The sequence below is a fragment of the Scyliorhinus torazame genome, chromosome 5, assembly GCF_047496885.1.
Source record: "Scyliorhinus torazame isolate Kashiwa2021f chromosome 5, sScyTor2.1, whole genome shotgun sequence".
Taxonomy (NCBI): domain Eukaryota; kingdom Metazoa; phylum Chordata; class Chondrichthyes; order Carcharhiniformes; family Scyliorhinidae; genus Scyliorhinus; species Scyliorhinus torazame.
This window is the reverse complement of record NC_092711.1, coordinates 191,940,382-192,489,969: the sequence shown is the minus strand read 5'-3', so window position 1 is coordinate 192,489,969 and position 549,588 is coordinate 191,940,382. Positions and strand designations below refer to the sequence as shown.

Below are 549,588 nucleotides of genomic sequence, written 5' to 3'. Positions count from 1 at the left end.
GCCAAATACTTCTCATGTCCCCTCCTTGCTCGTCTTAGCTCTCTCTTTAGATCCTTCCTCGCTACCTTGTAACTATCCATCGCCCCAACTGAAACTTCACACCTCATCTTCACATAGGCCTCCTTCTTCCTCTTAACAAGAGATTCCACTTCTTTGGTAAACCACGGTTCCCTCGCTCGGCACCTTCCTCCCTGCCTGACCGCTACATACTTATCAAGAACACGCAGTAGCTGATCCTTGAACAAGCTCCACTTATCCAGTGTGTCCAACACTTGCAGCCTACTTCTCCACCTTATCCCCCCCAAGTCACGTCTAATGGCATCATAATTTCCCTTCCCCCAGCTATAACTCTTGCCCTGCGGTGTATACTTATCCCTTTCCATCCTTAACGTAAACGTCACCGAATTGTGGTCACTGTCCCCAAAGTGCTCACCTACCTCCAAATCCAACACCTGGCCTGGTTCATTACCCAAAACCAAATCCAATGTGGCCTCGCCTCTTGTTGGCCTGTCAACAAACTGTGTCAGGAAACCCTCCTGCACACACTGTACAAAAAACGACCCATCTAATGTACTCGAACTATATCTTTTCCAGTCAATATTTGGAAAGTTAAAGTCTCCCATAATAACTACCCTATTACTTTCGCTCTTATCCAGGATCATCCTCGCCATCCTTTCATCTACATCCCTCGAGCTATTTGGAGGCATATAGAAAACTCCCAACAGGGTGACCTCTCCTTTCCTGTTTCTAACCTCAGCCCATAGTACCTCGGAAGATGAGTCCCCATCTAGCATCCTCTCCGCCACCGTAATACTGCTCTTGACTAGCAGCGCCACACCTCCCCCTCTTTTGCCTCCTTCTCTGAGCTTACTAAAACACCTAAACCCCGGAACCTGCAACATCCATTCCTGTCCCTGCTCTATCCATATCACCGAAATGGCCACAACATCGAAGTCCCAGGTACCAACCCATGCTGCCAGTTCCCCTACCTTATTTCGTATACTCCTGGCATTGAAGTAGACACACTTCAAACCACCTACCTGCACACTGGCCCCCTCCTGCGACGTCAAATCTGAGCTCCTGACCTCTATACTCTCATTCTCCCTTACCCTAAAACTACAATCCAGGTTCCCATGCCCCTGCTGCATTAGTTTAAACCCCCCCAAAGAGCACTAACAAATCTCCCCCCCAGGATATTTGTGCCCCGCAGGTTCAGATGTAGACCATCCTGTCTGTAGAGGTCCCACCTTCCCCAGAAAGAGCCCCAGTTATCCAGAAATATGAATCCCTCCCGCCTGCACCATCCATGTAGCCACGTGTTTAAATGCTCTCTCTCCCTATTCCTCATCTCACTATCACGTGGCACGGGCAACAACCCAGAGATAACAATTCTGTTTGTTCTAGTTCTGAGCTTCCATCCTAGCTCCCTGAAAGCCTGCCTGACATCCTTATCCCCTTTCCTACCTATGTCGTTAGTGCCAATGTGGACCACGACTTGGGGCTGCTCCCCCTCCCCCTTAAGGACCCGGAAAACACGATCCGAGACATCACGTACCCTTGCATGTAGGAGGCAACATTCCAAACGTGAGTCTCTCACGCTCCCACAAAATGTCCTATCTGTGCCCCTGACTATGGAGTCCCCAATTACTAATGCTCTGCTCCTCTCCCCCCTTCCCTTCTGAGCAACAGGGACAGACTCTGTGCCAGAGGCCCGTACCCCATGGCTTACCCCTGGTAAGTCGTCCCCCCCACAAATATCCAAAGCGGTATACTTGTTTCTCAGGGGAACGACCGCAGATAGATGGATAGATAGATAGATAGATAGAGAGATAGAGAGATAGATAGATAGATAGATAGATAGATAGATCGATAGGTAGATAGATAGATTGATAGATATATATATTGATAGATAGATAGATAGGTAGGTAGATAGATACATAGATGGATAGATTGATAGATAAATAGATAGATAGATCGACTGGCTGATAGATGGATTGATTGATCGAGAGTAATATAATTAGTCATCTAGATAGGTAATTAGATAGCTATATAGTTAGATAGATGGACAGATGGATAGATAGATCGACAGGCAGATATATATATTGAAAGATAGATACATAGATATAGATAGATAGATAGATAGATAGATATATAGATCGTTCGATCATTAGACAGATAGATAGATGGATAGGTAGCTAAGTTCGGAAGATAGATAAATAGATCATTAGATTGAAAGATAGATAGACAGGCAGATATATATATTGATAGATAGACAGATAGATAGATAGATATAGATATAGATAGATATATAGGTAGATAGATAGATCGTTAGATTGATAGATAGATATATAGATAAATAGATAGATAAATAGATAGATAAATAGAAAGATCAATCGATAGATAAATCAATAGATAAATAGATAGATAAAAATATAGATGGCGCCGAGCGAGGCGACTCTCTGCGATCTCTCGCCAACAGATCCACTTTTTACTTAACTTATACTCGTTCTAATCTTTTAAATGTAATTCTAAAACTAACATTATTACTAAGCTCTCTCTTTTATCTTTTCTTCCAGGCTTGAACATTCTCCGAGGCCCGTGGAGGCCTTTTGACCCGACCCGACCTGACCTCCACTACCTGGAAGTGGATCGGGCCCATACTGGTGAGGAATGGAGCAAAAGAGCAAGGTACTAGAAAGGGGATAGGTAGCTATAAGTAGTTGGGCAAAGTTAGGAGTAGATACTAATACAGGTGATTAGAAGATGAGGGTAGCGGACTTTTCAACATCTCTAGTTTAGGCTGGAGAAAATGGGTAGCAGTCTGTAATTGCCTGTAACTGGGATTTCGCAAAGCATGAAGAGGGGGATGGGCTGCCACTGGGACCATTTCTTTGTTGCAGGGCATACTGGGAAAAGGAGCCTCAGGCCAGGTCAAGCAATGTGGGGAAAACCTATGAAAATATTTGCTATTATTTGGGCGTGTGTGAAACTTGATTCTATGTTCATGTGCATAAGATGCTATGTGCTTTGTTTTTTCACTCACTTGCTCTGGGAATCTCAGAACTGTGTTGCTGTCCTGCTGATATCAGAGTGAGTCAGGCTTGCAAGCTACGCAGAATAAAATAGATTTTTACCAACAAATCCGACTTGGCATATTTACTGAGACCAGATTGAGGGAAAACCCCCGAAATCGTCATTTGGTGGCAGCGGTGGGATTTCAAGAGCGAATTCCCGACTATCCGCGAAATCAGAATTAAACTAACCTTGGACGTAGAGAGGGGAAATGGGCCCCCGGTGTGAGTAGATGATTAAAGGACCACGTCGGTTTTCCCCTGCATCGTAGTCAGAAGCGAGTTTGTTCACTCGCCTATGGTCGGGTAAGATCGTCTCGACGAAATCAAAGGTCAGTCTGGCGGATTAGAGAAATCAATTTTCAGTCGACGTAGGTACGACTGAGGATCAAGAGCACGGAGGGAATATTGAGCGATAATTCAGTTGCATGTGGGTTGAAAATTAAAATTGCTTACATTAAATTACAATTTAATACGGTTAAGGTCTTTCACGGGCTGAGGGAATGTCGCAGAGACAATTCAGTTAAGACGGCTGATGGAATGTCCTGGAGACAATTCAGTTCCATACAATTACAATTGGTTAAGTTAAATGTTGTTCTTGGACTGTCGGCGCCGGAGCTTAGATTAGGAGTACTACTTGCAGTATCAGGAAATGAGAATCTGATAGCAGGGAAAGATTTAATAAAAATAGATGCAGAAATAAAAAAATAAGATATTAAAACCAATTGATAACATAGAGAAAATAAGGAAACAGAAATAAAAGTATTTTCAGTGACGAGGTTTAGAGGAAGTATTAAGGAAAGCAAACCTAACAAAAGGAAGAATGACACAGGGTTAATTAGCACACCATTTAAACATACGATTCATGGAGGACAGGACAGATCACAAGAAAACAGTACCATTTGACCCGAGGGGCTAAGAGCGAGCTGGAGATAACAATCAAGGAATTGGAGCAACAAGGGATCATTCAATAACATAGAACAGTACAGCACAGAACAGGCCCGTCGGCCCTCGATGTTGTGCCGAGCATTGTCCGAAACCAAGATCAAGCTATCCCACTCCCTGTCATTCTGGTGTGCTCCATGTGCCTATCCAATAACCGCTTGAAAGTTCCTAAAGTGTCCGACTCCACTGTCACAGCAGGCAGTCCATTCCACACCCTAACCACACTCTGAGTAAAGAACCTACCTTGGCCATCCATCCTACAGGGATGGTGCAGGCGGGAGGGATTCAGATTTCCGGATAACTGGGGCTCTTTCTGGGGAAGGTGGGACCTCTACAGACAGGATGGTCTACATCTGAACCTGCGGGGCACAAATATCCTGGGGGGGGAGATTTGTTAGTGCTCTTTGGGGGGGGGGGGTGTTTAAACTAATGCAGCAGGGGCATGGGAACCTGGATTGTAGTTTTAGGGTAAGGGAGAATGAGAGTATAGAGGTCAGGAGCTCAGATTTGACGTCGCAGGAGGGGGCCAGTGTTCAGGTAGGTGGTTTGAAGTGTGTCTACTTCAATGCCAGGAGTATACGAAATAAGGTAGGGGAACTGGCAGCATGGATTGGTACCTGGGACTTCGATGTTGTGGCCATTTCGGAGACATGGATAGAGCAGGGACAGGAATGGATGTTGCAGGTTCCGGGGTTTAGGTGTTTTAGTAAGCTCCGAGAAGGAAGCAAAAGAGGGGGAGGTGTGGCGCTGCTAGTCAAGAGCAGTATTACGGTGGCGGAGAGGATGCTAGATGGGGACTCATCTTCCGAGGTAGTATGGGCTGAGGTTAGAAACAGGAAAGGAGAGGTCACCCTGTTGGGAGTTTTCTCTTGGCCTCCAAATAGTTCTAGGGATGTAGAGGAAAGGATGGCGAGGATGATCCTGGATAAGAGCGAAAGTAATAGGGTAGTTATTATGGGAGACTTTAACTTTCCAAATATTGACTGGAAAAGATATAGTTCGAGTACATTAGATGGGTCGTTTTTTGTACAGTGTGTGCAGGAGGGTTTCCTGACACAGTTTGTTGACAGGCCAACAAGAGGCGAGGCCACATTGGATTTGGTTTTGGGTAATGAACCAGGCCAGGTGTTGGATTTGGAGGTAGGTGAGCACTTTGGGGACAGTGACCACAATTCGGTGACGTTTACGTTAAGGATGGAAAGGGATAAGTATACACCGCAGGGCAAGAGTTAAAGCTGGGGGAAGGGAAATTATGATGCCATTAGACGTGACTTGGGGGGGATAAGGTGGAGAAGTAGGCTGCAAGTTTTGGACACACTGGATAAGTGGAGCTTGTTCAAGGATCAGCTACTGTGTGTTCTTGATAAGTATGTACCGGTCAGGCAGGGAGGAAGGTGCCGAGCGAGGGAACCGTGGTTTACCAAAGAAGTGGAATCTCTTGTTAAGAGGAAGAAGGAGGCCTATGTGAAGATGAGGTGTGAAGTTTCAGTTGGGGCGATGGATAGTTACAAGGTAGCGAGGAAGGATCTAAAGAGAGAGCTAAGACGAGCAAGGAGGGGACATGAGAAGTATTTGGCAGGAAGGATCAAGGAAAACCCAAAAGCTTTCTCTAGGTATGTCAGGAATAAGCGAATGACTAGGGACAGAGTAGGACCAGTCAAGGACAGGGATGGGAAGTTGTGTGTAGAGTCTGAAGAGATAGGCGAGATACTAAATGAATATTTTTCGTCAGTATTCACTCAGGAAAAAGATAATGTTGTGGAGGAGAATGCTGAGCTCCAGGTAAATAGATTAGATGGCATTGAGGTACGTAGGGAAGAGGTGTTGGCAATTCTGGACAGGCTGAAAATAGATAAGTCCCCGGGACCTGATGGGATTTATCCTAGGATTCTCTGGGAGGCCAGGGAAGAGATTGCTGGACCATTGGCTTTGATTTTTATGTCATCATTGGATACAGGAATAGTGCCAGAGGACTGGAGGATAGCAAATGTGGTCCCTTTGTTCAAAAAGGGGAGCAGAGACAACCCCAGCAACTATAGACCGGTGAGCCGCACGTCTGTAGTGGGTAAAGTCTTGGAGGGGATTATAAGAGACAAGATTTATAATCATCTAGATAGGAATAATATGATCAGGGATAGTCAGCATGGCTTTGTGAAGGGTAGGTCATGCCTCACAAACGTTATCGAGTTCTTTGAGAAGGTGACTGAACAGGTAGACGAGGGTAGAGCAGTTGATGTGGTGTATATGGATTTCAGCAAAGCGTTTGATAAGGTTCCCCACGGTAGGCTATTGCAGAAAATACGGAGGCTGGGGATTGAGGGTGATTTAGAGATGTGGATCAGAAATTGGCTAGCTGAAAGAAGACAGAGGGTGGTGGTTGATGGGAAATGTTCAGAATGGAGTTCAGTTACAAGTGGAGTACCACAAGGATCTGTTCTGGGGCCGTTGCTGTTTGTCATTTTTATCAATGACCTAGAGGAAGGCGCAGAAGGGTGGGTGAGTAAATTTGCAGACGATACTAAAGTCGGTGGTGTTGTCGATAGTGTGGAAGGAAGTAGCAGGTTACAGAGGGATATAGATAAGCTGCAGTGCTGGGCTGAGAGGTGGCAAATGGAGTTTAATGTAGAGAAGTGTGAGGTGATTCACTTTGGAAGGAAAAACAAGAATGTGGAATATTTGGCTAATGGAAAAGTTCTTGAAAGTGTGGATGAGCAGAGGGATCTAGGTGTCCATGTACATAGATCCCTGAAAGTTGCCACCCAGGTTGATAGGGTGGTGAAGAAGGCCGATGGAGTGTTGGCCTTTATTGGTAGAGGGATTGAGTTCCGGAGTCAGGAGGTCATGTTGCAGCTGTACAGAACTCTGGTACGGCCGCATTTGGAGTATTGCGTACAGTTCTGGTCACCGCATTATAGGAAGGACGTGGAGGCTTTGGAACGGGTGCAGAGGAGATTTACCAGGATGTTGCCTGGTATGGAGGGAAAATCTTATGAGGAAAGGCTGATGGACTTGAGGTTGTTTTCGTTAGAGAGAAGAAGGTTAAGAGGAGACTTAATAGAGGCATACAAAATGATCAGAGGGATAGATAGGGTGGACAGTGAGAGCCTTCTCCCGCGGATGGAAATGGCTAGCACGAGGGGACATAGCCTTAAACTGAGGGGTAATAGATATAGGACAGAGGTCAGGGGTAGGTTCTTTACGCAAAGAGTAGTGAGGCCGTGGAATGCCCTACCTGCTACAGTAGTGAACTCGCCAACATTGAGGGCATTTAAAAGTTTATTGGATAAACATATGGATGATAATGGTATAGTGCAGGTTAGATGGCTTTTGTTTCGGTGCAACATCGTGGGCCGAAGGGCCTGTACTGCGCTGTATTGTTCTATGTTCTATGTTCTATAACTCCCATCCTGAATCTTATAGTTATGCCCCCTTGTAACAGCGACATCCACCCGAGGAAATAATCTCTGACCGTCCACTCTATCTATCCCCCTCATTATCTTATAAACCTCTATTAAGTTGCCTCTCATCCTCCTCCGCTCCAAAGAGAAAAGCCCAAGCTCCTTCAACCTTTCCTCATAAGGCCTATCCTGCAAACCAGGCAGAATCCTGGTAAATCGCCTTTGCACCCTTTCCAATGCTTCCACATCCTTCCTATAATGAGGTGACCAGAACTGCACACAATACTCCATATGTGGTCTCACCAGGGTCAAGTATAGTTGCAGCATAACCCCGCGGCTCTTAAACTCAAGCCCCCGTTAATAAACGCTAACACACTATACGCCTTCTTCACTTGAGTGGCAACCTTCAGAGATCTGTGGACATGAACCCCAAGATCTCTCTGTTCCTCCACATTCCTCAGAACCCTGCCGTTGACCCTGTAATCCGCATTCAAATGTTTTCCACCAAAATGAATCACCTCGCACTTATCAGTGATAAACTCCATCTGCCATTTTCTGGCCCAGCTCTGCATCCTATCAATGTCTCTTTGCAGCCTACAACAGCCCTCCACGTCATCCACTACTCCACCAATCTTGGTGTCATCAGCAAATTTACTGACCCACCCTTCAGCCCCCTCCTCCAAGTCATTGATAAAAATCACAAATAGCGGAGGACCCAGCACTAATCCCTGTGGTACACCGCTGGTAACTGGTCTCCAGTCGGAACATTTTCCATCCACCACCACGCTCTGTCTTCTATGTGATAGCCAGTTACTTATCCAATTGGCCAAATTTCCCTCTATCCCACACCTCCTTACTTTCTTCATGAGTCAACCATGGGGAACCTTATCAAATGCCTCACTAAAATCCATGTATACGACATCAACTGCGCTACTTTCATCTACACACTTGGTTAACTCCTCAAAGAATTCAATCAAATTTGTGAGGCAAGACCTACCCTTCACGAATCCGTGTTGACTATCCCGGATTAAGCTGCATCTTTCCAAATCTTCATAAATCCTATCCTTCAGGACCTTTTCCATTATCTTCCCGACCACCGAAGTAAGACTAACTGGCCTATAATTACCAGGGTCATTCCTATTCCCTTTCTTGAACCGAGGAACAACATTCGCCACTCTCCAGTCCTCTGACACGATCCCTGTGGACAGCGAGGACCCAAAGATCAAAGCCAAAGGCTCTGCAATCTCATCCCTTGCCTCCCAAAGAATCCTTGGGTATATCCCATCTGGCCCAGGGGACTTGTCGACCCTAATGTTTTTCAAAATTGCTAATACATCCTTCCTCACAACATCTACTTCCTCCAGCCTACCCGCCTGAATCACACTCTCATCCTCAAAAACATGGCCCCTCTCCTTTGTGAACACTGAAGAAAAGTATTCATTCAACGCCTCTCCTATTTCTTCTGACTCCATGCACAAGTTCCCACTACTGTCCTTGACCAGCCCTACTCTCACCCTGGTCATTCTTTTATTTCTCACATGAGAGTAAAAAGCCTTGGGGGTTTCCTTGATCTGACCCGCCAAGGACTTCTCATGCCCCCTCCTAGCTCTCCAAAGCCCTTTTTTCAGCTCATTATTTGCTACTTTGTAAAGCGACCCTACTGAACCTTGTTTTCTCATCCTTACATACTCTTCCTTTTTCCTATTGGCAAGACATTCACCCTCTTTTGTGAACCATGGTTCCCTCACACGGCCATTTCCTCCCTGCCTGACAGGGATATGCCTATCAAGGCCACGCAGTATTTGTTCCTTGAACAAGCTCCACTTTATATTTGTGCCTTTCCCTGACAGTTTCTGTTCCCATCTTATGCTCCCTAATTCTTGCCTAATCGCATCATAATTACCCCTCCCCCAAATATAAACCTTGCCCTGCCGTGTGGCCCTATCCCTCTCCATTGCAATAGTGAAAGACACCGAATTGTGGTCACTATCTCCAAAGTGCTCTCCCACAAACAAATCTAACACTTGGTCCGGTTCATTATCCAGTACCAAATCCAATGTGGCCCCCACTCTTATTGGCCTATCCACATATTGTGTCAGGAACCCCTCCTGCACACACTGTACAAAAACTGCCCCATCCGAACTTTTTGACATCTCGAGGTTCCAATCAATATTTGGAAAGTTAAAGCCACCCATGACAACTACCATGAGACCTCCACACCTATCCATAATCTGTTTTGCAATTTCTTCCTCCACATCTCTATTACTATTTGGGGGCCTTTTGAAAACTCCTAACAATGTGACCGCTCCTTTCCTATTTCCAACTTCGGCCCATATTGCCTCAGTAGGCAGATCCCCTTCAAACTGCCTTTCTGCAGTCGTTAAACTATCCTTGATTAACAATGCTACTCCTTCACCTCTTTTACCACCTTCCCTACTCTTACTGAAACATCTATACCCCGGAACGTCCAACAACCATTCCTGTCCCTGTTCTAACCATGTATCCGTAATGGCCACAACATCGCAGTCCCAAGTACCAATCCACGCTCCAAGTTCACCTACCTTATTCCGGATGCTCCTTGCATTGAAGTCGACACACTTCAACCCACCTTTCTGTCTGCCAGTACACTCCTGTGACCTTGATACCCTCCTCAGTGCCTCACTACCCTCGACACTGACTTCTGGACTACAGCTCGTTTTCCCAGCCCCCTGACAAATTAGTTTAACCCCCCTAGCAAATTTCCCTCCCAGGATATTGGTGCCCCTCTGGTTCAGGTGCAAACCGTCCTGTCTGTACAGGTCCCAACCTTCCCCAGAATGTGCTCCAATTATCCACGTACCTGAAACCCTCCCTCCTACACCATCCCTGCAGCTACGTGTTTATCTGGACTCCCTCCCTGTTCCTCACCTCACTAGCACGTGGCACCAGCAACAAACCAGAGATGACAACATGGTTTGTCCTGGCTCTCAGCTTCCACCCTAGCTTCCTAATTTCCTGTTTTAACTCCCCGTCCCTTCTCTTACCTATGTCGTTGGTACCGATGTGTACCACGACTTGTGACTGCTCCCCCTCCCCTTTAAGGATTCTGAAAACACGCTCTGAGACGTCACGGACCCTGGCACCGGAGGCAACAAACCATCGGTGAGTCTCTTTTGCTGCCACGGAACCGATTATCTGTCCCTCTAGCTATCGAGACCCAATAACTATTGCTCTCTTGCTCTCCCTCCTTCCCTTCTGAGCCACAGGGACGGACTCAGTGCTGCAGATCCGTTCACCGTGGCTTACCCCTGGTAGGTCACCCCCCTCAACAGTACGCAAAATGGTATATTTGTTACTGAGGGGAACGATCACAGAGGATCCCTGCACTGGCTGCTTCCTCCCAGCCCCTCTCACCATCACCCATCTACCTTGATTCTTCGGAGTAACTACATCCCTGAAGCTACTATCTATGACCACCTCTGCCTCCCAAATGATCCAAAGTTCATCCAGCTCCAGCTCCAGTTCCCTAACGCGGTTTCTGAGGAGCTGAAGATGGATGCACTTCCCACAGGTGAAATCAGCAGGGACACTGATGGCGTCCCTCACCTCAAACATTCTGCAGGAGGAACATTGCACTGCCTTCACTGCCATCCCCTCACGATGAAAAAAAGAAAAAGAAAGAAAGAGCTTACCTGTTATTCACTCTACCCCTTAGGTTAAAGGAGGTGGAATGGTGGGGGACACTACAAGTGTAGTGTCTATGGTTTAGAAACTGCCCAACTTAAATACAGGTGAAAATAAAACTCTTAACCGGCAACTACTGCGCCCCACACGAGAACAGCAATCAGCTGTTATGGGCCTGTTCAAACAATTTAAATCTTTACTACTTACCCAGCAGACACTCTGGCCTCACTCCGACCGGATTCAGCTGGAAACTCCCAACAGTAAGTTTTTTTTAAAACTTACTCCCCTTCTCAGCAAGCACTCACTCAGCAACCATTGCGCCCCGCATGATAACACCTCAGTGAAAAGAAAAACGACTTGCCAGTCACCAGTCAATCACTTATCTGCATGCTGTGACGTCACGGTTCAACTTCTTTCTACTTCTACCTGCCCTCGATTCTCCCTCTTGATCTTTACTCGGCTGGGATCCTTACAGTGATTGTCTTTTTTTTTGGTTGGAGGAGGAGGTAGAGAGGGAATCACTGAAGATGTTTTTCGGGTTTAACTGTCACTTGACAACAGCTCCTCCACAAACCACCTTCAAGAAAGGGTGACCGCAATGCACTGATGCAAATTATCCTCGCAACGGCCAATCAGCAGCTCCGCTCTACTGCCCTCTGTTGTAGAAGTCACATATGCATTGATAGATAGCCCACTATCTGTTAGCAAGCCTGATGGTACGTTTAGAATGGTAACAAATTACAAGGCTTTAAACAAGGTCACAAAAAAAGGGATAAACGGTATTTGCCAAATCCACAAACTACATTGGAGAAGGTGGCAGGTAAAACTTACTTAACTAGTATCGATTTAGCAAATGGACTTTGGAGTGTTCCGTTAGACCCAGACAGAGGGTAAAGACAGCATTTACCTTTGGCACTAAACATTACGTATGCTGTAGATTACCACAAGGATATGTTAATTCCCCGAACCACTTTCAGGGAACAGTAAGGGAGATGATTCAAGATGATTTGGCTTCATTATATATTGATGATGTGTAAGGAGAATCAGGAAGTGGATGAATTAGCCAGACTTAGAACGTTAATCTTGGGGACTATTGAGGATACAGAGGCCGACCTTCAAATGGTAATTAAGCAAATACATGAAGCCACAGGGCATAGAGGTAACAGTGTCGGGAAAAGGGAGTTGGAAAATTAGGAATTTAAATAACCTATTGGAGACAACGTTTAGCTGTAGTTAGGAGGAAATGTGTATGACCTGTGGAGGACAGGGAGGGGATAAAACATATGGGAGCATAAAAACTGAGACACCGATGGAAGAATGGTCATTAGATTATGCAGGCCCTCTTTTCCCGAAGGAGCAGCAAAGGTAATTTGTACTTTTTAATCGAAACTGCATGGGAGAAATTGACCTTAGAGCAACCAGCAAAGCGAATGGAGCCACTACCAAAAAGGTATTGGCAGAGATGATGACCTCAAAAGGGTAGACCAGAATCAATCCGGATAGATAATGCGCCACACTTTAGAAATAATACCGTTATTAACTTTTGTGCTGACAGAGGGGGAAAAAAGCAATTGGCCTGTGAAATATGCGCCTGAAAGTAATAGAATATAGAACATAGAACATAGAACATAGAAAATACAGCACAGAACAGGCCCTTCGGCCCACGATGTTGTGCCGAACCTTTGTCCTAGATTAATCATAGATTATCATTGAATTTACAGTGCAGAAGGAGGCCATTCGGCCCCCCGAGTCTGCACCGGCCCCCGGAGAGAGCACCCCACCCAAACTCAACACCTCCACCCAACACCAAGGGCAATTTGGACATTAAGGGCAATTTATCATTGGCCAATTCACCTAACCCGCACATCTTTGGATTGTGGGAGGAAACCGGAGCACCCGGAGGAAACCCACGCAGACACGGGGAGGACGTGCAGACTCCGCACAGACAGTGACCCAAGCCGGAATCGAACCTGGGACCCTGGAGCTGTGAAGCAATTCTGCTATCCACAATGCTACCGTGCTGCCCTTGAGAACAAATAAATCTACACTATATCATTTTACAGTAATCCATGTACCTATCCAATAGCTGCTTGAAGGTCCCTAATGTTTCCGGCTCAACTACTTCCACAGGCAGTGCATTCCATGCCCCCACTACTCTCTGGGTAAAGAACCTACCTCTGATATTCCTCCTATATCTTCCACCTTTCACCTTAAATTTATGTCCCCTTGTAATGGTTTGTTCCACCCGGGGAAAAAGTCTCGGACTGTCTACTCTATCTATTCCCCTGATCATCTTATAAACCTTTATCAAGTCGCCCCTCATCCTGCTCCGTTCTAATGAGAAAAGGCCTAGCACCCTCAACCTTTCCTCGTAAGACCTACTCTCCATTCCAGGCAACATCCTGGTAAATCTTCTTTGCACCTTTTCCAAAGCTTCCACATCCTTCCTAAAATGAGGCGACCAGAACTGTACACAGTACTCCAAATGTGACCTTACCAAAGTTTTGTACAGCTGCATCATCACCTCACGGCTCTTAAATTCAATCCCTCTGTTAATGAACGCGAGCACACCATAGGCCTTCTTCACAGCTCTATCCACTTGAGTGGCAACTTTCAAAGATGTATGAACATAGACCCCAAGATCTCTCTGCTCCTCCACGTTGCCAAGAACTCTACCGTTAACCCTGTATTCCGCATTCATATTTGTCCTTCCAAAATGGACAACCTCACACTTTTCAGGGTTAAACGCCATCTGCCACTTCTCAGCCCAGCTCTGCATCCTATCTATGTCTCTTTGCAGCCGACAACAGCCCTCCTTACTATCCACAACTCCACCAATCTTTGTATCGTCTGCAAATTTATTGACCCACCCTTGAACTCCCTCATCCAAGTCATTAATGAAAATCACAAACAGCAGAGGACCCAGAACTGATCCCTGCGGTACGCCACTGGTAACTGGGATCCAGGCTGAATATTTGCCATCCACCACCACTCTCTGACTTCTATCGGTTAGCCAGTTCGTTATCCAACTGGCCAAATTTCCCACTATCCGATGCCTCCTTACTTTCTGCATAAGCCTACCATGGGGAACTTTATCAAATGCCTTACTAAAATCCATGTACACTACATCCACTGCTTTACCTTCATCCACATGCTTGGTCACCTCCTCAAAGAATTCAATAAGATTTGTAAGGCAAGACCTACCCCTCACAAATCCGTGCTGACTATCCCTAATCAAGCAGTGTCTTTCCAGATGCTCAGAAATCCTATCCTTCAGTACCCTTTCCATTACTTTGCCTACCACCGAAGTAAGACTAACTGGCCTGTAATTCCCAGGGTTATCCCTAGTCCCTTTTTTGAACAGGGGCACGACATTCGCCACTCTCCAATCCCCTGGTACCACCCCTGTTGACAGTGAGGACGAAAAGATCATTGCCAACGGCTCTGCAATTTCATCTCTTGCTTCCCATAGAATCCTTGGATATATCCTGTCAGGCCCGGGGGACTTGTCTATCCTCAAGTTTTTCAAAATGCCTAACACATCTGCCTTCCTAACAAGTATTTCCTCGAGCTTACCAATCTGTTTCACACTGTCCTCTCCAACAATATCGCCCCTCTCATTTGTAAATACAGAAGAAAAGTACTCGTTCAAGACCTCTCCTATCTCTTCAGACTCAATACACAATCTCCCGCTACTGTCCTTGATCGGACCTACCCTCGCTCTAGTCATTCTCATATTTCTCACATATTTGTATAAGGCCTTGGGGTTTTCCTTGATCCTACCCGCCAAAGATTGTTCATGCCCTCTCTTAGCTCTCCTAATCCCTTTCTTCAGTTCCCTCCTGGCTATCTTGTATCCCTCCAATGCCCTGTCTGCACCTTGTTTCCTCAGCCTTACATAAGTCACCTTTTTCCTCTTAACAAGACATTCAACCTCTCTTGTCAACCATGGTTCCCTCACTCGACCATCTCTTCCCTGCCTGACAGGGACATACATATCAAGGACACGTAGCACCTGTTCCTTGAACAAGTTCCACATTTCACTTGTGTCCTTCCCTGCCAGCCTATGTTCCCAACTTATGCACTTCAATTCTTGTCTGACAACATCGCATTTACCCTTCCCCCAATTGTAAACCTTGCCCTGTTACACGTACCTATCCCTCTCCATTACTAAAGTGAAAGTCACAGAATTGTGGTCACTATCTCCAAAATGCTCCCCCACTAACAAATCTATCACTTGCCCTGGCTCATTACCCAATACTAAATCCAATATTGCCCCTCCTCTGGTCGGACAATCTACATACTGCGTTAGAAAAGCTTCCTGGACACACTGCACAAACACCACCCCATCCAAACTATTTGATCTAAAGAGTTTCCACTCAATATTTGGGAAGTTAAAGTCGCCCATGACTACTACCCTATGACTTCTGCACCTTTCCAAAATCTGTTTCCCAATCTGTTCCTCCACATCTCTGCTACTATTGGGGGGCCTATAGAAAATTCCTAACAAGGTGACTGATCCTTTCCTATTTCTGACTTCAACCCATACTACCTCAGTAGGCTGATACTCCTCGAACTGCCATTCTGCAGCTGTTATACTATCTCTAATTAATAATGCCACCCCCCCCCCCCCCACCTCTTTTACCACCCTCCCCAATCTTATTGAAACATCTATACCCAGGGACCTCCAACAACCATTTCTGCCCCTCTTCTATCCAAGTTTCCGTGATGGCCACCACATCGTAGTCCCAAGTACCGATCCATGCCTTAAGTTCACCCATCTTATTCCTGATGCTTCTTGAAGTATACACACGTCAACCCCTCTCCGTGCCTGCAAGTACTCTCCTTTGTCAGTGTTCCCTTCCCCACTGCCTCATTACACGCTTTGGCGTCCTGAATATCGGCTACCTTAGTTGCTGGACAACAAATCCGGTTCCCATTCCCCTGCCAAATTAGTTTAAACCCTCCCTAAGAGTACAAGAAAACCTCCCTCCCAGGATATTGGTGCCTCTCTGGTTCAGATGCAACCCGTCCTGCTTGTACAGGTCCCACCTTCCCCAGAATGCGCTCCAATTATCCAAATACCTGAAGCCCTCCCTCCTACACCATTCCTGCAGCCACATGTTCAACTGCACTCTCTCCCTATTCCTAGCCTCGCTATCACGTGGCACCGGCAACAAACCAGAGATGACAACTCTGTCTGTCCTGGCTTTTAACTTCCAGCCTAACTCCCTAAACTTGTTTATTACCTCCACACTCCTTTTCCTACCTATGTCGTTGGTACCAATGTGCACCACGACTTCTGGCTGCTCCCCCTCCCCCTTAAGGATCCTGAAGACACGATCCGAGACATCCCTGGCCCTGGCACCCGGGAGGCAACATACCTTCCGGGAGTCTCGCTCGCGACCACAGAATCTCCTATCTATTCCCCTAACCATTGAATCTCCTACAACTATTGCTTTTCTATTCTCCCCCCTTCCCTTCTGAGCCCCAGAGCCAGACTCAGTGCCAGAGACCTGGCCGCTAGGGCCTTCCCCCGGTAGGTCATCCCCCCCCAACAGCATCCAAAATGGTATACTTGTTTTGAAGGGGAACGGCCACGAGGGATCCCTGCACTTTCTGCCTGTTTGTTTTTTTCCCCCTGACTGTAACCCAGCTATTCTTGTCCTGTACCTTGGGTGTGGTTACCTCCTTGTAACTCTTCTCAATCACCCCCTCTGCCTCCCGGATGATCCGAAGTTCATCCAGCTTCAGCTCCAGTTCCCTAACACGGTCTTTGAGGAGCTGAAGTTGGGTGCACTTCCCGCAGGTATAGTCAGTGGGGACACCGGTGGTATCCCTCACCACCCACATCCTACAGGAGGAGCATGTAACTGGCCTAGCCTCCATCCCCTCTTACCTTACAGAATATAGCTGCTGTGTGGACTAACTAGATCTCCGCCCTCCGACTCTGCTCCCAGTCAGCTACACTTCCTGTAAACTCCTGGCTCTCTTCGCACTCTTTGCGGAAATGTCGGAAACAAAATGAAAGGAGCACCTTACTCCCTCCTCACCTAACTCCCTCGGTCACCAAACTCTCACTATCGCACTCAAATGCACCAAATTCAGCACTCCTTCGGTCACCAAACTCTCACTATCGCACTCAAATGCACCAAATTCAGCACTCCCTCGATCACCAAACTCTCACTATCGCACTCAAATGCACCAAATTCAGCACTCAGTGCAAACAATGTCTGCACTGTAGGGGATCACTTTTATACTGTGAATCTAGCCTCTGAAAAACTGGCCTAATCCAATTAACTAATTAACAAGCTCCAGCTGCAAGTGCCTACAAGTAGAAGCCGGTTTAAAGCTTATTGAAAATTCACCTTCTTCTAAACCAAACAGCAACTTTTAAGTTCCCCTACAGTGCAGACTTTGTTTGCACTGAGTGCTGAATTTGGTGCTTTTTGAGTGCGATAGTGAGAGTTTGGTGACCGAGGGAGTGCTGAATTTGGTGCTTTTTGAGTGCGATAGTGAGAGTTTGGTGACCGAGGGAGTGCTGAATTTGGTGCTTTTTGAGTGCGATAGTGAGAGTTTGGTGACCGAGGGAGTTAGGTGAGGAGGGAGTAAGGTGCTCCTTTCATTTTGCTTCCGACATTTCCGCAAAGAGTGCGAAGAGAGCCAGGAGTTTACAGGAAGTGTAGTTGACTGGGAGCAGAGTCGGAGGGCGGAGATCTAGTTCGTCCACACAGCAGCTATATTCTGTAAGGTAAGAGGGGATGGAGGCTAGGCCAGTTACATGCTCCTCCTGTCGGATGTGGGTGGTGAGGGATACCACCGGTGTCCCCACTGACTATACCTGCGGGAAGTGCACCCAACTTCAGCTCCTCAAAGACCGTGTTAGGGAACTGGAGCTGAAGCTGGATGAACTTCGGATCATCCGGGAGGCAGAGGGGGTGATTGAGAAGAGTTACAGGGAGGTAACCACACCCAAGGTACAGGACAAGAATAGCTGGGTTACAGTCAGGGGGAAAAAAACAAACAGGTGGACAGTGCAGGGATCCCTCGTGGCCGTTCCCCTTCAAAACAAGTATACCGTTTTGGATGCTGTTGGGGGGGATGACCTACCGGGGGAAGGCCCTAGCGGCCAGGTCTCTGGCACTGAGTCTGGCTCTGGGGCTCAGAAGGGAAGGGGGGAGAATAGAAAAGCAATAGTTGTAGGAGATTCAATGGTTAGGGGAATAGATAGGAGATTCTGTGGTCGCGAGCGAGACTCCCGGAAGGTATGATGCCTCCCGGATGCCAGGGCCAGGGATGTCTCGGATCGTGTCTTCAGGATCCTTAAGGGGGAGGGGGAGCAGCCAGAAGTCGTGGTGCACATTGGTACCAACGACATAGGTAGGAAAAGGGGTGTGGAGGTAATAAACAAGTTTAGGGAGTTAGGCTGGAAGTTGAAAGCCAGGACAGACAGAGTTGTCATCTCTGGTTTGTTGCCGGTGCCACGTGATAGCGAGGCTAGGAATAGGGAGAGAGTGCAGTTGAACACGTGGCTGCAGGAATGGTGTAGGAGGGAGGGCTTCAGGTATTTGGATAATTGGAGCGCATTCTGGGGAAGGTGGGACCTGTACAAGCAGGACGGGTTGCATCTGAACCAGAGGGGCACCAATATCCTGGGAGGGAGGTTTGCTAGTACTCTTCGGGAGGGTTTAAACTAATTTGGCAGGGGAATGGGAACCGGATTTGTAGTCCAGCAACTAAGGTAGCCGATATTCAGGACGCCAAAGCATGTAATGAGGCAGTGGGGAAGGGAACACTGACAAAGGAGAGTATTTGCAGGCACGGAGATGGGTTGAAGTGTGTATACTTCAACGCAAGAAGCATCAGGAATAAGATGGGTGAACTTAAGGCATGGATCGGTACTTGGGACTACGATGTGGTGGCCATCACGGAAACTTGGATAGAAGAGGGGCAGAAATGGTTGTTGGAGGTCCCTGGTTATAGATGTTTCAATAAGATTAGGGAGGGTGGTAAAAGAGGTGGGGGGGGGTGGCATTATTAATTAGAGATAGTATAACAGCTGCAGAAAGGCAGTTCGAGGAGTATCACCCTATTGAGGTAGTATGGGTTGAAGTCAGAAATAGGAAAGGAGCAGTCACCTTGTTAGGAGTTTTCTATAGGCCCCCCAATAGTAGCAGAGATGTGGAGGAACAGATTGGGAAACAGATTTTGGAAAGGTGCAGAAGTCATAGGGTAGTAGTCATGGGCGACTTTAACTTCCCAAATATTGAGTGGAAACTCTTTAGATCAAATAGTTTGGATGGGGTGGTGTTTGTGCAGTGTGTCCAGGAAGCTTTTCTAACACAGTATGTAGATTGTCCAACCAGAGGAGGGGCAATATTGGATTTAGTACTGGGTAATGAACCAGGGCAAGTGATAGATTTGTTAGTGGGGGAGCATTTTGGAGATAGTGACCACAATTCTGTGACTTTCACTTTAGTAATGGAGAGGGATAGGTACGTGCAACAGGGCAAGGTTTACAATTGGGGGAAGGGTAAATACGATGTTGTCAGACAAGAATTGAAGTGCATAAGTTGGGAACATAGGCTGGCAGGGAAGGACACAAGTGAAATGTGGAACTTGTTCAAGGAACAGGTGCTACGTGTCCTTGATATGTATGTCCCTGTCAGGCAGGGAAGAGATGGTCGAGTGAGGGAACCATGGTTGACAAGAGAGGTTGAATGTCTTGTTAAGAGGAAAAAGGTGACTTATGTAAGGCTGAGGAAACAAGGTTCAGACAAGGCATTGGAGGGATACAAGATAGCCAGGAGGGAACTGAAGAAAGGGATTAGGAGAGCTAAGAGAGGGCATGAACAATCTTTGGCGGGTAGGATCAAGGAAAAGCCCAAGGCCTTTTACACATATGTGAGAAATATGAGAATGACTAGAGCGAGGGTAGGTCCGATCAAGGACAGTAGCGGGAGATTGTGTATTGAGTCTGAAGAGATAGGCGAGGTCTTGAATGAGTACTTTTCTTCTGTATTTACAAATGAGAGGGGCGATATTGTTGGAGAGGACAGTGTGAAACAGATTGGTAAGCTCGAGGAAATACTTGTTAGGAAGGAAGATGTGTTGGGCATTTTGAAAAACTTGAGGATAGACAAGTCCCCCGGGCCTGACGGGATATATCCAAGGATTCTATGGGAAGCAAGAGATGAAATTGCAGAGCCGTTGGCAATGATCTTTTCGTCCTCACTGTCAACAGGGGTGGTACCAGGGGATTGGAGAGTGGCGAATGTCGTGCCCCTGTTCAAAAAAGGAACTAGGGATAACCCTGGGAATTACAGGCCAGTTAGTCTTACTTCGGTGGTAGGCAAAGTAATGGAAAGGGTACTGAAGGATAGGATTTCTGAGCATCTGGAAAGACACTGCTTGATTAGGGATAGTCAGCACGGATTTGTGAGGGGTAGGTCTTGCCTTACAAATCTTATTGAATTCTTTGAGGAGGTGACCAAGCATGTGGATGAAGGTAAAGCAGTAGATGTAGTGTACATGGATTTTAGTAAGGCATTTGATAAAGTTCCCCATGGTAGGCTTCTGCACAAAGTAAGGAGGCATGGGATAGTGGGAAATTTGGCCAGTTGGATAACGAACTGGCTAACCGATAGAAGTCAGAGAGTGGTGGTGGATGGCAAATATTCAGCCTGGATCCCAGTTACCAGTGGTGTACCGCAGGGATCAGTTCTGGGTCCTCTGCTGTTTGTGATTTTCATTAATGACTTGGATGAGGGAGTTGAAGGGTGGGTCAGTAAATTTGCAGATGATACGAAGATTGGTGGAGTTGTGGATAGTAAGGAGGGCTGTTGTCGGCTGCAAAGAGACATAGATAGGATGCAGAGCTGGGCTGAGAAGTGGCAGATGGAGTTTAACCCTGAAAAGTGTGAGGTTGTCCATTTTGGAAGGACAAATATGAATGCGGAATTCAGGGTTAACGGTAGAGTTCTTGGCATTGTGGAGGAGCAGAGAGACCTTGGGGTCTATAGAACATAGAACATAGAACAATACAGCGCAGTACAGGCCCTTCGGCCCACGATGTTGCACCGAAACAAAAGCCATCTAACCTACACTATGCCATTATCATCCATATGTTTATCCAATAAACTTTTAAATGCCCTCAATGTTGGCGAGTTCACTACTGTAGCAGGTAGGGCATTCCACGGCCTCACTACTCTTTGCGTAAAGAACCTACCTCTGACCTCTGTCCTATATCTATTACCCCTCAGTTTAAAGTTATGTCCCCTCGTGCCAGCCATATCCATCCGCGGGAGAAGGCTCTCACTGTCCACCCTATCCAACCCCCTTATCATTTTGTATGCCTCTATTAAGTCTCCTCTTAACCTTCTTCTCTCCAACGAAAACAACCTCAAGTCCGTCAGCCTTTCCTCATAAGATTTTCCCTCCATACCAGGCAACATCCTGGTAAATCTCCTCTGCACCCGCTCCAAAGCCTCCACGTCCTTCCTATAATGCGGTGACCAGAACTGTACGCAATACTCCAAATGCGGCCGGACCAGAGTTCTGTACAGCTGCAACATGACCTCCCGACTCCGGAACTCAATCCCTCTACCAATAAAGGCCAACACTCCATAGGCCTTCTTCACAACCCTATCAACCTGGGTGGCAACTTTCAGGGATCTATGTACATGGACACCTAGATCCCTCTGCTCAGCCACACTTTCAAGAACTTTACCATTAGCCAAATATTCCGCATTCCTGTTATTCCTTCCAAAGTGAATCACCTCACACTTCTCTACATTAAACTCCATTTTCCACCTCTCAGCCCAGCTCTGCAGCTTATCTATATCCCTCTGTAACCTGCTACATCCTTCCACACTATCGACAACACCACCGACTTTAGTATCGTCTGCAAATTTACTCACCCACCCTTCTGCGCCTTCCTCTAGGTCATTGATAAAAATGACAAACAGCAACGGCCCCAGAACAGATCCTTGTGGTACTCCACTTGTGACTGTACTCCATTCTGAACATTTCCCATCAACCACCACCCTCTGTCTTCTTTCAGCGAGCCAATTTCTGATCCACATCTCTAAATCACCCTCAATCCCCAGCCTCCGTATTTTTTGCAATAGCCTACCGTGGGGAACCTTATCAAACGCTTTGCTGAAATCCATATACACCACATCAACTGCTCTACCCTCGTCTACCTGTTCAGTCACCTTCTCAAAGAACTCAATAAGGTTTGTGAGGCATGACCTACCCTTCACAAAGCCATGCTGACTATCCCTGATCATATTATTTCTATCTAGATGATTATAAATCTTGTCCCTTATAATCCCCTCCAAGACTTTACCCACTACAGACGTGAGGCTCACCGGTCTATAGTTGCCGGGGTTGTCTCTTCTCCCCTTTTTGAACAAAGGGACCACATTTGCTGTCCTCCAGTCCTCTGGCACTATTCCTGTAGCCAATGATGACATAAAAATCAAAGCCAAAGGTCCAGCAATCTCTTCCCTGGCCTCCCATAGAATCCTAGGATAAATCCCATCAGGTCCCGGGGACTTATCTATTTTCAGCCTGTCCAGAATTGCCAACACCTCTTCCCTACGTACCTCAATGCCATCTATTCTATTAGCCTGGGGCTCAGCATTCTCCTCCACAACATTATCTTTTTCCTGAGTGAATACTGACGAAAAATATTCATTTAGTATCTCGCCTATCTCTTCAGACTCCACACACAATTTCCCATCCCTGTCCTTGACTGGTCCTACTCTTTCCCTAGTCATTCGCTTATTCCTGACATACCTATAGAAAGCTTTTGGGTTTTCCTTGATCCTTCCTGCCAAATACTTCTCATGTCCCCTCCTTGCTCGTCTTAGCTCTCTCTTTAGATCCTTCCTCGCTACCTTGTAACTATCCATCGCCCCAACCGAAACTTCACACCTCATCTTCACATAGGCCTTCTTCTTCCTCTTAACAAGAGATTCCACTTCCTTGGTAAACCACGGTTCCCTCGCTCGACGCCTTCCTCCCTGTCTGACCGGTACATACTTATCAAGAACACGCAGTAGCTGATCCTTGAACAAGCCCCACTTATCCAGTGTGCCCAACACTTGCAGCCTACTTCTCCACCTTATCCCCCCCAAGTCACGTCTAATGGCATCATAATTGCCCTTCCCCCAGCTATAACTCTTGCCCCTGTTCATACATCTTTGAAAGTTGCCACTCAAGTGGATAGAGCTGTGAAGAAGGCCTATGGTGTGCTCGCGTTCATTAACAGAGGGATTGAATTTAAGAGCCGTGAAGTGATGATGCAGCTGTACAAAACTTTGGTAAGGCCACATTTGGAGTACTGTGTACAGTTCTGGTCGCCTCATTTTAGGAAGGATGTGGAAGCTCTGGAAAAGGTGCAAAGAAGATTTGCCAGGATGTTGCCTGGAATGGAGAGTAGGTCTTACGAGGAAAGGTTGAGGGTGCTAGGCCTTTTCTCATTAGAGCGGAGAAGGATGAGGGGCGACTTGATAGAGGTTTATAAGATGATCAGGGGAATAGATAGAGTAGACAGTCAGAGACTTTTTCCCCAGGTGGAACACACCATTACAAGGGGACATAAATTTAAGGTGAAAGGTGGAAGATATAGGAGGGATATCAGAGGTAGGTTCTTTACCCAGAGAGTAGTGGGGGCATGGAATGCACTGCCTGTGGAAGTAGTTGAGCCGGAAACATTAGTGACCTTCAAGCAGCTGTTGGATAGGTACATGGATTACGGGAAAATTATATAGTGTGGATTTATTTGTTCTTAAGGGCAGCACGGTAGCATTGTGGATAGCACAATTGCTTCACAGATCCATGGTCTCAGGTCCGATTCGGCTTGGGTCATTGTCTGTGCGGAGTCTGCACGTCCTCCCCGTGTCTGCGTGGGTTTCCTCCGGGTGCTCCGGTTTCCTCCCACAGTCCAAAGATGTGCGGGTTAGGTGAATTGGCCAATGATAAATTGCCCTTAATGTCCAAATTGCCCAATGATAAATTGCCCTTAATGTCCAAATTGCCCTTGGTGTTGGGTGGAGGTGTTGAGTTTGGGTAGGGTGCAGACTCAGGGGGCCGAATGGCCTCCTTCTGCACTGTAGATTCAATGATAATCTATGATTAATCTAGGACAAAGGTTCGGCACAACATCGTGGGCCGAAGGGCCTGTTCTGTGCTGTATTTTCTATGTTCTATGTTCTAGAATGATAAGGAAAATAGACTAGTTCAACAAAAAAAATGGAATGGTGGCAACGGAAATCCGGAAGTCCTGGAGAGGGCACTTCTGGAACATCCAAACAAGAATAGAAAGATACAAATTAAGAAATAGGGCCCTCCCCACCTTTGACTTGTTCATTTGATTTTCAGATTAAGCAAAAATAATACAGACGAAGAACGGGAACTACACTCCAGAGAAGAATGTTTTAGACAGTATGGCGGGAAAACTAATGATACAATTGGCTACATATTTGAGGGAATTAAATGACAGAGCCCGGAGGAAAAACCTTACAGGTTAGAAACAAATCAAAATATGAAATTATTACTGAATAGTGAAACCTCCGGTCAGACATCTCTAACCGGACATCAGCTGATGGATGATCTGTGGTCTCCACGGGGTGTGTACTACGCGGTGAAGTTATTAAGGGTCTCGGCAGACAGCAGCGACTGACGAGGAACCCCCGCATTTTAAATGACAATAGTTTAAGAATCTTGGCAGCTTGATGCCACGGCGGGAAATTTGTAACCAATGCAGTGGACAATATTACATTGGAGTGTGTAATAGTTATTACGGACAAAATGTCCTGTAAATTGTTAGGGATTGTTTTGTATGGATTCAATTGGGTTGTAACCCCAAAGGTTGACTGTGTTACATGTGCAAGTGGTGTTATTGCAAAGTTTAAAAAAATATATATATAATGGCAAGTACACACTTCATGCTGTAAGGGAAATGATAATGGACAAAAGGGATTTGAAGAAAACTGAGTTATTGTCTCATGTAAGCCAGGGCTGGCAGACTACATGGCTCAGTATAATGTTAGGTGTTAGTGTGAGGAAGTCAGGATAGAAACAGGATATATTGAAGCTTCGGAAATTAATGAAGCAAAGGAATCAGTGGGTCCTACATGATATCATAATTTACCATTCCAATGAGAAACGGAAAGCACTTTCTAAAAAACCAGCGATGGACAAAATATCTTTTTGGTGGCTGATGGACTGAGTTGTGTGCTGTTTTTAAGGGACATGAGGAAGTTTCTACGGTGCTGCTACCCCAAGGCAGTCAGATGCTTTGGAGGTAGTGGAACACGCAGATATAGCTATTGCGTTACCTTCCTGAGCAGCGACAGCTATGGTTCACGGTGATTGGACTTGAGGAAAGAACAATAAAGAGTCTATCGACACTGGTCTGCGAGATGAATGAATTTACAATTGATTTCTGTGCGCAGTTTACAACTCACGACATGTACACACAAATGCCAAGGATCAGGGATATCTGCTAGAAGAGGGATATAAACCCTAAAGCAGGATTCAGCTCAGAGTCAGCTCTCATAGCTCTCATAGCTCGGTCATGGGGTTTTGCCTGATGCATGGATTGATAATACTTGTTATTATAATTGTATACTGGATAATCATTGGATGCCTTAATATGTGAATAATAATTGAACGAAGGTGTAGTGTAACCCAGACGTCAGGCCAATGCATCTGCCACAGTGCCACCGATGTCCCGTTATCGGCAGGTAGCAAAAGGTAATGTTGGTTAGGAGGCGGAACAGTCATCATAAAATGATAAAAGGAGGGAATGAGGAATGGAGCAAAAGAGCAAGGTACTAGAAAGGGGATAAGTAGCTATAAGTAGTTATGCAAAGTTAGGAGTAGATACTAATACAGGTGATTAGAGGATTAGGGTAGCGGACTTTTAAACATTGATGCATGATCAATTGCACAGAGACGAGAGTTGAATACAACTGAGGCGTTATTACTCTAAGGTGTGTGGCCTGCCACTGCAGCTGGCGAAATGGCTGCTGTACGGAGGACACACATATTTATACTCCGCCTACTGGGCTGAGCCAGCAGGCAGGGACTATCGCCGTACCTGTAGTACAGGGTCTTGCCACACATCATCTAATATGTACAACAGTGGTGATTACCACATTCACACCCTGTTAAAATTGAGTCCAGCAGGGGTGGTAGAGAACTATACAGAGCAAGTTTAATATACAGAATTGAGAAAAAAAAATTATTGTTGAAGTCCAGTGGTTTGATCGTCCCAAACCAGTTATAGATTTAGGTGGTCTGGGGCCTTGAAATGACGCTGGGAGCGACGCAGTGGTGGTGGAAATTCCGGTGTTAGTCTGGTCCTCGATGACTCCGGGAGCGTGCCGAAATCCTCTTCATCCTCAGGCGTGGGCAGGGGGAGGACGGATGGTCCAGGGTGGGTTGCTGCTGGGTGCACCAGTGGAGGGGGGTGTGGAGCCGGGCCGGAGGTGTGTGTGTGTGTATGTGTGGCACCTGCGGGTGCCAGGTCCCTGAAGAAGACAGTATCCTGGCGGCTGTCGGGTACGCTACATAGGCATACTGGGGGTTAGCGTGGAGTAACTGCACCCTTTCAACCAATGGGTCTGCCTTGTGGAGTCAGACATGCCTACGGAGGCGTACAGGTCCTGGAGCTGCGAGCCAAGTCGGGAGCGACACCCCGGATGTGGACTTCCTGGGGAAGGCAAAGAGGTGTTCATGGGGTGTGTCGTTAGTGGTGGTGCACAGTAGTGACCGAATGGAGTGCAGTGCATCGGGGGGGGGGGGGGGGGGGGATCTCCTGCCAGAGGAGATTTCTGGACTATAGGGCCAGTTGGACGGCCCTCCAGACGGTCCTGTTCTCCCTCTCTACCTGCCCGTTTCCCCGGGGGTTATAGCTGGTCGTCCTGCTGGAGGCGATACCCCTGCTGAGCAGGAACTGACGCAGCTCATCACTCATGATTTTTTTTAAAAATAATTTTTATTAAAGGTTTTCGTAAAATATCAATAACAAAATGAGAAAGAAAAAAGAACCCAACAGGGTTAAGTACAAAACACAATCTAAAAAAGCAACCCCCCAAACCCCTCCCCCCCCGTACCTGAATAATAAATTAACATTAACACCCCGACTTAAGAAAACAGGTGTATACACCCCCTCAGGCCCTTCCAGTGTAAATAACCTAAACAAAAATAAAGTAAACCCCCCCGCCCCCACCCCCCCGAGCTGCTGCTGCCATTGACCAATGTCTAGTGTTCTGCCAGAAAGTCTAAGAACGGTTGCCACCGCCTAACGAACCCTGGTACCGACCCTCTCAAGGCGAATTTCACCCTCTCCAATTTAATGAACCCTGCCATATCGCTGATCCAGGATTTCACGCTTGGGGGCCTCGTATCTTTCCACTGAAGGAGAATCCTTCGCCGGGCTACCAGGGACGCAAAGGCCAGAATTCTGGCCTCTTTCGCCTCCTGCACTCCCGACTTCATCCACCCCCAGTCCGGTTTGACCCTGGATCCTACCACCCTCGACACCGTCCTCGCTACGCCCTTCCAAAATTCCTCCAGCGCTGGGCATGCCCAGAACATATGGGTGTGATTTGCTGGGCTCCCTGAGCACCTAACACACCTGTCCTCACCCCCAAAGAACCTGCTCATCCTTGTCCCGGTCATGTGTGCCCTGTGCAGCACCTTAAACTGTATGAGGCTGAGCATCGCGCATGAAGAGGAAGAGTTCACCCTCCCTAGAGCATCTGCCCATGTCCCCTCTTCGATCTCCTCTCCCAACTCCTCCTCCCACTTACCTTTCAACTCCACCACCGAGGCCTCCTCCTCCTCCTGCATCACCTGGTAAGTTTCCGAGATCTTCCCTACTCTCACCCACCCCCCGCGAGAGCACCCTGTCCTGTACTGTGTGTGGCAGTAGTCATGGAAATTCCACCACCTGCCGTCTGGCAAACGCCCTTACCTGTAAGTACCTGAAGGTGTTCCCCGGGGGGGGGGGGGGGGAGCCCGTACTTCTCCTCCAGCTCACCCAAGCTCGTGAACTTCCCGTCCACAAACAGGTTCCCCAACTTTCGTATGCCTGCCCTGTGCCACCCCGAAAACCCTCCACCTGTTCTTCCTGGGGCGAACCGGTGGTTCCCCCGTAATGGGGTCCACGCCGAGGCCCTAACTTCCCCCCTATGCCGTCTCCACTGCCCCCAAATTCTGAGGGCCGCCACCACCGGTCTCGTGGTATACCTCCTTGGAGGGAGTGGCAGCTGTGCCATTGCCAGCGACCCCAGACTCGTACCCACACAGGACACCATCTCCAGCCTCTTCCATGCAGCCCCCTCCCCCTCCATCACCCACTTGCGCACCATTGTCGCATTGGCGGCCCAGTAGTACCCACAGAGGTTGGACAGCGCCAGCCCCCCCCAATCTCTACTCCGCTCCAGGAACACCCTTCTCACCCTCGGAGTCCGTCGCGCCCACACAAACCCCATTATACTCCTGTTAACCCGCCTGAAAATTGCCTTCGGGATAAACACGGGGAGGCACTGGAACAGGAACAAAAACCTTGGGAGCACCGTCATTTTGATTGACTGCACCCTACCCGCCAGTGACAGCGGCAACGCGTCCCACCTCTTGAACTCCTCCTCCATTTGCTCCACCAGCCTTGTAAAGCTAAGCCTATGCAGGGCCCCCCAGCTCCTGGCCACCTGGACCCCCAAATATCTGAAACTCCTCTCCGCCCTTTTTAGTGGGAGCTCGCCAATCCCCCTCTCCTGGTCCCCTAGCTGAACTGCGAACAGCTCGCTCTTCCCCATATTGAGCTTGTACCCCGAAAAGTCCCCGAATTCCCTAAGCATCCTCATTACCTCTGGCATTCCTCCCACCGGGTCCGCCACATACAGCAGCAGGTCGTCCGCATAAAGCGACACCCTATGCTCCTCCCCACCCCGCACCAACCCCCTCCAGTTCCTCGACTCTCTCAGTGCCATCGCCAGGGGTTCAATCACCAGTGCGAAGAGCAGGGGGGACAGGGGGGACCCCTGTCTCGTCCCTCGGTACAACCGAAAGTACTCGGACCTCCTCCTATTTGTGGCCACACTCGCCATCGGGAGCTCGTACAACAACCTAACCCACCTGACAAACCCCTCCCCAAACCCGAACCACTTCAGCACCTCCCACAGGTAGCCCCACTCCACCCTATCGAAGGCTTTCTCAGCGTCCATCGCCACCACTATCTCCGCCTCCCCCTCCCTCGCCGGCATCATGATAACGTTCAAAAGCCTCCGCACATTCGCGTTCAACTGTCTCCCCAAACCCCGTCTGGTCTTCATGGATGATCTGCGGCACACAATCCTCAATCCTCGTGGCTAAGATCTTCGGCAGCACCTTGGCATCTACATTTAGCAAGGAAATCGGTCTGTAAGACCCACATTGCAGGGGATCCTTGTCCCGCTTCAGGATCAAGGAGATCAGTGCCCGGGACATCGTTGGGGGTGAAGCCCCCCCCCCTCCCTTGCCTCATTAAAGGTCCTAACTAACAGCGGGCCCAACAGGTCCATATATTTTTTATAGAACTCGACCGGAAAACCGTCCGGCCCCGGTGCCTTCCCCGCCTGCATGCTTCCTATCCCTTTGATCAGCTCCTCCAGCCCAATCGGGGCCCCCAGTCCCGCCACCAGTCCCTCTTCCACCTTTGGAAACCTCAATTGGTCCAGGAAATGGCCCATCCCTCCCTCCTCCCGTGGGGGCTCGGATCGGTACAATTCCTCGTAGAAGTCCCTGAAGACCCCATTCATGCCAACCCCACTCCGCACCACGCTCCCTCCCCTGTCCTTAACTCCCCCGATCTCCCTAGCTGCGTCCCGCTTCCGAAGCTGATGCGCCAGCATCCAGCTTGCCTTTTCCCCATACTTGTAGACCGCCCCCTGGGCCTTCCTCCACTGCACCTCCGCCTTCCTGGTGGTCACCAGGTCGAATTCGGCCTGGAGGCTGCGCCTCTTCCTCAACAATCCTTCCTCAGGTTCTTCTGCATACCTCCTGTCTACCCTCACCATCTCCCCCACGAGCCTCTCCCTCTCCCCCCCCTCCCTCTCGCTCCCTCCGCTCCTTGTGGGCCCTGATGGAGATCAGCTCTCCCCTCACCACCGCCTTCAGTGCCTCCCATACCATCCCCACTCGGACCTCCCCGTTGTCGTTGGTCTCCAGGTACCTCTCTATACTTCCTCGGACCCGCTCGCTCACCTCCTCGTCCGCCAACAGCCCCACCTCCAAGCGCCACAGCGGGCGCTGGTCCCTCTCCTCCCCCATCTCCAAGCCCACCCAATGCTAGGCGTGGTCCGAAATGGCTATTGCCGAATACTCGGTATCCTCTACTCTCGCTATCAGCGCCCTACTCAAAATGAAAAAGTCGATTCGAGAATAAGCCTTATGGACATGTGAGAAAAATGAAAATTCCCTAGCCCCCGGCCTTGCAAATGTCCAAGGGTCCACCCCTCCCATTTGGTCCATAAATCCCCTCAACGCTCTAGCCGCCGCCGGCTTCCTACCCGTCCTAGACCTGGAGCGATCCAGTGCAGGATCCAACACCGTGTTAAAGTCTCCCCCCATTATCAGGCCCCCCACTTCCAAGTCTGGGATCCGACCCAACATACGCCACATAAAACCCGCATCGTCCCAGTTCGGAGCATACACATTGACCAGTACCACCCTCTCTCCCTGCAACTTACCACTTACCATTATGTACCTACCGCCATTATCTGCCACAATGCTCGACGCCTCGAATAACACCTTCTTTCCCACCAAGATCGCCACCCCTCGATTTTTGGCATCTAGCCCCGAGTGAAACACCTGACCTACCCACCCTTTCCTCAGTCTTACCTGGTCTGCCACCTTCAGGTGTGTCTCCTGGAGCATAACCACATCCGCCTTGAGCCCCTTCAGGTGCGCGAACACGTGGGCCCGCTTAACCGGCCCATTCAGTCCCCTTACATTCCAGGTTATCAGCCGGATTAGGGGGCTACCCGCCCCCCCTCCCCCGCCGACTAGCCATGACCACCTCCTCGGCCAGCCACGCGCCCGCACCCCACACCCGGCCCGTTCCCCACAGCGGCATACCCCCGTCTTGACCCACCCCACTCGCTCCAGCTCCTCCTTGATCTTAGCAGCAGCAACTCGATTCCCCCCCCTCCCACCCCCAACCCCCCCCCCCCCCCCCCCGGCTAGTACCCATCCTAGCTGGTTTACTCCCCCCCATTGCACTTCTGCAAGTCAGCTGACTCCTGCTGACCCCGGCCACTCCCGCCTCCCCTTCGACTCCTCCCATTGTGTGGCACACCCTCCTCTCCCGCTCCCCATTCACAGGCTCTCCCGCTCCGTTCTAAGCGCGGGAAACAATCCTCGCTTCCCCACCCCGGTCCCGCCCCCCCTCCCCAGTCTTGTGCGCGGGGAAAAAATCCCGCGCTCGCCACCTACCAGGCCCCGCCACCAACCAAAACAGTGCCCAACCCACCCCATCGACCCTCCCCAACCCAAAAGAGAAAAACACAGAGAAAAAGAAATCCGAAACAATGCAAAGGCACCCCCCCCCCCCCCGTACCAAATATAGGCATAACATATCCACCACAGTCCCCAATCACCCATCCTGACCCTCAGTCTGTGTCCAGATTCTCGGTCTGAACAAAGGCCCATGCCTCCTCCGGAGACTCAAAATAATGGTGCCGGTCCCTGTAGGTCCTTGTAGTCGCACCGGCTGCAACATGCCACCCCCTTCCTGTGCAGCACCGCTTTCGCTCGATTGTACCCGGCCCTCCTCTTCGCTACCTCTGCACTCCAGTGCTGATATATCCGAACCTCCGCGTTCTCCCACCTGCTGCTCCTTTCCTTCTTGGCCCACCTGAGCACACATTCCCGATCGATGAACCGATGGAACCGCACCAGCACCGCCCGTGGAGGCTCATTAGCCTTGGACCTCCTCGCCAACACTCTATGAGCCCCTTCCAGCTCCAGGAGCCCCTGGAAGGACCCCGCTCCCATCAGCGAGTTTAACATGGTGACCACATAGGCCCCCACATCCGGCCCCTCCAGCCCCTCTGGGAGGCCCAGAATCCGCAGATTCGTCCTCCTCGACCGATTCTCCATCTCCTCGAACCGCTCCTGCCATTTCTTGTGGAGCGCCTCGTGCGCCTCCACCTTTACCGCCAGGGCTGAGACCTCGTCCTCATTGTCAGAGATTTTTTGTTGAGCCTCTCGGATCGCCACCCCCTGGGCCGTCTGTGTCTCCAGCAGCTTATCAATAGAAGCCTTCATCGGCTCTAGCAGGTCCTTTTTAATCTCTCTGAGGCAGCGCTGGATACCCTCCTGTTGCTCCTCCGCCACACTGCCTCCACGCTGCCTGGTCTCCACCCGCCGCCATTTTGTCCTTCTTCCCTCCCTTCTTCTGGTCCACCACAAACTTTTTTGTCACCCCGCTCCTAGTTAAAGCCATATACTGACGGGGAACTATTATTAACTCCTTCCCACACCGGGAAACGTCGAAAGAGTGCCCTTGGGGGCCCTGAAAAGAGCCCAAAAGTCTCGAGAGGGAATACTTTTGGCAGTGTTCGCTTCACCAATCTGCCCCAAAACTCCTGAAAAAGGTCTACGTGTCCGTTCCAGACGGGAGCTGCCGAATGCGTGACCTACTCCTCCATGGCCGCCACCGGAAGCCTCGTCCCCGCTTCTTCAGTGGCCCTGGTGAGATCTTTTCACAGTTCTTCCCTCTGCTGTTAGAAAACACTTTTGAAAAAGGTCCTCAGGTCAGTTTGCAGCTTTAAGCTTGCCCTTCCCCCGCTTGCATGCTGGAAGGGGCCCTGTTTATCCTGTTTGCAGCCAAATCTTCCACTGCTTCTGCCGGGCCTGGCAGCCAAAAGACACAACACTCCTGGGGGACACCGTCAGGGGAGTGTTGCAGTCTTTTTGCCACACCGGGAAATGTCAAACAAATGCCGTGGGGGCCCTGCAAAAGAGACCAAAAGTCCGTTCCAAGCGGAAGCTACCGAATATGCGACCTAGCTCTGCATAGCCGCACCCGGAAGTCCCTCATCACTCATGAATGAGGATCCCCTGTCACTGTGGATGTAGGCAGGGAAGCTGAACAGAGCGAAAATTGTGTTGAGGGCTTTGATGACAGTGGCAGACATCTTGTCAGGGTATGGGATGGCGAAGGGGAATCTGAAGTACTCATCGACCACACTGAGGAAATACGTGTTACGGTCGGTGGAGGGGAGGGGCTCTTTGAAATCCACACTGAGGCGTTCAAAGCGGCGGGAGGCCTTCACCAGGCGCGCACGGTCCGGCTGGTAGAAGTACGGTTTGCACTCCGCACAGACCTTGCAGACCTGGTGATTGTCCGTACTTCCTCGACGGAGTTGGGCAGATTGCGGGCCTTTATGAAATGGTACAACCATGTGACTCCCGGGTGACAAAGGTTGTCGTGCAGGGTCCGGAGTCGGTCTACTTGTGCGCTGGCACATGTACCTCGGGATAGGGCGTCTGGGGGCTCATTGACCTTGCCGGGGCGACTCAAAACCTCGTAGTTGTAGGTGGAGAGCTCAATCCTCCACCTCAAGATTTTATCATTTTTGATCTTGCCCCGCTGTGTGTTATTGAACATGAAGGCTACCGACCGTTGGTCAGTGAGGAGAGTGAATCTCTTGCCGGCCAGGTAATGCCTCCAATGCCGCACAGCTTCACCAATGGCTTGGGCTCTTTTTCGATGGAGGAGTGCCGAATTTCGGAGGCATGAAGGGTACGGGAAAAGAATGCCATGGGCCTGCCTGCCTGATTGAGTGTGGCAGCTAGAGCGACGTCTGATACATCGCTCTCAACTTGAAAGGGCAGCATTTCGTCCACTGCATGCATCGCGGCCTTGGCGATTTCGGCTGTATTGTGGTTGAAGGCATGTTGAGCCTCGACCATCAGGGGGAAAAGGGTGGACTGGATGAGTGGGCGGGCCTTGTCCGCATAGTTTGTGACCCACTGGGCGCCATATGAAAAGAACGTCAGGCAGTGTTTGAGGGCCTTGGGGCAGTGGGGAAGGGGGAGCTCCATGAGGGGGCGCATTCGGTCGGGATTGGGCCCCAGAACTCCGTTCTGGGCCACATAGCCGAGGATGGCGAAGCAGTTCATGCTGAATACACACTTCTCCTTGTTATAGGTGAGGTTTAGGAGCGTGGCGGTGTGGAGAAATTTGGCAAGGTTGGCATCGTGGCCCTGATCGAGGCTGCAGATGGTGACATTATCTAGGTACGGGAAGGTGGCCCACAATCCATACCGGTCAACCATTCTGCCCATCTCCTTTTGGAAGACTGAGACCCCTTTGGTGACGCCGAAGGGAGCCCTGAGAAAGTGGTAGAGGCTGCCATCTGCCTCGAAGGCAGTGTATGGCCTTACAGATGGGAAGCTGGTGGTAGGCGGATTTGAGGTCTACGGTTGAGAAGACCCGGTACTGTGCAATCTGATTGACCATATCAGATATGCGTGGGAGGGGATACGTGTCGAGCTGCGTGTACCTATTGATGGTCTGGCTGTTGTCCACGACCATTCTGTGTTTCTCCCCAGTTTTCACCACTACGACTTGGGCTCTCCAGGGGCTGTTGCTGGCCTCGATGATGCGCCCTGGACCACGTCAGACACAACCACCTACCTTCCACAACGTCAGACTTCTCCCAACGGATCCTGGGATCATCCAGCCGCAGCCACTGACCGAGGAAGCGAGGGAAACGTGGTGGTCTGCAGGTTAGACTGAAGCAACGTGGTTTCAAGACCCCTCTCCCCAGCACACTTCTGGCAAACATCCAAGCGATCGAAAACAAGCTGGATGAACGTAACGCCAGACTTACCTCTCAGAGGGAAGTAAGAGACTGCTGTGTGCTCTGCTTCACAGAGTCATGACTCACCCCCCCACTTCACCAGACTGTGCCATACAACCTGAAGGCTTCTCAATTCACCGGGCGGACCGCACCGTGTCATCAGGTGAAGCAAAGGGTGGAGGGGTATGCCTCCTCATCAACACCTCCTGGTGCTTGGATGTGGCGACACTGGCGACCTACTGCTCTCTGGCCCTGGAATACCTGACCGTGAAGTGCCGCCCATACTATCATCCACGTGAGTTCACTTCAGCCATTATCACAGTGGTGCACATCCCAATCCAGGCAGAAGTGAGGAAGGCGCTGGACGAACTGTACACAGTTATACACAGCTATGAAACAGAACACCCGGAGGCCTTGTTCATCGTTGCCAGAGACTTTGACAAGGCCAACCTTAAGAGTGTACTGCCAAAATTCCACCAGCACATCTCCTGTTCCACCAGGGGCGGCAACACTCTGGACGACTGCTACTCAAAAATCAAGGGTGCCTACCGCTCCATCCCCCGACCGCACTTTGGGAAATCAGACCATAAGACGCTCCTTCTCCTGGCATACAAGCAGAAACTCAAGCGGGAGAATCCAGCAAAGAAGGTCGTGCAGTGCTAGTCCAAGGAAACAGAAGATCTCTTACGTGACTGCTTAGAGACAGTGGACTGGTCCATATTTAAGAACTCAGCGACCAACTTAAATGAGTATGCCACCACCGTCACAGACTTCATCAGCAAATATGTGGACGACTGCGTGTCAAAGAAAGCAGTACGTACGTTCCCCAACCGGAAACCATGGCTCAATCGGGAGATTGACTCCCTACTGAAGGATAGATCTGAGACAGATCTGACGACCCAGACGTACAAGAAATCTAGGTACGACCGCTGCAAAGCCATCCGAGATGCCAAGAGAGAATAACAAATCAAGCTAGAGTCACAGACAGACTCTCGGCGGTTGTGGCAAAGAATAAACAACATAACGGGCTACAAAGCGAAGCCGAGCAGTATCTCCGGCAGCAGCGCACCCCTCACTGATGAACTCAATGCATTCTATGCTCGGTTCGAGCAGGTAACCAACAATCTGCTATCGAGTGCCCCAGCTGCCCATAACTCGCCCATACCCACTATCACAGCTTCCAAAGTCAGATCGGCCTTCCTGAAAGTGAACCCTCGGAAGGCGACAGGCCCGGATGGGATCTCTGGTCATGCAATCAGAACCTGCGCAGACCAGCTGGCAGAGGTGTTCACGGACATCTTTAACCTGTCCCTACTCCACTCCGAGGTCCGCACCTGCTTCAAGAAGACCACCAAAGCAGGACCAGGCAACGTTCCGGGTGACCCTGACTCCATTCGTAATAAAGTGCTTCGAGAGGTTGATCATAAAGCGCATCACCTCCATACTCCCAGAACGCCTTGATCCACTGCAATTCGCATACCGTCGCAACCGGTCCACAGCAGGCTGCATTTCCCTGGCCCTACACTCATCCGTAGAGCATCTCGACAACAAGGACTCCTACATCAGACTCCTATTTATTGACTACAGCTCTGCCTTCAACACCATAATCCCAGCCAAGCTCATATCAAAGCTCCAAAACCTAGGACTTGGCTCCCCACTCTGCAACTGGATCCTGGTCAAAGAGGCACAGCCTGAGTGAGTGAGACACATCCAGAGTGGGGAATTTGGAACTTGGTAATTTGGTAGAGTAAGGTAACCAGGAAAGGTAAGTGGTAAATCTAATTCTGCTGTTTTTCAGTTAAAAGTGCAGTCTGATTGGCTGAAGCTGCCCCCTACCCTAATTGCTGAGAGGCAGTTATCTGGCAGTCACCTGAGGCCTGTTTCGGGGTACAAAGGTACACATTGTATTCTTCTCTTTGATGTTTAAGTAGTGTGAGTCGTCCTGAAGTCTGTATAAAAGACAGACAGAAAGCACACTCGGTAAGCGTTGCGCAGGTCAAAGAGACATTGCCTGAGTGAGTGAGACACATCCAGAGTGGGGAATTTGGAACTTGGTAATTTGGTGCAGTGAGGTGATTCGGTGCAGAGTGGGAGAAGGTGCTTTTTCCCTACTGTTTTGTTCTCTCTCTTTCATGTGGCCTGTAACATTTAATCAGCAGGGAGAGAACCTGAGACGATCTGAGACCTTCAGAAGGTAAGTAAGTGATTTTTACTCATTTTAACTTTCATTACCTTTTCAAATTGTGTGTGTGTGGGGCGGAGGGGGAGGGGGGGGAGACTGAAGTGACATCACAGAAAAGCTGTGACCTGATTGGCTAGTTGGGAATCCACACTAAATTAAAAAAATTAAGCATTGGAAAACTAATTAAACATAATTACTTAATTATAGTTTAGAGGGGTATCTAAGCCAGAGATCGGAGAGTACTGTATTTAGCTTTCACACTTATAGTAGAAATCTAGTACTAGGAAACATAGTTCACAGTAACTTTTTAAGAAGTTTTAAATTTAATTAATCATTATTTGACGCAATGTCAGTTAGAGGGATGCAGTGTTCTGAATGTGAGATGTGGCAGGTCCGGGAGGCTTCCAGCATCCCGGACGGCTTCATCTGCAGAAAGTGCACCAAACCGGAGCTCCTCACAGACCGCATGGTTCAGCTGGAGCGGCAGTTGGATGCACTTAGGAGCATGCAGGTGGTGGAAAGCCTCATTAATAGCAGTTATATAAATATGGTCACACTCAAGGTGCAGGCAGAGAAATGGGTGACCACCAGACAGGGCAGGCAGTCAGTGCAGGAATCCCCTGTGGTTGCCCCCCTCTCGAACAGGTATACCCCTTTGGATACTGTCGGGGGGGATAGCCTATCAGGGGAAAACAGCAGCAGCCAGAGTAGTGGCACCACGGCTGGCTCTGATGTTCAAAAGGGAGGGTCAAAGCGCAGAAGAGCAATAGTCATAGGGGACTCTATAGTCAGGGGCACAGATAGGCACTTCTGGGGACGTGAAAGAGACTCCAGGATGGCATGTTGCCTCCCTGGTGCCTGGGTCCAGGATATCTCCGAACGGGTAGAGGGAATCCTGAAGGGGGAGGGCAAGCAGGCAGAGGTCGTTGTACATATTGATACTAACGACATAGGCTGGAAGGGGCATGAGGTCCTGCAGCAGGAGTTCAAGGAGCTAGGCAGAAAGTAAAACACAGGACCTCTAGGGTTGTGATCTCGGGATTACTCCCTGTGCCACGTGCCAGTGAGGCTAGAAATAGGATGAAAGAGCAGCTAAACATGTGGCTAAACAGCTGGTGTAGGAGGGAGGGTTTCCGTTACCTGGACCACTGGGAGCTCTTCCGGGGCAGGTGTGACCTATATAAGAAGGACAGGTTACATGTAAACTGGAGAGGCATAAATATCCTGGCCGCGAGATTTGGTAGTGTCACACGGGAGGGCTTAAACTAGTATGGCAGGGGGGTGGGCACGGGAGCAATAGGTCAGAAGGTGAGAGCATTGAAGGAGAACTAGGGAATAGGGACAGTGTGGCTCTGAGGCAGAGCAGACAGGGTGAAGTTGCTGAACACAGCGGGTCTGGTGGCCTGAAGTGCATATGTTTTAATGCAAGAAGTATTACGGGTAAGGCAGATTAACTTAGAGCTTGGATTAGTACTTGGAACTATGATGTTGTTGCCATTACAGAGACCTGGTTGCGGGAAGGGCAGGATTGGCAGCTAAACTTTCCAGGATTTAGATGTTTCAGGCGGGATAGAGGGGGATGTAAAAGGGGTGGCTGAGTTGCGCTACTGGTTAGGGAGAATATCACAGCTGTACTATGGGAGGACACCTCAGAGGGCAGTGAGGCTATATCGGTAGAGATCAGGAATAAGAAGGTTGCAGTCACAATGTTTCTACAGGCCTCCCAACAGCCAGCGGGAGATAGAGGAGCAGATAGGTAGACAGATTTTGGAAAAGAGTAAAAACAGGGTTGTTGTGATGGGAGACTTCAACTTCCCCAATATTGACTGGGACTCACTTAGTGCGAGGGGCTTAGACGGGGCAGAGTTTGTAAGGAGCATCCAAGAGGGCTTCTTAAAACAATATGTAGACAGTCCAACTAGGGAAGGGGCTGTACTGGACCTGGTATTGGGGAATGAGCCCGGCCAGGTGGTAGAAGTTTCAGTAGGGGAGCATTTCGGGAACAGTGACCACAATTCAGTAAGTTTTAAAGTGCTGGTGGACAAGGATAAGAGTGGTCCTAGGGTGAATGTGCTAAATTGGGGGAAGGCTAATTATAACAATATTAGGCGGGAGCTGAAGAACCTAGATTGGGTGCGGATGTTTGAGGGTAAATCAACATCTGACATGTCAGTTGAAAGGAATTCAGGACCGGCATGTTCCTGTGAGGAAGAAGGATAAATAGAGCAATTTTCAGAAAAAGAAAAAGGAGGCATTTGTCAGGGCTAAAAGGCTGGGAACAGACAAAGCCTGTGTGGAATATAAGGAATGTAGGAAGGAACTTAAGCAACGAGTCAGGAGGGCCAGAATGGGTCACGAAAAGTAATTGGCAAATGGGGTTAAGGAAAATCCCAAGGCTTTTTACGCGTACATAAAAACCAAGAGGGTAGCCAGGGAAAGAGAATGGCCCACTGAAGGATAGGCAAGCGAATCTATGTGTAGAGCCAGAGGAAATGGGCGAGGTACTAAATGAATACTTTGCATCAGTATTCACCATAGAGAAGGAATTGGTAGATGTTGAGTCTGGAGAAGGGTGTGCAGATAGCCTGGGTCACATTGAGATCCAGAAAGACGTCTACATATTGTTTTAAGAAGCCCTCCTGGATGCTCCTTACAAACACTGCCCCGTCTAAAGTTGGGCGTCTTGAAACATATTAAGGTAGATTAGTCCCCAGCGCCTGATGGGATCTACCCCAGAATACTGAAGGAGGCTAGAGAGGAAATTGCTGAGGCCTTGACAGAAATCTTTGTATCCGCACTGTCTTCAGGTGATGTCCCGGAGGACTGGAGAATAGACAATGTGGTTCCTCTGTTTAAGAAGGGTAGCAAGGATAATCCAGGGAACTACAGGCCGGTGAGCCTTACGTCAGTGGTAGGGAAATTACTGGAGAGAATTCTTCGAGACAGGATCTACTCCCATTTGGAAGCAAATGGACGTATTAGTGAGAGGCAGCATGGTTTTGTGAAGGGGAGGTCGTGTCTCACTAACTTGATAGAGTTTTTCGAGGAGGTCACAAAGGTGATTGATGCAGGTAGGGCAGTGGATGTTGTCTATATGGACTTCAGTAAGGCCTTTGACAAGGTCCCTCATGGTAGACTAATACAAAAGGTGAAGTCACACGGGATCAGGGGTGAGCTGGCAAGGTGGATACAGAACGGGCTAGGTCATAGAAGGCAGAGAGTAGCAATGGAAGGATGCTTTTCTAATTGGAGGGCTGTGACTAGTGGTGTTCCACAGGGATCAGTGCTGGGACCTTTGCTGTTTGTAGTATATATAAATGATTTGGAAGAAAATGTAACTGGTCTGATTAGTAAGTTTACAGACGACACAAAGGTTGGTGGAATTGCGGATAGCGATGAGGACTGACAGGGGATACAGCAGGATTTAGATTGTTTGGAGACTTGGGCGGAGAGATGGCAGATGGAGTTTAATCCGGACAAATGTGAGGTAATGCATTTTGGAAGGTGTAATGCAGGTAGGGTATATAAAGTGAATGGTAGTGTGAAAGTCAATATTTTCGCTTCTGTGAGAGAAACATTCAACGCACTCGTTAAGACAGAATAACAAGCTTTATTTTCGAAAACAACTGCTTGCAGTAATGGATAAAACTTGAAGTCAGAGGGCAGTCAACAAAACTGCTCAGTCTGTCACAAGTTCCGTGCTTTTCGTGGAGAATTAGCTCAATATTTATACATTAACTTTATCAAGATTATGTGACAACAGTACGGTCAGCAGTTTAATCGGAAATACAAACGGAAGCAAAGACCAGACCATGTTTGGTCATATCACTCATACCATTATTTAATCCTCGGAGGGAACATTGAAAGGTCAGAAGAGATTTGATTCTTCCTGAACCTACCTTTGTTTTAAATTCCTACGGTGCTGGGTTATGACGAGTTAGTTTTATCAGGAGCTGCCGAGGTCCGGTGTTTTGGAATGGCTCGACCTTCGCTGATCTTTTCAGACTTTAAGTTCTGCAGAGTTGGCCTATGGCCATACAGCTCTGAAAATGGTTAGGGCAGCATTTTTTACCTGGGCCTGGGGAGCTGGATGAGTAGGTTCAGTCTATCTGGTATTCTCTCAAACCTTTTGACCAGTCTTCCCATTGACCAGTTTTAGAGCATAGAACATAGAACAATACAGCGCAGTACAGGCCCTTCGGCCCACGATGTTGCACCGAAACAAAAGCCATCTAACCTACACTATGCCATTATCATCCATATGTTTATCCAATAAACTTTTAAATGCCCTCAATGTTGGCGAGTTCACTACTGTAGCAGGTAGGGCATTCCACGGCCTCACTACTCTTTGCGTAAAGAACCTACCTCTGACCTCTGTCCTATATCTATTACCCCTCAGTTTAAAGTTATGTCCCCTCGTGCCAGCCATATCCATCCGCGGGAGAAGGCTCTCACCCTATCCAACCTCCTGATCATTTTGTATGCCTCTATTAAGTCTCCTCTTAACCTTCTTCTCTCCAACGAAAACAACCTCAAGTCCATCAGCCTTTCCTCATAAGATTTTCCCTCCATACCAGGCAACATCCTGGTAAATCTCCTCTGCACCCGCTCCAAAGCCTCCACGTCCTTCCTATAATGCGGTGACCAGAACTGTACGCAATACTCCAAATGCGGCCGTACCAGAGTTCTGTACAGCTGCAACATGACCTCCCGAATCCGGAACTCAATCCCTCTACCAATAAAGGCCAACACTCCATCGGCCTTCTTCACAACCCTATCAACCTGGGTGGCAACTTTCAGGGATCTATGTACATGGACACCTAGATCCCTCTGCTCATCCACACTTCCAAGAACTTTACCATTAGCCAAATATTCCGCATTCCTGTTATTCCTTCCAAAGTGAATCACCTCACACTTCTCTACATTAAACTCCATTTGCCACCTCTCAGCCCAGCTTTGCAGCTTATCTATATCCCTCTGTAACCTGCTACATCCTTCCACACTATCGACAACACCACCGACTTTAGTATCGTCTGCAAATTTAATCACCCACCCTTCTGCGCCTTCCTCTAGGTCATTGATAAAAATGACAAACAGCAACGGCCCCAGAACAGATCCTTGTGGTACTCCACTTGTAACTGTACGCCATTCTGAACATTTCCCATCAACCACCACCCTCTGTCTTCTTTCAGCGAGCCAATTTCTGATCCACATCCCTAAATCACCCTCAATCCCCAACCTCCGTATTTTCTGCAATAGCCTACCGTGGGAACCTTATCAAACGCTTTGCTGAAATCCATATACACCACATCAACTGCTCTACCCTCGTCTACCTGTTCAGTCACCTTCTCAAAGAACTCGATAAGGTTTGTGAGGCATGACCTACCCTTCACAAAGCCATGCTGACGATCCCTGATCATATTATTCCTATCTAGATGATTATAAATCTTGTCTCTTATAATCCCCTCCAAGACTTTACCCACTACAGACGTGAGGCTCACCAGTCTATAGTTGCCGGGATTGTCTCTGCTCCCCTTTTTGAACAAAGGGACCACATTTGTGGTCCTCCAGTCCTCCGGCACTATTCCTGTAGCCAATGATGACATAAAAAGCAAAGCCAAAGGTCCAGCAATCTCGTCCCTGGCCTCCCAGAGAATCCTAGGATAAATCCCACCAGGTCCCGGGGACTTATCTATTTTCAGCCTGTCCAGAATTGCCAACACCTCTTCCCTACGTACCACAATGCCATCTATTCTATTAGCCTGGGGCTCAGCATTCTCCTCCACAACATTATCTTTTTCCTGAGTGAATACTGACGAAAAATATTCATTTAGTATCTCGCCTATCTCTTCAGACTCCACACACAATTTCCCATCCCTGTCCTTGACTGGTCCTACTCTTTCCCTAGTCATTCGCTTATTCCTGACATACCTATAGAAAGCTTTTGGGTTTTCCTTGATCCTTCCTGCCAAATACTTCTCATGTCCCCTCCGTGCTCGTCTTAGCTCTCTCTTTAGATCCTTCCTCGTTACCTTGTAACTATCCATCGCCCCAACCGAAACTTCACACTTCATCTTCACATAGGCCTTCTTCTTCCTCTTAACAAGAGATTCCACTTCCTTGGTAAACCACGGTTCCCTCGCTCGACGCCTTCCTCCCTGTCTGACCGGTACATACTTATCAAGAACACGCAGTAGCTGATCCTTGAACAAGCCCCACTTATCCAGTGTGCCCAACACTTGCAGCCTACTTCTCCACCTTATCCCCCCCAGTCACGTCTAATGGCATCATAATTGCCCTTCCCCCAGCTATAACTCTTGCCTTGCGGCAGATACTTATCCCTTTCCATCATTAACGTAAACGTCACCGAATTGTGGTCACTGTCCCCAAAGTGCTCTCCTACCTCCAAATCCAACCCCTGGCCTGGTTCATTACCCAAAACCAAATCCAACGTGGCCTCGCCTCTTGTTGGCCTGTCAACATATTGTTTCAGGAAACCCTCCTGCACACACTGTACAAAAAACGACCCATCTAATGTACTCGAACTATATCTTTTCCAGTCAATATATGGAAAGTTAAAGTCCCCCATAATAACTACCCTGTTTCTTTCGCTCATATCCAGAATCATCTTCGCCATCCTTTCCTCTACATCCCTAGAACTATTAGGAGGCCTATAAAAACCTCCCAACAGGGTGACCTCTCCTTTCCTGTTTCTAACTTCAGCCCATACTACCTCGGAAGAAGAGTCCCCATCTAGCATCCTCTCCGCCACCGTAATACTGCTGTTGACTAGCAGCGCCACACCTCCCCCTCTATTGCCTCCTTCTCTGAGCTTACAAAAACACCTAATCCCCGGAACCTGCAACATCCATTCCTGTCCCTGCTCTATCCATGTCTCCGAAATGGCCACAACATCGAAGTCCCAGATACCAACCCATGCTGCCAGTTCCCCTACCTTGTTTCGTATACTCCTGGCATTGAAGTAGACACACTTCAAACCACCTACCTGAACACTGGCCCCCTCCTGCGACGTCAAATCTGTGCTCCTGACCTCTATACTCCCATTCTCCCTTACCCTAAAACTACAATCCAGTTTCCCATGCCCCTGCTGCATTAGTTTAAACCCCCCCCCCCCCCAAAGAGCACTAACAAATCTCCCCCCCCCCCAGGATATTTGTGCCCCTCAGGTTCAGATGTAGACCATCCTGTCTGTAGAGTTCCCACCTTCCCCAGAAAGAGCCCCAGTTATCCAGAAATCTGAATCCCTCCCGCCTGCACCATCCCACGTGTTTAAATGCTCTCTCTCCCTATTCCTCATCTCACTATCACGTGGCACGGGCAACAACCCAGAGATAACAATTCTGTTTGTTCTAGTTCTGAGCTTCCATCCTAGCTCCCTGAAAGCCTGCCTGACATCCTTGTCCCCTTTCCTACCTATGTCGTTAGTGCCAATGTGGACCACGACTTGGGGCTGCTCCCCCTCCCCCTAAGGACCCGGAAAACACGATCCGACACATCACGTACCCTTGCACCTGGGAGGCAACATACCAAACGTGAGTCTCTCTGTGCCCCTGACTATAGAGTCCCCAATTTCTAATGCTCTGCTCCTCTCCCCCCTTCCCTTCTGAGCAACAGGGACAGACTCCGTGCCAGAGGCCCGTACCCCATGGCTTACCCCTGGTAAGTCCCCCCCCCACAAGTATCCAAAGCGGTATACTTGTTTCTCAGGGGAACGACCGCAGGGGATCCCTGGACTGACTGCTTCTTCCCAGTCCCTCTTACAGTTACCCACCTATCTCCAATCTTTGGTGTAACTAATTCCCTGAAGCTGCTATCGATGACCCCTTCTGCCTCCCGAATGATCCGAAGTTCTTCCAACTCCAGCTCCAGTTCCCTAACTCGGTCTTGGAGGAGCTGGAGATGGCAGCACTTCCTGCAGGTAAAATCAGCAGGGACACTAACTGCATCACTCACCTCAAACATCCTGCAGGAGGAACATTGCACTCCCTTCCCTGCCATTCCTCTAAATTTCTACCAATATCTGGCTAACAACTAAATCAAATTTTTATTAAAAATAATAATAATATAATAAAATATGGTACTTACCTCAGACCAATGGGTTTTATTATTAGGTTAGAGGAGGAGGGCGGGTGGGAGACACTACACGTGTAGTGTCTCGGGTTTCCTCTCCACCAGAATTTATTGGTGAGGGTCTTCCGAGACGTCCGCGGGTCGACTTCCTGTTCCCGCCTAAAAAACTAATTTAAAAAAAAGAAAATTTCTCATCTCCTGCTGAAATTGACTAACCAGCCAGCTCCACTCCCGCCGAAATCGACTGGCCTGCCCCTGCAAAGACAAGTGCTTTTAAAGGACAGACTTACCTCCCAGCAACCACTTCCGCAATGCTCCCGCTGAAACTGACACACCAGCTGTTCTCCCGCCGAAATTGACTGGCCTGCCCCGGCAAACACAAGTGCTTTTAAAGGACAGACTTACCTCCCAGCAACCACTTCCGGAATGCTCCCGCTGAAACTGACTCACCAGCTGTTCTCCCGCCGAAATCGACTGGCCTGCCCCTGCAAAAACGAGTGCTTTTAAAGGACAGACTTACCTCCCAGCAACCACTTCCGCAATGCTCCCGCTGAAACAGACTCACCAGCTATTCTCACGCCGAAATCGACTGGCATTCCCCTGCAAAGACAAGTGCTTTTAAAGGACAGACTTACCTCCCAGCAACCACTTCCGCAATGCTCCCGCTGAAACTGACTCACCAGCTGTTCTCACGCCGAAATCGACTGGCCTGCCCCTGCAAAGAAAAGTGCTTTTAAAGGACAGACTTACCTCCCAGCAACCACTTCCGCAATGCTCCCGCTGAAACTGACTCACCAGCTGTTCTCCCGCCGAAATCGACTGGCCTGCCCCTGCAAAGACAAGTGCTTTTAAAGGACAGACTTACCTCCCAGCAACCACTTCCGCAATGCTCCCGCTGAAACTGACTCACCAGCTGTTCTCACGTTGATTTCGACTGGCCTGCCCCTGCAAAGACAAGTGCTTTTAAAGGACAGACTTACCTCCCAGCCAGCACTTCCGCAATGCTCCCGCTGAAACTGACTCACCAGCTGTTCTCCCGCCGAAATCGACTGGCCTGCCCCTGCAAAGACAAGTGCTTTTAAAGGACAGACTTACCTCCCAGCAACCACTTCCGCAATGCTCCCGCTGAAACTGACTCACCAGCTGTTCTCACGCCGAAATCGACTGGCCTGCCCCTGCAAAGACAAGTGCTTTTAAAGGACAGACTTACCTCCCAGCAACCACTTCCGCAATGCTCCCGCTGAAACTGACTCACCAGCTGTTCTCCCGCCGAAATCGACTGGCCTGCCCCTGCAAAGACAAGTGCTTTTAAAGGACAGACTTACCTCCCAGCAACCACTTCCGCAATGCTCCCGCTGAAACTGACTCACCAGCTGTTCTCCCGCCGAAATCGACTGGGCTGCCCCTGCAAAGACAAGTGCATTTAAAGGACAGACTTACCTCCCAGCAGCCACTTCCCCAATGCTCCCGCTGAAACTGACTCACCAGCTGTTCTCCCGCCGAACTCGACTGGCCTGCCCCTGCAAAGACAAGTGCTTTTAAAGGACAGACTTACCTCCCAGCAACCACTTCCGCAATGCTCCCGCTAAAACTGACTCACCAGCTGTTCTCACATTGATTTCGACTGGCCTGCCCCTGCAAAGACAAGTGCTTTTAAAGGACAGACTTACCTCCCAGCCAGCACTTCCGCAATGCTCCCGCTGAAACTGACTCACCAGCTGTTCTCCCGCCGAAATCGACTGGCCTGCCCCTGCAAAGACAAGTGCTTTTAAAGGACAGACTTACCTCCCAGCCAGCACTTCCGCAATGCTCCCGCTGAAACTGACTCACCAGCTGTTCTCCCGCCGAAATCGACTGGCCTGCCCCTGCAAAGACAAGTGCTTTTAAAGGACAGACTTACCTCCCAGCAACCACTTCCGCAATGCTCCCGCTGAAACTGACTCACCAGCTGTTCTCCCGCCGAAATCGACTGGCCTGCCCCTGCAAAGACAAGTGCTTTTAAAGGACAGACTTACCTCCCAGCAACCACTTCCGCAATGCTCACGCTGAAACTGACTCACCAGCTGTTCTCCCGCCGAAATCGACTGGGCTGCCCCTGCAAAGACAAGTGCATTTAAAGGACAGACTTACCTCCCAGCAACCACTTCCGCAATGCTCCCGCTGAAACTGACTCACCAGCTGTTCTCCCGCCGAAATCGACTGGCCTGCCCCTGCAAAGACAAGTGCTTTTAAAGGACAGACTTACCTCCCAGCAACCACTTCCGCAATGCTCCCGCTGAAACTGACTCACCAGCTGTTCTCCCGCCGAAATCGACTGGCCTGCCCCTGCAAAGACAAGTGCTTTTAAAGGACAGACTTACCTCCCAGCAACCACTTCCGCAATGCTCCCGCTGAAACTGACTCACCAGCTGTTCTCCCGCCGAAATCGACTGGCCTGCCCCTGCAAAGACACGTGCTTTTAAAGGACAGACTTACCTCCCAGCCAGCACTTCCGCAATGCTCCCGCTGAAACTGACTCACCAGCTGTTCTCCCGCCGAAATCGACTGGCCTGCCCCTGCAAAGACAAGTGCTTTTAAAGGACAGACTTACCTCCCAGCAACCACTTCCGCAATGCTCCCGCTGAAACTGACTCACCAGCTGTTCTCCCGCCGAAATCGACTGGCCTGCCCCTGCAAAGACAAGTGCTTTTAAAGGACAGACTTACCTCCCAGCAACCACTTCCGCAATGCTCCCGCTGAAACTGACTCACCAGCTGTTCTCCCGCCGAAATCGACTGGGCTGCCCCTGCAAAGACAAGTGCATTTAAAGGACAGACTTACCTCCCAGCAGCCACTTCCCCAATGCTCCCGCTGAAACTGACTCACCAGCTGTTCTCCCGCCGAACTCGACTGGCCTGCCCCTGCAAAGACAAGTGCTTTTAAAGGACAGACTTACCTCCCAGCAACCACTTCCGCAATGCTCCCGCTGAAACTGACTCACCAGCTGTTCTCACGTTGATTTCGACTGGCCTGCCCCTGCAAAGACAAGTGCTTTTAAAGGACAGACTTACCTCCCAGCCAGCACTTCCGCAATGCTCCCGCTGAAACTGACTCACCAGCTGTTCTCCCGCCGAAATCGACTGGCCTGCCCCTGCAAAGACAAGTGCTTTTAAAGGACAGACTTACCTCCCAGCAACCACTTCCGCAATGCTCCCGCTGAAACTGACTCACCAGCTGTTCTCCCGCCGAAATCGACTGGCCTGCCCGTGCAAAGACAAGTGCTTTTAAAGGACAGACTTACCTCCCAGCAACCACTTCCGCAATGCTCCCGCTGAAACTGACTCACCAGCTGTTCTCACGCCGAAATCGACTGGCCTGCCCCTGCAAAGACAAGTGCTTTTAAAGGACAGACTTACCTCCCAGCAACCACTTCCGCAATGCTCCCGCTGAAACTGACTCACCAGCTGTTCTCCCGCCGAAATCGACTGGCCTGCCCCTGCAAAGACAAGTGCTTTTAAAGGACAGACTTACCTCCCAGCAACCACTTCCGCAATGCTCCCGCTGAAACTGACTCACCAGCTGTTCTCCCGCCGAAATCGACTGGGCTGCCCCTGCAAAGACAAGTGCATTTAAAGGACAGACTTACCTCCCAGCAGCCACTTCCCCAATGCTCCCGCTGAAACTGACTCACCAGCTGTTCTCCCGCCGAACTCGACTGGCCTGCCCCTGCAAAGACAAGTGCTTTTAAAGGACAGACTTACCTCCCAGCAACCACTTCCGCAATGCTCCCGCTGAAACTGACTCACCAGCTGTTCTCACGCCGAAATCGACTGGCCTGCCCCTGCAAAGACACGTGCTTTTAAAGGACAGACTTACCTCCCAGCCAGCACTTCCGCAATGCTCCCGCTGAAACTGACTCACCAGCTGTTCTCCCGCCGAAATCGACTGGCCTGCCCCTGCAAAGACAAGTGCTTTTAAAGGACAGACTTACCTCCCAGCAACCACTTCCGCAATGCTCCCGCTGAAACTGACTCTCCAGCTGTTCTCCCGCCGAAATCGACTGGCCTGCCCCAGCAAAGACAAGTGCTTTTAAAGGACAGATTTCCCTCCCAGTAACCACTTCCGCAATGCTCCCGCTGAAACTGACTCACCAGCTGTTCTCACGCCGAAATCGACTGGCCTGCCCCTGCAAAGACACGTGCTTTTAAAGGACAGACTTACCTCCCAGCCAGCACTTCCGCAATGCTCCCGCTGAAACTGACTCACCAGCTGTTCTCCCGCCGAAATCGACTGGCCTGCCCCTGCAAAGACAAGTGCTTTTAAAGGACAGAATTACCTCCCAGCAACCACTTCCGCAATGCTCCCGCTGAAACTGACTCACCAGCTGTTCTCACGTTGATTTCGACTGGCCTGCCCCTGCAAAGACAAGTGCTTTTAAAGGACAGACTTACCTCCCAGCCAGCACTTCCGCAATGCTCCCGCTGAAACTGACTCACCAGCTGTTCTCCCGCCGAAATCGACTGGCCTGCCCCTGCAAAGACAAGTGCTTTTAAAGGACAGACTTACCTCCCAGCAACCACTTCCGCAATGCTCCCGCTGAAACTGACTCACCAGCTGTTCTCCCGCCGAAATCGACTGGCCTGCCCCTGCAAAGACAAGTGCTTTTAAAGGACAGACTTACCTCCCAGCAACCACTTCCGCAATGCTCCCGCTGAAACTGACTCACCAGCTGTTCTCCCGCCGAAATCGACTGGCCTGCCCCTGCAAAGACAAGTGCTTTTAAAGGACAGACTTACCTCCCAGCAACCACTTCCGCAATGCTCCCGCTGAAACTGACTCACCAGCTGTTCTCCCGCCGAAATCGACTGGCCTGCCCCTGCAAAGACAAGTGCTTTTAAAGGACAGACTTACCTCCCAGCAACCACTTCCGCAATGCTCCCGCTGAAACTGACTCACCAGCTGTTCTCCCGCCGAAATCGACTGGCCTGCCCCTGCAAAGACACGTGCTTTTAAAGGACAGACTTACCTCCCAGCCAGCACTTCCGCAATGCTCCCGCTGAAACTGACTCACCAGCTGTTCTCCCGCCGAAATCGACTGGCCTGCCCCTGCAAAGACAAGTGCTTTTAAAGGACAGACTTACCTCCCAGCAACCACTTCCGCAATGCTCCCGCTGAAACTGACTCACCAGCTGTTCTCACGTTGATTTCGACTGGCCTGCCCCTGCAAAGACAAGTGCTTTTAAAGGACAGACTTACCTCCCAGCCAGCACTTCCGCAATGCTCCCGCTGAAACTGACTCACCAGCTGTTCTCCCGCCGAAATCGACTGGCCTGCCCCTGCAAAGACAAGTGCTTTTAAAGGACAGACTTACCTCCCAGCAACCACTTCCGCAATGCTCCCGCTGAAACTGACTCACCAGCTGTTCTCCCGCCGAAATCGACTGGCCTGCCCCTGCAAAGACAAGTGCTTTTAAAGGACAGACTTACCTCCCAGCAACCACTTCCGCAATGCTCCCGCTGAAACTGACTCACCAGCTGTTCTCACGCCGAAATCGACTGGCCTGCCCCTGCAAAGACAAGTGCTTTTAAAGGACAGACTTACCTCCCAGCAACCACTTCCGCAATGCTCCCGCTGAAACTGACTCACCAGCTGTTCTCCCGCCGAAATCGACTGGCCTGCCCCTGCAAAGACAAGTGCTTTTAAAGGACAGACTTACCTCCCAGCAACCACTTCCGCAATGCTCCCGCTGAAACTGACTCACCAGCTGTTCTCCCGCCGAAATCGACTGGGCTGCCCCTGCAAAGACAAGTGCATTTAAAGGACAGACTTACCTCCCGGCAACCACTTCCGCAATGCTCCCGCTGAAACTGACTCACCAGCTGTTCTCCCTCCGAAATCGACTGGGCTGCCCCTGCAAAGACAAGTGCATTTAAAGGACAGACTTACCTCCCAGCAGCCACTTCCCCAATGCTCCCGCTGAAACTGACTCACCAGCTGTTCTCCCGCCGAACTCGACTGGCCTGCCCCTGCAAAGACAAGTGCTTTTAAAGGACAAACTTACCTCCCAGCAACCACTTCCGCAATGCTGCCGCTGAAACTGACTCACCAGCTGTTTTCCCGCCGAAATCGACTGGGCTGCCCCTGCAAAGACAAGTGCATTTAAAGGACAGACTTACCTCCCAGCAACCACTTCCGCAATGCTCCCGCTGAAACTGACTCACCAGCTGTTCTCCCGCCGAAATCGACTGGGCTGCCCCTGCAAAGACAAGTGCATTTAAAGGACAGACTTACCTCCCAGCAGCCACTTCCCCAATGCTCCCGCTGAAACTGACTCACCAGCTGTTCTCCCGCCGAACTCGACTGGCCTGCCCCTGCAAAGACAAGTGCTTTTAAAGGACAGACTTACCTCCCAGCAACCACTTCCGCAATGCTCCCGCTGAAACTGACTCACCAGCTGTTCTCACGCCGAAATCGACTGGCCTGCCCCTGCAAAGACACGTGCTTTTAAAGGACAGACTTACCTCCCAGCCAGCACTTCCGCAATGCTCCCGCTGAAACTGACTCACCAGCTGTTCTCCCGCCGAAATCGACTGGCCTGCCCCTGCAAAGACAAGTGCTTTTAAAGGACAGACTTACCTCCCAGCAACCACTTCCGCAATGCTCCCGCTGAAACTGACTCACCAGCTGTTCTCACGTTGATTTCGACTGGCCTGCCCCTGCAAAGACAAGTGCTTTTAAAGGACAGACTTACCTCCCAGCCAGCACTTCCGCAATGCTCCCGCTGAAACTGACTCACCAGCTGTTCTCCCGCCGAAATCGACTGGCCTGCCCCTGCAAAGACAAGTGCTTTTAAAGGACAGACTTACCTCACAGCAACCACTTCCGCAATGCTCCCGCTGAAACTGACTCACCAGCTGTTCTCCCGCAGAAATCGACTGGCCTGCCCCTGCAAAGACAAGTGCTTTTAAAGGACAGACTTACCTCCCAGCAACCACTTCCGCAATGCTCCCGCTGAAACTGACTCACCAGCTGTTCTCACGCCGAAATCGACTGGCCTGCCCCTGCAAAGACAAGTGCTTTTAAAGGACAGACTTACCTCCCAGCAACCACTTCCGCAATGCTCCCGCTGAAACTGACTCACCAGCTGTTCTCCCGCCGAAATCGACTGGCCTGCCCCTGCAAAGACAAGTGCTTTTAAAGGACAGACTTACCTCCCAGCAACCACTTCCGCAATGCTCCCGCTGAAACTGACTCACCAGCTGTTCTCCCGCCGAAATCGACTGGGCTGCCCCTGCAAAGACAAGTGCATTTAAAGGACAGACTTACCTCCCAGCAACCACTTCCGCAATGCTCCCGCTGAAACTGACTCACCAGCTGTTCTCCCTCCGAAATCGACTGGGCTGCCCCTGCAAAGACAAGTGCATTTAAAGGACAGACTTACCTCCCAGCAGCCACTTCCCCAATGCTCCCGCTGAAACTGACTCACCAGCTGTTCTCCCGCCGAACTCGACTGGCCTGCCCCTGCAAAGACAAGTGCTTTTAAAGGACAAACTTACCTCCCAGCAACCACTTCCGCAATGCTCCCGCTGAAACTGACTCACCAGCTGTTCTCACGCCGAAATCGACTGGCCTGCCCCTGCAAAGACAAGTGCTTTTAAAGGACAGACTTACCTCCCAGCAACCACTTCCGCAATGCTCCCGCTGAAACTGACTCTCCAGCTGTTCTCCCGCCGAAATCGACTGGCCTGCCCCAGCAAAGACAAGTGCTTTTAAAGGACAGATTTACCTCCCAGTAACCACTTCCGCAATGCTCCCGCTGAAACTGACTCACCAGCTGTTCTCACGCCGAAATCGACTGGCCTGCCCCTGCAAAGACACGTGCTTTTAAAGGTTGACTTACCTCCCAGCAACCACTTCCGCAATGCTCTCGCTGAAATTGACTCACCAGCTGTTCTCCCGCCGAAATCGACTGGCCTGCCCCTGCAAAGACAAGTGCTTTTAAAGGACAGACTTACCTCCCAGCAACCACTTCCGCAATGCTCCCGCTGAAACTGACTCACCAGCTGTTCTCCCGCCGAAATCGACTGGCCTGCCCCTGCAAAAACGAGTGCTTTTAAAGGACAGACTTACCTCCCAGCAACCACTTCCGCAATGCTCCCGCTGAAACTGACTCACCAGCTGTTCTCCCGCCGAAATCGACTGGCCTGCCCCTGCAAAGACAAGTGCTTTTAAAGGACAGACTTACCTCCCAGCAACCACTTCCGCAATGCTCCCGCTGAAACTGACTCACCAGCTGTTCTCCCGCCGAAATCGACTGGCCTGCCCCTGCAAAGACAAGTGCTTTTAAAGGACAGACTTACCTCCCAGCAACCACTTCCGCAATGCTCCCGCTAAAACTGACTCACCAGCTGTTCTCCCGCCGAAATCGACTGGCCTGCCCCTGCAAAGACAAGTGCTTTTAAGTGACAGACTTACCTCCCAGCAACCACTTCCGCAATGCTCCCGCTGAACCTGACTCACCAGCTGTTCTCCCGCCGAAATCGACTGGGCTGCCCCTGCAAAGACAAGTGCATTTAAAGGACAGACTTACCTCCCAGCAACCACTTCCGCAATGCTCCCGCTGAAACTGACTCACCAGCAGTTCTCCCGCCGAAATCGACTGGGCTGCCCCTGCAAAGACAAGTGCTTTTAAAGGACAGATTTACCTCCCAGCAACCACTTCCGCAATGCTCCCGCTGAAACTGACTCACCAGCTGTTCTCACGCCGAAATCGACTGGCCTGCCCCTGCAAAGACACGTGCTTTTAAAGGTTGACTTACCTCCCAGCAACCACTTCCGCAATGCTCTCGCTGAAATTGACTCACCAGCTGTTCTCCCGCCGAAATCGACTGGCCTGCCCCTGCAAAAACGAGTGCTTTTAAAGGACAGACTTACCTCCCAGCCAGCACTTCCGCAATGCTCCCGCTGAAACTGACTCACCAGCTGTTCTCACGCCGAAATCGACTGGCCTGCCCCTGCAAAGACACGTGCTTTTAAAGGTTGACTTACCTCCCAGCAACCACTTCCGCAATGCTCTCGCTGAAATTGACTCACCAGCTGTTCTCCCGCCGAAATCGACTGGCCTGCCCCTGCAAAAACGAGTGCTTTTAAAGGACAGACTTACCTCCCAGCCAGCACTTCCGCAATGCTCCCGCTGAAACTGACTCACCAGCTGTTCTCCCGCCGAAATCGACTGGCCTGCCCCTGCAAAGACAAGTGCTTTTAAAGGACAGACTTACCTCCCAGCAACCACTTCCGCAATGCTCCCGCTGAAACTGACTCACCAGCTGTTCTCCCGCCGAAATCGACTGGCCTGCCCCTGCAAAAACGAGTGCTTTTAAAGGACAGACTTACCTCCCAGCCAGCACTTCCGCAATGCTCCCGCTGAAACTGACTCACCAGCTGTTCTCACGCCGAAATCGACTGGCCTGCCCCTGCAAAGACACGTGCTTTTAAAGGTTGACTTACCTCCCAGCAACCACTTCCGCAATGCTCTCGCTGAAATTGACTCACCAGCTGTTCTCCCGCCGAAATCGACTGGCCTGCCCCTGCAAAGACAAGTGCTTTTAAAGGACAGACTTACCTCCCAGCAACCACTTCCGCAATGCTCCCGCTGAAACTGACTCTCCAGCTGTTCTCCCGCCGAAATCGACTGGCCTGCCCCAGCAAAGACAAGTGCTTTTAAAGGACAGATTTACCTCCCAGTAACCACTTCCGCAATGCTCCCGCTGAAACTGACTCACCAGCTGTTCTCACGCCGAAATCGACTGGCCTGCCCCTGCAAAGACAAGTGCTTTTAAAGGACAGACTTACCTCCCAGCAACCACTTCCGCAATGCTCCCGCTGAAACTGACTCACCAGCTGTTCTCCCGCCGAAATCGACTGGCCTGCCCCTGCAAAGACAAGTGCTTTTAAAGGACAGACTTACCTCCCAGCAACCACTTCCGCAATGCTCCCGCTGAACCTGACTCACCAGCTGTTCTCCCGCCGAAATCGACTGGGCTGCCCCTGCAAAGACAAGTGCATTTAAAGGACAGACTTACCTCCCAGCAACCACTTCCGCAATGCTCCCGCTGAAACTGACTCACCAGCTGTTCTCCCGCCGAAATCGACTGGCCTGCCCCTGCAAAAACGAGTGCTTTTAAAGGACAGACTTACCTCCCAGCCAGCACTTCCGCAATGCTCCCGCTGAAACTGACTCACCAGCTGTTCTCCCGCCGAAATCGACTGGCCTGCCCCTGCAAAAACGAGTGCTTTTAAAGGACAGACTTACCTCCCAGCCAGCACTTCCGCAATGCTCCCGCTGAAACTGACTCACCAGCTGTTCTCCCGCCGAAATCAACTGGCCTGCCCCTGCAAAGACAAGTGCTTTTAAAGGACAGACTTACCTCCCAGCAACCACTTCCGCAATGCTCCCGCTGAAACTGACTCACCAGCTGTTCTCCCGCCGAAATCGACTGGGCTGCCCCTGCAAAGACAAGTGCATTTAAAGGACCGACTTACCTCCCAGCAACCACTTCCGCAATGCTCCCGCTGAAACTGACTCACCAGCTGTTCTCACGCCGAAATCGACTGGCCTGCCCCTGCAAAGACAAGTGCTTTTAAAGGACAGACTTACCTCCCAGCAACCACTTCCGCAATGCTCCCGCTGAAACTGACTCACCAGCTGTTCTCCCGCCGAAATCGACTGGCCTGCCACAGCAAAGACAAGTGCTTTTAAAGGACAGATTTACCTCCCAGCAACCACTTCCGCAATGCTCCCGCTGAAACTGACTCACCAGCTGTTCTCACGCCAAAATCGACTGGCCTGCCCCTGCAAAGACAAGTGCATTTAAAGGACAGACTTACCTCCCAGCAACCACTTCCGCAATGCTCCCGCTGAAACTGACTCACCAGCTGTTCTCCCGCCGAAATCGACTGGCCTGCCCCTGCAAAGACAAGTGCTTTTAAAGGACAGACTTACCTCCCAGCAACCACTTCCGCAATGCTCCCGCTGAAACTGACTCACCAGCTGTTCTCCCGCCGAAATCGACTGGCCTGCCCCTGCAAAAACGAGTGCTTTTAAAGGACAGACTTACCTCCCAGCCAGCACTTCCGCAATGCTCCCGCTGAAACTGACTCACCAGCTGTTCTCACGCCGAAATCGACTGGCCTGCCCCTGCAAAGACACGTGCTTTTAAAGGTTGACTTACCTCCCAGCAACCACTTCCGCAATGCTCTCGCTGAAATTGACTCACCAGCTGTTCTCCCGCCGAAATCGACTGGCCTGCCCCTGCAAAGACAAGTGCTTTTAAAGGACAGACTTACCTCCCAGCAACCACTTCCGCAATGCTCCCGCTGAAACTGACTCTCCAGCTGTTCTCCCGCCGAAATCGACTGGCCTGCCCCAGCAAAGACAAGTGCTTTTAAAGGACAGATTTACCTCCCAGTAACCACTTCCGCAATGCTCCCGCTGAAACTGACTCACCAGCTGTTCTCACGCCGAAATCGACTGGCCTGCCCCTGCAAAGACACGTGCTTTTAAAGGTTGACTTACCTCCCAGCAACCACTTCCACAATGCTCTCGCTGAAATTGACTCACCAGCTGTTCTCCCGCCGAAATCGACTGGCCTGCCCCTGCAAAGACAAGTGCTTTTAAAGGACAGACTTACCTCCCAGCAACCACTTCCGCAATGCTCCCGCTGAAACTGACTCACCAGCTGTTCTCCCGCCGAAATCGACTGGCCTGCCCCTGCAAAAACGAGTGCTTTTAAAGGACAGACTTACCTCCCAGCAACCACTTCCGCAATGCTCCCGCTGAAACTGACTCACCAGCTGTTCTCCCGCCGAAATCGACTGGCCTGCCCCTGCAAAGACAAGTGCTTTTAAAGGACAGACTTACCTCCCAGCAACCACTTCCGCAATGCTCCCGCTGAAACTGACTCACCAGCTGTTCTCCCGCCGAAATCGACTGGCCTGCCCCTGCAAAGACAAGTGCTTTTAAAGGACAGACTTACCTCCCAGCAACCACTTCCGCAATGCTCCCGCTGAACCTGACTCACCAGCTGTTCTCCCGCCGAAATCGACTGGGCTGCCCCTGCAAAGACAAGTGCATTTAAAGGACAGACTTACCTCCCAGCAACCACTTCCGCAATGCTCCCGCTGAAACTGACTCACCAGCTGTTCTCCCGCCGAAATCGACTGGCCTGCCCCTGCAAAAACGAGTGCTTTTAAAGGACAGACTTACCTCCCAGCCAGCACTTCCGCAATGCTCCCGCTGAAACTGACTCACCAGCTGTTCTCCCGCCAAAATCGACTGGCCTGCCCCTGCAAAAACGAGTGCTTTTAAAGGACAGACTTACCTCCCAGCCAGCACTTCCGCAATGCTCCCTCTGAAACTGACTCACCAGCTGTTCTCCCGCCGAAATCGACTGGCCTGCCCCTGCAAAGACAAGTGCTTTTAAAGGACAGACTTACCTCCCAGCAACCACTTCCGCAATGCTCCCGCTGAAACTGACTCACCAGCTGTTCTCACGCCGAAATGGGGGCATGGAATGCACTGCCTGTGGAAGTAGTTGAGTCGGAAACATTAGGGACCTTCAAGCAGCTATTGGATAGGTACATGGATTACGGTTAAATGATATAGTGTAGATTTATTTGTTCTCAAGGGCAGCACGGTAGCATTTTGGATAGCACAATTGCTTCACAGCTCCTGGGTCCCAGGTTCGATTTCGGCTTGGGTCACTGACTGTGCGGAGTCTGCACGTCCTCCCCGTGTCTGCGTGGGTTTCCTCCGGGTGCTCCGGTTTCCTCCCACAATCCAAAGATGTGCGGGTTAGGTGAATTGGCCAATGATAAATTGCCCTTAATGTCCAAATTGCCCTTGGTGTTGGGTGAAGGTGTTGAGTTTGGGTAGGGTGCTCTTTCCAAGAGCCGGTGCAGACTCAAAGGGCCGAATGGCCTCTTTCTGCACTGTAAATTCTATGATAATCTATGATTAATCTAGGACAAAGGTTCGGCACAACATCGTGGGCCGAAGGGCCTGTTCTGTGCTGTATTTTCTATGTTCTATGTAAAGTGATGACTCGTGTTATGGGTCAATCCCACACCTTCATTCGCATTCTACCAATAATTCGGTTCACAACAAATCAACTTTATTGACTTATTAGTCATTGTAAATGTTTGGGAAAAAAAATCGCCTTTTCCCAATTGTGGAGAACAGAAATCCAGTGGTTAGTTCAGAGCTTCATTCTCCACAGGTCTGATCCAAAAGAACATGTCTGAATAATATTTGTACAGACTGACTCACTCAGTGGTGATCAAGCAGTGTCTATTTCAGTAATATTCACAGACTCACTCACTCAGTATATAATTACATCTCACTGAGCTGTGACACAAACTTTGTCTCTCTCAGTTACATTTGTAGAGCCAACCGCTAATTGATCAGATCTCACGGAGTTCTGACACAAGATATGTCTATCTGAGTTACATTTATACAAACTCACTCAGTAAGTGATCAGACCTCATGGAACTGTGACACAAGCTGTGTCTAAGAGTTATATTTATATATTTATACAGACTCACTCACTCAGTAACTGATCATATCTCACTGAGTGGATAGTCAGAATCTTTTTCCCAGGGTGGAAAAGTCAATTACTATGCGACTGGTGTTTAACGGCGGTGAGTGTCTGGAACACGTTGCCAGGGGAGGTGATGGAAGCAGATACATTAACGGCGTTCAAAAGGCATCTTGACAAACACATGGATAGGATGGGTATGGGAGGATACGGCACAAGGAGGTATGAGGGTTTTGGCAAAGGTTAGTATTATGACCGGTACAAGCTTGGAGGGCTGAACGGCCTGTTCCTGTGCTGTATTATAATATAATAATAGCTTATTGTCACAAGTAGGCTTCAATGAAGTTACTGTGAAAAGCCCCTAGTCACCACATTTCGGCGCCTGGTCGAGGAGGCCAGTACGGGAATTGAACCCGCATTACTGGCATTGTTCTGCATTACCAGCTGTTTAGCCCACTGTGCTAAACCAACCCCTAAACCAAATACTACTGGGACAGTGTAGAAGCCAGGTATTTCGAATACAACTAGCATAGGTAAAAGATAGCTGTTTAAGCATAAATATTAAGCCCCAGTTTTAAATACCCATTTATACAGCATAATTCACTTTTACTGAGGTCCGTTGTTCTGGCAAATGCATATTTTCAAAGTCAGTGTGACATTAAAACAGCACAGTTGCAAGACAATTTGACACTGCTTGCGTTAATTGTCAAGGACAAGGACTGAATTCCATGGCAACGAGGTGGCAGGAGTCCAATGCAGTTTGTAAGAGCATTGATATTTTACTCAATCTTTGTCAATATGAAGTCTCCATTGTTACATTAGCTAAGCTCGCTTAAAACCAGTCTATTGCTGGTAAAGATTAGCAGAATATCACATTCCATAACATATAGACATGAAACAATTAAAAGCTGATGGTGCACATTGAAGATGGACGGCTTGCCATCAAATCAAATGTGTTTGAGTCTAACCCAAACCAATTAGGATTATATTGGGGTGTGGTTAGATGACTTAAGACAGATATGAAAGTGTATAACTGAAAAGTTTCCGCCTGCCATTTTAGGTTTTGTCTTTTGATTTTTTGATTCTGTCAGTCTGTTAGTCTGTTTTGTACTTTTGACTTTGAGTTTGCGTTTAGCTGAAGATTAGCTCTCTCTCTCTCATCATGTTTCATCGCCAGACTTTGACCTTTTAAAAGTTACTTTCGAGCTGTCTGCCTAAGCAAAAAGATAATGTCTGTAATTCTCTGAAAGCTTCGAATTGTCTACGAATTGCCTTTTAAATGACTTCCAAATTGTAATCAAGCAACTACAAATAAAACAATTCTTTTTGGCACCTGAGAAGTTTTAACTGAAGCTTCTGCTGAGTCCCAGTATTCGCAAAGTGCTACTGGTAACCGAATAGCAGAAATGATATAAATTCCTTCAACTTTACACAGTCGAATAATACTAGGAATCCAACAACTTGGCATAGTCCAGAAATATTACAAATCTTACAACTTGTCGTAGTGCACCAGGACTTTGATTCATCAACTAAGCTTCCCCCAACTTGGCGTAGTTCGGCAAGTTAAGATCCTATCAATTACAGATTCTTTACAATTGGCGAGTTAGCTAGGAGTTAACATCCTATAAATACAAGATTCCTACAATTGGCATAATCATGGCAGGAGGGGAGCAGTGCTGAACGGCCTTCGGAGGCCCAGGTGACGACAGAAAGCTTCAAAGATAATCAGAGGCGGTCCGGAACCTTCGGAAAGCTTCGGAGATAATCGGAGGAGGCCCAGAAGACAGCCGGAACCCACGACTAGACTAGGGTAAGAAATATCTTTTTCACCCATTAAAAGTCTTAAAGCCGCATCAATCAGTACTTCGACCCTTGAAAAGAACATTTTTTATAGACTGTGTTAAATAAATCAAGTGACAGTCGCTGAGACTAACGTAGACGTGGCTGGAAGATTAGTCACTGCAGTAACTAAAATAAAACGGGACTGAAAAAAATAGTCACCGCAGTCAGCGATCAAGAAACTTTATGGCTGATCCAAATCAAAGTGTAGATTCAGAGCCTTTAGCAGGCAGAAAATTACTCCCCACTACACCCAAGGGGGGTACTGGAATACCAGATGTTTCTGTTGGAGATATGTTGGGGGATTGTAGATCTTTCACTCGTAGACAATTTAACCTATGTGAAACCTCAAAAAAAATTAAATCAAAGTATGATATTCCCAGAGGACAGTGGACCTTCAATAATATCAAGAGAGCATGGGGAAAATGCACACGATTACACGGTGCAGAATGTGTAAAATGGTCCCTAGTAATTACGGGACAGATACACAGTCAGCAAGAGATCATTGTTAAAAATAAAAGTGATCATCAGCTTCAGTCCACTAAAGACCAACTAATTGCAGATGTTGAAGACTTGCGAGATGCAATATCCAAACTTGAGCATTATGCTGAAATTAAAACAGATTTGCAAGATGCAAAATCCCTAACTTGAGCATTATGATGAAATTAAAACAGATTTGCAAGTTGGAAAATCCAAACTTGAGCATTATGATGAAATTAAAACAGATTTGCGAGTTGCAAAACCCAAACTTGAGCGTTATGATGAAATTAAAACTGATTTGCAAAACAAAACCTCTGAACTCCAGCAGTTATCTTTTCAAATAACAGAATTCCAAAATCCAGTTTTTGAAGTGGAGCCAAAATACCGACAATTGCCATTAAAAACTGAGCGAATTGAACTTGAAAATTGCAAGTTAATGAAAGAAAGATGTGTTTTAGAAAGATATAAACAACGTAACTGAACACTGCAATTCTTTGACAAACAGGCTTTCTGTGCAGAAATGTGAACAAACTCAGAAAGCAGCCCAAGCACCCCACCTAGTGGCACAATCGGCTATTACACAGCCGAGATCAATTGTTAAAAATAAATTATTTCCTCTGTCAGGTGAATCAGACGAAGATAGTGTTCCTACAATACAAAATACTAAAGTAATTCGACTAGCCCCTTTAAAACGCAAACGGGTTAGAGTTGGAAGCAAAAAAATAGAAGAAGATGGTGAAACTATCACTAAAAACATATTTGACCACCAGTGGGTCCATGAACAGATTGATCCTTCGAAAATTGACGAATGGTCCAAAGATCTTCCACACCCTAAAAAGGGTGGTATGACCACATGGGATGGAATTCACAGATTACAAGCCATTTACAGTCTCCACCCATTTGATGGAGTACAAATTCTGACTATCATGCTAGGTACTCGTGTAATTTCAACCCTTAGAAATGAAGTAGAAGTTGCTCTTGGAGACGATTTGCAAACTTTAGAAGCTGGTTGGCTAGCAGTCAAGAATTGGCTATTAAAATTTCGCCCCCCCGAGGACAAATTAGTCTAAGATCACATCTTGCATTCAAAAAAATAATGAAGATATTCAGGATTTTGAGGAAAGATTTTTACATACTTGGATGGAATATTCAGGGATGACACTCGACCAGGAAAATGACACATGGGATGCAAGCACTTTAAGTCCATTAAAAACGGCTTTTATAGCTGGTGTTAAACCTGAAGTTTCTGCTGCCTTGAATTTGGTTTTACCAGCTTGGGCCACAGCTGGCACATACCGAGACATAGTTGACCGATGCATTCAGATAGATCGTGGTTTGCACAATCAGGCAACTTTTAACATTGCAGCTGCTCAAATGCAGCCTATTGCTCAAATCCAGCCCATGTTACCTGCTGCTCCAACGGCGGCTGTTGCAGCACCTGCAGGAATATCAGCAGTAACTACAATTTCACCACCAGCGCCAGGGCAAACATGTACCCTTGCTCCATTAAAATCATGTAAGAAAATACCACAATGTCTTTTCTGTGGTAGAGTAGGACACTGGATGGCAAAATGCTATCAAAAACAACGGATGGATTCGAGAGATGATAATGAAGTAGACAATGTTCACTACAATATATTTCCACCTCATGGTCAACCATGTAACACGTACCAACAAGACACACCCAGTTTGGCTTCTGGTCAGCAGCACTGGCTAAGCAGCTACAACCATGGTTTGCTTTTACTGTTGATCAGCAACAGTGTCATGGTAGCCCAACTGTTTACCACATGGCTTTACGGAATCATCTCGGGCGGCTGCCTGTTCGGCCTTCCACCATTGTCCGGTGTGGGGATGGTGTTCTGATGACCTCCATCGGTGAAGGTGATCATGACAAAGACTTGCGGGTGGTCTTGAACCATCTCAGTGCTGATAGTCACGGGGCTAGCTTTTGCAGTGCACAGGTTGCCCGGAGAAATGTTTACTTAGGACAGAGGGTTTCCAGGCGAGGAGGGGAACTTACTCGGAGCAGAACGGCTGCCAAAAAGCAGCTAAGGAACCCTCCACGTGTCGCTAGGAAGTTGCCAAGAACTGTCAACTTGGGAGGGCTGTCATTGTTCTGAACGTTGCTTTATTAATTTAAAGAGGTTGGCATATCTTGTTAGCTGTGTTTCCTTTGGCAGAGTCGACAGATTCATCTACAGAAAATCAGGATGCAGCACAAGATTGGTTCAGTTATATATTTAATAAGTTATTGTATTTGATATTTTAAAGTAAATGTTTAGAATTGGCCTGGAGGTTAAGACTTCAAACAATGTGGAAGCTGGTTTTTTTTAAAAACTTTGATTGGAAGCAAGTCTATGTTCCAGAAGAACAGATCGTTCAAAGACATTTGATGGCGGGAATTTGGCAGCAGTCCAGCTTTTACTCCCAGCCCATTTGAGTGACAGAAAAGGGAGTTTGGAGATGCGAATGGTATCATTCCAAGCTATTCGCCTCTTTTTGTTTCTGCAGGAAAGTTAACCCTTTCAACAGGCTTTTGTGTGTAGTCCGGGGGATGTCAAAGACTTGACATCAATTTTGATAATCATTTTACCATTTATTACTAGATCATATGTTCAACTTTTATTGTATAATCATTTTATTTGTATACATGAAGTTATTATAATTGTTTGTTGCTGAATTGTGTAAACATGATATCAATTTTCAATCAGTGTATCGATGTTAAGATCTGTGGAATGTTGGCCGTGGTATTGCAGAGCCGAATGGCACTTGACTATGTGCTAGCCGAAAAAGGTGGACCTGCACCGTGATTGGTGCAGAATGTTGTACTTTCATTCCCGATAACTCTAAAGAAGTTAAAGATTTGGCATGACATATCCAAAAAGAAATCAAAAAACTTGATCCGCCCCAATTTATCTCTCTCTGGGATAAAATTTGTGGGTGGTTTGGACACACTGAAATGTCCACAATAAGAATAATCCTATTCTCCTGTGTAGTTGTATTCATCATTTACATAACATACCAATGTGATCAAATTTGATTAATTTGTTAATTATAATAATTATTTTGAAATGCCTGTTGCAATGTTAAGTGTCCATTCTATTGTTTAAAACTGTAATGACAATATGAATGAGTTATTCTTTGCGCTTTTACCTATCCTATCGCATTAATGATGTCTTTTATCTTATGGTGATATATCTCACTTAATTTTTCGATTCATCAAAGGGCCGACTGTAGAAGTCAGGTATTTCGAATACAACTAGCATAGGTAAAAGATAGCTGTTTAAGCATAAATATTAAGCCCCAGTTTTAAATACCCATTTATACAGCATAATTCACTTTTACTGAGGTCCGTTGTTCTGGCAAATGCATATTTTTAAAGTCAGTGTGACATTAAAACAGCACAGTTGCAAGACAATTTGACACTGCTTGTGCTAATTGTCAAGGACAAGGACTGAGTTCCATGGCAACGAGGTGGCAGGAGACCAATGCAGTTTGTAAGAGCATTGATATTTTACTCAATCTTTGTCAATATGAAGTCTCCATTGTTACATTAGCTAAGCTCGCTTAAAACCAGTCTATTGCTGGTACGGATTAGCAGAATATCACATTCCATAACATGTAGACATGAAACAATTAAAAGCTGATGTTGCACATTGAAGATGGACGGCTTGCCATCAAATCAAATGTGTTTGAGTCTAACCCAAACCAATTAGGATTATATTGGGGTGTGATTAGATGATTTATGACAGATATGAAAGTGTATAACTGAAAAGTTTCCGCCTGCCATTTTAGGTTTTGTCTTTTGATTTTTTGATTCTGTCAGTCTGTTAGTCTGTTTTGTACTTTTGACTTTGAGTTTGCGTTTAGCTGAAGATTAGCTCTCTCTCTCTCATCATGTTTCATCGCCAGACTTTGACCTTTTAAAAGTTACTTTCGAGCTGTCTGCCTAAGCAAAAAGATAATGTCTGTAATTCTCTGAAAGCTTCGAATTGTCTACAAATTGCCTTTTAAATGACTTTCAAATTGTAATCAAGCAACTACAAATAAAACAATTCTTTTTGGCACCTGAGAAGTTTTAACTTAAGTTTCTGCTGAGTTCCAGTATTCGCAAAGTGCTACTGGTAACCGAATAGCAGAAATGATATAAATTCCTTCAACTTTACACAATCGAATAATACCAGGAATCCAACAACTTGGCATAGTCCAGAAATGTTACAAATCTTACAACTTGTCGTAGTGCACCAGGACTTTGATTCATCAACTAAGCTTCCCCCAAATTGGCATAGTTCGGCAAGTTAAGATCCTATCAATTACAGATTCTTTACAATTGGCGAGTTAGCCAGGAGTTAACATCCTATAAATACAAGATTCCTACAGACAGGTACTGTATGGGATTATCCTCAAACTATGATCCTACTTCTGGACTCTCCATCATTGGGAACATTTTTATGAACCTACTCTGTCTAATCCAGTTAGAATTTTGCAAGTTCGGATGAAAAACTAATATAATCTTCCAGATGAATATAATGCCAACCATCTCTCCTTCTATGAATGTCCTGCCATCCCAGGACTCAGCCTGGTAAACCTTCGCTGCATGCCCTCCATAGCAAGAACATCCTTCCTCAGATAAGAACACCAAAACTACAAACAATACTCTTGGTGTGGTCTCACTATTGGTAGAGGGATTGAGTTCCGGAGTCATGAGGTCATGTTTCAGCTGTACAAAACTCTGGTACGGCCGCATTTGGAGTATTGCGTACAGTTCTGGTCACCTCATTATAGGAAGGACGTGGAAGCTTTGGAACGGGTGCAGAGGAGATTTACCAGGATGTTGCCTGGTATGGAGGGAAAATCTTATGAGGAAAGGCTGATGGACTTGAGGTTGTTTTCGTTAGAGAGAAGAAGGTTAAGAGGAGGCTTAATAGAGGCATACAAAATGATCAGGTGGTTAGATAGGGTGGACAGTGAGAGCCTTCTCCCGCGGATGGAAATGGCGAGCGCGAGGGGACATAGCCTTAAACTGAGGGGTAATAGATATAGGACAGAGGTCAGAGGTAGGTTCTTTATGCAAAGAATGGTGAGGCCGTGGAATGCCCTACCTGCAACAGTAGTGAACTCGCCAACATTGAGGGCATTTAAACGTTTATTGGATAAGCATATGGATGATAATGGCATAGTGTAGGTTAGATGGCTTTTGTTTTTTGACTTCCCATGTCGGTGCAACATCGTGGGCCGAAGGGCCTGTACTGCGCTGTATCGTTCTATGTTCTATGTACGTACTGCTTTCTTTGGCAAGCAGTCATCCACACATTTGCTGATGAAGTCTGTGAGGGTGGTGGCATACTCATTTAAGTTGGTCGCTGAGTTCTTAAATATGGACCAGTCCACTGTCTCCAAGCAGTCACTAAGAGCTCTTCTGTATCCTCGGACCAGCACTGCACGATCTTCTTAGCTTGTATGCCAGGAAAAGGAGCACTGACTTCTGGTCTGATTTCCCAAAGCGCGGTCGGAGGATGGAGCGGTAGGCGCCCTTGATTTTTGAGGAGCAGTGGTAAAGAGTGTTGTTGCCCCTGGTGGGACAGGAGATGTGCTGGTGGAATTTTGGCTGTACACTCTTGAGGTTGGCCTTGTTGAAGTCTCTGGCCACGATGAACAAGGCCTCTGGGTGTTTTGTTTCGTAGTTGTTTATAACTGTACAGTTCGTCCAGCGTCTTCCTCACTTCTGCCTGGGGTGGGATGTAGACCGCTGTCATAATGGCTGAAGTGAACTCATGTGGAAGATAGTATCGGCGGCACTTCACGGTCATGTATTCCAGGTCCGGGGAGCAGTAGGTCACCAGGGTCGCCACGTCCAAGCACCAGGAGATGTTGATGAGGAGGCACACCCCTCCACCCTTTGCTTTGCCTGATGACGCGGTGCGGTCCCCCCGGTGAATTGAGAAGCCTTCAGGATGTATGGCACAGTCCGGTGAGGTGGGGGTGAGCCATGTCTCTGTGAAACAGAGCACACAGCAGTCTCTTACTTCCCTCTGAGAGGTAAGTCTGGCGTTAAGTTCATCCAGCTTGTTTTGATCGCTTAGACGTTTGCCAGCAGTATACTGGGGAGAGGGGTCTTGAAACCGCGTTGCTTCAGTCTAACCTGCAGACCGCCACGTTTCCCTCGATTGCTCGGTCGGCAGCTGCAGCTGGATGATCCTGGGATCCGATGGGAGAAGTCTGACTTTGTGGAAGGTAGATGGTTGCGTCTGGCGTGGTCCAGGGCACTGGCGGGGACCAGGGTGCTGATTACAGTTTTGAGGTCGTGTCTGGCAGGGTCCCGGGCATTGGTTGAGGTAGAGGGGTTGCTCAAATAAGCTGTTATTTGCGATCCGGATGGGACCCAGCGTTCTGCAGGCATGGGAATACCTTTGCCGCGTGTTCGGGGTCTCCGCCATTTCGGAGGTCCTGGGTCATGGTTTCCTGAGGCAGGTTGGGCTAGGTCCCGTGGTCTGCTTCCTCCCGAGGCGTTCCTGGGGTCGGGTCTTGAAGTAGGCCAGGTCGGGCCTCCACATGGACTTGAATGAATGACCACTTGAACGAAAAACAATACAGCACAGCTTTGGCTCTCCAAGCCTGTACTGGTCATGATACCACCCTTGGCCAAAACCCTCAGCACTTCCTCGTGCCATACCCCTCTGTGCCCATCCTATCCATGTATTTATCGAGATGCCTTTTGAACGCCGCAAATGTATCTCGAAGTGTAGTCAAATGCTCTATCCTTGAGACACACTCCCGTAAGTACAAAGTGCAGCAATGAAACATTGTACCATCATACCATTTCTCATTCCAACACTCCAATTTTCCATCCTAACACAAGACCGTTTGTTCTTACTTCCTCTCCTCTTCTCTTTTTCCTGACTCCACACTTGTTTGTCAATTACTAAATCTCTAAATTTGAATAAAAGGTATGTGATCTGAAACATTCACTCTGTTTCCCTCTCCAGAGAATCTGTTTGACCTGCTGAGCAATTCCAGCAATATCTGTTTTGAAATGTGATTTGCAGCATTTGTAGTATCCTATTTTTGGATCACAGTGGATCAGTTTTTTGTGACTGAACATTACCTGTTTAAATAGGTAAAGGGCAGAAGTTTTAAATAATGAGACTATGTCACACTGATCAACATAAAATGAAACTGAATGTTAGTTGGTCATTTTATAAAATATTATTTTATACAATGTGAGTTTCTCTGTCAAGACCAGCGTTTGTCCAAAGTAGTACAGGTATAATCATCTTTATTAGTGTCACAAGTAGGCTTACATTAACAATGTAATGAAGTTGCTGTGAAAATCCCCTAGTTGCCACATTCCGGTGCTTGTCCAGGTACAGATAGGGAGATATCAGAATGTCTAATTCACCTAACTGCACATCTTTCGGGACTTGTGGGAGGAAACCAGAGCACCCGGAGGAAACCCACACAGACACAGAGAGCAATGTGCAGACTCCGCACAGACAGTGACCCAAGCCAGGAATCGAACCTGTGTCCCTGGCACTGTGAAGCAACAGTGCTAACCACGGTTAGCTGCACAGCCACTCTTTTGAGGTCAAATGTGGAAGGGAAATTAATGAGTTGCCAACTTGGAGGCATGCTGGGAAATGCTTGACTTTAGTTCAACACTGCTTTTGAACGAAAATAAGTAGGTCAGGTAACATAAACAAAATACTGCTTAATATTCTGGTCTCAGCCTTATTATGAAAACACCTTGTCCTCCGAAAGATAACAAAATGTGTACTTGAGTTGTTTTTAGCCAAGGGCAAGAACATGCGTACTACGTATTTCACCTTACGTACTTTCCAAGGCCTATTTAATATAAACATGGTTATTTACTTCAAGCTGTTATTTCAGACTATAAAAATATGCTTTCTTGGATCGAATCTCAGAGTGCAGTGCCCTGGCTATGCAGCCGGAACACTCTGTCTCCGCAAATATATTTATGTAAATAAATTTCCTTAAATCAAACCTTGAGAAATTTGTCTATATTATAATTTCCACGACAAATTGGCCTAGTCGTTGCAGTTTCCCTAATTTAATGGGATGTGAACCCCGAAAGGACTCTATAAATAAGAGTCCCTCAGCTGAAAGGGAGAGAGCCATAGCATGACCCCAGCTGAAAGGGGGGGGGGTGCCTCGGCAGCCTTAATTGCTGGCTGGTGACTCATGTTAGGATGAGTTATCTTAATTAATAAATTAACGATAGCTGCATGGGAAGAAAAAAGGTGCCTTCAAGACTAAAAAATTTTTTTTAAGACTTCAAGGTTCGTGAAGGGAGAAACACCAGCGCTCTCTGTAGTATTTGTAAATGATTTCTGCGGTCATTGTTATTGTTATACATATGTTCTAAAGTAGAAGGAACGATGAGCAATAAACTCAACGACCCCTCACAGGTTGGCCCGGAAGCCTCGGTAAAGACATCCGGAGCAAGAATGAGGGTGAACTCCTTGAAGAAGACAGATAAGGGAGTCAAAATCAGTAAGAAAATGAAATGAAACAATTGTAAAGCAATGGAATGAGGTAGGAAACCCTCTATGTCTCCCATAGGAATCTAATGAAGCTGACCCCCTCTCAGAATAAAAAACAGGGGAGTAAAAGTAAATAGAAGATTAAGGTAAAAGCGTAACAGATGGGTTCCTGTAGAAAAAGGGAATTCAGATTTTTGTGTAGCTGTGAGATAAGGCCAACGGTTAACTGATATTTGTGAACTGTGAGAATCTGTATGTTTTGTTGTAACAAATTAATTTTAGTCAAAGCATGAAGTGCTAAGTGGGCTGTATTTTTTGTTGTCTGAGTCCAAGATTATAACTTAAGTGATTTGTGTTGCTTTTCTCTAATCCACTGAAATTATGAGGGTCTACAAAATTATGAGGGGCATAGACAGAGTGGATAGTCAGAGGCTTTTCCCCAGGGTAGAGGGGTCAATTACTAGGGGGCATAGGTTTAAGGTGAGAGGGGCAAGGTTTAGAGTAGATGTACGAGGCAAGTTTTTTTTACACAGAGGGTAGTGGGTGCCTGGAACTCGCTACCGGAGGAGGTGGTGGAAGTAGGGCCGATAGTGACATTTAAGGGGCATCTTGACAAATACATGAATAGGATGGGAATAGAGGGATGCGGACCCAGGAAGTGTAGAAGATTGTAGTTTAGTCGGGCAGCATGGTCGGCACGGGCATGGAGGGCTGAAGGGCCTATTCCTGTGCTGTACTTTTCTTTGTTCTTTGTTCTTTGAAACATTGGAAATTAAAATCAGTTCAAAAGAAAGAAAGTGCCTTTACGAATAAAAGTAATTGAATATGAACAGCAGTGGAGGGGTGCATTTCCAAATGGAGGTCTGTAACTCATGGTGTTCCGCTGGGATCAATACTGGGATCTCAACATATTACGTCAGTGTACCGGCGCATGACCTGCTCTTTGCCACTGCTTCTGGCGGGAAGAGTCCATCATTTTTATTTTTAAAATCTGCTCCTGGGTCAGAGTACTGACGTCAGCAAGAGGCAGTCTGCCCCGTTGGGCTATAGGCATGCGCACTGATGAGGGAGAATGCATGCGTGGGATTGGCCGGTATTCTGAAAGCTGGTTGCAGCTGACATTTTTAAAAGCAGGTCATGGCCGTTGGGCCCTTCTTCCCATGATCGAGAACGCCATGACCGATAGCTCCATGACCCTCCCGCCACCCACTCGCAAATGACTGCCCTAATCTGTCCAAACCCTTGTGCCTGTTCATTTACTAAAACCAGGGATTCTCCTTTTCTAATGGGGACATTCCCTGTCTGCCCAGTTATTTCCTTGAAGTCAGCCTTGTAAAGCTTGTACATTGCTCCGTCATGCAGTCATATTTTAGCAACACATGTTGAAATGTTTGCTTCTCACCTACAGGGTTTCATCTGCTTAAAGTTAGTAAGAAGTCTTACAACACCAGGTTAAAGTCCAACAGGTTTGTTTCAAAGCACTAGTTTTCAGCACACTGCTCCTTCCGGTGAATGAAGAGGTGGGTTCCAGAAACGGCCTCAACCAGGACCTGGGATTCATGTCGCATTACATTCACCCACCAACATCTAGCCTGGGCTTGCAAAATCCTACCAACTGTCCTGGCTTGAGACAATTCACATCTCTTCAACCTGGGAATACCCCCTCTCTCTGGATCTGTAAAGACTTAATTACCTGCAAATGCTAGCATTCAAAGTATCGTCTTGCATCTTTGACTTTGTCTATATATGTATATTTCTGGAACCCACTGTACTCACCCAATCCAACCCCAGCACCTCACCATGTTTAAAGTTACAAAAGTCCACTCGTCTCCAGTTTCCACCAATCGGCTTTGAGAATGATGCAGCGTTCAGCCAATGAGGGGGCCCTCATTCACTCCGACTGGTTGGAGGACCAGCCGCTCCCTCTCAGTCCTCCAGTCCCGCCCCTCGTTCACTCCGATTGATTGGCAGACCAGCCGCTCCCTCTCGGTCTTCCAGGCCCGCCCGACCACCCACCCCTCTTCCAATAGGTCCGGGGATGCCGTCAATCCTTGTGATCAGGAGCATGTACAGTCCGTGAAGACGGACAGCGAGAACAGAAACCAGCGGATTTAAAATGTAAGTTTTACAAAGATCGAGTGAGATGCGGAAAACAAAGTCGTGAACAGCGAAAGAGAGACAGGCAGAACGTGGGTTGGGAGGCTTCATAAACTCACGGCATCAGGCCCAAATCCTCAGCGACAAGCTATCGGCGCCGCGCAAAACAAAGCGGGGTGAATGAACACTGAACCCTTTCACTGGGAACTGGCCCAGGTTAATCGTCGCCATCTTTATAGGGGGCAATGAGCAAGTGGCACTGGTAGCATGTGCGCCAGCCATATTTATCAGGGCAGTGAGCAAGAGAGCGCAAGTACGGTGGCCATCTTATGTGGGGTAATTGTGACAAGATTGAGTTTATCTCAATTGAGATAATCCATTGAGATGGATGGAGCTGGTACCAAGTGAATGGAGATTGGAGCTGGTATCGAGTGAATGGAGATTGGAGCAGGTACTGAAAACTGTGCCTTCAATCTTAATATGTAATTCGAGTTAATTAATCATCAGGAAGAAAACCAGATTGGGGTATGACACTGATTCCAGATTTAATTTAGTAAGAAGTCTTACAAAAACACCAGGTTAAAATCCAACAGGTTTGTTTTGAATCCTGAGGAAGGAGCAATGCTCCGAAAGCTAGTGATTCGAAAAAAACCGTGTTCGGGAGCTGGAGCTGGATGAACTTCGGATCATCCGGGAGGCAGAGGGGGTAAAAGAGAAGAGTTACAGAGAGGTAGCCACACCCAAAGTACAGGACAAGAGTAGCTGGGTTCCAGTCGGTTTTGTAAGGGCCCCGAAGAATCCAGCACGAGTTTTAAGGATACAAAATAATAACGTTTATTTACTATAACAATATATACATAACAGTAGCAGTAACTTCCCTTGCTACCTTCTCCTTCCTCCTGGTTCCTGGACTGGCCAGCTTATTTATAGTAGGAGTTTCTCCGCCCCCCTCATTGGGGAAGTTCATACTCCCATAGGATTGTGGGATAGTCATTAGTCCCCAGCCAATCGTCAGTAGGCAGGTTATAACAGTCGGGAAGGAAAATGAACTGGCAGACAGTGCAGGGATCCCTCGTGGCCGTTTCCCTTCAAAACAAGTATACCGTTTTGGATGCTGTTGGGGGGGAAGTCCCTAGTGGCCAGGTCTCTGGCACTGATTCTGGCTCTGTGGCTCAGAAGGGAAGGGGGCGAATAGAAAAGCAATAGTGAAAGGAGACTCAATGGTTAGGGGAATAGATAAGAGATTCTGTGGTCACGACTGGGACTTCCGGAAGGTATGATGCCTCCCGGGTGCCAGGGCAGGGATGTCTCTGATCGAGTCTCCAGGATTCTTAAGGGGGAGGGGGAGCAACCAGAAGTCGTGGTGCACATAGGCACCAACGACATAGCTAAGAAAAGGGATGAGGATCTAAAAAGTGATTTCAGGGAGTTAGGTTGGAAGCTAAAGAGCAGGACAAGCAGAGTAGTGATCTCAGGGTTGCTACCAGTGCCACGTGAAAGTGAGGCAAGGAACAGAGAGCGAGTGCAGCTGAACACGTGGCTATAAGGCTTGTGCAGGAGGGAAGGCTTCAGATATGTGGATCATTGGGATATCTTCTGGGGAAGGTGGGACCTGTACACGAAGGACGGATTGCACCTGAACGGGAAGTGGCACGAATATGCTGGGTGGGAGGTTTGCTAGAACTCTTCGGGAGGGTTTAAACTAGTTTGGCAGGGGGGTGGGAACCAGAGCTATGGATCAGAGGATAGGGTAGCTGTTGAACAGGCAGAAATAGTATGCAGCAAGTCTGTGAGGAAGGATAGACAGTTGATAGGGCAAAGTTGCACTCAGTGAAATGGTTTAAAGTGTGTCTGTTTCAATGCAAGGCGTGGCAAGAATAAGGGAGATGAACTTAGAGCATGGATCAGTACTTGGAACTACGATGTTGTGGCCATTACGGAGACATGGATTTCACAGGGGCAGGAATGGTTGTTAGATGTTCCAGGGTTTAGATGTATTCAGAAGAATTGTGTGGAAAGTGTGAAAATAGATAAGTCCCCTGAGCCGGATGGGATTTATCCTAGGATTCTCTGGGAAGCTAGGGAGGAGATTGCTGAGCCTTTGGCTTTGATCTTTATGTCGTCATTGTCTACAGGAATAGTGCCAGAAGACTGGAGGATAGCAAATGCTGTCCCCTTGTTCAAGAAGGGGAGTAGAGACAACCCCGGTAACCATAGACCAGTGAGCCTTACTTCTGCTGTGGGCAAAGTCTTGGAAAGGATTATAAGAGATAGAATTTATAATCATCTTGAAAGAAATAATTTGAGTGGGGATAGTCAACACGGTTTTCTGAAGGGTAGGTTGTGCCTCACAAACCTTATTGAGTTCTTTGAGAAGGTGACCAAACAGGTGGACAAGGGTAAAGCAGTTGATGTGGTGTATATGGATTTCAGTAAAGCGTTTGATAAGGTTCCCCACGGTAGGCTATTGCAGAAAATACGGAGGCATGGGATTCAGGGTGATTGAGCAGTTTGGATCAGAAATTGGCTACCTGTAAGAAGACAGGGTGGTGGTTGATGCGAAATGTTCAGCCTGGAGTTTAGTTACTAGTGGTGTACCACAAGGATCTGTTTAGGGGCGACTGCTGTTTGTCATTTTTATAAATGACCTGGAGGAGGGCGTACAAGGATAGGTGAGTAAATTTGCAGATGACACTAAAGTCGGTGGAGTTGTGGACGGTGCAAAAGTATGTTGCAGGTTACAGAGGGACATAGATAAGCTGCAGAGCTGGGCTGAGAGGTGGCAAATGGAATTTAATGCAGAAAGGTAATTCATTTTGGAAGGTACTTATCTAATGGTAAGATTCTTGGTAGTGTGGATGAGCAGAGAGATCTCGGTGTCCATGTACATAGATCCCTGAAAGTTGCCACCCAGGTTGATAGGGTTGTTAAGAAGGTGTACGGTGTGTTAGCTTTTATTGGTAGAGGGATTGTGTTTCGGAGCCATGAGGTCATGTTGCAGCTGTACAGAACCATGGTGCGGCTGCATTTGGAGTATTGCGTGCATTTCTGGTCGCCGCATTAGAGGAAGGATGTGGAAGCATTGGAGAGGGTGCAGAGGAAATTTACCAGGATGTTGCCTGGTATGGAGGGAAGATCTTATGAGAAATGGCTGAAGGTCTTAAGGCTGTTTTTGTTAGAGAGAAGAAGGTTGAGAGGTGACTTGATTGAGGCATACAAGATGATCAGAGGATTAGATAGGGTGGACAGGGAGAGCCTTTTGCCTCAGATGGTGATGGCTAGCATGAGGGGACATAGCTTTAAATTGAGGGCAGATAGATATAGGACAGATGTCAGAGGTAGGTTCTTTACTCAGAGAGTAGTAAGGGTGTGGAATGCCCTGTCTGCAACAGTCGTGGACTCGCCAACATTAAGGGCATTTAAATGGTCATTGGATAAACATATAAATGATAAGGGAATAGTGTAGATGGGCTTTAGATTAGTTTCACAGGTCAGCACAACATCGAGGGCCGAAGGGCCTGTACTGCGCTGTAATGTTCTATGTTCTAATAGGGAGGGAGGTAAAAGAGGAGGGGGAGTGGCACTGTTAATTAGGGAGTGTACCACAGCTACAGAAAAGGATGTAGTTGGGGAGGGTTTGTCTATTGAGTCAGTATGGGTGGAAGTCAGGAACAAAAAAGGAGCAGTCACTTTATTGGAAGTTTTCTATAGACCCCCCAAATAGAGGCAGAGAGACAGAGGAACAGATTGGGTGGCAGATCTTGGAAAAGTGCAGAAGTAACAGAGTTGTTGTCATGGGTGACTGCAACTTCCCTAATATTGACTGGAACTCCTTAGTGCAAATGGTTTGGATGGAGCAGATTTTGTTAGGTGTGTACAAGAAGGATTCCTGACTCAATCTGTCGACAGGCCGACTAGGGGGGAGGCCATATTGGACTTGGTGCTCGGCAATGAACCATGCCAGGTGTCAGATATCTCGGTGGGAGAGCATTTCGGTGACAGTGACCACAACTCCTTGACCTTTACCATAGTCATGGAGAGGGATAGGAACACACAGGAAGGTGTTTAATTGGGGGAGGGGAAATTACACTGCTATTAGACGGGAGCTGAGGAGCATAAAGTGGGAACAATTGTTCTTGGGGAAATGCACAACAGTAATGTGGAGATTGTTTAAGGAGTACTTGCTGCAAGTGCTGGATAGTTTTGTCCCACTGAGACGAGGAAGGAATGGTAAGGTGAAGGAGCCTTGGATGACAAGAGAAGTCGAGCCTCTAGTCAAGAGGAAGAAGGAAGCTTACGTAAGGTTGAGGAAGCAAGGATCTGACTCGGCTCTAGAGGGTTACCAGGTAGCCAGGAAGGAATTCAAAAATGGACTGAGGAGAACTAGAAGGGGGCATGAAAAAGCCCTGGCAGGAAGGATTAATGAAAACCCCAAGGCGTTCTACACTTTTATGTGAGAAATAAGAGGATGATCAGAGTGAGAGTAGAGCCAATCAGCGATAGTGAAGGGAACTTGTGCCTAGAGTCTGAAGAGATGGGAGAGGCCCTAAATGAAAACTTTGCTTCAGTATTCACTAGAGAGAGGGACCTTTTTGCCCATGAGAATAGTGTGAACCAGGTTAATAGACTCGAACAGGTTGATATTAAGGAGGATGTGCTGGAAATTTTGAAAAGCATCAGGATAGCTATGTCCCCTGGGCCTGACAGGATATACCCAAGGTGTGAGGGAGGAGATTGCTGCACTGCTGGCGATGATCTTTGCATCCTCACTCTCCACTGGAGTAGTACCGGATGATTGGACGGAGGCGAATGTTGTTCCCCTATTCAAGAAAGGGATAGGGAAATCCCTGGGAATTACAGACCCATCAGTCTTACGTCTGTGGTGAGCTAAATATTGGAAAGGATTCTGAGAGATAGGATTTATGATTATTTAGAAAAGCATAGTTGATTAAAGATAGTCAGCATGGCTTTGTGAGGGGCAGGTCATGCCTCACAAGCCTCATTGAATTCTTTGAGGATGTGACGAGACACATTATTGAAGGTCGGGCAGTGGATGTGGTGTATTTGGATTTCAGGAAGGCATTTGATAAGGTTCCCCATGGTAGGCTCATTCAGAAAGTTAGGGGGCATGGGAATCAGGGAAATTTGGCTGTATGAATACAGAATTAGCTGGCCGAAAGAAGACAGCGAGTGAACAAAGAACAAAGAAATGTACAGCACAGGAACAGGCCCCTCGGCCCTCCAAGCCCGTGCCGACCATGCTGCCCAGCTAAACTACAATCTTCTACACTTTCTGGGTCCGTATCCCTCTATTCCCATCCTATTCATGTATTTGTCAAGATGCCCCTTAAATGTCACTATCGTCCCTGCTTCCACCACCTACTCCGGTAGCGAGTTCCAGGCACCCACTACCCTCTGCGTAAAAAACTTGCCTCGTACATCTACTCTAAACCTTGCCCCTCTCACCTTAAACCTATGCCCCCTAGTAATTGACCCCTCTACCCTGGGGAAAAGCCTCTGACTATCCACTCTGTCAATGCCCATCATAATTTTGTAGACCTCTATCAGGTCTCCCCTCAACCTCCTTCATTCCAGTGAGAACAAACCAAGCTTATTCACCCGCTCCTCATAGCTAATGCCCTCCATACCAGGCAACATTCTGGTAAATCTCTTCTGCACCCTCTCTAAAGCCTCCACATCCTTCTGGTACTGTGGCGACCAGAATTGAACACTATACTCCTAGTGTGGCCTAACTAAGGTTCTATACAGCTGCAACATGACTTGCCAATTCTTATACTCAATGCCCCGGCCAATGAAGGCAAGCATGCCGTATGCCTTCTTGACTACCTGTAGTCCCAGGGATCTCCACCTGTGTTGCCCCTTTCAATGACCTGTGGACCTGTGGACCATCCTAGCTCTCTTTGTGTTTCAATACTCTTGAGGGTTCTACCATTCACTGTATATTCCCTACCTGCATTAGACCTTCCAAAATGCAGTGGTAGTGGATGGAAAGTATTCCGCCTGGAGGTCGGTGACCAGTGGTGTCCCGCAAGGTTCTGTTCTGGGACTTCTTTGTGATTTTTATAAATGACTTGGATGAGGAAGTGGAAGGGTGAGTTAGTAAGTTTGCCGATGACACGTAGGTTGGGGGAGTTGTAGATAGTGTTGAGGGTTGTTGCAGGTTACAACAGGACATTGACAGGATGCAGACCTGGGCTGAGAAGTGGCAGATGGAGTTCAACCTTGATAAATGTGAAGTGATTCATTTTGGAAGGTCGAATTTGAATGCTGAATACAGGATTCTTGGAACTGTGGAGGGACAGAGGGATCTTGGGGTCCATGTACATAGATACCTCAAAGTTGCCACCCAGGTTGATAGGGTTGTTAAGAAGGCGCATGTTGTGTTGGCTTTCATTAACGGGGGGATTGAGTTTAAGAGCCGTGAGGTTTTGCTGCAGCGTTATAAAACTCTAGTTAGACCACACTTGGAATATTGTGCCCAGTTCTGGTCGCCTCATTATAGGAAGGATGCGGATGCTTTGGAGAGGGTACAGAGGAGATTTACCATGATGCTGCCTGGACTGGAGGGCATGTCTTAATGAAGAAAGGTTGAGGGAGCTAGGGCTTTTCTCACTGGAGCGAAGAAGGCAGAGAGGTGACTTGATAGAGGTGTACAAGGTGATGAGAGGCATGGACTGAGTGGATAGCCAGAGACTTTTCCCCAGGGTGGAAATGGCTGTCACGAGGGGATATAATTTTAAGGTGATTGGAGGAAGGTATAGGGGAGATGTCAGAGGTAGGTTCTTTACACAGAGTTGTGGGTGTGTGGAATGCACTGCCAACAGAGGTGGTGGAGTCAGAGTCATTAAGGACATTTAAGTGACTCTTCGACAGGCACATGGACAGCAGTAAATTGAAGGTTAGGTTGATGTTAGATTAGGATAAATGTTCGAGGGCCTGTACTGTTCTATGTTCTAAACCTGTTGGACTTTAACCTGGCGTTGTGAGACTTCTTACTGTGCTCACACCAGTCCAACGCCGGCATCTCCACATCAGATTTAATTTAGTTGGAGAGGGAGAGAAAGAAGGAAGGAAACCCTGGGAGGTTTGGAGAAGCCACCTTCACCATCGCTCATTGAATCTCCACACAGTGAGTTTTGAAAACAAGATTAATGCCCGCTGTTCTGGATGGTCGGTCAGGGGGTTTCAGATTAATGTTTTGTCATGAGTAATGACTTCTGTTGTGGGCAAAATCTTGGAACGGTTTATAAGAGATAGGATGTATAATCATCTGGAAAGGAATAATTTGATTAGAGATAGTCAACACGGTTTTGTGAAGGGTAGGTCATGCCTCCCAAACCTTATTGAGTTCTTTGAGAAGGTGACCAAACAGGTGGATGAGGGTAAAGCAGTTTATGTGGTGTATATGGATTTCAGTAAAGCGTTGATAAGGTTCCCCACGGTAGACCGCTGCAGAAAATACGGAGGCATGGGATTCAGGGTGATTTAGCAGTTTGGATCAGAAATTGGCTAGCTGGAAGAAGGCAAAGGGTGGTGGTTGATGGGAAATGTTCAGACTGGAGTCCAGTTTCTAGTGGTGTACCACTAGGATGTGTTTTGGGGCCACTGCTGTTTGTCATTTTTATAAATGACCTGGAGGATGGCGTAGAAGGATGGGTGAGTAAATTTGCAGATGACACTAAAGTCGGTGGAGCTGTGGACAGTCCGGAGGATGTTACAAGTTACAGAAGGACATAGATAAGCTGCAGCGCTGGGCTGAGAGGTGGCAAATGGAGTTCAATGCAGAAAAGTGTGAGGTGATTCATTTTGGAAGAAATAACAGGAAGACAGAGTACTGGGCTAATGGTAAGATTCTTGGCAGTGTGGATGAGCAGAGAGATCTCGGTGTCCATGTACATAGATCCCTGAAAGTTGCCACCCAGGTTGAGAGGGTTGTTAAGAAGGCGTACGGTGTGTTAGCTTTTATTGGTAGAGGGATTGGGTTTCGGAGCCATGAGGTCATGTTGCAGTTGTACAAAACCCTGGTGCGGCCGCGTTTGTAGTATTGCGTGCAATTCTGGTTGCCGCAATATAGGAAGGATGTGGAAGCATTGGAAAGGGTGCAGAGGAGATTTACCAGAATGTTCCCTGGTATGGAGGGAAGAACGTATGAGGAAAGGCTGAGGGACTTGAGGCTGTTTTCGTTAAAGAGAAGAAGGTTAAAAAGTGACTTAATTGAGGCATACAAGATGATCAGAGGATTGGATAATGTGGACAGTGAGAGCCTTTTTCCTCAGATGGTGATGTCTAGCGTGAGGGGACATAGCTTTAAATTGAGGGGAGATAGATATAAGACAGATGTCAAGAGGTAGGGGGCGTCATTCTCCGACCCCCCGCCGGGTCGGAGAATGGCCGTTGGCCGCCGTGAATCCCGCCCCCGCCCCCGCCGAAGTCTCCGCTCCCGGAAATTGGGCGGGGGCGGGAATCCAGCCGCGCCGGTTGGCGGGACACCCCGCTCAATTCTCCGGCCCGGATGGGCCGAAGTCCCGCCCAGGAATTGCCTGTCCCGCCGACGTAAATCAAACCTGGTATTTACCGGCGGGACCAGGCAGCGTGGGCGGGCTCCGGGGTCCTGGGGGGGGGGCGCGGGGCGATCTGACCCCCGGGGTGCCCCCACGGTGGCCTGGCCCGCGATCGGGGCCCACCGATCCGCGGGCGGGCCTGTGCCGTGGGGGCACTCTTTCCCTTCCGCCTCCGCTACGGCCTCCACCATGGCGGAGGCGGAAGAGACTCTCCCCACTGCGCATGCGCGGGAAACTTTCAGCGGCCGCTGACGCTCCCGCGCATGCGCGGGGAAACTGACAGCGGCCGCTGACGCTCCCGCGCATGCGCCGCATTTCCGCGCCAGCTGGCGGGGCAACAAACGCCATTTCCGCCAGCTGGCGGGGCGGAAATCCCTCCGGCGTCGGCCTAGCCCCTCAATGTTGGGGCTAGGCCGCCAAAGATGCGGAGACTTCCGCACCTTTTTGCCGGCGCGATGCCCGTCTGATTTGCGCCAGCTTTGGCGCCAGTCGGCGGGCATCCCGCCGTTGGGGGAGAATTTCGCCCAGGTTCTTTACTCAGAGAGTAGTAAGGGTGTGGACACTAAGGGCATTCAAATGGTCATTTGATAGACATACGGACGATAAGGGAATAGTGTAGATGGACTTTAGAGTGGTTTCACAGGTCGGCGCAACATCGAGGGCCGAAGGGCCTGTACTGCGCTGTAATGTTCTATGAAGTGAATGATCGAGCATATCGTTATTTCTAGTGGTGCAAGTGTGTTAAAAGGATACTGAAAGATTGTCCAAAACGTTTTTTGCATTTCAGCACAGGAAGGGAGAGTGTGTGGAACGGGGATTTGCAGCTTTGGAGGAACAAGAAAGGAAAAATATGTGCCATAGAGACTAAGATTGTGTGCTCTGAATTTCTATCCTGTACTGACAGTAATTACTTTTGTAAACTCTGTTTATAGGAGATAAGCCAGAATTGAAGACGATTCTCAAACCTGGAGAGACATAAGGACACTGTCACCATGGAGAAACCATGGAAATGTGAGAACTGTGGTAAAGGATTCAGTTGTCCATCACAGCTGGAAAACCATCGCCGCAGTCACACTGGAGAGAGGCCGTTCAACTGCTCCAAGTGTGGAAAGGGATTCACACTGTTAGCCCACCTGCTGACACACCAGCGAGTCCACACAGGGGAGAGACCATTCACCTGCTCAGAGTGTGGGAAGGGATTCACTCAGTCATCTAATTTGCGGACTCACCAGCGTGTTCACAGTGGGGAGAGGCCGTTCAGTTGCTCCAAGTGTGGGAAGGGATTCACTGGGTCCTCTGACCTGCAGAAACATCAGCGCGTTCACACTGGGGAGAAACCATTTACGTGCTCTGAATGTGGGAAGGGATTCGTTCAGGCATCTGATCTGCGGACACATAGGCGAGTTCACACTGGGGAGAGGCCGTTCACCTGCTCTCATTGTGGGAAGGGATTCACTCAGTCATCCTACCTGCAGATACACCAGCGGATTCACTCTGGAGAGAGACCATTCACCTGCCCTGCATGTGGGAAAGGTTTCACTGACCTGCTGAAGCACCAGAGAATTCACACTGAGGAGAGGCCGTTCAACTGTGCTTCCTGTGGAAAAAGATTCAGGTCTTCATCTGACCTCAATGTACACCAGCGAGTTCACACTGGCGAGAGACCATTCAGCTGTACTTCCTGTGAAAAGAAATTCAGGTCTTCATCTGAACGTACTGGACACCAACGAGTTCACACTGGAGAGAGGCCGTTCACGTGCTCTCTATGTGGGAAGAAATTCACTCGGTCATCGAACCTGCTGACACACCAGCGAGTTCACAAGTGATTGTGAGGGATTAGATTTTGCTGTTAATACTGCTGTTAATCAGATCCAGAATTGAACCATATTCGTTCTGACAGTGCGGGTTCGTTTCTGCTGGTGTTAATCTCTGTCACTGGGCTGGGGTTTACTATTTTGGATCTATCTGTGATTGTGTTCAAGGGGCTACAGTGACCCTTTCCCCATAATTATGGAACTCTCATGCGAAATTAGTTGAGAACAAAGAACAATGCCCTCCAAGCCTGTATCGGTCATGATACCACCCTTGGCCAAATCCTCAGCACGTCCGAGTGCTGTATCCCTCTATATTCTTCCTATCCATGTATTTGTCGTGATGCCTTTTGAACGCCGTTAATGTATCTGCTTCCACAACCTCCCCTGGCACTCGCCACCTTCAGTGTAAAAGAACTGCCTCACACATCTCTAAACGTTACCCCACGGACCTTAAACCTATGCCCCTTAGTGACTGACCCCTCCACCCTGGGAAAGAGTACCTGCCCATTCACTCCATGCTTCCCATAATATTGTAGACCTCTCTCAGGTTGCCTGTCAACCTCTGTCATTCTAATAAGAACAATGCATCACAGGAACAGGCCCTTTGGCCCACCTCCAAGCCTATACCGGTCATGATACCACCCTTGGCCAAAACCCTCAGCACTTCCTAGTGCCGTATCGCTCCATATATATCGCATCCATGTATTTGTCAAGGTGCCTTTTGAACGCTGTCCTGAGGGGATGGGTCAATGGGTTCACTCGGAGCTGGAAGCCTTTCATTGACTTCTTTAAGGAGTATTGAGGAGTCAGCAAAAGTGGGGGGAGGGGCAGGGAAGGGAGTGGGTATTGGCTATTTTCGATGTTATATCATTACCTTCTGCTTTTGTTTGTTTATATCAAATTGTCTGAATATTTTTTAAAAATAAACACCTGGCAATGTGGCTGTTGCTTGTTTGTTCCGATGCTCCAACCACAAAGCTTCATTTGATGTCCCCTCCAAGATATCATCTCTCCTTACCACAATAACTGACTCAGAATCAGATTTCAGATTCCTTTTAATAATGCAATGCCTCCTCCTCTTTTACTCCCTTCTCTGTATCGCCTGAAGATTCTATAACCTAGGATATTAAGCTGCCTTTCTGCCTATATCATTGGTAACAACTACACATTCTGAAGGGGGAGGGTGATTAGATCGAAGTCATAGTACACCCATGACTTCGACCTCATCACCCTCCCCTTCAGAATGCCCCGTGCCTGTTCATCCTTGACCTTAGCACCAGGGAGGCAACACACCATCCTGGAGTCTCATCCACAGCTACAGAAGCGCCTATCTTGATTGATTTGATTTATTGTCACATGTACCGGAGTACAGTGAAAAGTATGTTTATGTGGCCGAGGTTACGTACACAGTAGACAAAAGGAATAATCAACAGAGTACATTGACAAATGGTACATCGACAAACAATGATTGGTTACAGTGCGGAACAAGGGGGCAAACAAAGCAAATACATGAGCAAGAGCAGCATAGGGCGTCGTGAATAGTGTTCTTGCAGGGAACAGATGTGTGGGTCTTCAGATTTCTGCACCTGCCTGATGGAAGGGTCTGGAAGAAGGCAAAGCCTGGGTGGGAGGGGTCTTTGATAATGCTGTCTGCCTTCCTGAGGCAGCGGGAGTTGTAGTCAGAATCAATGTGAGGGTGGCAAGCTTGTGTGATGCGCTGCACTGAGTTCACCACAATCTTGCGATCTTGGAACGAGCAGTTGCCATACCAGGCTGTGATGCAGCCAGATAGGATGCTCTCTATCGCGCATCTGTAGAAGTTTGTGAGAGTCGATGCAGGCATGAAAATTTTCTTTAGCTTCCATAGGAAGTAGAGACGTTGTGGGGCTTTCTCGACTTGAATCATCGTGAGTGAAGGAATCTATAATTTATGGGATCTTAACCTGTCGAACTACGCCAAGTTTGGGGGAAGCTTAGTTGATGAATCAAGTCCTGGCGCAATACGACAAGTTGTAAGATTTGTAATATTTGTGGACTATGTCAAGTTGTTCGATTCCTTGTATTATTCGACTGTGTATAGTTGAAGGAATTTATATAATCTCTGCTATTCGGTTATCAGTAGCACTTTGCGAATACTGGAACTCAGCAGAAATTTGCAGTTAAAACTTCTCAGGTGCCAAAAAGAATTGTTTTATTTGTAGTCGTTTGATTACAATTTGAAAGTCATTTAAAAGGCAATTTGTAGACATTTCGAAGCTTTCAGAGAATTACAGACATTATCTTTCTTTGCTTAGGCAGACAGCTCGAAAGTAACTTTTAAAAGGTCAAAGTCTGGCAATGAAACATGAAGAGAGCAAGAAAGCTAATCTTCAGCTAAACTCAAACTCAAAGTCAAAAGTGGACTAACATCACTGACACAGACTGGTAGACTGACAGAACCCCCAAAAGACATCTCTAAAATGGAGACTAGAATCAAAGACAGAAATTAAGGACAGACAACACCAAAAGACATCTCCTCAACACACAAAGACAATACTAAAATGGCGGGCGGAAACATTTCAGTTATACACTTTCATATCTGTCTTAAGTCATCTAATTACACCCCAATATAATCCTAATTGGTTTGGGTTAGACTCAAACACATTTGATTTGATGGCAAGCCGTCCATCTTCAATGTGCAACATCAACTTTTTAAATTGTTTCATGTCTACATGTTATGGAATGTGATATTTTGCTAATCTTTTAGCTGGCTTGGCTAATGTAACAATTGAGACTTCATATCGAGAATATATATATGATTCAATGCTCTTACAAACTGCATTGGACTCTTGCCACCTAGTTGCCATGGAACTCAGTCCTTGGCATTGACAATTAGCACAAGCAGTGTCAAATTGTCTTGCAACTGTGCTGCTATAATCTTATAATGGAATTTTATGCTGTTTCATGTATCATATTGAAGTCCTGAATTTATATGTGCTTAAATTCTCATTTTTTTAAATGAGTACTTAAACAGCTATCTTTTACCAATACTAGTTGTATTTGAAATACCTGGCTTCTACAGTCGGCCCTTTGATAAATCGAAAAATTAAGTGAGATATATCAGAAAAAGTTAAATACATCATTAATGGATAGGTAAAAGCGCAAATAATCATTACAGTTTTAAACAATAAAATTGACACTTAAAATACAACAGGCATTTCAAAATAATTATAATTAATAAATTAATCAAATTTGATCACATTGGTATGTTATGTAAATGATGAATACAGCTACACAGGAGAATAGGATTATTCTTATTGTGGACATTCCAGTGTGTCCAAACCACCCACAAATTTTATCCCAGAGAGAGATAAATTGGGGTGGATCAAGTTTTTTGATTTCTTTTTGGATATGTAATGTCAAATCTTTAACTTCTTTCGAGTTATCGGGAATGAAAGTGCAACACTCTGCACCAATCAGGGCGCAGGTGCCAGCTTTTTCAGCTAGCATATAGTCAAGTGTCATTCGATTTTGTAATAATACGGTTAATCATTTTACAGATCTTACCATTGATATCATGATTACATAATTCAGCAATAAACAATTAATAATAACTTCTTGTATACAAATAAAATGATTATACAATAAAAGTTGAACATATGATCTAGTAATAAATGGTAAAATGATTATCAAAATTGATGTCAAGTCTTTGACATCTTCTGGATAATACACAAAAGCTTGTTGAAAGGGTTAATTTTCTTGCAGAGACAAAAAGAGGCGTATAGCTTGGAATGATGCCATTCGCATCTTTAAACTTTTTTTTTGTCACTCAAATGGACTGGGAGTAAAAGTTGGATTGCTGCCAAATTCCTGTTATCAAATGTCTTTGAACGACCTGTTCTTTTGGAACATAGACTTGCTTCCAATCATACATTGTTGAGGTTTTTTTTTTTAAAACCAGCTTCCACATTGTTTGAAGTTTTAATTTCCAGGCTAATTTTAAACATTTATTTTAAAATGTCAAATACAATAACTTATTAAACATATAACTGAACCAATCTTGTGCTGTATCTTGATTTTCTGTAGATGAATTTGTCGATTCTGTTAAAGGAAACACAGCTAACAAGATATGTTAATTTCTTTAAATTAATAAAGCAACGTTCAGAATAATGACAGTTTTCTTAAGTTGACAGTTCTTGGCAACTTTTTAGCGATACATTGAGGTTTCTTTAGCTGCTTTGATGGCAGCCGTTCTGTTCTGAGTAAGTTCTCTTTTTCGTTTGGAAATTTTCTGTCCCAAGTAAACATCTTTCTGGGCAATTTGTGCTTTGTGAAAGCTAGCTTTGTGACTGTTAGTACTGAGGTGGTTCAAGACCACCCGTAAGTCTTTATCATGATCATCTTTATTGATGGAGGTTATCAGAACATCATCTTCATATTGGATAATGGTGGAAGGCCGAACAGGCAGTTGCCTGAGATGATTCTGTAAAGCCATGTGGTAAACAGTTGGGCTATTATGATACTGTTGTTGATTAACTGTAAAAGCAAACCATGGTTGTCGTTGCTTAGCCAGTGTTGCTGACCAGAAGCCAAACTGGGTGTGTCTTGTTGGAATGTGTTACATGGTTGACCATGAGGTGGAAATGTATTGTAGTGAACATTGTCTACTTCATTATCATCTCTCGAATCCATCCGTTGTTTTTGATAGCATTTTGCCATCCAGTGTCCTACTCTACCACAGAAAAGACATTGTGGTATTTCCTTACGTGATTTTAATGGAGCAAGGGTACATGTTTGTTCTGGCGCTGGTGGTGAAATTGTAGTTACTGCTGATATTCCTGCAGGTGCTGCAACAGCCGCCACTGGAGCAGCAGGTAACATGGGCTGGATTTGAGCAGCTGCAGTGTTAAAGGTTGGCTGATTGTGCAAACCACGATCTATCTGAATGCATCGGTCAACTATGTCTCAGTATGTGCCAGCTGTGGCCCAAGCTGGTAAAACCAAATTCAAGGGGCAACACAGGAGCATTGTGGATAGCACAATTGCTTCACAGCTCCAGGGTCCCAGGTTCGATTACGGCTTGGGTCACTGTCTGTGCGGAGTCTGCACATCCTCCCAGTGTGTGCGTGGGTTTCCTCCGGGTGCTCCGGTTTCCTCCCACAGTCCAAAGATGTGCAGGTTAGGTGGATTGGCGATGATAAATTGCCCTTAGTGTTCAAAATTCCCCTTAGTGTTGGTTGGGGTTAACGGGTTATGGGGATAGGGTGGAGGTGTTGACCTTCGGTAGGGTGCTCTTTCCATGAGCCGGTGCAGACTCGATGGGCCGAATGGCCTCCTTCTGCACTGTAAATGCTATGAAAGGCAGCAGAAACTCCAGGTTTAACACCGGCTATAAAAGCTGTTTTTAATGGACTTAAAGTGCATGCATCCCATGTGTCATTTTCTTGGTCGAGTGTCATCCCTGAATATTCCATCCAAGTATGTACAAATCTTTCCTCAAAATCCTGAATATCTTCATCATTTTTTTGAAAGCAAGCTGTGATCTTAGACCAATTGGTCCTCGGGGGGCGAAATTTTAATAGCCAACTCTTGACTGCTAGCCAACCAGCTTCTAAATTTTGCAAATCGTCTCCAAGAGCAACTTCTACTTCATTTCTAAGGGTTGAAATTACACGAGTACCTAGCATGATAGTCAGAATTTGTACTCCATCAAATGGGTGGAGACTGTAAATGGCTTGTAATCTGTGAATTCCATCCCATGTTGTCATACCACCCTTTTTAGGGTGTGGAAGACCTTTGGACCATTCGTCAATTTTAGAAGGATCAATTTGTTCATGAACCCATTGGTGGTCAAATATGTTTTTAGTGATAGTTTCACCATCTTCTATTTTTTTGCTTCCAACTCTAACCCGTTTGCGTTTTAAAGGGGCTAGTCGAATTACTTTAGTATTTTGTATTGTAGGAACACTATCTTCGTCTGATTCATCCCACAGAGAAAATGATGTATTTTTAACTATTGATCTCGGCTGTGCAAATGCCGATTGTGCCACTAGGTGGGGTGCTTGGGCTGCTTTCTGAGTTTGTGCTGTTTGTTCAAATTTCTGCACAGAAATTTTGCAGTGTTCAGCTAATACACATCTTTCTTCGATTAACTTGCAATTTTCAAGTTCAATTCGCTCAGTTTTTAATTGCAATTGTCGGTATTTTGACTCCACTTCAAAGACTTGATACAGTGTCCTTTCTGATGGAACCTGCACCATTTTCGTTGTATGTTTGTTCGTTAGTGTTAACGTTAAGTGTTGTTCATAAACTCGAAAGTTTTCACGGCCCCCACTCCTTTGACGCGCAATGCCTGTTAATGGAACAAGTTTGTCCCCAGACAATAGTTCAGAGGAACTAGTTTGTCGACAGAACACGACTCATAGCTACTCTCCTGATTCGATCATGAGAGGCAGCCCCCAAGACGACCACATTCTTACCCATTCTTGCCGGCTGTTCAGGCAGTGGAGAAACGGCATTGGTCCCCGCACTGCCTGAGGACCCCCCCTCTGGTCAGCTATGCTCGGGTAGAGCACATACGGCATTGATCACCGTCCTACCCAAGATTCCACCCATTTCTTACCCGCCCCGGCCCATAGGCACCCCATTTTGGCTCATTACGTTTGAAATTCTTTTGTTTGGTTTTCGCAACTCTTAGGTTGCTTCCCGATGCTATTTACATCCTCAAACACTGGGATGGTAAATCACACAGGCTGCGAGACGGCTCGCAGTATGGCAGTATTTTTCTTCGATGTCTAGTCCAAATATTCAGGGTTTTTTTTTTAAATGAGGGAGTCACAGATGGTGACCAATTATAAAGGGAAATTGGCAATAAAGGACAGACAGACAGACATATGAGATCTTAAGCAAGATAATAACAGAAATTATGTTTGTGTTCACAGAACTCAGGAACCCCAGAGGAAGACAAAGAAGTAGACCGACAAAGATGAAGACAGCCTTCGTGTTCACATGGATCTTAGCAGGATCCCTTCAGTTGCGCGCGGACGCTACCCCCCTGACCCCTACCACACAAACTGTAAATGATTCTCACCCCTGCAATACACAGAAGCTAGCAATACCCCGACCTGGTGTGATAAGTTTATCACCTGGTACTCACTCTCATATGTAGTCGAAGCACTCTTAGTGCTGGCGATACTTTGCAGTGTTGTGCAAACGTTTAGAGTTAGGAAATGGCGAAAGAGAGCATATCGCTCTCGCACCCCGGTATACAAGTTTAGGTCCCCCATTTTCGGATTTCACCAGTCCCCCAAACCCATTGGGACGGATTAAAGTGCATCCATTTTTCTTTATGTATTCGGTGAAATAAAGAGATGTAAACCTCTGTGTCTGACTGCCAGGCCAGAGAAATTTGTGTGCTGCTATTTTGTACAGGTTAAGATGTATAGATTTTTGGGATTGTTTGAATGAGGATCAAGAGGAAGGCTCGAGGGCAGGTAGAAGTGGAAAGTTGAACCGTGACGTCACAGCCTGCAGGTAAGGGATTGGCTGGTGACTGGTAAGTAGTTTTTATTTATTTTCCCTCAGGTGTTATCGTGCGGGGCGCAGAGGTTGCTGAGTGAGTGCTTGCTGAGAAGGGGAGTGAATAACAGGTAAGCTCTTTCTTTTTTTTAATCTAGAGGGGATGAGAGGGAAGGTAGTGCAATGTTCCTCCTGCAGAATGTTTGAGGTGAGGGACGCCGTCAGTGTCCCTGCTGATTTCATCTATGGGAAGTGCACCCATCTCCAGATCCTCAGAAACCGCGTTAGGGAGCTGGAGCTGGAGTTGGATGAACTTCGGATCATTAGGTAGGCAGAGTTGGTCATAGATAGAAGCTTCAGGGATGTAGTTACTCCGAAGAATAAAGATTGATGGGTGACGGTGAGAGGGGCTTAGAGGAAGCAGTCAGTACAGGGATCCCCTGTGGCCGTTCCCCTTAGTAACAAGTATACCGCTTTGGATACTGTTGGGGGGGGGGGGACTTACCAGGGTTAAGCCATGGGGTACAGGTCTCTGGCACAGAGTCTGTCCCTGCTGCTCAGAAGGGAAGGGGAGAGGACTTCCGGTTGCGGTGATGCTCTGCTAAGCAGCACGCTTCGGCGGCTCCAGCTCCTATGGACTTTCGGGCTCTTTTTGAGAGCCCCAGCGGGAAATTTTTTTGAGAACGGAAGGGGGGCGAGGAGTAGAGCATTAGCCATTGGAGACTCCATAGTTAGGGGGATAGATAGGAGATTCTGTGGGAACGAGAGAGACTCACGGTTGGTGTGTTGCCTCCCAGGTGCCAGGGTGCGTGATGTCTCGAATCGTGTTTTCGGGATCCTTAAGGGGGAGGGGGAGCAGCCCCAAGTCGTGGTCCACATCGGTACCAACGACATAGGTAGGAAAAGGGATGGGGATGTAAGGCAGGAATTCAGGGAGCTAGGGTGGAAACTTAGATCTAGGACAGAGTTATTATTTCTGGGTTGTTACCCGTGCCACGTGATAGCGAGATGAGGAATAGGGAGAGAGAGGAGTTGAACACGTGGCAACAGGGATGGTGCAGGAGGGAGCGTTTCAGATTTCTGGATAATTAGGGCTCATTCCGGGGTCGGTAGGACCTCTACAAATGGGATGGTCTGCACCTGGACCAGAGGGGTACCAATATTCTAGGGGGGAAATTTGCTAATGCTCTTCGGGAGGGTTTAAACTAGTTCAGCAGGGGCTTGGGAACCTGAATTGTAGCTCCAGTACACAGGAGGTTGAGAGTAGTGAGGTCATGAGTAGGGTTTCAAAGTTGCAGGAGTGTACCGGCAGGCAGGAAGGTGGTTTAAAGTGTGTCTTCTTCAATGCCAGGAGCATCCGGAATAAGGTGGGTGAACTTGCATGGGTTGGTACCTGGGACTTCGATGTTGTGGCCATTTCGGAGACATGGATAGAGCAGGGACAGGAATGGTTGTTGCAGGTGTCAGGATTTAGATATTTCAGTAAGCTCAGGGAAGGTGTTAAAAGAGGGGGAGGGGTGGCACTGTTAGTCAAGGACCGTATTACGGTGGCAGAAAGGACGTTTGATGAGGACTCGTCTATTGAGGTAGTATGGGCTGAGGTTAGAACCAGGAAAGGAGAGGTCATCCTGTTAGGGGTTTTCTATAGGCCTCCAAAAAGTTCCAGAGATGTAGAGGAAAGCATTGCAAAGATGATAATGGATAGGAGCGAAAGCAACAGGGTAGTTGTTATGGGGGACTTTAACTTTCCAAATATTGACTGGAAACGCTATAGTACTTTAGATGGGTCTGTTTTTGTCCAATGTGTGCAGGAGGGTTTCCTGACACAGTATGTAGATAGGCCAACGAGAGGCGAGGCCACATTGGATTTGGTAGTGGGTAATGAACCAGGACAGGTGTTAGATTTGGAGGTAGGTGAGCACTTTGGTGATAGTGACCACAATTCGATTACATTTACTTTAGTGATGGAAAGGGCTAGGTATATACCGCAGGGCAAGAGTTATATCATAGAATCATAGAAGTTTACAGCATGGAAACAGGCCCTTCGGCCCAACCAGTCCATGCCGCCCAGTTTTTACCATTAAGCTAGTCCCAGTTGCCCGCACTTGGCCCATAACCCTCTATACCCATCTTACCCATGTAACCATCTAAATGCTTTTTGAAAGACACAATTGTACCCGCTTCTACTACTACCTCTGGCAGCCCATTCCAGACACTCACTACCCTCTGAGTGAAGAAATTGCCCCTCTGGGCCCTTCTGAATCTCTCCCCTCTCACCTTAAACCTATGCCCTCTAGTTTTAGACTCCCCTACCTTTGGGAAAAGATGTTGACTATCTACCTTATCTATGCCCCTCATTATTTTATAGACCTCTATAAGATCACCCCTAAGCCTCCTACGCTCCAGAGAAAAAAGTCCCAGTCTATCCAGCCTCTCCTTATAACTCAAACCATCAAGTCCCGGCAACATCCTAGTAAATCTTTTCTGCACTCTTTCTAGTTTAATAATATCCTTTCTATAATAGGGTGACCAGAACTGCACACAGTATTCCAAGTGTGGCCGTACCAATGTCTTGTACAACTTCAACAAGACGTCCCAACTCCTATATTCAATGTTCTGACCAATGAAACCAAGCATGCCGAATGCCTTCTTCACCACCCTGTCCACCTGCGACTCCACCTTCAAGGAGCTATGAACCTGTACTCCTAGATCTCTTTGTTCTATAACTCTCCCCAACGCCATACCATTAACTGAGTAGGTCCTGGCCTGATTCGATCTGCCAAAATGCATCACCTCACATTTATCTAAATTAAACTCCATCTGCCATTCGTCGGCCCACTGGCCTAATTGATCAAGATCCCGTTGCAATCCTAGATAACCTTCTTCACTATCCACTGTGCCACCAATCTTGGTGTCATCTGCAAACTTACTAACCATGCCTCCTAAATTCTCATCCAAATCATTAATATAAATCACAAATAACAGTGGACCCAGCACCGATCCCTGAGGCACACCACTGGTCACAGGCCTCCAGTTTGAAAAACAACCCTCTACAACCACCCTCTGCCTTCTGTTGTCCAGCCAATTTTGAATCCAATTGGCAACCTCACCCTGGATCCCGTGAGCTTTAACCTTCTGCAACAACCTACCATGCGGTACCTTGTCAAAGGCTTTGCTAAAGTCCATGTAGACAACGTCTACTGCACTGCCCTCATCTACCTTCTTGGTCACTCCCTCAAAAAACTCAATCAAATTTGTGAGACATGATTTTCCACGCACAAAGCCCCGAATCAGTCCTTGCCTCTCTAAATGCTTGTAGATCCTGTCTCTCAGAATACCTTCTAGCAACTTACCTACTACAGACGTTAGGCTCACCAGTCTGTAGTTCCCAGGCTTTTCCCTGCTGCCCTTCTTAAACAAGGGCACAACATTCGCCACTCTCCAATCTTCAGGCACCTCACCTGTGGCTGCCGATGATTCAAATATCTCGGTTAGGGGACCCGCAATTTCCTCCCTAGCCTCCCACAACATCCTGGGATACATTTCATCAGGTCCCGGGGATTTATCTACCTTGATGCGCTTTAAGACTTCCAGCACCTCCTCCTCTGTAATATGCACACTTCTCAAGACATCACTATTTATTTCCCTTAGTTTCCTAACCTCCATGCCTTTCTCCACCGTGAATACTGATGAGAAATATTCATTCAGGATCTCACCCAACTCTTGTGGCTCTGCACATAGATGCCCTTGTTGATCCTTAAGAGGCCCTACTCTGTCCCTAGTTACTCTTTTCCCCTTTATGTATCTGTAGAATCTCTTTGGATTCTCCCTTGCATTATTTGCCAAAGCAATTTCATGTCCCCTTTTTGCCCTCCTGATTTCCCTCTTAACTCTATTTCGACAATCTCTATACTCTTCAAGGGATCTATTTGATCCCAGTTGCTTATGTACGTCATATGCCTCCTTCTTCTTTTTGACCAGAGTCTCAATATCTCGAGTCATCCAGGGTTCCCTACTTCTACCAGCCTTGCCCTTCACTCTAAAGGGAATGTGCTTACCCTGCACCCTGGTTAACACATTTTTAAAAGCCTCCCATTTACCAGCCGTCCCTTTGTCTGCCAATAGTCTCCCCCAATCTACCTCTGCAAGTTCCTGTCTGATACCATCAAAATTGGCCTTGCCCCAATTAAGAATTTTAACTCTTGGGCCAGACCTATCATTCTCCATAGCTATCTTAAAACTAATGGAATTATGGTCACTTGTCCCAAAGTGATCCCTCACTAGCACTTCTATCACTTGCCCTTCCTTATTTCCCAAGACGAGGTCAAGTTTTGCCCCCTCTCTAGTCGGTCCATCCACATACTGAATGAGAAATTCCTCCTGAATACACTCAACAAATTTCCCTCCATCCAAGCCCCTAATGCTATGGCTGTCCCAGTCAATGTTGGGAAAGTTAAAGTCCCCTACTACTACCACCCTATTATTCTTGCAGCTATCTGTAATCTCCTTACATATTTGCTCCTCAATTTCCCGCTGACTATTTGGGGGCCTGTAGTACAGTCCTACCAAGGTGATCTCTCCCTTCTTATTTTTCAGTTCCACCCATATAGACTCAGTGGGCGAACCCTCGGATATATCCCCTCTAAGTACTGCCGTGATGTTCTCCCTAATCAAAAACGCCACTCCCCCTCCTCTCTTACCTCCTGTTCTATCCTTTCTATAGCATCTGTACCCCGGAACATTGAGCTGCCAGTCCTGCCCCTCCCTTAGCCATGTTTCAGTCATAGCTATAATATCCCAGTCCCATGTGCCCGTCCATGCCCTGAGTTCATCCGCTTTGCCCGTCAGGCCCCTTGCATTGAAATAAATGCAGTTTAATGTAGACCTTCCTTGCTCTCTGCCCTGCTTTCTCTGGTCATGCTTTACACACTCTCCCTTCCTGCCTTTTGTTTCTGTCCCCACTGACTTCCTACATCGGTTCCCATCCCCCTGGCACATTAGTTTAAACCCTCCCCAACTGCACTAGCAAACACCCCCCCGAGAACATTGGTTCCGGTCCCACCCAGATGCAGACCGTCCGATTTGTACAGGTCCCACCTCCCCCAGAATCGGTCCCAATGTCCCAGGAATTTGAAACCCTCCCTCTTGCACCATCTCTCAAGCCACGTATTCATCCTAGCTATCCTGTCATTCCTACTCTGACTATCACGTGGCACTGGTAGCAATCCTGAGATTACTACCTTTGAGGTCCTACTTTTTAGTTTAACTCCTAACTCCCTAAATTCAGCTTGTAGGACCTCATCCCGTTTTTTACCTATATCGTTGGTGCCTATATGCACCACGACAGCTGGCTGTTCACCCTCCCCCTCCAGAATGCCCTGCAGCCGCTCCGAGACATCCTTGACCCTTGCACCAGGGAGGCAACATACCAACCTGGATTCTCGTTTGCGTCCGCAGAAACGCCTGTCTATTCCCCTTACAATTGAATCCCCTATCACTATAGCTCTGCCACTCTTTTTCCCGCCCTTCTGTGCAGCAGAGCCAGCCACGGTGCCATGAGCCTGGCTGCTGCCACCTTCCCCTGGTGAGCCATCTCCCCCAACAGTTTCCAAAACGGTAAATCTGTTTTGGAGGGAGATGACCGCAGGGGATCCCTGCACTGCCTTCCTACTCTTCCTCTGTCTGTTGGTCACCCTTTCCCTATCTGCCTCAGTAATTTTAATCTGCGGTGTGACCAACTCACTGAATGTGCTTTCCACAACTTCCTCAGCATCGCGGATGCTCCAAAGTGAGTCCATCCGCAGCTCCAGAGCCGTCAAGCGGTCTAACAGGAGCTGCAGTTGGACACACTTCTTGCAGATGAAGGAGTCAGGGACACCAGAAGGGTCCCTGACTTGCCACATCTCACAAGAGGAGCATGACACGGGTCTGAGCTCTCCTGCCATGACTTAAACCTGAAGTTAAATTTGAACTACACTACACAGCTAAGAGAAAGTCAAAGAGAGAGAAATCACTTACCAGTTACAAGCCAATCACTTACCTGCTGGCTGTGATGCAATTGCTCCAGAGACTCCCTCACAGGTCTGCTTCTCTGCACCTCCTTCAGGTGAGCACCAAATTCCCTTAACTAGTTAATTAATTTACTTAATTAACTTGATTTTTTTTTTTTTTTTTTTTGTCGTCACTCCCCTCTTACCCGAACTCAGCCTTACCCAAACTCAGATACACTCTGTTTGCCTTCAGCACTCTGTTTCTATAGGCACTTCAGCCACACCCTTTGTATCCTTCCTGATTCACAGTCAGCCAATAGGCCTGCTCCCAAAACTGATCTCTCTCCCAAACAGCTGACCTGCAAGGTAAGGAAGTTGTTAAGCAGTACTTACCTCACCCACAGCGCGCCCTTTTAAACTGTCCCCTCTGCCTCGCAGCTCCCGCGCTTTTTGAAACTCCCGCGCTGTTTCCAAGGTCCTGGCTCCCTCTCTCTCCCGAACAGCTGACCCGAATATCTGGGGGAAAGGCAATTATGATGCGATGAGGCAAGACTTAGGATACATCGGATGGAGAGGAAGACTGCAGGGGATGGGCACAATGGAAATGTGGAGCTTGTTCAAGGAACAGCTACTGCGTGTCCTTGATAAGTATGTACCTGTCAGGCAGGGAGGAAGTGGTCGAGTGAGGGAACCGTGGTTTACTAAAGCAGTAGAAACACTTGTCAAGAGGAAGAAGGAGACTTATATAAAGATGAGACATGAAGGTTCAGTTAGGGCGCTTGAGAGTTAGAAGTTAGCTAGGAAGGACCTAAAGAGAGAGCTAAGAAGAGCCAGGAGGGGACATGAGAAGTTTTTGTTGGCAGGTAGGATCAATGATAACCCTAAAGCTTTCTATAGATATGTCAGGAATAAAAGAATGACTAGGGTAAGAGTAGGGCCAGTCAAGAACAGTCGTGGGAAGTTGTGCTTGGAGTCCAAGGAAATAGGAGAGGTGCTAAATTAATATTTTTCGTCAGTATTCAGACAGGAAATGGACAATGTTGTCGAGGAGAATACTGAGATTCAGGCTACTAGACTAGAAAGGCTTGAGGTTCATAAGGAGGAGATGTTAGCAATTCTGGAAAGTGTGAAAATAGATAAGTCACCTGGGCCGGATGGGATTTATCCCAGGATTCTCTGGGAAGCTAGGGAGGAGATTGCTGAGCCTTTGGCCTTGATCTTTAAGTCATCCTTGTCTACAGGAATAGTGCCAGAAGACTGGAGGATAGCAAATGTTGTCCCCTTGTTCAAGAAGGGGAGTAGAGATAACCCCGGTAACTATAGACCAGTGAGCCTTACTTCTGTTGTGGGAAAAATCTTGGAAAGATTTATAAGAGATAGGATGTATAATCATCTGGAAAGGAATAATTTGATTAGAGATAGTCAACACGGTTTTGTGAAGGGTAGGTTGTGTCTCACAAACCTTATAGAGTTCTTTGAGAAGATGACCAAACAGGTGGATGAGGTTAAAGCAGTTGATGTGGTGTATATGGATTTCAGTAAAGCGTTTGATAAGGTTCCCCATGGTAGGTTACTGCAGAAAATACAGAGGCATGGGATTCAGGGTAATTTAGCAGTTTGGATCAGATATTGGCTAGCTGGAAGAAGGCAAAGGTTCGTGGTTGATGGGAAATGTTCAGACTGGAGTCCAGTTACTAGTGGTGTACCACAAGGATCTGTTTTGGGGCCACTGCTGTTTGTCATTTTTATAAATGACCTGGAGGATGGCGTAGAAGGATGGGTGAGTAAATTTGCAGATGACACTAAAGTCGGTGGAGCTGTGGACAGTCCGGAGGATGTTACAAGTTACAGAGGGACATAGATAAGCTGCAGTGCTGGGCTGAGAGGTGGCAAATGGAGTTCAATGCAGGAAAGTGTGAGGTGATTCATTTTGGAAGGAATAACAGGAATACAGAGTACTGGGCTAATGGTAAGATTCTTGGCAGTGTGGATGAGCAGAGAGATCTCGGTGTCCATGTACATAGATCCCTGAAAGTTGCCACCCAGGTTGAGAGGGTTGTTAAGAAGGCGTACGGTGTGTTAGCTTTTATTGGTAGAGGGATTGAGTTTAGGAGCCATGCGGTCATGTTGCAGCTATACAAAAGTCTGGTGCGGCTGCATTTGGGGTATTGCGTGCAATTCTGGTCGCCGCATTATAGGAAGGATGTGGAAGCATTGGAAAGGGTGCAGAGGAGATTTACCAGAATGTTGCCTGGTATGGAGGGAAGATCTTATGAGGACTTGAGGCTGTTTTCATTAGAGAGAAGAAGGTTAAGAGGTGACTTAATTGAGGCATACAAGATTATCAGAGGATTGGATAGGGTGGACAGTGAGATCCTTTTTTCTCGGATGGTGATGTCTAGCACGAGAGGACATACCTTTACATTGAGGGGCGATAGATATAAGACAGATGTCAGAGGTAGGTTCTTTACTCAGAGAGTAGTAAGGGCGTGGAATGCCCTGCCTGCAACAATAGTGGACTCGCCAACACTAAGGTAATTGGATAGACATATGGACAATAAGGGCATAGTGTAGATGGGCTTTAGAGTGGTTTCACAGGTCGGCGCAACATCGAGGGCCGAAGGGCCTGTACTGCGCTGTAATGTTCTATGTTCTATGATAGTTTATTGAGAATAGTTAGAGGTTCCAGTTTTTTTATTTTTCTGTAATGCATGTATTAATGTCATAGCGCCCCGTAGAGTTTTATGATAATGAATGTATTTCAACTGGTTTAGGTAAAATTGTGTTGCATAGGATAGGACAGTGTAGAGCCTAAGTATTGGGTGCCCCGGTTGGTCAGAGGATGAAGATGACGTAGTAGTCCTTCATACTTCGCTTTGAGGATTACAAGGAGGGTGTGTTGCCATCTGGGATGGCCACGTCCCGTGTTACAAAATGGACACTTGCAAAGAATGCAGGGAAAATTGGACAATGCTAAGAAACAGGCAGGTGCAAGGTCTGTCTGTTGATTAGAACCTTAAGTTCTCAGACAGGACAGAAACTGCTAAGCAATCTACATACTAATGAGCCATCTCCGGGGACAAAAGGGAAACATTTAGATACACAATGGTAAGGCAGACACCCCGGTGCCAGAAGAGACTAAAAACAAAGCAGACCAACGGTCACCTAGGACACGCCCAGCAATCAGGGAACCACCCCTCTATTGGAGGAAGATCGATACGAATGATTGGGAAAGGCCCAATTAATTGAGGCCAAGTTCAAGGCCCGCCCAAAAGCGCGCGAAGCCCTTTTTAGTATAAAAGGTATTCCCCAAGGGAGAATCTTTCTTCCTTGGCTTTGGCTCTCAGCGAAGAGAGAGACCAGCCTCGCAGCTACACCAGACCAAGTAAGTTCCAACCCAACGCACGCTACGAGATAGACGCTCCTGGTTGCTATCATGTAAACAGCTCAACCCAGCAGCCTCAGAACCGAGCAATGGCCATTGTTCCTCTGACTGAGTGGGCACCCGAAGCTGAGTTTAGGCTTTAGTAATAGTGGTAGTTCAGTTTGTAGAGTTTATGCATGAGTAGATTTGACTGTGTGTAAATAAATGAGCATTGCTTTTCAACTTATTAATTGGTGTATCGAGTCTTTGATCAGTATTCGGTTCTGAAATTTGTGGCGGTGTCGAAAGATACCTGGTGACTCTTAGAATCATAGAATCATAGAAGTTTACAGCATGGAAACAGGCCCTTCGGCCCAACCAGTCCATGCCGCCCAGTTTTTTACCATTAAGCTAGTCCCAGTTGCCCGCACTTGGCCCATAACCCTCTATACCCATCTTACCCATGTAACCATCTAAATGCTTTTTAAAAGACACAATTGTACCCGCTTCTACTACTGCCTCTGGCAGCCCATTCCAGACACTCACTACCCTCTGAGTGAAGAAATTGCCCCTCTGGGCCCTTCTGAATCTCTCCCCTCTCACCTTAAACCTATGCCCTCTAGTTTTAGACTCCCCTACCTTTGGGAAAAGATGTTGACTATCTACCTTATCTATGCCCCTCATTATTTTATAGACCTCTATAAGATCACCCCTAAGCCTCCTACGCTCCAGGGAAAAAAGTCCCAGTCTATCCAGCCTCTCCTTATAACTCAAACCATCAAGTCCCGGCAACATCCTAGTAAATCTTTTCTGCACTCTTTCTAGTTTAATAATATCCTTTCTATAATAGGGTGACCAGAACTGCACACAGTATTCCAAGTGTGGCCGTACCAATGTCTTGTACAACTTCAACAAGACGTCCCAACTCCTATATTCAATGTTCTGACCAATGAAACCAAGCATGCCGAATGCCTTCTTCACCACCCTGTCCACCTGCGACTCCACCTTCAAGGAGCTATGAACCTGTACTCCTAGATCTCTTTGTTCTATAACTCTCCCCAACGCCATACCATTAACTGAGTAGGTCCTGGCCTGATTCGATCTGCCAAAATGCATCACCTCACATTTATCTAAATTAAACTCCATCTGCCATTCGTCGGCCCACTGGCCTAATTGATCAAGATCCCGTTGCAATCCTAGATAACCTTCTTCACTATCCACTATGCCACCAATCTTGGTGTCATCTGCAAACTTACTAACCATGCCTCCTAAATTCTCATCCAAATCATTAATATAAATCACAAATAACAGTGGACCCAGCACCGATCCCTGAGGCACACCACTGGTCACAGGCCTCCAGTTTGAAAAACAACCCTCTACCACCACCCTCTGCCTTCTGTCGTCCAGCCAATTTTGAATCCAATTGGCAACCTCACCCTGGATCCCGTGAGCTTTAACCTTCTGCAACAACCTACCATGCGGTACCTTGTCAAAGGCTTTGCTAAAGTCCATGTAGACAACGTCTACTGCACTACCCTCATCTACCTTCTTGGTCACTCCCTCAAAAAACTCAATCAAATTTGTGAGACATGATTTTCCACGCACAAAGCCATGCTGACTGCCCCGAATCAGTCCTTGCCTCTCTAAATGCTTGTAGATCCTGTCTCTCAGAATACCTTCTAGCAACTTACCTACTACAGACGTTAGGCTCACCGGTCTGTAGTTCCCAGGCTTTTCCCTGCTGCCCTTCTTAAACAAGGGCACAACATTCGCCACTCTCCAATCTTCAGGCACCTCACCTGTGGCTGCAGATGATTCAAATATCTCGGTTAGGGGACCCGCAATTTCCTCCCTAGCCTCCCACAACATCCTGGGATACATTTCATCAGGTCCCGGGGATTTATCTACCTTGATGCGCTTTAAGACTTCCAGCACCTCCTCCTCTGTAATATGCACACTTCTCAAGACATCACTATTTATTTCCCTTAGTTTCCTAACATCCATGCCTTTCTCCACCGTGAATACCGATGAGAAATATTCATTCAGGATCTCACCCAACTCTTGTGGCTCTGCACATAGATGCCCTTGTTGATCCTTAAGAGGCCCTACTCTGTCCCTAGTTACTCTTTTCCCCTTTATGCATCTGTAGAATCTCTTTGGATTCTCCCTTGCATTATTTGCCAAAGCAATTTCATGTCCCCTTTTTGCCCTCCTGATTTCCCTCTTAACTCTATTTCGACAATCTCTATACTCTTCAAGGGATCTACTTGATCCCAGTTGCTTATGTACGCCATATGCCTCCTTCTTCTTTTTGACCAGAGTCTCAATATCTCGAGTCATCCAGGGTTCCCTACTTCTACCAGCCTTGCCCTTCACTCTAAAGGGAATGTGCTTACCCTGCACCCTGGTTAACACATTTTTAAAAGCCTCCCATTTACCAGCCGTCCCTTTGTCTGCCAATAGTCTCCCCCAATCTACCTCTGCAAGTTCCTGTCTGATACCATCAAAATTGGCCTTGCCCCAATTAAGAATTTTAACTCTTGGGCCAGACCTATCATTCTCCATAGCTATCTTAAAACTAATGGAATTATGGTCACTTGTCCCAAAGTGATCCCTCACTAGCACTTCTATCACTTGCCCTTCCTTATTTCCCAAGACGAGGTCAAGTTTTGCCCCCTCTCTAGTCGGTCCATCCACATACTGAATGAGAAATTCCTCCTGAATACACTCAACAAATTTCCCTCCATCCAAGCCCCTAATGCTATGGCTGTCCCAGTCAATGTTGGGAAAGTTAAAGTCCCCTACTACTACCACCCTATTATTCTTGCAGCTATCTGTAATCTCCTTACATATTTGCTCCTCAATTTCCCGCTGACTATTTGGGGGCCTGTAGTACAGTCCTACCAAGGTGATCTCTCCCTTCTTATTTTTCAGTTCCACCCATATAGACTCAGTGGGCGAACCCTCGGATATATCCCCTCTAAGTACTGCCGTGATGTTCTCCCTAATCAAAAACGCCACTCCCCCTCCTCTCTTACCTCCTGTTCTATCCTTTCTATAGCATCTGTACCCCGGAACATTGAGCTGCCAGTCCTGCCCCTCCCTTAGCCATGTTTCAGTCATAGCTATAATATCCCAGTCCCATGTGCCCGTCCATGCCCTGAGTTCATCCGCTTTGCCCGTCAGGTCCCTTGCATTGAAATAAATGCAGTTTAATGTAGACCTTCCTTGCTCTCTGCCCTGCTTTCTCTGGTCATGCTTTACACACTCTCCCTTCCTGCCTTTTGTTTCTGTCCCCACTGACTTCCTACATCGGTTCCCATCCCCCTGGCACATTAGTTTAAACCCTCCCCAACTGCACTAGCAAACACCCCCCCGAGAACATTGGTTCCGGTCCCACCCAGATGCAGACCGTCCGATTTGTACAGGTCCCACCTCCCCCAGAATCGGTCCCAATGTCCCAGGAATTTGAAACCCTCCCTCTTGCACCATCTCTCAAGCCACGTATTCATCCTAGCTATCCTGTCATTCCTACTCTGACTATCACGTGGCACTGGTAGCAATCCTGAGATTACTACCTTTGAGGTCCTACTTTTTAGTTTAACTCCTAACTCCCTAAATTCAGCTTGTAGGACCTCATCCCGTTTTTTACCTATATCGTTGGTGCCTATATGCACCACGACAGCTGGCTGTTCACCCTCCCCCTCCAGAATGCCCTGCAGCCGCTCCGAGACATCCTTGACCCTTGCACCAGGGAGGCAATATACCAACCTGGATTCTCGTTTGCGTCCGCAGAAACGCCTGTCTATTCCCCTTACGATTGAATCCCCTATCACTATAGCTCTGCCACTCTTTTTCCCGCCCTTCTGTGCAGCAGAGCCAGCCACGGTGCCATGAACCTGGCTGCTGCCACCTTCCCCTGGTGAGCCATCTCCCCCAACAGTTTCCAAAACGGTAAATCTGTTTTGGAGGGAAATGACCGCAGGGGATCCCTGCACTGCCTTCCTACTCTTCCTCTGTCTGTTGGTCACCCTTTCCCTATCTGCCTCAGTAATTTTAATCTGCGGTGTGACCAACTCACTGAATGTGCTTTCCACAACTTCCTCAGCATCGCGGATGCTCCAAAGTGAGTCCATCCGCAGCTCCAGAGCCGTCAAGCGGTCTAACAGGAGCTGCAGTTGGACACACTTCTTGCAGATGAAGGAGTCAGGGACACCAGAAGGGTCCCTGACTTGCCACATCTCACAAGAGGAGCATGACACGGGTCTGAGCTCTCCTGCCATGACTTAAACCTGAAGTTAAATTTGAACTACACTACACAGCTAGGAGAAAGTCAAAGAGAGAGAAATCACTTACCAGTTACAAGCCAAACACTTACCTGCTGGCTGTGATGTAATTGCTCCAGAGACTCCCTCACAGGTCTGCTTCTCTGCACCTCCTTCAGGTGAGCACCAAATTCCCTTAACTAGTTAATTACTTTACTTAATTAACTTGATTTTTTTTTTTTTTTTTGTCACTCACCTCTTAACCGAACTCAGCCTTACCCAAACTCAGATACACTCTGTTTGCCTTCAGCACTCTGTTTCTATAGGCACTTCAGCCACACCCTTTGTATCCTTCCTGATTCACAGTCAGCCAATAGGCCTGCTCCCAAAACTGATCTCTCTCCCAAACAGCTGACCTGCAAGGTAAGGAAGTTGTTAAGCAGTACTTACCTCACCCACAGCGCGCCCTTTTAAACTGTCCCCTCTGCCTCGCAGCTCCCGCGCTTTTTGAAACTCCCGCGCTGTTTCCAAGGTCCTGGCTCCCTCTCTCTCCCGAACAGCTGACCCGAATATCTGGGGGAAAGGCAATTATGATGCGATGAGGCAAGACTTAGGATACATCGGATGGAGAGGAAGACTGCAGGGGATGGGCACAATGGAAATGTGGAGCTTGTTCAAGGAACAGCTACTGCGTGTCCTTGATAAGTATGTACCTGTCAGGCAGGGAGGAAGTGGTCGAGTGAGGGAACCGTGGTTTACTAAAGCAGTAGAAACACTTGTCAAGAGGAAGAAGGAGACTTATATAAAGATGAGACATGAAGGTTCAGTTAGGGCGCTTGAGAGTTAGAAGTTAGCTAGGAAGGACCTAAAGAGAGAGCTAAGAAGAGCCAGGAGGGGACATGAGAAGTTTTTGTTGGCAGGTAGGATCAATGATAACCCTAAAGCTTTCTATAGATATGTCAGGAATAAAAGAATGACTAGGGTAAGAGTAGGGCCAGTCAAGAACAGTCGTGGGAAGTTGTGCTTGGAGTCCAAGGAAATAGGAGAGGTGCTAAATTAATATTTTTCGTCAGTATTCAGACAGGAAATGGACAATGTTGTCGAGGAGAATACTGAGATTCAGGCTACTAGACTAGAAAGGCTTGAGGTTCATAAGGAGGAGATGTTAGCAATTCTGGAAAGTGTGAAAATAGATAAGTCACCTGGGCCGGATGGGATTTATCCCAGGATTCTCTGGGAAGCTAGGGAGGAGATTGCTGAGCCTTTGGCCTTGATCTTTAAGTCATCCTTGTCTACAGGAATAGTGCCAGAAGACTGGAGGATAGCAAATGTTGTCCCCTTGTTCAAGAAGGGGAGTAGAGATAACCCCGGTAACTATAGACCAGTGAGCCTTACTTCTGTTGTGGGAAAAATCTTGGAAAGATTTATAAGAGATAGGATGTATAATCATCTGGAAAGGAATAATTTGATTAGAGATAGTCAACACGGTTTTGTGAAGGGTAGGTTGTGTCTCACAAACCTTATAGAGTTCTTTGAGAAGATGACCAAACAGGTGGATGAGGTTAAAGCAGTTGATGTGGTGTATATGGATTTCAGTAAAGCGTTTGATAAGGTTCCCCATGGTAGGTTACTGCAGAAAATACAGAGGCATGGGATTCAGGGTAATTTAGCAGTTTGGATCAGATATTGGCTAGCTGGAAGAAGGCAAAGGTTCGTGGTTGATGGGAAATGTTCAGACTGGAGTCCAGTTACTAGTGGTGTACCACAAGGATCTGTTTTGGGGCCACTGCTGTTTGTCATTTTTATAAATGACCTGGAGGATGGCGTAGAAGGATGGGTGAGTAAATTTGCAGATGACACTAAAGTCGGTGGAGCTGTGGACAGTCCGGAGGATGTTACAAGTTACAGAGGGACATAGATAAGCTGCAGTGCTGGGCTGAGAGGTGGCAAATGGAGTTCAATGCAGGAAAGTGTGAGGTGATTCATTTTGGAAGGAATAACAGGAATACAGAGTACTGGGCTAATGGTAAGATTCTTGGCAGTGTGGATGAGCAGAGAGATCTCGGTGTCCATGTACATAGATCCCTGAAAGTTGCCACCCAGGTTGAGAGGGTTGTTAAGAAGGCGTACGGTGTGTTAGCTTTTATTGGTAGAGGGATTGAGTTTAGGAGCCATGCGGTCATGTTGCAGCTATACAAAAGTCTGGTGCGGCTGCATTTGGGGTATTGCGTGCAATTCTGGTCGCCGCATTATAGGAAGGATGTGGAAGCATTGGAAAGGGTGCAGAGGAGATTTACCAGAATGTTGCCTGGTATGGAGGGAAGATCTTATGAGGACTTGAGGCTGTTTTCATTAGAGAGAAGAAGGTTAAGAGGTGACTTAATTGAGGCATACAAGATTATCAGAGGATTGGATAGGGTGGACAGTGAGATCCTTTTTTCTCGGATGGTGATGTCTAGCACGAGAGGACATACCTTTACATTGAGGGGCGATAGATATAAGACAGATGTCAGAGGTAGGTTCTTTACTCAGAGAGTAGTAAGGGCGTGGAATGCCCTGCCTGCAACAATAGTGGACTCGCCAACACTAAGGTAATTGGATAGACATATGGACAATAAGGGCATAGTGTAGATGGGCTTTAGAGTGGTTTCACAGGTCGGCGCAACATCGAGGGCCGAAGGGCCTGTACTGCGCTGTAATGTTCTATGTTCTATGATAGTTTATTGAGAATAGTTAGAGGTTCCAGTTTTTTTATTTTTCTGTAATGCATGTATTAATGTCATAGCGCCCCGTAGAGTTTTATGATAATGAATGTATTTCAACTGGTTTAGGTAAAATTGTGTTGCATAGGATAGGACAGTGTAGAGCCTAAGTATTGGGTGCCCCGGTTGGTCAGAGGATGAAGATGACGTAGTAGTCCTTCATACTTCGCTTTGAGGATTACAAGGAGGGTGTGTTGCCATCTGGGATGGCCACGTCCCGTGTTACAAAATGGACACTTGCAAAGAATGCAGGGAAAATTGGACAATGCTAAGAAACAGGCAGGTGCAAGGTCTGTCTGTTGATTAGAACCTTAAGTTCTCAGACAGGACAGAAACTGCTAAGCAATCTACATACTAATGAGCCATCTCCGGGGACAAAAGGGAAACATTTAGATACACAATGGTAAGGCAGACACCCCGGTGCCAGAAGAGACTAAAAACAAAGCAGACCAACGGTCACCTAGGACACGCCCAGCAATCAGGGAACCACCCCTCTATTGGAGGAAGATCGATACGAATGATTGGGAAAGGCCCAATTAATTGAGGCCAAGTTCAAGGCCCGCCCAAAAGCGCGCGAAGCCCTTTTTAGTATAAAAGGTATTCCCCAAGGGAGAATCTTTCTTCCTTGGCTTTGGCTCTCAGCGAAGAGAGAGACCAGCCTCGCAGCTACACCAGACCAAGTAAGTTCCAACCCAACGCACGCTACGAGATAGACGCTCCTGGTTGCTATCATGTAAACAGCTCAACCCAGCAGCCTCAGAACCGAGCAATGGCCATTGTTCCTCTGACTGAGTGGGCACCCGAAGCTGAGTTTAGGCTTTAGTAATAGTGGTAGTTCAGTTTGTAGAGTTTATGCATGAGTAGATTTGACTGTGTGTAAATAAATGAGCATTGCTTTTCAACTTATTAATTGGTGTATCGAGTCTTTGATCAGTATTCGGTTCTGAAATTTGTGGCGGTGTCGAAAGATACCTGGTGACTCTTAGAATCATAGAATCATAGAAGTTTACAGCATGGAAACAGGCCCTTCGGCCCAACCAGTCCATGCCGCCCAGTTTTTTACCATTAAGCTAGTCCCAGTTGCCCGCACTTGGCCCATAACCCTCTATACCCATCTTACCCATGTAACCATCTAAATGCTTTTTAAAAGACACAATTGTACCCGCTTCTACTACTGCCTCTGGCAGCCCATTCCAGACACTCACTACCCTCTGAGTGAAGAAATTGCCCCTCTGGGCCCTTCTGAATCTCTCCCCTCTCACCTTAAACCTATGCCCTCTAGTTTTAGACTCCCCTACCTTTGGGAAAAGATGTTGACTATCTACCTTATCTATGCCCCTCATTATTTTATAGACCTCTATAAGATCACCCCTAAGCCTCCTACGCTCCAGGGAAAAAAGTCCCAGTCTATCCAGCCTCTCCTTATAACTCAAACCATCAAGTCCCGGCAACATCCTAGTAAATCTTTTCTGCACTCTTTCTAGTTTAATAATATCCTTTCTATAATAGGGTGACCAGAACTGCACACAGTATTCCAAGTGTGGCCGTACCAATGTCTTGTACAACTTCAACAAGACGTCCCAACTCCTATATTCAATGTTCTGACCAATGAAACCAAGCATGCCGAATGCCTTCTTCACCACCCTGTCCACCTGCGACTCCACCTTCAAGGAGCTATGAACCTGTACTCCTAGATCTCTTTGTTCTATAACTCTCCCCAACGCCATACCATTAACTGAGTAGGTCCTGGCCTGATTCGATCTGCCAAAATGCATCACCTCACATTTATCTAAATTAAACTCCATCTGCCATTCGTCGGCCCACTGGCCTAATTGATCAAGATCCCGTTGCAATCCTAGATAACCTTCTTCACTATCCACTATGCCACCAATCTTGGTGTCATCTGCAAACTTACTAACCATGCCTCCTAAATTCTCATCCAAATCATTAATATAAATCACAAATAACAGTGGACCCAGCACCGATCCCTGAGGCACACCACTGGTCACAGGCCTCCAGTTTGAAAAACAACCCTCTACCACCACCCTCTGCCTTCTGTCGTCCAGCCAATTTTGAATCCAATTGGCAACCTCACCCTGGATCCCGTGAGCTTTAACCTTCTGCAACAACCTACCATGCGGTACCTTGTCAAAGGCTTTGCTAAAGTCCATGTAGACAACGTCTACTGCACTACCCTCATCTACCTTCTTGGTCACTCCCTCAAAAAACTCAATCAAATTTGTGAGACATGATTTTCCACGCACAAAGCCATGCTGACTGCCCCGAATCAGTCCTTGCCTCTCTAAATGCTTGTAGATCCTGTCTCTCAGAATACCTTCTAGCAACTTACCTACTACAGACGTTAGGCTCACCGGTCTGTAGTTCCCAGGCTTTTCCCTGCTGCCCTTCTTAAACAAGGGCACAACATTCGCCACTCTCCAATCTTCAGGCACCTCACCTGTGGCTGCAGATGATTCAAATATCTCGGTTAGGGGACCCGCAATTTCCTCCCTAGCCTCCCACAACATCCTGGGATACATTTCATCAGGTCCCGGGGATTTATCTACCTTGATGCGCTTTAAGACTTCCAGCACCTCCTCCTCTGTAATATGCACACTTCTCAAGACATCACTATTTATTTCCCTTAGTTTCCTAACATCCATGCCTTTCTCCACCGTGAATACCGATGAGAAATATTCATTCAGGATCTCACCCAACTCTTGTGGCTCTGCACATAGATGCCCTTGTTGATCCTTAAGAGGCCCTACTCTGTCCCTAGTTACTCTTTTCCCCTTTATGCATCTGTAGAATCTCTTTGGATTCTCCCTTGCATTATTTGCCAAAGCAATTTCATGTCCCCTTTTTGCCCTCCTGATTTCCCTCTTAACTCTATTTCGACAATCTCTATACTCTTCAAGGGATCTACTTGATCCCAGTTGCTTATGTACGCCATATGCCTCCTTCTTCTTTTTGACCAGAGTCTCAATATCTCGAGTCATCCAGGGTTCCCTACTTCTACCAGCCTTGCCCTTCACTCTAAAGGGAATGTGCTTACCCTGCACCCTGGTTAACACATTTTTAAAAGCCTCCCATTTACCAGCCGTCCCTTTGTCTGCCAATAGTCTCCCCCAATCTACCTCTGCAAGTTCCTGTCTGATACCATCAAAATTGGCCTTGCCCCAATTAAGAATTTTAACTCTTGGGCCAGACCTATCATTCTCCATAGCTATCTTAAAACTAATGGAATTATGGTCACTTGTCCCAAAGTGATCCCTCACTAGCACTTCTATCACTTGCCCTTCCTTATTTCCCAAGACGAGGTCAAGTTTTGCCTCCTCTCTAGTCGGTCCATCCACATACTGAATGAGAAATTCCTCCTGAATACACTCAACAAATTTCCCTCCATCCAAGCCCCTAATGCTATGGCTGTCCCAGTCAATGTTGGGAAAGTTAAAGTCCCCTACTACTACCACCCTATTATTCTTGCAGCTATCTGTAATCTCCTTACATATTTGCTCCTCAATTTCCCGCTGACTATTTGGGGGCCTGTAGTACAGTCCTACCAAGGTGATCTCTCCCTTCTTATTTTTCAGTTCCACCCATATAGACTCAGTGGGCGAACCCTCGGATATATCCCCTCTAAGTACTGCCGTGATGTTCTCCCTAATCAAAAACGCCACTCCCCCTCCTCTCTTACCTCCTGTTCTATCCTTTCTATAGCATCTGTACCCCGGAACATTGAGCTGCCAGTCCTGCCCCTCCCTTAGCCATGTTTCAGTCATAGCTATAATATCCCAGTCCCATGTGCCCGTCCATGCCCTGAGTTCATCCGCTTTGCCCGTCAGGTCCCTTGCATTGAAATAAATGCAGTTTAATGTAGACCTTCCTTGCTCTCTGCCCTGCTTTCTCTGGTCATGCTTTACACACTCTCCCTTCCTGCCTTTTGTTTCTGTCCCCACTGACTTCCTACATCGGTTCCCATCCCCCTGGCACATTAGTTTAAACCCTCCCCAACTGCACTAGCAAACACCCCCCCGAGAACATTGGTTCCGGTCCCACCCAGATGCAGACCGTCCGATTTGTACAGGTCCCACCTCCCCCAGAATCGGTCCCAATGTCCCAGGAATTTGAAACCCTCCCTCTTGCACCATCTCTCAAGCCACGTATTCATCCTAGCTATCCTGTCATTCCTACTCTGACTATCACGTGGCACTGGTAGCAATCCTGAGATTACTACCTTTGAGGTCCTACTTTTTAGTTTAACTCCTAACTCCCTAAATTCAGCTTGTAGGACCTCATCCCGTTTTTTACCTATATCGTTGGTGCCTATATGCACCACGACAGCTGGCTGTTCACCCTCCCCCTCCAGAATGCCCTGCAGCCGCTCCGAGACATCCTTGACCCTTGCACCAGGGAGGCAACATACCAACCTGGATTCTCGTTTGCGTCCGCAGAAACGCCTGTCTATTCCCCTTACGATTGAATCCCCTATCACTATAGCTCTGCCACTCTTTTTCCCGCCCTTCTGTGCAGCAGAGCCAGCCACGGTGCCATGAACCTGGCTGCTGCCACCTTCCCCTGGTGAGCCATCTCCCCCAACAGTTTCCAAAACGGTAAATCTGTTTTGGAGGGAAATGACCGCAGGGGATCCCTGCACTGCCTTCCTACTCTTCCTCTGTCTGTTGGTCACCCTTTCCCTATCTGCCTCAGTAATTTTAATCTGCGGTGTGACCAACTCACTGAATGTGCTTTCCACAACTTCCTCAGCATCGCGGATGCTCCAAAGTGAGTCCATCCGCAGCTCCAGAGCCGTCAAGCGGTCTAACAGGAGCTGCAGTTGGACACACTTCTTGCAGATGAAGGAGTCAGGGACACCAGAAGGGTCCCTGACTTGCCACATCTCACAAGAGGAGCATGACACGGGTCTGAGCTCTCCTGCCATGACTTAAACCTGAAGTTAAATTTGAACTACACTACACAGCTAGGAGAAAGTCAAAGAGAGAGAAATCACTTACCAGTTACAAGCCAAACACTTACCTGCTGGCTGTGATGTAATTGCTCCAGAGACTCCCTCACAGGTCTGCTTCTCTGCACCTCCTTCAGGTGAGCACCAAATTCCCTTAACTAGTTAATTACTTTACTTAATTAACTTGATTTTTTTTTTTTTTTGTCACTCACCTCTTAACCGAACTCAGCCTTACCCAAACTCAGATACACTCTGTTTGCCTTCAGCACTCTGTTTCTATAGGCACTTCAGCCACACCCTTTGTATCCTTCCTGATTCACAGTCAGCCAATAGGCCTGCTCCCAAAACTGATCTCTCTCCCAAACAGCTGACCTGCAAGGTAAGGAAGTTGTTAAGCAGTACTTACCTCACCCACAGCGCGCCCTTTTAAACTGTCCCCTCTGCCTCGCAGCTCCCGCGCTTTTTGAAACTCCCGCGCTGTTTCCAAGGTCCTGGCTCCCTCTCTCTCCCGAACAGCTGACCTGCAAGGTAAGGAAGTTGTTAAGCAGTACTTACCTCACCCACAGCACGCCCTTTTAAACTGTCCCCTCTGCCTCGCAGCTCCCGCGCTTTTTGAAACTCCCGCGCTGTTTCCAAGGTCCTGGCTCCCTCTCTCTCCCGAACGGCTGACCTGCAAGGTAAGGAAGTTGTTAAGCAGTACTTACCTCACCCACAGCGCGCCCTTTTAAACTGTCCCCTCTGCCTCGCAGCTCCCGCGCTTTTTGAAACTCCCACGCTGTTTCCAAGGTCCTGGCTCCCTCTCTCTCCCGAACAGCTGACCTGCAAGGTAAGGAAGTTGTTAAGCAGTACTTACCTCACCCACAGCGCGCCCTTTTAAACTGTCTCCTCTGCCTCGCAGCTCCCGCGCTTTTTGAAACTCCCGCGCTGTTTCCAAGGTCCTGGCTCCCTCTCTCTCCCGAACAGCTGACCTGCAAGGTAAGGAAGTTGTTAAGCAGTACTTACCTCACCCACAGCGCGCCCTTTTAAACTGTCCCCTCTGCCTCGCAGCTCCCGCGCTTTTTGAAACTCCCGCGCTGTTTCCAAGGTCCTGGCTCCCTCTCTCTCCCGAACAGCTGACCTGCAAGGTAAGGAAGTTGTTAAGCAGTACTTACCTCACCCACAGCGCGCCCTTTTAAACTGTCCCCTCTGCCTCGCAGCTCCCGCGCTTTTTGAAACTCCCGCGCTGTTTCCAAGGTCCTGGCTCCCTCTCTCTCCCGAACAGCTGACCTGCAAGGTAAGGAAGTTGTTAAGCAGTACTTACCTCACCCACAGCGCGCCCTTTTAAACTGTCCCCTCTGCCTCGCAGCTCCCGCGCTTTTTGAAACTCCCACGCTGTTTCCAAGGTCCTGGCTCCCTCTCTCTCCCGAACAGCTGACCTGCAAGGTAAGGAAGTTGTTAAGCAGTACTTACCTCACCCACAGCGCGCCCTTTTAAACTGTCCCCTCTGCCTCGCAGCTCCCGCGCTTTTTGAAACTCCCGCGCTGTTTCCAAGGTCCTGGCTCCCTCTCTCTCCCGAACAGCTGACCTGCAAGGTAAGGAAGTTGTTAAGCAGTACTTACCTCACCCACAGCGCGCCCTTTTAAACTGTCCCCTCTGCCTCGCAGCTCCCGCGCTTTTTGAAACTCCCGCGCTGTTTCCAAGGTCCTGGCTCCCTCTCTCTCCCGAACAGCTGACCTGCAAGGTAAGGAAGTTGTTAAGCAGTACTTACCTCACCCACAGCGCGCCCTTTTAAACTGTCCCCTCTGCCTCGCAGCTCCCGCGCTTTTTGAAACTCCCACGCTGTTTCCAAGGTCCTGGCTCCCTCTCTCTCCCGAACAGCTGACCTGCAAGGTAAGGAAGTTGTTAAGCAGTACTTACCTCACCCACAGCGCGCCCTTTTAAACTGTCCCCTCTGCCTCGCAGCTCCCGCGCTTTTTGAAACTCCCGCGCTGTTTCCAAGGTCCTGGCTCCCTCTCTCTCCCGAACAGCTGACCTGCAAGGTAAGGAAGTTGTTAAGCAGTACTTACCTCACCCACAGCGCGCCCTTTTAAACTGTCCCCTCTGCCTCGCAGCTCCCGCGCTTTTTGAAACTCCCGCGCTGTTTCCAAGGTCCTGGCTCCCTCTCTCTCCCGAACAGCTGACCTGCAAGGTAAGGAAGTTGTTAAGCAGTACTTACCTCACCCACAGCGCGCCCTTTTAAACTGTCCCCTCTGCCTCGCAGCTCCCGCGCTTTTTGAAACTCCCGCGCTGTTTCCAAGGTCCTGGCTCCCTCTCTCTCTCTCGAACAGCTGACCTGCAAGGTAAGGAAGTTGTTAAGCAGTACTTACCTCACCCACAGCGCGCCCTTTTAAACTGTCCCCTCTGCCTCGCAGCTCCCGCGCTTTTTGAAACTCCCACGCTGTTTCCAAGGTCCTGGCTCCCTCTCTCTCCCGAACAGCTGACCTGCAAGGTAAGGAAGTTGTTAAGCAGTACTTACCTCACCCACAGCGCGCCCTTTTAAACTGTCCCCTCTGCCTCGCAGCTCCCGCGCTTTTTGAAACTCCCGCGCTGTTTCCAAGGTCCTGGCTCCCTCTCTCTCCCGAACAGCTGACCTGCAAGGTAAGGAAGTTGTTAAGCAGTACTTACCTCACCCACAGCGCGCCCTTTTAAACTGTCCCCTCTGCCTCGCAGCTCCCGCGCTTTTTGAAACTCCCGCGCTGTTTCCAAGGTCCTGGCTCCCTCTCTCTCCCGAACAGCTGACCTGCAAGGTAAGGAAGTTGTTAAGCAGTACTTACCTCACCCACAGCGCGCCCTTTTAAACTGTCCCCTCTGCCTCGCAGCTCCCGCGCTTTTTGAAACTCCCGCGCTGTTTCCAAGGTCCTGGCTCCCTCTCTCTCCCGAACAGCTGACCTGCAAGGTAAGGAAGTTGTTAAGCAGTGACTCTTGAACAAACGTAATTAAACAGAGCCAAATTAAAAGTCAAACAGCCAATTAGCAACAGTAAGACCCGTCTCCAGGTCTTCAGGAAGGCAAAGACCAAGACATAGCAGCCCCCCCCCCCCCCCCCACCCCCAATGCAAACCTAAGATTATCACAGATCAGTGCCCACACTGAGACACCCTCAAGTCCCAAATGCTAGCTCCACTGCCCCCCACCCACAAAGCTTGATACCGTCACTGGGCTCATGGAGTGTCTAGACGACAAGAATGGCAGAAGCGCTGTTAACAATGCCTTTAAGCTCGTTCCCCTACAAGAAGCCGCCTCCATCTCCCCCCCCCCCCCCCTGCATTCCGAGCTCTCCCCCATTACTGGCTTCCTAACCATGGCGATGTCTGCCGCCCAGTAGTTGTTCATTGAGTTCGGCAACACCAGCCCCACCACCCCACCCCCCTCGCCCCCGCTCCCAAAAAAACCTTTTCACCCTGGCGTCTTCCCCGCCCATACAAACCCAAAGCTCAGCGCGTTAATCTTATTAAAGAACAACTTCGGGATAAAGATCGGGAAGTTCTGAAATACAAACAGGAACCTTGGCAGCACCGTCATCTTAACTGTCTGCACCCGACCCGCCAGCAACAGCACATCCCACCTCTTGAAGTCTCCCTTCATCTGCTCCACCAGCCGTGTCAAATTTAACTTGTGCAGCTGTGCCCAACCCCGCGTCACCTGAGTGCCCAGGTATCTAAAATTTGCCCCATTAACTTGAACGGCGACTCTCCTAACCTCTTCTCCTGCCCTCTGGCCTCAAACAGGAACACTTCGATCTTTCCCACTACGCAACTTATACTCGGAGAACCGGCCAAAGTCCTCCAAAATCCCCCAATGGATCCAAAATATATAACAACAGGTCTTCCGGGTACAGTGAAACCCTGTGCTCGACGCCCCCCCACCCCTCCCCCGTACAATCCAGTTCCAATCCCTCGACGCTCTAAGCGCCATTGCCTCTATAGCCAAGGAAAAGAGCAACGAGGAGAGTGGGCACACCTGCATCGTCCCGTGATGCAGCTCGAAACAACCCAACCTCACCCGGTTCGGCTACACACTTGCGACCGGTGCCTTGTACAGCAACTGGCCCCAGTACACACCCTTTCCAAACCCGAAACCCTCCCCAGCGCCCCCCACAAATATTCCCACTCCACCAGTCGAGAGCCCTCACCGCATACTTAGCCACTGCCACCACCACCTCCTGCCCCTCCGGGCATAATTACATTGAGCAGCCTCCTCACATTCGATGACAACTGTCTCCCTTTCACAAACCCACTATGTGCCCACAATTCGCGAAGCCAACACCTTCGCCAGCAACTTGGTGTCTACATTCAATAGTGATCTCAAGACAGTACGACACACACTGCTCCGGATCCTTGTCCTTTTTCAATATCAGAGAGGTGGATGCCTGCAATAGTGTAGGGGGGAGTTCACCCCCCTCTCCCTCGCCTCATTGTATGTCTCCACCAGCAGTGGCCCCAGGTCCCCCCCAAACATTTTATAAAACTCCACCCGGGAACCCACCGGGAGGCGTTCCTTGCTTCCTTCGCCCCCATAAACCCCATCACCTCCCTCAGTCCGATTAGGGCCCCCAATCCCTGTATCAACTCCTCATTCACCTTGGGAAACTCCAGCCCTACCTGGAACTCCTGCATTCCATTGCGCTCCCCGTCCGGAATCTCCAACTCATACAATCTCCTGTAAAAATCCTCAAACGCCCCATTCACCCCCCCAACCAACACCACCCTTCCCATCTCGTCCTTTATTCTGCCAATCTCCCTCGCCACGTGGGCTTCCTCATGTTGGCCATCCTATTCGCCTTCTCACCATTCTCATATATAGGGCCCTCTGTAGCTGCCCAACCGCCTTCCCCGTGGACAGTAATCCGAACTCCATCTGGAGTCCATGCCTCTCCATCGACATCCCTGTCTTCAGGGTCTCCAAATACCTTCTGTCCACCCACAGAATCTCTTCTACCAGCCTTGCCATCTCTGCCCATTCCGCCTCCCTATTTTCTCGAATTGAAATAAACTCCCCCGAACCATCACCTTGAGTGCCTCCCATAGCATGGCGGCCGTAACCTTCCCCATGTCATTGAGCTCCACATACCCCCAAATGGCAGCCCTCACCCTGTAGAAGCCAGGTATTTCAAATACAACTAGTATAGGTAAAAGATAGCTGTTTTTAGTACTCATTTTTAAAAATTAGAATTTCAGCACACATAAATTCAGGACTTCAATATGATACATGAAACAGCATAAAATTCCATTATAAGATTATAGCAGCACAGTTGCAAGACAATTTGACACTGCTTGTGCTAATTGTCAAGACCAAGGACTGAGTTCCATGGCAACTAGGTGGCAAGAGTCCAATGCAGTTTGTAAGAGCATTGAATTATATATATATTCTCGATATGAAATCTCAATTGTTACATTAGCCAAGCCAGCTAAAAGATTAGCAAAATATCACATTCCATACCATGTAGACATGATACAATTAAAAAGCTGATGTTGCACATTGAAGATGGACGGCTTGCAATCAAATCAAATGTGTTTGAGTCTAACCCAAACCAAGTAGGATTATATTGGGGTGTAATTAGATGACTTAAGACAGATATGAAAGTGTGTAACTGAAAAGTTTCCGCCCGCCATTTTTGGTGTTTTTTGTCTTTGGGGGTTATGTCAGTCTAACAGTCTGTGTCAGTGATGTTAGTCCACTTTTGACTTTGAGTTTGAGTTTAGCTGAAGATTAGCTTTCTCTCTCTCTTCATGTTTCATTGCCAGACTTTGACCTTTTAAAAGTTACTTTCGAGCTGTCTGCCTAAGCAAAGAAAGATAATGTCTGTAATTCTCTGAAAGCTTCGAATTGTCTACGAATTGCCTTTTAAATGACTTTCAAATTGTAATCAAGCGACTACAAATAAAACAATTATTTTTTCTGCAGAGTTCCAGTATTCGCAAAGTGCTACTGATAACCGAATAGCAGAGATGATATAAATTCCTTCAACTATACACAGTCGAATAATATAAGGAATCGAACAACTTGACATAGTCTACAAATAGTACAAATCTTACAACTTGTCGTTTTGCGCCAGGAATTGATTCATCAACTAAGCTTCTCCCAAACTTGGTGTAGTTCGACAGGTTAAGATCCCATAAATTAAAGATTCCTATAATTGGCGTAGTCAGGCAGAAGGGGGGAGTACTGAGGACGACCTTCGGAGGCCCAGGTGACGACGGAAAGCTTCGAAGATAATCGGAGGAGGTCGGGAACCTTCGGGAAGCTTCGGAGATAATCGGAGGAGGGCCAGAAGACAGCCGGAACCCACGGCTAGACTAGGGTAAGAAATATCTTTTTCACCCATTAAAAGTCTTAAAGCCGCATCAATCAGTATTTCGACCCTTGAAAAGAACATTTTTTATAGACTGTGTTAAATAAATCAAGTGCCAGTCGTTCAGACTATCAGACGTGACTGGAAGATTAGTCACTGCAGTAACTAAAATAAAACGGCAGTCAGCGATCAAGAAAAGTTATGGCTGATCCAAATCAAAGTGTAGATTCAGAGCCTTTAGCAGACAGGAAATTACTCCCCACTACATCCAAGGGGAGTACTGGAATACCAGATGTTTCTGTTGAAGATATGTTGGGGGATTTTAGATCTTTCATTCGTCGACAATTTGGACTGTCTGAAGTTGCTACAAAAATTGAATCAAAATATGATATCCCCAAAGGACAGTGGTCCCTTGATAATATCAAGAAGGCATGGGGTAAAACCACACGGTTAAACGGTGGAAGGCGTATAAATGGTCTTTTGCAGTAATGGCACAGCTCCAAAAACATCAAGAGACAATTGCAAAAATTAAATTTGATCATGAGTATAGGTCTACTAATAAGCAACTAATTGCAATTGTTGAAGAATTGCAAGATGCAAAATCCAAATTTGAGCATTATGATTAAATTAAAACAGATTTGCAAGTTGCAAAATCCAAACTTGAGCATTATGATGAAATTAGAACAGATTTGCAAAACAAAACCTCTGAACTCCAGCAATTTCAAATCCAAGTTTTTAAAGTGGAGTCAAAATACCAATAGTTGCAATTCAATACTGAGCGAAGTGATGATGAGTATAGGTCCACTAAAAAGCAACTAATTGCAGTTGTTGAAGAATTGCAAGATGCAAAATCCAAACTTGAGTATTATGATGAAATTAAAACAGAATTGCGAGTTGCAAAATCCAAACTTGAGCATTATGATGAAATTAAAACAGATTTGCAAAACAAAACCTCTGAACTCCAGCAGTTATCTTTTCAAATAACAGAATTCCAAAATCAAGTCTTTGAAGTGGAGTCAAAATACCGACAATTGCAATTAAAAACTGAGCGAATTCAACTTGAAAATTGCAAGTTAATCGAAGAAAGATGTGTTTTAGCTGAACACTGCAAAATTTCTGTGCAGAAATTTGAACAAACAGCACAAACTCAGAAAGCAGCCCAAGCACCCCACCTAGTGGCACAATCGGCAATTGCACAGCCAAGAACAAATGTCACGAATAAATCAGTTACTTTGTCAGATGAATCAGACGAAGATAGTGTTCAAATCCAGCCCATGTTACCTGCTGCTCCAGCGGTGGCTGTCGCAGCACCTGCAGGAATATCAGCAGTAACTACAATTTCACCACCAGCGCCAGAGCAAACATGTACCCTTGCTCCATTAAAATCATGTAAGAAAATACCACAATGTCTTTTCTGTGGTAGAGTAGGACACTGGATGGCAAAATGCTATCAAAAACAACGGATGGATTCGAGAGATGATAATGAAGTAGACAATGTTCACTATAATACATCTCCACCTCGTGGTCAACCATGTAACACGTACCAACAAGACACACCCAGTTTGGCTTCTGGTCAGCAACACTGGCTAAGCAACTACAACCATGGTTTGCTTTTACAGTTAATCAACAACAGTATCACAATAGCCCAACTGTTTACCACATGGCTTTACAGAATCATCTCAGGCAACTGCCTGTTCGGCCTTCCACCATTATCCAATATGAAGATGATGTTCTGATAACCTCCATCAATAAAGATGATCATGACAAAGACTTACGGGTGGTCTTGAACCACCTCAGTACTAACAGTCACAAAGCTAGCTTTCACAAAGCACAAATTGCCCAGAAAGATGTTTACTTGGGTTAGAAAATTTCCAAAGGCAAAAGGGAACTTACTCAGAACAGAACAGTTGCCATCAAAGCAGCTAAAGAACCCTTAACTGTACAGGAAGTCAGATCTTTCTTGGGACTCTAATTTTAACAGAAATTGGATTGATTCTTATACTCAGTTATGCCAGCCATTAAATGATCTTTTAAAAGGAAACAGAAAATCAAGAGATCAAGTTAAACTCAATTCAGAACAAAAACAATCATTTCTGAATTTGAAAAGGGTCGTGTGTTCGGCACCAGCCTTAGGTATTCCAAACAACGGAAAACCTTTTACCATGTTTGTTCATGAAAGAGATGGTTACATGACTGCAGTTCTAGCTCAAGAACATGGTGATCAGTTAAGACCAGTTGGGTACTATTCCCTTAAACTTGACAATGTGGCACTGGCATTTGACAGTTGTTTACGAGCCATGGAAGCCACATGTCAAGCTGTAATGATAACATCAGGCCTTGTTCCAGACCAAAAATTAATAATTAAATGTCCACACTCAGTCCATTCTCTACTATCCATGAACAGAGTGTCACAAGTTACATCAGCTAGATGGACTAGATGGACAGCAGTACTGGAAGCTCCCAACCTATATTTTCACAAAGCTAGTCCTATAAACCCATCATCCTTGCTCCCGCTTCCCGAGGAACAAAAGGGAGGGGAGGGAGAAGGGCATGACTGTGTGAAAATAATAGAGGAAATGGAAGAAGTACACTTAGTAGAAGAAGAGCCACTACAGAACCCAGATTTAATCCTATTCACTGATGGTTCCTCTTTTATTGACAAGGGTATCAGAAAAGCTGGGTGGGCAGTAACAAGCCCATACGAAGTATTAGCTGAAGGAAGCTTGCCCCCAGGTACATCAGCTCAGCAGGCCGAATTAAAGGCACTAACAGAAGCATGTCATGTGGCAAGAGATAAAACTGCTAACATCTATACTGACTCCAGATATGGTTTTAGAGTAGCACATGATTTTGGCCATCTGTGGAGAAAAAGAGGATTTTTCACAACGGCAGGTACACCTATTCGAAATGGACAGGAAGTACAAAATCTTCTAGAAGCTATGGTCTTACCAAAAGAAGTATCAGTTCTAAAATGCAAAGCCCATACTCATGGGGACTCTATGGAAGCAAGAGGAAATGCTCTTGCGGACCAAGCAGCAAGGGAAGCTGCCTCCCTTTGTGCCTCTCAGTGGCATCAGGAATCCAGTCACATTTACAAATTGGGAGTAACTACATTATTACATGATTTACGTGAAATGCAGAATGATTGCTCAAAGGAAGAAAAATGGACATGGTTAGAATCAGGTATTCAACCAGGTGATGATGATGACATTTGGAGAGAAGTTCAAACTTGTAAACCACAATCACTAATGCCTTTTTTAGCTCAACAAATTCATTCATGGGGACACATATCACCTCAACAAATGATGGATCGATTCCATAGAAGTTGGTGTGGTAAAGGATTCAAAAAACATGCACAATTGGTAGCAAACCGCTGTGTAACCTGTCAAAAGAATAGCTTGGGACCCATAACATCAATGCCTCAATTAAGAGCTCCTGCTCCTGCAGGTCCATTCCAGGATATACAGGTAGATTACATCAGCCTTCCTAAATGTCAAAAGTACAATGACGTCCTTGTAATAGTGGATAAATTCTCCAGATGGGTGGAAGCTGCTCCAGCTAGAAGAGGGACAGCTGCCCATACAGCCAAAGTGCTATGCAAAGACTTTATCCCTAGATGGGGAGTTCCAGCTATCATTGACTCAGACAATGGATCCCACTTCACAGGTGCTGTTTGTAAGGAAGTCTGTAAACTACTAAACATTAACTGGAATTTACACTGTCCTTATCATCCACAATCATCAGGACAAGTGGAACGTATGAATCGAACTTTGAAAGAAAGACTGTCTAAATACAGCCAGGAAGGCATGAATTGGGTCCACGCTTTGCCAATAGAGTTATGTAGTATTAGAGCTACACCAAACAGAACAACAGGCCTGAGTCCATTTGAAATCATCACAGGCAGACCAATGTCTCTGCCAGGAACTATTGACTTGCGGAAAGCAGACTGTTATTTAATGAGTGATGCTTTGTTGTCTTACTGTCAGGATCTAACAAATGCTGTTAGCTCTGCTTCTCAACAGGTGTTAGCTGCGTGGGGAGATCCTCCAGAAGGTGGGCACGACCTGGTGCCTGGTGAAGAAGTGTACATTAAAAAGCTGCAAAAGGAACCCTTAGGATCAAAGTCCTTTCGTAATCCTTCTCACCACCCAATCCGCTGTGAAGTTAAAAGGAAAGAATAGTTGGATTCACGCATCACACGTGAAGCGCGCATACAAGTAAAATGTTTGCCGCAATTTTAATTTTCAGTTATATGATTGGCTTTGTGAACGTTGTACCAGAACTGAATAAGAACACATTCCTTTACACATCTACGATATATGCTAAAAACTTTAATATTTCCAATTGTTGGGTATGCATTGCAACCCCTACTAACTCAGGGGAGGGTATTCCCTTTCTAACTATTCCCTTTAATGCTTCAGAAACGGCAGAATGGTACATCTATCAAAGTGTCCCTCACTCTGTGGTGATCCGTTCTGGAGCATATTCATGTGAAAAAGGAAGGTTCCAGATTCGCATCCAAAAATATATTAAACTATGGAAATCTGCAGGTTATCCACTAAATATCTTTTTAGGATGGCACCAACTTAAATATAACCCTAACCAAAAACCTCAACATCTTAACCTCCCAACTAATAGTAAACAAAACGGATTTTGCTTCATGAGTAAGAACCCTAAAGGGATACAAATGGGTAATAGTATTTGTACTAATTATGTAGATGTTAACACAGCTTATAAATGTACAAACGATCTCTTACAACGAGTTCTGCGGTCCTCAAAGATAACAGGTATACCTAATCTCAAAAATAATAAAACATTCGAAGACCGATGGTTCTTAGAAAATATTTACTTATATTCTGCTTATAATGGAACTTATTTTATTTGTAGTAATAAAGCATATCCCTGGCTCCCAACATCCTGGTCAGGATCTTGCTATTTAGGATACATTGTACCGGCCATTCGTCATGTGATTAATCTTCCTTATGCTTCAGAAGCAGTTGCTCAAAGGAATAAACGTTCCATTTTCTTAAAAGATGCAATTTCTGATAGGATGATTCCTTTCTATCAGGAAATGAGGATGGAGAATAAATTGAATAAAATAACAACCATCATACAAAACGTAGCCGATTACACCGCCACTGCCCTAGATAAAATTTCTGACGAAATGCGAGCAATTAGAACCGTGGTATTACAAAATCGAATGGTACTTGACTATGTGCTAGCTGAAAAAGGTGGCACCTGCGCCCTGATTGGTGCAGATTGTTGCACTTTCATTCCCGATAACTCGAAAGAAGTTAAAGATTTGGCATTACATATCCAAAACGAAATCAAAAAATTGATCCACCCCAATTTATCTCTCTCTGGGATAAAATTTGTGGGTGGCTTGGACACACTGGAATGTCCACAATAAGAATAATCTCATTCACCTGTGTAGCTGTATTCACCATTTACATAACATACCAATGTGCTAAGTGCATAAAAAACTATTCGCTAAACGCAGGGGACCAACTATCAGAATGATTCAAACTAACCCAACGGTACCCGTAATTGATGAACTTGAGCTGAAATACTATTATTGAAATATTACTGATCAATCAACTATTTGACTATTATTAACATATTGTATAATTTATTAATACCGAATCAGTAGGATCAAATTTGATTAATTCATTAATTTTAATAATTATTTTGACTGTATTATTAACATTGTATAATTTATTAATACTGAATCAGTAGGATCAAATTTGATTAATTTATTAATTATAATAATTATTTTGAAATGCCTGTTGTATTTTAAGTGTCAATTTTATTGTTTAAAACTGCAATGATTCTTTGCGCTTTTACCTATCCTATCGCGTTAATGATGTATTTTAATCTTTCCTGATATATCTCAATTTTTCGATTTATCAAAGGGCCGACTGTAGAAGCCAGGTATTTCAAATACAACTAGTATAGGTAAAAGATAGCTGTTTTTAGTACTCATTTTTAAAAATGAGAATTTCAGCACACATAAATTCAGGACTTCAATATGATACATGAAACAGCATAAAATTCCATTATAAGATTATAGCAGCACAGTTGCAAGACAATTTGACACTGCTTGTGCTAATTGTCAAGACCAAGGACTGAGTTCCATGGCAACTAGGTGGCAAGAGTCCAATGCAGTTTGTAAGAGCATTGAATTATATATATATTCTCGATATGAAGTCTCAATTGTTACATTAGCCAAGCCAGCTAAAAGATTAGCAAAATATCACATTCCATAACATGTAGACATGAAACAATTAAAAAGCTGATGTTGCACATTGAAGATGGACGGCTTGCCATCAAATCAAATGTGTTTGAGTCTAACCCAAACCAATTAGGATTATATTGGGGTGTAATTAGATGACTTAAGACAGATATGAAAGTGTGTAACTGAAAAGTTTCCGCCCGCCATTTTTAGTGTTTTTTGTCTTTGGGGGTTATGTCAGTCTAACAGTCTGTGTCAGTGATGTTAGTCCACTTTTGACTTTGAGTTTGAGTTTAGCTGAAGATTAGCTTTCTCTCTCTCTTCATGTTTCATTGCCAGACTTTGACCTTTTAAAAGTTACTTTCGAGCTGTCTGCCTAAGCAAAGAAAGATAATGTCTGTAATTCTCTGAAAGCTTCGAATTGTCTACGAATTGCCTTTTAAATGACTTCCAAATTGTAATCAAGCGACTACAAATAAAACAATTCTTTTTGGCACCTGAGAAGTTTATACTGCAAATTTCTGCTGAGTTCCAGTATTTGCAAAGTGCTACTGATAACCGAATAGCAGAGATGATATAAATTCCTTCAACTATACACAGTCGAATAATACAACGAGTCGAACAACTTGGCAAAGTCCAGAAATATTACAAATCTTACAACTTGTCGTATTGCGCCAGGACTTGATTCATCAACTAAGCTTCCCCCAAACTTGGCGTAGTTCGATAGGTTAAGATCCCATAAATTATAGATTCTTATACACCCTCTCGCATACCACCTCATCCAGCAACAACCCCGCATGCAGCCTGCACTGCGGGCACTGACCCTACCCCGGTCCACCCACAAATCCACCAAGTGAGACGCGTGGTCGGAGACCATGATCATCAAATACTCCAAAACGACCACCCCTGCCAACAACACCCTGTCCACCACAAAAAAAGTCAATCCGGGAGTACACCTGGTGCACATGGGAAATTCCTTCACCTTTAGCCTCCCAAACCGCCAACGGCCCACCCTGCCCCCCCCCCCCCCCCCCCCCCCATACGCTCCATAAACCCCTTCAGCTCCTTCACCACTGCCGACCCTGTCCCCGACCTCAACCAGTTCTAGCTTGGCTCTATAACCCTATTAAAATCCCCCCTCTATGATCAACCTCAGGCCAAGAATCTTCCATAGCACACGGCTCATGAAGTCTACATCATTCCAATTTGGGGCATGAGCATTTACTAGGACCACCGGCATCCCCTCCAGCTTACTACTCACCATCATAAACCTCCCCCCAGATCTGCCACATTGCTCCCCACCTCTAAAGCCACCGGCTTATTCACCAGCACCGTCACTCGCCTCATCTTCATGTCCTATCCCGAGTAGAACACTAGCGCTACCCACCCCTTCCTCAACCTTGTCTAGTCCCCTATCTTCAAATGCATCTCCTGCAAAAAGGCCATGCCCTCCTTCAGACTCCTCAGGTGCCCATTCAGCCCCCTCACATTCCACGTGACCAGCCTGGTCGGGGGCTCCCTGCCCCCCTCCCCTGCTGATAAACCATATCCCTTTTTGAGCAAGCTCCATGCCCGTGTCACGCGATTCTCCCGGTCCACCCTCGGTTGTCCAACATCATTACTCCCTTTCCAGCCACGCTACCACAACCACACCCTTGTCAGCAACCCTTCCCCCCTCTCTCCCAAACAAAACAACAACCCCATCCCCCTCCCCCACTTCTATCTCCTGCCAAACCCCTTTAACTAGCCCACCCAGCTAGTATGGTGGCCCCAGCCCAAGGCCTCCAAACACCCTCCCCCCTCAATCCTCACCTCCCCTGTCCCCACTTCCCAAAAAGCAAAAAATTAGCTCTCACCCTTGATGTTTCCCCCTCAGAGGGCCTGCCCTCCAAACCTGGCCATCTAAACCAAAGGAACATTTCAAGGGGAAATGATTCCTGAGAACAAAGAATATCCTCACAAACTCCTCCGAAGTTCAATGTCCTCCTTCTGCAAATCCATTGTCCCTCATAACCTTCATCACCTCCTCTGGCTTGCCAAAATAATATTCACACTTCTGGAAAGTCACCCAGACGTGGGCCGGGTACATCACCCAAAACCTCACCCTCTTCTTAAAGAGAGCAGGCTTGACCCGATCAAACCTGGCCCTCTGCGCCAATTCAACACCCAGGTCTTGGTGCACCCACATCTCGTTCCCTTCCCAGATGCACTTTCCCGTCTGCCTCGCCACCAAAGAATCTTCTCTTCATTCAGAAAGTGGTGCAACCGCACCAGCATCACCCTTGGCGGCTCACCCTCTTGTGGCCTCCCCATAAGCTCCCCTGTGCGCTCGGTAGATCTCCAGGGTCAAAGGCCCCCTCCCCCATCAACTGCTCCAACATTTTGGCCACATACGTGTTGGCGTCCATATTTTTGATACCTTTGCTCATCTGCACAATCCTCAAATGTTGCCTTCTGGGTTCTCCAGATACCCCACCTTTTCCTTCAGCCTCTTCTGGGTCTCCCGCATCACTCCCACCTCGGCTACAAACGATGCCAGCTGCTCCTCGTGTTCCCCCACTGCCTCCTCAGCTATCCACAGTACAGTTGAGGTGACTGAGTTAACTTATCCCAGAATGTCTTCTGCCGCCTCTGCTGGATGATCTTCCTCCTTTTTCCTGAGGAAGGAGCAATGCTCCGAAAGTTAGTGATTCGAAACAAACCTGTTGGACTTTAACCTGGTGTAGTAAGACTTCTTACCGTGCTCACCCCAATCAAACTCAGGCATCTCCACATCATTCCTCCTATTTGTCACTGGAGGGGTTCTTCGGCTACCCTCAGTACAGTAGAGGTGACTGACTTGACTTCTCCCAGAATCCTCTTCTGCTGCCTCTGCTGGAAGATCTTCCTCCTGTGTGTCACTGGAGGGGTTCTTTGGCTACCTACAGTACATTCGAGGTGCATCTTGGACTATGGGAGGAAACCCACGCAGACACGGAGAGAAAGTGCAAACTCCACACATAGTCACCCGAGGGCACAATTGAACCCGAGTCCCTGGAGCTGTGAGGCTGCAGTGCTAACCAATGTGCCACCATGCCTGCACCCTAGTTTACTTGAATTTCAGCAAAGCCTTTGACAAGGTCCTATATGGGAGACTTACAAAGAAGGCAAGTGCACATCGGATACAGGGTAACTTGATAAGGTGGATTCAAAATTGGCTTAGCTGTAGAAGACAGAGGGTGATGACAGGCAGCTTTAGTGACTGGAAGCCAGTGTCCAGTGGCATACCACAGGGATCAGTGCTGGGTCCCCTATTTGTCATTTATATAAACGACATAGATGACTATGTGGGGGGTAAGATCAGAACGTTTGCGGATGACACAAAGATTGGCCAGATGGTTAACCAGTGAGGTTGAATGTCTTGGGTTACAGAATATACAGAAGATATAGACGAGATGGTCAAATGGGAAGAAAAGTGGCAGATGGAATTTAATCTGAAAAGTGTGAGGTGATACATTTTGGAAGGAGTAATGTGACAAAGAGGTATTCAATGAATGGCCTGACACTGGGAAATTCTGATAAACAAAGGGACCTTTGTTTGTCCATGGAAATCTGAAAGGGTGGTGAAAAAGGCATATAGGACACTTGACTTAATCAATTGAGGCATAGATTACCAAAGCAGGGAAGTCATTTTGGAGTTGTACAGAACTTTGGTGAGGCCACATTTGGAGTGCCGTGTGCAATTCTGGTCACCATATTATGGGAAGGATGTGATTGCACTGCAGGGGGGGTGCAGAGGCGATTCACCAGGATGTTGCCTGGGATGGAGTAGAGATAATTGAGGGGTGGCCTGATCGAGGTGAACAAGATTATGAGGGGCTTGGACAGGGTGGATAGTGAGCAGCTGTTCCCCTTGCAAAGAACAAAGAAAGGTACAGCACGGGAACAGGCACTTCGGCCTTCCAGGCCTGCGCCGACCATGCTGCCCGTCTAACCTAAATCCTTCTACACTTCCACGGTCCGTATCCCTCTATTCCCATCCTGTTTAGCACAGAGCTAAATCGCTGGCTTTGAAAGCAAACCAAGGCAGGCCAGCAGCACGTTCAATTCCCGTAACAGCCTCCCCGAACAGGTGTCGGAATGTGGCGACTAGGGGCTTTTCACAGTAACTTCATTTGAAGCCTACTTGTGACGATAAGCGATTTTCATTTCATTTCATTTTATTCATATATTTGTCAAGGTGCCCCTTAAACGCCACCATCGTACCTGCTTCCACCACCTCCACCGGCAGCAGTTCCCAGGCACCCACTACCCTCTGTGTAAAAACTTCCCTCGCATATCTCCTCTAAACATTGCCGCTTGCACCTTAAACCTATGTCCTCCAGTAATTGACTATTCCACCCTGGGAAATAGCTTCTGACCATCAACTGTCCATGTCCCTCATAATCTTGTAGACTTCTATCAGGTCGCCCCTGAACCTCAGTAATTCCAGTGAGAACAAATCGGGTTTATCCAAACTCTCCTCATAACATTCTGGTAAACCTTTTTTGTACCCTCTCCAAAACCCCCACATCCTTCCAGTAGAAAGTCATAGAACTTACAGTGCGGAAGGAGGCCATTCGGCCCATCGAGTCTGCACTGGCCCCCGGAAAGAGCACCCCACTTAGTCTGGCAACCAGAATTGAACACTGTATTCCAAGTGTGGCCTAACTATGGTTCTATACAGCTGCAAAATGACTTGTCAATTTGTATACTCAATGCCCCGCCCGATGAAGCCAAGCATGCTGAATGCCTTCGTGGCCACCTTATCCACCTGTGTTGACACTTTCAGCGACCTGTGGCTCTTCGGGAGGGTTTAAACTAATTCAGCAGGGGGTTGGGAACCTGAATTGTAGCTCCAGTATACAGGAGGTTGAGAGTAGTGAGATCATGAGTAAGGTTTCAAAGTTGCAGGAGTGTACCGGCAGGCAGGAAGGTGATTTAAAATGTATCTACTTCAATGCCAGGAGCATCCGGACTATGGTGGGTGAACTTGCGGCATGGGTTGGTACCTGGGACTTCGATGTTGTAGCCATTTCGGAGACATGGATAGAGCGGAGACAGAAATGGTTGTTGCAGGTTCCGGGGTTTAGATATTTCAGTAAGCTCAGGGAAGGTGGTAAAAGAGGGGGAGGGGCGGCATTGTTAGTCAAGGACAGTATTACGGAGGCAGAAAGAACGTTTGATGAGGACTCGTTTACTGAGGTAGTATGGGCTGAGGTTAGAAACAGGAAAGGAGAGGTCATCCTGTTGAGAGTTTTCTATAGGCCTCTGGAAAGTTCCAGAGATGTAGAGTAAAGGATTGAAAAGGTGATTCTGGATAGGAGTGAAAGCAACAGGGTAGTTGTTATAGAGGACTTTAATTTTCCAAATATTGACTGGAAAGTATAGTTCAAGTACTTTAGATGGGTCAGTTTTTGTCCAATGTGTGCAGGAGGGTTTCCTGACACAGTATGTAGATAGGCCACCGAGAGGCGAGGCCACATTGGATTTGGTACTGGGTAATGAACCAGGACAGGTGTTAGATTTGGAGGTAGGTGAGCACTTTGGTGATAGTGACCACAATTTGGTTACGTTTACTTTAGCGATGGAAAGGGATAGGTATATACCGCGGGGCAAGAGTTATATCTGGGGGAAAGGCAATTATGATGCGATGAGGCAAGACTTAGGATGCATAGGATGGGGAGGGAAACTGCAGGGGATGGGCACAATTGAAATGTGGAGCTTGTTCAAGGAACAGCTACTGCGTGTCCTTGATATGAATGTACCTGTCATGCAGGGAGGAAGTGGTCGAGCGAGGGAACCGTGGTTTACTAAAGTAATTGAATCACTTGTCAAGAGGAAGAAGGAGGCTTATGTAAAGATGAGACGTGAAGGTTCAGTTAGGGCGCTCGAGAGTTACAAGTTAGCTAGGAAGGACCGAAAGAGAGAGCTAAGAAGAGCCAGGAGGGGACATGAAAAGTCTTTGGCAGGTAGGATCAAGGATAACCCTAAAGCTTTCTGTAGGTATGTCAGGAATAAAAGAAAGACTAGGGTAAGAGTAGGGCCAGTCAAGGACAGTAGTGGGAAGTTGTGCGTGGAGTCCGAGGAGATAGGAGAGGTGCTAAATTAATATTTTTCGTCAGTATTTACACAGGAAAAAGACAATGTTGGCGAGGAGAATACTGAGATACAGGCTACTAGACTAGAAGGGCTTGAGGTTCATAAGGAGTAGGTGTTAGCAATTCTGGAAAGTGTGAAAATAGATGTTTCTCGGATTCCTAGGATTCTCTGGGATGCTAGGGAGGAGATTGCTGAGCCTTTGGCTTTGATCTTTACGTCGTCATTGTCTACAGGAATAGTGCCAGAAGACTGGAGGATAGCAAATGTTGTCCCCTTGGTCAAGAAGGGGAGTAGAGATAACCCCGGTAACTATAGACCAGTGAGCCTCACTTCTGTTGTGGGCAAAGTCTTGGAAAGGTTTATAAGAGATAGGATTTATAATCATCTGGAAAGGAATAATTTGATTAGCGATAGTCAACACAGTTTTGTGAAGGGTAGGTCGTGCCTCACAAACCTTATTGAGTTCTTTGAGCAAGTGACCAAACAGGTGGACGAGGGTAAAGCAGTTGATGTGGTGTATATGGATTTCAGTAAAGCGTTTGATAAGGTTCCCCACGGTAGGCTATTGCAGAAAATACGGAGGCATGGGATTCAGGGTGATTTAGCAGTTTGGATCAGAAATTGGCTAGCTGGAAGAAGACAAAGGGTGGTGGTTGATGGGAAATGTTCAGCCTGGAGTACAGGTACTAGCAGTGTACCACAAGGATCTGTTTTGGGGCCACTGCTGTTTGTCATTTTTATAAATGACCTGGAGGAGGGCGTAGAAGGATGGGTGAGTAAATTTGCAGGTGACACTAAAGTCAGTGGAGTTGTGGACAGTGTGGAAGGACGTTGCAAGTTACAGATTGGATTGGATTTGTTTATTGTCACGTGTACCAAGGTACAGTGAAAAATATTTTTCTGCGAGCATCTCAACAGATCATTAAGTACATGAGAAGAAAAGGGAATAAAAGAAAATACATAATAGGGCAACACAACATATACAATGTAACTACATAAGCACTGGCATCGGATGAAGCATACAGGGTGCAGTGTTAACGAGGTCAGTCCATAAGAGGGTCATTTAGGAGTCTGGTGACAGTGGCGAAGAAGCTGTTTTTGAGTCTGTTCGTGCGTGTTCTCAGACTTCTGTATCTCCTGCCCGATGGAAGAATTGGAAGAGTGAGTAAGCCGGGTGGGAGAGATCTTTGATTATGCTGCCTGCCTTCTCCAGGCAGCGGGAGGTGTAGATGGAGTCAATGGATGGGAGGCAGGTTCGTATGGTGGACTGGTTCACGACTCTCTGAAGTTTCTTGCGGTCCTGGGCCGAGCAGTTGCCATACCAGGCTGTGATGCAGCCTGATAGGATGCTTTCTATGGTGCATCTGTAAAAGTTGGTAAGGGTTAATGTGGACATGCCAAATTTCCTTAGTTTCCTGTGGAAGTATAGGCGCTGTTGTGCTTTCTTGGTGGTAGCATTGATGTGGGTGGACCAGGACAGATTTTTGGAGATGTGCACCCCTCGGAATTTGAAACTGCTAACCATCTCCACCTTGGCCCAGTTGATGCTGACAGGGGTGTGTACAGTACTTTGCTTCCTGAAGTCAATTACCAGCTCTTTAGTTTTGCTGGCATTGAGAGAGAGATTGTTGTCGCTGCGCCACTCCACTAGATTCTCTATCTTCCTCCTGTATTCGGACTCGTCGTTATTCGAGATCCGGCCCACTATCGTCGTATCGTCAGCAAACTTGTAGATGGAGTTGGAACCAAGTTTTGCCACGCAGTCGTGTGTGTACAGGGAGTAGAGTAGGGGGCTAAGTACGCAGCCTTGCGGGGCGCCGGTGTTGAGGACTATTGTGGAGGAGGTGTTGTTGTTCATTCTTACTGTTATAACCTGCCTGCTTCCCATTGGCTGGGGACTAATGACAATCCCACAATCCTGTGGGAGTATGAGCTTCCCCAATGAGGGGGGGCGGAGAAACCATTAGTAAACTCCTAGTATAAATAAAGCAGGCCAGTTCAGGAACTAGCAGGAAGGAGTATGTAGCAAGGGAAGTTACTGCTACTGTTATGTATATATGTTATTGTAAATAAATGTTATTACTTTGTATCCTTAAAACTCGTGCTGGATTTTTCGTGGCCCTCACAAAACTGGCGACGAAGGTTAAAGTGAATAGCTGTCTACACTGCTGAAGACACCTCCCTGGATTTATGTTGGATACAGGTTGGAAGTTGTTCTCTCTTATACCATGCCTCTGTACGGATGTCTGGATGTTTTTGATGCTGCGCTGGAAAGCTGGAACCAGTACACACAACGGATGCGTTACTATTTCCGGGCAAACAATATCACCGAAAACGAGCGCCAGGTGGTCATATTGCTCACCGCCTGCGGCCCGCATATGTTTGGGGTGATTAGGAGCCTTACGTACCCAGCTGCGCCGGACACCATGTTTGATGAACTTGTGAATATAGTGGGGCAACATTTTAACCCAACCCCGTCCACGATAGTCCAGCGTTACTGGTTTAATACCGCTGAGAGGACCCCTGGAGAATCTCTTGCCGATTTTCTATCCAGGCTACGCAGGATTGCAGAGTACTGTGACTATGGTGAGACCTTGTCAGAAATGTTACGCGACCGTTTGGTTTGCGGTATTAACAATGCGGCCACCCAGAGAAAGTTGTTAGCGGAGCCAACATTGACTTTTCAACAGGCCATTCAAATAGTATTGTCCCGAGAGAGCGCAGAACGAGGAGTACAGGAGCTACAGGGAATGGAAGTGCATGCCTTGGGGCGCAACCCCTTCTGTCCGAAAACGTCCCCCCACACTCCTGCGGTACCTTGGGCGAGGCAACGTCCGGACCGACGCCAGTGGCCGTCGGACATTCCTCCCCGAAGGGAGCCTTCTCCAGAGCCAATGGATGAGGAGCAATGTCCGTGTCAGACTTGTTGGCGCCGACCCCGTCGCGGACGGCGGTCCTGGGGGCGCCAGAGGCGCCGTCGTTCCGACCGAAACTGGGACCAGCCCAGGGGCCGTACCTTCCATGTGGATGAACCTGGGGCGACTACTCCTGAGGACGTGGAGACGGAGGATGACTGCCTGCTGCTGCATTGTGTGGCAGCTCCCCGTGTGGCCCCCATTAAGGTGACAGTACGGGTCAATGGCCACCCGCTTGAGATGGAGTTGGATACTGGCGCAGCAGTCTCCGTGATCGCCCAGAGGACATTCGACCGCATCAAGCAGGGTATACAGTCCCTTACATTAACCGACTCACAGGCCAGGTTGGCCACCTACACGGGGGAACCACTGGACATTGCAGGAACTACAATGACCCCTGTTGTTTATGGATGCCAGGAGGGGCGTTTCCCACTTATCGTGGTGCCATGGGCCCAGCCTGTTGGGTCGGGACTGGTTGCGCCATTTGCGGTTGCAATGGCAGCACATCCTCCAAACAGTTTCTGAAGGGTTGACTGAGGTGCTAGGACGATACCCAGATGTATTCCAGCCTGGTCTGGGGAAAATAAAAGGGGCCATAGCCCGTATCCAAGTCGAACCAGGAGCCACGCCGCGCTATTTCTGGGCGCGCCCAGTGCGTTACGCCTTGCTCAAGAAGGTAGAAGGGGAGCTCACTCGTTTGGAGAATTTGGGTATTATCAGGCCCGTCCGTTTTGCTGACTGGGCAGCACCAATTGTACATAGAACATAGAACATAGAAAATACAGCACAGAACAGGCCCTTCGGCCCACGATGTTGTGCCGAACCTTAGTCCTAGATTAATCATAGATTATCATTGAATTTACAGTGCAGAAGGAGGCCATTCGGCCCTTTGAGTCTGCACCGGCTCTTGGAAAGAGCACCCTACCCAAACTCAACACCTCCACCCAACACCAAGGGCAATTTGGACATTAAGGGCAATTTATCATTGGCCAATTCACCTAACCCGCACATCTTTGGACTGTGGGAGGAAACCGGAGCACCCGGAGGAAACCCACGCAGACACGGGGAGGACGTGCAGACTCCGCACAGACAATGACCCAAGCCGGAATCGAACCTGGGACCATGGAGCTGTGAAGCAATTGTGCTATCCACAATGCTACTGTGCTGCCCTTAAGAACAAATAAATCTACACTATACATTTTACCGTAATCCATGTACCTATCCAATAGCTGCTTGAAGGTCCCTAATGTTTCCGACTCAACTACTTCCACAGGCAGTGCATTCCATGCCCCCACTACTCTCTGGGTAAAGAACCTACCTCTGATATCCCTCCTATATCTTCCACCTTTCACCTTAAATTTATGTCCCCTTGTAATGGTGTGTTCCACCCGGGGAAAAAGTCTCTGACTGTCTACTCTATCTATTCCCCTGATCATCTTATAAACCTCTTTCAAGTCGCCCCTCATCCTTCTCCACTCTAATGAGAAAAGGCCTAGCACCCTCAACCTTTCCTCGTAAGACCTACTCTCCATTCCAGGCAACATCCTGGTAAATCTTCTTTGCACCCTTTCCAGAGCTTCCACATCCTTCCTAAAATGAGGCGACCAGAACTGTACACAGTACTCCAAATGTGGCCTTACCAAAGTTTTGTACAGCTGCATCATCACCTCACGGCTCTTAAATTCAATCCCTCTGTTAATGAACGCGAGCACACCATAGGCCTTCTTCACAGCTCTATCCACTTGAGTGGCAACTTTCAAAGATGTATGAACATAGACCCCAAGATCTCTCTGCTCCTCCACATTGCCAAGAACTCTACCGTTAACCCTGTATTCCGCATTCATATTTGTCCTTCCAAAATGGACAACCTCACACTTTTCAGGGTTAAACTCCATCTGCCACTTCTCAGCCCAGCTCTGCATCCTATCTATGTCTCTTTGCAGCTGACAACAGCCCTCCTCACTATCCACAACTCCACCAATCTTTGTATCATCTGCAAATTTACTGACCCACCCTTCAACTCCCTCATCCAAGTCATTAATGAAAATCACAAACAGCAGAGGACCCAGAACTGATCCCTGCGGTACGCCACTGGTAACTGGGATCCAGGCTGAATATTTGCCATCCACCACCACTCTCTGACTTCTATCGGTTAGCCAGTTTGTTATCCAACTGGCCAAATTTCCCACTATCCCATGCCTCCTTACTTTCTGCATAAGCCTACCATGGGGAACTTTATCAAATGCCTTACTAAAATCCATGTACACTACATCCACTGCTTTACCTTCATCCACATGCTTGGTCACCTCCTCAAAGAATTCAATAAGATTTGTGAGGCAAGACCTACCCCTCACAAATCCGTGCTGACTATCCCTAATCAAGCAGTGTCTTTCCAGATGCTCAGAAATCCTATCCTTCAGTACACTTTCCATTACTTTGCCTACCACCGAAGTAAGACTAACTGGCATGTAATTCCCAGGGTTATCCCTAGTTCCTTTTTTGAACAGGGGCACGACATTCGCCACTCTCCAATCCCCTGGTACCACCCCTGTTGACAGTGAGGATGAAAAGATAATTGCCAACGGCTCTGCAATTTCATCTCTTGCTTCCCATAGAATCCTTGGATATATCCCGTCAGGCCCGGGGGACTTGTCTATCCTCAAGTTTTTCAAAATGCCCAACACATCTTCCTTCCTAACAAGTATTTCCTCGAGCTTACCAATCTGTTTCACACTGTCCTCTCCAACAATATCGCCCCTCTCATTTGTAAATACAGAAGAAAAGTACTCATTCAAGACCTCTCCTATCTCTTCAGACTCAATACACAATCTCCCGCTACTGTCCTTGATCGGACCTACCCTCGCTCTAGTCATTCTCATATTTCTCACATATGTGTAAAAGGCCTTGGGGTTTTCCTTGATCCTACCCGCCAAAGATTGTTCATGCCCTCTCTTAGCTCTCCTAATTCCTTTCTTAAGTTCCCTCCTGGCTATCTTGTATCCCTCCAATGCCCTGTCTGAACCTTGTTTCCTCAGCCTTACATAAGTCTCCTTTTTCCTCTTAACAAGACATTCAACCTCTCTTGTCAACCATGGTTCCCTCACTCGACCATCTCTTCCCTGCCTGACAGGGACATACATATCAAGGACACGTAGCACCTGTTCCTTGAACAAGTTCCACATTTCACTTGTGTCCTTCCCTGCCAGCCTATGTGCCCAACTTATGCACTTCAATTCTTGTCTGACAACATCGTATTTACCCTTCCCCCAATTGTAAACCTTGCCCTGTTGCACGTACCTATCCCTCTCCATTACTAAAGTGAAAGTCACAGAATTGTGGTCACTATCTCCAAAATGCTCCCCCACTAACAAATCTATCACTTGCCCTGGTTCATTACCCAGTACTAAATCCAATATTGCCCCTCCTCTGGTCGGACAATCTACATACTGTGTTAGAAAAGCTTCCTGGAATGTACCTGTAATGAAGCCAGATGCCACAGTTCGCTTGTGTGGCGACTATAAACTTACAGTGAATAGGGTTTCCCGACTCAACCGATATCTAATGCCTCGCATAGAGGATCTCTACGCGAAACTTGCAGGTGGACTCTCGTTCACAAAATTAGATATGAGTCACGCCTACCTGCAGTTGGAGCTGGACCCTGCCTCCCGACCATATGTAACGATTTATACACACCGGGGCCTGTATGAATATACACGGTTGCACTTTGGAATATCCTCTGCCTGCGCAATTTTTCAACGTGTTATGGAGGGCATTTTGAGAGGTTTACCACGTGTGGCTGTCTACCTAGATGACGTTTTGATTACAGGGACGTCGGAGCAGGAACATTTGGAAAATCTGGAGGCTGTCCTTAGAAGCCTTTCGGAGGCTGGAGTCCGTTTACATCGCACAAAGTGTGTATTTCAGGCAAAGGAAGTCGTCTACCTAGGTTATCGGGTGGACCGCGAAGGTTTGCACCCCGTCGCAGAGAAGGTGCGTGCAATTCAACATGCCCCCGCCCCGACTGCCACTTCGCATCTTCGTTCTTCTCTCGGTCTCTTAAACTATTACGGGAAGTTCCTCCCCAATCTGGCAACTACGCTGGCCCCTTTGCACCTTCTGCGAAAGAAAAATCACACCTGGGTTTGGGGTCAGCCACAAGAAACCGCTTTCCGGCGGGTAAAGCAACAATTGTCGTCGTCTGGGTTACTAACCCACTATGATCCTGGAACGCCTTTGCTCGTCACATGTGATGCATCCCCGTATGGTATTGGGGCCGTCCTGTCCCACAAGATGGAGAACGGGGCCGAGCGACCGATAGCTTTCGCCTCCCGCACATTGACTGCAGCGGAGAAAAAGTACTCGCAGATCGAGAAGGAGGGCCTGGCAGTGGTTTTTGCGGTGAAACGCTTCCACCAGTACGTGTATAGCCGCCATTTCACTATCGTGATTGATCATAAGCCTCTGCTGGGACTTTTCAGAGAGGATAAGCCAATACCGCCCATTGCTTCTGCACGGGTCCAGCGCTGGGCTTTGTTGCTTGCTGCATACAAGTATTCTCTGGAGCACAAACCAGGTACGCAGATAGCAAATGCCGACGCACTGAGCCGATTGCCTTTATCAACTGGCCCCATGTCGGCCCGCACGACCGGTGAGGTGGTTGCAACCCTAAATGTTATGGACACCTTGCCTGTCACGGCATCACGGATCCGTGAGTGGACCCAGACGGAGCCAGTCCTGTCAAAGGTTCGGCACATAGTCCTGTATGGTGGGCAGCATAGACAGCTCCCAGGCGAGTTGCGGGCATTTTCCTCCAAGCTGTCAGAATTCAGCGTGGAAGGCGGCATCCTCTTGTGGGGGACGCGTGTGATTGTCCCGGAAAAAGGCCAGGAACTGATACTAACAGACTTGCACAATGGGCTCCAGGCGTGACCAAAATGAAAATGTTGGCCCGGAGTTATGTCTGGTGGCCAGGCCTCGACACCGACATTGAGAAGGTGGCCCAAAACTGCTCCATTTGCCAGGAGCTTCAGAAGCTTCCACCGGCCGCGCCCCTACATCACTGGGAATGGCCAGGGCGGCCTTGGGCACGCTTGCATGCGGATTTCGCAGGCCCTTTTCAAGGATCCATGTTCCTTCTACTAATTGACGCCCAGTCTAAATGGCTAGAGGTGCATAAGATGCAGGGGACAACGTCCTGCGCAACAATTGAAAAGATGCGTTTATCGTTTAGTACGCATGGCCTCCCCGAGGTGCTGGTCACGGATAACGGCACTCCATTCACGAGTGAGGAGTTTGCGAGGTTCACGAAGATGAACGGCATCCGCCATATCCGCACTGACCCTTACCACCCGACTTCAAATGGGTTGGCAGTGCAGACATTCAAAAGAGGCCTAAAGAAGCAGTCTTCCGGATCAATGGACACGAGACTGGCTCGCTTTTTGTTTACGTACAGGACCACCCCCCCATGCAGTGACTGGGGTAGCTCCCGCAGAACTCCTAATGGGCCGAAGACTTTGCACCCACCTTAGTATGGTTTTCCCGGACATTGGCGCAAAAGTGCGCCGCACACAAGAACGGCAGGGACAGGGATTTTCTCGGCATCGGTCGATTCGGCAGTTTGCGCCCGGTGACCCAGTGTTCGTTCAGAATTTTGCTGGTGGTGCCCAATGGGTTCCAGGTGTAATCTTTCGCCAAACGGGCCCTATATCTTACCAGGTGCAAGTCCAGGGTCGTCTCCAGTGAAAACATGTAGACCACGTTCGGTCCAGAAGACTATCCCCTCAAAAGATTCCCCTCCCCCGGAGCTCATTTCTACAGCCGCAAAGACCAGAGACAAGGGAAGGTAGTCCTCACAGTCTTCCACTGGTGCCTCACTCGAAGCCTGCGCAGGTCGTTACGGAACCGAATGGAGATAGAGACGCTGACATGACAGAGGCAGCAGACTCTGACTCCGAGATGGAGACACAGGATGCATCAGAGGGGCAATCCTCGGGTCCACGGGCCATGGATGTACAACTGTTGCGCCGTTCATCACAGAAGCGCCGGTCTCCATCTCGTTACACGCCGCCTGATCCAGCACCGCGTGCAAATGGTGTCCGGCCTGCGGCCAAACGAGTCCGAAGCCCTCCTTCGCCAGGGTCTTCGGTGGATTCCTTGGACTTTGGGGGGGAGGGATGTTATAACCTGCCTGCTTACCATTGGCTGGGGACTAATGACAATCCCACAATCCTGTGGGAGTATGAGCTTCCCCAATGAGGGGGGCGGAGAAAGCATTAGTAAACTCCTAGTATAAATAAAGCTGGCCATTTCAGGAACCAGCAGGAAGGAGTATGTAGCAAGGGAAGTTACTGCTACTGTTATATATATATGTCATTGTAAATAAAAGTTATTACTTTGTATCCTTAAAACTCGTGCTGGATTCTTCGTGGCCCTCACAAAACTTACTGATTGTGGTCTGTTGGTCAGAGCTGGGCGAAGAGGTGGCTAATGGAGTTTAATGCAGAAAAGTGTGAGGTGATTCATTTTGGAAGGAACAACAGGAAGACAGAGTACTGGGCTATTGGTAAAATTCTTGGTAGTGAGGATAAGCAGAGAGATTTTGGTGTCCAGGGACATAGATCCCTGAAAGTTGCCACCCAGGTTGAGAGGGTTGTTAAGAAGGCGTACGGTGTGTTAGCTTTTATTGGTAGAGGGATTGAGTTTCGGAGCCATGAGGTCATGTTGCAGCTGTACAAAACTCTGGTGCGGCCGCATTTGGAGTATTGCGTGCAGTTCTGGTCGCCGCATTATAGGAAGGATGTGGAAGCATTGGAAAGGGTGCAGAGGAGATTTACCAGGGTGTTGCCTGGTATGGAGGGAAGATCTTATGAGGGAAGGCTGAGGTACTTGAGGCTGTTTTCGTTAGAGAGAAGAAGGTTAAGAGGTGACTTAATAGAGGCATACAAAATGATCAGGGGGTTAGATAGGGTGGACAGTGAGAGCCTTCTCCCGTGGATGGAAATGGCTAGCACGAGGGGACATAGCCTTAAACTGAGGGGTAATAGATATAGGACAGAGGTCAGAGGTAGGTTCTTTACGCAAAGAGTGGTGAGGCCGTGGAATTCCCTACCTGCAACAGTAGTGAACTCGCCAACATTGAGGGCATTTAAAAGTTTATTGGATAAGCATATGGATGATAATGGCACAGTGTAGGTTAGATAGCTTTTGTTTTTTGACTTCCCATGTCGGTGCAACATCGTGGGCCGAAGGGCCTGTACTGCGCTGTATTGTTCTATGTTCTATGTTAGAACATGGCACATTTCCCAATGGTGGACCAGTGCTGATTTATCATCCAAATGTTCTAGGATGTAAATAGCATTTGGCAGCAACCCAAAGGTTGCCTAAATAAATAAAACTGTTTTTGAAAGGAAAAGGTCGAACGAGGTGCGTATGGGCCGCGACGGGTAAGATTTGGATGAAGTCCCCGGGTAGGACGGCTACCAATTCCGTATGTCCCCGACCCGAGCGTTTTTGACCAGCGGGGAGTCCCCAGGCAGGGCGGGTCTCACGCCATTTCTCCACTGCCTGAGCAACCGACAAGAATGGGCAAAAATGTAGTCATCATGGTGGGGTTGCTACAGTGATTCTAACCTCGAATCACAAGATCAGCTACGATCGGGCGTCTGATACCCGAACCAGTATCAGCTGAAAAGTTAGTTCCTCTGAACGAGTGTCTGGTCTGTTGGCCAGGTATCTGCAGATAAGTTGGTACCACTGAACAAGCGTCTGGCCGCGGTGGGTGTCGGTGGGAAAAGCTAAAAAGTTCAGGTGATTGGGTGTGTCGCGGTGAGAAAATTCTCCTGTTGGACGAACAACATTTAAACAAACATACGAACAACGTAAAACATCCTGCAGGTTCCATCAGGAAGGACAACACTTTTCACCAAGTGTCTCCTTTAAATCATCATGTGGACACCTCAGTTCTCTGTTGCGAACAGGGTCGCAAAGGGGTTGGCGGATTGGGGGTCTGAGTTGGGGTCGTCCCTTTCTCCCGGGTGCCAAATTCTGGAGTGAATTAATGTTGAGAGGGCTGCCGCGTGGTGTGAGTTGGGGTTACTTTCGTCGTTGCGGACGAGTCTGTAGGAGTTGTTGCGGTGCCAATGGCGATTGTCGAGTTGAGTGGGGATAAATTCAGGGTCGTCCGTGTGGTTCGGTGGTCGGTGGTGTGGTTTGTTTTAGAAAGTGATGAGGAAGCGGTCCCTGGAGTCGAACTCGGAGTCGCTGGGTGTGGGACCAGGATGGTAGGGAGGCGTGCTGTGGCTGTCGTCAGAGTCACAGTCACTGTCTCTGCTGCTGCAGTCTGTGGGCGTTCCGGGGCGGAGTGTAACTTCTGTGGGTGGAGTCGGGGGCGAGTCCGTGTCTGGGCTGGACGTGGAAGGGGTTGGTGTGGTGACGTTGGCTGTGGGCAGGGTTTGGTCTGCTGTGTCAAGCATGACGTGGTGGGCGTGGTTTGACTGTGCTCCATAAGCCTTTAGCTGGTTTATGTGAAACGCAGTCTTACCATTTTGGTATTTGATTTTGTCTACCGATGGGCTTACTTTATCCTTAATGGAGTACGGACCCGAGTATTTCGGAGAGAGAAATGTGCTGGGGTTATACACAGACAACATCACTTGTTGTCCTATATTATACTCCGTTGCATGTACTGCCTTATCAAAACAGGCCCTGCTCTGTTTGCTTTTAGCACCCAGTTTAACAGTGGCTGCTAACTGAGCCGTTCTTACATTTGCAAGTAATTGTTCAATGGCTTTCTCATGGGTGAGAGCCGTAACTTCAGGGCTGGTCAGGTCTAAACCCAACAAATACTCTGTCCCTTTCATGGGGCGTCCGGTCATGAGGGTGTGTGGGGTGTAACCTGTGGAGGTGGAAATAGTGTTACGCAAAAACATCAGCGCAAAGGGGAGGACCGAATCCCAAGTGGTGTTATTCTGCTGGACCATTTTTCTAAGGGTGGTTATTAGGGTCCGATTCATGCGCTCCACTATACCACTCGACTGAGGGTGGTAAGCAATGTGAAATTTCAATGCCAAATATCGTGAAGACGTTCTGCATGACCCGTCCCGTAAAGTGAGAACCTTGGTCCGATTCAATGCTGCGGGGGAGACCCCATCTTGTAAAAATGTGGTGGGTTAGGATTTTGGCGGTGGTTTTCGCGGTGTTGGTGCGGGTTGGAAATGCTTCCACCCACTTTGTAAAAGTGTCTATGACCACCAGAACATATTTACAGCCATTCCTGCAAGGGGACAATGGACCTATGAAATCGATCTGGAGGTTAGTCCAGGGGCCGTTAACGGGTCGGGTGTGGCTGAGATGTGCCTTTTTGGCATATCTATCTGGGTTGTTCTGAGCGCAGATGAGGCAATTCTCAATGTCATGGGATACATCCTCTGAGATTAGGCCACCAACAAAGCTGTTTGAGGTGGGCTGCGGTGGGTTCAATTCCCTGGTGTCCATGACCATCATGGAATAAACAGATCATTTGGTTCCTATCCTGCTCAGGAACTACATAAAGGGTGTCCTTTAGCACCACACCGTCATGTGTGGTTATTGTATTTCTGTACCTCTCGTATGAGGCTGGAAACTTCCCTTTCACGATTTCAGTGAGAGTGCTATCCTGCTTCTGGGCCTCTACTAGATCTTCGATCCCAGTCTGCGCGACCTGAACTGCACTCACTGGCGCACTCACTGGGGCGCTTTCAGGGGGGCTTCCAAAAGTACCCATGCCTGGATCCTGCCTTAGCCAGTGCGTCGGCTTTTACATTTCCAGGGTGGGAGGAACGATGGTGGCTGCGGACTTTTATAATGCCAAAGGTCCTGTTCTTGGCCTTTTCCAGAATATGGCGGAGTAATGGGGCTGAGGGGAGGGGTTTCCCATCCGCGGAAACAAATCCTCTTGTTTCCGAGAGGGGCAGAAATTCAGTGAGGCTGTTGCACACGTATAGACTGTCTGAATATATGTCTGCTGGGCTGGGGAAGCAATCTGGGTGCTCTACAATGTACGCGATGGCCGCAAGCTCTGCTGCCTGCACGCCTAAGTGTCCGGGTAATTTTAATGCGATTTCCTCAAGGGCGTGACCCTGCGCGTCCTCCACATAAATCCCACAACCTGTTATGCGTTGCCCATCCAGGACTGTGGAAGATCCATCCACATAGATCCTAATGGGATCACACGTGTCCGGGTGAGGGGGGTTCTGAGATGGAGTGGCTAGTTTTCTGGGGGGTGTTTTAGCTATAAAGGCGAGATGATTTCACACTCACACTTAGATTGTCCGCTAAGTATGTGTGTGTTTTGGTCCGTTTGACTGTGATGTCCCGTCCTTGTAAGAGAAGGGTCCACCTAGCAGCGCGGATTTGGCTGACGGTACCGTCTTTAAGTCGTCCGTCTAGTAAAAGTTGGGTAGGGGTGTGCTCGGTCAAAATGGTGAAGGGGTTCAGTCTGGTAATGTATGAGAAGTGCTGGACTGCCCAGAAAACTGCCAGCAGGTGCCTCTCACAGGCTGAGAATCCCTGCTCCACAGCATCTAAAATTCGAGAGGCATAAGGGTCTTAGCTGGTCGTGCCGTTCCTGCAGGAGCACGGCTGAAAGGGTGCGGTCTGTGGTCGCTACCTCTATGGCGTAAGGGGAAAGTAGGTCGGGAACTTGTAGTGCGGGGGCAGCTATGAGCGCCTGTTTTACTGATTCCACAGCATCCGTATGCTGCGGAAGCCATTCCCAGGGGGCTCCCTTCTTTAGAAGGTCTGAGAGGGGTGCTGCCTTGCTGGCGAAACCGTCAATGTGGTTTCGGCAGTAGCCAACCAGTCCTAAAAACGACCGGAGGGCTGAAACGTGTTGGAGAAGAGGCAATTTAGCGATCTAGTCAATTCATTTGTGCTCGATCTCGCGTTTGCCGTGTGTGATAATAGTAGCCAAATATACCACTTTTTCTTCCAATATCTGGGCCTTTTTGGGGTTTACTTCATAGCCAATGGAATGTAGTAATTCCAGGAGTTCGGACAGAAGCTCAATGTGCTCTTCCTTCATGTCTGTCTGCAGTAGTAGGTCGTCTACATACTGTACCAAACATTCGGGGCGAGAAAATTTTGCTAGTCCATTTGCCAGCTGTCGGTGGAAAATGGAGGGGGGGTTGTGGAAGCCTTGTGGCAGGCATGTCCACGTGTACTGCTGCGCTCTGAAGGTGAAGGCAAATTTATACTGGCACGCCTTTGCCAATGGAATTGACCAGAACGCATTAATGACGTCCAAAACCGTGAAATATCGGACATGGAGTCCCTGTTTGAGCATGGTCTCGGGACTTGTTGCAACGGTGGGGGCTGCTACGGGGGTGACTTTATTGAGTTCCCGATAATCAATGGTCAAGCGCCATGATCCGTCGGGCTTTCTTACTGGCCAAATCGGGGCATTATTAGTTGAGGCTAACGATCTTAGGACGCCCTGCTCTAATAAACTTTCTATAACCTTTAGGATTTCTCCCTCTGCTTCTAGGGGAAATCCGTACTGCTTTTGGGGTCTTGGGTCCGGTCCTGTTATTTGTACGGAACCGGTCATCCGTCCACAGTCGTGTTTGTGGGTTGCGAATGCTGCCCTGTTCTTTTGCAGGGCTGCCCTAACCTGTCGGTCCGTGCTGAGTGTGGTGGGGTTGAACCAAAACTCGCCTACTGCGCTAATTTTGTTCATATAAGCCCCTATATTGAGCGTTGCGGGGGCTCGAGCGGATTTCGCCATCGTCAGACACACTGGTTGATTGGATCGAAAGAGAGATGGTGAGAATTCATGAAGTCGCTCCCCAAAATGTGCTCTGCTGTTGGGGGCAGGTCGAATAACACTACGGGGTGTTTTGTATTGATGGTTCCGATCTGGATGGGTACAGGTGTTGTGATATGTCCCTGCTGTGAGTGGCCTGTGAAGCCGATGAGGGTGATAGTGGCTGTGGTGGGCCACATGTCCTTACCAAGGGTGGAGGAATTTAAGGTTGTGCGGGACCCTCCTGTGTCCCAGAGAAGCTCGATCGGCCGTCCTCTAACCTTTGCTGCGACTACGGGTCGTCCTGACCTATCCCAAAGGGTACTGCAGACCCAGCTGGGGGAGGCTGTACACAGTCAGTCCGTTCCGGTCAAGTCTGTCTGATCAGACTGGGCGCTAACGCTATAGAACATAGAACATAGAACAATACAGCGCAGTACAGGCCCTTCGGCCCACGATGTTGCACCGAAACAAAAGCCATCTAACCTACACTATGCCATTATCATCCATATGTTTATCCAATAAACTTTTAAATGCCCTCAATGTTGGCGAGTTCACTACTGCAGCAGGTAGGGCATTCCACGGCCTCACTACTCTTTGCGTAAAGAACCTACCTCTGACCTCTGTCCTATATCTATTACCCCTCAGTTTAAAGTTATGTCCCCTCGTGCCAGCCATATCCATCCGCGGGAGAAGGCTCTCACTGTCCACCCTATCCAACCCCCTGATCATTTTGTATGCCTCTATTAAGTCTCCTCTTAACCTTCTTCTCTCCAACGAAAACAACCTCAAGTCCATCAGCCTTTCCTCATAAGATTTTCCCTCCATACCAGGCAACATCCTGGTAAATCTCCTCTGCACCCGCTCCAAAGCCTCCACGTCCTTCCTATAATGCGGTGACCAGAACTGTACGCAATACTCCAAATGCGGCCGTACCAGAGTTCTGTACAGCTGCAACATGACCTCCCGACTCCGGAACTCAATCCCTCTACCAATAAAGGCCAACACTCCATAGGCCTTCTTCACAACCCGATCAACCTGGGTGGCAACTTTCAGGGATCTATGTACATGGACACCTAGATCCCTCTGCTCATCCACACTTTCAAGAACTTTACCATTAGCCAAATATTCCGCATTCCTGTTATTCCTTCCAAAGGGAATCACCTCACACTTCTCGGCATTAAACTCCATTTGCCACCTCTCAGCCCAGCTCTGCAGCTTATCTATATCCCTCTGTAACCTGCTACATCCTTCCACACTATCGACAACACCACCGACTTTAGTATCGTCTGCAAATTTACTCACCCACCCTTCTGCGCCTTCCTCTCGGTCATTGATAAAAATGACAAACAGCAACGGCCCCAGAACAGATCCTTGTGGTACTCCACTTGTGACTGTACTCCATTCTGAACATTTCCCATCAACCACCACCCTCTGTCTTCTTTCAGCTAGCCAATTTCTGATCCACATCTCTAAATCACCCTCAATCCCCAGCCTCCGTATTTTTTGCAATAGCCTACCGTGGGGAACCTTATCAAACGCTTTGCTGAAATCCATATACACCACATCAACTGCTCTACCCTCGTCTACCTGTTCAGTCACCTTCTCAAAGAATTCAATAAGATTTGTGAGGCATGACCTACCCTTCACAAAGCCATGCTGACTATCCCTGATCATATTATTCCTATCTAGATGATTATAAATCTTGTCTCTTATAATCCCCTCCAAGACTTTACCCACTACAGACGTGAGGCTCACCGGTCTATAGTTGCCGGGGTTGTCTCTGCTCCCCTTTTTGAACAAAGGGACCACATTTGCTGTCCTCCAGTCCTCTGGCACTATTCCTGTAGCCAATGATGACATAAAAATCAAAGCCAAAGGTCCAGCAATCTCTTCCCTGGCCTCCCAGAGAATCCTAGGATAAATCCCATCAGGTCCCGGGGACTTATCTATTTTCAGCCTGTCCAGAATTGCCAACACCTCTTCCCTACGTACCTCAATGCCATCTATTCTATTAGCCTGGGGCTCAGCATTCTCCTCCACAACATTATCTTTTTCCTGTGTGAATACTGACGAAAAATATTCATTTAGTATCTCGCCTATCTCTTCAGACTCCACACACAATTTCCCATCCCTGTCCTTGACTGGTCCTACTCTTTCCCTAGTCATTCGCTTATTCCTGACATACCTATAGAAAGCTTTTGGGTTTTCCTTGATCCTTCCTGCCAAATACTTCTCATGTCCCCTCCTTGCTCGTCTGAGCTCTCTCTTTAGATCCTTCCTCGCTACCTTGTAACTATCCATCGCCCCAACCGAAACTTCACACTTCATCTTCACATAGGCCTCCTTCTTCCTCTTAACAAGAGATTCCACTTCCTTGGTAAACCACGGTTCCCTCGCTCAACGCCTTCCTCCCTGTCTGACCGGTACATACTTATCAAGAACACGCAGTAGCTGATCCTTGAACAAGCCCCGCTTATCCAGTGTGCCCAACACTTGCAGCCTACGTCTCCACCTTATCCCCCCCAAGTCACGTCTAATGGCATCATAATTGCCCTTCCCCCAGCTATAACTCTTGCCCTGCGGTGTATACTTATCCCTTTCCATCATTAACGTAAACGTCACCGAATTGTGGTCACTGTCCCCAAAGTGTTCTCCTACCTCCAAATCCAACACCTGGCCTGGTTCATTACCCAAAACCAAATCCAACGTGGCCTCGCCTCTTGTTGGCCTGTCAACATATTGTTTCAGGAAACCCTCCTGCACACACTGTACAAAAAACGACCCATCTCTTGTACTCGAACTATATCTTTTCCAGTCAATATTTGGAAAGTTAAAGTCTCCCATAATAACTACCCTGTTACTTTCGCTCATATCCAGAATCATCTTCGCCATCCTTTCCTCTACATCCCTAGAACTATTAGGAGGCCTATAAAAAACTCCCAACAGGGTGACCTCTCCTTTCCTGTTTCTAACTTCAGCCCATACTACCTCGGAAGAAGAGTCCCCATCTAGCATCCTCTCCGCCACCGTAATACTGCTCTTGACTAGCAGTGCCACACCTCCCCCTCTTTTGCCTCCTTCTCTGAGCTTACTAAAACACCTAAACCCCGGAACCTGCAACATCCATTCCTGTCCCTGCTCTATCCATGTCTCCGAAATGGCCACAACATCGAAGTCCCAGGTACCAACCCATGCTGCCAGTTCCCCTACCTTGTTTCGTATACTCCTGGCATTGAAGTAGACACACTTCAAACCACCTACCTGAACACTGGCCCCCTCCTGCGACGTCAAATCTGTGCTCCTGACCTCTATACTCTCATTCTCCCTTACCCTAAAACTACAATCCAGGTTCCCATGCCCCTGCTGCATTAGTTTAAACCCCCCCAAAGAGCACTAACAAATCTCCCCCCCAGGATATTTGTGCCCCTCAGGTTCAGATGTAGACCATCCTGTCTGTAGAGGTCCCACCTTCCCCAGAAAGAGCCCCAGTTATCCAGAAATCTGAATCCCTCCCGCCTGCACCATCCCTGTAGCCACGTGTTTAAATGCTCTCTCTCCCTATTCCTCATCTCACTATCACGTGGCACGGGCAACAACCCAGAGATAACAACTCTGTTTGTTCTCGTTCTGAGCTTCCATCCTAGCTCCCTGAAAGCCTGCCTGACATCCTTGTCCCCTTTCCTACCTATGTCGTTAGCGCCAATGTGGACCACGACTTGGGGCTGCTCCCCCTCCCCCCTAAGGACCCGGAAAACACGATCCGAGACATCACGTACCCTTGCACCTGGGAGGCAACATACCAAACGTGAGTCTCTCACGCTCCCACAAAATCTCCTATCTGTGCCCCTGACTATAGAGTCCCCAATTACTAATGCTCTGCTCCTCTCCCCCCTTCCCTTCTGAGCAACAGGGACAGACTCCGTGCCAGAGGCCCGTACCCCATGGCTTACCCCTGGTAAGTCGTCCCCCCCACAAGTATCCAAAGCGGTATACTTGTTTCTCAGGGGAACGTACGCAGGGGATCCATGCACTGACTGCTTTTTCCCAGTCCCTCTTACAGTTACCCACCTATCTCCAATCTTTAGAACATAGAACAATACAGCGCAGTACAGGCCCTTCGGCCCACGATGTTGCACCGAAACAAAAGCCATCTAACCTACACTATGCCATTATCATCCATATGTTTATCCAATAAACTTTTAAATGCCCTCAATGTTGGCGAGTTCACTACTGTAGCAGGTAGGGCATTCCACGGCCTCACTACTCTTTGCGTAAAGAACCTACCTCTGACCTCTGTCCTATATCTATTACCCCTCAGTTTAAAGTTATGTCCCCTCGTGCCAGCCATATCCATCCGCGGGAGAAGGCTCTCACTGTCCACCCTATCCAACCCCCTGATCATTTTGTATGCCTCTATTAAGTCTCCTCTTAACCTTCTTCTCTCCAACGAAAACAACCTCAAGTCCGTCAGCCTTTCCTCATAAGATTTTCCCTCCATACCAGGCAACATCCTGGTAAATCTCCTCTGCACCCGCTCCAAAGCCTCCACGTCCTTCCTATAATGCGGTGACCAGAACTGTACGCAATACTCCAAATGCGGCCGGACCAGAGTTCTGTACAGCTGCAACATGACCTCCCGACTCCGGAACTCAATCCCTCTACCAATAAAGGCCAACACTCCATAGGCCTTCTTCACAACCCTATCAACCTGGGTGGCAACTTTCAGGGATCTATGTACATGGACACCTAGATCCCTCTGCTCAGCCACACTTTCAAGAACTTTACCATTAGCCAAATATTCCGCATTCCTGTTATTCCTTCCAAAGTGAATCACCTCACACTTCTCTACATTAAACTCCATTTGCCACCTCTCAGCCCAGCTCTGCAGCTTATCTATATCCCTCTGTAACCTGCTACATCCTTCCACACTATCGACAACACCACCGACTTTAGTATCGTCTGCAAATTTACTCACCCACCCTTCTGCGCCTTCCTCTAGGTCATTGATAAAAATGACAAACAGCAACGGCCCCAGAACAGATCCTTGTGGTACTCCACTTGTGACTGTACTCCATTCTGAACATTTCCCATCAACCACCACCCTCTGTCTTCTTTCAGCTAGCCAATTTCTGATCCACATCTCTAAATCACCCTCAATCCCCAGCCTCCGTATTTTTTGCAATAGCCTACCGTGGGGAACCTTATCAAACGCTTTGCTGAAATCCATATACACCACATCAACTGCTCTACCCTCGTCTACCTGTTCAGTCACCTTCTCAAAGAACTCAATAAGGTTTGTGAGGCATGACCTACCCTTCACAAAGCCATGCTGACTATCCCTGATCATATTATTCCTATCTAGATGATTATAAATCTTGTCCCTTATAATCCCCTCCAAGACTTTACCCACTACAGACGTGAGGCTCACCGGTCTATAGTTGCCGGGGTTGTCTCTGCTCCCCTTTTTGAACAAAGGGACCACATTTGCTGTCCTCCAGTCCTCTGGCACTATTCCTGTAGCCAATGATGACATAAAAATCAAAGCCAAAGGTCCAGCAATCTCTTCCCTGGCCTCCCATAGAATCCTAGGATAAATCCCATCAGGTCCCGGGGACTTATCTATTTTCAGCCTGTCCAGAATTGCCAACACCTCTTCCCTACGTACCTCAATGCCATCTATTCTATTAGCCTGGGGCTCAGCATTCTCCTCCACAACATTATCTTTGGTGTAACTAATTCCCTGAAGCTGCTATCTATGACCCCTTCTGCCTCCCGAATGATCCGAAGTTCTTCCAACTCCAGCTCCAGTTCCCTAACTCGGTCTTGGAGGAGCTGGAGATGGCAGCACTTCCTGCAGGTAAAATCAGCAGGGACACTAACTGCATCCCTCACCTCAAACATCCTGCAGGAGGAACATTGCACTCCCTTCCCTGCCATTCCTCTAACTTTCTACCAAGATCTGGCTAACAACTAAATTAAATTTTTATAAAAAATAATAATAATATAATAAAATATGGTACTTACCTCAGACCAATGGGTTTTATTATTAGGTTAGAGGAGGAGGCCGGGTGGGAGACACTACACGTGTAGTGTCTCGGGTTTCCTCTCCACCAGAATTTATTGGTGAGGGTCTTCCCAGACGTCCGCGGGTCGACTTCCTCTTCCCGCCTAAAAAACTAATTTAAAAAAAAGAAAAATTCTCAGCTCCTGCTGAAATTGACTAACCAGCCAGCTCCACTCCCGCCGAAATCGACTGGCCTGCCCCTGCAAAGACAAGTGCTTTTAAAGGACAGACTTACCTCCCAGCAACCACTTCCGCAATGCTCCCGCTGAAACTGACTCATCAGCTGTTCTCCCGCCGAAATCGACTGGCCTGCCCCTGCAAAGACAAGTGCTTTTAAAGGTTGACTTACCTCCCAGCAACCACTTCCGCAATGCTCCCGCTGAAACTGACTCACCAGCTGTTCTCACGCCGAAATCGACTGGCCTGCCCCAGCAAAGACAAGTGCTTTTAAAGGACAGACTTACCTCCGAGCAACCACTTCCGCAATGCTCCCGCTGAAACTGACTCACCAGCTGTTCTCACGCCGAAATCGACTGGCCTGCCCCTGCAAAGACAAGTGCTTTTAAAGGTTGACTTACCTCCCAGCAGCCAATTCCGCAATGCTCCCGCTGAAACTGACTCACCAGCTGTTCTCCCGCCGAAATCGACTGGCCTGCCCCTGCAAAGACAAGTGCTTTTAAAGGACAGACTTACCTCCCAGCAACCACTTCCGCAATGCTCCCGCTGAAACTGACTCAATGCTTACACAATAATCCTACTATCTATGTAGAAACCTACCACTACTGGCCAATACTTAACTTTAGGAAGTGCCCACCAGGTCAGGGAAACAAATGGCTTACTGAATCGGATCTGGCCCGCGGGATTCAAAAAGGCTGATACGGGTCGATGGCTAGGAGTCTTTATCAGGTAGCGATCGCTGGAGTCAGACTTACAGTTTCTGGTCAATGTTCTTGCGAAGGTCTCGAGCAGGAGAAGAAGAGAGAGAGAGAGAGATCTGAACTTGGCCCCTCACTTTATAGGGCCCAGGGGCTTCCCGCCTCTCGGGGCGGCCCTTGACCCTGAGTCCCAAGTGATTGGACTTGTTCCCAATCACTGGGTTCGATAGGTCCAATAACGGGGCGATTCCTCGATCGGGGGGTGGTCGTTCACCTATCTATGTTTCGGCCACTGCAGGCGCCAACAGGTCTGGCCCGGCATTCAATTGCTAATATGTTGCAATTGTTCCCGGGGATAGCCGATTAAACTGCAGATGTCTGGGTTGATGTGCTGCTAATAGTCTTGAGTATCGATCTGGGCCGACTTCCCCAGAGCCGAATACGCTATTCTTTCTGCAGCTCTCCGTTTGTGTCCTGTTGGCTGCTTTTCCCATCAGCCTTTTCGGTTAGCCATTTTAAATCGGGTTTTGGTCATATTAATAGGGAATCAGCCATTTTAGGTGGCTACAGTGTGTTGTTAAGAGTTTTGTGCAGAGGCTGTGGAAGTGAAATAAATGGTGTTTGGTGAAAAGGAACAAGAACTTTAGACTCTTCATTTCACAGCAACTAAAACGCGAACAATGGTAGCAGAGGATGGGTGCTGTGCAAATGTGAAGGTTTAAAAGATACAACTTTTCCTGATCAAACCAAGGAGTGAGAAGGAAAAAAAAAATGGCTGAATCCAGGATAAAGATGGCTGACTATCCTCCCTTATTTTCTGAAAGGGAATCGTACGACCAATGGAGAAGTGCAGTAGTCATGTGGACTAAAGTAACTGCTTTCTGAAAGAGAAAACAAGGTATGGCATTGGCTCTTTCACACCATATGGCAGTAAAATCCGAAACAAAGTGCTTTCTGAGCTGGAATCGGAAGAGTTCGACTCACAAGAAGGTCTGGAGACTTTATTAAATTATATGGATAAGATTTATAAGAAAGCTTGTTAAGTGCGTATGAAGCATGGTCGGATTTTGATAAGTTCCGGAAAATTGAGGATAACTCCATGGAAGACAATGGAACTTGGCAGACTATATAAAAGGCTGCAGAAACACAATCTGGAATTTCCACAGTCTGTGTTGGCCTTTAAATTACTTGACTGTTCTAGAGTGAGCAACATGGATAGGCTCCTGGTTTTGACAGGAATTCAGTTTACTGATAAGGATACCTTATTCGAACAGATGACAAAAGCTTTACAAAAGTTTCTGCGGAAACATTCGATTCCGATGGCTCTGATGACCCAAATAGGTCAGCCTGCAATAAGGCAGAATATGGAAGATACACTAGTAACAGGATGGCTACGAACAGGGCTCAAGACCACCGAGACAAGGAAATTATGAAGACAGAAACCCAGTTAGAACCTACAATAGGAAGATGAACCCCAGAATTGCACGGGGCATGGTAAATCGATGTTTTCGATGTGACTCTCAATACCATTATGCTTTCAACTGTCCAACTCGTTATGATAGAGTGTTTGAAGCGACACATGACACGGAAGAGTCAGAAGAGGAAAAAGATAGTGACCAGAAAGAAGGCATTGTCCTATTGACAAGCAGTTTTACGCCGGTAATGAGGGTGTTGGTTGCAGAATCCTTCAACTGTGCTGTATTGGACAGTGGCTGCACATCTACTGTGTGTGGAATTGACTGGTTAAAATGTTACCTGGATTCTTTGAATGCTGAAAATCGTAACAAGGTTAAGGAATTTGAAAGTTCCACAAGTTTCAGGTTTGGGGATGATAATACTCTGAAGTCGCTGATAAGAGTGGTGATCCCTTGCAATATTGCCGGAGTGAATCATTTCATTAGCACGGACGATGTATCAACCTTTGCTTCTGAGCAGACCATCGATGAAGAAAGCACACATGAAACTGGACATGGAACAGGATAAGGCAACAGTTTTTGGAAAGACTGTGGACTTACAATTTACACAGTCGGGACACTATTGTATTCCATTACTGACAAATAATTTTTCAAGTAGAGTGGTTAAGGATGTGTTAATGGCAGTTGAAAATGGGACTTTAGCTGATAAAAAGCTTGTGGTATTAAAACTGCATAGGCAATTTGCACATCCATCTCCTCGGAGGATGAAAAATTTATTAAAGGATGCAGGGGTAAGGGATGACGACTATACTAAACTGATAGAACAGGTTAGTGACCGCTGTGAAGTTTGTAGGAAGTACAGAAGGACACCAGCCCGACCGATAGTAACCCGACCTTTGGCCAGGGGTTTTAACGACATTGTGGCCATGGACCTTAAGATCTGGGATAAAGCAAATAATATATTTATTTTGCATTTTGTAGATTTAGCAACCAGATTTAGTCAATCAATGATTGTACGAAAGAAAAGAGAGTAATTCTGGATCAAATCGTGGAAATATGGATAGGGACAGGAATGGGTCCACCGGCAAAATTCCTTACGGACAATGGGGGAGAATTTGCTAATGATGAGTTTAGGGATATGTGTGAAAACATGAATATCAGAGTTATGAATACGGCTGCAGAAAGCCCATTAGGTAATGGTGTCTGTGAAAGAAATCATGCTGTCATTGATGACATGCTTCGGAAAATGTTGGCAGATCGACCAAATTGCAGGCTAAATTCAGCTTTAGCATGGGCAGTACATGCAAAAAATTCATTGCAGATGGTTGGGGGCTATAGTCCTTATCAATTAGTGTTTGGTAGAAATCCTAAAATTCCATCCATTTTGGATGACCAGCCTCCAGCTTGGGAGGGGACTACAATTAGCTCTGGTTTTGCTGAACATTTAAATGCATTATATAGCAGTAGAAAAGCTTTTTTGGAAGCAGAAGTCTCTGAAAGAATTCGCAGAGCTTTACGGCCATCAGATGTCATTTTTCAGCAAGGAGACATGGTATACTATAAGAGAGACAATTCTAATGAATGGAAAGGCCCAGGGAAGATCATAGGCATAGATGGCTAAACAATTATTTTACAACATGGTAATCAAACTGTTAGGGTCCATTCATCAAGGATAATGGGTACAGATTACAAATTTTCAAATTTAGACAGAGCAGACAGACATGACGAGGAAGCAGTCATCTGGTACGCATGTGTTACAGAACTATGAGGACCAATTAACTGATATAGACAGGGTTTCTGTGGAGGAACACAATACTTCTGGTGAATTAAAACAGGCCATTTTTCCGAAAGGGCAACTGCCAAAAGTTGGTACAAAAGTGACATATTTGCCTGAAGGGTCGAGTCAATGGAAGGATGCAACTGTTATTAGTAGAGCAGGGAAGGCCACTGGAAAGTCTAAACATTGATTGAATGTACAGCATTCAGGGGAAGGAGTCAAGACAATGGATTGGGAAAACAAAGTTCAAAAATGGAGGGCACAGAAACGCAGTGCCAGTTCAGATAGTACATCGGATAGTGAACAGGTCCGCAGGAAAAGGTCGAGAACTATTGAAAGGACATCCCACAGCAGAAGGGAAAGATAAAGCAGAAGCAGTACAGAACGAGATACCAGGCGGGAGAGGGGACATAGTTTGTCAAGATCTTGGAACATGAGTAAGACTACGAATACTAATAGGAGTAGAAGCCCACATGCACGTGAGATTGTGGTGGCTTCAAATAAATTAGATGAAAAAGTTATTAAACACGCTAAACAGCAAGAATTGCATAGTTGGAGTGAATTTGGGGTATAAACGGAAGTACCGGATAGGGGACAAAGAGCTCTATCCTACAGATATGCATGGAAAAGGTTCTTCCGGATGGAACTTATAAGGCAAAGGCCAGGCTCGTGGCAAGGGGACTTGAAGAAATCTTAAAAGATCAGGATTTAAGGGTAGATTCACCTGCAGCAGGAAAGGATATTTTAAAGATCTTCTTGTCTCTATTAGCCACAAAGGCATGGGAATGCAAATCTATAGATATAAAAGCTGCCTTTTTGAAGGGGCATCAGCTCCAGAGAGACATTTTTCTCCGTCCTCCTAAAGAAGCAGCTAACACAGAAGGGGTACACTGGGAGTTGAACAAATGTGTATATAGATTAAATGACGCATCTAGAGTCTGGTATTTTTCGGTGAGGTCAGTTTTGTTAAAGTTAGGCTGTTGCCAGCAGAAAGCAGATCCTGCAATGTTTTACTGGCACTATAAAGGAAATCTTTCTGGCATTTTTATGATGCATGTCGATGATTTTTTGTGGGGTGGGACTAGTGATTTTGAAGCTATTGTAATCTCTGGTTTGAGGAAAGAATTCAGGGTTGGAAGTCAGGCTTCCGGTGCATTTAAATATATTGGACTGGAAATTGGACAGACTAAGTTAGGGGCAACTTTACATCAGCAATCTTATTTGGAAAGCATCACCCCAATAGCAATTAGTCGTGGCCGAGTTTCACAAAAAGACGCAATGGTTTCAAAGGTAGAAAAAGAGCAACTGCAAAGTTTAATTGGACAACTGAACTGGTTAGGTAGACAGACTGGACCGGACGTGAGTTTTGATGTCTTAGAGTTGAGTACAAAAATGAATGATCCCAAAGTGGAAGACATAATAAGAGCAAATAAAGCATTGGCCAAACTAAAAATGCAGGAGTGTGTTTTGAAGTTCCCGGTTTTGGGTGACCTTAAGCACTTGAAACTCATAGTTTATAGTGATGCATCCTACGCAAATTTATGTGATGGGGTTTCAAGCGCAGGAGGTTTTATAATTTTCCTTTTGGGGAACAATGGTAAATGTTGCCCACTTGTGTGGAAACAAAGAAAATAAGGAGAGTGGTAAAAAGCACTTTGGCTGCTGAGATGTTAAGCCTTGTAGAGGCGATGGATATGGCTTTTTATATAAGTATGATATTGACAGAAATTTTGGGATTAGGGGATTTGGGTAATTGACATTGACAATAAATCCCTGTGGGAAAATGTGCACTCTACAAAAAGTGTCAATGAAAAGAGGTTACGGAAAGACATCGCAAGTCTGAAGCAGATGTTGGACAGAGGGCAAATAACAAAAATTTAAATGGGTCAACAGGAGCTATCAACTGTCAGGCTGTTTTACGAAAAGAGGGGCGAGTTCACAGAAACTTTTGGATATTGTTAATGAAGGGCGCTTGTTTCTGTGACTATTTTTTTTTTCTTTCTCGTCTAAACAAAAAAAGGGTGTGTTTTTGAGTTTCTTGGAATTTTGTTTTCGCCTAATTATTTTTTTTCTCCAAGGGGAGACTGTTAAGTAATGGGTTAAGAGACATTGCAATTAGTTGTCTCATTTATGTTAAGTATCCATTAATTGACACTGATATGTAAAGGGGCTTCAGGTGGCCTCTGTCAGGTGGTGTGTCGTTAAGAGTTTTGTGCAGAGGCTGTGGAAGTGAAATAAATGGTGTTTGGTGAAAAGGAACAAGAACTTTAGACTTTCATTTCACAGCAACTAAAACATCTAACAGCTGAGTGAGGGCTTGCTGAGAAGGGGAGTAAATTTTTTAAAAACTTACTGTAGGGAGTTTCCAGCTGAAACCAGTCGGAGTGAGGACAGGGGGACTGCTGGGTAAGTAGAAAAGATTTAAATTGTTTGCGCAGGCCCATAACAACTGATTGCTGTTTTTGTGTGGGGTGCAGTGGTTGCTGGCTAAGTGTTTTATTTTTAACCTGTATTTAAGTTGGGCAGTTTCTAATCCCTAGACACTACACTTGTAGTGTCCCCCACCCTTCCACATCCTTTAACCTAAGGGCTAGAGTGAATAACAGGTAAGCTCTTTCGTTTGTTTTCTACAGGGGATGGCAGGGAAGGTAGTGCAATGTTCCTCCTGCAGAATGTTTGAGGTGAGGGACGCTGATTTCATCTGTGGGAAGTGCACCCATCCCCCAGCTCCTCAGGCACCGCGTTAGGGAACTGGAGCTGGAGCTGGGTGAACTTCGGATCATTCGGGAGGCAGAGGTGGTTATCGATAGAAGCTTCAGGGATGTAGTTACTCCGAAGAAGAAAGATAGATGGGTGATGGTGAGAGGGGCTGGGAGGAAGCAGTCAGTACAGGGATCCCCTGTGGTCATTCCCCTGTTGCTCAGAAGGGAAGGGGGGAGAGGAGTAGAGCATTAGTCATTGGAGACTCCATATTTAGGGGGATAGATAGGAGATTCTGTGGGAACAAGAGAGACTCACGGTTGGTGTGTTGCCTCCCAGGTGCCAGGATCCGTGATGTCTCAGATCGTGTTTTCGGGATCCTTAAGGGGGAGGGGGAGCAGCACCAAGTCGTGGTCCACATTTGTACCAACGACATAGGTAGGAAAAGGGATGGGGATGTAAGGCAGGAATTCAGGGAGCGAGGGTGGAAACCTAGATCGAGGACAAGCAGAGTTATTATCTCTGGGTTGTTACCTGTGCCACGTGCTAGCGAGACGAGGAATAGGGAGAGAGGAGTTGAACACGTGGCTACAGGGATGGTGCAGGAGGGAGGGTTTCAAATTTCTGGATAATTGGGGCTCATTCTGGGGTCGGTGGGACCTCTACAAACGGGATGGTCTACACCTGGACCAGAGGGGTACCAATATCCTGGTGGGGAAATTTGTTAATGCTCTTCGGGAGGGTTTAAACTAGTTCAGCAGGGGATTGGGAACCTGAATTGTAGCTCCACTATACAGGAGGTTGAGAGTAGTGAGGTCACAAGTAAGGTTTCTAAGTTGCAGGAGTGTATCGGCAGGCAGGAAGGTGGTTTAAAGTGTGTCTTCTTCAATGCCAGGAGCATCCGGAATAAGGTGGGTGAACTTGCGGCATGGGTTGGTACCTGGGACTTCGATGTTGTGGCCATTTCGGAGACATGGATAGAGCAGGGACAGGAATGGTTGTTGCAGGTGCCAGGGTTTAGATATTTCAGTAAGTTCAGGGAAGGTGGTAAAAGAGGGGGAGGGGTGGCATTGTTCGTCAAGGACAGTATTACAGTGGCAGAAAGGATGTTTGATGAGGACTTGTCGACTGAGGTAGTATGGGCTGAGGTTAGAAACAGGAAAGGAGAGGTCACCCTGTTAGGGGTATAGGCCTCCGAAAAGTTCCAGAGATGTATAGGAAAGGATTACAAAGATGATTCTGGATAGGAGTGAAAGCAACAGGGTAGTTGTTATGGGGGACTTTAACTTTCCAAATATTGACTGGAAAAGATATAGTTCGAGTACTTTAGATGGGTCCGTTTTTGTCCAATGTGTGCAGGAGGGTTTCCTGACACAGTATGTAAATAGGCCAGCGAGATCGAGGCCTTATTGGATTTGGTACTGGGTAATGAACCAGGACATATGAGCACTTTGGTGACAGTGACCACAATTCGATTACGTTTACTTTCGTGATGGAAAGGGATAGGTATATACCGCAGGGCAAGAGTTATATCTGGGGGAAAGGCAATTATGATGTGATAAGGCAAGACTTAGGATGCATCGGATGGAGAGGAAAACTGCAGGGGATGGGCACAATGGAAATGTGGAGCTTGTTCAAGGAACAGCTACTGCGTGTCCTTGATAAGTATGTACCTGTCAGGCAGGGAGGAAGTGGTCGAGCAAGGGAACCGTGGTTTACTAAAGCAGTCGAAACACTAGTCAAGAGGAAGAAGGAAGCTAATGTAAAGATGAGACATGAAGGTTCAGTTAGGGCGCTCGAGAGTTACAAGATAGCTAGGAAGGACCTAAAGACAGAGTTAAGAAGAGCCAGGAGGGGATATGAAAAGTCTTTTGGCAGGTAGGATCAAGGATAACCCTCAAGCTTTCTATAGGTATGTCAGGAATAAAAGAATGACCAGGGTAAGAGTAGGGCCAGTCAAGGACAGTAGTGGGAAGTTGTGCGTGGAGTCCGAGTAGATAGGAGAGGTGCTAAATGAATATTTTTCATCAGTATTCACACAGGAAAAAGACAGTGTTGTCGAGGAGAATACTGAGATTCAGGTTACTAGACTAGAAAGGCTTGAGGTTCATAAGGAGGACGTGTTAGCAATTCTGGAAAGTGTGAAAATAGATAAGTCCCCTGAGCCGGATGGGAATTATCCTAGGATTCTCTGGGAAGCTACGGAGGAGATTGCTGAGCCTTTGAACTTTAAGTCATTTATGTCTACAGGAATAGTGCCAGAAGACTGGAGGATAGCAAAATGTTGTCCCCTTGTTCAAGAAGGGGAGTAGAGACAACCCCGGTAACTATAGACCAGTGAGCCTTACTTCTGTTGGGGCAAAGTCTTGGAAAGGTTTATAAGAGATAGGATGTATAATCATCTGGAAAGGAATAATTTGATTAGACATAGTCAACACGGTTTTGCGAAGGGTAGGTCATGCCTCACAAACCTTATTGAGTTCTTTGAGAAGGTGACCAAACAGGTAGATGAGGGTAAAGCAGTTGATGTGGTGTATATGGATTTCAGTAAACCGTTTGATAAGGTTCCCCACGGTAGGCTACTGCAGAAAATACGGAGGCATTGGATTCAGGGTGATTTAGCAGTTTGGATCAGAAATTGGCTAACTGGAAGAAGACAAAGGGTGGTGGTTGATGGGAAATGTTCAGACTGGAGTCCAGTTACTAGTGGTGTACCACAAGGATCTGTTTTGGGGCCACTGCTGTTTGTCATTTTTATAAATGAGTGACTTCTTCATGAAGTTAGGGGCTGGTAAGATACCAACCCTCTTTACATAATGTCAAATTTAATTGGATATATAACAAATGTATGTAATGTATAACCAATATTATTAGACAAGGTCCGGCCGAAAGGGGCTGTGTCGCTGTTTTGAAAAATATAAGAATGGATGTTTTCCTTTGTTCGGTGGAGAGATGGCCTGGGACTTTAACAGGCGTTATCTCCCCGCCGGCGAAATAACCCGTTTGATGCATGGACCAGTAGCCCTGGGCGTTGAGTGATTTCTTTGAGATCGTCTCCGCTAACAGTCGTACTCACAGAATCATACCTTTTAGACAATGTCCCAGACACCACTATCACCATTCCTGGGTATGCCCTGTCTCACCGGCAGGACAGCAGAGGTGGTGGCACAGTGGTATACAGTCGGGAGGGAGTTGCTCTGGGAGTCCTCAACATTGACTCTGGACCCCATGAAGTCTCGTGACTCCAGGTTAAACATGGACAAGGAAACCCTGCTGATTACCACATACCATCCACCATCAGCTGATGAATCAGTACATGTTGAACACCACTTGGAGGAAGCACTGAGGATGGCAAGGGTGCAGAATATGCTCTGGGTGGAGGGCTTCAATGTCCATCGCCAAGCGTGGCTTGGTAGTACGACCACAGACTGAGCTGGCCGAGTCCTAAAGGACATAGCTGCTAGACTGGGACTGCAGCAGCTGGTGAGGGAACCAACAAGAGGAGAAAACATACTTGACCTCGCCCTCACCAACCTGCCTGCTACAGATGCATCTGTCTATGATAGTATCGGTAGAACTGACCACGACACAGTCCTTGTGGAGACAAAGTCCCGTCATTACATTATGGATATACCCCATCGTGTTGTGTAGCATTACCACCATGCTAAATAGGATAGACATCAAGCTGATCTAGATCTGGGCATCCATGAAGCACTGTGGGCCATCAGCAACAGTAGAATTGTGCTCAACCACAATCTGCAACCTCATGGCCTGGCATATCCTCCACTTTACCATTACCACCAAGCTAGGGGATCAATCCTGGTTCAGTGAAGAGTTCAGGAGAGCATGCCAGGTGCAACACCAGGCATAACTAGAAAATGAGGCGTCAACCTGGTGAAGTGATAACGCAGGACTATTTGTGTGCCAGACAGTATAAGCAGCAAGTAATAGAAGAGCTAAGCAAATCCACAATGACTGCAGCAGATCTAAGCTCTGCAATCCTGCCACATCCAGCCATGAATGGTGGTGAACAATTAAACAACTCGCTGGAGAAGGACACTGCACAAATATCCCCATCCTCAATGATGGAGGAGCCCACAACATCTATGTAAAAGACAAGGTTGAAGCATTTGCAGTAATCTTCAGCCAGAAGTGTCAAGCGCATGATCCATCTCGGTCTCCTCCAGCGGTCCCCAGCATCACAAACATCAATCTTCAATACAATTTTTTAATGCTGACGGTGACAAGTGCCTGGAACTAACTGCCAGGGGAGTTTGTGGATGCAGATAAGATAGCTTTCTGCACGCCGAGTCAAGCTGTTCCAGTATAGCTACAACACTGGCATCTACCCGGCATTGTGCAAAATTGCCCAGGTGTGTCCTGTACACAAGAAACAGGAAAATGGAATCAACAACAGTGCTTTCAAGCAGCACTTACTCAGCAATAATCCACTCACAGACACTCAGTTTGGGCTCCGCCAGTGTCGCTCAACTCCTGACATCATTACAGCCTTGGTTCAAACATGGACAAAAGCGCTGAATGTCAGAGGTGAGGCGAGAGTGCCTGCCCTTGACATTAAGGCAACATTTGGGCGCGTATGGCATCAAGGAGCTGTAGTTGAACTGGAGTCACTGGGAATTAGGGGGAAAACGCTTCGCTGGTTGGCACAAGATTGGCTCCACTGGCACAAAGGAAGATGGTTGTGGTGGTTTGATGTCAATCATCTCAGCTCCAGGACATCATTGCAGGAGTCCTGAGCCCAACCATCTTCAGATGTTTCATCAATATCCTCCCTTCCATCATAAAGTCAAAAGTCGGTGGCTCAGTGGTTAGCACTGCTTCCTCACTGCACCAGGAACCTGGCTTCAATTCCATCCTTGCGTGATTGTCTGTGTGGAGTTTGTACGTTCTTCAGGTGCTCCGGTTTCCTCCCACAGTCCAAATATGTTCAGGTTAGGTGGATTGGCCATGCAGACTCAATGGGCCAAATGGGCTGCACTGTGGGGATTTTATGAAAGCACCATTTGCGACTCCTCAGATAATGAAGCAGCCCATGTTCAAATGCAGCAAGACCGGAAAAATATCCAGGCTTGGGCTGACAAGTGGCCGGTTTCATTCACGCCACACATGTACCAGGCAATTACCACCTCCTACAAGAAAAGATCTAACCATCGCACCTTCATTCGTTGGCATTACCATTGCTGAATCTCCCACAATCAACATCCTGCGGGGGGAGGGGGGGGGCGGTTACCACTGGTCAGAAACTGAACTGGACTAGCCATATTAATACTCTGGCTACCAGAGCAGGTTAAAGGCCTGGAATCCTATGGTGAATAACTCACCACCTGACCCCCCCAAAGCTTGTCCACCATCTACAAGGTATAATTGAGAAGTGTAATGGAATACTGTCCATTTGCCTGGATGAGTGCAGCTCCAACAACACTCAACAAATAACAATACAGCACAGGAACAGGCCCCTCGGCCCTCCAAGCCTGCACCAACCATGGTACCTGCCTAAACAAAAGCCGTCTGCACTTACAGAGTCTGTATCCTTCCATTCCCACCCTATTCATATATTTGTTTAGATGCTCCTTAAATGCTACTATCGTACCTGCTCCCACCATCTCCTCAGGCAGGGCATTCCATATATTTACCACCCTCTATGTAAAAAAACTTGCTTCGCACATCAGTTTGAAACTTTTCCCCATGCACTTTGAACCTATGTCCCCTAGTACTCCGCTAGTCACGTTCAAAAAAGCACCCTTCTACTGTTACCCTCTCTCTTCTGAGCCAAGCCAGTTCTGTATCCAACTTGCCAGCTCTCCTCTGATCCCATGTGACTTCACATTTTGTTCCAGTCTACCATGAGGTACCTTGTCAAACGCCTTACTGAAGTCCATGTATACAACATCTACTGCCTTTCCCTCATCTATCATCTTGGTCACTTCCTCGGAAAACTCAATCAAATTAGCGAGGCACCACCTCCCCTGCTCAATACCATGCTGTCCATCACTAATAAGTCCATTTGTTTCCGAATGCGAGTAAATCCTATCTCTAAGAACCTTTTCCAATAATTTCCCTACCACTGACATAAGGCTCACCGGCCTATAATTTCCTGGATTATACCTGCTTCCCTCCTTAAACAATGGAACAACATTGGCTACTCTCCAGTCCTCTGGAACTTCACCTGTAACCAATGAGGATAAAAAGATTACTGTCAAGGCCCAGCAATTTCCTCCCTTGCCTCCCTCAGTATTTTGGGGTAGATCCCATCAGGCCCTGAGGACTTATCTACTTCAATGCTTTTTAAGATGCCCAACACCTCTTTATTAATATCAACATGTCTCAGAATATCTACACACTCTACCCTATGCACCGAGTCCTTCTCTTTGGTGAATATTGAGGCAAAGTATTAATTTAGTATCTCGCCCATTTCCTCTGGTTCCATACATAAGATTTCCTCAAATATCCTTGAATGGACCAACCCTTTCTCTGGCTACCCTCTTGCTCTTTATAGATGTATAAAACGCTTTAGGATTTTCCTTAATCCTGTTTGCCAACGACATTTCATAACCCCTTTTAGCCTTTCTAACTCCTACCTTTAGTTCCTTCCTACTTACTTTATATTCTTCAAGGGCTTCATCTGTCCTAAGCATTTTAGGCCTTACGAATGCTTCCTTTTTCTTCTTGACAAGGGTCATAATATCACTCATTATCTAAGATTCCCTATACTTGCCACCCTTATCTTTTGTTCTCACAGGTACCTGCTGATCTTGAATTCTAATCAACTGAAAGCCTCCCACATGATGGATGATGATTTTCCCTCAAACAGCCTCGCCCAGTCAACACTCTCCAGATCCTGCATAATGCAATTGTAAATTAACCTTCCCCCAGTCTAACACCTTCACCTGAGGACCACTCTTGTCCTTTTCCATAAGTAGCTTAAAACTTACAGAATTATGATCACTGTTCCCGAAATGATCTCCTACTGAAACTTTGACCACCTGACCAGGCTCATTTCCCAGCACCAGGTCTAATATGGCCCGTTCCTGAGTTGGGCTATTTACATGTTGTTTCAGGAACTCTTCCTGGACGCTCCTTACAAATTCTGCTCCATCCATGCCTCTAGCAGTAAGTGTGTCCCAGTCAATATAGGGAAAGTTAAAATCACCCACCACAACAATCCTACTGTTTATGCATCTTTCCAAGATCTGTCTGCATATCTGTTCCTCTATCTCCCGCTGGTTGTTAGGAAGTCTGTCGTAAACCTCCAACATTGTGACAAAACTTATTTCTGAGCTCTACCCATATTGCCTCGCTACCTGAACCATCCAAGGTGTCCACCCTCAGCACAGCTGTGATATTTTCCGTAACCAATAACGCAACTCCCCCATCCCTTTTGCATCCCCCTCTATCCTGCCTGAAGCATCTAAATCGTGGAATGTTTAGTTGCCATTCCTGTCCCTCTTTCAACCAAGTTTTTGTAATAGCAACACCATAATTCCATGTACTAATCCAAGCTCTAAGTTCATCTGTCTTACCTGAAATACTCCTCGCATTGAAACTAATGCACTTCAGCCTACCAGCCCCGCTGCACTGACCAACCACTCCCTGCGCTTCCTCTTAATCTTACTGTCCTTAGTCTGTAGCTCTCCCTCAGTTATTTCTCCCGCTGACCTACTGCTCTGGTTCCCACTCCCCTGCGGAACTAGGCAGTTCAATCTGTTTTTCTTTCTTCCACATTTCTCCTTACTAACTTTTGTTTCTGCCCCCTCTTTACTACCCTCTGACTTCCTGCATTGGTTCCCACCCCCCTGCCACATTAGTTTAAACCCTCCCCAAGTCAAGACATTATCCAGGACAAAGCAGCCCGCTTGATTGCTCCCCCTTCAACCCCTCGACCACTGACAAACAGTGGCAGCCAAGTACCATTTAGAAGATGCACTGCAGTAGCTCAGCAAGATTCCTTCGGCAGCCCCTTCCAAACCCACGACCACTACCATCTAGGACAAGAGCAGCAGATACCTGGGCATGCCATCACCTGGAGGTTCATCTCCAAGTCACTCACCACCTAACTTGGAAATATATCTCCGCTCACTGTAGCTGGGACAACATCCTGGAACTCCCTCCCTAACATCAGAGTGAATGTACACCTTAAGGACTGCAGCAGTTCAAGGGACCTCATCACCACCTTCTGAAGGCAACCATTGATTGGCAATAAATGCTGGCGGGCCCACATCCTGTAAATGATTTTATAAATAAGCCGTGTTATTGGAGCCTTTGCGGTCTTTTTCCAGAGCATGCGCAGTGCTAGCCTGTGACCGGAACCGGAGAGTGGGTGAGAAAATGGCGGCTGCAGCAGAATAACAGATTTCGTGGGTGGGCGGGAGGAATGGAGCCAGCGGAATGAGCAGGAACGCTGCATAAGCACTCAGTGCAAGCCGCAGACCCTGAATCAGGAACTATCGGCCCCGCGATTGCAGTGAACAGACCTGCAATGGCTGGATCTCTCCCTCTGCCCGGCCCGGGGGAGCGGTTGTGCAGCAGGGCGCATGCGCGATCATCGTGCTTCGGTCAGCAGGAGGAGAGAATATTGTGAATTCCTATCCCTGAGTGACACTGATGGATTTTGGAAACTACTTTTACAGGCTTTATTATCAGGAGGATTTGTACACAATAAACTCAAACCAAAATATTTGTCTCTTAATTTCTATTCTTGAAATGACAGTGATGCTTGTTTTTGTAATCTTTTAAACAGGTTACTAAATGGGAAGGATTTGAAGACTGAAAACCCAAACCAAATATCACATCAAATTCTGTCACTCAGCTCACTGGAACTGGATATTATTAGCTTTTGAATGTATGTATTTAGTTCCAGGTCATTACACTCACTGTGTAAAATTTCTGCACATGATTCCACTATTATCCAAGATCTAAATCTGTGTCTGTAATCCTTCTTCGATCAGTTTATCATAGAAACCCTACAGTGCAGAAGGAGGCCATTCGGCCCATGGAGTCTGCGCCAACCCTCTGAAAGAGCATCCTACCCAGGAAACTCCCTCTCCCTGAAGCCCCACCTAACCTTTTGGACACTAAACGGCAGTTTAGCATGGCCAATCCACCTAACCTGCCCATCTTTGCACTGTGGGAGGAAACCGGAGCACCCGGAGCAAACCCATCCAGACACGGGGGGAAAAGTACAAACTCCACACAGACAGTCACCCAATGCTAGAATTGAACCCGGGTCCCTGGTGCTGTGAGGCAGCAGTGGCACCATTGTGCCACCTTGCCGCCCAAATGGGCAGCATGGTAGCACAGTGGGTAGCACTGTTGCTTCACAGCTCCAGGGTCCCAGGTTCGATTCCCGGCTTGGGTCACTGTCTGTGCGGAGTCTGCATGTTCTCCCTGTGTCTGCGTGTTTCCTCCCACAAGTCCCGAAAGACGTGCATTAGGTACATTGGGTTAGGTACATTGGACATTCTGAATTCTCCCTCTGTGGACCCGAGCAGGCGCCAGAATGTGGCGACTAGGGGCTTTTCACAGAACTTCGTTGCAGTATTAATGTAAGCTTACTTGTGACAATAAAGATTATTTTTTTTTAAATGGAAACAGCTTTGCCTTATCTACCTTATCTAAAATGATCATAAATTAGTTTTCTTCCATCAAATCTCCTTCAATCTCCTTTGCTCGAAGAAGAACAACTCCAGTTTCCCCAAGCTAACCTGACAATATAAATCCCTCAATCCTAGAACCATTCTGATAAATGTCCTCTGCACCCTCTCAAGGACCCTCCCATCCTCCATAATGTGTGGGGATCACAGGTTTACACAGACCCAGATCACCGAAATATGCATAGTGACATCAACCCACTCCCCAGACATTTCCTCAACTGGGAGATTTCTCTGACTTCAGAGCTTCTAATATCTTTCCAGCTGCAGACTCCAGCAGGGGATTTTAACATTGAAAAAAGGGAAATTGTTTTGGTGATGATTATTTTTGGCCATTCATCTACAATTTTGAGTTTTTAGTGCTGTGAGAGGTTCTATGGCTCTGGGCTGGTGTGACACCTACACTGTGGATCTGTATCTATGCTCATCCATTGCTCTATTTCCCTTCTGCCCTCCCTGATCACCTCTCTGGCATTCTCTAATTCCCCATGTCTCTAATAATAGATATATTTAGCACAATGGGCTAAACAGCTGGCTTGTAAAGCAGAACAAGGCCAGCAGCGCAGGTTCAATTCCCGTACCAGCCTCCCCAAACAGGCGACAGAATGTGGCGACTAGGGGCTTTTCACAGTAACTTCATTTGAAGCCTGCTTGTGCCAATAAGCGATTTTCATTTCATTTCATTTTAGCTCTGTTTAGTATTTTACTGTCACTTCTACTGCCCATCCCCCAACTGTGGCTGCTGTCTTACCAGCTTTGTCTTCTATTGTTTCATAGTCAGGAATTGTTTTTCCTGTACTATAGTCTATTTCTCTTCTGCTTCTCAGCTTAGAGGAGGGTTTAAACTAGTCTGGCGTGGGGTGGGAACCGGAGCAATAGGTCAGAAGGTGAAATAACTGAGGGGGAACTATAGAATAGGCCACTAAGACTCCGAGGAAGAGCAGGCAGGGAGATGTTGCAGAACACAGAGGGACTGGTGCTCTGAAGTGCATTTGTTTCAATGCAAGAAGTATAACAGGTAAGGCAGATGAACTATGACATTGTTGCCATTACTGAGACTTGGTTGAGGATGGGACAGCATTGAGGGCTAAACATTCCAGGATTTAGATGTTTCAGGTGGGATAGAGGCGGATGTAAAAGGATGGGAGAGTTGCACTACTGGTTAAGAAGAATATCCAGCTGTACTGCGGGAGGTACGAATTAAGGGGTTCAGCGGAGGGCTTTGAGGCAAGGTGGAGGATGTTCATGGCCATGTTCCATGTTTGAGGAGCTCTTCGTGGGGGGGGGTGAAGAGGGGGAAAATTTGTACAAAGTATATAGTGTGTTGGGGAGTTTGTTCCCTGAATTGTTTATGTTTTGTAACCTTTTATATACGTTTGGAATAAATACATTTTTTTTAAAACGCTCTCTCCCACTGTTTCTCCTCCCGTAGAGGCCAGAACCCTGAGTTAGCGCAAATTGGGTGACAGATTCCCTTCCCTGAAGGACATTAGTGAACCAGTTGGGTTTTTACAGCAATCCAGCAGCTTTCATGGTTACCTTTTCCTTGTGCCGGCCCCACAAATTACCAGATTCATTCGTCTCATTTTCACAGCCTTGTTTTGTGATTTATCTCACTAATTTTTTTCTGTGTTGAAACCATTTCACAGGGTATCAGGAGGGGTGAATTTTCATCAGGAAATTGAAGCATCACATATGGAGATTTCCTATATTTATCGTAATCTGAATATCATTGGATATTGAACATGGAAGGAAAAAGCACCGTTCACAGTGGGGAGAAACCATACACGTGTTCTGTGTGTGGACGAGGCTTCAATCAATCATCTGGCCTATCAAGACACAAGCGTAGTCACAGTGGGGAAAAGTCTTGTAAATGCAGGGACTGTGGGAAGGGATTCTATTCCCCATTTGAGCTGGAAATTCATCAGCGAATTCATACTGGGGAGAGGCCGTTTCACTGCTCCGAGTGTGGGAAGGGATTCACTCAATCATCCACCTGGCTGAGGCACCAGCGAATTCACACCGGAGAGAGGCCGTTCACTTGCTCCAAGTGTGGGAAGGGATTTTCTCAGTCATCCACCTTGCTAAGACACCAGCAAATTCACACCGGTGAGAGACCCTTCACCTGCTCCAAGTGTGGGAACGGATTCACTCGGTTATCTCATCTGCTGAGACATCAGCGGGTTCACATCGGTGAGAGATCATTCATCTGCTATGAATGTGGGAAGAGATTCACTCAATCATCCCACTTGTTGAGACACCAGCAAGTTCACACTGGTGAGAGGTCATTCATGTGTTCTGAATGTGGGAAGAGATTCACTGAGTCATCCCATGTGCTGAGACACCAGCGAGTTCACAAACAACTACAGTGATTGGATTTTGCTGTTGATCACATCCAGGACTGAACAATGTTCATTGTGGTCTGTCTGTGCTGATACCTCCAATCATGCAAATTAGGAACAGGAGTGGACAACTTGGCCCTTCGATCCTGCTCTGCCATTCAATAAAATCATGGCTGATCTGTTTGTAATCTCAACCTCACATTCTTGTCTCCCCCCTGATAACCATTCACCACCGTACTAATCAATAATCTATCAAACTCTTCTTTAAAAATATTTGAAAGTTTTGCTTCCACTGCCTTTTGAGGAAGAGAGTTCCAAAGACTCACGATCCTCTGAGAGAAAATTCTCCTCATCTCTGACTGAATTGAGAAATCTCTTATTTTGAAACAGTGGCCCCTGGCAAGTGGAAACATCCTCTCCCCATCCACCCTCTGAAGACCACTCAGGATCTTTAACGTTTCAAACAAGTCTCCTCTTACTCTTCCAAACTCGAATCACTCTAGAGTGTCGTGGATTTAAACCTAACCTCGCCAATATTTCCTCATAAGGCAACCCATCCATTTCTGGTAATAGTCCAGTAAATCTTCTCTGAATTGCTGAAAGCACATCTACATCTTTCTGTAAATACGGAAAATGAACTGTAACCCACTTACGTTAATTAATATTTTAGATAAAAGTCTAATAAATGAACTCTTGAGTTAATTACAATGTGTTCAATCTTTTTAAGACCTCTAACACAATTTAATTCCATTTGAAGTTTGTCCTTCTCCCTAAGTCTCCTCCATCCTCATTGTGGGGAGCCAATGAAGCAAAATAGAAAAGTTCAGAGCTCAGGAGATATTAAATAACACATCTCAAAGTAATGCTGGTATTAAAGACTAAAGCATGTGTTATTGGCTGACAAAAGGGTTGGCCCTGTCTGAAGGTAAGTTAGAGAGGATTTATATCAGAACTTCCACAAAACATACAGACTGACACGTTAGCAGCATGGGAAAAGGGTGGAGCCAAAATCAGAATGGGCAGTGAAGAATTATTGATTTCCCTTTGATAAGAGGAGACTAATTCATAGAATCATAGAATTTACAGTGCAGAAGGAGGCCACTTGGCTCATCGGGTCTGCACCCGGCCCTTGGAAAGAGCACCCTACCGAAGCACACACCTCCACCCTATCCCAGTCACCCCTCCCAACCTTCTTGGACACTAAGGGCAATTTAGCATGGCCAATCCACCTAACCTGCACATCTTTGGACTGTGGGAGGAAACTGGAGCACTCGGAGGAACCCCACGCAGACATGGGGAGAAAATGCAAACTCCGCACAGACAGTGACTCAAGCCGGGAATCAACCCTGGAGCTGTGAAGTAACTGTACTACCGTGCCCCCTTGCACTGTTGCTGTTACTGATTATTTAGTTAGTTGTCATTTTCTCCTTCGTTACTCCAGAATATTTCATTTTTTTAAACTTCAGTTCCAAGTTCCCTATAGGGGGAAATATAGAAGCAATAAGTTCAGGGATTCCTGGATGTTTTGGACAATCCAGGACTGGATAAGGAGGAAGAGAAAGGCTTTTAGCAAGTTCAAAGGGAGAAATTCTTTTTTGAAAAACATTTTAGTGAAGGCATTTTAAAATATCTATGAACACAAAACGGGAAAACCAAAAGGACAACGAAAATACAAGCCCCAACTACCATACCAGGCCCAGTAGTAGTTCATCAAATTCGGCCCCCTCTCCAGGAACACCCTCCTAAGGAAGGATGTGCTGACCTTGGAAAGGGTCCAGAGGAAGTTCTCAAGAATGATCCATGGAATGAAGTGCTTGTCGTATGAGGTGCGGTTGAGGACTCTGGGTCTGTACTCGGAGTTTAGAAGGATCAGGTAGGATCTTATTGAACTTACAGGATACTGTGAGGCCTCGATAGAGTGAATGTGGAAAGGATGTTTCCACTGGTGGGAAAAACTAGAACCTGATTGTGGTGATATGCATCACTGTAAATATACAAGGGGTTAATGTAAATACACTATGACTAAGTAAGCATTAGAGGGAGCACCAGAGACGTCATGACATGCAGACATATAGCTAATGAACACATAGAATAGGACACGACCAATAGGCAGTCAAGACACCCAGAGGTGACACTACCACAAGGGGGCATGTGTCATGTGTAACCCATATATAAGGACAGGGCACACATGCTCTGTCTCTTTCCACAGGCAACACTTAGAGAGTAGGACAGGGACAGGTCAGAAGCATCATACCCACCGCGTGGTTTAGAGCAGACTGGTTAGTTAGACTGAGTTACTATAGCAAGATTAGCAGGAGAGTCAAACACATAGAGAACTGTGCTAATAGTTCAATAAATACATGGAACTTACTTCAAAGTCTGGAGTATCTTTTGGTCAAAGCTGCACCGAGTTGTAGCCTGTGTTATCCCAGAGTACATAACACAACACTGATGACACAACCTCAGACTGAAGGGACGATCCTTTACAACAGAAATGAGGAGGAATTACAACAGAAATGAGGAGGGCGGCACGGTAGCATAGTGATTAGCACTGTTCCTTCACAGTTCCAGGGTCCCAGGTTCGATTCCCGGCTTGGGTCAATGTCTGCGGAGTCTGCACATGCTCGTGGGTTTCCTCCGGGTGCTCCGGTTTCCTCCCACAGTCCAAAGATGTGCAGGTTGGGTGGGGTTGCTGGGTTACGGGGCTGGGGTGGAGGTGTGGGCTTAAGTGGAGTGCTCTTTCCAAGGGCCGGTGCAGACTTTAAAAAAAATAAATATTTTATTACGGTATTTGAAAATGTTTATAACAGTAACATAAGCAATGACATCAACATGATAAAATAAACCTCGGCGTCCACTGGAAGCTGTTTACACGCCTGCAGGGTAGGGTTGAGCCTTTTCGGTCTTTCCTTGCACACCTCCGTGTCCTCGCGCAGTCCTGCGGTTGCGACGCCACCTCCAATTCACTGATTCGGGACCAGATTGTTTTTGGGGTCGCCTCGGCCACCCTACGCCACCAGCTCCTCAAAATGAAAGGCCTCACCCTTTCCGCAGTCGAAGCCTGTGTCCTTCATGAAAACGTGACCAGCCGCTACTCCCAATTTCAAGCGGCCGAATCGGCGCAGCAGGCGTCCTACGCGGCCCGATCAACAGGGCAGGCGTCCTGCGAGGCCGAACGGGTCCAGGCGATCGAGTTCCTCCCGGCCCGCGACCCGGACGAGGGCGGCCATTTCGCGCGCTTTCCGCGGCCTCCCGCTTTTGTGCGCGCCAAAAAAGACGTCGACGCAGAGGGATGTGATGCGCAGGTGGCTCGATGCAAGACCGAACTGCGCATGCGTGATGGCGCAACGAACGCCATGACGTCACGATATGCGGCAACTGCGGAGCCGCACATTTAAAGCGGCAATTTCCGGCAAAAAACTGACAATGCCTCCGCTGTGGCAAGATGGGCCACTACGCTGCCTGCTGTCGAACAGCTCAACCTGCCAATGCTCCCCAATTCCGACAACCTCGCAGGGACATATAGAACATAGAACAATACAGCGCAGTACAGGCCCTTCGGCCCACGATGTTGCACCAAAACAAAAGCCATCTAACCTACACTATACCATTATCATCCATATGTTTATACAATAAACTTTTAAATGCCCTCAATGTTGGCGAGTTCACTACTGTAGCAGGTAGGGCATTCCACGGCCTCACTACTCTTTGCGTAAAGAACCTACCTCTGACCTCTGTCCTATATCTATTACCCCTCAGTTTAAAGTTATGTCCCCTCGTGCCAGCCATTTCCATCCGCGGGAGAAGGCTCTCACTGTCCACCCTATCCAACCCCCTAATCATTTTGTATGCCTCTATTAAGTCTCCTCTTAAACTTCTTCTCTCCAACGAAAACAACCTCAAGTCCATCAGCCTTTCCTCATAAGATTTTCCCTCCATACCAGGCAACATCCTGGTAAATCTCCTCTGCACCCGCTCCAAAGCCTCCACGTCCTTCCTATAATGCGGTGACCAGAACTGTACGCAATACTCCAAATGCGGCCGTACCAGAGTTCTGTACAGCTGCAACATGACCTCCTGACTCCGGAACTCAATCCCTCTACCAATAAAGGCCAACACTCCATAGGCCTTCTTCACAACCCTATCAACCTGGGTGGCAACTTTCAGGGATCTATGTACATGGACACCTAGATCCCTCTGCTCATCCACACTTTCAAGAGCTTTTCCATCAGCCAAATATTCCACATTCCTGTTATTCCTTCCAAAGTGAATCACCTCACACTTCTCTACATTAAACTCCATTTGCCACCTCTCAGCCCAGCTCTGCAGCTTATCTATAATCCCTCTGTAACCTGCTACTTCCTTCCACACTATCGACAACACCACCGACTTTAGTATCGTCTGCAAATTTACTCACCCACCCTTCTGCGCCTTCCTCTAGGTCATTGATAAAAATGACGAACAGTAACGGCCCCAGAACAGATCCTTGTGGTACTCCACTTGTGACTGAACTCCATTCTGAACATTTCCCATCAACCACCACCCTCTGTCTTCTTTCAGCGAGCCAATTTCTGATCCACATCTCTAAATCACCCTCATTCCCCAGCCTCCGTATTTTCTGCAATAGCCTACCGTGGGGAACCTTATCAAACGCTTTGCTGAAATCCATATACACCACATCAACTGCTCTACCCTCGTCTACCTGTTCAGTCACCTTCTCAAAGAACTCGATAAGGTTTGTGAGGCATGACCTACCCTTCACAAAGCCATGCTGACTATCCCTGATCATATTATTCCTATCTAGATGATTATAAATCTTGTCTCTTATAATCCCCTCCAAGACTTTACCCACTACAGACGTGAGGCTCACCGGTCTATAGTTGCCGGGGTTGTCTCTGCTCCCCTTTTTGAACAAAGGGACCACATTTGCTATCCTCCAGTCCTCTGGCACTATTCCTGTAGCCAATGATGACATAAAAATCAAAGCCAATGGCCTAGCAATCTCTTCCCTGGCCTCCCAGAGAATCCTAGGATAAATCCCATCAGGTCCCGGGGACTTATCTATTTTCAGCCTGTCCAGAATTGCCAACACCTCTTCCCTACGTACCTCAATGCCATCTAATCTATTTACCTGGAGCTCAGCATTCTCCTCCACAACATTATCTTTTTCCTGAGTGAATACTGACGAAAAATATTCATTTAGTATCTCGCCTATCTCTTCAGACTCTACACACAACTTCCCATCCCTGTTCTTGACTGGTCCTACTCTTTCCCTAGTCATTCGCTTATTCCTGACATACCTATAGAAAGCTTTTGGGTTTTCCTTGATCCTACCTGCCAAATACTTCTCATGTCCCCTCCTTGCTCGTCTTAGCTCTCTCTTTAGATCCTTCCTCGTTACCTTGTAACTATCCATCGCCCCACCTGAAACTTCACACCTCATCTTCACATCGGCCTCCTTCTTCCTCTTAACAAGAGATTCCACTTCTTTGGTAAACCACGGTTCCCTCGCTCGGCACCTTCCTCCCTGCCTGACCGGTACATACTTATCAAGAACACGCAGTAGCTGATCCTTGAACAAGCTCCACTTATCCAGTGTGTCCAACACTTGCAGCCTACTTCTCCACCTTATCCACCCCCCAATCACGTCTAATGGCATCATAATTTCCCTTCCCCCAGCTATAACTCTTGCCCTGCGGTGTATACTTATCCCTTTCCATCCTTAACGTAAACGTCACCGAATTGTGGTCACTGTCCCCAAAGTGCTCACCTACCTCCAAATCCAACACCTGGCCTGGTTCATTACCCAAAACCAAATCCAATGTGGCCTCGCCTCTTGTTGGCCTGTCAACAAACTGTGTCAGGAAACCCTCCTGCACACACTGTACAAAAAACGACCCATCTAATGTACTCGAACTATATCTTTTCCAGTCAATATTTGGAAAGTTAAAGTCTCCCAGAATAACTACCCTGTTACTTTCGCTCTTATCCAGGATCATCCTCGCCATCCTTTCCTCTACATCCCTAGAACTATTTGGAGGCCTATAGAAGACTCCCAACAGTGTGACCTCTCCTTTCATGTTTCTAACCTCAGCCATACTACCTCGGAAGATGAGCCCCCATCTAGCATCCTCTCCGTCACCGTAATACTGCTCTTGACTAGCAGCGCCACACCTCCCCCTCTTTTGCCTCCTTCTCTGAGCTTACTAAAACACCTAAACCCCGGAACCTGCAACATCCATTCCTGTCCCTGCTCTATCCATGTCTCCGAAATGGCCACAACTTCGAAGTCCCAGGTACCAACCCATGCTGCCAGTTCCCCTACCTTATTTCGTATACTCCTGGCATTGAAGTAGACACACTTCAAACCACCTACCTGAACACTGGCCCCCTCCTGCGACGTCAAATCTGAGCTCCTGACCTCTGTACTCTCATTCTCCCTTACCCTAAAACTACAATCCAGGTTCCCATGCCCCTGCTGCATTAGTTTAAACCCCCCCAAAGAGCACTAACAAATCTCCCCCCCAGGATATTTGTGCCCCACAGGTTCAGATGTAGACCATCCTGTTTGTAGAGGTCCCACCTTCCCCAGAAAGAGCCCCAGTTATCCAGAAATCTGAATCCCTCCCGCCTGCACCATCCCTGTAGCCACGTGTTTAATTGCTCTCTCTCCCTATTCCTCATCTCACTATCACGTGGCACGGCAACAACCCAGAGATAACAACTCTGTTTGTTCTAGTTCTGAGCTTCCATCCTAGCTCCCCGAAAGCCTGCCTGACATCCTTATCCCCTTTCCTACCTATGTCGTTAGTGCCAATGTGGACCACGACTTGGGGCTGCTCCCCCTCCCCCTTAAGGACCCGGAAAACACGATCCGAGACATCACGTACCCTTGCACCTGGGAGGCAACATACCAAACGTGAGTCTCTCACGCTCCCACAAAATCTCCTATCTGTGCCCCTGACTATAGAGTCCCCAATTACTAATGCTCTGCTCCTCTCCCCCCTTCCCTTCTGAGCAACAGGGACAGACTCCATGCCAGAGGCCCGTACCCCATGGCTTACCCCTGGTAAGTCCCCCCCCCACAAGTATCCAAAGCGGTATACTTGTTTCTCAGGGGAACGACCGCAGGGGATCCCTGCACTGACTGTTTTTTCCCAGTCCCTCTTACAGTTACCCATCTATCTCCGATCTTTGGTGTAACTAATTCCCTGAAGCTGCTATCTATGACCCCCTCTGCCTCCCGAATGATCCGAAGTTCTTCCAACTCCAGCTCCAGTTCCCTAACTCGGTCTTGGAGGAGCTGGAGATGGCAGCACTTCCTGCAGGTAAAATCAGCAGGGACACTAACGGCATCCCTCACCTCAAACATCCTGCAGGAGGAACATTGCACTCCCTTCCCTGCCATCCCTCTAACTTTCTACCAAGATCTGGCTGACAACTAAATTAAATTTTTTATATAAAAAAAAATATTAATAACAATAATAAAATATGGTACTTACCTCACACCAATGGGTCTTATTATTAGGTTAGAGGAGGAGGGCGGGTGGGAGACACTACACGTGTAGTGTCTCGGGTTTCCTCTCCACCAGAATTTATTGGTGAGGGTCTTCCCAGAAGTCCGCGGGTCGACTTCCTGTTCCCACCTTAAACAATAAAATTTTTTTTTTAAAAGTTTAAAGGAGAGACTTACCTCCCAGAAATCACTTCCGCACTGCCCCCGTCCGCTCCTGCTGAAATCGACTTGGCCTGCAAGGTAAGTAAGTTGTTAATCAGTACTTACCTCACCCAGGCTGCGACCTTTCAAACGGTCCCCTCTGCCTCGCAGCTCCCGCGCTTTTTCAAATTCCCGCGCTGTTTCTAAGGTCCCAGCTCTCACTCCCGAACTAAACAGCTGACCTGCAAGGTAAGTAAGTTAATCAGTACTTACCTCACCCAGGCAGCGACCTTTTAAACGGTCCCCTCTGCCTCGCAGCTCCCGCGCTGTTTCTAAGGTCCCAGCTCTCACTCCCGAACTAAACAGCTGACCTGCAAGGTCAGTAAGTTAATCAGTACATGCGGACCATTCAGCCTCCTTACTACGAGTCGTGCCCAGATGATATCCAGACCAGTGACACAGACGACCGGGACGCCTTCCGTGCTGCGGTCATTGATAGGAACCAAATGTCTCCAGGCAGGACCCACCAGCCGTTGCAAGTGAACACTGTCAATCCGGGTGATGAATGCTGTGCCATCCTAACGGTCAACCGATCACCGATAACATTCCGGCTGGACACTGGCGCCTCCGCCAACCTCATAGCATGGTCAGCCTTCTACGCCATGAAGGCCAGACCACCAATTCGGCCATCCCGTTGCAAGATGGTCGACTACAATGGAAACATTATCCCGGCCATGGGATCCTGCCAGCTCCAGGTGACACACAACACATGCACGGCCACACTGTCATTCGAAATAGTCGGATCATCAAAGGACTCCCTGCTAGGCGCACAGGCATGCAAGGTTCTCCACCTCGTGCAGCGGGTCCACGCTCTGTCTCCAGAAGGCACATCAGACTTCCCGGATGCAGAATTTAGAGCACAGCTTCCTCGCCAACAACCAGGAGGCATTCGAGGGCATGAGCACACTGCCCTATACCTACAGAATACGACTCAAACCGGACGCCACCCCGGTCATTCACGCACCTCGCAGGGTCCCAGCGCCACTCAAAGACCGCCTCAAGCAGCAGCTGCAGGATCTCCAGGACCAAGGGGTGCTATCCCGGGTCACGGAGCCCACGCCATGGGTCAGCTCCATGGTGTGTGTTAAGAAGCCCTCTGGCGAGCTCCGGATCTGCTTTGATCCAAAAGACCTCAACAACAACATAATGAGGGAACACTACCCCATACCCAAACGGGAAGAGATCACGAGCGAAATGGCCCGGGCTAAAATCTTTACAAAATTGGATGCCTCGAAGGGTTTTTGGCAGATCCAACTGGACCAGTCCAGCAGGAAGCTGTGCACCTTCAACACTCCTTTCAGCAGGTTCTGCTACAATAGAATGCCATTTGGCATCATCTCGGCATCCGAGGTCTTTCACAGGATTATGGAACAGATGATGGAGGGCATCGAAGGGGTGCGCGTCTATGTTGTCGACGTCATCATCTGGTCCACCACACCACAGGAGCACATCAATCGTCTCCAGCGCGTCTTTGCGCGGATACGGGAAAACGGCCTGCGCCTCAACCGAGCCAAGTGTTCTTTCGGCCAAACCGAGCTGAAGTTTCTGGGGGACCACATATCCCGGTCAGGGGTCCGTCCGGATGCAGACAAGGTGAGCGCCATTACAGCCGGCAGACAAGAAAGCAGTGCTACGCTTCCTAGGCATGGTCAACTTCCTGGGGAAGTTCATTCCCAACATTGCCTCCCACACGACGGCTCTTCGCCACCTAGTCAAGAAGTCCACGGAGTTCCAGTGGCTGCCCGCACACCAGAAGGAATGGGAGGAGTTCAAAATTAAGCTCACCACAGCCCCGGTATTGGCGTTTTTCGACACATCTCGTGACACTAAAATTTCGACTGATGCCAGCCAGTCCGGCATTGGGGCGGTACTCCTACAGCGGGATGACACTGCGTTATGGGCCCCGGTCGCCTATGCCCACACCTCCACCCCAACCCCGTAACCCAGCAACCCCACCCAACCTGCACATCTTTGGACTGTGGAAGGAAACCGGAGCACCCGGAGGAAACCCACGAGAACGTGCAGACTCCGCAGACATTGACCCAAGCCGGGAATCAAACCTGGGACCCTGGAACTGTGAAGGAACAGTGCTAATCACTATGCTACCGTGCCGCCCTCCTCATTTCTGTTGTAATTCCTCCTCATTTCTGTTGTAAATCCTATGCCTATACATAAGGACCTGAACAAAATGACCCTCGCCTCCAGCGCATCCTACACAAACTCAGGAAGTACCATTTCCAACTGGTCTACACCCCGGGAAAGGATCTTATCATTGTGGTTGCCCTATCTCGAGCAGTGAGCACACCGCCCGACTCGGAGGGGATCGACTGTCAGGTCGAAGCGCAGGTAGCCTTCACATCGGCAAATCTGCCAGCCGACGACTCCAGTCTGGCCCGTATTCACCGGGAGACTGCGGCTGACCCCCTTCTACAACGTGTGATGCGCCACATGACGGGAGGGTGACTCAAAGGACAGTGCCCGCAGTTCTGCAATGTCTGGGACGACTTGGCCGTCATTGATGGTGTCCTCCTAAAGCTGGACCGGATTGTGATTCCGCACAGCATGAACAATCTGGTCCTCGACCAACTACACGAAGGCCATCTGGGGGTCGAGAAGTGCAGATCCGCCCGTGAGGCGGTATACTGGCCGGGCATCAGTGATGACATTGCCAATATGGTGCTCAACTGCCCCACCTGCCAAAGGTTACAGCCGGCGCAACCTCCTGAGACGCTTCAGCCCCATGAGCTGGTGACGTCCCCCTGGGCGAAGGTGGGTGTGGACCTTTTTCACGCGCTCGGCAGGGACTATGTAATTGTCATTGATTACTTTTCAAACTATCCAGAGGTCATACGCCTGCACGATTTGACATCGTCCGCTGTCATAAGGGCCTGCAAAGACACCTTCGCTCGCCATGGCATTCCGATTACTGTCATGTCGGACAATGGGCCCTGTTTTGCCAGCCAGGAATGGTCATCCTTTGCTGCTTCGTATGGCTTCACACATGTGACGGCCAGCCCTCTGCATCCCCAGTCCAATGGAAAGACGGAGAAGGGCGTTCACATCGTCAAGCGGCTCCTCTGCAAGGCAGCTGCTGCCGGATCGGATTTCTGCCTAGCCCTGCTAGCCTATCGCTCGGCCCCACTAACCACTGGCCTCTCACCAGCCCAGCTGTTGATGGGTCATGCCCTCAGGACCACTGTGCCATCCATTCTGGTCCCCACAACCAACCATGCTCCGGTACTGCACAGGATGCATCAGCAGCGCGTTCGGCAGAAGATGGCATATGACACACGGATCTTCCCGCCCTGGCGCCTGGAGACGACGTCCGCATCCACCTACCAGAAGGTGGCTGGTCAGCACCTGCCGAAGTTCTCCGACGCGTGGCTCCCCGCTCGTCCCTGGTTCGCATGCCTGATGGCTCCATTCGCAGGCGCAATCGCCAGGCTCTTCGCCTGCTTCCACTCTCGCTACGGGAACTTACACCGGTACCACGCCCTCCTGTTGTTCCTGATGTCGACTTCGTGGAGCTTCCTGCCACCATGCCCATTCCGTCGTCGCCCGTGGCCAGGCCCATTCCTCAGCCGGTGGATCCTGACCCACCCTTGAGGCGGTCAACCCAAATTCGTCGCCCACCTACTAGACTGGACTTATGAGCCTGTTTGAACATTGAACTCACTGATGCATAATACCACTGTGTTAATATGTTTCTATTTTTCCTTGTCGTTACAGGAGTTTGTTTCCCCGTCTTTTGTTTATGATACAACCTCGTTGCTATGTCGCACCTGACATCGCCTCTTGTATATAGTTTAGCCTCATTTACATGCTGTAGATATTGCACACACACACATTCAGCTGCACTCAGTACACATCTCTATTTCTAACCACATAGGCACATGTTCTTGTGAAAAAAAAAGGGGGGGATGTCATGATATTCAGGTAAACATCATGGTGCAAACATACATACATACTGATGGACAGATCAACCGACCAATCAACACACACGCAACACCACAGCCAATCACAGGCAAGAGCACACACTCTATAAAACGGGGAACACGACACTTCCGGAGCATTCCAGCAGGAGACAGCTCAGGGCACAGAACTCACAGCAAGTGACTCAGACATTCACCATGTGCTGAGTGCTCCAAGATAGCGTTAGGGCTAGGTCCACAGATTCAAGGGTAATGGATGAACCACAGTAACCAGTTTATCATTGTAAATATTGTTAGTAATAAAACTGAGTTGTACCATCCGCAACCGTGTTGGTTCGTCTATGGAGCAGAGAACACAACACGACATTGATTCTTTCCTCAATCTCAATTGGAGCTCCCAGCCCCTCCACCAGGTCCTCCTCCACCCTCGGGAACCTCAACTGATCCAGAAATTGCCTCATCCCCTCCATACCAGCCGGGGGTTCTGAATCATATAATTTACTGTAAAAGTCCTTAAACACCTCGTTTACCTCCGCTGGTCCAGGATAGTATTACCATCTCTACTCTTTACTTTACCTGTCTCCCTGGCCGCCTCTCTTTTCCTGAGCTGGTGCGCCAACATTCTGCTTGCCTTTTCCCCGTACTCAACTGTTCCACTGCTTTCCCTCTGGTCAACAGCCCAAACTCCACCTGTCACCTCCGCTGCTCCCTCAGTAGCCCCACGTCCGGGGCCTCCGAGTATCTCCTGTCCACCTGGAGTATCTCCTCCACTAATCTACCTCTCTCAGCCGTTCCACCTTTTCTCTGTGGGCCCGTATCGAGATTAATTCCCCTCTGACTACTGCCTTTAAAGCTTCCCAGACCATCGCTGCAGAGACCTCCCCCGTATCATTTGTTCCAGGTAGTTCTGGATGGACTTGTTAACCCGCCCACAGATTGCTTTGTCCGCTAGCAACCCCACATCCAGTCTCCACCGTGGGCGTTGCCCTCTCTCCACACTAACCCATAGATCCACCCAGTGCGGGGCATGATCCGACACTGCAATTGCCGAATACTCAGTATCCACCACCTTCGGTATTAGCGCCCTGCTCTCTATCGCGCATCTGTAGAAGATATGGGTGTGCCTGAGGCTGCTGGGGCAATTGACAATGGTTTGTGCTCTCGAATGCATTGAGTTCATCAGGGAGTGTTGCACTGCTGCCATAGATTCTACTCGACTTTCCTTTGTAGCCTGTTATGTTGTTCAGCCTTGCCACAACCTAATAATAATAATAATAATAATAATAATAATAATAATAATCGCTTATTGTCACAAGTAGGCTTCAATGAATTTACCGTGAAAAGCCTCTAGTCGCCATATTCTGGCGCCTGTTCGGGGAGGCCGGTACGGGAATTGAACCCGCGCTGCTGGCATTGTTCTGCATTACAAGCCACCTGTTTAGCCCACTGTGCTAAACCAGCACCTACAAGAGTTGTTAGTCTGTGACTCTAGCTTAGTCTGGTATTGTGGAGGCTGGGTGTGGGATTACTGGCAGACAAGGGGGCTTGCGATAGGGTGAGGGTGACTATCCGGAATTGAATCCTTTGACACACAATCCTCTATCCGCATCGCCAACACAGCAGCGTGAATGGACGATACGACCCACACTACTCCGGGTCATTATCCTTCTTTCGGATGAGTGAAACTGGGGCCTGAGACAGCATGGGTGGGGAGGGGGGTGGGGGGGGGGGGAAGAGCTCCCTCCCTCACCCTCGAGGAGTTGAATAAGACAAGGGAGGTTTTGGCAGAGAGAGGCAGACGCTCGAGGACTTGTGTCTACGGGAAAGGTAGTGGAACAACTGCGCACAGTCGGTGGGGGGGGGGGGGGGGGGGGGGCGCAATATATGAGTACGGGGAGACGGCGAGTAGGAAGCTGGCACATCACTAAAGGAAAGAGGCGGCAGTGAGGGAAATTGAGAGGGCGAGGGATGAGAGGGGTGTGGTGGTGTCAGAGCTGGAGGGAGCGAACGGGGTTTTTGAGGCTTTGTAATCGAGGTCTGTGTAAATCGGATTCCCCAATGGGGGATGAAGGGATGAGACGTTTTTTTAGATCGGTTGGAGTTCCAATGGGTTGAGAAGGGGAAGGTGGAGGGACTGGGAGCCCCCGATCACGCTGAGGGAGATGATGGACTGTGGGGGGTTGATGCAGGTGGGGGAGACTCTGGGCCCGGACAGGGTCCCAATTGTGTTTTATAAAAAGTTTGGGATTGAGTTGGGGCCCCTGTTGGTGGAGATCTTTAATGAGTCGAGGGTGAGGGGGGGAGCTCTCCCCCTCCACACACACCCTCCCCCAACCCCATGCTGTCTCAGACCCCGGTTTCACTTATCCTAAAGAAGGATAATGACCCGGAGCAGTGTGGGTCGTATCGTCCAATCACGCTGCTGAATAGAGATGCAAAGGTGTTGGTGATGCGGATTGAGGATTGTGTGCCAAAGGTGATGGGGAGGACCTGATGGGGTTCATGAGGACAGCAGTTGTCAGTGAATGTTTGGAAATTGCTCAATGTTATTATGATGCCCTTGGAGGGGCGGGAAGTTGAAGTGGTGATGGACATGGAGAAGATGTGGACCAAGTCAAATGGCAGTATTTGTTTGAGGTGTTGGGTAGATTTGTGTTTGGGCAGAGGTTTGTGGATTGGGTTTGCATGTTGTATAAGGCGCCTAAGGCAAGTGTTCTAACAAACAAGGTCAGCTCGGGTTATTTTGGGTTGCACTGGGGGATAAGGCAGGGTTGCCCGCTCTCTTCACTGCTCTTTGTCCCAGCGATTGACATGCTGCCAAAGGCACTTAGGGGGTTAAGGGGGTGAAGGGCGATTGAGTGGGGGGGGGGAGGGGGGGAGGTCGAGCACTGAGTTTCTTTTTAGCAGATGACCTTCTGATGTATATTTTGGACATGGTTGGGCGCTTCGGTAGGTTTGTGGGGATTTTGGGGGAGTTTGGCCATTTTTCCGGGTACAAGTTAAATATGGGGAAAACGAGGTGTTCTCAATTGATGCACAGGGATAGGAGAGGAGGCTGGGGGAATTGCCGCTTCAGTTGGTGGGGGCAAATTTTTGCTACCTTGGGATTTCGGTGGCACAGAGTTGGGCCCAGTTGCATAATCTGAATTTGGTGCGGACGGGGGAGGGAATAAAGGTGGACTTTAAGAGTTGGGATGTGCTTCCATTGTCTTTGGTGGGTTAGGTACAGACAGTGAAGATGGCAGTGTTGTCAAAGTTTTTGTTTGTATTCCAGATCCTCATGATTTCTGTTCCTAAGTCCTTTTTTTGGAAGGTTAATGGGATGATTTTGAGGTTTGTGAGCGCGGGGAATGTGCCATGGGTGAGGAGGGTGCTCTTGGAGAGGGAGCGGTGGAGAGGGGGGTTGGGCCAATTGTTAGTGTTGCCGAGGGGGTTGGGCCCATTGTTAGTGTTGCCAAGCTTTTTGCATTACTACTGGGCAGCAAATATTACAATGCCTCAGAAATGGGCAGTGGAGCAGTCAGTTTGGGGGCGGATGGAGGCGGCCTCGTGTAAGGGGACCAGTTTGAGGGCACTGTTGTTGGCACCCCTTCCATCCTTGCTGGTCAGGTACTCCACGAACCGGTGATGGTATCAGCACTGAGGGTTTGGAACGAGTGTTGGCAGCACTTTGGATTGGAAGGCGGACTGCTGTGGCCGCTGATTTGTGACAATCACAGGTTTGCGCTGGCCGGGTTGGATACACAGTCCCAGGGATGGCGGCAAACGGGGACAGAATGCTTTAGGGATTTGTTCACGGGAGGGAGGTTTGCAGACCTGGAAGACCTCGAGGTGGTGTAACAGTTACCAAGGGGAAATAGCTTCAGGCATCTGCAGGTTAAGGACATTATTAGGAAGGAGGTGCCTTTGTTTCCGGTGCTGTTGCCCCCAGTGCTGCAGGATAAGCTTCTGTCTGGGGTTGAGTTTGGGGTGGGAAGGGTTGCAGACATATTTGGGGAGCTGATGAAGAGGGTGAGTGCTCCCATGGAGGAAGTCAGGCTCAAGTGGGAGGAGGAGTTGGGGGGAGCGGTCGAGGGCTAGAGTGTGGAGGGAAGTGCTGCGAAGGGTGAATGCGTCCTCGTTGTGTCCCAGGCTAAGTCTTATTCAATTTAAGGTGGTGCAGGGAGCCCACATGACGGTGTCCAGGATGAGTCAGTTCTTTCCGGGTGTGAAGGACAGGTGTGGGTGGTGTGTGTGTGTGGGTCTGGGGGGGGGGGGGGGTCCACCGAACCATGTGCATATGTTTTGGGCGTGTCCAAGGTTGAGAAGGTTTTGGAAGGGATTTCCAGATGTGGGGCGTCATTCTCCGACCCTCCGCCCCCGCCCCCGCCGAAGTCTCCGGTACCGGAGATTGGGCGGGGGCGGGAATCGGGCTGCGCCGGTTGGCGGGACCCCCCGCTCAATTCTCCGGCCCGGATGGGCCGAAGTACCGCCCAGAAATTGCCTGTCCCGCCGGCGTAAATCAAAGCTGGTATTTACCGGCGGGACCAGGCGGCGTGGGCGGGCTCCGGGGTCCTGGGGGGGTCTGACCCGCGATCGGGGCCCACCGATCCGCGGGCGGGCCTGTGCCGTGGGGGCACTCTTTCCCTTCCGCCTCCGCCACGGTCTCCACCATGGCGGAGGAGGAAGTGACTCTCCCCACTGCGCATGCGCGGGAAACTGTCGGCGGCCGCTGACGCTCCCGCGCATGCGCCGCATTTCCGCGCCAGCTGGCGGGGCAACAAACGCCATTTCCCCCAGCTGGCGGGGCAACAAACGCCATTTCCGCCAGCTGGCGGGGCGGAAATCCCTCCGGCGTCGGCCTAGCCCCTCAATGTTGGGGCTCGGCCCCCAAAGATGCAGAACATTCCGCACCTTTGGGCGGGCGCGATGCCCGTCTGATTGGCGCCAGTCGGCGGACATCGCGCCATTGGGGGAGAATTTCGCCCCAGATGTCAAAGATTTTGGCGGTTGAGATAGCCTTGAGTCCAGAGTTGCCGATAATTGGAACGTCTGAGGATCCGGGAGTACAGATGGGGAGAGAGGCCGACATCTTGGCCTTTGTCTCCCTAATAGTCCAGAGACCGATCTTGTTGTGTTGGCGGGACTCAGAGCTGCCAATGGCAATGGTATGGGTAAGTGATTTAACAGAGTTCCTGCATTTGGAAAAAATCAAGTTTGCCATTCGAGGGGCTGAGGAGGGATTCATCTTGAAGCTGTTTATCAACTTTTTGAAGGGGTTATTGAGTCATCAGTGGGGAGAGGGTGGGAGATGTGATTGTTTATTTTTTGTTTGGGTGGGGTGGTGGGTGAAAAGTTAGAAAAGGGAGGTGGGTGCTGGGATGGCAGCGAGCTGAGTGGGGGTGTTGATTGGGGGAAGGGTGGGGCTTTGTTACCCGTTGCTGCGGTTGACTTTTGTAATTTTCGGTATATGTATATATTTAACATGCCTTTGATAAAAAATTTATTTTAAATGTAGTTCATATGTACTTTAGCAAAGCCTTTGACAAGGTCGCACAAGGGAGACTGATTCAGAAGGTTGAAGCACATGGAATAAAACATCAGTGCTGAGGGGCAGGTCAGGGGGAGTAGCCCAATTAAGAGTTCTATACACAAATACACGGAGTGTAAGAGACCCTGGGTTGTTTGTCCATAGATCTATGAAGGCAGAAAGGTAGGCTAATAGGAAGGCAGAGATTGCAAAAGCAGGGAGGTCATGTTGGAGTTGTGTGGAACTTTGGTAGAATAGCTGGAGTACCGTGTGCAATTCTGGTCACCACATTATAGGAAGGATATGATTGCAGTGGAGGGAGTGCAGAGGTGATTCAACAGGATGTTGCCTGGGAGTTATGAAGAGAGGTTGGATAAGCTTGTGTTTTCGATTTGTGAAAAAAAAATTCATTCACCCAAGGCTAGTGAGATCTGGAAGACACTACCTGGGAAGGTAGTGGAGGTTGTAAACCTCACAACCTTTGAAAAGCCACTTGGATGAACACCTGAAACAGCATCACATTTAAAGATATGGGACAAGTGCTGGTAAGTGGGATAAGCACGTGATTTGGGATAGTTATTGTCGGCACAGACTGGATGGGCCGAAGGACCTTTTCTGCACTCTTTGACTCTTTCCTGTTCCAACTGCACTGTTTATTTTTCCGAATAATCCCAATAATCGCTGCTGTCTGTCCTGAATGCGGAGTACAGGTACATGACCCCTGTTGGGTCACTGTCTGTGCGCATTCTCCCATCTGCGTGGGTTTCCTCCGGGTGCTCCGGTTTCCTCCCACAGTCCAAAGGTGTGCAGGTTAGATGGATTGGCCATGATAAATTGCCCTTAGTGACCAAAAAAGGTTAGGAGGGGTTATTGGGTGATGGGGATAAGGTGGACGTGAGGGCTTAAGTGGGTCAGTGCAGGCTCAATGGGCCAAATGGCTTTCTGCAGCGTATGTCCTATGTCTTGTACCCAGCATTGCTCTAGCTGGAGAATGTCCCCATTCACATTACAGGGATCTGTGCGCATGCGCAGTTCTTCATAAACCTTGGAGCATGCGCAGCTTCTCCGAGTGATTGCCACGTGTGCAGTGCAGCGATGGTGGTGCCAGGCTGTTTGTTTGTTGCTCTCTGCAACCGGTAACATTATTTGGTTTCGGAAACGAAACGATGGATGCAATGGGCGGATGGGAAGACTTCACCCAGTGTAGGCCCCAAACCTCGAATATCGAGCTTTTTTCCAGAAAAGGCCACAGCTGTGTTTTCACTCCCCATCAGAGACCTGGGTGAACGGCCGCCATTTTTACAGGAGGCAGGATGCGACAGGGCGCATACGCAGCCACCCTGGCCCGGGAGCCAATCAGTGAGAGACGGGATAAGCCCCATCCCTCATTCTCTCTCAATGCTTGGAGGCCCAGCCACTGGTCTCAGTCCTCCAGTCCCACCCCCTCCTCATATTCTCCCTGGAGGAGAGGGGGGGGGACAATAAAGAAGTGGTTCCACTTTGCCTCAAATCAATGAGGATTCTGATGTATAGATAGGAAGGAAACTCTGGGAGGTGGGTGGGGAAAATTCGTAAACACCCGCTGGAGCACCCAAACCCTCAATAAGAAACTGCAGCTGCTGCGGTTACATATGCTTCATGTGTGGCCATCATGATGAAGCTATAGAGATTGGGCAGGGCTTCAGGGGCCCAGTGACCAGGGGAGAAAACTGCAAATCCGGATTGACAACCCACAGGAGGGAACAAAGTAAATCAGAGATTGGCGTGAAATCAAATGATTGTTGTAAAACAGAAACAACAATAATAGTTACCTATATAGTTCTTTAACATCATAAAACATGCTGGTGAACTTACAGAAAAATTATATAACAAGGTGTGACACCCAAACACATCTTAGGGCTGTTGACCAAAATCTTGGGGAAGAGGTAAGCTTTAGAATCATAGAATCCTGACAGTGCAGAAGGAGACTGTTCGACCCATCGAGTCTGCGCCAGCCCTTGGGAAGAGCACCCTAATTATGCCTACACCTCCACAACCCCGCAACCCCACCTAACCTTTTTTGGACACGAAGGGGCAATGTAGCACGGCCAATCCACTTAATTTGAACATATTTGGACTATGGGAGGAAACTGGAGCATCCGGAGTAATCCCATACAGACACAAGGAGAAAGTGCAAACTCCACACAGTCACCTGACCTCAGGTGACCATATGACATAGGAGAAGAATTAGGCCAATCGGCCCATCAAGTCTGCTCCATCATTCAATCGTGGCTGATATTTTTCTCATCCTCATTCTCCTGCCTTCTCCTCATAACCCCCGATCCCCTTATTAATCAAGAACCTATCTATCTCTGTCTTAAAGACACTCAGTGATTTGGCCTCCACAGCCTTCCAAAGAGTTCCACAGATTCACCATCCTCTGGCTGAAGAAATTCCTCCTCATCTCTGTTTTTAAGGATTGCCCCTTTAGTCTAAGATAGTCTCCTCTGGTTTTAGTTTTTCCTACAAGTAGAAACATCCTCTCCATGTCTACTCTATCCAGGATCCTGTAAGTTTCAATAAGATTCCCCCCTCATCCTTCTAAACTTCAATGAGTACAGACCCAGAGTCCTCAACCGTTTGTCATACGACAAGCTCGTGATCATTCTTGTGAACCTCCTCTGGACCCTTTCCAAGGCCAACACATCCTTCCTTAGATACAGTGCCCAAAACTGCTCACAATACTCGAAATGGGTCTGACCAGAACCTTATACAGCCTCATTGGTATATTCCTGCTTTTGTATTCTAGCCCTCTCGACATGAATGCTAACGTTGCATTTGCCTTCTTAATTGCCGACTGAACCTGCACATTAACCTTAAGAGAATCGCGAACAAGGACTTCCAAGTCCCTTTGTGCTTCTGATTCCCTAAGAATTTCTCGTTTGGAAAATAGTCTATGCCTCCATTCCTCCTTCCAAAGTATAACAGAACAATACAGCACAGGAACAGGCCCCTCGGCCCTCCAAGCCTGCGCCGACCATGGTACCTGCCTAAACTAAAACCGTCTGCACTTACGGAGTCTGTATCCTTCCATTCCCACCTTATTCATATATTTGTTTAGATGTCCCTTAAATGCCACGATCATAACTGCTCCCACCACCAAGCAGCGCGTTCCATATACTTACCACCCTCTGTGTAAAAAACTTGCTTCGCACATCTGTTTGCAACTTTTCCCCATGCACTTTAAACATATGTCCCCTAGTAATTTGCTCTTCTACCCTAGGAAAGAGCATCTGACTATCCACTCTGTCCAGACCACTCATAATCTTGTAGACCAATATCAGGTCACCTCTCAACCTCCGTAGTTCCAATGAGAACAGACTGAGTTTATCTAACCTCTCCTCATAGCTAATGCCCTCCATACCAGGCAACATCCCAGTTAAACCACCTCTGTACCCTCTCCAAAGCATCCAAATCCTTCTGGTAGTGTGGCGACCAGAATTGTACACAACATTCCAAATGAGGTGTAACTAAGGTCCTGTACAGCTGCAACATGACTTGCCATTTTTTATATTCAGTGCCCCGCCCAATGAAGGCCAGCATGCCGTGTGCCTTCTTGTCCACCTTATCCACATGCGTTGCCACTTTCAGTAATAACCTCACACTTGTCCACATTGTATTCCATCTGCCACTTCGTTGCCCACTCTCCTAGCCTGTCCAAGTCCTTATGCAGGACCCCCCGTTTCCTCAATATTACCTGTCCCTCGACAGATCTTTGTACCATCTGCAAACTTAGCAACAGTGTCTTCATTCCCTCTTTCAGTCATTAATGTACATTGTGAAAAGTTGTGGTCCCACCACCGACCCATGAAGCACACCAGTAGTCACTGGCTGCCATCCTGAAAAAGACCCCTTTATCCCCACTCTGCCTCTGCCAGTCAGCAAATCCTCTATCCATGCCTGGATCTTATCCTCTTACACCATGGGCTCTTAATTTATTTAACATTTGTGACTTCCGGTGGCAGCTGTGAAGGAGTTTGGTGGCTCCCGCTCAGGTCGGACCTTTGGACCTTTTCCCCTGATTTTTTATCGGACTTGATTTGGAAAGTTGATGGTAGAGGCAATTGTTGAGTGGATTCCCACATCGGTGCATGGAGAGGCGGACTAGAAGTGCTCGCAAAGAATGAAACAAACGAACAGGGAAGGCTTGGGCTGAGGATGCAGCGGGGGAAAGCATGGCGGACGACTGGGGTCCTGGCTTGTCGACCCAGCGGTCAATGGAGCAGCTGATGCAATTTATTCAGGAGGGCTTCGCCAATCAGAAGCAGGAATGCTTGGACCTGATTAAAGAATCAATTGCGCGGCTGGAGCTCAGATTGGATGACCAAGACCGGGCGATCCAGAAAGTAGAGAAGGCACTAGCTGAGCAGGAGGAACATCAAACTGCGGTGGAGTTAAGAATATAGAACATAGAACATTACAGCGCAGTACAGGCACTTCGGCCCTCGATGCTGCGCCGACCTGTGAAACCACTCGAAAGCCCATCTACACGATTCCCTTATCGTCCATATGTCTATCCAATGACCATTTGAATGCCCTTAGTGTTGGCAAGTCCACTACTGTTGCAGGCAGAGCATTCCACGCCCTTACTACTCTCTGAGTAAAGAACCTACCTCTGACATCTGTCTTATATCTATCTCCCCTCAATTTAAAGCTATGTCCCCTCGTGCTAGACATCACCATCCGAGGAAAAAGGCACTCACTGTCCACCCTATCCAATCCTCTGATCATGTATGCCTCAGTTAAGTCACCTCTTAACCTTCTTCTCTCTAACGAAAACAGCCTCAAGTCCCTCAGCCTTTCCTCATAAGACCTTCCCTCCATACCAGGCAACATTCTGGGAAATCTCCTCTGCACCCTTTCCAATGCTTCCACACCCTTCCGAGAATGCGGCGACCAGAATTGCACGCAATACTCCAAATGCGGCCGCACCAGTTTTGTACAGCTGCAACATGACCTCATGGCTCCGAAACTCAATCCCTCTACCAATAAAAGCTAACACACCATACGCCTTCTTAACAACTCTCTCAACCTGAGTGGCAACTTTCAGGGATCTATGTACATGGACACCGAGATCTCTCTGCTCATCCACACTGCCAAGAATCTTACCATTAGCCCAGTATTCTGTCTTACAAAATGACTTATTCCTTCCAAAATGAATCACCTCACACTTTTCTGTATTAAACTCCATTTGCCACCTCTCAGCCCAGCGCTGCAGCTTATCTATGTCCCTCTGTAACTTGTAACATCCTTCCGCACTGTCCACAACTCCACCGACTTTAGCGTCATCTGCAAATTTACTCACTCATCCTTCTACGCCCTCCTCCAGGTTATTTATAAAAATGACAAACAGCAGTGGCCCCAAAACAGATCCTTGTGGTACACCACTAGTAACTGGACTCCAGTCTGAACATTTCCCATCAACCACCACCCTTTGTCTTCTTCCAGCTAGCCAATTTCTGATCCAAACTGCTAAATCACCCTGAATCCCATGCCTCCGTATTTTCTGCAATAGCCTACCGTGGGGAACCTTATCAAACACTTTACTGAAATCCATATACACCACATCAACTGCTTTACCCTCGTCCACCTGTTTGGTCACTTGCTCAAAGAACTCAATAAGGTTTGTGAGGCACGACCTACCCTTCACAAAACTGTGTTGACTATCGCTAATCAAATTATTCCTTTCCAGATGATTATAAATCCTATCTCTTATAAACCTTTCCAAGACTTTGCCCACAACAGAAGTAAGGCTCACTGGTCTATAGTTACCGGGGTTATCTCTACTCCCCTTCTTGAACAAGGGGACAACATTTGCTATCCTCCAGTCTTCTGCCACTATTCCTGTAGACAATGACGACATAAAGATCAAAGCCAAAGGCTCAGCAATCTCCTCCCTAGCTTCCCAGAGAATCCTAGGATAAATCCCATCCGGCCCAGGAGAAACATCTATTTTCACACTTTCCAGAATTGCTAACCCCTCCTCCTTATGAACCTCAAGCCCTTCTAGTCTAGTAGCCTGTATCTCAGTATTCTCCTCGACAACATTGTCTTTTTCCTGTGTGAATACTGACGAAAAATATTCATTTAGCACCTCTCCTATCTCCTCGGACTCCACGCACAACTTCCCACTACTGTCCTTGACTGGCCCTACTCTTACCCTCGTCATTCTTTTATTCCTGACATACCTATAGAAAGCTTTAGGGTTATCCTTGATCCTACCTGCCAAAGACTTTTCATGTCCAAAGTACCTCAGAATCTGCACAAACTCCCCCACCCCTTCTAGTGGGTCCGAAATATACAGGAGCAGAACATCCACATAGAGAGAGACCCGATGCTCCTCCCCCCCCCCGAACCAACCCCTGCCAATTCTTTGAAGCCCGCAGCGCTATGGCCAACGGCTCTTTTGCAAGGGCAAATAGTAACGGGGAGACGGGGCACCCGTCTCGTCACTCGGTGAAGCCTAAAATACTCCGACCTCACCCTGTTCGTGCATACACTTGCTACGGGGGCCTGATAAAGTAGTTGGACTGACCCAATGAATCCCTCACCGAATCCAAACCTTCTTAGCGTTTCCCACAGGTACTTTTATTCTACCCGGTCAAAGGCTTTCTCTGCATCCATCGCAGCCACTACTTCTGCCTCCCCTCCTTCTGAGGGCATCATAATAATGTTTAGGAGCCTCCGTACAGTGGAGTTCAATTGCCTGCCCTTAACGGAGCCTGTCTGATCCTCCCCTATCACCCCTGGGACACAGTCCTCTATTCTAGCAGCCAAGATCTCGGCCAGCAATTTGGCATCTACGTTCAAGAGCGATATCGGTCTGTCGGACCCGCATTGTAGCGGATCTTTCTCCCGTTTGAGAATGAGAGAGATCGAGGCCTGTGACATTGTTTGGGTGGGGGGGGGGGGGGGGGGGGGAAAGAGTTCCTCTCCCTTTAGCCTCGTTAAAGGTCCTTAGCAGGAGTGGACTCAACAGAACATAGAACATTACAGCACAGTACAGGCCCTTCGGCCCTCGATGTTGCACCGACCTGTGAAACCACTCTGTAGCCCATCTACACTATTCCATTATCGTCCATATGTCTATCCAATGACCATTTGAATGCCCTTAGTGTTGGCGAGTCCACTACTGTTGCAGGCAGGGCATTCCACGCCCTTACTACTCTCTGAGTAAAGAACAAGAACAAGAACAAAGAACAAAGAAATGTACAGCACAGGAACAGGCCCTTCGGCCCTCCAAGCCCGTGCCGACCATGCTGCCTGGCTAAACTACAATCTTCTACACTTCCTGGGTCCGTATCCCTCTATTCCCATCCTATTCATGTATTTGTCAAGATGCCCCTTAAATGTCACTATCGTCCCTGCTTCCACCACCTCCTCCGGTAGAGAGTTCCAGGCACCCACTACCCTCTGCGTCAAAAACTTGCCTCGTACATCTACTCTAAACCTTGCCCCTCTCACCTTAAACCTATGCCCCCTAGTAATTGACCCCTCTAGCCCTGGGAAAAGCCTCTGACTATCCACTCTGTCTATGCCCCTCATAATTTTGTAGACCTCTATCAGGTCGCCCCTCAACCTCCTTCGTTCCAATGAGAACAAACCAAGTTTATTCAACCGCTGCTCATAGCTAATGCCCTCCATACCAGGCAACATTCTGGTAAATCTCTTCTGCACCCTCGCTAAAGCCTCCACATCCTTCTGGTAGTGTGGCGACCAGAATTGAACACTATACTCCAAGTCTGGCCTAAGGTTCTATACAGCTGCAACATGACTTGCCAGTTCCTTGCAAGAACTGTGTGTCCAGTTCCAGAGGCCGAGGAAATGCCCCGTCCCCATCCGACCCCTGCGCACCCTCAGTGAGGCCCAGAATTGGCAAGTCATGTTGCCTATCTCTGACATCTGTCCTATATCTATCTCCCCTCAGTTTAAAGCTATGTCCCCTCGTGCTAGACATCACCATCCGAGGAAAAAGGCTCTCACTGTCCACCCTATCTAATCCTCTGACCATCTTGTATGCCTCAATTAAGTCACCTCTTAACCTTCTTCTCTCTAACGAAAACAGCCTCAAGTCCCTCAGCCTTCCCTCATAAGATCTTCCCTCCATACCAGGCAACAGTTCCGAAAATTTCTTGTAGAATTCTACAGGATAGCTGTCCGTCCCCGGGGCAAGGGCCCGACTGCATACTCCCTAGGCCCTTAAAAATTTCCTCCATCTCTATCGGGGCACCCAGTCCCTCCACCAGATCCTCTTCCATCTTTGGAAACCTCAATTGGTCTATAAATGGCTTGATCCCTTCCCCTCCCGTCGGGGGTTCTGACTCGTAGTTTACCATAAAACACCTTGAAGACTTTGTTCACCTCCTCTGGGTCCAAGACCGTGTTACCTTCCTTATCCCCAACTCCCCCAATTTCCCTGGCCGCCTCCCTCCTACGAAGTTGGTGCGCCAGCATTCTACTCGCTTTTTCCCCATACTCATAGACTGCCCCTTTAACCTTCCTCAGCTGTGCTACCGCTTTCCCTGTGGTCAGCAGATCAAACACCGCCTGCAGTCTCCGGCGCTCCTTCAGTAGCCCCGTCTCGGGGGTCTCCGTGTAGCTCCTGTCTACTCTGAGCATCTTGATACGTGACCCAAAGCCTCACCGGATGCAGCAGCCCAAACTTCACCCCTTTGTTGTGGAGGGCCGTCTTAGCACGGTTGAATCCAGTGGGCCTCTTGGCCAGTTCTGCTCCCAGGTCCTGGTTTATGCGAATTATGCTGTTCTCCCACCTGCTGCTCCGCTCCTTTTTGGCCCATCGCATGACACGTTCCTTGTCTGAGAAGCGGTGGAATCGTATCACCATAGCTCTCGGCGGTTCGTTAGTCTTGGGCTTCCTTGCGAGGACTCGGTGTCCAGTTCCAGAGGCCGAGGAAATGCCCCGTCCCCATCAGGGTCCCCAGCAACGTGGTCACAAATGCGCTCGCATCCGACCCCTCCTCACCCTCAGTGAGGCCCAGAATTCACAGGTTTTGTCTCCTGGACCTGTCTTCCAATCTCTCCTGCCACCTCTTATGCAAGGCATCGTGCGCCTCCACCCTGACGGCCAGACCAAGTATTTCATCTTCGTTATCCGAGACCTTTTTCTCGATCTCCTTGCATCTTCTGGGTCTCCACCATCTTCTCCATTGAGGCCTTCATCAGGGCCAGCATCTCCGTTTTCAGGTCTGCAAAAACAACTCCTGCTGTTCCCACGACCACTGGGCCCACGCTACCTCATCCGAGCCAGCCTGTTCCCACGCCCGTTCCACCCGCTTCTCAGCACTCGCTTGCTTTGCCGCTCTGCTCCTGGTCCCCTCCATAAACCGATGCGGGGAACCTTACCAGCGTTGCTTGCCCCGACGAATTTCACCGAGGAGCCGCAGAAACTCCTAAAAAGGGCCCGTAAGTCCGTTCGCGGCGGGAGCTGCCGAGTAACCGACCTACCCTCGTAGGGCCACCACCGGGAGTTCCGTTGTGGATATTTTCTAACTGCTTCTGAACCTTTTTCAAATTAATTTGTCCTTTCTGAGCCTCTTTAGAAATCCTATTGTGGATAGACTCATAATGCCCGTCACCCTCTTATCCAATCCCCAGGATATCTCTCAACCCTAGCCTTTTATCTCAGACTATCTTATATTCGGTGGGGTTACGGGGATAGGGTGGAGTCGTGGGCTTAAGTAAGGTACTCTTTCCAAGGGCCGGTGCAGACTCGATGGTCCGAATGGCCTCCTTCTGCATTCTAAATTGTATGAATCTATGATCTATTAATCATTCCCTGTAACATGTCAATGCTATTGTATACTCCTGCTATCACTTAGGAACTTCTCCATTCACGTTTAAATAAGACTTGCTTCTCAAGTCTATGAACTCAACCACTGTGAACCCATTCCTATCACCACTTGAAAGATTTAGAGAGGGGGTTGAGCTCAGAAGTGATTTTTAAGTAGTTTATTGAGAAGGAACAGTTTAAATATTATGCAGAAGTTAAAGACAGAAAAACGCACAACCTGTGTCAGGTGAGAACGATTTACCGGTCCCGGAGGACAAACGGATGGAAGACACAGAGTGAGAGCTGGTCTCCATAGTTATAGAAAATAATGGTCTCCGTAGCTGGTGGCCGCAGTCTCCTCTGAATGGTTAACTGGTGTGAGCCAGAGTGTGGGTGTTGGGCTGAAGCCAGTACGGATCACTTCAAAATCTCTTTGCTCGAGAGCCTGTTTTAACCTATTTTTTTAAAATTTAGAATACCCAATTCTATTTTTCCCAATTAAGGGCAATTTAGCACGGCCAATCCACCTACCCTGCACATCTTTGGGTTGTGGGCGTGAGACCCATGCAGACACAGGGAGGATGTGCAATTCCACACGGACAGTGACCCAGGGCCTGGATTAAGCCCAGGTCCTTGGTGCCGTGAGGCAGCAGTGCTAACCACTGTGCCACATGCCACTGTCTGTTTTAACCTTTACACAGACAGTTGGTTTATGTATGGGTCATGCGATCCAATTGTAACAGGGTTAGAAATGTCTTGTTTCAGGGCCTGTACTAGAGACATGTCCTTGGCAGAGATAACAGGCCTGCCCTGTGTTTGTCAGCCAGCAAGCTGCTATGGAAGCTTTCTTCAAAAGTCAGAGAGAGAGTGAGATATTTCAATAATATTCCATACATTTCTGAAGAATTTATAAGGTTATTAGGCATAGATTTCTGACAGTCCATTATTTTGTTTGCACTGGTCTTCATTCCCATGCTGAGGGGATTTCTGACCCGGGCGAAAGGGACAACATTTGGGAACTCTCAATTCTCCACCAATTCCCATTGGCCTTCTTCCTGCTGGATAATGGAGGTGTCACTGTGTGTAATGTGCAAGTCAGAAAGAATTGTCAGCAAGGATTAATCAGCACTGTCTAATTGTAGAGTTCGCATAAAATATCAATTTTGGATTAAAGTAAATGTTCAGAATCTTGTTGTAAACTAATTTCTGATGAGAGTTCCTGAATTATGGGGAAAGATCACAGACAGCAGTTCTTCATGGAACACTGCAACCCCGAGAACACAATCAGCTATAGATCCAGAATATTAAACTGCAGCCTGTTACAGGGATTATTAACATCTGCAGAAACAAACCCCAACTGTCAGAATGAACATGGTTCAGTCCTGGATGTGATTAAGCAGCAATAACAATCAAATCCCAGCAGTCACTTGTGAACTCGTTGGTGTGTCTGTAAGTTTGATGACTGAGTGAATTGCTTCCCGCACTTTGAGCAGGTGAATGGCCTCTCCCCAGTGTGGACTCGCTGGTGTGTCTGCAAGTCAGAGGATTGAATGAATCCTTTCCCACACTCAGAGCAGGTAAATGGCCTCTCCCCAGTGTGAACTCGCTGATGTTTCTGCAGGTCAGAGGGCCCAGTGAACCCCTTCCCACACTCAGAGCAACTGAACGGTCTCTCTCCACTATGAACTCGCTGGTGGGTCCGCAGGTCGGATGACTGAGTGAATCCCTTCCCACACTCGGAGCAGGTGAATGGTCTCTCTCCAGTGTGAAATCGCTGGTGTACAGTGCGTTCGGATGAAGACCTAAATCTCTTTCCACAGGAAGCGCACCTGAATGGCTTCTCCTCAGTGTGAATTCGCTGGTGCTTCAGTAGGTCAGAGGACCCAGTGAAGCCTTTCCCACAGACAGGGCAAGTGAACGGTCTCTCTCCAGAGTGAATCCGCTGGTGTGTCAACAGATTAGATGACTGTGTGAATCCTTTCCCACACACGGAGCAGATGAACGGCCTCTCCCCGGTGTGAGTGCGCCGATGGTTTTCCAGCTGGGATGCATAATTGAATCCTTTCCCACAGTCCTCACATTTCCACGGTTTCACCATGGTGCACTCGGTGTCCTTGTGTTTCTCCAGGTTGGATGATCATTTGGCTCGGTCTGCAAACCCTCTTCCTCTAATCTCCTGTAAACTGAGTTTACAAAAGTCATCACTGTCAGTGCAGGGTAGCAATTCAGAACAGACAATTCTAGTTTGTTGCAAATCTCTGACCCACACATTCTCCCTCCTCTCTATGCTTAAATCCAAATAACATTTTCGGCAATTCTTTCTGTATCTTTTTAACAAAGTTGAACCACTGGAGATAACTAGAGAGGGGGGGGGGGGGGAAGAACCTCAGGGCTATAGTAGTAGGGGGTTTCAGTTGCAAGGGGTGCAGACAGGCGGTTCTGTGGCCGCGAAAAAGACTCCAGGATGGTATGTTGTCTCCCTGGGATGTCACTGAATGGCTGCAAGGCATACTGAAGAGGGAGGGCAAACAGACAGATATCGCGGTACACATCGGTACCAATGATATCGGCAGAAAAAGGGATGAGGCCCCTCAAGCAGAATTTAGGGGGCTAGGGAGTAGGTTAAAAATCAGGACCCAGAAGGTAGTCTCTGGATTACTTTCGGTGCCATGTGCTAGTGAATATAGAAATAAGAGGTTAGTCCAAACGAATGCATGGATGGCAAGAAGGGACAGGAGGGAGGGCTTTAGATTTCAGAGACATTGGAATCTGTACAAGACGGACGGTTTGCGCGTGAACCGAAATGGGACCGGCGTCTTTGCAAGGATGTATGCTAGTGGTGTTGGAGAGGGTTCAAACTAACTTGGCAGGAGACTGGGATACTGAGAGAGGTTTCAGCAGGGATAGATTCACAGCTAAAATTAGAAGAGACATCAAGTGAGTCAGGAAGGCATAGCAGAATTTGTAGACCAGGTAAATCATATCATAGAATCTACAGTGCAGGAGGCTAATCGACCCACTGAGTCTGCACCCAAAGAGCATCCCACCCAAGCCCATACCTCCATCCTATCCCCGTAACCCAGTAACCCCACCTAATCTTTTTGGACAGGAAGGGCAATTTAGCATGGACAATCCACCTAACCTGCACATCTTTGGGCTGTGGGAGGAAACCGGAGCACCCGGAGGAAACCCACGCAGACACGGGGAGAACACGCAGACTCCGCAGTGATCCAAGCCAGGAATTTAACCTGGGTCCCTGGAGCAACAGTGCTAGCCGCTGTGCTACCGTGCCACCCTCACACAAGTCACAAGGGAGTTTTTCAAGATTAGATGGTATTTGTTTTAATGCAAGAAGTCTGACGCACAAAGCAGATGAGTTGAGGGCACAAATTAAAACATGGGGGTACAATGTCATTGCTGTCATTGCGACATGGTTGAGAGAGGGACAAGATTGGCAGCTCAATATTCCAGGATATAGAATCTTCAGACGAGACAGTGAAAGAGGTAAAAGAGGAGTGGGTGTCGCATATTTGAACAGGGAATCAATTAAAGCAGTATGAAGGGACATCTTCAAAGGCTCTTCAAATGAAGCCCCATGGGTTGAACTTTAAAACCAAGAAGAAGCAATCACATTGCTGGGAGTGTTCTATAGGCCGCCTACCAATAGGAATACATGAGCAGTTATGTAGGCAAATTTCAGAGAAGTGCAAAAGTATTAGGGTAATGATAGTGAGGGATTTCAACTTCCCCAACATTAACAGGGGTAGTCATAGTGTAAAAGGGTTACAGGGAGCGGAATTCTTAAAATTCATCCAGGAGAACTTTTTGAGCCAGTCTGTAGAGGGTCTGGACTAAATTTTAGGTAACAAAGCTGGGCAAGTGGTTAAAGTATCAGTGCAGACAGTATCATTTTGCAGACAGAAAAATAGAAAAGAGAAGGTGGAGGCCATTGGGCCCTTCGAGCCTGCTCCGCCATTCATTATGATCATCAAGTTCAATACCCTGATCCCGCCTTCCCCACCATACCCCTTGATCCCTTTAGCACCAAGAGCTATGTCTAATTCCTTCTTGAAATCACACAACGTTTTGGCCTCAAATACTTTCTGTGGAAGTGAATTCCACAGATTCACCACTCTCGCGGTGATGAGATTTCTCCTTATCTCAGTCCTAAAACGTTTACCCCTTATCCTCAAAACTATGCCCCCTCCCCCCCCCCCTAGTTCTGGACTCCCCACCATCAAGAGTATTCTTCCTCAATCTACCCTGTAAGAATTTTATAATTTTCTTTGAGATCCCCCTTCACTCTTCCAAACTTTTAGTCTCTCCTCATGACAGTCCTGCCTTCCCAGGAATCAGCCTGGTAAACCGTTGCTGCACTCTATGAAGGCTAACATACTATTTGCCTTCTTTACTGCCTGCTGTACCTGTGCAATTGCTTTCAGCGACTGATGCACCAAGGTCGCGCTGAGTATCCACCTCTCCCAATTTACATCCATTCAAATAATAATATGCCTTCCTATTTTTGCTACCAAAGCGGATAACCTCACGTTTATCCACATTATACTGCATCTGCCATGCATGTACCCAGTCACTCAGCTGTCCAAATCCCACTGAAGCATCTCCGCATCCTCCTCACAGCTCACCCTCCCACCCAAATTTGTATCATCTACAAATCTGGAGATAATACATAACAGTTTGGGTCTTAGCACAGATCCCTGCATTACCCACTAGTCATTGCCTGCCAATCAAAAAAAGACCCATTTATTCCAACTTTTTGCTTTCTATCTGCTAACCAGCTTTCCATCCATCTCAAGACACTATCCGTAATCCCATGCGCTTTAACTTTACATATTAATCAGCTATGCGAGACCTTGTTGAAAGCCTTCCGAAAGTCTAAATAAAACACATCCACTGGTCAACTCTACTAGTTACATCTTCAAAGAATTTGAGTAAATTTATCAAGCATAGAATTTCATAGAATTCACAATGCAGGAGGCCATTCGGCCCATCGAGTCTGAGGAAGGAGCAGTGCTCCGAAAGCTAGTGATTTGAAACAAACCTGTTGCACTTTAACCTGGTGTTGTAAGACTTCTTACTGTGCTCGCCCCAGTCCAACGGCAGCATCTCCACATCATCACTTTTTGAATAGTGGGGTTACATTCGCTACTCTCCAATCTGTAGGAACCATTCCAGAATTTTAGAAAATTACCACCAATGGATCTACTATTTCTCAGGCCACTTCTTTAAGTACTTTGGAATGAAGTGCTTCATAATTCCTTTAGATTCAAGATTGTTATAGAAAAGGACAAGGATGGGCCTGAAATCAAAGTTCTAAACTGGGGGAAGATCAGATGTGATTTGGTCAGAGTGGACTGGGAGCAGACACTTTTAGATAAATCTGTGACGGAACAGTGGGACACATTCAAGAAGGAAATAGGGAGTACCGGGCCAACATGTTCCAATCAAGAAAAAGGGTGGGACCAACAAATCCAGTGAACTCTGGATATACAGCATTGGATGAGAGAAAGGCAGGGTTTTGGCTGATATTGAGGCCCTAAAACAGCAGAAGCCCTTGAGTCATATAGAATGTGCAAGAGGGAACTTAAAAAGGAAATTAGGAGAGCGGTAACTTGTGTGTGGAGCCGGAGGGCGTAGGTAGGGTTCTAAATGAATACATTGTGTTCACTAGTGAAAAGGCCGGTGTGGGTATAGAAATCAGTGAGAAGGACTGTGAAAATGTTTTTAAAATTAACATTGACAGAGAAGAGGGGCGTCATTCTCCGCCGGCGGGAGTCTCCGTTCTGCCGGCGCCCGGGGGTTTCCCGACGGCGTGGGGCTGCCCCACAATGGGAAACCCCATTGACCGGCCGGTGTTACGGAGACTCCCGCTGGCCGGTCGGCGCAGAAATGTGGCGGGGCGGGTAGGAGAATTTCGCCCGAGGTTCTGAGTGCTCTGGCAGGCTTAGAAGTAGACAAATATCCAGGACCAGATGAAGAGAGGAAATAGCAGAAGCACTGGCAATAATTATCTGGCCACAGGAGAGGTACCAGAGGACTGGAGTATAGCCAATGTGGTATCATTATTCAAGAAGGGAGAAAGGGATAAAGCAAGAAACTACAGACCAGTCAGTCTAACCGCAGTAGTGGGGAATCTATGGAAGAAATTCTGAAAGATCGAATTAATCTGCATTTGGAGACGAAGGGATTAATCAAGAACAGTCAGAACAGGTTTTGATAAGAGGTCATTATTGAATTTTTCAAAGAGATGACCAGGTGTGTAGATGAGGGCAATGCATTTGACGAAGTCTACTTGAACTTCAGCAAGGCGTTTGATAAGGTCCCACATGGGAGATTGATAGCAAAATTAAGAGCTCATGGGATCCAAAGACATATGGCAAATTGGATCCAGAATTGTGTAAGGGGCAGGAAGCAGAGAGTGATGGTGGAAGGGTGTTTTTCTGACTGGAGGCCCGTGTCCATTGGGTCCCACAGGGATCAGTGCTGGGCCCTTGCTGTATGTGGTTTACATAAATAATTTAGACATGACTGTGGGAGGGTTAATCAGTAAGTTCACGGATAATACTAAAATTGGTGGATGGTAAATAGCGAGGATAGCCTTAGATTACAGGAGGGGCTGGTCAGATGGACTGATCAATTGGCAATGGAATTCAATCTGGATAAAGGTGAGGTGATGCGCTTGGGCAGGACAAACAAGGCAAGGGAATACACAATGAATGGCAGGACCCTAGCAAGCACCGAGGATCAGGGGGACTTTGGTGTGTCCCTTAAGTTAGCAGGGCAGGTGGATACAGTGATTAGGAAGGCAAAAGGGATACTTGCCTTTATTAGGAACATAGGAACAGGAGTAGGCCATTCAGCCCTTTGAACTTGTCCTGCCACTTAATGACAACATGGCTGATCTGTGACCTAACTCAATGTGCCTGTCTTTGGCCCATATCCCTTAATATCTTTGCTTAACAAAAATCTATCTATCTCAGGTTTAAAATCAACAACTGCTCTTGCTTCAACTGCTGTTTGTGGGAGAGAGTTCCAAAACTCTACCACAATTTGATTGAAGAGATGCTTCCTAGCTTCTCTCCTGAATGGTCTGGCCTTAATTTTTAGACTACATCCCCTAGTTTTAGCATCTTCAATCAGTGGAAATAGTTTAACTTTATCTACCCTGTCTTTCCCTGTTAACATCGTGAATATTCCATAATATCTTGAATATTCCAATCAGGGCACCCCTTAACCTTCAAAATTCGAGCTAAATTAGGCCTAATATGTGTAATCTCTCCTCGTAACTTAACCCCTGTATACAGGCCAAACCATCCTTCCGAAGGTGTGGTACCCAGAACTGCTCACAATATTCCAATTGGGGTCTAAGCAGGGATTTTATAGCTGCAGCATAACTTCTATGTCTTTTTACTCCAATCCTCTGGATATAAAGGCCAACTTTCCGTCAATCTTCTTGATTATTTTCTGCACTTGTTCGTGGTATTTTAAGGATCTATGCACCTGAACCCTCAAGTTTCTTTGAACATCCACTATACCTAACCTTTTTCCATTTAGAAAGTGCTCCGCTCTAACCTTTTTTTGGTCCAAAATGGATAACCTCACACTTGCTTACATTGAATTCCATCTGCCACAATTTTGCCAATTCACGTAATCTGTCAACATCTCCTTACAATTTTGTGCTATCATCTCGTCTGTCTAATACCATCTAACTTTGTATCATCAGCTAATTTGGATATATGATTTTCTATGCCATCATCCAAGTCAATAATTAATTATGTGACTAATTGAGGCACCAACACAGATCCCGGTGGTACACCACTAGTCACTTCCTGCCAGTTAGAGCAATTACCCATTATCCCCACTCTCTGTTGCTGCCACTCAACCAATTTCTTAACCATGTCAAAAATTTGCCCCCAATCCGTGGGCTTCCACCTTAATTAACAGTCCCTTATGTGGAACTTTTAGTTTAAGAGCAAGAAGGTTATGCTAGAACTGTATAAAATGTTGGCTAGGCCACAAGTAGAGTAGTAGAGTATTGTGCGCAGCTCTGGAATCTACATTATAGGAGGGATGTGATAGCACTGGAAAGAATGCAGAAGAGATTTACCAGGATGTTGCTTGAGCTGGAGAGTTTTAGCTATGAAGAGAGACTGAGTTGTTTTCCACATAGCAGAGGAGACTGGGGGAGACATGAGTGAGACATATACAATGATGAGGAGCATAGCCAGACAAGAAAAAATATTTCCCCTTCCTGGAGAGATCAATGATCAGGGGCATTGATTGAAGGTAAGGGGCAGAGGTTCAGAGGTCATCTACGGAAAAACATTTTCACACAAGAGGGTGGTGGGAATCTGGAACTCACTGCCTGAAAGGGTGGTGGAGGCAGAGACCCAATAACATTTAAGAGGTATTTAGATGTGCACTTGCAATGCCAAGGCACACAAGGCTATGGGCTAAGTGCTGGAAATTGGGATTAGAATGGTTAGGTGATTGTTTCTGACCCGCGCAGTCAATGAGCCAGAGGGCCTTTCCTGTGCTGTCGGCAATCTTAGAATCCTAGAATTTACAGTGCCGAAGGAGGCCATTTGGCTCGTCGAGTCTGCACCAGCCCTGGGAAAGAGCATCCGATCCAAGCCCACACCTCCACCCTATCCCCCTAACCCCACCTAACCTTTTTGGACACTAAGGGCAATTTATCATGGCCAATCCACCTAACCTGCACATCTTTGGACTGTAGGAGGAAACCGGAGCAGCCAGAGGAAACCCACGCAGACAAGGGGAGAACGTGCAGACTCCGCACAGACAGTGACCCAAGTCGGGAATCGAACCTGTGACTCTGGAGCTGTGAAGCAACTGTGCTACCCACTGTGCTACCATCCTGCCCATCTATGACTATGACACTCCATACAATCCCTACATATAGGTCATGCCTCACAAACCATATCGAGTTCTTTGAGAAGGTGACTGAACAGGTAGACGAGGGTAGAGCAGTTGATGTGGTGTATATGGATTTCAGCAAAGCGTTTGATAAGGTTCCCCACGGTAGGCTATTGTAGAAAATACGGAGGCTGGGGATTTAGAGTGATTTAGAGATGTGGATCAGAAATTGGCTAGCTGAAAGAAGACAGAGGGTGGTGGTTGATAGGAAATGTTCAGAATGGAGTTCAGTTACAAGTGGAGTACCACAAGGATCTGTTCTGGGGCCATTGCTGTTTGTCATTTTTATCAATGACCTAGAGGAAGGCGCAGAAGGGTGGGTGAGTAAATTTGCAGACGATACTAAAGTCGGTGGTGTTGTCGATAGTGTGGAAGGATGTAGCAGGATACAGAGGGATATAGATAAGCTGCAGAGCTGGGCTGAGAGGTGGCAAATGGAGTTTAATGTAGAGAAGTGTGAGGTGATTCACTTTGGAAGGAATAACAGGAATGCGGAATATTTGGCTAATGGTAAAGTTCTTGGAAGTGTGGATGAGCAGAGGGATCTAGGTGTCCATGTACATAGATCCCTGAAAGTTGCCACCCAGGTTGATAGGGTTGTGAAGAAGGCCTATGGAGTGTTGGCCTTTATTGGTAGAGGGATTGAGTTCCGGAGTCAGGAGGTCATGTTGCAGCTGTACAGAACTCTGGTACGGCCGCATTTGGAGTATTGCGTACAGTTCTGGTCACCGCATTATAGGAAGGACGTGGAGGCTTTGGAGCGGGTGCAGAGGAGATTTACCAGGATGTTGCCTGGTATGGAGGGAAAATCTTATGAGGAAAGGCTGATGGACTTGAAGTTGTTTTCGTTGGAGAGAAGAAGGTTAAGAGGAGACTTAATAGAGGCAAACAAAATGATCAGGGGGTTAGATAGGGTGGACAGTGAGAGCCTTCTCCCGCGGATGGAAATGGCTGGCACGAGGGGACATAGCTTTAAACTGAGGGGTAATAGATATAGGACAGAGATCAGAGGTAGGCTCTTTACGCAAAGAGTAGTGAATGCCCTACCTGCTACAGTAGTGAACTCGCCAACATTGAGGGCATTTAAAAGTTTATTGGATAAACATATGGATGATAATGGCATAGTGTAGGTTAGATGGCTTTTGTTTCGGTGCAACATCGTGGGCCGAAGGGCCTGTACTGCGCTGTATCGTTCTATGTTCTATATAGAAGCCATTCAGCCCATTGAAAGAGTACCCTACCTAATCTCCCCCCCCCCGCCCTATCCTTGTAACCACGCTTAACATGTGCACCTTTGAACTGTTGGAGGAAATCGCAGCACCCAGACTAAACCCACACAGACACAGGGAGAACATTCAAATTCCACAGTCACACAAGGCCAGAATCAAACCCAGGTTCCTGGTGCTGTGAAGCAACAGTGCTATCCTGACCGGCCTCACTAGGTAAATCCCTGTGCTATGCACCGAGTTTCATTCACTTACGCATCACCCTTTCATCCCTGGCATACACAGACTCCTGGTTAAACAGCAAGTTAATTTAAAATTCTCACCACTCTTTTCAAATCTCTCCAATCGAGTTACTCTGCCAAGTTTAGATCTGATGTTTGGACTGAGTTTTCCACTTCCAATTGGAAAGAACAAAGAAAATTACAGAACTGGAACAGGCCCTTCAGCTCTCCAAGCCTGTACCGACCATGCTGCCTGTCTGAACTAAAAAACCCTACCCTTCCGGGGACCATATCCCTCTATTCTTATTTATTCATGTATTGGTCAAGACGCCCTTTTAAAGTCACATTGGATCTGCTTCCATTACCTGCCCCGGCAGCAAGTTCCAGGCTCCCACCATCCTCTTTGTAAAAAGCTTCCCTCACACATCTTTTTTGTCCCTCGCACCTTAAACTTATGTCCCCTAGTAATTGACTCTTCCACCCTGCCAAAAAGCTTCTGACTATCCACTCTGTCTATGCCCCTCATACTCTTGTAGGCTTCAGTCCATGCCCCTCATAATCTTGCAGGCTTCTGTCAGGCCACTCCTCAACCTCCATCGTTCCAGTGAGAACAAACCAAGTTTCTCCAACCTCTCCTCATAGCTAATGCCCTCCATACTGGTACTATGTCGTTAGTTCCAATATGTACCACGACCTCTGGCAGTTCACCCTCTCCGTTCAGAGACATCCTGGACCTTGATACCAGGGAGGCAACATACCATCCTGGAGTCTCTTTCATGTCCACAGAAGAGCCTATCTGTACTCCTAACTAAAGAGTCCCTACAGAATCAACTATAGAATGATCAACTACAGAATAAGACATAGGAGCAGAATTAGGCCATTCGACCCATCTAGTCTGCTCTGCCATTCAATCATGGCTGATACTTTTCTCATCCTCATTCTCCTGCCTTCTCCCCATAAGCCCAGATTGCCTTGTTAATCAAGAACATATCTATCTCTGTCTTAAAGACACTCCGTGATTTGGCCTCCACAGCCTTCTGCGGCAAAGAGTTCCACAGATTCATCACCCTCTGGCTGAAGAAATTCTTCCTCATCTCTGCTTTGAGGGATCGTCCCTTTAGTTTGAGATTGTACCTCTGCTTCTAGTTTTTCCTACAAGTGAAAACATCCTCTCCACATCCACTCTATCCAGGCCTCGCAGTATCCTGTAAGTTTCAATAAGATCCCCCCCTCATCCTTCTAAATACCAACAAGTACAGACCCAGAATCCTCAACCGTTCCTCATACGACAAGCTCTTCATTTCAGGGATTATTCTTGTGAATCTCTCCTGGACCCTTTCCAAGGTCAGCACATCCTTCCTTAGAGTCAGGGCCCAAAACTACTCACATGACTCCAAGTGGGGTCTAACCAGAGCCTTATAGGGCCTCAGAAGTACATCCCTGGTCTTGTATTCTAGCCCTCTCGACATGAATGCAAATATTGCATTTGCCTTCCCAACTGCCGACTGAACCTGCATGTTAACTTTAAGAGAATCATGAATAAGGGCTCCCAAGTCCCTTTGTGCCTCGGACTTCCTAAGTATTTCCCATTTAGAAAATAGTCTCTAGTTCTATTTCTTCTTCCAAAGTGCATAACCTCACACGTTTCCACATTGTATTCCATCTGCCACTACTTTGCCCACTCTCCTAGCCTGTCCAAGTCCTTCTGCAGACCGCTTGCTTCCCCAATACTATCTACAGATGTTTTTGTTTCTTATAAATTTAGAGTTACCAATTCATTTTTTGCAATTAAGGGGCAATTTAGCTTGGCCAATCCACCTACACCGCACATCTTTTGTGTTGTGGGGGCGAAACCCACGCAAACACAGCGAGAATGTGCAAACTCCACACCGACAGTGACCCAGTCGGGATCATTCCTGGGACCTCGGCGCCATGAGTTAGCAGTGCTAACCACTGCACCACCGTGCTGCTCTCTACAGATCTTCTAATATCCTGTAAAGAAAGTTCATAACATTTGTGTAGGCTAGAAATTGGGAAGAAATCAACATTCCTCTTGGTTACAGGGGAGTGTAAACCGCCCCATTCCAGGCCCCTGTGAAAGGGGTTTCCAAAATCTATCAGTGTCAGTCCCGGAGATATTCACAACTTTTCCCCTCCTGCTGCTCGGAGCAGGATGACCGCGCATACGCGCTGCTGCACAGTGCCCCCTATAAAGATGGCGGCCGTTAACTCGGGGCCTCCAACTCAGGGAGCATCTGCCGTGGCCCCGCTTGGTGCGACTGAGGGACCGATCAGTTCTTATTCTGGTTTGCTGTCACCTGTGACGTTTCTATGAAACCTCCCCACCCATTCCGCGGCCTCCATTAGCCTCCTATATTCCGACCGTTCCCCTCTCTTGTCGAGCCAAAATTACTACCTGCCTCAGCAATACCACTGCACATCCGCATCTGGCAAACCACATGGCGCATGCTCCGTTCACAACCCATCCGCGCCTGCGCAACAAGCCCCAGCAGTGAGAGGGCAAATTTTGATTTGCTGTGAAAGCTGGGTAACAGGCCCGCCACTGAATGGAAATATGTTAAATTCATAATTATGCTGCCTGGTCCGATTATAATATGAGACATAGGGACAATATGTCAAATTACTGAATCAATTCATACAGCAATTAAAGTGCACAGGCCGGGACAGGCGGCCATGATGGGCGTGGTCGCACAGTTGGCAGCTTGCGCTTGTGATTACATTTTTGGTCCTTTTTCCCAACTAACGGGGATGTTTTGATGGGAGAAGGTGCAGGATAGTGGAGATAGAGTATATTCCACCGGTGGATGGATTTGTGGGCCAGAAGTGGTTTTAGGCGAAAGGAGCTGTTGGAGAAAGAAACCTTTCCTGCCACACGGAAAGATGGTGGAGGGCAAGGGGTCAGCCCTACCATCTCAATGGTATATGGAGCAGCTGGTGGACTTCTTGAATGAGAAGTTCAGCCAGCAGAGAAATAAGTCTCTGGAGGACCTGGCGAAGACGGGGATCGACCTTGTGGAGACGAGGCTGGAGACCCAAAGCCAGGCGATCCAGAAGTTGGAGGAGATGGTGGGGGATACGAGGAGCAGCTTACTTCATTGGCGGCTGTTATGGGCGAGGCCTTTCAGATCCCCAAAATGTATCATTGAGTTCAACCAACTACATGAGTTCAATCATATTACAAACAGCAAAGATCCCAGCACTGATCCCTGTGGAACACCACTGGTCACAGTCCTCCAATTAGAAAAGCATCCTTCCATTGCTACTCTCTGCCTCCTATGACCTAGCCCGTTCTGTATCCACCTTGCCAGCTCACCCCTGATCCCGTGTGACTTCACCTTTTGTACTAGTCTACCATGAGGGACCTTGTCAAAGGCCTTCTGAAGTCCATATAGACAACATCCACTGCCCTACCTGCATCAATCATCTTAGTGACCTCCTCGAAAAACTCTATCAAGTTAGTGAGACACAACCTCCCCTTCACAAAACCATGCTGCCTCTCACTAATACGTCCATTTGCTTCCAAATGGGAGTAGATCCTATCTCGAAGAATTCTCTCCAGTAATTTCCCTACCACTGAAGTAAGGCTCACCGGCCTGTAGTTCCCTGGATTATCCTTGCTACTCTTCTTAAACAGAGGAACAACATTGGCTATTCTCCAGTCCTCCGGGACATCACCTGAAGACAGTGAGGATCCAAAGATTTCTGTCAAGGCCTCAGCAATTTCTTCTCCAGCCTCCTTCAGTATTCTGGGGTAGATCCCATCAGGCCCTGGGGACTTACCTACTTTAATATTTTTTAAGACACCCAACACCTCGTCTTTTCAGATCTCAATGTGACCCAGGCTATCTACACACCCTTCTCCAGACTCAACATCTACCAATTTCTTCTCTTTGGTGAATACTGATGCAAAGTATTCATTTAGTACCTCGCCCATTTCCACTGGTTCCACACATAGATTCCCTTGCCTATCCTTCAGTGGGCCAACCCTTTCCCTGGCTACCCTCTTGCTTTTTATGTACGTGTAAAAAGTTTTCCTTAACACTATTTGCCAATGACTTTTCGTGACCCCTTCTAGCCCTCCTGACTCCTTGCTTAAGTTCCTTCCTACTTTCCTTATATTCCACACAGGCTTCGTCTGTTCCCAGCCTTTTAGCCCTGACAAATGCCTCCTTTTTCTTTTTGACGAGGCCTACAATATCTCTCGTTATCCAAGGTTCCCGAAAATTGCTGTATTTATCCTTCTTCCTCACAGGAACATGCCGGTCCTGAATTCCTTTCAACTGACACTTGAAAGCCTCCCACATGTCAGATGTTGATTTGCCCTCAAACATCCGCCCCCAATCTATGTTCTTCAGTTCCCGCCTAATATATTGTTATAATTAGCTTTCCCCCAATTTAGCACATTCATCCTAGGACCACTCTTATCCTTGTCCACCAGCACTTTAAAACTTACTGAATTGTGGTCACTGTTCCCGAAATGCTACCCTACTGAAACATCTACCACCTGGCCGGGCTCATTCCCCAATACCAGGTCCAGTACCGCCCCTTCCCTAGTTGGACTGTCCACATATTGTTTTAAGAAGCCCTCCTGGATGCTCCTTACAAACTCCGCCCCGTCTAAGCCCCTCGCACTAAGTGAGTCCCAGTCAATATTGGGGAAGTTGAAGTCTCCCATCACCACAACCCTGTTGTTTTTACTCTTTTCCAAAATCTGTCTACCTATCTGCTCCTCTATCTCCCGCTGGCTGTTGGGAGGCCTGTAGTAAACCCCCAACATTGTGACTGTACCCTTCTTATTCCTGATCTCTACCCATATAGCCTCACTGCCCTCTGAGGTGTCCTCCCACAGTACAGCTGTGATATTCTCCCTAACCAGTAGCGCAACTCCGCCACCCCATTTACATTCCCCTCTATCCCGCCTGAAACATCTAAATCCTGGAACGTTTAGCTGCCAATCCTGCCCTTCCCTCAACCAGGTCTCTGTAATGGCAACAACATCATAGTTCCAAGTACTAATCCAAGCTCTAAGTTCATCTGCCTTACCCGTAATACTTCTTGCATTAAAACATATGCACTTCAGGCCACTAGACCCGCTGTGTTCAGCACTTCTCCCTGTCTGCTCTGCATCAGAGCCCCATTGTCCCTATTCCCTAGTTCTCCCTCAATGCTCTCACCTTCTGACCTATTGCTCCCGTGCCCACCCCCCTGCCATACTAGTTTAAACCCTCCCGTGTTGACACTAGCAAACCTCGCGGCCAGGATATTTATGCCTCTCCAGTTTAGATGCAACCCTTCTTATATAGGTCACTTCTGCCCTGGAAGAGCTCCCAGAGGTCCAGATAACGGAAACCCTCCCTCCGACACAAGCTGTTTAGCCACGTGTTTAGCTGCTCTATCTTCCTATTTCTAGCCTCACTGGCACGTGGCACAGGGAGTAATCCCGCGATTACAACCCTAGAGGTCCTGTCTTTTAACTTTATGCCTAGCTCCCTGAACTCCTGCTGCAGGACCTCATGCCCCTTCCTGCCTATGTCGTTAGTACCAATATGTACAAAGACCTCTGCCTGTTTGCCCTCCCCCTTCAGGATGCCCTCTACCCGTTCGCAGACATCCTGGACCCTGGCACCAGGGAGGCAACATACCATCCTGGAGTCTCTTTCACGTCCACAGAAGCGCCTATCTGTGCCCCTGACTATAGAGTCCCCTATTACTATTGTCCTTCTGCGCTTTGACCCTCCCTTCTGAACACCAGAGCCAGCCGTGGTGCCACTGCTCTGGCTGCTCCTGTTTTCCCCTGATAGGCTATCCTCCCCGACAGTATCCAAAGGGGTATACCTGTTCGAGCGGGGGACAACCACAGTGGATTCCTGCACTGACTGCCTGCCCTTTCTGGTGGTCACCCACTTCTCTGCCTGCACCTTGGGTGTGACCACATTTATATAACTGCGATCTATGACGCTTTCCGCCACCTGCATGCTCCTAAGTGCATCCAATTGCAGCTCCAACCGAACCATGCGGTCTGTGAGGAGCTCCAGTTGGGTGCACGTTCTGCAGATGAAGCCATCCGGGAAGCTGGAAGCCGCCCGGACCTGCCACATCTCACAGTCAGAGCACTGCACCCCTCTAACTGACATTGCGTCAATTAATTAAAATTAAAAGTTTTATATATATATATATTTTTAAGTTACTGTTAACTATCTGTTTCCTAGCACTAGATTTCTAATATAAATGCGAAAGCTAAATATAGTACTCTCCGATCTCTGGCTTAGATACCCCTCTAAATTATAATTAAGTAATTATGTTTAATTAGTTACCAATGCTTAATTTTTTTAATTTAGTGTAGATTCCCAACCAGCCACTCAGGTCACAGCTTTTCTGTTTCCCCCCGACACACACAATTTGAAAAAAGGTATAAAAGTAAAAATGAGTAAAAATCACTTACTTACCTTCTTACCTTCTGAGTGTCTTAGATGTTCTCAGGTTCTCTCCCTGACAGAGACTGCTCCTCCTCCTCCGAACAGCTCCCGAAACTAGGCCGCGATCTTTTAAAATCTCCGTTCAAGAAGTTCAAGTTCAAGATAGGGTGTTCTCGGGTGTATGGGTCGGGGAGGGCAAGGTGTCGGAAATACACCAGGAGTTGAAAGAAGAGGGGGAAGCGCTGGTAGAAGAGTTGAAGGGTAAATGGGAGGAGGAGCTGGGGGAGGAGATCGAGGAAGGTCTGTGGGCTGATGCCCTAGGTAGGGTTAATTCTTCCTCCTCGTGTGCCAGGCTCAGCCTGATACAATTTAAGGTGGTCCACAGAGCGCACTTGACGGGGACGAGGTTGAGTAGGTTCTTTGGGGTAGAGGACAGATGTGGAAGGTGCTCAGGGAGCCCGGCGAACCATGTCCATATGTTTTGGTCATGCCCGGCACTGGAAGGGTTCTGGAGAGGAGTGGCGGGAGCAATATCTCAGGTGGTGAAAGTCCGGGTCAAGCCAAGCTGGGGGCTAGCAATATTTGGAGTAGTGGATGAACCGGGAGTGCAGAAGGCGAAAGAGGCCGGCATTCTGGCCTTTGCCTCCCTAGTAGCCCGGCGAAGGATCTTGCTAATGTGGAAGGAGGCGAAGCCCCCCAGCCTGGAGGCCTGGATAAATGATCTGGCTGGGTTCATAAAGTTGGAGAGGATTAAGTTCGCCTTGAGAGGGTCTGCGCAGGGGTTCTACAGGCGGTGGCAACCGTTCTTAAACTATCTCGCGGAGCGTTAGAGGAAGGTCGGTCAGCAGCAGCAGCAAACCTGGGGGGGGGGGGGGGGTGGAGGGGACGTCCTGGGAGGGGGGGGGGAAAGTGGGGACTGCCTGGGAGGGTGGATGAGCAAGAGATAACATGAGGAGTTGGGGAAACTGGCACGTACGGGTGAGGGCCAGTGTACAAAGCTGTGTAAATATATCATTTTGCCATGCATATATCTTGCTCTGCGCGATTTCTCGTTTTTGTTTTGTTACGGGGGGGGGGGGGGGGTTGTTGTTTGTGAGGGAGAAAAATTGTGTTAAAAAACTTTAATAAATATATTTAAAGAAGATGAACGGCATACGCCATATCCGCACTGCCCCTTACCACCCGGCTTCAAATGAGGCCTAAACAAGCATTCTTCCGGGTCAATGGACATAAGACTGGCTCACTGTTTGTTTTCGTATAGGACCACCCCCCATGCGGCGGCTGGGGTAGCTGCCGCAGAACTCCTAATGGGCCGGAGACTTCGCACCCACCTTAGTATGGTTTTCCCGGACATTGGCGCAAAAGTACGCCGCACAAAAAGAACGGCAGGGACAGGGTTTTTCTCGGCATCAGCCGATTCGGCAGTTTGCGCCCGGTGACCCAATGTTCGTTTGCAATTTTGCTGGTGGTGCCCAGTGGGTCCCTGGCGTAATCTTTCGCCAAACGGGCCCTATACTTACCAGGTGCAAGCCCAGGGTCGTCTCCAGTGCAAACATGTAGACCACGTTCGGTGCAGAAGACTATCCCTTCCAAAGATTCCCCGCCCCCGGAGCTTATTTCTACAGCCGCAGAGACCAGAGACAATGGAAAGTAGTCCTTGCAATCTTCCTCTGGTGCCTCACTCAAAGCCTGCGCAGGTCGTTACAGAACCGCGCGGAGATAGAGACGCCGAGATGACAGAGGCAGCAGACTCTAACTCCGAGATAGAGACATTCTGACGCATCAGAGGAGGAATCCTCGGGCCCACGGGCCGTGGATGTACAACCGTTACGCCGTTCATCACGGAAGCGCCGGTCTCCGTCTCGTTACACGCCGCCCGACCCAGCGCCTCGTGCAAATGGTGTCCGGCCTGCGGCAAAACGAATCCGACGCCCTCCTTCACCAGGGTCTTCGGTGGATTCCTTGGACTTTGGGGGGGGAGGGATGTTATAACCTGCCTGCTTACCATTGGCTGGAGACTAATGACAATCCCACAACCCTGTGGGAGTATGAGCTTCCCCAATGAGGGGGCGGAGAAATCATGAGCAGACTCCCTGTATAAATAAAGCTGGCCAGTTTGGAACCAGCAGGAAGGAATAAGCAGCAAGTGAGGTTGCTGCTGTTGTGTATATATATATATATATATATATATATATGTTATTGTAAATAAATGTTATTTCTTTGTATCCTTGAAACTCGTGCTGGATTTTTCGTGGCCCTCACAAAAAGGTGGTTAGTGTGTTAGTGGGTGTTGGAATTGTTCGGAGGGTTTGGGACAGGGACTGCTGACACGGGAGGGACTTTTGAAATAGGATATGAGGAGGGTTGATGATGGTGGACATCTGAGTTGTAGGATGTGGGCAGGAGGCTGGCCCAGGAGGGGCAATGGTTGATCAGCAGGTGGGGGAGGGACCAGGCTGATCACATGAAATGTCAGAGGGGCGAATGGGCCGGTCAAAAGGTCCCGTGTGTTTGCTCATTTGAGGAGTTTAAAGGCGGATGTGGCATTCTTGCAGGAAAGACACCAGAAGATTGGGCATCAGACCAGGTTAAGGAAACGGTGGGTAGGTCAGGTCTTTCATCCAGGATTAGATCTGAAGACGCGGGGGGATGGCGGTCCTGATAAATAAGCGGGTAGCGTTTGAGGTGGGGAACATAGTGGAAGACTCCAGGGGGAGGTTCGTTATGGTGAATGGGAAGCGTTTGAGGAGGGGATGCCAGTGAATGTTTACGCCCCAAACTGGGATGATGTTGAGTTTATGAGGCGGGTGCTGGGGAAGATCCCGAACCTGGACTCGCACTAGCTGATAATGGGGGGGGGCGGGGGGGATTTTAATACGGTTATTGAGTTGAAATTAGATTGGTCAAGTCCGAGATCGGGGAGGGTATCAGCGGTGGTGAGGGAATTGAAAGGGTTCTTGGAGCGTATGGGAGTAATCGACCCGTGGAGATTTGGTAGGCCAAGGGCGAAGGAATTTTCATTCTTCTCCCCTGTGCACAGGGTGTACTCCCAGGTTGACTATTTTGTGATGGATGGAATGTTGTTGGCAAGGATGGTCAGTTTGGAGTACTTGGTGATTATGGTTTCAGGCTACATAGGGTTCAGCATTGGGTGGATTTATAGGTAAATTGGGGGGCAGCGCCTGCAGTGGAGGCTGGATATGGGACAGTTTGTCAGGAGGTTTGTGAGCGGGTGAGGGCTACTATTCAGGGTTATGTGTAGCTGAATGACACAGGTGAGGTTTCGGCCACCACGCTATGGGAGGCATTGAAAGCAGTGGTGAGGGGGAGTTTATATTAATGTGGGTGCATAGAGACAAAATGGAGCGGGCGGTGATGGCGAGGTTACTGGATGAGATCCTGTAGGTGGATTGGAGGTATTCAGCGGCCCCGTAAGCTGTTTGAAGGAGCAGCAGAAGTTCCAGATGGAGTTTTTACTGACATCTACGGGTAAAGCAGTGGAGCAGTTGAGTAGGGGCAGTCTCTGAATATGGGGAAAAGGCGAGTAGGATGTTGGCACAACATTTGAGGAAGCAGGAGGCGGCAAGGGAGATCAGAAAGGTGAAGGATAGAGGAGGAATACAGTCTTAGACCTAGTGGGGGTAAATGGGGTGTTTGGGGACTTTTATGATTTGGAACTCCCGGCCGGGGTGGAGGGACTGAGACGTTTCTTAGACGGGTTTGAATTCCCCAAGGTTGAGGAGGATCTGATGGAGGGACTGGGAACCCCCATTGGGCTGGTGGAGGTGTTGGAGGGTATGGGGGCGATGCAGGCAGGGAAGACCCCGAGCCCGGATGGGTCCCCGGGGGAATTTTGTAAAAGGTTTTCGGGGGACCTGGGGTCCCTGCTCGTAAGGACATTGAATGAGGTGAGGAATAAGGGGATGCTCCCCCCTACATTATCGTGGGCCTCGATTTCCTTAATTTTAAAGAAGGATAAGGACCCGGAGGAGTGTGGGTCCCACCGGCCAATTTCATTGCTAAATGTGGAGACTAAGTTGCTGGCCAAGACATTGGCCTCACGGATTGAGGACTGTGTGCCGGGGGTGTTAGGGGAGGCCCAGACGGGGTTTGTAAAGGGGAGGCATCTGTCGGCTAACATGAGGCAGTTGTTAAATGTTATGATGCCCCTGGAGGGATGAAATGTGGAGGTGGCGGTCACCATGGACACAGAGAAGGCCTTCGACCGGGTGGAGTGGGACTATTGTGAGAGGTGTTGGGGCAGTTTGGGCAGCGGTTTGTGGATTGGGTCCGGCTGTTGTACTGGGCGCCGGCATCGAGTGTGCGGAACAAACCGGGTGAGCTCAGAGTATTTCAGGTTGCACCGTGGAACGAGATAGGGTTGTCCACTCTCCCCATTGTTCTTTGCCTTAGCAATAGAACCACTGACGATGGAGCTTAGGGCGTCAAGGGACTGGCAGGGGATAGTGCGGGGAAGGTGGAGCATAGGGTCTCGCTGTACATGGATGATCTATTGTGCTCTATATATCGAACTCTTTGAAAGGTATTGGGGGGATTATGGGCATATTGGGAGGAATTTGGCAGGTTCTTGGGGGACAAATTGAAAATGGGGAAGAGTGAGGTTTTTCCGAACCAAGCGAGGAGGCAGGAAAGGAGGTTGGGGGAGTTGCCGTTTAAAGTAGTGGGGTCAAGCTTCAGTTATTTGGGCATTCAGGTGGCATAGGGATGGGAGCAGCTGCACAAGCTGAATCTGGCTTGGTTGGTGAAGCAAATTAAGGGGATTTTAGGAGGTGGGATGTGCTCCCACTGCGGGATGGGTGCAGTCGGTGAAGATGGCGGTTCTCCCGAGGTTCATATTTGTGTTCCAGAATCTCCTGATCTTTATCCCAAAGGCTTTTTAGGAGCGTTAATGCACTGAATTTGGGTTTCTCTGGGCAGATAAAGACCCGCTGGTCAAGAAGGTGCTGCTTGAGTGGGGACGAGGAGGGGATCGGTCGGCTCTTCCAATCTTGATGAATTATTATTGGGATGCGAATATAGCCATGGTTAGAAAGTGGGTAGTGGGGGAGGGATCAGAATGGGAGCGGATGGAGGCAGCCTCTTGTAAGGACTCGACTTCGGGGTACTGTTGACGGCGCCTCTACCATTCTCGCCAGTCAGGTACTCCACAAGCCCTAGTAGTGGTGGTGGCCCTGAGGGTATGGGGACAGTGGCAGCAGCACCTGAAGCTGAAGGAGGCCTCAGTTTGGGCACCAATCTGCGGGAATTATAGGTTTGCTCCGGGGGGGCTGGATGGGGGATTTCAGGGTAGCGGCGGGAGGGATTGAGCGGTTAAGGATCTATTAGTTGGGGCGGCTTCTCAAGATTGGAGGGACTGGTGGAGGAAATTGAGCTGCCCAGCGGGAATGGGTTCCGGTATTTGCAGGTGAGGGATTTTGTTAGGAAGCAGGTGACGACCTCTCCCCACCTGTCACCACAGGGGCTACAGGATAAGGTGGTGTCTAAAACAGGGGTGGGTGAGGGCAAAGATTGGGGTAGTGAAGCATAAGTGGGAGAAGGAGCTGGGGAGGGAGTTGGAGACTGGGTTGTGGGAGAAGGCTCTGAGGAGGGTGAACGCGTCCTCTTCATGTGCAAGCCTTATTCAGTTCAATGTGGTCCCCAGAGCACATATGACTGGATCTTATTGGAATGGCAGGACTCGGGGCCGCGATGGTTTGTGGAGGGGTTTGCCTGGAGATGGCAGCCGTTCATCGACTACTTATAATATTTTATAATAATCTTTTTGTCACAAATGGGCTTACATTAACACTGCAATGAAGGTACTGTGAAAAGCCCCTCGTCGCCTCATTCCAGCGCCTGTTCGGGTACATGGAGGGAGAATTCAGAATGTCCAAATCACCTAATAGCATGTCTTTGGGGACTTGTGGGAGGAAACCGGAGCACCCGGAGGAAACCCACGCAGACACGGGGAGAATGTGCAGACTCCGCACATACAGTGACCCAAGCCGGAAATCGAACCTGGGACCCTGGAGCTGTGAAGCAACAGTACTACCCACTGTGCTACCGTGCTGCCCTTCAAAGATAGTTAAGATGAAGCAGTGGAGGGGGTGGGGGGTGGTGCAGGGTGTTAGGGGGTTAAAAAGGAGGTAGGGGGTGAAGAGCAGGAGGCGGGACGGTGGGGTGTTGGATATTTTTTTTTTTGGTTATTTGTATTCCTGTTTGCTTGCTTTTTTGTGGTGCTGGTTGGTGTATGCCTCAATAAAAATATTTTTAAAAAACTAAAGTGCACAGGCCCTCTCCCATATTTCTGCCCGGGGTGTTATTAAAGGCAGAACAAACCTCTGCAAATGGATGTGAACCCACTGGACTCTCAGCAGGAGAGGTCACCAAGTGATTACTTGGTCCATAAACTGAACATTAATCTGTGTCTTGCCAGTAACACTGTGCTAATTGTGGATCAAGTCTTTTGAAATTTTAAGCATGGAGTTTTAACAGGTGAGAGAACTGATGAAATTGCTTAACACATCTCAAATATCTGAATGGTGTTTCTGCGGTGTGATCCTATCGCTATGTAAGTAAATTGGAGAACCGAACAATTTTCTTTGCAGTTTCAGCCGATGAATGGTCTTTACAGGATGCGATTTACTCATGGGTTTCCAGCTCAGATAGGAATCGCAAACACTGACAATGAGTGGCACATTCACAAAACTCTCCCAAGTAAATGAAAACAAAATACTGCTGGATATCTGAAACAAATACAGAAAATGTTGGAAATGCTCCACAGATCTATGTTCGCAGAGAGAGAAACATAGTTTATATTTATGTCGATTACCTTTCACCAGAACTGCACTGAATCAGTGCACAGACCAGAGATGGTTTGTTTCTCAATTCAGATATGCTGAGTATATGAAGCATTTTCTGTTTTCATCTCCAGTTAATGAAGTTGCCTCTGAATTTCACTTTAGATTTATCAGTAACTGAGATATTTATTCTCATCCATCTGCAAATGGAAACATCTCCCACCTTTTTACCCTGTCAAACCATTTCACAATCAGAGGCCACGATCGGATTAAGCCTCGCTCTCCTATTCAGAGTAAACATGTTTTGCCTGTGCAATCTTGCTTTATAAATATAAGCTTCCAATTCTAACACAATTCCATTAAATTTCTGTGCAGCACCTGCCTGTTCACAACCTCTCTTCCCACATTCCAGTGCTCCAAACACACTTTCCAGATTACAAAGGATATACTTACACTTACTGCAATTTAATATTGCTAACTTGAAGCTCTTGATGTGGTCTCAACATTGAGGAGAATAAATCCAGATTGGGTAACTGCTTCGTGAAACATCACCATAAAATCTGGAAGTGTGATCCTGAGCTTCCAGTCTGTTGTCTTTCTAATTATCTGTCCCAATTCTGGTCTGATCTTTCAGTGGCAGTAGTTAACACTGCTGCCTCACAGTGCCAGGAAACCAGGGTTGATTCTGGCCTTTGTTGACTGACTTTGTGTAGTTTGCACGTTCTTCCCGTGTCTGCGTGCGTTTCCTCCGGATGCTCCGGTTTCCTCCCAGTCCAGATTAGTAGGATTGGCTATGCTCCTTGTTTGTCCAAATATGTGCTGGTTAGGTGGGGTTACAGGGATAGGGCGGGAGATTGGGCTATTTAGGGTGCTCTTTCAGAGGGTCGGTGCAGACTCGTTGGGCTTCCTTTGCATTATAGGGATTCTATGAATTCTTGATCTTCTGCTTTGTTCCAATGAAGCTCATTGGAAGCTCATGGAACAACACCTCATCTGTCCATTTAATGTTTTATAACCTCAACATTAATTTCAATTATTTAAGATGAAAACCAGCATGCCCATTTTTTCCAAAGTCAATGCTGGTAACATTTCTGCTGTTATCATTCACACCTCCTCTGAACCTGTCATTACTTTCTTCTCTTACACTGAAAGTTTCAGGAAAACCACATTGATGAGGTTGGTGGATTTTGGAAATTGAAAATTGTACATCCGCAGCCTGCGGTGCTATTTCCCTTCAGTGTCAGTTCATGTTCATAAGATCATAAGACTTAGGAGCAGAAGTAGGCCATTCAACTCATTAAGTCTGCTCCGCCATTCAATGAGATCATGACTGATCTGATGTGATAATCCTCAATGCCACTTTCCTGCCTTATCATTATTCCCTGACTGATTAAAAATCTGTCTATCTCAGCCCTCAATATATCATTTTTTAAAAAAAATATTTTTATTCTCCTCCTTTTTCACATTTTCTCCCGCATTTACATCCATCAACAATAAACAATAATCAGCAAGATATGTCAATCCCCATAATAACAACGATCCCATCCGCCCACCAACCCCCAAACATCAGCACACATGTTTACATAAACAAATGACAAAAAGGAATCTGGGATTACCCATAGACACCCTTAATCTACACAGCCACCCCCCCCACCCCACCCCCCCCAACTAATGTTCGATGTTATCCAGTTCTTGAAAGTGCATAATAAACAGTGCCCATGACTTGTAGAACCCCTCCGAGCTTCCCCTCAGTTCGAACTTAACCTCTTTTTTTAAAAAATATATTTATTAAAGTTTTTTTAACACAATTTTTCTCCCTTACAAACAATAACCCCTCGTAACAAAAAAAAAACAAGAAATCGCGCAGAGCAAGATATATACATGGCAAAATGATATATTTACACAGCTTTGTACACTGGCCCTCACCCGTACGTGCCAGTTTCCCCAACCCTTCATGTTATCTCTTGCTCATCCACCCTCCCAGGCAGTCCCCCCTTTCCCCCCCCTCCCCCCCCCCCCCCAGGATGTCCCCTCCACCCCCCCCCCCCCCAGGTTGCTGTAACGGCGTAACAGTTGTACATCCACGGCCCGTGGGCCCGAGGATTCCCCCTCTGATGCGTCAGGATGTCTCCATCTCGGAGTTAAAGTCTGCTGCCTCTGTCATCTCGGCGGCTCTATCTCCGCGCGGTTCTGTAACGACCTGCGCAGGCTTTGAGTGAGGCACCAGAGGAAGATTGCGAGGACTACTTTCCATTGTCTCTGGTCTCTGCGGCTGTAGAAATAAGCTCCGGGGGCGGGGAATCTTTGGAAGGGATAGTCTTCTGCACCGAACGTGGTCTACATGTTTGCACTGGAGACGACCCTGGGCTTGCACCTGGTAAGATATTGGGCACCACCAGCAAAATTGCGAACGAACATTGGGTCACCGGGCGCAAACTGCCGAATCGGCCGATGCCGAGAAAAACCCTGTCCCTGCCGTTCTTTTTGTGCGGCGTACTTTTGCGCCAATGTCCGGGAAAACCATACTAAGGCGGGTGCGAAGTCTCCGGCCCATTAGGAGTTCTGCGGCAGCTACCCCAGCCGCCGCATGGGGGGTGGTCCTATACGAAAACAAACAGTGAGCCAGTCTTATGTCCATTGACCCGGAAGACTGCTTCTTTAGGCCTCGTTTGAATGTCTGCACTGCGCGCTCCGCCAACCCATTTGAAGCCGGGTGGTAAGGGGCAGTGCGGATATGGCGTATGCCGTTCATTGTCTTTAAATATATTTATTGAAGTTTTTTAACACAATTTTTATATTTACACAGCTTTGTACACTGGCCCTCACCCGTACGTGCCAGTTTCCCCAACCCCTCATGTTATCTCTTGCTCATCCACCCTCCCAGGCAGCCCCCCCTTTCCCCCCACCCTCCCAGGCAGTCCCCACTTTCCCCCCCCTCCCAGGACGCCCCCACCCCCCCCCAAGGTTGCTGCTGCTGCTGACCGACCTCCTTCTAAATCTCCGCGAGATAGTCCAGGAACGGTTGCCACCGCCTGTAGAACCCCTGCACAGACCCTCTCAAGGCAAACTTAATCCTCTCCAACCTTATGAACCCAGCCATATCATTTATCCAGGCCCCCAGGCTGGGGGGCTTCGCCTCCTTCCACATTAGCAAGATCCTTCGCCGGGCTACTAGGGACGCAAAGGCCAGAATGCCGGCCTCTTTCGCCTCCTGCACTCCCGGTTCGTCCACTACTCCAAATATTGCTAGCCCCCAGCTTGGCTTGACCCGGACTTTCACCACCTGAGATATTGCTCCCGCCACTCCTCTCCAGAACCCCTCCAGTGCCGGGCATTACCAAAACATGGTTCGCCGGGCTCCCTGAGCACCTTCCACATCTGTCCTCTACCCCAAAGAACCTACTCAACCTCGCCCCCGTCAAGTGCGCTCTGTGGACCACCTTAAATTGTATCAGGCTGAGCCTGGCACACGAGGAGGAGGAATTAACCCTACCTAGGGCATCAGCCCACAGACCTTCCTCGATCTCCTCCCCCAGCTCCTCCTCCCATTTACCCTTCAACTCTTCTACCAGCGCTTCCCCCTCTTCTTTCAACTCCTGGTGTATTTCCGACACCTTGCCCTCCCCGACCCATACACCCGAGATCACCCTATCTTGAACTTCTTGTGCCGGGAGCAACGGGAATTCCTTCACCTGTTGCATCACAAAAGCCCTCACCTGCATATATCTAAAGGCATTTTCCGGGGGTAACTCGAACTTCTCCTCCGGTGCCCCTCGGCTCGCAAACGTCCCGTCGATGAACAGGTCCCCCATTCGTCCAATCCCCGCCCGATACCAGCTCTGGAACCCCCCGTCCATCTTCCCCGGGACAAACCGGTGGTTACCCCTGATCGGGGACCACACCGATGCTCCCATTGCACCCCGGTGCCGTCTCCACTGGCCCCAGATCCTTAGCGTTGCCGCCACCACCGGGCTTGTGGTATACTTTGTCGGAGAGAGCGGCAGCGGTGCCGTCACCAACGCCCCCAGGCTCGTTCCTTTACAGGACGCCATCTCCATCCTCTTCCATGCCGCCCCCTCTCCCTCCATACCCCACTTGCGGATCATCGCCACATTTGCTGCCCAGTAGTAGCTCCCCAGGTTTGGCAGCGCCAACCCTCCTCGGTCCCTACTGCGTTCCAGGAACCCTCTCCTTACTCTCGGGGTCTTATTCGCCCACACAAACCCCATAATACTCCTGCGAACTTAACCTTCTCAAGGGTCAAGTATTCCAACAGGTCCCCCCGCCACGCCAGGGCACTGGGTGGAGAGGCTGCTCTCCATCCCAGCAGGATCCGCCTTTGGGCGGTCAACGAGGCGAAGGCTATGATATCTGCCTCCGCACCCGTTTCCAACCCTGGCTGGTCCGACACCCCGAATATGGCCTCCTGGGGACCCAGGTCAATTTCACACGCACCACCTTGGAAATTACCCTAAACACCTCCTTCCAGTACTGCCCTAGCTTTGGACAGGACCAAAACATATGAACGTGATTAGCAGCCCCCCCCCCCCGGCAACGCTCACACACATCCTCGACTCCTTCAAAAAATCGGCTCATCATCGCCCTCGTGAGGTGCGCTCTATATCTTCAGCTGTATCAGCCCCAACCTCGCACATGAGGTGGAGGCATTCACTCTCCGGAACACCTCACACCAGACCCCCTCCTCTATAACCTCTCCCAGCTCTTCCTCCCACTTTGCTTTGATCCCTTCCAGTGGTGCCTTATCCTCTTTCAAAATAGCTCCATACACCGCTGACGCTACCCCCTTTCCAGTCCCCTTATCGTCAGCACCTCCTCCAGCAATGTGAAGGCTGGTTCCTCTGGGAAGCTCTGTATCTCCTTCCTGGCAAAATCCCGAACCTGCATGTACCTAAACACTTCTCCCTGCTCTAGCCCATACTTCGCTTCCAGCTCCCTCAATCCTGCAAACCGACACCGAAGAAACAAATCTTTTTGCGTCTTCTCTTCCCATTTCCGAAAACTTCCATCCCACCTCCCTGGATCAAATCTGTAGTTGCCCCGAATCGGCATTTCCCTTGACCCTGCCCCCAGCCCGAAGTGTTGGCGAAACTGCCTCCAGATTTTCAATGAAGCTATTATTACCGGAATCCCTATCGGGAGCGGCGCTGTTGCTAGTGCCTTCAGCCCCGACCCCCTGCACAAACTCTCCTCCATTCTGACCCACTGAGGATCAACCCCTCTGACCCAGCTCCACACCTTCTCCACATTCGCCGCCCAGTAGTAGTACAACAGGTTCGGGAGACCCAAACCCCCTTCCTGCCTTTCCCTCTGTAGCAGCACCTTTCTCACTCTGGCCACCTTCCCTCCCCATATGAATGAGGTAATCCTCAATCTCCCTGAAAATAGACTTTGGCAGGAAAATCGGTAGGCATTGAAAAATAAACAGGAATCGCGGCAACACATTCATTTTAACCGTCTGTACCCGACCCGCCAGTGACAGAGGAAGGCCATCCCACCTTGCCAGATCGGCTTTCACTCTCCCCACCAAACTAGTGATGTTGTACCTGCGAAGCTTCCCCCACTCCCGGGCAACCTGCACCCCCAGATACCTAAAGTGAGTCCCTGCTCTACGGAATGGCAGTCCCCCCCACCCCTGCCCCTACCCCCGGCCGAGACACCACAAAGTACTCACTTTTGTCCAGGTTCAACTTGTACCCCGAGAAAGACCCAAATACCCGCAGTAGCTCCAATATTCCTCCTATCGACGCACTTGGTTCCGACACATACAGCAGCAAGTCGTCGGCATATAAGGACACCCTCTGCTCTATCCACCCCCCCCCCCCCCGCACTATTCCTTTCCATGCTCCCGATCTTCTCAATGCGATGGCCAACGGCTCAATCGCAAGTGCAAACAGCAGGGGGGCATAGGACATCCCTGTCTCGTCCCACGGTGGAGAGAAAAGTATCTTGAACTGATATTATTTGTGTGGACACTCGCCTTCGGCTCCTTATGTAATAACTTTACCCAGTTCACAAACCTTGGTCCAATCCCAAACCGCTCCAGCACTGCCATCAGGTACCCCCATTCTACCCGATCAAACACCTTCTCGGCGTCCAACGCCACAACTACCTCTGTTTCCTTCCCTTCCGCCGGTGCCATAACAACGTTCAAAACCCTCCTAATGTTCAAAAACAGCTGCCTCCCTTTCACGAACCCCGTCTGATCCTCCCCTATCACCTTCGGGAGGCACTCCTCCAGTCTACCCGCCAGTACCTTCGCCAACACTTTTGCGTCCACATTCAGAAGTGATATGGGCCAATACGACCCACACTCCGTCGGATTCTTATCTTTTTTTAGCAAAAGTGAAATCGATGCCTGCCCCAAGGTTTGCGGCAACACACCCTTCCCTATCGCCTCCTCAAACATCCCCACCATCAGGGGTGCCAACCTATCCTTAAATTTTTTATAATATTCCACCGGAAACCCATCCGGCCCTGCCCCCTTCCCCGACTGCATCCTCCCAATCGCATCCTTTATCTCCTGCTCCACTATTGCTCCTTCTAACGTAGCCCTGTCCCCCTCCCCTAGCCTCGGGTACTCCAACCCATCTAGAAATTCCTGCATCTCAAGGTCTCCCCCGGGTGGCTCTGACTTGTACACCTCTCATAAAACTCCTCAAAAACCTTATTAATCAGCACTGGAGCCACCATCAACTTCCCTGCCCTATCCTTCACCTGAATCATTTCCCTTGCCGCTACCTCCCTCCGGAGCTGACCTGCTAACATACCTTATCTCTATGTTCATAAACTGCACCCCTTGCTCGTCTCAGTTGGCGCACCGCCTTCCTGGTGGACAGTCGGTCGAAGCTCGCCTGTAGTTCCTTCTACTTTCCCAGCTTCGCCGGGTCCCCATCCTCTGCATACCTCCTATCTATCTCCAACATCTCATCTATTACCCTCTGCCGCTCCAACCTCCTCTTTATCCACCCTGGCCTTAAACGTAATTACCTCACCCCTCACCACCGCCTTTAGAGCCTCCCAGACGACAAGTTCCAGTCTCTCCCCCCCCCCCACAATCAGCTCATGCGTGTCCAAGTCGGGAATAGCCCCAAACACCTTCCTCGCGAATCCCATATCGTCCCAATTGGGACCGTATACACTTAACAGCGCCACTAATCTCCCCTCCAATGCCCCTGCCACAATCATATATCTACCCCCCTGATCTGCCACCACCTTCTCCATCTGGAAGCGTACCCTTTTGCTGACCAACACCGCTACCACTCGAGCCCTTCCATCAAATCCAGAGTGAAACACTTGGCTAACCCAGCCCTTTTTAAGTCTCACCTGGTCCTTCACCCTCAAATGAGTCTCCTGCAGCATTGCTACATCGGCTTTCAAACTTTTAAGATGCGCAAGCACCCTTGACCTCTTGACCGGACCTCCTAGCCCTCTCACGTTCCACGTGACTATCCTTACTGAGGGTCTCTCACCACCCCCCCCCCGACCTTTCTTATCCACCATCACCATACCGCCGGGCCCAGCCCCATAAGCCGGACCCGCCCCTGTCCATTGTTAACATCGAACCCCTTCCCCCCCCTCCCAAGAACCCCCCCTACAAAAACATCCCCAACATCCATCCCTCCACCCCCTCTTGCTCGCCTCGTAGGCCCATTGAAGCCTGCTATCCAGGCTCCAACGTCCGCAGCCCTCCTCTCACCTCGTTCACTAACTGACTTTAGTTAGCAAGCGCGGGTGGCTCCCCCCGCCAAGACCTCTCGCCCCCTTCCACCCAGTCCCAGAGAAAGAAACACCAAAACAAACCCAACAATCCCTACAATTCACGAACATAACATTTAACCGTCGCAACACAGAACGCCATTAACTTGAACTCTGTAACAATGCAAAGAGAAGTAAATTTCAATACAAATCAGTAAAAAGAAAGTTGTATCATTTGTACATTTTCCAGCCGCTCAAACACAGTCCACAGTCTCTCTTCCAGTTCCGCTCTTCACATCTGTTCCAAGCCTTCTGCCTTCACGAACGCCTCAGCCGCCTCCGCTGTCTAAAATAAAAGTCTTTGGCGTTATATGTTACTCTCAACTTCGCCGGGTACACCACACCAAATCGCACCCCCTTCTTGTACAAAGCCTCCTTCACTCGCCCAAACGCCGCTCGTCTTTTTGCCAACTCCACCGTCAAGTCCTGGTAGATCCGAACCGCAGTACCATCCCACAGCACCTCACGCTCCTGCTTCGCCCAGCTTAATACCTTCTCCTTCATGCAAAACTTATGGAAGCAGATAGTTACTGCCCTTGGCGGCTCGTTCACTTTGGGCTTCGGCCTTGATGACCGATGAGCTCGGTCTAGCTCGTACAGGGTGGGGTTCTCACCCTTCCCCATCAGCTCTGCCAACTTCTTAGCGAAGTATTGTGTTGGCCTTGGGCCCTCTGTCCCTTCGGGTAAGCCCACAATTCTCAAATTGTGCCACCTGGAGCGGTTTTCCATGTATTCCAGCTTTGCTCGGAGTCCTCTGTTAACCTCCACCACCCTCCGCAGCTCGTTCCCCATCGAAGTGACCTAGTCGCTGTGTCGTGTCACGGCCTCCTCCACCTCCTTCATCTTCTCGCCCTGCTCTCTCACCTCGGCCGATGCCTTTGCCACCTCCACCCTCATCGGGCCGATTGCCTCCTCCACCAATGACCTCCACACGACCGCCGTCCCTTTCCTCAAGGCCTCTATGTGCCTCACAAACTGTTTTTCCAGCTCCACCACCATCACCTCGGTCATCTTCTCCACCGTAAGTAGTGCGGCCCCGCCTTGCAGTTCGGCTTCCGCCATCCTGTCAACACTTTTGCTCGTCTTCTCCTTCTGCGGCGAACCCGCGTTTCCTCCTTTCTTCGACGCTGCTCTTCGCATCCTTTAGCGGCTTATTGTTTTTTATCTTCTTTCCTTTCTCCTCTCTCCCCCTTCACCCTCCTGTCCTTCATCAATCTGACATTCTTTTTTTGAAAAAAAAAGGGGGAGGGGGAGAGAAAAAAAAAAACTTTCACCAAACTTCCTTAAACCTTCCTTCTTTCTCCTTTGCATTCACCCAGAGCTCTCCTGGGACCAGGCTTCAGCCTTCTTTCTTCTTCCTAGGTGGGAGCCATCCGACGTGGAGCACCCTCCCTACATAGTGCCCTGGCCGTCTTGGCCTCCTCGTAGCTCCGCCCCCGCTGCTCTAACCTGCCGCGCCGGGCCCAGCGCCTCAGCCCCCGCCATCCGACACCCACGCAGGGTTCTTCTCCGGTTTTTACACCGGCCCCGCTGGCTGCTCGTGGTGGCCCCAAAGGCCGACGATAGTCGGGGAGTGCGTGAGGACTCGGGGATTTCCCCGAAATCGCCGTGAATCGCGGCCACCGGCGTGAGCTCTTGTTGTTGCGGCCGCCCTGCTCGCCCATGCCACCGGAAGTCCCAGCCCTCAATATATCTAATGACCCAGCCTCTAACTTTCACTGTGGTAACTTCCATAGATTCACTCTCCACTGAGAGAAGAAATTCCTCCTTGTCTCTGTCTTAAATTCCTTATTCTGAGATCATGCCTGCTAGTACTAGGCTCTTCAATAAGGGCAAACAACCTCTCAGCATCTACCTTGTCAAGCCCCTTGAGAATCCTATCTGTATCAATAAGGTCACCTCTCATTCCTCTAAACTCCATTGAGTACATGCTCAAGCTACTCAATCTCTCCTATAAGAAAATTCTTCCATATCCGAGATGAACCTCGTGAACCTTCTCTGGACTGCTTCCAATGTCTATATCTTTCCCCTAAGATAAGGGGACCAAAACCGTTCACAGTATTCCAGATGTGGTCTAACTAGTGACTTGTTTAGTTTTATCAGATCTTCCCTATTTTTATACTCCATTCCCTTTGAAATAAAGGCCAACATTCCATTTCAAAGAACAAAGAAAATTACAGCACAGGAACAGGCTCTTCAGCCCTCCAAACCTGTACCAACCATGCTGCCCATCTGAACTAAAAAACCCTACCCTTCCGGGGACCTCTATTCCTATCCTGTTCATCTCCCTTCCCAATTATCTGCTGAACTTGTTTGCCAGCTTTTTGTGATTCAGCAAGAGGATCTCAAAATCCCTCAGTGCTGCAGATTTCTGCAGTCTTTCTCCATTTAAATAATTTTCCGCTCCTTCCTACCAAAGTTATTAACTTCTAGTCAAGAGGAAGAAGGGAGCTTATGTAAGGTTGAGGAAGAAGGAAGCTTACGTAAGGTTGAGGAAGCAAGGATCTGACTCGGCTCTGGAGGGTTACAAGGTAGCCAGGAAGGAACTCATAAATGGACTGAGGAGAGCTAGAAGGGGGCATGAAAAAGCCCTGGTGGGAAGAATTTGGGAAAAACCCCAAGGCATTCTACACTTATGTGAGAAATAAGAGGATGATCAGAGTGAGGGTAGGGCCGGTCAGGGTTAGTGAAGAGAACTTGTGCCTAAAGTCTGAAGAGATGGGAGAGGCCCTAAATGAATACTTTGCTTCAATATTCACTAGAGAGAGGGACCTTGTTGCCCATGAGAACAGTGTGAACCAGGTTACTAGACTCAAACAGGTTGATATTAAGAAGGAGGATGTGCTGGAAATTTTGAAAAGCATCAGGATAGATAAGTCCCCTGGGCCTGACGGGATATACCCAAGGTTACTACGGGAAGCGAGGGAGGAGTTTCTGCGCCATTGGCGATGATCTTTGCGTTCTCACTATCCACTGGAGTAGTACCGGATCATTGGAGGGAGGTGAATGTTGTTCCCCTATTCAAGAAAGGGAATAGGAAATCCCTGGGAATTACAGACCCTTCAGTCTTACGTCTGTGGTGAGCAAAATATTGGAAAGGATTCTGAGAGATAGGATTTATGATTATTTAACAAAGAACAAAGAAATGTACAGCACAGGAACAGGCCCTTCGGCCCTCCAAGCCCGTGCCGACCATGCTGCCCGACTAAACTACAATCTTCTACACTTCCTGGGTCCGTATCCCTCTGTTCCCATCTTATTCATGTATTTGTCAAGATGCCCCTTAAATGTCACTATCGTCCCTGCTTCCACCACCTCCTCCGGTAGCGAGTTCCAGGCACCCACTACCCTCTGCGTAAAAAACTTGCCTCGTACATCTACTCTAAACCTTGCCCCTCTCACCTTAAACCTATGCCCCCTAGTAATTGACCCCTCTACTCTGGGGAAAAGCCTCTGACTATCCATAGAAAAAACATTTAGAAAAACATAGTTTGATTAAAGATATTCAGCATGGCTTTGTGAGAGGCAGGTCATGCCTCACAAGCCTCATTGAATTCTTTGAGGATGTGACGAGACACATTAATGAAGGTCGGGCAGTGGATGTGGTGTATATGGATTTCAGTAAGGCATTTGATAAAGTTCCCCATGGTAGGCTCATTCAGAAAGTTAGGGGGCATGGGTTACAGGGGATTTTGGCTGTCTGGATACAGTGGTAGTGGATGGAAAGTATTCCGCCTAGAGGTTGGTGACCAGTGGTGTCCCGCAAGGATCTATTCTGGGACCTCTGCTCTTTGTGGTTTTTATAAATGACTTGGATGAGGAAGTGGAAGGGTGGGTTAGTAAGTTTGCCGATGACACAAAGATTGGTGGAGTTGTAGATAGTGTTGAGGGTTGTTGCAGGTTACAACAGGACATTGACAGGATGCAGAGCTAGGCTGAGAAGTGGCACATGGAGTTCAACCTTGATAAATGTGAAGTGATTCATTTTGGACGGTCGAATTTGAATGCTGAATACAGTGTTAAAGGCAGGATTCTTGGAAGTGTGGAGGAACAGAGGGATTTTGGGGTCCACGTACATAGATCCCTCAAAGTTCCCACCCAGGTTGATAGGGTTGTTAAGAAGGCATATGGTGTGTTGGCTTTCATTAACAGGGGATTGAGTTTAAGAGCCGTAAGGTTTTGCTGCAGCTTTATAAAACTCTAGTTGGACCACACTTGGAATACTGTGTCCTGTTCTGGTCGACTCATTATAGGAAGGATGTGGATGCTTTGGAGAGGGTACAGAGGAGATTTACCAGGATGCTGCCTGGACTGGAGGTCATGTCTTTTGAAGAAAGATTGAGGGAGTTAGGGCTTTTCTCACTGGAGCGAAGAAGGCAGAGAGGTGACTTGATAGAGGTGTACAAGGTGATGAGAGGCATGGATAGAGTGGATAGCCAGATACTTTTCCCCAGGGTGGAAATTGCTGTCACGAGGGGACATAATTTTAAAGTGATTCGAGGAAGGTATAGCGGAGATGTCAGAGGTAGGTTCTTTACACGGAGAGTGGTGAGTGTGTGGAATGCACTGCCAACAGAGGTGACGGAGTCAGAGTTATTAGGGACATTTAAGCGACTCTTAGACAGGCACATGGACAGCAGTAAATTGAAGGGGTGTAGGTTAGGTTGATCTTAGATTACTCTAAATGGTCGGCACAACATCGTGGGCTGAAGGGCCTGTACTGTGCTGTTACAGTTCTATGTTCTATGTTCACATTTTCCTTTATGAATTCCATCTGCCGGATTTTGGCCCAGTGACTTAACCTGTCTATAACCACATGTAGACTCTTTTATGTCATCCTCACCACTTGCCTTCCCACCTATTAATGCGTCATCTGCCAACTTGGCAATAGTGCATTCACTTCCCTCATCCAAGTCATTAATATATATTGTAAATAATTGTGGGCCCAGTCTGAACCGATTTGTGTGGAGGTTGGATGGAGAAAGATGGGAATTCAGGGATCCACAAAGGGGAACTTCAGAAACAGTTTGGCCTTGTGGACTGGTGGAAGAGAGGGAAACAGCAGAGGCAGATGATCAGATTGTCTCAATCTTAGTGACAAAGAAGCTCCATGAGCTCCTCACACTTGTTGTTGGAGGTGAGGATGGAGGAGACAGGGGAGGTGGAGAGCCTTCAAAAGGAGCTAACGTGTTCGAGATATTAAAAAGACTCAACATACAAGTTTATGCTTAACACAAAGCTGATTTATTTGACAATTATATACAATATTTACTCCTGTAGCTGGGCTGGAGTTTATCAACATCAGCAGCAACAGACTCCAATCAATATGTTTCTGTCCTGGATGAGATGAACAGCAAAATTCAATCACTGTAGTTATCTGTGAATTTGCTGGTGTTTCAGCAGGGTGGATGAATGAGCGAAACCTTTCCCACACTTGGAGCACGTGAACATTCTCTGCCCAGTGTGAACTTGCTGGGATGTTATCTATCTTGACTTCCAAAAGGCCTTTGATAAGGTGCCTCACGGGAGACTGCTGAGTAAAATAAGGGCCCATGGTATTCGAGGCAAGGTACTAACATGGATTGACGATTGGCTGTCAAGCAGAAGGCAGAGAGTTGGGATAAAAGGTTCTTTTTCGGAATGGCAACCGGTGACGAGTGGTGTCCCGCAGGGTTCAGTGTTGGGGCCACAGCTGTTCTCTTTATATATTAACGATCTAGATGACGTTACTGGGGGCATTCTGGCTAAGTTTGCCGATGATACAAAGATAGGTGGAGGGGCAGGTAGTATGGAGGAGGTGGGGAGGCTGCAGAAAGATTTAGACAGTTTAGGAGAGTGGTCCAAGAAATGGCTGATGAAATTCACCGTGGGCCAATGCGAGGTCTTGCACTTTGGAAAAAAGAATAGAAGCATGGACTATTTTCTAAACGGTGACAAAATTCATAATGCTGAAGTGCAAAGGGACTTGGGAGTCCTACTCCAGGATTCTCTAAAGGTAAACTTGCAGGTTGAGTCCGTAATTAAGAAAGCAAATGCAATGTTGTCATTTATCTCAAGAGGCTTGGAATATAAAAACAGGGATGTACTTCTGAAGCTTTATAAAGCATTAGTTAGGCCCCATTTAGAATACTGTGAGCAATTTTGGGCCCCACACCTCAGGAAGGACATACTGGCACTGGAGCGGGTCCAGCGGAGATTCACACGGATGATCCCAGGAATGGTAGGCCTAACATACGATGAACGTCTGAGGATCCTGGGATTATATTCATTGGAGTTTAGGAGGTTGAGGGGATATCTAATAGAAACTTACAAGATAATGAATGGCTTAGATAGGGTGGACGTAGGGAAGTTGTTTCCATTAGCAGGGGAGACTAGGGCCCAGGGGCACAGCCTTAGAATAAAAGGGAGTCACTTTAGAACAGTGATGAGGAGAAATTTCTTCAGCCAGAGAGTGGTGGGTCTGTGGAATTCATTGCCACAGAGGGCAGTGGAGGCCGGGACATTGAGTGTCTTTAAGACAGAAGTTGATAAATTCTTGATTTCTCAAGGAATTAAGGGCTATGGAGAGAGAGCAGGTAAATGCAGTTGAATTCAGCCATGATTGAATGGTGGAGTGGACTCGATGGGCCCAATGGCCTTACTTCCGCTCCTATGTCTTCTGATCTTATGGTCTTATGGCATGGGATTTAGGGTGATTTAGAAGTTTGGATCAGAAATTGGCTAGCTGGAAGAAGACAAAGGGTGGTGGTTGATGGGAAATGTTCAGACTGGAGTCCAGTTACTAGTGGTGTACCACAAGGATCTGTTTTGGGGCCACTGCTGTTTGTCATTTTTATAAATAACCTGGAGGAGGGCGTAGAAGGATGGGTGAGTAAGTTTGCAGATGACACTAAAGTCGGTGGAGTTGTGGACAGTGTGGAAGGTTGTTACAAGTTACAGAGGGACATAGATAAGCTGCAGCACTGGGCTGAGAGGTGGCAAATGGAGTTTAATGCAGAAAAGTGTGAGGTGATTCATTTTGGAAGGAATAACATGAAGACTGAGTCCTGGACTAATGGTAAGATTCTTGGCAGTGTGGATGAGCAGAGAGATCTCGGTGTCCATGTACATAGATCCCTGAAAGCTGCCACCCAGGTTGAGAGGGTTGTTAAGAAGGCGTATGGTGTGTTAGCTTTTATTGGTAGAGGGATTGAGTTTCGGAGCCATGAGGTCATGTTGCAGCTATACAACACTCTGGTGCGGCCGCATTTGGAGTATTGCGTGCAATTCTGGTCGCCGCATTATAGGAAGGATGTGGAAGCATTGGAAAGGGTGCAGAGGAGATTTACCAGAATGTTGCCTGGCATGGAGGGAAGATCTTATGAGGAAAGGCTGAGGGACTTGAGGCTGTTTTTGTTAGAGAGAAGAAGGTTAAGAGGTGACTTAATTGAGGCATACAAGATGATCAGAGGATTGGATAGGGTGGACACTGAGAGCCTTTTTCCTCGGATGGTGATGTCTAGCACGAGGGGACATACCTTTAAATTGAGGGGAGATAGATATAAGACAGATTTCAGAGGTAGGTTCTTTACTCAGCGAGTAGTAATAAGAACATAAGAACGAGGAGCAGGAGTAGGCCATCTGGCCCCTCGAGCCTGCTCCACCATTCAATGAGATCATGGCTGATCTTTTGTGGACTCAGCTCCACTTTCCGGCCCGAACACCATAACCCTTAATCCCTTTATTCTTCAAAAAACTATCTATCTTTATCTTAAAGTAAGGGCGTGGAATGCCCTGCCTGCAACAGTAGTGGACTCGCCAACACTAAGGACATTCAAATGGTCATTGGATAGACATATGGACAATAAGGGAATAGTGTAGATGGGCTTTAGAGTGGTTTCACAGGTCGGCGCAACATCGAGGGCCGAAGGTTCTATGTTCTATGGTCTATGTTCAAACTGTACTCAGAGGGCAGGACTTCGGGGATATTTCTTTCTCTGACTGGCTGTAATGAGATGCGATTTTCCGCAGGGATGTTTGCCAGGAGCAACTACCATTCATCACCTGGTATTGGAAATATCTTCATGACATTTATAGTCGACAAAAGTTCTTACGTTCTTAAGAGTTGTGCGAGAGTTAATAACGTGGTAACCTGCACCAAATCCAGGGAGATACAAACAGAATGGTTCGGTGAATTGGCTCTGATCAATGCGTGGGGTTACAGGGATAGGGTGGGAGAGTGGGCTGAGGGCAGGGGAGTGGGCCCAAGGTAGAGTGCACTTTTTGAGGGCTGACTCGATGGGCTGAATAGCCTCCTTCTGTATTGTGGGGCTTCTCTGGATAAATCAGACAGATTTAATGAGATTCCTGAATCACCAAAAGGGACAACACAAATTGTTGAGAGCACAAAGAATGAGATGGGGTCCATTTTTTAGAGGAATTTAATGCAACAGCTGTGGGGTCCTATTAGATTTATGGAGAATCTTGGTTAGAAGGAGGACTGCGTGCAGTTCCAGACTCCATATAAAAAAGATGTTAAAACACTGAAGATGTACGAGGCAGGGGTGTCCGCTGTCGCCGTTACTGATGCGCTGGCCAGAGAGCCTCTGGCAATGGCTCTCAGGGGATCAGCAGCATGGCAAGGGATTATGAGGGGACAGAGGGAGCGTCAGATGTCGCTCTGTGCCAATGACCTGTTGCTATATGTTTCGGATCCGCGCAGAGTATAGGAAGGATAATGGGCCTGCTGGGGAGGTCTGGAGGATTCCCGGGGTATAAACGGAATGTTGGGGAAGCAAGGTTTTCCAGGTGAATGAGCTGGGATGGCGGGCAAATTTTTAGGGGGGATGCCATATACGGTAGCGAGGGATATGGTTAGGTACTTGGGGATTCAGGTAGCGAGGGAATGGACGGGGCTCCATAAGTGGAACTTTACGAAACTGGTGGAGAAAGCCAGGGAGGATCTTAAGAGGTGGGGTACACGGCAGTTGACGTTGGCGGGGAGGGTCTAAGTGGTGAAACTGAATATTCTGCCAAGGTTCTTGTTTACTTTTCAGGCTCACCTGATCGGCCGTTTTTAGGAATTTGGACACGACCATTTCTGACTTTGTATGGGCGGGAAGGGGCCGGGGATTCGGAGGACCCTGCTACAGAGGCAGAGGCAGCAGGGGGGCTGGCGTTGCCGAACCTGCTTCATTATTATTGGGCGACGAATGTGGATAAAGTGCGGCGATGGTGGGAAGGAGAAGGAGTGGAGTGGGTTAGGATGGAGGAGGAATCTAAGTGGTCTAGTTTGAGGGCTATGGTGGCGGCAGCGTTGCCAATGGCTCCGAGTACGTATTCAGGGAGCCGGGTAGTGCAGTCCATGGTGAAGATATGGATCAGTCGAGGAGGCATCTTAGGGTTGAAGGATGTTGGTGTCAACGCTGCTGTGCGAGAATCATGAGTTTGAGCCGGGGGTGATGGATAGTGTATACAGGAGGTGGAGGGAAGTGCGGCTGGCCAAGATGAGGGATCTGTATTTTGAGGAAGGGTTCGCCAGTCTGGAGGAGCTAAGGGAGAGAGTAGAGCTGCCGAGGGGTAGTGAGTTCAGGTATCTGCAGGTTAGGGACTTTGCACGAAAGGTCTGGAAGGGGTTCCCTAGGTTGCCGGGATACACCCTGCTGGAGCGACCGCTGCTTCCGGATGTGGAAGGGAAGGGAAGAATTGGGGATATATACAAGTGGTTGGGGGGTGATGAAGATCAAGGAGAAATGGGATGGGGAATTGGGAGGAGATATCAATTGGGGAGTATGGAGTGAGGCACTGTGTAGGGTAAACGGGACTTCCTCATGTGTAAGGATGAGCCTAATACAGTTTAAGGTGGTGCACAGGGTGCATTTGACTTGGGCGAGAATGAGTGGGTTCTTTCAGGGGGTAGCAGAGGAGTGTGAGAGGTGTGGGTGGGGGCCAGTGAAACACGTGCACATGTTTTTGGGTTGTGATGGGCAGCACGGTGGCGCAGTGAGGCCCTGCTGCCTCACGGCACCGAGGTCCCAGGTTCGATCCCGGCTATGGATCATGGTCCGTGTGGAGTTTGCATATTCTCCCCGTGTTTGAGTGGGTTTCGCCCCCACAACCCAAAGATGTGCATTGGTGGATTGGCCATGCTAAATTGCCCCTTAATTGGGAAAATGAATTGGGTACACTAAATTTATAAAAAACAAACAAAAAAAAAATGTTTTTGAGTTGCAAAAAATTGGGAAGATTCTGGGCGGGACTGTTCGCGGCCAGGATAGTGAAAAAGGAGGTGGACCCGGACTCTTTGGTGGCGATATTTGGGGTCTCAGAGAAGCCAGAACTCATGGAGAGGAGGAAGGCCGATGTCTTGGCCTTCGCCTCTCTGATTGCACGGCGGCGAATTTTACTGGAGTGGCGGTCGGCATCGCCACCAGGGCTACCGGCTTGGTTGGGTGACCTATACGACTTCCTGCAGTTGGAAAATATAAAATATGAATTAAGGGACTCCACAGAGGGGTTTGAGAAAAGGTGGGGGATGTTTGTGGCTGTGTTTATGAGGCTGGTTTAGCACAGTGGGCTAAACAGCTGGCTTGTAATACAGAACAATGCCAGCAGCGCGGGTTCAATTCCCAGACCGGCCTCCCCGAACAGGTGCCGGAATGTGACGACTAGGGGCTTTTCACAGAAACTTCATTGAAGCCTACTTGTGACAATAAGTTATTATTATTATTGAGGTGCTGTTTGTGGGGGGGGGGGGGGCGGCGGTGAAAAAGGGGAAAACATTTGTACAGACTGTATAGTTGATTGCTGGGAAGTATGTTTTCCGGGGTGTTTATATGTTGTAACCTGTTTGGATACATGTTGGTAATAAAATAAATTTTTTTTAAAACACTAAAGAAAATGTTGAATATATTTACACACACTCTTATGGTGTATATGTCAATGTCTTGATGATTTGAAATGTTCTCATTCTACTGTCCACAGGAATAATTTAACGTTGTCCAGTTGTCGGGTAGCTGAGCACGCCTGTGTCCTGTTATCGCCGCAAATTCACCCTGTGTTTCCACACGCTAGAAAGAAACAAGAAGCAAGCTACAAGAAACAAATCACTTCTGCACACTCACACCAGCCTCCCAATATCATGGTACAGGTGCCAGCTGATAAAAGCAAACAGACCCTTATGGAAGATGTAACTGTCAACAACTTATATTTAACAGTTATATAAACCCTTTAATGTAATCAAATGCCTGAAGGTGTTTCATATTCACATTATAAAATAAAAAATACCGAGACACATAATGAGATTTCAGTCAGATGATCAAAAGCTTGGTCAAAGAGGCAGGTTTTAAGAAACATCACCAAGGAGGAGAGATTTGGGTGGGGGTGTCAGAGTTTGAGGTCTAGGCAGCTGAAGGTGCAGCCACCAATGGTGGAGTAATGAAAATTGAGAACGCTCGAGAGATCATAGAATTTACTGTGCAGGAGGAGGCCATTCGGCTCATCGAGTCTACCGGCTCTTTGAAAGAGGACCCTACCCAAGCCCACATGTCCACCCTATCCCCATACCCCAGTAACTCCACCCCACCTTTTTGGACACTGAGGGCAACTTAGCATGGCCAATCCACCTAACCTGCACATCTTTGGATTGTGGGAAGAAACCAGAGCACGCGGAGGAAACCCACGCAGACACGGTGAGAACTTGCAGACTCCGCACAGACAGTGACCCAAGTCGGGAATCGAACCTGGGACCCAGGCGCTGTGAAGCAACAGTGCTAACCACTATGCTAACGTGCTGCCCTGATCAGACAGAGATGAGTCCAGAAACCTCGGGATAGCAGAGATGATAGATTTAGGGAGGGGTGGGGCCATGGGAAGGGATTCGAAAACAATGGTGAGAATTTTGAAATCAAGATGTTCTTCGATGGGGAGAGGTGTAAGTCAGTGAGGACAGGGGTGAAAGGTTACTGAGACCATGAGACCATGTGAGGAAGGATATGGACAGCTGAGTTCTGGGCGACCTCACGTTTACCAAGGATGCCAACGGGGAGTGGACTAGAATTGACAAGTCTGGAGGTAACAAAGACCTAAAGGAGGGTTTCAGCAGCAGATGTGTAGAGACGGTGAGAAGAGAGGTCTCAGAAATGATCTTTGTGATGGTAGAATGATGTGATTACTTTTAGCTCATCTCAATATCAAATCTGAGAGTGAGGTTATGAAAAGCTGGTTTAGTATCAGGCTTTTCCATAATATTTAATTCACAGAAAGATCTGCTCATCCAATGCTGAATGTCAGATCTGCTGTCTGATAATTTAACAAAAAGTGAACATGTTGAGAGTTGGTGGTGAGATAGAGCTGGGTGTCATCATGTGTACATGTGAAATCTCATATTCATAGATTTCATAGAATTTACAGTGCAGAAGGAGGCCATTCGGCCCATCGAGTCTGCACCGGCTCTTGGAAAGAGCACCCTACCCTTGGTCAACACCGCCACCCTATCTCCATAACTCAGTAACCCCACCCAACACTAAGGGCAATTTTGGACACTAAGGGCAATTTATCATGGCCAATCCACCTAACCTGCACATCTTTGGACTGTGGGAGGAAACCGGAGGACCTGGAGGAAACCCACGCACACACAGGGTGGATGTGCAGACTCCGCACAGACAGTGACCCAAGCCGGAATCGAACCTGGGACCCTGGAGCTGTGAAGCAATTGTGCTATCCACAAGGCTACCGTACTGCCCCTGAGGGAGGAGCTGTGCTCCGAAAGCTAGTGATTCAAAACAAACCTGTTGGGCTTGAATCTGGAGTTGTAAGACTTCTGACTGTGCCCATCCCAGTCCAAAGCCGGCATCTCCACATCATGGGCGAAATTCTCCCCCAACGGCGCGATGTCCGCCGACTGGCGTCAAAAACGGCGCCAATCAGACGGGCATCGCGCCGGCCCATAGGTGCGGAATGCTCCGCATCTTTGGGGGCCGAGCCCCAACATTGAGGGCCTAGGCCGACGCGGAGGGATATCCGCCCCGCCAGCTGGCGGAAATGGCGTTTGTTGCCCCGCCAGCTGGCGCGGAAATGCGGCGCATGCGCGGGAGCATCAGCGGCCTCTGACAGTTTCCCAGCGCATGCGCGGGAGCGTCAGCGGCCGCTGAAAGTTTCCCGCGCATGCGCAGTGGGGAGAGTCACTTCCGCCTCCGCCATGGTGGAGGCTGTGGCGGAGGCGGAAGGGAAAGAGTGCCCCCACGGCACAGGCCCACCCGCGGATCGGTGGGCCCTGATCGCGGGCCAGGCCACCGTGGGGGCACCCCCCGGGGTCAGATCGCCCCCCCCCCCCAGGACCCCGGAGCCCGCCCACGCCGCCTGGTCCCGCCGGTAAATACCAGCTTTGATTTACGCCGGCGGGACAGGCAATTTCTGGGCGGGACTTCGGCCCATCCAGGCCGGAGAATTGAGTGGGGGGTCCCGCCAACCGGCGCGGCCCGATTCCCGCCCCCGCCCAATCTCCAGTACCGGAGACTCCGGCGGGGGCGGGGGCGGGATTCACGGCGGCCAACGGCCATTCTCCGACCTGGCGGATTTTAAATTCACTCATAACCTCAGGTCATTTCAAAACATACAGTTTCAACAGAACAGCATGACACAGCATAATTCCATTATAGATTAAAACAGCACATTTGTAAGACAGTTTGACACTATACATGTGCTGTTGGATCAAGGACATAGCAACACCATAGCAACGCCACAGTAATATGAAGGCACCATTATTCATAATGGTGATAACAGCTAAGTCAACAGAAGACTAATTTAAACTGGTCGCGATAACAGCACAATATCGCATTCCATAACATGTACAAGAATTCAGACATGAAACAACTAAAGCCAATGTTGCACATTGAAGATTGACAGCTAACAGTCAAATCAAACTCATTTGATTCTAACCCAAACCAATTAGGATTACATAGGGGTGTAGATAGATGGCTAAAGACTGATATGATTTAGTATAACCGTGTGGGTCCGTATGGCCATTTTTATCAGGAGCATTCGATACTTTGATCTAAACTATTCTCTATCTCTATACTTTCACTTTTCCACTCTAACTCTTGAAGTAAATGCAAGCTGTTTGCTGTAAGCAAGAAACCATGTCTGTATTATTTTAAAAGTTAAATTGTGTACAAGTTGCTTCTCTTTAAGTCCCTTTTGCTAGCCGGACTTATTAGAGAATAAAATTTAAGTGATTCTCAATTGTAATCAAATAGAGGCAATAAACAATTCTTATTTGCACCCGAGAAGTTTTAACTTAAATTTCTACTGAGTTTTAGTGTTCACAAGTGCCTATAGATCCGCATGGTAGATCTCTTTCAATTGGCGTAGTCGGCAGGATGGGAGGAGCCAGCCAGAAAGAAATCAGAAGACCAAAGAAAGACCAGAAGGACGGAAGACCCAAAGAAAAACGGCTCGACTGGGGGAAGAAACATATTTTTCACCCATTAAAAGTCTTAAAGCCGCATCAAGGGAGCAAAGACTTTATGGTGAAACAGTTAAGGAACAGTGGAGAACCTTCCAAGCGATTTTTCACAGTGCTCAGCAAAAGTTTATACCAACAAAAAGGAAGGACGGTAGAAAGAGGGAAAATCGACCGTGGATATCTAAGGAAATGAGGGAGAGTATCAAATTGAAGGAAAAAGCATACAAAGTGGCAAAATTAGTGAGAGACTAAAGGACTGGGAAATCTTTAGGGGGCAACAGAAAGCTACGAAAAAGGAAGAGTACATAGAACATAGAACATAGAAAATACAGCACAGAACAGGCCCTTCGGCCCACGATGTTGTGCCGAACTTTTGTCCTAGATTAATCATAGATTATCATTGAATTTACAGTGCAGAAGGAGGCCATTCAGCCCCCTGAATCTGCACCGGCTCTTGGAAAGAACACCCCACCCAAACTCAATACCTCCACCCAACACCAAGGGCAATTTTGGACACCAAGGGCAATTTATCATGGCCAATCCACCTACCCTGCACATCTTTGGACTGTGGGAGGAAACCGGAGCACCCGGAGGAAATCCACGCAGACACGGGGAGGACGTGCAGACTCCGCACAGACAGCGACCCAAGCCGGAATTGAACCTGGGACCCTGGAGCTGTGAAGCAATTGTGCTATCCACAATGCTACCGTGCTGCCCTTAAGAACAAATAAATCTACACTATATCATTTTACCGTAATCCATGTACCTATCCAATAGCTGCTTGAAGGTCCCTAATGTTTCCGACTCAACTACTTCCACAGGCAGTGCATTCCATGCCCCCACTACTTTCTGGGTAAAGAACCTACCTCTGATATCCCTCCTATATCTTCCACCTTTCACCTTAAATTTATGTCCCCTTGTAATGGTTTGTTCCACCCGGGGAAAAAGTCTCTGACTGTCTACTCTATCTATTCCCCTGATCATCTTATAAACCTCTATCAAGTCGCCCCTCATCCTTCTCCGTTCTAATGAGAAAAGGCCTAGCACCCTCAACCTTTCCTCGTAAGACCTACTCTCCATTCCAGGTAAGATAGATTATGAGAGTAAACTTGCTCAGAATATAAAAAACAGATAGTAAAAGTTTCTACAAATATATAAAACAAAAAAGAGTGGCTAAGGTAAATATTGGTCCTTTAGAGGATGAGAAGGCAGATTTAATAATGGGAGAGGAGGAAATGGCTGAGGAACATTTTGGGTCTGTCTTCACAATGGAAGACACAAATAACATGCCAGTGACTGATAGAAATGAGGCTATGACAGGTGGGGAGCTGGAGATGATTGTTATCACGAAGGAGGTAGTGATGGGCAAGCTAATGGGGCTAAAGGTAGACAAGAGTCCTGGCCCTGATGGAATGCATCCCAGAGTGCTAAAAGAGATGGCTAGGGAAATTGCAAATGCACTAGTGATAATTTATCAAAATTCACTAGACTCTGGGGTGGTCCCACCGGATTGGAAATTCGCAAACGTGACACCACTGTTTAAAAAAGGAGGTAGGCAGAAAACGGGTAATTATAGGCCAGTGAGCTTAACTTCGGTAGTAGGGAAGATGCTGGAATCTATCATCAAGGAAGAAATAGCGAGGCATCTGGATGGAAATTGTCCCATTGGGCAGACGCAGCATGGGTTCATAAAGGGCAGGTCGTGCCGAACTAATTTAGTGTAATTTTGTGAGGACATTACCAGAGCGGTAGATAATGGGGAGCCAATGGATGTGGTATATCCGGACTTCCAGAAAGCCTTTGCCAAGGTGCCACACAAAAGTTTGCTGCATAAGATAAAGATGCATGACATTAAGGGAAAAGTAGTAGCATGTATAGAGGATTGGTTACTTAATAGAAAGCAAAGAGTGGGGATTAATGGGTGTTTCTCTGGTTGACAATCAGTAGCTAGTGGTGTCCCTCAGGGATCAGTGTTGGGCCCACAACTGTTCACAATTTACATAGATGATTTGGAGTTGGGGTCCAAGGGCAATGTGTCCAAGTTTGCAGACGATACTTAGATGAGTGGTAAAGCAAAAAGTGCAGAGGATACCGGAAGTCTGCTAGAGGGATTTGGAAAGGGTAGTGAAAGAGTGCGAGGAGAGCAGCGGGGACACAATGAAGGAGCGCGAGGAGAGCAGCGGAGACTCAGTGAAAGAGCGCGAGGAGAGCGGCGGGGACACTGAAAGAGCGCGAGGAGAGTGGCGGAGACTCAGGGAAAGAGCACGAGGAGAGCGGTGGAGACTCAGTGAAAGAGCGCGAGGAGAGCGGCGGAGCCACAGTAAAAGAGCACGAGGAGAGCGACAGGGACACAGTGAAAGAGAGCGAGGAGAACAGCGGAGACACAGTGAAAAGCGCGAGGAGAGCAGCAGAGACTTAGTGAAAGGGCGCGAGGAGAGCGTCGGGGACACAGTGAAAGAGCGCGATGAGAGCGGAGGGGACTCTGTGAAAGAGCGCGAGGAGAGTGGCGGAGACTCAGGGAAAGAGCGCGAGGAGAGCGGCGGAGACTCAGTGAAAGAGCGCGAGGAGAGCGGCAGGGACACAGTGAAAGAGAGCGAGGAGAGTGGAGGGGACACAGGATAAAAGAGAGTGCGAGGAGAGCAGCGGGGACACAGTGAAAGAGCACGAGGAGAGCGGCGGGGACACAGCTGCCGGAGAAGCGGCCTTCAGATTTTCAGCAGAGGCAGTGGCCAGGGGTCTGTCGGGAAGGTAAGTCTTTAAACTCTTTAAAAACCTACCCTGAAGAGTGATGTCACATCAAAGCAGTGACCTGATTGGCTGGTAAGGAAAGTGCTCCAATTAGCAGTAGCTGGGAGAAATTTAACTCTTTGTGTGTTGGTAAGTTTTGTCATTGATAAGTACAATCTTTATTCTTTTCAATTATTCATTATTTGATATTATATTTGTAATCATTTAAGGTAAAGTGTAAAAATGGCAGGAGATCCCAGACCCGTGTTATGCTCCTTGTGCACAATGTGACGGGTCAGGGACGCGGCCGATGCCCCTGACTCCTTCATGTGCGGGAAGTGTGTCCAGCTGCAGCTCCTGTTAGACTGCATGACGGCTCTGGAGCTGCTGATGGAAATACTTTGGAGCATCCGCGATGCTGAGGCGGTTGTGGATAGCACATTCAGTGAGTTGGTCACACCGCAGATAGGATTGGTGAGGGAGACAGCTAAGGGGTGACCAAAAGGCAGAGCAAGAGCAGGAAGGCAGTGCAGGTGTCCCCTGCAGTCATCTCCCTCCAAAACAGGTATACCGTTTTGGATACTGTTGGGGGAGATGACTCACCAGGGGAAGGCAGTAGTGCTCATGGCACCATGGCTGGCTCTGCTGCACAGAAGGGCGGGAAAAAGTGTGGCAGGGCTATAGTCATAGGGGATTCAATCGTAAGGGCAGTGGACAGGCGTTTCTGTGGTCGAAAACGAGACTCCCGAATGGTATGTTGCCTCCCGGGTGCACGGGTCAGGGATGTCTCAGACAGGCTGCAGGACATACTGAAGAGGGAGGGTGAACAGACAGTTGTCGTGGTGCATATAGGCACCAACGATATAGGTAAAAAAACCGGGATGAGGTCCTACAATCAGAATTTAGGGAGTTAGGAGATATGTTAAAAAGTAGGACCTCAAAGGTAGGTTTGCTCAGGATTGCTACCAGAGTACACGGGACAGTCAGAGTAGAAATTCAAGAATAGTCAGAATGAATACGTGGCTTGAGAGATGGTGCAGGAGGGAGTGGTTCAGATGTTTGGGACATTGGAACGGTTCTGGGGGCGGTGGGACCATTACAAATTGGATGGACTACACCTGGGCAGGACTGGAACCAATGTCCTAGCTAACCAATTTGCTAACACTGTTGGGGAGGTTTTAAACTAATGTGGCAGGGGGATGGGAACCAGATTACGAAGTTAGAGTTCAGGAAAGAGGCAGTAACTAAAGCCAGTAAGGTACTAGATAATAAACTCAATGTGACATAGGGGAAGAGTAGACAGGGAAGAGATGATGAATGCAAAGGGACAGGTGGTCTGAGGTGCATTTGTTTTAATGCGAGAAGTGTAGCAGGTAAGGCAGATGAACTTAGGGCTTGGATTAGTACCTGGGAATATGATGTTATTGGTATTACTGAGACTTGGTTGAGGGAAGGGCAAGACTGGCAAGTAAATATTCCAGGGTATAGATGCTTCAGGAGGGATAGAGATGGAGGTAAACGGGGTGGAGGAGTTGCAATACTGGTCAGAGATGATATCACAGCTGTGATTGAGGAGGGCACAATGGAGGATTCGAGCACTAAGGCAATATGGGTAGAGCTAGGAAATAGGAAGGGTGCAGTAACATTATTGGGACTTTACAATAGGCCTCCCAAAAGCGAGCGTGAAGTAGAGGTACAAATATCTAGACAGATTATAGAAAAATGTAGGAGCAATAGGGTGGTCGAGGTGGGAGATTTTAACTTCCCCAACATTGAATTGACAGATTGGAGATAGATGGGTGACTGTAAGAGGGACTGGGAAGAAGCAGTCAGTGCAGGGATCCCCTGCGGTCGTTCCCCTGAAAAACAAGTATACCGCTTTGGATACTTGTGGGGGGGACGACTTACCAGGGGTAAGCCATGGGGTACGGGCCTCTGGCACGGAGTCTGTCCCTGTTGCTCAGAAGGGAAGGGGGGAGAGGAGCAGAGCATTAGTAATTGGGGACTCGATAGTCAGGGGCACAGATAGGAGATTTTGTGGGAGCGTGAGAGACTCACGTTTGGTATGTTGCCTCCCAGGTGCAAGGATACGTGATGTCTCGGATCGTGTTTTCCGGGTCCTTAGGGGGAGGGGGAGCAGCCCCAAGTCTTGGTCCACATTGGCACTAACGACAGATGTAGGAAAGGGGACAAGGATGTTCAGGCAGGCTTTCAGGGAGCTAGGATGGAAGCTCAGAACTAGAACAAACAGAGTTGTTATCTCTGGGTTGTTGCCCGTGCCACGTGATAGTGAGATGAGGAATAGGGAGAGAGAGCAATTAAACACGTGGCTACAGGGATGGTGCAGGTGGGAGGGATTCAGATTTCTGGATAACTGGGGCTCTTTCTGGGGAAGGTGGGACCTCTACAGACAGGATGGTCTACATCTGAACCTGAGGGGCACAAATATCCTGGGGGGGAGATTTGTTAGTGCTCTTTGGGGGGGTTTAAACTAATGCAGCAGGGGCATGGGAACCTGGATTGTAGTTTTAGGGTAAGGGAGAATGAGAGTATAGAGGTCAGGAGCACAGATTTGACATCGCAGGAGGGGGCCAGTGTTCAGGTAGGTGGTTTGAAGTGTGTCTACTTCAATGCCAGGAGTATACGAAATAAGGTAGGGGAACTGGCAGCATGGGTTGGTACCTGGGACTTTGATGTTGTGGCCATTTTGGAGACATGGATAGAGGAGGGACAGGAATGGATGTTGCAGGTTCCGGGGTTTAGGTGTTTTAGTAAGCTCAGAGAAGGAGGCAAAAGAGGGAGAGGTGTGGCGCTGCTAGTCAAGAGCAGTATTACGGTGGCGGAGAGGATGCTAGATGGGGACTCATCTTCCGAGGTAGTATGGGCTGAGGTTAGAAACATGAAAGGAGAGGTCACACTGTTGGGAGTCTTCTATAGGCCTCCAAATAGTTCTAGGGATGTAGAGGAAAGGATGGCGAGGATGATCCTGGATAAGAGCGAAAGTAACAGGGTAGTTATTATGGGAGACTTTAACTTTCCAAATATTGACAGGAAAAGATATTGTTCGAGTACATTAGATGGGTCATTTTTTGTACAGTGTGTGCAGGAGGGTTTCCTGACACAATATGTTGACAGGCCAACAAGAGGCGAGGCCACGTTGGATTTGGTTTTGGGTAATGAACCAGGCCAGGTGTTGGATTTGGAGGTAGGAGAGCACTTTGGGGACAGTGACCACAATTCGGTGACGTTTACATTAATGATGGAAAGGGATAAGTATACACCGCAGGGCAAGAGTTATAGCTGGGGGAAGGGCAATTATGATGCCATTAGACGTGACTTGGGGGGGATAAGGTGGAGAAGTAAGCTGCAAGTGTTGGGCACACTGGATAAGTGGAGCTTGTTCAAGGAGAGCGAGGGAACCGTGCTTTACCAAAGAAGTGGAATCTCTTGTTAAGAGGAAGAAGGAGGCCTATGTGAAGATGAGGTGTGAAGTTTCAGTTGGGGCGATGGATAGTTAAAAGGTAGCAAGGAACGATCTAAAGAGAGAGCTAAGACGAGCAAGGAGGGGACATGAGACGTATTTGGCAGGTAGGATCAAGGAAAACCCAAAAGCTTTCTATAGGTATGTCAGGAATAAGCGAATGACTCGGGAAAGAGTAGGACCAGTCAAGGACAGGGATGGGAAGTTGTGTGTGGAGTCTGAAGAGATAGGCGAGATACTAAATGAATATTCTTTGTCAGTATTCACTCAGGAAAAAGATAATGTTGTGGAGGAGAATGCTGAGACCCAGGCTAATAGAATAGATGGCATTGAGGTACGTTGGGAAGAGGTGTTGGCAATTCTGGACAGGCTGAAAATAGATAAGTCCCTGGGTCCTGATGGGATTTATCCTAGGATTCTCTGGGAGGCCAGGGAAGAGATTGCTGGACCTTTGGCTTTGATTTTTATGTCATCATTGGCTACAGGAATAGTGCCAGAGGACTGGAGGATAGCAAATGTGGTCCCTTTGTTCAAAAAGGGGAGCAGAGACAACCCCAGCAACTATAGACCGGTGAGCCTCACGTCTGTAGTGGGTAAAGTCTTGGAGAGGATTATAAGAGACAAGATTTATAATCATCTAGATAGCAATAATATGATCAGGGATAGTCAGCATGGCTTTGTAAAGGGTAGGTCATGCCTCACAAACCTTATCGAGTTCTTTGAGAAGGTGACTGAACAGGTAGACGAGGGTAGAGCAGTTGATGTGGTGTATATGGATTTCAGTAAAGCGTTTGATAAGGTTCCCCACGGTAGGCTATTGCAGAAAATACGGAGGCTGGGGATTGAGGTAGATTTAGAGATGTGGATCAGAAATTGGCTAGCTGAAAGACAGGTCAGGTGGTTGATAGGAAATGTTCAGAATGGAGTTCAGTTACAAGTGGCGTACCACAAGGATCTGTTCTGGGGCCGTTGCTGTTTGTCATTTTTATCAATGACCTAGAGGAAGGCGCAGAAGGGTGGGTGAGTAAATTTGCAGACGACATTAAAGTTGGTGGTATTGTTGACAGTGTGGAAGGATGTAGCAGGTTACAGAGGGACATAGATAAGCTGCAGAGCTGGGCTGAGAGGTGGCAAATGGAGTTTAATGTAGAGAAGTGTGAGGTGATTGTAGGTCTTGCCTTACAAGTCTTATTGAATTCTTTGAGGAGGTGACCAAGCATGTGGATGAAGGTAAAGCAGTGGATGTAGTGTACATGGATTTTAGTAAGGCATTTGATAAGGTTCCCCATGGTAGGCTTATGCAGAAAGTAAGGAGGCATGGGATAGTGGGAAATTTGGCCAGTTGGATAACGAACTGGCTAACCGATAGAAGTCAGAGAGTGGCGGTGGATGGCAAATATTCAGCCTGGAGCCCAGTTACCAGTGGCGTACCGCAGGGATCAGTTCTGGGTCCTCTGCTGTTTGTGATTTTCATTAATGACTTGGATGAGGGAGTTGAAGGGTGGGTCAGTAAATTTGCAGATGATACGAAGATTGGTGGAGTTGTGGATAGTGGGCTGTTGTCGGCTGCAAAGAGACATAGATAGGATGCAGAGCTGGGCTGAGAAGTGGCAGATGGAGTTTAACCCTGAAAAGTGTGAGGTTGTCCATTTTGGAAGGACAAATATGAATGCGGAATACAGGGTTAACGGTCGAGTTCTTGGCAATGTGGAGGAGCAGAGAGATCTTGGGGTCTATGTTCATACATCTTTGAAAGTTGCCACTCAAGTGGATAGAGCTGTGAAGAAGGCCTATGGTGTGCTCGCGTTCATTAACAGAGGGATTGAATTTAAGAGCCGCGAGGTGATGATGCAGCTGTACAAAACTTTGGTAAGGCCACATTTGGAGTACTGTGTACAGTTCTGGTTGCCTCATTTTAGGAAGGATGTGGAAGCTTTGGAAAAGGTGCAAAGAAGATTTACCAGGATGTTGCCTGGAATGGAGACTAGGTCTTACGAGGAAAGGTTAAGGGTGCTAGGCCTTTTCTCATTAGAATGGAGAAGGATGAGGGGCGACTTGATAGAGGTTTATAAGATGATCAGGGGAATAGATAGAGTAGACAGTCAGAGACTTTTTCCCCGGGTGGAACAAACCATTACAAGGGGACATAAATTTAAGGTGAAAGGTGGAAGATATAGGAGGGATATCAGAGGTAGGTTCTTTACCCAGAGAGTAGTGGGGGCATGGAACGCACTACCTGTGGAAGTAGTTGAGTCGGAAACATTAGGGACCTTCACGCAGCTATTGGATAGGTACATGGATTACGGTAAAATGATATAGTGTAGATTTATTTGTTCTTAAGGGCAGCACGGTAGCATTGTGGATAGCACAATGCTTCACAGCTCCAGGGTCCCAGGTTCGATTCTGGCTTGGGTCACTGTCTGTGCGGAGTCTGCACGTCCTCCCCGTGTCTGCGTGGATTTCCTCCGGGTGCTCCGGTTTCCTCCCACAGTCCAAAGATGTGCAGGTTAGGTGAATTGGCCAATGATAACTTGCCCTTAATGTCCAAAATTGCCCTTGGTGTTGGGTGGAGGTGTTGAGTTTGGGTAGGGTGCTCTTTCCAGGAGCCGGTGCAGACTCAAAGGGCCGAATGGCCTCCTTCTGCACTGTAAATTCAATGATAATCTATGATTAATCTAGGACAAAGGTTCGGCACAACATCAGAAAAAGGAGGCATTTGTCAGGGCTAAAAGGCTGGGAACAGACGAAGCCTGTGTGGCATATAAGGAAAGTAGGAAGGAACTTAAGCAAGGAGTCAGGAGGGCTAGAAGGGGTCACGAAAAGTCATTGGCAAATAGGGTTAAGGAAAATCCCAAGGCTTTTTAAACGTACATAAAAAGCAAGAGGGTAGCCAGGGAAAGGGTTGGCCCACTGAAGGATAGGCAAGGGAATCTATGTGTGGAGCCAGAGGAAATGGGCGAGGTACTAAATGAATACTTTGCATCAGTATTCACCAAAGAGATCAAATTGGTAGATGTTGAGTCTGGAGAAGGGTGTGTAGATAGCCTGGGTCACATTGAGATCCAAAAAGACGAGGTGTTGGGTGTCTTAAAAAATATTAAGGTAGATAAGTCCCCAGGGCCTGATGGGATCTACCCCAGAATACTGAAGGAGGCTGGAGAGGAAATTGCTGAGGCCTTGACAGAAATCTTTGGATCCTCACTGTCTTCAGGTGATGTCCCGGAGGACTGGAGAATAGCCAATGTTGTTCCTCTGTTTAAGAAGGGTAGCAAGGATAATCCCGGGAACTACAGGCCGGTGAGCCTTACTTCAGTGGTAGGGAAATTACTGGAGAGAATTCTTCGAGACAGGGTCTACTCCAATTTGGAAGCAAATGGACATATTAGTGAGAGGCAGCATGGTTTTGTGAAGGGGAGGTCGTGTCTCACTAACTTGATAGAGTTTTTCGAGGAGGTCACTAAGATGATTGATGCAGGTAGGGCAGTGCATGTTGTCTATATGGACTTCAGTAAGGCCTTTGACAAGGTCCCTCATGGTAGACTAGTACAAAAGGTGAAGTCACACGGGATCAGGGGTGAGCTGGCAAGGTGGATACAGAACTGGCTAGGTCATAGAAGGCAGAGAGTAGCAATGGAAGGATGCTTTTCCAATTGGAGGGCTGTGACCAGTGGTGTTCCACAGGGATCAGTGCTGGGACCTTTGCTGTTTGTAGTATATATAAATGATTTGGAGGAAAATGTAACTGGTCTGATTAGTAAGTTTGCAGAACAACACAAAGGTTGGTGGAATTGCGGATAGCGATGAGGACTGTCAGAGGATACAGCAGGATTTAGATTGTTTGGAGACTTGGGCGGAGAGATGGCAGATGGAGTTTAATCCGGACAAATGTGAGGTAATGCATTTTGGAAGGTCTAATGCAGGTAGGGAATATACAGTGAATGGTAGAACCCTCAAGAGTATTGAAAGTCAAAGAGATCTAGGAGTACAGGTCCACAGGTCACTGAAAGGGGCAACACAGGTGGAGAAGGTAGTCAAGAAGGCATTTGCATGCTTGCCTTCATTGGCCAGGGCATTGAGTATAAGAATTGGCAAGTCATGTTGCAGCTGTATAGAACCTTAGTTAGGCCACACTTGGAGTATAGTGTTCAATTCTGGTCGCCACACTACCAGAAGGACGTGGAGGCGTTAGAGAGGGAGCAGAAGAGATTTACCTGAATGTTGCCTGGTATGGAGGGCATTAGCTATGAGGAGCGGTTGAATAAACTCGGTTTGTTCTCACTGGAACGAAGGAGGTTGAGGGGCGACCTGATAGAGGTCTACAATATTATGAGGGGCATAGACAGAGTGGATAGTCAGAGGCTTTTCCCCAGGGTAGAGGGGTCAATTACTAGGGGGCATAGGTTTAAGGTGAGAGGGGCAAGGTTTAGAGTAGATGTACGAGGCAGGTTTTTTACGCAGAGGGTAGTGGGTGCCTGGAACTCGCTACCGGAGGAGGTGGTGGAAGCAGGGACGATAGTGACATTTAAGGGGCATCTTGACAAATACATGAAAAGGATGGGAATAGAGGGATACGGACCCAGGAAGTGTAGAAGATTGTAGTTTAGTCGGGCAGCATGGTCGGCACGGGCTTGGAGGGCCGAAGGACCTGTTCCTGTGCTGTACATTTCTTTGTTCTTTGTTGAAGGGGTTGGATTACGAGGAGAGGTTGAGTAGACTGGGACTGTACACGTTAAAATTTAGAAGGATGAAGGGGGATCTTATAGAAACATATTAAATTATGAAGGGAATAGGTAGAATAGATGCGGGCAGGTTGTTTCCACTGGCGGGTGAAAGCAGAACTAGGGGGCATAGCCTCAAAATAAGGAGAAGTAGATTTAGGACTGAGTTTAGGAGGAATTTCTTCACCCAAAGGGTTGTGAATCTATGGAATTCCTTGCCCAGTGAAGCAGTAGAGGCTCCTTCATTAAATGTTTTTAAGGTAAAGATAGATAGTTGTTTGAAGAATAAAGGGATTAAGGGTTATGGTGTTCGGGCCAGAAAGTGGAGCTGAGTCCACAAAAGATCAGCCATGATCTCACTGAATGGCAGAGCAGGCTCGAGGGGCCATATGGCCTACTCCTGCTCCTAGTTCTTATGTTAAGCAGTGCTTCGACCCCTTAGAAAGGATCTTTTTCAGACTGTTTTAATTCAATCAGATGCCGGTCATTGAAACTAAAATAAGACTGGACTGAACAAAATAGTCGTGGTAGTGTACACAGATTACACATAGTTGACGACCAAAAAATTGGGTGTACGGTTGAGTTTATTGTGGAAATGAATCCTAAAATAGGTTCAGAACCTTCAAATGGTAGAGAACTACTTCCCACAATGTCCAAGGGAGGCCGCGTTATCTCAGATGTTTCTATTGATGACATATTGGGTGATCTTATATCTTTGATTTGTAGACAATTTCGACTTTCTGAAGTTGCAAGAAATATTTATTCAAAATATAATATCCCCAAAGGACAGTGGCCCCTTGATAATATCAAGAAGGCATGGGGAAAAACCACACGCTTAAATAGAGGAAAACTTATGAAACGATCTTTTGCAGTAATGTGAAGTTAAAAACTCACCACTATTCTTAGAATTCCCCCTATACCAAAAAGGGTCGATATTCTAAATGGTGAACAGGGATTCTCACTCCCTGACTCCTATGCAGGCTTAGGTGGGTGCTATTCAGGTCAAACTATGTTTTCAAGTTATCCCCCGGTATAACCCATACCTTTACAGAAGAATTTTACCTACTTACCACTTAGTAGCATCAATATCCTGGGTCCTGCGTTGCTAAGTAAGGAAAGTAGGCGTTGTAATAACCACTGTTTCAGGTTAAAACTTTTAAGTTTTCTTATTATATTTTTTCTTTTAAAAGATGTAATCACTGTCTTTACAGAAAAGTAAAAAGATCTTGCTTCGGGATTCTACTGGTTGGTTGAAGAGACCTTCAGGTCAACCTTGACAATCATTCTTCTTTAGCTTTTGGTCTTCCTCAGATGTATTCGCTGTTCTGCTTGGTTGCTATGCTCTATCTTTCCCATGTACCGAGCTCTGAGAGCTGGCTCTCTCTCTTCTTTAGCTTTTGGTCTTTCTCAGATGGATTCGCTGTTGCACTCAGTTGCTATGCTCTATTCTTCCCATGACCGAGCTATGAGAGCTGACTCTGAGCTGACTCATTTTGAGCATGACCTCATCTCCTAGATCTCTGATCACATTGTATCCTTTGTGATGTTTAAAAATGCTTTGATTTCAAAGTAGTGTGACTTTTGATTCCTGTCATTTCTATAGTTTTATTATCAAATTGTGTCCCCAGCTCATAATTTTGACTTTAATTTGGGTCTGTGTTCCCGTTGACACGTTGTCTCCAGCTTTCTTTACTTTACCTGATGTCAGCAGAACTTCACACCAAACATTTGTCACCTATTTCAACTGAAAACCTCATCCATTCTTTTGCAGCTGCTTGCTTAACTTCAATGAAGGTGCAAAACATTGCTTTTAGCTGTATACTAAAATTCACTGATTGTGTCTTGAAAGACCTGCTTGTTTTGTTTGCTAAGCCTGCTTGACCAAGGCTATCTGCATTTCACAGCCCTCTCCTGCAGCTGCTGTTAACCCTTCATGGGATTTTTCCCTTCATTCTGTCATGGTTCTTAGATCAGGTATTGCCAGACTTCCATGTTTCAAATGACATATCTTTCCATATTTTCCAATTACAAATGGCACAGCTACAAAAACTTCGAGACAATCGCAAAAACTAAATTCAATCATGGCCTTAAGTTCACTAAAGACCAACTAGCAGCAGTTGTTGAAGAATTACGAGATGCAAAATCTAAACTAGATCAATGTGATCAGATTAAAACATTATTGGAAAATGAAACCTTTAAAGTTCAACAACAATCATTTCAAATTGGTGAATTACAACGTAAAAATACTGACTCAGAACCCAAACTTCAACAGTTAATATCAGAAAATGATGGACTTAAAAGTCAAAATTGCCAGTTACTTGAGGAAAAATGTATTTTGGAAAGTGACATGGACACCATGAAATGTCATAACAAATTACTGACAGACAAATTAACAGCTCAAAAGCCTTCAAACCTGTCTTTAAAAAATCAGCTGAACTCTCCAAAGCAAACAGCGCCACCAACGGGAAGAGTTGAAATGATTTTAACTAAAGCCCAAGATGTACCAGTGATATCTAAACCAAATCCTACATTATTGCAAACTGCTACTGACTGAAAACAATGAATACATTGATCGAATTTCCACAGGGGGTGGAATATTCATTCTCAGTTATTTGATTAGCTTTGTAAATGTTGTACCAGAACTGAATAAGAACACATTCTTTTACACATCTAAGATATATGCTAAAAATTTCAATATTTCCAATTGTTGGTTATATATTGTTACCCCTACTAATTCAGGAGAGGGTATTCCCTTCTTAACTATTCCCTTTAATGGTTCAGAAACAGTAGAATGGTACATCTATCAAAGCGTCCCTCGCTCTGCAGCGGTCCGTTCTAGAGCATATTCATGTGAAAAAGGAAGGTACAAGATTTATTTACAGAAATGTATTAAATTATGGAAACCTGCAGGCTAGCCACTAAACACTTTTTCAGGATGGCACCATCTTAAATATAACCCTAACAAAAATCCTCAATATATTAGCCTCCCAAATAATATTAAACAAAAAGGATTAATATGCCTCATTAGTAATCACTCTGAAGGGATGAAAATGGGCAATAGTGTTTGTCCTAATTATTTAGATGTTGACACAGCTTATAAATGTGCACACAATTTATTACAAAGAATTAAACGGTCCTCAACAATAACAGGCATATGTAACATCATAAATAATAAAACATTCTCAGATCATTGGTACTTCGAAGATATTTACTTATAATCTGCTTAATATGGGACGTATTTTATTTGTGATGATAGAGCATATTCCTGGCTCCCAAAATACTGGTCAGGATCTTGCTATTTAGGATACTTAGTACCTGCCATCCGTCATCTTCCACATCTCCATTATGTTACAGAACCAGTCACTCGAAGAAATAAACATTCCATAACCTTATGAGAATGCAATTTATGATAGAATTATTCCTTTCTATTGGGAAATAAGGATGGGCAATGAATTGAATAAAATAACGACCATCATACAAAACGTAGCCGATTACACCGCCACTGCCCTAGGTAAAAATTCTGACGAAATGCGAGCAATTCGAACCGTGGCATTACAAAATCAAATGGCACTTGACTATGTGCTAGCCGAAAAAGGTGGCACCTGCGCCCTGATTGGTGCGAAGTGTTGCATTTTCATTCCAGATAACTCAAAAGAAGTTAAAGATCTGGCATCATATATCCAAAAAGAAATCAAGAAACTTGATTCACCCCCAGTTATCTCTCTCTGGGATAAACTTTGCGGGTGGTTGGTACACATTGGAATGTCAACAGTAAGAATAATCTTATTCTCCTGTGTAGCTGGATTCATCATTTACATAACATGCCAATGTATCAAGTGCATCAAAGAACTATTCGCTAAACGCAAGGGCCCAATTGCCAGAATGATTCACACTAACCCTACTGCACCACCATTAGCTGAAGTAGAAATGAAGTATTATTGTTGAAATGTTGCTGATCAATCAATTATTTGACTGTATGGTTAACATATTGATAATGTATTTATACTGAATCAGTGGAATCAAATTTGATTAATTGATTAATTGCTATTTTATAATAATGATTCTTTAAGAATTATAATAATTTTTGCTGAAATGCTTGTAATGCAATGCTTGCCCACTCTATTGTTTAAAACTGCAATAACAATATGAATGAGTTATTCTTTGCGCTTTTACCTATCCTATCGCATTAATGGTGTCTTTTATCTTATTGTGATATATCTCACTTCATAGATTATCATAGAATTTACAGTGCAGAAGGAGGCCATTCGGCCCATCGAGTCTGCACCAGCTCTTGGAAAGAGCACCCGACCAAAGGTCAACACCTCCACCCTATCCCCATAACCCAGTAACCCCACCCAACACTAAAGGGCAATTTTGGACACTAAGGGCAATTTATCATTGGCCAATTTACCTAACGTGCACATCTTTGGACTGTGGGAGGAAACCGGAGCACCCGGAGGAAACCCACGCACACACGGGGAGGATGTGCAGACTCCGCACAAACAGTGACCCAAGCCGGAATCGAACCTGGGACCCTGGAGCTGCGAAGCAATTGTGCTATCCACAATGCTACGTGCTGCCCTTATTCTTTCGATTTATCAAAAGCGGGGACTGTAGAAGCAAACTATTTTCTAATACACCTGATAGGTAAAAGATAGCTATTTAGCGTAAATATTAAGCCCCAGTCTTTCTAAATACCCATTTTAAATTCGCTCCTAACCTCAGGTCATTTCAAAACATACAGATTCAACAGAACAGCATGACACAGCATAATTCCATTATAGATTAAAACAGCACATTTGCAAGACAGTTTGACACTATACTTGTGCTGTTGGATCAAGGACATAGCAACACCATAGAAACGCCACAGTAATATGAAGGCACCATTGTTCATAATGGTGATAACAGCTAAGTCAGCAGAAGACCAGTTTAAGCTGGTTGTGATAACAGCACAATATCGCATTCCATAACATGTACAAGAAATCAGACATAGAACATAGAACGATACAGCGCAGTACAGGCCCTTCAGCCCACGATGTTGCACCGAAACAAGAGCCATCTAACCTACACTATGCCATTATCATCCATATGTTTATCCAATAAACTTTTAAATGCCCTCAATGTTGGCGAGTTCACTACTGTAGCACGTAGGGCATTCCACGGCCTCACTACTCTTTGCGTAAAGAACCTACCTCTGACCTCTGTCCTATATCTATTACCCCTCAGTTTAAAGCTATGTCCCCTCGTGCCAGCCATTTCCATCCGTGGGAGAAGGCTCTCACTGTCCACCCTATCCAACCCGATGATCATTTTGTATGCTTCTATTAAGTCTCCTCTTAACCTTCTTCTCTCCAACGAAAACAACCTCAAGTCCATCAGCCTTTCCTCATAAGATTTTCCCTCCATACCAGGCAATAGCCTGGTAAATCTCCTCTGCACCCGCTCCAAAGCCTCCACGTCCTTCCTATAATGCGGTGACCAGAACTGTACGCAATACTCCAAATGCAGCCGTACCAGAGTTCTGTACAGCTGCAACATGACCTCCTGACTCCGGAACTCAATCCCTCTACCAATAAAGGCCAACACTCCATAGGCCTTCTTCACAACCCTATCAACCTGGGTGGCAACTTTCAGGGATCTATGTACATGGACACCTAGATCCCTCTGCTCATCCACACTTCCAAGAACTTTACCATTAGCCAAATATTCCGCATTCCTGTTATTCCTTCCAAAGTGAATCACCTCACACTTCTCTACATTAAACTCCATTTGCCACCTCTCAGCCCAGCTCTGCAGCTTAGCTATATCCCTCTGTAACCTGCTACATCCTTCCACACTATCGACAACACCACCGACTTGAGTATCGTCTGCAAATTTACTCACCCACCCTTCTGCGCCTTCCACTAGGTCATTGATAAAAATGACAAACAGCAATGGCCCCAGAACAGATCCTTGTGGTACTCCACTTGTAACTGAACTCCATTCTGAACATTTCCCATCAACCACCACCCTCTTTCAGCTAGCCAATTTCTGATCCACATCTCTAAATCACCCTCAATCCCCAGCCTCCGTATTTTCTGCAATAGCCTACCGTGGGGAATCTTATCAAACGCTTTGCTGAAATCCATATACACCACATCAACTGCTCTACCCTCGTCTACCTGTTCAGTCACCTTCTCAAAGAACTCGATAAGGTTTGTGAGGCATGACCTACCCTTCACAAAGCCATGCTGACTATCCATGATCATATTATTCCTATCTCGATGATTATAAATCTTGTCTCTTATAATCCCCTCCAAGACTTTACCCACTACAGACGTGAGGCTCACCGGTCTATAGTTGCTGGGGTTGTCTCTGCTCCCCTTTTTGAACAAAGGGACCACATTTGCTATCCTCCAGTCCTCTGGCACTATTCCTGTAGCCAATGATGACATAAAAATCAAAGGTCCAGCAATCTCTTCCCTGGCCTCCCAGAGAATCCTAAGATAAATCCCATCAGGACCCGGGGACTTATCTATTTTCAGCCTGTCCAGAATTGCCAACACCTCTTCCCTACGTACCTCAATGCCATCTATTCTATTAGCCTGGGGCTCAGCATTCTCCTCCACAACATTATCTTTTTCCTGAGTGAATACTGACGAAAAATATTCATTTAGTATCTCGCCTATCTCTTCAGAATCCACACACAACTTCCCATCCCTGTCCTTGACTGGTCCTACTCTTTCCCTAGTCATTCGCTTATTCCTGACATACCTATAGAAAGCTTTTGGGTTTTCCTTGATCCTACCTGCCAAATACTTCTCATGTCCCCTCCTTGCTCGTCTTAGCTCTCTCTTTAGATCCTTCCTCGCTACCTTGTAACTATCCATCGCCCCAACTGAAACTTCACACCTCATCTTCACATAGGCCTCCTTCTTCCTCTTAACAAGAGATTCCACTTCCTTGGTAAACCACGGTTCCCTCGCTCGACGCCTTCCTCCCTGCCTGACCGGTACATACTGATCAAGAACACGCAGTAGCTGATCCTTGAACAAGCTCCACTTATCCAGTGTGCCCAACACTTGCAGCCTACCTCTCCACCTTATCCCCCCCCCCAAGTCACGTCTAATGGCATCATAATTGCCCTTCCCCAGCTATAACTCTTGTCCTGCGGTGTATACTTATCCCTTTCCATCATTAACGTAAACGTCACCGAATTGTGGTCACTGTCCCAAAACTGCTCTCCTACCTCCAAATCCAACACCTGGCCTGGTTCATTACCCAAAACCAAATCCAACGTGGCCTCGCCTCTTGTTGGCCTGTCAACATATTGTGTCAGGAAACCCTCCTGCACACACTGTACAAAAAATGACCCATCTAATGTACTCGAACTATATCTTTTCCAGTCAATATTTGGAAAGTTAAAGTCTCCCATAATAACTACACTGTTACTTTCGCTCTTATCCAGGATCATCCTCGCCATCCTTTCCTCTACATCCCTAGAACTATTTGGAGGCCTAATGAAGACTCCCAACAGTGTGACCTCTCCTTTCATGTTTCTAACCTCAGCCCATACTACCTCGGAAGATGAGTCCCCATCTAGCATCCTCTCCGCCACCGTAATACTGCTCTTGACTAGCAGCGCCACACCTCCCCCTCTTTTGCCTCCTTCTCTGAGCTTACTAAAACACCTAAACCCCGGAACCTGCAACATCCATTCCTGTCCCTCCTCTATCCATGTCTCCGAAATGGCCACAACATCAAAGTCCCAGGTACCAACCCATGCTGCCAGTTCCCCTACCTTATTTCGTATACTCCTGGCATTGAAGTAGACACACTTCAAACCACCTACCTGAACATTGGCCCCCTCCTGCGACGTCAAATCTGTGCTCCTGACCTCTATACTCACATTCTCCCTTACCCTAAAACTACAATCCATGTTCCCATGCCCCTGCTGCATTAGTTTAAACCCCCCCAAAGAGCACTAACAAATCTCCCCCCCAGGATATTTGTGCCCCTCAGGTTCAGATGTAGACCATCCTGTCTGTAGAGGTCCCACCTTCCCCAGAAAGAGCCCCAGTTATCCAGAAATCTGAATCCCTCCCGCCTGCATCATCCCTGTAGCCACGTGTTTAATTGCTCTCTCTCCCTATTCCTCATCTCACTATCACGTGGCACGGGCAACAACCCAGAGATAATAACTCTATTTGTTCTAGTTCTGAGCTTCCATCCTAGCTCCCTGAAAGCCTGCCTGACATCCTTGTGTCCTTTCCTACCTATGTCGTTCGTGCCAATGTGGACCACGACTTGGGGCTGCTCCCCCTCCCCCTAAGGACCCGGAAAACACGATCCGAGACATCACGTACCCTTGCACCTGGGAGGCAACATACCAAACGTGAGTCTCTCACGCTCCCACAAAATCTCCTATCTGTGCCCCTGACTATCGAGTCCCCAATTACTAATGCTCTGCACCTCTCCCCCCTTCCCTTCTGAGCAACAGGGACAGACTCCGTGCCAGAGGCCCGTACCCCATGGCTCACCCCTGGTAAGTCATCCCCCCCACAAGTATCCAAAGCGGTATACTTGTTTCTCAGGGGAACGACCGCAGGGGATCCCTGCACTGACTGCTTCTTCCCAGTCCCTCTTACAGTTACCCATCTATCTCCAATCTTTGGTGTAACTAATTCCCTGAAGCTGCTATCTATGACCCCCCTCTGCCTCCCGAATGATCCGAAGTTCTTCCAACTCCAGTTCCCTAACTCGGTCTTGGAGGAGCTGGAGATGGCAGCACTTCCTGCAGGTAAAATCAGCAGGGACACTAACGGCATCCCTCACCTCAAACATCCTGCAGGAGGAACATTGCACTCCCTTCCCTGCCATCCCTCTAACTTTCTACCAAGACATGAAAATTAAAGCCAATGTTGCACATTGAAGATTGACAGCTAACCGTCAAATGGCAGCATGGTAGCATGGTGGTTAGCACAATTGCTTCACAGCTCCAAGGTCCCAGGTTCGATTCCCGGCTTGGGTCACTGTCTGTGCGGAGTCTGCACGTTCTCCCCATGTGTGCGTGTGTTTCCTCCGGGTGCTCCGGTTTCCTCCCACAGTCCAAAGATGTGCAGGTTAGGTGGATTGGCTATGCTAAATTGCCCTTTGTGTCTAAAATTGCCCTTAGTGTTGGGTGGGGTTACTGGGTTATGGGGATAGGGTGGAGGTGTGGGCTTGGGTAGGGGGCTCTTTCAAAGAGCCGGTGCAGACTCGATGAGCCGAATGGCCTCCTTCTGCACTGTAAATTCTATGAAATTCTATGAAAATCAAACTCATTTGATTCTAACCCAAACCAATTAGGATTACACAGGGGTGTAGATAGATGGCTAAAGACTGATATGATTTAGTATAACCGTGTGGGTCCTTATGGCCATTTTTATCTGGATCATTCTATACTTTGATCTAAACTATTCTCTATCTCTATACTTTCACTTTTCCACTCTAACTCTTGAAGTAAATGCAAGCTGTTTGCCGTAAGCATGAAACCATTTCTGTATTATTTTACAAGTTAAATTGTGTACAAGTTGCTTCTCTTTAAGTCCTATTTGCTAGCCGGACTTATTAGAGAATAAGATTTAAGTGATTCTCAATTGTAATCAGAGGCAATAAATGATTCTTATTTGCACCCGAGAAGTTTTAATTCAAATTTCTACTGAGTTTTAGTGTTCGCAAGTGCCACTAGATCCGCATGGTAGATCTCTTTCACTGATGGTGAAGTTGAGGAGCAGCTGATGAGAAATTGGAGGGGGTGTCAAGGATAGACCCTTGGGATCACCAGAGGTAACTGTGGGAGTGGGACGAGAAACATTACAAGTGATTCTCTGGCTATGATTACATAAAGAAGAATGGAACCGGGTTTGAGCAGCCCCACCCAGCTAGGTGACTGGAGAGGTGACGGAGCAGAATGGGGTGGTCAACCTTGTCAAATGCTGCAGACAGCTGGAGAAGGACATGAAGAGATAGTTTACCTTTGTCACACTCACAGAGGATTTCATTGGTGGATTTAATACGAACTAATTCAGTACAGTGACAGGGCACAGACCTGATTGGAGAGATTCAAGGAGTTCTGGGCAAGATCGGCACAGATTTGGAAGGTGACAACACATTCAAGGATTGTGGAGAGGGAAGGAGGGCTGGCGACGGGACGGTTGCATGGATGGTGGAGTCAAGGTTTTGCTTTTATGCAGAAAGAGTGATGTATAGGAGAGGGACAGTACCCGGGAGCGAGAATCATTAACAATATCAGTGAACATGGGGAAGTTGGGTGATCAGCAGTTTAGTGAGACTAGGGTCAATGGAGCAGGAGGTCTCATGGACAAGATGAGAAGGCATGGAGAGGAACTGAAGAACGTTCCGTGCTCAGACAAAGGGGGAGCTTCAGAGACAGTTTGTCCCGGTGGGCTAATGGAAGGGCGGGAAACAGCAGAGGCAGCTGATCGGATTGTCTCAATCTTAGTGACAAAGAAGCTCCATGAGCTCCTCACACTTGTTGTTGGAGGCGAGGATGGAGGAAACAGAGAGGGAGGGCCCTTCAAAAGGAACTAACTTGTGTTAGAGATATTAAAAATTATTTATGCAAAGTTTACGTATTTGTCATTTATCCAGAATATTAGCCCGAATACTGGGTTGGAGTTTATTCATATCAGTATAAAAAGAACTGAATGAACATCTTTCAGTTATGGATGCTATTAACACCAAATTCCAATCACTGTAGTTTCTTGTGAACTCGATGGTGTCTCAGCAGGTGAGATAAGGTAGTGAATCCCTTCCCACAGGTTGAGCAGTTGAATGGTCTCTCCCCAGTGTGAACCCGCTGGTGTGTCAGCAGGTTGGATGATTGAGTGAATCCCTTCCCACATGTGGTGCACGTAAATGGCCTCTCCCTCGTGTGAACTCGCTGGTGTGTCCCCAAGTCAGATGACCGAGTGAATCCCTTCCCACACTCGGAGCAGGTGAACGGCTTCTCCCCAGTGTGAATTCGCTGGTGTATCAGCAGGTCAGTTGACCGGGTGAATCCCTTCCCACAGTCAGAGCAGGTGAATGGCCTCTCCCCAGTGTGAACTCGTTGATGTATCAGCAAGTCAGATGTCTGAATGAATCCCTTCCCACACTCGGGGCAGGTGAACGGTCGCTCTCCATCATGAAGTCGCTGGTGTCTCAACAGATGCGATGAGTTAGTGAAACAGTTTCCACACTTGGAGCAGGTGAACAGTCTCTCCCCAGTGTGAACTCGCTGGTGTGTCAACAGGCTGGATGACAGAGTGAATCCCTTTCCAATCTCGGAACAGGTGGATTTTAGTCTCTCTCCAGTGTGAACCTGCTGGTGTACAATGAGATGAAAAGAGTGTCTGAACCCAGTACCACAGTGAGAGCACCTGAATGGTCTCTCGTCAGTGTGAACACGTTGATGGCGAATCAGTTCCTGTGAACTTTTAAAACACTTTCTGCAGTCTGGGCATTGAAACGGCCTCTCATCAGTGTGAACCTGCTGATGGGACATCAGATTCCCAGAACTTTAAAAATACTTCCCACAGTCTTGACATTTAAAAGGTCTCTCGTCAGTGTGAACTCGCTGGTGTGTCAGCAGGATGGATGACTGAGTAAATTTCTTACCACACTTGGAGCAACTGAATGGCCTCTCCGCAGTGTGAGTGCATCGATGATCTTCGAGCTCTGATGGAATACTGAATCCCTCTTCACAGTTTCCACATTTCCATGGTTTCTCCCCACTGTGAACAATGCTTTTTCCTTCCATATTTAAAATCCGTGATATTCAGGTTACGATAATCGGGCTACTCTATCAAATCTCGATGTGATGTTTGGTTTCAGTTTCCCGACTGCAAATCCTCCCCTTCTAATATCCTGAGAAATTGATGTAAAACAGAAAAAAGGGAGTGAGAGAACCCACAAAAATAGGTTGTGAAATTGAGCTGAATGAATCTTGTAATTTGAGGGTCTGGCGCTCGGAAAACATGACCATGAGAGCTGCTGGATTGTTGTAAAACCCCAACTGGTTCATAGAACATAGAACATAGAACAATACAGCGCAGTACAGGCCCTTCGGCCCACGATGTTGCACCGAAACAAAAGCCATCTAACCTACACTATGCCATTATCATCCATATGTTTATCCAATAAACTTTTAAATGCCCTCAATGTTGGCGAGTTCACTACTGTAGCAGGTAGGGCATTCCACGGCCTCACTACTCTTTGCGTAAAGAACCTACCTCTGACCTCTGTCCTATATCTATTACCCCTCAGTTTAAAGTTATGTCCCCTCGTGCCAGCCATATCCATCCATGGGAGAAGGCTCTCACTGTCCACCCTATCCAACCCCCTGATCATTTTGTATGCCTCTATTAAGTCTCCTCTTAACCTTCTTCTCTCCAACGAAAACAACCTCAAGTCCATCAGCCTTTCCTCATAAGATTTTCCCTCCATACCAGGCAACATCCTGGTAAATCTCCTCTGCACCCGCTCCAAAGCCTCCACGTCCTTCCTATAACGCGGTGACCAGAACTGTACGCAATACTCCAAATGCGGCCGTACCAGAGTTCTGTACAGCTGCAACATGACCTCCCGACTCCGGAACTCAATCCCTCTACCAATAAAGGCCATCACTCCACAGGCCTTCTTCACAACCCTATCAACCTGGGTGGCAACTTTCAGGGATCTATGTACATGGACACCTAGATCCCTCTGCTCATCCACACTTTCAAGAACTTTACCATTAGCCAAATATTCCGCATTCCTGTTATTCCTTCCAAAGTGAATCACCTCACACTTCTCTACATTAAACTCCATTTGCCACCTCTCAGCCCAGCTCTGCAGCTTATCTATATCCCTCTGTATCCTGCTACATCCTTCCACACTATCGACAACACCACCGACTTTAGTATCGTCTGCAAATTTACTCACCCACCCTTCTGCGCCTTCCTCTAGGTCATTGATAAAGATGACAAACAGCAACGGCCCCAGAACAGATCCTTGCGGTACTCCACTTGTGACTGTACTCCATTCTGAACATTTCCCATCAACCACCACCCTCTGTCTTCTTTCAGCTAGCCAATTTCTGATCCACATCTCTAAATCACCCTCAATCCCCAGCCTCCGTATTTTTTGCAATAGCCTACCGTGGGGAACATTATCAAACACTTTGCTGAAATCCATATACACCACATCAACTGCTCTACCCTCGTCTACCTGTTCAGTCACCTTCTTAAAGAACTCAATAAAGGTTTGTGAGGCATGACCTACCCTTCACAAAGCCATGCTGACTATCCCTGATCATATTATTCCTATCTAGATGATTATAAATCTTGTCTCTTATAATCCCCTCCAAGGCGTGAGGCTCACCGGTCTACAGTTGCCGGGGTTGTCTCTGCTCCCCTTTTTGAACAAAGGGACCACATTTGCTGTCCTCCAGTCCTCTGGCACTATTCCTGTAGCCAATGATGACATAAAAATCAAAGCCAAAGGTCCAGCAATCTCTTCCCTGGCCTCCCAGAGAATCCTAGGATAAATCCCATCAGGACCCGGGGACTTATCTATTTTCAGCCTGTCCAGAATTGCCAACACCTCCTCCCTACGTACCTCAATGCCATCTATTCTATTAGCCTGGGGCTCAGCATTCTCCTCCACAACATTATCTTTTTCCTGAGTGAATACTGACGAAAAATATTCATTTAGTATCTCGCCTATCTCTTCAGACTCCACACACAATTTCCCATCCCTGTCCTTGACTGGTCCTACTCTTTCCCTAGTCATTCGCTTATTCCTGACATACCTATAGAAAGCTTTTGGGTTTTCCTTGATCCTTCCTGCCAAATACTTCTCATGTCCCCTCCTTGCTCGTCTTAGCTCTCTCTTTAGATCCTTCCTCGCTACCTTGTAACTATCCATCGCCCCAACCGAAACTTCACACTTCATCTTCACATAGGCCTCCTTCTTCCTCTTAACAAGAGATTCCACTTCCTTGGTAAACTACGGTTCCCTCGCTCAACGCCTTCCTCCCTGCCTGACCGGTACATACTTATCAAGAACACGCAGTAGCTGATCCTTGAACAAGCCCCACTTATCCAGTGTGCCCAACACTTGCAGCCTACTTCTCCACCTTATCCCCCCCCAAGTCACGTCTAATGGCATCATAATTGCCCTTCCCCCAGCTATAACTCTTGCCCTGCGGTGTATACTTATCCCTTTCCATCATTAACGTAAACGTCACCGAATTGTGGTCACTGTTCCCAAAGTGCTCTCCTACCTCCAAATCCAACACCTGGCCTGGTTCATTACCCAAAACCAAATCCAACGTGGCCTCGCCTCTTGTTGGCCTGTCAACATATTGTTTCAGGAAACCCTCCTGCACACACTGTACAAAAAACGACCCATCTATTGTACTCGAACTATATCTTTTCCAGTCAATATTTGGAAAGTTAAAGTCTCCCATAATAACTACCCTGTTACTTTCGCTCAGATCCAGAATCATCTTTGCCATCCTTTCCTCTACATCCCTAGAACTATTAGGAGGCCTATAAAAAACTCCCAACAGGGTGACCTCTCCTTTCCTGTTTCTAACTTCAGCCCATACTACCTCGGAAGAAGAGTCTCCATCTAGCATCCTCTCCGCCACCGTAATACTGCTCTTGACTAGCAGCGCCACACCTCCCCCTCTTTTGCCTCCTTCTCTGAGCCTACTAAAACACCTAAACCCCGGAACCTGCAACATCCATTCCTGTCCCTGCTCTATCCATGTCTCCGAAATGGCCACAACATCGAAGTCCCAGGTACCAACCCATGCTGCCAGTTCCCCTACCTTGTTTCGTATACTCCCGGCATTGAAGTAGACACACTTCAAACCACCTACCTGAACACTGGCCCCCTCCTGCGACGTCAAATCTGTGCTCCTGACCTCTATACACTCATTCTCCCTCACCCTAAAACTACAATCCAGGTTCCCATGCCCCTGCTGCATTAGTTTAAACCCCCCCCAAAGAGCACTAACAAATCTCCCCCCCAGGATATTTGTGCCCCTCAGGTTCAGATGTAGACCATCCTGTCTGTAGAGGTCCCACCTTCCCCAGAAAGAGCCCCAGTTATCCAGAAATCTGAATCCCTCCCGCCTGCATCATCCCTGTAGCCACGTGTTTAAATGCTCTCTCTCCCTATTCCTCATCTCACTATCACGGGGCACAGGCAACAACCCAGAGATAACAACTCTGTTTGTTCTAGTTCTGAGCTTCCATCCTAGCTCCCTGAAAGCCTGTCTAACATCCTTGTCCCCTTTCCTACCTATGTCGTTAGTGCCAATGTGGACCACGACTTGGGGCTGCTCCCCCTCCCCCCTAAGGACCCGGAAAACACGATGATCCGAGACATCACGTACCCTTGCACCTGGGAGGCAACATACCAAACGTGAGTCTCTCACGCTCCCACAAAATCTCCTATCTGTGCCCCTGACTATAGAGTCCCCAATTACTAATGCTCTGCTCCTCTCCCCCCTTCCCTTCTGAGCAACAGGGACAGACTCCGTGCCAGAGGCCCGTGCCCCATGGCTTACCTCTGGTAAGTCCCCCCCCCCCACAAGTATCCAAAGAGGTATACTTGTTTCTCAGGGGAACGACCGCAGGGGATCCCTGCACTGACTGCTTTTTCCCAGTCCCTCTTACAGTTACCCACCTATCTCCAATCTTTGGTGTAACTAATTCCCTGAAGCTGCTATCTATGACCCCTTCTGCCTCCCGAATGATCCAAAGTTCTTCCAACTCCAGCTCCAGTTCCCTAACTCGGTCTTGGAGGAGCTGGAGATGGCAGCACTTCCTGCAGGTAAAATCAGCAGGGACACTAACTGCATCCCTCACCTCAAACATCCTGCAGGTTCACTAATATCTTTCAGAGAAGGGAACTGACCACCCAGTCTGGGCCTACACAGGTCTGTGGTTTCTGAGGTAGGAAAGAGAAAGCGATGTGGGAGCAGCAAACGGTTAATTTTATTTATCAACATCGCACTAAAAAATTTAACAGAATCTCCCTCAAACACCTTATGCAGATCAATTGCACATCTTCTCCCCATTGGGAAGGCGTTTTTTTCCTTCTATGTTCAAAATCTGATGTTTTTCAGGTCACAATATATGAGGAAAAAGTGAGTATAAAAGCTGTTGGAATGTTGTATCTATTCATCTGGTTCAATAATGTTCTTCAGGCAAGGAAAATGGTCACCCAGTCTGCCGCCTACACAAGACTCTACAGGAGGAGTGAGACTTGAGGAAATCGCAGGGACGGAAGGAGAGGGATTTTAGATACCTACAACTTCACCAGAATTTTGATAGCGAGAATCTCCCCAACTCTAGAATTCCACCCCCGGGCGGCAAGGTTAGCACTACTGCCTCACAGCGCTGAGGACCCGGGTTCAATCCCGGCTCCAGATCACTGTCTGTGTGGAGTTTGCACATTCTCCCCATGTCTGTGTGGGTTTCACCCCCACAACCCAAAGGTGTGCAGGTTAGTTGGATTGGCCATGCTAAATTGCCCCTTAATTGGAGAAAAATAATTGGGTATTCTAAATTAAAAATAAATAAAACTCCACCCCCTATAGGGACCTGGTTATTAGGTTGATTTGAACAGCATCACTTCCCCTCCAAGGCACATGCCGCCCTGCCATCTAATACTGATATACCACTTATTCTATGCCATTTCCAAGGCCACCTATTTTCACCTCAGTGACGTCGCTCCACTTTGCCCGTCTCAGTTCATATTTCTGAAACTCTCATCCATCTATTTATTACCTCTAGACTTGACAATTCTAACACTCCATAGAATCCCTACAGTGCCTGACTGTCTGCCCATATTCAATCCTTCAGAAAGTTAAGGTTACTTTTTATTTGTTCATGAGGTGAGGGCGTGACGAGCAAGGCAAACATCTGGTGCTCAACCTTTGAGAACAGTTAAGAGTCAATCACATCACTGTGGGTTTGGAGTGATGTGTTGGCCAAAACAGGAAAGGATGCCAGATTTCCTTCCCTAAATGGCATTAGCGAACCTGGACAGTTTTTATGAAAATTAAAATAATTGCATGATTATCATTACTGAAGCTAGCTTTTAATTCCAGAGTTTTTAAATTAAATGTATTAATTGAATTTAAATTCCACCAGCTATCATGGTGGGATATGAACGACTTTGAATTAGTCCAGTAATATAACAAGGTCATCATCTTACCATTTAACCAAATCTCTGCTGCCTAACATCTTTGCATGGAGTCCCATTCACTCGCCCATCATCCAGTCCTCACTGACCTACACGGGCTCCTGGTTAAACTCAATTTAAAACTCTCATCTTTCTTTCAAATCCCTCCATGACATTGTTCTTCACTATTTCCAGTCACACAGATGTTTGGATCTTTTTCCACAGACACTTACATTCAGGTTCTGATGAATCGAGTGAATCTGTCAGGTTGGTGAATCTGCTGTTTGGTTTTAGTTTTCTGCCTTTAAATTCTGCTCTTCTAATAACCTGTCAAGAAAGGAACCATAGAAATTGAGAAGGGTCAAAGATTTCTGATGGTTTGAGTTATTAGTCAGTCCAGATCGAAATTCACAACATTGTTTCCTCCTGCAGCCTGGAACAGAATGACCGAGCATGCCCCGCTGCACATTGCCCCCATAAAAATGGCCGCCGGTAACTTGGGGCCTCCAACTCAGATTGCTGATGCCGCGGCCTCGTTTGGTTCGAACGCGGCATCGATCGGTTCTTCTTCCAGTTTTGCGGAATCCAATGGGTGTTTATGAAGCTCCCCCCCTCCCCCCTTCCCCCCCCTCCCCCTCTCCCCCTTCCCCCCTCCCCCTCTCCCCTCCTCCCTCCCCCTCTCCCCCCTCCCTCCCCCCTCCCTCCCCCCCTCCCTTCCCCCCCTCCCTCCCCCCTCCCCCTCCCTCCCACTCCCCCCTCTCCCCCCCTCTCCCTCCCCCTCCCTCCCCCCCCTCCCTCCCCCCCCTCCCCCCCTCCTTCCCCCCCTCCCCCTTCCCCTCCCTGGGTCCGCGAGCAGTCTCTGCCATGAAGCACTGCGTGGCCACTGGAGACTGCCGCCATGCACATGCATGGCCACTGACCCAGCAATTCCCCAGGGCATATCAGCTAGAGCCGGGTGCTCAATGCTGCCATCCTGCTAGCCCCCAGCAAAACGGGGAATCGGAGGCCATTTTGCATCAATTCTTCTGGCCGCCGTTCCCACACCAGTGTGGGGACATAGAACCAGAATCGGAGAATCCAGCCCCCTATCTCTGATAATCTTTTCCAGCAATTTCACCAGCACTGACGTCTAGCTGATTAAGCTATAATTACCCGGGTTATCCTTGCTACTCTTCTTAAATAATGAGAAAATACTGGCTATCCTCCTATTCTCTGGGATCTCACCTGTGGCCGACAAGGAAACAAAGGTTTCTGTTAGAGGCCCAGTGATTTCTTCTCTTGTCTCCCTCAGTAATCTGGGATAGATGCCATCTGGCCATAGGGATTTGCCTCTCTTAATGCTTTTTAACACACCAAACACTTCCTCCCTCGTAATAACGACCTGTTCTAAAGTATTAACCCATCCCTCTGAGACACCAATCAACATGTCCCTCTTCTTTGTGAATACCGATGCAAAATACTCATTTAGGATTTCACCTACTTCCTTTGGTTCTACACATAATTTTCCTCTTTTGTCCTCGAGTGGACTAACTCTTTCTTTAGCTACCCTCTTGTTCCGAATATACATATAAACTGCCTTGGGATTCTCCTTAATCCTGTCTGCCAGGGCAGCATGGTGGCGCAGTGGTTAGCACTGCTGCCTCACGGCGCTGAGGTCCCAGGTTCAATAAAGACTCTGGGTCACTATCCGTGTGGAGTTTGCATATTCTCCCCCGTGTTTTCGTGGGTTTCGGCCCCACACATAAAAAACGTGCAGTCTAGGTGGTATTGACTTCTTTATCTCTATGTGAAAAACAAGCTGTTTCTTACATTGACCGAATGACCACACAACCAGTATATTAGTCCAAAAGACAGTTTATTAACAAATAATCTATATGCAATGATTCACGCTGCTACGCACTAAATTAAACCTAATAACTGAGATGACCTTTACTTAACTTTGTGATGACCGGCTCTGTGCGGGAGATAAGGCTTTTATCTGTGTCCACGTGGGTCGGTTGGAAGTCTTCAGGTTCGTCTCGGCTGGGCTCGTCCTTCAGGTAGCGATCGCGGATCCTTGAACTTGGCTGGTTAATATACTGCAATTGGTCGCACACAGGCCTGTCCAAAAGAGGCCGATCCCTCGCTTCTTATCCTTCTTCTCTTTCGCGCCCTTTTGGGTGGTCCTATCTCCAGTTCCAATGGATCGATAGGGTTTCGATCATCCTCATTGACCCTGGCCAATTAGGGGGCGGATACCTCGGTGGCTGGGTGGGTCCCAGCTATCATTGTCCTAGGCACGTAGGCCTTTCCAAATATGGGGAAGTGGCGCCGGTTAATCTGCTACTGTTGCTGTTCCTTGATTCAAACTCTGTTGTCCTGGGGAAAATGGTGATTGACTTTTAATGGTTGCAAGTTTCGGTCAGGTCTGGCTTCTTTGTGTAATACACAGAGGCTGTGTACTTGTCTGTGTCTACGTTGACCACAATTCCCATGGTCCTTTGCAGGTGGTCATATTAGATGGCTACATTCCGTCCTCTTAATCTTGAACATGAAGCATGGTGGATCACAGTATTGATCCCATATCTGTCTTGTTGGTTTGGTCACCCTTTAGGTCAATAAAGGTCCTACTCTGCTCTGTCCGAAAGTTATTGCACAATCTTACCTAATTCATTATTACATACATTCATTAAATCAATTCACTACTAATAGCTATTTCATTCCTAAAATTGGATTCATATAAAACATTTTAAATTAAATTTAGAGAAAACAGTTGGTTTCTAACTAAACATTCTAAACTACACTCATGCTGCTGCTTCTACATAACAAACTTAGTTACAACATAAAATTTTAAAACAGCAGCACCACATTCCTTCTTATCCTATTTCATCATTACAGAGGCACAAATGGCACATTTTAGCAGCAGTTGTTACAGTTGATTGTAAGTAATACATTCTTTATTGAATTCCAAAGAAGGGGGCTTGAACTGTGTATATAGGGGGGCGGGAGGCCTTCCATTTACGGAGTCGGAGTGTGAGGATGACTATGTGTATTATTGCAATCAGGAGGAGGGCATCTACTATGTATGAGAGTGGGTTCCATTTTGCAATGTGTTCCCACCAGGTGGGTGTTTCGGTCTCGATATCTAACAGTTGCTGGGTGGTATCCTGACTGGAAGTGGTCTGTTGTGTCATGGCATTTGGGACTGGCTTATGTCCTACTCTAATTATGTGTATTACCAAGTTACCTTTAATGGGTGCCCTGGGACAATTTTGTCTGATTCCAAATATGTTCCCTGTACTTCTCTTTAAACATCCAATTTTGGGGCACCCTTCATTAGTGAGTTCCCACAAATCTCCTTTCCCAATTGTGCTGATGTAACATTCTGATGTGGACCCGTTCGGCCTTCGATACATGGTTCTTTGGTTATTACACCCAAATAGGATGCTTCTGTTGGGCTTGACCCAAAGGGTTCCATCCTCGCATTCCCCTGCATTGGGGGTTGATACCACAAGCTACTGGGCTGTGGAGAGTCTTTGGTGTTTTCCGCTCGGAGTCCAGTAAGTCCAGCGATTATCCATGTGAGGAATAGGTGTCCTCGATTCATCCTGCGGTGTGTCTGTTTTCGTGTAATCCTAGGGAATCAAGCATAGTGTCATGTCATTATCGTTGGTTAATATCTGTGTGTATTAGCCTTTCTCTCTTAGTTCCAATTGCCATTTATGATTGTCACCATGTGTGACTCCCCCATTGTGTTTTTTAAAACAAATTTGAGGTACTAATTCAAGTGCTGCAATGCAATCTTTCAAGTGTCTCACAGCTTTACTAACAACCATGGGAGGTTGAGGCTTTGCACTGAGTGTTGAATTTGGTGCTTTTTGAGTGCGATAGTGAGAGTTTGGTGACCGAGGGAGTATAAGGCTTCATTTTTATCTAAAGTTTAGTCTTTCTTTTATTTAGTTAATTAACTTAAAAGTTGCTGTTTGGTTTAGAAGAAGGTGAATTTTCAATCAGCTTTAAACAGGCTTCTTCTTCTAGGCACTTGCAGCTGGAGCTTGTTAATTAGTTAATTGGATTAGGCCAGTTTTTCAGAGGCTAGATTCACAGTATAAAAGTGATCCCCGACAGTGCAGGCTTTGTTTGCACTGAGTGCTGAATTTGGTGCTTTTTGAGTGCGATAGTGAGAGTTTGGTGACCGAGGGAGTGCTGAATTTGGTGCATTTGAGTGCGATAGTGAGAGTTTGGTGACCGAGGGAGTGCTGAATTTGGTGCATTTGAGTGCGATAGTGAGAGTTTGGTGACCGAGGGAGTTAGGTGAGGAGGGAGTAAGGTGCTCCTTTCATTTTGTTTCTGACATTTCCGCAAAGAGTGCGAAGAGAGCCAGGAGTTTACAGGAAGTGTAGCTGACTGGGAGCAGAGTCGGAGGGCGGAGATCTAGTTAGTCCACACAGCAGCTATATTCTGTAAGGTAAGAGGGGATGGAGGCTAGGCCAGTTACATGCTCCTCCTGTAGGATGTGGGTGGTGAGGGATACCACCGGAGTCCCCACTGACTATACCTGCAGGAAGTGCACCCAACTTCAACTCCTCAAAGACCGTGTTAGGGAACTGGAGCTGAAGCTGGATGAACTTCGGATCATCCGGGACGCAGAGGGGGTGATTGAGAAGAGTTACAGGGAGGTAACCACACCCAAGGTACAGGACAAGAATAGCTGGGTTACAGTCAGGGGGAAAAAAACAAACAGGCAGACAGTGCAGGGATCCCTCGTGGCCGTTCCCCTTCAAAGCAAGTATACCGTTTTGGATGCTGTTGGGGGGATGACCTACCGGGGGAAGGCCCTAGCGGCCAGGTCTCTGGCACTGAGTCTGGCTCTGGGGCTCAGAAGGGAAGGGGGGAGAATAGAAAAGCAATAGTTGTAGGAGATTCAATGGTTAGGGGAATAGATAGGAGATTCTGTGGTCGCGAGCGAGACTCCCGGAAGGTATGTTGCCTCCCGGGTGCCAGGGCCAGGGATGTCTCGGATCGTGTCTTCAGGATCCTTAAGGGGGAGGGGGAGCAGCCAGAAGTCGTGGTGCACATTGGTACCAACGACATAGGTAGGAAAAGGGGTGTGGAGGTAATAAACAAGTTTGGGGAGTTAGGCGGGCCTTGAACTTGGCCCCAATCAATTGGGCCATTTCTTGATCATTCGCATTGATCCTGACCAATAAAGGGGTGGGTGCTCTGATGTCTGGGTGTGTCCTAGGTGGCCGTTGGCCTGCTTTGTTTTCTGCATTCGGTTTGGGGAACTGATGTTGCGAGGTCTGGGGCCAGGTCGGTTCCTTAAGTATCTTCCTTTGTTCCCGGAGATGGGCCATCCATATGCTAATGAGCCTACAGTTTCAGTCTCGTCTGGGAGCTGTTTCTCCAATATGCAGAAAGACTCTGTGCCTGCTTGCTTTATTAACATTTTCCATTTTTCCGTGCAATCTTTGCAAATGTCCATTTTGTATTTTGGAAGTGGCCATCCCAGATGGCTACACTCCCTCCTTGTGATCCTCAATGCGAAGCGTGAAGGATCAAATTACCACGTCGTCTTCGTTCTCCTCCTAAGTCGGGCACCCATAAGCACTTCATAGGCTCTACACTGCTCTGTCCTATGAATAGCAACTTTTACCTAAATTATTTTATGTACATACATCATTATAAAATTCTACGGGGCGCTATGACATTCAGGCATGCATTACAAAATAAAAAACTGGAACCTCTAACTGTCACTAACTAAACTAACCTCACTCAATCAAAATAATTTACAACATTTTAAACTGTACAATAGCAGCAACACAGGCCTCTGGCTTGGCAGTCAAGCACAGAGTTTTACATTTCTTTATTCAAACAAAACAAACACACATGAAAAACCGAACGTACTTTAATTCACTTTGAGAAGGTGACCAAACAGTTGGATGAGGGTAAAGCAGTTGATGTGGTGTATATGGATTTCAGTAAAGCGTTTGATAAGGTTCCCCATGGTAGGCTACTGCAGAAAATACGGAGGCATGGGATTCAGGGTGATTTTGCAGTTTGGATCAGACATTAGCTAGCTGGAAGAAGACAAAGGGTGGTGGTTGATGGGAAATGTTCAGACTGGACTCGTTACTAGTGGTGTACCGCAAGGATCTGTTTTGGGGCCACTGCTGTTTGTCATTTTTATAAATGCCCTGGAGGAGGGCGTAGAAGGATGGGTGAGTAAATTTGCAGATGACACTAAAGTCGGTGGAGTTGTGGACAGTGCGGAAGGTTGTTACAAGTTACAGAGGGACATAGATAAGCTGCAGCGCTGGGCTGAGAGGTGGCAAATGGAGTTTAATGCAGAAAAGTGTGAGGTGATTTATTTTGGAAGTAATAACAGGAAGACAGAGTACTGGGTTAATGGTAGGATTCTTGGCAGTGCGGATGAGCAGAGAGACCTCGGTGTCCATGTACACAGATCCCTGAAGGTTGGCACCCAGGTTGAGAGGGTTGTTAAGAAGGCTTTTATTATGTGTTTTAAATGTTATAAATGTTATAAATGTTATAAATGTGTTTATTATGTGTTAGCTTTTATTGGTAGAGGGATTGAGCTTCAGAGCCATGAGGTCATGTTGCAGCTGTACAAAACTCTGGTGCGGCCGCATTTGGAGTATTGCGTGTAATTCTGGTCGCCACATTATAGGAAGGATGTGGAAGCATTGGAAAGGGTGCAGAGGAGATTTACCAGAATGTTGCCTGGTATGGAGGGAAGATCTTATGATGAAAGGCTGAGGGACTTGATGCTGTTTTCGTTAGACAGAAGATGGTTAAGAGGTGTCTTAATTGAGGTATACAAGATGATCAGAGGATTAGATAGAGGGGACAGTGAGAGCCTTTTCCCTCGGATGGTGATGTCTAGCACGAGGGGACATACCTTTAAATTGAGGGGAGATAGATATAGGACAGATGTCAGAGGTTGGTTCTTTACTCAGAAAGTAGTAAGGGCATGGAATGCCCTGCCTGCAACAGTAGTGGACTCACCAACACTAAGGGCAGTCCCCACGGTAGGCTATTGCAAAAAATACGGAGGCTGGGGATTGAGGGTGATTTAGAGATGTGGATCAGAAATTGGCTAGCTGAAAGAAGACAGAGGGTGGTGGTTGATGGGATATGTTCAGAATGGAGTACAGTCACAAGTGGAGTACCACAAGGATCTGTTCTGGGGCCGTTGCTGTTTGTCATTTTTATCAATGACCTAGAGGAAGGCGCAGAAGGGTGGGTGAGTAAATTTGCAGTTGATACTAAAGTCGGTGGTGTTGTCGATAGTGTGGAAGGATGTAGCAGGTTACAGAGGGATATAGATAAGCTGCAGAGCTGGGCTGAGAGGTGGCAAATGGTGTTTAATGTAGAGAAGTGTGAGGTGATTCACTTTGGAAGGAATAACAGGAATGCGGAATATTTGGCTAATGGTAAAGTTCTTGAAAGTGTGGATGAGCAGAGGGATCGAGGTGTCCATGTACATAGATCCCTGAAAGTTGCCACCCAGGTTGATAGGGTTGTGAAGAAGGCCTATGGAGTGTTGGCCTTTATTGGTAGAGGGATTGAGTTCCGGAGTCAGGAGGTCATGTTGCAGCTGTACAGAACTCTGGTACGGCCGCATTTGGAGTATTGCGTACAGTTCTGGTCACCGCATTATAGGAAGGACGTGGAGGCTTTGGAGCGGGTGCAGAGGAGATTTACCAGGATGTTGCCTGGTATGGAGGGAAAATCTTATGAGGAAAGGCTGATGGACTTGAGGTTGTTTTCGTTGGAGAGAAGAAGGTTAAGAGGAGACTTAATAGAGGCATACAAAATGATCAGGGGGTTGGATAGGGTGGACAGTGAGAGCCTTCTCCCGCGGATGGATATGGCTGGCACGAGGGGACATAACTTTAAACTGAGGGGTAATAGATATAGGACAGAGGTCAGAGGTAGGTTCTTTACGCAAAGAGTAGTGAGGCCGTGGAATGGCCTACCTGCTACAGTAGTGAACTCGCCAACATTGATGGCATTTAAAAGTTTATTGGATAAACATATGGATGATAATGGCATAGTGTAGGTTAGATGGCTTTTGTTTCGGTGCAACATCGTGGGCCGAAGGGCCTGTACTGCGCTGTATTGTTCTATGTTCTATGTTCTATGTTCTAAATGGTCATTGGATAGACATATGGACGATAAGGGAATAGTGTAGATGGGCTTTAGAGTGGTTTCACATGTCAGCGCAACATTGAGGGCTGAAGGGCCTGTACTGCGCTGTAATGTTCTATGTTGTATGTTCTATGTTCTAAAGGGGTTGGGGGGTTTGTTGAAGTCCGAAAGTAGGAGATCTGAACGTGTATACCGGGGTGCGGGAGGCTTTCCTCCGCCATTTCTGAGTCTAAGGGTCTGAACGACACTGCAGTGTATCACCAGTACTAACAGTGCTTCCACAGTATAGGACAGGGAATACCAGGTGATGAACTTGTCACACCAGATCGGTGTATCGGTAACTATCTCGGGGTTTAGTGTATGGCAGGGGTGGGAAACATTCACGCCCCGTGTGGTAGGGGTCGGGGGGGGGTAGCGTCTGCGCGCAACTGGAGGGATCACGCTAAGATCCAACTGTAGAGCTTGATGGTTATCTTCACCTTTCCTTCTTTTTCTGTCTTCTTTTCTTCTTCTGAGGTTCCCGAGTTCTATGGACACAAGCATAATTTCTATTATTATCTTGCTTAAGATCTCGTCTGTCTGTCTGTCCTTTATTGCCAATTACCCATTATAATTGGTCACCACTTGTGACTCCCTCATTTTTTTTTTCAACCAAATATTTGGGGACAAGGCATCTGAGAAAAATACTGACACAGTGCGAGCCATCTCGCAGCCTGTGTGATCTACCATCCTAGTGTTTGAGGATGTAACTAGCATCTGGAAGCAACCTAAGGGTTGCCATAAAGAAACAAAAGAGTTTTGAACTTAAAGAGCCAAATGGGGTGCGTATGGGCGGCGGGTAAGAATGGGTGGAATCCCAAGGGCAGCACGGTGGCGCAGTGGTAGCACTGCAGTCTCACGGCGTTGATGTCCCAGGTTCGATTCCGGCTCTGGGTCACTGTCCGTGTGGCGTTTACACATTCTCCCCGTGTTTGCGTGGGTTTCACCCCCACAACCCAAAGATATGCGAGGTAGATGGATTGAACATGCAAAATTTCCCCTTAAATGGAAAAAATTAATTGGGTATTCTAAATTTTTTTTTTTTTTTAATGTTTTTAAAAAATAATGGGTGGAATCCCCGGGTAGACGGTGACCTCTACCCGAGCGTACCGTTTCGCCACTGCCTGAGCGACCGGCAAGAACGGTAAAAATTTGTGGTCGTCATGGGTGCTGCCTCTTATGATTACCTTCGAATCAGAAGAGTAGCTATAATTGGTTGTCCGCGGACAAACTTGTTCCATTAACTGCCAGTGGGCGTTAAAAGAGTGGTGGCGTGGGGCCATGAAAACGTTAAATTAACAAACAACATTTAACATTCACAATAACAAAAAATATATATAACAAACATGATGCAGGTTCCATCAGAAAGGACACCGTAACTCTCCATCGGTTCCTTTTTACCATCATCTGGACACCTCATTGCTCAATAGCGAACAGAGTCGCAAAGGGATTTGTTTGGTGGGAGTCAGACTCTACGTCATCATCTTCTCCCGGCTGCCATACTCTTTATTGGAGTAGGTTTGCTAAAGCTGCAGAAATCAAGTCAATTCTTTTCTGCTCGATCTCGCATTTGCCATGTGTGATTACTGTTCCTAAATAAATCACTTTTCCTGTAAAATCTGGGCCTTCTTGGGGTTGACTTTGCAGCCAATTTGTTGTAGGAGTCCTAATAATTCGGCGAGAACTGAAATGTGCTCTCCCTTTGTGTCCGTCTGTAGTAGCAGATCATCTACATATTGGACCAGACAATCGGGTCGGGAAAATTTTGCTAATCCATTTGCCAGCTGTCAGTGGAAAATGGAGGGGGAGTTGTGGAAGCCTTGTGGAAGGCTTCCACAAGTCCATGTAAATTGCTGTCCCTGGAATGTGAATGCAAATTTGTATTGGCACGCTTTAGCCAATGGAATGGACCAAAAGCAGTTGCTAATGTCCAAAACCAAAATTTTTTTTGACTGTAGTCCCTGTTTGAGCATGGTCTCGGGACTTGTGGCTATGGTGGGGGCTGCTACTGGGGTTACTTTCTTCAGTTCCCGGTAATCAATGGTCAGTCGTCATGATCCATCGGGTTTCCTGACGGGCCAAATTGGTGCGTTATTCGTGGAGGCTACTGATTGGAGTATGCCTTGATCACGCAAACACTGTATTACTTTTGAGATTTCTCCCTCTGCTTCTTGGGTAAACCGTATTGCTTTTGGGGTCTGGGGTCGGGACCTGTAATATTCACCAAGCCAGCGATCTTGCCACAGTCGTGCTTGTGCTGTGCAAATGCTGCTCTGTGTTGCTGCAGGACTTCCCTAACTTGTTTGTCCTGACAAATGGCTCGAGGGTCGAACCAGAAGTGTCCTACTGCGCTGATCCAATTTCCATACTCTCCAACTGTGAGCATGGCGGGGGCTGGTGCTGCCTTTGCCATTCTCCACACACATTTATTTACCGGATCAAATGAGAGGTTCGGGGAGCTCATGAAGTCAATTCCTAAGATGTGTTCGGCTGTCTGGGGTAGATCGACCAGAACTACGGGATGTTTTGTTTTAATGTTCCCTGTTTGGATTGCTACAGGGGCTGCGATGTGTCCCTGCTGTAAATTGCCTGTAAAACCGTTGAGTGTAATGGTGTCGGTGGTGGGCCATGTGTCTCGCTGAAACATCGTGGAGGAATTGAGCGTGGTGCGGGACCCTTCTGTGTCCCAAAGAAATTCTATGGGGTGTCCCTGGACTGAGCCTGCCACTACCGGTCTACTGGACTTGTCCCAAAGGATGTCGCAGACCCAAGTTGGGGAGCCCGAACATCGTCAGTCGGTGCCGTTCATATCTGCGTTCTCAGAACGGATAACGCTGTGGATAGGCTTTGCCCTATTCTTATTTAGGGTGCCTGTCTGTTGGTTTCTCTGCTGCTTCTGGGGCGCATTGCACTCATGTGCATAGTGTCCTAATTGACCACAATTGTAACACTCCTGGGATTTGGGTTGCTGTGGGCTGATCCTGCCCTCATTTACCCATGCGGGGTTCTGGTGCATCCTAACTGGATGCATGTCTGCCTGTTCTTCCTCTGTTTTAACAAATGCGGTTTTGCCTTGGATGTACTGTTCCCAAGCGCGTGACAATCTTTTCAAAACCCATTTCTCATTGTGGGCCTCATCTGAGGGGTCGTAATTTGCGTAAGCTCTCTATCCTGCCTCTGTTGCATGAGAGACTAGGATGTGGGTGCATTTGGCCATATTATCTGGGGACAAATGGGCGCGGGCTCACTCTCCGAATACTGCCGTGAAATGTATCCACAAGCATCCAGCAAACGCTGTGAGGTGCTCTGTTTTCTTTTGCCTACACTTGTTTAAGCCTTCTACGGGATAAGCAGGACACGATTGCCATCGGCTTGCAAGCTTTCCCTAAGCTGCTCTACTGGATCTCTGTCAGGTTCTCCCACCCTATAGATTTATCCTAGGATTCTCTGGGAAGCTAGGGAGGAGATTGCTGAGCCTTTGGCCTCGATCTTTGTCTACAGGAATAGTGCCAGAAGACTGGAGGATAGCAAATCTTGTCCCCTTGCTCAAGAAGAGGAGTAGAGATAACCCCGGTAACTATAGACCAGTGAGCCTTACTTCTGTTGTGGGAAAAATCTTGGAAAGTTTATAAGAGATAGGATGTATAACCATCTGGAAAGGAATAATTTGCTGAGAGATAGTCAACACGGTTTTGTGAAGGGTTGGTTGTGCCTCACAAACCTTATTGAGTTCTTTGAGAAGGTGACCAAACAGGTGGATGAGGGTAAAGCAGTTGATGTCGTGTATATGGATTTCAGTAAAGCGTTTGATAAGGTTCCCCATGGTAGGCTACTGCAGAAAATACGGAGGTATGGGATTCAGGGTGATTTAGCAGTTTGGATCAGAAATCGGCTCGCTGGAAGAAGACAAAGGGTGGTGGTTGATGGGAAATGTTCAGACTGGAGTCCAGTTACTAGTGGTGTACCACAAGGATCTGTTTTGGGGCCACTGCTGTTTGTCATTTTTATTAATGACCTGGAGGAGGGCGTAGAAGGATGGGTGAGTAAATTTGCAGATGACACTAAAGTCGGTGGAGCTGTGGACAGTGCGGAAGGATGTTACAAGTTACAGAGGGACATAGATAAGCTGCAGCGCTGGGCTGGGAGGTGGCAAATGGAGTTCAATGCAGAAAAGTGTGAGGTGATTCATTTTGGAAGTAATAACAGGAAGACAGAGTACTGGGCTAATGGTAAGATTCTTGGCAGTGTGGATGAGCAGAGAGATCTCGGTGTCCATGTACATAGATCCCTGAAAGTTGCCACCCAGGTTGAGAGGGTTGTTAAGAAAGCGTACGGTGTGTTAGCTTTTATTGGTAGAGGGATTGAGTTTAGGAGCCATGAGGTCATGTTGCAGCTATACAACACTCTGGTGCGGCCACATTTGGAGTATTGCGTGCAATTCTGGTCGCCGCATTAGGAAGGATGTGGAAGCATTGGAAAGGGTGCAAAGGAGATTTACCAGAATGTTGCCTGGTATGAAGGGAAGATCTTATGAGGAAAGGCTGAGGGACTTGAGGCTGTTTTCGTTAGAGAAGAAGGTTAAGAGGTGACTTAATTGAGGCATACAAGATGATCAGAGGATTGGATATGGTGGACAGTGAGAGCCTTTTTCCTCGGATGGTGATGTCTAGCACGAGGGGACATAACTTTAAATTGAGGGGAGATAGATATAAGACAGATGTCAGAGGTAGGTTCTTTATCAGAGAGTGGTAGGGGCATGGAATGCCCTGCCTGCAACAGTAGTGGACTCGCCAACACTAAGGACATTCAAATGGTCATTGGATAGACATATGGACGATAAGGGAATAGTGTAGATGGGCTTTAGAGTGGTTTCACAGGTCGGCGCAACATTGAGGGCCGAAGGGCCTGTACTGCGCTGTAATATTCTATGTTCTATGTTCCTTTGTTATAGCCGATCGCATCAAGGATCGCTGTGTGCATTTCTTGTAGTGTGCCTCCTCCTACATTCTGTGGGTCGGGAAGGGCTGCCACGACTGAAGGATCGAGGTTTAAAACTGTGAGCTTCACTTGCTCCTTTTCATCCAGGCCGTACATGGGCGCTTGCTGTTTTACTCTAGCAAAGAACTGGTGGGGGTCCGATGTGAAATGAAATGAAATGAAGGTAGGAACGGTGTTATTTTATCACACGCGTCTCTTAATTTGGTGATGGTTAACGGGGTTGTGTGAAGGAAATCGGAGTCTCCTTCTGCTGTGGCCCTGCGATGTGTGGTTACAGGGTTCATAGGGGTGTGTTCTGCTTGTGCAGTCGGGGGTTGGGGTGCTTTTTGTTTCTGGGGTTTTTCCTGTGTACATGTCCCATGTACATACCTGTGGGTAGTCTCATTTAACTCCTGCCAATCTGGGCCATTTTCCTCGTCTAATTGGGGTCCAAACGTGCTCTGAAACCCATTTTGAACAGAAAGCAGAGATTGCAATTCTGCAATTTGCTTCCGGCACTTTGCGTGATCTACCGAGCTCTGCCTTTGTTCCGTTGTGGAAGTGTGGAGTGCTCGTAGGGCTGCTTTTCAGTCATTGCACTGTTTCTGCAACTGATCGACCTGTTGTTCGCTTTCCTGTCTTACCAACACCGCGTGTTGGTGCGTGTCTTCGTAGGCTTTGTCATATTGGGACTGAAAGCTGCTCAAATGGGCGAGACAAGACTTGGCATCCTCCACCTCCTTGTCCCTCGCCGCTAACTGCTCTCTCAGTTCCTTGTTCTCTCTCTCATATCCGTTCACACCTCCTTCACTACTATTGTCTCTCTCTTCAATCTCTCTAAGGAGCATCCTCACGACCTCCTCTGTGCCTCGCAATTGTGCCAAGCAGGACACGATTGCCATTGGCTTGCAAGCTTTCCCTAAGCTGCTCTTCTGGATCTCTGTCAGGTTCTCCCACCCTATACTCCCGGGACCTGTTTCATGATTGGTGCAGAATTCGCTCCAAAGGGGCCATCCTTTCCCTTTGAGATATTTTCTGATCTCTTTTTCCCATATGGGACACTGTCCTACTCTGCTGGTCGCTGCGACCTCGAATTCTTGGGGGTTCATAAGGCGTTCCATTGCCTTCATTGCCATTTTTCTCTATCTATGTGGTCTCTACCAAGAGACGGAGACATGGTTAGAACAGGGACAAGAATGGTTGTTGGAGGTTCTGGGGTATAGATGTTTCAGTAAGAGTAGGGAAGATGGTAAAAGAGGGGGAGGAGTAGCATTGTTAATCAAGGATAGGTTAACAGCTGCAGAAAGGCAGTTCGAAGGGGATCTGCCTACTGAGATAATATGGGCCGAAGTTAGAAATAGGAAAGGAGCAGTCACATTGTTAGGAGTTTTCTATAGGCCCCCAAATAGTAATAGAGATGTGGAGGAAGAAATTGTAAAACAGATTATGGATAGGTGTGGAGGTCTCAGTGTAGTTGTCATGGGTGACTTTAACTTTCCAAATATTGATTGGAACCTCTATAGGTCGAACAGTTTGGATGGGGCAGTTTTTGTATAGTGTGTGCAGGAGGGTTTCCTGACACAAGGCTGACAAGAGGAGGGGGCCACATTGGATTTGGTACTGGGTAATGAACCGGGCCAAGTGTTAGATTTGTTTGTGGGAGAGCACTTTGGGGATACTGACCACAATTCAGTGTCTTTCACTATTGCAATGGAGATGGATAGGGCCATACAGCAGGGCAAGGTTTACAATTGGGGGAGGAGTAATTATGATGCGATTAGGCAAGAATTAGGGAGCATAAGATGGGAACAGAAACTGTCAGGGAAAGGAACAAATGAAAAGTGGAGCTTGTTCAAGGAACAAATACTACATGTCCTTGATAGGTATGTCCCTGTCAGGCAGGAAGGAAATGGCCGTGTGAGGGAACCATGGTTCACAAAAGACGTTGAATGTCTTGTCAAGTGGAAAAAGGAAGAATATGTAAGGATGAGAAAACAAGGTTCAGTTAGGTCGCTTGAGGGTTACAAGGTAGCAAGGAATGAGCTAAAAAAAGGGCTTAGGAAAGCTAGGAGGGGGCATGAGACGTCCTTGGCGGGTCAGATCAAGGAAAACCCCAAGGCTTTTTCTCCTTATGTGAGAAATAAAAGAATGACCAAGGTGAGGGTAGGGCCGGTCAAGGACAGTAGTGGGAACTTGTGCATGGAGTCAGAAGAAATAGGAGAGGCGTTGAATGAATACAAAGAACAAAGAACACAGAAATGTACAGCACAGGAACAGGCACTTCGGCCCTCCAAGCCCGTGCCGACCATGCTGCCCAACTAAACTACAATCTTCTACACTTCCTGGGTCCGTATCCTTCTATTCCCATCCTATTCATATATTTGTCAAGATGCCCCTTAAATGTCCCTATCGTCCCTGCTTCCATTACCTCCTTCGGTAGCGAGTTCCAGGCACCCACTACCCTCTGCGTAAAAAAACTTGCCTCGTACATCTACTCTAAACCTTGCCCCTCTCACCTTAAACCTATGCCCCCTAGTAATTGACCCCTCTACCCTGGGGAAAAGCCTCTGACTATTCACTCTGTCTATGCCCCTCATAATTTTGTATACCTCTATCAGGTCTCCCCTCAACCTCCTTCGTTCCAGTGAGAACAAACCGAGTTTATTCAATCGCTCCTCATAGCTAATGCCCTCCATACCAGGCAACATTCTGGTAAATCTCTTCTGCACCCTCTCTAAAGTCTCCACATCCTTCTGGTAGTGTGGCAACCAGAATTGAACACTATACTCCAAGTGTGGCCTAACTAAGGTTCTATACAGCTGCAACATGACTTGACAATTCTTATACTCAATGCCCCGGCCAATGAAGGCAAGCATGCCGTATGCCTTCTTGACTACCTTCTCCACCTGTGTTGCCCCTTTCAATGACCTGTGGACCTGTACTCCTAGATCTCTTTGACTTTCAATACTCTTGAGGGTTCTACCATTCACTGTATATTCCCTACCTGCATTAGACCTTCCAAAATGCATTACCTCACATTTGTCCGGATTAAACTCCATCTGCCATCTCTCCGCCCAAGTCTCCAGACAATCTAAATCCTGCTGTATCCTCCGACAGTCCTCATCGCTATCCACAATTCCACCAACCTTTGTGTCGTCTGCAAACTTACTAATCAGACCAGTTACATTTTCCTCAATCATTTATATATACTACAAAGAGCAAAGGTCCCAGCACTGATCCCTGTGGAACACAACTGGTCACAGCCCTCCAATTAGAAAAGCATCCCTCCATTGCTACTCTCTGCCTTCTATGGCCTAGCCAGTTCTGTATCCACCTTGCCAGCTCACCCCTGATCCCATGTGACTTCACCTTTTGTACTAGTCTACCATGAGGGACCTTGTCAAAGGCCTTACTGAAGTCCATATAGACAACATCTACTGCCCTACCTGCATCAATCATCTTAGTGACCTCCTCATAAATACTTTTCTTCAGTGTTCACCAAGGGGAGGGGCTATGTTTTTGAGGATGAGAGGGTGTTACAGGCGGGTAGGCTGGAGGAGGTAGATGTTCTGAGGAAGGATGTATTAACAATTTTGAAAAACCTGAGGGTCGACAAGTCCCCTGGGCCAGATGGGATATATCCAAGGATTCTTTGGGAGGCAAGGGATGAGATTGCAGAGCCTTTGGCTTTGATCTTTGGGTCCTCACTGTTCACGGGGATAGTGCCAGAGGACGGGAGAGTGGCGAATGTTGTTCCTCTGTTCAAGAAAGGGAATAGCAATGACCCTGGTAATTATAGGCCAGTTAGTATTACTTCGGTGGTCGGTATGTTAATGTTCTGGGGTATAGATGTTTCTGAAGGATAGTATTTCTGACCATTTGGAAAGATGCAGCTTAATCCGGGATAGTCAACACGGATTCGTGAAGGGCACGTCTTGCCTCACAAATTTGATTGAATACTTTGAGGAGATAACTAAGTGTGTAGATGAAGGTAGAGCAGTTGATGTTGGAGACATGGATTTTAGTAAGGCGTTTGATAAGGTTCCCCATGGTCGGCTCATTAAAAAAGTAAGGAGGTGTGGGATAGAGGGAAATTTGGCCAATTAGATAAGTATCTGGCTATCACATAGAAAACAGAGGGTGGTGGTGGATGGAAAATTTTCAGACTGGAGACCAGTTACCAGCGGTGTACCACAGGGATCAGTGCTGGGTTCCTCTGCTATTTCTGATTTTTATCAATGACTTGGAGGAGGGGGCTGAAGGGTGGGTCAGTAAATTTGCTGATGACACTAAGATTGGTGGAGTAGTGGATGAGGTGGAGGGCTGTTGTAGGCTGCAAAGAGACATTGATTGGATGCAGAGCTGGGCCAAAAAATGGCAGATGGAGTTTAACCCTGATAAGTGCGAGGTGATTCATTTTGGTAGAAAAAATTTGAATGCGGATTACAGGGTCAACGGCAGGGTTCTGCGGAACGTGGAGGAACAGAGAGATCTTGGAGTTCATGTCCATAGATCTCTGAAGGTTTCCACTCAAGTGGATAGAGCCGTGAAGAAGGCTTATAGTGTGTTAGCGTTTATTAACAGGGGGCTTGAGTTTAAGAGCCGCGGGGTTATGCTGCAACTATATATGACCCTGGTGAGACCACATTTGGAGTATTGTGTGCAGTTCTGGTCACCTCATTATAGGAAGAATGTGGAAGCATTGGAAAGGGTGCAAAGGAGATTTACCAGGGTGCTGCCTGGTTTTCAGGATAGGTCTTATGAGGAAAGATTGAGGGAGCTAGGGCTTTTCTCTTTGGAGCGGAGGAGAATGAGAGGCGACTTAATAGAGGTTTATAAGATGATGAGGGGGATAGATAGAGTGGACGTTCAGAGACTATTTCCTCGGGTGGATGTAGCTGTTACAAGGGGGCATAACTATAAGATTCAGGGTGGGAGATGTAGGAGGGATGTCCGAGGTAGGTCCTTTACTTAGAGAGTCGTTAGGGTGTGGAATGGACTGCCTGCTGAGATAGTAGAGTCGGACACTTTAGGAACTTTCAAGCGGTTATTGGATAGGCACATGGAGCACACCAGAATGACAGGGAGTGGGATAGCTTGATCTTAGTTTCGGACAATGCTCAGCACAACATCGAGGGCCGAAGGGCCTGTTCTGTGCTGTCCTGTTCTATGTTCAATGTTCTACCAAATTTGGAACAGCGCGTGATAAAGTGGTGATGCAAACACGGGTGCAGCTTACGCTGATTTCCGGCCTACAAAACCCCCGACAGTTTTACGCAACAAAATCTCTCAGGTTTACCTTATATCCCTGTTAGTACGCATGCATTAACACACTTCCGAATCTTGGCGGTTTGATCAGTATTGTTCTTACACTTGTGGTTTTTCTGTTTCCAATTGGATTCCAATTCAAATTTGGGTTCTCTCGGAGTGACTAGGCCACTTCTAGGTCGAGTCCCGTCAGAGGTCGCCAGTAAATGTTGCTGGTTGGTTGCTGGAGATGGTTGTTTCTAAATATGGCGGTCAATATGGTCACCTTCCTTAATTCTAATTACGTTTGCTTTAGAGTCGCCAGGTATCTTTCGATACCGCCAAAGAGTCGGTACACCAGTTAGTTAGTTCAAAGTCAATACTATTTATTTACACACACAGCAACATACACTCATGCACGAAATACTACAGACGAAACTATCACTACTGCTAAAGCCTATACTTAGCACCCACTCAGTCAGAGGAACAATGGCTGTTGTTCGATTCTGAGGCTGCTGGGGTTGAAGTGGTAGAGGGGAACAGCTAAGGTCGTCCGTCTGGTAGCGACGTTGACCTTGGACTTACTTGCTTCTGGTGTAGCTGGTGGAAGGGTCTCTCCGCTGTGAGAGCCGATTCCAAGAGAGCGATTCTCTCTTGGGGCCTTCTTCTTGTACCCGAAGGGGGCTTCGCGCGCTTTTGGGCGGGCCTTGAACTTGGCCCCAATCAATTGGGCTATTTCTTGATCTTTCGCATTGATCCTGACCAATAAAGGGGTGGGTGCCCTGATGGCTGGGCGTGTCCTAGGTGGCCGTTGGCCTGCTTTGTTTTCTGCTTTCGGTTTGGGGAACAGGCGCCGTGAGGTCTGGGGCCAGATCGGTTACTTAAGTATCTTCCTTTGTTCCCAGAGATGGGCGATCCATATGCCAATGGGCCTACAGTTTCAGTCTCGTCTGGGAGCTGTTTCTCCAATATGCAGACAGGCTCTGTGCCTGCTTGCTTTCTTAACATTGTCCATTTTTCCCTGCAATCTTTGCAAATGTCCATTTTGTATCTGGAAGTGGCCATCCCAGATGGCTACAGTTCTATAAGCAATGATTCAAGTGGCTGCACACTAAACTAAGCCTAATAACTAAGATGATCTTTACTTACCTTTGGGGTGACTGGCTCTGTGTGGGAGATAAGGCCTTTATCTGTGTCCACGTGGGTCGGTTGGAAGTCTTCAGGTTCGTCTCGGCTGGGCTCGTCCTTCAGGTAGTGATCGCGGGTCCTTGAACTTGGCTGGTTAATTTGCTGCAATTGGTCTCACACAGGCCTGTCCAAAAGAGGCTGATCCCGAGTGCGCAGGGCTTCTTCTCCTTCTTCTCTTTCGCACCCTTTTGGGTGGTCCTAACTCCAGATCCAATGGATCGATAGGGTTTCGATCATCCTCATTGATCCTGGCCAATGGGAATCCTGGCGCTCCCGAACAGGCACCGGAATGTGGCGACTAGGGGCTTTTCACAGTAACTTCATTTGAAACCTACTTGTGACAATAAGCGATTTTCATTTTTTTCATTTTCATTTTATTTCATTTCATTAGTGGGTGGATCCTCAGTGGCTGGGCGGGTCCCAGCGATCATTGTCCGAGGCACTTAGGCCGTTCCAAATAAGGGGAAGTGGTGCCAGTTAGTCTGCTACTGCTGTAGCTCGCTAATTCAAACTCTATTGTCCTGGGAGAAATGGTGCTTGACTTTTAATGGTTGCAAGTATTGGTCAGGTCTGGCTTCTTTGCGCAATACACAGAGGCTGTGTACTTGTCTGTGTCCAAGTTGATCACAATTCCCCTTGTCCTTTGCAGGTGGCCATTTTAGATGGCTACAGTGGATTGGCCACGCTAAATTTGCCCCTTAATTGGAAAAAATGAATCGGGTAGGCTAAATTTACTTTTTAAAACTACTGTCTGCCAAGGACATTTCGTGACCCCTTTTAGCCCTCCTAACTCCCTGCTTGAGCTCTTTTCTTGTATTCTTCAAGTGCTTCATCTGTTTTTAGTTGCCTAGACCTCACGTATGCATCCTTTTCTTTTTGACCGGAATCGCAATTTCCCTGGTCATCCACGGTTCCTGAATCCTGCCTTCCTTTTCACCGGCACATGCACTGCTCCTTGGAAGACTCTCACAAGCCAAATGCGGTTTTACCCTCAAACAGCCTCTCCCAAACAACAGCCTACAAATCCTGCCTAATCTGTTCAACCCTTAACCCGAGGACAACACTAGTCCTTTTCCATGAGTATCCGAAAGCTGACGGAATTGTGGGCACTGTTCGCCACACGTTGCCCCACTGAAACTTTGATGACCTGGCTGGGCTCGTTCTCTAGTACTAGATCCAGTGTAGCCCCCTTCTCTAGTTGGACTATCCACATATTGTTCCAAAAAACCTTCCTGGACACGCTTAACAAATTCCTCACCATCCAGACACCTAGCCCTAAGGGATTTCCAGTCAATAAGAGGAAAATTAAAGTGTCCCGCTGCATACATTATTTCTACATCTATCCAGAATCTGCTTCCATATCTGTTCAACTTCCCATGAAATGAAAATGTAATGAAAATCGCTTATTGTCACAAGTAGGCTTCAAATGAAGTTACTGTGAAAAGCCCTTAGTCGCCACATTCCGGCGCCTGTTCGGGGAGGCTGGTACGGGAATTGAACCGTGCTGTTGGCCTGCCTTGGTCTGCTTTCAAAGCCAGCGATTTAGCACTGTGCTAAACGAGCATGGGCTGTTGGGAGGCCTATAGTACATCCCCATCACAGCAAAATTTGTTTTGAATTTCCTGATTGCCAATCCCCCTCCTACTAATAACCTGTGAAATGAATTTAAATCAGATAAATAAACATTGAGAGAGAACCCACAAAAACACAAAGGCAGGTTGTGAAATTGAGCCGAATTAACCTGATAATTTGTGAGGCGGTACTAGGAAAAAGTGACAACAAAGAACAAAGAACAAAGAAATGTACAGCACAGGAACAGGCCCTTTGGCCCTCCAAGCCCGTGCCGACCATGCTGCCCGACTAAACTACAATCTTCTACACTTCCTGGGTCTGTATCCCTCTATTCCCATCCTATTCATGTATTTGTCAAGATGCCCCTTAAATGTCACTTTTGTCCCTGCTTCCACCACCTCCTACGGTAGCGAGTTCCAGGCACCCACTACCCTCTGTGTAAAAAATTTGCTTGAACATCTACTCTAAACCTTGCCCCTCTCACCTTAAACCTATGCCCCCTAGTAATTGACCCCTTTACCCTGGGGAAAAGCCTCTGACTATCCACTCTGTCTATGCCCCTCATAATTTTGTAGACCTCTATCAGGTCGCCCCATAACCTCCGTCGTTCCAGTGAGAACAAACCGAGTTTCTTCAACCGCTCCTCATAGCTAATGCCCTCCATACCAGGCAACATTCTGGTAAATCTCTTCTGCACCCTCTCTAAAGCCTCAACATCCTTCTGGTAGTGTGCGACCCGAACTGAACACAATACTCCAAGTGTGGCCTAACTAAGGTTCTATACAGCTGCAACATGACTTGCCAATTCTTGTACTCAATGCCCCGGCCAATGAAGGCAAGCATGCCATATCCCTTCTTGACTACCTTCTCCACCTGTGTTGCCCCTTTCAGAGACCTGTGGACCTGTACCCCTAGATCTCTCTGACTTTCAATACTCTTGAGGGTTCTACCATTCACTGTATATTCCCTACCTGCATTATCGACCTTCCAAAATGCATTACCTCACATTTGTCCGGATTAAACTCCATCTTCCATCTCTCCGCCCAAGTCTCCAAACAATCTAAATCCTGCTGTATCCTCTGACAGTCCTCATCGCTATCCGCAATTCCACTAATCTTTGTGTCGCCTGCGAACTTACTAATCAGACCAGTTACATTTTCCACCAAATCATTTATATATACTACAAACAGCAAAGGTCCCAGCGCTGATCCCTGCTGAACACCACTGGTCACCGCCCTCCAATTAGAAAAGCATCCTTCCATTGCTACTCTCTGCCTTCTATGACCTAGCCAGTTCCGTATCCATCTTGCCAGCTCACCCCTGATCACGTGTGACTTCACCTTTTGTACTAGTCTACCATGAGGGACCTTGTCAAAGGCCTTACTGAAGTCCATATAGACAGCATCCACTGCCCTACCTGCATCAATCATCTTTGTGACCTCCTCGAAAAACTCTATCAAGTTAGTGAGACACGACCTCCCCTTCACAAAACCATGCTGCCTCTCACTAATACGTCCATTTGCTTCCAAATGGGAGTAGATTCTGTCTCGAAGAATTCTCTCCAGTAATTTCCCGACCACTGAAGTAAGGCTCACCGGCCTGTAGTTCCCTGGATTATCCTTGCTACCCTTCTTAAACAGAGGAACAACATTGGCGATTCTCCAGTCCTCCGGGACATCACCTGAAGACAGTGAGGATCCAAAGATTTCTGTCAAGGCCTCAGCAATTTCCTCTCCAGCCTCCTTCAGTACACTGGAGTAGATCCCCTCAGGCCCTGGGGACTTATCTACCTTAATATTTTTTAAGACGCCCAACGCCTCGTCTTTTTGGATCTCAATGTGACCCAGGCTATCTACACACCCTTCTCCAGACTCAACATCTACCAATTCCTTCTCTTTGGTGAATACTGATGCAAAGTATTCATTTAGTACCTCGCCCATTTCCTCTGGCTCCACACATAGATTCCCTTTTTGACGAGGCCTACAATACCTCTCGTTATCCAAGGTTCCCGAAAATTGCCGTATTTCTCCTTCTTCCTCACAGGAACATGCCGGTCCATAATTCCTTTCAACTGACACTTGAAAGCTTCCCACATGTCAGACATTGATTTGCCCTCAAACATCCGCCCCCAATCTAGATTCTTCAGTTCCCGCCTAATATTGTTATAATTAGCCTTCCCCCAATTTAGCACATTCACCCTAGGACCACTCTTATCCTTGTCCACCTGCACATTAAAACTTACTGAATTGTGGTCACTGTTCCCGAAATGCTCCCCTACTGAAACTTCTTCCACCTGGCCGGGCTCATTCCCCAATATCAGGTCCAGTACCGCCCCTTCCCTAGTTGGACTGTCTACATATTGTTTTAAGAAGCCCTCCTGGATGCCCCTTACAAACTCTGCCCCATCTAAGCCCCTGGCACTAAGTGAGTCCCATTCAATATTGGGGAAGTTGAAGTCTCCCATCACCACAACCCTGTTGTTTTTACTCTTTTCCAAAATCTGTCTACCTATCTGCTCCTCTATCTCCCGCTGGCTGTTGGGAGGCCTGTAGTAAACCCCCAACATTGTGACTGCACCCTTCTTATTCCTGATCTCTACCCATATAGCCTCACTGCCCTCTGAGGTGTCCTCCCATAGTACAGCTGTGATATCCTCCCTAACCAGTAGCGCAACTCTGCCACCCTTTTACATCCCCCTCTATCCCGCCTGAAACATCTAAATCCTGGAACGTTTAGCTGCCAATCCTGCCCTTCCCTCAACCAGGTCTCTGTAATGGCAACAACATCATAGTTCCAAGTACTAATCCAAGCTCTAAGTTCATCTGCCTTACCCGTAATACTTCTTGCATTAAAACAGATGCACTTCAGGCCACCAGACCCGCTGTGTTCAGCAACTTCTCCCTGTCTGCTCTGCCTCAGAGCCACACTGTCCCTATTCCCTAGTTCTCCCTCAATGCTCTCATCTTCTGACCTATTGCTCCCGTGCCCACCCCCCTGCCATACTAGTTTAAACCCTCCCGTGTGACACTAGCAAACCTCGCGGCCAGGATATTTATGCCTCTCCAGTTTAGATGCAACCCGTCCTTCTTATATGGGTCACACCTGCCCCGGAAGAGCTCCCAGTGGTCCAGATAACGGAAACCCTCCCTCCTACACCAGCTGTTTAGCCACGTGTTTAGCTGCTCTATCTTCCAATTTTAGCCTCACTGGCACGTGGCACAGGGAGTAATCCCAAGATTACAACCCTAGAGGTCCTGTCTTTTAACTTTATGCCTAGCTCCCTGAACTCCTGCTGCAGGACCTCATGCCCCTTCCTGCCTATGTCATTAGTACCAATATGTACAACGACCTCTGCCTGTTTGCCTTCCCCATTCAGGATGCCCTCTACCCGTTCGGAGACTTCCTGGACCCTGGCACCAGGGAGGCACCATACCATCCTGGAGTCTCTTTCACGTCCACAGAAGCGCCTATCTGTGCCCCTGACTATAGAGTCCCCTATTACTATTGCTATTCTGCGCTTTGACCCTCCCTTCTGAACATCATAGCCAGCCGTGGTGCCACTGCTCTGGCTGCTGCTGTTTTCCCCTGATAGGCTATCCCCCCCGACAGTATCCAAAGTATACCTGTTTGAGAGGGGGACAACCACAGGGGATTCCTGCATTGACTGCCTGCCCTTTGTGGTGGTCACCCATTTCTCTGCCTGCACCTTGGGTGTGACCACATTTATATAACTGCTATCTATGATGCTTTCCACCACCTGCATGCTCTTAAGTGCATCCAATTGCTGCTGCAACCGAACCATGCGGGCTGTAAGGAGCTCCAGTTGGGTGCACTGTTCGAGAGGGGGACAACGACAGGGGATTCCTGCACTGACTGCCTGCTGTTTCTGGTGGTCACCCATTTCTCTGCCTGCACCTTGGGTGTGACCACATTTATATAACTGCTATCTATGACTCTTTCCGCCACCTACATGCTCTTAAGTACATCCAATTGCTGCTGCAACCGAACCATGCGGTCTGTGAGGAGCTCCAGTTGGGTGCACTTTTTGCAGATGAAGCCATCCGGGATGCTGGAAGCCTCCCGGACCTGCCACATCTCACAGTCAGAGCACTGCGCCCCTCTAACCGACATTGCGTCAATTAATTAGTAAATTAAAGTTAAAAGTTTTTAAAAATGTTTTAAAGTTACTGTTAACTATCTGTTTCCCAGCACTAGATTTCTACTATAAATGTGAAAGCTAAATATAGTAATCTCCGATCTCTGGCTTAGATACCCCTCTAAATTATAATTAAGTAATTATGTTTAATTCGTTACCAATGCTTAATTTTTTATATTTAGTGTAGATTCCCAACCAGCCACTCAGGTCACAGCTTTTCTGTGATGTCACTTCAGTTCCCCCCCCCCCACACACACACACACACACAATTTGAAAAGGTAATAAAAGTAAAATTGAGTAAAAATCACTTACTTACCTTCTGAGGGTCTCAGATGTTCTCAGGTTCTCTCCCTGACAGAGACTGCTCCTCCTCCTCCGAACGGCTCCCGAAACTAGGCCGCGATCTTTTTAAATCTCCGCTCCGACTCGCAGCTCCCGCGCTTTTTAAATCTCTGCTCCGACTCGCAGCTCTCGCGCTTTTTAAATCTCCGCTCCGACTCGCAGCTCCCGCACTTTTTAAATCTCTGCCCCGACTCGCAGCTCCCGCGCTTTTTAAATCTCTGCTCCGACTCGCAGCTCCCGCGCTTTTTAAATCTCCGCTCCGACTCGCAGCTCCCGCGCTTTTTAAATCTCTGCTCCGACTCGCAGCTCCCGTGCTTTTTAAATCTCTGCTCCAACTCGCAGCTCCCGTGCTTTTTAAAACTCCGCTCTGACTCTCAGCTCCTGCTCTTTTTAAAGCATGACCATGAAAGCTGCTGGGTTGTTGTAAAGACCCAAAAGGGGAAAAAAGAGAATGTGGGTGAGTGACAAAAAGAGAGGGAGAGAAGTTAGTTTTCTGTGTGTAAATCCCCTGGAAAAGGAGTTCACAAAATCCATGAGTGTCAGTCCAGGGTAGAAGTTCACCGGGGCGGCGCTGTGTCACAGTGGTTATCAGTTACAACACCAGGGACCCGGGTTCAATTCCAGCCTCGGGTGACTGTGTTAAGTTTGCACTATAACACCAGAGACTCGGGTTCAATACTGGCCTTGGGTGACTGTGTGAAGTTTGCACTTCCTCCCAGTGTGTGCATGGGTTTACTCCGGGTGCTTCGGTTTTCTCCCACGGTCTAAAGATGTGCAGGTTAGGTGGATTGGCTATGCTAAATTGGCCCTTGGTGTTACTGGGTTATGGCAATAGGGCCGGGGCTTGGGCCGAGGTCAGTTACAGTTTCCAAGGGTCAGTGCAAACTCAATGGGCAGCACTGGCATGATCCAGGCACATTTGCAATGCACAGGAAGCAGTCGTATTGAGGACAGGATAATAATCTTTATTAGTTTCACAAGTAGGCTTACATTGACACTGCAATGAAAATCCCCTAGTCGCCACACTCCGGCACCTGTTGGGGTACACTGAGGGAGAATTCAGAATGTCCAATTCACCTAACAGCGCGTTATTTGGGACTTGTGAGAGGAGACCGGCGCACCCGGAGAAAACCCATGCAGACACAAGGAAAACATGCAGACTCCGCACAGACAGTGACTCAAGCGAGAATGGAACCCGGGTCCCTGGTGCTGTGAAACAACAGTGCTAACCACTGTGCTACCATCCGCAATGAATCCTGGGTGAACAACCCGCCATTGACAGTTGATATTGCAGAATAGAAACCAATGTCCTGTTATCAGAATAGCATGGATCCCAACAACCAAATTGGTCTGGCCTCCACCACAGTTTTCTCCTGCATGTAATGAACAGTACAACAAATCCCTACAGTTAGATCGAAACTCAGTGAAGTCTCAGCGGATGGTGTGAGCTCGTGATAGTTTTTAAACAGTAAGTTAAGTAAAATACTGCAGATGATGGAACCCGGAAGATGAAAAAAGGATGCTGGGAAAACTCAGCTGGACTGGAAGCATCTATCGGGAGAGAAAACAGTCAATGCTTTAATTCTGTTTAGCTCTTCATCAGAAATAAAGGAGAGGGAGAATGTTTTGGCTATTAAACCGTAGCTGTGAGATTGCAACAAGTTGTAGCAACCTTAAGAACAAGAGAGATGGCCTGCTGAGAAGGAGAAGGTGGGGCATTGAGACAGTGAACGTTCAGAAGGAGGCATTTTTGCTCTTCAAGTCTGCACCGACCCTTCGAAAGACCACTCTACCCAAGCCAAACCCCCCCCCCCCATCCTATTCCTGCAACCCCATCCTAAGGGGCAATTTATCATGGCCAATCCACCTAACCTGCACATCTTTAGACCATGGGAGGAAACCAGAGCACCCAGAGGAAACCCACACAGACATGGTGGGAATGTGAAAACTCACAGTCATCCAAGGTCAAAATTGAACCCGGGTCCCTGGCGCTGCGAGGCAGCAGTGCTAACCACTGTGCCTCCTCGAGGGTTTAAAGGTTTAAGGTGGAGGAGAAGGATCACAATGTAAAGTTGTTTGACTCAATGTTGAGTCCTAATCATAAGATGAGATGCTGTTCCTGCAGCTTGTGTTGGGCTTCACTGGAGCATTGCAGCAGGCCAAGGATAAACTGTGTCTTGATGGTAGCAATGCTCTGATTGTGGATCAAATCCTCTGAAGTTGGTATGTTAACAGGTGTGCAAACTGTCTAAATCCCTTCACGCCAGTTCTGAGATGCTTTTGTGCGAATTGTTTAAAAAAAAAATTTAGAGTACCCAATTATTATTTTTCAATTAAAGGGCAATTTAGTGTGGCCGATCCACCTAATCTGCACATCTTTGGGGTGAGACCCACGCAGACATGGAGAGAACATGCAAACTCCACAAGTTCATTGTGCAAATTGTACGATAGTTTTCCATTTTCATTTTCAGCTGGTCAACAATTTGTTTACATTGTGAGCTTCGTTCTCAGCTCAGACGCAAAGCTCAAACTCTTCTGGTAATGTGTTCCACACTCTTACCACTTTGCTGCTTCCCTGGGTAAATCCCAATTGTCTATTCCTCTGGCAGTGTCACCACATGAAAACAGAATCTTTCTCCATCCTGCTTCTGTTAATAGCATATAGATTCAGAAACTGCAGGGAGGCCACATCCTGACCACTCACTGTGGCGTCAGATACTGGATGAACAGCTTCAGATCTGAATAAGATCCAACTGGGGGTCCCCGCCTCTGTTCCACCAGACAGTACCTGGGGCCAGTCTGAGCACCAGAATAAGGGTCACAGGAGCTGGAGAACTGAACCCAGTCAGAGTAAAGGGAGGGAGAAAACTGGGAGTGATGTAAAGGAAGGGTGGAGGTGGTGAGATTGATTTGGATTTCAGCCCAGATAGGTGGGAGGGTGTGGAGGATGGGGATTTACAGCTTTGGAGGAAGAAGAGAGGAAAAACTGTTCAACAGAACATAGAATTATCGGTACTAAATTTAATTTTTAATTTTTAAAAAAAATTTAGAGTACCCAATTCATTTTTTTTCCAATTAAGGGGCAATTTAGCTTGGGCAATCCACCTAGCTTGCACATCTTTTTGGGTTGTGGGGGCGAAACCCACGCAAACACGGGGAGAATGTGCAAACTCCACACTGTAGCCATGTAAAATGGCTGCATTCCGATTAATCTGGCCAAAACCCAGTTTAAAATGGCTAACCCGAAAGACTGCTGGGAAAAGCAGCCAAAAAGACACAAGCAGGCAGCTGCAGACAGGTTTGCATATTCAGCTCTGGGAACGTAGCCCAGATCGATACTCAGGGCTATCAAGAGCCCATCAACCCAGGTATCCGCAGTTTCATTCAGGACTGTTTACACCTAATCAACTCAGACATCCACAGTTAAATCGGCTATCCCCGGGAACAATTGCAACATATTAGCAATTGAATACCGGGCCAGACCTGTCGGCGCCTGCAGTGGCCGAAAGACAGGTGAGCGACCACCCCCCGATCGAGGAATCGCCTCACCATTGGACACATCGACCCCAGAGACTGGGGACAGAATCCAATCACTTGGGACTCAGGGTCAAGGGCCGCCCCGGGAGGCGGGAAGCCCATGGGCCCTATCAAGGTAAAGGTCCAAGTTCAGATCTCTCTCTCTCTCATCTTCGCCTGCTCGAGACCTTCACAAGACCAGCCACCGGCCACTAAGTGTGAATCCAACGATCGCTATCCGGTAGAGACACCTAGCCACCGACCTGTAGCAGCCTTTTGAATCCCGCGGGCCAGATTTGATTGGACAAGCCATTCGTTTCCCTGACCTGGTGGGCTCTTCCTAAATTAAGTATTGGCCAGTAGTGATAGGTTTGTTATATAGAAAGTAGTATTAGGGTATTAATATTGCTTGTTGTATATAATAAATGACCGTTGTTTTAATCATTACTAAGCGGTGTGCTGTGTTATTTATCATAACCTAAACTTGAACCACGTGGCGGTATCATAAAGATACCTGGCGACTCATGAGCAAACGTGACCTAAACAGAACAAATAGACTGAGGCTAGAAAGAGCAACAACACGGATAGTGACCCAAATCCGGGATTGAACCTGGGACAAAAGAACAAACAAAGAACAAAGAAATGTGCAGCACAGGAACAGGCCCTTAGGCCCTCCAAGCCCGTGCCGACCATGCTGCCCGACTAAACTACAATCTTCTTCACTTCCTGGGTCCATATACCTCTAGGGCAGCACGGTAGCATTGTGGATAGCACAATTGTTTCAAAGCTCCAGGGTCCCAGGTTCGATTCCGGCTTGGGTCACTGTCTGTGCGGAGTCTGCACATCCTCCTCGTGTGTGCGTGGGTTTCCTCCGGGTGCTCCGATTTCCTCCCACAGTCCAAAGATGTGCAGGTTAGGTGGATTGGTCATGATAAATTGCCCTTAGTGTCCCAAATTGCCCTTAGTGTTGGATGGGGTTACTGGGTGCTGGGGATAGGGTGGAGGTGTTGGGTAGGGTGCTCTTTCCAAGAGCCGGTACAAACTCGATGGGCCGAATGGCCTCCTTCTGCACTGTAAATTCTATGATAATCTATGATATTCCCATCCTATTCATGTATTTGTCAAGATGCCCCTTAAATGTCACTATCGTCCCTGCTTCCACCACCTCCTCCGGTAGCGAGTTCCAGGCACCCACTACCCTCTGTGGAAAAAACTTGCCTCGTACATCTACTCTAAACCTTGCCCCTCTCACATTAAACCTATGCCCCCAAGTAATTGACCCCTCTCCCCTGGGGAAAAGCCTCTGACTATCCACTCTGTCTATGCCCCTCATACTTTTGTAGACCTCTATCAGGTCGCCCCTCAACCTCCATCGTGCCAGTGAGAACAAACCGAGTTTATTCAACCGCTCCTCATAGCTAATGCCCTCCATACCAGGCAACATTCTGGTAAATCTCTTCTGCACCCTCTCTAAAGCCTCAACATCCTTCTGATAGTGTGGCGAGCAGAATTGAACACTATACTCCAAGTATGGCCTAACTAAGGTTCTATACAGCTGCAACATGACTTGCCAATTCTTATGCTCAATGCCCCGGCCAATGAAGGCTTCTTGTCTACCTTCTTGACTACCTTCTCCACCTGTGTTGCCCCTTTCAGTGACCTGTGGACATGTACACCTAGATCTTTCTGACTTTCAATACTCTTGAGGGTTCTACCATTCACTGTATATTCCCTACCTGCATGAGACCTTCCAAAATGCAATACCTCACATTTGTCCGAATTTAACTCCATCTGCCATCTCTCTGCCCAAGTCTCCAGACAATCTAAATCCTTTGACAGTCCTCATCGCTATCCGCAATTCCACTAACCTTTGTGTCGTCTGCAAACTTACTAATCAGACCAGTTACATTTTCCTCCAAATCATTTATATATACTACAAACAGCAAAGGTCCCAGCACTGATCCTTGCGGAACACCACTGGTCACCACTGCCCTCCAATTAGAAAAGCACCCTTCCATAGCTACTCTCTGCCTTCTATGACCTAGCCAGTTCTGTATCCACCTTGCCAGCTCACCCCTGATCCCATGTGACTTCACCTTTTGTACTAGTCTACCATGAGGGACCTTGTCAAAGGCCTTACTGAAGTCCATAGAGACAATATCCACTGCCCTAACTGCATCAATCATCTTTGTGACCTCCTCGAAAAACTCTATCAAGTTAGTGAGACTCGACCTCCCCTTCACAAAACCATGCTGCCTCTCACTAATACGTCCATTTGCTTCCAAATGGGAGTAGATCCTGTCTCGAAGAATTCTCTCCAGCAATTTCCCTACCACTGAAGTAAGGCTCACCGGCCTGTAGTTCCCTGGATTTTCCTTGCTACCCTTCTTAAACAGAGGAACAACATTGGCTATTCTCCAGTCCTCCGGGACATCTGTTAAAGATTTCTGTCAAGGCCTCAGCAATTTCCTCTCCAGCCTCCTTCAGCATTCTGGGGGTAGATCCCATCAGGCCCTGGGGACTTACCTACCGTAATATTTTTTAAGACACCCAACACCTCGTCTTTTTGGATCTCAATGTGACCCCAGGCTATCTACACACCCTTCTCCAGACTCAACATCTACCAATTTGATCTCTTTGGTGAATACTGATGCAAAGTATTCATTTAGTACCTCGCCCATTTCCTCTGGCTCCACACATAGATTCCCTTGCCTATCCTTCAGTGGGCCAACCCTTTCCCTGGCTACCCTCTTGCTTTTTATGTACGTTTAAAAAGCCTTGGGATTTTCCTTAACCCTATTTGCCAATGACTTTTCATGACCCCTTCTAGCCCTCCTGACTCCTTGCTTAAGTTCCTTCCTACTTTCCTTATATTCCACACAGACTTCGTCTGTTCCCAGCCTTTTCGCCCTGACAAATGCTTCCTTTTTCTTTTTGACGAGGCCAACAATATCTCGTGTTATCCAAGTCCCGCACCAATAAATTCTGGTGGAGATTAAACCCGAGACACTACACGTGTAGTGTCTCCCACCCGCCCTCCTCCTCTAACCTAATAATAAAACCCATTGGTGTGAGGTAAGTACCATATTTTATTATTATTTTTTTTTTATTTTTTAAATTCAATTTAGTTGTTAGCCAGATCTTGGTAGAAAGTTAGAGGGATGGCAGGGAAGGGAGTGCAATGTTCCTCCTGCAGGATGTTTGAGGTGAGGGATGCCGTTAGTGTCCCTGCTGATTTTACCTGCAGGAAGTGCTGCCATCTCCAGCTCCTCCAAGACCGAGTTAGGGAACTGGAGCTGGAGTTGGAAGAACTTCGGATCATTCGGGAGGCAGAGGGGGTCATAGATAGCAGCTTTAGGGAATTAGTTACACCAAAGATTGGAGATAGATGGGTAACTGTAAGAGGGACTGGGAAGAAGCAGTCAGTGCAGGGATCCCCTGCGGTCGTTCCCCTGAGAAACAAGTATACCGCTTTGGATACTTGTGGGGGGGGGGGACTTACCAGGGGTAAGCCATGGGGTATGGGCCTCTGGCACGGAGTCTGTCCCTGTTGCTCAGAAGGGAAGGGGGGAGAGGAGCAGAGCATTAGTAATTGGGGACTCGATAGTCAGGGGCACAGATAGGAGATTTTGTGGGAGCGTGAGAGACTCACGTTTGGTATGTTGCCTCCCAGGTGCAAGGGTACGTGATGTCTCGGATCGTGTTTTCCGGGTCCTTAAGGGGAAGGGGGAGCAGCCCCAAGTCGTGGTCCACATTGGCACTAACGACATAGGTAGGAAAGGGGACAAGGATGTCAGGCAGGCTTTCAGGGAGCTAGGATGGAAGCTCAGAACTAGAACAAACAGAGTTGTTATCTCTGGGTTGTTGCCGTGCCACGTGATAGTGAGATGAGGAATAGGGAGAGAGAGCAATTAAACACGTGGCTACAGGGATGGTGCAGGCGGGAGGGATTCAGATTTCTGGATAACTGGGGCTCTTTCTGGGGAAGGTGGGACCTCTACAGACAGGATGGTCTACATCTGAACCTGAGGGGCACAAATATCCTGGGGGGGGAGATTTGTTAGTGCTCTTTGGGGGGGTTTAAACTAATGCAGCACGGGCATGGGAACCTGGATTGTAGTTTTAGGGTGAGAGAATGAGAGTATAGAGGTCAGGAGCACAGATTTGACGTCGCAGGAGGGGGCCAGTGTTCAGGTAGGTGGTTTGAAGTGTGTCTATTTCAATGCCAGGAGTATACGAAATAAGGTAGGGGAACTGGCAGCAGTATTACGGTGGCGGAGAGGATGCTAGATGGGGACTCATCTTCCGATGTAGTATGGGCTGAGGTTAGAAACAGGAAAGGAGAGGTCACCCTGTTGGGAGTTTTCTATAGGCCTCCAAATAGTTCGAGGGATGTAGAGGAAAGGATGGCGAGGATGATCCTGGATAAGAGCGAAAGTAAAAGGGTAGTTATTATGGGAGACTTTAACTTTCCAAATATTGACTGGAAAAGATATAGTTCGAGTACATTAGATGGGTCGTTTTTTGTACAGTGTGTGCAGGAGGGTTTCCTGACACAATATGTTGACAGGTCAACACGAGGCGAGGCCACGTTGGATTTGGTTTTGGGTAATGAACCAGGCCAGGTGTTGGATTTGGAGGTAGGAGAGCATTTTGGGGACAGTGACCACAATTCGGTGACGTTTACGTTAATGATGGAAAGGGATAAGTATACACCGCAGGGCAAGAGTTATAGCTGGGGGAAGGGCGATTATGATGCCATTAGACATGACTTGGGGGGGGGGGATAAGGTGGAGAAGTAGGCTGCAAGTGTTGGGCACACTGGATAAGTGGAGCTTGTTCAAGGATCAGTTACTGCGTGTTCTTGATAAGTATGTACCGGTCAGGCAGGGAGGAAGGCGTAGAGCGAGGGAACCGTGGTTTACCAAAGAAGTGGAATCTCTTGTTAAGAGGAAGAAGGAGGCCTATGTGAAGATGAGGTGTGAAGTTTCAGTTGGGGCGATGGATAGTTACAAGGTAGCGAGGAAGGATCTAAAGAGAGAGCTAAGACGAGCAAGGAGGGGACATGAGAAGTATTTGGCAGGTAAGATCAAGGAAAACCCAAAAGCTTTCTTTAGGTATGTCAGGAATAAAAGAATGACTAGGGAAAGAGTAGGACCAGTCAAGGACAGGGATGGGAAGTTGTGCGTGGAGTCTGAAGAGATAGGAGAGATACTAAATGAATATTTTTCGTCAGTATTCACTCTGGAAAAAGATAATGTTGTGGAGGAGAATGCTGAGACCCAGGCTATTAGAATAGATGGCATTGAGGTACGTAGGGAAGAGGTGTTGGCAATTCTGGACAGGCTGATAGATCATCTAGATAGGAATAATATGATCAGGGATAGTCAGCATGGCTTTGTGAAGGATAGGTCATGCCTCATAAACCTTATCGAGTTCTTTGAGAAGGTGACTGAACAGGTAGACGAGGGTAGAGCAGTTGATTACATAGATTACATAGAATTTAGAATGCAGAAGGAGGCCATTCGGCCCATCGAGTCTGCACCGGCTCTTGGAAAGAGCACCCTACCCAAGTCCATACCTCCACCCTATCCCCATAACCCAGTAACCCCACCCAGCACCAAGGACAATTTTGGACACTAAGGGCAATTTAGCTTGGCCAATCCACCTAACCTGCACATCTTTGGACTGTGGGAGGAAACCGGAGCACCCGGAGGAAACCCACGCAGACACGGGGAGAACGTGCAGACACCGCACAGACAGTGGACCCAGCGGGGAATCGAACCTGGGACCCTGGAGCTGTGGAGCAATTGTGCTAACCACCATGCTACCGTGCTGCCCCTGATGTGGTGTATATGGATTTCAGTAAAGCGTTTGATAAGGTTCCCCACGGTAGGCTATTGCAGAAAATACGGAGGCTGTGGATTGAGGGAGATTTAGAGATGTGGATCAGAAATTGGCTAGCTGAAAGAAGACAGAGGGTGGTGGTTGATGGGAAATGTTCAGAATGGAGTTCAGTTACAAGTGGCGTACCACAAGGATCTGTTCTGGGGCCGTTGCTGTTTGTCATTTTTATCAATGACCTAGAGGAAGGCGCAGAAGGGTGGGTGAGTAAATTTGCAGACGATACTAGAGTCGGTGGTGTTGTCGACAGTGTGGAAGGATGTAGCAGGTTACAGAGGGATATAGATAAGCTGCAGAGCTGGGCTGAGAGGTGGCAAATGGAGTTTAATGTAGAGAAGTGTGAGGTGATTCACTTTGGAAGGAATAACAGGAATGCGGAATATTTGGCTAATGGTAAAGTTCTTGGAAGTGTGGATGAGCAGAGGGATCTAGGTGTCCATGTACATAGATCCCTGAAAGTTGCCACCCAGGTTGATAGGGTTGTGAAGAAGGCCTATGGAGTGTTGGCCTTTATTGGTAGAGGGATTGAGTTCCGGAGTCAGGAGGTCATGTTGCAGCTGGACAAAACTCTGGTACGGCCGCATTTGGAGTATTGCGTACAGTTCTGGTCACCGCATTATAGGAAGACGTGGAGGCTTTGGAGCGGGTGCAGAGGAGATTTACTAGGATGTTGCCTGGTATGGAGGGAAAATCTTATGAGGAAAGGCTGATGGACTTGAGGTTATTTTCGTTGGAGAGAAGAAGGTTAAGAGGAGACTAAATAGAGGCATACAAAATGATCAGGGGGTTAGATAGGGTGGACAGTGAGAGCCTTCTCCCACGGATGGAAATGGCTGGCACGAGGGGACATAACTTTAAACTGAGGGGTAATAGATATAGGACAGAGGTCAGAGGTAGGTTCTTTACGCAAAGAGTAGTGAGGCCGTGGAATGCCCTACCTGCAACAGTAGTGAACTCGCCAACATTGAGGGCATTTAAAAGTTTATTGGATAAACATATGGATGATAATGGCATAGTATAGTTTAGATGGCTTTTGTTTCGGTGCAACATCGTGGGCCGAAGGGCCTGTACTGCGCTGTATCGTTCTATGTTCTATGTTCCCGAAAATTGCCGTATTTATCCTTCTTCCTCACAGGAACATGCCGGTCCAGAATTCCTTTCAACTGACACTTGAAAGCTTCCCACATGTCAGATGTTGATTTGCCCTCAAACATCCGCCCCCAATCTAGGTTCTTCAGTTCCCACCTAATATTGTTATAATTAGCCTTCCCCCAATTTAGCACATTCACCCTAGGACCACTCTTATCCTTGTCCACCAGCACTTTAAAACTTACTGAATTGTGGTCACTGTTCCCGAAATGCTCCCCTACTGAAACTTCTACCACCTGGCCGGACTCATTCCCCAATACCAGGTCCAGTACCGCCCCCTTCCCTAGTTGGACTGTCTACATATTGTTTTAAGAAGCCCTCCTGGATGCTCCTTACAAACTCTGCCCCGTCTAAGTCTAACGCACTAAGTGAGTCCCAGTCAATATTGGGGAAGTTGAAGTCTCCCATCACCACAACCCTGTTGTTTTCACTCTTTTCCAAAATCTGTCTACCTATCTGCTCCTCTATCTCCCACTGGCTGTTGGGAGGCCTGTAGTAAACCCCCAACATTGTGACTGCACCCTTCTTATTCCTGATCTCTACCCATATAGCCTCACTGCCCTCTGAGGTGTCCTCCTGTAGTACAGCTGTGATATCCTCCCTAACCAGTAGCGCAACTCCGCCACCCCTTTTACATCCCCCTCTATCCCGCCTGAAACACCTAAATCCTGGAACGTTTAGCTGCCAATCCTGCCCTTCCCTCAACCAGGTCTCTGTAATGGCAACAACATCATAGTTCCAAGTACTAATCCAAGCTCTAAGTTCATCTGCCTTACCCGTAATACTTCTTGCATTAAAACATATGCACTTCAGGCCACCAGACCCGCTGTGTTCAGCAACTTCTCCCTGTCTGCTTTGCCTCAGAGCCACACTGTCCCTATTCCCTGGTTCTCCCTCAATGCTCTCACCTTCTGACCTATTGCTCCCGCGCCCACCCCCTTGCCATACTAGTTTAAACCCTCCTGTGTGACACTAGCAAACCTCGCGGCCAGGATATTTATGCCTCTCCAGTTTAGATGCAACCCGTCCTTCTTATATAGGTCACACCTGCCCCGGAAGAGCTCCCAGTTGTCCAGATAACGGAAACCCTCCCTCCTACACCAGCTGTTTAGCCACGTGTTTAGTTGCTCTATCTTCCTATTTCTAGCCTCACTGGCACGTGGCACAGGGAGTAATCCCGAGATTACAACCCTAGAGGTCCTGTCTTTTAACTTTCTGCCTAGCTCCCTGCACTCCTGCTGCAGGACCTCATGCCCCTTCCTGCCTATGTTGTTAGTACCAATATGTACAATGACCTCTGCCTGTTTGCCCTCCCCCTTCAGGATGCCCTCTACCCGTTCGGAGACATCCTGGACCCTGGCACCAGGGAGGCAACATATCATCCTGGAGTCTCTTTCACGTCCACAGAAGCGCCTATCTGCGCCCCTGACTACAGAATCCCCTATTACACGGGACCTCGGCGCTGTGAGGCCACAGTGCTAACCCACTGCGCCACCGTGTTGCCCTGGTACTAAATTTAAGTAATGTACTGATAGTGATGGCTTCTGTAAACTCTGTTTAAATACGTTTACAGGGAGAGGATTTGCAGATGGGATACTCAAACCAAAAAGAATGCTGGACAAAGGAGAAAATGCTGGAAAATCTCAGCAGGTCTGGTAGCATCTGAAGGGAGACAACTTATCCAGTGTTTAACTCACTGCCAGCTTCTCTTCCAGGAATGCCTACCCTGAAGAAGTACTGCTCCCGTAAGTTCAATTGCTGTACCAGCCTCCCCGAACAGGCGCCGGAATGTGGCGACTCGGGACTTTTCACAGTAACTTCATTTGAAGCCGACTTGTGACAATAAGCGATTTTCATTTCATTTTCATTTCTTCGCTCCGACAGGATTTTCGTATGTCCCTCCCCCACTATCCACCTTCACTGCTTTCCATTTATAAATATTCCCGACATTCTCTGACTGTTAGCTTTGGCAAAGAGTCATTGGACTCGAAACGTTGGCTCTTTTCTCTCTCTGCAGATGCTTCCAGACCTGCTGAGATTCACCAGCATTTTTTCTTTCTCTCCAGATGTCTGGACTGCCTATTTATTTATTCCCCTGTCGGCACCTGTCTTTGGCCTTCTGCCAATGGAGTCTCAGGAGTCAGGTTCTCAGTGCCCAATGGTCTAGTTGATGACCTGTTGACAGGACACCTGAGCTTGCCATAGGAGGAGCGATCTGCTTCGGCAGCATGGTGGCTCACTGCGGTCTCACGGCGCCGAGGACCCAGGTTCGAACCCAGCTCTGGGTCACTGTCCGTGTGGAGTTTGCACATTCTCCCCGTGTTTGCCTGGGTTTCGCCCCCACAACACAAAGATGTGTCAGGTAGGTGGATTGAACACGCTAAATTGCCTCTGACAAGACTACATTAAAACAACTCTAATCCCACTTGTCAATACTTGGCCCATTGTCTTGAATGTTATGACATTTCAATGCGCTGTGAGGTTTCCCACCTCCACTACCCTCCCAGGCAGTGCATTCCAGACTCCCACCAGTCTCTGGGTGCAAACATTTTCCTCATATCCTCTCTAAACCTCCTGCTCGCACCTTTTTATTCCCCAACTAAGAGGAACATTTGCTTCCTATCCACCTTGTCTATAAACCTCATAAGATCCCCCCCTTAGCCCTCTCTTCTCTAAAGAAAACAACCCCAGTTTATACAATCTCTCTTCATAACTCAAGTGCTTCATCCCAGGCAACATCCTGGTGAATCTCCTTTGCACCATCTCTAGTGCAATCACATCCTTCCAAATGGCACACAGTAATCGAACTGTGGCCGAACCAAAGTTTTGTACAGCTCCAACATAACCTCCTTGCTCTTATAATCTGTGCCAAGTGTCCCGTATGCCTTAACTACCCTATTAACCTGCCCTGCCACTTTCATGGTGCTGTGGACAAGCACCCAAAGATCCCTGTTTTTCTGACCTTTCATGTGTTCTGTCATTCATTGAGTACTCTCTTGTCTTGATCCTCTCTCCAAAGTGCATCAGCTTACACTTTTCAGGGTTAAATTCCATCTGCCACTGATTTGCCCATCTGACCAACCCGTCTATATCTTCCTTCAACCTAAGACCTTCTTCCTCACTACTAACCACCCTTCCAGTCTGCGTGACATCTGCAAACTTCCTTATCACACTGCCCCCGCCCTCCCCTCCCCTCCCTCACCTCCCCTCCCTCACCCAACCACTCCACACGGATCCCAGGTGCTTTTATCATCATTATCAATCTTCCACGAGCAATGGTGGCAAAACTTTTGCTGAAATGCATATAAACTACACCAACCGCACTACCCACCTGACCACCTCCTCGAAAAATGCAATCAAATTCCTTAGGTATGACATCCCTCTGTCAAAACTATGCTAAATATCCCTGATCAAACCCGGTTTTCTGTATTAGATCGTTAAATCATTTTATGGCAATAATTGTAATTGAATCGAGCACGTGACTAATAGTCAACAATAAAATATTTAAAGGTGGTGTGTTGCCCTGGATTTGCAGCCAATCAGAATGTGCCTTATCCTCCTGTTTGCCCAGCAGCAGTCCCGCGTTGTGAATCCGAGCATGCGCGATTCGAGTTCCGATTGGTACATGCGCGCCGTGGGAGCTTCCGATGCTGAGTGGTGGATCGCTCGGCTCCAGAATTGGAGACAAACAGACGGATTGTAGGAGGGTAAGAGAGTCGGCGGCGTGGGTGGGGAGGCTTCATAAACACTCAGTGGAGGACTCAAAAGTGGAATAATAACCGAACGAAGCCGTATTCGCACCAAACGGGGCCGCGGCAGTAGCTCCCTGAGCTAGAGGCCCTGAGTTAACGGCCACCATCTTTATAGGGGGAGGGGGGGGGGGGGGGGGAGAGATGTGCAGCAGTGAGCATGCGCGGTCATCCTGCTCCAGGCAGCAGGAGGAGACAATTTTGTGAGTTTCTATTCTGGACTGACACTGATTGATTTTGGAACTCCTTTTACAGGGCATTAGGAGGAGAGCATTTTTACTCACACAAAACTCAAACCAACAGGAATGTTTATCTCTACTCAATTTCTATCCTGCACTGCCCTTTTTTTTTTTTTTTTACAGAATATTAGAAGATCAGGGTTTGAAGTTGGGAAGCTCAAGCCAAACATCAGATCAAAACCTGACAATTATTTGATTCATCAAAACCTGAATGTAAGTGTGTCTGTGGGAAAATATTCAAACATCTGTGTGACCGGAAATAGGGAAGAGCAATGTCATGAAGGGATTTGAAAAAGATGAGAATTTTTAATTGAGTCAGGAGCCTATGTTGGTCAGTGAGGACAGGGTGATGGGTAAGTAATTGTACTCATTGCAGTAAGAGGAATGGTATTATTGTCCGTGGAGTGGAGTGATGGAGACTGAGGACAATGGCTTCAGCTTTCTCAATAATTAAATGGAGGAATTTTCTGTTGATCCAGCACTAGATTTCAGATAAGTCAGGACAGTGTGTGAGTTGGAGGTGAAAGTGTCCACATACGCATGTGAGCCTGGTCCTCCTAGATGGTAGAGGTTGGGAGATTCTGTTTAATTGTGCTCATCCCACCTCGCTTAACCTCGTTCCTCTCCACACTGCTCACATAAAAGTTCAAATCTTTTGTAGACCCAGACCAGTTGGCAGTTTTTAACAACACTCCAGCAGCTTTCATTATCACATTTTCTAAGCACGGCCTCACAAATGACCAATTTCACAACCTGCCTTTGTGTTTTTGTGGGTTCTCCCTCTCTCCTTTTTCTGTTTTTAATCAATTTCACAGGGTATTAGAAGGGGAGGCTTTGCAGTTGAGAAACTGAAACCAAACATCACATCATGATCTGACGGTGTGGTCCAGTTTATTGACACCTGAATGTCATCAGATTTTGAATATGGAAGGAAAAAGCACCATTCACAGTGAAGAGAAACCGTACATGTGTTCTGTGTGTGGACGAGACTTCAGCCAATCATTTGACCTGTCAGAGCATAACTGCAGTCACAGTGAGGAGAAACCTTGGAAATGTGGTGATTGTGGGATGTTATTCAATTACCCATCTGTGCTGGAAATTCATCGACGGTGTCACACTGGAGAGCGACCATTCACCTGCTCCGAGTGCGGGAAGGGATACAGTCAGTCATCCGACCTGCTGAGACACCAGCGAGTTCACTCTGGGGAGAGGCCGTACACCTGCTCCGATTGTGGGAAAGGATTCAGTCGGTTGTCAGACCGTTTGATACACGAACGAATTCACACAGGGGAGAGACCATTCACCTGCTCCACATGTGGTAAGGGATTCGCTGTGTTATCCACCCTGGTGATACACCAGCGCACTCACACTGGGGAGAGGCCGTTCACCTGCTCCGAGTGTGGGAAGGGATTCACTGCCTCCTCCACCCTGCTGACACATCAGCGAGTTCACACTGGGGAGAGACCTTTTAAATGCCCAGACTGCGAGAAGTGCTATAAAAGTTCCAGTGAATGTATGTCTCATCAACGTGTTCATACTGACGAGAGACCATTCAGGTGCTCTCAATGTGGGACTGGATTCAAGCAATCATTTCATCTTACTGCACACCAGAGAATTCACAGTGGAGAGACACCGTTCAACTGCTCCAAGTGTGGGAAGGGATTCACTCAGTCATTGGACCTGCTGACACACCAGCGCACTCACAGTGGGGAGAAGTCATTTGCTTGCTCCGAGTGTGGGAAGCGATTCACTGCTTCCTCTGCCCTACTGATACACCAGCGAATTCACACTGGGGAGAGACCTTTTAAATGCCCAGACTGCGGGAAGGGCTATAAAAGTTCCAGTGAATGCATGTCCCATCAACGTGTTCATACTGATGAGCGGCCTTTCAGGTGCTCTCAATGTGGGTCTGGATTCAAGCATTCATCTCAACTCAGTGAACACCAACGAATTCACAGTGGGGAGAGACCATTCACCTGCTCCAAGTGTGGGAAGGGATTCACTCGACCAGCTGACCTGCGGGCACACCAGCGTGTTCACACTGGGGAGAGACCCTTCATCTGCTTCAAGTGTGGGATGGGATACACTACCTCATCCAACCTACGGGCACACCAGCGACTTCACAAGTAAGTGTAGTGATTGGATTATGATAATCACATCCAGGACTGAACCATGTTTATTAGGGTCTGTTTCTGCCAATGTTAATAATATCTTGGGCAGTTTTCGGCATTAACAATCTGGGGGAAAAGCCAAATAAATCAGCTTTGTTTTCATAGAATCCTTACAATGAAGTTCATAAGATATAGGAGCAGAATTAGACCATTCGGCCCATCGAGTCTGCTCCGCCATGCTATCATAGAATTTACAGTGCAGAACTGGCTGATATGTTTCTCATCTGTGACCTACAATGTTAGAGGTCAAGAGCTGCATTGCAAAATCAGCCAGAGCATCTCCTCCCTCGAACACATGACCCAGGAGTGGGAGTAGGCAGTTTAGCCTCCCGAGCCTAACACCTTCAATGTGATTATGATTGATCTCATCCTGGCCTCAACTCGACCGTCCTGCACATTCTCCATAACCCTTCAACCCATTACCAATTTAAAAATCTGTCTAACTCCTCCTTAAATTTACTCACTGTCCCTGCATCCACCACACTCTGGGGTAGCGAATTCCATAGATTCACAACCCTTTGGGAGAAGGGGGTTTTCCTCCAATCTGTTTCAAATTTGCTACCTTTTATTCTAAGATTATAACCTCACATATTAGAATGCCCCAAAAGAGGAAGCACCAGCTCCACAACTACTTTATCCATACCTTTTGAGACATTCAGCCCATTGTCATACAGGTTTACAGCATGAAAACAGGCCCTTTGGCACAACTTGTCCATGCCGCCCAGTTCGTACCAAAAAGCTAGTTCCAATTGTCTGCATTTGGCCCATATCCCTCTATACCCAGCTTTCCCATATAACTGTCTAAATGCTTTTTTAAAAGACAAAATCGTACCCGCCTCTATGTCGATTTCGGCGGGAGAATCAGCTGGTGAGTCAGTTTCAGCGGGAGCAGTGCGGAAGTGGTTACTGGGAGGTAAGTGTGTCCTTTAAAAGCACTTGTCTTTGCAGGGGCAGGCCAGTCGATTTCGGCGGGAGAATCAGCTGGTGAGTCAGTTTCAGCGGGAGCAGTGCGGAAATGGTTGCTGGGAGGTAAGTGTGTCCTTTAAAAGCACTTGTCTTTGCAGGGGCAGGCCAGTCGATTTCGGCGGGAGAATCAGCTGGTGAGTCAGTTTCAGCGGGAGCAGTGCGGAAATGGTTGCTGGGAGGTAAGTGTGTCCTTTAAAAGCACTTGTCTTTGCAGGGGCAGGCCAGTCGATTTCGGCGGGAGTGGAGCTGGCTGGTTAGTCAATTTCAGCAGGAGCTGAATTTTTATTTATTTTATTTTTTATTTAAATTAGTGTTTTAGGCGGGAACAGGAAGTCGACCCGCGGACGTCTGGGAAGACCCTCGCCAATAAATTCTGGTGGAGACGAAACCCGAGACACTACACATGTAGTGTCTCCCACCTGCCCTCCTCCTCTAGCCTAATAATAAAACCCATTGGTCTGAGGTAAGTACCATATTTTATTATATTATTATTGTTTTTTATAAAAAATTTAATTTAGTGGTTAGCCAGATCTTGGTAGAAAGTTAGAGGAATGGCAGGGAAGGGAGTGCAATGTTCCTCCTGCAGGATGTTTGAGGTGAGGGATGCAGTTAGTGTCCCTGCTGATTTTACCTGCAGGAAATGCTGCCATCTCCAGCTCCTCCAAGACCGAGTTAGGGAGCTGGAGTTGGAAGAACTTCGGATCATTCGGGAGGCAGAAGGGGTCATAGATAGCAGCTTCAGGGAATTAGTTACACCAAAGATTGGAGATAGGCGGGTAACTGTAAGAGGGACTGGGAAAAAGCAGTCAGTGCAGGGATCCCCTGCGGCCGTTCCCCTGAGAAACAAGTATACCGCTTTGGATACTTGTGGGGGGGGGGGACTTATCAGGGGTAAGCCATGGGGTACGGGCCTCTGGCACGGAGTCTGTCCCTGTTGCTCAGAAGGGAAGGGGGGAGAGGAGCAGAGCATTAGTAATTGGGGACTCTATAGTCAGGGGCACAGATAGGAGATTTTGTGGGAGCGTGAGAGACTCACGTTTGGTATGTTGCCTCCCAGGTGCAAGGGTACGTGATGTCTCGGATCGTGTTTTCCGGGTCCTTAGGGGGGAGGGGGAGCAGCCCCAAGTCGTGGTCCACATTTGGCACTAACGACATAGGTAGGAAAGGGGACAAGGATGTCAGGCAGGCTTTCAGGGAGCTAGGATGGAAGCTCAGAACTAGAACAAACAGAGTTGTTATCTCTGGGTTGTTGCCCGTGCCACGTGACAGTGAGATGAGGAATAGGGAGAGAGAGCATTTAAACACGTGGCTACAGGGATGGTGCAGGCGGGAGGGATTCAGATTTCTGGATAACTGGGGCTCTTTCTGGGGAAGGTGGGACCTCTACAGACAGGATGGTCTACATCTGAACCTGAGGGGCACCAATATCCTGGGGGGGAGATTCGTTAGTGCTCTTTGGGGGGGGGGTTAAACTAATGCAGCAGGGGCATGGGAACCTGGATTGTAGTTTTAGGGTAAGGGAGAATGAGAGTATAGAGGTCAGGAGCATAGATTTGACGTCGCAGGAGGGGGCCAGTGTTCAGGTAGGTGGTTTGAAGTGTGTCTACTTCAATGCCAGGAGTATACAAAACAAGGTAGGGGAACTGGCAGCATGGGTTGGTACCTGGGACTTCGATGTTGTAGCCATTTCGGAGACCTGGATAGAGCAGGGACAGGAATGGATGTTGCAGGTTCCGGGGTTTAGGTGTTTTAGTAAGCTCAGAGTAAGGAGGCAAAAGAGGGGGAGGTGTGGCGCTGCTAGTCAAGAGCAGTATTACGGTGGCGGAGAGGATGCTAGATGGGGACTCTTCTTCCGAGGTAGTATGGGCTGAAGTTAGATACAGGAAAGGAGAGGTCACCCTGTTGGGCGTTTTTTATAGGCCTCCTAATAGTTCTAGGGATGTAGAGGAAAGGACGGCGAAGATGATCCTGGATAAGAGCGAAAGTAACAGGGTAGTTATTATGGGAGACTTTAACTTTCCAAATATTGACTGGAAAAGATATAGTTCGAGTACAATAGATGGGTTGTTTTTTGTACAGTGTGTGCAGGAGGGTTTCCTGAAACAATATGTTGACAGGCCAACAAGAGGCGAGGCCACGTTGGATTTGGTTTTGGGTAATGAACCAGGCCAGGTGTTGGATTTGGAGGTAGGAGAGCACTTTGGGGACAGTGACCACAATTTGGTGACGTTTACGTTAAGGATGGAAAGGGATAAGTATACACCGCAGGGCAAGAGTTATAGCTGGGGGAAGGGCAATTATGATGCCATTAGACGTGACTTGGGGGGGATAAGGTGGAGAAGTAGGCTGCAAGCGTTGGGCACACTGGATAAGTGGGGCTTGTTCAAGGATCAGCTACTGCGTGTTCTTTATAAGTATGTACCGGTCAGGCAGGGAGGAAGGTGTCGAGCGAGGGAACCGTGGTTTACCAAGGAAGTGGAATCTCTTGTTAAGAGGAAGAAGGAGGCCTATGTGAAGATGAGGTGTGAAGTTTCAGTTGGGGCGATGGATAGTTACAAGGTAGCGAGGAAGGATCTAAAGAGAGAGCTAAGACGAGCAAGGAGGGGACATGAGAAGTATTTGGCAGGAAGGATCAAGGAAAACCCAAAAGCTTTCTATAGGTATGTCAGGAATAAGCGAATGACTAGGGAAAGAGTAGGACCAGTCAAGGACAGGGATGGGAAATTGTGTGTGGAGTCTGAAGAGATAGGCGAGATACTAAATGAATATTTTTCGTCAGTATTCACTCAGGAAAAAGATAATGTTGTGGAGGAGAATGCGGAGCCGCAGGCTAATAGAATAGATGGCATTGAGGTACGTAGGGAAGAGGTGTTGGCAATTCAGGACAGGCTGAAAATAGATAAGTCCCCGGGACCTGATGGGATTTATCCTAGGATTCTCTGGGAGGCCAGGGAAGAGATTGCTGGACCTTTGGCTTTGATTTTTATGTCATCATTGGCTACAGGAATAGTGCCAGAGGACTGGAGGATAGCAAATGTGGTCCCTTTGTTCAAAAAGGGGAGCAGAGACAACCCCGGCAACTATAGACCGGTGAGCCTCACGTCTGTAGTGGGTAAAGTCTTGGAGGGGATTATAAGAGACAAGATTTATAATCATCTAGATAGGAATAATATGATCAGGGATAGTCAGCATGGCTTTGTGAAGGGTAGGTCATGCCTCACAAACCTTATTGAGTTCTTTGAGAAGGTGACTGAACAGGTAGATGAGGGTAGAGCAGTTGATGTGGTGTATATGGATTTCAGCAAAGCGTTTGATAAGGTTCCCCACGGTAGGCTATCGCAGAAAATACGGAGGCTGGGGATTGAGGGTGATTTAGAGATGTGGATCAGAAATTGGCTAGCTGGAAGAAGACAGAGGGTGGTGGTTGATGGGAAATGTTCAGAATGGAGTAGTCACAAGTGGAGTACCACAAGGATCTGTTCTGGGGCCGTTGCTGTTTGTCATTTTTATCAATGACCTAGAGGATGGCGCAGAAGGGTGGGTGAGTAAATTTGCAGACGATACTAAAGTCGGTGGTGTTGTCGATAGTGTGGAAGGATGTAGCAGGTTACAGAGGGATATAGATAAGCTGCAGAGCTGGGCTGAGAGGTGGCAAATGGAGTTTAATGTAGAGAAGTGTGAGGTGATTCACTTTGGAAGGAATAACAGGAATGCAGAATATTTGGCTAATGGTAAAGTTCTTGAAAGTGTGGATGAGCAGAGGGATCTAGGTGTCCATGTACATAGATCCCTGAAAGTTGCCACCCAGGTTGATAGGGTTGTGAAGAAGGCCTATGGAGTGTTGGCCTTTATTGGTAGAGGAATTGAGTTCCGGAGTCGGGAGGTCATGTTGCAGCTGTACAGAACTCTGGTTCGGCCGCATTTGGAGTATTGCGTACAGTTCTGGTCACCGCATTATAGGAAGGACGTGGAGGCTTTGGAGCGGGTGCAGAGGAGATTTACCAGGATGTTGCCTGGTATGGAGGGAAAATCTTATGAGGAAAGGCTGATGGACTTGAGGTTGTTTTCGTTGGAGAGAAGAAGGTTAAGAGGAGACTTAATAGAGGCATACAAAATGATCAGGGGGTTAGATAGGGTGGACAGTGAGAGCCTTCTCCCGCGGATGGAAATGGCTGGCACGAGGGGACATAGCTTTAAACTGAGGGGTAATAGATATAGGACAGAGGTCAGAGGTAGGTTCTTTACGCAGAGTAGTGAGGCCGTGGAATGCCCTACCTGCTGCAGTAGTGAACTCGCCAACATTGAGGGCATTTAAAAGTTTATTGGATAAACATATGGATGATAATGGCATAGTGTAGGTTAGATGGCTTTTGTTTCGGTGCAACATCGTGGGCCGAAGGGCCTGTACTGCGCTGTATTGTTCTATGTTCTATGTTCTACTACTGCCTTTGGCAGCTCACTTCAGACACTCACCACCCTCTTTGTGAACAAATTGCCCCTCTGGACCCTTTTGTATCTCTCCCCTCTTACCTTAAACCTATTCCCTCTAGTTTTAGAGTCCCCAACCTTTGTGAAAAGATATTGACTATCTACCTGATCTATGCCCCTCATTATTTTATCGAACTTCTTACCCTCCAGGAGAAAAAAAGGTCCCAGTCTATCCAGCCTCTTCTTATATCTTAAACCATGAAGCGGACAGCACGGTAGCACTGTGGTTAGCACAGTTGCTTCACAGCTCCAGGGTCCCAGGTTCGATTCCCGGCTTGGGTCACAGTCTGTGTGGAGTTGGCACGTTCTCCCCGTGTCTGCGTGGGTTTCGTCTGGGTGCTCCGGTTTCCTCGCACAGTTCAAGGTTGTGCGGGTTAGATGGATTGGTCATGCTAAATTACCCTTAGACAATAGGGTGGAGGCGTGGGCTTGAGTAGGATGCTCTTTCCAAGGGCCGGTGCAAACTCGATGGGTCGAATGGCCTCCTTCTGCACTGTAAATTCTATGATTCTATGAAGTACTGGTAGCATCCTAGTAAATGTTTTCTGCACTCTTTCTAGTTTAATAATATCCTTTCTATAATAGGGTGACCAGAACTGTGTACAGTATTCTAAGTGTGGCCTTACTAATGTCTTGTACAACTTCAGCAAGACGTCCCAACTCCTGTATTCAATGTTCTGACCAATGAAACCAAGCATGCTGAATGCCTTCTTCACCACCCAGTCCACCTGTGACTCCACTTTCAAGGAGTTATGAACCTGTACTCCTAGATCTCTTTATTCTATAACTCTCCCCAACTCCCGACCATTAACTGAGTAGGTCCTGCCCCGTTTCAATCTACCAAAATGCATCACCTCACATTTATCTAAATTAAACTCCCATCAGCCCACTGGGCCAATTGATCAAGATCCCGGTGGAATCCTAGATAACCTTCTTCACTATCCACTATGCCACCAATCTTGGTGTCATTTGCTAACTTACTAACCATGCTTCCTAAATTCTCATCCAAATCAATAATATAAATAACAGTGGACCCAGCACTGATCCCTGAGGCACACCGCTGGTCACGGGCCTCCAGTTTGAAAGACAACCCACGACAACCACCCTTTGGCTTCGGTCGCCAAGCCAATTTTGTATCCAATTGGCTACCTCACACTGGATCCCGTGAAATTCAACCTTGTGCAACAACCTACCATGCAGTACCTTGTCAAAGGCCTCGTTAAAGTCCATGTAGACAACGTCGACCGCACTGCCCTCATCTACCTTCTTGGTTACCCCTTCAAGACACTCAAGCAAATTCGTGAGACATGATTTTCCACTCACAAAGCCTGTCTCTAATCAATCCGTGCCTCTCTAAATGCCTGTAGATCCTGTCTCTCAGAATACCTTCTAACAACATACCCACCACAGACTGTAGCTCCCAGGCTTTTCCCTGCGGCCTTTCTTAAACAAAAGCACAACATTTGCTACCCTCCAATCTTCAGGCACCCTGTTGTTGTTGACGGTCCAAATATCTCGTGTTAGGGGACCCACAATTTCCTTTCTAGCCTCCCACAACGTCCTGGGATACGTTTAATCCAGGGATTTATCTACCTTAATGCGTTTCAAGACTTTCAGCATCTTTTTTGTAATATGTACACTCCTCAAGACATCACTAACATCCATGCCTTTCTCAACAGTAAATACTGATGAGAAATATTCATCAAGTATCTCACCCATCTCTTGTGGATCCGCACATAGATGACATTCTAGATCCTTAAGAGACCCTACTCTTCCCGTCATGACTCTTTTGCCTTCATAGAGTCATAGACGTTTTACAGCATGGAAGACGTTTTACAGCATGGAAACAGGCCCTTCGGCCCAGCTTGTCCATGCCGCCCAGTTTCTATCACTAAGCTAATCCCATTTGCCCACATCCCTCTATAGCCACCCTGCCCTTGTAACTGTCTAACTGTTCAAAAAAAAAACATTTTATTGAGGCATTTATAATTTTCGCATTTTAATGTATCAACATTCTAAATAATACAGCGGTCCGACACATGCGAAAACCCCACAGTAACATACCCAACTTCCCCCTGTAGCCATGTAAAATGGCTGACTCCCGATTAAAATGGTCAAACCCCGATCTAAAATGGCGAACGGAAGAGGCTGATGGGAAAATCAGCCAACAGGACTCAAACGGACAGCTGCAGGTAAAACAGTGTATTCGCCTCTGGGGAAGTCAATCCAGACCGATACCTGCAGCCATCAACATCACAACAACCCAGCCATCTGCATAGCAAGCAGCCATCCCCGGGAACAATTACTACACATTAGCAACATAAAGCCGATCCAGACCTGTCGGCGCCAGCAGGGGCTGACACAAAGAAAGGTAAACGATCACCCCCCGATCAAGGAATCGCCCCATTATTGGAGCATATCGAACCAAGTGATTGGGACCAAGTCCAATCACTTGGAACCAGGTTAGAGGTCCGCCCCGAGAGGTGGGCAGCCCTGGGGACTATAAGAACAGGGGCCCATCTGCGGAAACAAATCCTCTTGCTTCCCACAGGTAGGAATTCTGTAAGGCTGTTACAGACATAGAGGCTGTCCGAGTATATGTCTGCTGGACTGGGGAAGGAATCTGGGTGGTCAACTATGTATGCAATGGCCGCAAGCTCTGCTGCCTGCACGCCTAAGTGTCCGGGGAGTTTTAATGCTATTTCCTCGAGGGCACATCCCTGCGTGTCCTCAACATAGATCCCGCAACCTGTTATGCGTTGCCCATCTAAGACTGTGGAAGATCCATCCACATAAATCTTAATGGGTTCATACGTGTCCATGTGCGGGGGGTTCTGAGATGAATTTCCTATCTTTCTGGGGGGTGTTTTAGCTATAAAGGGGCCTGTATTGTGGAGTGGAGAGATGATTTCACACTCGTGGGGGGTTCCGGGGTACTGCAAATTGTCGGCTAAGTATGTGTGTCTTTGTCCGTTTTACTGTGATGTGCCGTCCCTGCAAGAGAAGGGTCCATCTACATAGAACATAGAACAATACAGCGCAGTACAGGCCCTTCGGCCCACGATGTTGCACCGAAACAAAAGCCATCTAACCTACACTATGCCATTATCATCCATATGTTTATCCAATAAACTTTTAAATGCCCTCAATGTTCGCGAGTTCACTACTGTAGCAGGTAGGGCATTCCACGGCCTCACTACTCTTTGCGTAAAGAACCTACCTCTGACCTCTGTCCTATATCTATTACCCCTCAGTTTAAAGTTATGTCCCCTCGTGCCAGCCATATCCATCCGCGGGAAAAGGCTCTCACTGTCCACCCTATCCAACCCCCTGATCATTTTGTATGCCTCTATTAAGTCTCCTCTTAACCTTCTTCTCTCCAACGAAAACAACCTCAAGTCCGTCAGCCTTTCCTCATAAGATTTTCCCTCCATACCAGGCAACATCCTGGTAAATCTCCTCTGCACCCGCTCCAAAGCCTCCACGTCCTTCCTATAATGCGGTGACCAGAACTGTACGCAATACTCCAAATGCGGCCGGACCAGAGTTCTGTACAGCTGCAACATGACCTCCCGACTCCGGAACTCAATCCCTCTACCAATAAAGGCCAACACTCCATAGGCCTTCTTCACAACCCTATCAACCTGGGTGGCAACTTTCAGGGATCTATGTACATGGACACCTAGATCCCTCTGCTCAGCCACACTTTCAAGAACTTTACCATCAGCCAAATATTCCGCATTCCTGTTATTCCTTCCAAAATGAATCACCTCACACTTCTCTACATTAAACTCCATTTGCCACCTCTCAGCCCAGCTCTGCAGCTTATCTATATCCCTCTGTAACCTGCTACATCCTTCCACACTATCGACAACACCACCAACTTTAGTATCGTCTGCAAATTTACTCACCCACCCTTCTGCGCCTTCCTCTAGGTCATTGATAAAAATGACAAACAGCAACGGCCCCAGAACAGATCCTTGTGGTACTCCACTTGTGACTGTACTCCATTCTGAACATTTCCCATCAACCACCACCCTCTGTCTTCTTTCAGCTAGCCAATTTCTGATCCACATCTCTAAATCACCCTCAATCCCCAGCCTCCGTATTTTTTGCAATAGCCTACCGTGGGGAACCTTATCAAACGCTTTGCTGAAATCCATATACACCACATCAACTGCTCTACCCTCGTCTACCTGTTCAGTCACCTTCTCAAAGAACTCAATAAGGTTTGTGAGGCATGACCTACCCTTCACAAAGCCATGCTGACTATCCCTGATCATATTATTCCTATCTAGATGATTATAAATCTTGTCCCTTATAATCCCCTCCAAGACTTTACCCACTACAGACGTGAGGCTCACCGGTCTATAGTTGCCGGCGTTGTCTCTGCTCCCCTTTTTGAACAAAGGGACCACATTTGCTGTCCTCCAGTCCTCTGGCACTATTCCTGTAGCCAATGATGACATAAAAATCAAAGCCAAAGGTCCAGCAATCTCTTCCCTGGCCTCCCATAGAATCCTAGGATAAATCCCATCAGGTCCCGGGGACTTATCTATTTTCAGCCTGTCCAGAATTGCCAACACCTCTTCCCTACGTACCTCAATGCCATCTATTCTATTAGCCTGGGGCTCAGCATTCTCCTCCACAACATTATCTTTTTCCTGAGTGAATACTGACGAAAAATATTCATTTAGTATCTCGCCTATCTCTTCAGACTCCACACACAATTTCCCATCCCTGTCCTTGACTGGTCCTACTCTTTCCCTAGTCATTCGCTTATTCCTGACATACCTATAGAAAGCTTTTGGGTTTTCCTTGATCCTTCCTGCCAAATACTTCTCATGTCCCCTCCTTGCTCGTCTTAGCTCTCTCTTTAGATCCTTCCTCGCTACCTTGTAACTATCCAACGCCCCAACCGAAACTTCACACTTCATCTTCACATAGACCTTCTTCTTCCTCTTAACAAGAGATTCCACTTCCTTGGTAAACCACGGTTCCCTCGCTCGACGCCTTCCTCCCTGTCTGACCGGTACATACTTATCAAGAACACGCAGTAGCTGATCCTTGAACAAGCCCCACTTATCCAGTGTGCCCAACGCTTGCAGCCTACTTCTCCACCTTATCCCCCCCAAGTCACGTCTAATGGCATCATAATTGCCCTTCCCCCAGCTATAACTCTTGCCCTGCGGTGTATACTTATCCCTTTCCATCATTAACGTAAACGTCACCGAATTGTGGTCACTGTCCCCAAAGTGCTCTCCTACCTCCAAATCCAACACCTGGCCTGGTTCATTACCCAAAACCAAATCCAACGTGGCCTCGCCTCTTGTTGGCCTGTCAACATATTGTTTCAGGAAACCCTCCTGCACACACTGTACAAAAAACGACCCATCTATTGTACTCGAACTATATATTTTCCAGTCAATATTTGGAAAGTTAAAGTCTCCCATAATAACTACCCTGTTACTTTCGCTCATATCCAGAATCATCTTCGCCATCCTTTCCTCTACATCCCTAGAACTATTAGGAGGCCTATAAAAAACTCCCAACAGGGTGACCTCTCCTTTCCTGTTTCTAACTTCAGCCCATACTACCTCGGAAGAAGAGTCCCCATCTAGCATCCTCTCCGCCACCGTAATACTGCTCTTGACTAGCAGCGCCATACCTCCCCCTCTTTTGCCTCCTTCTCTGAGCTTACTAAAACACCTAAACCCCGGAACCTGCAACATCCATTCCTGTCCCTGCTCTATCCATGTCTCCGAAATGGCCACAACATCGAAGTCCCAGGTACCAACCCACGCTGCCAGTTCCCCTACCTTGTTTCGTATACTCCTGGCATTGAAGTAGACACACTTCAAACCACCTACCTGAACGCTGGCCCCCTCCTGCGACGTCAAATCTGTGCTCCTGACCTCTATACTCTCATTCTCCCTTACCCTAAAACTACAATCCAGGTTCCCATGCCCCTGCTGCATTAGTTCTAGCTGCGCGTATTTGGCTGACGGTACAGTCCTTGAGTCGTCCGTCCAGTAAAAGTTGGGTGGGGGTGTGCTCGGTCAGAATGGTGATGGAGTTCAGTCCGGTAATGTATGAAAAGTACTGGACTGCCCAGAAAACTGCGAGCAGGTGCCTCTCACAGGCTGAGAATCCCTGCTCCACAGCATCTAAAATTCGGGAGGCATAAGCCACGGGTCTTAGCTGGTCGTGCCGTTCCTGCAGGAGCACGGCTGAAAGGGTGCGGTCTGTGGTCGCTACCTCTTGCGTAAGGGGAAAGCGGGTCGGGAACTTGTAGTGCGGGGGCGGCTATGAGCGCCTGTTTTACTGATTCCACAGCATCTATGCTGCAGAAGCCATTCCCAGGGGGCTCCCTTCTTTAGGAGGTCTGAGAGGGGCGCTGCCTTGCTGGCGAAACCGTCAATGTGGTTTCGGCAGTAGCCAACCAGTCCTAAAAATGACCGGAGGGCTGAAACGTTCTGGGGAAGGGGCAATTTAGCGATCGAGTCAATTCTTTTATGCTCGATCTCGCGTTTACCGTGCGTGATAATTGTTCCCAAATATACCACTTTTTCTTCCAATATCTGGGCCTTTTTGGGGTTGACTTTACAACCAATGGAATGTAACAATTCCAGGAGTTTGGACAGAAGCTCAATGTGCTCTTCCTTAGTGTCTGTCTGCAGTAGTAGATCATCTACATACTGTACCAAACATTCGGGGCGAGAATATTTTGCTAGTCCATTTGCCAGCTGTCGGTGGAAAATGGAGGGGGAGTTGTGGAACCTTGTGGCAGGCATGTCCACGTGTATTGCTGCGCTTTAAAGGTGAAGGCAAATTTGTAGTGGCACGCCTTTGCCAATGGAATGTACCAGAATCCATTACTGATGTCCAAAACCGTGAAATAGCAGGAATTGAGTCCCTGCTTGAGCATGGTCTCGGGACTTGTTGCTACGGTGGGGGCTGCTGCGGGGGTGACTTTGTTGAGTTCCCGATAATCAATGGTCAGGCGCCATGATCCGTCGGGCTTTCTCACTGGCCAAATCGGGGCATTATTAGCAGAGGCTACTGATCTTAGTACGCCCTGCTCTAATAAGCTCTCTATAACTTTTAGGATTTCTCCCTCTGCTTCTAGGGGGAATCCGTACTGTTTTTGGGGTCTAGGGTCCGGTCCTGTTACTTGTACGGAACCAGTCATCCGTCCACAGTCATGCTTGTGGGTCGCGAATGCTGCCCTGTTCTTTTGCAGGACTGCCCTAACCTGCTTGTCCGTGCTAAGCGTGGTGGGGTTGAAACAAAATTTGCCTACTGCGCTAATTTTGTTCATGTAGTCCCCTATGTTGAGTGTTGCGGGGGCTCTAGCGGATTTCGCCATCTTCCAGACACACTGGCTGATTGGATCAAAGGATAGGTGGTGGGAATTCATAAAATCAATCCCCAGGATGTGTTCTGCTGTGTGGGGCAGGTCCACTAAAACTACGGGGTGTTTTGTGGTTATGGTTCCGATTTGAACAAAGAACAAAGAAATGTACAGCACAGGAACAGGCCCTTCGGCCCTCCAAGCCCGTGCCGACCATACTGCCCGACTAAACTACAATCTTCTACACTTCCTGGGTCCGTATCCTTCTATTCCCATCCTATTCATATATTTGTCAAGATGCCCCTTAAATGTCCCTATCGTCCCTGCTTCCACTACCTCCTCCGGTAGCGAGTTCCAGGTACCCACTACCCTCTGCGTAAAAAACTTGCCTCGTACATCTACTCTAAACCTTGCCCCTCTCACCTTAAACCTATGCCCCCTAGTAATTGACCCCTCTACCCTGGGGAAAAGCCTCTGACTATCCACTCTGTCTATGCCCCTCATAATTTTGTATACCTCTATCAGGTCGCTGATACAGGGGCTGTGATGTGTCCCTGCTGTGAGTGGCCTGTAAAGCCGCTGAGGATGATAGCGGCTGTAGTGGGCCACATGTCCTTTTGAAATAGGGTGGAGGAATTTATGGTGGTGCGGGACCCTCCTGTGTCCCAAAGAAACTCGATAGGCTGTCCCCGAATCTTCGCTGCGACTACGGGTCGTCCTGACCTATCCCAAAGGGTATCGCAGACCCAACTGGGGGAGCCCGTACACCGTCAGTCTGTTTCGGTCAAGTCCGTCTGATCCGAACGGGTGCTAACGCTATGGATGGGCTCTGCCCTTTTCTTAATCAGAGTGCCTGTCTGTTGGGCTCTCTGTGGCTTTTTGGGGCCATTGCACTCTTTTGCAAAATGTCCCAACTGTCCGCAGTTGTAACATTCTTGTGATTTGGGTGGGGGGCTGTTCTTTCCCTCATTTACCCAGGCGGGGTTGTGAGGTGTGGCTTTTACTGCCTGCATGTCTGCGGCGGCTTGCTTTTCCTCGGTGGTTTTAGCGGCGGGTTTATTCTGAACAGACTGCTCCCAAACACGGGACAATCTTTTAACCACCCACTTCTCGTTATGGGCCTCTTCTGAGGGATCATAACTATTACAGGCATTCTGTCCTGCATCTGTGGCATGGGAGATAAGGGTGTGGGTCCATTTGGCCATATTGTCTGGGGACGTCTAAGTCTACGTCTCCAAAAACGGCTTCAAAGTGAATCCACAGGCGTCCTGCAAACGCTGTGGGGTGCTCAGACTTCTGCCTACACTTATTTAGGACTGCACGCTGCGTGTCCTGGTAGGCCTTTTCGTATTGTGATTGGAAACTACTCAAATGCGCCAGACAAGACTGGTGACCCCGTTTGGCGTCAGCCACCTTCATCCTTTGCTGCTAATTTCCTTCTTAACTCCAAATTTTCTTACGCATACATCGACTTTACTCATCCGATGCTTGACGACCTCCTCTGTGCCTCACAATTGTGCCAGACAGGACACGATTGCCATCGACTTGCGAGCTTTCGCTAAGCTCTTTATGTATCTCGCTCAGGTTCTCCCACCAAGTATGCCCTATACTTCCAGGACCTGATTCGTCATTATCGCAGAAATCATTCTACATGGGCCATCCTTTGCCCTTGAGATATTTCCGGATTTCCTCTTCCCAAATGGGACACTGTCCCACTCTACTGCTGCTGGTTGCTGCGACCGCAAATTCCTCAGGGTTCATGAGGCGTTGCATTGCCTGCATGGCAATCTTTCCTATCCACTTGCTTCGTTTACATTTGGAACAGGGGGCTAAGGTGGTGTCGTAGATGCGGGTACGGCTTGCGCTAATTTCCGAAAAAAGAGACTTCCGACAGTTTTGACGCAACAAGAATCTATCAGTTTTACCTTCTAGCCCTGTTAGTTACGCATGCATACACACACTTCCGAATTATGACTTATTAATCAGAACTGCTTGAACACTTGTGGTTTTTTGTTTCCAATTGGATTCTAATTCAAATTTCTTGGGTTCTCCCGGAGTGGTTTTCCACTTCTAGATTGGGTCCTGTCAGGATGTCGCCAAAATGTTCCTCGTTTTAGCTCTAATTCTGTCACCTTTGCTCATGAGTCGCCAGGTATCTTTTTGATACCGCCACGTGGTTCAAGTAATGATTAATAATGCCTTAGTAAGAGTTAAATCAACGCTCATTTATTATATACAGCAATAAATACTTATACAATAATCCTACTTCTAGACTACTACCTACCACTAAAGGCCAATACTTAACTTTGGAAATGGCTCACCAGGTCAGGGAAACGAATGATCTTTCAAATTGGTTCTGAACCTGCGGGATTCAAAAGCTGGTACAAGTTGATAGTCAGGAGCGCCTATCTGGTAGCGATCGCTGGAGTAACACTTTCTTGTCGAAGGGTCTCGAAGTTTGCGAGGAGGAGAAGAAGGGTCGAGTTGAACTTGGCCCCTATTCTTATAGTCCCCAGGGGCTTCCCGCCTCTCGGGGCGGACCTCGTACCTGGTTCCAAGTGATTGGACTTGGTCCCAGTCACTTGGTTCAATATGCTCCAATAATGGGTCAATTCCTTGATCGGGGGGGTGGTCGTTTACCTTTCTTTGTGTCAGCCCCTGCTGGCGCCGACAGGTCTGGATTTGCTTTATGTTGCTAATGTGTAGCAATTGTTCCCGGGGATGGCTGCTTACTATGCAGATGGCTGGGTTGTTGTGATGTTGATGGCTGCAGGTATCGGTCTGGATTGACTTCCCAAGAGGCGAATACACTGTTTTAACTGCAGCTGTCCGTTTGAGCCCTGTTGGCTGATTTTCCCATCAGCCTCTTCCGTTCGCCATTTTAGATCGGGGTTTGACCATTTTAATCGGGAGTCAGCCATTTTACGTGGCTACACCCCCCCCCCCCCTACCCTAACTCCTAGCTACCCATGTATTAGATTCCCTGCCCTTATTCTCCACTTCCATGCCTCCCCTTTCCTTACCCCACCCCCCCTTCTGCTGACGGTCAGTTTTTCCTTAAAGAAGTCGATGAACGGCTGCCACCTCCGAGCGAACCCCTGTAATGATCCCCTTAAGGCGAACTTAATCTTCTCTAGTCTGAGAAACCCTGCCATGTCACTGACCCACACCCCTGACCTTGAAGGCTCCGAATGTCTCCATCCAAGCAAAATCCGTCTCCGGGCCACCAGAGAGGCAAAGGCCAAAACGTCGGCCTCTCTCCCTTCCGACACTCCAAATATTGCTACCTCTGAATTCGAGTCACCCTCCCTTCCAGGACTTCGGACATGGCAGCCGTGAATCCCTGCCAAAACCCCCTTAGGTTCGGACACGCCCAGAACATATGTACATGATCCGTCAGACTTCGTCAGGAAGGCGCAGAAGGGTGGGTGAGTAAATTTGCAGACGATACTAAGTCGGTGGTGTTGTCGATAGTGTGGAAGGATGTAGCAGGTTACAGAGGATATAGGTAAGCTGCAGAGCTGGGCTGAGAGGTGGCAAATGGAGTTTAATGTAGAGAAGTGTGAGGTGATTCACTTTGGAAGGAATAACAGGAATGTGGAATATTTGGCTAATGGTAAAGTTCTTGGAAGTGTGGATGAGCAGAGGGATCTAGGTGTCCATGTACATAGATCCCTGAAAGTTGCCACCCAGGTTGATCGGGTTGTGAAGAAGGCCTATGGAGTGTTGGCCTTTATTGGTAGAGGGATTGAGTTCCGGAGTCAGGAGGTCATGTTGCAGCTGTACAGAACTCTGGTACGGCCGCATTTGGAGTATTGCGTACAGTTCTGGTCACCACATTATAGGAAGGACGTGGAGGCTTTGGAGAGGGTGCAGAGGAGATTTACCAGGATGTTGCCTGGTATGGAGGGAAAATCTTATGAGGAAAGGCTGATGGACTTGAGGTTGTTTTCGTTAGAGAGAAGAAGGTTAAGAGGAGACTTAATAGAGGCATACAAAATGATCAGGGGGTTAGATAGGGTGGACAGTGAGAGCCTTCTCCCGCGGATGGAAATGGATGGCACGAGGGGACATAGCTTTAAACTGAGGGGTAATAGATATAGGGCAGAGGTCAGAGGTAGGTTATTTACGCAAAGAGTAGTGAGGCCGTGGAATGCCCTACCTGCTACAGAAGTGAACTCGCCAACATTAAGGGCATTTAAAAGTTTACTGGATAAACATATGGATGATAATGGCATAGTGTAGGTTAGATGGCTTTTGTTTCGGTGCAACATCGTGGGCCGAAGGGCCTGTACTGCGCTGTATCGTTCTATGTTCTATGTTTCCCCTGCACCTCCCACACCTGTCCTCCCAGCTCCTCAAAAAACCTACTCATCCGGACCACAGTCATATCAGCCCTGTGGGCCACCTTGAACTGGATCAGGCTGAACCTGGCAGATGAAGAGGATGCACTGAATCTTTTCAGGACCTTCTCCCATAGCCTGACTTCCAACCCCCCCCCCCCCCCCCCCCCCCCTCCCCCCCATTTCGTCCTCCCACTTCCTCTTCACCTCCCCGATTGTAACCTCTTCCCACTCCATTGATTCTTTATATATTTCCAAGACCCTCCCCTCTCCAACCCTGTTTTTGACATCACCTTAGAGGGAGGCGAGGGAAGCTTGGAACCTGCCTCGGACAAAGTCCCGTACTTGCAGTACCGAAATCCATTCCCATCCGGCAACTCAAACTCACTCCTCTAATCTCTCCAGACTCGGGCAACCTCCTCAATGAAGAGATTCCCAAATCTCTCAATTGCTGCCCGCTGTCACCTCCTGAAGCCCCCATCCAGCCCCCCCCCCCCCCCCCCCCCCCCCCCCCGGAGCGAACCGATGATTGTCACAGATAGGTGACCACACCGACGCTCCCTCTAACTTTTTTTAAAGGAACAAAATTGTACCCGCCTCTACCACTGCCTCTGGCAGGCCCGTTCCAGGTGCTCACCACTCTGTGGGGAAAAAAAAATTACCCTGTGGTCTCTTTTGTATCTCCCTTCTTAAACCTATGCCCACTAGTTCTAGACTCCTCTACCTTTTGGGGGGGAAATGTTGACTATCTAGCTTATCTATGCTCCTCATTATTTTATAGACCTAAATAATGCTCCAGGGAAAAAAGTTCCAGCCTCTCCTTAAACTCAGACCATCAAGTCCTGGTAGCATCCTCGTAAATCTCTTCTGCACACTTTCTAGTTTAACACTATCCTTCCTATAGTAGGGTGATCAGAACTGACACAGTATTCCATGTGTGGTCTTTCCATTATTTTGTGCAACTTCAACAAGACATCCCAACTCTTGTATTCAATATTCTGACCAATAGAATGCCTTCTTCACTACCTTGTCCACCTGTGACTCCACCTTCAAGGAGATATGAACCTGTACCCCTCGATCTCTTTTGTTCTGTAACTCTCCCCAACTCCCTACCATTAACTGAGTAGGTGCTGCCCTGATTTGATCTACCAAAATGCATCACCTCACATTTATCCAAATTAAATTCCATGTACCATTCTACGGCCCAGTGGCCCAATTGGTCAAGATCCTGTTGTAATCTTATATAACCTTCTTCATATCCACTATGCCACCAATCTTGGTGTCATCTGCAAACTTAAACCCATGCCTCATCCAAATCATTAATATATATCACAAATAACAGTGGACCCAGCACCAATCCCTGAGGCACACCGCTGGTCACAGGCCTCCAGTTTGAAAGCAACCCTCCACATCCATCTTTTGGCTTCGGTAGCTAAACCAATTTTGTATCCAATTGGCTATCCTGGATTCCGTGAGATTTAACCTTTTGCAAAAACCTACCATGCGGTACCTTGTCAAAGGCCTTGCTAAATCTCATGATCAAAGTGAACTCTCCCTTCTTATTTTTCAGTTCTACCCATACAGACTCAGTGGGCGAACCCTTGGATATATCCCCACTCTGTACTGCCGTGATATTCTCCCTCATCAAAAACGCAACTCCCCCTCCTCTCTTACCTCCTGTTCTATCCTTCCTGTAGCATCTTTACCCTGGAACATTGAGCTGCCAGTCCTGCCCCTCCCTTAGCCCATTGAGTCTGCACCAAACCTCCGAAAGAGCACCTCACCAGGCCCAGTCCCGTGCCCTAGCCTGTAACCCCACCTAACTGTTGGACATCTAAGGGGCAATTTAGCTTGGCCAATCCACCTATCCTGCACATCTTGTGCAAAACCGTAGGAAACCTACGCAGACAGGGGGAAAATGTACAAACTCCACCAAGATGATCACCCAAGGTCAAAATTGTATCCAGATCCCTGGCACTGTGAGGCGGCAGTACTAACCACTGTCTACCATGCCCACCTTTGCGTGATCAACTGGGAAAAGTCCACTTTCAAGGGAACAAAGGAATGGATGAGTTTCCGAAGTAGATGAGCTGAGGCAGGAGTGAAGTTAGACAGAGTTACCGAAGAGGAAATAAGCAGTCTTAGTGATAGGTGATCAGAAGCTCAGCTTGGGCTCAAATATAACACCAAGACTTTGAACAGTCGGTTCAGCCTCAAAGTTGGATGGTATTGATGGTTAGGGACTGAAGGAAATGACATAATTCTTCCCAATATTTAAATGGAGAGAATTTCTGTTCATCCAGTACTGGATGTCGGACAAGTCAGGACGGTGTGTGACCTGGAGGGAAACTTGAAGGTGATGGTGTTCACATACACCTGCTACCTTGGTCCTTTTAGGTGGTGGGGGTTGAGAGTTTGGGAGATTCTGTCATAGTTATGGTTAAGTTGTAGATGTATAAGATCACCATATATCATCCCTGCCTCTCCCATCTCCCTCTCTATTTCTTCCCAGAGACATTGGAAGTTTGTATAGACTCAAAACAGTTGGCAGGTTCCCTGAAGGACATTAAATGAACCATTTGGGTTTTTACAACAATCCAGCAGCTTTCATGGTCACTTTTCCCCGAGTGCTGGCCTCAAAAATTACCAGATTAATTCAACTCAATTTAATAATCTACCTTTGTGTATTTTTGGGTGTTCTCTCACTCCCTTTTTTCTGTTTTAAATCCATTTCATTTTCACAGGGTATCAGAAGAGGAAAATTTGCAGTCGGCAAACTCAGACCTAACATCACCTCAGGATCTGCTGGAGTTTCTCAATTTATTGTAACCTGAATATCATCAGATTTTAAACATAGAAGGAAAAGCACTGTTCACAGTGGGGAGAAACTGTACACGTGTGGTGTGTGTGGACGAGGCTTCAGCCAATCATCTAGCTGATTGAAACGCAAACATAGTTGCACTGGAAAGGGGAACTGGAAAAATGGGGACTATGGGAAGAGATTCGGTGCACCCACACTGCGGAGTGGCTGTTCACCTGTTTGGAGTTTGGGTAGGGAGTCACTCAATTATCCCTGCTGTTGACGACCAGCGAATTCACAGTAGGGAGAATCCGTTCTCCTGCTCAGTGCTTATAAAGGAATTTGCTGATTCACTGACCCTACTGAAACACCAGTGAAGACACACTGGAGAGAGGTTGCCGCCTGCACTGTGTGAGAAGGACCTTAGTGAGTCATCCCACATCCCACCTTCTGAAATGACAATGAGTTCACAATGAATGTCAGTAGTTTCAAAATCACTAATTTCAGTGGCTACCATTTTATAACCTGAATCAATGTTGCTTAGTATGGCAAACTAACCTGGTCAGAAACCAGTTTGAACTAATCTAGATAACGGGCGGGATTCTCCCTTCTGGGGACTAAGTCCCCACGCCCGCCGGAAAATGGGCGGGAATCACTCTGGACTTTTCCCCAGAGTGTCCGGGGTGATTCTCCGTTTTCAAGGGGGCCAGCAGGGCCCCAGCGTGCATCCCGCAGCTCCAGATGCCGGCAGGGCTCTGTAGTTACGGCCGTGCATGCGCACGGCGGGCCCCGCGCAACATGGTGGCACACTACAGGGGCCCCACGCGGAGGAACAGAGGCTCAGCCCGGAATGAGCGCGCCAACCGATTGGTAGCCACCGATCGCGGGCCTGGCCAGCGTGGAGGACCCCCCCCCCCCCCCCACCAGGACGGCCCCTGCAGCCAGAACACCGAGGTCCCACCGGGTGGGACCACATGTGAACCACGCCGGCGGGCACTCCAGCGCGGAGCATCGCAGCGGGGGCCGCTTTCAATGATGCCGCGGCAATCGCGCGCGCTCGACGTGGCGATTCTCCGGTCGCCGGAGAAGTGTGTGCCAGCGTGGGAGCCTATTTTGGATAATTCTTCGCCCCCGTGCCAAGCGCGATTTCGGCGCTGAGGGTCGGAGACTCCCACACAACATTTTAAAAACTAAACTAATTACTGCATTATCAGACGCCAGCCAGATTAGTCAAATAAAGAGCCTTAATTGTGAGACAATTAAAGAATAAGCACCTGATCAATAAATGTAGCAGTAAGGCTGGTATGTAACTTGCAACACAAAATCTAGACAGTTTTAAGCTTTATAATTACACATAATTAAGTACCCTCAGCATAAATCATGAGAACTGTAAAATTAAGCTCTGGAAACCTTTATGGCCTTGACAGCTACATTCAGTTGGGTATTGAATAAATCTTTATTCAAACAGTCTGATCTTTCAGTTAATCTCTATTAAAACATCAGGAGATGCTAGCAGTGTCAGGACCCAATTATGGATTGAAAGATGGTTACGTTAACCAATTATTGTTTGACACTTAGGATAACTCAAGGTAAGAGATACAGTTTAAGAGATAGCGTTGTTTTAAGGTTAAGAACATCCATAATTAGCTAAAACAAATGCACTTGTCTCATTTTATTTTTACAGATTTAGAGTACCCAATTTTTTTCCCAATAAGAGGCAATTTAGCGTGGTCAATTCACCTACCAGGCACCTCTTTGGGGTTGTGGGGGTGAGACCCACGCAGACAAGGGGAGAATTTGCAAACTCCACACGGACAGTGACCTGGGGCTGGGATTGAACCCGGGTCCACAGCGGCGTGAGCGCTTATCTCATTCTTGACTAATTGGACCAATTGGCTATTTCCAACAACCTGGCTAAGGAGGTCTTGCAACAGTTTTAAATATAAAATAAATGTTTGAGAAGCTGTTGTTAAAAAATCCTTTTATGGGATGCTGGCTTGGCCAGCATTTATTGCCCTTCCCCAATTGCATTTGAGTTACATATAGGCTAAACCAGATAAGGATGGCAGATTTCCTTCACTCAAGGACATTAGTGAACCAGATGGGCTTTTATGACAATCGTTTTATGACTTTAATTCCAGATCATTATTGAATTCAAATTTCACCATCTGCCATGGTGGGATTCAGGATCTGAACCTGGGTCCCTGGTGCATTGTCCTGGGTCTCTGGATTACTAGTCCAGTAACGATAACACTAGGCCACTGCCTACATGTTTTTGTTAACCGGTTGTATGTTGGGATTCTCATGTCACCTTTTTGGCCTGATGAGTCGAAGAAGTGATGAGAAGTATGTTCAATTGTTAAAGTTAAGCTTTCTCCCCACTGTTAATTTGATCTTTCTGGTTTGTTACCTTTTTACCTTCAATGGGGGGGGGGGTTCAATTATTCTTTTGAATTCACCATCTGAGTGTTCATTCTTGGTTAAGTCTTCGCCAATCTGAATTGATTTACAATTGAGGATTTATTGCCAACAACCTGTAACCCACAAATCAACAAAGTGGGGACCGTGGCAGAGACCAGACTCTAACAGGTTGTACAGCGAGGGGAATTATATTTTATATATCAACTGTGAAAAATTAGGACATGCTTGATCAGAACAAACATTTTAAATCTTCGACATGAAATGAATTGCATAAATACATATTTTTATTTATAAAATTGTAAAAAAAAATCTCCAATATAAGGCTTCATTTCATTGGATCAGGAAAACTATTATTTTTCACACAGTCAGCATGGACACTGCAGAAGCTCCTGCACCTCTTTCAATATTGATTTTTGCAACTCCAGAATTTTCAAAATGGAATTGGACAATGACTTGAAAGTCATGCTTGACAATCTACTAAAATTCTTTGAAGATGTAAGTAGTAAGTTGCCCACGGAGAACCAGTGGATGTGGTTTATTTAGACTTTCAGAAGTTTTTGACAAGATCTCACATAGCAGGTTACTATGTAAAGGTAAAGCGCATGGGATTATGGGTAGTGGCTTGTGATAGATAAAAAGCTGGTTAGCAGACAAGATGCAAAAAGTTGGAATGAATAGGTCTTTTTCTGATTGGCAGGCTACTAGGGGGGTATGGCAGGGATCTGTGCTCTGACCCCAACTGTTCACATTATATATTAATAATTTGGACATGGGAACTAAATGTATGATCTCCAAACTTGCAGATGATACAAGTTGGGTGGGAGGGTGAACTGTGAGGAGGATGCAGAGATGCTTCAACGGGATTTGGACAGGCTGAGTGAGTGGGCATATGCATGGCAGGTGCAGTATAATGTGGATAAATGTGAGGTTATCCAATAGAAAGGCAGATTATTATTAGAATGGGTGTAAATTGAGAGAGATGAATACTCAGTGAGACCTTGGTGCTCTTATGCATCAGTCGCTGAAAGTAAGCACGCAGATACAGCAGGCTGTAAAGAAGGCAAATGGTATGTTGGCCTTCATAGCAAGAGGATTTGGGTATAGGAATAGAGTACTTTAGTGAGGCCACACCTGGAGTATTGTGTGCAGTTTTGGTGTCCTTATCTGAGGAAGGATGTTCTGCTATGGAGGGAGTGCAGCGAAGGTTTACCAGGCTGATTCCTGGGATGGCAGGACTGTCATATAAGGAGAGATTAAATAGGTTAGGATTATATTAATTGGAGTTAGAAGAGTGAGGGGATTTCATAGAAACTGACAAAATAACAGGATTAGACAGGGTAGATTCAGAAAGAATGTTCAAGATAGTGTTGGAGTCCAGAACTAGGGGTTATAATTTGAGGATAAGGGGTAAACCTTTCAGGACTGAGATGAGTAGAAATGTTTTCACCCAGAGAGTGGTGAATCTGTGGAACTTGCTACCACAGAGTAGTTGAGGCCAAAACCTTGTGTAATTTCAAAAAGGAATTAGATATAGCTCTAGGGGCTAAAGGGACATGGGGGGGGGGGGGGGGTGAGATCAGGGTATTGAACTCAAATGATCAGCCATGATCATAATGAATGGCGGAACAAGCTCGAAGAGCCAAATAGCCTCCTCCTTCCATTTGAAAGGGAGAAAACTCAGAATTATTTAGAAACAGCTGGAAATCGGTATTTGATCAAAGTTGGCACAGGCATGATGGGTCGAATGGCCTAATGAGCTGTATCATTTTACAGTCCCATTGCGAGATCAATGTCAAAATATACCAGCCCAATTCTATTTATGAAAAATAAGATTTTGAATTGCAACATGACTGCAGTTTGTCATTCTCTAGCAGTCACTTTGACAGCAGCGTGGTGTTTCTGTTGTGTGGATGATGTCTGTTCGTGACCATTCACCTGTTTTGTGGGGGGGGAAGAGATTTAATCGTTTGTTTGGAGAGATGAGTGGGTTCACAAGTAAGTACTGGTAAGTGATTGAGTTTTGTTGTTAATTACATTTGGGTCTGAACACTTCACTGAGGTCGATCTGTTGATGTTAATAAACACCAGCCCAGTTATATATGTCAATATTCACCCAAAAAGTCAAATAAATCTGTGTTAAAAATGCAGGCTGTTGAGTCTTGTTAATATCCCTGACACAAGTTAATTCCTTATGAAGGGCTCTTCCTGACCCCTATCTCCTCCATCCTCCCCTCCAACAACAAGTGTGAGGAACTCTCTGTCACTAAGATTGAGACAATCTGATCAGCTGCCTCTGCTGCTACCCTCCCACTAGTCCACTGGACCAAACTGTCCAGTTCTCCTGTCTTAGGCCTGAACTCCAATCTTGCTCCAGTTTCCCTACTTTCTGCCCTCGTGCCTCTCAATTCTGATCTTATCCATCAACCCTGTTCTTACAAAACTTGTGATCACCCTACTTCCCCATGGTCACTGATATTGTTAATGGCTTTCTGTCTCAACTTCCAGCTCTGTGTCATGTCCCATTTTGTCTCCTGTTAGCTTATATGCTGCTAAACCACCTCATTCCTGCTTTTTATCACTACAACATTTCCAGAACTATCCTAACCCTCTCCTCATACTTCAAGCGCTGTAAATCCTGGTGCCTGTTTAAAAAAACTTTGATGGGATATGATGAAGGCAGGATTTGCTACCCATCTTGATTGTAATTTGAACTGAGCGTCTTGCTGAGTCACTTCAGAGGGCAGTTCAGAATCAACTTTGGAAGAATGAGAGGGGAAAACTGTTCCATAGAAATTAGAATTGTCTATTCTGAATTTCCATCCTATTAAAAATAAATTTAGCATACCCAATTCATTTTTTCCAATTAAGGGGCAATTTAGCGTGGCCAACCAACCTAGCCTGCACATCTTTGGGTTGCGAGGGTGAAATCCACGCAAACATGGGGAGAATGTGCAAACTCCACATGGACAGTGACCCAGAGCCGGGATCGAACCTGGGACCTCAGTGCTGTGAGGCAGCAGTGCTAACCACTGTGCTGCCCCCCCCCCCCTTGAATTTCTATCCTTACTAAAAGTGTTGACTTTTGTAAACATTTACATGTATTAGAAGGAAGGATTTGCAGTCAAAGTTCTAACCAAACATCAGATCACGATCTGACAGTCACTCGATTCATCAGAACCTGAATATCATCATTTTGAATGTACATAGAACATTACAGCGCAGTACAGGCCCTTCGGCCCTCGATGTTGCGCCGACCTGTGAAACCACTCTAAAGCCCATTTACACTATTCCCTTATTGTCCATATGTCTATCCAATGACCATTTGAATACCCTTAGTATTGGCGAGTCCACTACTGTTGCAGGCAGGGCATTCCACACCCTTACTACTCTCTGAGTAAAGAACCTACCTCTGACGTCTGTCTTATATCTATGAAGAAGAAGAAATTATTGTTCTGTCTGTGGGAGACAATTTCAAAGATCAATGTGACTGGAAAAGGACCATGACACACACACACACCCGAGTGAGAGGGTTCCAGTGAACTGATTGCGGAACGAGCTTTAACCAGTTTCACGGACTGAAAGAAACACACCATTCACAGCAAAGAGAAACTACACATACCGTGTGTGTGGTCAAGGAGTCTACTGAAATCCAAACCGGAGAAACACGGGCACCCTTGCACCATGGAGAAACCATAGAAATGTGACACTTATGGGAAAAGATTCAATTATCCATTCCTGCTGGAAAAGAATCCACGCACTCGCACCAGGGAGAGGCTGTTCATCTGCTTCAAGTGTGGAACTCCTGCATGCCACCTGCATAGACACCAAAGGGTGCGGAGAAGCAAGTTGCTTTCTCTGACTGCGGGAAGGGATTTACTCAGTCATCTGACCTGCTGACACAAGTGTGTTCGCATGCGGAGAGGCCATTTGCTTATTACGAGTGTGGGAAGAGATTCGCTCAGTCATGAAATCTTCTGCTGCACCTGCAAGTTCACACTGGAGAGAGACTGTTCTCCTGCTCTGAAAGTGGGGAAAATATTCACTGGGTTATCGCACCTCATTGCATACCAACAGATTCACATTGGGGAAAAGACCATTCACCTGCTCCAAATGTGGGAAGGGATTTGATCAACTATCCCAGGAATGGCCATTCATCTGCTCAGTATGTGCTACCGGGCAGCACGGTAGCACAAGTGGATAGCACTGTGGCTTCACAGCGCCAAGGTCCCAGATTTGATTCCTCGCTGGGTCGCAGTCTGCACGTTCTCCCCGTGTCTGCATGGGTTTCCTCCGGGTGCTCCGGTTTCCTCCCACAGTCCAAAGACATGCAGGTTAGGTGGATTGGTTATGATAAATTGCCCTTAGTGACCAAAAGGGTTAGGAGGAGTTATTGGGTTACGGGGATAGGGTGGACGTAAGGGCTTAAGTGGGTCGGTGCAGACTTGATGGGCCGAATGGCCTCCTTCTGCACTGTATGTTCTATGTGGGAAAAGTTTCACTGGATCCCCTAATGTGATAAGTCAGCAGCGAATTTGCACTGATGCACTCCAGCTGCACTTCCTGTGGAAAGAGATTCAAGTCTTCCAACCTTAGTATACACCAGCAAGTTCACACTGGAGAGAGGCTGTTCATCTACTCCAAGTGTGGGAAGGGATTCATTTAGTCATCCCACCTGCTGACACACGAGCGAGTTCACAAATGACTTGAACCATATTCATTTCAGTCTTCTGCTGATATTAATTAATTAACTCCAACCTCGGTATATGTATTAATGTTCTGAATAAAAGTCAAATGAATTAGCTGTTTGTTAAAACACGCAGTGTGTCTAGTTTTTAATATATCTCTGACATTAAGTTAGCTCATTTTGAAGGGCTCTCCCTTTCCCCTGACCCTCCTCCATTCTCACCTCCAACAAGTGTGAGGAGCTTATGGAGCTTCTTTGCCACTACGATTGAGACAATCCGATCAGCTGCTTCTCTCCCTTCCACGAGCTCATCTGGGCAAACCCTCTAAAGTTCCACCTTGTCCGAACCCTGAACCCACATCTTTCTTTTTCCATAGGATCGTAGAAACCAGACATTGCAGAAGGAGGCCATTCGGCCCATCACCTCTGCACCAGTACTCTGAAAGCCCACCCTATGTGGACCCGTAACACCACATCCCTGGGTACTAAAGAACAATTTAACCTGCACATTTTTGGACTGGGAGGAAACCGGAGCACCCGGAGAAAGCCCATTCAGATACGGGGAGAATCACCCAAGAACTGAATTGAACCCGGGTCCCTGGCTCTGTGAGGCTGCAGTGCTAACCACTGCTACCGTGCTGCCCATATCCTTTCTTAACATTTAAATCAGTTTGTAATCTCTCAAATTCATGTCCATCTTTCCAGAACTCCATGTTTGAATTCCTCCAGTCAGGTTTTGACCCGGCCCCACAACTGAACCAGTTCTGATCAAAGGCACGGTAGCACAGTGCTTAGCACTGTTGCTTCACAGTGTCAGGGTCCCAGGTTCGATTTCTGGCTTGAGTCACTGTACGGAGTCTGCACGTTCTCCCTGTGTCTGTATGGGTTTCCTCCGGGTGCTCTGGTTTCCTCCCACTATTCCCAAAAGACGTGCTGTTAGGTGAATTGGACATTCTGAATTCTCCCTCAGTGTACCTGAACAAGCGGCGGAATGTGCCCAATAGGGGTTTTTCACAGCAACTTCATTGCGTAATGTAAGCCTACTTGCGACAATAAAGATTATTATTATCCTCTGTGTTGAAGGTAAACTTTCCCTTCTCGCCCTGTCTGTGGAGGTTAGGTGGATTGGCCATGTTAAATTGCCCTCAGTGTCTGTGGTGATGTGCATCAATGTAAATACATATAGGCTAGCTAAACACTACAGGGAGCACTGGAGACATCACACACACAATGAATAGATCAGTTAGATAGGACACGACCAATGGACATTCACGATACACACAGAGGTGACATGACCACAGCAGGGCATTACACCAACCCATATATAAAGGACACCACACACATGATCTGCCTCTTTCCAGTGGAGACAGTCAGTGAGTACTGACACAGGGTTGATTCAATATCACTCCCACCACGTGGATTGCAGCAACTGGTTAGTCAGTCTGGGTAGCTATAGTAGGATTAGCAGTAGTGTCAAACCCGAGTAATAGAAGTGTAAATAGTTTAATAAATGTGTTGAAGTTATCTCCACGTCTTAACTGTCCTTTGTCAAGTGCACCACAAGGAAGCTGCTTATGCTACACCTAGAGCATAACAAATCATGGTACCAGCAGTGAACTGTTTCAATCCATATAGCCATACCTCAGTGTACAGTGACAACGAGCAACGATACCCAGGCAAGATGTTCGAGATCCGGGTTCCACAGCAGCTCCAGTGCCACGGCGATCTCCGCGAAAACTGGCAGGCATCCGGAAAATGTTTGAAATCTTCCTGGTAGCAGCCGACCTACAAGGCATGGCCGATGCTGAAAAGACAGAGCTTCTGCTCACCATCGCCGGTGCCAGAGCAGAAGAAATCTTTTAAAAATTCAAGTTCTCCAAAGGGCAAAACAGGAGCGACTTCCAGGTAGTTCTGGACAAATTCGGCAAATACTGTGAGGAAAACACACTCCAACTAGCAAGAAAAGGTAAGAGAAGTGCCAGTACTCACCACGAGGCCGAGATCCCGGAGCAGAGAACAATTTTGATCGGCGGCCATCTTTCTAAAGGGACTGCAGTTGCGCGAGAAGCGCACAGAACGGGAAGGTCCGTTTGCGCATGAGCGAGACGCTACGCATGCTCAGTCACGAAAACGGCCCCCGGTACAGGAACAGCAATTTGCGCATGCGCAAACGTTTGCTATGTAAGATGTCACATGCGTCATGGCGTCAGAGACCACGCCCATTTAATGGGGAAATGTCGCAAATCAAAGAAAAAGTATTTTAAAGCCATAAAACAACCTTCTATCACCTGGAATGACAGCGCAATGCCTCAAATTGAACCAGGAAATTAAATTAACCTCCGAAGAACCCTGCAACAAGCAGTTGCTTAAGCCCAAACCGATGATTCCGACCTTGAATACTTCAAAACCGACCTTGCGAGCCCAATGCCAGCTCCGACGCAAACAGTGATGATATGGTCCTAGAAGACAACGACACAGACGAACCTTAAACCTTGGGAGGCTACCCCAGTACCAAATCCGAACCGCAACTAGACGTGTTGCACATTGACGACCCCGAACACGAATTCTTCGGATTTGAGGATCTTCAGCCCAGCAGATATGACATCCCAACTCGTGAGTGCAGGATGATGCTGCAGCCTGAAACCAAGAGACAGAGAGCGGTACAAGCCCACAGAGAGCGGCCTGCTGCCACACAGAGCGTGGTCCACGCACCGCTCAGGGTTCCCGACTCTACAAAAGAAGACACGCAGTCCTTGCATGAACAAGAAATGACTCCAGTGTCACAAACCTCCACAGCGAGCTCGTGGACAGACTCCACAATTGCAGAAACGCAAGACTCCAGTCCTTGCACGAACAAGAAGTGACTCCAGTGTGACAAGCCTCCACAGCAAGCTCGTGGACAGACTCCATGATAGAAGAAACGCAAGACTCCAGAGCGCAGTCCTTGCACACACAAGACGTGACTCCAGTGTCACAAGCCTCCGCAGCGAGCTCGTGGACAGCCTCCACGATAGAAGCAAAGCAAGACTCTGACGCGCAGTCCTTGCAAGAACAAGACCATGAGGGTCTAGCAACCTCCTCTGACCAACTAGCGGCAGGCGATGCAAGTCTGCCATGCTCAAGTAAACAGCAAGAAGACTATGACAGTCTACCACGCTCCAGTGCACAGCAGGACGACCATGACGGTCTATCATGTTACAGTGAAGAACAAAGCGACGATGTCAGTCCAAGTCCAAATGAAGGACAACAGCAAGACAATGACAGTCCACCCACATTGTTTGCACCACCAGATGAAGACTCTGACAATTACCCAACCCAAGTGAACAACAAGCAGCTACTGAGGCTCTACTCACGGTATGTGAGACGAGTGGCGACAGCATCCCACCTCCCATGCAAGATGTGCAAAGTGACAGACCTCAGCTGGTGTGTACAGAGGCACTCAACGATCACTGTGAGACCACTGGTGACTCCGGTGACACCATGATACTTCCACCCTCATTCGCTCGAACCTCTCCACAAGTCAATGCATTCCTGCATGTTCAGCCTCCAGACGTGCAGCTCCAAGAAATCTCAGCTCACTCCAGTGAACCTGCTAAGACTCTGGACGGGAAGCATCAACAAACCAACACTGACTCTCAGTTAAAACAGACCAGACTCCAGTTGAGGAGCAACCAAGCGCCGACTCTGATTCATGTAAGCCGGACTTTACTCCAGACAGGGAGTGCCGCAACCTCAGTGATGGCACGCTCAGGGTGACAGCAGATGCCACAACGACGGGAGATGGATCACTTAACAATTACACTGGGTCAGTAATAACAAGCAGCAGCTGCAGTCCAAGATGAATACACCAATATTCACCATAGCTATATCCACACATTGTTTCCACACCAGCAGTGCAGCCAATGACAGCTCATGCTGGACAAACCCAGTATTCAGGCATGCAGCAGCCAGCAGTCTATGCAGCATATTCTCAAACAGGCCAGCACTACGGATTGCCCACTAATGGAATCAAGACCGAAGGAGGACTACCGCAAGCGCAATCTGCACTACAGACTGGATGCCTTAGTTACAGCCCAGGATTTGCTGCACCCCAGCCTAGCCAGACGGCATATTCCTATCAGATGCAAGGTTCTAGTTTCATCACCAGGTATTTATGCGAGCGGCAATTCTGTTTCCAATTCGACAAGCTTCAACGATTCTCAGCAGGATCACCCTTCCTACACAGCATGTGGCCAGAACCAGTATGTACAGTCTTATCCAACTTCAACATATGGCACATCCATGACCTTGAATGATACTGTTGATGGTACCTCTTCAACGTCAACACCAAGATGCCATCCGACAGCACCATCAAAACATCGAAAAAGAAAGGGACTCCAAATCAGACAGCGAAGTGATTTGACCACTTCTTGGTTCCTGTGGCACAGGGACGTTGATGGCGTTCATAACCAAGAGAGACATTTGACCATGATGATTGATGGTTTTTGGACTCACACGAATGATTTGGACGTATTGTTTAATCACTGTTCCCATGACTTGTATATACCTTAACTTATCCACCTGTTTTTTGTTCAATTTTCTTAAAGTGTACAGAAAATATATAACATATAAAATAGGGGGGGTGTGGTGATGTGCATCAGTGTAAATACATGTAGGCTAGCTAGACACTAGAGGGAGCACCAGAGACACCACACACACACTCAACTAATAGATCAGTTAGATAGCACACGACCAATGGACATTCACGATACACACAGAGGTGACACGACCACAGCAGGGCATTACACCAACCCATATATAAAGGACATGATCTGCCTCTTTCCAGTGGAGACAGTCAGTGAGTACTGACACAGGGTTGATTCAATATTACACCCACCATGTGGATTGCAGCAGCTGGTTAGTCAGTCTGGGTAGCTATAGTAGGATTAGCAGTAGTGTCAAACCCGAGTAATAGAAGTGTAAATAGTTTAATAAACATGTTGAAGTTATCTCCACGTCTGAACCGTCCTTTGTCAAGTGCACCACAAGGAAGCCGCTTATGCTACACCTAGAGCATAACAAATCAGTGTCCAAAAATGTTGGGTGGGGTTACGGGGATAGAGTGCAGGTGTGGGGCTGAGGTGGGGTGCTCTTTCCAAGGGCCAGTGCGGACTCCATGGGCCGAATGGCCTCCTTCTGCACTTCTAAATTTCAGCCAATGTGGGCGATCCCGGCTCAGCCCCGCCCCTCATTCTCTCCGATTGATTGGAGGAGCAGCGTTTCCGGTCGGTCCCCAGCCCGTCGCCTTCCTCTATTTATTGGTCAGAAGCTGCCGTCAATCAGTGTGAGCTGGAGCATGCGCAGTCTGGACGGCGAGAGCCCGTGTACGCGGATTTCCAATGCGGGTTTTTACAAACACCGAGGAAGCGGACAATACACCAGTTTACAACGACAGGACCGGCGGACGTGTTGGGAGGCCTCGTAAACTCACGCTGTCGGATTTAAGTCCTCAGTAAGGAACCATCGGTCCGGAGTTGACAAAGCCGGGTGACCGTTGAGGCTTTTTACGGGAACCAGGCCCGATTTAACGGGCGCTATCTTTATCGGGGCATCGAGCAAGCGAGCGCATGTGCGGCAGTTGTTAGTCTTGGGGCAATAAGCAAGAGAGCGCATGTGCGGCAGTTGTTAGTCTTGGGGCAATAAGCAAGAGAGCGCATGTGCGGCAGTTGTTAGTCATGGGGCAATAAGAGAGCGCATGTGCGGCGGCCATGATATTTGGACAGTAAGAAGTTTTACAACACCAGGTTTGTCCAAGTCCAACAGGTTTGTTTTGATGTCACTAGCTTTCGGACCGCTGCTCACCTAGCTAGTGACATCAAAACAAACCTGTTGGACTTTAACCTGGCGTTGTAAAACTTCCTACTGGGCTCACCCCAGTCCAACGCCGGCATCGCCACATCATGATATTTGGAGCAAAACGCTCAACTGACTGAGATTGTGACCAGACGGACTTCATCTCAGAGTGTTCCCAGGGAGAGAGGGGTATTTAGTGAATGGAGATTGGAGCAGGGATTGCAAATTGCCTGCAGTCTTCAAAATATTTATTTGGAGTTAATTAGTGAACATAATAATCTTTATTAGTGTCACAAGTAGGATTACTTACAGTGAAAATCGCCTAGTCGCCACACTCCGGCACCTGTTCGGGGACACTTGAGGGAGAATTCAGAATGTCCAGTTCACTTAACAGCACGTCTTTGGGACTTTGTGGGAGTAAACCGGAGCACCTGGATGAAACCCATACAGACACAGGGAGAACGTGCAGACTCAGCACAGACAGCGACCCAATCCGGGAATCGAACCTGGGTCCCTGGCGCTGTGAAGCAATAGTGTTAATCACTGTGTTACCGTGCCACAGGAAGAGAACCAGAAAACACACCAGTCATGAGACTGATCCCACGTTAAAGTTAGAGAGAGATAGAAAAAGAAGGAAGGAAACCAAGACAGAACGGCGGCACAGTGGCTAGCACAGCTACCTCACAGCACCAGGCACCTGGGTTCAACTCTGGCCTTGGGTGACTGTGTGGAGTTTGTACTTTCTCCTTATGTCCACGTGGGTTTCTTCCGGGTGCTCTTGTTTCCTCCCACAGTCAAAAGATGTGCAGGTTAGATGGGGTTGCAGGGACAAGGCGAGGGTGTGAGCCTAGGTGGAATATACTGACCAGGATGACTTTCGTAAATTCCTTTTACAGAGAATTAAACGGAAAGCATTTTCCGTCTCCCAAGGGAGACACATCACGATCTGACAGTCATTTGATTCATCAGCACCTGAATAGCATCAGCCTTTGAATGTGGAAGGAGAAATGTTTGTTCTGTCTGGGAGAAGATTTCAAATATAAGTGTGACTGGAAAAGCACCGACACACACATACAGTCACCCAAGCAAGAGTGTTCCATTGAACTGACTGTGGAAAGAGCCTTTAACTAATTACAAAGCCTGAAAAAAAATCTCACCATTCACAGTGGGGAGAAACAGTATACATGTCCTGTGTGCCGACAGGACATCAACTGATCATCCAACCTGGAGCGCCATAAGGACACCAGCACAATGGAGAATCTGTGGAAATGTGAGAACTGTGGGAAAAGATTCAATTCCCCATTGCCGCTTGAAAACCATCAACGCACCCACACCAGAAAGAGGCTGTTCATCTGCTCTGAGTGTGGAAAGGGATTCAGTCAGTCAACCCACCTGCAGGCACACCAGCGAATTCACACTGGAGAGCGACCATTCACTTGCTCTGAGTGTGGGAAGGAATTCTCCCAGTTATCTACACTGCTGAGACACCAGCGTGTTCACACTGGAGAGCGACCGTTTACCTGTTCCGAGTGTGGGATGAGATTCACTGGCTCCTCTGACCGGCTGAGGCATCAGCGGGTTCATACTGAGGAGAGGCTGTTCATCTGTACTTCCTGTGGAAAGAGATTTAGATCTTTGTTCAACCTCACTGTACACCAGCGAGTTCATACTGGAGAGAGACCGTTCACCTGCTCCAAGTGTGGGAAGAAATTTGCTCAATCATCCACCCTGCTAAATCACCAGCGGGTTCACGCTGAAGAGAGGCCATTTACCTGCACCGTATGTGAAAAAGGATTCACTGGGTCCTCTGACCTGCTGAAGCACCAACGAATTCACACTGAGGAGAGGCCATTCAGCTGCATTTCCTGTGGGAAAAGATTCAGGTCTTCATACAACCTCACTGTACACCAGCGAGTTCATACTGGGGAGAGACCGTTCAGCTGCTTGGATTGTGGGAAGGGATTCACTCAGTTGACCAACTTGTTGAGACACCAGCGAGTTCACAAGTGACTGCAGGGTTGGCTTTTGCTGATATTCACACCCAGGACTGAATCATGTTCATTCTCATTAGTTTAAAGAATTGAACCATGTTCATTCTGACAGATGGGGTTTGTTTCTGCTGATGTTAATAATCCCTGTAACTGGGCTGGAATTCAATATTCTGGATCTATAGCTGATTGTGTTCTCGGGGCTGCAATGTCCCTTTCTTTAAGAACCGCTATCTGTGATCTTTCCCTGTGATTTAGGATCTCATCAGAAATTAGTTTACAGCAAGATTCTGAAATTTTACTTCAATCCTAAATTAATCTTTCGTATGAACTGTACAATTTAGCATCTAGGAGTTCCCACTGATGAACACCTCCATTTAGAAAGTGCTGATTAATCGTGCTGACAATTCTGACTGACTTGCACATTACACCTCCATTATCCAGCAGAAAGAAGGGGAATAAGAATTGGTGGAGAATCAAAACTTCCCAAAATGTTACCCCTCCTGCCTGGTACAGAAATTCCCTCGACACGGGAATAGAGACAAGGTCAATCCAAATAACAGACTGTCAGAAATCGCTGTCTGAAAATCTTATAAAATCTTCAGAAATGTATGGAATATTATAGAAATTTCTCAATCGCTCTGCCTTCTGATTTCTTCTTTAGCAGCTTTTTGGTTGACTAACAGAGGTCGGGCTTATTATCTCTGCCAAGGAGATGTCTCTAGCACAAGATATTTCTAACCCTCGTACAATTTGATCTCCTGACCCACCTGTATGTGTGAAGGTTAAAGCAGGCACTCGAGAGTAGAGAGATTTTGTAGTGATCCGCACTGTCCATAAGGATGGCACAATGTTCAGCACAGATGCCTCAGCGCCAGGGGCCTGGGTTCAATTCTGGCCTTGGGCGACTGTGTGGAGTTTGCACTTTCTCCCCCTTTTCTGCGTGGATTTCTTCCGGGTGCTCTGGTTTCCTCCCACAGTCTAAAGATGTGCGGGTTAGCTGGATTGGCCATGCTAAATTGCCCCTTAGTATCCAAAGATGCACAGGTTATGTGGACTTATGGAGGTAGGGTGGGGTGGGGTGCTCTTTTAGAGGGTTGGTGCAGACTACATGGGCTGAATGGCCTCCTTCTGCACCGGAGGAATTCTATTCTATGGTAGTGGCTTTAGCCCAACACCCACACTCTTGCTCACACTAGTTAACCGTTCAGAGGAGACTGCCACCACCATCAACAGAAACTATGCTCCATCCCGTTTGTCCTCCGGGACAAGTAAACCTGTCAACGGTCATATGTATTTCTGTCTGTTTAGCTTCTGCATCATATTTAAATTGTTGCTTCTCAATAAACTACTTTAAAATCACTTCTGAGCTCAACCCCCTTTTTGGGTAATCTGACTCGCACCTAAATCTGAGTGGTCTGTGGTCTGAGGGGTGGGATTGCAGTAGTCAAGATCATCGGCTTGAGAAGCAGGCGGTAACTAGTAGGGTGCCACAGGGATCTGTACTGGGATCCCAGCTATTCACAATTTATATTGCTGCCACGGGCAGCACGGTAGCATTGTGGATAGCACAATCGCTTCACAGCTCCAGGGTCCCAGGTTCGATTCCGGCTTGGATCACTGTCTGTGTGAGTCTGCACATCCTCCCCGTGTGTGCATGGGTTTCCTCCGGGTGCTCCGGTTTCCTCCCACAGTCCAAAGATGTGCAGGTTTGGTGGATTGGCCATGATCAATTGCCCTTAGTGTCCAAAATTGCCCTTAGTGTTGGGTGGGGTTACTGGGTTATGGGGATGGGGTGGAGGTGTTGACCTTGGATGGGGTGCTCTTTCCAAGAGCCGATGCAGACTCGATGGGCCAAATGGCCTCCTTCTGCACTGTAAATTCTATGATATTAATTATTTGGATGAGGGAACAAAATGTAACATCTCAAAAAGTTTGCAGATGACACCAAGTTGGGTGAGAGGTTGAACTACGACGAGGATGCAGAGTCCTACAGCATGATCTGAACAGGTTGGGCAAGTGGACAAATCAATGGCAGATGCAGTATAATTTGGATAAGTGTGAGGTTATTCACTTTGAAAGCAAAAACAGGAAGGCAGATTATACTATCTGAATGGTTGTAAATTGGGAGCGGAGAGTGTGCAGCAAGACCTGGGTGTCCTTGTGCACCAGTCGCTGAAGGTGCAGCAGGCGGTAAAGAATTAAAATTTAGAACATAGAACATACAGTGCAGAAGGAGGCCATTCGGCCCATTGAGTCTGCACCGACCCACTTAAGCCCTCACTTCCACCCTATCCTCTTAACCCAATAACCCCTCCGAACCTTTTTTGGTCACTAAGTGCAATTTATCATGGCCAATCCACCTAAACTGCACGTCTTTGGACTGGGAGGAAACCGGAGCCCCCGGAGGAAACCCACGCAGGCACGGGGAGAACGTGCAGACTCCGCACAGACAGTCACCCAGCAGGGAATTGAACCTGGGACCCTGGTGCTGTGAAGCCACAGTGCTAATGACTTGTGCTACTGTGCTGCCCAAAAGCAGGCTAATGGCCTTCATTGCGAGAGGTTTTGAGTACAGAAGCAGGGATGTGTTGCTGCAATTATACAGGGCCTTGGTGAGGCCACACCAAGAATATTGTGTATAGTTTTGGTCTCCTTTTCTGAGGAAGGATGTTCTTGCTCTCGAGGGAGTGCAGCGAAGGTTTACCAGACTGATTCCAGGGATGGCAGGACTGACATACGAGGAGAGATTGACTAGGTTAGGAGTATTCTTGCTGGAGTTCAGAAGAATGAGGGGGGAAATCTCCGAGAGACTTATAAAATTCTAACAGGACTCGACAGGTAGATGCAGGGAAGATATTGCCAATGGTGGGTGTGTCCAGAACCAGGGGTCACAGTCTGAGGATTCAGGGTAAACCATTTCAGACAGAGACAGGGAGACATTTCTTCACCCAAAGAGAGGTGAGCCTGTGGAATTCATTACCACAGGAAGTAGTTGATGCTAAAACATTGAATATATTAAGGGGCGGCTAGATTTAGCATTTGGGGAGAATGGGATCAATGGCTATGGGGAGAAAGCAGGATTAGACTATTGAGTTGGATGATCAGCCATGATTGTGATAAATGGCAGAGCAGGCTCAAAAGGCCTCCTCCTGCTCCTATCTTCTATGTTTTTATGACATCCTGCACGAGTGTGCTGTCAATTCCAGCCCCACAGACCCTGGAGTCCCAACATAAGTGAATTAACCAATAGTTTGTGCTTTTCGAAGATCTTTAACCCTTGACTGCTCCAATGGGTTACAGACACCAGGGGCGTGATTCTCCACTCCCACGCCGGTTGGGAGAATTGCCTGGGCCGCCAAAATTTCCCGCGACGCCGGTCCGACACCCTCCCAAGCGGCGGGAACGGCCCGGTCGAGTTTCGCAGGCCGGAGAATCGCCCGAGACACCCAAAACGGCGATTCTCTGGCACCCCTGCTATTCTCGGGCCCGGATGGGCCGAAGTCCCGACGGCGTGACCCCAGTTCACGCCGTCGCCGTTCACACTTGCTTTTTAAAGTCGTCAGCCAGTCGTGCTGGCTGACGCTGAGCAGGGAGGAGGTGAGCGCACAACATTGCCATGCAGAGGGGAGATGACCTGGTGGAGGAGCCGGAGGGAGGACCCGACGGCACCGGAGCCAACACAAACGAGAGGGATGGGGAAGAGGAGGATGAGAATGATGGGGCGCATCAGGGTGGGGGGAGGGGCGCAGGACGCAGACACTGCCCGGCTGCTCGTTACGCCCAGGAGGCGGCGCAACGGCACCGCACGGTTCACGCACTGTGGGGGTGGGATTCGCTGAACACTGCCACTTGCACCATCACTCCTGTACACGGGCACCACACAGCGCCCACCACCCCTCCGCACCGCGTTCACAGCAACAATTCCACATCACCTTACCACTGCGCCACTACGGGAATGCACAACATTGATGATTGGGTAAGCGGGTGTGATCAGTGCCATGTTGAATGATGACAGCCCGCTCTGCGATGAGCTGTGTGCTCAGATTCGCCAGCCGAGGTCTGAGTCATGGCTATAGCTGAACCATGCACTCCGGTGCTCACAGCCTTCGTGACGGATATTTCACCACATGCCCGTGGGGTGGCTGGTGTCGGTGTACCGAGGACAACGGTGTCCGATTATGGGAGGCAGGGGGGGAAATGGTCAGCACATCCGGAACAGACCTTGAACGGCTCGTATACCATTACGCCAATCGGGCACCCTCACGAGCCCCCTGGCACCGGACATAGCAGACCGTCTTATAAGTCAAATTTAACAGTGCGTTTATTTGTGTGGTAAACCGCCCTACCCACTACAACTAGACTGCCCTGCACCCGTGCCAACTTCTTACGTGCCTAACGACTTTGCCTTACGGGCCCTACCACTACGTCTAGGTGTGTTCCCAGATGGTACAGCAGGAGTGGAGGTGGACTGCTGTGACTCACGCCCTTCGACATGGCTCCCCGTCGGCGCACGTTTCCTGGGGTGGCCCGGCTTCGATGGGCCAGGCTGCTCTGCGGCCGTGCTGGATGGCGTGGTGCCACCCTGACCTGCCCGCTCCCTACCAGATGCGCCAGGGACGGAACGGGGCGAGGCCGAGTGTACCGGGACGTCCCTTGGTGGAGCTACCGGGACGGGCCGCAGAACCTCCTCCTCCCTCGGGGAGCCCGGTGGCCGCCGGGCCTCACTGTGGGACGGAGATGCACTCGGAGACATGCCCCGTCGCACCCCCGACACCTGGCGCTGCCAGTCCTGGAGGCCTGCAGCGGTATCGATCACGGTCCGAATGTTCGCTGAGACAGGGCCCAGGGAGTGCCACATTCCTGCCAAGGTCTGTGCGATCTCGACCTGTGAGTGCGCGATGCCATCCATCACATGCGCCAGGCGGTCAGTGCTCTCCGCGACCGACTGCTGGGACTGAGCCATCGCTTGCTGGGACCGGGCCATGGCATGGTGAGACTCAGCCAGGGACCGAAGAGCGGCGGCAATGTCGTGTTGGCTCTGGCGCATGGCTACCTGTGAGAGGGCAGCCCGCTCCTGGGCCTGGATGACGCGTGCACGTGAAGCCCAACGCCTTGCAGAACCTGACCCATGGCCGAAACCCCTTCACCCATTGTCTCCACCGCGGACGCCACCCGTGCGGTGTCAGCCTGGGTGGCTGTGATGAGCGGCACCACTCCCTGCTCCTGGACGCGCATAGACTCCTCCAGCTGCGTGTGCAGGTCCTGGAAGGTGGCCCTCATCCCGTTACTCAGTCCCTGGGTGTCCACACGCATCGGTTGTCTGGGTGGGTCAATTATATCCAGGAACCCGGGAACTGTCTGGGTGGCAGCTGGTTGCTGGGCCTGGGCTGCCCTCCGACCGTCCAGCCTCTCGGCTGCTCCAAACTCCACCTGCTGTACTGGCTCGGCTGTGGGGTGCGCACCAGACAGTGACCCGGGAGCCTCATCACTTATATGTGACTTCATGCACTGAGTGCTGAATTTGATGCTTTTTGAGTGCTATAGTAAGAGTTTGGTGACCGAGGGAGTATAAGGCTTCATTTTTATCTAAGTTTAGTCTTTCTTTTATTTAGTTAATTAACTTAAAAGTTGCTGTTTGGTTTAGAAGAAGGTGAATTTCCAATCAGCTTTAAACAGGCTTCTACTTGTAGGCACTTGCAGCTGGAGCTTGTTAATTGGATTAGGCCAGTTTTCAGAGGCTAGATTCACAGTATAAAAGTGATCCCCTACAGTGCAGACATTGTTTGCACTGAGTGCTGAATTTGGTGCTTTTTGAGTGCGATAGTAAGAGTTTGGTGACCGAGGGAGTTAGGTGAGGAGGGAGTAAGGTTCTCCTTTCATTTTGTTTCTGACATTTCCGCGAAGAGAGCCAGGAGTTTACAGAAAGTGTAGCTGACTGGGAGCAGAGTCGGAGGGCGGAGATCTAGTTAGTCCACACGGCAGCTATATTCTGTAAGGTAAGAGGGGATGGAGGCTAGGCCAGTTGCATGCTCCTCCTGTAGGATGTGGGTGGTGAGGGATACCACTGGTGTCCCCGCTGACTATACCTGCAGGAAGTGCACCCAACTTCAGCTCCTCAAAGACCGTGTTAGGGAACTGGAGCTGAAGCTGGATGAACTTCGGATCATCCGGGAGGCAGAGGGGGTGATTGAGAAGAGTTACAGGGAGGTAACCACACCCGAGGTACAGGACAAGAATAGCTGGGTTACAGTCAGGGGGAAAAAAACAAACAGGCAGACAGTGCAGGGATCCCTCGTGGCCGTTCCCCTTCAAAACAAGTATACCGTTTTGGATGCTGTTGGGGGGGATGACCTACCGGGGGAAGGCCCTAGCGGCCAGGTCTCTGGCACGGAGTCTGGCTCTGGGGCTCAGAAGGGAAGGGGGGAGAATAGAAAAGCAATAGTTGTAGGAGATTCAATGGTTAGGGGAATAGATAGGAGATTCTGTGGTCGCAAGCGAGACTCCCGGAAGGTATGTTGCCTCCCGGGTGCCAGGGTCGGGATGTCTCGGATCGTGTCTTCAGGATCCTTTAAGGGGGAGGGGGAGCAGCCAGAAGTCGTGGTGCACATTGGTACCAACGACATAGGTAGGAAAAGGGGTGTGGAGGTAATAAACAAGTTTAGGGAGTTAGGCTGGAAGTTAAAAGCCAGGACAGACAGAGTTGTCATCTCTGGTTTGTTGCCGGTGCCACGTGATAGCGAGGCTAGGAATAGGGAGAGAGTGCAGTTGAACACGTGGCTGCAGGAATGGTGTAGGAGGGAGGGCTTCAGGTATTTGGATAATTGGAGCGCATTCTGGGGAAGGTGGGACCTGTACAAGCAGGACAGGTTGCATCTGAACCAGAGGGGCACCAATATCCTGGGAGGGAGGTTTTCTAGTACTCTTCGGGAGGGTTTAAACTAATTTGGCTGGGGAATGGGAACCGGATTTGTAGTCCAGCAACTAAGGTAGCCGATCTTCAGGACACCAAAGCGTGTAATGAGGCAGTGGGGAAGGGAACACTGACAAAGGAGAGTACTTGCAGGCACGGAGATGGATTGAAGTGTGTATACTTCAACGCAAGAAGCATCAGGAATAAGGTGGGTGAACTTAAGGCATGGATCGGTACTTGGGACTTCGATGTGATGGCCATTACGGAAACTTGGATAGAAGAGGGGCAGAAATGGTTGTTGGAGGTCCCTGGTTATAGATGTTTCAGTAAGATTAGGGAGGGTGGTAAAAGAGGTGGGGGGGGGGGTGGCATTGTTAATTAGAGATAGTATAACAGCTGCAGAAAGGCAGTTCGAGGAGTATCACCCTATTGAGGTAGTATGGGTTGAAGTCAGAAATCGGAAAGGAGCAGTCACCTTGTTAGGAGTTTTCTATAGGCCCCCCAATAGTAGCAGAGATGTGGAGGAACAGATTGGGAAACAGATTTTGGAAAGGTGCAGAAGTCATAGGGTAGTAGTAATGGGCGACTTTAACTTCCCAAATATTGAGTGGAAACTCTTTAGATCAAATCGTTTGGATGGGGTGGTGTTTGTGCAGTGTGTCCAGGAAGCTTTTCTAACACAGTATGTAGATTGTCCGACCAGAGGAGGGGCAATATTGGATTTAGTTCTTGGTAATGAACCAGGGCAAGTGATAGGTTTGTTAGCGGGGGAGCATTTTGGAGATAGTGACCACAATTCTGTGACTTTCACTTTAGTAATGGAGAGGGATAGGTACGTGCAACAGGGCAAGGTTTACAATTGGGGGAAGGGTAAATACGATGTTGTCAGACAAGAATTGAAGTGCATAAGTTGGGAACATAGGCTGGCAGGGAAGGACACAAGTGAAATGTGGAACTTGTTCAAGGAACAGGTGCTACGTGTCCTTGATATATATGTCCCTGTCAGGCAGGGAAGAGATGGTCGAGTGAGGGAACCATGGTTGACAAGAGAGGTTGAATGTCTTGTTAAGAGGAAAAAGGAGACTTATGTAAGGCTGAGGAAACAAGGTTCAGACAGCGCATTGGAGGGATACAAGATAGCCAGGAGGGAACTGAAGAAAGGGATTAGGAGAGCTAAGAGAGGGCATGAACAATCTTTGGCGGGTAGGATCAAGGAAAACCCCAAGGCCTTTTACACATATGTGAGAAATATGAGAATGACTAGAGCGAGGGTAGGTCCGATCAAGGACAGTAGCGGGAGATTGTGTATTGAGTCTGAAGTGATAGGAGAGGTCTTGAACGAGTACTTTTCTTCTGTATTTACAAATGAGAGGGGCGACATTGTTGGAGAGGACAGTGTGAAACAGATTGGTAAGCTCGAGGAAATACTTGTTAGGAAGGAAGATGTGTTGGGCATTTTGAAAAACTTGAGGATAGACAAGTCCCCCGGGCCTGACGGGATATATCCAAGAATTCTATGGGAAGCAAGAGATGAAATTGCAGAGCCGTTGGCAATGATCTTTTCGTCCTCACTGTCAACAGGGGTGGTGCCAGGGGATTGGAGAGTGGCGAATGTCGTGCCCCTGTTCAAAAAAGGGACTAGGGATAACCCTGGGAATTACAGGCCAGTTAGTCTTACTTTGGTGGTAGGCAAAGTAATGGAAAGGGTACTGAAGGATAGGATTTCTGAGTATCTGGAAAGACACTGCTTGATTAGGGATAGTCAGCACGGATTTGTGAGGGGTAGGTCTTGCCTTACAAGTCTTATTGAATTCTTTGAGGAGGTGACCAAGCATGTGGATGAAGGTAAAGCAGTGGATGTAGTGTACATGGATTTTAGTAAGGCATTTGATAAGGTTCCCCATGGTAGGCTCATGCAGAAAGTAAGGAGGCATGGGATAGTGGGAAATTTGGCCAGTTGGATAACGAACTGGCTAACCGATAGATATCAGAGAGTGGTGGTGGATGGCAAATATTCAGCCTGGATCCCAGTTACCAGTGGCGTACCGCAGGGATCAGTTCTGGGTCCTCTGCTGTTTGTGATTTTCATTAATGACTTGGATGAGGGAGTTGAAGGGTGGGTCAGTAAATTTGCAGACGATACCAAATTCCCTTAACTAGTTAATTAATTTACTTAATTAATTTTTTTTTATTTTATTTATTTATTTATTTTTGTCACTCCCCTCTTGAACTCAGCCTTACCCAAACTCAGATACACTCTGTTTGCCTCCAGCACTCTGTTTCTATAGGCACTTCAGCCACACCCTTTGTATCCTTCCTGATTTACAGTCAGCCAATAGGCCTGCTCCCAAAACTGATCTCTCTCCCGAACAGCTGACCTGCAAGGTAAGGAAGTGGTTAAGCAGGTGAAGGAGGTGCAGAGAAGCAGAGCTGTGAGGGAGTCTCTGGAGCAATTACATCACAGCCAGCAGGTAAGTGATTGGCTTGTAACTGGTAAGTGATTTCTCTCTCTTTGACTTTCTCTTAGCTGTGTAGTGTAGTTCAAATTTAACTTCAGATTTAAGTCATGGCAGGAGAGCTCAGACCCGTGTCATGCTCCTCTTGTGAGATGTGGCAAGTCAGGGACCCTTCTGGTGTCCCTGACTCCTTCATCTGCAAGAAGTGTGTCCAACTGCAGCTCCTGTTAGACCGCTTGACGGCTCTGGAGCTGCGGATGGACTCACTTTGGATGCTGAGGAAGTTGTGGATAGCACATTCAGTGAGTTGGTCACATCGCAGATTAAAATTACTGAGGCAGATAGGGAAAGGGTGACCAACAGACAGAGGAAGAGTAGGAAGGCAGTGCAGGGATCCCCTGCGGTCATCTCCCTCCAAAACAGATTTACCGTTTTGGAAACTGTTGGGGGAGATGGCTCACCAGGGGAAGGTGGCAGCAGCCAGGTTCATGGCACCGTGGCTGGCTCTGCTGCACAGAAGGGCGGGAAAAAGAGTGGCAGAGCTATAGTGATAGGGGATTCAATTCTAAGGGGAATAGACAGGCGTTTCTGCGGACGCAAACGAGAATCCAGGTTGGTATGTTGCCTCCCTGGTGCAAGGGTCAAGGATGTCTCGGAGCGGCTGCAGGGCATTCTGGAGGGGGAGGGTGAACAGCCAGCTGTCGTGGTGCATATAGGCACCAACGATATAGGTAAAAAACGGGATGAGGTCCTACAAGCTGAATTTAGGGAGTTAGGAGTTAAACTAAAAAGTAGGACCTCAATGGTAGTAATCTCAGGATTGCTACCAGTGCCACGTGATAGTCAGAGTAGGAATGACAGGATAGCTAGGATGAATACGTGGCTTGAGAGATGGTGCAAGAGGGAGGGTTTCAAATTCCTGGGACATTGGGACCAATTCTGGGGGAGGTGGGACCTGTACAAATCGGACGGTCTGCATCTGGGTGGGACCGGAACCAATGTTCTCGGGGGGGGGGGGGGGGGGGGGTGTTTGCTAGTGCAGTTGGGGAGGGTTTAAACTAATGTGCCAGGGGGATGGGAACCGATGTAGGAAGTCAGTGGGGACAGAAACAAAAGGCAGGAAGGGAGAGTGTGTAAAGCATGACCAGAGAAAGCAGGGCAGAGAGCAAGGAAGGTCTACATTAAACTGCATTTATTTCAATGCAAGGGGCCTGACGGGCAAAGCGGATGAACTCAGGGCATGGACGGGCACATGGGACTGGGATATTATAGCTATGACTGAAACATGGCTAAGGGAGGGGCAGGACTGGCAGCTCAATGTTCCGGGGTACAGATGCTATAGAAAGGATAGAACAGGAGGTAAGAGAGGAGGGGGAGTGGCGTTTTTGATTAGGGAGAACATCACGGCAGTACTTAGAGGGGATATATCCGAGGGTTCGCCCACTGAGTCTATATGGGTGGAACTGAAAAATAAGAAGGGAGAGATCACCTTGGTAGGACTGTACTACAGGCCCCCAAATAGTCAGCGGGAAATTGAGGAGCAAATATGTAAGGAGATTACAGATAGCTGCAAGAATAATAGGGTGGTAGTAGTAGGGGACTTTAACTTTCCCAACATTGACTGGGACAGCCATAGCATTAGGGGCTTGGATGGAGGGAAATTTGTTGAGTGTATTCAGGAGGAATTTCTCATTCAGTATGTGGATGGACCGACTAGAGAGGGGGCAAAACTTGACCTCGTCTTGGGAAATAAGGAAGGGCAAGTGACAGAAGTGCTAGTGAGGGATCACTTTGGGACAAGTGACCATAATTCCATTAGTTTTAAGATAGCTATGGAGAATGATAGGTCTGGCCCAAGAGTTAAAATTCTTAATTGGGGCAAGGCCAATTTTGATGGTATCAGACAGGAACTTGCAGAGGTAGATTGGGGGAGACTATTGGCAGGCAAAGGGACGGCTGGTAAATGGGAGGCTTTTAAAAATGTGTTAACCAGGGTGCAGGGTAAGCACATTCCCTTTAGAGTGAAGGGCAAGGCTGGTAGAAGTAGGGAACCCTGGATGACTCGAGATATTGAGACTCTGGTCAAAAAGAAGAAGGAGGCATATGACGTACATAAGCAACTGGGATCAAGTAGATCCCTTGAAGAGTATAGAGATTGTCGAAATAGAGTTAAGAGGGAAATCAGGAGGGCAAAAAGGGGACATGAAATTGCTTTGGCAAATAATGCAAGGGAGAATCCAAAGAGATTCTACAGATACATAAAGGGGAAAAGAGTCGGGACAGAGTCGGGCCTCTTAAGGATCAACAAGGACATCTATGTGCAGAGCCACAAGAGTTGGGTGAGATCCTGAATGAATATTTCTCATCGGTATTCACGGTGGAGAAAGGCATGGATGTTAGGAAACTAAGGGAAATAAATAGTGATGTCTTGAGAAGTGTGCATATTACAGAGGAGGAGGTGCTGGAAGTCTTAAAGCGCATCAAGGTAGATAAATCCCCGGGACCTGATGAAATGTATCCCAGGATGTTGTGGGAGGCTAGGGAGGAAATTGCGGGTCCCCTAACCGAGATATTTGAATCATCGGCAGCCACAGGTGAGGTGCCTGAAGATTGGAGAGTGGCGAATGTTGTGCCCTTGTTTAAGAAGGGCAGCAGGGAAAAGCCTGGGAACTACAGACCGGTGAGCCTAACGTCTAGTAGGTAAGTTGCTAGAAGGTATTCTGAGAGACAGGATCTACAAGCATTTAGAGAGGCAAGGACTGATTCGGGGCTTTGTGCGTGGAAAATCATGTCTCACAAATTTGATTGAGTTTTTTGAGGGAGTGACCAAGAAGGTAGATGAGGGCAGTGCAGTAGACGTTGTCTACATGGACTTTAGCAAAGCCTTTGACAAGGTACCGCATGGTAGGTTGTTGCAGAAGGTTAAAGCTCACGGGATCCAGGGTGAGGTTGCCAATTGGATTCAAAATTGGCTGGACGACAGAAGACAGAGGGTGGTTGTAGAGGGTTGTTTTTCAAACTGGAGGCCTGTGACCAGTGGTGTGCCTCAGGGATCGGTGCTGGGTCCACTTATTTGTGATTTATATTAATGATCTGGATGAGAATTTAGGAGGCATGGTTAGTAAGTTTGCAGATGACACCAAGATTGGTGGCACAGTGGATAGTGAAGAAGGTTATCTAGGATTGCAACGGGATCTTGATCAATTAGGCCAGTGGGCCGACGAATGGCAGATGGAGTTTAATTTAGATAAATGTGAGGTGATGCATTTTGGCAGATCGAATCAGGCCAGGACCTACTCAGTTAATGGTATGGCGTTGGGGAGAGTTATAGAACAAAGAGATCTAGGAGTACAGGTTCATAGCTCCTTGAAGGTGGAGTCGCACGTGGACAGGGTGGTGAAGAAGGCATTCGGCATGCTTGGTTTCATTGGTCAGAACATTGAATACAGGAGTTGGGACGTCTTGTTGAAGTTGTACAAGACATTGGTACGGCCACACTTGGAATACTGTGTGCAGTTCTGGCCACCCTATTATAGAAAGGATATTATTAAACTAGAAAGAGTGCAGAAAAGATTTACTAGGATGTTACCGGGACTTGATGGTTCGAGTTATAAGGAGAGGCTGGATAGACTGGGACTTTTTTCCCTGGAGCGTAGGAGGCTTAGGGGTGATCTTATAGAGGTCTATAAAATAATGAGGGGCATAGATAAGGTAGATAGTCAACATCTTTTCCCAAAGGTAGGGGAGTCTAAAACTAGAGGGCATAGGTTTAAGGTGAGAGGGGAGAGATTCAGAAGGGCCCAGAGGGGCAATTTCTTCACTCAGAGGGTAGTGAGTGTCTGGAATGGGCTGCCAGAGGTAGTAGTAGAGGCGGGTAGAATTGTGTCTTTCAAAAAGCATTTAGATAGTGACATGGGTAAGATGGTTATAGAGGGTTATGGGCCAAGTGCGGGCAACTGGGACTAGCTTAATGGTAAAGGCTGGGCGGCATGGACTGGTTGGGCCGAAGGGCCTGTTTCCATGCTGTGAACTTCTATGATTCTATACGAAGATTGGTGGAGTTGTGGATAGTAAGGAGGGCTGTTGTCGGCTGCAAAGAGACATAGATAGGATGCAGAGCTGGGCTGAGAAGTGGCAGATGGAGTTTAACCCTGGAAAGTGTGAGGTTGTCCATTTTGGAAGGACAAATATGAATGCGGAATACAGGGTTAACGGTAGAGTTCTTGGCAATGTGGAGGAGCAGAGAGATCTTGGGGTCTATGTTCATACATCTTTGAAAGTTGCCACTCAAGTGGATAGAGCTGTGAAGAAGGCCTATGGTGTGCTCGCGTTCATTAACAGAGGGATTGAATTCAAGAGCCGTGAGGTGATGATGCAGCTGTACAAAACTTTGGTAAGGCCACATTTGGAGTACTGTGTACAGTTCTGGTCGCCTCATTTTAGGAAGGATGTGGAAGCTTTGGAAAAGGTGCAAAGAAGATTTACCAGGATGTTACCTGGAATGGAGAGTAGGTCTTGCGAGGAAAGGTTGAGGGTGCTAGGCCTTTTCACATTAGAACGGAGAAGGATGAGGGGCGACTTGATAGAGGTTTATAAGATGATCAGGGGAATAGATAGAGTAGACAGTCAGAGACTTTTTCCCCGGGTGGAACAAACCATTACATGGGGACATAAATTTAAGGTGAATGGTGGAAGATATAGGGGGGCTGTCAGAGGTAGGTTCTTTACCCAGAGAGTAGTGGGGGCATGGAATGCACTGCCTGTGGAAGTAGTTGAGTCGGAAACTTTAGGGACCTTCAAGCAGCTATTGGATAGGTACATGGATTACGGTAAAATTATATAGTGTAGATTTATTTGTTCTTAAGGGCAGCACGGTAGCATTGTGGATAGCACAATTGCTTCACAGCTCCAGGGTCCCAGGTTCGATTCAGGCTTGGGTCACTGTCTGTGCGGAGTCTGCACGTCCTCCCCGTGTCTGCGTGGGTTTCCTCCGGGTGCTCCGGTTTCCTCCCACAGTCCAAAGATGTGCAGGTTAGGTGAATTGGCCAATGATGAATTGCCCTTGATGTCCAAAATTGCCCTTGGTGTTGGGTGGAGGTGTTGGGTTTGGGTTGGGTGCTCTTTCCAAGGGCCGGTGCAGATTCAAAGGGCCGGATGGCCTCCTTCTGCACTGTAAATTCAATGATAATCTATGATTAATCTAGGACAAAGGTTCGGTACAACATCGTGGGCCGAAGCGCCTGTTCTGTGCTGTATTTTCTATGTTCTATATGCCCAACCGAGGTGAGTGTCTCTGCGATGGTGAACGGTGTGGGAGACAGCAGTGCCGCAAGCTCGAGATCATCATCCGTCCAGAAGGCTGGTGTGTAATGGTACCCCTCATGGCCCGCCGCAACCTCCATGCGGGCCATGTCATCTTGAGTTTGATCCAGCGGGTGTGTGGCCGTGATGTGGGCTTCGGCATTACTGTCCACCCTGTGCCCCTGACTAATGTCTGTCCCGGTGGTCTCAGCGTCCCGGTCCTGTGTCCTAGACTGTGAGGTCTGCCCTCCTGTCCGACCAACTGCCAACCTCTGGCGTGCGTCCCTGGGTGCAGTTGCGGTGGGCGGCGTTGCGTTGCTTCCTGGGCAAGACGTCCCTGAAGGTTCGGCGGATGGCCCTGGGGAACATAAAAGATTCGGGGTTCGTTAGACACGGTGGCCCGGGTGTATGATGGTGGTGGGTGCACAGTGTGAGGGGGGATGGGATTGGGGGTGCAGTGGCCAGAGTGTGAGGGGGGATGGGATCGGGGGTGCAGTGGCCAGAGTGTGAGGGGGGATGGGATCGGGGGTGCAGTGGCCAGAGTGTGAGGGGGAGGGGATCGGAGGTGCAATGGCCAGAGTGTGAGGGGGGATGGGATCGGGGGTGCAGTGGCCAGAGTGTGAGGGGGGCGATGACGGGTTGGGGGTGGAGAGGACATGCAGGGTTCTCTCACTTGCTTCTGCGCCTCCGACCTGGCATGGCACAACCTCCCGGGTGGCGGATCCCCCAGCGAGGTCCAGGGCCCTCTGCTCGTGAACAGTTAGGGGGTGCAGGACCAGAGAACCCCCTCCGGTTCTCATGCTGGTTGTGCGCTGTCTTGTCCTGGGGGGGGGGGGGGGGGGGGGGGTTGGATAAAGCATCACCATTAGGCGGGTATCATCAGGGCATGCAGATATAGACAACATTGTTGCTGGTTCAGGAGACAGCACGCCATGGCTTCGCTCCAGGGGGGTCCCGGGGCTCAAGTGGGTCGAGTGGATAGTTGGGCACCGTGACCCCCCCCCCCCAAATCCCCTGACCCCCCCACCAACACTCCCAACCCCCCGCCCCCCCACCCCACTTCCCCCCCCCCCCGTGCTGGGGGGGGGGGGAGCCTGGTGGCACCCTCATGGCACTTACCCTGGCAGCCCAGGTGAGGTCGTGCAGCTTCTTGCGGCACTGCTCCCCGTCTGGGGGGTCTGCCCCACAGCAGGGGGGCAGACCCCCCAGAGGGAGGCCCACCTCCCTCACCGCGCTGGATGGCTGGCGATGCCCACGTCTTGGGCAGAGGGTGTCCCTTCTCCGCTCCACCTCATCCACCAGGGTGCCCAGGTCCGTGTCCCGGAACCTCGGTGCGGCTCTTCGGGGCTCAGCCATCTCCTCTGTTCTCCTCCGGGTCCTCTGTGCGTGGATCGCGCAATTTATGACGCAGCGCTGCATCATTCGGGCGTCGCGCGGTGACGAGCACCTTCGCAGCACGCCCCCCCCCCCCCCCGAGGTTCTCGCGGCCCCGAACCTAGCCCATTTTCGGGCCCTGAATCGGTCGGGATCGGGGCCGTTTCGTGAACCTCGACGGCGTTCACGACGGCGCGGCGTGGGAGTGGAGAATCGCGCCCCAGACCTATAAGTAAAATATTAACACTGTTTAATAATAACAAAATTAAAAGATGAATATATAAAGAAAAAAAACAGGACAATGGTCGACTAATTACGTATTCCAAAAACCCTGTCCCACCCTCCACCCAGACAGACACAAGGGTTGGCGAGGATCAAATAAAGGGAATTATAGGGAAAGGTTTGAGGTGAGTCTTCACTGCTGTGGTTACGGCCTCTGGGAATAGATTTACTCAAGAGGTTCAGGTTGGTGCAATTCTGTCCTTTGATCACCCAATGGCACTTTACCCAAGAGTTCCAGGTTGATGCAATTCCAATTGCCAGCCACCAGATGGTGCTGTACACAGGATGTTCAGATAAGTGCAATTTTGCTCTTCGACCGCCAGATGAAGCTTTCGTCTTCCTGTGAAATAATTACAGCTGCCTTCCTGAGTAAACAGTTTTTATTCCCTTTGTCCGAACTCAGCACAGGAACTCAGGGCGTACTTTATGGAATTTTCTCAGTTTAAGCTTTGATTCAAGCTCTTCCCACGTCCCTGAGACACAGTGTTAGAATGTTACCAACCTGTGGAAAATGGCTGGCGCTTTCTCAGTCCAGATATCTCTTATGCAGGTCTTTTTTCTCTCTCTATCTTTTAAACAAGAAAGTCTCCACAGATTTCGCTAGAATGCCACTTAAAATTGTCTGGCAAAGAGAGAGACAGACAGAGGGATTCTCCCCTATGTTCCAGCTGAGCTTCCTTCCGAACTGAAACAAAAGATGGAACCCTGCAGAAGACATGCCTTCTTTCTGAAAGTTTCTAACTGGCTCCATGAATCACAGGCAACAATAGGAGAAGTGGACAGCATGGTAGCACACATGGCTAGCACGGTGGCTTCACAGCGCTGGATCACTCTGGATCACTGTCTGTGCTGAGTCTGAACATTCTCCCCGTGTCTGCATGGGTTTCCTCCTGGTGTTCCGTTTTCCTCCCACAGTCCAAAGATGTGCAGGTTAGGTGGATTAGCCATGCTAAATTGCCCTTAGTGTCCAAAAAAAAAGGGTTAGATGGGGTTGTTGGGTTATGGGGATAGGGTGGAAGTGAGGGCTTAAGTGGGTAAGTGCAGACTCGATGGGCCGAAGGAGGCCTTCTGCACTGTATGTTCTGTGTATCTATGTAAGTCTTTGAACTCTACCTGCCAAGTATCAAATCAACATCACTGGTTCTGCTACAGAATCTAAAGAGAAAGTCCTGGCCTGCTCCAATGTCCAAAGGCTAATTTAAACAATTCGCAAATGCTGCAATAATGTTTTGATCTACAGAAGACTGTGTAGATCAAAGCAGGCAGCAGGACAGCAATAAAAGGAAGCACAGGACAGACAAAAGGTCTTCCAACAATATCCCAACAATACTTTTTTTGTTTGTTTTTTATAAATTTAGAGTACCCAATTATTTTTTTCCAATTCAGGGACAACTTAGCGTGGCAATCCACCTACCATGCACATCTTCGGGTTGTGGGAGTGAAACCCACGCAGACACTGGGAGAATGTGCAAACTCCACATGGACAGTGACCCAGGGCCAGGATCGAACCTGGGTCCTCCGCTCCATCGGCAGCAGTGCTAACTACTGCACTACTGTGCCGCCTGACAATACCTTTCTAGTGGAAAGTTTCACTGAAGCCCCTTGAGTGTGCGTTGCCATGGCAGCCGAGCGTGCTAAGTGTACTTCACAGGTGTGAAGCCCTCCCGTGTGCAGAGCAATCAGTCCAGATCATTTTGGAAAGTGACAATTGGAACTGCTTCCATCAGTCATTCAGTGGGTTCCAGATCATCATAACTCACCGAGTAAAATAATCTCTCCTCATCTCCATCCTGGATTTTTTACCAAATTATTTTAAAGCTGTGTTCTGTGGTTACCAACCATCCTGCCGATGGAAATAATTTCTCCTGATGTGCATGGAAACTCCTCGGCTATATCCACATCTCTATTAAATCACTCCTCAATCTCCTCTGCTCTAAAGAGAACAATTATAGCTCTCCACAGAAGTGAAACTCCCTCATCCCTGATAGTGAGAGTTTGGCTCAAGATGGATTGGAACTTTATGGGAAAACAAAATGTTAGATAAAGCTTTGTGTGCAGGAATGTCAAGACAGGATTTTTGGTAGCAAGCTGTAATCACTTGTTCTATTGTACCAGACAAATTGCAGTAACGGCCTTGGGAATGGTTGCTAGCTTTAAAGATAATTATAATTGAGCTGAAAGCACAGACAGAATGCGAGGGAGCTGCCCTCAGCAATGAACCAGTGTCAAAATGTATAAAAACTGCTGTTAGATGTATTGACTTTGGCTTACTGTTGTAACTCTCAGAGATACAGTGGTTTTAGCACCGGCCGAGAAATAAACATATGTTGAAGTAACTTGGTGTTCAATTAATCATTTCATCCGGACTGAAAAGTTACTAATTCACATTTGGTGGCAGCGGAGGGATCTCAACGAGCCTCGCCAGGAGCAGTCGGTGTAACTGACAGATCGTGTCCGGAGGCGAAGGAGGGATTGGGCCCCCAAATGTGAGTACCCTTGTTACCACTTTGGTTTCCCCCTCCACTGTACCGAGCGCGACCTGGTCCTACCGTCTGTTTCTGGAGAGACTCTTACGAGATCAGGTCAGTCCGGCGAACCCGTTACAGTCCGGGTTAGAGGCCCGGGAAGGGTTGGAGTCCCGTAAGAGGTTAGAGTCCTCTTCGAATCCCTGGGTTGGAGTCCCGTAAGAGGTTAGAGTCCTCTTTGAATTCTGGGGTTGGAAACCCGTGCGCGAGGGTAGGAGACCCTCGGCCAAAAAGAGATACGTAGGGAATGATGATCCTTCTGGTTGCTTGATACCTTCGCGATAAAAGGTTGCCCTTAAAACAAGTGATTGTCTTGACTTGTTCGACACTCCGGGTTGACTATTGGCTACAGCGGAGAACAGATAACTCCGTCTAAATTATAGTACTTCTCACCAAGTGCGGATGACGCCTTAAACTCCACAATAAACTGGGTTTCACCGTTGTGTACCCTGTCGGAACACTCGAACAATTTCTGAAGTCTGTTAGTTCTGTCTTTAATTCTCTGAGTCTGTTTGTCTGTCCTTAATTGTCTGTTAGTCTGTCTGTCTTCTGTCTTTGAGTGTCAGTCTGTTTAAGTCAGTCTGTCTTTGTAGTGATGTAGTGTTTTTGACTTTGAGTTTAGCTGAAGATTAGCTCTCTCCCTTCATGTTTCATTTCCAGACTTTGACCTTCTAAAAGTTACTTTCGAACAATTGCCTAAGCCTCCTGATTGGGTAACGGGGCAGGATAACCCCGTTTAAATTCTTGATTGAATAAGCAATTAAGGATCGCTATCAAAATTAAATAGGTAACCACAAGGATCATCCGAGGAAAAGAGATAATGGGTAATACTCTGGATAGCACCTCTGATAGTGGAAGTGCGCTTCAGACTTTGCGAACAGTATCCGGAACATTCTAAGCAGCTGCGGCAGTTGTCGGGGGAATTGCATAAGAATTTGGGAAAGGGGAAATGGCCCCTGGGAGGATCAAAAGATTTGCCCACGGTTATGGAGGCACAGCAGATTATTTGGCAACATAACCGTAGCTCCACGGCTAAGAGATTGATTGAGTTATGGCGGAAGTACTGCCAAAAATTTAAAAATACATCTTTATTGGCTAATTGGCAGGCTAACGCTTTAAAATTGGGTATTGAATTAACAGAAGGGGGAATTGTTAAGACTGCGGGGATTTTGAGAAAGGAATGTGCCCACCATAGAAAAAGACCTAAGTCTGTAAAAACCCCCATTTCTAAATCCGGGCCGTACGGTCAAATGGCCGGCCTTGCCTTGACCGAGGGAGACAATGAGGTTGATCCTGAAAATTGGCAATACAGGGGACGACCGACCGTTACACCGCCACTACGACCGCCTCCATCTTGCATTCAAGCCCTTTATCCACCGTTCCCCCCCGCCACTATCACCACCTCCACCGTCACAAGGAGGTCCGGCGACTCGCACTCGTTCTAAAACCCGTGCTAATCAATTCCCACAGATGAATCAAGAGTTAGTCCCGGGAAAAGAGGGGGCACCAGAGGTGGATTTCCCTGATTACCCAGACGATTATCAGCCGCAGTGCCAGTTCCCCGTCCGGCAAGTTCCCAATATAGCATACAACCCTGCCAACCCCCGGGGCCCAACAACCAGGCATTTCAAAATAATTATTATAATGAATAAATTAATCAAATTTGATTCTACTGATTCAGTATTAATAAATTATACAATATAATACAGTCAAACAGCTGATTGATCGGTAACATTTCAATAATAGTATTTCAGCTCAAATTCATCGATTGGGGGTACAGTTGGGTTAGTTTGAATCATTCTAATAGTTGGTCCCCTGCGATTAGCGAATAGTTTTTTTATGCACTTAGCACATTGGTATGTTATGTAAATGATGAATACAGCTACACAGGAGAATAAGATTATTGTGGACATTCCAGTGTGTCCAAGCCACACACAAATTTTATCCCAGTGAGAGATAAATTGGGGTGGATCAAGTTTTTTGATTTCTTTTTGGATATGTAATGCCAAATCTTTAACTTCTTCAGAGTTATTTGGAATGAAAGTGCAACATTCTGCACTTTGACATCTTCTGGATTATACACAAAAGCTTGTTGAAAGGGTTAATTTTCTTGCAGAGACAAAAAGAGGCGTATAGCTTGGAATGATGCCATTCGCATCTCTAAACTTAAAAAAAAAATATTTGTCACTCAAATGGGACTGGGAGTAAAAGTTGGATTGCTGCCAAATTCCTGTTATTAGATGTCCTTGAACGATCTGTTCTTTTGGAATATAGATTTGCTTTTAATTAGAGTTATTTTGTTTTTTTAAAAACCAGCTTCCACATTGTTTGAAGTTTTAATTTCCAGGCTAATTCTAAACATTTATTTTAAAATATCAAACACAATAACTTATTAAACATATAGGTTTTCTGTAGATGAATTCGTCGATTCTATCAAAGAAAGCACAACTAACAAGATATGTTAATTTCTTAAAATTAATAAAGCATTATTCAGAATAATGACAGTTTTCTTAAGTTGACAGTTATTGACTATCCCGCCTGCACACAGATCCTTGCTTCCATTTACAACAGCCTTCAGTCGGCGACTAACCTTACCCTCCAGCAGGACATTATGGTTTACAGTTCCCACTCTGTCACGGCCCTGCTCGGCCAGCTCCAAACTCAGCATTTAACCATGGCCCAGCAGAATAAATATGAAATTTATCTTCTCAATAACTCCAGTTCCGTCACTGCACAACTATTAACCCGGCCAGTTTTCTTTCTGATCCGCCCCTTGACAGTCCCCACCCGACTCATGACTGCCTCACACTCTTGCGTGAGGATGCGTCCGTACGTGATGACCTCACCGACGCTCCTATCCCCGAGGCGGACATGACCTTATTCACCGATGGAAGTGCATCCGTCGGTGAAAAGGGGGATAGGTTGTCCGGGTATGCCATAGTCAATCAACAAGGGGAAATGTTAGAAGCAGCAGCATTTGAAACGTCCTTTTCTGCCCAGCAAGCTGAACTCTTTGCACTTATTCGAGCGTGCGTATTGGGAAAGAACAAAACTATTAATATTTATACTGATTCCAGATATGCATTTGGAGTTACGCACGATTTTTGACAATTATGGAAGAACAGGGGATTCCTTACCTCCGCGGGCACTCAGATATCCCACAAACAGTTAGTTACACAATTACTACAGGCTTTAATGCTCCCTAAACAAATAGCCGTAATAAAGTGCGCTGCCCATACGACAGGCAAAACCCTGGTGGGCGCGGGTAATCGGCAGGCGGACCATCAGGCCAAAGAGGCTTCTCGCTTAAAAGACATGGTGGTACCAAAAATGATGAGCCAGACTAAAAGCTCTAAGGGTCAGTCTCTCTCTGAAAAGCCAATGCCGACCATCACTGACGTCATTCAGTTACAGGAGGACGCTCCTGCCTGTGTAAAAAGACTGGGAAGAATTGGGATGTTGTTATGATCCTGTAAACAAATTGTGGGTCACCCCGGCAGGGCAAACTTGTATGCCCGATGCATTGGCAGCCTGGGTTACCGAATGTGTTCACTTTGCAACTCATTTGTGGTGCGCGAGCTACGGGTGATGTATTGCTCAAAACTTGGTGGCATCCAAGACTGCAGGACATAGCGCAAAACATTAGCAGTCATGGCCTAGTATGTCAGCAGTATAATCCTGGAAAAGCAATACCCTGTGAAATGGGTAAAACCCCGCTACCAGAAGGTCCCTTTGAGACACTCCAGATGTTGAATCCCAAGTTTCTTTACCCGTCAGTCTGGCCTCAATAAAAGTCGAGATAGATTTGCGGGTACAGCAGTAGTTATTTTATTTAGCTTGCAAGCTTTACTCAGTTCACAGCGGCACAAAGCACATCTTGCTTCGTACACCTCTGGAACCAAGTGAGGATATAAGACAAAGGAATCTGTACTGATACATTCAAATAGCATCAGGTTTCACATACTCGACGCCCATAGGTCATCCTATATCCCTCCTGACCTGTTTGATCTATTCTGATTGGCTCACTTCCAATCCCTTCCTCTGACCCCTATTACTCAGCATCCTTTTCTCCTGCTTTGGTGGACACACCTCTTCCTGCTTTTCCATGCGGTCTGAAATCCTTTGTGAACTCACCAGAATTAGACTGGCCTACCTCTACATTACATTAACTAATATCTCTAAAGTAACTATTTTATATCACATTCGTCATTCCCTCCTTTTATCATTCCATGATAACCGAACTATCCAAACCATAGCTACGGTTCCTCATCTAAAAAGATCCGTTGCTGCATTTCCAATTCCTGGCTTAGCCCCCCCTCATCTGCTGCACCCTCATGGATTTTAACAGTTAAGTTTTTAGGGGCGTTGATCTGTTCCAGTGCACCCATCACACATTTAAGGATAGCTAGGCCCACAAAGATGCAGCCGATAGCCACCACTAAGTACATGGCCATATTTATCAACCAGTCCTTCCAACCTCCAAATCCCCAGTTACCCCAAGAGCCAGGATCCTGCATTCTGTCCAGGTGATCCCGTATGTGATCCATAAATTTAGTGATGTTAGCGGTCATAGAATAGATTATCATAGAATTTACAGTGCAGAAGGAGGCCATTCGTCCCATCGAGTCTGCACCGGTCAAGTCCTGAACTCCCATGATACACTTGCCCTGCACTATGGCGCATACCCCACCCTCACAGGCCAGAAGATAGTCAAGAGCATACCGGTTCTGCATTGCAAACAACCGTAGCTGAGACAATTCCTTGGTTATTGCCCCGAGGGCTCCCAAGGTTTCATTTCCCAAGATGGTAAGGCCACAAATAAAATAATTCCTATTGCTGACAGCCAAGGAACCCCACACCTCCCAGAGTCAAGACGCTCAGAATCCCCCACCCGGCTGAGTGGCCCCGGTTGGGTGCGAGAGCCTGAGTTTTTTTCCAGTTCTCGCAAAATTCAGCAGAGACTGCCCGGCGTGCTCACTGATTATGCAGCTTCCACGCCGAAGGGCAGGGGACTGTGGTAGGGACTAGAGTCCCTATAGCAATTTGGCGGGGAAATGGGGTTGACAAAACATTGGTCGCTGTGCCATTAAATAAAAAGTAGTATCCTTGCTCCGTGTGCAGGCTAGCATCACAATTAGTATATCGGTTGCGTAAGGATCCCCCAGTAGCCCAGTTTATCCAGCTTCGAAACGCCCATTCGGGCCGTCTAGCAATGCGGAAAGCCCTAGTCCCAACAGTGATATGAGAGACATTCGCCCAGCCACAAAGGAGCTGGAGGCCGGCGTTCAATGGAACGCAAGTGGTGTTGTAACAAACGCATTGGCCAGACGCCTGGGTGATATGGCACCTCCTGTCCGTACAGGTGGGGAACAGACATGTTATATTCGTGTCCACCTCTACCAGCAAACAGCCGTATCCTTCACTGCTGAAACAATTCTCGTACGACCGGGAATCCCTATTGGGAGTGAAGTGGCTAGGTATGTACGCCCTCCACCGTTGCAGCCTATCATACTGTGAATGGGAATTATCCCGAGGAAGGGGAAGGCAAATAGCCAGTGGTGCTGAACCCGGATCGTAAGGAAGAGTGACTTGCTCGGGCAGTGGCTCGGAATGCTGACAATGAACCACCGTTTGGGGAGTGTCCCAAAGCGGTGAAACAGAAAATAACCTAGACACCGCTGCGGGGTTCGGGTAGCAGACAACCCATCCCTGGCTATACAAGCGGTGGTAAATCTGGTAAAAGAACAAAGAACAAAGAAATGTACAGCACAGGAACAGGCCCTTCGGCCCTCCAAGCCCGTGCCGACCATACTGCCCGACTAAACTACAATCTTCTACACTTCCTGGGTCCGTATCCTTCTATTCCCATCCTATTCATATATTTGTCAAGATGCCCCTTAAATGTCCCTATCGTCCCTGCTTCCACTACCTCCTCCGGTAGTGAGTTCCAGGCACCCACTACCCTCTGCGTAAAAAACTTGCCTCGTACATCTACTCTAAACCTTGCCCCTCTCACCTTAAACCTATGCCCCCTAGTAATTGACCCCTCTACCCTGGGGAAAAGCCTCTGACTATCCACTCTGTCTATGCCCCTCATAATTTTGTATACCTCTATCAGGTCGCCCCTCAACCTCCTTCGTTCCAGTGAGAACAAACCGAGTTTATTCAATCGCTCCTCATAGCTTATGCCCTCCATACCAGGCAACATTCTGGTAAATCTCTTCTGCACCCTCTCTAAAGCCTCCACATCCTTCTGGTAGTGTGGCGACCAGAATTGAACACTATACTCCAAGTGTGGCCTAACTAAGGTTCTATACAGCTGCAACATGACTTGCCAATTCTTATACTCAATGCCCCGGCCAATGAAGGCAAGCATGCCGTATGCCTTCTTGACTACCTTCTCCACCTGTGTTGCCCCTTTCAATGACCTGTGGACCTGTACTCCTAGATCTCTTTGACTTTCAATACTCTTGAGGGTTCTACCATTCACTGTATATTCCCTACCTGCATTAGCCCTTCCAAAATGCATTACCTCACATTTGTCCGGATTAAACTCCATCTGCCATCTCTCCGCCCAAGTCTCCAGACAATCTAAATCCTGCTGTATCCTCAGACAGTCCTCATCGCTATCCGCAATTCCACCAACCTTTGTGTCGTCTGCAAACTTACTAATCAGACCAGTTACATTTTCCTCCAAATCATTTATATATACTACAAAGAGCAAAGGTCCCAGCACTGATCCCTGTGGAACACCACTGGTCACAGCCCTCCAATTAGAAAAGCATCCCTCCATTGCTACCCTCTGCCTTCTATGGCCTAGCCAGTTCTGTATCCACCTTGCCAGTTCACCCCTGATCCCGTGTGACTTCACCTTTTGTACTAGTCTACCATGAGGGACCTTGTCAAAGGCCTTACTGAAGTCCATATAGACAACATCTACTGCCCTACCTGCATCAATCATCTTAGTGACCTCCTCGAAAAACTCTATCAAGTTAGTGAGACACGACCTCCCCTTCACAAAACCGTGCTGCCTCTCACTAATACGTCCATTTGCTTCCAAATGGGAGTAGATCCTGTCTCGAAGAATTCTCTCCAGTAATTTCCCTATCACTGAAGTAAGGCTCACCGGCCTGTAGTTCCCGGGATTATCCTTGCTACCCTTCTTAAACAGAGGAACAACATTGGCTATTCTCCAGTCCTCCGGGACATCCCCTGAAGACAGCGAGGATCCAAAGATTTCTGTCAAGGCCTCAGCAATTTCCTCTCCAGCCTCCTTCAGTATTCTGGGGTAGATCCCATCAGGCCCTGGGGACTTATCTACCTTAATATTTTTTAAGACACCCAACACCTCGTCTTTTTGGATGACAATGTGACCCAGGCTATCTACACCCCCTTCTCCAGACTCAACATCTACCAATTCCTTCTCTTTGGTGAATACTGATGCCAAGTATTCATTTAGTACCTCGCCCATTTCCTCTGGCTCCACACATAGATTCCCTTGCCTATCCTTCAGTGGGCCAACCCTTTCCCTGGCTACCCTCTTGCTTTTTATGTACGTGTAAAAAGCCTTGGGATTTTCCTTAACCCTATTTGCCAATGACTTTTCATGACCCCTTCTAGCCCTCCTGACTCCTTGCTTAAGTTCCTTCCTACTTTCCTTATATGCCACACAGGCTTCGTCTGTTCCCAGCCTTTTAGCCCTGAAAAATGCCTCCTTTTTCTTTTTGACGAGGCCTACAATATCACTCGTCATCCAAGGTTCCCGAAAATTGCCGTATTTATCTTTCTTCCTCACAGGAACATGCCTGTCCTGTATTCCTTTCAACTGACACTTGAAAGCCTCCCACATGTCAGATGTTGATTTGCCCTCAAACATCCGCCCCCAATCTATGTTCTTCAGTTCCCGCCTAATATTGTCATAATTAGCCTTCCCCCAATTTAGCACATTCATCCTCGGACCACTCTTATCCTTGTCCACCAGTACTTTAAAACTTACTGAATTGTGGTCACTGTTACCGAAATGCTCCCCTACTGAAACATCTACCACCTGGCCGGGCTCATTCCCCAATACCAGGTCCAGTACTGCCCCTTCCCTAGTTGGACTGTTTACATATTGTTTTAAGAAGCCCTCCTGGATGCTCCTTACAAACTCCGCCCCGTCTAAGCCCCTGGCACTAAGTGAGTCCCAGTCAATATTGGGGAAGTTGAAGTCTCCCATCACCACAACCCTGTTGTTTTTAATCTTTTCCAAAATCTGTCTACCTATCTGCTCCTCTATCTCCCGCTGGCTGTTGGGAGGCCTGTAGTATACCCCCAACATTGTGACTGCACCCTTCTTATTCCTGATCTCTACCCATATAGCCTCACTGCCCTCTGAGGTGTCCTCTCGCAGTATAGCTGTGATATTCTCCCGAACAAGTAGCGCAACTCCGCCTCCCCTTTTACATCCCCCTCTATCCCGCCTGAAACATCTAAATCCTGGAACGTTTAGCTGCCAATCCTGCCCTTCCCTCAACCAGGTCTCTGTAATGGCAATAACATCATAGTTCCAAGTAGTAATCCAAGCTCTAAGTTCATCTGCCTTACCCGTAATGCTCCTTGCATTAAAACATATGCACTTCAGGCCACCAGACCCGCTGTGTTCAGCAACTTTTCCCCGTCTGCTCTGCCTCAGAGCCACACTGTCCCTATTCCCTAGTTCTCCCTTAATGCTCTCACCTTCTGACCTATTGCTCCCGTACCCACCCCCCTGCCATACTAGTTTAAACCCTCCCGTGTGACACTAGCAAACCTCGCGGCCAGGACATTTATGCCTCTCCGGTTTAGATGCAACTCGTCCATCTTATACAGGTCACACCTGCCCCGGAAGAGCACCCAGTGGTCCAGAAAACGGAAACCCTCCCTCCTACACCAGCTGTTTAGCCACGTGTTTGTCTGCTCTATCTTCCTATTTCTAGCCTCACTGGCACGTGGCACAGGGAGTAATCCCGAGATTACAACCCTCGAGGTCCTGCCTTTTAACTTTCTGCCTAGCTCCCTGAACTCCTGCTGCAGGACCTCATGCCCCTTCCTGCCTATGTCGTTAGTACCAATATGTACAACGACCTCTGCCTGTTTGCCCTCCCCCTTCAGGATTCCCTCTACCCGTTCGGAGACATCCTGGACCCTGGCACCAGGGAGGCAACATACCATCCTGGAGTCTCTTTCACGTCCACAGAAGCGCCTATCTGTGCCCCTGACTATAGAGTCCCCTATTACTATTACTCTTCTGCGCTTTGACCCTCCCTTCTGAACATCAGAGCCAGCCGTGGTGCCACTGCTCTGGCTGCTGCTGTTTTCCCCTTATAGGCTATCCCCCCCGACAGTATCCAAAGGGGTATATCTGTTCGAGAGGGGGACAACCACAGGGGATTCCTGCACTGACTGCCTGCCCTTTCTGGTGGTCACCCATTTCTCTGCCTGCACCTTGGGTGTGACCACATTTACATAACTGCGATCTATGACGCTTTCCGCCACCTGCATGCTCCTAAGTGCATCCAATTGCTGCTCCAACCGAACCATGCGGTCTGTGAGGAGCTGCAGTTGGGTGCACTTTCTGCAGATGAAGCCATCCGGGACGCTGGAAGCCTCCCGGACCTGCCACATCTCACAGTCAGAGCACAGCACCCCTCAACTGACATTGCGTCAATTAATTAAAATTAAAATTTGTCTTTTTTTTTTTTTAAATACTTTTTTTTTTAAATTGCAAAGTTACTGTCAACGATCTGTTTCCTAGCACTAGATTTCTAATAGAAATGCGATAGCTAACTATAATACTCTCCGATCTCTGACTTGGATATCCTCTAAATTATAATTAAGTTATTATGTTTAATTAGTTCCCAAATACTCACATTTTTTTAAAAATTTAGGTTAGAATCCCAACCAGCCACTCAGGTCACAGCTTTTCTGTGATGTCGCTTCAGTTTCCCCCCGACACACACAATTTGAAAAAAGGTATAAAAGTAAAAATCACTTACTTGCCTTCTGAGTGTCTGAGATGTTCTCAGGTTCTCTCGCTGACAGAGACTGCTCCTCCACCACCGATCCTTGACCTGCACAATGCTAATAATATAATAATATAATATGGCACTTACCTTACACCAATGGGTCTTATTATTAGGTTAGAGGAGGAGGGCGGGTGGGAGACACTACACGTGTAGTGTCTCGGGTTTCCTCTCCACCAGAATTTATTTGGGGGGGGGGGGGGGGGGGGGGGGGGGACTTGCCAGAGGTAGAACTTCCGGTTCCCGCCTTATATAAAAACAAATAAAACTGAAAAGAAGAACAGACACGGGACCAGGCAAGGCTTTTTAAACTAACTACTCACCTCCCAGAAGGCCCCTGCGCACCGCTGCCGCCGAAATCCAAAGGGCTGCTCCTGTAAAGGTAAGAGCTTTTAAATACACTACTCACCTCCAAGAAGGCCCCTGCGCACCGCTGCCGCCGAAATCCAAAGGGCTGCTCCTGTAAAGGTAGGGTTTTTAAACTAACTACTCCCCTCCCAGAAGGCTCCTGCGCACCGCTGCCGCCGAAATCCAAAGGGCTGCTCCTGTAAAGGTAAGAGCTTTTAAATACACTACTCACCTCCAAGAAGGCCCCTGCACACCGCTGCCGCCGAAATCCAAAGGGCTGCTCCTGTAAAGGTAAGGTTTTTAAACTAACTACTCACCTCCCAGAAAGCCCCTGCGCACCGCTGCCGCCGAAATCCAAAGGGCTGCTCCTGTAAAGGTAAGAGCTTTTAAATACACTACTCACCTCCAAGAAGGCCCCTGCGCACCGCTGCCGCCGAAATCCAAAGGGCTGCTCCTGTAAAGGTAAGGTTTTTAAACTAACTACTCACCTCCCAGAAGGCCCCTGCGCACCGCTGCCGCCGAAATCCAAAGGGCTGCTCCTGTAAAGGTAAGAGCTTTTAAATACACTACTCACCTCCAAGAAGGCCCCTGCGCACCGCTGCCGCCGAAATTCAAAGGGCTGCTCCTGTAAAGGTAAGGTTTTTAAACTAACTACTCACCTCCCAGAAGGCCCCTGCGCACCGCTGCCGCCGAAATCCAAAGGGCTGCTCCTGTATAGGTAAGAGCTTTTAAATACACTACTCACCTCCAAGAAGTCCCCTGCGCACCGCTGCCGCCGAAATTCAAAGGGCTGCTCCTGTAAAGGTAAGGTTTTTAAACTAACTACTCACCTCCCAGAAGGCCCCTGCGCACCGCTGCCGCCGAAATCCAAAGGGCTGCTCCTGTATAGGTAAGAGCTTTTAAATACACTACTCACCTCCAAGAAGTCCCCTGCGCACCGCTGCCGCCGAAATCCAAAGGGCTGCTCCTGTAAAGGTAAGGTTTTTAAACTAACTACTCACCTCCCAGAAGGCCCCTGCGCACCGCTGCCGCCGAAATCCAAAGGGCTGCTCCTGTAAAGGTAAGAGCTTTTAAATACACTACTCACCTCCAAGAAGGCCCCTGTGCACCGCTGCCGCCGAAATCCAAAGGGCTGCTCCTGTAAAGGTAAGGTTTTTAAACTAACTACTCACCTCCCAGAAGGCCCCTGCGCACCGCTGCCGCCGAAATCCAAAGGGCTGCTCCTGTAAAGGTAAGAGCTTTTAAATACACTACTCACCTCCAAGAAGGCCCCTGCGCACCGCTGCCGCCGAAATCCAAAGGGCTGCTCCTGTAAAGGTAAGGTTTTTAAACTAACTACTCACCTCCCAGAAGGCCCCTGCGCACCGCTGCCGCCGAAATCCAAAGGGCTGCTCCTGTAAAGGTAAGGTTTTTAAACTAACTACTCACCTCCCAGAAGGCCCCTGCGCACCGCTGCCGCCGAAATCCAAAGGGCTGCTCCTGTAAAGGTAAGAGCTTTTAAATACACTACTCACCTCCAAGAAGGCCCCTGCGCACCGCTGCCGCCGAAATCCAAAGGGCTGCTCCTGTAAAGGTAAGAGCTTTTAAATACACTACTCACCTCCAAGAAGGCCCCTGCGCACCGCTGCCGCCGAAATCCAAAGGGCTGCTCCTGTAAAGGTAAGGTTTTTAAATTCACTACTCACCTCCAAGAAGGCCCCTGCGCACCGCTGCCGCCGAAATCCAAAGGGCTGCTCCTGTAAAGGTAAGAGCTTTTAAATACACTACTCACCTCCAAGAAGGCCCCTGCGCACCACTGCCGCCGAAATCCAAAGGGCTGCTCCTGTAAAGGTAAGGTTTTTAAACTAACTACTCACCTCCCAGAAGGCCCCTGCGCACCGCTGCCGCCGAAATCCAAAGGGCTGCTCCTGTAAAGGTAAGCTTTTTAAATTCACTACTCACCTCCAAGAAGGCCCCTGCGCACCGCTGCCGCCGAAATCCAAAGGGCTGCTCCTGTAAAGGTAAGAGCTTTTAAATACACTACTCACCTCCAAGAAGGCCCCTGCGCACCGCTGCCGCCGAAATCCAAAGGGCTGCTCCTGTAAAGGTAAGGTTTTTAAACTAACTACTCACCTCCCAGAAGGCCCCTGCGCACCGCTGCCGCCGAAATCCAAAGGGCTGCTCCTGTAAAGGTAAGGTTTTTAAATTCACTACTCACCTCCAAGAAGGCCCCTGCGCACCGCTGCCGCCGAAAGAGATTCATACTACCCGGGTTTTCCTCAGTTTGGCCTTTAACGAACTTAAGTGTATCTCCCGGTAACCTACGTTCTAGCTGTACTCCCCTTCTCACACGCCCCGTCCTGTCTCTAGTCCCTTTCTCTTTCTCATAGCCTCTTCCTACGCTCTCCTGACGGCCTGATATTACATTTATTGCACCAATCTTAACACATCCAAAATCAAATTTACATGTATTCCAAAAACAAGGCAATGTCCATATAATGTTCCCTTCCCATCGCCGGGACCGGTGCAATTGCTTCATGAGTCCTGCATTCTCCTTAACTTTGACGACCTTCCATGAGTCGATACCATGTCCTCGTATATGGGGGCAGCGAAGAACATCACCTTTGCATAAGTGAAATATCCTTGTAGATTGGTTGGGATGACAAATATAAATAATATTCCCCTTTTCCATGTCCGTCGCCTATAACACTCCAAGCGAAGTGAGGCCAAGTATCACACAGACGGTGCGTAGCCACCCCATCATGCTCCACACCTGTAAAATAGCACTGGAGAAGGGAGGCAGGTTAATCTGTCCAAGAAAATGAGGCCCGTTATCAGAACTCAACTGAGCTGGTCTACTGTACCGGGGAATGATTTCCCGCATCAGAACTTTAACCACAGTAGCAGCTTTATTATCGGTAGTCGGATACGCCTCAACCCATCTGCTGAACACATCCACAATGACCAAAACATATTTATAACATTGACACCTTTCCAACTCAATGTAATCCATTTGGAGCGTCTCAAAGGGACCACTGGGCAACGGGGTTTGCCCCATCCCACAAGGGATACCTTTTCCAGTGTTATATTGCTGACAAATCAAACACGATTACTGATGCTCTGGGCCAACCCCTGCATTTTAGGGTGCATTTTAGGGTGCCACCAAGTGTCCAGCAACGAATCACTAGTCCCTCGAGCCCCACAATGAGTTGCAAAGTGTACACATTCAATGACCCATAAAGCCAGTACATCAGACATACAAGTCTGATGTGCTGGCGTGGTCCATAAAGAGGAAACAGAATCATATGTACAACCTAACCGTTTCCACATTTGTTTATCACTCTCAGGAGCGTCCTCCTGTAACCTTATGACGTCTTGGATGGTTGGCATTGACTTGTCAGAAGCAGACATATTTATAGTAGATTGTTTAGTCTGACTTAACATTTTAGGCACCATCACTTGCTGAATTTGCGCGGCTGTCCGCGCTGCACAATCTGCTCGTTCATTACCAACGTCAACTGGGGTCTTACCATTTGTGTGGGCAGCGCATTTAATAACGGAAATCTGCGCGGGCATAAGAAGGGCCTGCAGTAAGTCATTAATTAAACCCCGGTGGGATATTTGACCACACATAATCATGTCAGGTTGTTCTGACGAAATGTCACTCAAATCGCCCCTTATTGTGGTAGTTTCCTGAATCAAGGCTAAACAGTCGTGGCCAGATGCGTCTTCATGGACAGGGGGACCACTAAGAAAACAGGCTGGATTGATAGTGGTACAGTGGTTAAATGTCAGACGTGGATTGTTCAAAAGGTATACCTTAATACCTATTCTGACGAGCTGCAGTAAGATGCTGAGTCTGCAGTTGCCTCAGTAGTGCGATGACTGAGTGGGAGCTATACACCGTAATATCCTGTTGGAGGGTGAGAGCATGTAACGGCTATGTGATGGCATTGATTGAACGTAAATCCTGTACTAATCGGTACTGGTCTGGTTTGGCTGGTTTAGGCATAGCAAGTATGGGGGTGTTACATTCTGATTGGCAAGGGACCAAAATACCCTGTTGCAACAACTCTTGAATTAATTTGTTAATTGACGGAGCAGCTTGGGATTTCAGGGGGTATTGCCGAATGGAAGGTAGCTTTACATGATCCTTAATCATTACCTTAATAGGTGTAACATTTGTCTTTCCCACTTGTGATGGGTATTCCGCCCAGACCTGTGGATTGACATATTCCAACACATCATGTCCCCAGTGATGCTGCAGTCGAGTGTTAATTGTTTCAGGGACCTCAAAATATCTTATGGTAGTGCCGTCCGGCATGACTTGAAGTGCGTACTCTGTTGGATCCGAATGATCCACTGCCCTCCTTACCATTCGCCCCATATCCCTGGCATGGTACTGGTCGTGGACCTGACATGTAATATGAGGGCTTACCGAAGCTGACTGTGGCCATAAATGTGGTGATATTGTAACAAAATCGGCTGTACCTTCTTTTCCCGTGACTGTGGCTGTAACCTTGACTGGCCATTCAGTCCCAATTAATGGCCGGTATTTGTCCTCCAGCTCCCTGTTTCGTCCAGTTCTGTCATAGGCCAGGGTAACGTGATGCAGTGACTGTTCAATGTCTAACGTCCACCACTGGGGGGTGATAGAAATATAGCACTGTTGTCTCATCCTCCATGATTTAACCGTTACCCCCTCATCTCCGCACTCTAGCTACAGCTGGAAGATACACAGTAAATCTCGGGCCAACAAGTTACAGTCCAATCCAGTAGTCACTACAAACTGATGATCTGCAGACTTATTCTCGTAAGTGACTGTCACAGGTTCAGAAATAGGATACTCACACACCTGTCCTTGGAACCCCGACAATTGCTGCGTGTGGTCGGATAGTGGTAGTCGAAGTTCTGATTGCACAGAAGACATGGCTGCTCCAGTGTCGATTACAAATGAGTGATGTTGATCTCCTATCTGCAGAGAGATAATAGGTTCCCTGTCCGATTGGAGAGTCCTTATGACTAAATTAGCTAGTCAATCCTGTGTTGGGAAAGGGTTTTCCTGGGAGAAGTCAGTGTGTCTCGTCTGTCCTCCCCTTGGTGGGTACCCCCTCCTTTGGGTCAGATAATCTCCTTCTACTGCCTGTCTTTTAAAGGGGCATTCCTGTTGCCAGTGATCTGCACGGCCGCAATTAAAACATGCATTGCTCCCTCTATATCTGCCCCGTCCTCTTCTCCCAGTAGACCAATGGCCCCTCAGAGGGGGCTGCAGTTGTAAAGCTGTTGATGCATATGGTGGGCTATAAAAAGGAGCTGAGGGTCCCTTTGGGTGGGTTTGGTATCTTCCTAATTGGCAACTGTCTCCGAATCTCACCAGGGGGCACTCTAGCTATTTCCTCTGGTTCTTCGACGTCTCTCCCTGTCACTAGAGGGAGTTCTTTCTCTTCAAAATCATCTGTTGCAGCTTCCTTTGTTCTACAAACCTTGCGGTTTCTCCTTAGTTTGGAGGGACTTAGGTGGTATACTTAATTGTTTCTGGTGAGGATCAAGCCCTTCTCTCGCTGTCCGAGATCTGGTCCTAGAGCTAACTGGGCTTGTGTCACATTCGTCACAGATGGATTACATTGAGTTGGAAAGATGCCAATGTTATAAACATGTATCGGTAATTGTGGATGTATTTAGTAAATGGATAGAAGCTTACCTCACTGTAGATAACAAAGCTTCCACGGTAGTAAAAGTTTTGATGCGAGAAATTGTTCCTAGATTTGGGATTCCATATCAATTAAGCTCTGATAATGGACCTCATTTTGCGGGACTGATCAATGAGGAATGTTGTACTCAGCTGGGAATAAAACAACAATTACATTGCGCATACCGACCCCAAGCAGCGGGAATGGTAGAAAGGGCTAATCAGACATTAAAAACAAAACTGGCAAAACTACAGGCAGAGACTGGAGCCACTTGGCTCAAATTATTGCCTATTGCCCTCTTCCAAATACGTGCAACCCCAGCTGGAAAGACACGACTGAGTCCCGCCAAAATTTTATACGGAAGACCCTTGCGTACTCCTTGGGATCAAGAGAAACATAAGGAAGTACAGTTTCACCATGTGACCACTGAAATGGCCAACTATGTGATAGCCTTGACTAAAGTACTAAAGGGTACGAGCCGCTTATGAGGAGATACCCCCCTTGTCCAGTTCTGTCACTATTAATCCGGGGGAGTATGTTCTGAGTCGTAATTGTGTTAGGAAAGGATTAGAACCCCGATGGGAAGGACCACACCAGGTCCTACTCACTACTCCCACTGCTGTAAAAGTGGAAGGCAGAAATGCCTGGATCCACATCCACCATTGTAAGGTTGTGAAAATGCAATAGAGAATAACCCTCTGTTTCAAGCCCTCGGTAATAACTTCAGCATCATTTAAAGGATGAAGGACACACTTATTATCATAACCCTGCTGGGACTTTTGGAAACTGGAGGAGAGGCCAAGCGGGGATCTGTGGCCCCAAGGGAAGACGGACTCATCACCTCTGTCGAGGAGACACCTTACAATGCACCAGTCAAGACTCAGGAGAAGGACCTTTTAACGTGACCCCTGCGGATGGATGTTCGACCTATGTACAACGATGCGATCGGACCATACTCATCAGTGGAGTGACTAAGGGCAACCCACCCTGTCATCGGGTCAACTGTAAATGGGACTATAGCTGCAGAAACAAAAATAAGACTTTACCCTTGGGATGCGTTGACCAAGGGAGGGTAATGCTGCGGGAAAAAAAAGGGAATTACTTGTAAACACGTATCTGTATGTGTCATGTGTATGCAAAGGATATGAATGTTTCTGGTTGCTGGGTATGTACACATATCCTGACCCATGCTAAGGGAGGAATCCCCCTCAGACCTGTTCCGCTTAACCTGTCAGAAACAGTAGAATCGTATATTTACCAGAATGGTACTCGTCAATCCCCCAGGACTATAAGAATTGCATCTATGGTAAGACACCCAGCTTCTAGTTTATCGTTTCTCCCCATATCCCCAAGACCTTGGAAAGAGGGGGGCTATCCAATGAACACCTTTGAGATGTGGTACCAACCAAGTTGTAACAAATCCCACCAGCCTCCGTTTCTTACCCTCACTAATATCACCAACATGGGAAGACCACTGGGAATAATATGTTTAGTAAGGAATGTGGTTAAAGGGATATTTGTAGGTGCGAGTCAATGCGAGCACAGATTTGTGGTGGCCAACATATCCGAGGTCTATCCCGTATATACGTCTCCTCAGTTTTATGGGTGTACACTGGACGTCCCCTACGCTAACGGGACAGGTACCTTCAAGTACTCCCTGATGGCTGAAGGGTTTGATGTGGACAAACTCACTTCATACAATGGGACGTACTTTATTTGTGGTCACAAGGCATATCCCTAGCTGCCAGAGAATTGGACGGGATCCTGTTATCTGGGGTATGTAGTCCCCTTTATACACCACCTAGCCAATTTAGGCGACCATTACCAAATGATGAAGCGACAAAAGAGAGCAATAACCGAAACGCAACGATACTTTGGGATCTTGCTTTCCCCGATCGGGGTAGCTCTTGCAATAAAGGAAATAAGGAAGATAGCAAAAATCCTGGAAGAGGTAGCAAACGACACCACTGAAGCATTGACTGAGATAAATAATGAAATGATGGCAATAAGAACCGTAGCCCTACAAAACCGAATGGCCCTCGATTACCTCCTTGCAAACAAAGGTGGGACTTGTGCCGTGATCGGTTCGGAATGTTGCACCTACATCCCCGATAGTTCGGAGAACATCACCCACCTCGTGGATCATATCTGTAAAGAGGTTAAGAAACTGCATAAAATATCAAGAGATGGGTGGTTAGATTGGTTGTTTGCCGGATCATGGGGGTCTTACCTAGTGCATGGATTAATAATCCTGGTAGTTGTAATACTTGTAATAATTGTGCTTAGCTTGCTAATGAAATGCTGGTGTAAAAGTGTCAGTGCAGCAGTAATTTCTCAACAGTTAATGCAGCAACATGAAGTGAGCCTTAAAGAGTTAATGGATGTATTAGAAGTTATCATGAAATGATAACGGGGGAATGAGAGTTTGGCTCAAGTTGGATTGGAACTTTATGGGAAAACAAAATGTTAGATAAAGCTTTGTGTGCAGGAATGTCAAGACAGGATTTTTGGTAGCAAGCTGTAATCACTTGTTCTATTGTACCAGACAAATTGCAGTAACGGCCTTGGGAATGGTTGCTAGCTTTAAAGATAATTATAATTGAGCTGAAAGCACAGACAGAATGCGAGGGAGCTGCCCTCAGCAATGAACCAGTGTCAAAATGTATAAAAACTGCTGTTAGATGTATTGACTTTGGCTTACTGTTGTAACTCTCAGAGATACAGTGGTTTTAGCACCGGCCGAGAAATAAACATATGTTGAAGTAACTTGGTGTTCAATTAATCATTTCATCCGGACTGAAAAGTTACTAATTCACAATAGTACTCCGGGAATCTTTCCCTGCACCCTCTCCAAGACCTTAACATCTTTCCTAAAGTGTGATGCTCGGCGTGGTCTACCTGGCGAATCTGAGAGTGACCTATAACTCAACGGACTTCTACTTTGGGACGGTGGAGGCAACGAAGGCATTGATGAAGGCTGAGAGACGAGTTAGCATGAGCAATGGGACTGTGGTTTGGTTCTGGACTGAGGGGAGGGGGTGAAATGCTGTTTACAGCCTCATTTCTTTGCTTCTTGTTTCAGGATGTTGATTTGTTTGTATGGGAAGGGAACATTTGGGGGTTTGGTTTTTGGGTTGGTTGCTGGGGAAGGATAGTGTACCCTTTGCTATGGGTTACAGACGGTAGGAGAATATTGAACTTTGGGGTTATGGCAGTTTTCTGGCGTGTGGTTTTTTGCACTGGTTTTGTTTGTTTGTCTTTGTTTTCAGGGACTGGGTCATGTGGGAGGGGATCGGAAGGAGCAGGGTCTGGGTAGGGGCCTCCTAGCCAAGCAAAGGTTGGCTAGTGAATGGGAGTGGGGTGGGGGAGAGGGGCCGCGGTCGTTGGAACCTAGTCGAACAGGTTTCGATCGGCCTGGGAGGTGTGGAAGGTGGGGGGGATGGGCTTAATACTGGGAGAGGTGTTTTCAAGAGGAAGTGGATGGGGGGATCCTGGGAGGGAGGTTTAGATGGCAACAAAGGGACTGAGCAGGTCAGGCTCAGTGGGCTGGACCGGGGTGCTGATAATGGCGGATACAAGGGGTGGGGGAGGGCAGAAGGGTGAGAGACCCCCGGTCAGAATGGTGAGAGACCCCCGGTCAGAATAGTAATGTGGACCATGAGGGGATTGGCGGGACTGGTGAAGAGGGCGAGGGTGTTTGTGCATTTAAAGAGCCTAAAGGCCAATGCAGGACACCCATTTGAGGGTGAAGGATCAGGTGAGGCTCAGGAAGGACTTTCCACTTGGGGTTTGATAGCAGGGCTCGGGGGAGGAGGGGGGGGGAGGGGCGGGTAGTGGTATTTGTGAGCAAGAGGGTGAGGTTTCAGATGGAGAAGGTGGTGGCGGACCAGAGGGCAGGTGCATGATTGTGACGGGGGCGTTAGAGGCGTTGGTGGTTCTGGCGAGCGTATGGGATGATGCAGGGCCCCCAACTGGGATGATGCAGGGTTTATGAAGAGGGTTCTGGGTGCCATCCCGGATTTGGATACGCACAAGTTAATAGGGGGGGATTGGAATATGGTGCAAGAGCCGAGGATGGACACATCTCAGCCACACTCACTGGCCCAGTGGAGGGAGAGAAGGCGCTGCCTGGGCTCATGAGAGGGATGGGAGGAGTTGGACGTTCCTGCACCCGAGGGAATCGGAAAATTTGGTTTTCTTCCTGGAAGACAAAATGTACTCGAGAATAGACTTTTTTATGACTGGGGTCAAAGGAACGGAGTATTCAGCGATATTGATTTCGACCATGCGCCGCGTTGGGTGGATGTGGTTCTGGAGTGGACCAAAGGCCGGGCTGGAGAATGGATGTGGGATTGTTTGGGGAACAGAGCTTTTACGATAAAATTGGAAAGGTGATCGAGGAATATGTGGGATTTAATTGCACAGGGGAGGTTTCGCAGGCATGGTTTGAGAGGCTCTGAAGGCAGTTCAAGGCAGTCAAGGTGGACAAGGAAGCATCAAAAATTGATAGAGGAGATGCTGGCGGTCGATGGGAGGTACACCGGGGACATTTTGGCCAAGAGGAAGGCAAAATTTGACTGGTTGACAACAAGGAACGCGGTGCGCCTGTTGACAAGGGGCAGTCTATTAACTTGGGGAGAACGCCAACATACATGTTGGCCAGCCAATTTTGGAGGGAGGCAGCAGTGAGGGAGATAATCCAGATGCGGGATAAGACGGAGAAGTCAGTGGTGGCCCCGGAACAGACTAATAAAGATTTTGAGTTCTATGAGAAGTTATATAGGTCAGAGCCACCAGGAGAGGAGCGAAAAATGAGGGAGTTCCTGGATGGGTTAGAGTATCCGAGGTTGGGGGAGGAGGGCAGGGCTGGAGATGCCGGTGTGGGGAACAGGAGGTAAAGGAGACAATTGGGAGGATGTAATCGTGGAAGGCAGTGGAACTGGATGGATTCCCAGTGGAATATTATAAGTTTAAGGACAAGTTGGCACCTCTGATGGTGGAAATGTTTGAGGAGGTGATAGGTAGGGAGGTCTTGCCACGGACATTGGGGCAGGCTTTGATTTCCCTGCTATTAAAGGAGGATTACCAGTAGCTGGGCAGGCTAGTTCACGGAAGCGCAGTGGGGGTCGAGTAGGTGACTAGTTTAATATGGGGGGTTGGGATTGTTCTTTAGTTTTGCTGACAGGTAAGGGACTCGTGGGGGGACAAATTGGAGGGCGAAGACGGCGGGCATGAGGAGGACACGTGCTGGAGGCTGGCCTAAGAAGTTGATGATGTGGAGATGCCGGCGTTGGACTGGGGTGAGCACAGTACGAAGTCTTACAACACCAGGTTAAAGTCCAACAGGTTTGTTTCGATGTCACTAGCTTTCGGAGCGCTGCTCCTTCCTCAGGTGAATGAAGAGGTATGCTCCAGAAACATATATACGGACAGATTCAAAGATGCCAGACAATGCTTGGAATGCGACCATTAGCAGGTGATTAAATCTTTACAGATCCAGAGATGGGGTAACCCCAGGTTAAAGAGGTGTGAATTGTGTCAAGCCAGGACAGTTAGTAGGATTTCGCAGGCCAGATGGTGGGGGATGAATGTAATGCGACACCTAAGAAGTTGATCTTCGGGGTGGGGGGCGGGCACCCCCTGACCAGGCTGATCATATGGAACATGAGAGGGCTGAATGGGCTGGTCAAGAGGGCTCGTGTATTCGTGGATTTGAGGAGGTTGAAGGCGGACATGGCAATGCTACAAGAGACACACCTGAGGGTAATGTATCAGACTAGACGGAGGAAGGGATGGGTCAGGCAGGTATTTCACTCGGGGCTAGACTCTAAAACTAATGGGGGTTGTGATCCTGATCAATAAGCGGGTGTCATTTGAGGTAGGGAATATAGTGGCGGATTCGGGGGATAGGTATATCATGGTGAGCGGGAAGCTGGACGGGATGCCGGTCGTATTAGTGAATATTTACGCACCAAATTGGGATGACGCGGAGTTTGTGAGGCGGGTGTTAGGGACGATCTAGGACCTGGACTCGTATAAGCTGATCATGGGGGGGTGGGGGGGGGGACTTCAATACGGTCATTGATCCGAGGTTGGATTGTCGGGTTCAAGGACAGGAAGGGTGCCAGCCGCGAACTAAAGGGGTTTATGGAACAGATTGTGTGGGGGGGGGGGTTAGACCCGTGGAGATTTGGACGGTCAAGAGCGAAGGAGTTTTTTTTCCCCCCACGTGCACAAAGTGTACTCCCGGATTGATTTTTTCATTTTAAACAGGGCTTTGCTGGCGGGGGTGGTGGATACCAAGTATTCGGCGATTGTTGTGTTGGATCATGCCCCACACTGGGTGGATCTACGGGTGAGCAAGGAGGGGGGTCAGCAATGGAGATTAGAAGTATCACTGTTAGCGGATGAGGGGTGTGTGCGGGCGGGTGAGGGAGGCCACCCAGAATTATTTGGAGATAAATTATACGGGGGAAGTTTCGGCACAACAGAACGCTGAAGGCAGTGATTAGGGGGGAGCTAATTTTGATACGGGTTCATAGGTAGAGATGGATAGGCTGGTGAGGGAAATACTCCAGGTGGATAGAAGGTGTTCTGAAGCCCCAGAGGCGGGGTTGTTGAAGGAGCGGCAGAAGCTGCAGATGGAGTTTGGTCTGCTATCCACAAGGAAGGCGGTGGGGCAATTGAAGGCGGCGAGGGGGGCAGTATATGAGTATGGTGAGAAGGCCATAGGATGCTAGCACACCAACTAAGGAAGAGGGAGGCGGCCAGGGAGATAGGAAAAGTGAAGGACAGTGGGGGAACACGGTCTTGGACCCAGCAGGGGTGAATGGGGTATTTTAAGGAGTTTTATAGTCGGCTGTATGACTCCGAACCCCCAGCTGGGATGGAGGAGACGAGGCAGTTTTTGGAAGGGTTGGAGTTTCTGAAGGTGGAGGAAGGGTTAGTGGAGGGGTTGGGAGCCCCAATCGGGATTGTAGAAGTAGTAGAGGGATTAAAGGCCATGCAGTCGGGCAAGGCCCCAGCACCAGATGGCTACTCTGTGGAACTCTACAAGAAGTTCTCTTGCTGAGCCTGCTGCTGGTGAGGCCATTTAATGAGGCAAGGGAGCGAGGTGTCCTTCCTCCAACAATGTCACAGGCTTCGATCTCATTGACCCTGAAGCGGGAAAAGGACCCAGAGCAATGTGGGTCATACAGACCAACCTCCCTGCTGAATGTTGATGCCAAATTGCTGGCCACAATTTTGGCCTCAAGGATAGTGTTCCGGAGGTGATAGGGGAGGGCGAGGTTTGTTAAAGGCAGACAGCTAACGGCCAACGTTAGAAGGCTCCTAAATGTGATCATGATGCCCATCGAGGGGAGGGAGGCAGAGGTAGTGGTCGCTATGGATGCGGAAAAGGCTTTCGACCGGGTGGAATGGAACTATCTGAGGGAGGTCCTGGGACGGTTTGGGTTTGAGCAGGGCTTTATTGACTGGGTTCAGTTGCTATACCAGACACGGGTGTGCGGACGAATCGGCTGAGTTTGAATTACTTTAGACTGCACCAGAGGACAAGGCAAGGGTGTCCTCTCTCCCCACAATTGTTTGCCTTGGCCATAGAGCCATTGATGATGACGATGAAAGCTTCAAAGGACTGGAAGGGGCTAGTCCGGGGGGGGGGTGGAACACAGGGTCTCGTTATATGCAGACGACCTACTCCTATATATTTCTGACCCGTTTGGGGGGATGGGGGAATTTGGCCGGTTCTCGGGGTAGAAATAGAATATGGGTCAAAGTGAGGTTTTTGTGATCCAGGTCGCGGCAGGGGTCCACGGAGCCCAAGGGGCTGCAGCGCGGTCGGAGGCATAGGCGCGGGCGTTTTGGGAGGCCACGTCGAGGGAGGCTGCGAGGGCCCGTACCTCTGTGAGTCTGAGAGAGTCTTTCTCTAAAAGTCTCTGGCGAATTTGCGACTATGCCAAACCTGCTACGTAAGCGTCTCTGATCAGGAGGTCCGTATGTTCGTTCGCCGTAACCGCTGGGCAGTTGCAGTTTCGTCCCAGGATCGTTAGAGCGTTGAAGAAATCGTCTAGCGATTCCCCGGGGATTTGTCGTCTCGTCGCGAGCTGGTAGCGTGCGTAGACCTGGTTGACGGGCTTAATGTAGATCTCCTTCAGCAAGTTGATCACCTCTGGGAATTCTTCCGCGCCCTCGATGAGTGAGTAGATTTCGGGACTCACCCTGGAATGCAGGACCTGCATCTTCTGGTCTTCTGTTGGTCTGCCGGGGGCTGTTCGGAGGTATCCCTCAAAACACACCAGCCAGTGTTTAAACGCGGATGTTGCATTTGCTGCGTGGGGCTGATTCGCAGGCACTCCGGAGTGATCCGGAGCTCCATATTCCTTTTTAAGTCTGCTCAATAAATTGTAGCACCATCGATCACACACGAGGCGAGACGTAAAGAACTTCAATCGAGGCTTTATTGAGCAGACTTGTTCAGACACGTTCCCCCAGCAGCTCAGTCACAGAATGCAGCTGCGGGGATTAAACCCAGGTTCTTATACCCCTCCTACCTGGGTGGAGCCCAGTAGGTGGAGGATCCAATCGGGATCCAGCATCTGTCCTCCAATAGCTCCTCGGCATTCCTGGTGTACCGTATTACCCCTAATACATACCACCACAGAAGACAAGCGTGTGAGGTGTGCGGGAGGGCCAGCAAACCATGTCCATATGTTTTGGACATGCCCGAAGCTTAAGGGATATAGGCAGGGGTTTGCAGATGTCATGTCCACGGTGATAAAAAACAAGGGTGACGCCGAGTCCAGAGGTGCCGATTTTCGGAGTGTTGGAAGATACGGGAGTCCAGGGGGCGAGAGAGGCTGACGTTTTGGCCTTTGCCTCCTTGGTAGCTCGAAATCAGGGGTTTGGATTAGTGTCATGGCTGGGTTTCTCAGACTTGAGAAAATTAAGTTCGCCCTGAGAGGATCAACGTTGGGGTTCGTCCGGAGGTGGCAGCCGGTTATCGACTTCCTCGGAGAAAACGAAACAGTCAGCAGATTCAATAAGAGGTTCGGAGGTAGGGGGGAGTTAGGTTATTTTGTGTTTAGAGAAGGTGGGAGTAAGGTTCATGTTCTATGTTCTATGTATTATTTATTGTTATAAAATTATAAATGCCTTAATAAAATGTTTTTTTGAAAAAAGGATTACCCGGTGGAGTGTGGGCCGTATAGGTCCATGTCCCTCCTGAATGTAGATACCAAGATATTGGCAAAGGTGGAGGGGTGTCTCCCGAAGGTGAAAGAAGAGGATCAGATGGGGTTCGTGAAGAGAAGGCAGCTGTTTTCAAATGTGAGAAATTGCGTTCAGTGATGGGCCGGAGAATCGAAATTCCAGACAGAATCGGGGGCAGTGCCGCTTTCGTGATGCTCACCTGTTCCAAAGCGGCGCTGCAGTTGGGGGTTGGGCCGATCCGAGGGTAGGGGGCATTCTTCGGGACTGGGGGAACTATGGCGGGGCGGTCCATGGCGCGCACGCCTGCCGAAGGGGGGACTATTTTGCGGGCCGGGTCCATGAGCGGCGTCCGCCATGAAGCACGGTTCGGACGCTGCAGGCCGCCATGTGCATGGACCCGGCAATTCTACAGGCCATATCGGCAGCTAGAGCCGGGTGCTCTATGCTGCCTTCCTGCTAACCCCCAGCAAAATGGGGAATCGGTGGCCGTTTTGCGCCAGTTTTCCTGCCACCATTCCCACGTCAGCGCAGGGACATAGTCTCCAAATCGGAGAATCCAGCCCATTTCTTGGAGGGTTGGAGCTTGGAGGGTTTGGGAGACAAGTACAGGTTGGCGCAGGAGGAAAATTTTAGGCACCTGCAGGTTCGAGATTTTGCAAGGAAGGTATTCCCGACCTTCCCGATATGCCAACCTCCTCGCTGTCAGCGGGGGTTTGGAGAAGGGGGTGGTATTGGTGTTTTATGGGAGTATTCTGGAGGTGGATAGGGAGTCCATGGAGGGGATTAAGGCAAAATGGGAGGAAGAGCTGCGGGGGGGGGGCAGCGATGGAAGAGGGTCTGTGGTGGGAGGTGCTGCTAGGTTGGAGCCTCACAAAATCAAAGATGAGCTGGCTGTTTAAGCGTGTGGAGGATGTTTGTGAGTGGTGTGGGAGGGGCCCTGTAAACCATGTTCATATGTTTTGGTCCTCCCAAAGCTGGAAAGGTATTGGAGGGAGGTATTTAGCACTATCTCAGGGGGTGTTGCATTGGGATTTGGAGCCCGGTCCTCTAGACGCCATTTTTGGGGTGTCGGAGCAGCCGAGTTGCAGGCGGAAGCGGGGGCAGGCAATTAGCCTTTGCCTCGCTGATCGCTCGTAGGCGGGTCCTGTTGGGATGGAGGTCAGCTTCTCTCTTCTATGCCTCGGCGGTGCGGGGGGACCTGCTGGAGCTTTTGACCCTGGAGAAGGTGAAGTTTGAGCTGGGAGGAGGGGGGGGGGGGGGGGGCAAATGAGGGATTCTACAATTCTTGGGGTTTGTTTATTATGCACTTTCGAGAGTTGGTTGCCGTTGAATGCTAAGGGGGAGGGGTCCTTGTTTGTTCTTTGTTTTTTGTTTTTGATTTACGAGTCGAAGTTTTAGATTTTACATTGTTGGGGTTGTTTTGTTGTTTTCCTTTTTTCGTATGCCGAAAATTATGAAAATATAGCAAATACAAATATTTTTAAAACATGGAGGAATGGAGTGGTGTGGTAGAGCTGGGCATTGTCAGTGTACAGGTGAAAACTAACACGCTGCTTTTGGATGATGTCACCTGGTGGCAGCATAGAACATAACAGCGCAGTACAGGCCCTTCGGCCCTCGATGTTGCACCGACCTGTGAAACCAATCTAAAGCCCATCTACACTATTCCCTTATCGTCCATATGTCTATCCAATGACCATTTGAATGCCCCGAGTCCACTACTGTTGCAGGCAGGGAATTCCACGCCCTTACTACTCTGAGTAAAGAACCTACCTCTGACATCTGTCTTATATCTATCTCCCCTCAATTTAAAGCTATGTCCCCTCATGCTAGACATCACCATCCGAGGAAAAAAGCTCTCACTGTCCACCCTATCCAATCCTCTGATCATTCTGTACGCCTCAATTAAGTCATCTCTTAACCTTCTTCTCTCTAACGAAAACAGCCTCAAGTCCCTCAGCCTTTCCTCATAAGATCTTCCCTCCATACCAGGCAACATTCTGGTAAATCTCCTCTGCACCCTTTCCAATGCTTCCACATCCTTCCTATAATGCGGTGACCAGAATTGCCGCAATACTCCAAATGCAGCCGCACCAGAGTTTTGTACAGCTGCAACATGACCTCATGGCTCTGAAACTCAATCCCTCTACCAATAAAAGCAAACACACCTTACGCCTTCTTAACAACCCTCTCAACCTGGGTGGCAACTTTCAGGGATCTATGTACATGGACACCGAGATCTCTGCTCATCCACACTGCCAAGAATTTTACCATTCGCCCAATACTCTGTCTTCCTGTTATTCTTTCCAAAATAAATCACCTCACACTTTTCTGCATTAAACTCCATTTGCCACCTCTCAGCCCAGCGCTGCAGCTTATCTATGTCCCTCTGTAACTTGTAACAACCTTCCGCACTGTCCACAACTCCACCGACTTTAGTGTCATCTGCAAATTTACTCACCCATCCTTCTACGCCCTCCTCCAGGTCATTTATAAAAATGACAAACAGCAGTGGCCCCAAAACAGATCCTTGTGGTACACCACTAGTAACTGGACTCCAGTCTGAACATTTCCCATCAACCACCACCTTTTGTCTTCTTCCAGCTAGCCAATTTCTGATCCAAACTGCTAAATCACCCTGAATCCCATGCCTCCGTATTTTCTGCAGTAGCCTACTGTGGGGAACCTTATCAAACGCTTTACTGAAATCCACATACACCACATCAACTGCTTTACCCTCATCCACCTGCATGGAGATGAGAAATAGGAGGACTTTGGAGAAGAAAGGGAGATTGGAGATGGGGCATTAGTTTATAAAGACGGTTGGGTCAACTGTTTTTTTGGATGAGGGTGGATTTAAAGGTGAGAGAGGCAGTACAAGAAGAGAACAATTAACAGTATCAGCTAACATTGGGCGGTCAGCTGTTCAGTAGGAAGAAGGTCAACAAAGAAGAATGTTGCTCTCCTCACCAGATGAAGACTGAGAGGACATGAGGAGAGATGGGAGAGAAACTGGAAAAAGATATGGGCTCAAGGCTCAGGGAAGGTATAACTTTAGAGACCGTTCAGCTCAGTGGGTTCGTGGGAGGGAAGCAGCAGAGGCAACTGATTAGATTGTCTCAATCTGAGTGACAAAGAAGTTCCACGAGCTCCTCACACGTATTGTTGGAGGTGAGGATGGAGGAGACAGGGGAGAGGGAGAGCCCTTCAAAAGGAGTTAACTTGTCTTTGAGATATTGAGACACTCATGTACTGTATGTTCACACTGGGGAGGGATTTACTCAGTTATCCAACCTGCTGAGACACTAGCACACTCACACTGGGGAAAGGCCATTCACCTGCTCTGATTGTGGGATAAGATTCACCCATTCAAACTACCTTATGAGACACCAGCGAGTTCACACTAAACCAAACTGTTCACAACCAGGATGAAATACTTCACCCCAAGATGGTCTTCCAACCACATATCCACATCATCACCAAGACCGTCTATTTCCCCCTTAGTAACATCCCCTGACTCCACTCCAGTCTCAGCTCATCTACTGCTGAAACTCTCATCCATTCCTTTGTTATTTCTAGACTTAACTATCCTAACCCACTCCCAGCCAGCCTCCCATTCAACCTCCCTGTCGTCTTGAGGTCATCATGGCCAGCACAGTGACACAGTGGTTAGCACTGCTGCCTCACAGCTCCATGGTCCTGTCGTGTTGGGTGTTCCGATACACAAATGATCCAACACGGTTGTAGATGGGACAACTCTGTTTTGTTGTCTTAAACAATAACCACTAATAACTGCTGGCTGAGGTTCATGCTTCACCAGCTAACCTGTGGACCCAGCCCCTTCACTATCTTAGTGAGGCACTCAGCACATGGTGTATGTCTGTGTGGCGCGCTGTGAGCTCTGTGCTCTGAGCTATCTCCTGGTAGAATGAGCGGGAACTGTGGTGTTCCCTGTTTTATAGTGCGTGTGCTCTCACTGTGATTGGCTGCGATGTGTGTGTGTTGGTTGGTCCAACTACCTGTCCATCAGTGTGTGTGTGATTGCACCATGATATGCTAATGTGGATATAATGACAGGTCCCAGGTTCAATTCCAGCTTGGGTGACTGTGTAGAGTTTGCACTTTTTCCCCATGTCTGTGTGGGTTTCCACCGGGTGCTACGGTTTGTTCCCACAGTCCAAAGATGTGCAGATTCGGTGGATTGACCATGCTAAATTGCCTCGCAATGTTCAAAAGATTAGGTGGGGTTATGGGGACGGGGTGGGTGCTCTTCCTAAGGGTCGGTTAAGACCTGATGGTCCGAGTGGCCTCCTTCTGCACTGTAGGGATTCTATGATCCCAAACTCTGATGCCTGTGTGCTTACTCGCACCAAGTCTTATTCGCCCATCACACGTGTTCACTGACCTACAAAGGCCCCAGGTAAAGAAGTACTAAATTTTTAAATTTATTTTACATTTTTAAATCCTCAATAGTCTCTCCCTCCCTACCTCATAGAATCATAGAATTTACAGTGCAGAAGAAGGCCATTCAGCCCATCGAGTCTGCACCAGCCCTTAGAAAGAGCACCCTACCTAGGCCCATACCTCCACCCTAACTCCACACCTCCACTCTATCCCCATAATCGCACCTAACCTTTATTGGACACTAAGGGCAATTTAGCATGGTCAATCTACCTAACCTGCACATCTTTGGACTGTGGGAGGAAACTGGAGCACCCGGAGGAAGCCCACACAGACACGGGGAGAACGTGCAGACTCCACACAGACAGTGATCCAAGACGGGAATCGAACCTGGGACCCTGGAGCTGTGAAGGAACTGTGCTAACCACTGTGCTACCATGCTGCCCCCAACCTCTCTAATCTCCTCCTCACAATCCTCCAAGCTATCTTCACTTCGTAGCACAGTGGTTCGCACTGTTGCTTCACAGCACCAGGGACCCGGATAACATAAATACATAGAAGATAGGAGCAGGAGGAGGCCTTCTGGCCCTTCGAGCCTGCTCTGCCATTTATCACGAGCATGGCTGATCAACAGCCTAATCCTGCTTTTTTACCATAACCTTTGACCCCATTTGCCCCAAATACTATATTTAGCCACCTCTTGAATATATTCAATGTTTTAACATCAACCATTTCCTGTGGTAATGAATTCCACAGGCTCACCACTCTGGGTGAAGAAATGTCTCCTCATCTCTGTCCGAAATGGTTTACCCTGAATCCTCATACTGTGACCCCTGGTTCTGGACACACCCACCATCGGGAACATCTCGGCATCTACCCTGTTTAGTCCTGTTAGAATTTTATAAGTCTCTGTGAGATCCCCCCTCATTCTTCTGAACTCCAGCAAGAACAATCCTAACCTAGTCATCTCTCCTTATATTATAGTCCCACCATCCCTAGAATCAGTCTGGTAAACCTTCGCTGCACTCCCTCAAGAGCAAGAACACAGCACATAGAACATCCTTCCTCAGAAAAGGAGACCAAAATTGCACACAATAGTCCAGGCATGGCTTCACCAAGACCCTGTATAATTGCAACACATCCCTGCTCCTGTACTCGAAACCTCTTGCAATGAAGGCCAACATACCACTTGCCTTCTTCACCGCCTGCTGCACCTGCATGCTTACCTTCAGCGTATTTGTGAGACACCCAGGTCCCGCTGCACACTCCCCTCTCCTAATTTACAACCGTTAAGATAGTAATCTGCCTTCCTGTTTTTGCTTCCAAAGTGATTAACCTTACACTTATCCAAATTATACTGCATCTGCCATTGATTTGTCCACTTGCCCAACCTGTCCAGATCATGCTATACGCTCTCTGCATCCTACGATCTCTGCATCCTAGGGTTCAATTCCCGGCTTGGGTCACTGTCTGTGTGGAGTCTGCATGTTCTCCTAATTTCTGCATGGGTTTCCTCCGGGTGTTCCGGTTTCCTCCCACAAATCCTGAAAGATGTGCTGTTAGGTGGACTCGATGGATATTTTGTCACACCGGAGCAAGCTGATGCCTTCATCAAGCACAAAGTACTGGTTTGAGGAGGGCTGGTGGAATTTATTTGCATGTGTTGGGATGGTTGTAAATATTGCAATATAGTGTGTTATGTCTTTGCTCTTTTGCTTGGAGGTTAGTGGGGGATTGTTTCTGGATGCTACAGTCATGGGGGATGAGATGAAGCCGATTGATATGGTAATTGGGGGGGAAAGAGGAGCATTATAAAGATGTTAGGATTTGAACAAGGGAGGATGGGGTTGTTGGCTTATTTCTGGTCGTTTTACATAGAACATAGAACATAGAACAATACAGCGCAGTACAGGCCCTTCGGCCCATGATGTTGCACCGAAACAAAAGCCATCTAACCTACACTATGCCATTATCATCCATATGTTTATCCAATAAACTTTTAAATGCCCTCAATGTTGGCGAGTTCACTACTGTAGCAGGTAGGGCATTCACTACTCTTTGCGTAAAGAACCTACCTCTGACCTCTGTCCTATATCTATTACCCCTCAGTTTAAAGTTATGTCCCCTCGTGCCAGCCATATCCATCCGCGGGAGAAGGCTCTCACTGTCCACCCTATCCAACCCCCTGATCATTTTGTATGCCTCTATTAAGTCTCCTCTTAACCTTCTTCTCTCCAACGAAAACAACCTCAAGTCCGTCAGCCTTTCCTCATAAGATTTTCCCTCCATACCAGGCAACATCCTGGTAAATCTCCTCTGCACCCGCTCCAAAGCCTCCACGTCCTTCCTATAATGCGGTGACCAGAACTGTACGCAATACTCCAAATGCGGCCGTACCAGAGTTCTGTACAGCTGCAACATGACCTCCCGACTCCGGAACTCAATCCCTCTACCAATAAAGGCCAACACTCCATAGGCCTTCTTCACAACCCTATCAACCTGGGTGGCAACTTTCAGGGATCTATGTACATGGACACCTAGATCCCTCTGCTCATCCACACTTTCAAGAACTTTACCATTAGCCAAATATTCCGCATTCCTGTTATTCCTTCCAAAGTGAATCACCTCACACTTCTCTACATTAAACTCCATTTGCCACCTCTCAGCCCAGCTCTGCAGCTTATCTATATCCCTCTGTAACCTGCTACATCCTTCCACACTATCGACAACACCACCGACTTTAGTATCGTCTGCAAATTTACTCACCCACCCTTCTGCGCCTTCCTCTAGGTCATTGATAAAAATGACAAACAGCAACGGCCCCAGAACAGATCCTTGTGGTACTCCACTTGTGACTGTACTCCATTCTGAACATTTCCCATCAACCACCACCCTCTGTCTTCTTTCAGCTAGCCAATTTCTGATCCACATCTCTAAATCACCCTCAATCCCCAGCCTCCGTATTTTTTGCAATAGCCTACCGTGGGGAACCTTATCAAACGCTTTGCTGAAATCCATATACACCACATCAACTGCTCTACCCTCGTCTACCTGTTCAGTCACCTTCTCAAAGAACTCAATAAGGTTTGTGAGGCATGACCTACCCTTCACAAAGCCATGCTGACTATCCCTGATCATATTATTCCTATCTAGATGATTATAAATCTTGTCCCTTATAATCCCCTCCAAGACTTTACCCACTACAGACGTGAGGCTCACCGGTCTATAGTTGCCGGGGTTGTCTCTGCTCCCCTTTTTGAACAAAGGGACCACATTTGCTGTCCTCCAGTCCTCTGGCACTATTCCTGTAGCCAATGATGACATAAAAATCAAAGCCAAAGGTCCAGCAATCTCTTCCCTAGCCTCCCAGAGAATCCTAGGATAAATCCCATCAGGTCCCGGGGACTTATCTATTTTCAGCCTGTCCAGAATTGCCAACACCTCTTCCCTACGTACCTCAATGCCATCTATTCTATTAGCCTGGGGCTCAGCATTCTCCTCCACAACATTATCTTTTTCCTGAGTGAATACTGACGAAAAATATTCATTTAGTATCTCGCCTATCTCTTCAGACTCCACACACAATTTCCCATCCCTGTCCTTGACTGGTCCTACTCTTTCCCTAGTCATTCGCTTATTCCTGACATACCTATAGAAAGCTTTTGGGTTTTCCTTGATCCTTCCTGCCTAATACTTCTCATGTCCCCTCCTTGCTCGTCTTAGCTCTCTCTTTAGATCCTTCCTCGCTACCTTGTAACTATCCATCGCCCCAACCGAAACTTCACACTTCATCTTCACATAGGCCTTCTTCTTCCTCTTAACAAGAGATTCCACTTCCTTGGTAAACCACGGTTCCCTCGCTCGACGCCTTCCTCCCTGTCTGACCGGTACATACTTATCAAGAACATGCAGTAGCTGATCCTTGAACAAGCCCCACTTATCCAGTGTGCCCAACACTTGCAGCCTACTTCTCCACCTTATCCCCCCCAAGTCACGTCTAATGGCATCATAATTGCCCTTCCCCCAGCTATAACTCTTGCCCTGCGGTGTATACTTATCCCTTTCCATCATTAACGTAAACGTCACCGAATTGTGGTCACTGTCCCCAAAGTGCTCTCCTACCTCCAAATCCAACACCTGGCCTGGTTCATTACCCAAAACCAAATCCAACGTGGCCTCGCCTCTTGTTGGCCTGTCAACATATTGTTTCAGGAAACCCTCCTGCACACACTGTACAAAAAACGACCCATCTATTGTACTCGAACTATATATTTTCCAGTCAATATTTGGAAAGTTAAAGTCTCCCATAATAACTACCCTGTTACTTTCGCTCATATCCAGAATCATCTTCGCCATCCTTTCCTCTACATCCCTAGAACTATTAGGAGGCCTATAAAAAACTCCCAACAGGGTGACCTCTCCTTTCCTGTTTCTAACTTCAGCCAATACTACCTCGGAAGAAGAGTCCCCATCTAGCATCCTCTCCGCCACCGTAATACTGCTCTTGACTAGCAGCGCCACACCTCCCCCTCTTTTGCCTCCTTCTCTGAGCTTACTAAAACACCTAAACCCCGGAACCTGCAACATCCATTCCTGTCCCTGCTCTATCCATGTCTCCGAAATGGCCACAACATCGAAGTCCCAGGTACCAACCCACGCTGCCAGTTCCCCTACCTTGTTTCGTATACTCCTGGCATTGAAGTAGACACACTTCAAACCACCTACCTGAACGCTGGCCCCCTCCTGCGACGTCAAATCTGTGCTCCTGACCTCTATACTCTCATTCTCCCTTACCCTAAAACTACAATCCAGGTTCCCATGCCCCTGCTGCATTAGTTTAAACCCCCCCAAAGAGCACTAACAAATTTCCCCCCCAGGATATTTGTGCCCCTCAGGTTCAGATGTAGACCATCCTGTCTGTAGAGGTCCCACCTTCCCCAGAAAGAGCAGGACCTTGGGGGGGGGGGGGGGGGGGAGGAAGGAGGTATGAGGGGGTGCAGGGTAGGGAGCTAATAGTGGCCATGGGATTTTCTTTGTCTCACCCATTGGGTGGGGAAGGTGGCCAAATTAGGTCAGCCTGGGAACTGGTGGTGAGGCGGAATGGTGGCATAGTGGTTAGCATTGCTGCCTCACGGTGCCGAGGACCCGGGTTTGATTCCGGCCCAGATCACCGTCCGTCTGGAGTTTGCACATTCTCCCCGTATTTGCGTGGGTTTCACCCGCTGAACCCAAAGATATGCAGGGTAGGTGGATTGGCCTCGCTAAATTGCCCCTTAATTGGAAAACATTTTTTTAAAAAGTGAAGGTCTGACGCATCACGGTGGTAATTACTGACTCGGCCCCCGACAACGTTAGTCACCCGGAACGTGCGAGGCCTGGGGTGACCAGTAAAAGGGCAAGAGTTTTGCACATTTAAAGAGTCTGGGAGCCAATGTGTGTTTTTACAAGAGACTCACATGCAAATACAGGACCAGACTAGACTCTCGGAAAACCTGGGTGAGCCAATTGTTTCCCTTGGGCTTTGATAGTAGGGCCCGTGGGGTGCTGATCTTGATTAATAATTTTCAGAATTGAACTCAGTATTTCAGTTGAGGATTAATCAGTGATTTAGAAAGATTCAGTATAACTTTCTTGATTTTTTACTCCTACGTCTCCATTTAAACACCCCACCATTTACAACCATTGTAAAATACCAACATCATGTGAAAATAAAACAAAACATTGGTAAACATCATACAAACATCTCAGAAACCAAAACATCAAGAACACTCCCATCATTAACCCTCCTTTAAACCACGCTCCTTAATAATACCGTGTGACTCTTCGGGCATCATAAAATAATACTCCTTCCCTTCACCCAAAGTTCAGCCTAGTACAGCACTCTGAGCCAGACCTTATTTTGAAAAATTACGGCTTTGGCCCGATTAAAGCCCGCCCGCCGCTTGGCCAGGTCGGCCCCGATGACTTGGTATATTCGGATCCACTGGCCCTCTCAACTGGAGTTCTTGTCTTCCTTGCCCACCTCAAGATCCTCTCCTGCTGTTGGAATCAGTTCATTCTTACTATCATTGCCCTCGGTGACTCCCCTGTCCTCGGCCGCTGTCTTAACGATCGATGTGCCCAGTCCACCTCTGGGCCTTCTCACAGACCCCCTCATCCACCAGCTTTGCCAACATCTTCGAGATGTAGGCCATGGCACTTGTTCCCACCAGTCCCTCTGGTAGGCCTACAACACATAAATTCTGCCGCCGGGACCGATTTTCCTGATCGTCTACCTTTACTTTCAGCTGCTTGCAGAACACTCCCAAAATTACCACCGCTACCTCCAACACCACAATTCGATCACTGTGGTCCGTGACCGCCCTTCCACCTATTAGATCGTTGCACTGCGACTCCTGGCGCGTCTCACCCGTTCCATAGCCCCGCAAAAAGGGGTACTGCTCCCTCAATCACCTTCGACTAGTCTTCTTGCATCTCTAGCCGATGCTGCCGAAGTTCCTCCTTAATCAACCCCATGAACCGCTCCACTGGCAATGTGGCGTTTGGTGATGATGCCTCAGCCAAGCAGCTGCGCCACACAGATCCTCCACCTTTAGAGCCATCGTCTCGTTTGTATTCTGCTGGGTGCAGTTACCGTTGACATTCCACCACTTATTTCACACAATTTCCAAAAAAGAGCCCATTAATCGGGCAGAAAGGGCAAAAATCAAAACCTTCAAGCAGGAGCCAACCTGTGTGCAGCCAATCAGCACATGCCGACACCGGAAGTCCAAGATGGATTTTGAAAAACATTATACACTAAGAAGTCTCAGTCCGCTCACAGATGGAAACCATTCTTGGAGATGGCACAGATATGTGATTGGAAGGTCATCTTGGGGTGAGACCCAGCGTGGATGGGGAACAGTTGCTCCCCTTAGTTGAAGAGTCAGTTCCAAGGGGACGGTCTGGAATGCAATGCTTGAGGGTGATAGAGGCGGGATGCCTCACATCCTTTTTAAAAGGATGAGTATTTGGCACGTCATAACATTCAAGGCTAAGGGCCAAGTGCTGGCAAATGGGATTAGGTAGGCAGGCCAGGTGTTTATCATGTGTCGGTACAGACTCAATAGGGCGAAGAAACTCTTCTGCACTGTATTATTCTATGATTTTGGAATGCTCTGGGGACCAAAGTTCAAATCCTGCCACGGCAGTCAGTAGAATTTGAATTTTATAAAAGTATGAAATTGAACGTCTGATGGTGAACAAGGAAACAACTTTTAAAAAAATTTTTAAATATAAATTTAGAGTACCCAATTCATTCTTTCCAATTAAGGGGCAATTTGGCGTAGCCAATCCACCTACACTGCACATCTTTTTGGGTTGTGGGGGCAAAGCCCACACAGACACAGGGAGAATGTGCAAACTCCACACGGACAGTGACCAAGATCCGGGATCGAACCTGGGACCTCGGCGCCGTGAGGCAGCAATGCTATCCACTGCACCACCTTGCTGCCCACAAGGAAACAATTTTAATTATTATAAAAACCATCTGGCTCACCGATTCTGTTCAGGGAAAAAAAAATCCTCACCTTGTCTGGCCGACATGTGACTCCAGTTTTGCAGAACAAAGAACAAAGAAATGTACAGCCCGGGAACAGGCCCTTCGGCCCTCCAAGCCCGTGCCGACCATGCTGCCCGACTAAACTACAATTTTCTACACTTCCTGGGTCCGTATCCCTCTATTCCCATCCTATTCATGTATTTGTCAAGATGCCCCTTAAATGTCACTATCGTCCCTGCTTCCACCACCTCCTCCGGTCGCGAGTTCCAGGCACCCACTACCCTCTGCGTAAAAAACTTGCCTCATACATCTACTCTAAACCTTGCCCCTGTCACCTTAAACCTATGCCCCCTAGTAATTGACTCCTCTACCCCGGGGAAAAGCCTCTGACTATCCACTCTGTCTATGCCCCTCATAATTTTGTAGACCTCTATCAGGTCGCCCCTCAACCTCCTTCGTTCTAGTGAGAACAAACCGAGTTTATTCAACCGCTCCTCATAGCTAATGCCCTCCATACCAGGCAACATTCTGGTAAATCTCTTCTGCACCCTCTCTAAAGCCTCCACATCCTTCTGGTAGTGTGGCGACCAGAATTGAACACTATACTCCAAGTGTGGCCTAACTAAGGTTCTATACAGCTGCAACATGACTTGCCAATTCTTATACTCAATGCCCCGGCCAATGAAGGCAAGCATGCCGTATGCCTTCTTGACTACCTTCTCCACCTGTGTTGCCCCTTTCAGTGACCTGTGGACATGTACTCCTAGATCTCTTTGACTTTCAATACTCTTGAGGGTTCGACCATTCACTGTATATTCCCTACCTGCATTAGACCTTCCAAAATGCATTACCTCACATTTGTCCGGATTAAACTCCATCTGCCATCTCTCCGCCCAAGTCTCCAAACAATCTAAATCCTGCTGTATCCTCTGACAGTCCTCATCGCTATCCGCAATTCCACCAACCTTTGTGTCGTCTGCAAACTTACTAATCAGACCAGTTACATTTTCCTCCAAATCATTTATATATACTACAAAGAGCAAAGGTCCCAGCACTGATCCCTGTGGAACACCACTGGTCACAGCCCTCCAATTCGAAAAGCATCCTTCCATTGCTACTCTCTGCCTTCTATGACCTAGCCAGTTCTGTATCCACCTTGCCAGCTCGCCCCTGATCCCGTGTGACTTCACCTTTTGTACTAGTCTACCATGAGGGACCTTGTCAAAGGCGTTACTGAAGTCCATATAGACAACATCCACTGCCCTACATGCATCCGTCATCTTAGTGACCTCCTCGAAAAACTCTATCAAATTAGTGAGACACGACCTCCCCTTCACAAAACCATGCTGCCTCTCACTAATACGTCCATTTGCTTCCAAATGGGAGTAGATCCTGTCTCAAAGAATTCTCTCCAGTAATTTCCCTACCACTGAAGTAAGGCTCACCGGCCTGTAGTTCCCTGGATTATCCTTGCTACCCTTCTTAAACAGAGGAACAACATTGGCTATTCTCCAGTCAAAGAACAAAGAACAAAGAAATGTACAGCACAGGAACAGGCCCTTCGGCCCTCCAAGCCCGTGCCGACCATACTGCCCGACTAAACTACAATCTTCTACACTTCCTGGGTCCGTATCCTTCTATTCCCATCCTATTCATATATTTGTCAAGATGCCCCTTAAATGTCCCTATCGTCCCTGCTTCCACTACCTCCTCCGGTAGTGAGTTCCAGGCACCCACTACCCTCTGCGTAAAAAACTTGCCTCGTACATCTACTCTAAACCTTGCCCCTCTCACCTTAAACCTATGCCCCCTAGTAATTGACCCCTCTACCCTGGGGAAAAGCCTCTGACTATCCACTCTGTCTATGCCCCTCATAATTTTGTATACCTCTATCAGGTCGCCCCTCAACCTCCTTCGTTCCAGTGAGAACAAACCGAGTTTATTCAATCGCTCCTCATAGCTTATGCCCTCCAGACCAGGCAACATTCTGGTAAATCTCTTCTGCACCCTCTCTAAAGCCTCCACATCCTTCTGGTAGTGTGGCGACCAGAATTGAACACTATACTCCAAGTGTGGCCTAACTAAGGTTCTATACAGCTGCAACATGACTTGCCAATTCTTATACTCAATGCCCCGGCCAATGAAGGTAAGCATGCCGTATGCCTTCTTGACTACCTTCTCCACCTGTGTTGCCCCTTTCAATGACCTGTGGACCTGTACTCCTAGATCTCTTTGACTTTCAATACTCTTGAGGGTTCTACCATTCACTGTATATTCCCTACCTGCATTAGCCCTTCCAAAATGCATTACCTCACATTTGTCCGGATTAAACTCCATCTGCCATCTCTCCGCCCAAGTCTCCAGACAATCTAAATCCTGCTGTATCCTCTGACAGTCCTCATCGCTATCCGCAATTCCACCAACCTTTGTGTCGTCTGCAAACTTACTAATCAGACCAGTTACATTTTCCTCCAAATCATTTATATATACTACAAACAGCAAAGGTCCCAACACTGATCCCTGTGGAACACCACTGGTCACAGCCCTCCAATTAGAAAAGCATCCCTCCATTGCTACCCTCTGCCTTCTATGGCCTAGCCAGTTCTGTATCCACCTTGCCAGTTCACCCCTGATCCCGTGTGACTTCACCTTTTGTACTAGTCTACCATGAGGGACCTTGTCAAAGGCCTTACTGAAGTCCATATAGACAACATCTACTGCCCTACCTGCATCAATCATCTTAGTGACCTCCTCGAAAAACTCTATCAAGTTAGTGAGACACGACCTCCCCTTCACAAAACCGTGCTGCCTCTCACTAATACGTCCATTTGCTTCCAAATGGGAGTAGATCCTGTCTCGAAGAATTCTCTCCAGTAATTTCCCTACCACTGAAGTAAGGCTCACCGGCCTGTAGTTCCCGGGATTATCCTTGCTACCCTTCTTAAACAGAGGAACAACATTGGCTATTCTCCAGTCCTCCGGGACATCCCCTGAAGACAGCGAGGATCCAAAGATTTCTGTCAAGGCCTCAGCAATTTCCTCTCCAGCCTCCTTCAGTATTCTGGGGTAGATCCCATCAGGCCCTGGGGACTTATCTACCTTAATATTTTTTAAGACACCCAACACCTCGTCTTTTTGGATCACAATGTGACCCAGGCTATCTACACCCCCTTCTCCAGACTCAACATCTACCAATTCCTTCTCTTTGGTGAATACTGATGCAAAGTATTCATTCAGTACCTCGCCCATTTCCTCTGGCTCCACACATAGATTCCCTTGCCTATCCTTCAGTGGGCCAACCCTTTCCCTGGCTACCCTCTTGCTTTTTATGTACGTGTAAAAAGCCTTGGGATTTTCATTAACCCTATTTGCCAATGACTTTTCATGACCCCTTCTAGCCCTCCTGACTCCTTGCTTAAGTTCCTTCCTACTTTCCTTATATGCCACACAGGCTTCGTCTGTTCCCAGCCTTTTAGCCCTGACAAATGCCTCCTTTTTCTTTTTGACGAGGCCTACAATATCACTCGTCATCCAAGGTTCCCGAAAATTGCCGTATTTATCTTTCTTCCTCACAGGAACATGCCTGTCCTGTATTCCTTTCAACTGACACGTGAAAGCCTCCCACATGTCAGATGTTGATTTGCCCTCAAACATCCGCCCCCAATCTATGTTCTTCAGTTCCCGCCTAATATTGTTATAATTAGCCTTCCCCCAATTTAGCACATTCATCCTCGGACCACTCTTATCCTTGTCCACCAGTACTTTAAAACTTACTGAATTGTGGTCACTGTTACCGAAATGTTCCCCTACTGAAACATCTACCACCTGGCCGGGCTCATTCCCCAATACCAGGTCCAGTACCGCCCCTTCCCTAGTTGGACTGTTTACATATTGTTTTAAGAAGCCCTCCTGGATGCTCCTTACAAACTCCGCCCCGTCTAAGCCCCTGGCACTAAGTGAGTCCCAGTCAATATTGGGGAAGTTGAAGTCTCCCATCACCACAACCCTGTTGTTTTTACTCTTTTCCAAAATCTGTCTACCTATCTGCTCCTCTATCTCCCGCTGGCTGTTGGGAGGACTGTAGTATACCCCCAACATTGTGACTGCACCCTTCTTATTCCTGATCTCTACCCATATAGCCTCACTGCCCTCTGAGGTGTCCTCTCGCAGTATAGCTGTGATGTTCTCCCGAACAAGTAGCGCAACTCCGCCTCCCCTTTTACATCCCCCTCTATCCCGCCTGAAACATCTAAAGCCTGGAACGTTTAGCTGCCAATCCTGCCCTTCCCTCAACCAGGTCTCTGTAATGGCAACAACATCATAGTTCCAAGTAGTAATCCAAGCTCTAAGTTCATCTGCCTTACCCGTAATGCTCCTTGCATTAAAACATATGCACTTCAGGCCACCAGACCCGCTGTGTTCAGCAACTTCTCCCCGTCTGCTCTGCCTCAGAGCCACACTGTCCCTATTCCCTAGTTCTCCCTCAATGCTCTCACCTTCTGACCTATTGCTCCCTCGCCCACCCCCCTGCCATACTAGTTTAAACCCTCCCGTGTGACACTAGCAAACCTCGCGGCCAGGATATTTATGCCTCTCCGGTTTAGATGCAACCCGTCCTTCTTATACAGGTCACACCTGCCCCGGAAGAGCTCCCAGTGGTCCAGATAACGGAAACCCTCCCTCCTACACCAGCTGTTTAGCCACGTGTTTGTCTGCTCTATCTTCCTATTTCTAGCCTCACTGGCACGTGGCACAGGGAGTAATCCCGAGATCACAACCCTCGAGGTCCTGTCTTTTAACTTTCTGCCTAGCTCCCTGAACTCCTGCTGCAGGACCTCATGCCCCTTCCTGCCTATGTCGTTAGTACCAATATGTACAACGACCTCTGCCTGTTTGCCCTCCCCCTTCAGGATTCCCTCTACCCGTTCGGAGACATCCTGGACCCTGGCACCAGGGAGGCAACATACCATCCTGGAGTCTCTTTCACGTCCACAGAAGCGCCTATCTGTGCCCCTGACTATAGAGTCCCCTATTACTATTACTCTTCTGCGCTTTGACCCTCCCTTCTGAACATCAGAGCCAGCCGTGGTGCCACTGCTCTGGCTGCTGCTGTTTTCCCCTGATAGGCTATCCCCCCGTCAGTATCCAAAGGGGTATATCTGTTCGAGAGGGGGACAACCACAGGGGATTCCTGCACTGACTGCCTGCCCTTTCTGGTGGTCACCCATTTCTCTGCCTGCACCTTGGGTGTGACCACATTTACATAACTGCGATCTATGACGCTTTCCACCACCTGCATGCTCCTAAGTGCATCCAATTGCTGCTCCAACCGAACCATGCGGTCTGTGAGGAGCTGCAGTTGGGTGCACTTTCTGCAGATGAAGCCATCCGGGACGCTGGAAGCCTCCCGGACCTGCCACATCTCACAGTCAGAGCACAGCACCCCTCTAACTGACATTGCGTCAATTAATTAAAATTAAAATTTGTCTTTTTTTTTTATAAATACTTTTTTTTTAAATTGCAAAGTTACTGTCAACTATCTGTTTCCTAGCACTAGATTTCTAATAGAAATGCGATAGCTAACTATAATACTCTCCGATCTCTGGCTTAGATATCCTCTAAATTATAATTAAGTTATTATGTTTAACTAGTTCCCAAATACTCAAATTTTTTTTAAATTTAGGTTAGAATCCCAACCAGCCACTCAGGTCACAGCTTTTCTGTGATGTCACTTCAGTTTCGCCCCGACACACACAATTTGAAAAAAGGTATAAAAGTAAAAATCACTTACTTACCTTCTTACCTTCTGAGTGTCTGAGATGTTCTCAGGTTCTCTCGCTGACAAAGACTGCTCCTCCACCTCCGATCCTTGACCTGCACAATGCTAATAATATAATAATATAATATGGCACTTACCTTACACCAATGGGTCTTATTATTTGGTTAGAGGAGGCGGGCGGGTGGGAGACACTACACGTGTAGTGTCTCGGGTTTCCTCTCCACCAGAATTTATTGGTTGGGGGGGGGGGGGGGGGGGGGGGGGGGGACTTGCCAGAGGTCGAACTTCCGGTTCCCGCCTTATATAAAAACAAATAAAACAGAAAAGAAGAACAGACACGGGACCAGGCAAGGTTTTTAAACTCACTACTTACCTCCAAGAAGGCCCCTGCGCACCGCTGCCGCCGAAATCCAAAGGGCTGCTCCTGTAAAGGTAAGAGATTTTAAACTCACTACTCACCTCCCAGAAGGCCCCTGCGCACCGCTGCCGCCGAAATCCAAAGGGCTGCTCCTGTAAAGGTAAGGTTTTTAAACTCACTACTGACCTCCAAGAAGGCCCCTGCGCACCGCTGCCGCCGAAATCCAAAGGGCTGCTCCTGTAAAGGTAAGGTTTTTAAACTCACTACTCACCTCCCAGAAGGCCCCTGCGCACCGCTGCCGCCGAAATCCAAAGGGCTGCTCCTGTAAAGGTAAGGTTTTTAAACTCACTACTTACCTCCAAGAAGGCCCCTGCGCACCACTGCCGCCGAAATCCAAAGGGCTGCTCCTGTAAAGGTAAGAGCTTTTAAACTCACTACTCACCTCCCAGAAGGCCCCTGCGCACCGCTGCCGCCGAAATCCAAAGGGCTGCTCCTGTAAAGGTAAGGTTTTTAAACTCACTACTCACCTCCCAGAAGGCCCCTGCGCACCGCCGGGACATCCCCTGAAGACAGTGAGGATCCAAAGATTTCTGTCAAGGCCTCCGCAATTTCCTCTCCAGCCTCCTTCAGTATTCTGGGGTAGATCCCATCAGGCCCTGGGGACTTATCTACCTTAATATTTTTTAAGACACCCAACACCTTGTCTTTTTGGATCTCAATGTGACCCAGGCTATCTACACACCCTTCTCCAGACTCAACATTACATAGAACATACAGTGCAGAAGGAGGCCATTCGGCCCATCGAGTCTGCACCGACCCACATTAATCCCTCACTTCCACCCTATCCCCGCAACCCAATAACCCCTCCCAACCCTTGTGGACACTACGGGCAATTTTTAGCATGGCCAATCCACCTAACCTGCACGTCTTTGGACTGTGGGAGGAAACCGGAGCACCCGGAGGAAACCCACGCAGACACGGGGAGAACGTGCAGACTCCACACAGACAGTGACCCAGCGGGGAATCGAACCTGGGACCCTGGCGCTGTGAAGCCACAGTGCTATCCACTTGTGCTACCGTGCTGCCCCAACATCTACCAATTTCTTCTCTTTGGTGAATACTGATGCAAAGTATTCATTTAATACCTCGCCCATTTCCTCTGGCTCCACACATAGATTCCCTTGCCTATCCTTCAGTGGGCCAACCCTTTCCCTGGCTACCCTCTTGCTTTTTATGTACGTGTAAAAAGCCTTGGGATTTTCCTTAACCCTATTTGCCAATGACTTTTCGTGCCCCCTTCTAGCCCTCCTGACTCCTTGCTTAAGTTCCTTCCTACTTTCCTTATATTCCACGCAGGCTTCGTCTGTTCCCAGCCTTTTAGCCCTGACAAATGCCTCCTTTTTCTTTTTGACGAGGCCTACAATATCTTTCGTTATCCAAGGTTCCCGAAAATTGCCGTATTTATCCTTCTTCCTCACAGGAACATGCCGGTCCAGAATTCCTTTCAACTGACACTTGAAAGCCTCCCTCATGTCAGATGTTGATTTGCCCTCAAACATCCGCCCCCAATCTAGGTTCTTCAGTTCTCGCCTAATATTGTTATAATTAGCCTTCCCCCAATTTAGCACATTCATCCTAGGACCACTCTTATCCTTGTCCACCAGTACTTTAAAACTTACTGAATTGTGGTCACTGTTACCGAAATGCTCACCTACTGAAACATCTGCCACCTGGCCGGGCTCATTCCCCAATACCAGATCCAGTACCGCCCCTTCCCTAGTTGGACTGTCTCCATATTGTTTTAAGAAGCCCTCCTGGATGCTCCTTACAAACTCCGCCCCATCTAAGCCCCTAGCACTAAGTGAGTCCCAGTCAATATTGGGGAAGTTGAAGTCTCCCATCACCACAACCCTGTTGTTTTTACTCTTTTCCAAAATCTGTCTACCTATCTGCTCCTCTATCTCCCGCTGGCTGTTGGGAGGCCTGTAGTAAACCCCCAACATTGTGACTGCACCCTTCTTATTCCTGATCTCTACCCATATAGCCTCACTGCCCTCTGAGGTGTCCTCCCGCAGTACAGCTGTGATATTCTCCCGAACCAGTAGCGCAACTCCGCTTCCCCTTTTACATCCCCCTCTATCCCGCCTGAAACATCTAAATCCTGGAACGTTTAGCTGCCAATCCTGCCCTTCCCTCAACCAGGTCTCTGCATTGGCAACAACATCATAGTTCCAAGTACTAATCCAAGCTCTAAGTTCATCTGCCTTACCCGTAATACTTCTTGCATTAAAAGAGTCGATTTCAGCGGGAGCGGAGCTGGTTAGTCAATTTCAGCGGGAGCAGTGCTCAAGTGATTTCTGGGAGGTAAGTCTCTCCTTTAAAAACACTTGTCTTTACAGGGGCAGGCCAGTCGATTTCAGCGGGAGCGGAGCTGGTTAGTCAATTTCAGCGGGAGCAGTGCGGAAGTGATTTCTGGGAGGTAAGTCTCTCCTTTAAAAACACTTACCTGGTCCCGTTTTCGGTCCCTCTTTGCTGTTTTTTTTTTTTAATTTTAGTGTTTAAGGCGGGAACAGGAAGTTCGACCCGCGGACTTCTGGGAAGACCCTCACCAATAAATTCTGGTGGAGAGGAAACCCGAGACACTGCACGTGTAGTGTCTCCCACCCGCCCTCCTCCTCTAACCTAATAATAAAACCCATTGGTGTGAGGTAAGTACCATATTTTATTATTATTATTTTTTTTAAAAAAAAATTAATTTAGTTGTTAGCCAGATCTTGGTAGAAAGTTAGAGGGATGGCAGGAAAGGGAGTGCAATGTTCCTCCTGCAGGATGTTTGAGGTGAGGGATGCCGTTAGTGTCCCTGCTGATTTTACCTGCAGGAAGTGCTGCCATCTCCAGCTCCTCCAAGACCGAGTTAGGGAACTGGAGCTGGAGTTGGAAGAACTTCGGATCATTCGGGAGGCAGAGGGGGTCATAGATAGCAGCTTCAGGGAATTAGTTACACCAAAGATTGGAGATAGATGCGTAACTGTAAGAGGGACTGGGAAAAAGCAGTCAGTGCAGGGATCCCCTGCGGTCGTTCCGCTGAGAAACAAGTATACCGCTTTGGATACTTGTGGGGGGGGGGGACGTACCAGGGGTAAGCCATGGGGTACGGGCCTCTGGCATGGAGTCTGTCCCTGTTGCTCAGAAGGGAAGGGGGGAGAGGAGCAGAGCATTAGTAATTGGGGACTCGATAGTCAGGGGCACAGATAGGAGATTTTGTGGGAGCGTGAGAGACTCACGTTTGGTATGTTGCCTCCCAGGTGCAAGAGTACGTGATGTCTCGGATCGTGTTTTCCGGGTCCTTAGGGGGGAGGGGGAGCAGCCCCAAGTCGTGGTCCACATTGGCACTAACGACATAGGTAGGAAAGGGGCAAGGATGTCAGGCAGGCTTTCAGGGAGCTAGGATGGAAGCTCAGAACTAGAACAAACAGAGTTGTTCTCTCTGGGTTGTTGCCCGTGCCATGTGATAGTGAGATGAGGAATAGGGAGAGAGAGCAATTAAACAGGGATGGTGCAGGCGGGAGGGATTCAGATTTCTGGATAACTGGGGATCTTTCTGGGGAAGGTGGGACCTCTACAGACAGGATGGTCTACATCTGAACCTGAGGGGCACAAATATCCTGGGGGGGAGATTTGTTAGTGTTCTTTGGGGGGGGTTTAAACTAATGCAGCAGGGGCATGGGAACCTGGATTGTAGTTTTAGGGTAAGGGAGAATGAGAGTATAGAGGTCAGGAGCACAGATTTGACGTCGCAGGAGGGGGCCAGTGTTCAGGTAGGTGGTTTGAAGTGTGTCTACTTCAATGCCAGGAGTATACGAAATACGGTAGGGGAACTGGCAGCGTGGGTTGGTACCTGAGACTTCGATGTTGTGGCCATTTCGGAGACATGGATAGAGCAGGGACAGGAATGGATGTTACAGGTTCCGGGGTTTAGGTGTTTTAGTAAGCTCAGAGAAGGAGGCAAAAGAGGGGGAGGTGTGGCGCTGCTAGTCAAGAGCAGTATTACGGTGGCGGAGAGGATGCTAGATGGGGACTCATCTTCCGAGGTAGTATGGGCTGAGGTTAGAAACATGAAAGGAGAGGTCACACTGTTGGGAGTCTTCTATAGGCCTCCAAATAGTTCTAGGGATGTAGAGGAAAGGATGGCGAGGATGATCCTGGATAAGAGCGAAAGTAACAGGGTAGTTATTATGGGAGACTTTAACTTTCCAAATATTGACTGGAAAAGATATAGTTCGAGTACATTAGATGGGTCGTTTTTTGTACAGTGTGTGCAGGAGGGTTTCCTGACACAATATGTTGACAGGCCAACAAGAGGCGAGGCCACGTTGGATTTGGTTTTGGGTAATGAACCAGGCCAGGTGTTGGATTTGGAGGTAGGAGAGCACTTTGGGGACAGTGACCACAATTCGGTGACGTTTACGTTAATGATGGAAAGGGATAAGTATACACCGCAGGGCAAGAGTTATAGCTGGGGGAAGGGCAATTATGATGCCATTAGACGTGACTTGGGGGGGATAAGGTGGAGGAGTAGGCTGCAAGTGTTGGGCACACTGGATAAGTGGAGCTTGTTCAAGGATCAGCTACTGCGTGTTCTTGATAAGTATGTACCGGTCAGGCAGGGAGGAAGGTGTCAAGCGAGGGAACCGTGGTTTACCAAAGAAGTGGAATCTCTTGTTAAGAGGAAGAAGGAGGCCTATGTGAAGATGAGGTGTGAAGTTTCAGTTGGGGCGATGGATAGTTACAAGGTAGCGAGGAAGGATCTAAAGAGAGAGCTAAGACAAGCAAGGAGGGGACATGAGAAGTATTTGGCAGGTAGGATCAAGGAAAACCCAAAAGCTTTCTATAGGTATGTCAGGAATAAGCGAATGACTAGGGAAAGAGTAGGACCAGTCAAGGACAGGGATGGGAAGTTGTGTGTGGAGTCTGAAGAGATAGGCGAGATACTAAATGAATATTTTTTGTCAGTATTCACTCAGGAAAAAGATAATGTTGTGGAGGAGAATGCTGAGCCCCAGGCTAATAGAATAGATGGCATTGAGGTACGTAGGGAAGAGGTGTTGGCAATTCTGGACAGGCTGAAAATAGATAAGTCCCCGGGACCTGATGGGATTTGTCCTAGGATTCTCTGGGAGGCCAGGGAAGAGATTGCTGGACCTTTGGCTTTGATTTTTATGTCATCATTGGCTGCAGGAATAGTGCCAGAGGACTGGAGGATAGCAAATGTGGTCCCTTTGTTCAAAAAGGGGAGTAGAGACAACCCCGGCAACTATAGACCGGTGAGCCTCACGTCTGTAGTGGGTAAAGTCTTGGAGAGGATTATAAGAGACAAGATTTATAATCATCTAGATAGGAATAATATGATCAGGGATAGTCAGCATGGCTTTGTGAAGGGTAGGTCATGCCTCACAAACCTTATCGAGTTCTTTGAGAAGGTGACTGAACAGGTAGACGAGGGTAGAGCAGTTGATGTGGTGTATATGGATTTCAGCAAAGCGTTTGATAAGGTTCCCCATGGTAGGCTATTGCAGAAAATACGGAGGCTGGGGATTGAGGGTGATTTAGAGATGTGGATCAGAAATTGGCTAGCTGAAAGAGGGTGGTGGTTGATGGGAAATGTTCAGAATGGAGTTCAGTTACAAGTGGAGTACCACAAGGATCTGTTCTGGGGCCGTTGCTGTTTGTCATTTTTATCAATGAAGGCGCAGAAGGGTGGGTGAGTAAATTTGCAGACGATACTAAAGTCGGTGGTGTTGTCGATAGTGTGGAAGGATGTAGCAGGTTACAGAGGGATATAGATAAGCTGCAGAGCTGGGCTGAGAGGTGGCAAATGGAGTTTAATGTAGAGAAGTGTGAGGTGATTCACTTTGGAAGGAATAACAGGAATGCGGAATATTTGGCTAATGGAAAAGTTCTTGAAAGTGTGGATGAGCAGAGGGATCTAGGTGTCCATGTACATAGATCCCTGAAAGTTGCCACCCAGGTTGATAGGGTTGTGAAGAAGGCCTATGGAGTGTTTGCCTTTATTGGTAGAGGGATTGAGTTCCGGAGTCAGGAGGTCATGTTGCAGCTGTGCAGAACTCTGGTTCGGCCGCATTTGGAGTATTGCCTACAGTTCTGGTCACCGCTTTATAGGAAGGACGTGGAGGCTTTGGAGCGGGTGCAGAGGAGATTTACCAGGATGTTGCCTGGTATGGAGGGAAAATCTTATGAGGAAAGGCTGATAGACTTGAGGTTGTTTTCGTTGGTGAGAAGAAGGTTAAGAGGAGACTTAATAGAGGCATACAAAATGATCAGGGGGTTGGATAGGGTGGACAGTGAGAGCCTTCTCCCGCGGATGGAAATGGCTGGCACGAGGGGACATAGCTTTAAACTGAGGGGTAATAGATATAGGACAGAGGTCAGAGGTAGGTTCTTTACGCAAAGAGTAGTGAGGCCGTGGAATGCCCTACCTTCTACAGTAGTGAACTCACCAACATTGAGGGCATTTAAAAGTTTATTGGATAAACATATGGATGATAATGGCATAGTGTAGGTTAGATGGCTTTTGTTTCGGTGCAACATTGAGGGCTGAAGGGCCTGTACTGCGCTGTATTGTTCTATGTTCTATGTTCTAAAACATATGCACTTCAGGCCACCGGACCCGCTGTGTTCAGCAACTTCTCCCTGTCTGCTCTGCCTCAGAGCCCCACTGTTCCGATTCCCTAGTTCTCCCTCAATGCTCTCACCTTCTGACCTATTGCTCCCGTGCCCACCCCCCTGCCATACTAGTTTCAACCCTCCCGTGTGACACTAGCAAACCTCGCAGCCAGTATATTTATGCCTCTCCGGTTTAGATGCAACCCGTCCTTCTTATATAGGTCACACCTGCCCCGGAAGAGCTCCCAGTGGTCCAGATAACGGAAACCCTCCCTCCTACACTAGCTGTTTAGCCACGTGTTTAGCTGCTCTATCTTCCTATTTCTAGCCTCACTGGCACGTGGCACAGGGAGTAATCCCGAGATTACAACCCTCGAGGTCCTGTCTTTTAACTTTCTGCCTAGCTCCCTGAACTCCTGCTGCAGGACCTCATGCCCCTTCCTGCCTATGTCGTTAGTACCAATATGTACAACGACCTCTGCCTGTTTGCCCTTCCCCTTCAGGATGCCCTCTACCCGTTCGGAGACATCCTGGACCCTGGCACCAGGGAGGCAACATACCATCCTGGAGTCTCTTTCACGTCCACAGAAGCGCCTATCTGTGCCCCTGACTATAGAGTCGCCTATTACTATTGCTCTTCTGCGCATTGACCCTCCCTTCTGAACATCAGAGCCAGCCGTGGTGCCACTGCTCTGTCTACTGCTGTTTTCCCCTGATAGGCTATCCCCCCCCGACAGTATCCAAAGGGGTATACCTGTTCGAGAGGGGGACAACCACAGGGGATTCCTGCACTGACTGCCTGCCCTTTCTGGTGGTCACCCATTTCTCTGCCTGCACCTTGGGTGTGACCACATTTACATAACTGCGATCTATGACGCTTTCCGCCACCTGCATGCTCCTAAGTGCATCCAATTGCTGCTCCAACCGAACCATGCGGTCTGTGAGGAGCTCCAGTTGGGTGCACTTTCTGCAGATGAAGCCATCCGGGAGGCTGGAAGCCTCCCGGACCTGCCACATCTCACAGTCAGAGCACTGCACCCCTCTAACTGACATTGCGTCAATTAATTAAAATTTTTTAAAAAAATGTTTTTAAATATATATATTTTTTTAAATGTCAAAGTTACTGCTAACTATCTGTTTCCTAGCACTAGATTTCTAATAGAAATGCGAAAGATAAATATAGTACTCTCCGATTTCTGGCTTAGATACCCCTCTAAATTATAATTAAGTAATTATGTTTAATTAGTTACCAATGCTTAATTTTTTTAATTAAGTGTAGATTCCCAACCAGCCACTCAGGTCACAGCTTTTCTGTGATGTCACTTCAGTTTCCTCCGACACACACAATTTGAAAAAGGTATAAAAGTAAAAATAAGTAAAAATCACTTACTTCCCTTCTTACCTTCTGAGTGTCTTAGATGTTCTCAGGTTCTCTCCCTGACAGAGACTGCTCCTCCACCTCCGAACCTTGACCTGCACAATGCTAATAACATAATATAATAATAATATAATATGGCACTTACCTCACACCAATGGGTCTTATTATTAGGTTAGAGGAGGAGGGCGGGTGGGAGACACTACACATGTAGTGTCTCGGGTTTCCTCTCCACCAGAATTTATTGGTTGGGGGGGGGGGGGAGGTCTTCCCAGAAGTCCGCGGGTCGAACAAAATAAAACAGAAAAGAAGTGTTTTTTTTAAAAGGATACTCTTACCTCCCAGAAATCACTTGCCCACTGCTCCCGCTGAAATCGACTGGCCTGCTCCTGTGAAGGTAAGAGTTTTTAAAGGATACACTTACCTCCCAGAAATCACTTGCCCAACACTCCCGCTGAAATCGACTGGCCTGCTCCTGTGAAGGTAAGAGTTTTTAAAGGATACACTTACCTCCCAGAAATCACTTGCCCACCACTCCCGCTGAAATCGACTGGCCTGCTCCTGTGAAGGTAAGAGTTTTTAAAGGATACACTTACCTCCCAGAAATCACTTGCGCACCGCTCCCGCTGAAATCGACTGGCCTGCTCCTGTGAAGGTAAGAGTTTTTAAAGGATACACTTACCTCCCAGAAAGCTTTGGGATTCACCATAATCCGACTTGTCAAGGACTTTTCATGACCCTCCTACCCCTCTTAATTTCCCGTTTAAGTACCTTCCTACTTTCTTTATACTCCTCCAGGATTTTGACTGTTCTCATCCTTCTAGACCGTACAAAAGCCTCTTTTTTTCTTTTTGACGAGGTTCACAATATCCCTCGTTATTAAAGGCTCCCTAAACTTTCCATACTTATCCTTCGTTCTCTCAGGAACATGACTTTCCTGAATTTGAATCAACTGTCACTTGAAAGACGCCCACATGTCCGATGTTGATTTACCATCCAGCAGCCGCACCTAATCCAAATTCTTCTATTCCTCTCTAATGTTATCGTAATTTGCCTTGCCCCAGTTTAGCACCTTAACGTGAGGTTACCCTCATCCATATCTAAAAGTACACTAAAACTTACGGAATTGCAGTCACTACTCCCAAAATGTTCCCCTCCTGAAACCTCAACCAGGCTCATTCCCCAATGCCAGGTCCAGTACTGCCCCTTCCCTCGTTGGACTATCTACATATTGCATCAAGAAGCCTCCCTGGATACACCTTACAAACTCTGCCCCATCCAAGCCCCTAGCACTAAGTGAGTCCCAGTCAATATAGGGGAAATTAAAATCCCCTACCACAACCAAGAACAAAGAATACAGCACAGGAAGAGGCCTTTCGGTCCGCCAAGCCTGCGCCGATCACGCGTCCTATCTAGACCAACTGCCAGTATCCTATACCCCGTCTGTTCATGTGCCTATCCAGAGAAGTCTTAAAGGTCGCTAACATATCTGTTGCACCTATCCAAAATCTCTCTACCTATCTACGAATGGCAGATGGAGTTTAATTTAGATAAATGTGAGGTGATGCATTTTGGCAGATCGAATCAGGCCAGGACCTACTCAGTTAATGGTATGGCGTTGGGGAGAGTTATAGAACAAAGAGATCTAGGAGTATAGGTTCATAGCTCCTTGAAGGTGGAGTCGCAGGTGGACAGGGTGGTGAAGAAGGCATTCGGCATGCTTGGTTTCATTGGTCAGAACATTGAATACAGGAGTTGGGACGTCTTGTTGAAGTTGTACAAGACATTGGTACGGCCACATTTGGAATACTGTGTGCAGTTCTGGTCACCCTATTATAGAAAGGATATTATTAAACTAGAAAGAGTGCAGAAAAGATTTACTAGGATGTTACCGGGACTTGATGGTTCGAGTTATAAGGAGAGGCTGGATAGACTGGGACTTTTTTCCCTGGAGCGTAGGAGGCTTAGGGGTGATCTTATAGAGGTCTATAAAATAATGAGGGGCATAGATAAGGTAGATAGTCAACATCTTTTCCCAAAGGTAGGGGAGTCTAAAACTAGAGGGCATAGGTTTAAGGTGAGAGGGGAGAGATTCAGAAGGGCCCAGAGGGGCAATTTCTTCACTCAGAGGGTAGTGAGTGTCTGGAATGTGCTGCCAGAGGTAGTAGTAGAGGCGGGTACAATTGTGTCTTTTAAAAAGCATTTAGATAGTTACATGGGTAAGATGGGTATAGAGGGTTATGGGCCAAGTGCGGGCAACTGGGACTAGCTTAATGGTAAAAACTGGGCGGCATGGACTGGTTGGGCCGAAGGGCCTGTTTCCATGCTGTAAACTTCTATGATTCTATGATTCTATCTGCTCCTCTATCTCTCGCTGGCAGTTGCAGGGTCTGTAATAAACACCCAACATTGTTATTGCCCCCTTCCTGGTCCTGAGTTCTACCCTGATTGCCTCATTGTATGAGCCCTCCGAGGTGTTCTCCCACAGTACGGTTATAATATTCTCCGTAATCAGTAATGCTACTCTCCCACCCCTTTTATATCCCCCTGTATCTCTCCTGAAGCATTTATATCCTCCAATGTTCAACTGCCAATCCTGCCCTTCCTTTAACCACGTTTCTGTGATAGCCACAACATCATAGTTCCAAGTATTAATAAGTGCTCTTAAGTTCTTCTGCCTTAGCTGCTACACTTCTGGTGTTGAAACAAATAAGCTTCAAACCACTGCGTTTGAGCAGACAGGGTGAGGTATTCTCTTATTTTTGTTCTCCATTTCCCCTTCAGTTATTACCCCTTCTAAGCTAATGCTCTGGTTCCCACACCCCCACCATACTAGTTTAAATCCTCCCAAGTGACTCTAGCAAACCTCCCTGCCAGGAGGTGCCCCTGCAGTTTTGTACTTGTATGGACTAGATAGGGTGGATGCAGGGGGGATGTTCCTGATGGTGGATGTGTCCAGAATCAGGGGTCACAGTCTGAGGTTTCGGGGTAGACCATTTAGGACAGCGATGAGGAGGCATTTCTTCACCCAACGAGTGGTGAGCCTGTGGAATGCATTACCACAGAAAGTAGTTGAGGCTAAGACATTGAATATATTCAAGAGGCGGCTAGATATGGCATTTGAGGCGAATGAGATCAAGGGTTGTGGGATTAGGTTATTGAATTGGATGATCAGCCATGATCGTGATGAATGGCAGAGCAGGCTCGAAGGGCTGAATGGTCTCCTCCTGCTCCTATCTTCTATGGAAGGAACACATTTTTGAAGCACCATTTTGGAAAGTGGCATCATCGGAACAAATGCAACGGAGGCGAAGGAGTTGAGCGAAAGGGATGGCGTCCTTACAGAGTGTAGGGTGCGAAGAGCTGTAGTCCAGATAGCTGTGGGATTCAGTGGGCTTGTAGTGGATATTAGTAGATAGCCAATGATGCCACTTTCCAAAATGGTGCTTCGAAAGTGTTCCTTCTTCCTCAACCGTGATTTCCCACCGACAGTTGTTGACAGGGCCCTCAACAGTGTTGTCTATCTCCCGCGCAACTACCCTCGCCCATTCCCCCCCCCCCCCCCCCCCCCCCCCCCCCCAGAACAAGGATAGAGTCCCCCTCGTCCTCACATTTCATCCCACCCGCCTCCGTATGCAAAGCATAATCCTCTGCCATTTTCGGCAACTTCAACGTGATGCCACCACCAAAACACATCTTCCATTCACTCCCTCTTTCGGCATTCCGCAGAGACCGTTCCCTCCGAGATAACCTAGTCCACTCCTCCACCATACCCAGTACCTCTCCCATCACCCATGGCACTTTCTCATGCAATCGCAGAAGGTGTAACACCTGTCCCTTTACCTCTTTCATGCTTAACATCCCAGGCCCAAAACACTCATTCCAGGTTAAGCAGTGTTTCGCTTGCACCTCTTCCAATCTGATCTATTGCATTCGCTGCTCCCAATGTGGTCTCCTCTATATCGGAGAGACCAAACGGAGACTAGGTGATCGTTTTGCTGAACATCTTCGGTCTGTGCACATTCAGGACCCTGACCTTCCTGTTGCTTGCCTTTTTAACAAAAGACCCTGCTCCCATGCCCACATATCTGTCCTTGGCCTCCTGCAATGTTCCAGTGAAGCTCAACGCAAACTGGAAGAACGACATCTCAACTTCCGGTTAGGCACGCTACAGCCTTACGGTCTCAACATCGAATTCAACAACTTCAGATGATTAGCTCTACCCCACCTAGACTCATTTGTTTTCATCCCATTTCATTTCAACTATCTCTTACCATTTTTTTTCTTTGTTGTCTTTCTTAATACATATTTAAACCCCCCCGGCAATCTTATCCACCTTTCCTTCCCCCATCTCCCCTTTGCTCCCCCTTACCCTTCCCCCACATCTCCATTTGTCACAGTTCACTCTCTGATGTTAGTTTCGCTGCTGTTTGGCCTCTCACACCTTTTGTTCTCTCTGGGGACTCTTTCCCCTTGGTTTCTGTGGCTATTAGCACCCCGTTTCCCTGAGTTTCTGTGGCTATGACTCATCTTTCATTCTCACGTCACAGTATAAATATTCCCCACATTCTCTGTCTGTTAGTTTTGACAAAGAGTCATCGGACTCGAAACGTTAGCTCTTTTCTCTCCCGACAGATACTGCCAGACCTGCTGAGATTTTCTCTTTCGTATCTGACTATCCAGTCTGTCCGTGCCACTCATAAATGTGGAGACCAAAACTGTCTCCAGTATTCTAGATGTGGCCTCAACAAAACCAGGTCTAACTGTCTTTATTCTTGTACTTAAATCACGTTTCAATAAAGATTAAATTGCCATTTGCCTTCCTAATTGCTTGCTGCACCTACATGTTAACCTTTTGCGTTCCTTATTGCTGGAAGAACTACCATTTAAAGTACCCCAAACCAAATTCAGGTACCTGGGGATACAAGTAGCCCATAACTGGACGAGGCTTCACAAGTGGAACCTCTCCAGCTTGGTGGATAAGGTGAAGAGGGGCCTGCAAAAATGGGACTCACCCCCTCTTTTGATAGCAGGAAGGATACAGACAGTCAAAATGAACGTGCTGCCTAGGTTCCTCTTTATATTCAGATCCCGATCTTCTTCCCAAAATGCTTCTTCACATGGGTCGACAAGCTAATCATGGCCTTTGTCTAGGGCGGAAAGTGTCCCTCGGATACGCAAGACCATCTTGAAAATGAAATGAAATGAAATGAAAATCGCTTATTGTCACGAGTAGGCTTCAATGAAGTTACTGTGAAAAGCCCCGAGTCGCCACATTCCGGCACCTGTTCGGGGAGGCTGGTACGGGAATTGAACCGTGCTGCTGGCCTGCCTTGGTCTGCTTTAAAAGCCAGCGATTTAGCCCAGTGAGCTAAACCAGCCCCTGCTAGTGAGGGTGACAAGTGGGAGGCCTGGCTTTACCGAAACTCGTATTCTACACTGGGTGGCAAAGGCGTTGAAGGGGGTGGCTGAAGGATCCGGAGGTGGACTGGGTCTGAATGGAGGCAGCCTTCTGCACGTCTCACAAAGCGCTGGCCACCGCACTGTTTCCACCCCCCCCCCTCACCCACACACTCCAGGAGCCTGGTGGTAGTGGCCACACTAACAACTTGGAACTAGTTCAGACACCACTTCAAGTTTGGTGGTATGTCTATAAGGCCCCTATCTGCAACAACCATAGATTCACACCGGCGAAGATTGATGCCACATTTGGGACATGGAGGGAGGACAGAGGAACATTGAGAGTAAAGGACACATACATGGACGGTAGACTGGAGACCCTGGGGCTCTCTCGGAGAAGCTCCAACTACCGAAAGTGAATGAGCTCAGACACCTGCAGCTGCGTAACTTTCTCCGCAAGGATTCAAGAACATCCCCTCCCAGAAACCCGCACACACACTTTTAGAAAAAATGGTAGGGTTGGACTGGTTAGGAGACGACAAATGTGGTGCTAGGAGCCCAGGGGACCTTGGGTAACTGTCTGTGTAGAGTTTGACCATTCTCCCCATACACTCTGGACATTCTGTATTTAACACAAAGCTGATTTATTTGAATTTCATCCAGAACAGCATCCTCTATAATTTGGCTGCTGTTTATTCACATCAACAGAAACTGACCCCAATGAACATGGTTCAATTCTGATTAACAGGAAAATACAATCACTGTAGTTACTTATGAACTTGTTGTTATGGCAGCAGTGCAGATGACTAAATCAATCCCTACCCAGACTTGGAGCAAGTGAATGATCTCTCCCCACTGTGAGCTCGCTCATGCACAGGGAGATTAGATAATTGCCTGAACCCAGTCCCACAGTGAGAGCACCTGAATGGTCTCCCGTCAGTGTGAACATGTTGACTGAACATTAGTTCCCTGGAACGTTTAAAGCATTTCCCGCAGTCTGGGTATTTAAACATCTTCTCATCAGTGTGACCACAGTCTTAGCAGGTGGGATGACTGACTGAATCCCTTCCCACAAATGGAGCAGGTGAACTGTCTCTCACCAGTGTGAACTCACTGGTGTTTCAGCAGGTTGGATGATCGAGTGAATCCCTTCCCACATTCAGAGCAGATGAACGGCCTCTCATCGGTATGAAATTGCAGGTGTTGTTGCAGTCCTGATGATCGTGTGAATCTCTGCCCACACACAGAGCAGGTGAACAGTCTCTCCCCTATGTGAACACGCTGGTGGTGTAACAGCCCTGATAATCGTGTAAATGCCTGCCTACACTCCGTGCAGAAGAACGGCATCTCTCCTGTGTGAACTCGCTGGTGTCTCAGCAGGTTGAATGATCGAGTGAATCCCTTCCCACACATTGAGCAGATGAATGGTCTCTCCCCAGAGTGACTGCGCCGATGAATTTCCAGTTCAGATGGGGATCCAAATCCCTTTCCACAATCCCCACATTTCCATGGTTTCTCCCCACTGTGAACAGTGCTTTTTTCTTCCATGTTCAAAATCCGATGATATTCAGGTTACGATAAATGGGCAACTCCGTCAGATCCTGATGTGATGTTTAGTTCCAGTTTCCCCGAAAGCAAATCCTCTCCTTCCTATATCCCATAAAATTGATCTAAAACAGAAAAAAGGGAATGAGAGAGAACTGTAGTAATTTCAGATATATTCTATGATATGTATTTGGTGCAGTAAGGGATAAAAGCCTGAGTTAGTATGTGACTGCTACAGTCAAGTTTTTAAAAAGTCCTGGTTTGAATGGCAGCAGACATTTTTTGGAGACAAAGGTACAATTAAAGCATTGTAAAAGTACGCTCAGAATTCATTCCAGGCCTGGATATTGTTTGCTGAAATTGGGTAATGGAATTTTGTTTATGTTAAGAGGGCTCCCTGGGGAGTAGATAATTAGAGACATTGGGTTTAGTTTTAATAAGATGATGGAGTGAATGGGAGGAGCCAGAGGCTGAAGCAGTCAGGTTTAGAGTTTTTCAGTTTTGAAATTCAGTTTTAGATTGAGATGTGAACAGACAAGAATCTGTGCTCTCAATACAGTTCAGTTAATGATCTATCTGTGAATAGACTAGCAGTTTCTGGAAAAACATTTCCATTAAATAGTTGGCTGGGGACAGGACAGGAGCAGTCTCTCAGACTGGCAATTTAAACAGTCATTTGAGACAGACAAGAATCTGCAAGCTGGGTCCTGAAGGAGATTACTTTCTCAAAATGGGGTATCCAAGACATTCTATTCACAACTATGTCCGAGTCTGCTAACTGTAAAAGTGGATTTTGACCCGAGAAGGATTTATTTGTGTGGAGATAAAGATTACAGTTAAGGGTTATTGTTTCATTGTACTGTCAAGCATTGTTTAACTGGTAATTGTAAGCTATTTTCTTTGTGATGCTAAAAATTGTGTTCATAATAAAATTTATTTTAATATGCCAAATCCCTATTTGTGCATGGAATCACTCCTGGAGTGAACTAGTCCAGAACTAGGGGTTACATCTTAAGAATAAGGGGTAAGCTATTCAGGATTGAGACGAGGAAGAACTTCTTCTCTCAGGGAGTTGTGAATTTGTGGAATTCTCTACCACAGAAAGCTGTTGGGGCCAGTTCGTTGGATATATTCAAGAGGGTGCTGACGTGGCCCTTTCGGTTAAAGGGATCAAGGGGTATGGAGAGAAAGCGGGAGTGGGATACTGAATTTGCATGATCAGCCATAATCATATTGAATGGTGGTGCAGGCTCGAAGGGCAGAATGGCCTACTCAAGCACAAATTTTCTATATTTCTATCCTTTCCTTACAGTCTTACAAAATTGGAATAAAAAAGGGTGTTTCTGTCCGGTTTCCCAACAACCGTTGGGTTTGTGATCGTAATAGACCCCAGAAAAATACAAAGGCCGGTTGTGAAATTGAGCTGAATGAATCTGGTAATTTGTGGGGCCGGCACTAGGAAAAGGTGAGCATGAAAGCTGCTGAATTGTTGTAAAAACCCAACTGGTTCACTAATGTCCTTTGGGGAAGAGAAACTGCCACACGATCTGGACCTACACAAGAATTTGTCCTCTACAGGAACGTAAGGAATTATGAAAGGAGAAGAATCATACAGTCATTCCATACAGTTGTAGCTGATCTTTGGCTTCTCCTCCAATTTCCTGTCATCTCCACATATTCTCCATCAAGGGCAGCACGGTGGCGCAGTGGTTAGCACTGTTGCCTCACGGCACCGAGGTCCCAGGTTTGATCCTGGCTCTGGGTCACTGTCCATGTGGTGTTTGCACATTCTCCCCGTGTTTGCGTGGGTTTCACCCCACAATCCAAAGATGTGTAGGCTAGGTTGGTTGGCCACACTAAATTGCCCTTTAATTGGAAAAAATGAATTAGGTACTCTAAATTTTTTTTTTAATCTCTCCATCTAAACCTGAAATATATTCAGTGATGGAGCATTCACAAACTGCTGGGTTGGCGAACTCTGTGTTATAAAAGAGAAAAAGGCAGAGAGGAGGTGCGAGACAGGGAGGGGCACTTAGAGAGGCAGTGGATGAGGAGAGAGATTTTGTACACGTAAAACTAATCCAGAACTTGGGCAGAATCTCCCAAACCATCAACCTTCTACATAAGGAAGTGTGTGAAAACCATCACCTCCCAAGTTCCCTCCAAGTCACGCACCGTCCTGACTTGTCTGACATCCAGTACCGATGAACAGAAATTGCCTCCATTCCTCCATTGGGAAGATTGAAACCATTGAAGTCTTCAGTCCCCGCTACACATCCCCAGCCTGACTCCATCCCTCTCCTTGATAGGTGCTTAGGCTGAGCCAAACTTTTCACAATCATCGTGAAATATTTTACCCCAAGGTAAAAGTTTCGAACCAAATATCCACATCATCAATAAGACCGCCTATTTCCACCTCAGTTATCTCGCCCAACTCCATTCCAGTCTATGCTCATCTGCTACTGAAATCATCCATTCCTTTGTTACCTCCAGACTCAACTCTCCGATCACACTGTGGACGACCTCCCACATTCAATTTCCCTGTAATCTTTAGATTATCCAAAACTCTGTTGCCTGGGTTTACTCACACCAAGTATTGATCACCCATCATCCCTGTGCTCACTGACATACAAAGGCTCAGAGTTAAGATGCAACAAAAGTTTCAATTTGTCATCCTTGTTTCAAATCCCTCCCCATCTCTATAATCGAAATCCTTTGGATTTCGGCGGCAGCGGTGCGCAGGGGCCTTCTGGGAGGTGAGTACTTACTTTAAAAAGCCTTACCTTTACAGGAGCAGCCCTTTGGATTTCGGCGGCAGCGGTGCGCAGGGGCCTTCTGGGAGGTGAGTAGTGAATTTAAAAAGCCTTACCTGGTCCCGTGTCTGTTCTTCTTTTCTGTTTTATTTGTTTTTATTTAAGGCGGGAACCGTAAGTTCGACCCGCGGACCTCTGGCAAGTCCCCCCCCCCCTCCCCCCAACCAATAAATTCTGGTGGAGAGGAAACCCGAGACACTACACGTGTAGTGTCTCCCACCCGCCCTCCTCCTCTAACCTAATAATAAGACCCATTGGCGTAAGGTAAGTGCCATATTATACTATTATTATATTATTAGCATTGTGAAGGTCAAGGATCGGAGGTGGAGGAGCAGTCTCTGTCAGCGAGAGAACCTGAGAACATCTAAGACACTCAGAAGGTAAGAAGGTAAGTAAGTGATTTTTACTTATTTTTACTTTTATACCTTTTTTCAAATTGTGTGTGTCGGGGGGGAAACTGAAGTGACATCACAGAAAAGCTGTGGCCAGAGTGGCTGGTTGGGATTCTAACCTGAATTTAAAAAAAATTGAGTATTTGGGAACTAATTAAACATAATAACTTAATTATAATTTAGAGGATATCTAAGCCAGAGATCGGAGATTATTATCGTTAGCTATGAGCATTTCTATTAGAAATCTAGTGCTAGGAAACAGATAGTTGACTGTAACTTTGAAATTTTAAAAAAAGTATTTAATAAAAAAGACAAATTTTAATTTTAATTTTAATTAATTGATGCAATGTCAGTTAGAGGGGTGCTGTGCTCTGACTGTGAGATGTGGCAGGTCCGGGAGGCTTCCAGCGTCCCGGATGGCTTCATCTGCAGAAAGTGCACCCAACTGGAGCTCCTCACAGACCGCATGGTTCGGTTGGAGCAGCAATTGGATGCACTTAGGAGCATGCAGGTGGCGGAAAGCGTCATAGATCGCAGTTATGTAAATGTGGTCACACCCAAGGTGCAGGCAGAGAAATGGGTGACCACCAGAAAGGGCACGCAGTCAGTGCAGGAATCTCCTGTGGTTGTCCCCCTCTCGAACAGATATACCCCTTTGGATACTGTCGGGGGGGGATAGCCTATCAGGGGAAAACAGCAGCAGCCAGAGCAGTGGCACCACGGCTGGCTCTGATGTTCCGAAGGGAGGGTCAAAGCGCAGAAGAGTAATAGTAATAGGGGACTCTATAGTCAGGGGCACAGATAGGCGCTTCTGTGGACGTGAAAGAGACTCCAGGATGGTATGTTGCCTCCCTGGTGCCAGGGTCCAGGATGTCTCCGAACGGGTAGAGGGCATCCTGAAGGGGGAGGGCAAACAGGCAGAGGTCGTTGTACATATTGGTACTAACGACATAGGCAGGAAGGGACATGAGGTCCTGCAGCAGGAGTTCAGGGAGCTAGGCAGAAAGTTAAAAGACAGGACCTCGAGGGTTGTAATCTCGGGATTACTCCCTGTGCCACGTGCCAGTGAGGCTAGAAATAGGAAGATAGAGCAGATAAACACGTGGCTAAACAGCTGGTGTAGGAGGGAGGGTTTCCGTTATCTGGACCACTGGGAGCTCTTCCGGGGCAGGTTTGACCTGTATAAGATGGACGGGTTGCATCTAAACCGGAGAGGCATAAATATCCTGGCCGCGAGGTTTGCTAGTGTCACACGGGAGGGTTTAAACTAGTATGGCAGGGGGGTGGGCACGGGAGCAATAGGTCAGAAGGTGAGAGCATTGAGGGAGAACTAGGGAATAGGGACAGTGTGGCTCTGAGGCAGAGCAGACGGGGAGAAGTTGCTGAACACAGCGGGTCTGGTGGCCTGAAGTGCATATGTTTTAATGCAAGAAGCATTACGGGTAAGGCAGATGAACTTAGAGCTTGGATTACTACTTGGAACTATGATGTTGTTGCCATTACAGGGACCTGGTTGAGGGAAGGGCAGGATTGGCAGCTAAACGTTCCAGGATTTAGATGTTTCAGGCGGGATAGAGGGGGATGTAAAAGGGGAGGCGGAGTTGCGCTACTTGTTCGGGAGAATATCACAGCTATACTGCGAGAGGACACCTCAGAGGGCAGTGAGGCTATATGGGTAGAGATCAGGAATAAGAAGGGTGCAGTCACACTGTTGGGGGTATACTACAGGCCTCCCAACAGCCAGCGGGAGATAGAGGAGCAGATAGGTAGACAGATTTTGGAAAAGAGTAAAAACAACAGGGTTGTGGTGATGGGAGACTTCAACTTCCCCAATATTGACTGGGACTCACTTAGTGCCAGGGGCTTAGACGGGGCGGAGTTTGTAAGGAGCATCCAGGAGGGCTTCTTAAAACAATATGTAAACAGTCCAACTAGGGAAGGGGCGGTACTGGACCTGGTATTGGGGAATGAGCCCGGCCAGATGGTAGATGTTTCAGTAGGGGAGCATTTCGGTAACAGTGACCACAATTCAGTAAGTTTTAAAGTACTGGTGGACAAGGATAAGAGTGGTCCGAGGATGAATGTGCTAAATTGGGGGAAGGCTAATTATAACAATATTAGGCGGGAACTGAAGAACATAGATTGGGGGCGGATGTTTGAGGGCAAATCAACATCTGACATGTGGGAGGCTTTCACGTGTCAGTTGAAAGGAATACAGGACAGGCATGTTCCTGTGAGGAAGAAAGATAAATACGGCAATTTTCGGGAACCTTGGATGACGAGTGATATTGTAGGCCTCGTCAAAAAGAAAAAGGAGGCATTTGTCAGGGCTAAAAGGCTGGGAACAGACGAAGCCTGTGTGGCATATAAGGAAAGTAGGAAGGAACTTAAGCAAGGAGTCAGGAGGGCTAGAAGGGGTCATGAAAAGTCATTGGCAAATAGGGTTAAGGAAAATCCCAAGGCTTTTTACACGTACATAAAAAGCAAGAGGGTAGCCAGGGAAAGGGTTGGCCCACTGAAGGATAGGCAAGGGAATCTATGTGTGGAGCCAGAGGAAATGGGCGAGGTACTAAATGAATACTTTGCATCAGTATTCACCAAAGAGAAGGAATTGGTAGATGTTGAGTCTGGAGAAGGGGGTGTAGATAGCCTGGGTCACATTGTGATCCAAAAAGACGAGGTGTTGGGTGTCTTAAAAAATATTAAGGTAGATAAGTCCCCAGGGCCTGATGGGATCTACCCCAGAATACTGAAGGAGGCTGGAGACGAAATTGCTGAGGCCTTGACAGAAATCTTTGGATCCTCGCTGTCTTCAGGGGATGTCCCGGAGGACTGGAGAATAGCCAATGTTGTTCCTCTGTTTAAGAAGGGTAGCAAGGATAATCCCGGGAACTACAGGCCGGTGAGCCTTACTTCAGTGGTAGGGAAATTACTGGAGAGAATTCTTCGAGACAGGATCTACTCCCATTTGGAAGCAAATGGACGTATTAGTGAGAGGCAGCACGGTTTTGTGAAGGGGAGGTCGTGTCTCACTAACTTGATAGAGTTTTTCGAGGAGGTCACTAAGATGATTGATGCAGGTAGGGCAGTAGATGTTGTCTATATGGACTTCAGTAAGGCCTTTGACAAGGTCCCTCATGGTAAACTAGTACAAAAGGTGAAGTCACACGGGATCAGGGGTGAACTGGCAAGGTGGATACAGAACTGGCGAGGCCATAGAAGGCAGAGGGTAGCAATGGAGGGATGCTTTTCTAATTGGAGGGCTGTGACCAGTGGTGTTCCACAGGGATCAGTGCTGGGACCTTTGCTCTTTGTAGTATATATAAATGATTTGGAGGAAAATGTAACTGGTCTGATTAGTAAGTTTGCAGACGACACAAAGGTTGGTGGAATTGCGGATAGCGATGAGGACTGTCTGAGGATACAGCAGGATTTAGATTGTCTGGAGACTTGGGCGGAGAGATGGCAGATGGAGTTTAATCCGGACAAATGTGAGGTAATGCATTTTGGAAGGGCTAATGCAGGTAGGGAATATACAGTGAATGGTAGAACCCTCAAGAGTATTGAAAGTCAAAGAGATCTAGGAGTACAGGTCCACAGGTCATTGAAAGGGGCAACACAGGTGGAGACGGTAGTCAAGAAGGCATACGGCATGCTTGCCTTCATTGGCCGGGGCATTGAGTATAAGAATTGGCAAGTCATGTTGCAGCTGTATAGAACCTTAGTTAGGCCACACTTGGAGTATAGTGTTCAATTCTGGTCGCCACACTACCAGAAGGATGTGGAGGCTTTAGAGAGGGTGCAGAAGAGATTTACCAGAATGTTGCCTGGTATGGAGGGCATAAGCTATGAGGAGCGATTGAATAAACTCGGTTTGTTCTCACTGGAACAAAGGAGGTTGAGGGGCGACCTGATAGAGGTATACAAAATTATGAGGGGCATAGACAGAGTGGATAGTCAGAGGCTTTTCCCCGGGGTAGAGGGGTCAATTACTAGGGGGCATAGGTTTAAGGTGAGAGGGGCAAGGTTTAGAGTAGATGTACGAGGCAAGTTTTTTACGCAGAGGGTAGTGGGTGCCTGGAACTCACTACCGGAGGAGGTAGTGGAAGCAGGGACGATAGGGACATTTAAGGGGCATCTTGACAAATATATGAATAGGATGGGAATAGAAGGATATGGACCCAGGAAGTGTAGAAGATTGTAGTTTAGTCGGGCAGTATGGTCGGCACGGGCTTGGAGGGCCGAAGGGCCTGTTCCTGTGCTGTACATTTCTTTGTTCTTTGTTCTTTGTATCTCCTTCAGCTTCATAACCCTCTGAGATGTGCTTCTCTAATTCCAGCCTCCTCAGCATTTTGTATGTTAATTCCTCCACCATTGGTGGCCATTCTGTTAGGTTTTTTAAAAATTCATTTACGGGATGTGGGCGTCCCTAGTTAAGCCAGCATTTATTGCCCATTCCTAGTTGTTGGTGAGTTGCCTTCTTGAACCACTGCCGTCCTTGAGGTAGGTCCACCCACTGTACTGTTACGGAGGGAGTAAAAGGATGTTGCCCCAGAGACAATGAATGAACGCAATATATTTCCAAGTCAGGGTGGTGAGTGACTTTGAGGGAAACTCCAGGTGGTGGGGTTCCCAGGTATCTACTGCTCTTGTCCTTCTAGATAATAAAAATCTTTATTGGTGTCCCAAGTAGGCTTACATTAACACTGCAATTACGTTACTGTGAAAAACCCGCAGTTGCCACACTTTGGCACCAGGGACGGGTACATTGAGGGAGAATTCAGAATGTCCAATTCACCTCACAAGCACGTCTTTCAGGACTTGTGCGAGGAAACCGCAACACCCGGAGGAAACCCACACAGACACGGGGAGAAAGTGCGGACTCTGCACAGACAGTGACCCAAGTTGGGAATCAAACCCAGATTTCTGGCTTGGTGAGGCAACAGTGCTAACCACTGTGCTACCGTGCTGCCCATGTTAGTAGATGTTAGTGGTCGTGGGTTTGGAAGGTGCTGTCTAAGGAACCTGGTGAGTTGCTGCATGCATCTTGTAGATGGTACACATGGCTGCCACTGTTCGTGGGCAGCATGATAGCGCAGTGGTTAGCACTATGGCTTCACAGCACCAGGGTCCCAGGTTCGAATCCCAGCTTGGGTCACGGTCTGTGCGGAATCTGCACGTTCTACCTGTGTCTGGGTGGGTTTCCTCCGGGTGCTCCAGTTTCCTCCCACAAGTCCCGAAAGATGTGCTGCTAGGTAATTTGGACATTCTGAATTCTCCCTCTGTGTACCCGAACGAGCGACGGAATATGGCGACTAGGGGCCTTTCACAATAACTTCATTGCAGTGTTAATGTAAGCCTATTTGTGACACCAAAAGATTGTTATGGTGGAGGGTTTGAATGTTTGCGGAAAGGGGAGCAATCAAGTGGGCTGCTTTGTCCTGGATGGTGTCGAGCTTCTTGAGTGTTGTTGGTGCTGCACTCATCCAGTGGAGAGTATTCCATTACACTCCTGACTTGTGCCTGATGGTGGACAGGCTTTTGGGGGGGTCAGAAGATGAGTTACTTGCCGTAGGATTCCTAGCCTTTGACTTGCCCGGTAGCCACAGTGTTGGTATGGCTAGTCCAGTTCAGTTTCTGATCAATGTTAACCCCTAAGATGTTGATTGTGATTCAGCGATGGTAATGCCATTGAATGTCAAGGGGCGGTGGTTAGATCCTCTCTTGTAGGAGTTGGTCATTGCCTGGCACTTGCATGGCGTGAATGTAACTTGCCACTTGTCAGCCCAAGCCTGGATATTGTCCAGGTCTTGTTGCATTTGGACGTGGACTGCTTTATTATCTAAAACATCGCAAATAGTGCTGAACATTGTGCAGTCATCCGCAAACATCCCATCCGCAAATATCCCCACTTCTGACCTTATGATGGAAGGGAGGTCATCGATGAAACAGCTGAGAATGGTTGAGCCTCGGACACTACCGTGAGGAACTCCTGCAGTGATGTCCTGGAGCTGAGATGATTGACCTCCAACCACCACAACCCTCTTCCTTTCTACCAGGTATGACTCCAACCAGCAGAGAGTTTTCCCCCTGATTCCCATTTACTTCAGTTCATTTAGGGCTCCTTGATGCCATACTCGGTCAAGGGCAATCACTCTCACCTCACCTCGGGCATTCAACTCTTTTCTCCATGTTTGAACCAAGGCTGTAATGAGGCCAGGAGCTGAGTGACCCTGGTGGAACCCAAACTGAGCATCCGAGAGCAGATTATTGCTGAGTAAGTGTCACTCGATAGTACTGTTGATGACTCCTTCCATTACTTTGCTGATGATGAAGAGTAGACCGATAGGGCGGTAATTGGCTGGGTTGAATGTATCCTGTATCTTATGTACCCGGGCAACTTTCCACATTGCCGGGTAGATGCCAATGTTGTAGCTGTACTGGAACAGCTTGGCTAAGAATGTGGCAAGCTCTGGAGCACAAGTCTTCAGTGCTATTACCAGAATATTATCAGGGCACATAGCCTTTGCAGTACCCAGTGCTTTGAGCCATTTCTTGATATCACCTGGAGTGAACTGTATTGGTTGAAGACTGACATCTGTGATGCTGGGGATCTCCGGAGGAGACAGAGATGGATCATCAACTTGGCACTTCAGCTGAAGATTGTTGCAAATGCCTCAGCCTCGTCTTTTGCGCATATGTGCTGGGCTGGATATTGAGGATGGGGATATTTGTGGAGCCTCCTGCTCTAGTTTAAAAAAAAAAAAAAATTTAGAGTACCCAATTCATTTTTTCAAATTAAGGGGCAATATAGCGTGGCCAATCCACCTACACTGCACATCTTTGGGTTATGGGGGCGAAAGAAGGATATTAAGAAGGAGATTTGGGAAATTTTGAGAAGCATCAGGATAGATAGGTCCCCTGGGCCTGACGGGATATACCCAAGGTTACTACGGGAAGCACAAGTGAAGGAGACACAGCGGGAGTGAGACACATCCAGAGTGGGAATTTGGAACTTGGTAATTTGGTGCACTGAGGTAATCATGAAAGGTAAGTAGGAGAGAACCAGAGAGCATCTGAGAACCTGGGAAGATAAGGGATTTTTATTCATTTTTATTTTTATTACCTTTTCAAATTGTGTGTGGGGGGGGGGGGGGAGAAACTGAAGTGACATCACAGTAAAGCAGTGACCTGATTGGTTGGTTGGGAATCTACACAAAATTTAAAAATTAAGCATTGTTAAACTAATTAAACATAATTACTTAATTATAACTTAGAGGGGTATCTAAGCCAGCGATCGAAGAGTACTGTATTTAGGTTTCACATTTATAATAGAAATCTAGTGCTAGAAAACATATAGTTAACAGTAACTTAAAAAAAAAAATTTTAAATTTAATTTACTAATTAATTGACGCAATGTCAGTTAGAGGGGTGAAGTGCTCTGACTGTGAGATGTGGCAGGTCTGGGAAGCTTCCAGCCTCCCGGATGGCTTCATCTGCAGAAAGTGCATCCAACTAGAGCTCCTCACAGACCGCATGGTTCAGTTGGAGCAGCAGTTGGATGCACTTAGGAGCATGCAGGTGGTGGAAAGCATCATAGATAGCAGTTATATAAATGTGGTCACACCCAAGGTGCAGGAAGAGAAATGGGTGACCACCTGAAGGGGCAGGCAGTCAGTGCAGGAATCTCCTGTGGTTGTCCCCCTCTCAAACAGGTATACCCCTTTGGATACTGTCGGGGGGGATAGCCTATCAGGGGAAAACAGCAGCAGCCAGAGCAGTGGTACCACGGCTGGCTCTGATGTTCAGCACGAAGGGTCAAAGTGCAGAAGAGCAATAGTCATAGGGACTCTATAGTCAGGGGCACAGATAGGCGCTTCTGTGGACGTGAAAGAGACTCCAGGATGGCATGTTGCCTCCCTGGTGCCAGGGTCCAGGATGTCTCCGAACGGGTAGCGGGCATCCTGAAGGGAGTGGGCAAACAGGCAGAGGTTGTTGTACATATTGGTACTAACGACATCGGCAGGAAGGGGCAAGAGGTCCTGCAGCAGAAGTTCAGGGAGCTAGGCAGAAAGTTAAAAGACAGGACCTCTAGGGCTGTAATCTCAGGATTACTCCCTGTGCCACGTACCAGTGAGGCTAGAAATAAGAAGGTAGTGCAGCTAATCACATGGCTAAATAGCTGGTGTAGGAGGGAGGGTTTCCATTACCTGGACCACTGGGAGCTCTTCCGGGCAGGTGTGATCTGTATAAGAAGGACGGGTTGCATCTAAACTGGAGAGGCATAAATATCCTGGCCGCGGGTTTGCTAGTGTCACACGGGAGGGTTTAAACTAGTATGACAGGGGGGGTGGGCACGGGAGCAATAGGTCAGAAGGTGAAAGCATTGAGGGAGAACTAGGGAATAGGGCCAGTATGGCTCTAAGGAAGAGCAGATAGGGAGATGTTGCTGAAAACTGGTGGCCTGAAGTGCATATGTTTTAATGCAAGAAGTATTACGAGTAAGGTAGATGAACTTAGAGCTTGGATTAGTACATGGAACTATGATGTTGTTGCCATTACAGAGACCTGGTTGAGGGAAGGACAGGATTGGCAGCTAAACGTTCCAGGATTTAGATGTTTCAGATGGGATAAAAGGGGTGGCAGAGTTGCGCGACTGGTTAGGGAGAATATCACAGCTGTACTACGGGAGGACACCTCAGAGGGCAGCAAAACTATATGGGTAGAGATCAGGAATAAGAAGGGTGCAGTCACATGTTGGGAGTTTACTACAGGTCTCCCAACAGCCAGCGGGAGATAGAGGAGCAGATAGGTAGACAGATTTTCGAAACGAGTAAAAACAACAGGGTTGTTGTGATGGGAGACTTCAACTTCTCCAATATTGACTGGGACTCACTTAGGGCTAGGGGCCAGGAGGGGGCAGAGTTTGTAAGGAGCATCTAGGAGGGCTTCTTAAAACAATATGTAGACAGTCCAACTAGGGAAGGGGCTGTACTGGACCTGGTATTGGGGAATGAGCCCGGCCAGGTGGTAGAAGTTTCAGTAGGGGAGCATTTTGGGAACAGTGACCACAATTCAGTAAGTTTTAAAGTGCTAGTGGACAAGGATAAGAGTGGTCCTAGGGTGAATGTGCTAAATTGGGGGAAGGCTAATTATAACAATATTTGGCGGGAACTGAAGAACCTATATTGGGGGCAGATGTTTGAGGGTAAATCAACATCTGACATACAAACAAAGAACAAAGAAATGTACAGCAGAGGAACAGGCCCTTCGGTCCTCCAAGCCCGTGCCAACCATGCTGCCCGACTAAACTACAATCTTCTACACTTCCTGGGTCCGTATCCCTCTATTCCCATCCTATTCATATATTTGTCAAGATGCCCCTTAAATGTCACTATCGTCCCTGCTTCCACCGCCTCCTCCGGTAGTGAGTTCCAGGCACCCACTACCCTCTGCGTAAAAAACTTGCCTCGTACATCAACTCTAAACCTTGCCCCTCTCACCTTAAACCTATGCCCCCTAGTAATTGACCCCTCTACCCCGGGGAAAAGCCTCTGACTATCCACTCTGTCTATGCCCCTCATAATTTTGTAGACCTCTATCAGGTCGCCCCTCAACCTCCTTCGTTCCAGTGAGAACAAACCGAGTTTATTCAACCGCTCCTCATAGCTAATGCCCTCCATACCAGGCAACATTCTGGTAAATCTCTTCTGCACCCTCTCTAAAGCCTCCACATCCTTCTGGTAATTCCTCCAAGTGTGGCCTAACTAAGGATTTAGATTGTTTGGAGACTTGGGCGGAGAGATGGCAGATGGAGTTTAATCCGGACAAATGTTAGGTAATGCATTTTGGAAGGTCTCATGCAGGTCGGGAATAAACAGTGAATGGTAGAACCCTCAAGAGTATTGAAAGTCAGAGAGATCTAGGTGTACAGGTCCACAGGTCACTGAAAGGGGCAACACAGGTGGAGAAGGTAGACAAGAAGGCATACGGCATGCTTGCCTTCATTGGCCGGGGCATTGAGTATAAGAATTGGCAATTGAACAGGAAGTGTAGAAGATTTTAGTTTAGACGGGCAGCATGGTCAGCACAGGCTTGGAGGGCCGAAGGGCCTGTTCCTGTTCTGTACTTTTCTTTGTTCTTTGAAGCGAGGGAGGAGATTGCTGCGCCGTTGGCGATGATCTTTGCGTCCTCACTCTCCACTGGAGTAGTACCGAATGATTGGAGGGAGGTGAATGTTGTTACCCTGTTCAAGAAAGGGAATAGGGAAATTCCTGGGAATTACAGACCCATCAGTCTTACGTCTGTGGTGAGCAAAATATTGGAAAGGATTCTGAGAGGCAGGATTTATGATTATTTAGAAAAACATAGTTTGATTAAAGATAGTCAGCATGGCTTTGTGAGGGGCTGGTCATTGAATTGAATTGGAGGGGCAAGCCTCATTGAATTCTTTGAGGATGTGACGAGACACATTGATGGAGGTCGAGCAGTGGATGTGGTGTATATGGATTTCAGTAAGGCATTTTATAAAGTTCCCCATGGTAAGCTCATTCAGAAAGTTAGGGGGCATGGGATACAGGGAAATTTGGCTGTCTGGATACAGAATTGGCTGGCCGAAAGAAGACAGCGAGTGGTAGTGGATGGAAAGTATTCCGCCTGGAGGTCGGTGACCAGTGGTGTCCCGCAGGGATCTGTTCTGGGACCTCTGCTCTTTGTGGTTTTTATAAATGACTTGGATGAGGAAGTGGAAGGGTGGGTTAGTACGTTTGCCGATGACATGAAGGTTGGGGGAGTTGTAGACAGTGTTGAGGGTTTGAGTGTTGTTGCAGGTTACACCACGTCATTGACAGGATGCAGAGCTGGTCTGGGAAGTGGCAGATGGAGTTCAACCTTGATAAATGTGAAGTGATTCATTTTGGAAGGTCGAATTTGAATGCTGAATGCAGGGTTAAAGGCAGGATTCTTGGAAGTGTGGAGGAACAGAGGGATTTTGGGGTCCACGTTCATAGATCCCTCAAAGTTGCCACCCAGGTTGATAGGGTTGTTAAGGTGTATGGTGTGTTGGCTTTCATTAACAGGGGGATTGAGTTTAAGAGCCGTGAGGTTTTGCTGCAGCTCTATAAAACTCTAGTTCGACCACACTTGGAATATTGTGTCCAGTTCTGGTCACCTCATTATAGGAAGGATGTGGATGCTTTGGAGAGGGTACAGAGGAGATTTACCAGGATGCTGCCTGAACTGGAGGGCATGTCTTATGAAGAAAGGTTGAGGGAGCTAGGGCTTTTCTCACTGGAGCGAAAAAGGCAGAGAGGTGACTTGATAGAGGTGTACAAGGTGATAAGAGGCATGGATGGAGTGGATAACCAGAGACTTTTCCCCAGGGTGGAAATGGCTGTCACGAGGCGACATAATTTTAAGGTGATTGGAGAAAGGTACAGGGGAGATGTCAGAGGTAAGTTCTTTACACAGAGTGATGGGTGTGTGGAATGCACTGCCAGCAGAGATGGTGGAGTCAGAGTCATTCGGGACATTTAAACGACTCTTAGACAGACACATGGACAGCAGTAAATTGAAGTTTGTAGGTTAGGTTGATCTTAGATTAGGATAAATGGTCGGAACAACATCGTGGGCTGAAGGGTCTGTACTGTGCTGTACAGTTCTATGTTCTAACATGGGGAGAATGACAAACTCCTCAGGGACAGTGACCCAGAGCCGGGATTGAACCTGGGACTTCTGCCCATGAGGCAGCAAAAGCTAACCACTGCGCCACCGTGCTGCTCTAGTGAGCTGTTTAATTGTCCACCACCATTCACGGCTGGATGTGGCAGGATTGCAGAGCTTAGATCTGACGCGTTGGTTGTGGAATCGCTGAGCTGTGTCTATTACTTGCTGCTTATACTGGTTGGCACACAAGTAGTCCAGTGTTGTAACTTCACCAGGTTGACACCTCATTTTTCAATATGCTTGATGTTGCTCCTGACATGCTCTCCTATCTTCGTCATTGAACCAGAGTGGATCCCCTGGCTTAGTGGTAATGGTAGAGTGGGAGCCGGGACACGAGGTTGCAGATTGTGATTGAATACAATTCTGCTGCTGCTGATGGCCCACAGCGCTTCATAGATGCCCAGTCTTGAGTTGCTAGATCTGTTAGAAGTCTATCCCAATTAGCATGGTGGTAGTGCCGCACAACACGATGGAGGGTAGACTCAATGTGAAGATGGGATTTTGTCTACACATGGTGGTCACTTAATAGTAATCTTTATTATTGTCACAAGTAGGCTTATATGAACACTGCAATGAAGTTACTATGAAAATCCTCTAGGCGCTCTGTTCGGGTACAGAGGGACAATTCAGAATGTCCAATTCATCTAACAGCACGTCTTTCAGGATTTGTGGGAGTAAACTGGAGTGCCTGGAGGAAACCCATGCAGATACGGGGAGAATGTGCAGACTCCGCACAGACAGCGAGGCAAGCGGGACTCAAACCCAGGACCCTAGTGTTGTGAAGCAACAGAGCTGACCACTGTGCTACTGTGCCGCCCATACAGATACTGTCATGGGCAGATGCATCTGCAGCAGGTAGATTGGTGAGGATGAGGTCAAGTTTGACCTCTTGTTGGTTCACTCACCACCTGCTCCAGTCCCAGTCTAGCAGCTATGTCGTTTAGGACCCGGCCAGCTCGGTCTATGGTGGTACTACCATAGCGCTGAGCCAGTCTTGGTGATGCACATTGAAGTCCCCCATCCAGAGCATATTCTGTTCCCTTGCCACACTCAGTGCTTCCTCCAAGTCATGTTCAACATGTGGAGTACTGATTCACCAGCTAATGGTAGCTGGTACATGGTAATCAGCAGGAGGTTCCCTTGCTCATGTTTAATCTGAAGCTACAAGACTTCATGGGATCCAGTCGATGTTGAGGACTCTCAGGGCAACCACCTCCCGACTGTAGACCACTGTGCCGATTTGTAGCCATCTGGGATGGCAAATTACGACAAGAAACATGGACGTTCGCAAAGCCTAAAGGGAAATATGGACAATGTAAGATTCAGGCAGGCACAGACCCGGAATGTGTATTCGTGAGCAGAGAATCCAGACAGCATCGAAACCCCCAACCGATTAGCATTTTAATGGCCCATCTCCATAAGACAAAGGACTGATACTTAGGTAACCGATACAATCCCAGACATTTCGGCGCCACTCCCTTTACTCAGGAAGCATAAACAGCAAGGTCAATGACCGCTCAGGACACGCCCAGCCATCAAGGCACCCGCCCCTTTATTGGCTCAGATCGAAGGCAGCGATCGAGAAGCTGCCCAATTAATTGGGTCCAAACCTAAGGACCGCCCAAAAGAGATACACCCAACACCCAAGGATAAAGAGAGACACTGCCATGTGTTCGATCTCTTTTGGACCTGGCGCTCCAGCAAAGTCCATCTCCAATTGCAGCACCACGGCCAGAAGCAAGTTCAAGTTCAACGCTCGCGAGGGCAGCATGGTGGCGCAGTGGTTAGCATTGCTGCATCACGGCATCGAGGTCCCAGGTTTGATCCCGGCTCTGGGTCACTGTTCGTGTGGAGTTTGCACATTCTCCCCGTGTTTGAGTGGGTTTCGCCTCCACAACCCAAAGATGTGCAGGGTAGGTGGATTGAACACGCTAATTGCCCCTTAATTAGAAAAAAATCAATTGGGTACACTAAATTTATTTATTCAAAAAAAAAAGTTCAACACTCACTACCAGACGGATGAGCCTAGCTGAACCGCAGTTACTTCTCCAGACCCAGCAGATCCAGATTCGAACAAAGGCCACTGTTCCTCTGACCTAAGCCGGGTGCCTGAAGTTAAGTACACATTGTCATAGTTGTTAGGTGTAGTTTAGCTCGTAGTGTTTATGTTGCATGTGTAAGTTAATCTTGTGTGTAAATAAAGTATCACTGATCTTGAACTAACTAACTGGTTGTTTGGCTCTTTGATCGATAGCCGGTTGAACCTTGTGGTGGTATCATTTGATACCTGGCGACTCTGAAAGCAATATCATATCAATATCTAAATAATAGAAGGGCAACCTCATTGACTGCCATATTTATAGCAAGTAAAGATAGCAACAGCCTCTGCTGGGTCTGTCTTGTCGGTGAGACAGGACATAATCAGGAATGCTGATAATGGTGTCTGGGACATTGTCTCTAAGGTTCCAAGATTCAAAACTCTGTAATTCCTCCTCAAACCTCTCAACCTCACTTTCCCCCTTTTAAAATACTCCAGGGCGGCACTGCTGCCACACAGCACCAAGGATCCAGGTTCAATACCAGCCTTTGGTGATTGGCTGTATGGAGTTTGCACTTTCTCCACTTGTCTGTGTGGGTTTTCTCCGGGTGCTCCATTTTCCTCCATAGTACAAAGATGTGTAGAACAGAGAACATAGAAAATACAGCACGGAACAGGCCCTTCGGCCCACGATGTTGTGCCGAACCTTTGTCCTAGATTAATCATAGATTATCATTGAATTTACAGTGCAGAAGGAGGCCATTCGGCCCCCTGAGTCTGCACCGGCTCTTGGAAAGAGCACCCCACCCAAACTCAACACCTCCACCCAACACCAAGGGCAATTTTGGACACTAAGGGCAATTTATCATGGCCAATCCACCTACCCTGCACATCTTTGGACTGTGGGAGGAAACCGGAGCACCCGGAGGAAACCCACGCACACACGGGGAGGACGTGCAGACTCCGCACAGACAGTGACCCAAGCCGGAATCGAACCTGGGACCCTGGAGCTGTGAAGCAATTGTGCTATCCACAATGCTACCGTGCTGTAGGTTAGGTGGACTGGCCATGCTAAATTGTCCCTCAGTGTCCAAAAGGTGAGGTGGGGTTATTGGGTTCTGGGGATGGTGTGCAGGCGCGGGCCTAGGTGGGGGACTCTTTCAGAGTGTCGGTGCAAACTCAATCGGTTGAGTGGCCCTCCTTCTGCCCTGTAGTGATTCTATGTGCTTCTATGATCCTTAACACCACCTATTTGACAAAACATTTGTTCATCTGCCCTGATATCTCTTCATGTGGCTGTGTCAAATGTTGCTTTATAACACTCCTGTGAAATAACTTGTTATTATGTCCTGTTACAGATAAATGTAAATTGTTATTGTTGATTTGAACATATATCACTGTTCCTACATCATCGCTGGGTGAATAACCTGTAATTCCTTACCTAACAACACTGTAGGAGCACTTTCACCACAGGGATTGTAGCAGTTCATAAAAGTCAAACATCATTTTCTCAACAGGAAAATGGGGTTTGCAATATATGTTTGTATGTGGAGAGAGAAACAAAGTCAACGTTTCACATTATTCAAAATGAATTACAGGGAATAAAAATGGTGCAGAACTTGATTGTCAATATAAGCTCAAAAGCAGAAGAGAAATGGACTATAGCGCAGGCAAAACAATTCCTGACTGTGAAAGATACTGTGGGAAGATAAAGCTGGTAAGTCAGGGAATGGGCAGTGGTGGAAACTTAATTTAGACTTTCAGTAGAAGTATTAAACAGAGTTACAATACGCCCATTGTTAGAGACAGATGAACTTAGAGATTGGCAGAGAGGTGATCAGTGAGCGTAGAGGTTAAACAGACCAATGAATGGATATGAATTCAAATCCACAGTCAAGGAGCCACACCAGACTGAGAGAGATTGAACCTCTCACAGATAACAGAGCACAGCACTAAGGGGTATAAATTGTAGATGAACGGTCAAAAATACTCACCTCTGAAATAATTTCATGGTTTTCAATGTTGAAATCTTCGGCTGGTGCCTGCAGCTGGAAAGATATCATTGGAGTCAGAGAAAAATCTCCCAGTAGAAGAAATCCCCGGAAGTGGGGTGATGTCACCATGCAATTGTTGGTGTGTGATCATGTCACAGATCATTTGGATCTGTGCAAACCAGTGATAGAATCATAGAATCCGTACAGTGCAGAAGGTGGCCATTCGGCCAATCGACCCTCTGAATGAGCACCATGCCTAGGCCCAGTCCTCTGCCCTATCCCTGTAACCCTACCGAACCGTTGGACACCAAGGGACAATTTAGCATGGCCAATCCACCTAACCTGCACAGCTCTGGACTATGGAACACACAGACATATGGAGAACAAGGCCGGAATTGAACCTGGACCCTGACGCAGTGAGACCGCAGTGCTAACCCCTGTGCAGCCGTGCCACCCCAATCAATGTGATCACCACACATTATGGACGATGGGAGGGTCCTTGAGAGGGTGCAGAGGAATACCAGAATGGTTCGAGGGATGAAGGATTTTAGTTAGAACATAGAACAGTACAGCACAGTACAGGCCCTTCAGCCCACGATGTTGTGCCGACCATTTATCCTAATCTAAGATCAACCTAACATACACCCCTTCAATTTACTGCTGTCCATGTCCCTAATGACTCTGACTCGACCACCTCTGCTGGCAGTGCATTCCACACACCCACCACTCTGTGTAAAGAACTTACCTCTGACATCTCCCCTATACCTTCCTCCAATCACCTTAAAATTATATCCCCTCGTGACAGCCATTTCCACCCTGCGGAAAAGTCTCTGGCTATCCACTCCATCCATGCCTCTCATCACCTTGTACACCTCTATCAAGTCACCTCTCTGCCTTCTTCGCTCCAGTGAGAAAAGCCCTAGCTCCCTCAACCTTTCTTCATAAGACATGCCCTCCAGTCCAGGCAGCATCCTGGTAAATCTCCTCTGTACCCTCGCCAAAGCATCCACATCCTTCCTATAATGAGGCGACCAGAACTGGACACAATATTTCAAGTGTGGTCTAACTAGGGTTTTATAAAGCTGCAGCAAAACGTCGCGGCTCTTCAACTCAATCCCTTGTTAATGAAAGCCAACACACTAATGAAAGCCTTCTTAACAACCCTATCAACCTAGGTGGCAACTTTGAGGGATCTATGTACGTGGACCCCAAGATCGCTCTGTTCTCCACACTTCCAAGAATCCTGCCTTTAACCCTGTATTCAGCATTCAAATTCGTCCAAAATGAATCACTACACATTTATCAAGGTTGAACTCCATGTGCCACGTCTCAGCCCAGCTCTGCATCCTGTCAATGTCCTGTTGTAACCTGCAACGACCCTCAACACTATCTGCAACTCCACCAACCTTCGTGTCATCGGCAAACGTACTAACTCACCCTTCCACTTCCTCATCCAAGTCATTTATAAAAACCACAGAGCAAATGTCCCAGAACAGATCCTTGCGGGACACCACTGGTCACCGACCTCCAGGCGGAATACTGTCCATCTACCACCACTCGCTGTCTTCTTTCGGCCAGCCAATTCTGTATCCAGACAGCCAAATTTCCCTGTATCCCATGCCCCCTAACTATCTGAATGAGCCTACCATGGGGAAACTTATCAAATGCCTTACTGAAATCCATATACACCACATCCATTGCCCGAACTTCATCAATGTGTCCCGTCACATCCTCAAAGAATTCAATGAGGCTTATGAGGCATGACCTGCCCCTCACAAAGCCATGCTGACTATCTTTAATCAAACTATGTGTTTCTCAATAATCATAAATCCTATCTCTCAGAATCCTTTCCAATATTTTGCTCACCACAGACATAAGACTCATGGGTCTGTAATTCCCAGGGATTTCCCTATTCCCTTTCTTGAATAGGGGAACAACATTCGCCTCCTTCCAATCATCCGGTACTACTCCAGTGGAGAGTGAGGACGCAAAGATCATCGCCAAGACGCAGCAATCTCCTCCCGCGCTTCCCGTAGTAACCTTGGGTATATCCCGTCAGGCCCAGGGGACATATGTATCCTGATGCTTTTCAAAATTTCCATCACATCCTCCTTCTTAATATCAACCTGTTTGAGTCTATTAACCTGGTTCACACTGTTCTCATGGGCAACAAGGTCCCTCTCTCTAGTGAATACTGAAGCAAAGTATTCATTTAGGGCCTCCCCCATCTCTTCAGACTCTAGGCACACGTTCCCTCCACTATCCCTGATCAGCCCTACTCTCACTCTGATCATCCTCTTATTTCTCACACAAGTGTAGAACGCCTTGGGGTTTTCAATAATCCTTCCCGCCAGGGCTTTTTCATGCCCCCTTCTAGCTCTCCTCAGTCCATTAGTTGTCAGGTTAGTTTGTTCTCCTTGGAGCAAAGGAGATTGAGGGGAGAGTTGATAGTGGTGTACAAGTTTATGATAGATACAGATGAGGAAAAGCTGCTTCCATAAACTGATCGTAAAAGGATTATATACAGAGATTTAAATCTTAGATAAGATGATGTGAAGATTTTTTTTTACACCTTTAGTGCGAATTCTTTGGTACTCAGTACTTACATTCAGAGGCTGAGAACATCCAGGTCCTGATGAATTGAGTGACTGCCAAATTTTGATATGTTTTTTGGTTTGAGTTTCCAATCTGCAAATCCTCTCCTCATATTCTGTAAAAAGGATACAAAACAATCCATCAGTGTCAATCCATGACAGAAATTTAGAAGGACTTAAAGGCGGCACAGTTATGATCCTGCACATCATAACATTCAAGGCTATGGGAAAGTTGCTGGCAAATGGAATCAGGTAGGCAGGTCAGGTGTGTTTTTCATGCATCGGTGCAGACTCGAGTCAGAGAGGTTTACAGCATGAAAACTGGACCTTCGGCCCAACTTGTCCATGCCGCCCAGTTTTTACCACTAAGCTATTGCCCACATTTGGCCCATAACCTCTGTACCCAGTTTTCCCATACAACTGTCCAAATGCTTTTTAAAAGACAAAATTGTACCCGCCTCGACTACTGCCTCTGGCAGCTCACTCCAGACACTCTACCCTCTGTGTAAAAAAGTTGTCCCTCTGGATCCTTTTGTATCTCTCCCCTCTTACCTTAAGCCTATGCCCTCTAGTTTTAGACTCCACTACCTTTGGGAAAAGATGTTGACTGTCTACCTTATCTATGCTCCTCATTTTATAGACCTCTATAAGATCACCCCTAAGCCTCCTACACTGCAGGCAAAAAAGTCCCCGTCTATCCAGCCTCTCCTTATAACTCAAACCATCAAGTCCTGGTATCATCCGAGTAAATCTTTTCTGCACTATTCCAAACATAATAATATCCTTTCTATAAGAGGATGACCATAACTGTACACAGTATTCCAAGTGGGGCCTTACTAATGTCTTAGACAATTCAGCAGATGTCCCAACTCCTGTATTCAATGTTCTGACCAATGAAACCAAGCATGCCAAATGCCTTCTTCACCACCCTGTCCACCTGTGACTCCACTTTCAAGGAGCTATGAATCCGTACTCCTGGATCGCTTTGTTCTATAACTCTCCCCATTAACGGAGTAGTTCCTGTCCCGATTCGATCTACCAAAATGCATCACCTCACATTTATCTAAATTAAATTAGACTCGATAGGCCGAAGAGCCTCTTCTGCACTGTATTATGCTGTGAACCCAGTAACCTCACCTTATCTTTTTAGATACTAAGGGGCAATTTACAGAAGCCAAGGCCGGAATTAAACCTGGGTTTCAGGCGCTGTGAGGCAACAGTGCTAACCACTGTGCCACCGTGCCGATCTTCGTTTAAGTTTTGTGTGTATAAATGCTCCGTTACCAAGGCCCTGGTGTAAAAGGAGTTTCCGAAATCTATTACGGTCAGTCCGGAACAGAAATTCATAAGTTTCTCCCCTGGAGCAAGATGTCTGCGCATGCGCCCTGCTGCACAGCTGCTTCCTTCCGAGCCGTTGCCAGTCTGTTCGCTGCGATCGCAGGGCCGGTAGTTTCTGATTCAGGATCTCCAGCCTACACCCAAGTGTTCATAGAGCCTCCCTGTCCACTCCGCAGGCTGCCCTTCCCCCGTCCACCCTCTAATTCTATTATTCTGCTGCAGCCACCATTTTCTCACCCACTCTCTGCGGCTCCGGTCACAGACCAGCAATGCGCATGCTCAGGTAAAAGACCGCAAGTCGCATGCTCCTGTCACACTCCGTAATGTGCATGTGCAAGGACCACTTGCTACTTTTTTAAAAATAATATTTTTATTGAGGTATTTGAAATTTTTTATAATTAACAAAAACAATAACATCCACATGGCAAAATGAACATTTCCCGCCCTAGCCCAATCTTCACACACCTCAACCAAACAACAACAATCCGCCCGCCCCCCTCCCCCCTCTTTGGAATACGACATCTGCTGACATTTTAATTTTCCCCGAGAAAGTCAACGAACGGCTGCCACCTCCGGGTGAACCCTAACATTGACCCGTTTAAGGCAAACTTTATTTTCTCGAGACTGAGAGACCCAGCCATGTCACTAACCCAGGTCTCTACACTCGGGGGCTTCGAGTCCCTCCATATTAACAAGATCCATCACCAGGCTACCAGGGAGGCAAAGGCCAGAACGTCGGCCTCTTTCGCCCCCTGAACTCCCGGATCTTCTGACACTCCAAAGATCGCTACCTCCGGACTCGGCGCCACCCGTGTTTTTAGCACCGTGGACATTGCCTTAGCAAAACCCTGCCAATACCCTCTGAGCTTCGGGCATGCCCAAAACATATGGACATGATTTGCTGGACTTCCCACGCACCTCAACAAAGAACAAAGAAATGTACAGCACAGGAACAGGCCCTTCGGCCCTCCAAGCCCGTGCCGACCATGCTGCCCGACTAAACTACAATCTTCTACACTTCCTGGGTCCGTATCCTTCTATTCCCATCCTATTCATATATTTGTCAAGATGCCCCTTAAATGTCCCTATCGTCCCTGCTTCCACTACCTCCTCCGGTAGCGAGTTCCAGGCACCCACTACCCTCTGCGTAAAAAACTTGCCTCGTACATCTACTCTAAACCTTGCCCCTCTCACCTTAAACCTATGCCACCTAGTAATTGACCCCTCTACCCTGGGGAAAAGCCTCTGACTATCCACTCTGTCTATGCCCCTCATAATTTTGTATACCTCTAGCAGGTCTCCCCTCAACCTCCTTCGTTCCAGTGAGAACAAACCGAGTTTATTCAATCGCTCCTCATAGCTAATGCCCTCCATACCAGGCAACATTCTGGTAAATCTCTTCTGCACCCTCTCTAAAGCCTCCACATCCTTCTGGTAGTGTGGCGACCAGAATTGAACACTATACTCCAAGTGTGGCCTAACTAAGGTTCTATACAGCTGCAACATGACTTGCCAATTCTTATACTCAATGCCCCGGCCAATGAAGGCAAGCATGCCGTATGCTTTCTTGACTACCTTCTCCACCTGTGTTGCCCCTTTCAGTGACCTGTGGACCTGTACTCCTAGATCTCTTTGACTTTCAATACTCTTGAGGGTTCTACCATTCACTGTATATTCCCTACCTGCATTAGACCTTCCAAAATGCATTACCTCACATTTGTCCGGATTAAACTCCATCTGCCATCTCTCCGCCCAAGTCTCCAGACAATCTAAATCCTGCTGTATCCTCCGACAGTCCTCATCGCTATCCGCAATTCCACCAACCTTTGTGTCGTCTGCAAACTTACTAATCAGACCAGTTACATTTTCCTCCAAATCATTTATATATACTACAAAGAGCAAAGGTCCCAGCACTGATCCCTGTGGAACACCACTGGTCACAGCCCTCCAATTAGAAAAGCATCCCTCCATTGCTACTCTCTGCCTTCTATGGCCTAGCCAGTTCTGTATCCACCTTGCCAGTTCACCCCTGATCCCGTGTGACTTCACCTTTTGTACTAGTCTACCATGAGGGACCTTGTCAAAGGCCTTACTGAAGTCCATATAGACAACATCTACTGCCCTACCTGCATCAATCATCTTAGTGACCTCCTCGAAAAACTCTATCAAGTTAGTGAGACACGACCTCCCCTTCACAAAACCGTGCTGCCTCTCACTAATACGTCCATTTGCTTCCAAATGGGAGTAGATCCTGTCTCGAAGAATTCTCTCCAGTAATTTCCCTACCACTGAAGTAAGGCTCACCGGCCTGTAGTTCCCGGGATTATCCTTGCTACCCTTCTTAAACCTCGTACACCTATCTTCTACCCTGAAAAACTTGCTCATCCTAGCCCGGTGGACTACCTTAAATTGTATCAGCCTGAGCCTGCCGCACGATGAGGAGGTATTAACCCTGCATAGGGAATCCGCCCATAGACCCGCCTCTATCTCTCCATCTAGCTCGTTCTCCCACTTGCCCTTAAGCTCCTCAACCGGAGTTTCCTCCGCCCCCGAAAGCTCCTGGTAAACATCCGATACCTTCCCCTCCCCCACCCAGGCACAGGAAACTACTCTATCCTGTTTCCCCTGTGGCGGCAGCAGCAGAAAGGCAGGCACCTGCTTTCTCAGGAAGTCAATTTAAATTTATCCTCCAAAGCCTTCAAGCTGGGAAAGCTCCCATCTATAAATAGATCCCCCATCCTTCCGATTCCTGCCCCCTGCCACCTCCGGAACCCGCCATCTAGCCTACCCGGTCCCTGTGGTTGTTATAAATCGAGGTCCAAATCGATGCTCCCTTCACTCTCTTATATCTCCTTCATTGTCCCCAGATCCTCAGAGCCGCCACTACCACCAGATCTGTGGAGTATCGGGCCGGCGAGAACAGCAGAGGTGCCATTACCAATGCTCCCAGACTGGTGTCTTTACATGACGCCGCCTCCATCCGCTCCCATGCCGACCCCTCCCCCACTACCCACTTCCTAATCATGGCTATATTAGCCGCCCAGTAGTAATTGCAGAAGTTCGGCAGCGCCAACCCACCCTCCCCCCGACTGCGCTCTAACAACACTTGCTTCACTCGCGGGGTTTTACTCGTCCACACAAAGCCTGAAATAATCTTATTTACACGCTTGAAAAAGGGCTTAGGGATGAAGATGGGGAGGCACTGAAAGACAAATAGAAGTCTGGGGAGGACCGTCATCTTCACGGTCTGTACACTCCCCGCCAGTGACAACGGGAGCATGTCCCATCTCTTAAAGTCCCCTTCCATTTGTTCTACCAACCAGAATAGGTTTAAAATAGTGCAGCGCCTCCCATTCTCGGGCCACCTAGATTCCCAAATATCTAAAGCTCTTCCCCACCATTCTAAGCGGCCGCTCTCCCAGTCTCTTCTCCTGCCTTCTTGCCTGGATCACAAACATCACGCTCTTCCCCATGTTCAATTTTTACCCCGAAAAATGCCAAATTCCCCCAAAGATTCGCATTACTTCCCCCATCCCCTTCAATGGGTCTGAAATGTACAAGAGCAGGTTATCTGCGCAGAGCGAGACCCCGTGCTCCACCCTGTAGAAGCCAGGTATTTCAAATACAACTAGTATAGGTAAAAGATAGCTGTTTTTAGTACTCATTTATAAAAATGAGAATTTCAGCACACATAAATTCAGGACTTCAATATGATACATGAAACAGCATAAAATTCCATTATAAGATTATAGCAGCACAGTTGCAAGACAATTTGACACTGCTTGTGCTAATTGTCAAGACCAAGGACTGAGTTCCATGGCAACTAGTCTCTCCTTTAAAAACACTGGTCTTTGCAGGGGCAGGCCAGTCGATTTCAGCGGGAGCGGAGCTGGTTAGTCAATTTCAGCGGGCGCAGTGCGGAAGTGATTTCTGGGAGGTAAGTCTCTCCTTTAAAAACACTTACCTGGTCCCGTTTTCGGTCCCTCTTTGCTGTTTTTTTTTTTTTAATTTTAGTGTTTAAGGCGGGAACAGGAAGTTCGACCCGCGGACTTCTGGGAAGACCCTCACCAATAAATTCTGGTGGAGAGGAAACCCGAGACACTGCACGTGTAGTGTCTCCCACCCGCCCTCCTCCTCTGACCTAATAATAAAACCCAATGAGGTAAGTACCATATTTTATTATTATTTTTTTTTTATTTTTTTTAAATTTAATTTAGTTGTTAGCCAGATCTTGGTAGAAAGTTAGAGGGATGGCAGGGAAGGGAGTGCAATGTTCCTCCTGCAGGATGTTTGAGGTGAGGGATGCAGTTAGTGTCCCTGCTGATTTTACCTGCAGGAAGTGCTGCCATCTCCAGCTCCTCCAAGACCGAGTTAGGGAACTGGAGCTGGAGTTGGAAGAACTTCGGATCATTCGGGAGGCAGAGGGACTCATAGATAGCAGCTTCAGGGAATTAGTTACACCAAAGATTGGAGATAGATGGGTAACTGTAAGAGGGACTGGGAAAAAGCAGTCAGTGCAGGGATCCCCTGCGGTCGTTCCCCTGAGAAACAAGTATACCGCTTTGGATACTTGTGGGGGGGGGGACTTACCAGGGGTAAGCCATGGGGTACGGGCCTCTGACACGGAGTCTGTCCCTGTTGCTCAGAAGGGAAGGGGGGGAGAGGAGCAGAGCATTAGTAATTGGGGACTCGATAGTCAGGGGCACAGATAGGAGATTTTGTGGGAGCGTGAGAGACTCACGTTTTGTATGTTGCCTCCCAGGTGCAAGGGTACGTGATGTCTCGGATCGTGTTTTCCGGGTCCTTAGGGGGGAGGGGGAGCAGCCCCAAGTCGTGGTCCACATTGGCACTAACGACATAGGTAGGAAAGGGGACAAGGATGTCAGGCAGGCTTTCAGGGAGCTAGGATGGAAGCTCAGAACTAGAACAAACAGAGTTGTTATCTCTGGGTTGTTGCCCGTGCCACGTGATAGTGAGATGAGGAATAGGGAGAGAGAGGAATTAAACACGTGGCTACAGGGATGGTGCAGGCGGGAGGGATTCAGATTTCTGGATAACTGGGGATCTTTCTGGGGAAGGTGGGACCTCTACAGACAGGATGGTCTACATCTGAACCTGAGGGGCACAAATATCCTGGGGGGGAGATTTGTTAGTGCTCTTTCGGGGGGGTTTAAACTAATGCAGCAGGGGCATGGGAACCTGGATTGTAGTTTTAGGGTAAGGGGGAATGAGAGTATAGAGGTTAGGAGCACAGATTTGACGTCGCAGGAGGGGGCCAGTGTTCAGGTAGGTGGTTTGAAGTGTGTCTACTTCAATGCCAGGAGTATACGAAATAAGGTAGGGGAACTGGCAGCATGGGTTGGTACCTGGGACTTCGATGTTGTGGCCATTTCGGAGACATGGATAGAGCAGGGACAGGAATGGATGTTGCAGGTTCCGGGGTTTAAGTGTTTTAGTAAGCTCAGTGAAGGAGGCAAAAGAGGGGGAGGTGTGGCGCTGCTAGTCAAGAGCAGTATTACGGTGGCGGAGAGGATGCTAGATGGGGACTCATCTTCCGAGGTAGTATGGGTTGAGGTTAGAAACATGAAAGGATAGGTCACACTGTTGGGAGTCTTCTATAGGCCTCCAAATAGTTCTAGGGATGTAGAGGAAAGGATGGCGAGGATGATCCTGGATAAGATCGAAAGTAACAGGGTAGTTATTATGGGAGACTTTAACTTTCCAAATATTGACTGGAAAAGATATAGTTCGAGTACATTAGATGGGTCGTTTTTTGTACAGTGTGTGCAGGAGGGTTTCCTGACACAATATGTTGACAGGCCAACAAGAGGCGAGGCCACGTTGGATTTGGTTTTGGGTAATGAACCAGGCCAGGTGTTGCATTTGGAGGTAGGAGAGCACTTTGGGGACATTGACCACAATTCGGTGACGTTTACGTTAATGATGGAAAGGGATAAGTATACACCGCAGGGCAAGAGTTATAGCTGGGGGAAGGGCAATTATGATGCCATTAGACGTGACTTGGGGGGGATAAGGTGGAGAAGTAGGCTGCAAGTGTTGGGCACACTGGATAAGTGGAGCTTGTTCAAGGATCAGCTACTGCGTGTTCTTGATAAGTATGTACCGGTCAGGCAGGGAGGAAGGCGTCGAGCGAGGGAACCGTGGTTTACCAAGGAAGTGGAATCTCTTGTTAAGAGGAAGAAGGAGGCCTATGTGAAGATGAGGTGTGAAGTTTCAGTTGGGGCGATGGATAGTTACAAGGTAGCAAGGAACGATCTAAAGAGAGAGCTAAGACGAGCAAGGAGGGGACATGAGAAGTATTTGGCAGATAGGATCAAGGAAAACCCAAAAGCTTTCTATAGGTATGTCAGGAATAAGCGAATGACTAGGGAAAGAGTAGGACCAGTCAAGGACAGGGATGGGAAGTTGTGTGTGGAGTCTGAAGAGATAGGCGAGATACTAAATGAATATTTTTCGTCAGTATTCACTCAGGAAAAAGATAATGTTGTGGAGGAGAATGCTGAGACCCAGGCTAATAGAATAGATGGCATTGAGGTACGTAGGGAAGAGGTGTTGGCAATTCTGGACAGGCTGAAAATAGATAAGTCCCTGGGACCTGATGGGATTTATCCTAGGATTCTCTGGGAGGCCAGGGAAGAGATTGCTGGACCTTTGGCTTTGATTTTTATGTTATCATTGGCTACAGGAATAGTACCAGAGGACTGGAGGATAGCAAATGTGGTCCCTTTGTTCAAAAAGGGGAGCAGAGACAACCCCGGCAACTATAGACCGGTGAGCCTCACGTCTGTAGTGGGTAAAGTCTTGGAGGGGATTATAAGAGACAAGATTTATAATTATCTAGATAGGAATAATATGATCAGGGATAGTCAGCATGGCTTTGTGAAGGGTAGGTCATGCCTCACAAACCGTATCGAGTTCTTTGAGAAGGTGACTGAACAGGTGGACGAGGGTAGAGCAGTTGATGTGGTGTATATGGATTTCAGCAAAGCGTTTGATAAGGTTCCCCACGGTAGGCTATTGCAGAAAATACGGAGGCTGGGGATTGAGGGTGATTTAGAGATGTGGATCAGAAATTGGCTAGCTGAAAGAAGACAGAGGGTGGTGGTTGATGGGAAATGTTCAGAATGGAGTTCAGTTACAAGTGGAGTACCGCAAGGATCTGTTCTGGGGCCGTTGCTGTTTGTCATTTTTATCAATGACCTAGAGGAAGGCGCAGAAGGGTGGGTGAGTAAATTTGCAGACGATACTAAAGTCGGTGGTGTTGTCGATAGTGTGGAAGGATGTAGCAGGTTACAGAGGGATATAGATAAGCTGCAGAGCTGGGCTGAGAGGTGGCAAATGGAGTTTAATGTAGAGAAGTGTGAGGTGATTCACTTTGGAAGGAATAACAGGAATGCGGAATATTTGGCTAATGGAAAAGTTCTTGAAAGTGTAGATGAGCAGAGGGATCTAGGTGTCCATGTACATAGATCCCTGAAAGTTGCCACCCAGGCTGATAGGGTTGTGAAGAAGGCCTATGGAGTGTTGGCCTTTATTGGTAGAGGGATTGAGTTCCGGAGTCAGGAGGTCATGTTGCAGCTGTACAGAACTCTGGTACGGCCGCATTTGGAGTATTGCGTACAGTTCTGGTCACCGGATTATAGGAAGGACGTGGAGGCTTTGGGGCGGGTGCAGAGGAGATTTACCAGGATGTTGCCTGGTATGGAGGGAAAATCTTATGAGGAAAGGCTGATGGACTTGAGGTTGTTTTCGTTGGAGAGAAGAAGGTTAAGAGGAGACTTAATAGAGGCATACAAAATGATCAGGGGGTTAGATAGGGTGGACAGTGAGAGCCTTCTCCTGTGGATGGAAATGGCTGGCATGAGGGGACATAGCTTTAAACTGAGGGGTAATAGATATAGGACAGAGGTCAGAGGTAGGTTCTTTACGCAAAGAGTAGTGAGGCCGTGGAATGCCCTACCTGCTACAGTAGTGAACTCTCCAACATTGAGGGCATTTAAAAGTTTATTGGATAAACATATGGATGATAATGGCATAGTGTAGGTTAGATGGCTTTTGTTTCGGTGCAACATTGTGGGCTGAAGGGCCTGTACTGCGCTGTATTGTTCTATGTTCTGTGTTCTAACTAGGTGGCAAGAGTCCAATGCAGTTTGTAAGAGCATTGAATTATATATATATTCTCGATATTGTGGTAGTATGTATTGGGGGTCATGTGGGACTGGAAGTCCTAATGTCATTGGCTGACAGATCCCGGGTCCTGGTTGGCCGTTGACCTCAAGCTCCGCCCTGAAGGCGAAGTATAAGAAGCCGGTGCCTTCCCCCGCAGGCCAGTTTACTATCGGGCTTCTGGGGAACAGACACGCTTAATAAAGCCTCATCGACTTCACTCTATTCGTCTCACGGTGTCTTTGTGCGCCACAATTTATTAAGCGTGCCTAAAAAGGACTATGGAGCTCAGGATCATTCCAGAATGCCTGAGGATCAGCCCCCACGCAGTGAATGCGGCAGCAGCCTTCAAACACTGGCAGACTTGCTTCGAGGCCTACATCAGAGTCTCAGACGAACAAAAACTGCAGGTCCTGCACTCGAGGGTGAGCACGGAGATTTTCACCCTCATTGAAGACACCAACGATTTCCAGACGGCGTTCACAGCACTGAGAAATCTCTACGTTCGCCCAGTTAACCAAATCTACGCTCGCTACCAGCTCGCGACAAGACGGCAAGCTCCCGGAGAATCGATGGACGAGTTCTACGCCGCGCTGCTGATTTTGGGACGAGCCTGCAGCTGCCCGTCGGTGAATGCAAACGAACATACGGACATGTTAATGCGCGACGCTTTTGTGGCAGGTATGCAATCCTCCCAAATCCGCCAAAGACGTCTAGAAAAAGAGTCGCTAGGACTCTCAGAGGCATGGGCCCTAGCAGCCTCCCTAGACGTCGCCGCGCGTAATACCCGCGCCTACGGCCCCGACCGCGCGGCAGGCGATTGGGCCCCGTACGTACCCGTCGCGGCAAACCCCCTACCCCCCCCCCCCCCGGACACGCCACAGGCTTGCGCAGTCCAAACGCCGAGTCGCACCGGGGGCGCCCGCTGTTATTTCTTCGGCCAGGCGAAGCACCCCCGACAACGCTGTCCGGCCCGCGCAGCCATCTGCAAAAGCTGCGGGAAAAAGGGCCACTATGCGGTGGTGTGCCGATCCCGCAAGGTCGCCGCCGTCCCGGGGCCACAGGGAGCCCTACAAGCAGTCTATGCCTCCCAACCCCCCCAGCACGCCATGTGCGACCCGCAGGCACAGCCGCTCTGGGTCCCGACCACCGCGGCCCCGGGAGAACTGGGAGCCCTGCACGCCGCCTACGCTCCCCAACCCCCCTCCTCGCAGTCCATGTACGACCCGCCGCCGGCGCTCCCTATTTGGGTGCCGGCCAACACTCTGCACGGAGAGGAAGGGGTTTTTCGCGTCCCGAACGCCACCCTCACCCCCGTCCCGCGCCTGACCCGCCGGCGCCACCTACCTGGACCCCGACCACCGCTGTCCCCGGTGAGGGAGCTCCTCGCGCTCCTTGCGCTCGCGGCCCCACGCCTGACCCGCCGGCGCCGCCGACTTGGGCCCCGACCACCGCTGTCCCCGGCGAGGGAGCTCCGCGCGGTCCTAGCGCCCGCGGGCCTGGCGCTCGCAGTGAAGGAACTCCGCGCGGTCCTCGCGCTCCCCAGACCCCCCAGCACACCATGTGCGACCCGCAGACGCCGCCATTTTGGGTCCCGACCACCACGAGGGGAGGAGGGGCGCCGCCATCTTGGACCGCCCCCGACCTGTACGACGCATGGGGGCGGCCATTTTGTCCACCCCCGACGCCATCTTGTGACCCCTCAGCCACGTGCAATGTATGGGGGCGGCCATTTCGTCCATCCCCGATGCCATCTTGGACGGCAACAACGGACCCCACCCCACTACTACAACCACGGCTCGCTTTGGTTACGCTCGATCAGGCTCGGCCCCGGACTCTCCAGACGACGACGACAACAGTCCTAATTAATGGCCACGAGACGCCATGCCTAGTCGACTCCGGGAGCACGGAAAGTTTTATACATCCCGACACGGTAAGACGCTGTTCCTTAACTACCTACCCCAGCGCACAAAAGATTTGCCTATCTGCAGGATCCCACTCCGTACAGATCCAGGGATTCTGCATAGTTACCCTAACGGTACAGCGGTGGGAATTCAAAAACTACAAACTTAACGTCCTTCCCCAACTCTGTGCCCCCACCTTGCTGAGCTTAGATTTCCAATGTAACCTACAGAGCCTTACGTTTAAATTCGGCGGCCCCATACCCCCACTCACTATCTGCAGCCTCGCCACCCTCAAGGTGCAACCCCCGTCCTTGTTTGCGAACCTCACCCCGGATTGCAAACCCGTCGCCACTAGGAGCAGACGGTACAGCGCCCAGGACCGGACCTTCATTCGGTCCGAAGTCCAGCGGCTACTAAAGGAGGGCATAATCCAGGCCAGCAATAGTCCCTGGAGAGCGCAGGTGGTAGTAGTGAAGACAGGGGAGAAACAAAGGATGGTCATTGACTATAGCCAGACCATCAACAGGTACACACAACTAGACGCGTACCCTCTCCCCCGCATATCCGACATGGTCAATCGGATTGCCCAGTATAAAGTCTTCTCCACCGTGGACCTCAAGTCCGCCTACCATCAGCTCCCCATCTGCCCAAGTGACCGCAAGTACACAGCCTTCGAGGCAGACGGGCGATTATACCATTTCCTACGGGTCCCTTTTGGCGTCACAAACGGGGTCTCGGTCTTCCAACGGGAGATGGACCGAATGGTTGATCAACATGGGTTACGGGCCACGTTCCCGTACCTCGACAATGTAACCATCTGCGGCCACGATCAGCAGGACCACGACGCCAACCTCGAAAAAATTCCTCCAGACCGCCAAAGCCTTGAACCTCACGTACAACGAGGACAAGTGCGTTTTTAGCACCGATCGGCTAGCCATTCTGGGCTACATAGTGCGCAATGGGATAATAGGCTCCGACCCCGAACGTATGCGCGCACTCATGGAATTTCCCCTCCCGCACTACCCAAAAGCCCTGAAACGCTGCCTGGGGTTCTTTTCGTACTACGCCCAGTGGGTCCCCCAGTACGCAGACAAGGCCCGCCCCCTAATACAGACCACGACCTTCCCTCTGTCGACAGAGGCTTGCCAGGCCTTCAGCCGCATCAAAGCGGACATCGCAAAGGCCACGATGCGCGCCATCGACGAGTCCCTCCCCTTCCAGGTCGAGAGTGACGCCTCCGACGTAGCTCTAGCAGCTACCCTTAACCAAGCGGGCAGACCCGTGGCCTTCTTCTCCCGAACCCTCCACGCCTCAGAAATCCGCCACTCCTCAGTGGAAAAGGAAGCCCAAGCCATAGTGGAAGCTGTGCGACATTGGAGGCATTACTTGGCCGGCAGGAGATTCACTCTCCTCACTGACCAACGGTCGGTAGCCTTCATGTTCGATAATGCACAGCGGGGCAAGATTAAAAATGACAAGATCTTAAGGTGGAGGATCGAGCTCTCCACCTTCAACTATGAGATCTTGTACTGGCCCGGAAAGCTGAACGAGCCGTCCGATGCCCTATCCCGCGGCACATGTGCCAACGCACAAATTGACCGCCTCCAAACCCTCCACGAGGACCTCTGCCACCCGGGGATCACTCGGTTTTACCACTTCATCAAGTCCCGCAATCTCCCATACTCTTTAGAGGAGGTCCGTACAGTCACAAGGGACTGCCACATCTGCGCAGAATGCAAACCGCATTTTTTCAGGCCAGCTGGAGCGCACCTGATTAAGGCTTCCCGCCCCTTTGAACGCCTCAGTCTCGATTTCAAAGGGCCCCTTAAAGGGCTCCACCGACCGCAACGCGTATTTCCTTAATGTAGTGGACGAATACTCCCGCTTCCTTTTTGCCATTCCCTGCTCCGACATGACCGCGGCCACAGTCATTAAAGCCCTGAACAGCATCTTCACGCTGTTCGGTTACCCCGCATACGTCCACAGCGACAGGGGGTCCTCTTTCATGAGTGACGAGCTGCGCCAGTTCCTGCTCAGCAAGGGCATAGCCTCAAGCAGGACGACCAGCTACAACCCCCGGGGGAACGGGCAAGTAGAAAGGGAGAACGGCACGGTCTGGAAGGCCGTCCTACTGGCCCTACGGTCCAGGGATCTCCCAGTTTCACGGTGGCAGGAGGTCCTCCCGGACGCTCTCCATTCCATCCGGTCGTTATTATGTACAAGCACTAATCAAACGCCTCACGAGCGTCTCCTTGTCTTCCCTAGGAGGTCCTCCTCTGGAACGTCGCTGCCGACCTGGCTGGCGGCCCCAGGACCCATCCTGCTCCGAAAGCACGTGCGGGCACATAAGGCGGACCCGTTGGTCGAAAGGGTTCACCTCCTCCACGCAAACCCCCAGTACGCCTACGTGGAGTACCCCGACGACCGACAGGACACGGTCTCCCTGCGGGATCTGGCGCCCGCCGGCACCACGCACACCCCCCCGACACCATCAACCCAACCGCCCCCCTTCCTGCCACCGCCGCACCCCGCGACCGCCCCCTTCCCAGGAGGATCAGTCCCCCTCCCCTTTGCACCGACAGCTGAAACCGTGCAGCTCCCGGAGGCGACAACACTGGTACAAGCACCACCACCACCGCCGGGGCCGAGGCGATCGACACGGACGACCAGACCGCCCGACCGACTCGTGGCGTCGATGTAAAACAAAGATGGACTGTCCAATGAACATTTTGTTTTTCCTATACCCTCTGTAAATAGTTGTAACAGGACGATACTGTACTACCATGTAACTGTTCTATCCTCCCAGGACCAGCCCTGTAAACCCTTACCACCATACGAAGCATCACCCCGCCGGGTTCATTTTTGACAAGGGGTGAATGTGGTAGTATGTATTGGGGGTCATGTGGGACTGGAAGCCCTAATGTCATTGGCTGACAAATCCCGGGTCCTGGTTGGCCGTTGACCTCAAGCTCCGCCCTGAAGGCGAAGTATAAGAAGCCGGTGCCTTCCCCCGCAGGCCAGTTTATTATCGGGCTGCTGGGGAACAGACACGCTTAATAAAGCCTCATCGACTTCACTCTATTCGTCTCACGGAGTCTTTGTGCGCCACAGATATGAAGTCTCAATTGTTACATTAGCCAAGCCAGCTAAAAGATTAGCAAAATATCACATTCCATAACATGTAGACATGAAACAATTAAAAAGCTGATGTTGCACATTGAAGATGGACGGCTTGCCATCAAATCATATGTGCTTGAGTCTAACCCAAACCAATTAGGATTATATTGGGGTGTAATTAGATGACTTAAGACATATATGAAAGTGTATAACTGAAAGGTTTCCGCCCGCCATTTTTAGTGTATTGTCTTTGGGGGGTGTGTTGTGCGAAGATGGCTTTGTGTTGTCTTTCTGTTAGTTTAGTCAGTTTTGTCCTTTATAGTCTCCATTTTAGAGATGTCTTTTGGGGGTTCTGTCAGTCTAACAGTCTGTGTCAGTGATGTTAGTCCACTTTTGACTTTGAGCTTGAGTTTAGCTGAAGATTAGCTCTCTCTCTCTCTCTTCATGTTTCATTGCCAGACTTTGACCTTTTAAAAGTTACTTTCGAGCTGTCTGCCTAAGCAAAGAAAGATAATGTCTGTAAGTCTCTGAAAGCTTCAAATTGTCTACGAATTGCCTTTTAAATGACTTTCAAATTGTAATCAAGCGACTACAAATAAAACAATTCTTTTTGGCACCTGAGAAGTTTATACTGCAAATTTCTGCTGAGTTCCAGTATTCGCAAAGTGCTACTGATAACCGAATAGCAGAGATGATATAAATTCCTTCAACTATACACAGTCGAATAATACAAGGAATCGAACAACTTGGTAAAGTCCACAAATATTACAAATCTTACAACTTGTCGTATTGCGCCAGGACTTGATTCATCAACTAAGCTTCCCCCAAACTTGGCGTAGTTCGACAGGTTAAGATTCCCATAAATTATCAGAATTCCTATACACCCCTCCCCCAACCCCTTCCACCCCCCCCCCCCCCCTCCCCAAACCAGCCCTTTCCAGTTCCTAGAGGCTCTTAACGCCATGGCCATAGGCTCTATGGCCAGAGCAAACAGTAACGGGGAGAGGGGGGCACCCTTGCCTCATCCCTCGGTGTAGTTTAAAATACCCTGACCTCAGCCAGTTTGTACGCACACTCGCTACTGGTGCCTGATAGAGCAACCACATCCAGTCGATAAAGCGCTCACCAAACCCAAACCTTCCCAGTGCCTCCCACAGGTAATTCCACTCCACCCGGTCAAAAGCCTTCTCCGCATCCATCGCTACCACCACCTCCACCTCCTCTCCTTCTGAGGGCATCATAATAACATTTAGAAGCCTTCGAACATTGGCCTTAAGTTGCCTGCCCTTAACAAATCCCACCTGGTCTTCCCCTATCACCCCCGGGACACAGTCCTCTATCATTGTGGCCAGTAGCTTAGACAGCAGTTTGGCATCCACATTCAGTAGAGAAATCGGCCTGTATGACCCGCATTGCTCCGGATCCTTCTCCCGTTTTAGGATCAATGAAATCGAGGCCTGCGACATTGTTGTGGGGAGGACTCCCTTCTCTCTTGCTTCGTTAAATGTCCTTGTAGCGCAACAATTACTCACTCAAGTCGAGAAGTGATGAAGTCAATCGAGGCTTTATTAAGCAAGACCTGTTCCCCAGCAGCTCAGTTACAGAATGCGGCTGCTGGGAGAACGAGCCGAGCGGGTGCCCTGGTCGTCCTTGTCGATCGCCTCAGCCCGGTGGTGGTGCAGGTGCTGGCTCGGGCACTGTCGTCTCTGGGAGCGTTGCGCTGTTCATCCCTGTTTCTTTACTCCTGGGCGGGCACGGGAGGACCACCGATCCACCCGGGAAGGGAGCGGTCGTGGGGTGCGCCGGTGGGAGGGAGGGGGTGATTGGTGTTGGGGGGGTGTGTGTGTTTCCGGCGGGCACCGGGTCCCGCAGGGAGACCGTGTCCTGTCGGCCGTCGGGGTACGCCACGTAAGCGTACTGAGGGTTTGCGTGGAGAAGGTGAACCCTCTCGACCAACGGGTCCGATTTGTGCACCCGCACATGCTTTCGGAGCAAGATGGGTCCTGGGGCTGCCAGCCAGGTCGGCAGAGACGTTCTGGAGGAGGACTTCCTAAGGAAGACAAAGAGGCGCTCGTGAGATGTTTGATTAGCAGTGGTACACAGCAGTGACCGGATGGAGTGGAGGGCATCCGGGAGGACTTCCTGCCAACAGGAAACTGGGAGATTTCTGGACCGTAGGGCCAGTAGGACGGTCTTCCAGGCCGTACCGTTCTCCCTCTCTACCTGACCGTTCCCCCGGGGGTTGTAACTGGTCGTCCTGCTCGAGGCAATACCCTTGCTGAGCAGGAAGTGACGCAGTTCGTCGCTCATGAAGGAGGACCCCCTGTCGCTATGGATGTACGCGGGGAAACCAAACAGTGTAAAGATGGTGCCGAGGGCTTTAATGACTGTGGTCGCTGTCATGTCGGGGCAGGGGATGGCGAAGGGGAAACGGGAGTACTCGTCCACCACGTTTAGGAAGTACGCGTTGCGGTCAGTGGAGGGGAGAGGGCCTTTGAAATCCAAACTGGGCCTTCAAAGGGACGGGAAGCCTTTATCAGGTGCGCTCTATCTGGCCTGAAAAGGTGCGGTTTGCACTCTGCGCAGATTTGGCAGTTCCTGGTGGCTGTACGGACCTCCTCAACAGAGTAGGGGAGGTTGTGGGACTTCACAAAATGGTAGAATCGAGTGACCCCTGGGTGGCAGAGGTCCCCGTGGAGGGCTTGGAGGCGGTCTACTTGTGCGATGGCACATGTGCCACGGGATAGGGCATTGGACGGCTCGTTCAGCTTTCCGGGACGAGACAAGATCTCATAGTTATAGGTGGAGAGCTCAACCCTCCACCTCAAGATCTTGTCATTCTTGATTTTGCCCCGCTGTGCATTATCGAACATAAAGGCTACCGACCGTTGGTCAGTGAGGAGAGTGAATCTCCTGTCGGCCAGGTAATGCCTCCAATGTCACACAGCTTCCACTATGGCTTGGGCTTCCTTTTCCATTGAGGAGTGGCGGATTTCTGAGGCGTGGAGGGTCTGGGAGAAAAAGGCCACGGGTCTGCCTGTTTGGTTGAGCGTGGCCGCCAGAGCTCTCGACTTGGAAGGGGAGGGACTCGTCGATTGCGTGCATCGTGGCCTTTGCGATATCCGCTTTGATGCAGCTGAAGGCCTGGCGGGCCTCTGTCAACAGGGGGAAGGTAGTGGACTGGATTAACTGGCAGGCCTTGTCTGCATACTGGGGAACCCACTGGGCGTGGTACGAAAAGAAGCCCAGACAGCGTTTCAGGGCTTTGGAGCAGTGGGGGAGGGGAAATTCCATAAGGGGGCGCATGCGTTCGGGGTCGGGGCCTATCACTCCATTACGCACTACGTATCCCAGGATGGCCAGACGGTTGGTGCTAAAAACGCATTTTTCCTCGTTATAGGTGAGGTTCAGGGCGTTAGCGGTCTGGAGGAATTTACGGAGGTTGGCGTCATGGTCCTGCTGGTCATGGCCGCAGATGGTTACATTGTCGAGGTATGGGAACGTGGCCCGCAAACCGTGCTGGTCAACCATTCGGTCCATCTCTCGTTGGAAGACCGAGACTCCGTTCGTGACGCCAAATGGGACCCTTAAAAAATGGTAGAGCCGCCCGTCTGCCTCGAAGGCTGTGTACTTGCGGTCACGCGGGCGGATGGGGAGCTGGTGGTATGCAGACTTGAGGTCCACGGTGGAAAAGACTTTGTACTGTGCAATCCGATTGACCATGTCGGATATGCGGGGGAGAGGGTACGCATCGAGCTGCGTGTACCTATTGATGGTCTGACTATAGTCTACGACCATCCTCTGCTTCTCCCCGGTCTTCACAACTACCACCTGGGTTCTCCAGGGACTATTGCTGGCCTGGATTATGCCTTCCTTCAGCAGCCGCTGGACTTCAGACCGGATAAACGTCCGATCCTGGGCGCTGTATCGTTTGCTCCTAGTGGCGGCGGGTTTGCAATCCGGGGTGAAGTTCGCAAACAAGGAAGGCGGTTCAACCTTGAGGGTTGTGAGGCTGCAGATAGTGAGTGGGGGTATTGGGCCGCCGAATTGGAACGTTAGGCTCTGGAGGTTACACTGGAAATCTAACCCTAAGAGAGTGGGAGCGCAGAGTTGGGGAAGGACATAAAGCCTATAATTCTTAAACTCCCTCCCTTGCACCGTTAGGTTTGCGATGCAGAACCCTTTGATCTCTACGGAATGGGATCCTGCTGCCAGGAAAATCTTTTGGGTGCTCGGACGAATGGAAAGAAAACAGCGTCTTACCGTATCCGGGTGGATAAAACTTTCCGTGCTCCCAGAGTCGATCAGGCATGGCGTCTCGTACCCGTTGACCAGCACCGTTGTTGTTGCCGTTTGGAGCGTCCAGGGCCAGGGTCACCGAAGCCAGTCGTGGTTGTTGCAACGCGGCGTTTTCTTCAGACCCCGTGGAGCTGTCTATGCTGGGGTCCTTGGCTATCATCCAAGATGGCAGCGTCCATGGATCGCACGCAGTTGGGGGCGGACAAAATGGCCACCCCCATGGATCGCACGTGGCTGGGGGGGTGACATGATGGCGGCGCCCATCCTCCCCGCGTGGTGTCCGGGACCCAAAATGGCGGCGCCCATGGGCAGCACATGGATCGCTGGGGGGGTTGAGTCTGCTGTCTCCGTTCTCCCCCGGAGATTGCGGCGACGCCCCAGGACTGGCACACCGCTGAGTAATGCCCCCATTTGCCGCAGCTCTTACAAATAGCTGAGCGGGCCGGGCTGCGCTGCCGGGGGTGTTTCGCCTGCCCGCAAAAATAGCAGCGTGGCCCACCGGGATGGTCTGGTGCTCTAGCCGCGCAGGCTTACGGAGGGGGGGGGGGGTGCCGGGAAGTCAGTTGCAACGGGGTTCACGGAGCCCAAGGGGCTGCCGTGCGGTCGGGGCCATCGAGGGAGGCCGCAAGGGCCCGTGCCTCTGTGAGTCCTAACGAGTCTCTCTCTAACAGTCTTTGGCGAATTTGAGAAGAAGTCATACCTGCCACAAAAGCATCCCTGATTAGGATCTCAGTGTGCTCGTTTGCACTCACCGACGGGCAGTTGCAGTTCCTTCCCAATATCAACAGTGCGCTGTAGAACTCGTCTAGCGATTCTCCGGGGATTTGCCGTCTCGTCGCGAGTTGGTGGCGTGCGTAGACCTGGTTTATGGGCCGAATGTAGACTCCTTTCAGCATGGTGAGCGCCGTCGGGAAATCCTCCGCGTCTTCGATGAGCGTGTAGATCTCCGGGCTCACCCTGGAATGCAGGACCTGCATTTTCTGATCTTCCGTCGTCTGGCCGGGGGCCGTTCGAAGGTAACCTTCGTAGCATGCTAGCCAGTGTTTCGCAGACACTCTGGGCGATCCGGAGCTCCATAGTCTTTTTAAGTCTGCTTAATAAATTGTAGCGCAACAATTACTCACTCAAGTCGAGAAGTGATGAAGTCAATCGAGGCTTTATTAAGCAAGACTTGTTCCCCAGCAGCTCAGTTACAGAATGCGGCTGCTGGGAGAACCCGGGCTCTTATACTCCGCCTTTCTGGGCGGAGCCAGCAGGCGGCAGATCCAACCAGGACCCGGGACCTGTCTGCCAATAGCCTCTCGGCTTCACAGGTACCATACTACCCCTAATACCACAGTCCTCAACAGCAGTAGGCTCAAATCTCTGAAAACTTATAGAATTCCACCGGGTAGCCGTCAAGCCCCGGGGCCTTGCCTGACTGCGTGCCCTCCAGCCCCTTGATTATTTCCTCAATCTCAATTGGGGCCCCCAGCCCCTCCACCAGGTCCTCCTCCAACCTCGGGAACCTCAACTGATCCAGAAATTGCCTCATCCCCTCCACCCCAGCCGGGGGTTCCGACTCACACAATTTACTATAAAAATCCTTAAACACCTTGTTAACCCCCGCTGGGTCCAGGATTGTATTACCCTCTCTACTCTTTCCTCTACCGATCTCCCTGGCCGCCTCTGTTTTCCTGAGCTGGTGCACCAACATTCTGCTTGCCTTTTCCCCGTACTCATAGATCGCACCCCCTTGCCTTCCTCAACTGTTCCACTGCTTTCCCTCTGGTCAACAGCCCAAACTCCACCTGCAACCTCCGTTGCTCCCTCAGGAGTCCCGCGTCCGGGGCCTCAGAGTATCTCCTGTCCACCTGGAGTATCTCCTCCACTAATCTCTCCCTCTCAGCCCGTTCCACCTTTTCTCTGTGGGCCTGTATCGAGATTAATTCCCCTCTGACCACTGCCTTCAAAGCTTCCCAGACTGTCACTGCAGAGACCTCCCCAGGTAGTTCTGGATGGACTTGTTAACCTGCCCACAAACCGCCTCGTCCGCTAGCAACCCCACATCCAGTATCCACAGCGGGCGTTGCCCTCTCTCCACACTAACCTGTAGATCCACCCAGTGCAGGGCATGAACCGACACTGCAATAGCCGAAGTCAGTATTCACCACCTTCGGTATTAGTGCCCTGCTCCAAACAAAAAAGTCGATGCGAGAGTATACCTTGTGGACATGAGAAAAAAAGGAAAACTCCTTCGCACTAGGCCATGCAAACCTCCATGGGTCTACACCCCCCATATGTTCCATAAAACCCTTCAATTCCTTTGCCGCAGCAGCCTCCTCCTTGTCCTGGATACTAACTGGTCCAATTCCGATCAATGACTGTGTTGAAGTCCCTGCCCATGTTCAGGTTATGTGACTCTAAGATCTTACCTAACACCCGCCTCATAAATTCCACGTCGTCCCAATTCGGAGCATATATGTTCACAAGTATCACTCGCACCCCCTCCAGCTTCCCACTCACCATTATGTACCTACCCCCCTTGTCTGACACGATTCTCCCAGCCCCGAATGCCACTTGCTACCCCCCTGGTCTTTGAGTCCAGTCCTGAGTGGAACACTTGGCGAACCCACCCCTTCCTCAATCTCGTCTGGTCTGTAACCTTTAGGTGCGTCTCTTGTAGCATTGCCACGTCCACCTTCAGTTCCCTCAAATACACAAACATTCGAGCCCTCTTGACCGGCCCATTCAGTCCTCTGATGTTCCATGTGATCAGGCTGGACGGGGGGCTTCCACCCCGCCGACTACTCATCACCCTTTTTTTTAATTTAGGGTACCCAATTCATTTTTTCCAATTAAGGGGCAATTTAGCGTGGCCAATCCACCTAGCGTGCACATCTTTGGGTTGTGGGGGCGAAACCCACACAAACATGGGAAGAATGTGCAAACTCCACACGGACAGTGACTCAGAGCCGGGATCGAACCTGGGACCTCGGCGCCGTGAGGCAGCAGGGCTAACCCACTGCGCCACCGTGCTGCCCTCCTCAATGGCCAATATTGTTCCCGAATAGCCAATGTTGTTCCCAAATAGCCAATGTTGTTCCTGAATAGCCAATGTTGTTCCTTTGTTTAAGAAGGGTAGCAAGGATAATCCAGGGAACTACAGGCCGGTGAGCCTTACGACGGTGGTAGGGAAATTACTGGAGAGAATTCTTCGAGACAGGATCTACTCCCATTTGGAAGCAAATAGACATATTAGTGAGAGGCAGCACGGTTTTGTGAAGGGGAGGTCGTGTCTCACTAACTTCATAGAGTTTTTCGAAGAGGTCACAAAGATGATTGATGCAGGTAGGGCAGTGGATGTTGTCTACATGGACTTCAGTAAGGCCAAGGTCCCTGATGGTAGACTGGTACAAAAGGTGAAGTCACACGGGATCATGGGTGAGCTGGCAAGGTGGATACAGAACTGGCTAAGTCATAGAAGGCAGAGAGCAGCAATGTAAGAGCGCTTTTCTAATTGGAGGGCTGTGACTAGTGGTGTTCCGCAGGGATCAGTGCTGGGATCTTTGCTGTTCGTAGTATATATAAATGATTTGGAGGAAAATGTAACTGGTCTGATTAGTAAGTTTGCAGACGACACAAAGGTTGGTGGAATTGCGGATAGCGATGAGGACTGTCAGAGGATACAGCAGGATTTAGATTGTTTGGAGACTTGGGCGGAGAGATGGCAGATGGAGTTTAATCCGGACAAATGTTAGGTAATGCATTTTGGAAGGTCTAATGCAGGTAGGGAATAAACAGTGAATGGTAGAACCCTCAAGAGTATTGAAAGTCAGAGAGATCTAGGTGTACAGGTCCACAGGTCACTGAAAGGGGCAACACAGGTGGAGAAGGTAGACAAGAAGGCATATGGCATGCTTGCCTTCATTGGCCGGGGCATTGAGTATAAGAATTGGCAAGTCATGTTGCAGCTGGATAGAACCTTAGTTAGACCAGACTTGGAATATAGTGTTCAATTCTGGTCGCCACACTACCAGAAGGATGTGGAGGCTTGAGAGAGGGTGCAGAAGAGATTTACCAGGATGTTGCCTGGTATGGAGGGCATTAGCTATGAGGAGCGGTTGAATAAACTCGGTTTGTTCCCACTGGAATGACAGAGATTGAGGGGACGACCTGATAGAGGTCTACAAAACTATGAGGGGCATAGACAAAGTGGATAGTCAGAGGCTTTTTCCCAGGGTAGAGGGGTCAATTACTATGGGGCATAGGTAGGGACAAGGTTTAGAGGAGATGTACGAGGCAAGTGTTTTTACACAGATCTTAGTGGGTGCCTGGAACTCGCTGCCGGAGGAGGTGGTGAAAGCAGGGACGATAGTGACATTTAAGGGGCATCTTGACAAATACATGAACAGGATGGGAATAGAGGGATACGGACCCAGGAAGTGTAGAAGAGTTTAGTTTAGTCGGGCAGCATGGTCGGCACAGGCTTGGAGGGCCGAAGGGCCTGTTCCTGTGCTGTACCTTTCTTTGTTCTTTGTATCACCCTTTTTAGGCCAGCCTCGAGCTCGCGACCCACGCTTCCTCGAGTCCACCCTCGGGCTGTCGCCATTCCCGACCTCCCATTTGTCCCCAAATAACAGTTCCTCCCCTGTCAGCAAAGCAGCTCTCCCCCCCTCCCTGCCCCCCAGCAACAACACTAAAAACCCAATCCCCCAAGTCAAGCTCCAGCTTAACACCTGTCCACTCCCCACTGTGCTTCCAAGAGTCAGCTGACCCATGCTGTTCACTCCTCTCCCCCCCCCCCCACATGAATAAACATTTTAACAGCATCACATTCCCCAGTAAACAAACAACATAAAAAAAAGTGAAGAAACAAGCACATTAGAAAAACAGTCACCCAGAAGGCAGAACTAAATTCAAAACCCATCCTCCCCTCAAACAAGGTCTTTGCAAGACAAGTAAGAAGTCTTACAACACCAGGTTAAAGTCCAACAGGTTTGTTTCGATGTCACTAGCTTTCGGAGCGTTGCTCCTTCCTTCCTGCCTGAGGAAGGAGCAGCGCTCCGAAAGCTAGTGACATCGAAACAAACCTGTTGGACTTTAACCTGGTGTTGTAAGACTTCTTACTGTGCTCACCCCAGTCCAACGCCGGCATCTCCACATCTTTGCAAGACAAAACAACCTTTAACCATCCACACAGCCCATTATTTCACACAGAACTACTTAAATTTTTACAACACCACAAATCGCCGCCACAGAACTTCTCTGAGGCTTAAATGTTTTTTAATTCGCCTCCAGCTTCTTTTCTTGAATAAAGGTCCATACTTTGTCTCGTGTTTCGAAGTAGAAGTCCCTTTCCTCATGTGTGACCCACAGACGGGCTGGGTACAGCATCCCAAACTTCACCCCCTTCTTAAAGAGGGCCGGTTTTGTCCGGTTGAACCCAGCTCGCCTCTTGGCTAAATCCACTCCCAGGTCCGGTTAAATACGCAACTCACAGTTCTCCCACTTGCTGCTCCGTTCTTTCTTGGCCCACCGCAAAACTTGTTCCTTGTCCATAAAACGGTGAAAACGTACCACCATGGCCCTCGGCGATTTGTTCGCTCTGGGCTTCCTCGCAATGTGTGTGCTCTGTCCACTTCCAGGGGCCGAGGGAACGCCCCAGCCCCCACCAACTTTTCCAACACGTCCATCACAAAGGCACTCGCATCCGATCCCTCACTGCCTTCAGGGAGGCTAACAATTCTGAGATTCCGCCTCCTAGACCTATTCTCCAGCTTCTCCTGCATTCTTTTCTGGCAGTCGTTCATCATCCCCATCTTGCTTTCCAGCACGGTTATATACTCCTCATGCTCGGACAACTTTTGTTCGACCTCCTGGATCGCTCTCCCGTGGGTTTTCTGATTCTGAATCACTTGTTTATTCGAAGCCTTAATCGGGTCCAGCGTGTCCTGCTTCAGATTGGCGAAGCAATCCTCAAAAAACTTCACCAGCTGCTCCGTCCACCACTGTGCCGTCTCCCCGTGGCCCTTGCTCTCCGCCATGCTGTCCCATGTTACCAGTACGTCCTTTCTCAGGTAAGGAGATCAAAACTGAACACAATACTCCAAGTGTGGCCTCACTAACACCTTATACAATTGCAGCATAACCTCCCTCGTCTCAAACTCCATTCCTCTAGCAATGAAGGACAACATTCCATTTGCCTTCTTAATCACCTGTTGCACCTGCAAGCCAATTTTTTGCGACTCATGCACTTGCACACCCAGATCTCTCTGCACAGCGGCATGTTTTAATATTTTATCATTTAAATAATAATCCCTTTTGCTATTATTCCTACCAAAATGGATAACCTCACATTTGTCCAAATTGTATTCCATCTGCCAGACCCGAGCCCATTCACTGAACCTATCCAAATCCCTCTGCAGACTTCCGGTATCCTCTACACTTTTTGCTTTACCACTCATCTTAGTGCCGTCTGCACATCTTAGTGTCGTCGGCAAACTTGGACACATTGCACTTGGTCCCCAACTCCAAATCATCTATGTAAATTGTGAACAATTGTGGGCCCAACCCTGAGGGACACCACTAGCTACTGATTGCCAACCAGAGAAACACCCATTAATCCCCACTCTTTGCTTTCTATTAATTAACCAATCCTCTATCCATGCTACTACTCATTACTAATGCCATGCATCTTTATCTTATGCAGCAACCTTTTGTGTGGCACCTTGTCAAAAGCTTTCTGGAAATCCAGATATACCACATCCATTGGCTCCTCATTATCTACCACACTGGTAATGCCCTCAAAAAATTCCACTAGTTAGGCACGACCTGCCCTTTTTGAACCCATGCTGCGTCTGCCCAATGGGACAATTTCCATCCAGATGCCTCGCTATTTCTTCCTTAATGATAGATTCCAGCATCTTCCCTACTACCGAAGTTAAGCTCACTGGTCCATAATTACCTGCTTTCTGCCTACCTCCTTTTTTAAACAGTGGTGTCACGTTTGCTAATTTCCAATCCGCCGGGACCACCCCAGAGTCTAGTGAATTTTGGTAAATTATCACTAGTGCATTTGCAGTTTCCCTAGCCGTCTCTTTTAGCACTCTGGGATGCATTCCATCAGGGCCAGGAGACTTATCTACCTTTAGCCCCATTAGCTTGCCCATCACTACTTCCTTAGTGATAACAATCATCTCAAGGTCCTCACCTGTCATAGCCTCATTTCCACCAGTCACTGGCATGTTATTTGTGTCTTCCACTGTGAAGACCGACCCAAAAAACCTGTTCAGTTCCTCAGCCATTTCCTCATCTCTCATTATTAAATCTACCTTCTCATCCTCTAAAGGACCAATATTTACCTTCGTCACTCTTTTTTGTTTTATATATTTGCAGAAAGTTTTACTGTCTGTTTTTATATTCTGAGCAAGTTTACTCTCATAATCTATCTTATTCTTCTTTCTAGCTTTTTTAGTAGCTTTCTGTTGCCCCCTAAAGATTTCCCAGTCCTCTAATCTCCCACTAATCTTTGCCACGGTGTATGCTTTTTCCTTCAATTTGATACTCTCCCTTATTTCCTTAGATATCCACGGTCGATTTTCCCTCTTTCTACCGTCCTTCCTTTTTGTTGGTATAAACCTTTGCTGAGCACTGTGAAAAATCGCTTGGACGGTTCTCCACTGTTCCACCATAAAGTCTTTGCTCACAGTCTATCTTAGCTAGCTCGTCTCTCATCCCACTGTAATCTCCTTTGTTTAAGCACAAAACAAGTATTTGATTTTACTTTTTCCCCCTCCTTCTGTATTTTAAATTCACCATATTATGATCGCTCCTTCCAAGAGGATCCCTAACTATGAGATCATTAATCAATCCTGTCTCATTACACAGGACCAGATCTAGGACCGCTTGTTCCCTCGTAGGTTCCATTACATACTGTTCTAGGAAACTATCGCGGATACATTCTATAAACCCCTCCTCAAGGCTGCCTTGACCGACCTGGTTAAACCAATCGACATGTAGATTAAAATCCCCCATGATAACTGCTGTACCATTTCTACATGCATCAGTTATTTCTTTGTTTATTGCCTGCCCCACCATAATGTTACTATTTGGTGGCCTTTAGACTACTCCTATCAGGAACTTTTTCACCTTACTATTCCTGATTTCCACCCAAATGGATTCAACCTCATCCTCCATAGCACCGATGTCATCCCTTACTATTGCCTGGGTGTCATCCTTAAATAACAGAGCTGCACCACCTCCTTTACCATCCACTCTGTCCTTCCGAATAGTTTGATACTTTTGGATATTTAACTCCCAGCCGTGACCATCCTTTAACCATGTTTCAGTAATGGCCACTAAATCAGTCATTCCCGATGATTTGCGCCATCAACTCATTTACCTTATTCCGAATACTACGAGCAGCATTCCCGATGATTTGCGCCATCAACTCATTTACCTTATTCCGAATACTATGAGCATTCAGGTAAAGTACACTTATGTTGGCTTTTTTACCTCTGTTTTGAATCTTAACACCTTGACCAGTAACCTCTCCTAAGTTATTTTTCCTCTTAACATTTCTCCTAATTTTACTTGTCGTTGAACCCATATCTTCATGTAACAACCTGCCGCGTTGCTTTCCATTTACGTTTTTACTTCCTGTTTTATTCCTTTTAGTATTACTGGCCTATTCACTGAGCTCCCCTCAGTCACTGTACCTTGTACTGTCGCCCTTTTTGATTTTTGAATATGGCTTCTCTGCCTTACACTTTCCCCCTTACTGCCTTTTTTTTCTGCCCTTGTTTTACGACCTCCGACTTCCTGCATCGTTTCCCATCCCCCTGCCACATTAGTTTAAACACTCCCCAACCGCTCTAGCAAATAGGACATCAGTTCCAGTCCTGTCCAGGGGTAACCCATCCAGTTTGTACAGGTCCCACCTCCCCCAGAACCGGTCCCAATGCCCCAGGAATCTGAAACCCTCCCCTGACACCATCCCTTCAGCCACGTATTAATCCTATATATCCTGTCATTTCTACTCTGACTAGCACGTGGCACCGGTAGTAATCCTGAGATCAGTACCTTCGAGGTCCGATTTCTTAACTTCCTTCCTAGCTCCCTGTATTCTGTTTTTAGGACCTCATCCCTTTTTTTAACCTATGTCGTTTGGACCGATGTGTACCACGACCACTGGCTGTTCACCACCCCCCCCCCCCCCCCTTCAGAATGTCCTGTACCCGCTCTGAGACATCCTTGATCCTAGCACCAGGGAGGCAACATACCATCCTGGAATCTCGTTTGTGGCCACAGAAACACCTGTCCATTCCCCTTACAATTGAATCCCCTATAACTATTGCACTGTCACACTTATCACCCCGCCCCTCTGCAGCAGAACCAACCATAGTGCTGCAGGTTTGGTTGTTGCTGTTTTGCCCTGAGAGGCCATTCCCCTCAACAGTGTCCAAAATGGTATATCTGTTCTTCAGGGGAATGGCCACAGGAGATTCCTGCACTACCTGCCTTGCTCTCTTGCTCTGTCTGGTGGTCACACATTCCATATAAAGCTTTTCCTGTATGGGCCGAACACGTGTGTTATTCAGGGGTTAGCAGTTCTTTCTATTACAACCTTTCATATCCATTTTCCTAATTCTGTTGCGTTTGAACCCGACCTTGACATGCTTTTGCCTGGTTAATTAGCCAGTTTACAATAACTCAACTGTCTCAAATTCCTGAAGCTACTGCACATATTGTGGCACTTGTAGTTACTTGTAAAGTTCTGCACTGTATGTTCAATGTTCTAACACAAAAGATCCATTCTGCATGGGGCAGAATGAGTTAACTAATCTGAATATATCTGACAATTCAAAACTTAAGATTTGTAAGTTCCAATTAAAAATACATCTTCAGCTGTTTTCTTTAATTACTTTATCAGAATTACAAAACCAGCGCTCAGAGTGTGGACAGGGACAAACCCCAGCACGGGTCAATTCTCTGCTGGTTTGAAAAGGGGGTGGAGTAAAAATTGGAGTGCTGCCAATTTCCCATTATCCAATGTCTTAGAATGATGTGTTCTTTTGGAATGTAGATTTGCTTTTAATCAGAGTTGGGGTTTTTTTTTAAACCAGCTTCCACATTGTAATGTCCAAGCTAATTTTAAATATTTATTTTAAAATATCAAACACAATAAGTTATTGAATATATGACTGAACCAATTTTGCACTGTATCTTGATTCTCTACCAGATGTCATTTTGTCACCACCCTTCTTTTGTTTAACAAGAAACATGATCATGGACATATTTTATTTACCCATCTGTCCGTTACACTTAATTCTGCAATCTCAGAATTAATACACCTGCGTTGTGTCAGGGAAGTTTTAACCCTGAACTAATGAAACTTGGTCATATGTCATATGTATTTCAACTGTTATATGTATTTCAACTATCCTAACTTCCAATGAACACCATAAAACTAAAATGTTCTTATTCTTACATACGTGATTTTGTACCCTAATTAAAATTGCTCGTGTATCAAAATTACCCTGGAAATGTCAATGATAACTTTTGAAAAGAAAAATTTGTTAACTACACTCAAACTATTATCTTTAAATCACAATGTCAGACGACACACCAAAATAAGTTAGGTAAAAATCCTTCTGGAGCCTATTCTAAAGTTGCAAATTATTAAACCAAGGTTACTTCTCAGAAGATAAGTCTTAGCAGAGAGATATTAACATTCACAGACCCAACACACACACATTCTCACAGATCGCAAATATCAGAGTTAACTGCAATTTCACAATCGCTTAATTAAAATACTGAACAAAATCTTCCATTCTCCTTCGTCATAAAACTTTATCCGTGTTATTCCATTTAAGTCAATTTCCACTGATTAATTTTATAGGCATTAGCTATTCTTAGAGACGTATATTTCTTTGTGCAGATGACCTGTTTGCTGAAATGGTTAAGTTTTTGTACAGAATCGAAGCAGGTGGAGAACTTGGAATGATGCCATTTGTGTCTTTTACGTGATTTCAAACATTATTTATTCTTTCCTTTAATGTTACACAAATTTCTTTCTTGTTCTTTAAACTGAATTCAATTTTCAATGTTCGCTATTTAACCAGTGTTTGAAAGAGATATTACTGGATGTTTTTTTTTTGTTGATTCAAATGAATTGAATTACTGCCGAGTTTATCTGGACGGCTTGAAACGATCTGAAGTTATTCGAGACAAGAATCCATTGTTAAGTTTCTAACGTTAATCTTGTATTGACTTTACTCCCCATTTTTTTTGTTTTGGGAGGGGATTTATCATCCTCAGATATTTCCGAACAAAGCTGATTGAGCGTTTCAGCCCCTTTCTGATCTTTTGGACTTTATTTGATCTTTTTTTCTATCTTTTCCTTTGGACATGTCTAAACTTTTAGCTAATTTAAAATGTCCATTTCCAGGGAGCCTGTTTCTTTCCCCTCTCCTTGAGACATTCCAGGACAGTCCTTAGCCGTAGGTGTTGCAGTTTTCTGTGCGTCTCTGCCAGTTTGCATAATCTGTACTGCCGCTATCTTTTCTCGCTTTACTGCTATGCTTAAAATGATTTGTTGTGAATGTGAGAGAGTGAGAGCTCAATTCCTTTGAACTAGCCTGTTTTCCAAACGGTGTGAAGGCTGAATTTCTGTCATTTGTTCTTCTAACTGGTGAACTGCAGCCATCTGGGATGGCCACTTCCAACTAGGTACAAGTAAACTCGCAAAGCCTAGCGGGTAAAATGGACAAGCCAAGGCTCAGGTAAGCTCAGAGCCTGAAATGCATATTTGTAAGCAAGAAGTCCAGACGGTATCGAAACTCCAACCAATTAGCATTTTAATGGGGCCGATTAGCATTTGATGGCCGATCTCCACCAAAACAAAGGACTGGTAATCGAGCGACGGGTACAGTCCCAGACATTTCGGCGCCACTCCCTGTTCCAGGGAAACGTAAAACAATAGGGTCAGTGACCGCTTGGGACACGCCCAGCCACCCAGATCCCCGCCCACTTATTGGTTAGGAATCGAATTGAGTGATCAGGGATCATCCAATTAGTGGGGCCCAAACTGAAGGACCGCCCAAAAGAGCACGAAAACCCCCAAGTATAAGAAGAAGAGTTCGCCACATATTCGTCCTCTCTTGGACCTGATACCCTGGTCACGGCCATCTCCAATTGTAGCAACACCAGAAGCAAGTACAAGTTCAACGCTCACTACCAGACGGATGAGCCCAGCTGAGCAGCGGACTCAATAAATCCAGAATCGAACTACGGCTACTGTTTCTCTGACCTAAGCCGGGTGCCCGAAGTTAAGTACAAAGAACAAAGAACAAAGAACAAAGAAATGCACAGCACAGGAACAGGCCCTTCGGCCCTCCAAGCCCGTGCCGACCATACTGCCCGACTAAACTACAATCTTCTACACTTCCTGGGTCCGTATCCTTCTATTCCCATCCTATTCATATATTTGTCAAGATGCCCCTTAAATGTCCCTATCGTCCCTGCTTCCACTACCTCCTCCGGTAGCGAGTTCCAGGCACCCACTACCCTCTGCGTAAAAAACTTGCCTCGTACATCTACTCTAAACCTTGCCCCTCTCACCTTAAACCTATGCCCCTAGTAATTGACCCCTCTACCCTGGGGAAAAGCCTCTGACTATCCACTCTGTCTATGCCCCTCATAATTTTGTATACCTCTATCAGGTCGCCCCTCAACCTCCTTCGTTCCAGTGAGAACAAACCGAGTTTATTCAATCGCTCCTCATAGCTTATGCCCTCCATACCAGGCAACATTCTGGTAAATCTCTTCTGCACCCTCTCTAAAGCCTCCACATCCTTCTGGTAGTGTGGCGACCAGAATTGAACACTATACTCCAAGTGTGGCCTAACTAAGGTTCTATACAGCTGCAACATTCTTTTATTTTGCCAATTTGGATTCTAATTCAAACGCCTTTGTGGGTTCTCTCGGAGTACAGGTTGTCTTAGTCGATAGATGTAGTTAACTAGTAGTGTTTATGTTACATGACTAATTGTGTGTAAATAAAGTACTCTTGACCTTGAACTAACTAACTGGTGTTTGGCTCTTTGATCGTTAGCCGGTTGAAACCTGTGGTGGCATCATTTAATACCTGGCAACTCTAAGCATTAGTACATTGATAACATACAAAGGGAAAATTCACTGATTGCCATAATTGGAACAGAGCCACAAGGCAACAGTTCTTGGCGACTCTGGTGGGACTCGACCCAGAAATGACCGTGTCACTCCGAGAGAACCCACAAAGGCGTTTGAATTAGAATCCAAATTGGCAAAATAAAAGAAACCACAAGCAAAACCAGTATCGATCAAAACTCCAAAATTCGGAAGTGTGTAATTTGCATGCGTACTAACAAAGGGATACAAGATAACCTCGATTGATTTTGTTGCGTGAAACTTTCGGGAGTTGCGTAAACCGGAAAATAGCTTGAGCCGTACCTGTGTTTGCACCGCCGCTTTATTCCCCCTTGTTCCAAATTTCCGGTAGACAGAAATATTTGTAGGGATGGCCATGAAGGCAATCGAACGCCTTATGCATCCACAAGAGCCCGAGGTCGCAACAGCCAATAGATCAGAACAGTGTCCCATATGGGAAGAAGAGCTTAGGAGATATCTAAAGGGGAAAGGATGGCCCATATGGTCAGAATTTTGCACAAATGAGGAAACAGGTCCTGGCAGCATAGGACAGACTTGGTGGGACAGCCTGACCGAGATCCACAAGAAAAGTTTAAGCAAGGTTCGTAAGCCATTGGCAATCGTGTCCTGTCTGGCACAATAGCCTCCAAGAGATGAAAACGGCCATTTTAGATGCCATTGGCTTTAATAGAGGAGACCCGGTAGAAGGACTCAATCGGTGCAGGCAGAAAAAGGGAGAGCATCCAACAGCGTTTGCTGGACGCCTCTGGATCCATTTTACTGCTGTATTTTACGAGTTGGCCCGCGCCCATTTATCAGCAGACGATACGGCCAAATGGACCCGTATGCTAGTATCTCGAGCCACAAAGGCAGGACAGAAGGCATGTGCCAGTTACGACCCCTCAGACCCAGCACACAATGAAGTGTGGGTTCTAAAACGATTGTCCAGAGCTTGGGAACAGTCTATAGAGAGCAGGGAGAGAGTAGACGCCACAACAAATCCAGTAAGGGCACACCAAGACCCCGCATGGGTAAATAAAGGCAGAAGTAGCGCGCAGCACCCTAAGACACAAGAATGTTATAATTGTGAACACGAGGGACATTACGCACGAGAATGCAATGCCCCCCGAAGCAGCAAAGGAATCAGCACCCAAATGTCTACCCGCCCCCAGAAACAATGCCAGACCCATCCACAGTGTTAGCGCTTGAGCAGATAATTCGGCCATGAATGGCACCGATTGACGGTGTTCAGGCTCCCCAATGTGGGTCTGCGATATCCTTTGGGATAAGTCCGGAAGACCGGTAGTTGCAGGCACAGTCCTTTGGGACAGTAAACTGGATCAGATGGAGCCTGGCACACGTTGTGGTCGTGTTTACTCTGCCCAGAGCGCTTCTGCCCAAGTACCTTCCTCCATCTCCACCTACCCCCCCCCCCCCCCCCCCCCCCCCCGAGCTCCTCTTCCCACTTAAGCTTCAGGTCATCAGTCTGTGTATCCTCTGCTCCCATTAGTTCTTTGTAAACATCTGCGACTCTACCCTCACCTACCTCTCCACTAGAAACTACCCTGTCCTGCCTCCCCTTTGGTGGGAGGTGTGGGAAGGACGGCAACCGTCTGCGCACGATACCCCGCACCTGTAAGTATCTAAAGTCATTCCCTCCCGCCAGCCAAAACTTCTCCTCCAAAGCCCTCATGCTCGGAAAGCTCCCTTCCAGGAATAGATCACCCAGCCTCACAATCCCAGTCCTCCGCCACAGTCGATACCCACTGTCCATGTTCCCCGGGGACAAATCAGTAATTGCCGCAGATTGGGGTCCACACCGATGCTCTCACTTCCTATATGCCTCCTCCACTGGCCCCAGATCCGCAAAGCCGCCCCCACTATTGGGCTGGTGGGGCACCGCGCCGGCGGAAGCGGCAGAGGCGCCGTAACCAGGGCCACCAAATTGGTGCCCCTGCACGAAGCAGCCTCCATCCGTTCCAAGACAGACCCAGTGCCCACCATCCATTTCCTTATTATCGCTATGTTGGCTGCCCAGTAGTAGTTGCTAAAGTTCAGCAACGCCTGCCCCCTTCCCCTCTGCTTACGCCACATATTAGAGGTGAAAATATTCACACGAAGGCCTGGGTATAAGTAAAAAAACAGTTTATGTCAGAATTCTGGGAGACAAGGTCTGAGACGCCGCAGCCTTTGACAGCACCTTATCTCACTTGAGCCAAGGCTCACATGGGTTAATATACAGATTCAAGGGGCGGAACTAGTTGTATTCTCATTTACATACAACCAATCAACTTTCTTCGCGTCACACTTATTACATGCAGTCAATCAATTTTCCTCGCATCCCAGTTATCACATATATGGTTAAAGTGGGTGTTGTCTTACCCACTTCTAACTTCATACAGAAGTCATTCAAAATTAACATAATGATGTGTCCTGTCTACAGCTGTAGACCTTGAGCTTTACATAAGAACATAAGAATTAGGAGCAGGAGTAGGCCATCTGGCCCCTCGAGCCTGCTCCACCATTCAATGAGATCATGGCTGATCTTTTGTGGACTCAGCTCCACTTTCCGGCCCGAACACCATAACCCTTAATCCCTTTATTCTTCAAAAAACTATCTATCTTGATCAAGGATACCATGCATGTCTTGTTCTGTGAAGCTGTTATCAGCGGCTATTGGGATACCCCCTATACATACCCACGGTTGGTTCTCATGAGACAGTTCACGGGGAATGTGGCTTGTTCAGCCATTTTGTGTCTTTAATATCAAAAATAGCTAACAGCCATTTTTGTCTTTTCTGATATTCATTGCATTGTGTATACACTATCTATTTCTACAAATTGCCTCTTCTAAACAGGCATCTAAGACAATGAGTACCTTTTGTTTCATCAGAACTATTCAAAAGTAATATAGGAGCACAAATGTAGTTACAGGGCCACCTATAATTTATATCATAGTCCAGTATCACAAAATGCCCTCCAACAGATCTAATTCTTTTCTCACTGTATTTGAAATAAATATTCGGGAACTCGCCTTGTAACAGGTGAGCTGATAAAGTTTTGGTGATATTTCCTTGCTGTCAACTTAAAATAACATCCCGGACCTGTGTGACAATGAATGCTGATGGGGAGAAAACAGTGAAAGCTTTGTCCACTGGATGGTCTCGAACCATCATTCAGTTCATACCGAACGCGCTGACCAATTGCACAACAGAGACCGCAACGCCGGTAGCCCACAAGATATCCTAACTGGTTGCCCGACTCCAGCTACCTCACTGTACATAAACCACTTGTGTATGTGACAGTCTCCCATCCCATGGACTGATCAGAGGAAGCTGCCTCTGGTTGATGGGTCTCACAGATTTGGAAATTGTGCCTTTGAGAGAATCCTCTCATTCCTGAATTTGTCCTGTCAGTAAATATCCACGGGACACGCAGCCAAGCTGGAAATGATTGAGCTGCTTTTCTGAGAGCTGTAAATGGTCCATGTTTCACAGTCACTGAGCAAGGTGCTGAGAACACAGAGCCTGTAAACAATCAGCTTTGTCCTCAGTATCAGCTTGATGTTATTTCATGTGCGTTTTATGAACCAGCTGGTAACTGCTTTCCCCATGGGTTTATCAATTCTGCCTAAAGGAACAGACCCCTGGTACCTGAGTAGCCGAATTTGTGAATCACTTCCAGCCGGATGAAATGATTGAAATGCAACACCTTGTCCCATCAGCAAGATTTTCTTGATGCTTAGAGACAGTGAGAACAAGTTATAGCCAATGGGAGAGATATTAACTGAGTCACTGTTGGTCTTCCAGATTTGCCTGGATAGGTGAGTATAATAAACCATGATGTGGAGATGCCGGCATTGGACTGGAGTGGGCACAGTAAGAAGTCTTACAACACCAGGTTAAGGTCCAACAGGTTTGTTTTGAATCACTAGCTTTCGGAGCGCTTGTTTTGAATCACTAGCTTTCGGAGCGCAGCTCCTTCCTCAGGCAATGAAGGAGCTGTGCTTCGAAAGCTGGTGATTCCAAATAAACCTGTTGGACTTTAACCTGGTGTTGTAAGACTTCTTACTATAATAAACCAGTACAGGGGCACTTGTATCTACTATTCATTTCCATTACAACGTTATCTGATGTAAAAGGCGCACTTGAATGCCAGAGTCTATATAAGTACCGCGCATTAACCGATAGTGCCACTGGAGCACAGAGCCAATGGCTTAATTTAATTACACTTCATACTGAATAATTGTAACCAAAATGATGTTTTAGTGGCAGAAGATGAGCTCCTTAAGAGTCCCAATGTGTATATTGCCCACTAAGGGGCACAATGGGATGCATCATTATTCATGGTAGCAAGAGGAACCAGCTGAGGCAATTTAACTAGATATAGTCAATTTATAGGCTATTTAATCAATGTTGTTCCTCATCCAGAAAAGCAGAATCCTCGCCGAAGAGCGTCGCCGTGTTTCTGTAGTGTAATGATCATCACGTTAGCCTTACAGGCGAAAAGTCTCCAGTTCTAAACCGGGCAGAGACATTTCCAAATGCTTTCAATTCCAATTTGCCACTAACCATGTCTATGATAGAGAGCAAGGCAGGATGGATTAACTAACTCAGAAAATGATGGACAAGGCAAAGTTGATTAAGCTGTTGTTCGTGAAGTCCGGGTGGTCTAGTCAATGTTTGCATTGCCAGGGCCCAGGCTTGATGGCAAACAGTTGTAGGATTGCCGGGTGACATTGGTTTGTCCATGTCAGACTCTTCCCATGTATCCACAATGAATGTCCCTTATTTTGTCAGATGGAGAAAAATTGTCATTCCGGTAGCAGCAATCTGAAGCTTTAACTCGCTGACGCCTTGGTTTAGGGTATCTCATGGGCAGGTTTTGCATCAATCAATTGGTCAATGCATTCGGCTGTTGTCACACAGTTCCGCGTTGTCATTGCGGATTCGGGAAACAATCAAGCTTTACTGGCCCTGCTGTCACCCGATGTTATTCACACTATTAATTAATTGAATATTAATTTAAAATATAATGTGTATAATAATATCAAATTATTTTCGCATAAACTATTAGACTGAACATATATCTATGACAAACCATGAGCAAACTATTAAATTATTCCAGTCACATATCATCAATTATCCTCTCTTCCTCAACTCCAGTGTGTGACAGGGAAAAGCAGCAATATCCCAACCCCGCACTCTCCAAACACGCACTGCCAGAAGAACATACTGGAGCTTTTGCTGAATGTATTTTTTAAAGAGATGGTGAAGAGCATTTGGTCCATATTTTCCACCACCATAGGATGTCAAATTGTGCCGTCTGATTGTTTTGTGGAAGGACAATTCGGCTGAATACCTTATCCATGTGGCAGAGAAATGCATCTGACATCAGAATCATAAAATTACAATTGTCTCAATTTTTATCACTTTCTCTATAAACTGCATTTTGCTGAATATTATTAAACACTTGGGGAAGTGTAAATGTCACATGGTTCAGAGATATTGTAATCAATTAATGCTTAACAACAAATGGGAATGAGGCAACTTTTCCGCACACAGATTTGAGTTTTAATAATGCCCGGTTTTAAACAAGGGACCTTCCATTGTTAGGTGAATGCGGTGACCACACTTTTCAAAAATATAAAACAATAAAGTGTTCAGAATTTGATGCGTGTCAGTTTGTTTCAGTGATGAACGTCTGTCATCTGTTGTCTTGTTAGTTTCACAGGAGCCACAGAGATTAAGCTGGTGGGAGGGGGTGGGGGAGGGTGTGAGGGGGGAGAGGAACACAGTCTCGCTATATGCGGACGATCTGCTCTTATATGTGTCGGACCCACTGGAAGAAATTATGGGGATTCTGGGGGATTTTGGCCGGTTTTCGGGCTACAAACTGAACATGGGGAAAAGCAAGATGTTCGCGATCCAGGCAAGGGGACAGGAGGGGCAATTGGGAGAGCTGCCGTGTAGAGTGGTGGGGGAAGCTTTCGGTACCTGGCCATCCAGGTGGCGCGGGAATGGGAATGGCTGCACAAGCTTAATCTGGCCCGACTAGTAGACCAAATGAAGGAGGATTCTCGGAGGTGGAATGTGTTCCCGCTGTCACTGTCTGGGAGGGTCAGACAGTGAAAATGACGGTTCTCCCGAGATTCCTGTTTGTGTTTCAGTGTCGCACCATCTTTATTCCTCGGTCCTTTTTTAAACGAGTTAACAAGGTGATCTCGGACGAAAGAGAAAATGCTGGAAAATCTCAGCAGGTCTGGCAGCATCTGTAGGGAGAGAAAAGAGCTACATTTCGAGTCCGATGACTCTGTCAAAACTAACAGAGAAAGTGGGAAATATTCATACTGTGGAGTGAGAATGAAAGATGAGTCATAGCCACAGAAACCCAGGGAAACCGGGTGCTAATGGCCACAGAAACCAAGGGGAAAGAGTACTCATGGCAGTCCCCAGAGAGAACAAAAGATGTGAAAGGCCAAACATCAGAGGATGAACTGGAGATATGGGGGGAGGCGAAGGAGGAAGCAGAGGGGAAAGGTTAAGGAAAGATGGATAAGATTGGGGGGGGGGGGGATTGAATATATATTAAGAAAGACAAGAAATGGTAAAAGACAGAATAAATGAAATGGGATGAAAACAAACGGGTTGAGGTGGAGTAGAGCTGATCATCTGAAGTTGTTGAATTCGATGTTGAGACCGGAAGGCTGTAGCGTGCCTCACCGGAAGATGAGAAGTTGTTCTTCCAGTTTGCGTTGAGCTTCACTGGAACATTGCAGCAGGCCAAGAACAGACATGTGGGCATGGGAGCAGGGTCTTTTGTTAAAATGGTAAGCAACGGGAAAGTCAGGGTCCTCAATGTGCACAGACTGAAGATGCTCAGCAAAGCGATCACCCAGTCTGCGTTTGGTCTCTCCGATATTGAGAGCAGGGAATGCAGTAGACCAAATTGGAAGAGATGCAAGTAAAACGCTGCTTAACCTGGAATGTGTGTTTTGGGCCTGGGATGTTAAGCATGGAAGAGGAAAGGCGCAGCTGTTACACCTGCGATTGCATGAGAAGGTGCCATGGATGATGGGAGAGGTACTGGGGATGGTGGAGGAGTGGACTAGTGGACTAGATTATCTCGAAGGGAATGGTCTCTGCGGAATGCTGACAGAGCGAGTGAAGGGAAGATGTGTTTGGTGGTGGCATCACGCTGGAGTTGGCAAAAATGGCAGAGGATTATGCTTTGCATATGGAGGCTGGTGGGATGAAACGTGAGAACGGGGGGGGGGGACTCTATCCTTGTTCTGGGAGGGAGTGGAGGGGGCAAGGTAGTGGCGCGGGAGATGAACCGCACACTGTTGAGGGCCCTGTCCACAACTGTTGGTGGGAAATTACGGTTGAGGAAGGAACACATTTTCGAAACACCATTTTGGAAAGTGGTATCATTGGAACAAATGCGACGGAGGCAAAGAAGTTGAGAGAAAGGGATGGAGTTCTTACAGGGTGTAGGGTGCGAAGAGCTGTAGTCCAGATAGCAGTGGGAGTCAGTAGGCTTGTAATGGATATTAGTACATAGTCTACTGCCGGAAATGAAGACAGAAAGATCAAAGAAGGGAAGGTAAGTGTGAGATGGACCAGGTGAAAGTGATGGAGGAGTGGAAACTGAAAGCGAAGAAGTTGATGAATTTTCCCAGGTCCGGGCGAGAGCATGACGCGGCACCAAAATAGTCATCAATGTATCGGCTGGTGGAGTAACGTGCCGGCGGGAACGGCAGAGGCGCCGTTACCAACGCCCCCAAACTAGTGCCCTTACAAGATGCCACCTCTACTCGCTCCCACACCGTCCCCCCCCCACACCCCCCACCATCCACTTCCTAATCATTGCTATATTTGCCACCCAGTAATAATTACTAAAGTTCGGGAGTGCCGAGGTGATCTTGGGCTTTGTATGGGCGGGTGAGACCCCTTGAGTTAAAAAGATGTTGGAGCACAGCCGGGGGGATGGCGGGCTGGCACTCCCGAACTTTCAAAGCCCTCGAAGTCGGATCCTGGCTAACTGACCTGGCTAGTTTTCTCTGTCTGGAGAAAATCAAGTTTGCCTTGAGAGGGTCAACGTTAGGGTTCGCCCGAAGGTGGCAGCAGTTTGTCGACTTCTTTAGGGAAAATTAACCGTCAGCAGAAAGGGGGGGGGGGGAGGGTTAGTTTAGTGTAGAGTAGGGGGTTAGAAAAGTTGGGACCTGTGAAAGGAAGACAGCTTTTGGACTATGCTTATACTTGTATGTACACTGTTTCTTTTGTTAGTGTTATAAAACCATAAATACCTCAATAAAATGTTTATTATAAAAAACCAAAAGGTTGCTGCATAAGATAATGATGCATGGTGTTAAGGGTAAAGTAGGAGCATGGATAAAGGATTGGTTAATTAATAGAAAGCAAACAGTGGGGATTAATGGGCGTTTGGTTGACAGTCAGTAGCTAGTGGTGTCCCTCAGGGATCTGTATTAGGCCCACAATTTACATAGATGATTTGGAGTTTGGGACCAAGTGCAATGTGTCCAAGTTTGCAGATGACACTAAGATGAGTGGTAAAACAAAAAGTGCAGAGGATACTGGAAGTCTGCAGAGGGATTTGGATAGTTTAAGTGAATGGGCTAGGGTCTGGTCAATGGAATACAATGTTGACAACTGTGAGGTTATCCATTTTGGTAGGAATAACAGCAGAGGGATTATTACTCAAATGATAAAATATTAAAACATGCTGCTGTGCAGAGAGACCTGGGTGTGCTAGTGCATGAGTCGCAAAAAGTTGGTTTACAGGTGGTTAAGAAGGCAAATGGAGTTTTGTCCTTCATTGCTAGAGGGATGGAGTTTAAGACTACGGGGGGTTATGCTGCAATTGTATAAGGTGTTAGTGAGGGCACACCTGGAGTATTGTGTTCAGGTTTGGTCTCCTTACCTGAGAAAGGACGTACTGGCACTGGAGGGTGTGCAGAGGAGATTCACTAGGTTAATCCCAGAGCTGAAGGGGTTGGATTACGAGGGGAGGTTGAGTAGACTGGGACTGTACTCGTTGGAATTTAGAAGGATGAGGGGGGATCTTGTAGAAACATATAAGAATATGAAGGGAATAGATAGGATAGATGTGGGCAGGTTGTTTCCAATGGCAGGTGAAAGCAGAACTAGGGGGCATAGCCTCAAAATAAGGGGAAATAGATTTAGGACTGAGTTTAGGAGGAACTTCTTCACCCAAAGGGTTGTGAATCTATGGAATTCCCTGCCAAGTGAAGCAGTTGAGGCTCCTTCATTAAATGTTTTCAAGATAAAGATAGATAATTTTTTGAAGAATAAAAGGGTTATGGTGTTCGGGCAGGAAAGTGGAGCGGAGGCCAAAAAAGATCAGCCATGATCTCATTGAATGGTGGAGCAAGCTCGAAGGGCCAGATGGCCTACTCCTGCTCCGAGTTCTTATGTTCTTATGTCTACTTTCTTGACTACCTTGTCCACTTGTGTTGCCACTTTCAAATATCGGTGGACCTGCACACCCAGATCTCTCTGACTCCCTATATTCCTGAGAGCTTTGCCATTTACAGTCTATTTCGTCTCTGTGTTTGACCTACCAAAATGCATGACCTCACATGTGTCTGGATTAAATTCCATTTGCCATTTCTCTGCCCAAGTCTCCAACCTATCTATGTCCTTCTGAATCCTCTGACGATCCTCAACACTATCTGCCACTCTAGCAACCTTGATGTCATCCACGAACTTCACTATCTGCCACTCTAGCAACCTTGGTGTCATCCACAAACTTACTAATCAGACGAGCCACATTTTCCTCCAAATCATTTATGTATACTACAAACAAGGCCCCAGCACAGATCCCTGTGGAACACCACTAGTCACAACCTTCCATTCAGAAAAAAAACACCCTTCTACTGCTACCCTTTGCCTTCTGTGACCGAGCCAGTTCTGTATCCATCTTACCACCTTACCTCTGATCCCGTGTGACTTCACCTTTTGTACCTGGGACTACTCATCCCGGAATGGACACAGCAGCCCTGGAAAATAGATGCCACACTTGCCGAAGATCAGCCTACGATACCCTGGTTATATGTGGTTCACCCCACCAGATGCAGACGAATGTGAGATGGCATCCTATGGGAACACCCCAATAAGAGTGTCACCTATGAATTGCAATAACCAAAAGGTGTACAGGAAGGACAATGGGGGCTCCGATTACTGCTCTTTAAAGACAATCCTCATCAGTGATTGGTGGACATACACTAACCATGGTTGTATAGGGCTAACCTGCCTAGCCGATGCCTGGAGAAAGGACAAATTAGGACAGAGATGCCCGGTAAAGTAACTCAGAATGAATATGTTTATTAAATAATTTTAAATGGGTTACGGCCAACAGCGAGCTCACCCTTCCTCACTTTTCCCGAAGTCACCCCAGGTTCCCAAAACAGGTTCATATTAAATAAATGGGGAAGATATTATTTGAAAACACCCACTATGAATTGTTACTTGTGGTAACCAAACCGGAACACAGATGCCAAGATGGTGCCCCTTCCCACTCAGGAACCTGAAGGTTACTAAGCAAAGAGACTGGGTTGGACAAGGGAGAGGAGACATCAAGGTCAAGGGGTGCAAGAGAAGTGAAATCTTGATTGACTTGGCGACCGCATATGGGGCATGGGTATCCACCATTAACACGCATGTTTGGCTGATTTGGACAATAAGCTCAGAGTCCTAACTCGATAAATCAAACTGACCTTGGGCAGCTTAAATGAAAATGCTCGGCAGGACACCAAGGGAGATTTGGCTGGGAACAGGGCCAGTAGCCTTATGGTTGCGGTACTAGGACACACCCAAACCATTAATCAGATCGCCTGAGGGTGGGTGGAAGATGATGCCACGCAACAGAACCAAACCCAGTGTAGCATCGATGGGCAATGAATGGTTGAGCAATTAAGAGAAAACCTCGACTGGGAGAAGAGGGGGAAGGTTTCATCCTGGATCAGTGAGCAATTTGAACACCTGTACCGGGGGGAAAAGGCACTCCAATATCACTTCCTGCCAACTGCGGCAACTGACCAAGGCCTGGTCTAAAGACAGTTGTAGGGGGATCCCGGGAACCATCCTAGGGATGGCGATCCCTGTAATCTTAAAGGACAAGGTCAGGTTGAGATTCTTTGAAGCTGAAAACATAGGAATCATCCAAGGAGGAATGTGGATGGGGTATCAGGGGACCCTACCATACGTGGTCAAGAAAGAAGGGAAACTCATAGGAACTAGTCTGCAGAAACACACAGACAAAATGGTCAGGTGCCCATATCCGGTGTATGAAAACGAACATGCGTGGTGTGGATTCAGGACAACAACTGACCTAAATTGTACTTTTGGAAATTCGGAAAAGGATGTCACCCGGGAACTTACAGGGGGAGGGAGAATACTGTATCGCCACCTCGCTAGCAAAATACCAGTTTGGAGCAACATGTACCTTTTGCGTTAGGCCACACGACCCTGCTAGGATAGGATTAATTGAGATGGTGGACATATACCAGAGAGAGAAAATAGTAATAAATGTGAGCGAGGAATTTGGACAAACTCTGGGGGAGTATTTTGAAAGATTTGACACCAGGATAACACTTCAAAAACCCCCAACAAATTCGGACACAACTGGTTACTACACACAAGACCTTTGTCCAAGTGGTGCAACAAACAGGAGAAATAAAGAAAAACATCAGTGAAATAAAAGTCATTGAACCAGACGTGGGCTTGGTAAGGTTCAATCTATGAATCATATGTCAGAGAGAACACCAAAGACATTCCTTTCTGGACATTTGGGTGGGAATCATCACTCAAAATTGTCCCAGTACCCATGAGAGTAGGACAGCATGTTGATATTAATTACACAAACTATCATAAACAATTCATAAGAGAATGAGACATTGTTTGTACAACTGCTCTATATTTATGAGGATGTGTGATTTGTTCACAACCGAATGCAATAGCACAGTGGGCTAAACAGCTGGCTTGTAATGCAGAACAAGGCAGCAGCGCGGGTTCAATTCCTGTACTAGCCTCCCCGAACAGGCGCCGTCATGTGGCAACTAGGGGCTTTTCACAGTAATTTCATTGAAGCCTACTTGTGACAATAAGCGATTATTATTAATTCGGAGGGGATGGTGAGGAGAAATAAGAGCTAGACATTTGCCTCAGTATTCATGACTCTAGTTACAAAGGTGGGATTACACCAGGTGACCCTCACCCTAAGGCAATGAAAAAGGTTAATCTGGACTATTTCCTGATAAGGAGAGGAACAGTCAGAATGAGGCAGAAAAGTCAAAAAATCAGTCTTCGTTGGCACAGTTTTATCACTGCTTCCGTGGTATGATTCCTCTGAGAAACAGTTCAACATTATTTCAGAGAGAAGAAGAAAGACATCACCTGTGCTGGAGGCACTTGAGGAATCCTACGACCTTGAGGGATAAGAAATGTCCACATTGTCATCAGTGCTTTTATAAGTGTATCTATCATATTGCTGAATAAATTCCATTAGATTTATAAATGAGATTTTTGTATCTTGTTAGATCAGGCACAGCTGAGGACTCCAATGTAATAAATGAAGAATTGCCATTCGGTGATACAACCTCTTCTTGAAATGTCCTGATGAATGCAAGATGAAAAACACATCAGCAATACTCAAATTAAGAACTTAAGTATTTTAAGTAAAAAAGGATTTATATCTCAAAAGCCCCAAAGGTAATGACAATGCCAATAGCAGAATACAATCCTGCAGTTACCTGTGAACACGTTGGTGTGTTCGCAAGTTGGATGACTGAGTGAATCCCTTCCCACATTCAGAGCAGACGAACGGCCTCTCCCCACTGTGCACTCGCTGATGTGTCTGTAGGTGCGATAGACGGGTAAATCCCTTACCACAAACGGAACAGATAAACGGTCTGTCCCCGGTGTGAACCTGCTGGTGTGTCAAAAGGTTTGAGGAGTTACTGAACCCCTTCCCGCACACGGAGCAGGTGAACGGCCGCTCCCCAGTGTGAAGCCGCTGGTGTTTCACCAGGGTGGATGAGCGAGTGAATCGCTTCCCACACACGGAGCAAATGAATGGTCTCTCGCCGGTGTGGGTATATTGGTGAGCTATCAGATCCTTTTTGCCTTTGAAGCTCTTCTGACAGTCAGAACAATTAAAAGGTTTGTTACTGGAGTGAACTCGTTGGTGCGTCGCAACATGGGAAGAGTGAGTGAATCCCTTCCCGCAGACAGAGCAAGTGAACGGTCTTTCCCCAGTGTGAGTACGCTGATGTATCTCCAGCTCCGACGGGTAACTGAATCCCTTCCCACAGACCGGACATTTCCACGGTTTCTCCATGGTTCGGTGTCCTTGTATTGCTCCAGATTGGATGGTCAGTTGAAGCCTCGTCCACAAAACGCGTATGGTTTCTCCTGGCTGTGAATGGTGCTTTGTTCAGGCTTTGCAATGGTTAAAGCTCTTTCTCGCTTGGGTGTGTGCGTGCATGTCCCTCGGTGCTTTTCAAGTCACACTGATGTTTGAAATCTTTTCGCACAGAACTGAAGAGACGAACATTATCTCCTTCCATATTCAAAGTCTGATAAATTGAATGACACTCCGATGTCAGCAGGATGTTTGGTTTGAGCTGTCTGCCTGTAAATCCTTCCTTTTCATTCCCTGTAAAAGGTGTTTACAAAAGGCATCACTGTAAGTACATACAAACATACAAAATAGGAGCAGAAGTCGGCCTATCTGCCCCTTGAACCTGCTCCACAATTCAATAAGATCATGGCTGATTTCTTTGTGTCAAGTTCCACACTCCCCATCTATCCCTGATAACCTTTGATTCCCTTGCCTGACAAGAATCGATCTACCTCCGCCTTAAAATTGTTCAGTGACCTCCCCCACCCCTCCTCCACCGCCTTCTGGGGCAGAGTTCCAAAGCCGCACAACCCTCAGAGAAAAAAGGATTCTCATCTCTGTCCGAAAAGGGGTTCCCTGTGGTGGAAAAGGGGTGGCCCGTGAGCTGATCAGCTGCACACAAGGTGGTTTTTCACCCTTTTTACCTGGTTAATGGGTATTTTGGAAGGAATTACAATAAAGCAAATTAAGTTAGTGGTTTCTCCTCCAGTGTGGGACATCAGCGGGTTATAATACAAAGCTTAAATCGAACAAAGCCCCCATTCAAGATTCAGAGGACAGTTCTGGCGCAGTGAAGGAAATTATGGAGGACCTCACAGTGTCGTCAACGTCCTCCCAATTGTCAACGGAGTAGTTAATGGAGTTTATCCTTGGTGCATTTAAGAAGCACAGGCAATAGATGCGGGATGACCTGTCCAAAATGATTGAGGTGGCAGCAGCTCTTTGCGGGGAGAAGGAAAGGGTGGAGCAGCGATGATTCGGGAGGTGGAGAGGGCGATCTCAGATCACAGCAACCGGAGTGTCGAGGGGCAGAGATTAAAATGCTGGCGGATGCCCACAAAGGACAATCAGGGGAATTGATCCAGGTGGAAAAACCTGAGGATAGATGGACTTCCGGAAGGAATTGGAGGTACGAACACCACCGAATGGTTGGCAAAGATAAATAAATAAAAATAACCTTTATTGTCACAAGTAGGCTTACATTAACACTGCAATTAAGTTACGGTGAAAAGCCCCTAGTCGCCACATTCCGGCACCTGTTTGGGTATACAGAGGGAGAATTCAGAATTCTCAGCTGGTACGGGAATTGAACCCGTGCTACTGGCCTTGTTCTGCATTACAAACCAGCTGCCTACTCCACAGATGTTTGTGATGCTGGACGGCGAGTGAAACCCTCTCAGAGATGGATTGGGCTCACTGTTCGCTGCGCCAGAAGCAGAGAGCAAGGGATCTGCCATAGGTGGTAATCATTCGGTTGCATAAATATTTGGCGAAGGTGGGTGAAGACCGCACGAGACCTGGGAGCGAGTCGGATCACGTCATTCAAATCTACCAAGACATTGGGGCTAACCTGGCGAAACATTGAGCGGACTTTAATAAAGCCAAGGCAGCGCTCTTTAGGAGCAAAGTCCGATTTGGGATGCTGTACCGGGCAAAACTATTGGTCACATTCAAAAATAGAGAAGACTATTTTAAATCCCAGAGGAGGCAAATGACTTTGTGAGAAAGAATGGTTTGGGGGAGAATTAAAGGCGATGATGTACAGTTTTGGTGTTATTTGAATATTTCAAGGTTTTACACGTTCATGTGTTGGTTCTTCACCATGGATGATGTTGGGATTACTTTGAGTTCAGCAATTTTCTCTTCACATGCATTTGGGATATTGGGCCCATTTAGGAGGAGTTCAGATTCGTTCTTCTCGGTTTGCACTAGTTCAGAGTGGGGAGTGGGGTTTGGGTTGAGTTCTTTTTGTTGTTTTCAAAGTACACAGTTGGTAGTGTTTATGGAGCAGTGTGGCAGTGTGAGGGAGGGGGCTGCAGCAGGTACTCTGGATGGGGGAGGGGTGCTGGTGTAGTTGGTGGCGGAGGCAGCAGGCCTAGGTTGGTTGGGTTTTTATTTTTCGGGGGGGGGGTGATTTTGGGAGTTGGCTGGGCGGGCTGAATGTTTGATGGGGCGAGGGGGCTGGGGTTCAAGTTATGAAGCTGAGGGGGGTGCGGAGGAGAATATAGTGCTACGACGCAGGTTTCTTGGTGGGTCGGTTTGGGAGAGGACGTCGATGTCGGACATTTTTGTGGGCCCGGAACTGAGGTGGACCTGGATTCGGCTGGATGTCCTCACAACGTGGATATGGCGGGTCCTTTGGGAGGGGAGGGGTGGTTCCAGATTCCTCGTTGGGATGATTACACGGAACGTGAGGGGGCTAAATGGTCTAGTCAAATGTTCCCGGGTGTTTGCGCATTTGAAGAGCTTGAAAGCCAATGTAATCTTTGTACAGGAGATGCATTTGAGGATTGGGAATCAGATGAGGATAAGGGAGGGATGAGTGGGGCAGGCCTACCATTTAAATTTTGATTTGAAGTCAAGGGGGGGGTTGTGGACTTGTTTAACAAGAGGGTAGCAGCCAGTAAGGTGCTGGACCCTCGGGACGATTTGTGATGGTGAGTGGGGTCTTGGCGGGGGTGCCGGTTGTCTCAGTCAACATTTACGCACCGATTTGAGATGACATGGATTTTACTGCGAAGGTGTTGGCGGCCAGCTCCAACCTCGACACTCATCAACTGATCATGGGGGGGTGATTTCAACTGCGTGTTGGACACGACGATGGGCAGGTCGAGCCCCAAATCCTTAATAACTTTGGGAATGGCGAAAGAGTTTGTGGTGTTTATGGAGTAGATGGGGGTTTGGGGGGAGGAGAGGGGAAAGCTGGTGGTGGATCAGTCGAGCTTGTGTCATCCGGGAGAGAGTTTTCCTTCTCCCACGTGCAGCGGGTGTATTCCCGAATGTACTTGTTTGTGGTGGAGAAATCAAAGAACAAAGAACAAAGAAAAGTACAGCACAGGAACAGGCCCTTCGGCCCTCCAAGCCCGTGCCGGCCATGCTGCCCGCCTAAATTAAAATCTTCTACACTTTCTGGGTTTGTATCCCTCTATTCCCATCCTAGTCATGTATTTGTCCACATGCCCCTTAAATGTCACTATCGTCCCTGCTTCCACCACCTCCTTCGGCAGCGAGTTCCAGACACCCACTACTTACCCTCTGTGTAAAAACAACTTGCCTCGTAAATCTCCTCTAAACCTTGCCCCTCGCACCTTAAACCTATGCCCCCTGGTAATTGACCCCTCTATCCTGGGGAAAAGCTTCTGACTTTCCACTCTGTCTATGCCCCTCATAATTTTGTAGACCTCAATCAGGTCACCCCTCAACCTCCATCGTTCCAGTGAGAACCAACCGAGTTTATTCAACCGCTCCTCGTAGCTAATGCCCTCCATACCAGGCAACATCCTGGTAAATCAGTACTCCTGGGAGTTGGTGAGGGCTGAGTACACTGCAATAGCAAGACAGGTCGAGTGTGAAGGTTAGACATGGCGCTCCTGGCGGTCACGGAGTTGTATGAAGATAGCCTCGGCCATAGGGAACTAAGTAGAGTGCAACCAGAATGGTGAGGTGCTGAAGGGGGTGGTCAGAGGGGAGGTAATTTCACACAAGACCCACAGGGACAAGGGAGGATGAACAGGCTGACTCAATTCTGGAAGTGGATCGGCAGAACTTCACAGCCCCAACAAGAGAGCTGTTAGTGGCGAGAAAGAAGTTGCAGGTAGAATTTGATCAAGTATCGACTGGGAAAACGACGAGCCAAATGCATCGCTCACAGGGCGCATTCTAGGAGTATGGGGAGAAGGCCAGCTGTCTATCAGCTCACTAGCCGAGATGACAGGCAGTTGCATGAGAGACAGCCAGGTTAAAGATAAGGGGAGGGCTGGCGATGGTTCTGGACAAAGTTAATGGCACATGAGGCATTTTGTCGGGCGCTGTGTAGGTCTGAGCCCCCAGCGGATGGCTTAGAGATGGCACAACTTTTAGACAGGCTGGGCTTCCCTGTTGTGGATAGGAGGAGGGGTCAGGGGTTGGATCGCCATTGGGGCTGGAGAAGGTAATTGGGTGCATCAGTTGCATGTATCGGGGAAAGCAGAGGGGACCGGATGGCTTTCCGGTGGAATTTCATAAGTAGTTTGCAGCATCACTGGCACTGCAGTTCTAGGGTGAGAATAGTTAGTTTGCAAAAATTAAAAATGCCAAACTGTTAGTAATATTTTTGAGTGTTTATTTTACAAGTTGGGAAAATGTTTGTATTGTTTGAAATAAAATATATTTTAAAAGAAAATCTCTGTACTAAAGAGCGACCCTCATTTTAAAACAGTGTCCCCTACTGCTGAACTCACCCTCAAATGGAAACCTTGTCTTATAGATACATAGCAGATAGGAGCAGGAGGAGGTCTTTGGCCAAACTGTTAGTAATATTTTTGAGTGTTTATTTTACAAGTTGGGAAAATGTTTGTATTGTTTGCTCAGCCATTTATCACGATCATGGCTGATCATCCAACTCAATAGCCAAAACCTGCTTTATCCCCATAGCTTTTGTTCCCATTCTCCCCAAGTGCTATATGCAGCCGCCCCTTGAATATATTCAAAGTTTTTGCATCAACTACTTCCTGTGGTAATGAATTCCACAGGCTCACCACTCTTTGAAGAAATGTCTCCTTATCTCTATCCGAAATGATTTACCCTGAATCCTCAGACTGTGACCCCTGGTTCTGGACACACCCATCATTGGTAACATCTTCCCTGCATCTACCCGGTCTAGTCCTGTTAGAATTTTATAAGTCTCTATGAGATCCCCCCTCATTCTTCTGAACTCAAGCGAGAACAATCCCAACCTAGTCAATCTCGAGGACAGTCCCGCCATCCTTGGAATCAGTCTGGTAAACCTTCGCTGCACTCCCTCGAGAGCAAGAACATCCTTCCTCAGAGAAGGAGACCAAAACTGCACATAATACTCCAAGTATGGCCTCATCAAGGCACTGTACAATTGCAGCTGCACAACCCTGCTTCTATACTCAAAACCTATTGCAATGAAGGAAGGATGTTCTCGCACTCGAGGGAGTGCAGCGAAGGTTTACCAGACTGATTCCAGGGATGGTGGGACTGTCATATGAGGAGAGATTGACTAGGTTGGGATTGTTCTTGCTGGAGTTCAGAAGAATGAGGGGGGATCTCATAGAGACTTATAAAATTCTAACAGGATAGACAGGGTAGATGCAGGGAAGATGTTCCCAATGATGGGTGTGTCCAGAACCAGGAGTCACAGCCTGAGGATTCAGGGTAAATCATTTCGGACAGAGATAAGGAGACACTTCTTCACACAAACAGTGGTGAGCCTGTGGAATTCATGACCACAGGAAGTGGTTGATGCTAAAACATTGAATATATTCAAGAGGCGGCTGGATATAGCACTTGGGGAGAATGGGATCAAAGGTTATGTGGAAAAAGCAGGATTAGGCTATTGAGTTGGATGATCAGCCATGATCGTGATGAATGGCGGAGCAGGCTCGAAGGGCCAAAAGGCCTCCTCCTGCTCCTATCCTTTATGTATCTGTGTAACATACCATTAGCCTTCTTTACCACCTGCTGCATCTGCATGCTTACCTTCAGCGAATGGTGCACAAGGACACCCAGGTCCCGCTGCACACTCCCCTCTCCCAATTTACAACCATTCAGGTAGTAATCTGCCTTCCTAGTTTTGCTTCCAAAATGAATAACCTCACACTTATCCAAATTATACTGCATCTGGCATTGGTTTGCCCACTCGCCCAATGTGTCCAGATCTTGCTGTAGAATCCCTGCATCCTTGTCACAATTCACCCTCCCTCGACTTCCGGGTACGGCTATGCAGAGGTAAGTCGCATGTTCGCAGCTCCCGCTTGGAACGGACTTTTGGGCTCTTTACAGGGCCCCCAATGGCATTTTTGCGACATTTCCCGGTGTGGGAAGAAGACTGCAACATTCCCCTGACAGTGTCCCCCAGGAATGGTATGTCTCTTGGTTACCAGACCCGGCAGAAACAGTAAAAGATTTAGCTGAGACCAAAGCCTCTTCCAGCATGCAGGCGGGGGAAAGGCAAGCTTAAAGGCTTCAAGCTGACTTGAGGGCCTTTATTAAAAAGGTGAATTCTAGCAGCAGAGGGAACAACTGTGAAAAGCTCTCACCAAGGCCGTTGAACAAGCGGGGACGAGGCTTCCGATGGCGGCCATGGAGGAGTAGGTCGCGCATTCGGCAGCTCCCGTCTGGAATGGACTTTCAGACCTTTTTCAGGAGTTTCCACAGACTTTTTGGGGCAGATTGGTGAAGCGAACACTGCCAAAAGGATTCCCTCTCGAGACTTCCGGTTGCGGCTATGCGGAGCTAAGTCGCACATTCGGCGGCTCCCGCAAAAACGGACTTTTGGGCTCTTTTCAGGGTCCCCAACGGCACTTTTTTGACGTTTCCCGGTGTGGGAAGGAGTTAATAACAGCTCCCCGTCAGTATATGGCTTTAACTAGGAGCGGGGCGACAAAAAAGGTGGTGATGGACCCTAAGAAGGGAGGGAAGAAGGACAAAATTGCGGCGGCGGAGACCAGGCAGCGTGGAGGCAGTGGGCGGAGGAGCAACAGGAGGGTATCCAGCGTTGCCTCAGAGAGATTAAAACGGACCTGCTAGAGCCAATGAAGGCTTCTATTGATAAGCTGCTGGAGATACAGATGACCCAGGGGGTGGCGATCCGAGAGGCTCGACAAAAGATCTCTGACAATGAGGACGAGATCTTAGGCCTGGCGGTAAAGGTGCTCCACAAGAAATGGCAGGAGCGGTTCGAGGAGATGGAGAATCGGTCGAGGCGGAAGAACCTGCAAATTCTGGGCCTCCCAGAGGGGCTGGACGTGGGGGCCTATGTGGTCTCCATGTTGAGCTCGCTGATGGGAGCGGGGTCCTTCCAGGGGCCCCTGGAGCTGGAAGGGGCCCATAGAGTGTTGGCGAGGAGGCCCAAGGCTAACAAGCCTCCGGGGGCGGTGCTGGTGCTGTTCCATCGGTTCGCCGATCGGGAGTGTGTGCTCAGGTGGGCCAAGAAGGAGAGGAGCAGCAGGTGGGAGAACGCAGAGGTTCGAATATACCAGGACTGGAGTGCGGAGGTGGCGAAGAGGAGGGCCGGGTACAATCGAGTGAAGGCGGTGCTGCACAGGAAGGGGGTGAAGTTTGGCATGTTGCAGCCGGCGCGACTGTGGGTTACCTACAAGGACCGGCACCATTATTTTGAGTCTCCGGAGGAGGCGTGGGCCTTTGTTCAGGCCGAGAAGCTGGACGCAGACTATGGGGCGGGATGGGCGATTGGAGATTGCGGTGGATATGTTATGCCCATTTTTTGTTCCGGGGGGGGGGGGGGGGGCCTTTGCATTTTTTTGGGTTTGTTTTTCTCTGTGTTTTTCTCTTTCGGGTTGGGGAGGGTGGATGGGGCGGGTTGGGCACTGTTTTGGTTGATGGCGGGGCCTGGTAGGTGGAGAGCGCAGGCTTTTTTCCCGCGCCGAAGACTGGGGGAGGGGGAGGGGGGGGGGAAGCGAGGATTGTTTCCCGCGCTTAGAACGGAGGGGGGCGGGGGAGAGCCTGTGGATGGGGAGCGGGAGAGGAGGGTGTGCCAAACAATGTGAGGAGTCGAAGGGGAGGCGGGAGTGGCCGGGGTCAGCAGGAGTCAGCTGACTTGCGGAAGTGCAATGGGGGGAGTAAACCAGCTAGGATGGGTCCTCGCTGGGGGGGGGGGGGGTGGGATCGAGTTGCTGCTGCTAAGGTCAAGGAGGAGCTGGAGCGAGTGGGGGGGGGGGGGTCGAGACGGGGGTATGCCGCTGTGGGGAACGGGCCGGGTGTGGGGTGCGGGTGCGTGGCTGGCCGAGGTGGGGTCATGGCTAGCCGGCGGGGGAGGGGGGCGGGTAGCCCCCTGATCCGGCTGATAACCTGGAATATAAGGGGACTGAATGGGCCGGTTAAGCAGGCCCGCGTGTTCGCGCACCTGAAGGGGCTCAAGGCGGATGTGGTTATGCTCCAGGAGACACACCTGAAGGTGGCAGACCAGGTAAGACTGAGGAAAGGGTGGGTAGGTCAGGTGTTTCACTCAGGGATAGATGCCAAAAATCGAGGGGTGGCGATCTTGGTGGGAAAGAAGGTGTCATTCGAGGCGTCGAGCATTGTGGCAGATAATGGCGGTAGGTACATAATGGTAAGTGGCAAGTTGCAGGGAGGTACTGGTCAAATGTGTATGCTCCGAACTGGGACGATGCGGGTTTTATGCGGCGTATGTTGGGTCGGATCCCAGACTTGGAAGTGGGGGTCTTGATAATGGGGAGAGACTTTAACACGGTGTTGGATCCGGCACTGGATCGCTCCAGGTCTAGGACGGGTAGGAAGCCGGCGGCGGCTAGAGTGCTGAGGGGATTTATGGACCAAATGGGAGGGGTGGACCCTTGGAGATTTGCAAGGCCGGGGGCGAGGGAATTTTCATTCTTCTCACATGTCCATATGGCGTATTCTCGAATCGACTTTTTCATTTTGAGTAGGGCGCTGATAGCGAGAGTAGAGGATACCGAGTATTCGGCAATAGCCATTTCGGACCACGCCCTGCATTGGGTGGACTCGGAGATGGGGAGGAGAGGGACCAGCGCCCACTGTGGCACTTGGAGGTGGGGCTGTTGGCGGACGAGGAGGTGAGCGAGTGGGTCCGAGGAAGTATAGAGAGGTACTTGGAGACTAACGACAACGGGGAGGTCCGAGTGGGGATGGTATGGGAGGCACTGTAGGCGGTGGTGAGGGGAGAGCTGATCTCCATTAGGGCCCACAAGGAGCGGAGGGAGTGGGGGGAGAGGGAGAGGCTGGTTGGGGAGATGGTGAGGGTAGACAGGAGGTATGCGGAAGAGCCTGAGGAAGGATTGTTGAGGAAGAGGCGCAGCCTCCAGGCCGAATTCGACCTGGTGACCACCAGGAAGGCGGAGGTGCAGTGGAGGAAGGCCTAGGGGGCGATCTACGAGTATGGGGAAAACGCAAGCTGGATGCTGGCGCATCAGCTTCGGAAGCGGGACGCAGCTAGGGAGATCGGGGGAGTTAAGGACAGGGGAGGGAGCGTGGTGCAGAGTGGGGTTGGCATCAATGGGGTCATCCATGAAGACCAGACGGGGTTTGTGAAGGGGGGACAGTTGAACGCGAATGTGCGGAGGCTTTTGAACGTTATCATGATGCCGGCGAGGGAGGGGGAGGCGGAGATAGTGGTGGCGATGGACGCTGAGAAAGCCTTCGATAGGGTAGAATGGGGGTACCTGTGGGAGGTGCTGAAGAGGTTCGGGTTTGGGGAGGAATTTGTCAGGTGGGTCAGGCTGTTGTATGAGGTCCCGATGGAGAGTGTGGCCACAAATAGGAGGTGGTCCGAGTACTTTCGGTTGCACCGAGGGACGAGACAGGGGTGTCCTCTGTCCCCCCTGCTCTTTGCACTGGCGATTGAACCCCTGGCTATGGCACTGAGAGAGTCGAGGAACTGGAGGGGGTTGGTGCGGGGTGGGGAGGAGCATAGGGTGTCGCTTTATGCGGACGACCTGCTGCTGTATGTGGCGGACCCGGTGGGAGGAATGCCAGAGGCAATGAGGATCCTTAGGGAATTCGGGGTACAAGCTCAATATGGGGAAGAGCGAGCTGTTCGTAGTACAGCTAGGGGACCAGGAGAGGGGGATTGGCGAGCTCCCACTAAAAAGGGCGGAGAGGAGCTTCAGATATTTGGGGGTCCAGGTGGCCAGGAGCTGGGGGGCCCTGCATAGGCTTAACTTTACAAGGCTGGTGGAGCAAATGGAGGAGGAGTTGAAGAGGTGGGACGTGTTGCAGCTGTCCCTGGCGGATAGGGTGCAGTCAATCAAAATGACGGTGCTCCCAAGGTTTTTGTTCCTGTTCCAGTGCCTCCCCGTGTTTATCCCAAAGGCTTTTTTCAGGCTGGTTAACAGAAGTGTAATGGGGTTTGTGTGGGCGCGAAGGACTCCGAGGGCGAGAAGGGTGTTCCGGGAGCGGAGTAGAGATGGGGGGCGCTGCCCAACCTCTGTGGGTACTACTGGGCCACCAATGCGACGATGGTGCGCAAGTGGGTGATGGAGGAAAGGGGGCTGCATGGAAGAGGCTGGAGACGACGTCCTGTGTGGTACGAGTTTGGGAGCGCTGGCAACGGCGCCGCTGCCGCTCCCCCCAAGGAGGTATACCACGAGCCCAGTGGTGGTGACGGCTCGGAAACTTACCAGGTGATGCAGGAGGAGGAGGAGGCCTCGGTGGTGGAGTTGAAAGGTAAATGGGAGGAGGAGTTGGGAGAGGAGATTGAAGAGGGGACGTGGACAGATGCCCTCGGGAGGGTGAACTCTTCTTCTTTGTGCCCAAGGCTCAGCCTCATACAGTTTAAGGTGCTGCACAGTCACACATGACCGAGACAAGGATGAGCCGGTTCTTTGGGGGTGAGGACAGGTGTGTTAGGTGCTCAGGGTGCCCAGAAAATCACACCCATATGTTCTGGGCATGCCCAGCGCTGGAGGAATTTTGGAAGGGCGTAGCGAGGACGGTGTCGAGGGTGGTAGGATCCAAGGTCAAACCGGGCTGGGGGCTCGCAATATTTGGGGTGGCAGAGGAGCCGGGAGTGGAGGAGGCGACTGAGGCCGGAATTCTGGCCTTTGCGTCCCTGGTAGCCCGGCGAAGGATTCTCCTTCAGTGGAAAGATGCGAGGCCCCCAAGCGTGGAATCCTGGATCAGCGATATGGCAGGGTTCATTAAATTGGAGAGGGTGAAATTCGCCTTGAGAGGGTCGGTACAAGGGTTCTTTAGGCGGTGGCAACCGTTCTTAGACCTTCTGGCAGAACGATAGACATTGGTCAATGGCAGCAGCAGCTCGGGGGGGGGGGGGGGGTTTACTTTATTTTGTTTGTGTTATTTACACTGGTGGGTCTGAGGGGGTGTATACACCTGTTGTGTAAAGTCGGGGTGTTAATGTTAATTTATTGTTTATGTACAGGGGTTTGGTGGTTGCTTTTTTGGATTGTGTTTTGTGCTTAACCCTGTTGGGTTCTTTTTTCTTTCTCATTTTGTTATTGATATTTTATGAAAACCTTTAATAAAAATTATTTTTTTAAAAAAGAACAATTCACCCTCCCACGTGATTTGGTTCATCTGCAAATTTTGAGATGTTACATTTTGTTCAGTCATCCAAAACATTAATATATATTGTGAATAGCTGGGGTCCCGCACCGATCCCTGTGGTACCCCACGAGTTACTGCCTGTCAATTTGAAAAGGACCCATTAATCCCTATTCTTTGTTTCCTCTCTGCCAACCAGTTTCTATCCTCTTCAATACATTTTCCCCAATCCCATGCACTTTAATTTTGCACAATAATCTCTTAAGCGGGACTTTGTCAAACACTTCCTGAAGATCCAAATATACCACATCGACTGGCTCCCCCTTGTCGTCTGTACTGGTTACCTCTTCAAAGAATTCCAACAGATTTGTCAAGCACGATTTTCCCTTCATAAATCCATGCTGACTCTGACTGATCCTGCCACTGCTTTCTAAATGTTCCGCTATGAAGTCCTTGATAATGGATTCAAGCATTTTCCCCACTACCGATGTTAGGCTTACTGGTCTATAATTCCTTGCTTTCTCTCTACCTCCCTTTTTGAATATCGGAGAGACGTGAGCGACACTCTGCAGGGACAGTTCCAGAGTCTATAGAATCCCAGAAGATGACCACCAATGCATCCACTATTTCCAGCGCCACCGCCATAAGCACTCTGGAATGCAGATTCTCAGACCCTGGGGATTTATCTGCCTTCAATCCCATCAGTTTTCCCAACACCCTTTCTCTACTAATGTTGATCTCCCTCCCTCATGTACTTCAATCAAGTCACGCTTCACTCTTCTAAACTCGAGTGGAAACAAGTACAGGATAGAGGTTCAGAACAGATAATTCTAGTTTCGATGAAACATTAGAACATAGAACATTACAGCGCAGTACAGGCCCTTGGGCCCTCGATGTTGCGCCGGCCTGTGAAACCACTCTAAAGCCCATCTACACTATTCCCTTATCGTCCATATGTCTATCCAATAACCATTTGAATGCCCTTATTGTTGGCGAGTCCACTACTGTTGCAGGCAGGGCATTCCATGCTTTTACTACTCTCTGAGTAAAGAACCTACCTCTGACATCTGTCTTATATCTATCTCCCCTCAATTTAAAGGTATGTCCCCTTGTGCTAGACATCACCATCCGAGGAAAAAGGCTCTCTGTCCACCCTATCCAATCCTCTGATCATCTTGTTTGCCTCAATTAAGTCACCTCGTAACCTTCTTCTCTCTAACAAAAACAGCCTCAAGTCCCTCAGCCTTTCCTCATCAGATCTTCCCTCCATACCAGGCAACATTCTGGTAAATCTCCTCTGCACCCTTTCCAATGCTTCCACATCCTTCCTGTAATGCGGTGACCAGAATTGCACGCAATATTCCAAATGTGGCTGCACTAGAGTTTTGTACAGCTGCAACATGACCTCATGGCTCCGAAACTCAATCCCTCCACCAATCAAAGCTAACACACCGTACGCCTTCTTAACAACCCTCTCAACCTGGGTGGCAACTTTCAGGGATCTATGTACATGGACACCGAGATCTCTCTGCTCATCTACACTGCCAAGAATCTTACCATTAGCCCAGTACTCGGTCTTCCTGTTATTCCTTCCAAAATGAATCACCTCACACTTTTCTGCATTAAACTCCATTTGCCACCTCTCAGCCCAGCTCTGCAGCTTATCTAGGTCCCTCTTTTGTTAAGTAATGGGTTAAGAGACATTGCAATTAGTTGTCTCATTTATGTTCAGTATCCATTAATTGACACTGATATGTAAAGGGGCTTCAGATGGCCTCTGTCAGGTGGTGTGTTGTTAGGAGTTTTGTGCAGAGGCTGTGGAAGTGAAATAAAGGGTGTTTGGTGAAAAGGAACAAGAACTTTAGACTCTTCATTTCACAGGAACTAAAACATCTAACAATGGTGGCAGAGAATGGTTGCTGTGCAAATGTGAAGGTTTGAAAGATACAACTTTTCCTGGTCAAACCAAGCAGTGAGTGAGAAGGAGAAGGAAAAAGAAAGATACATGGCTGAACCCAGGATAAAGATGGCTGGATATGACTATCCTCCCTTATTTTCTGAAAGGGAATCGTACGACCAATGGAGAAGTGCAGTAGTTATGTGGACTAAGGTAACTGCTTTGGGAAAGAGAAAACAAGGTATGGCATTGGCTCTTTCTCTACCATATGGCAGTAAAATCCTAAACAAAGTGCTTTCAGAGCTGGACTCAGAAGAAGGTCTGGAGACTTTATTACATTATATGGATAAGATTTATAAGAAAGCTTGTTAAGTGCGTATGAAGCATGGTCGGATTTTGATAAGTTCCGGAAAATTGAGGATATCTCCATGGAAGACAATGGAATTTGGCAGACTATATAAAAGGCTGCAGAAACACAATCTGGAATTTCCACAGTCTGTGTTGGCCTTTAAATTACTTGACTGTGCTAGAGTGAGCAACATGGATAGGCTCCTGGTTTTGACAGGAGTTCAGTTTACTGATAAGGATACCTTATTCGAACAGATGACAAAAGCTTTACAAAAGTTTCTGGGGAAACATTCGATTCCAATGGCTATGACCCAAATAGGTCAGTCTGCAATAAGGTAGAATATGGAAGATACACTAGTAACAGGATGGCTACGAACAGGGCTCAAGACCACCGAGACAAGGAAATTATGAAGACAGAAACCTAGTTAGAATCTACAATAGGAAGATGAACCCCGGAAATGCACGGGGCATGATAAATCGATGTTTTCGATGTGACTCTCAATACCATTATGCTTTCAACTGTCCAACTCGTTATGATAGAGTGTTTGAAGCGACACATGACACGGAAGAGTCAAAAGAGGAAAAAGATAGTGACCAGAAAGAAAGCATTGTCCTATTGACAAGCAGATTTACGCCAGTAATGAGGGTGTTGGTTGCAGAATGGGCTGTATTGGACAGTGGCTGCACATCTACTGTGTGTGGAATTGACTGGTTAAAATGTTACATGGGCTCTTTGAATGCTGAAAATCGTAACACGGTTAAGGAATTTGAAAGTTCCACACGTTTCAGGTTTGGGGATGATAATACTCTGAAGTCGCTGAAAAGAGTGGTGATCCCTTGCAATATTGCCGGAGGGAATCATTTCATTAGCACGGATGTTGTATCAAGTGAGATACCTTTGCTTCTGAGCAGACCGTCGATGAAGAAAGCACACATGAAACTGAATATGGAACAGGATAAGGCAACAGTTTTTGGAAAGACTGTGGACTTACAATTTACACAGTCAGGACACTATTGTATTCCATTACTGACAAATAAATTTTCAAGTAGAGTGGTTAAGGATGTGTTAATGGCAGTTGAAAATGGGACTTTAGCTGATAAAAAGCTGGTGGTATTAAAACTGCATAGGCAATTTGCACATCCGTCTCCTCGGAGGCTGAAAATGTATTTAAGGATGCATGGGTAAGGGATGACCATAAGACCATAAGACATAGGAGTGGAAGTAAGGCCATTCGGCCCATCGAGTCCACTCCACCATTCAATCATGGCTGATTTCAACTCCATTTACCCGCTCTCTCTCCATGGCCCTTAATTCCTCGAGAAATCAAGAATTTATCAACTTCTGTCTTAAAGGCACTCAACGTCCCGGCCTCCACCGCCCTCTGTGGCAATGAATTCCACAGACCCACCACTCTCTGGCTGAAGAAATTTCTCCTCATCTCTGTTCTAAAGTGACTCCCTTTTATTCTAAGGCTGTGCCCCCGGGTCCTAGTCTCCCCTGCTAATGGAAACAACTTCCCTACATCCACCCTATCTAAGCCATTCATTATCTTGTAAGTTTCTATTAGATCTCCCCTCAACCTCCTAAACTCCAATGAATATAATCCCAGGATCCTCAGACGTTCATCATATGTTAGGCCTACCATTCCTGGGATCATCCGTGTGAATCTTCGCTGGACCCGCTCCAGTGCCAGTATGTCCTTCCTGAGGTGTGGGGCCCAAAATTGCTCACAGTATTCTAAATGGGGCCTAACGAATGCTTTATAAAGCTTCAGAAGTACATCCCTGCTTTTATATTCCAAGCCTCTTGAGATAAATTACAACATTGCATTTGCTTTCTTAATTACGGACTCAACCTGCAAGTTTACCTTTAGAGAATCCTGGACTCGGACTCCCAAGTCCCTTTGCACTTCAGCATTCTGAATTTTGTCACCGTTTAGAAAATAGTCCATGCCTCTATTCTTTTTTCCAAAGTGCAAGACCTCGCACTTGCCCACGTTGAATTTCATCAGCCATTTCTTGGACCACTCTCCTAAACTGTCTAAATCTTTCTGCAGCCTCCCCACCTCCTCAATACTACCTGCCCCTCCACCTATCTTTGTATCATCGGCAAACTTAGCCAGAATGCCCTCAGTCCTGTCATCTAGATCGTTAATATATAAAGAGAACATCTGTGGCCCCAACACTGAACCCTGCGGGACACCACTCGTCACCGGTTGCCATTCCGAAAAAGAACCTTTTGTCCCAACTCTCTGCCTTCTGCCTGACAGCCAGTCATCAATCCATGTTAGTACCTTGTCTTGAATACCATGGGCCTTTATTTTACTCAGCAGTCTCCCGTGAGGCACCTTATCAAAGGCCTTTTGGAAGTCAAGATAGATAACATCCATTGGCTCTCCTTGGTCTAACCTATTTGTTATCTCTTCAAAGAACTCTAACAGGTTTGTCAGGCAAGACCTCCCCTTACTAAATCCATGCTGACTTGTCCTAATCCGACCCTGCACTTCCAAGAATTTAGAAATCTCATCCTTAACAATGGATTCTAGAATCTTGCCAACAACCGAGAACAAAGAACAAAGAACAAAGAAATGTACAGCACAGGAACAGGCCCTTCGGCCCTCCAAGCCCGTGCCGACCATACTGCCCGACTAAACTACAATCTTCTACACTTCCTGGGTCCGTATCCTTCTATTCCCATCCTATTCATATATTTGTCAAGATGCCCCTTAAATGTCCCTATCGTCCCTGCCTCCACTACCTCCTCCGGTAGTGAGTTCCAGGCACCCACTACCCTCTGCGTAAAAAACTTGCCTCGTACATCTACTCTAAACTTTGCCCCTCTCACCTTAAACCTATGCCCCCTAGTAATTGACCCCTCTACCCTGGGGAAAAGCCTCTGACTATCCACTCTGTCTATGCCCCTCATAATTTTGTATACCTCTATCAGGTCGCCCCTCAACCTGCTTCGTTCCAGTGAGAACAAACCGAGTTTATTCAATCGCTCCTCATAGCTTATGCCCTCCATACCAGGCAACATTCTGGTAAATCTCTTCTGCACCCTCTCTAAAGCCTCCACATCCTTCTGGTAGTGTGGCGACCAGAATTGAACACTATACTCCAAGTGTGGCCTAACTAAGGTTCTATACAGCTGCAACATGACTTGCCAATTCTTATACTCAATGCCCCGGCCAATGAAGGCAAGCATGCCGTATGCCTTCTTGACTACCTTCTCCACCTGTGTAGCCCCTTTCAGTGATCTGTGGACCTGTACTCCTAGATCTCTTTGACTTTCAATACTCTTGAGGGTTCTACCATTCACTGTATATTCCCTACCTGCATTAGCCCTTCCAAAATGCATTACCTCACATTTGTCCAGGTTAAACTCCATCTGCCATCTCTCCGCCCAAGTCTCCAGACAATCTAAATCCTGCTGTATCCTCAGACAGTCCTCATCGCTATCCGCAATTCCACCAACCTTTGTGTCGTCTGCAAACTTACTAATCAGACCAGTTACATTTTCCTCCAAATCATTTATATATACTACAAAGAGCAAAGGTCCCAGCACTGATCCCTGTGGAACACCACTGGTCACAGCCCTCCAATTAGAAAAGCATCCCTCCATTGCTACCCTCTGCCTTCTATGGCCTAGCCAGTTCTGTATCCACCTTGCCAGTTCACCCCTGATCCCGTGTGACTTCACCTTTTGTACTAGTCTACCATGAGGGACCTTGTCAAAGGCCTTACTGAAGTCCATATAGACAACATCTACTGCCCTACCTGCATCAATCATCTTAGTGACCTCCTCGAAAAACTCTATCAAGTTAGTGAGACACGACCTCCCCTTCACAAAACCGTGCTGCCTCTCACTAATACGTCCATTTGCTTCCAAATGGGAGTAGATCCTGTCTCGAAGAATTCTCTCCAGTAATTTCCCTACCACTGAAGTAAGGCTCACTGGCCTGTAGTTCCCGGGATTATCCCTGCCACCCTTCTTAAACAGAGGAACAACATTGGCTATTCTCCAGTCCTCCGGGACATCCCCTGAAGACAGCGAGGATCCAAAGATTTCTGTCAAGGCCTCAGCAATTTCCTCTCCAGCCTCCTTCAGTATTCTGGGGTAGATCCCATCCGGCCCTGGGGACTTATCTACCTTAATATTTTTTAAGACACCCAACACCTCGTCTTTTTGGATCACAATGTGACCCAGGCTATCTACACCCCCTTCTCCAGACTCAACATCTACCAATTCCTTCTCTTTGGTGAATACTGATGCAAAGTATTCATTTAGTACCTCGCCCATTTCCTCTGGCTCCACACATAGATTCCCTTGCCTATCCTTCAGTGGGCCAACCCTTTCCCTGGCTACCCTCTTGCTTTTTATGTAAGTGTAAAAAGCCTTGGGATTTTCCTTAACCCTATTTGCCAATGACTTTTCATGACCCCTTCTAGCCCTCCTGACTCCCTGCTTAAGTTCCTTCCTACTTTCCTTATATGCCACACAGGCTTCGTCTGTTCCCAGCCTTTTAGCCCTGACAAATGCCTCCTTTTTCTTTTTGACGAGGCCTACAATATCATTCGTCATCCAAGGTTCCCGAAAATTGCCGTATTTATCTTTCTTCCTCACAGGAACATGCCTGTCCTGTATTCCTATCAACTGACACTTGAAAGCCTCCCACATGTCAGATGTTGATTTGCCCTCAAACATCCGCCCCCGAGGTTAGGCTAATTGGCCTATAATTTTCCATCTTTTTCCTTGTTCCCTTCTTGAACAGGGGGGGTTACAACAGCGATTTTCCAATCCTCTGGTACTTTCCCTGACTCCAGTGACTTTTGAAACATCATCACCAACGCCTCCACTATTTCTTCAGCTATCTCCTTCAGAACTCTAGGATGTAGCCCATCTGGGCCTGGAGATTTATCAATTTTTAGACCTCTTAGTTTCTCTAGCACTTTTTCCTTTGTGATGGCTACCATAAAGGATGGCTACCATATTCAACTCTGTCCCCTGACTCTCCGGAATTGTTGGGATATTACTCATGTCTTCTACTGTGAAGACTGAGGCAAAGTACTTATTCAGTTCCTCGGCTATTTCCTTGTCTCCCATCACAAAATTACCAGCGTCATTTTGGAGCGGCCCAATGTCAACTTTTGCCTCCCGTTTGTTTTTAATGTATTTAAAGAAACTAAAGAATTCGGCTATACTAAACTGATAGAACAGGTTAGTGACTGCTGTGAAGTTTGTAGGAAGTACAGAAGGACACCAGCACGACCGATAGTAACCCTACCTTTGGCCAGGGATTTTAACAACATTGTGGCCATGGACCTTAAGATCTGGGATAAAGCAAATAATATATTTATTTTGCATTTTGTAGATTTAGCAACCAGATTTAGTCAATCAACGATTGTACGAAGTAAAGAAAAGAGAGTAATTCTGGATCAAATAGTGGAAAAATGGATAGGGACAGGAATGGGTCCACCGGCAAAATTCCTTACGGACAATGGGGGAGGATTTGCTAATGATGAGTTTAGGGATATGTGTGAAAACATGAATATCAGAGTTATGAATACGGCTGCAGAAAGCCCATTTAGTAATGGTGTCTGTGAAAGAAATTATGCTGTCATCTATGACATACTTTGGAAAATTTTGGCAGATTGACCAAATTGCAGGCTAAATTCAGCTTTAGCATGGGCAGTACATGCAAAGAATTCATTGCAGATAGTTGGGGGCTATAGTCCTTATCAATTACTGTTTGGTAGAAATCCTAAAATTCCGTCCATTTTGGATGACCAGCCTCCAGCTTGGGAGGGGTCTACAATTAGCTCTGGTTTTGCTTAACATTTAAATGCATTACATAGCAGTAGAAAAGCTTTTTTGGAAGCAGAAGTCTCTGAAAGAATTCGCAAAGCTTTAAGACATAACGTACGGCCATCAGATGCCGTTTATCAGCAAGGAGACATGGTATACTACAAGAGAGACAATTCTAATGAATGGAAAGGCCCAGGGAAGATCATAGGCATAGATGGCAAAACAATTATTTTGCAACATGGTAATCAAACTGTTAGGGTCCATTCATCAAGGGTAATGGGTACAGATTACAAATTTTCAAATTTAGACAGAGCAGACAGACATGACGAGGAACCAGAGTCATCTGGTACGCATGTGTTACAGAACTATGAGGACCAATTAACTGATATAGACAGGGTTTCTGTGGAGGGACACAACACTTCTGGTGAATTAAAACAGGCCATTTTTCCGAAAGGGCAACTGCCAAAAGTTGGTACAAAAGTGACATACTTGCCTGAAGGGTCTTGTCAATGGAAGGATGCAACTGTTATTAGTAGAGCAGGGAAGGCCACTGGAAAGTATAAACATTGGTTGAATGTACAGCATTCAGGGGAAGGAGTCAAGACAGTGGATTGGGAAAACGAAGTTCAAAAATGGAGGGCACAGAAACGCAGTGCCAGTTCAGATAGTACATTGGATAGTGAACAGGTCCGCAGGAAAAGGTCGAGAACTATTGAAAGGACATCCCACAGCAGAAGGGAAAGATCAAGCAGAAGCAGTACAGAACGAGATACCAGGCGGGAGAGGGGACGTAGTTTGTCAAGATCTCGGAACATGAGTAAGACTACGAATACTAATAGGAGTAGAAGCACGTGAGATTTTGGTGGCTTCAAATAAATTAGATGAAAAAGTTATTAAAGAAGCTAAACAGCAAGAATTGCATAGTTGGAGTGAATTTGGGGTATACACGGAAGTACCGGATAGGGGAGAAAGAGCTCCTTTTGGGAAACAATGGTAAATGTTGCCCACTTGTGTGGGAAACAAAGAAAATAAGGAGTGTGGTAAAAAGCACTTTGGCTGCTGAGACGTTAAGACTTGTAGAGGCGGTGGATATGGCTTTTTATATAAGTATGATATTGACAGAAATTTGGGGATTTGGGTAATTGACATTGACAATAAATCCCTGTGGGAAAATGTGCACTCTACAAAAAGTGTCAATGAAAAGAGGTTACGGATAGACATCGCAAGTTTGAAGCAGATGTTGGACAGAGGGGAAATAACAAAAATTAAATGGGTCGACAGGAGCTATCAACTGTCAGACTGTTTTACGAAAAGAGGGGCGAGTTCACAGAAACTTTTGGATATTGTTAATGAAGGGCACTTGTTTCTGTGACTGTTTTTTTTTTTCTTTCTCACCCAAACAAAAAAAAGGGGCGACATCATGTGTGTGTTTGAGTTTCTTGAAAATTTGTTTTCACCTAATTATTTTTTTTCTCCATGGAAGGGGAGACTGTTAAGTAATGGGTGAAGAGACATTGCAATTAGTTGTCTCATTTATGTTAAGTATCCATTAATTGACACTGATATGTAAAAGGGCTTCAGGTGGCCTCTGTCAGGTTGTGTGTTGTTAAGAGATTTGTGCAGAGGCTGTGGAAGTGAAATAAAGGGTGTTTGGTGAAAAGGAACAAGAACTTTAGACTCTTCATTTCACAGGAACTAAAACGTCTAACATCAGTAACTTGTAACATCCTTCTGCACTGTCCACAACTCCACCGACTTTAGTGTCATCTGCAAATTTACTCACCCATCCTTCTATGCCCTCCTCCAGGTCATTTATAAAAATGACAAACAGCAGTGGCCCCAAAACAGATCCTAGTGGTACACCACTAGTAACTGGACTCCAGTCTGAACATTTCCCATCAACCACCACCCTTTGTCTTCTTCCAGCTAGCCAATTTCTGATCCAAACTGCTAAATCACCCTGAATCACATGCCTCTGTATTTTCTGCAGTAGCCTACCGTGGGGAACCTTATCAAATGCTTTACTGAAATCCACATACACCACATCAACTGCTTTACCCTCATCCACCTGTTTGGTCACCTTCTCAAAGAACACACTAAGGTTTGTGAGGCACGACCTACCCTTCACAAAACCGTGTTCACTCTCTCTAATCAAATTATTCCTTTCCAGATGATACATCCTATCTCTTATAAACCTTTCCAAGATTTTGCCCACAATACAAGTAAGGCTCACTGGTCTATAGTTACCGGGGTTGTCTCTACTCCCCTTCTTGAACAAAGGGACAACATTTGTGATCCTCCAGTCTTCTGGCACTATTCCTGTAGACAAAGATGACTTAAAGATCAAACCAAAGGCTGAGCAATTTCCTCCCTAGCTTCCCAGAGAATCCTAGGATAAATCCCATCCGGCCCAGGGGACTTATCTATTTTCACGCTTTCCAGAATTGCTAACACCTCCTCCTTATGAACCTCAAGCCCTTCTAGTCTAGTAGCCTGAATCTCAGTATTCTCCTCGACAACATTGTCATTTTCCTGTGTGAAAACTGACGAAAAATATTCATTTAGCATTTAGCACCTCTCCTATCTCCTCGGACTCCAAGCACAACTTCCCGCTACTGTCCTTGACTGGCCCTACTCTTACCCTAGTCATACGGTATTCCTGACATATCTATAGAAAGCTTTAGGGTTATCCTTGATCCTACCTGCCAAAGACTTCTCATGTCCCCTCCTGGCTCTTCTTAGCTCTCTCTTTAGGTCCTTACTAGCTAACTTGTAACTCTTGAGCGCCCTAACATTTTCTCTCTCGTTTCCCCACACAAATGGTTCAAAGCAAAAAGAGCTAAAATCAACAACAAAAGGAAAGGGGACCTTCCTAAATGAATCAGATTGTTGTCTCCAGTATCTCAGACACTCTACACCCGGAGGTGCCCACTGGGTGCGGAAGGTACAAGTGGACACTGCATTCTCCCTCTGCAGGGCCACCTGGGTCGAAATAAGACGATGGAAGAGAGGTCGGCAGCTAGTGTAACCACCTCCCAGGTGTGTCATCCACCATGGACTTACATATTGCTGTTTTCACCACAAGGTGGTCCAACTTACACCCCCCCACACCGGGCACCCTCAGGTTAGAAAATCATTAAATGACTCAGTAGAGTCAACGTGGATTTATTCAAGGGAAATACTGTTTCTTCAAAGATGTGATCTGTAAGGAGGATAAGGTGGAAGCGAAAGAGAATTTCGATTTTCAAAAAGCACTTGATAAAGTGCCACACTGGACTAATAACCAGAGAGCCAGGGTTCTGGGAACGCGAGTTCGAATCCGATCACAGCAAAATGGTGGAATTTGAATTCAATAATCTGGAATTAAAAGTTTAACGATGACCATGAAAACATTAATGATTGTTGCAAAAATCCATCTGGTTCACTAGTCCTTTAGGGAAGGAAATCTGTCATCCTTACCTGCACTGGTCTAAGTGTGACTCCAGACCCACAGCAATGGGGGTCTCTGAAATACCTGAGCAAACCACTCAATAAGGGGATCAGAGGTTATGGGGAGAAAGCAGGAGAATGGGGATGAGAAAATATCAGTCATGATTGAGTGGCGGAGCAGACACGATGGGCTGAGTGGCCTAATTCTGCTCCTATGTCTTATGGTCTAATTCAAGGGTAATCAGGGATGGGCAACAAATGCAACATTCCATTAACAAATGTTTAAAACACAAGAGGTCAGGTCATAAAATTAGATCTCATGCGATTGATGCTAATAAATTAACATGTGTTGAGACATCAACTACACAGCATCCATAGGATTCCTTCAGTGCAGGAGGAGGCTATTATGCCCATCAAGTCTTCCCCGAGCATCCTCCCTAGGCCCACACCCCACCTTATCCCCGTAACCCACCTAATCTTTGGACACTAAGAAGTAATTTAGCATGGCCAATAAACCGGACCTGCACATCTTTGGACTGTGGGAAGAAGCCGGAGCACCCGGAGGAAACCAATGCAGACATGGGGAGAAACTGCAAACTCCACAGTCATCCAAGGCCGGAATTGAACCCGGGCCCCTGACACTGTGAAGCAGCAATGCTAACCACTGTGCCACCGTAGCACCCATAGGTTGAGGTTTGCTTAACATACAGAAAACAGAGGGTAGGAATGAACAGGGCATCGTCAGGTTGGTGGGCTGTAACTAGCAAGGGACCAACTTCAAGGCTTTGGGCTTCAGCTATTTATAATTTATATTAATGGTGTAACTGAGGAGATGAATGGCTTAAATAAGGGGACTGAGTGTAACCTATCCAGGCTTGCTGAGGAGACAAAGTCAGGTGAGAAAGTAAGTGGTGAGGAGGATACAAAGAGACTGCAGAGGGATGTAGACAGGTTGAGTGAGAGGGTTAGGAGTTTGACAGAAGGAATACAATGTGGTGAAGTGTGAAGTTATTTACTTGGGTAGAAAAAGAAAATCAACAAGAAAAATAGTTTCCAACCATCATCAAAGGATTAGAGTATAAAAGTGAGAGAGCTCTGGGGGCTCAGTCATGGAACACGTCCAAAACAGGAGTCAATATATTTTGAAACAGATAAGGGAGAACCAGTGGATGGTTCTCCTGGAAAATATTTAGATTTTCAGAACGTTTTTGATAAAGTCCCACATAAGTGGGATTGGGAGTAACATATTGGGATGGATTCAGAATTGGTAAGTAGATCGACAGAGAGTAGGAATAAATGGATTCTTTTCAGAGTGGAAGACAATGACTAGTGGGGTCCCGCAGAGATCAGTGCTTGGGCCCCAGCTGCTCACAATGATTTGGATGACGGAACCAAAAGTAATACTTCCAAGTTTGCTGACAATACTAAACTTGGTGGGAATGGGATGGTGAGGTGAGGAGGATATTAAGAGATTTCAAGGCGATTTAGACAAGTTGATTTAGTGGGTATATACATGGCAGCAGGATTGATGTACGAGAGGAGATGTACAGGGCAGCACGGTAGCATTGTGGATAGCACAATTGCTTCACAGCTCCAGGGTTCCAGGTACGATTCCGGCTTGGGTCACTGTCTGTGCGGAGTCTGCACATCCTCCCCGTGTGTGCGTGGGTTTCCTCCGGGTGCTCCGGTTTCCTCCCACAGTCCAAAGATGTGCAGTTTAGGTGGATTGGCCATGATAAATTGCCCTTCGTGTCCAAAATTGCCCTTAGTGTTGGGTTGGGTTATGGGGATAGGGTGGAGGTGTTGACCTTGGGTAGGGTGCTCTTTCCAAGAGCCGGTGCATATTCGATGGGCTGAATGGCCTCCTTCTGCACTGTAAATTCTATGATTCTATGATTCTATAACACGATTAAGTGTGAATTTATCCATTTTGGACGGAGAAATGGTAGCGTATGATTAAATGGTGATAGATTGGGAAATGTTAATGTACAAAGGGACCTGGGTGACATAGTATACCAGTCACTGAAAGCAATATGCAGGTGCAGAACAGTTAGGAAGGCAAATGGTATGTTGGCCTTTGCTGCAAGAGTACTTGAGCAGAGGAGCAAGGATGTCTCACTGCAACTGTGCAGGGGCTTTGTGAAACCACACCTGGAGTATTGTGTGAAGTTTTTGGCTCCTTATCTGAGAAAGGATATATTCAATAGAGGGAGTGCAGCGGAGGTTCACCAGACTGATTCCTGAGATGGCAGGATTGATGTACGAGAGGAGATTACTGTTCACTAGAATTTAGAAGAATGAGCAGGGATCTCATTGAAACATATAAAAAATTCTGACAGGGCTGGACAGACTAGATGTAGTTTCCTTTCATTGGAGGGTCTGGAACAAGGGGTCACAATCTCAGGATACAGGTTGGCCATTTAGGGCTCAGACAAGGAGAAATTTCTTCACTCAGAGGATGGTGAACCTGGGGAATTCTCTACCACAAGGCTGTGGAAGCCAAGTCACTGAATATATTTAAGGAAATAGATAGATCTCTAGAGTCTAAAGGTGTCAAACGTAAGGGGAGAACTCGGGAGTATGGTGTTGAAATAAAGAATCAGCCATGATCTTAGTTAATGGTGGAGCAGGCTCGAAGGGCAGAATGACCCACTCCTGCCCCTACTTTCTCTGTTTCTAGATACCAATGACATCAAGGAATACAGCGATAGTGTGGGAGGGTGGCATCCAGGTTGAAGATCAGCCATTATCCAGTTAAATGGAGAATCAGGCTCGAGGGGCTGAATGACCTACTCCTGCTACCACCATTACACAGAGAATTGCTGAGGCCTCATCTGGAGTACTGGGTGTAGATTCAGCCTTCTTACCTAAGGAAGGATATGCTTGCCCCAGCGACTGTACAACAAAGGCTCACTGGACTGGTTCCTGTGATGAGGGAATTGCCTTCAGAGGATCTAGAACACTGGACCTGAAAAGGAGCTGGAGCCTGATTCTGGACCTGAAAAGGAGCTGGAACCTGATTCTGGACATGAAAAGGAGCTGGAACCTGATTCTGGACCTGAAAAGGAGCTGGAACCTGATTCTGGACCTGAAAAGGAGCTGGAACCTTATTCTGGACTTGAAAAGGAGCTGGAACCTTATTCTGGACCTGAAAAGGAGCTGGAACCTTATTCTGGACCTGAAAAGGAGTAGGAACCGGATTCTGGACCTGAAAAGGAGCAGGAACCGGATTCTGGATCTGGAAAGGAGCAGGAACTTGGTTTTGGACCTGAAAAGGAGCAGGAACCTGATTCTGGACCTGAAAAGGAGCTGGAACCTGATTCTCGACCTGAAAAGGCGCAGGAACCTGATTCTGGACCTGAAAAGGAGCTGGAACCTGATTCTGGACCTGAAAAGGAGCTGGAACCTGATTCTCGACCTGAAAAGAAGCTGGAACCTGATTCTCGACCTGAAAAGGCGCAGGAACCTGATTCGGGACCTGAAAAGGAGCTGGAACCTGATTCTGGACCTGAAAAGGAGCTGGAACCTGATTCCCGACCTGAAAAGAAGCTGGAACCTGATTCTGGCCCTAAAAAAGGAGCAGGAACCTGATTCTGGACCTGAAAAGGAGCTGAAACCTGATGCTGGACCTGAAAAGGAGCTGGAACCTGATTCTCGACCTGAAAAGAAGCTGGAACCTGATTCTGGCCCTAGAAAAGGAGCAGGAACCGGATTCTGGACCTGAAAAGGAGCTGGAACCTGATTCTGGACCTGAAAAGGAGCTGGAACCTGATTCTGGACCTGAAAAGGAGCTGGAACCTGATTCTCGACCTGAAAAGAAGCTGGAACCTGATTCTGGTCCTAAGAAAGGAGCAGGAACCTGATTCTGGACCTGAAAAGGAGCTGGAACCTGATTCTGGACCTGAAAAGGAGCTGGAACCTGATTCTGGACCTGAAAAGGAGCTGGAACCTGATTCTCGACCTGAAAAGAAGCTGGAACCTGATTCTGGGCCTGAAAAGGAGCTGGAACCTGATTCTGGACCTGAAAATGAGCTGGAACCTTATTCTGGACCTGAAAAGGAGCAGGAACTGGATTCTGGACCTGAAAAGGAGCAGGAACCGGATTCTGGACCTGGAAAGGAGCAGGAACCGGATTCTGGACCTGGAAAGGAGCAGGAACCGGATTCTGGACCTGGAAAGGAGCAGGAACTTGATTTTGGACCTGAAAAGGAACAGGAACCTGATTCTGGGCCTGAAAAGGAGCTGGAACCGGATTCTGGACCTGAAAAGGCGCAGGAACCTGATTCTGGACCTGAAAAGGAGCTGGAATATGATTCTGGCCCTAAGAAAGGAGCAGGAACCTGATTCTGGACCTGAAAAGGAGCTGGAACCTGATTCTGGACCTGAAAAGGAGCTTGAACCTGATTCTGGACCTGAAAAGGAGCTGGAACCTGATTCTGGGCCTGAAAAGGAGCAAGAACCTGATTCTGGACCTGAAAAGGAGCTGGAACCTGATTCTGGACCTGAAAAGGAGCTGGAACCTGATTCTGGACCTGAAAAGGAGCTGGAACCTGATTCTCGATCTGAACAGAAGCTGGAACCTGATTCTGGCCCTACAAAAGGAGCAGGAACCTGATTCTGGACCTGAAAAGGAGCTGGAACCTGATTCTGGTCCTGAAAAGGAGCTGGAACCTGATTCTCGACCTGAAAAGAAGCTGGAACCTGATTCTGGCCCTAAGAAAGGAGCAGGAACCTGATTCTGGACCTGAAAAGGAGCTGGAACCTGATTCCCGACCTGAAAAGAAGCTGGAACCTGATTCTGGCCCTAAAAAAGGAGCAGGAACCTGGTTCTGGACCTGAAAAGGAGCTGAAACCTGATGCTGGACCTGAAAAGGAGCTGGAACCTGATTCCCGACCTAAAAAGAAGCTGGAACCTGATTCTGGCCCTAGAAAAGGAGCAGGAACCGGATTCTGGACCTGAAAAGGAGCTGGAACCTGATTCTGGACCTGAAAAGGAGCTGGAACCTGATTCTGGACCTGAAAAGGAGCTGGAACCTGATTCTCGACCTGAAAAGAAGCTGGAACCTGATTCTGGACCTGGAAAGGAGCAGGAACTTGATTTTGGACCTGAAAAGGAGCAGGAACCTGATTCTGGGCCTGAAAAGGAGCTGGAACCTGATTCTGGACCTGAAAAGGCGCAGGAACCTGATTCTGGACCTGAAAAGGAGCTGGAACCTGATTCTGGCCCTAAGAAAGGAGCAGGAACCTGATTCTGGACCTGAAAAGGAGCTGGAACCTGATTCTGGACCTGAAAAGGAGCTGGAACCTGATTCTGGACCTGAAAAGGAGCTGGAACCTGATTCTGGACCTGAAAAGAAGCTGGAACCTGATTCTGGGCCTGAAAAGGAGCAAGAACCTGATTCTGGACCTGAAAAGGAGCTGGAAGCTGATTCTGGACCTGAAAAGGAGCTGGAACCTGATTCTCGATCTGAAAAGAAGCTGGAACCTGATTCTGGCCCTACAAAAGGAGCAGGAACCTGATTCTGGACCTGAAAAGGAGCTGGAACCTGATTCTGGTCCTGAAAAGGAGCTGGAACCTGATTCTCGACCTGAAAAGAAGCTGGAACCTGATTCTGGACCTGAAAAGGAGCTGGAACCTGATTCTGGACCTGAAAAGGAGCTGGAACCTGATTCTCGATCTGAACAGAAGCTGGAACCTGATTCTGGCCCTACAAAAGGAGCAGGAACCTGATTCTGGACCTGAAAAGAAGCTGGAACCTGATTCTGGCCCTAAGAAAGGAGCAGGAACCTGATTCTGGACCTGAAAAGGAGCTGGAACCTGATTCCCGACCTGAAAAGAAGCTGGAACCTGATTCTGGCCCTAAAAAAGGAGCAGGAACCTGATTCTGGACCTGAAAAGGAGCTGAAACCTGATGCTGGACCTGAAAAGGAGCTGGAACCTGATTCCCGACCTGAAAAGAAGCTGGAACCTGATTCTGGCCCTAGAAAATGAGCAGGAACCGGATTCTGGACCTGAAAAGGAGCTGGAACCTGATTCTGGACCTGAAAAGGAGCTGGAACCTGATTCTGGACCTGAAAAGGAGCTGGAACCTGATTCTCGACCTGAAAAGAAGCTGGAACCTGATTCTGGTCCTAAGAAAGGAGCAGGAACCTGATTCTGGACCTGAAAAGGAGCTGGAACCTGATTCTGGACCTGAAAAGGAGCTGGAACCTGATTCTGGACCTGAAAAGGAGCTGGAACCTGATTCTCGACCTGAAAAGAAGCTGGAACCTGATTCTGGGCCTGAAAAGGAGCTGGAACCTGATTCTGGACCTGAAAATGAGCTGGAACCTGATTCTGGCCCTAAGAAAGGAGCAGGAACCTGATTCTGGACCTGAAAAGGAGCTGGAACCTGATTCTGGACCTGAAAAGGAGCTGGAACCTGATTCTGGACCTGAAAAGGAGCAAGAACCTGATTCTGGACCTGAAAAGGAGCTGGAACCTGATTCTGGACCTGAAAAGGAGCTGGAACCTGATTCTCGATCTGAAAAGAAGCTGGAACCTGATTCTGGCCCTACAAAAGGAGCAGGAACCTGATTCTGGACCTGAAAAGGAGCTGGAACCTGATTCTGGTCCTGAAAAGGAGCTGGAACCTGATTCTCGACCTGAAAAGAAGCTGGAACCTGATTCTGGACCTGAAAAGGAGCTGGAACCTGATTCTGGGCCTGAAAAGGAGCAAGAACCTGATTCTGGGCCTGAAAAGGAGCAGGAACCTGATTCAATCAGGAATTTTAAAAGGGAATTGACGAGTAATTAAGAATGCGAAGATTACATGGTTACAAACAGAAAGTAGCGTGTGAGACTAAACACGACTGCTCTTTCAAAGAGATAGCACAAGTACAAAGGGTGGATCGGCCTCCTTCTGTGCTGCAACATCTGAATTAGGAGGAGCCAGCCACTCAAACCTGTTCCACCATTTAATAAGATCACGGCTGATCTGATTGCAACTTAACCCCACATTCATGCCTACCCAGATAACCTTTCACCCCCTTGTTAATCAAGAATCTCTCTCGTGCTGCCTTGAAAATATCCAGACCTTGCTTCCACTGCCTTTTGAACAACAGAGTTGCAAAGATTTGCAACTCCCAGAGAAACATTTCTCGTCATCTCTGGCTTAAATGGACAACCCCTCATTTTTAAACAGTGACCCCTAGTTCTAGATTCTTTCCCCATCCACCCTCTCAAGACCCCTCAGGATCTTGTGTTTCAATCAAGTTGCCGATTACTCTTCAAATCTCTAGCGGAAACAAGCCCAGCCTGCCAACCTTTCCTCATAAGACAACCCACCCAATCCAGGTACTATTCTGCTAAACCTTCCCTGACCTGCTTTTAATTAATGTCATCTTTCCCAAAATAAAGAGACAAATACTGTACACAATACTCTAGATGTGGTCTCCCCAATGCCCCATACAATGAAGCATAACCTCCTTACTTTTGTATTCCACTCCCATTGCAATGAATAAAGAATACAGCACAGAAACAGGCCGTGGCCCTCCAAGCCTGTACCGGTCATGATACCACCCTTTCCAAAACCCTCAGCACTTCCTAGTGCCATATCCCTCTATACCCATCCTATCCATGTATTTGTTGAGATGCTTTTTGAACGCTGTTAATATATCTGCTTCCACACCTCCCCTGGCAGCGCGTTCCAGGCACTCACCATCCTCTGGGTAAAAAACCTGCCTCGCACATCTCCTTGAAACTTTGCCCCACAGATCTTAAACCTATGCCCCCTGGTGACTAACCCCTACATCCTGGGAAAGAGTGCCTGCCCACTTACCCTATCCATGCCCGCCAAGCCCGTGCCGACCATGCTGCCTGACTAAACTACAATCTTCTACACTTCCTGGGTCCGTATCCCTCTATCCCCATCCTATTCATGTATTTGTCAAGATGCCCATTAAATGTCACTATCGTCCCTGATTCCACCACCTCCTCCGGTAGCGAGTTCCAGGCACCCACTACCCTCTGTGTAAAAAAACTTGCCTCGTACATCTACTCTAAACCTTGCCCCTCTCACCTTAAACCTATGCCCCCTAGTAATTAACCCCTCTACCCTGGGGAAAAGCCTCTGACTATCCACTCTGTCTATGCCCCTCATAATTTTGTAGACCTCTATCAGGTCGCCCCTCAACCTCCGTCGTTCCAGTGAGAACAAACCGAGTTTATTCAACCGCTCCTCATAGCTAATGCCCCTCATACCAGGCAAAATTCTGGTAAATCTCTTCTGCACCCTCTCTAAAGCCTCCACATCCTTCTGATAGTGTGGCGGCCAGAATTGAACACTATACTCCAAGTGTGGCCTAACTAAGGTGCTATACAGCTGCAACATGACTTGTCAATTCTAATACTCAATGCCTCGGCCAATTAAGGCAAGCATGCCGTATGTCTTCTTGACTACCTTCTCCATCTGTGTTGTCCCTTTCAGTGACCTGTGGACCTGTACTCCTAGATCTCCCTGACTTTCAATACTCTTGAGGGTTCTACCATTCCCTACCTGCATTAGACCTTCCAAAATGCATTACCTCACATTTGTCCGGATTAAACTCCATCTGCCATCTCTGCGCCCAAGTCTCCAAACAATCTAAATCCTGCTGTATCCTCTGACAGTCCTCATCGCTATCCGCAATTCCACTAGCCTTTGTGTCATCTGCAAACTTACGAATCAGACCAGTTACATTTTCCTCCAAATCATTTATATATACTACAAACAGCAAAGGTCCTAGCACTGATCCCTGCGGAACACCACTGGTCACAGCCCTCCAATTAGAAAAGCATCCTTCCATTGCTACTCTCTGCCTTCTATGACCTAGCCAGTTCTGTATCCACCTTGCCAGCTCACCCCTGATCCCTTGAAGACCTCTATTAAGTTGCCCCTCAGCCTCCATTGTTCTAATGAAAACAGTCAGAGTCTATTCAGCATCTCTGCATAGCTAACACCTTGCAGACCAGGCAACATCTTGAAGTTTCAGTAAGTTTCTGTGATTAGGCCGTTTAGCTCCTGGAGTCTGTTCCACTATACAATGAGGTCATGGCTGATCTGTGGACCGAACTCGATACCCACCTTTGCGTCACATCCCTCAATGCCTTTGGTTAACAATGGGTTATCAATGCCAGATTTAAAATCGAGACTGACCCAGCACGAACTGCTGTCTGTGGAAGACAGCTCCAAACTTCTCCAACCTTTTGTGTGGATACGTGTTTCCTGACATCACTCCTGAAAAGTCTGCTTCTAATAGATGACACCACCTAGTCCGAGAATTCCCAACCAGTGGAAAGGGTCCTAATCATCTACTTATCAATTCAAATCACATCTTCAAACTTTTGTTTAAATAACCCCTTAATCTTCGCAATTCCCAAGAAAACAGTATTCATAGTGAAGTCACGAAGGAGAGACAGGGAGAGACAATGGCCTGGATTTTCCAAACCTGCCAGTGGTGACAGGAATTCCTGCCAAATATACACTTAACAGCACAGTTCTGAAAAGTGAGCAAGGACAGAGGAAGCTGCAGGTTCATGTGTACAAATCTTCCAGGGAGACAGGCCATATTGAGAGAGTAGTTGGCAAAGTACATGGAATACTGGACTACACCAACTTGAAGTATGGAATACAGAATCACAGAATTGTCAAGGTGCATAAGGAAACCATTCGGCCATCGTGTCTTATGACTCAATACTATTCCTGCCTTTTCCCTGCACATTGTTTCTATTCAAGTAATCATTGAATGACCTTCTTTTAAAAAGGAAATTTAGAGCACCCAATTCTTTTTTTCCAATTAAGGGGCAAGTTAGTGTGACCAATATACCTACCCTGCACATCTTGGGTTGTGAGGGTGAGATCCACGCAGACACGGGGAGAATGTGCAAACTTCACACGGACAGTGACCTGGGTCCTCGGTGCCGTGAGGCAGCAATCATCGAATGACGTCTTGAATGCCTCAAGTGAACCTCCCTCTATCACTCTTTCAGGCAATGCATTCCAAGCCCCAAGCACTCACTGTGTGAAAGTTTGTTCTCACATCACACGGGGCAGCAAGGTAGCACAAGTGGATAGCACTGTGGCTTCACAGCGCCAGGGTCCCAGCTTCGATTCTCCACTGGGTCACTGTCTGTGCAGAGTCTGCAAGTGTCTGCGTGGGTTTCCTCCGGATGCTCTGTTTTCCTCCCACAGTCCAAAGACATGCAGGTTAGGTGGATTGGCCATGATAAATTGCCCTTCGTGACCAAAAAGGTTAGGAGGGTTTACTGGGTTACGAGGACAGGGAGTAAGTGGGTCGGTGCAGACTTGATGGGCCGAATGGCCTCCTTCTGCACTGTATGCACAATGTTCTATCACATTTGCTTCTTTTACAAATCACTGTAAATCTGTGCCCTCTCATTCTTGATCCTGTTATGAGCGGGAATAGTATCTCCCCATCTACTGTCCAGCCCCCTCCTGATTTTAAACATCTCTATCAAATCTCCTCTTAAGTCATCTTCTCTCCAAGTAGAACAGTCCCAACTCAATCTACCCTCATAGCTGAAGTTACTCAACCCTAAAACCATTTTTGTAAATACAAAAATGGAGGTTATGCTGAACATTTATACAGCTCTGGTTAGTCCACAACTAGAGTATTGCGTCCAGTTCTGCTCACCACACTTTTGGTAGGATGGGAAAATCCTATTTCGGCGGCGGGAGAACAGCTGGTGAGTGGTGAGTCAGTTTCAGCGGGAGCATTGCGGAAGGAGGTTGCTGGGAGGTAAGTCAACCTTTAAAAGCACTTGTCTTTGCAGGGGCAGGCCAGTCGATTTCGGCGGCGTGAGAACAGCTGGTGAGTGGTGAGTCAGTTTCAGCGGGAGCATTGCGGAAGGAGGTTGCTGGGAGGTAAGTCAACCTTTAAAAGCACTTGTCTTTGCAGGGGCAGGCCAGTCGATTTCGGCAGCGGGAGAACAGCTGGTGAGTGGTGAGTCAGTTTCAGCGGGAGCATTGCGGAAGGAGGTTGCTGGGAGGTAAGTCAACCTTTAAAAGCACTTGTCTTTGCAGGGGCAGGCCAGTCGATTTCGGCGGCGTGAGAACAGCTGGCTGGTGAGTCAATTTCAGCAGGAGCTGAGAATTTTTATTTTTTTTTTTATTTTATTTTAAATTAGTTTTTTAGGCGGGAAAAAGGAAGTCGACCCGCGGACGTCTGGGAAGACCCTCCCTAATAAATTCTGGTGGAGAGGAAACCCGAGACACTACACGTGTAGTGTCTCCCACCCGCCCTCCTCCTCTAACCTAATAATAAAACCCATTGGTCTGAGGTAAGTACCATATTTTATTATATTATTATTATTTTTTAGCCAGATCTTGGTAGAAAGTTAGAGGAATGGCAGGGAAGGGAGTGCAATGTTCCTCCTGCAGGATGTTTGAGGTGAGGGATGCAGTTAGTGTCCCTGCTGATTTTACCTGCAGGAAGTGCTGCCATCTCCAGCTCCTCCAAGACCGAGTTAGGGAACTGGAGCTGGAGTTGGAAGAACTTCGGATCATTCGGGAGGCAGAAGGGGTCATAGATAGCAGCTTCAGGGAATTAGTTACACCAAAGATTGGAGATAGGTGGGTAACTGTAAGAGGGACTGGGAAAAAACAGTCAGTGCAGGGATCCCCTGCGGTCGTACCCCTGAGAAACAAGTATACCGCTTTGGATACTTGTGGGGGGGACGACTTACCAGGGGTAAGCCATGGGGTACGGGCCTCTGGCACGGAGTCTGTCCCTGTTGCTCAGAAGGGAAGGGGGGAGAGGAGCAGAGCATTAGTAATTGGGGACTCTATAGTCAGGGGCACAGATAGGAGATTTTGTGGGAGCGTGAGAGACTCACGTTTGGTATGTTGCCTCCCAGGTGCAAGGGTACGTGATGTCTCGGATCGTGTTTTCCGGGTCCTTAGGGGGAGGGGGAGCAGCCCCAAGTCGTGGTCCACATTGGCACCAACGACATAGGTAGGAAAGGGGACAAGGATGTCAGGCAGGCTTTCAGGGAGCTAGGATGGAAGCTCAGAACTAGAACAAACAGAGTTGTTATCTCTGGGTTGTTGCCCGTGCCACGTGATAGTGAGATGAGGAATAAGGAGAGAGAGCATTTAAACACGTGGCTACAGGGATGGTGCAGGCGGGAGGGTTTCAGATTTTTGGATAACTGGGGCTCTTTCTGGGGAAGGTGGGACCTCTACAGACAGGATGGTCTACATCTGAACCTGAGGGGCACAAATATCCTGGGGGGGAGATTTGTTAGTGCTCTTTGGGGGGGTTTAAACTAATGCAGCAGGGGCATGGGAACCTGGATTGTAGTTTTAGGGTGAGGGAGAATGAGAGTATAGAGGTCAGGAGCACAGATTTGACGTCGCAGGAGGGGGCCAGTGTTCAGGTAGGTGGTTTGAAGTGTGTCTACTTCAATGCCAGGAGTATACGAAACAAGGTAGGGGAACTGGCAGCGTGGGTTGGTACCTGGGACTTCGATGTTGTGGCCATTTCGGAGACATGGATAGAGCAGGGACAGGAATGGATGTTGCAGGTTCCGGAGTTTAGGTGTTTTAGTAAGCTCAGAGAAGGAGGCAAAAGAGGGGGAGGTGTGGCGCTGCTAGTCAAGAGCAGTATTACGGTGGCGGAGAGGATGCTAGATGGGGACTCTTCTTCCGAGGTAGTATGGGCTGAAGTTAGAAACAGGAAAGGAGAGGTCACCCTGTTGGGAGTTTTTTATAGGCCTCCTAATAGTTCTAGGGATGTAGAGGAAAGGATGGCGAAGATGATTCTGGATATGAGCGAAAGTAACAGGGTAGTTATTATGGGAGACTTTAACTTTCCAAATATTGACTGGAAAAGATATAGTTCGAGTACAATAGATGGGTCGTTTTTTGTACAGTGTGTGCAGGAGGGTTTCCTGAAACAGTATGTTGACAGGCCAACAAGAGGCGAGGCCACGTTGGATTTGGTTTTGGGTAATGAACCAGGCCAGGTGTTGGATTTGGAGGTAGGAGAGCACTTTGGGGACAGTGACCACAATTCGGTGACGTTTACGTTAATGATGGAAAGGGATAAGTATACACCGCAGGGCAAGAGTTATAGCTGGGGGAAGGGCAATTATGATGCCATTAGACGTGACTTGGGGGGGATAAGGTGGAGAAGTAGGCTGCAAGTGTTGGGCACACTGGATAAGTGGGGCTTGTTCAAGGATCAGCTACTGCGTGTTCTTGATAAGTATGTACCGGTCAGACAGGGAGGAAGGCGTCGAGCGAGGGAACCGTGGTTTACCAAGGAAGTGGAATCTCTTGTTAAGAAGATGAAGGAGGCCTATGTGAAGATGAAGTGTGAAGTTTCGGTTGGGGCGATGGATAGTTACAAGGTAGCGAGGAAGGATCTAAAGAGAGAGCTAAGACGAGCAAGGAGGGGACATGAGAAGTATTTGGCAGGAAGGATCAAGGAAAACCCAAAAGCTTTCTATAGGTATGTCAGGAATAAGCGAATGACTAGGGAAAGAGTAGGACCAGTCAAGGACAGGGATGGGAAATTGTGTGTGGAGTCTGAAGAGATAGGCGAGATACTAAATGAATATTTTTCGTCAGTATTCACTCAGGAAAAAGATAATGTTGTGGATGAGAATGCTGAGCCCCAGGCTAATAGAATAGATGGCATTGAGGTACGTAGGGAAGAGGTGTTGGCAATTCTGGACAGGCTGAAAATAGATAAGTCCCCGGGACCTGATGGGATTTATCCTAGGATTCTATGTGAGGCCAGGGAAGAGATTGCTGGACCTTTGGCTTTGATTTTTATGTCATCATTGGCTACAGGAATAGTGCCAGAGGACTGGAGGACAGCAAATGTGGTCCCTTTGTTCAAAAAGGGGAGCAGAGACAACCCCGGCAACTATAGGCCGGTGAGCCTCACGTCTGTAGTGGGTAAAGTCTTGGAGGGGATTATAAGAGACAAGATTTATAATCATCTAGATAGGAATAATATGATCAGGGATAGTCAGCATGGCTTTGTGAAGGGTAGGTCATGCCTCAGAAACCTTATCGAGTTCTTTGAGAAGGTGACTGAACAGGTAGACGAGGGTAGAGCAGTTGATGTGGTGTATATGGATTTCAGTAAAGCGTTTGATAAGGTTCCCCACTGTAGGCTATTGCAAAAAATACGGAGGCTGGGGATTGAGGGTGATTTAGAGATGTGGATCAGAAATTGGCTAGCTGAAAGAAGACAGAGGGTGGTGGTTGATGGGAAATGTTCAGAATGGAGTACAGTCACAAGTGGAGTACCACAAGGATCTGTTCTGGGGCCGTTACGGTTTGTCATTTTTATCAATGACCTAGAGGAAGGCGCAGAAGGGTGGGTGAGTAAATTTGCAGACGATACTAAAGTCGGTGGTGTTGTCGATAGTGTGGAAGGATGTAGCAGATTACAGAGGGATATAGATAAGCTGCAGAGCTGGGCCGAGAGGTGGCAAATGGAGTTTAATGTAGAGAAGTGTGAGGTGATTCACTTTGGAAGGAATAACAGGAATGCGGAATATTTGGCTCATGGTAAAGTTCTTGAAAGTGTGGATGAGCAGAGGGATCTAGGTGTCCATGTACATAGATCCCTGAAAGTTGCCACCCAGGTTGATAGGGTTGTGAAGAAGGCCTATAGAGTGTTGGCCTTTATTGGTAGAGGGATTGAGTTCCGGAGTCGGGAGGTCATGTTGCAGCTGTACAGAACTCTGGTACGGCCGCATTTGGAGTATTGCGTACAGTTCTGGTCACCGCATTATAGGAAGGACGTGGAGGCTTTGGAGCGGGTGCAGAGGAGATTTACCAGGATGTTGCCTGGTATGGAGGGAAAATCTTACGAGGAAAGGCTGATGGACTTGAGGTTGTTTTCGTTGGAGAGAAGAAGGTTAAGAGGAGACTTAATAGAGGCATACAAAATGATCAGGGGGTTGGATAGGGTGGACAGTGAGAGTCTTCTCCCGCGGATGGATATGGCTGGCACGAGGGGACATAACTTTAAACTGAGGGTAATAGATATAGGACAGAGGTCAGAGGTAGGTTCTTTACGCAAAGAGTAGTGAGGCCGTGGAATGCCCTACCTGCTACAGTAGTGAACTCGCCAACATTGAGGGCATTTAAAAGTTTATTGGATAAACATATGGATGATAATGGCATAGTGTAGGTTGGATGGCTTTTGTTTCGGTGCAACATCGTGGGCCGAAGGGCCTGTACTGCGCTGTATTGTTCTATGTTCTATGTTCTATGTTCTGTATATTTGATAGGTTGAATGGACTCCTTCTTTGCCTTAATGACTCTATAACTCATTTGTGTAATTTCTCCTCATTGTTGAACCCTTGGGAATCCATCTATCATTCAGATAGGGCCAATCATTACTTCCGAACGCGTGATACCCAGAAGAGAAGACGGTGTTCCAGGTGTAGTCTAACCAGGGCTTTGGACATCTCATTAAATCTTTCCCCACAGAAAAATCTCATCTTCTATATCAATGGTTGATGATATTTGGGTCCTGAGGAATCGAGGGGTTTTGACAGATCTTGATAATTGGTTTAAGTTTGTGTGGGTAAGTCCTCTCCCTCCATTATCTTGTAAGAGGAACTTCCATTGAATTAGATAGAGCATTCAGAAGAAAAATTCCCAGATCAGCCATGTTCATAATGAATGACAAAATAGGTTCAGTATCAGGATGACCAGGGCTTGTCCTGTAATTGAGCCAACTTTCCCATGTTGCATTCATCAGGGCATATTCGGAAGGAAGATGTGTTAGAAATTTTGAGAAGCCTGAGGATAGATAAATCCCCTGGGCCTGATGGGATATATGCTAGGATTCTTTGGGAGGCGGGGGATGAGATTGCAGAGCCTTTGGCTTTGATCTTCATGTCCTCACTGTCTGCAGGAATAGTGCCAGAAGACTGGAGAGAGGTGAATGTTGTCCCCTTGTTCAAGAAAGGGAATAGGTATAACCCTGAGAATAATAGGCCGGCTAGTCTCACTTCGGTCATCGGTATATTATTGGAAAGGGTCCTGAGGGAAAGGATTTATGATCATTTGGAAAGATACAGCTTAATCCAGGATAGTCAGCACAGATGTGTGAGGGGTAAGTCTTCCCTCACAAGTTTAATTGTATTCTTTGAGGAGGTAACATAGATGAAGGTAGAACAGTTGATGTCGTATACATGGATTTTAGTAAGGAGTTTGATAAGGTGCCCCATGGTCGGCTCATGCGGAAAGTAAGGAGGCATGGCACAGAGGGAAATTTGGCCAATTGCATCAGTAACTGCCTATCACATCAAAGACAGAGGGTGGTGGTAGATGGTAAATTTTCATCCGAGAGTTCAGTCACCAGCGGTGTACTACAGGGATCAATGCTGGGTCCTCTGATATTTGTGATTTTTAATCAATGACTTGGATGATGGAGTTGAAGGTTAGGTTAGTAAATTTGCTGATGACACCAAGATTGGTGGATTAGTGGATAATGTGGAGGGCTGTTGTAGGCTGCAAGGAGTCATTGATAGGACACAGAGCTGGGCTGAAAAGTGGCAGATGGAGTTTAACCCTGATAAGTGTGAGGTGATTCATTTTGGTAGGACAAATTTGAATTACAGGGTTAACGGCAGGGTTCTGAAGAACATGGAGGAGCAGAGAGATCTCAGAGTTCATGTCGACAGATCTCTGAAAGTTGCCACCCAAGTGGATAGAACCGTGAAGAAAGCCTATAGTGTGTTAGCATTTATTAACAGGGGGATTGAGTTTAAGAGCCGTGAGGTTATGCTGCAACTGTACAAGACCTTGGTTAGACCACATTTGGAGTATTGTGTGCCGTTCTGGTCATCTCATTATAGGAAGGATGTAGAAGCAAAGCAATGGAAAGGGTGCAAAGGAGATTTACCAGGATGCTGCCTGGATTGGAGGGTAGGTCTTATGAGAAAAGGTTGAGGGAGCTAGGGCTTTTCTCATTGGAGCGAAGGAGGATGAGAGGTGACTTAATTGAGGTGTATAAGATGATGAGATGGATAGATAGAGTAGACGTTCAGCAACTTTTTCCTCGGGTGGATGCAGCTGTTACAAGGGGGCATAACTATAAGGTTCATGGTGGAAGATATAGGAGGGATGTCAGAGGTAGGTTCTTTACTCAGAGAGTGGTTGGGGCGTGGAACGCACTCCCAGACACTTTAGGAACTTTCAAGCGGTTATTGGATAGGCACATGGAGTGCACTAGAATGATTGGGAGTAGGTTGATTTGATCTTAGTTTCAGACTCGTTCAGCACAACATCGTGGGACGAAGGGCCTGTACTGTGCTGTACAGTTCTATGTTCTATGCTGCTTTTCACATAATTCGGGTCTTTAAAGCTCACGGATGTGCAGTGACTGCTCTCCTCCCATTTTCTCTCTAATCTGGCAGTACAACACAGCCCCCCCGCCCCACCCCCGCCCCACTACTCTAACGACCCCATGCCAGAGTGGCTCTTCAACATTCTCTGCGAGATTGGTCACCCTGGTCCATAAGATCTTCCACTGCCCCTATTTCTAATGCGTAGGCTTGCCAACTGTGTAGAAATGCTTTCCTGGAGGAGATTTCACCACATGATTCCTGCCACACTCCAGCTGTTAAACAGCGAACAAATCCAACCTTGGGGCACATTGCCTTCTTGCACCATCAGAGAGCAAAAAGAATCATTACCCATTCAGATGAAGCTTGACTCTCAATCAAAATGCACCCACCCCTCCAATTTTCAATATGTTTTTATTTCTGGAAAGGAGACGGTTCAAAGAAATGACAAATTACGAAAACTTTATGTTCCTCCAGGGGTGCATTATGTATACAGATCCTGAATTAGTTCCTGGAGACTCCAGGGCAATCCAAGAGGGTTGGCAACCCTGGGCCACACATCCTTCTCCTGCCCCCATTTTTGAGGTTACATGCAGAGGAGATTTACCAGGATGGCGGAAATCCAGGACTGAGGGATTTTTACTTTCAAGCTGGGTCTGGAGAAACTGGGCTTGTTCTCGGGAGAGTAAAGGAGGTTGTGGCAGGATGTCTGATAGTGGTGTACAGATTTGGATAAGGTAGACAAGGAAAAGCTGTTCTAATTAGTTGGTACAATAATTAAGGGATACAGATTTTAAGGTTTGGGGAAAGTGACGTAGTGGGAATAGTGGTGGAGAAATGTGAATTGTTTTTTTTATATCAGTGGCCAAAATGGCCAACCTTCTCCTTGAACCTGCAGCACCAAGATGGCTGCAGGTGACCAGTTTCCCAGTAACCGGTGTCTATCACTCGGGAGGAGGCACCACTTCCATGACTCTCACTCCCAAAATAGATTCATGGATTTTTACAGCCCAGCAAGAGATCCTTCGGCCCATTGTGTCTCTGCCAGCCATCAAGAACCTATCTATTCTAATCCCATTTTCCAGCACTTGACCAGCAGATTTCTGTGCTATGTTCTTTCAAGTACTCATCTCAACGTTTCTTAAATTATCGAGGGTTCCCGCCTCCACCACCCATTCAGGTACTGTTCCAAATTCCAACCACCTTCTGGGTGAAAAGATTTGTGCTCACTTCCCCTCTAAATCTCATATCCCTTACATTAAATCTATGCCCTTGGTCCCCTGAGTTGAAGGGTCAATAACCAGTTTCTTCCTGTCGATCAATGTCCCTCATAATTTTGTACACCTCATTCTTCTCTGCTCTAAGGAAATCAACCCCAGCCTAACTAAATACAGAGGCTGGGGATTGAGGGTGATTTAGAGATGTGGATCAAAAATTGGCTAGCTGAAAGAAGACAGAGGGTGGTGGTTGATGGGAAATGTTCAGAACGGAGTTCAGTTACAAGTGGCGTACCACAAGGATCTGTTCTGGGGCCGTTGCTGTTTGTCATTTTTATAAATGACCTAGAGGAGGGCACAGAAGGGTGGGTGAGTAGATTTGCAGACGATACTAAAGTCGGTGGTGTTGTCGATAGTGCGGAAGGATGTTGCAGGTTACAGAGGGACATAGATAAGCTGCAGAGCTGGGCTGAGAGGTGGCAAATGGAGTTTAATGTAGAGAAGTGTGAGCTGATTCACTTTGGAAGGAATAACAGGAATGCGGAATATTTGGCTCATGGTAAAGTTCTTGGAAGTGTGGATGAGCAGAGGGATCTCGGTGTCCATGTACATAGATCCCTGAAAGTTGCCACCCCGGTTGATAGGGTTGTGAAGAAGGCCTATGGAGTGTTGGCCTTTATTGGTAGAGGGATTGAGTTCCGGAGTCGGGAGGACATGTTGCAGCTGTACAAAACTCTGGTACGGCCGCATTTGGAGTATTGCGTACAGTTCTGGTCACCTCATTATAGGAAGGACGTGGAAGCTTTGGAGTGGGTGCAGAGGAGATTTACCAGGATGTTGCCTGGTATGGAGGGAAAATCTTATGAGGAAAGGCTGATGGACTTGAGGTTGTTTTCGTTAGAGAGAAGAAGGTTAAGAGGAGACTTTATAGAGGCATACAAAATGCTCAGGGGGTTAGATAGGGTGGACAGTGAGAGCCTTCTCCCGCGGATGGAAATGGCTAGCACGAGGGGACATAGCCTTAAACTGAGGGGTAATAGATATAGGACAGAGGTCAGAGGTAGGTTCTTTACGCAAAGAGTGGTGAGGCTGTGGAATGCCCTACCTGCAACAGTAGTGAACTCGCCAACATTGAGGGCATTTAAAAGTTTATTGGATAAGCATATGGATGCTAATGGCATAGTGTAGGTTAGATGGGGCAGCACGGTAGCATTGTGGATAGCACAATTGCTTCACAGCTCCAGGGTCCCAGGTTCGATTCCTGCTTGGGTCACTGTGCGGAGTCTGCACGTTCTCCCCGTGTGTGCGTGGGTTTCCTCCGGGTGCTCCGGTTTCCTCCCACAGTCCAAAGATGTGCAGGTTAGGTGGATTGGTCATGATAAATTGCCCTTAGTGTCCAAAATTGCCCTTAGTGTTGGGTGGGGTTACTGGGCTATGGGGATAGGGTGGAGGTGTTGACTTTGGGTAGGGCGCTCTTTCCAAGAGCTGGTGCAGACTCGATGGGCTGAATGGCCTCCTTCTGCAGTGTAAATTCTATGATAATCTATGGCTTTTGTTTTTTGACTTCCCATGTCGGTGCAACATCGTGGGCCGAAGGGCCTGTACTGCGCTGTATCGTTCTATGTTCTATGTCCTAACTAGCCTCGCTTCATAGCTGAACCTCTCCAGTCCAGGAAACATCCTGGTGAATCTCCTCGCACCCTTTCTCGTGCAATCACATCCTTCCTATAGTGTGATGACCAGAACTGCACACAGTATTCTGGCTGTGTTTCAACCATCATTTTCAAAAATTCCATTATAACCTTCCTGCTCTTATATTATATGCCTGTTAATAAAGACAGGTTTCTGCCTGGATCTACCGGTCCTGCTGCCGTCAGGAATTATAGACATGCTCGTTTGTACTTCAGAGGCATCCTGCCGTCCCTTGCTCTGTTAATCCTCCCAAATCACATCAACTTTACCGGGTTGAATCCATTAGCAACTGCTGTGCCCGGGCCTGTCCGCGCGGGATCACCACTCGCCCTCTGAGCTCCGTAGCCCGAGTTTCCGCACCCTGCCGCGGTTTCTAGGCCCACCCGGCCCTTTGTTCACACACAGTTTCCAGTTCCCCCATGTCTCACCCCCGGTTTCCAATCTCACTCAAAAATCGCCTCTCGAACCGTCTCCTTCTCCTGTCCGCCACCAGCGCTTACACTGAGCATGCCCAGAGCGCTCCACGGATTGATAGGGGACCTTTTGCGACGCGGTGCATTCAGGGTAGATCGATCACCATTTGTTGCTTGATCTGGTTAAAGAAGATTGACTCCACGGCATCTCGGTTGAGGTCCGAGCCAGAAGCGAAATTCAAAATAAGCACTTACATTATTTAAAAACCCAAATTCCTGGTCCTTCTGCCCAGATGGGAAGCCTGTGCAATTCCCCAATTTCAGATTGGAAAAAGGCCGAAAGTCATGATCCGCAAGGATTTGTTGCTGGTTCCACAGTTACTCGTAATGTATATCAACGATTTGGACTTGACACCACGGACAGGCACCCAGTGCCACAAGAAGGTGAACAACCTCGTCAGAGCAGGCAGGGTGAGCCTCCCCCCTGCCCACTATCCATATCCCCCTCCCCCATATCCCCCATATCCCCCCTCCCCCATATCCCCCCTCCCCCATATCCCCCCTCCCCCATATCCCCCATATCCCCCTCCCCCATATCCCCCATATCCCCCCTCCCCCATATCCCCCAAATCCCCCTCCCCCATATCCCCCCTCCCCCATATTCCCCCTCCCCCATATCCCCCCTCCCCCATATCCCCCCTCCCCCATATCCACCATATCCCCCTCCCCATATCCCCCCTCCCCCATATCCCCCTCCCCATATCCCCCCTCCCCCATATCCCCCATATCCCCAAGTGAATCCATCCCTAACCTTAACCTCTGCAATACACGTGCAACTGATGGCGTGCATTCATATGCCTGTCTAACACTGTTGCCTTTTACCCCTGCCACCACCCCCCCCCCCCCCCCCCCGCCACAGGAGAAACGCGCACACAACACCAGGGAGCATGTGAGGACTGGAGGAGGCCCCGCTGATGAGAGGCCACTGACCGAACACGAGGAAAGGGCCCTGGAACTGGCTGGCGGACCTGAGGACCGGGAGGTTGCTGATGCAGAGGTCGGGGGCGTACTAGCAAGTGAGCCACCGACTGCCCGTCCCCATATCTCCCCTCCCCTATATCCCCCTCCCCCATATCACCTGATCACTGCCTGCGTGTCTAACAATGCATGCTTCATTGTGTATCGCAGGAGCAAACGTCGAGGCACCCATCCCCGCAGATGCAGACCGGCCGCAGGATGCCCCTCGGAGGCCACGGGAGACGGAGAGACCCGGACCCTCCGGCATGCGATGCCCGCAGGATGCCCCTCGCACACCACAGGAGACGGAGAGACCCGGACCCTCCGGCATGCGACGCCCGCAGGATGTCCCTTGGAGACCACGGGAGACAGCGAGACCTGGAGCAACAGGGAGACGACGCCCCCGTCACGTGCGTGTGCGACGACGCAGGCGTGTGCCACCCAGCGACGAGGGGGGCAGCCACAGGCCCCCGTCACAGCCGAGCCAGGACACCACTACCCAGGACACCACTACCCAGGACACCACTACCCAGGACACCACTACCCAGGACACCCCTACCTGGGACAGCACTGCCCAGGAAGACGAAATACCGGACAGTGACACAGAGTGGATGGGTGGAGACGAACCCCCACCCCAAAGTGCCATGGACTCAGAGTGGGACGAAGAGCACGACACAACGCCACTGCTGTCACCAACACCCTCCACCATCGCAGAAACACTCACCTCGGTTGGGCACTTTAGTGATGAGGCGTCTGGTACACTCACTGGTGCGCACAACACAGCCGTCCCGGTACAGCAGGTGGAGGTAGGAGCAGCAGAGGGGCCGGGCGGTCGGAGGGCAGCCCAGCCCAAGCGAACATCTGCTGCCCAGATGGATCCCGGGTTCCTGGAGTTACCACACCCACCCATAGATCCGATGCAACCACCAACCCGGAGACAAGTGAAGAGGGTGACGGCCGGCTTACGGCGGCTGCAGTCGCAGGTGGAGGAGTCCACCCGCGTCCAGGAGCTGGGAGTGGTGCCGGTCATACGTGCCACCCAGGCCGACACCGCACGGGTGGCGTCCGCGATGGAGGCAATGGGTGCAACGGTGTCAGACATGGGGAACGGTTTGCGAGGCCTGGGGCTTTCCGTGCAGGCGGCGTCTGTGGCCCAGGACATGGCTGCCCTCTCACAGGAGGCCATGAGCCAGTGCCAGCGCCAGTTGGCAGAGGCACTCAACGCCATGGCCCAGTCTCTGCAGGCCATGGCCCAGTCTCTGCAGGCCATGGCCCAGTCTCAGCAGGCCATAGCCCAGTCTCAGCAGGCCATAGCCCAGTCTCAGCAGGCCATGGCCCAGTCTCAGCAGGCCATAGCCCAGTCTCTGCAGGCCATAGCCCAGTCTCAGCAGGCCATCGCTGAGGGCATCGGCGCCATTGGCCATGTGCGAGCCGGCGTCGCACAGTCACAGACAGGGTTTGCCAATCCCCTGGGCTCCATGGCTGCAAACCTGCAGACCCCTGTCAATACCAGCACGGGCCTCCAGGACTGGCAGCGCCAGATGTCGGGGGGGCGTCGGATGGCCAGTCCGTTCGCATCCCCCACCCATGTAGAGGCCTGGGGGCCATCGGGCACCCCGAGGGAGGAGGAGGTGGTGTGGTCCGTCCTGGGTCCCCCTGTAGGGGAGGTCCCGGAACACCGTGACACCTCGGACTCCCCCCCCTTCCGTCCCAGGTGCATCGGGTGGGCAACGGGCAGGACAGGCTGGCAGCTCGCCATCCCAGTCGCCCGGGCCGCAGCCTGGCCCATCTAGGCCAGGACGCCCCAGGAAATGGCCGCCAAAGGGATCCCGTGTCAGAGGGCAGGAATCACAGGAGTCCACCTCCAGTTCTGCTGTACCGTCTGGGGAACCACGTAGACGTAGTCAAAGGGCCCGTAAGGCCAAACAATTAGACACTGAGTAAGTTGGCAAGGGTGCAGGGCACAGATGAGTTTTAGGGGCTAGGACACGTGCATGAACTCCTTTGGTTATTAAAGTCAATGTTACACCTACAGAAGCTGCCTTTATGCTCTGTCAAAAGCGTGCGGGGGTGTCATGTACGTTGAGCGCAAGTGTGTGTGTGAGGGGTGGTCTTACCTCAGCCCCAGGTGAGTCTGCCCCTTCCCCCTGGGCCGCCATCAACATCCCCCTGGGCAGAGGACGGGACCGTGCGCTGCAGTGTCACAGCCGCATGCAGGGATGGTCCAGGTGGATGGTGGTACTGTGGCCATGGGTCAGACATAGTCCAATGATGTGGAGCCAGAAGCTCATCGCAGGGCGGGTTGTCATCATCCTCCATGGCCTGCAATAGACACGCGTCCACCCGCAACTGTGTGAGCCCGGCCATTGTGCCGCAGGTGGATCGGCAATGGGGGGGGTGGTGTGCTTGCAGGTGGGGTGGGTGGGGTTGGGGAGGGGGGTGAGGGTGCTGGGTGGGTGGATGGGTGGGATGTGGGGGTGGTCGGCTGTTGCCATGGTGTGCGGTCTGTGGCCGTACTACCCGATTCCCACGCCCATCTAGTCAGTGAAGCGGGCGGCTATCAGTCTGTCCCGTGCCCGCTGGGCCAGCCGGTAACGGTGGACAGCCACCCGCCTGTGTCTAGCCCGTCTGCCCTGACCATTTCCCCCATCCCCCTCATCTGGGGAGGACTGCGCCTCTTCCTGCTGCTCCTCCACTCCGCCCTCCTCTGCCTGCGGCACGTCGCCCCTCTGCTGGGCTATGTTGTGCAGGACGCAGCACACCACAATGATGCGGCCGACCCTATCTGACCGATACTGGAGGGCACCCCCAGAGAGGTCCAGGCACCTGAAACGCATCTTCCGCACGCCAAAGCACCTCTCTATCACTCCCCTTGTCGCTACATGGGCATCATTGTAGCGGTTCTCCGCCTCATTGCGTGGCCTCCGTATAGGCGTCATCAGCCACGATCGCAATGGGTAGCCCCTGTCGCCCAGCAACCAGCCCCTCAGCCGGGGATGGCGTCCCTCGTACATGCCGGGGATGGATGACCGCGACAACATGTATGAGTCGTGTACAGAGCCTGGGTAACGGGTGCAGACATGCAGGATCATCATGCGGTGGTCGCAGACCACCTGTATGTTCATCGAATAGGTCCCCTTCCTATTGGTGAACACGGCCCTGTTATCTGCAGGTGGCCGCACGGCGACGTGCATCCCATCAATCGCGCCCTGGACCATGGGGAACCCGGCCACGGCAGAGAAGCCCACGGCCCGGGCATCTTGGCTGGCCCGGTCCACAGGGAAGCGGATGTAGTGGTGCGCCATGGCATATAGGGTGTCTGTCACTGCCCGGATGCACCGATGTATGCGATATGCCGGACAGATCCCCACTCGGTGCCTGGAATGACCCCGTTGCATAAAAGTTCAGGGCCACCGTAACCTTGACGGACACGGGGAGAGGGTGTTCCCTGCCAGTGCCACGCGGTGACAGGTGTGCCAGCAGGTGGCAGATGTGTGCCACGGTTTCCCGCCTCATCCGGAGTCTCCTCCCGCATTCCCGATCTGTGAGGTCCTGGTATGACTGCCGGGGCCGGTACACACGGGGCGCCCTCGGGTGCCTCCATTGCCGTGGGGCTGCGACGACCTCCTCCCCCTCCTCGTCCTGTCGGTCAGGTGTCCCTCCAGCCTGGGCGGCTGCCGCCTGCCCCTCTGCGGCAGCCTGCGCCGCCTCTCTGGCACGCTCCTCCTCCTCCTCATCCAGGGCAACATAGACATTAGCGGCTGCCGCCACGGTGGCCAACATCGCTGGATGATCGGAAAACATGACAGCCTGGTTGGGGGGGGGGGTGGGAATGATGACATGTCATCATTGCCCATACCCCCTCCTCCCCCCAGCCAGGTGGCATGGACCGCATGGGTCCAACTGTTGGAGGCTGGCACCTGGCCAGGTGGACCAACTCACTTGCCCTCGCATCCCCCTCCCCGGCACGGACCCCCCATCCTCCTCCCCGGCACGGACCCCCCCCCCATCCCCCTCCCCGGCACGGACCCCCCATCCTCCTCCCCGGCACGGACCCCCCCCCCCCCATCCCCCTCCCCGGCACGGACCCCCCATCCTCCTCCACGGCACGGACCCCCCATCCCCCTCCCCGGCACGGGCCCCCCATCCCCCTCCCCGGCACGGACCCCACATCCTCCTCCCCGGCACGGACCCCATCCTCCTCCCCGGCACGGACCCCCCTCCCGGCACTCCCCCGGAGCCCAGCCCACTCTAACCACCCCCACCCCCCGCCGCACACACAACCCTAGACACACCTCTCCCCACACATTCAGACTGCGGCCACGCCATCACCTGCCCAGCGGCCAACCCCCCAGGCCGTCACTCACCTCCACGCTGGTCGGCGTGAACCTGGAGCACAGGTTGACACTGATTAAAAGGAGGTTTGATTTACGTCGACGTGACCCGTCATCACGTCGACGGGACTTCGGCCCATCCGGACAGGAGAATATCGGCAGGCCCAAAATCGGCTGCCTTGCGCACACCCGTGCCATTCTCCGACGTCTGCGGCGCCATTAACGCCCCACCGACTTTTCTCCCTTCGGAGACTTCGGCAACCGGCGGGGGCAGGATTCACGGCGGCCAATGGCCATTCTCCGACCCGCTGGGAGGTCGGAGAATAGCGCCCATGATGTGGAGATGCCGGCGTTGGACTGGGGTGAATATTAGAAAACCTACAGGCTGGATACTTGAAAAGGAAAATTAACTTTAACAAGATGATATGTGATCCAAACATATACAACCATTTTTCCTCTCAGTTTTATCCCTTCCTCCATTCTGGGTAGATTCAGTTCTCCAGCTCCTGTATGCAGAGTGAGACGAAAATCAATGTGTCAATCATTTTCTCCCCTTCTGTCAGCTCCATTGTTTACCTTTGCCCCAAAGCTGACTGAATCGTGCAGAATTAAACCCTTTTGGCACAGTTCCTTCTCACTATATCTCCTCCCACCACTCTCTTTTCCCCTGAAGATGATGAATCTGCTTCAGTTCTACACTAACTGCTCTTTCTTTTCCTCTGTCTCGCACAGGTACATCTTGATGTGTTGGGTGCTCTGGATCCGTGGCAACACATACAGGCTACCAACACTTGAAATAGTACAACACTATTTTATTCAGCTAGAAACTGTTGAACAAACTTTCACTGTGGGTTAACACGATGTTAGATTAAACTCAAGACCTATGCCTGTCCATGCACTCAGCACATGGTGAAGATCTGTGCTGTGAGCTCTGTCCTTCTGAGAGGCTGCATCCCGAATGAGCGGGAAAACTGATGCCCCCTGTCTATATAGTGAGTGTGCTCTAACTGGTGCTTGGCTGCGGCGTTGTGTGTGTTGATTGGTCTTGCTGTGTGTCCATCAGTGTGTGTGTCTGCACCATGATATACTGGTGTATATTATGACACAGCTTACATATCTCTATGGAAAGATTTAACATCCCAAGTCGATATCAGGAGTTCACTGGTTAGTTTAGTGCAGAGTCCTGGAGGAATTTAGTCCAATAATTCAATCAATGTCCACATACACCAGAAGCATTATTTTAAAATATATATTTTAATTGAAGTTTTACATTTTTACACTGTATATTCATGAGAGCATTTCTACATTTGGCATCGCCCACCCCCTCCCCCACCACCCTCACCCACCCCCTCCCCCACCAGCCTCGCCCACCCCCTCCCCCACCACCCTCCTCCACCACCCTCCTCCCTCCTCCACCACCCTCCCGCTCCACCACCACCCTACCCCCTCCTCCACCACCCTCCCCCACCACCACCCTCCCCCTCCTCCACCATCGTCCCCCCTCCTCCACCACCCTCCCCCCTCTTCCACCACCTCTCCCACTCCTCCACCACCTCTCGCCCCACCTCCACCACCCTCCCCCTCCTCCACCATCCTCCACCATCCTCCCCCACTCCACCACCCTCCCCCTCCCTCCTCCACCCTCCCCACCTCCTTCCTCCACCACCCTCCCCTCCTCCACCACCCTCCCCCCTCCTCCACCACCCTCCCCCTCCTCCACCACCCTCCCCCTTCTCCACCATCCTCCACCATCCTCCCCCTCCTCCACCACCCTCCCCCTCCTCCCTCCTCCACCCTCCCCACCTCCTTCCTCCACCACCCTCCCCCTCCTCCACCACCCACCCCTTCCTCCACCATCCTCCACCATCCTCCCCCTCCTCCACCACCCTCCCCCTCCTCCCTCCCCACCTCCTTCCTCCACCACCCTCCCCCCTCCTCCACCACCCACCCCTTCCTCCACCATCCTCCACCATCCTCCCCCTCGTCCACCACCCTCCCCCTCCTCCCTCCCCACCTCCTTCCTCCACCACCCTCCCCTCCTCCACCACCCTCCCCCCTCCTCCACCACCCTCCCCTCCTCCACCACCCTCCCCCTCCTCCACCACCACCCCTCCTCCACCACCCTCCCCCTCCACCACCCTCCCCCTCTTCCACCACCTCTCCCCCCTCCTCCACCACCCTCCCCCTCCTCCACAACCCTCGCCCTCCTCCAACCTCCCCCTCCTCGCCCCTCCCCTCCTCCCTCCTCCACACTCCCCCTCCTCCATGCTCCCCCACCTCCTTCCTCCAACTCCCTCCCTCCTCCACCACCATCCCCCTCCTCCACCACCCTCCCCCTCCTTCCTCGCCTTCCCCCCTCACCCTCCTTCCTCCCCTTCCCCCCTGCCCCTCCCCCTCCCCTTCCCCCCTCCGCCCTTACCCCTCCCCCTCCCCTTCCCCCTCCGCCCTTCCCCCCTTCCCCCTTCCCTTCCCCCCTCCCCTCTCACCCCCTCTCCCCTCCCCCTCTCCACTCCCCCCTCCCCTTCCCCCTCCCCTCTCCCCTCTCCCCTTCCCCCCTCCCCCTCTCCCCTTCCCCCTCCCCCCTCTCCCCTCCCCATCTCCCCTCCCCCCTCCCTTCCCCTTCTCCCCTCCCTCCTCCCACTCCCCTTCCCCCCCTCCCCTCCCCTTCCCCCCTCCCCCTCCGCCCTCCGCCCTCCTCCTCCGCCCTCCCCCCTTGCACTCTACCCCTCCCTTCCTCTCCCCCTCCCCCTCCTCCAACCCACACCCTCTCCCCCTTTCTCCACCTCTCCCTCCCCACCCCCTCCCCCTCCTCCCACCCCTCCCCCTCCCCTCCTCCCACCCCCTCCTCCTCCCCCTCCTCCCCCTCCTCCTCCCCCCTACCCCTCCTCCCCCACTCCTCCTCCCCCTCCTCCCCCTCCCCCCTCCTCCTCTCCCTTCTCCTCCCCTCCTCCTCCCGCCCTCCTCCTCCCCCTCCTCCTCCCACCCTCCTCCTCCCTCCCCCCTCCTCCCCCTCCCCCTCCTCCCCCTCCCGACTCCTCCTCCCCTCCTCCTGCTCCCCTCCCCCTCCTCCTCCCCTCCCCCACTCCTTCTCCCCTCCCCCCTCCTCCTCCCCCTCCTCCTCCCCCTCCTCCTTCCCCCTCCTCCTCCCCCTCCTCCCCCTCCTCCCTCCCCCTCCTCCCTCCCCCCTCCTCCACCCCCCTCTCCCTCCTCCCTCCCCCTCCCCCACCTCCAACACCCTCCTCCCTCCCCCTCCTCACTCCCCGTCTCCCTCCTCCCTCCCCCACCTCCAACCCCCTCCTCCCTCCCCACTCCGCTCCTCCATCCCCCTCCTCACACCCCCCTCCTCACACCCCCCTCACTCCCCCCAACCCCCTCCCCCTCACTCCCGCATCCCTCCTCACTTCCCCTCCTCACTCCCCCTGCTCTGTCCCCTCTCCTCACAACTCCCTCCCCCCTCCTCACTCCCCCTTCTTCACTCCCCCCTCCTCACTCCCCCCTGCTCACTCCCCCTCCTCACTCCCTCCTCACTCCCCTCCTCACACACCCCTCCTCACTCCCCCCTCCTCACTCCCCCTCCCCCCTCCCACCTCCTCACTCCCCCCTCCCCTCCCACCTCCTCCCCCCTCCTCACTCCCCCTCCTCACTCCCCCCTCCCCCTCCCCCTCCTCACTCCCCCTCCCCCTCCTCACTCGCCCTTCCTCACTCCCCACTCCCCCTCCTCCCCCTCACCCTCTCCCTCCTACCCCCTCCCCCTCTCCCTCCTCCCCCTCCTCGCTCCTCCTCCCCCTCCTCCACCATGCTCCCCCTCCTCTACCACCCTTCCCCCTCCCCCTCCCCACCACCCTCCCCCCTGCCCCTCCCTGCTCCTCCCCTTCTTTGCCCCCTCCCCTCTCGCCCCTCCCTCACCATCCCCCCTCCACCCTCCCTGCTTCCCCCTCCCTCATTCCCCCCATCCCTCCCCCTCCCTCCCCCGTCCTGCCCTCCCCCATCCCTCCCCGTCCCTCCCTGGCTCCCTCCCCCTGAGGATTCTTTTGCAGCCAGTCCGGATGAAATGATCAGTCGAACACCTCGTTACTTTAACACGTTTATTTCTCGGCGCCGGAGCTAGGACCACTGTGTCTCTCCAGAGTCACAATAGCAAGCCAAAGCCAATACATCTAACAGCAGTTCTTATACAGAGTTTGGTTCATTTCTGAGGGCAGCTCCCTCGCATTCCTATCTGTGCTCTCAGCTCAATTATAATTCAGCCCCCCTCAATCATAATTATCTTTAAGCCTAGTGCACCCATTCCCAAGGCCGTTACTGCACTTTTGTCTGGTTCAAAACAACCTTGTTATCAGAAGCCTTTGACAGCCTATCTTGACATTCCTCAGCTTGCTATCAGAAGCCTGTAAGGGTCTGTCTTGACATTTCTTCACACAAAGCTTTACCTAACATTTTGTTTTTCCCATAAAGTTCCAATCCACCTTGAGCCAAACTCTCATTTATCGATCATCAGCCAAACTCTCATTCCCCCCTTTTATCATTTCATGATAACTTCTAATCCATAGTCAATCGTCTCAGTCTTTCCCATTCTATTTGCATTTCGATCATTTCCTCATATTCCTCTGCTCTTTCTTTCACATCCATTAACTCTTCAAGGCGCACTTCATGTTGCTGCATTAACTGGTGAGAAATTACTGCTGCACTGACACTTTTACACAAGCATTTCATTAGGAAGCTAAGCATAATTGTTACAAGTATTACAACTACCAGGATTATCAATCCATGCATTAGGTAAGACCCCCATGATCCGGCAAACAACCAATCTAACTACCCATCTCTTGATATTTCATGCATTTTCTTAACCTCTGCGGATATGATCCACGAGGTGGGTGATGTTCTCCGAACTATCGGGGATGTAGGTGCAACATTCCGAACCGATCATGGCACAAGTCCCACCTTTGTTTGCAAGGAGGTAATCGAGGGCCATTCGGTTTTGTAGGGCAGCGGTTCTTATTGCCACCATTTCATTATTTATCTCAGTCAATGCTTCAGTGGTGTCGTTTGCTCCCTCTTCCAGGATTTTTGCTATCTTCCTTATTTCCTTTATTGCAAGAGCTACCCCGATAGGGGGAAGCAGGATCCCAAAGAATCGCTGCGTTTCAGTTATTGCTCTCTTTTGCCGCTTCAGGTGAGGGTGATTCCTTAAACTAGTGAGATGGTGCACGTAGGGAACAACGTATCCCAAAATACAGGATCCCGTCCAACTCTCTGGTAACCAGGGGTAAGCCTTGTGGCCACAAATAAAATACGTCCCATTGTATGAAGTGAGTTTGTCCACATCAAACCCTTGATCCATCAGGGAGTAATTGAAGGTGCCTGTCCCGTTAGCATATGGGACGTCCAGTGTACACCCATAAAACTGAGGAGACGTATATATGGGATAGACCTCGGATATGTTGGCCACCACAAATCTGTGCTCGCATTGACTTGCACCTACAAATATCCCTTTAACCACATTCCTTACCAAACATATTATTCCCAGTGGTCTTCCCATGTTGGTGGTATTAGTGAGGGTAAGAAACGGAGGCTGGTGGGATTTGTTATAACTTGGTTGGTACCACATCTCAAAGGTGTTCATTGGATAGCCCCCCTCTTTCCAAGGTCTTGGGGATATGGGGAGAAACGATAAACTAGAAGCTGCCCCTTCGTCTGGGTGTCTTACCATAGATGCAATTCTTATAGTCCTGGGTGATTGACGAGTACCATCCTGGTAAATATACCATTCTACTGTTTCCGACAGGTTAAGGGGAACAGGTCTGAGGAAGGGGAACAGGTCTGAGGGGGATTCCTCCCTTAGCATGGGTCGGGATATGTGTACATACCCAGCAACCAGAAACATTCATATCCTTTGCGTACACATATGACATATACAAATAAGTGTTCACATGTAATTCCCTTTTTCCCCGCAGCCTTACCCTCCCTTGGTCAACGCATCCCAAGGGTAAAGTCTTTTTTTTTTGTTTGTTTCTGCAGCTATAGTCCCATTTACAGTTGACCTGATGACAGGGTAGGTTGCCCTTCGTCACTCCACTGATGAGTATGGTCCGATTGCATCGTTGTACGTAGGCTGAACATCCGTCCGCAGGGCTCGCGTTCCAAGGTCCTTCTCCTGGGCCTTGACTGGTACACTGTAAGGTGTCTCCTCGACAGAGGTGATGAGTCCGTCTTCCCTGGGGGCCACAGGTTCTTCGCTTGGCCTCTCCTCCCGTTTCCAACAGTCCCAGCAGGGTTACGATAATAAGGCTGTCCTTCATCCCGTGAATGATGCTGAAGTTATTACCTAGGGCTCGAAACAGAGGGTTATTCTCTATTGCATTTTCACAACCTTACAATGGTGGATGTGGATCCAGGCATTTCTGCCTTTTACTTTTACAGCATTGGGAGTAGTGAGTAGGACCTGGTGTGCTCCTTCCCATCGGGGTTCTAATCCTTTCCGAACCCATTTCCGGATCATAACGTACTCGCCTGGGTTAAGGGGGGTATCTCCCCACGGGCTGCTCGGACCCGCGAGTGGAGACCCTTTAAAGCCTTTGTCAGAGCTATAACGTAATTGGCCATTTCCGTGGTCATGTGGTGAAAGTTGACATCTTTTGGTTTGTCCTGATCCCATGTAGTGTGAAAAGGCCTTCCGTACAATATCTCGGCAGGGCTTAATCGAGTTTTTCCTGCGGGTGTAGCGCGAATTTGAAAAAGGGCAATGGGTAATAGTTTGAGCCAGGTAGCGCCTGTCTCAGCCTGTAATTTGGCTAGTTTGGTTTTCAATGTCTGGTTGGCTGCTTGTGGCCTATATGCACAGTGCAACTGTTGTTTTATGCCCAGCTGAGCACAGAATTCTTTGTTAATCTGTCCCACAAAATGAGGTCCATTATCAGAGCTTAATCGATATGGAATCCCAAATCTAGGAACAATTTCTCACATCAAAACTTTTACTACGTGGAAGCTTTGTTATCTACAGTGAGGTAAGCTTCTATCCATTTGCTAAATACATCAACAATAACCAATACATGTTTATAACATTGGCATCTTTCCAATTCAATGTAATCCATCTGGAGTGTCTCAAAGGGACCTTCCGGTAGCGGGGTTTTACCCATTTCACAGGGTATTGCTTTACCAGGATTATACTGCTGACATACTAGGCAACGACAGCTAATGTTTTGTGCTATATCTTGCAGTCTTGGATGCCACCATGTTTTAAGCAATACATCACCCGTAGCTCGCGCATCACAATGAGTTGCAAAGTGAACACATTCGGTAACCCAGGCTGCCAATGCAATCGGGCATACAAGTCTGCCCTGCCGGGGTGACCCACAATTTGTTTACAGGATCATAACAACATCCCAATTCTTCCCATAGTCTTTTTACACAGCCAGGAGCGCCCTCCTGTAATTGAATGACGTCAGTGATGGTCGGCATTGGCTTTTCAGAGGGAGACTGACCCTTAGAGCTTTTAGTCTGGCTCATCATTTTGGGGACCACCATGTCTTTTAAGCGAGAAGCCTCTTTGGCCTGATGGTCCGCCTGCCTATTGCCCACATCCACTAAAGTTTTTCCATTTGTATGATCTGCTGCACATTTTATAACCGCAATCTGTTTTGGAAGCATTAGAGCTTGTAATAATTGTGTAACTAATTGTTTATGAGATATCTGAGTATCTGCTGATGTCAGAAATCCCCTGTTTTTCCATAATTGGCCAAAATCGTGTGTGACCCCAAAGACATATCGGGAATCAGTTCTAAAAGGCTGGGAACAGACGAAGCCTGTGTGGAATATAAGGAAAGTAGGAAGGAACTTAAGCAAGGAGTCAGGAGGGCTAGAAGGGGTCACAAAAAGTCATTGGCAAATAGGGTTAAGGAAAATCCCAAGGCTTTTTACACGTACATAAAAAGCAAGAGGGTAGCCAGGGAAAGGGTTGGCCCACTGAAGGATAGGCAAGGGAATCTATGTGTGGAGCCAGAGGAAATGGGCGAGGTACGAAGGTTTTTCGAGGAGGTCACTAAGACGATTGATGCAGGTAGGGCAGTGGATGTTGTCTATATGGACTTCAGTAAGGCCTTTGACAAGGTCCCTCATGGTAGACTAGTACAAAAGGTGAAGTCACACGGGATCAGGGGTGAGCTGGCAAGGTGGATACAGAACTGGCTAGGTCATAGAAGGCAGAGAGTAGCAATGGAAGGATGCTTTTCTAATTGGAGGGCTGTGACCAGTGGTGTTCCACAGGGACCAGTGCTGGGACCTTTGCTGTTTGTAGTATATATAAATGATTTGGAGGAAAATGTAACTGGTCTGATTAGTAAGTTTGCAGACGACACAAAGGTTGGTGGAATTGCGGATAGCGATGAGGACTGTCAGAGGATACAGCAGGATTTAGATTGTTTGGAGACTTGGGCGGAGAGATGGCAGATGGAGTTTAATCCGGACAAATGTGAGGTAATGCATTTTGGAAGGTCTAATGCAGGTCGGGAATATACAGTGAATGGTAGAACCCTCAAGAGTATTGAAAGTCAGAGAGATCTAGGAGTACAGGTCCACAGGTCACTGAAAGGGGCAACACAGGTGGAGAACCTAGTCAGGAAGGCATACGGCATGCTTGCCTTCATTGGCCGGGGCATTGAGTATAAGAATTGGCACGTCATGTTGCAGCTGTATAGAACCTTAGTTAGGCCACACTTGGAGTATAGTGTTCAATTCTGGTCGCCACACTACCAGAAGGATGTGGAGGCTTTAGAGAGGGTGCAGAAGAGATTTACCAGAATGTTGCCTGGTATGGAGGGAATTAGCTATGAGGAGTGGTTGAATAAACTCGGTTTGTTCTCACTGAAACGAAGGTGGTTGAGGGGCGACCTGATAGAGGTCTACAACATTATGAGGGGCATAGACAGAGTGGATAGTCAGAGGCTTTGCCCCGGGCTAGAGGGGTCAAATACTAGGGGGCATAGGTTTAAGGTGAGAGGGGCAAGGTTTAGAGTAGATGTACGAGGCAAGTTTTTTACGCAGAAGTTAGTGGATGCCTGGAACTCGCTACCGGAGGAGGTGGTGGAAGCAGGGACGATAGTGACATTTAAGGGGCATCTTGACAAATACATGAATAGGATGGGAATAGAGGGATACGGACCCAGGAAGTGTAGAAGATTAGTCGGGCAGCATGGTTGGCACGGGCCGAAGGGCCTGTTCCTGTGCTGT

At 48.1% G+C, this 549,588-nt stretch overlaps 2 protein-coding genes and 1 long non-coding RNA gene across 4 annotated transcripts; 1 reads left to right on the top strand and 2 right to left on the bottom strand.

Moving 5' to 3' along the window:
• The first annotated feature begins 81,285 nt into the window (after nt 1-81,285).
• On the top strand, nt 81,286-348,768 carry LOC140418094 (uncharacterized). The gene is made up of 6 exons (XM_072501515.1): nt 81,286-81,776; nt 168,569-168,998; nt 311,476-312,485; nt 332,426-332,506; nt 335,328-335,397; nt 346,637-348,768. The coding sequence occupies exons 1-6, from the start codon at nt 81,286-81,288 to the stop codon at nt 347,426-347,428; spliced, it is 2,874 nt and encodes a 957-aa protein (XP_072357616.1). The 3' UTR covers nt 347,429-348,768.
• Nucleotides 196,303-264,704, bottom strand: LOC140422566 (uncharacterized). Its single transcript, XM_072507578.1, is given in 2 exon segments — nt 196,303-198,240; nt 263,671-264,704. Coding segments are annotated over 2 exon segments (1,713 nt in total). The 3' UTR covers nt 196,303-197,561.
• A 139,753-nt stretch (nt 348,769-488,521) lies between the features above and the next one.
• On the bottom strand, nt 488,522-535,128 carry LOC140420853 (uncharacterized). 2 transcript variants are annotated; one of them, XR_011946618.1, is made up of 3 exons: nt 535,028-535,128; nt 490,973-491,877; nt 488,522-490,835 (listed from the first exon to the last, which is right to left on the bottom strand). It is a non-coding gene; the product is annotated as an uncharacterized lncRNA (long non-coding RNA). The 2 variants fall into 2 exon arrangements; XR_011946617.1 differs by having other exon boundaries at nt 488,522-491,877.
• Nucleotides 535,129-549,588: the final 14,460 nt, after the last annotated feature.

Bases quoted from the DNA above. Each gene is read 5' to 3' on its own strand.
- LOC140418094 (XM_072501515.1), top strand. From the start codon at position 81,286: ATGGAGAAACCATGGAAATGTGAGAACTGTGGTAAAGGATTCAGTTGT. The intron at 168,999-311,475 runs ATCGGTGAGAGA...CGACGGTGTCAC, and splicing joins TGAGACATCAGCGGGTTCAC to ACTGGAGAGCGACCATTCAC. The intron at 312,486-332,425 runs GTAAGTGTAGTG...TCATTTTCACAG, and splicing joins GCACACCAGCGACTTCACAA to GGTATCAGAAGAGGAAAATT.